General features: G+C 37.2%; 10 protein-coding genes, 1 non-coding gene and 1 pseudogene across 26 annotated transcripts in view; 6 read left to right on the plus strand and 6 right to left on the minus strand.

The window, feature by feature from the left end:
• LOC138332956 (epoxide hydrolase 4-like) overlaps nucleotides 1-4,227 on the minus strand; it is a 33,912-nt gene extending 29,685 nt beyond the window's left edge. For 2 of the 4 annotated variants that reach the window (XM_069281022.1, XM_069281019.1), the window contains exon 1: nucleotides 3,948-4,226. In XM_069281022.1, coding sequence (XP_069137123.1) covers nucleotides 3,948-4,154 — 207 coding nt within the window. In that variant the 5' untranslated portion in view covers nucleotides 4,155-4,226. Of the gene's footprint in view, nucleotides 1-3,947 lie in introns of all 4 variants that reach the window. The other 2 variants (XM_069281020.1, XM_069281021.1) reach the window with 2 other exon arrangements.
• A 2,795-nt stretch (nucleotides 4,228-7,022) lies between these two features.
• On the plus strand, nucleotides 7,023-29,356 carry LOC138332958 (MAU2 chromatid cohesion factor homolog). The gene is made up of 18 exons (XM_069281023.1): nucleotides 7,023-7,302; nucleotides 7,432-7,449; nucleotides 9,593-9,658; nucleotides 10,028-10,123; nucleotides 10,477-10,599; nucleotides 11,230-11,385; nucleotides 12,817-12,892; nucleotides 13,814-13,887; nucleotides 14,189-14,279; nucleotides 14,781-14,884; nucleotides 16,239-16,316; nucleotides 17,216-17,281; nucleotides 17,785-17,912; nucleotides 19,977-20,054; nucleotides 20,368-20,521; nucleotides 20,858-20,948; nucleotides 21,305-21,432; nucleotides 22,646-29,356. Exons 1-18 carry the CDS (start codon nucleotides 7,069-7,071, stop codon nucleotides 22,706-22,708), a joined length of 1,824 nt encoding a protein of 607 aa, XP_069137124.1. The 5' UTR covers nucleotides 7,023-7,068; the 3' UTR covers nucleotides 22,709-29,356.
• Nucleotides 29,357-44,390: 15,034 nt separating this feature from the next.
• On the plus strand, nucleotides 44,391-48,303 carry LOC138334052 (mucin-4-like). Its single transcript, XM_069282769.1, has 4 exons — nucleotides 44,391-44,435; nucleotides 45,233-45,715; nucleotides 45,822-46,601; nucleotides 46,702-48,303. The coding sequence occupies exons 1-4, from the start codon at nucleotides 44,391-44,393 to the stop codon at nucleotides 48,301-48,303; spliced, it is 2,910 nt and encodes a 969-aa protein (XP_069138870.1).
• A 12,210-nt stretch (nucleotides 48,304-60,513) lies between these two features.
• Nucleotides 60,514-73,185, plus strand: LOC138332960 (transcriptional repressor p66-beta-like). Its single transcript, XM_069281029.1, has 4 exons — nucleotides 60,514-60,786; nucleotides 63,581-63,659; nucleotides 66,924-67,010; nucleotides 68,462-73,185. The coding sequence occupies exons 2-4, from the start codon at nucleotides 63,601-63,603 to the stop codon at nucleotides 70,542-70,544; spliced, it is 2,229 nt and encodes a 742-aa protein (XP_069137130.1). The 5' UTR covers nucleotides 60,514-60,786; nucleotides 63,581-63,600; the 3' UTR covers nucleotides 70,545-73,185.
• A 351-nt stretch (nucleotides 73,186-73,536) lies between these two features.
• LOC138332959 (E3 ubiquitin-protein ligase NEDD4-like) lies at nucleotides 73,537-106,819 on the minus strand. Of its 4 annotated transcripts, none has more exons than XM_069281026.1 (25): nucleotides 106,681-106,819; nucleotides 106,493-106,578; nucleotides 103,029-103,113; nucleotides 102,222-102,260; nucleotides 101,905-101,958; nucleotides 101,321-101,433; nucleotides 99,374-99,485; nucleotides 98,614-98,804; nucleotides 98,273-98,386; nucleotides 97,232-97,409; nucleotides 95,575-95,631; nucleotides 93,161-93,277; nucleotides 92,827-92,949; nucleotides 92,448-92,502; nucleotides 90,198-90,250; nucleotides 89,797-89,862; nucleotides 89,489-89,595; nucleotides 87,346-87,468; nucleotides 84,807-84,928; nucleotides 84,487-84,557; nucleotides 83,737-83,832; nucleotides 83,426-83,499; nucleotides 79,386-79,614; nucleotides 78,801-78,970; nucleotides 73,537-78,306 (listed from the first exon to the last, which is right to left on the minus strand). In XM_069281026.1, the coding sequence occupies exons 1-25, from the start codon at nucleotides 106,720-106,722 to the stop codon at nucleotides 78,204-78,206; spliced, it is 2,580 nt and encodes an 859-aa protein (XP_069137127.1). In that variant the 5' UTR covers nucleotides 106,723-106,819; the 3' UTR covers nucleotides 73,537-78,203. The 4 variants fall into 4 exon arrangements, with proteins under 4 accessions (XP_069137127.1, XP_069137126.1, XP_069137129.1 ...); XM_069281025.1 differs by having other exon boundaries at nucleotides 93,161-93,280; XM_069281028.1 differs by lacking the exon at nucleotides 95,575-95,631.
• Nucleotides 106,820-113,173: 6,354 nt separating this feature from the next.
• Nucleotides 113,174-113,246, minus strand: Trnaa-agc (transfer RNA alanine (anticodon AGC)). The gene has a single exon. It is a non-coding gene; the product is annotated as a tRNA-Ala (tRNA).
• A 6,080-nt stretch (nucleotides 113,247-119,326) lies between these two features.
• LOC138334053 (uncharacterized) lies at nucleotides 119,327-123,950 on the plus strand (annotated as a pseudogene).
• A 1,322-nt stretch (nucleotides 123,951-125,272) lies between these two features.
• On the minus strand, nucleotides 125,273-137,865 carry LOC138332961 (osteoclast-stimulating factor 1-like). Its single transcript, XM_069281030.1, has 8 exons — nucleotides 137,717-137,865; nucleotides 134,559-134,605; nucleotides 133,813-133,927; nucleotides 130,887-130,978; nucleotides 130,006-130,125; nucleotides 128,331-128,409; nucleotides 128,092-128,181; nucleotides 125,273-127,588 (listed from the first exon to the last, which is right to left on the minus strand). Exons 1-8 carry the CDS (start codon nucleotides 137,853-137,855, stop codon nucleotides 127,536-127,538), a joined length of 735 nt encoding a protein of 244 aa, XP_069137131.1. The 5' UTR covers nucleotides 137,856-137,865; the 3' UTR covers nucleotides 125,273-127,535.
• Nucleotides 137,866-138,246: 381 nt separating this feature from the next.
• Nucleotides 138,247-195,955, plus strand: LOC138332962 (ubiquitin-like modifier-activating enzyme 6). The gene is made up of 36 exons (XM_069281031.1): nucleotides 138,247-138,311; nucleotides 141,636-141,703; nucleotides 141,959-142,053; nucleotides 142,256-142,284; nucleotides 142,497-142,591; nucleotides 143,585-143,696; nucleotides 144,273-144,353; nucleotides 144,708-144,830; nucleotides 146,129-146,252; nucleotides 147,876-147,985; nucleotides 150,218-150,280; nucleotides 150,603-150,682; nucleotides 151,226-151,292; nucleotides 151,838-151,984; nucleotides 153,123-153,190; nucleotides 153,530-153,608; nucleotides 155,107-155,184; nucleotides 156,931-157,008; nucleotides 174,144-174,192; nucleotides 177,046-177,075; nucleotides 177,334-177,439; nucleotides 177,784-177,889; nucleotides 178,208-178,297; nucleotides 178,644-178,724; nucleotides 178,827-178,955; nucleotides 179,307-179,358; nucleotides 182,121-182,184; nucleotides 182,665-182,734; nucleotides 183,030-183,101; nucleotides 183,388-183,505; nucleotides 183,891-183,970; nucleotides 190,532-190,645; nucleotides 191,399-191,526; nucleotides 192,000-192,087; nucleotides 192,609-192,703; nucleotides 193,058-195,955. The coding sequence occupies exons 2-36, from the start codon at nucleotides 141,657-141,659 to the stop codon at nucleotides 193,176-193,178; spliced, it is 3,069 nt and encodes a 1,022-aa protein (XP_069137132.1). The 5' UTR covers nucleotides 138,247-138,311; nucleotides 141,636-141,656; the 3' UTR covers nucleotides 193,179-195,955.
• On the minus strand, nucleotides 161,998-164,114 carry LOC138332963 (uncharacterized). Its single transcript, XM_069281033.1, has one exon. The coding sequence runs from the start codon at nucleotides 163,978-163,980 to the stop codon at nucleotides 163,087-163,089; it is 894 nt and encodes a 297-aa protein (XP_069137134.1). The 5' UTR covers nucleotides 163,981-164,114; the 3' UTR covers nucleotides 161,998-163,086.
• A 1,818-nt stretch (nucleotides 195,956-197,773) lies between the features above and the next one.
• LOC138332964 (rho guanine nucleotide exchange factor 18-like) lies at nucleotides 197,774-437,881 on the plus strand. Of its 10 annotated transcripts, none has more exons than XM_069281034.1 (46): nucleotides 197,774-197,897; nucleotides 201,229-201,403; nucleotides 219,134-219,186; nucleotides 220,347-220,500; nucleotides 229,256-229,552; nucleotides 236,336-236,528; nucleotides 241,992-242,107; nucleotides 250,146-250,259; nucleotides 266,215-266,430; nucleotides 288,562-288,644; nucleotides 322,969-323,065; nucleotides 329,227-329,560; nucleotides 336,570-336,754; nucleotides 337,145-337,254; nucleotides 337,875-338,010; nucleotides 338,159-338,189; nucleotides 339,972-340,022; nucleotides 341,429-341,548; nucleotides 343,735-343,834; nucleotides 374,901-375,024; nucleotides 375,388-375,461; nucleotides 384,791-384,872; nucleotides 406,319-406,482; nucleotides 409,375-409,424; nucleotides 410,968-411,048; nucleotides 413,004-413,060; nucleotides 415,355-415,404; nucleotides 415,838-415,929; nucleotides 416,916-416,967; nucleotides 417,455-417,507; nucleotides 417,911-418,090; nucleotides 418,462-418,587; nucleotides 418,847-418,964; nucleotides 419,318-419,484; nucleotides 419,940-420,021; nucleotides 420,489-420,574; nucleotides 420,846-421,041; nucleotides 421,381-421,461; nucleotides 421,754-421,854; nucleotides 423,083-423,149; nucleotides 423,437-423,732; nucleotides 424,123-424,296; nucleotides 430,273-430,422; nucleotides 433,743-433,859; nucleotides 434,190-435,085; nucleotides 435,431-437,881. In XM_069281034.1, the coding sequence occupies exons 3-45, from the start codon at nucleotides 219,154-219,156 to the stop codon at nucleotides 435,075-435,077; spliced, it is 6,078 nt and encodes a 2,025-aa protein (XP_069137135.1). In that variant the 5' UTR covers nucleotides 197,774-197,897; nucleotides 201,229-201,403; nucleotides 219,134-219,153; the 3' UTR covers nucleotides 435,078-435,085; nucleotides 435,431-437,881. The 10 variants fall into 10 exon arrangements, with proteins under 10 accessions (XP_069137135.1, XP_069137141.1, XP_069137139.1 ...); XM_069281040.1 differs by having other exon boundaries at nucleotides 406,319-406,395; XM_069281035.1 differs by lacking the exon at nucleotides 197,774-197,897 and adding an exon at nucleotides 198,094-198,252.
• On the minus strand, nucleotides 437,476-445,070 carry LOC138334054 (protein crumbs homolog 1-like). Its single transcript, XM_069282770.1, has 5 exons — nucleotides 445,048-445,070; nucleotides 439,049-439,174; nucleotides 438,522-438,812; nucleotides 438,010-438,415; nucleotides 437,476-437,907 (listed from the first exon to the last, which is right to left on the minus strand). The coding sequence occupies exons 1-5, from the start codon at nucleotides 445,068-445,070 to the stop codon at nucleotides 437,476-437,478; spliced, it is 1,278 nt and encodes a 425-aa protein (XP_069138871.1).
• Nucleotides 445,071-491,502: the final 46,432 nt, after the last annotated feature.

The raw sequence follows: 491,502 nt of genomic DNA on the forward strand, positions 1-491,502 counted from the left end.
TCAGGATCATTTCATGCAAGTTTCAGCCAAATCGCACCGATAGAACTTGAGAAGAAGTTCAAAATGTGTTTTCAAGATGCGGCTGTGGCAGCCATCTTGGATTTCGGATCAACCCAAAAAATAACAACACTTTGTCGGAACCATGTCGGGATCATTTCATGCAAGTTTCAGCCAAATCGCACCGGTAGAACTTGAGAAGAAGTTCAAAATGTGTTTTCAAGATGGCGGCTGTAGCGGCCATCTTGGATTTCGGATCGACCCGAAAAATAACAACACTTTGTCGGGACCATGTCAGGATCATTTCATGCAAGTATCAGCCAAATTGCACCCGTAGAACTTGAGAAGAAGTTCAAAATGTGTTTTCAAGATGGCGGCTGTGGCGGCCATCTTGGATTTCGGATCGACCCGAAAAATAACAACACTTCTGCAAGACTATGTCAGGATCATTTCATGCAAGTTTCAGCCAAATCGAACTTGAGAAGAAGTTCAAAATGTGTTTTCAAGATGGCGGCTGTGGCGGCCATCTTGGATTTCAGATCGACCCGAAAAATAACAACACTTTGTCGGGACCATGTCAGGATCATTTCATGCAAGTTTCAGCCAAATCGCACCGATAGAACTTGAGAAGAAGTTCAAAATGTGTTTTCAAGATGCGGCTGTGGCGGCCATCTTGGATTTCGGATCGACCCGAAAAATAACAACACTTCTTCAAGACTATGTCAGGATCATTTCATGCAAGTTTCAGCCAAATCGCACCGGTAGAACTTGAGAAGAAGTTCAAAATGTGTTTTCAAGATGGCGGCCATCTTGGATTTCGGATTGACCCTAAAAATAACAACACTTTGTCGGGACCATGTCAGGATCATTTCATGCAAGTTTCAGCCAAATCGCACAGGTAGAACTTGAGAAGAAGTTCAAAATGTGTTTTCAAGATGGCGGCTGTGGCGGCCATCTTGGATTTCGGATCGACCCGAAAAATAACAACACTTTGTCGGGACCATGTCAGGATCATTTCACGCAAGTTTCAGCCAAATCGCACTGGTAGAACTGGAGAAGAAGTTCAAAATGTGAAAAGTTAACGCACGGCAGACGGTGCACGGCAGACGGTGCACGGCGCACGGCGCATGGCGGACGGCGGACGGAACAGTTCGGAATAGTTTGGATACTTCCAAGCTATTTTAAACGTGTATATGTTAAAAGTCAATATTTTAATTTAATTGTTTAATAACTTTGCGAAAACAAACTTAACAAAAGTCAGTAAATATCGAAAGTTTAAAACTTCGAGAGGCGGAGAAAAATATGTAGAACACCTTAAATACTTTTTTGTGCCAAAAATACAACAAGTCACAGACCATACAACTTTAATATAAAACAACAGTTTATGTGTTTTATTAGTCTGACAATGAATTACTCTGGTCTTCATTTTGTTACATCAACATCTAAATACACTAAAAGATTCTAGGGTAGTAAGGGAGGGGGATCTTTTAGTGAACCAAAATATAAACTGTGGGCGAAAATGTACTTAAAGTTTTAACTCTTTATGTACCGGTATCCTTTGTACATGAATCTTTCACAAGTAAACAGGTCTTCTTTCCTTTGAGATGCATCATTATGTTGTGATTCATAGGTGACTCTGTGAAATGGAGGGGGGCGTCTATAGAACTTCAACTCCTTCTCCAGAAAAGAGAAGGGGTACTTACAGGGGGAGGAGCGCTAATTACATCAAATATAGTATGTTGGGTATTTTGATTTTATAGGGAGACTGTTGCAGTATAGCTGTTGTATGTCATTAACTATTAAAATAATTACGAATGAAATGTGCAATACTGTAACCATTCATCTTCAAGCATATGCTTTCTGTTATATGAAGAAGTGCAGTACCATATAAAACTAGAAAATGTGTGTAAGACCCTACAGAAATGAGGAATGTCATCCCTTCATTTACATAATATAGGTTATCATGATATGATTGTAACCCCTTGAAAATTGAGAAAATTTTACACCTGGAATATGATATAAGGAAATGATACTACTAAAAAACTTGAAATATATAGAGGAGACTCTAGGCAGTCTGAGATCAAGAGTGATCACCTACAACCCTGTTATAAAGTGATTGTAACACTTCCTGTAACATCAAGTGGCTAAACGCCAAACAAATAAAGCACAATAACTTAAACTGGAAATTTCTCTTCCAATGTTCAAAATAATAAGCATATCCAACAGAGTTATAAAGCATGTTTTAATTGACCCAATTATCTAGTATTTCGAACATGAAGTGTATCATATGTATTATGAAGGTAATTTATATTTATTGGGAATTTTAATTAATTTCCACCACTGATGACTTTCGTTAGCTATTTATTGATACGTACTGAGATATGACAGGCCGACATACCTTTATTACAGTATTTAACATCACAACACAACAGATAGTAAATAATATGGGTTTTTTTCCTAAAAATGGTGAAAAACAAAAAGAAGTTGTGGGTAAATTAGTTATAATTCTGCAATTAATGGGGCTGTGTACATTTATTATCAGGGTTGAAGGCTCAACTGAAGTTAAACAGTGAGGTAGTGTTTGTTTGATTAATTAATGTCATATTAACATCTAGGGTCATGTATGGACGGCCTCCCATGGTGTGTAGCATGTGTGAAGTGCAAGGTGCGTGTTTTGGAGACACTGAAGCATGCCGTCAAAGACACCAAGCAACACACCCCATCCGTTAAAATGGCCTGATCATAGCCTTAATATCTTCTGTATATATGATAGGACTTTAAAACAGACAAGAACTAGGTTATCACAAGGAAATACCATACCCCGGCCTCCAAAAACCCACACATACTCATCACACACTTTTACACATTGCATAGTCCTTCTAAATAGCCTAAAATTACTATCTGTAAATGATGGTTAGCAAGTACAGGCCCTGGGGGCCTTAAAGTTAATGATCTCATTGTTTTCCCACATAGAAGCTTAATTTCTGTGTGAATTAAAATTAAAATCTCTATGAAACAGCAATTTTTACATTACATATAAATGTATTTGAGATAAAGTAAAATCTTTAATGTGTTTTTAGTAGATCTATACATTTTTTATGCAAGTGACAAGGACCAGAAGCGGGCCCAAGTGTACTTATTATTTTTATACAGGCCTTAGCCCTAGGTACATGTACATGGACAAAATGGAAATATCGCCAACTTTTTTCTGATCAAGAGTAGCTCAGAGTTACGAGTATGAATTATCAGTACATCAAATCCATTGCTAAACTTTCAATTAAAAAATCCAAACTGCTATATACATGCACATGAAGTTTTTAGCTGCACATACTCTGTGCAATACTTAGTCTGTTTATGTATAAGTATAAGCTACTGGTTTCAAAGAGGATGTAGTTTATTGAGACATCAAAGATTAAAAAAATGTTGGTTTTGTTAAGTATATAAATACACATGTTGATAGGCTTACATGTACATACACATCAACAGCCTTTACGTACATGCACACACATTTCTGGGTCATCAATGTTACCAGGTATATATATACCCTTAAAAGCCTATTATTAAATGAGCCTATAACACTAAACCTGCCTATATATTAGAGTTTTGTTTTAGTTTGCCTAATACATTGGAAACTAAACAAGAGATCCCAGAGGGATCTTGCCGCCTACCAAAGATATATGTTTGACAATGAAAAGAGGGATCTTTTCTCTGCTTTTCAAACTTTGACTACATACTACATAAAGCATTTAAAAGGAATTTCTCACAAAAACACACTTACAGATTTTCTCTTTCAGAGAGCATTGGTAGGCTTGGCGCTTATATTCTATAAGTAAACGAGTGGCGCTAATACGACATGACTCCGTCAAGTTACCTGTGTGTGTTCTTATTCAACCGAGCATTTGATGTCATTTTAAATTTACCATTATCATACTACTTTCATATTAACTCACCTCCAAATGGATAAATCCGTGAGTTCCCAGAGTTGGGTCGTTTAGACATGTCGGCATAACATCTCTCTTTTTCTTATTTGTTTCCTCGTTGAAAAATTTAAACGGGTGTCGTATACATCTATAAACCATCGACAAAACAAACAGCACTCCGTAAACAGCTCCTATTGTATGTGCTATCACCACTTGGATATAATATTCAGCCGTCATTTTGTACGTGTTTCTCGCTCTGTTCGTACCTTCGTACTAACACTTGAAACAGAGTTCCCTCCCCTTGATATAGGCAACTACACGTGCTAGTAAGCACCGCCTGGTCAACTTAATAAGATTTTTTTGCTCTTGTTTTGACAAAAAGTTTCATCGCTACAGAATGATTAAGAACATGTTTAACAAAGCAGTATGAACTTTAGTATGCTTCAAACAAATAACCATACATATGCGTCTTGTACAGAGTGACTTTCAAAGCCTCTCGCTCTAAGTCCAAATTGATAACAGATTTTACAGTAGTGCTAACTGCCAAGGTTGGGTTGCATGATTTGTTAGCTTGATATTCTCGAGAAGTTTTGTGGTTTTGGCACCATTTTTGTTTTGTTTTGTTTTTTCGCCTAAACCTAATTATGGGATTATTTCAGGATCCATTTTCTTTTACGATAGCTAAATATGATCAGTTGTTGTTTATACAGACAACTATAATTTTGAAAGTACATGAATTGTGGTTAAATCTGTCATTATAAAATACATGTCAAGTACAAGTATGTAAAGAGCACAAAACATATTACGTTGCCTCAAGGATTATTGTATTTCTACGTTCTTTGTTCCTCTTAATATCAGAAAAATTAGATGTACACTTTCTAAACCTCTACCCTTGTATTTACCTAGACTTTTAACTGACGGTTACACAGTAAATGCTCTTAAATCACGAACGCTTAATTAATTACGAACACTAAGGGATGTCGGATTAACAATGTTTTGATTTTATACTAGTTCTTTCTCTACTTCTACTTCTGTATAGTATCTACTAGCCCGATTTACTCTGGCCCTGACACCAGACTTAGACATTATGACAGATAGTCATAATGTCCAAGTCTGGTATCAGGGCCAGAGTATCTTGGGCTAAAAGTCTACCTAAATCTCTGATTTAAAGGAAATTGATATTTATCAGTAAAGTTGATGTTCAGAAGAAAGAAAAAAAGAGAGTATATCCTTTCCGTTTTTGTCCCACTCAGGCTCCACGCTAAGGCATGATACAACAGTGATATGCATATGTAGATTGTTTCGCTATTTATCAAACTAGAGAGAGATAAAACAGGAAACCCATAGTGTTCAGTATCACATGGGAAGAGACACAACTCCCATGTTTATACGCCTTACGTGTATGGGGGAAATGAAATGAAGTGCGGAAAACATTATCGTAAAAGTTTTTTGTGTAATAAATTTTACGCTAGAGTGCTCTTATATTGACATCACTTCGTACGAAAAAGAAGATATAGAATACTATCTTCCAGGAGATGGATGATACGGATGAAGTTTTACTGTATGTCACAAACAATAAGCCTCATTCTATAAAATTTAATTATACTAAAAATTGATAAAAAGTAGAATACTGAAATGAATTGTAGACTTTTGAAAATACAAACGTTACACTGTATTCTGCGAGGTGTTTTAAGAAAATCTTTGCAAGCATGAAAATAAATAATAATCAGTCAAAGCTACATGTATTTTTCTTCCAAAAAATGAAGCTACACCATCCAAAAATCAAGTGTATTACATATTGATTAATTATCCCCCTATGTAGTTTTAGCTAATTAATTAGAAATACTTATTTTAAATACGATATTCACAATTAATAATTTATCTCCGCAAATTCACTTTTTGTACTTCTCCATTGTTGTTTAAACATATAAATTTGATTTCCTGGTGTAAGTTATGGGTTATTTGATTTCCTGGTGTAAGTTATGGGTTATTGTAAAGTACATGTTGCTTGGAGTATGAGTACATTAATTATTAATAATTATATATATACGGATTTATAAGCAGGAGCATTAGACATTTCTCAGTTAATAAGTTATTCCTCGAATTACATGACATTTGACAAATCCATGGGGTATAAATAATTGAACAAATAAACGGAGAATAAAAGTTGAGCGCAAACATCATGATAGATTTTTTACTAAAGTAAAAGAAATATTGGCAGAGATTAATAATTATGGCGTGCCGAACGTTGCAAAATTCAATAAGTAAAAACATTTGTGCGAAAAAATGTATTTCTAATATATCGTTATATGTGTTCATTATTTTTAATTTGTTTGTGTGTAAAAATATATGTTTGTGTAATTTTGTTTTAATTTTGTTTTATATTTGTGTGAACAAAATTTCTTTGTGTGTGTGAAAAATATATTTGATTGTATTTTTTTATATATGTGTGTGAAAAAATGGTTTGTGTGTAAAATATATATTTGTGTGTGATGTTGTTTTATGTTTGTGTGTGAAAATCACACATAAATATATATTTTTACACACAAATATATTTTTCACACACAAAGAAATTATTGAACAAAAAAATTATTTTTACATATAAATATTTAAAAAATTACACAAACATTCATGGTTTTTACACACAAATTAAACATATTGAACACATATAACGATATATGTTACAAAACATTTATTTCTTTACACATTTTATTTTACTTATTGAATTTTGCAACGTTCGGCACGCCATATTGTGACACTACAACAAATTTGTTTATTAACATCAAGGATTTATAAGTGAGACGTCCTTGTTACTGAAAATAACAGACAAAGGTCGATATCCGATAAGGTTCGTTACAAGCAGGTGCCCGTGGTAAAGAATAATTTACGCCCCTAAAACCACCACTTTCAAACTGCGAAGATACGATTGCGTTCAACTTCGTCAGGTTTAAACAACCATTCCATTCATTATTTCTGGAAATCAACTAATTGATCGTACCAGCGGGCTTTTGTTATCTAATAAAATTAACCGATACGTTACTGAAAACATTTTTTATTTTTATTTTTGTTGTTGTTGTTTAGTTTTAAAAGAACCGTAAACATTAAGTGCGGGGTTATCATCTTCGCGGATTGGCAGCGGGAACCGATCAAAATGGCGACCGGATCGACAGTGTTTGATCCCTGGTATGCCTCATTACTGGGATTAGCAGAGACATTTAGGACCTCAAACCCTCCAAATATCAGACTATGTATCCACTGCCTTCAGGCCATGTTCAACTTTAAACCTCCACCGAAAATCGAAGCCAGAACGCACCTACAACTTGGTAATATTTTGTTAGCCCATACAAAAAACACCGACTTGGCCAGGACGCATTTAGAGCAAGCTGTGAGTATTGCCACAATATCGACTGACATTTGTAATATTTTACTTTCATAGATCGATGATATTGTAAGTTCCTATACTAAATCATGCTATCATATTAGCATTGCATTATGTTTTTCTTTCTGTTTGCAGTGGGCACTGTCTGTTTCTGTATCCTTTTATCAACAATGGAGAACTGTTGTTACACTATATCTCACTGACTGACACGGAGGACAGACACAAGGGGGTAACCAAAATGGTACACACAGCATGACCTGTTTAGATACCGATGACTAGATAAAACACGACAATAGTACGACAGGAATTGGAAATATTTTGGTTTGATTTGAATTTACTTGGTCAAGGGGAAGTAACCCGATATTTTTTCCACATTCAATAATATAAGAGTAATATGGACTATAGTCATGCTTCTCCATGTCCTTAGTTTAAAAATGAATATATGATGTTGGACATAGATTCTCCAAATTGATAGTACAAGATTCAGCTATTCTGTTGAGAAAGATCGATACTACAGTCAAACTACACAAGAAAACATTATTTAACATCACATATATTTTGTATATTGTAGCGGGATTGGACTGGGTCGATCATCGGTGACCAGATAGATCAGGTGGTAGAGCACTTAGTTAGTGTTCGGATGGTCCCGAGTTCGAATCCCAGTCTGGCCGCTACATTTTCTCCTCTCCTGTTACAGAATTGGCGCCAAACTAAATAACCCACGGTGGTGTTTGGAAGGGTCTCGTATGTCTTCGAGAGCAAAGACTTCGAGAAAGGAGGGAGGAGTGTAGCGGGATTGGACTGGGTCGCTCATCGGTGACCAGGTAGCTCAGTCGGTAGAGCACTCGGCTAGTGTTCGGAGGGTCCCGGGTTCGAATCCCGGTCTGGCCGCTACATTTTCTCCTCTCCTGTTACAATAACAAGATAACATTAGCACTGTGGTGATATTATTGCAACAAACCACTATATGTCATAGATTTTGCTTCCTCAAGATCTTGCAATTTCAATGTTTCTTCACTGTCAAATCATGTCTTTCAGTGTCAAATCATGTCTTTCAGTGTTAAATCATGTCTTTCATCTCTAAAGACAAAATCACTTTTTCCTTTTCTGATGTTTCCCTGTGCATAGCTAGCAACACCAATATCATCATTAATATCGATATACTAGGAAGTATACAATGAAGTGGATGTAGAACTGCCAGGGTCATTTAAGGATGTACCAGTTTCATGATGGCCAGAGTACCTGGAGAAAAATCGCAGACCTATATTAGATTAAATTAATTCACACTCAAAATCAAGAGGTGAAGGGCTAGTGGTAATACGTCACCATCTTAACAACAGGCCAATCGAAAACGAGAAAAAAAAAAAAAGATGAACTGCTATACAGGTGCGATTTAATTTGACTGAATGGGATTGTGCATGTAGGAACCTAACCTGTAGGTAACTCGATCGGTAGAACCTTGGTCTGAAGTTTGAAACGTCCTGCATTTTAGCCCTGGTCTAGTTCCTAAAATTTTCTATTAAAATTCAATGGATCTCAAATAAATTTAGTGGAGCTCGAGTAGGATATGTATCGTAAATATGGGATACTGGAATGAAGCAGTCCTAGACAGGGTTGGTCATTTGTGACCAGGTAGCTCAGTTGTTAGAGTCTCAATCTAGAATTGTCTCCAATTAAATAAAAGCTAGCCTAGCTTATACATGGTTCCCTCTTCTATCACATAACATTAATGATGTTTTAGCCTCCATTTTATGTCATATTGTACATGTGTTACCAATAATTCAAATAGTCTTGTCTCCCATAATTTAGTGAAAAAATGTTGAAGAAATTTTATACATACATGTGTGATATATAACATGGTCGGATGAGCAACAAGCTCAGAACTTAGCATACCAAGTTTATTTCCATTGATTCCCATTGGCTTTCCAGTTCTTTACTGATATTATAGTAGAGTTCACCTCTTAGTTGAAATAGTTAAAAAAAAAAAACTATTAATTGCGAGCTAGACTGATATCATATTGGGAGCTAGACTGATATCAGGTTGGGAGCTCTTTGATGACAGGAAGTATGAATGCTGAAAGTGTTTTGTTGTTATTGTAAACCATAGTTACCAGGTAACAATTTCTAACCCTCACATCTTTCTGTGCTGTTACTTTGTAATACTGTCAGTCATTAGTCAAAGGGAAGCAACTCCTCCATACTTATGCAGTTTTATATCCAAAGTCACTAATATGATGTACTGAGTACTTCCGTTGGGATTTAAATTAGATGAACAAGTTCCTTAACAAAAATTTAGATGCCAGCATGTGATGATGTCAAATTTGAAGCGGCTTGTGTGTTAGCACAAATGTTCCAGGATCAGGTATGTTGAAGTAATATATTCTATCTTTTGTGAGTGGTAAAGGATCGGGTGTCAAAGTGACTTTTGAAAGTGTAAAAAAGTTCATATCTTTTGATGAAATATTTTAGTAAACATTTCATATATATTATACGTTTTTTGTCATATGCTGAAAATAGAAAAGGATCTGTTGATGAAATAATTTCCGAAGCACAAAGAGTGTGTCTAAATCCTATCATGCTGTGCATTACATGAATTGTCAACAAAATCTTTCAAATTAAGATTTGACTTTGCTGTTTTGAAAGGTGAAGTGTATTAAATCTGATGATACTGTTGTTTAACAATGTTTTAGAAGTCTTGCTGTTATTTTGTTGAACTTAATTTTCCATTTAGAATCAACTTCAGCATGCACGACAGATACTGATGAAGGCTGTCGAGATATCCCAACAGGCGCCCTACTGGCACTGCCGACTCCTGTTTCAACTTGCAGTAAGTTCTCTGTCTCAGGCTTAATAAAACTAAATTACTGCTATTGATTTTTCTTCAAGATGATAAGGCCATCCTTAAAATGCTATTTATTTCTTCTTTTTTTGAAAAAAAAGTTTTAACAAATCTCATTTTTCAGCATAAAATAGACTATTGTATCTATATAATGTCAGTGGAATGCAGCACTCTTTGAATCATAAAGATCTTACTTTTATTATGTTTATCCATAAGGGATAAAATGTTTGAGTAGGCTAGATTTGGAAGGATCGGTAGCCTAGGAGAAGGGAAACAAACAATATTTTACTTTTGGCCTAATGAAATGTCTTCACTGACTGTAGACACACTTTATTTTGCAGCAAATCCATTCCATAGAGAAGGATTTTGTGACAGCGTGCCAGTTACTGACAGCAGGCGCCGAGTTCTCCGATACCGCTCATTCAGAGTACACCAAACTTTTATTTGTTCTCAGCAAAGGAATGGTGAGTGAAACTGGAATACACAGAATATATTGTTGAATGAGTTTTCTTATAAAGGATAAAGCAATATTAAAATAGATACAAGATAAGTATCTTCCTCTGTATCCTGGATACTCCAGGAATTACCATGACCTTTATATCCACCTCTGGACTATGTCTTAGCAAAACTGAAGGCTTTTCAGAAGAGAAAACTTATCATAGACTTACAAAGACTTCCTTTGAAGATTACAGAGAATGACACACAACTTAAAGCCATACAATGTACTGATATTCTTTTGATGTAAATCGAATGATCAAACTACCTGTCTCATCTGTTGTCCCACACAGAGCCTTCTGATTTACTATGACATAGTGCATGGGTGGATTTATTAACAGTGAAAGTAACCCCTGGAGTATCAAGGTTGCTTTCTGTAGTATACATTTAGTTTTATGGACCAAGATATCCAAACTTCTAAACTCTTACTTTAATATTTTAGATGTGTCTTTTGACATGAAAATGGGGGGCATGGAGGTAGTATTACCCATGTCCATCTAGTCCCATTGCATTTCATCAAGATATCCTGATGTAGTAAATCTTATTGTTACATAACTATTTCTGTGTTACCTCCAATGGTTGTTGATGTGTTTGACTAGCTGTACCTGATAGACAAGAAGACAGCCGATGTACACAGCACCCTCAGTACTGCTGGTCAGATGATAGAAACATACAATGGTCAACCTGTACAGAAAGAGTCGTTAAAAGTGTTCTTCCTGGTCCTACAAGTGTGTCATTATCTCATGGCGGGACAGGTAACTTATCATTATCATCTCTTAAAACCTTTATTTAATTGTTTTGTTACAAATTCAAAGCAAGTTGTTTCAATCTCTGAAAACCCATATGGCCTTATAGGTAGTTTTGTACCTTTCATTTAATATAAAAATTTTCCTTCCACAAACCTTTTTCATTTTAATTGTAAGTTCCAGGGCTCGACATTAACCATTGCCCGACTGCCTGGGGCAGGTCAAACCTCCTGTCGGGCAGGTCAATTACATCTGTGACTATTATATATATAGTTTTATACATAGGATATTTTAGTGCCATTGATACTTGTTTAGACTGATGAAGAGTTGATATCACAGTCATTAAGATAAAATTAGGAGCCATGCAACAAAATCTGAGCTATGAAGCTGTCTACACAGATTTATCTGTATAATTAGTCATGGTCAAACAGATGTTTGTACACCCATATAGTAAACACTTTCAAGCACTTTGATGACACAGTCATAATAAAATTTGACAGAAAGCATCGCAAAGAGATTGATAACCAATGGTAGGCTTAGCTCAAAAGCAATGGTATGACAATAGTGGAAATCAAAAGTTTATCATTTCATGCAAGAATCAAGATTAATTATACATGACCAGCTTTTGACTGAAAATCAAGAAGTTTATAAAGTCTGTTTGCGATGCCAGCTATACACAACCTAGTCTGCTCATTAATTGATCTTTCACTACCGATATTTCACAGTATTTGCTTGTAGAATATTATTAGCTAAGACACCTGTTCATCTTGTAAATAATCACTGATACTGTGGGGACTAAGAAGAAGATATGTCAAAGCAGATTGGTAGTGTCAGTGGAGTTATTAGGTCTGGAAGGTTCCTGATAATTATCACTTGCCCGACTGGTCAATAGCTAGGAACAATTAACAGGACAAGACATATTTTGTTATATTTACTACAGTGAATTATTAATTCTTCTATGCTCATAGAAAACACAAAAATTAAGAAAACTAAAAGGAATGATAAATTAATCATAAAAATAGAGAAATTTTATCATTTTTCATAAAAAAAAAAATTTGGGCATGTCAAATTTCCAGTCGGGCAGGTAGGTTTTTGTGGTCACCTGCCTGACAAGGCGAGTCCTTCAAAAAGTTTATATCGAGCCCTAAATTCCTTTTCTTTGTAACATTGACAAAGTATTACAGTTGAAAGTTAAAATATAATTTATTCATAAGTTAATCTTTCTAGTTGGTGACATGAATACTAAATTCTTGACATTCAACATTAATTAATATACATGACTATAGAAGTAACTGTACATTTAGCTGGTACATAGAATCCATCTTGTCAAGGAGTATTTCACAAAATACTTTACTGGTGAAGCTAGTTCAGCAGCATTCATCATGACAGAATTCAGATTCCAATCTCAAATACCTTTTAAGCTTGTCAATTGTATTCCAGGTGAAAAGTGTGAAGCCAGCCCTAAAAAATCTTCAGCAAATTATACAGACCATAACACAATTACATACAGATGAAGGTAAGTCTCTCTCCACTTCCATATAACACAATTACACACAGATGAAGGTAAATCTCTCTCCACTTCCATATAACACAATTACACACAGATGAAGGTAAGTCTCTCTCCGCTTCCATATAACACAATTACAAACAGATGAAGGTAATTCTCCCTCCACTTCCATATAACACAATTACAAACAGATGAAGGTAATTCTCCCTCCACTTCCATATAACACAATTACACACAGATGAAGGTAATTCTCCCTCCACTTCCATATAACACAATTACACACAGATGAAGGTAAGTCTCCCTCCACTTCCATATAACACAATTACACACAGATGAAGGTAAGTCTCCCTCCACTTCCATATAACACAATTACACACAGATGAACGTAAGTCTCTCTCCACTTCCATATAACACAATTACACACAGATGAAGGTAAGTCTCTATCCACTTCCATATAACACAATTACATACAGATGAAGGTAAGTCTCCCTCCACTTCCATATAACACAATTACACACAGATGAACGTAAGTCTCTCTCCACTTCCATATAACACAATTACACACAGATGAAGGTAAGTCTCTATCCACTTCCATATAACACAATTACATACAGATGAAGGTAACTCTCCCTCCACTTCCATGTGACTTTTCATCTGAGAGAAAAGTGATAAGTGAAACAGTTGTCTCACCAGCTACTAAGTTTTACCAATGTTATTTAACTTCAGAATTATAACAGGTTAGGGAAGAACCTTTAGATTGAGGCATTTTTTTATTGTTTATAATGATTTCTAGATTTCTTTTTCTTACAGAATATTGATGAATCTGAACCCTGATATTTCATATATAATGTAGTTATATGTCATTTATACGTTTGTAAGTTGATGTCTGTCATCAGAAGTTAACACATACAATGTTGGTTTTGTTCCCAGAGCCCACTTCCAGTAACCCCGTGGACATGTTTCACTGGCTACCAATAGAACACATGTGTGTACTGGTGTACTTGGTAAGTCGCTCACTGTACAAACATCCTTCACCTTCAGTGTGTGTATACAGGGAATCTTATAAAGGATTTGTGGTTAATGTCAATATTATTAGTCTGTAATGAAAGAATCAAAAGAAGTTTAGATGGTGAAAGAAATGAGAGAATCCTATCACCAAGATACTGTAGAGCTGTTCAAGTTCACAATTTACTGTTTACAGCGAATTATTCACAATTTTAAATGATACAGTACAACTATATGCCCATATGTTCTTTGATAGATTAGGAAGTGAATGATGACATAATTGATTGTTTTACCTTACAGGTGACAGTGATGCACTCCATGCAGGCAGGATACATGGACAAGGCACAAAAATACACAGACAAAGCTCTTATGCAAATAGAAAAATTGAAAAGTAAGCACAAATGGACAAAGTAAAGTATTCAAAAAGAAATAGTCAGTAGAATGGCTTTAGTAGACACCAATCTTTTCAATCTAGATTCTTTGTGATGGTACACGGACCATCGAGAAAATATGATGGATTAATGGAAATTAGGACAAAGTGACATGGTTGTTCATCTAATACCTTATTGAAAAATTTCATTTTACATAATTGTCATTTTCTACTAAAAACCATTCTCAGTTGTACACAAATATTCTTTTCTATAATCACAGATTTCTATTTATAAATGAAATACATATGATGGATACATATATTGGAAAACATTTGAACAGCCAACTTGTACCAACATCGTATTCTAGGACACCTTTCTTATTTCATACCCCTTTTAGGAATGGGAGGGTGTAATAATTGGGAATATATAGTGTCATTGATATCCATCCTATCATGTATCGGTTTTGATGTTTCGATGTTTTTATCTTACAGACATTGACATACATGTATTGTTTGTTTCAGTGTTAGATGCCCATCCCCTCCTCTCACAATTCCAGCTCATGTTACTGGAGCACATCATCATGTGTCGGCTGATAATGGGCAACAAAACCATGGCCATTCAAGAGGTAGGACTGCTATACCGGACTATTATATTTATATATAAACCATGGCCATTCAAGAGGTAGGACTGTTATACCGGACTATTATATTTATATATAAACCATGGCCATTCAGAAGGTAGGACTGTTATACCGGACTATTATATATATATATATAAACCATGGCCATTCAGAAGGTAGGACTGTTATACCGGACTATTATATTTATATATAAACCATGGCCATTCAGGAGGTAGGACTGTTATACCGGACTATTATATTTATTTATTACATAATTTGTTTACACCAATCTATATATGAAAAAATATAATATTTTCAACTATTACACCGACCGTTCAATAAAACCTTGTTATATTGCACAGTTCGAAGTTATATTTCACGCTTCCATGGAAACGTTATATTGCACGATTCGAGATGTTATATTGCACAGCTTTAGGAACACCTCGCTGTTGTTGTCTAGTTTTGTAGAAAACTTCCGAGGAATTGCGAGTAACAGTGTGTTACGTTATTATGACGTCACAAAGGGTCACGCTCAATTTCGCGTTGGATTTTTAGATCTCGAATCAAGCACGTCATGTAGACGTTTACAGTACCGAGTAAAGGACGGACACGATGAATGTATTAGATCAAAAGGCTGCAAGCAGGTCTAATAATGTGAAAACAGACAATAAGACATCCAAACCGGAGTTACAACGTGACGCACGTGGGCTATACGTCAATCTTCAATAGGATATTAAGGTTTTTTTCCGTACGGTACGGTGTTGATGATTTTGTTAAGTGATTGCCGTATTCGTTTTATAAAAAATATTCAACTGAAAAACTGGTGATTATGTAATAAAACAAATATTCCATGGTTACTGTGCTCTAGTTCATAATATTTACCCCTCGGTGATGGTAATCAACAAATGTTATATTGCACTCGGCCTTTGGCCTCGTGCAATATAACATTTGTTGATTACCATCACCTCGGGTTAAATATTATGAACTAGAGCACAGTAACCCATGAAATATTTGTATAATATAAACCATGGCCATTCAGGAGGTAGGACTGTTATACCGGACTATTATATGTATATAAACCATGGCCATTCAAGAGGTAGGACTGTTATACCGGACTATTATATATATATATAAACATTGGCCATTCAGGAGGTAGGACTGTTATATCGGACTATTATAGAGACATGTAGTATTGATGTAATCTTGCCATCCCAAGACACTGTTGTAATTTGTCCATGGTTAAGACTACTTAACGTAATTGCTATAGAGCGACCTTAGATTAAAATCATTCTCTATGTTATTAGGGCAATACTCAAAAAAAAATAATCTATAATTGATTTATATTTGAATATTTTTGCAGATTTTCCAAGCGTGTCATGTCTGTCAGCAGCAGCCACGACTATTTAGTACACATTCAGCACAAATCCATACACTGTTGGTAAGTCACAACTATTTAGTACACATTCAGCACAGATCCATACACTGTTGGTAAGTCACGACTATTTAGTACACATTCAGCACAGATCCATACACTGTTTGTAAGTCACGACTATTTAGTACACATTCAGCACAGATTCATACACTGTTGGTGGTCACGACTATTTAGTACCTACACATTCAGCACTGATTCATACACTGTTGGTAAGTCACGACTATTTAGTACACATTCAGCACTGATTCATACACTGTTGGTAAGTCACGACTATTTAGTACACATTCAGCACAGATCCATACACTGTTGGTAAGTCACGACTATTTAGTACACATTCAGCACAGATCCATACACTGTTTGTAAGTCACGACTATTTTGTACACATTCAGCACAGATTCATACACTGTCTTTTAAGTACACTTAAGTATATAAGATGTCATGAACTCCAGAGAAGTGGACCCGGAACCAGAAACTTTCTCAGACATATTTTTTACTCTAGTCTATGTAAAACCATATACTTAAGTAAAAAATCTGTCTGACAATAGTTTTATTGTGCCGTACCTGATCTTAGTCTCAACTCATTAAGATTATTATAAGTAAAAGGAAGGCCTATGCATAAACATAATAAAATATTGTTATTAGGGCCCTGTATCCTATAGTAAGTACTGTGTCTCTTTGTACATGTAGTTACAACTCCCCTTAAATCTCCTTTAACAATCAAAGCAGTTCAATTTCAGGATCGGGGGTTATGAAATAATTTTGGACTTAACTTTTTACTTGGCCAGTAGAAAATGCCCTTTTCATAATATCATCTGTGATGTGCTAAGTCTATATTTATGACTTAATATTTCAATGTCAACTATAAATGGAACACTGTCTGATTCTGTAGTATGGTTACTTTACAGGGCCTATATGCAATGTCGATGAACTGTATGGAGGCTGCTGAGGCCCAGTTCAAAACCGCCATAAAGGTAAGACTCGTTAACTGCTACAACACTGGGGTAGGAAAAATCTTAACAAAAATCATTTATTTCTAGATTATGGGGCTTATTGCCGGTAGAATACAATATGAAATCAAAGATCAAAGAAAAATTAATTACCCAGGTATTATACTGTTCTGGTTAATATTTTAGCAGTCTGTTCACCTTTTATGTTCATTAGTAAAGATCAATTTAAATAATTTCTTCTAAATAATGCTAGGTTAATGATATTGGACCAGTGGCTAGCTACCAAAGTCAGTTGAAATAATTGATCTTGATTACTGGTCAAGGTCGCACAGGTGATCTGTAAAAAATCTCTGTTTAATAGCAAAGTAATATCAACATAGAATATTTGTTTAGGAATTCTTGTGAATATTAAGATTATGATATTTGTTTCAAATTGCAAAACATTTATTACTTTTTCGCTGTTGCAAATAAAAGGAAGAACATAAAAGATATGAAAACTTATTATAGAAGTTTTGCTGATGTTTCAGTTTTCCAAAGCAATGGAGTTAGAGTCCTTTGTCCACCTCAATTTAGCAATAGTATATCTGAGGACAAATAGACAAGGCGAGCTTGTCAGTATCCTGGAGAAACTGGAACCCGAAAAATTGTCAACTCAGTAAGTCAATTCCAAGGTTTTAAAAAAAAAAAGTGTGTCAGGTTTATTTCTAAACGTCTGTTAGATATAACAATGACTCAAGAGGAGACGATTCTGCAGAAAGAATTAAAATCTTTTAGCAATACAAATACAAATATTAAAAGCATACACATATCTTCCTACTGCATATCTTATATGTATTTCCTGTAATTTTCACTTTAACAAATTGTTGTAAAACATACAATGGTTGAAAGGGAATGGATGCTATGCATTTTAAAAGTGGACACTGATCAACATCATGTTTAAAAACTTTTTGGTAATATCAGAAACCCGAGTTGCATCACGTGACTGATATTGGCGATACCTATATAGATCGAAACATCCTCAGTCGTATACGTGGCCAACATCTGCAATACCCATGCAGATCAGAACAGTTCGGAAACTTCCAAGCTATTTAAAACGTGTAAACGCGAACAAATATTTATATTTAATTATTTAATTACTTTGCTAATACAAACTTTACGAAAGTCGGTTAATATGGAAAGTTTAAAACCTGAAATATATGTAGAACACTTTAAATGTTTTTAGCTCACCTGGTCCGAAGGACCGAGGTGAGCTTATGGGATACCGCAGCGTCCGGCGTCCGTCAACAATCGACTTCTTCTCCATAACCGCTGGTCGGATTTCAACAAAATTTGACTGGTAGCATCCTTATGGGCTACTAACTATAAATTGTACAAATGATGGGGCTGACCCCCCAGGGGCCTGAGGGGCGAGCCAAAAGGGGTCAATTTGGCTATTTTCATATAAACGACTTCTTCTCTGAAACCAAGCATGGGATAGCACCCATAATGCTATGGTAGCATCCTTATAGGGTGGGGATTCAAAATTGTACAAATGATGGGGCTGACCCCCCGGGGGCCTGAGGGGCGGGGTCAATTTGGCTATTTCAATATAAACGACTTCTTCTCTGAAACTATGCATGAGATAGCACTCAGAATGCAATGGTAGTATAATTATAGGGTGGGGATTCAATATTGTACAAATGATGGGGCTGACCCCAGGGGGGCCTGAGGGGCGGGGTCAAAAGTGGTCAATTTGGCTATTTCCATATAAACGACTTCTTCTCTGAAATCAAGCATGGGATAGCACCCATAATGCAATGGTAGCATTCTTATAGAGTGGGGATTCAAAATTGTACAAATGATGGGGCTGATCCCCCGGGGGCCTGAGGGGCGGGGTCAAAAGGGGCCAATTTGGCTATTTCCATATAAACGACTTCTTCTCTGAAACCAAGCATGGGATAGCACCCATAATGCAATGGTAGCATCCTTATAGGGTGGGGATTCCAAATTGTGCTAATGATAGGGCTGACCCCCCCGGGGCCTGAGGGGCGGGGTCAAAAATGGTCAATTTCCATATAAATGACTTTTTCTCTGCAACTTAACATGGGATTACGCTCATAATGCAATGGTTACATCCTTATAGGGTTTGGATTCAAAAGTTTGCAAATGATGAGGCTGACCCCCTGGGGGCCTGAAGGGTGGGGTCCAAAGGGGTCAATTTAGCTATTTCTATATAAACGACTTCTTCTCTGCAACTAAGCATAAAAGAGCACTCATAATGCAATGGTAGCATCCTTATAGGGTTGGGATTTGAAATTGTACAAATGATAGGGCTGACCCCCCGGGCCTTAGACAGCAATAGATGCGGGGTCAAAAAGGTCAATTAGGCTAATATTTTCATATAAATTATTTTGTCTCTGAACCAATGTATTGGATAGCATATTTGTATGGTATCAATAGCATCATTGTATGGTTGTGATTCAAAATTAAACTTTGGGAGTCAATTTTGCTTATTTTTCTAATTGTCAGAGTCTTGTGATAATTACTAAAAAAAAAACAGGTGAGGGATACAGGCCCTCTAGGCCTCTTGTTTCTATCACAAAAAGAGCAAGAGCAAGTCATAGACCATGCAACTTTAATGAAGTTTCACTCTAGCAATAGCAACAAAGGGGGAAAAATACAGTGCTATAAATCATTTACCATCCGACCGTGATAAAGTTGTATACTGTCTCTGTTACAGCTCCCACAGTCTGAAAGCGTCCTCCTTTTATGTGCGTGGTCTCCAGGCATTCTTCCAGGCCCGATATAGTGAGGCCAAGTAAGTGTACAGTTGTGTTACAAGTCTCTTCCAGGCCCAATACAGTGAGGCCAAGTAAGTGCAAGTGAATGGTACCTTTTGGACTTTATTGTATGATATATTCAAAACAGTTTGACATTAGGTTATTATTTTGTTTCCCTTACAATGGTGTATAGTGAAGACAATGAAACACAACCTAAGGAGTTGTAAGGATGATATGTGCTATAAATAGCAAAAACAACTAGGAAGACTTTCCAGGAATATTAAAATTTTTATTTAGCTTTTCAGTAGCTATCATTTTGCCCTCCAACTAACGGTTTATTTTGTTTCCCAGACGCTACCTCCGAGAAACTCTAAAGATGGCTAACAATTTTTACCTCCACCTCCGAGAAACTCTAAAGATGGCTAACGCAGAGGACCTGAACCGATTAACATCATGCTCTCTCGTCCTTCTGGGCCACATTTTTCTCTCACTAGGCAACAATACAGTAAGTATTAGTGATGTAGGTAGAACTCATTGAGTTGAGCTGTAGACGAGGAAAATTATATAATTTTATTCTAAATTCAGGATATTAAAATCCCATATATTAAGATCAAAATATCTAAATGACATGTCTTCAGCAATGTCAAAAGAATATGTGCTAGGTCTAATACAAGTGTGAAAGTGTTCATTGCTCATATTGAAGTGATTAGTGTGAAAATAATTTCCTCAAAATTTATAAATACAATTTATATTAAACAAAAAATCACCCTTTATGTTTAAGGATAAGGTAAGAGGTATTAATATGTGTTTGGAGCCTTACTGATGTGTAAACTATTTACAGGAAGCTCTAAATATGGTCACACCGGCCATGCAGCTTGCAGGAAAGATACCTGATGTTCATGTGCAACTGTGGGCCTCCTCTCTCCTCAAAGGTATGTAATACCGGGGTAATACCAGGGTACTCCATACAGATTTATCTGTCCAATCAGCCACACTGAAGTATGGACAGATCGCTAGCTGTCAAGCAAATCGTCTAGATAGTGGATACCACATGAAAATTTGCATTTTGTATTTTGAATGCTACAACATTGAATAGATAGACTGTGTTTGCGAGCATGAGGTGTGGCTACTATTTCAGCACCAGAAATGTTGCACTGAAATATGATAGCACACATTTAATTATTGTATGTACTGGGTAGTCAAAATCTGTGTGGATGACCCAACTCATCATTCTGCCTATCTGTTTTCAAGTAAATGTTTGACTGCAATTGGCCGTGCTTTGTTTCAGATTTGTACAGACTCTGTGGTGATAAGGTTAACGAGGCAGAAGGCTATAAGATGCACACCAGTTTTTCACAGTCCCTGTTAAAGGATCACTTCCAGTCATCACAGCTCTCAGAACATGGCTTGATACAGGTTTGTACAGACACACTGATCTTAAAAGATCTGTTAGAACATGGCTTGATACAGGTTTGTACAGGCACACTGATCTTAAAGGATCTGTCGGAACATGGCTTGATACAGGTTTGTACAGGCACACTGATCTTAAAGGATCTGTCAGAACATGACTTGACTTAAAAGATCTGTCAGAACATGACTTGATACAGGTTTGTACAGGCACACTGATCTTAATGGATCTGTCAGAACATGGCTTGATACAGGTTTGTACAGACACACTGATCTTAAAGGATCTGTCAGAACATGACTTGATACAGGTTTGTACAGGCACACTGATCTTAAAGGATCTGTCAGAACATGGCTTGATACAGGTTTGTACAGGCACACTGATCTTAAAGGATCTGTCAGAACATGGCTTGATACAGGTTTGAACAGGCACACTGATCTTAAAGGATCTGTCAGAACATGACTTGATACAGGTTTGTACAGGCACACTGATCTTAATGGATCTGTCAGAACATGGCTTAATGCAGGTTTGTACAGACACACTGATCTTGAAGGATCTGTCAGAACATGGCTTGATACAGGTTTGTACAGGCACACTGATCTTAAACGATCTGTCAGAACATGGCTTGATACAGGTTTGTACAGGCACACTGATCTTAAAGGATCTGTACCTTTTCTTTTAAATTGAGGGAAAAACATTTTGAAATGGGAATAATTCATCTCGTGATACCCAGTAACGTTTGTGCGGGACTATTGTTTCTATTGGTAATGGAATGACGTGAAAAGATGATATCCCACGCTAACATCATTTCAGCGGGAAGATAACAAAGAGTTACGTTCCATCACCACAAGAGATACTAGTCTCGCACAAACGTTATCGGGTATCATGTGGTATGTGAATCAGTCCCTTTTGTGCTTATGAAGAAGGGGGACTTTTCATTCCCTGAACACAAAAAGACATCAAAATATCTTTGCTTTGTGTTTAGTTCAGCAGATTGTGAATTAAAAAAATCAGAGAGACATGTTGTTAGGGAAATTTTCAAATCGGAAAATTCTGAATTTGTAAATACCAGGTATACACAAAAATTGAGAAACTATGACAAAATTTAGTGGAGGAAATATCTTTATTCCACCACAAAGTGCCATTTAGCATAGTCATGAAGTTCTCATTGCCTATGTTTCCTATTAGATGTAAAATTCATCTGATTCTATTTCCATGTTTCAGTGGACTGAGGGGCCTTGTCCTTTTCATCTAAACACAACAGTTGGATCCAGTAACATGCTGTGAAGGCAAAAACCTGTCGGACGTTTCAATGTCTATCGTCAGATAAAAAAAACTGCTTGAGTCCATCAACCAGTACTCCTGAAGCAGCTTTATAGAGTTTATTCAGGTCTGTCAAATGACAAAGGATAAACCTTTCCTGTATCTACGTCATGGATTGGGATAGCTGGGATACTGACTCAGTGAAAACCAGGAACAAAGGACATGTCAGACAATGGTTCTATAATGTTGCCTGCACTGTACACATGTGAAAACCAGGATGTGAAGGACGTGTCAGACAATGGTTCTATAATGTCGCCTGCACTGTGAAAACCAGGATGTGAAGGACGTGTCAGACAATAGTTCTATAATGTTGCCTGCACTGTACACATGTGAAAACCAGGATGTTAGGATGTGTCAGACAATGGTTCTACAATGTTGCCTGCACTGTGAAAACCAGGATGTAAGGACGTGTCAGACAATGGTTCTATAATGTTGCCTGTCCTGTGAAAACCAGGATGTAAGGACGTGTCAGACAATGGTTCTATAATGTTGCCTGTCCTGTGAAAACCAGGATGTTAGGATGTGTCAGACAATGGTTCTATAATGTCGTCTGCACTTCCATAATGACCAGGAGTCATCCTGTTTGATAACAATTACTGATACTTCAGTAATAAATTGGGAGGAGACAACTGAATATGGCTTCCTTTCAGTGGAAGGTTTATTAACCAAATATCTGGGCTTTTCATCTCTACTAGAATTGGTTTGTCATGATCGCCACGACAGCTGAAGGCTGAAATGAGTTCAGAGAGAGTTTTAAGAAGGTTGGTTGGTTAAACCCCGAGAGAGCTGTGATGTATGTGTATCACAGGATTGAGTGTATATGTATGTGTGGAGAACAGTCGTCTACTGAACAGTGTATTCTATAATATCGGCTTCTACTACAACTGATATATATACATACATGTATATCAATCTTTCACAGCTGTGTTGATATTGTATTTGGCTAGATACAAGGAAAAAATTTATCTCATTTATTTTCTGTGATATATTAACTTGTGGACATAAATTAAACTATCACATGAAGAAAAATAACACATTTATTAAACAATAAAAGTGTATAAAGTAATATCGTCATCAAAACCAGATTGATAAGGTTGTTTATTGTGTATCAAGTGTAATTTACAGTCTGTGTATAGCGGTAAGGATGTGGTTGATGGGAGGTATACTTTGGTTAGTAAGTTGTTGTGTAATATACATTTAGATTGAATCAGTTAAGATTGAATTTAAAAATTCTTATGAGTCTTGATATATAAATTAAGAATGTCCCTCTGAGGTACAAGGAGTTAGTGTAATCCCCCCTGAAGACACATTTAGACTGTCTTAAATCAAGGACTAGAACAGTCCATTATGAAATGTCGGGGGTGAATGAATTGAGGGACATCTACCCGACAATGAATGTTAAACTTAACACCAGATACTGGAAAAATGACAAACACTCTAGTGTTGCTATTGCAGCAAACTGGGCAAGGTAAAAATGAACAGCAAAACAAAGTAAAACAGACAAACCATGATTACAAAGTAAAACATGTACAGCAAACTTTTCATTCCACATCAAGGTTCCTATCAGATGTCTATATGTGTATAACAAACTATGCTAATAACAATGGTATTTTGTTGATCCCCAGAGTTCGTTATATTAACCATGTTTTACCGCAATACAGTTTTAAAAAAACCTTGTCATGAAATTGGTACAAAAAGCTAAGCAGCACATATATTCATTGTTCATCACAAACACTTGCATTTAAGTTGAATTCTAAAAGAGAATTTCAATTAATGAATACAAGTATTTAGCATAAGTACATGTATACAATGCATAACAGATTTACTCTTAAAGTCCTTTTGAGAGTATAATATACATATATGCTTGTGGGTTAATAGCTTTTCTTTAGGTATTCTGGCTTACCATCTCAAAACCCTGGCACATCCTGGCTGTTCATAGGGAAAGAAAACAAATCTAACCAAGTAACACTTTATTTCAATCGGATGAAAAATAAGTTGTTGTCCTCAATATCTGTCAATAATAAACACCAATGAACTGTTAACAGAAGAGTCTGTAATTCCTTGTTAGAAGGATGGAATCGTGTAAGATAGAAGATGTTTTTGTAATTAACAGACAGGGGCAGTGTCTATAGACAAGTTCTCCTGAGTAGCAATTAATTGAGAACTTTTTTTCTGACGAAGGGCTGTAATATTCTTGGTTTACTGAACATTGTGTGTCATATGATTTATTTTGTATTTTATGTTACTAGCAGTTGTGGGTAATAGACAAAAATAAACTGTGAAGTGTTTCAGTTCAATACAAATTCAGGGAGGAAGAGGGGGGGGGGCGGTGTTGTCTGAATTTCTTGTTGGTGCTCTTTGAAATCTTCTCCACGTCTGTTTGATTGTATCTTATCATTCTTTTTGGCTTTCATACTTTATCTGGCATGCATTTCGTTGAACTTGCATTCAGGAATCGTGACAAACTGAAGTTTACTGCTTTTATTTATTATGAATAGAACAATTACTATTTGTAGATCAATGGTCAATATTTTACTGTTTCCTATAAAGAACTGTTCGCAGTGGGTAAATTTTGATGTTAATTGATCTCTACACTTCATAAATTTACGATACTATTGTTGTTAGTTACGTTAGTGATTCATAAATATTTTGCTGGTATTTAAAATTCACGGATTTCAATGAAAACGTCAATATCGCAAAAATAAACCCCACACCATATTCAATCAATATACTGTAGTATATATGTGTATATGAAAACATTCATGTATATGTTGTGGGGTATCAAGTGCCACACTATCATGTGGATTTTATTATCTAAATAAAAAGATAGTCCAGAAATAAAATAAGATACAGCCGGTTATTTTTGTGGTAAAAAAATCATGATAATGCTATCAGTGTGCAAATAAATTATTTATCTATTACTTATTATTTTAATTTGCAGAGAAATTTTCACGACCACGCCAATATTCTGCAAAATCACAAAAACATTGTCTCTGCAAAAATTATCAGCTATATGGTAATTTGAATAAGGGTTTCTCCAATCCATTAATGGGGTTTATGTATTGTAGATTCCAGAGTTGGAACTGTCTATGTACCTATATGTGATCTTTGGCAGTGTTAAGGTTCGTTGAATCATGTAATTTTGTACTGAATTTGAATGAGAATCTATAGATATTTTTGCGTCGTTGATATCATTGTAAATGCCATCTGATCATGTGTTGATAAATGTGAAAGGCAGCAGACAAGGTGTCCTAATTACCTGTATATAAGTGTTCATGGCTTGTGTAGACACCAATCATCACTTTCCACACACTTTATATCAATGATGGGGAGGGAGAGAATACATCCTAAACATTTTAACTGTTCTAGTCTAAATAACAGTCTTGTATACTGTAAACCAACTACTTTGATTTTCTTTTACAATTGAATACGAAGTATTTCGCAACCAAGTAGAAATTGCAAAATAAATTACTCTGAAAAAGTATGTGACATACATACAGTAGACCCTTTTGACTCTAAATTGTGAAATTTAATAACTCAAAAAGTAATTAAACATGGAAAAGTGAAATTCAATTGGCATGAAAACAGGAGTTCATGATTTACCAACATTTATTTGATAAAAAAAAGTTTTGGCAAGTTTTAATACAACCCAAAATCTTAAATGTATACAGTAGATACAAAAAGTAATACCGAGAGAACCAGCAACAGAATATTTCAAGTGATCTGCAAATAATTACCTAAAACAAATGTAATTCTTAAACACTTCTGATTCTCCGTCTCCCCATCAGTGAAATAAAGTTTTTTCTCAGAGATAAATGTGTTTATATACATTCATGTATTTCTTAGTTTTAAGGTTTCTTATCTTTTACCATGCAGACTTTAACAGGCTAAAGCATGATATTGAATGTGATTTGAATTTTTGCACACTTTTTCATTTTATGTTGAAAATCATTTCAACACTGCTTACATCACTGGTTTGACACATTGAGGAGTGTTGACTTATCATTTATCATAAAATACTGATAAGAAACTATGATTTACTGCATAAGTGATTGAAGTGAAAGGGTTTAAAATCTTTTTGTTTGCTTAAGATAAATTGATAGTAATGTCTGGACATTATGTAATATAACTTTCTATCATATTAATTTTAAATAATATTTGGTGGTTTTGCCTTGCTATATAGAATCGATACATAAAGACACCCTTTGCACATTTTTAGCCCACCATCATCAGATGGTGGGCTATTCAAATCGCCCTGCGTCCGTGGTCCGTCGTCCGCCGTCCGCCGTCCGTCGTCCGTCCGTAAACAATGCTTGTTATAACTATTTCTTAAAAACTACTGCAGGGATTTTGTTCAAACTTCACATTGAGGGTCCCCTTGGTCCATATTTGTGCCATACAGATTTTGTGGCTGATCGGAAAAACAAGATGGCCGCCAGGCAGCCATCTTTGATTTTGGCAGTTGAAGTTTGTTATCAATATTTCTTGAGAACTACTGAAGAGATTTTGTTCAAAGTTCACATGGAGGTTACCTTTGGTCCTTAGTTGTGCCTTACAGATTTTGAGGCTGATCGGAAAAACAAGATGGCCGCCAGGCAAGCCATCTTTGATTTTGGCAGTTGCAATTTGTTATCGATATTTCTTGAGAACTACTGAAGGGATTTTGTTCAAACTTTACATGGAGGTTACCCTTGGTCCCTAGTTGTGCCATACAGATTTTGAGGCTGATCGGGAAAACAAGATGGCCGCCAGGCAGCCATCTTTGATTTTGGCAGTTGAAGTTTGTTATCAATATTTCTTGAGAACTACTGAAGGGATTTTGTTCAAACTTCACATGGAGGTTACCCTTGGTCCCTAGTTGTGCCATACAGATTTTGAGGCTGATCGGAAAAACAAGATGGCCGCCAGACAGCCATCTTTGATTTTGGCAGTTGAAGTTTGTTATCGATATTTCTTGAGAACTACTGAAGGGATTTTGATGTATAAAGACACCCTTTGCACATTTTAATTAAGATCTGGTATTATTTGTACATTTTGCCATTTTAAACAGTGATGACTTTAATCTTACAAACCTAATTTGTCCATTATTTATGCTGTTACTGTTACTAATTGAAATTCAATCTGAATACATCATGACCTCAACAACCACTCTTTGATTGTATATGTTAATACATGTACCGGGATTAGAATTTATTTTTTATGATTCTTAGTAAAACCCACAAGTGGCCATTTCACATTATGTAAAGCTTGTTACTGCTATGTCTCCAGATCTACAGGTGTGGTATAATGGTTCTTCAATGAGGACTGTCGCTTTATCAGAAGTGTGTTTAAAATGATTTCTGACAGCCGGTCCCTTTGTGATAGATTAATGTTGTAAATACAGTTAACTGTAAGCGTGGATATTTACACTGAATATGTGAGGATATTTCCCCACGTGTAATATTTGGTGTACATTGTACAAGGAACTATACTGCAAAACATGACATGTGTATTTATTGTGAAAAAAACAGCAAAATACAAATCACGGAGTTGAACACTAGTGATTATAAACACTATTACAATAGGTCTTCAGCCAAATGGTTAGATGTCCCCACATATTACCACAAAAATTCTTCACCTTTGGGTTGCGATTTAGAATCCCATGTCGGGAAGTTGCCAGGAACTAACCGCTGGTCGATGGTTTTTCTCCGGGTACTCCTCCACCACCAAACCTGGCATGTCCTTACATGACCCTGGTTGTTAATAGGACAAAAAACTAAACAAACCAAAACCCTCTTCAGATCGGATACAGTAAATCTGATTTGTTGTTTGAGACTTGAAAGTAGTTTATAGAAAACCAATGCATTACAAGTCATCATGGTGATTTCCTGTGTATCTCAGCTGTCTTTAGCGCAATCAGTTGAGTGTGGAACTAGCAACATGAGGTAGCGTGTATGATCCCTATCGGAGACATTGATAACATTTATTTTAAAAATCCTGTTTTCTGTAACATTGGGGCCTGTGTAGGGACTCTGGAAATGGATATTTGTGAGTCTTGTCAAGGAATCATCCGTTGTGAACCCTGGAAACTTGTGGATGAGTTATTTCCTGGAGGTGGGGTATGCAACCCTGGTCAATACTAGCTGCAATATATATACCTTGCAGCTAGAAAGAACATTACTCTATACTTGCTAATATTCGGAAGGGTTTTAATTTCAATGATCCATCTAAAGTCGCGAAAGTTAATACCTTGCGAAATTAATCAATTTCATGGTTTTACCTATTCTGGCCTGTCATATGAATGACACTTTCAAATGTTACAAAGATAACTGTATAATGTTTTACCAAGCAACATATAATACTTTAGAGAACCATGCATGGTTACACTGGAGTCCCGTTACAAACCTGCATATTTATTATAGAAATACATTTTACATCAAAAAAACTTTTAGTTAGGTATATTTTGAGTTGAGATGTGTTTATTACTTTTTACAGACATGTGAAGACTGTTTAAGTCTCCATTGTTTTATAGAGGTTTATTTATTGTTTGTGTAAATAAGGTCCATACTTCTGTTTGTTGTCTTTCGTCACCTCATCATCAATGTTACATTAAACAATTGCATGAATTGTCAACACAGCTCTTGTTCTAATTTCATGGTATTTATCTGGTTCATTTATACTCTAACAATGATAGAAATTATTGTTCATTGACCGATTAGGCGATGTTGAAGAAAACATCATAGCTTATAAAATACAAAAAGTAAAGTCACACACGGTTTGAGTGACAGCTTGTAAGCATATTTATTATTGTATTTACTCTTAGCTTGAAAATTTACAACAATGCACATTATTATCACATTGAATTTTTAACTATGACCTTGAGAGTTAGTAATTAAAGATGCTCCACCGCCGAGTATAGTGACACAGAATTTTTAGCTCACCTGGCCCGAAGGGCCGGTGAGCTTATGCCATGGCGCGGCGTCCGTCGTCCGTCCGTCCGTCCGTCCGTCTGTCTGTCCGTCAACATTTCCTTTAAATCGCTACTAGTCATAGAGTTCTGCATGGATTGTGACCAAATTTGGCCACAAACATCCTTGGGGGAAGGGGAACAGAACTTGTATAAATTTTGGCTCTGAGCCCCTGGGGGCAGGAGGGGCGGGGCCCAATAGGGGAAATAAAGGTAAATCCTATAAATCGCTACTAGTCATAGAGTTCTGCATGGATTGTAACCAAATTTGGCCACAAGCATCCTTGGGGGAAGGGGAACAGAACTTGTATAAATTTTGGCTCTGAGCCCCCGGGGGCAGGAGGGGCGGGGCCCAATAGGGGAAATAAAGATAAATCATATAAATCGCTACTTGTCCTAGAGTTCTGCATGGATTGTGACCAAATTTGGCCACAAACATCCTTAGGAGAAGGGGAACAGAACTTGTATAAATTTTGGCTCTGACCCCCTGGGGGCAGGAGGGGCGGGGCCCAATATAGGAAATAAAGGTAAATCCTATAAATCGCTACTAGTCATAGAGTTCTTCATGGATTGTAACCAAATTTGGCCACAAACATTCTTTGGGGAAGGGGAACAGAACTTTGTATAAAATTTGGCTCTGACCCCCCGGGGGCAGGAGGGGCGGGGCCCAATAGGGGAAATAAAGGTAAATCCTATAAATCGCTACTAGTCATAGAGTTCTGCATGGATTGTAACCAAATTTGGCCACGAACATCCTTGGGAAAGGGAAACAGAACTTGTATAAATTTTGGCTCTGAGCCCCCGGGGGCAGGAGGGGCGGGGCCCAATAGGGGAAATAAAGGTAAATCCTATAAATCACTACTTGTCCTAGAGTTCTGCATGGATTGTGACCAAATTTGGCCACAAACATCCTTAGGAGAAGGTGAACAGAACTTGTATAAATTTTGGCTCTGAGCCCCTGGGGGCAGGAGGGGCGGAGCCCAATAGGGGAAATAAAGGTAAATCCTATAAATCACTACTTGTCATAGAGTTCTGCATGGATTGTAACCAAATTTGACCACAAATATTCTTTGGGGAAGGGGAACAGAACCTGTATAAATTTTGACTCTGACCCCCCAGGGGCAGGAGGGGCGGGGCCCAATATGGGAAATAAAGGTAAATCCTATAAATCGCTACTTGTCCTAGAGTTCTGCATGGTTTGTTTGTTTGTTTGTTTGATTTATTAACGTCCTATTAACAGCTATGGTCATGTAAGGACGGCCTCCCATGTATGCGGTGTGTTGCGTGCATGTTGTGCGAGGTGAGTGGACTGGGAGACTGCGGTATGTTCGTGTTGTGTCTTCTTGTATAGTGGAACTGTTGCCCTTTTTATAGTGCTATATCACTGAAGCATGCCGCCGAAGACACCAAGCAACACACCCCACCCGGTCACATTATACTGACAACGGGCGAACCAGTCGTCCCACTCCCTGTATGCTGAACGCTAAGCAGGAGCAGAAACTACCACTTTTATAGACTTTGGTGTGTCTCGGCCAGGGGACAGAACCCAGAGCCTTCCTCACAGGGGCGAACGCTCAACTCAAGGCCAAAAGTGAGGCGGTGCCAAGGGAGGCATAAGGAAAGATCAAGTCAGTTAGGAAGAAGAGAAAAGATAAGATCCTAAATTTAGTCGCCTTTTACGATCATGCAATAGGGGCAGCAGGTACAATTCTAACGCCCTACCTGCAGGGATTGTGACCAAATTTGGCCACAAACATCCTTTGGAGAAGGGGAACAGAACTTGTATAAATTTTGGCTCTGACCCCCCGGGGGCAGGAGGGGCGGGGCCCAATAGGGGAAATAAAGGTAAATCCTATAAATCGCTACTAGTCATAGAATTCTGCATGGATTGTAACCAAATTTAGCCACAAACATTCTTTGGGGAAGGGGAACAGAACTTGTATAAATTTTGGCTCTGACCCCCCAGGGGCAGGAGGGGCGGGGCCCAATAGGGGAAATAAAGGTAAATCCTATAAATCGCTACTTGACCTAGAGTTCTGCATGGATTGTGACCAAATTTGGCCACAAACATCCTTGGGAGAAGGTGAACAGAACTTGTATAAATTTTGGCTCTGACCCCCTGGGGGCAGGAGGGGCGGGGCCCAATAGGGGAAATAAAGGTAAATCCTATAAATCGCTACTAGTCATAGAGTTCTGCAATGATTATAACCAAATTTGGCCACAAACATCCTTGGGGGAAGGGGAACAGAGCTTGTATAAATTTTGGCTCTGACCCCCAGGGGGCAGGAATGGTGGGGCCCAATAGGGGAATTAGAGGTAAATATTCAAATTTCTAGAGAAAATAAACAATGAACCTGTATCCAGAATATTACTTGGCATTACAAACCAGGTGAGCGATACAGGCCCTCTGGGCCTCTTGTTATCAAAAAGCAGCGTCATAATTTTTAGCTCACCTGGCCCGAAGGGCCGGTGAGCTTATGTCATGGCGCGGCGTCCGTCGTCCGTCCGTCCGTCCATCAACATTTCCTTTAAATCACTACTAGTCATAGAGTTCTGCATGGATTGTAACCAAATTTGACCACAAGCATCCTTGGGGGAGGGGGAACAGAACTTGAATAAATTTTGGCTCTAACCCCCCGGGGGCAGGAGGGGCGGGGCCCAATAGGGGAAATAGAGGTAAATCCTTTAAATCGCTACTTGTCCTAGAGTTCTGCATGGATTGTAACCAAAATTAGCCACAAATATCCTTGGGGGAGGGGGAACAGAACTTTTATAAATTTTGGCTCTGACCCCCTGGGGGCAGGAGGGGTGAGGCCCAATAGGGAAAATAGAGGTAAATTCATTAAATCGCTACTTGTCCTAGAGTTCTGCATAGATTGTAACCAAAATTAGCCACAAACATCCTTGGGGGAAGGGGAACAGAACTTGTATAAATTTTGGCTCTGATCCCCCGGGGGCAGGAGGGGTGGGGCCCAATAGGGGAAATAGAGGTAAATCCTTTAAATCGCTACTAGTCATAGAGTTCTGAATGGAATGTTACCAAATTTGGCCACAAACATCCTTGGTGGAAGGGGATCAGAACTTGTATAAATTTTGCCTCTGGTCCCCTGGGGGCAGGAGGGGCGAGGCCCAATAGGGAAAATAGAGGTAAATTCATTAAATCGCTACTTGTCCTAGAGTTCTGCATAGATTGTAACCAAAATTAGCCACAAACATCCTTGGGGGAAGGGGAACAGAACTTGTATACATTTTGGCTCTGATCCCCCGGGGGCAGGAGGGGTGGGGCCCAATAGGGGAAATAGAGGTAAATCCTTTAAATCGCTACTAGTCATAGAGTTCTACATGAATTGTAACCAAATTTGGCCACAAACATCCTTTTTGGAAGCGGAACATAACTTGTATAAATTTTGGCTCTGACCCCCCGGGGCAGGAGGGGCGGAGCCCAATATGGGAAATAGAGGTAAATCCTTTAAATCGCTTCTTGTCATAGAGTTCTGCACATGTTGTAACCAAATTTGGCCACAAACATCCTTGGGGGAAGGGAAACAGAACTTGTATAAATTTTGGCTCTGATCCCCCGGGGACAGGAGGGGCGGGGCCCAATAGGGGAAATAGAGGTAAATCCTTTAAATCGCTACTTGTCATAGAGATCTGCACGTATTGTAACCAAATTTGGCCACAAACACCCTGGGTGGAAGGGGAACAGAACTTGTATAAATTTTTTCTCTGACACCCTGGGGGCAGGAGAGGTGGGCCCAATAGAGGAAATAGAGGTAAATCCTTTAAATCGCTACTAGTCATAGATTTCTGCATGGAATGTAACCAAATTTGGCCACAAACATCCTTGGGGGAAGGGGAACAGAACTTGTATAAATTTGGCTCTGGCCCCCCGGGGGCAGGACGGGTGTGGCCCAATAGGGGAAATAAAGGTAAAACATATAAATCGCTACTTGTCCTAGAGTTTTGCTTGGATTGTGACCAAATTTGGCCATAAACATCTTTGGGGGAAGGAGAACAGAACTTTGGCTCTGACCCGCTGGGGGCAGGAGGGGTGGGGCCCAATAGGGGACTTAGAGGTTAATATTAACATTCCTTCAGAAAAGAAACAATGAACCTGTATTCAGAACATTACTTGGCATTACAAACCAGGTGAGCGATACAGGCCCTCTGGGCCTCTTGTTTCTGGATGCAATTAATTATTGCTTTATATTAGTAAAATTAGAAGCTCAAACTTTTCAACAGTGGTAATGGTGTTAAGTAGGTAACTTTTGTAACTGAAGAAAAATACTAAATCATCTGCTCTTGTTAGCTCACCTGGCCCGAAGGGCCGGTGAGCTTATGTCATGGCGCGGCGTCCGTCGTCCGTCGGCGTCCGTCATCCGTCTGTCCGTCAACATTTCCTTTAAATCGCTACTAGTCATAGAGTTCTGCATGGATTGTAACCAAATTTGGCCACAAACATCCTTGGGGGAAGGGGAACAGAACTTGTATAAATTTTGGCTCTGACCCCCCGGGGGCAGGAGGGGCGGGGCCCAATAGGGGAAATAGAGGTAAATCCTATAAATCGCTACTTGTCCTAGAGTTCTGCATGGATTGTAACCAAATTTGGCCTCAAATATCCTTGGGGGAAGGGGAACAGAACTTGTATAAATTTTGGCTCTGACCCCCCGGGGGCAGGAGGGGCGGGGCCCAATAGGGGAAATAGAGGTAAATCCTATAAATCGCTACTTGTCCTAGAGTTCTGCATGGATTGTAACCAAATTTGGCCACAAACATCCTTGGGGGAAGGGGAACAGAACTTGTATAAATTTTGGGTCTGACCCCCCGGGGGCAGGAGGGGCGGGGCCCAATAGGGGAAATAGAGGTAAATCCTATAAATCGCTACTTGTCCTAGAGTTCTGCATGGATTGTAACCAAAATTAGCCACAAACATCCTTGGGGGAAGGGGAACAGAACCTGTATAAAATTTGGCTCTGGTCCCCCGGGGGCAGGAGGGGCGGGGCCCAATAGGGGAAACAGAGGTAAATCCTTTAAATCGCTACTAGTCATAGAGTTCTGCATGGATTGTAACCAAATTTGGCCACAAACATCCTTTGGGGAAGGGGAATAGAACTTGTATAAATTTTGGCTCTGACCCCCCGGGGGCAGGAGGGGCGGGGCCCAATAGGGGAAATAGAGGTAAATCCTATAAATTGCTACTTGTCCTAGAGTTCTGCTGGATTGTAACAAAATTTGGCCACAAACATCCTTGGGGGAAGGGGAATTAATTTTGGCTCTGGCCCCCTGGGGGCAGGAGGGGCGGGGCCCAATAGGGGAAACAGAGGTAAATCCTTTAAATCGCTACTAGTCATAGAGTTCTGAATGGATTGTAACCAAATTTGGTCACAAATATCCTTGGGGGAAGGGGAACAGAACTTGTATAAAATTTGGCTCTGGTCCCCCGGGGGCAGGAGGGGCTGGGCCCAATAGGGGAAACAGAGGTAAATCCTTTAAATCGCTACTTGTCATAGAGTTCTACATGAATTGTAACCAAATTTGGCCACAAACGTCCTTGGGGGAAGGAAAACAGAACTTGTATAAATTTTGGCTCTGACCCCCCGGGGGCGGGAGGGCGGGGCCCAATAGGGGAAATAGAGGTAAATCCTTTAAATCACTACTAGTCATAGAGTTCTACATGGATTGTAACCAAATTTGGCCACAAACATCCTTGGGGGAAGAGGAAGAGAACTTGTATAAATTTTGGCTCTGGCCCCCCGGGGCTGGAGGGGTGGGGCCCAATAGGGGAAATAGAGGTAAATCCTTTAAATCGCTACTAGTCATAGAGTTCTGCATGGAATGTAACCGAATTTGGCCAGAATTATCTTTGGGAGAATAAGAACTGAGTTTGTATAAATTTTGGCTCTGGTCCCGGGGGCAGGAGTGGTGGGGCCCAATAGGGGAATTATAGGTAAATCCTATAAATCGGTACTTGTCCTAGAGTTCTGCATGGATTGTAACCAAATTTGGCCATGAACATCCTTGAGGGAAGGGGAACAGAACATGTATAGATTTTGGCTCTGATACCCCGGGGGCAGGAGAGGTGGGGCCCAATAGAGGAAGTAGAGGTAAATCCTTTAAATCACTACTAGTCATAGAGTTCTGCATGGAATGTAAACAAATTTGGCCACAAACATCCTTTTTGGAAGGGGAACAGATCTTGTGTAAATTGTGTCTCTGGCCCTCTGGGGGCAGGACGAGTGGGGCCCAAAAGGGGAAATAACGGTAAATCCTATAAATCGCTACTTGTCCTAGAGTTTTGCTTGGATTGTGACCAAATTTGGCCATAAACATCCTTGGGGGAAGGGGAACAGAACTTGTATAAATTTTGGCTCTTACCCCCTGGGGCCCAATAGGGGATTTAGAGGTTAATATTAAAATTCCTTCAGAAAAGAAACAATGAACCTGTATTCAGAACATTACTTGGCATTACAAACCAGGTGAGCGATACAGGCCCTCTGGGCCTCTTGTTTTTGATAGTGAAAAAATACCATTTGTCAGCGGTGGAGCATCTTTGATTAGTTAATGTTTATTACCATGAACTCCACAGAGACGACCAATGTTAGTCATTGTTACCTTGACAGATCTCATGAATATTCATTTGGGACAAATCTAATTAATATTCATCATTGTGACTTTAATACTTCTCACCATTATTCTTTATTGTGACCTTGGCATCTCACCAATATTCGTTATTGTGACCTTGGCATCTCACCAATATTCGTTATTGTGACCTTGGCATCTCACCAATATTCGTAATATTGTGACCTTGACAGATATCACCAATATTCGTTATTGTGACCTTGACAGATCTCACCAATAATCGTTATTGTGACCTTGACATATTTCACCAATATTCGTTATTGTGACCTTGACAGACCTCACCAATATTCGTTACTGTGACCTTGACAGATATCACCAATATTCGTTATTGTGACCTTGACAGATATCACCAATATTCGTTATTGTGACCTTGACAGATATCACCAATATTCGTTATTGTGACCTTGGCAGATCTCACCAATATTCATTATTGTGACCTTGACAAATCTCGCCAATACATGTATTCGTTATTGTGACCTTGACAGATTTCACCAATATTCATTATTGTGACCTTGGCAGATCTCACCAATATTCGTTATTGTGACCTTGACAGATGTGACTTCACACAAACATTTTTCGTTCATTATGGTCTTAATAGGGCTCATTAATATTCTTGGTGACCTCTTCTTTTCTCGGGTTGACAAAGATTTGACGAGTTTAAGCTTTCTGTTACATGTGACGGCAATGAATTATTTTAACACAGACTTGTTTGCATCATAACACTCTAAATACCTGATATGTGATAATGTAGTATGACGATCAGTTTGGTTTAAGATTCTGGTGCTAATTATTGGCCAGGCGTATAATGAGAAAACCGGTGTTTTTCTTGTCCAACAATGTAGGTTCCTCTGCACCTGACACAAAACCGCTCTATATACTTCAGGAATTCTTAGGTCACCTGAGACGAAGTCTCAACTGACCTATTCTAATCGCCTTTTGTCCGTCGTCGTGCGTCGTATGTCCGTAAACAATTTACGTTTTCAACTTCTTCTCCAAAACTGCTGAAGCGATTTCAATGAAATTTTGCACAAACCTTCTAAGCCATAAGGCCAATCAAAATTGTGAATAATATGGTCCCCACCTCCCAGGGAGCTATGGGCGGGGGCCAAAAGGGGTAAAATTGACTAAAATTTCAAAAATCTTCTCCACTCACAGATGTGATGGAATTAAATACTCTTCATAGATAGAAAGGTCCTAAGGTCCTTTACAAAAATTGTGAATTATATGACCCTGGGGTTTCAGGTTTTCCACCTGGGGAGGGGGTTAACTTTACTATAGTTTATATAGGGAAAACACATTTTTGAGTATCATTTGATCATTTGTAATAGGAAATGAGTCAAATATTGTCAGAATTATCAGTATGAGATGGCTATTGAATCCTATTAACCAATTTTCCTTGACTGGCCCCCAGGGGCCTTAGGGGCGGGGTCAAAAAGGGTCAAATAGGCTATAACTTCAAAAATCTTCTACTGAAATTCTGGAAATGGTAGAATCACATACTCTTCGTAGATGGAAAGGTCTTGAGGTCCTTTACAAAAATTGTGAATTATATGACCCTGGGGTCTCACATTTCCCCCTGGGGAGGGGGTCAAGTTTACTACAGTTTATATAGGGAAAACACATTTATGGGCAATTTTTGCTCAATTTTCACAGGAAATGAGTCAAACTTGTTTAGATTTATTAGCCTGAGATAGCATTTTAATATCATATCTATATTAGTTCTTGTCCACCCCCAGGGGTCAGAGGGGCGGGGCCAAAACGGGTCAAATAGGCTAAAACTTCAAAAATCTTCTTCTGAAATTCTGGAACTGGTAGAATCAAATACTCTGCATAGATGGAAAGGTCTTTACAAAAATTGTGAATAATATCACCCTGGGGTCTCGTGTTTCCCTCTGGGGAGGGGTCAAGTTTACTTAAGTTTATATAGGAAAAACATATTTATGAACATTATTTGCCTATTTTTCATAGGAAATTAGTCAAACTGGGTTAGAATTATTAGTCTGAAATAGCATTTTAACATCATATCCATAATGGTCATGGCTGACCCCCAGGGGCCAGAGGGGCGGAGTCAAAATGGAAATTTCAAAAATCTTCTTTTTGAATTCACAGATGGAACCAGATACTCTTGATAGATTGGAAGGTCTTAAGGCCCTTTACAAAAATATGTGAATTTCATGGCCCTGGGATCTCAGATAGATTTTCTCCTGGGGAGGGGGTCAAATTTACTATAGTTTATATAGGAAAAACACATTTAGGAACATTATTTGCTTAGTTTTCATGGGAAATTAGTCAATCTGGGTTAGAATTATTAGCCTGAGATAACATTTTAACATCATATCCATATTGGTCCTGGCCGACCCCCAGGGGCCAGAGGGGTGGGGCCAAAAGGGGTCAAAATGGATAAAATTTCTATATCTTAACTCAGGTGATCGTTAAGGCCCATGGGCCTCTTGTATTTATTAAACTTAACAATCAGATGTAAGCAATTGGTTTAAAAAAATGTATAAGGATACATTAGTTTCAGAACAGTTTGGTCAATTGTCACAGTGAAAATGTAATAGTGAAAAACAATATAAAGAAACAATATCAATAATTGAGTTGTTCACATTCCTGGGGAGGGATGATAAACTTGTGGATTCATTAAAGATGCTTCACCGCCGACAGAGCATAAACGATATTCATCATTTAGAAGAACATTAACTGATGTTAAAGCGTGTATATATGTATATTTTAGATAAAAAATATATATGAAATTATTGATATTGCTTTTGGTACATGCGCAATCGGTACTTCGGGATGCAATTCATTATTAGCAAATTTGCGTTCGTTGCAATGAAGTTTACAGGATCATTAATATCTGATAATAACTGTCAACCATAGCGATGTTTCATCGTATCAACCATAGCGATGTTTCATCATTGTTCCATCGTATCAACCATAGTGATGTTTTCCCGTATCAACCATAGTGATGTTTTCCCGTATCAACCATAGTGATGTTTTCCCGTATCAACCATAGTGATGTTTTCCCGTATCAACCATAGCGATGTTCCATCATATCAACAACAGCGATTCCATCGTATCAACCATAACGATGTTTCATCGTATCAACAACATCGATATTCCATCGTATCAACCATAGCGATGTTTCATCGTATCAACCATAGCGATGTTTCATCGTATCAACCATAGCGATGTTCCATCATATCAACCATAGCGACGTTTCATCGTATCAACTATAGTGATGTTCCATCATATCAACCATAGCTATGTTCTATCATTTCAACCATAGCGATGTTCCATCGTATCAGCCATAGCGATGTTTTCCCGTATCAACCATAGCGATGTTCCATCATATTAACAGCAGCGATATTCCATCGTATCAACCATAGCGATGTTTCATCATATCAACCATAGCGATGTTTCATCATATCAACCATAGCGATGTTCCATCATATCAACCATAGCGATGTTTCATCATATCAACCATAGCGATGTTCCATCATATCAACCATAGCGATGTTCCATCATATCAACCATAGCGATGTTTCATCATATCAACCATAGCGATGTTCCATCATATCAACCATAGCGATGTTTCATCATATCAACCATAGCGATGTTCCATCGTATCAACCATAGTGACGTTCGGTCAAATCAATAGCGAAACATATTTATTGGTCAGTTGTAGCATGGGAGGTCTGCGTAATGCATTAATATAATGCATATATATATATAATATATGATTCCGCCTGAAGACGCCTGTAAAGGCAGAAAGGCCTTGAATTTCATTTTGATTTACATGTGTACTATTATATAAGGAATGAACATTGTTTTGATTGCATTAAAATTGATATGAACAAAATTGATATATACGACATATTCTACATGCAGCGCGTTAGGTGTGACTAGTTTATTAAAATGCACAGAAAACCACATAAATGATTATTGGTGCACGAAAAGCAATACCGCCGCTCTAAAACAAAATAAATGCTTTTGGAAGAGAACGCTGAAATCTGCTTTGGAGATTTGAAGTACGCATAGCAGCCTGTAGTTTATCAGATTAAAATCCGAGAAGTAATAAGTAGGCCCGATCGGCAGCCATTAGCTGTTCTTTGATGGATATCGATCTACACCGACCGTAAGCTGTGTTATAGTGGGATGAAGTCCCCATGTCGGTATATTATATACCCAAATTTAGGAAGAAAACCACTGACAACGTTGTGTTGTGGTTAGAAGTGGAACACCTTACCCACCCTGCCACCAAGATATAGCGTTCGAAATAGTCTACCAAAGAGCTAAATACCAGAGAATGGAAGGGAAATAAACATGTAACCTGTCTATAGAGACCAAGCAAGGGACAGAGCTTTGTAGCCAGGTGGTCTCTATACACGGGTCATTGTTTTGAAATTGGTCATTTAGGACCCGATTAGAGTGTTCTTATTAACAAGATGGTCATTATACAGAGGTGGTGTTATTAACCAGATGGTCTTTATACAGAGGTGGTCTTATTAACCAGATGGTCTTTATACAGAGGTGGTCACTAAGACAGGTTTTATGGTATACATACATGTATTAATATTAAAATAAATGTAATGGCAAAGAAGGAAAATAAACAAAATGTACATAGTTGCCCTGGTCTCCAATAGCTACAGTACAACCCGTCATAGCGACCACCTTTATACACGTTTTTGGAGTCCCAAACGGTAATTGGTTTAGTTAAAGCCCTATCCACAACTAGGGTCGTGTAAGGAAGTGCCGTGTAGGGGATGGTGGACGGAAGGGAGCCAGAATACCAGAGAAAAAACACCAACTTGTTATCAATTGATGACAACTATCCCACATGAGAGTCAAACCCACGACCCAGAGGTGGAGGCCTAGTGGGTAATATGTCGGGACATCTTCATCACGCGGCCATCACGGCTCCAAATAACCAATTTCAGCCGAGTTTTACCTGTGTGTAAAGATAACCTGGCCATAATGGCCATTCTTTGTCTCGTTGTCATTAATACAAGCATTTTCAAATGTATAATTTCCATTCTATAAAGCATTAAAAGGGCAATTGTGTAGGGATGCAGGTATAAATTATGTATAAGACGTACCCCCTTTCAGCTAGTTTATAAATCATTGATACTTGTGTTCTAATAGATTTTTTTAATCATTCTGCCTAATCCTCTAGTTTGTTATGAGATAAGTTTCAGGAAGGTTATCACTCCCATTCGGGCCCCATGGACATCTTGATGCAAGGAGTCGTACAAACCACTCGTGTGGTATAAAAGGTCGCTGTAAAACATCTTTGGGATTTTTGCTGATACCAGAACATATAGTTCTGTATATATATAATGTACCTTCATAATTAACGACTGTTGTATCGATTTTTAGGCTACAGTAACCATGGTGATTCCATTCAAAGCTGTTAATCTCTTCATTTGACTTTCAACATGTCATCATAATATCAGTGAATATTTTACATATGTATCCAATCTGGATTTCGTAGATATTTATTTCTGTACATGCGAAAAAAACCATTACTAAAGTATCAAAAACGAAGAAAGGGTGTGGACCGATTAAATACCTACATAAAGTATGCCCGTTATATGAGTTCCCTTTTAACCTGAAAATAACACTTCTAACACCATAAGAATGATGTTCAGTGTAGTGGACTAATGATTGTAAAAAGACAACGTTTTTGTGAACTTGCATAAAAAAGAACATGTTTGAACACTTGCGTATAGTGTCATTTTCTAGAAAGGTGAATCTCTCTTTGCCTACAAGAATATCTCGTTTATTTAAACATAACAACAAACCATGGGTGTTTAGCACGCTGGTAAGTCAAAGACCCACTATAGACTGAAATATAGAGAAAAGAACCTTGTTGTGACGCAAGGTATACTGTCCATTTGCTCCTAATTGACTGGTCTGCCACATAGTTTACAAGCTTGGCCGTCTGTCATTCCCCACGTTGCCTATTTAGATGGAGTCGGCAATATTGTAGAAAAACTTGGATATTTTCCCTCTTTCTGGTTCGATTTCCCTTACTTTTTACCGGTGGTCACTCCAAGACATATACCCACAGATACTGTTCTTGCTATGTCTCCGTGTTGAAGATTTGTGTTCTAGTCTCTTTCATAGTCTGACCATTTATGTCCTGTGCTGGTGTTTACCCTTGACCCTCTCACCTTGACATCCCGTCTGTTCCTCCGCATCAGTAACTGTCCTACCTTAGGTACATTGAACATCTCCATCAGTGATGTTATAGGAACTTACAGCTTAGGTCCACAACTGTTACTCCCAGTCCTTTGTTGCCGAAGCTTTGTTGGACGGAGAAATATCTCCTAGGATACATGCTTGCCAGTTGTTTTAATGCGTCGACAGCTAATCATTGGTACGTCATAGACTAACAAAGGCCAAAGAACCCTCAGTAATATATGTTGGTATAGTCAGGTCGTGTGTTTTCCTGGTAAGCCACTCCTGTGTCTATCCGTTTCTTAAGCTGCCTCTGTGTGTCGCTAACGTTGCCTGTGTCGGTGAGTGAGCATTTCCCTGGGCATTTACTGTCTTCTCAGAAACTATTGGACTGGTTTCCTCTGCAGTATTGAACGTTTCGTCCTTGATCTTTTCCTTCTCCTGTACTAGGCTTCTTGACTAAAATGGTCTGATCTACTGACCCAAACGAGGATATCTTCAATTTCCAGAAGACTCCATCTTGCCTCGATAACTGTCTGTTTGATTATGGCCATGTAAACTATAAATGTCCTTACTGGGGGCTGTCTAACTCCAGGTCTCATCCATGGTCCCCTTCTCATTTTCTCCACTGCTTTCACCACTAAATTCGTGACTACAGAAAACGGAATCACTGACACCGTGCAGCCAGTGACTATCCCGACCTCTAAACGTTGCCACGAGGTTATGTAGACCTTGACTTAGCTGTAGCTAGTTATAGTAGCTTTCCAGCACATATCGTATTTTCTCCGGCACATAATACTATTCCAATTTAAGCTTGACCAGCTTCCGTGGCATGGGAGCGTGCGCATTCCCTTGGTCTAGCTAAATGATAGCAGCTCCCCAACCCCTTCTTCATTTCCATTGCTTCTCTGATGAACTGCAGCTCCCCCAACCCCTTCTTCATTTCCATTGCTTCTCTGATTAACTGCGTCAGGACGCTGCTATGTTCCACGCATCCTGACACACCTAGAACCCATTCTTCCTACACAGAGATGTCGATATAGTCTTTGCTAATATATCAGATATATTTTTGATGTCCAGTTTAAGGATATTGTCAGGAACTGCTGGAGTGTCTCAGATTATTCTTCTTTTGGTGTAAAGCATCCCTCTGCCTGGTGCCAACAGTAAGCCAGGTTTCCTCTTCTTCAGATTTCCACCTGGTTTCTCCAATTATCAAGTCGTATAAGTACTGCTTTTTCATCCACAAAATACATGTTTCAACACGGCACGTCCTTTCATCATCGTTTGCATACGTAACCAAGCATTTGAATGAATCTAAGCCTATATCCTCTCAACCGCCTTCGTTTAACTTTGTTTAGCTTTCTCTCATTGTTGATATGTGCCATTGTCGTGGTCTAAATCCTCCCCGCGTTGACTAAATATTCCACACAGACACAAGCCAAAAGACTAGAGTATAACAGCAGTAGTAAAACATCTTGAAACACGGGAGACTGAGAATTCAAGCCAAAGGAAAGAAAAGAAACAGGCACACTTCGTAACAACTTTATGCTACTGACCATATGCTTTGTGCTGCTGACCATATGCTTTATGCTACTTGCCTTACTGTTGATTGAAGACTTACTGCAATGTTCCTACCAGTGTCTTTAACATTGACTAGCGACCCCTCATAATGTCGTAACTTAGTGACATGAGGCACTAGAGTGTGCAGTATGCTTTCCCAACACCACTAGTATGGAGTAAAAAAGACTTGAAGACACTCACTGATCTCACTAGTTGGCTTTTTGTTTTACATTTTTCGAATCAGTTACTAGTGCTTACTATTTTATCCGGATGGGCCATGCACACCACTATCGCATCTTCGCGATCGGGTAGAAGGCGATGGTGGCAATAAGGCGATGTAGCGATTCTTATTCTCCGGGTATGGTAATACAATGCACCAGGCTCAACCAGAGACCAGATACTTTTTTTTTTTTTTTATTTTCGAACATTTTACATAGTATATATAAATGGACACTAACACACAAACACTTGCATATGCACTCATTCACAATACTTAAGAACATCAAATTGTACGTTATGAGACATCTATAAAAACATATATTAACCATTAATAGCAAACCATAACGCACATATATGCATGCTCTCACTCTCTCTCTCTCCCACACACACACATACACACATACATACATACATACATACATACATACATACATACACACACATACATACATACATACATACATACAGACAGACAGACAGACAGACAGACATACTAAAGAAGAAAGATAAGAAGGAAGAAGAAAGAAGAGGGAGGAGGTACCGTTACACATACACTATATTATAGTTTAAATATATTATATTAAGTAAAAAAAAATAATGAAAAATTGTTCTGAAGAATCGTTGTGCTGATCAGCTATATGAACCCTAACAAAAGATAAAAAGAAAAGAAAAGTAAGTTAGTTGTAGTAAAAGACTAAGTGAAAGACTAGGGTAAAGGTATATACTTAGAGACCAGATACTTACAGACCTGACACTCACAGACCTGGCACTAACAGACCTGACACTTACAGACCAGACACTCACAGACCTGACACTCACAGACCAGACACATACAGACCAGGCACTTACAGACCAGACACTTACAGACCAGACACTTACAGACCAGATACTTACAGACCTGGCACTCACAGACCTGGCACTTACAGACCTGACACTTACAGACAGCACTTACAGACCAGATACTTACAGACCTGGCACTTACAGACCAGATACTTACAGACCTGACACTCACAGACCTGGCACTCACAGACCTGGCACTCACAGACCAGACACTTACAGACCAGACACTCACAGACCTGACACTTACAGACCAGACACTCACAGACCTGGCACTAACAGACCAGACACTCACAGACCTGGCACTTACAGACCAGACACTCACAGACCAGACACTTACAGACCAGACACTTACAGACCAGACACTTACAGACCAGACACTTACAGACCTGGCACTTACAGACCAGACACTTACAGACCAGACACTTACAGACCTGGCACTTACAGACCTGACACTTACAGACCAGACACTCACAGACCTGACACTTACAGACCAGACCCTAACAGACCAGACACTCACAGACCTTGCACTCACAGACCAGACACTCACAGACCAGACACTCACAGACCAGACACTCACAGACCTGGCACTTACAGACCAGACACTCACAGACCTGACACTTACAGACCAGACACTCACAGACCTGACACTCACAGACCTGACATACACTTACAGACCTACACTCACGACAGACACTCACAGACCTTACACTCACAGACCAGACACTTACAGACCAGACACTCACAGACCTGGCACTTACAGACCAGACACTCACCGACCAGACGCTCACAGACCTTACACTCACAGACCTGACACTTACAGACCAGACACTTACAGACCAGACACTTACAGACCAGACACTTACAGACCTGGCACTTACAGACCAGACACTCACAGACCTGACACTTACAGACCAGACACTTACAGACCTGGCACTTACAGACCAGACACTTACAGACCTGACCCTCACAGACCTGACACTTACAGACCAGACACTCACAGACTTGACACTTACAGACCTGACACTTACAGACCTTACACTCACAGACCAGGCACTTACAGACCTGACACTTACAGACCTGACACTTACAGACCTGACACTTACAGACCAGACACTTACAGACCAGACACTCACAGACCTGACACTTACAGACCAGACACTCACAGACCAGACACTTACAGACCTGACACTTACAGACCAGACACTCACAGACACTTACAGACCAGACATTTACAGACCAGCAGACACTCACAGACCTGGCACTCACAGACCAGACACTAACAGACCAGACACTCACAGACCAGACACTTACAGACCAGACACTCACAGACCAGACACATACAGACCTGACACTTACAGACCAGACACTTACAGACCAGACACTCACAGACCAGACACTTACAGACCTGACACTTACAGACCTTACACTCACCGACCATACACTTACAGACCAGACCAGCACTCAGACCTGGCACTTACAGACCTGACACTTACAGACCTGGCACTTACAGACCAGATACTTACAGACCTGGCACTTACAGACCAGATACTTACAGACCTGACACTCACAGACCTGGCACTCAAGACCTGGCACTCACAGACCTGACACTCACAGACCAGACACTCACAGACCAGACACTTACAGACCTGACACTTACAGACCAGACACTCACAGACCTGGCACTAACAGACCAGACACTCACAGACCTGGCACTTACAGACCAGACACTCACAGACCAGACACTTACAGACCAGACACTTACAGACCAGACACTCACAGACCAGACACTTACAGACCAGACACTTACAGACCAGACACTTACAGACCAGACACTCACAGACCTGGCACTTACAGACCAGACACTTACAGACCAGACACTCACAGACCTGACACTTACAGACCAGACACTTACAGACCAGACACTTACAGACCTTGCACTCACAGACCAGACACTCACAGACCAGACACTCACAGACCGGACACTCACAGACCTGACACTACAGACCAGACACTCACAGACCAGACACTTACAGACCAGACACTCACAAACCAGACACTTACAGACCTGACACTTACAGACCTTACACTCACCGACCAGACACTCACAGACCTTACACTCACAGACCAGACACTTACAGACCAGACACTCACAGACCTGGCACTTACAGACCAGACACTGACCGACCAGACGCTCACAGACCTTACACTCACAGACCTGACACTTACAGACCAGATTCTTACAGACCAGACACTTACAGACCAGACACTTACAGACCTGACACTTACAGACCTTACACTTACAGACCAGACACTCACAGACCTGGCACTCACAGACCAGACACTTACAGACCAGACACTTACAGACCTGACACTTACAGACCAGACACTTACAGACCTGACACTTACAGACCTGACACTTACAGACCTTACACTCACAGACCAGACACTTACAGACCAGACACTTACAGACCTGACACTTACAGACCAGACACTTACAGACCAGACACTTACAGACCAGACACTCACAGACCTGACACTTACAGACCAGACACTCACAGACCAGACACTTACAGACCTGACACTTACAGACCAGACACTTACAGACCTGGCACTTACAGACCAGACATTTACAGACCTGGCACTTGCAGACCAGACGCTCACAGTCCTGGCACTCACAGACCAGATACTTACAGACCAGACACTTACAGACCAGACACTCACAGACCAGACACTTACAGACCAGACACTTACAGACCAGACATTTACAGACCAGACACTTACAGACCAGACATTTACAGACCAGACACTTACAGACCTGACACTTACAGACCAGACACTTACAGACCAGACACTTACAGACCAGACATTTACAGACCAGACACTTACAGACCAGACACTTACAGACCAGACACTTACAGACCAGACACTTACAGACCAGACACTTACAGACCAGACATTTACAGACCAGACACTTACAGACCAGACACTTACAGACCAGACACTTACAGACCAGACACTTACAGACCAGACATTTACAGACCAGACACTTACAGACCTGACACTTACAGACCAGACACTTACAGACCAGACATTTACAGACCTGGCACTTACAGACCAGACATTTACAGACCTGGCACTCACAGACTCACCAAGTGCTCTTCCGGCTGTATAAGTTTGCTATTAAGATGCAGGATGACGGTCTACTTTCAAAGGTTAACTTTTAATTGGGACAAATTATCAAATTTTGTGACAATAAACTTGTTGCATTGTTGACGACAAGGGTTTTCTATTTTAAAACATTTAAGGGAAGTTGTAATATATCGGTTTTGATCTGCATAGTTGTGTACGTTATATAGAATAGTGCAAGATGGCGATGTTGTAAGTTTCTAGTCCGGAGTACAGTATCTATATTATATTCCTTGGTGCCCTTACAGGCGGTGCACTGCTAATCGATACTGGCTTTGTAGTTAAAGTAATTGAACTTGTGCTTTTTTTTTAAAAAAAGACGTGTTATTTCTGTTGTTTACTGTAAAGCAAGCAGTGGTGCTGATATACAGACTCTGTACGTGCCGGTCCAATTTGCTCTCCATCTTCAACACTTACTCAAACACGATTTTACAATTGTCTAGTTTTCTTATCGTTATTACACCACATACTGATTCCCAGAAAAGAGACAACCATATCGTTTTTATTGGCGTGTTTTGTGTCAAGTCCATTTGAGTTGGGTTTAGAATCTTGATTTTTGTGCACAATCGCAATCGACCGTTTTGACAAGCTATCACTCTGTGGGCTGATTACGTGTAGGACACATTATTTGATCTTTATTTGTGCCTTTAATTACAAAACGCATATTCATTGGACGGAACACTCATTCATAGTACCATAAATATAGTTTTTCAGTACACATTTTGCCTTCTCTTCGTACATAAGTGATAATTGTGCATGTTATAAATTTCGACACAGGTTTTCATTAGGCACAAATATGCATTTAGTCTCTTCGACATCTTTACGATTTGCAACGGAATTGGGTGAAAACATGGTGACAAATGGTACCAAATATAGAATTTATTAAATATGCCAATTGGTTTGCAAACTCTATAGGATTCTGAAAGGGAGAATCTCGGTCAGATATGTACTGTGGTGTAGTTTCTATGCATTGGCGTGAGAATGGAGAACTGTTCCAATGTCGTGAGTTTTTGTCTCACATCGCGTGAGTGAGACACGTCTTCTAGGAGGCAGACACTGAAAATCGGGTCTTCCCCAAAAAAGCATGAGACTTCTAAGCCAGGATTCGTTACAAGGAAAACATTAGTATTTTGACTCCCTCATCATATTATGTGGACGCTGCCATTGTTGGCTAGGGTTTTCTAGAAATAGTTTTAAACGCGACATTGACCTTTAGCCAATGTTCACTAAACTGGAAGATATTTAGGCTTCGGGGCGTAAAGATTGATCTAAATTCCAGATAATGATTCGAAAGCGCTAACTGCCATAGAAGTATTGTACGTACGTACAAGTGTCGTGGATATGTAGAGGAATTTACAATTTGTCATTAAATAAACCCTAAAAATACTATAAATCATCGCTTGAAACGATACAACTAAACTGTTCTTGTGAGTTGCTTTTGTGTAAAGGTCTTTTCTCGGGTAAACATTTAACCTTTCCTGGTTTGATAATAGGTTGCTTCGGTATATGAGCAAGCAATTAAATGTGATGGTCAACAGCATTTGATTAACATAGAATCTACAATCGATATACAAAGTGAAGTAACGGCGAGGTCGGCAATCCGTCGTCCTCCTATCACCATTCCTTAATGGTGGAAAGAGTTTAAATACATCTCTGTACAAGTAGGCCATTCAAACGTGTGTGCAGACGGAATCTTTTTAGAACACAAATAAAAAGTGGTATCAGAAATAAATCTGCAGAGATTGCCTTATATGGTGGTGCTTGACGTAGGCATCCATCCTAGGTCGGGGGCCCCATGAGGGAGTAATTGTGTGCATAAGAATTAATGGGGCCCTGCATTGGTCTTTTGTCACGATGTTTAAGGAACTCGTGTTGAAACGTAAGATTTCGAATCTTCAAACTTTGTATTTCTGCATTTTCATCATAAAGCATACACTAAGGAAGAGTGCACTATTCGTATTACAAACTTTTGTCTTAATTAAGTCAGATTATCGATTTAAAAAGAGTGTATACAGTAGCTGTGACGTCTCTATACACCAGTATCTATACTAGGCTGATGGTATGTGGCATAACCAATTACAAAGGAAACTCTAAATTATAAGAGCATTCAGAACAAAAATGTGGAAATTGAGATGACAAACAAAATCGATAAAGTTCAAACGTATATTTCTCTCAGTCGTATGCTATAACGGAGAGACCAATTAGACAACAGTCATTGTCATATGGAGATATCCTTGACTTGTTCGCCAGAACCGGTAGTCAGTCACCCCCTCCCCCCGCCTCCCGCCGACACACCAATCTATATACGTATGGAAATGTGTGCTCTCATTTTCTTGTTTCCCATTTAAATATCGATTTCTGCACAATGTCTGGCGCATCACTCTGGGGACATACCGCACACAATATATAGCGAACGAGCCTCTCTAATTACATGCATTGTACAGTGTCGGATTAGGACAGCTCCAGCAGATTAAGGGGGATTGCATCTTATCTTATTTTTTTTATTATCTCCAAGTAAAAGAGTTCCGTCGTGATTTTATGATGCTATGGTATCGGGAATTACAGGAACTGTTTTATAGTTTCTGTTTAGGTCTCACCTAAATTTACCAGCAGATTTGAAGATAATTAGCGCGGGCTCTGACGTTATGGTATCTTTGTGATATAAAACAACCTATTTCTGTGTTCCATGCTTTATTGTTTGTTATTATCAAGGACGACGATCCGTATCCAAATCCGCTATTGAACGCGTCACACGATGTTTTATGTCATATTTTGTATGATTGTTGGCATTACATGGCTACTTATCTAATTTTACAGGCAAATTACATCAGGTCCTCATTGATTTGTACATGTAAAAATGGCAAAGGGGGGAGCTTTCATTTGTAACGGAAACGCAGATAAAATTCTGTTCTTCACTTACAAATAATGTTTCCCTATAGAAATATTCTATCATTCATTGTTAATGTTTCATATGCCTTCAACATTACGAATGTAAAAAGTACAGCTACGTCAAATAGCATACGCTTACAATATCACCTATATAAAAATAACAATGACAGGGCAGCACCAATACACATGCCTACACCAACATCAAGGCCCACCATTCACCTGCAACATCACAAATGTTCATGCCTATACATTGTAAAGGTCAACCCTACACTTACAACAATGCCAAGGCCAGACCTACGCTTACAACATCACCAACGCTCACGTCTAAAGCAATACCAAGGCAAACCCACCGCCTACATCACCAACGTTCATGCCTATAGCAATGTAAAGGTCAACCCTACCCTTACAGCAATACCAAAGTCAACCCTAAACCTTCAAATCCAACGCTCACGTCTATAGCAATGTCAAGATCAACCCTCCGCCTACAACATCACCAACGCTCACGTCTATAGCAATGTCAAGATCAACCCACCGCCTACATCACCAACGTTCATGTCTATAGCAATGTAAAGGTCAACCCTACCCTTACAGCAATACCAAAGTCAACCCTACGCCTTCAACACCAACGCTCACGTCTATAGCAATGTCAAGTCCAACCCTACGCCTACAACATCACCAACGCTCACGTCTATAGCAATACCAAGTCCAACCCTACGCCTACAACATCACCAACGCTCACGTCTATAGCAATACCAAGTCCAACCCTACGCCTAAGACATCACCAACGCTCACGTCTATAGCAATACCAAGGCCAACCCTCCGCCTACAACATCACCAACGCTCACGTCTATAGCAATACCAAGGCCAACCCTCCGCCTACAACATCACCAACGCTCACGTCTATAGCAATACCAAGGCCAACCCACCGCCTACAACATCACCAACGCTCACTTTTATATCAATACCAAGGCCAATCCTCCGCCTACAACATCACCAACGCTCACGTCTATAGCAATACCAAGGCCAACCCTCCGCCTACAACATCACCAACGCTCACGTCTATAGCAATACCAAGGCCAACCCTCCGCCTACAACATCACAAACGTTTACGTCTATGGCAGTACCAAGGCCAACCCTCCGCCTACAACATCACCAACGCTCACGTCTATAGCAATACCAAGGCCAACCCTCCGCCTACAACATCACAAACGTTCACGTCTATAGCAATACCAAGGCCAACCCTCCGCCTACAACATCACAAACGTTCACGTCTATAGCAATACCAAGGCCAACCCTCCGCTAATACATCCCTAACACTCATGCCTATAGTCGAGCAATGTCAAGGTCAACCCTACGCATACAACATTTCATCCCGGCATGCATGTACTGCTTAATTTGAAAGGAATGACGATCCCTGCTCACACATATCCATATTTTTTCTCCTTGGTTATGTTGAAATAGGGATTATTTGAAGAGATTTCCCATTCTCAAAGGATTTTAATACAACCGAGTTACACTGTATACAGAACAATACCAAGGCCAACCCCCGTCTACAACATTACAAACGCTCATGCATAAAACAATACCAAGGTCAACCCTCCGTCTACATCACCAACGCTCATGCATAGATCAATACCAAGGTCAACCCTCAGTCTATATCACCAACACTCACGTCTATAGCAATACCAAGGCCAACCCTCCGTCTACATCACCAGCGCTCATGCATAAAACAATACCGAGGTCAACCCTCCGTCTACATCACCAACGCTCATGCATAGACCAATACCAAGGTCAATCCTCCGTCTATATCACCAACACTCACGTCTATAGCAATACCAAGGCCAACCATCCGTCTACATCACCAGCGCTCTTGCATATAACAATACCAAGGTCAATCCTCTGTCTACATCACCAACGCTCATGCATAGAACAAAACCAAGGTCAATCCTCTGTCTACATCACCAACGCTCATGCATAGAACAATACCAAGGTCAACCCTCCGTCTACATCACCAACGCTCATGCATATAACAATACCAAGGTCAACCCTCCGTCTACATCACCAACGCTCATGCATAGAACAATACCAAGGTCAACCCTCCGTCTACATCACCAACACTCATGCATAGAACAAAACCAAGGTCAACCCTCCGTCTACATCACCAACGCTCATGCATAGAACAATACCAAGGTCAACCCTCCGTCTACATCACCAACACTCATGCATATAACAATAACCAAGGTCAACCCTCTGTCTACATCACCAACGCTCATGCATAGAACAATACCAAGGTCAACCCTCCGTCTACATCACCAACGCTCATGCATAGAACAATACCAAGGTCAACCCTCCGTCTACATCACCAACAACGCTCATGCATAGAACAATACCAAGGTCAACCCTCCGTCTACATCACCAACGCTCATGCATAGAACAATACCAAGGTCAATCCTCCGTCTACATCACCACGCTCATGCATAGAACAATACCAAGGTCAACCTCCGTCTACATCACCAACCTCATGCATAGAACAATACCAAGGTCAACCCTCCGTCTACATCACCACGCTCATGCATAGAACAATACCAAGGTCAACCCTCTGTCTACATCACCAACGCTCATGCATAGAACAATACCAAGGTCAACCCTCCGTCTACATCACCAACGCTCATGCATAGAACAATACCAAGGTCAACCCTCCGTCTACATCACCAACGCTCATGCATAGAACAATACCAAGGTCAACCCTCCGTCTACATCACCAACGCTCATGCATAGAACAATACCAAGGTCAACCCTCCGTCTACATCACCAACGCTCATGCATAGAACAATACCAAGGTCAACCCTCCGTCTACATCACCAACGCTCATGCATAGAACAATACCAAGGTCAACCCTCCGTCTACATCACCAACACTCATGCATAGAACAATACCAAGGTCAACCCTCTGTCTACATCACCAACGCTCATGCATAGAACAATACCAAGGTCAACCCTCCGTCTACATCACCAACGCTCATGCATATAACAATACCAAGGTCAACCCTCTGTCTACATCACCAACGCTCATGCATAGAACAATACCAAGGTCAACCCTCCGTCTACATCACCAAAGCTCATGCATTGAACAATATCAAGGTCAACCCTCTGTCTACATCACCAACGCTCATGCATAAAACAATATCAAGGTCAACCCTACGCTACTTTACCCTCATCCTCGACACTCCAGGGGTCCTGATCACTTACTATCTCTACACCCCCGCACTATATCATAGTAAAATTAGAGGCAACAGAACAGGTGTACATCAAAAGAGCTGTATAACGGTACGCTGTTATAGGCTGTGTGGCTTCGAAGTTTGGCGCCGCTCTCTATGTAGTCTTCAAAGGGATTTTTTGCAGGTCTGTGATTGGTTCAGATGTTTTCCGCTGAGCTCTCTCCAATTTTACTATGAGATAATCCAGGAGTGTATAGATATTAAGTAATCGGAACTCTTTGAGTATCAAGTATGCTTTGTCCTATGCCTGTATCATTATTAACTCAATCAACTCCTACAACATTATCAAGATCGAACCTACAGTAACAGCAAGGTCAATGTATGCTGTGACCTCAAATTATCAAGATCGAACCTACAGCATCAACAAGGTCAATGTATGCTGTAACTTCAACATCACTAAACACCATGTAAGGTAAATATCTGCCTACAAAATCTTCAAGGTCATACAGAGGCCAACAAACGACACCACGTCCACACCTATGTCTACAACTTCAGCGTGGTCTACAAATAAACTTATTGAAACATTCAAAGTCAAACTTTCGCCTAAAAAAACATCATGGCGTTTCGTTATATTGTCTTAGTCTTTCTCATTTGTATACATTAGCGTTTGTCTTCATCCGACTTTTGTTTTCGTTTTCGTTTGTTCTGAGCATTGACTTTCATTGGCGTAATTTGTTCAGAATAGTGGTATTCGTTGAAATTTGTCATGAACACTGGCATCCGCTGACGTTTGTCATGAATATTTGCGTCCATTGACTTTTTTCATGAACATTGGCATCCATTTACGTTTGTCATGAATATTGGCATCCATTGACGTTTATCATGAATATTGGCGTCCATTGACTTTTTTCATGAACATTGGCGTTCATTGACGTTTGTCATGAACACTGGCGTCTATTGACCTTTGTCATGAATATTGCCGTTCATTGACGTTTGTCTGGATTATTGGCATCCATTGACGTTTGTCTGGGACATTGGCATCCATTAACGTTCGTCTTGAACACTGGTATCCATTGACGTTTGTCATAAACATTGGTATTCATTGGCGTTTGTCATAAACGTTGGTATCCATTGACGTTTGTCATGAAGATTGGTGTCCATTTTATCTTTGTCATTGGCGTCCATTGACTTTTTTCATCAACATTGGCGTTCATTGACCTTTGTCATCAACATTGGCGTTCATTGACCTTTGTCATCAACATTGGCGTTCATTGACCTTTGTCATCAACATTGGCGTTCATTGACCTTTGTCATCAACATTGGCGTTCATTGACCTTTGTCATCAACATTGGCGTTCATTGACCTTTGTCATCAACATTGGCGTTCATTGACCTTTGTCATCAACATTGGCGTTCATTGACCTTTGTCATCAACATTGGCGTTCATTGACCTTTGTCATCAACATTGGCGTTCATTGACCTTTGTCATCAACAACATTGGCGTTCATTGACCTTTGTCATCAACATTGGCGTTCATTGACCTTTGTCATCAACATTGGCGTTCATTGACCTTTGTCATCAACATTGGCGTTCATTGACCTTTGTCATCAACATTGGCGTTCATTGACCTTTGTCATCAACATTGGCGTTCATTGACCTTTGTCATCAACATTGGCGTTCATTGACCTTTGTCATCAACATTGGCGTTCATGACCTTTGTCATCAACATTGGCGTTCATTGACCTTTGTCATCAACATTGGCGTTCATTGACCTTTGTCATCAACATTGGCGTTCATTGACCTTTGTCATCAACATGGCGTTCATTGACCTTTGTCATCAACATTGGCGTTCATTGACCTTTGTCATCAACATTGGCGTTCATTGACCTTTGTCATCAACATTGGCGTTCATTGACCTTTGTCATCAACATTGGCGTTCATTGACCTTTGTCATCAACATTGGCGTTCATTGACCTTTGTCATCAACATTGGCGTTCATTGACCTTTGTCATCAACATTGGCGTTCATTGACCTTTGTCATCAACATTGGCGTTCATTGACCTTTGTCATCAACATTGGCGTTCATTGACCTTTGTCATCAACATTGGCGTTCATTGACCTTTGTCATCAACAATGGCGTTCATTGACCTTTGTCATCAACATTGGCGTTCATTGACCTTTGTCATCAACATTGGCGTTCATTGACCTTTGTCATCAACATTGGCGTTCATTGACCTTTGTCATCAACATTGGCGTTCATTGACCTTTGTCATCAACATTGGCGTTCATTGACCTTTGTCATCAACATTGGCGTTCATTGACCTTTGTCATCAACATTGGCGTTCATTGACCTTTGTCATCAACATTGGCGTCCATTGACGTTTGTCATGAATATTGGCGTCCATTGACGTTCGTCTGGAACATTGGCATCCATTGACGTTTGTCTGGAACATTGGCTTCCATTAACGTTCGTCTTGAACACTGGTATCCGTCATAAACACTGGTATCCATTGACGTTTGTCATAAACATTGGCGTCCATTGACGTTTGTCATACACATTGGCATTTGTTGATGTTTGTCTTGAACACTGGCATCCGTTAACATTTGTCTATAAAAATAAGAAGTCTATTTTGGGCTGTATAGAAGAACGTATTCAATCCTTTCACTTCAATTCCATTTGTATTTACAGTGCTGGGATTTGATTAGTATAATATTTATGATCTGCCATACAAAGTTTGTCCATACCAGGAAGATCTGTCTGAAGACTTGTCCTGTCACTCGGCATTTAAAGATGTCTCGTTCTTTATTTTTTTCCAGTATGAAAACAGGAACACTATATATAGGATTCTATATTCAAACCGACATTTTGAAGATGTTTTCATTGGGTTTTTTCAACGTCAATGTTATAGTATATATGATGTAACTCTACTTGTCTAGCTACCCTCTCCGTTGTCTTCCTAAGACCCGCCTCGGACGACTCACTGCCGCTCCCTGTTGCAAAATGTGTAAATTCGTGGACAATTGCAAAGCAAATCATCATTGATGAATCCACCTGTCACCCATCTCTTAACGAATCATTTGCTTATATTCCATTTTACACATTATTCCCTGATGATACGGGTTGGTTCTCTATCATCAGATAACTCAATTGGTGGAACATCCATTTCATGTTCTCGAAGTACCGTGCTTGAAACCATAGTCTAGTCATATATTTTCTACTTTGCTTACCATTAATGCATGTGGTAAATTTGTTTCAAGTGAGGTGAATATTTAAAAAAAAAGATGTTGTCTTAAACAAGATAGCGAGTTGAGTCATCGAAAGGCTTTCGACTGAATTGTACTTCAGTTTGGCATGCTCTTCACTGTGCTCCTTTGGTGTGGTTTCTTTCCTTCTCTTTTGTGTGTTCTTCCCTTTAGGTATGCTGTTCTTACTTTCCCTTACGGAACGCCATTTTTCTGGTATGTTTATCTCCAATCCCTGAAATATGGTGTGCTCTCTCCAATCCCTTGGTTTATCCTTTAGTGGAAAGCAGGGTGGGTGTTCTCGTAACCTCTTGGGTTCCACTGTTGCCGGTTTCCATTTCTAGGAGCTCTCCTACTGAGATGATTTGTCTTTTACAGTTTGGTAAGCTTGGGTGAATTTAAGTCATGGCATGATCTACCTATACATAGTCTAATCAAGTCAACTCTTCGTCCTCGTGTAAAGCATGCTAACTCGCTTAGTGTTGGCTCCATATATATAGTGACGCCTCTAAACATGTGAAGTATTAAACATGTATAGATGTGTCTTTATATATTTATAGAGCCAAAAGCCTGTGGTTTTAGACAAGGATTTGTCGTAGTCGGACTTGCATAAGTAACTTGATTCGGAATATTGTGTTGGACAGCTTTTCTTCGGTTCTAGCATTCTATAGATTGTCAACATCGTCTACATCATAGGATCCTATTAAGGTATCTTTACTAAATGGCGATTTGTGGCACATGGATCTTTGATCTGTGGTAGAACTAAAGTCAACCCTCTCCGTCCAGCTTCTGGATCTGCTGGAAGATAAAATAAAGTACATACAGTACATATTCATTGTGTTGATATGACATTCAAAGCAAATGTATAACTTTGTATACACCCATAACATACAAATATTTAGTCTTGCTCAAGTCTTAGAAATTCATACTAACAGTCAGGCGAATATGTATAAACATTACAACACAGAGTTTATGCACTGTTTTGTTTGTTTTAAATGTCTTGTGTTTGTTTAGATGGAAACATACCTGCAGATACCTTCGCGGTAGGTTAGCCTTTGGCTAAGCATGTTACCCTCTTTAAATAAAGTTTTATTATTATTATTAGACACTAATAACGCTTTAAAAATGCTAAATGAAATTGTAGACTACCACCTGACCGTATGTTCCATATTGTAGATATCATGAGCTTTGTCTACCAAAAATCATTTTAAGCTATTTTTGTACTTGTAAAATTAAACCTATGCCTTGTAAGAATTGTAATTCTCAAAATGTTGGTATTTTTTGGTGGCGAATAAAATATTAAAACTTTGTTGATGCATGAGTATGAAAATTACGGTAAATATCCTGAAATTCTTTAATATAAATGAAAGTAAGATTAACCATGGTGTGTTTCAGTGTACACCCATTACATATATCGTATAATACTGGGACTAATTGCAAATATTTACAGTTTGCGTTGAAATGGACTCAATAATCATGTTTTCTAGCATTAACATTATCAGTGTATAATGATAGTACAACACGTGCGGCGATTCTGTTGTTACGCGAATAGTCGCTGGCGTAGCAATGTGGGGTCATGACCACACTTTCGGTGGGAACATATGAATGACTCGATTCCAATCAGATGTTCAATCGAATTCGTTGACGATGACGCTAGAGAAAAAAATATGGGTATTTAAATAAAAAAAAATGTGCAACTGTTGCGAGAATAAATAATGTTCATTTACGTGGAAATATAAGGAATATATTTTTATTTTGTCGAGGTTATGAGGGTATAATGATAATGGAGCCCGTGTAAATTTTATGTTACCTATTCCTTAAATCCTAATTAACGAGTATTTTTCCTCTAAAAGTGGATTTTTTTACACGTAAAATATAGGTAATGCAAAACAATTTCTGACTGTGACAATTCAATGACGTCATTAAACTTTTGACCACATTCATTGTGACGTCACAGTCAAATAACCATCGCACACCTGTTATGATATCACTTCTCAGTCACCCCAAAAAAAGTTTTATATTTATCTAAAAATAATATAAGTTACAAAGGTATACATGAAAACTAATCAGTAATCTACATTGCAGAACCTGTCTCAAAAGAAAAAAAAAGAAAACAAAGAAAAAAATAGAAGGTCTAGAATAAGGCAGCAATATAAAAATATAAAATAAGCAAATCAATTTGCGTCGTGTGAAAAAGCACCTGTTCCTGGCAATAAAAACGGGAAACAAAAATATATTTGGGTGTGTATTGGGCTACTTTTCTAATATACACCAACATACTAGTTATTTCAGATTATCGTTTGTTTTCTGTGAATGGAAATTATTTACATACCGGATATAAAATCGTACGATGATTTATACAAATGGGTACGTATAATTTATTCTCGAATGAAACAAATAAAAAGTGTATACACATATTTTTGGGTATTTATCAATTTCATGAAGAGTCTTATAAATAATATTTTTGCCGAAAGTGGATCATTGACATGTAGAACTACACAGTAGCTGCACGTTCTCTAAGTCAATGTATGCATTCTATTTACATTTAAATTGATTTAGTTTGATTTTTTTTAATTAAATCACTTTTTTTCATTAATTCGTCCAAGTTATGCAATCAGTTATAATTTCATCAAAAAGTAAACTGATAAAAGTCGTCTGCTGTAGCGTGTCATTTCAAAGTCTATATATATTGTTTATTGGCAGTGCCATGTGAAGAGATGTGTGGTCTATTTTTAGAAACAAGGTCACTGGAGTATTGCCACATAAAAGCATGTTCGCAGTTTCCTCAAAGAGTCACGTGATTGTTGTAATCCAATCATTATTAGAGTGTTGTTTATCTGTAAACAATTTGTTTGTTTGCTCCATGCTACAACGTTGGTGAACCCCGCAGACATAGGATGCCATCTTTGAAAGAAGTATTGATGGAGAGAAGATAACAGGGGACAAAGAGGGGCACGGGAATGTGTTATCGAACACGGAAGAGGTGGCGTCCGTGTTTTAAATGAGCCGGAGACATTTCTTTGTGCTGGAAATTATTTTTAGCAACGGATTTCAGACTAATACTGGATTATACAGTCGATTTCTACCTTGCTACCCCGGACCGATAGTGGATCGGTCTACGGTAAGTTCACATACACCGGGGCTGTGTGTAACGTTGTTATATTCATTCATGAATCGTGTTGGTTCAGCAATGTAAACGTGTTGTTACAACATTTAACAGCTATTTTAAGTACTTGGACGTCTCATCCCCCAATTTTAAACTTGACTGTGCGTTAACAATGTGCACATCCATGTTGATGTCAGAAAGTTCGGTATCTGAAGCAGAAACTGCCATATAAACATAACATAAATATTAAAATTCCTAGTATTTACACGTGGTTGTAATATGCAAGTACGATAAAGTGTAAATACCAAGCAATCGTGACGATTTATTGGGGTGAAAATGGGTATTAGCTGATTTCAAAATGGCCGCTCGTGGATTCACTCGAATTATTCAACGTTGTGATAAGAACAATGCTAATTAGTAGATAACAGCTTTATTTATGATAACGTAATCAGCTGATTGGTTATTGATCGACAAAATTATTGTTTATTTATCATATAGTTAGTATGGAATGTTAAATTCATGGTTGGGTGGTGTATTGTTCAGATGGCAAGGTTAAAATGCGGATGCCATCGGGTCATCGGGCGTCTTGCACGCGAAAAATTGACAAGTGTCGGTCACTAGCCTCGTTTTGATTTTCTGTGAAACGTGATCTGACTGCCTAATTTGCATCAGGTAATAAATATAAAGCACTTGACGTCAAAAACTGATGTGTGCTGCATCCTCCAAGTACGCTGCATACCGTACTGTCTGTAGGATCTCTGCCAAGTTTAACTCAATGTACAGGGGGGTGGGGAGCCGCCATCTTGCTAATCCCCAGGGGTGAGGGTCGCCTCGTGTAATGTGGCATTGAAGCGTGAAGTGGTAAGTATGGCATGTAGCATATCTAAATACTCGCAGTGACGCGTGCTACACAAAGAGAAAACCACATTGTAAGTAGCACTGTTAAAATAAGTCTACACATCGGAAACATGTTATGACAAGATGCATAATACTAGGCCTAGCAATGTTATTGACAAAATGTCAATATCTATAATAATTAAAAGATATATTCAATATATTGCATCCATCAAATCTTGGTTATAAATTGGAAATTCAGTAAAGTCAAATGAATTACAAAATTACAAAATCAAATTTCAAATATTGATAATGAATAATTTAAATATTTACCAGTGTGAGGAGAGAGCTTGATAATGTTACCAACTAAGTGTTGAAAATGGATCAATAGTATGTTCATGTGTACTGGAATCTCGAAAAAATATGTTCTCCAGATAATGTCATTAGGGACAACTAGTGAGGTCTCCTTCATCAGATGATAATTTCAAAAAGTAGACACATGGTGAAACAGACTGTTCGGTTATTTACCAGCATATATTTACATTCCGAATGCTGTTTCTGTATATGAACACTTGAAATGGGAACAACAAACATTTCACCATGAATTAACTATGAATGCAGTATGAAAATAGAGTTTTTGGCAAATTGATTTGATTTAAATTGATTATTAAATTGGTCAACATTTTGAGTATATTTATGAATTACTTGAATCAATATTTAAAAGCAAAATGTTTGTAGTAAGGTTTTACACTGATAATTATTACTCTGATTATCATCAGATAGTGAAAATGGAATACACCAACTTTGAGATACCAAAACGACATGCACATGGGTAATCGGATAGTGAAAATGGAATACATCGACTTTGAGACACCAAAATGACATGCATGGGTTATCGGATAGTGACAATCGTTTACGTCAACTTCGAGACACCAAAATGACATGCATGGGTAAAGTACAATTTACCATCAATAAGTTGCACCTTTCTGTGATTGTGACATAATACTTTGACATGATTTTGTCATGACGCAATCATCATAAGACAAGTTGAGACTTATCAAAGGTGAATCATGCTTTATCCACATTGTTTTGGTATCATATTTTTCATTATAGATCTCAATTCAAGTTATACCGTTATCAGTTACTATTGAGTACTGTTTCTATTGGATGTTGAACATGTTAACGTTGATTTAGTCCGCTAAAACTGACCATAACCGCAGACTCAAAATTTTGAGATTGCCTGTTTACGGTCAGCTACCTACTGCTCTTGAAAAGCTGGGGATTGTAGTACAAATCTGGTGATAGCAATTTTGGGAATTCTACATGGTTTGAGATCAAATATGCTTTTACAGGTAAAAGAAAATGTTTGGCATTCACTTTTATACATGTCATATCCTAACTCATCATTAACAATGCTATATATGTCCCTAGTTATATACGAGACGTCCAAGAATCAGTGTTTCGGTAGCCGTCTTTGAAGACTAAAAGTTAATTTTAACAGCCAATCAGAATTGCCGAATTTCACCGGAAATCAATCCCAGATGTCTGATTGGGTGTTAAAATTAACTTAAAGATGGCTAATGAAACACTGATTGTTGGACATCTCTAATATAACTAGGGACATAGCATGGTTTGTTTGTTTGTTTGATTAATAAATGTCCTATTTAACAGCTATGGTCATGACATAGCATCGATAATGTGATGAGTTTGGATGTGACATATATTAAAGTGAGAGCTAAATGTTTTCTTTTAACTGTCAAGACATCTTTGACCCCACATAATTGCTGTCACCAGATTTGTACTACAATCCCCAGCTTTTCAAGAGCAGTAGGTAGCTGACCATCAACAGGCGATCAGTCAGAATTTTGAGCCTGCGATTATGGTCAGTTTTAGCGGACTAATGTTGATTGTGATCATAATACTGTGAAATATTTTACATGCATATACAGTGGTACATTTGTTTTACTACTCTCAGGTTTATATTACGAGAGAATAATGGCTTCTACGGAGGAACTTCCTACTGAGGACATGAACAATGCACAGGAAGAGGAGGGGTAAGTTTTACTTCTCTCAGTACTAATCTCAAACACATACGGTACTTAATAACCTGTCATAGAGATCTTTATATATAGGCTATAAGGCCCTCCGTCTCTTACATACTTCATTACCTGTCATAGAGGTCTTATTTATATATAGACTATAAGGCACTCTGTCTCATACATACTCCATTACCTGTCGTAGAGGTCTTTATATATAGGCTATAAGGCTCTCTGTCTCATACATACTCCATTACCTGTCGTAGGGGTCTTTATATATAGGCTATAAGGCTCTCTGTCTCATACATACTCCATTACCTGTCGTAAAGGTCTTTATATATAGGCTATAAGGCTCTCTGTCTCATACATACTCCATTACCTGTCGTAGAGGTCTTTATATATAGGCTATAAGGCTCTCTGTCTCATACATACTCCATTACCTGTCAAAAAGGTCTTATTTATATACTGTAAAGGCTATAAGGCTCTCGGTCTCATACATACTCCATTACCTGTCGTAGAGGTCTTTATATATAGGCTATAAGGCTCTCTGTCTCATACATACTCCATTACCTGTCTAAAAGGGTCTTATAATATATACTGATTATAAAGGCTATAAGGCTCTCCGTCTCATACATACTCCATTACCTGTCGTAGGGGTCTTTATATATAGGCTATAAGGCTCTCTGTCTCATACATACTCCATTACCTGTCGTAGAGGTCTTTATATATAGGCTATAAGGCTCTCTGTCTCATACATACTCCATTACCTGTCGTAGGGGTCTTTATATATAGGCTATAAGGCTCTCTGTCTCATACATACTCCATTACCTGTCAAAAAGGTCTTTATATATAGGCTATAAGGCTGTCTGTCTCTTACATACTCCATTACCTGTCGTAGGGGTCTTTATATATAGGCTATAAGGCTCTCTGTCTCTTACATACTCCATTACCTGTCAAAAAGGTCTTTATATATAGGCTATAAGGCTCTCTGTCTCATACATACTCCATTACCTGTCAAAAAGGTCTTTATATATAGGCTATAAGGCTCTCGGTCTCATACATACTCCATTATCTGTCGTAGAGATCTTTATATATAGGCAATAAGGCTGTCTGTCTCATACATACTCCATTACCTGTCGTAGAGATCTTTATATATAGGCTATAAGGCTCTCTGTCTCATACATACTCCATTACCTGTCGTAGAGATCTTTATATATAGGCTATAAGGCTCTCGGTCTCATACATACTCCATTACCTGTCAAAAAGGTCTTTATATATAGAATAAGGCTCTCTGTCTCATACATACTCCATTACCTGTCGTAGAGGTCTTTATACATACAGTCAAACCTGTCTATAACGACCACTCAAGGGGAGACAGAAAAACGGTCACTATAGACAGGTTGCCTTTATAGACAGGTTGGGGCTTTCGTGCCAACCAATGAGCCAGTAAATAAAACAGAATTGTATCAATACAAAACAGACCTGCTACTGGATGTTTATATATATTTATTGCCATGCATTATTTAAGAAAAAATTGTGTCTATATATTTCCGTGATTTGTGTTCGTTTTATTTTAATGCAATCGGAAATTTCGATCATAACAAAATCAACTCGTTTTGATACATAATAGATTTTTTCAGCTATGAATATAATCATTACCTAATTACTGACTTCACATGGCCTGGAATTATCTGTGAACGATTATTTTCCGACAATGTATGTGTGTAATATTTTTTTACAACACATTCTCGCTGGCAAGTCGTATGTAATGTTACCGTGTAACCAGTTTTGACGGATTAATCTTGGAACATGAAAGATCGATTTGGAGGCGTTTTCTCACAATATACAGTCTAAAAACTATTAAGATCACAATGCAGGTACACATATTAACTTTCAGTAACATTTCTACCAAGAAATGGGGACCGTATGTTATTTATAAACACGTCGAGAATATACCCGGGTCACAACAGGCGATAATCCGACTGACTCTAATCGTAAAGAAGAAGAACGTAAATTTATTGGCCTCATTTGAAATAGCTTATGTACAGGCCATTTCTTAGTAGTGTTGGGAATCGGTTTGTAAAATGGTAATCGATCATCGGTTTAGGACAATTTACTAATTATCGATTTTATAATGGGATACTATTTATAGAAAGCTCTCCTATATTTATATATTTCACCTTTTAGTTTTTCTGAAGAATTTTATGAAAGATATCCACTGAACCAACAGTGTGAAGAACTATTTTTTTAAAATTCAAATTATTGAGTATCTATGATGTTAAAAATATTTTGAATGTGGTTTTGCACTGATATATAACATAATAAAGGTTCAGAACAGTATAAGATAAGCATGAGTTATCTCCCATTTTAATAATCGATTATTACCTTTCATATCGATAGTCTTTTGAAAAAATCATATTCGATCGATCATCGATTAAAATCGAGAATCGGTCCAACACTATTTCTTAGTAATAAAACAATGCTAAATATCGACAATGAATAACGGAACACTTAAATAAATCGGCATGTTTTATTTTGCCTACCGTATCATCGAGTTGTGGCTTCAAAATCACGCTTTACGAGTGATCTTTTCGTGCACACATGACGTTCGCGACCAAACATAATTTCGGTCTTTGATAGGCATAAAACTTAATTAAAACATCCCATAGGCTATAAGGCTCTCGGTCTCATACATATTATAGGCTTATATATATAAGGCTCTCTCGGTCTCATACATACTCTATTACCTAGGCTATAAGGCTCTCGTCTCATACATACTCCATTTCCTGTCGTAGGGGTCTTTATATATAGGCTATAAGGCTCTCGGTCTCATACATACTCTATTACCTGTCGTAGAGGTCTTTATATATAGGCTATAAGGCTCTCGGTCTCATACATACTCCATTTCCTGTCGTAGAGGTCTTTATATATAGGCTATATTACTCTCATCTCTCAGACCCGTAACGTTGAGTGCTTCTGCTTCCATTGTGGTTCAAAACAGCTAGTGAGAATTTGATATCATATCTTGAAATTTTTCAGTCAACCTTTGAACTGAATATTTGTAATTTGAAAAAATCTTCAGGCTTCAATTGAAAACTTGTGTTTCAGTGGCCATCAAGATTTTAGGGATAACGGGGTTGATCTACTCCAACAGTGTTAGAGGTTAACATGACAAGATACTTATTTTAGTTGTAATGACATCTATATTTAGCTGAACATCAATGGAGGCACCACTACTATTTGGCAATACAAATTATTAATGACATTGTTTGTGTATTTCAGTGATGTTGAATCCGAGTCTGTCCCTGTGAAGAGAAAGAGATCTTCAAGTGATGCAGAAACATCGGCTGATGATCAACCAGAGAAAAGGTTTGTTCTTAATGAATAAATAATGATAATTTAGCAAATTTTATATCAAAGGTCATATTTAAACAGAAGAAATATGTTAACCTGATCATCCAGATTCCATCCACATTATACTGCATTTCAAACTAAACTAATTTAGGCCCTAATTTTATCAACATTTCCTTAACAGAATTTTGTAAGTCGTAACTTGAAATTCTCCATAGAAGCATTGCATAAATGAAGGAAAAAATCCTAAACTAAGAAAGGGAACTTTATTTTACATAACTATACAGGAGAATTTTAAGTTCTGGAATTCCTTGAAGTTAGGGACTGTTGATGAAACCGACCTATTGATACATAGACTACATAGTGGCCAAATGTTTCAGGTACCACACCCACATTCACACTCTCATTTAGAACCTGATCTGAAGTTAATGGTTTGAGACTTGTTTAGTGCAACAAAACCAATATATGTATAGTGGACCCTTGATACATCCCCTATCCAAACCTTCCAGATTGATGTCAATTTTAGGAATTGCTGGATTCCATCTACTAATTAGTCCACAATCAAATCTGTTAACTAATATTTCTGTCCTGATTGTGAATTTCATCAACTATCGGCATCCACATTATCAGAGATCCACTGTTTTAAGAATATTTCAAATTTGTATTGATTTACTCTAGGAAAAAGTTTGGTTTATTGATAGCTATAGTCCACAAGGAATTTTGATTCTGGGATCCCTAGAGATGCTGCTTATAATGGTCTCATGAGCTTAGAAATGGTAGATCCCAATGTTACGCAGGGTTTGGTGATGTATATATCTATGACATGTGGGTTAAATCTTTATGCATGTACGTATATAAAAGTAATCTAGAAGGGAATGACATATGGTATGACATTGTTATGATAAATAACAGACAAACAAAACTGTCCTCCCTTATTAGAGTTAATTACTTTAAATTATCTTTGTGTTACATCTTGGATTATTTAGGACGAATAATGGGCCACATAACCAACAGAAATTATTTCAGATCAATTGTTATTTGGCCTTATTTTCAAAAAAATGGTATAGTCCTTGAAATTTCTTTAAAAAAATAAATAATTCAAACTATATGGTATGAACGATAGGTCTATTGACCTTTCTGTTCTATCTTATAAGCTCTTAATTCTATATATAGATCGGCTACGTTGTGATGAAGTAGGACTGAATTGTGACAGCCGTGATATTTCTTCAAGAGACAATCATGAGACATCATAGCTTGTATTGTTTTAATGATGTTATTTCATAAATTATTCATGATTTATGCAATTTATAGAGCAGTAACACATGTTCCTTACAACATTTATGGCTCAATTGTTTTACATTAATTCAAGTGTGATATGAGAAATTCTTTAATTCATGAATATTTTGCTAATGATATATATAATTCTACTTTTTGATTGTTATGTCTAGTTTAACTTTCATTATTTGCAGAACAAAGTCTGATGAAGAAGCCGAATCTGAAGTTTTACAAGGGAAAGAAAATGGCGAGGATAGTGCTTCAATGGACAATGCTATAAACGATAATGTTGAAAATTCTAAAGTAATGGAGGACAGGTATGATTCTGGTGAAATAGAAAAGGAGGAGGAAAAGGATGACAGTGATGAGAATAAAGATGAAAAAGAGGAAGGGGATATAGTTTCTAGTGAGGATAATAAAGATGACTCCGGCGATGTTAAAGAGGAGGAGGATAAAAGTGAGGAAACAGAGAAGTGTAATTCAGATGTGAAAGAGGAAAAGGAAATTGGTGCTACTGACAATAGTGATAGAACTTCAGAGGCAGTGAAAACAAATGGCGAGGAAAGTGAAAAAAGTGAGGATTCAGGAAATAGTGCAGCCTCCAAGGATGAGAAAAAATCAAACGAAAATGGTGGATCTTTGTCAAACAATTTACCACACAGGTCGCGAAAACGCTCCTCACAGCACACTGAAGTTAGAGTGAACGGTGTCAGTGAAAGTAACGATGACTCATCAACAGGCAAATCTGAGGATAGTGAAAAGGAAAATCGTCGGTTAGACATGGACATTCCGATGGATCTCAGTACTAAGTCAAACTCCACAACTAATGGCAATGACATCATAATGCTCTCCGATTCTGAATCTGAAGAGGAACCTTTGATGAATGGGGATATTCATGAACTCACCGCTGGTGAAATCCTTAAAAGACGTAAACTCATTAAGCATTTTGAATCCGAGTTACGTAACGAGGAAGCCAAATTAGTGCTATTGAAAAAATTGAAACAGAGTCAGTTGTCACATCAGCTACAGGAGCACACAAGTGTAAATAATAAACAGCCGGCGGTGAAACAATCTGCCTCTCAACCTCCACCTCTGGTACGTGGTAGTCAACAGCAGCAACAACAACAGCAGCCCCAGGCACGCCCAGCACATAGTCAACCTCCACAACTAATGAGGGGCAACCAGATGCCCCAGTCTGGTCGCACCCACCAACAGGGGCCACCCCCACTGGTCAATATGGGGGGTGGTCAGCGTGTCGATAATCGACGGTTACAACACATGGGTTATCAAAGTGGAATGGTGCCAGGTCAGTCACACCAGTCGCACGGGAGTCATGGGAGTATCATGTCAAACTACAGACAGAGCCAGAGTTCTCAGGCAGCACAAGCTGCCCAGGCCGCAGCTCAGGCGGCTCGCGAGGCTAGAGAGGTCGACAATCAGACTCCAGCCCAGCGGCAAGCTGCAGCCAAAATGGCCCTCAGGAAACAGCTGGAGAAAACTTTGTTACAAATCCCCCCACCCAAACCTCCACCACCAGAAATGAACTTCATTCCAAGTCTGGGTAGTCCAGACTTTATATCACTACTTGGGTTAGAAGAAGCTGTCAATTACATCATTGATGCTGCACTTATATCGAAAGGACAGAAAAACCCTGACGAGAAGATGGTTTGTAATCCATTCACATGTATTCAGTGTAACACAGACTTTACTCCGGTGTGGAAGCGCGAGAAAGCTGGGTCCAAGAATGTGATTTGTGAGAACTGTGTAACGACCAATCAGAAGAAGGCGCTGAAACAGGAGCACACTAATCGCCTGAAGAGTGCATTTGTTAAGGCTTTACAACAAGAGCAGGAGATAGAGAGGATGCAGTCCCAAACAACATCCTCCTCCTCATCAAATGGAAATTCTTCCTCTAATTCCTCAGCCTCACAGCAGCAGACACAGCCACAAGGTCACTCAACTGCCAATTCCTCGAGCAGTAGTGGCAGCAACTCCTCTGGGGCTCCCCCGTCCTCCCTTCCCTCGTCAGTGTACAAAGCTACGTCCGAGACAATCCGCCAGCATCAGAATTTCATGCAGGCCCACCAGGCCCATCAGACAGCCCTAAGGATGGGCCAGCCCTTAGGAATGGCCCCGTTTGCAGCTGCAGCAGCTGTAGCTAGAGGGGGTTTTCCCTATCAACTTCCTTATGGGGCCAAGCCATCAGATTTACAACTCCAACGACAATATCTTCTAGACATGATCCCAAACAAGGGCGCTATGTCATGGAGACCATGAATTTTAGGGACAGATAGTTTGTAGATTAATGACTTGCGATTTCTTGTCTCTCAATATAAGCTGCTTTATATTTTTAAAACTTATTTGATCATTAGTTATACTATAGAAGTATTTGGATTGGTTTTAAAGTTCAGACCAACTAATGAGTGCTTAAAAATTGTGTTTCTTTGATAACTCTCCATATTTATGAGTGACTAAATTTTTCACCAGAGACCCAGTGTTTGTCTCAAGATCTGATCTGAAGAGAAGATTTTCTTAGATATACATGACAAAAACAATGAATGTTTGATAATACAAAATTATGTTATTTAAAACAAGCATAATATCAATGTTACAAGAAAGTTTTTTGTATTTTGCTATTCAGCTTCAGAATGAATTGTATGGTTACACTTTCTTTATCCATTGATGGCTATATTGTTTAATATGTTTTGAAAGCTGAACTGCTTTGACATTGCTTTTAAAATCCATTCTCAAGTCATTGTTTTTCTAGAATTACCTTTTTATCTCCATGCGGATACTGTGAAAGGTTCAAATTCAAAACAACGAAATTTTCTGATTTTCATTGCATGTGTGCATCTCAAATTTAAGGATTATTGAATTGTTGTCGTACATGAAATGTATGCATACATAGATAACTGGAGTTAGCATTTTTCTTGCTTAATAGATTACAGGTAAGATTGAACTGGTCTTCATTTTGTATCCTAGAAACCAGAGTTCTATTTGTGGCAAGTTTGAGTTTCTTTGTTAGTTGGATGGGTAACCCAAGGCTTACCTGTTGATGATGGGTAACCCAAGGCTTACCTGTTGATGATGGGTAACCCAAGGCTTACCTGTTGATCAACTGCACAGATTTTTAAGTTAGTCATTTATTTCTTCTTTGACACATCTAAACATTAACATCATTTTGTTCATTCATAGAGATGACTGGTGTGGTCACACCATTGTGTTTCTGACAGTAAGATTTGTTCGTAGATGCTTTTGAACAATGGCTTAGTTTCTAATTCTTGTTGGACGAGTGTTTAATATATATGGTATATAATGATATCAAAGTTTCTTTTCTTTTATTTTTGGTAGATCTACACATGTACATCCATTGTACTGCATTATGTTAAAACATTTTCCTTTGAAAAATATGTATAAAAGTAAGAATTTCAAAAGAAAACATGTACCTCATATTGATCAGCAAAGGTTATGGCCAGCAGGGATAATTGTGTAAATAGGTCTGTGCTCCCATTGTTTGTGTCACCCTCCCAAGGAGAGCTGGTCTCGACTTCTCATGTAGTTCAATGGATCGTGATGTCAACAACTTTGCAATATTCATCATGTTTAAGTAATTGTATTAATTTATATATGGATGTGATGATGTGTTTTATGCCAAAAGTAACCTCAGATACAGTGTAAAATGAGATTTCCTTGTCGGGTGTCTTTTGAACAGAACTCGTTGTACATAGGAGTTGTTAGGTGTTCTGCACAGCAGTTTGTAAGCTGTGTTCAGTACATCCAGCGTGTACTAGGTACAATGTACATGGTATCTGGTGTTTTATCATGAGTAGTCAACATAAACTAAGGTTGTCTGAAAACTAATATTATTAATCCAAAATTTTTAGATCGCATGGAATTTTTGACATGTGGCACATTATTCTGCTTAGTGCTTGTTTACATCATTAAATCAGTGCATATGAGCCTAAGCCTCACGGGTTGGGAGAGTGGGTAGGAATTTGGCATTACATACATTACTACTGGTCACTACTGTATGATATCAATAGTGCTACCGACTTTACGCATTTTCCTAATCACTGTACATACATTTAGGTCTCTAATCATAACGCTGTAGTTTGTACAGAGTTTGTTTGGTAAAAATGGCTAGCGGTTGGTGCCCTTCTGTACCACTTTGTTTTATACAGATGAAGTGTAGCTACCCTAGACATGATTGGATATTTTAATGATAGGACCTATTCATAAGTTTAAATACTTTGTTAAATTAAAGCATTCTGTATTGTTCTTCAAAAGACTGTTAAAACTACATAATTTTATTTCGAGTATAGTTTTACTAGACTGAATGGAATTAGTATATTTGACATTATTACAAGGGAAATTATTTTGTATATTAACATATAATGTTTTGATTCTAGTCTATAATAATTTCTAGTTGAAGAATTTGAAGTTTAAAATTTCTGACTGGACTTCTTTGTATCTGCTGTGAACCTCAATGATCTTTCTTACTACCGTATACAGTACATCTGCACTAGTCAACTTATAGAAACAACATAACCCTCGACTCCAGCTCTTTCTGAAAAATTGATTTATATTTTAACATTTTGGATATGAACTTGAAAAAGTGTATGTCCATATTGTCGATATTTAAAATAAAAACCTGTCTTAGTTTCAATATGGTTGTATGTAAATCAAAAATAGTATTTATTATTACCATAGACATTTTGGGTATAGTTTATATGATGAGCAATACTGCGTGGAGCAAGCACCTGTTATCAGCTAATCAATATAGCCATTCATGACGTCACTTGGTCCTCTTCTGGAGTTTGTTGTTGTGTTCAAGACACAAGTGTCACATATTTGTACCAAACTGTATAGAAATTGTTATTTAATGACAAACATTGTAAAGTAAATGTTTGAAAATCAGCTTTTACAGGTTTTGTTTTTTATTTCGTGATGGATGGAAATATCTTCCAGTCCAAGGGAAGTAACTCACAATGACATGCCGAAATGAATGTCAACAGACTTTAATTTGTATATAATCTTATCCAGGTCCTGTGATATCATAGTATAATTGTGAAGAGTGAAATTGTATTTTTCTATGGACAAAAGATGAAAAGAACCAGAATAGGGTGATATTGTTATACCTACACGAACTACAAAAAAAAGAGTAGCATGTCGTATAAAGGCAATTTATACTCCCATGACACAGGTTGTAATAAATTACGTGCAGATAGCGAATAACTTGGATTTCTGTAGTAAATTACAAACACATATAAAGAAAACATCTTCATTTAATAATGACATCTTGGCAACGTTACAGAGTTTTGAGTAGAAAAATTTGTTGGGGCGGATTATTAAAATCCGTATATGATCACTAACTGATGCAACAATAAATAGTTAGGGTTCAGGTACGTATATAAAACCAAGCATGTGAATTATCACAATTCATAATCTTGTACAAAGATTTCTTAGTGAATGACTATCCAATTCATTATATTAACAAGATCACCGCAGCAAAGCTGAGTTTGACAAAATCATTCAGATTAAAGGAAAGGTTAAGCCGTCTGATCAAACAATAACAAGTAGATTCAAGTTAACATGAATCTAGAGATTTAACATGATAGGAAATGTAGATATCCAGGTATTTCAATAATAGCTCCTTTTAAAACAGATACATACTAATTATGGATGTAATCACAACTGCTGTAGAGCATCTACAATATGTCTGAACACTCGGCCACCAAGGCCCTTGTTATGTCAAATTTAACATGGTAGGTCGACAGTTATCTGATCTACTGTGAGAAACAAATATCTGATTTTGCTCTGAATGACTATTAAAACTCAATTATCTGAGCAATCAATGGCATTTCATGACTTTGAGGGAATTATTTTAAAATATTAAATAGTTATGATGGAATTTTAACAGGTGTTAATTAATTGTGTGGAACCTAACAGTTGCCATTTAATTATCCAATGGGCAGAAATCAGGATAACATATAACAACAAATAAAGAATGAATCGCTAGAATAACTTAACAAGGTATACACCATCATCACTCGTTATAACCCTCATCACGCACCAGTCGTACCTCTAAACAAGTTACATTGGAACCAATCATCCTAGTAAGATCACCAGTAATTACATTCTTACATATGTTGTTGGTTCTAAAGACTAAAAATTTCTGTACAACACTGTCCTAACAAACTACCTTGTAAGAATGAATTCTCTTATCTGAATATTAATTTATATATGTACATCATTAATTTCTACAATCATTTGCCCATTTATAACCAGGACATAATTAATGCGACATCTATAAAATTATCAAGTGTCATATATGAGCACATATTTCATTCATCCATGTCATTCACATTTCAATCATCTAAGCCATTTGATAAACCTGCCATTTATGGGCAAAGTTCATTTAACGGTGCCATATAAGGGCACATCTTTTATCGAGGATGACAACAGCTTATCAACATGCATACATGATTTCATCTTTACTGTTTGAACTTCCAGCTCTACTCGTATAATAACACTTTACGGTTTCACTCTCTCAAAAGTAGTTTAATTTGTTCCAATGATCAAAAAAAAAAAAAGCAATACTCAAGCCATTATCACTTTGTTAGGGTATATATTAAAGACAATTGGTGTACTTATATCTTAGATAAAAAATCACCAGTGTGAAAAACATTGTTTAGCTATGGATTTGTTGATAGTATCTTCTACACCAAAGGAACATATCACGCCCCCATGCTTCACATCAACATCACGAAAAAAGAATACAAAGCCGGTGGTACAACAGTTCTGCTGTAGTCATTAACTCACACATTAATAATAAGCTTGTCCAAATTTACTGGCAACATAAAAATGTGACAAATTAAAATCCTATAGACAACCTTATCTTTTGAACATATGATAGGTTTACCATACTACAGAAGCTGAATTAATTTCATTCATAACAACACCATCATATAATTACTAACAATCCCATTTCTCCATAGCGCTTTGTGCTCATGCCGTAACACCACAATAACAGATTGCATTATCATAACATGTGCATAAAGAGTCCAACCCTAATTGGTTATGGTTATTATTTCAAATGTTGAAACAGGACTTTCCTACTGAACACAGAAACCTGGGCCATCAATAAACATCAAAAGATCAGACATAAGTAAGAATCTCCCATATCACTGTGACAAGAACAACATCAAATGGAGGACAAAGCCTTAATCCATGTAACTCTTTTAAAGTTGTGATTTTCAGCAGATTTGGTTGAAAATGAATTGATGAATAAAGAGTAACAGCAAAATGTTTCCTCATAAAAAGCTAAGAAGCCAGAAATATACATGTACAAAAGAGGTTTTGTTTGTATTATTTGTTATTTCTTCTTTCTTTTTTACTACAGTAAACACTAAAAGTAATCAAGTAGGCCTATGTTTAATTTAATGTTCAAACCTTTTGTGACAAATACAAATTCTGTCATTTTCAATATAATTAAGATGTGTTGTTGCACTACGAAAATTTGCAGATAATCCTATTTATGGAATTGATGTAAAATAGCAGAAGGGGTACCACTATCATTAAAGATTTATTAGCATAAAAATAGCCACTACGAATTTAGCATTAACAATAAGTATGAAATGGAAAGATATCACATTAACATACTTACCGGTAAATGTTATATATAAGGAGAACTTCACAGTGGAATCGTCATAATATAAGATAGTCTCAATAGTTATCATACAAAGCGAGTGTATACTGAAAAGCCAAGTAGATATAAAAACCTTTAGTGTGATCACGATCAAAGTCGGATAACAGCCAGGTGAGCAAAAGATCACGATCAATGTCGGATAACAGCCAGGTGAGCAAAAGATCACGATCAAAGTCGGATAACAGCCAGGTGAGCAAAAGATCACGATCAATGTCGGATAACAGCCAGGTGAGCAAAAGATCACGATCAATGTCGGATAACAGCCAGGTGAGCAAAAGATCACGATCAAAGTCGGATAACAGCCAGGTGAGCAAAAGATCACGATCAATGTCGGATAACAGCCAGGTGAGCAAAAGATCACGATCAATGTCGGATAACAGCCAGGTGAGCAAAAGATCACGATCAATGTCAGATAACAGCCAGGTGAGCAAAAGATCACGATCAATGTCGGATAACAGCCAGGTGAGCTTTAGAGTTTCTACAAGAATGGGCCATACCTGTGTCAATGCACCAGTATGAGAATTATAATGGGTCGGAAACATAGTTTGAACATCTCCCCAGCAATCTGGTTATGTAAAAAATTATGTCTATAAAAGTGTTTGGTCTGTTGACAACTAAATGTAAATGTACGATATTGTGAAAATGTTCATTGAGCAGAATTTGTTCTTTGGCTATACAAATGTATATGATGATGTTCCGATATTTCCTTCTTTAGTTGCTCCAATTTTACTGGCAACACAATCATGTAACAAATAAAACAAAGTTTAATCAATTTGCTCACATACTGTAAATCACAAAGTGTTTTGAGCTACTCGTCTGAGGTACACAACAAAATTTAGCACACTGTTATATAGAAATGATGGTAGATACCACTGATTTCACTGGTAACCAAACGTTTCTATTTGGCTCCCAGATCTTGGATGTGTATACCTAAACCACTGCTAAAGGATATCACCATGTGATACATGCCATTATTGACCGATTGCCAGATGTAATGTAGCCATACCTAGTGCTCGTAAATGCACATGTACCTAAATGCAAAGTCACATGCTGTTTGATTGACAGCTGGCGATCCATCAATTGAATACATGTATACCAAGGTAAATTTTACAACATTCAATATTGACATAATATACAAATCAACTTATTCTACATAATTATGTCTGATATTTCCCGAATTCTTTCCTTCATAAAAAATTGCATCATATACTACATTTTCACAATAAAGAAAAACTTTAATGAATAATTTTCTTACAAAAACATTTCATATAATTAGATAATTAACTCTATATTACTTTGTAAAGAAAATTCTTAAGACTTCACAGTTAACTATAGCTTACTGTACATCATACCTCACAGGAGTGCTGACAAAATAATCTCATCAGCCATACAAGGACAAAATTTTGAAAACAAAAATGATTGTTCATAACCATAATGATAAAGATCTTTTGGCAAGCTCCAGCAACTACATCTTTGAAACGTTCCTTCTGAACATGACTACGGATGGTAAGGTATTGAAAATTGCATGATGACTCTTCTTAAATACCAGCTGTTAGTGGTTAATCCTATATGCTGAATAATGCATTTGGAAATGAAGAAATTGAAATGGAATTGGAAGGTCTAATCTTTATGTCAATGCCATTTTTGAGGTAAAATTAAAATTTCAATAAACCTGTATCTCTTAAATAAATACATTGTATTGCTAAAATAAAATTACCGGGTATCTCTTACATACTTTTACTTCTATATCCATCACAATATTGTTGCATATTGTTGTTTTAGTGATTTACTATTTAAGGAACATGTTCCACTCTCTTTGAAGTATAAAATCACACACTTTCATACCAGAAGTGACGTAAGAAACCACTTAGGGATATTTTTTGGTATTGATGACGGTTCCTATTACAGAGTCTGCTGGTTCATGTATGACTTCACCTCTTGTTGAACAGCCTTTCAAGCACCACTTGGTATCTATGTCATCCTCTGTGTGGGAGATAAGCGAGAGTTTGTCAGTTTTGACTGTATTCCGATTGATGACGGGTAACATCCATTTTCCGTCTGACCAACTCGCTGTAATAGAAGCACAGTACTTCAAATTCTAAAACCTTTCATGTTGGTTTTGAGAATTTCAGTGTTTGACGAGTCCATGAACTGGAAGGCAAGCTCAGCAGTTCTCTGCTAAAGTCATGGTACCTGCAGTAATTCCATATAATAGAAAATCTGGCTTGTTAGTCAACTCCTTCAAATCCCTCTGTATTTTCTACCGCTAGTAGCAGTTTCTTCCTTAGGTCCTCATAGCTTTCATATGGTGGGAGGTCAAGTCTGTTAAAGCTGAAAGAAAATACAGGAAACAGATTAGTTCATATTTCTATACATCAACATGTATTACCTCAAATGTTTAAACATCCACAACAACAGTTATGTCCATATGGCTGAATTTCCATGATTGATTTGTGCAGATTCATTGAAAAGCTCATAGAGGCCACATAAAAATATTTGAAATCTTCAGCTTTGTACCATTATGAAATTTTCTTCTTTCTTTTTTTCTTCTTCTCTTTTTTAATATAATAATAGACTAAATTTCCAAAAACAATGCAAGGTGGAAGGAAAGTTTCCTTAATTAAAACATTGATCCTTGATCATTTTTCAATTCCATTACTAGTTTTTCTCAGGAGTACACATAATAAAACACATTTCCTTTGACTTGACGGGTTGGTTTCACTATTTTGACTTCATCAGAACCAACACTGTTAAGAATTTTACAAAATAGGTTTAATGGATTGACAATTGAGTGAAGTATCCAACAGCTGATGTTAATACCATACCATGTGTGCGCTCTGGGTAACTTCTTGGTGGTGCCCCACTTTTCTATGGTGAACAGCTGTGGACCGTTACTACCGTATAGTTCTCGGAAACCATTCATTGGAACACGAGATGTCCCCGTCACAAATTGTAGCAGCCGAGACCTCATCTCATTGTTCACGGAGTACACAGCCTAAAACAAAAGGTAAATGAGAGTATCCCTGTTTAAGATTCCAGTAATAGAAAGGTAATTACACAAATCATATGTCTACATAATAAAACATAAATAGTCCAAAATTACAATTCTATTGTCCTTGTACATATTCCCCTTTGTAGGCGGAGTGACTTACCTTCCAGAAAATGATGATGATGGGGTGATTGGGGTTGTATTCCCCTTTGTAGGCGGAGTGACTTACCTTCCAGAAGAAGATGATGACGGGGTGATTGGGGTTGTATTCCCCTTTGTATGAGTGACTTACCTTCCAGAAGAAGATGATGACGGGGTGATTGGGGTTGTATTCCCCTTTGTAGGCGGAGTGACTTACCTTCCAGAAGAAGATGATGACGGGGTGATTGGGGTTGTATTCCCCTTTGTATGAGTGACTTACCTTCCAGAAGAAGATGATGACGGGGTGATTGGGGTTGTATTCCCCTTTGTAGGCGGTGTGACTTTTCCAGTCATTAACGTCAATGTCCTGTAGTCCACACATTAGTAACTCTAACTCATTTTCGTCAAATATCTGTAGTAATGTCTGAGGGACCAGAGCGTTAAATCCCTTACGAAAACTCGACATCTGGTTATACACTCGAGACACAAACCGCCAGTTGATTACCAGACTGTAACAAAACATTAACAATGTCATCAATGTACAAACCAAACTTTGTGTCATCTATATATCTGTTCATCATACGTATTACATTGTATACATATATACATAATACAGGGTTGCCACCTCTCACGTTTTCGGTGGGAGACTCACGATATTGAACAATTTCTCCCACGAAGACTTATCCCACGCGACGTGAGACGAAAACTCACGTTTTACGATAATTTCTCCCACCAACTCACGTTCTACGATCATTCCTTCCACCAACCAAAACTGTCAGCAAGTCCTGATTTTTCTTCATACGATTAAATCTTAAATTCGTCAGCCCTAGCTTAACTACAAACCACCAGGCAGTGGGGCATTGACTTGATTGATAAGTAAACAAAAGAGGTGTGAACACTCCCTGGCTAGCACCCCAGCAACCCTAATTAGCAGCCTGCTTGGCTTGGTGTCACATTCACTCGTTTTACGTAGGAGGTCGACCAGCCGCTTGGAAAACAATCATCTAGCATATATAGCCTATCAAGGAATGTTGTGTATTATAGATAATTAGTATTACTTCAAAAACAAACACTGCTGATAACTGCAAATGATTTACTCACGTTTTGAATGTTTAATAGGCCTAGGCTTACTATCCAATGCAAACAACTTTGCAATGGCCGCCATTTTGGGTAATTGTAATAGCTAGATCCGGAAAAGTACAAATTTTCAGGATTTCACTAATTATCACGTTTATAAACAAGAGGCCCAGAGGGCCTGTATCGCTCACCTGGTTTGTAATGCCAAGTAATGTTCTGAATACAGGTTCATTTGTTTCTTTTCTGAAGGAATTTTAATATTAACCTCTAAATCCCCTATTAGGCCCCACCCCTCCTGCCCCCAGGGGGTCAGAGCCAAAATTTATACAAGTTCTGTTCCCCTTCCCCCAAGGATGTTTGTGGCCAAATTTGGTTCCAATCCATGCAGAACTCTATGACTAGTAGCGATTTAAAGGATTTACCTCTATTTCCCCTATTGGGCCCCGCCCCTGCTGCCCCTGGGGGATCAGAGCCAAAATTTATACAAGTTCTGTTCCCCTTCCCCCAAGGATGTTTGTGGCTGATTTTGGTTACAATCCATGCCAAACTCTAGGACAAGTAGTGATTTAAAGGATTTACCTCTATTTCCCCTATTGGGCCAGCCCCTCCTGCCCCCGGGGGGTCAGAGCCAAAATTTATACAAGTTCTGTTCCCCTTCCCCCAAGGATGTTTGTGGCCAAATTTGGTTCCAATCCATGCAGAACTCTATGACTAGTAGCGATTTAAAGGATTTACCTCAATTTCCCCTATTGGGCCCCGCCCCTGCTGCCCCCGGGGGGCCAGAGCCAAAATCTATACAAGCTCTGTTCCCCTTCCCCCAAGGATGTTTGTGGCCAAATTTGGTTCCAATCCATGCAGAACTCTATGACAAGTAGCGATTTAAAGGATTTACCTCTATTTCCCCTATTGGGCCCCGCCCCTCCTGCCCCCAGGGGGTCAGAGCCAAAATTTATACAAGTTCTGTTCCCCTTCCCCCAAGGATGTTTGTGGCCAAATTTGGTTACAATCCATGCAGAAACTCTAGGACAAGTAGCGATTTATAGGAAATGTTGACGGACGGACGACGGACGGACGGACGGACGGACGACGGACGACGGACGACGGACGACGGACGCCGCGCCATGACATAAGCTCACCGGCCCTTCGGGCCAGGTGGGCTAAAAATAGGAAGGGAAATATTTTACCAGAAATTTGGTTAAATTTTAGGCAAAATATTGATCAAATAATGATATAAATAATAGTAAATTTTGAATTTAAATAAATGAAATTTCAAAGAAATTTTACCCTTTTTTCTCTCTCAGATTAGATTTTTAAGTTACATTTTGATTATTATTACTGTAACAGGTCTGAAACTATTTTTTGAAATTAGTACTTATGTTGTTATGAAAATTAAGTACATTGCTTCATTATCAATAATTGTGAAACATGTTAAATTAATTTAATTATAATCCTATTTATTTATTTTTTAAGAATTTGTTCAATGCACTGAAAAACTTACAAAACCAGCTTTGAAGATAAATAAGCAGAAGACAACAAGTGTTGTCTTGTTATATTTTAATTGTTGGGCAAACATGTAAATGTTGATAAAATGACGCCGCGCAAAATCTCCCACTTTGGACAATGCTTTGGTGGGAGATCTCCCACTTTGACATCTCTGGAGGGTGGCAACCCTGATAATAACATATGTTGTGATACTTTCTTTGTACTGATGTGGAACTTTGTACCTTTATTAAGGGTTAAATATATAATCCGGATTAGAAACAATATTACCATAGTAAAATTAACATGCCCAACCCCATTTCATGGCTTCAATAAACAAGAGATCCCAGAGAAATCTTGGCGCCCACCTAAGAATGATCTATATCTGATAAAGGAAAGAGGGATCTTTTCTCTGCTTTTCAAACTTTTACTTCATATTACTACATATGAAATTTGAGAAAGAAACTTTTACTTCATATTACTACATATGAAATTTGAGAAAGATCCTTTGAGTACTTTCTGAGATATATAACAGTAACAAACTTCAAATATCAAAAAACAAGATGGCTACCTGTCGGCTATCTTTTTGACCGATCAGTTCGAATACGCAATATGCGCAATTAAGGTCCTAGGGGAACTTACATATAAATTTTGGGACAGATCAATTCAGTACTTTCTGAGAAAAAGTGGTAACAAGCTTCAACTATCAAAATCCAAGATGGCGGCCTGTCGGCCATCTTGTTCATTGATCTGTCCCAAAATGCAATATGCATAACAAGATCCCTAGGGGAACCTGCACATGCAATTTGAGACAGATCCCTTCTGTACTTTCTGAGAAATAGTGGTAACAAACTTCAATTGTCAAAATCCAAGATGGCGTCCTGTCGGCCATCTTGTTCACCGATCACTACCAAAATGCAATATGCATAACCAGGGACCTAGGGGACCATGCACATGGAATTTGAGACAGCTCCCTTCAGTACTTTAAGAGAAAAAGCGGTAACAAACTTCAATTGTGGAAATCCAAGAAGACGGCCTGTCGGCCATTTTGTTGATCGGTCGGTCCCAAAATGCAATTTGCACAACTAGGGCCCTAGGGGAACCTACAAGTGAAATTTGAGCGAGATCCCCTCCATGCTTTTTGAGAAATAGCGGTAACAAATTTTAACTGTAAAAATCCAAGATGGCTGCCTTGCGGCCATTTTGCTGACCGATTGGTCCCAAAATGCAATATTTACAACTAGGGCCCTAGGGGAACCTACATATGAAATTTGAGAAAGATACCTTTAGTACTTTCTGAGAAATAGCGGTATCAAGAATTGCTAACAGATGGAAGGACGGACGGAAGACAGACCACGGACGAAAAGCAATTAGAATAGCCCACTATTTGATGATGGTGGGCTAAAAATTTTAATTATCAAAGTCCAAGATTGCTTCCTGTAGATCATCTTGTATTCCAATCGGTCACAATATGTTAATATACATGACTATATAGGCATCAAAGAGAACTTACATATGGAGTTTGAGAAAGAAGATCCCTTCAGTACTTTCTGAGAAATAGCAATAACAAACTTTTCTAAATCCTAGATGGCTGCCTGTCAGACATCTTGTTTTCTAATTGATCCCTTCAGTACTTTTGAAGAAGTAGCGTTAACAAGAATCGTTTCAGAAGCAAATTTCATATGTAAATTTCCCATGGTGCTAAAAAGTCAACAAATATTAGCAGATTGTAACAAGAGTAGACTTTTCTACTGAACCACTTACTTGATGTATTCCAACTTGTTCTCATTGTTCACCACAACCTCCTTCCCACCAGGTTTTAGTTCTCGCTCCGTTATCTGGAAACAAAGATTGCTGAGTCATCAAAACATCTTTTCATGTAGAGCCACTGACATTTCGTTTAGTGTTCAAAATTCTATTTACAGCTGAATTGTAATATTAGGATGAGTAAATTTATGTGATTATCATCTGAATCACTTTTTTTTTGCAGAGAAACTTACTTCTATAAAACTAAAACCTTCATACTGAAATCCAATGAGAAATTTCTACACTAACATCACTACAGGTCTTCTCACCTCTCCAAAGTAATCCTCTTCTACACTGAAGGTCAGGTCAAGGTCGACCGGATCATTGTCACGTATCCAACACAACGAGTTGAAATATTCAGAATCCTGTTAAATGAAAATCCAAATATATACTTATCTGATAAAACGGTCATACAATGTGCAAATATATATAATTGTGAAGTTCTTAAAATCAATATAAAAAAAAATCAAGATTTTCAAAAAGCATAATTTTAAAATTAATTTTACCTGAAGGTCTGTACCCAAAGATGTGATGCAATAAAGGCATAAAAGTACCATTCACAATAAGGTGGTATATCTAACCAATTGGTGTTATGTAAATGTTGATTATACAGAAATAAGGTGGTATATCTAACCAATTGGTGTTATGTAAATGTTGATTATACAGAAATAAGGTGGTATATCTAACCACTTGGTGTTATGTAAATGTTGATTATACAGAAATAAGGTGGTATATCTAACCACTTGGTGTTATGTAAATGTTGATTATACAGAAATAAGGTGGTATATCTAACCAATTGGTGTTATGTAAATGTTGATTATACAGAAATAAGGTGGTATATCTAACCACTTGGTGTTATGTAAATGTTGATTATACAGAAATAAGGTGGTATATCTAACCAATTGGTGTTATGTAAATGTTGATTATACAGAAATAAATAGAAGTAAATTGAGACACACAGTATGATTGTGACAGTCAACACAGAGAAATACTGGATGTTATAGAAGATAAATACTTACAACAGGCTCCATATCCTGTAGAATCATGCTTTTACCCAACATCATCTTGTAAAAAGGACGAATGAAGAATCCTGGCAAAACAGACAAAAGTCATATTGGTAAAATATTTGTGTATAATTTTTCATAAACTCGAAAGCATGATGTTCCACATGTAAGATAATGATGATAAATAATTTACAATCCATCTTCATAAGCAACATTTTCTCCCAAAAAATTACAATTATTCAAAATATTATTATTTATCAATGCACAAATATAACCTGCTATTCTAAATTTTCATTTGATTATCAACTAGTAAATTTTGTTTTTTTTAGTCTTACCATCTAAGAGTTTCCCGTGATACACAGCCATGCCTGCGATCCTGCCAATGAATTCGAAGTAGGACAGATGATCATCGTTAGCTAGGCCAGACAGTGGGTTGATCTGTAAGGTGTAGTTGTCTCTGGAAAGTTTACCATCATATGATAACAATCAATGTTTGAAATTTTTATACTATCAATGAATAAGCAAACTTTATTCAGCATGAAAAAAACAAATAGCACCACCAAGAAATTATTATTCTATTTAGTCTACAGCAAATGTACATATCGAACAAGCATTGTCATCGAACCACATCAATTGAAATTTTGATTAACAAGCAAATTCGTGGAATTTCAATCCCCCGCTTTCAGGACATATTGTATGTAAACAATATTGAGGTTAGGTTTAACCTTGGTTGAAACATGAAAAAACAAACCGAAGTTTTATTTGGAAGTAAGATATTTAACTTTGTTACCAAGTTTGAAGAAAATTGGTTAATATTTATAACAGTTATTGTACAAAAGTGGCAGAAAATGACTTTTTTTTGTGTATAAACTAAAAGGGCCATAACTTTGCTAATAAAGATCTGCCAAAAGTGGCAATCAAACCTGGCAAAGCCCTTAAGGCTTTTAACTTTGTTACAAAGTTTTAATAATATTAGTTTTAACATTTGTTAGTTATTACACAGAAACTGCAGAAATATGACATATGTAGTAAATTAAAGGGCCATAACTCTGATAAATAATATCTGCTGAAAGAGTTGATCGAGTTGACCAGGTACTTAAGGCATTCAATCTTGTTACCAAGTTTGAAGAAAATCGGTTAATATTTATTAGTGTTGTACGGAAGTGGCAGAAACTGACTTTTTTTATTTAAGCAAAGGGCCATAACTCCGCTTAATAAGGTCCGTTGAAAGTCGAGATCGAACTTGGCGGAGTCCTTTAGGCATTTAACCTTGTTACTAAGTTTGAAGAAAATCGGTTAACATTTGTTACACTTATTGCATGGAAATGGCAAAAAATGATGTTTTTAGTAATTCAAAGGGCCATTACTCCGCTAAAAACTTGGCTGAGCCCTTAAGGCATTTAACCTTGTCACCAAGTTTGAAGAAAATCAGTTTACATTGTTACAGCTATTGCACGGAAATGAAGTGTTACAGACAGATGGACAGACAGACAAACCAAAATTAATATACCCGTTTTCGAGAAAACGAGGGATAAAAATGAGTGAATCAGTGTTACATTCATAATCGGCTTATAAAACCTACTGAATTGTAGGATTGTATAAGGTACAAGTCATGTTATGACAAGGCATTGATATGAAAAAGTCAGGATTTGTTATGCTTATTTTTTACAGACCCTTCAAACCATAGAGCTATTCCTACTGATAAGCTGTGATGACATACATGACATATACTTATGTACAGACGAAATTGTTTTAAGAGACCTTCCAAAGGAGATTGAAAAATAGGTCACATATGACAGTTGGTCTCTTAATTGAATCACCCCTTTCGAAACAATTAAATACATGTATCAATGTATAATGTGGGACATGTCTTGACAGTTTTGTTGTACTAAAAACAGTCACAATAATAGGAAATTATTAAATATATAATATATCACATAATTTAATACACCTTTTAATTATGTATTTAATTTTAGGCACTTTTATTTTTCAATTATCTATTTATTTTTTATTTATCTTTCTGTTTTTATTCATGAATAAGATTAAAAATTTCTAAAACAAATATTTGTTTAGGCCTACCACTTATATATCATAATTAGCTACAAAATGACAATATATTTAAAAGCAGGAAAAAAAATAACAATAGTTTTTAATGTTTTATTTTCTTTCATCATTTTATTCATTTATTTTATAGATGAAAAAAATGGAAAAAAATAGTGTGAAAAAAAATAATTTAAAAAAAAAATCCGGAAATCAGCTATTTCCGACTCCTCTGTTACTATCTCCCAAAATGGCTGCCATCATGCTTAGCTACACTGATACATTTTCAGTACCATATTTCTACATTCATGTCGTTCTTATGTGAGTAAATCATTGTTCATCATTATTTTAGTTGGTTTTGGAAGTGATTATTCTTGATTTTTATCACAAACATCGTGAATAAATAGCACATTTTCCTTGCAATATCCAGCTCAGACATGCAGACGGCTTCGGCCATCGGTACCGAAGCCGAGAGACTTCATGCATGAATAAGTGCTAATTTATGTCAAAGTGAACACCTCGTGTATATAACCAAGCCATATGGATAGCTCTTTTGTCTTGCCTTAATGGGGCTGGGTTGGAAGCCCTACAGGATAGTTAACTGGCTTGGCTTTATATATGAATAGAAGACAAATGCATGTGTGATTTGGGTCGTTAAATACAGAACATCGAGTGTCGTTGGATCCTAAAAGTATGGTCGCTTGTCGCATAAGACAGACGGTCGTTTAATACAGATAGATTATATAGTAATTTTCGCTGGGAGGAATAATTTAGGTCGTTTAAAACAGGTCGCTGAATTCAGAAGGTCGCTAAGGCAATTTTGACTGTACTTACGTAGCTGAGTATTCAAACAGGCCATAAAACGGGTTAAACATTTCCTTAGAGAGGAGGTAGAACCATTCACGAGCCACACCTCCATAGTCCAGTCCTGTATCACCGTCAAACTCAATCCATAACCTGTAACATGACAGAATGACATCAGGACTCGTTGAATCTTTATTTCCAAGGGAAATACTGACACAAGACTCTAGGAAAGACAAGATAAAGGTATTTGTGGATTTCATGTCATGCTATTTGTAGTATATTTGTGTTAGTCTCCTTGTGATAGTTTGATTCAGGCTGTTTGTGTTGTGTCTCCTTGTAATAGTTTGATTCAGGCTGTCTATGACTTGGGACTCTGTGGTATATTTGGGTTGTGTCTCCTTGTGATAGTATGACTCAGGCTGTTTGTGTTGTGTCTCCTTGTGATAGTATGACTCAGACTGTTTGTGTTGTGTCTCCTTGTGATAGTTTGACTCAGGCTGTCTATGTCTTCGGACACTGTGGTATAATTGGGATGCGTTTCCTTATAATAGTTTGACTCAGGCTGTCTATGACTTGTTACTCTGTGGTATAATTGGGTTGTGTTTCCTTATAATAGTTTGAATCAGGCTGTCTATGACTTGGGACTCTGTGGTATAATTGGGCTGTGTCTCATTGTGATAGTTTGACTCAGGCTGTCTATGTCTTTGGACACTGTGGTATAATTGGGTTGCATTTCCTTATAATAGTTTGACTCAGGCTGTCTATGACTTGTGAGGCTGTGGTATATTTGTGTGTTGTGTCTCCTTGTAATAGTTTGACTCAGGCTGTTTATGTGTCTCCTTGTGATAGTTTGACTCAGGCTGTTTGTGTTGTGTCTCCTTGTGATAGTTTGACTCAGGATGTCTATGATTTGAGAGGCTGCAGTATATTTGTGTTGTATCTCCTTGTGTTAGTTTGACTCAGGATGTCTATGTCTTTGGACTCTGTGGTATAATTGGGTTGCATTTCCTTATAATAGTTTGACTCAGGCTGTCTATGTCTTGGGAGGCTGTGGTATATTTGTGTTGTGTCTCCTTGTGATAGTTTGACTCAGGCTGTCTATGTCTTGGGAGGCTGTGGTATATTTGTGTTGTGTCTCCTTGTGATAGTTTGACTCATGCTGTCTATGTCTTTGGACACTGTGGTATAATTGGGTTGCATTTCCTTATAATAGTTTGACTCAGGCTGTCTATGTCTTGGGAGGCTGTGGTATATTTGTGTTGTGTCTCCTTGTGATAATTTGACTCAGGATGTCTATGTCTTGGGAGGCTGTGGTATATTTGTGTTGTGTCTCCTTGTGATAGTTTGACTCAGGCTGTGTTTGTGCTGTGTCTCCTTGTGATAATTGCATTTCCTTATAATAGTTTGACTCAGGCTGTCTATGTCTTGGGAGGCTGTGGTATATTTGTGTTGTGTCTCCTTGTGATAGTTTGACTCAGGCTGTCTATGTCTATGGAGGCTGTGGTATATTTGTGTTGTGTCTCCTTGTGATAGTTTGACTCAGGCTGTCTATGTCTTTGGACACTGTGGTATAATTGGGTTGCATTTCCTCATAATAGTTGGACTCAGGCTGTCTATGTTTTGAGAGGCTGCGGTATATTCCTTGTGATAGTTTGACTCAGGATGTCTATGATTTGAGAGGCTGCAGTTTATTTGTGTTGTGTCTCCTTGTGTTAGTTTGACTCAGACTGTCTTTGTCTTGGGAGGCTGTGGTATATTTGTGTTGCGTCAGTTGGGCTCAGGCTATCAGCATAAACAATAAATAAGACCATATAGCAACACAAAATGTCCCTTTCTCAATATAATATAACAAAATGGGAAAAAATGGAACTGAGTGCTACAGGAGAGGAATGGCTAACACTACATAGCTTCCAATAATATGGCAGAGGCAACAATACACACTTTCAATGAAATTATTTTATTTCTGTGGAAGTTTTTTGCAAGACTGTATTTAACAACTTTAAATGGTATAAAAAATTACATCATTTCGTAATTGAAGGCGACAACTAATGTACCAGTAGTTGATCTAACCATTCATTTTACTCACTGGTAAAGAAAATATCAGAATTTGTTTTTTTTAGTGGTTAGTGACCTAAAATACCTGGTACAATAAGGTGGCAGTTCTTTGCCTTACCTGGTCTTCAGAATATCTGGCTTTTTAACACTCATGATGGCACGGTATGAATCTTCAAATATATTGTCTCTGCTTATCTTAATATCAACTTTATTTGGTACATTTTGCTGAAAAAAAGAAAACATTACATTTAAACAACATGATAGTTGATGAAAGAATCGATAGTATTAACTTTACTGATTCATTTATCAATCAAAATATACCAACTTATGTGTCTATTAAGACATTTCACATTTGAAATATTTATTTTGTTATTTTTGGCTCTGTTCTGTAGTGACAACAAAGGTTATACCGTAATAACTACTCACCGGTTTCCGTAACTTTGATCTGAAGTAGTCGTATTTCCTCTTATAGTCCCTGGAATAAGGTACCGCCTGTAAAACAGATCACATATTACTACAGATATGTAGGGCAGTAGTTCCACTTCATACATTTAAGAGAATTAGTAACAGTTGTTGTGATATTACTATTATGTATTTGTATATTACAGAGTTATCTGCCCTTGTATATAGGTATTGATTGTGACGTCATGTGTTTGTGAGCGTAATGTCAAACTTCTAAGAGAAAATGATATACCACCCGAAAGGGTATGTAAAAATAAATAATACAATCAGAAATTCACTTGTAGAATGACTTGTAATGTTTTAAATATTTTTCCAAATTAAATACACATCTGAAATGTTTATTGAAATGTGATATTGATCAATACCTGGCCTCCAAGCTTCTGTAATCTTGGATCTTCCCACTGGGTTGTTTTTGTAGCTATGGAAACGAGAAAATTCATCACGTTAATTGAGTTTGGACTAAGCTGTTCACTTGATGTAAATAAAGGTCAGAAATGTAGGTCAAGAAGAATACCCTTGGGTTAACCTATGATCCAAACATAAAGTTGTAGATAGAGGTCAGAAATGTAGGTCAAGAAGAATACCCTTGGGTTAACCTATGATCCAAACATAAAGTTGTAGATAGAGGTCAGAAATGTAGGTCAAGAAGAATACTCTTGGGTTAACCTATGATCCAAACATAAAATGTAGATAGAGGTCAGAAATGTAGGTCAAGAAGAATACCCTTGGGTTAACCTATGATCCAAACATAAAGTTGTAGATAGAGGTCAGAAATGTAGGTCAAGAAGAATACTCTTGGGTTAACCTATGATCCAAACATCAATTTGCAGCAGCAAATGGAGTAGGTCATAATAACTCGGACTAGAAAGCTTTCTATCTAATATAGGTCAAGGTCAAGAGATCAGTAGTGTAAGCAATAAAACATAAAATTGACATTTTCAATATTTATATTCATTAATACATAATTAAAATCTGATAATAAATAAAATATGATTTATATGAAAATTGGTTTCTTTCCAGTTTATAGTAAGATATCTTGATATAACTATAAGTACATTTTGATTATTAGTAAGAGATTTTGATTCTATACTTTGATTTTCAAGGAAGCTTACATTGATTAATGTTGAAAACTCTGCCATCAGTATATAGTAAGAGATCTTAATAGAAGGCCATCAGTTTATAGTAAGAGATCTTAATAGAAGGCCATCAGTTTATAGTAAGAGATCTTAATAGAAGGCCATCAGTTTATAGTAAGAGATCTTAATAGAAGGCCATCAGTTTATAGTAAGAGATCTTAATAGAAGGCCATCAGTTTATAGTAAGAGATCTTAATAGAAGGCCATCAGTTTATAGTAAGAGATCTTAATAGAAGGCCATCAGTTTATAGTAAGAGATCTTGATAGAAGGCCATCAAGGCCATCAGTTTATAGTAAGAGATCTTGATAGAAGGCCATCAGTTTATAGTAAGAGATCTTGATAGAAGGCCATCAGTTTATAGTAGGAGATCTTGATAGAAGGCCATCAGTTATAGTAAGAGATCTTGATAGAAGGCCGTCAGTTTATAGTAAGAGATCTTGATAGAAGGCCATCAGTTTATAGTAAGAGATCTTGATAAAAGGCCATCAGTTTATAGTAGGAGATCTTGATAGAAGGCCATCAGTTTATAGTAAGAGATCTTGATAGAAGGCCATCAGTTAATAGTAGGAGATCTTGATAGAAGGCCATCAGTTATAGTAAGAGATCTTAATAGAAGGCCATCAGTTTATAGTAAGAGATCTTGATAAAAGGCCATCAGTTTATAGTAGGAGATCTTGATAGAAGGCCATCAGTTTATAGTAAGAAATCTTAATAGAAGGCCATCAGTTTATAGTAGGAGATCTTGATAGAAGGCCATCAGTTTATAGTAGGAGATCTTGATAGAAGGCCATCAGTTTATAGTAGGAGATCTTGATAGAAGGCCATCAGTTATAGTAAGAGATCTTGATAGAAGGCCGTCAGTTTATAGTAGGAGATCTTGATAGAAGGCCATCAGTTATAGTAAGAGATCTTGATAGAAGGCCATCAGTTTATAGTAAGAGATCTTGATAGAAGGCCATCAGTTTATAGTAAGAGATCTTGATAGAAGGCCATCAGTTTATAGTAGGAGATCTTGATAGAAGGCCATCAGTTTATAGTAAGAGATCTTGATAGAAGGCCATCAGTTTATAGTAGGAGATCTTGATAGAAGGCCATCAGTTATAGTAAGAGATCTTGATAGAAGGCCATCAGTTTATAGTAAGAGATCTTGATAGAAGGCCATCAGTTTATAGTAAGAGATCTTGATAGAAGGCCATCAGTTTATAGTAAGAGATCTTAATAGAAGGCCATCAGTTTATAGTAGGAGATCTTGATAGAAGGCCATCAGTTTATAGTAGGAGATCTTGATAGAAGGCCATCAGTTATAGTAAGAGATCTTGATAGAAGGCCATCAGTTTATAGTAAGAGATCTTAATATCTTAATAGAAGGCCGTCAGTTTATAGTAAGAGATCTTAATAGAAGGCCATCAGTTTATAGTAAGAGATCTTCAGTCGATAGAAGTCTTTTAAAGTATATTTTGACTGTCAAGGAAACTTACAATGATTGATGTAGAAAACTCGGCCATCAGAATGTGTTCGTTCTTCCCAGCCAGCCTGTAATTAAGAGAAATCATTAGTCTCTGTAACTATTGTCAGAAGTCATTTATATGTGACAAACATAAGATAATACAATCACAGTTATTCATATCTGCTGTACTTGTAGGTGGTCAAAAGTCAGAAATCAAACCCAATAAAAGCAGTGTAAACACCTGTTTATCTTTCAAAAACATACAAATTTGAAGTAGTTAATTCACTGTGCTTTTAAGAACATAATGCCCTATGGATGCAGGACAATTTTACAGACATAAAATCTTGGGTAGATACTGGTATTTGGATTTTCAGTTACTTTTCTGGTAAGAGGTCAATATAGTGACTTACAGGTAATGGCCCAAGGTTAACAAGAAGGTCTTCATTTGAGGATGCTCTCGTGACAACGTTTGGCATTTCTCCATGTTGGCTCCTCATACTGGCTGTTCTTGTTGTGGCTTTACGTGGATCTTCCTAAATATCAAAGATTCTGTGCTTTAACAGTAATTTTATTGCAAGTGTGGTCATTATAACTCTGAAGATTTAATAATTTTATTTCAAATCACATAGTTTATAGATTTACATGGTACCAGAGCATTAGTGATCGTTTGACAAGATAAAGTCACTACTATTTTGTTGTCTGACGTCCAGTTATTGCCATGTCCTTCTAGGTCGGTACACTCACCCATGTTGTCTTCATTGTGTTATGGTCAATGAAGAAAACTCGGCCATTAGGCGCCATCCCCATAGCCCAGCCTGGTCCTAGTGGCTCCTCTTCATTGTCTCCCCCTGTAGCACCCGACTGCTGTCAGGAAATAAAACACAGTCACTTAAAATTGTATAGCATGTAGCACTCGAATGCTGTCAGGGAATAAAAATTTGTATATTAATTTTCATAACATGCCAATACAAAAATGGATATAAAGGCACTTATAACAAACAGCCAAAACAGCACATAATGTAATTAATATCAATTGAAAAAGAATGTATACTGCCCCTCTGATGCAAAATTTATTTTGATTGAATAAAACACAATATACATTACAATCCTTTTCCATGGATAGATAGAATTACTTCAGAAGGATCTTATCATTATCAGGATTTCTTTCAATTACAGATCCTGTTAATCCATAAAGAAGAGACCATTATGTGCAGCAGAACTCCTGAGCCTGATGTTAGCCCATCACAGATGTCAAACTTATGAACTCAATTCTGTTATAGTTGTACAATCCTGTAACCAAGCTTTAAGCCAAGAAGAGTTAGGCTGCTATCACGACAATCATCAATTTAGATCACATTCAAACTAAGTTATGCATCTCTCATTTTACAAACATGAGATCTCACCTATAGACTGATTTATATTTAATTTGACCATGATAACTGAACGATCATGAAATATTTGAGGTTCTACAACATAATTAACTATCCATTTATTATTCTAATCAGATTTACAAGTACAACACCAAGTTTGATGCTTGTTTTTTTATAATGAAATACAATGTATACAAAAACATGCTAAATTAATTAAAAAGACTCGATGGGACGTAATGTCTTCAAAAAAGGTAAATAGAATCAAAATGCTTTCTTTCAATTTTTTCCCATGCATAAGATATGTAAAATAGAAGGAAAACACTCTATAAGATAAGCAAATAACCATTACATAGATTTTTTGTCACATTAATAAAAAAATAAATCAACATTTAAAAAAATGATCTTAAGATATCAAAAGAAGGTGAGGGTTGTATTTGACATATTATTTAAATGATTTGCACTGTGTTGGGTAATTAGAAATTTTGATAATTACATCACCAGAGTGTTTGACGTAACAAGAAACAAGCTTGCTAACAATGATTTATAGAAACCATTTGGCTTGAAATATCAATAAGCTATCTTAAGAACATGAGAAGATGAATTAAATTCCCAGTAATTCTAGCAAGCTAGCCTGTGGAATATGTGCAGCAGCTGAAGTCTGGCGACAAGATAGAACTAAATTCTGATGTACAAAGAGTATAGGATAGCCACACAAGTTTCTGTAATCCTGTACACATACTTTCTTTTCTCTCAGATATTATCAATGACATTCTCAGAACTACCACTTTAAACAGATACAATATATACATTTTTTCTTGCTAATAAGAGCCTATGTTAATTTATGGTATCTTTAACTAACAAACAAGGTCACATCAACCAGGTAAAATGATTAATCCATTGTCTGTATGTGATTAGGTGAGGCAAGCATCAGGGGTGATGGCATTTTAAGTCACTGTCATTAATGCATTTTGTGGATAAGTAAGATGCAAGTTTCCCTTCATAATAAAATTGGTACATCAATTTCCTTAATATCATTTATCTTAGGATTGTGAAAAGTAGTTAGATGGCTTCTTTAAAGACATTTCTCATTGGAAGATAGAAATTATTTTTTTATTTACAAAAGCGTGATAATTCAACACCATTGATCACACAGCACCAAACTTATGACAGTCCTATTCTGCTTTGGCATATTACAGAGTTATCTTCCTTGCAGTTAAGTATATACTGAGTGTTATAACATCTGAGAAAACCTTTTTTCACTAATTTTGAGTTTTCACATCACAATACAAACTGAACCACAAGGAAAGACAACTCTTTTATATGCAAAAATGGAATATCCTTATTAGCCAATTTGCAATGACACTGGCTGATGGTCATATGGTCATGAAACCTCATCAAATTCTAAACCATGTTACATTTTCAAGCTCCCTGCTACATCAGGATATGTGAGGGATGTCATTTTAAAGAATTTTAATCATCATTAATTTGTAGAGGTTTTGTTACTTTTTTAAATAATATCCATCCAAATTACAGAACTGGTCTGGTATCAAAACTTAACTTTCTTTTTGCTGTTACATGTATAAGTTTATTATCTAAGGATTCTGCTGGAAATCTTGTCGGTGTATGGTGAGGACTTGGAACCTTGTAGCAGACCAGATGTTATGATCAAAGACATGCTTTTAAATAAAGCATAATGCATTCAATTAACTGGAGAGAAAAAATGCAAGAAAAATGCAATCATATGAGTTACAAGTGATAAATAAGCACACGTTCCTAAGTGATACTTACTAATCTGGGAGCAGAGCTTACAGACGAAAACCTCTGACGATTGAGATGATTTCTAATCTGGAAACCAGGTAACACCCCACTTCTACATATTAATGAGGGCAAATACAGAATTCTGTTTTCGTAAGGTGAGTTCATCCTTTAAATTCATAGTTTACAATGCTTCCTCTGATGTCTCATTTTACAATATCTATCTATGAGTTTCAATTAATAATATCTTAATTACATGAGTTTCATTTCCTGACACAAATACTGTATGTTATTTCATGCGACTGTGTTGTGCAAAATCATAGGCTTAGTCATCAGGTGACTTTTGTACACATCCTTACTTTCTTATTGTACAAAAAGTACATATTTTGTAACTTCTGCTGCATCTAACATATATATTCTACTGAAAACTATTCATATATTCAAAATGTATAGATAATAGAATACAAAGGACATAAAGAACGAAATAAAACAAAAGAAAACTGTATCCTAAAAGACAGGACGTTGGTTACAAAGATATCCTACAGGATGATGTATCCTGCAGTGCAGTCCTAAATGATGGTCTGTGTTCATTCCTTGACATAAGTGGAATTACTATGATCCTTGAGACCAGGCAAGTACTACTAATCTGATAGACCTAAACTCTGTCTGACCTGTAGATACAGGCCCCTGTGTAGGACGGTCTGTGTCCCCTGTACTGGCCCCACACCCTTAACCTACCTCTGTCTGACCTGTAGATACAGGCCCCTGTGTAGGACTGTCTGTGTCCCCTGTACTAGCCCCACACCCTTTAACCTACCTCTGTCTGACCTGTAGATACAGGCCCCTGTGTAGGACTGTCTGTGTCCCCCTGTACTAGCCCCACACCCTGTAGACCTACCTCTGTCTGACCTGTAGATACAGGCCCCTGTGTAGGACTGTCTGTGTCCCCTGTACTAGCCCCACACCCTGTAGACCTACCTCTGTCTGACCTGTAGATACAGGCCCCTGTGAAGGACTGTCTGTGTCCCCTGTACTAGCCCCACACCCTGTAGACCTACCTCTGTCTGACCTGTAGATACAGGCCCCTGTGTAGGACGGTCTGTGTCCCCTGTACTAGCCCCACACCCTTAACCTACCTCTGTTTGACCTGTAGATACAGGCCCCTGTGTAGGACGGTCTGTGTCCCCTGTACTAGCCCCACACCCTTAACCTACCTCTGTTTGACCTGTAGATACAGGCCCCTGTCTAGGAAGGTCTGTGTCCCCTGTACTAGCCCCACACCCTGTAGACCTACCTCTGTCTGACCTGTAGATACAGGCCCCTGTGTAGGACTGTCTGTGTCCCCTGTACTAGCCCCACAACCTTAACCTACCTCTGTCTGACCTGTAGATACAGGCCCCTGTCTAGGACGGTCTGTGTCCCCTGTACTAGCCCCACAACCTTAACCTACCTCTGTCTGACCTGTAGATACAGGCCCCTGTGTAGGATGGTCTGTGTCCCCTGTACTATGCCCATACCTTGTAGACCTACCTCTGTCTGACCTGTAGATACAGGCCCCTGTGTAGGACTGTCTGTGTCCCCCTGTACTAGCCCCACACCCTGTAGACCTACCTCTGTCTGACCTGTGATACAGGCCCCTGTGTAGGACTGTCTGTGTCCCCTGTACTAGCCCCACACCCTGTAGACCTACCTCTGTCTGACCTGTAGATACAGGTCGTTGTGGCTGTGTTGGACTGTCTGTGTCCCCCTGTATACTGATTGTATCCTCTACACTTATATGTCGTCTCGCCCTGTACATCTGGGCTGCAGCGTTTCTCTGCTGCTGACGCCGATCCTCTCCTGATGTTTCTTCTTCCCTTATACTGCTTCTGTAATGAAATTATGTGGTCATCAATACAACAAGAATTCCACAGAAGTTGATGTTTGCCTGCACAGCATCACAAAAAATGGTCATTTACAATTGAAAATATTGTAAATAAGTAGGTGAAGTTATCAAGTCCCGTAAATCTTGCAAATATTGATGAATTTTGACCAGTTTCGGACCAATCTAAAATCTCATTCAAATAAAGCAAAACACAAAATTTGGTTGAAATCGAATAATAAATACTAAAGTTATCAAGCGGAAACCATGGATTTATCTGTTTGTTCGATTTTAAAGTCCTGTACCTCTTGCAAATATATATGGATTTTGACAATTATTGAACTCATCCGAGATCTCATTGATATAAAGCAGTTTATAAAATTTGGTTGAAATTGAACAATAAATATTGAAGTTATCAAGCGGAAACCATGGATTTATCCGTTTTGACGATTTTAAAGTCCTGTAACTCTTGCAAATATTGACGGATATTGACCATTATCAAACTCATACAATATCTTGTTGATATAAAGCAATATACCAAATTTGGTTGAAATTGAATAATAAATAAATAAGTTATCACACGGAAACCGTTTCCCTGACGCCGACATAGTGATACCTAAGTGTCGCCCTTGCGTTGCAGGCGACACAAAAATTGACATGTAAGTTATAACATTAGTTATTTTTAAACAACAACAATACAAAATTAAAAAAAAAAAAGAAAAGAAAAAAAAGAAAAAAGAATAATGAAACACTAGTTCGGACTTGTGGATCTTTTCAAAAGGTAAAATGCAGATTTTTCAAAAGGTAAAATGCAGATTTTTCAAAACAACAGGTCCCCATATGGACAGTATTTACGGAGAGTACACATACCCTGTAGGTCTCTCCCACTGAGTGGACCTTGTCTGTGTATTAACGTAGTAAGTTCTTCCATTGGAGTCCATCCTTTCCTGCCAGTCTGCTGGTAAGTCGTTACTCCCCAACACTCTGTAACCACAAACTTACAATACTTACATCCATAACTAGAATATCTTATCAGGAGTGGTACTACAGTATAGGAAATTTTGAATTATGTCAAATTTGTATTCCTATATGCAATATCAATAGAATTCCATCTATACAAAATCCAAATGTATTTGTCTACACCCAATATTGACCAGTTTCCACTGGGTACATGACTTTGTGTTGTAAATGTTCATGTGACTAGCACTTACCCTGAAGGGGGATCCCATTGTGTTGTACGTGTAGTATGATTGATGTAATATTTCCTGTGTGTCTCGGGATGTATTCTCATCTCCCAGCCTGGGGGCAAGGGCTCTGCATTTGTTGCTGCTGCATCTTGGGTGGGGCCAGAAGCACCTGCTTCGTTTATACTGTTGGACATATCCAAAAACTCCCATCCCGACTGAAAAACAATTACAGGAAAGGTTAGCTCAAGTTTATGTGGTCTAACACACTTACTAGTTACCCTCAACCTCCGATTGCAAGTTCAAAACCAACATATTAGGGCAGATACCATATGACCGTGTGGTCTGGTGGTGAAGTGATTAAACTACTTGCCTTTCACCAGCATTGACATGAAAAGTCAGGTTCACCTGTCCAATTACATGGATTTTTTTCATAGACTCCGGTTTCTTCCCACTTTAAAGACCCCTTGCACGTTTACATTAAGGCCATTGAAAGTGATTTGTACAAGTTATATTTTATAATTATTTCGTAATCAAATATGTAAAGTAAAGAAAGTTTATTATCTATAGGTAATGACTGTAAGACGGTGGCTTTTCTCTTAGTATTTTAGTTTTTTTCCTTCAATGCACAACATGTCATGAAATAATCCTTGAGTTGATAGGTTGTAAAACAAACCAAATCCGTAGCTTGTACCTTACTGTCAGTAAGTTATCATTAATAGAAAGTGATGACAAAATATAAGTTGAATCCCTTTATTCTCTTTTCTGTGACAGAGAACAGACGTACCTCCTGAGGTGTCTGACCAGCAGCGTTGTCTTCCCCTTCCTCCTCTTCCTCATCAGACACCGGTAACAACGCCAGATACAGCCAGAGGTGACCTTTGACCCTGGATTTGGTACTGTAACACCAAGATAAGAAACTGGCATTGACATAATCTGGCAATCATTGTGACAATTTAATTTTCCTTTATTGAATAGTTTCGCAGCTCAGGGCATGTTTTCTGATATTGTCGATTTGTGTAAACTCTTCATTTTACTGAAGAAGAATTTTAACTAACCAATGCTACTTTTTTCCAAAGAATAGTAATAATTAAAAGGTACCAATAAACAACCATAATGAGTAGATACACATTATATAATCAGTGTAAGTAGACCATAAACTCTTAGTGCAGTGTTATCTCGAAAGTTTGTATCCATGCCTTGAACATTTATCTACTGGTATGGAAGGTCACATTCCAGTAACGATTTTCTCCTAACTAAATATGTTCCCTTACCCATTAGATTGTGTCTATCTGTGATTAAGTGTTTGTTAACCAAGTGAAGAATGATCAGGTTTTGTTTCTTTAATCAAAATCAGCTTAACAGTTTTTAGGAAGTTAATATAGAATCGCAGATAAAGTAATTATACAAGTAGTACATGTATATAATGTGTCAAGTTTTCAATTATTGTTTTAGAAAGTTGACTCGCAGGAACCATGCCAGAAATGAATTAAAATGCATATAAAATCTGAAGAAAAAAGATGTGTTTATGAATTTCAGAAACTGCATTTCTAAAGTTGAGAAAGACGATACAACTTTTGCAATAAAGATGCCAATAACTGTAGTCTACCTAGCCTATTTAAAGTTTTAGTCAAATGTTTGTTAATAAAGATGGATAATTGTTTTTATTTGTTAACTTGTAAGTTCTTTTTTTAAGAACGTAACGTTCTGACCATTGTTAAATGGAATTTTGTCAAAATCCAAGACTATTTTGGGAAATCAACAAAATAATATATGCTAACATATTGTAACATACCAAGGGAAATAATCAAAATATTAATCTAAAACAGCCAGTCCTGATATAAATTATCAAGAGAGGCAGACTACTGTAACTAAATCAAATGTATTATATGGTCATTATAATGTGGTAAATATAGGTGCACATGTAATTAATGTATAAAAAGTACCGTAATATATGTTAAATAATATCAGGAAGTGTGCTTGCAATTTAACGAAAGTAGCAAAATAATAAGGATAAATATAATCTTAATTTTCAACTACACTTCAAGTGTAAAATGAAATGAGTTCACTATAATTATATTCCATCTTTTTGTAAAATGTTCTAATCTTTTAAGCATTAACTTTTTGCATTATCAACTGCCCACTGTACATGAGCAGACAACTAGTTTACCAAAAGACGGAATAAAGAAACAGAAGAGTTGTAAAAGACTAATCCCGGAGAATAACACAATATTGGCTTGCTGTAAACAAGGAAACAGAAGAGTCTGATTGGTCAGTTAGTAGTACAGAACAGACATGCTGTCCAGTATTGACGGCCATTCCAGCTGGTGGTCAGAGAAAGACAGAGTGTCATCCAAAAACTTTATCTGAAATGATCTAAACTACTCACAATAGAATCCGTCGTCTGTTTGTAGTAAAAATATCAACTTGAGATTCTTATGTTTCACATGTACTCATCAACACACATCATTCTTGATGATACACATGATCTTTCAGATAAGTAAAAGACAAGGCAATGACAAAACCAGACAAGAGGTACCTCATCCAAATACTATATAACCTAATACAAGGTGGTCATACTTATCTTAATATTTATCTTCCCTTTGCAATATCATAATTTTGGGACTTGCTCTTCAATCATTGGCCCTAGCTTGTAAACACATTGTCTATAATGATTAAGCCCAAAATCGTAAAATTATGGTTATGGCTATTTTGTCTTTTAGAGCATGCCTACCTGCGTGGCCTGAGGATATAGTCTTTCGCCGACACATCACGCCCTGGTCTCTCACAGGCAATACTGGTGTGGGCCAGGGGAATTTCCACTAAGCCTAAGAAGTCATCCCGCGTCTGAAATACCATCAACATAGAAGTTTTACAAAACATTAGTGTAATATAAACTAGAGCTCTTTTAATTGTCTGGAAATTCATAGTGACGTCAGGATTCAAAGACGTCACAACAAAATGGCAACCTCTGTTGGATATTTGCAACACATTTTGACGTTGAGATTCTTCTAAATATTGGTTGTTGTAGTTATGCGATAAAGTCTTAGATTTATGATTGTTTTCATGAGATTTTATGACAATTGTCTCCAAGCATTAATTTTTGCTCGCCAAGGCTCACAAATAACTTCAAGGGCTCGTTTCATAATATAACGAAAGTAGGTAAAATTCCAAGAATTTGTTATTTTGTTTAACTTGTGTATATAATGTGAAATTCTTTCAACATATGAACATTAATCTAGAAATCATCATATTAACAAACACTTCTATAACGGTTCTATGTTAGGGCTTTCTGAAAGTCTTATATGTAGTACTCACCACTCTGTTAGAATCAAACACTTCAAACAACAACACATTGTCTCTGGGATTCACCTAAAATAGAAAAAAATACATACAGTAAATGATAAGATTCTGTTTCACACATTTTAATCCTGGACTTAAAACTTCACACCAAATATTTTAACTCACTGTCATGTGTATAGAATAGATGATCTTTGTTAGCTGTTCAACATACTAGACACTTTGTTTAAAAGTTTTACTTATCGAACTCCATTATATCCAGTTGATATGCAAATTCCTAAACCAACTGCCCAACATCTTGAAACTTTCTTGATTAGCCGTGGTATATTACTTACTCGGAATTGGAATTCTTCGTCCCATTGTGGATTAAGTGTCTGAAAAATAAGAAATGTAAATAATAACACAAATTATATTCCTTAAAGTTTGAGCATGTCAAATCTATTATCTCATTACATAATCAAGAGATCCCTGAAGGATCTGAGTGCCTAACGAAGAATGATCAATGTCTGACAATGGAAAGAAGGATCTTTTCTCTGCTTATCAAACTTCAGCTATCAGAATCCAATATGGCTGCTTGTCAGTCATCTTGTAGACGGATCAGTTTCAAAATACAATATTATATACACAACTAGGGCCCTAGTCCTAGGAAAACCTACTTAGGTACATATCAAGTTTGAGACAGATCCTTTCAGTATTTTCTGAGAAATAGTGGTAACAAACTTTGACTATCAATACTTTCTCACAAAAAGTGGCAATACTTTCTCACAAAAAGTGGCAACAAATTTCAACTATCAAAATCCAAGATGGCAGCCTAACTATCTTGTATGCCGAGAAATAGCAGTAACAAGAATTGTTAGCAAGCACTAAACGGACGGAAGGACGACTGGACCACAAACCATGAGTTGATTTGAATAGCACATCATCTGATAATGGTGAGCTAAAAAGTTAGGATAATAGTGGAGAGCTATTGACATTGTTTAAAGATCTCAACCTAACTTGTTTAAATTTCCCTTAAAATTACTTGAGTAAATGTATTAAATTAACTATCATGAAGACAATGTGTTATATAAACTTATTTTTGAGGATTGATATTTTATACCATCTCCACTTCTGTACGTTAAAAATCGTTGAAAAGTCATTACCTTTTTGATGACAGCAGTATTAGCACTGTCAATGATACCAGCTTCCCTGTCACCACGATAAAGGCTTATTTTAACATAGGGGTCACTGAAATAGAAAACAAGTTTAATAGCATATTAATATATTTTAATCAATAATTTCATATTATACTGTTACTACATACCCATGCACTGTCAGCTTGATGATAGATCTTAAAAGTCAACAAAAAGAAGGAAGATATATATTATCTTAACTTTCCAAATGACAATAAGTTGGTCAAATACAATATTCAGCTGAGTCATCTTGTTAAACCAGAAAACTTTGTGCAATGTTTCATCATTTTTCTATATACATGTCAATGTTTGAAGTCAGAACTATGTAAAAGCATTTACCAGTAGATAAACATCAGAATTATTATAGACAAGATTAAATTATAGAGAGCGCAGTGAACGGGCCAAAGGCCAAAGGCAAAGCGAACTCTTGTGATAGAGGTATCTCGGTAACGTTATTCTATGTAAATCATCTAATATATGTAGAGTTGGAAAACTTTCTCGTAAGGAAGTCAAAGCAAGATCCAACATTGCGCAAGACAGTATCCAAAGTCACACTCTCGCATGATTACAAAATCACACTCTCGCGTGATTACAAACAAGTTACAATTGAAAAATTTCAAAATGAAAACATTAGTGAAAGATGAACCTTCTGATTTATTCTTACATGAATCTAACAAAAACATTTTGTCCTGAATCTTAACTTTAGTAGCCGCAGTCATGTATTTTTGCAGAAAGTGAAAGTAGAAGTATCCTATGTTCAATATTAATTTTCTTGTAAAATCATTGACAGTAGTTTAGAATAGCTACGATTCTAATAATTATTTTTCTATAAATGGTTTCTAGCAGTACAGTTAGTCAGCACACACAATAAGCAATAAGAACAAAAGACATCGATAAGACTGATGGGTCAGGGGAGATTACTATTTCATCATTGGAAATCCTTTATTTATCTGGCATATTTCTATTTAGTGACACAGTTAAAAAAACAACAAACGAAGGAATGGATTAACTTCTGCGCTTTCAGATAGGCTTTGCCTAAAATTATCAGTTGTACAAATGAATTATTACTGATATATATTGCAGGTAACAAGTTGATTTTCAAGTTCAGAATTAATCAAGATTGTTTACTATTGACTGGAAAATATTTGGTCAACAGGTCTAGTAATGTATATATATAACTGGACTTTTACAAAATAATTAGATACCTAGATTATTGTTCCAGCAGAAATGGAATGGAATATTGATCTGCAGCAATTAAGCCTTCATTGAATGATAATGAAATTAAATGTAACTACCAGTAATTGATGAATTATTTTTTAAAAGATCTTTCTAGTCACCCTCTCAGATTTGGTCTTTACTTTAAAAGGACATTCACCCTTTTGAGGAAGCCATTGGGTCCTAGAACAGTCAACAGGCTAATGAAATGCTTGGACAGTACCATAGGCACGGAAGTGGATGCCTATTGTCAATCTAATGTGTTTTGTCAGGTAGAACTTACTCTCTGTCTTGCAGTATGCTTTTGTACCCATTTATAAATCATTGGTTTATTTTTACATAGCAGTTATGAGAGGATAAATGCCATCTGGACATCTGGACAAAGGCAGGTTGAATTGTAAGTTCAATTTTCTATTTGGCTGTATCCAATCTCATTTGTACTCCAAAGAGACACTTTGGAGTAAGAGGTCTTCGAGAAACCCTTTCGTCTCAATACAGCAATAAAATAGCACATTGAATGCCCTCCACATGGATAAGGTAGAAAGGCAAAGTCTGAACAGGTTTAGGACAGTACTATTCCATAATATTCATGCAATCACACATGTGTATAACTTTTTAACCATTAATGTAAATATCCCAATATATCAGGACATGAAATATCCTAGGTATGATAGGCCGAGACCAGTAAATATATCTGGTCCCTAACATATGAAATTAATACAGCAAAGCATTAAAAACTCATTCATTGTCTTCAGTTGTAGATCGGATGTTAAATCTTGCAAACACTTTAAAGTTTCTTTGTCAGCTTATAATATTAAATTTAGCACATCGATTTACAATCAATTAAGAACCTTATTGCCAATATTGGATCTATAAAAAACAAGAGATCCCAGATGGATCTTGGCGCCCACCAATGAATAATCTATGTCTGACAATGGAAAAAGGATGTTTTCTCTGCTTTTAAAACTTTTGCAAACATACTACATATAAAATTTGAGACAGATCGCTTCAGTACTTTCTGAGAAACAGCAGTAACAAACTTCAACTATCAAAATCCAAGATGGCTCCTTGGCGGCCATCTTGTTGATCGATCGGTCCCAGATCGAAATATGCACAACTAGGGCCCTAGGGGAACCTATATATGAAATTTGAGACAGATTCATTTAATACTTTCTGAGAAATAGCGATAACAATCTTTAACTATCAAAATCCAAGATGGCAGCCTGGCGGCCATTTTGTTGACTGATCGATCCAAAAACGCATTATGCACAACTAGAGCCCTAGGGGAACCTACATATGAAATTTGAGAAAGATCCCTTCAGTAGTTTGTGAGATATAGCGATAACAATCTTTAACTATCAAAATCCAAGATGGCTCCTTGGCGGCCATCTTGTAGATTTTTCGGTCCCAAATCGAAATATGCACAACTAGGGCCCTAGGGGAACCTACATATGAAATTTGAGACAGATCCCTTCAGTACTTTCTGAGAAGTAGTGATAACAAACTTTAAGTATCAAAATTCAAGATGGCTGCCTGGCGGCCATCTTGTTGACCGATTGGTCCCAAAATGCAATATGCACAACTAGGGCCCTAGGGGAACCTACATATGAAATTTGAGACAGATCCCTTCAGTACTTTCTGAGAAATAGCGATAACAAACTTTAAGTATCAAAATCCAAGATGGCTGCCTGGCGGCCATCTTGTTGACCGATTGGTCCCAAAATGCAATATGCACAACTAGGGCACTAGGGGAACCTACATATGAAATGTAAGACAGATCCCTTCAGTACTTTCTGAGAAATAGCGATAACAAGAATTGTTAACAGACGGACGGACGGAAGGACGGACCACGGACAAAAAGCGATTTGAATAGCCCACCATCTGATGATGGTGGGCTAATAAAATGTAATATCTACATTCCACCATCATGTCTTTAGCATCTTCTTTAACACAAAGTGGTTAATGTGATACTTAGATAGCCTATCGGGATGCCAAATTAAGGTAAGCGTGGAAGAATGACAGTCACATCCTGTCTGTCTCAACAGTTAGGTTAATAACTGCTAGGAACTCACATGACTGCAGACGGGATGTCATCTACATTTTGTACACTGGGGCAGCATAACTCGGCCACCATTATTTACGCAGATTTCATGCAAGGTTAGCGATCACAGGTATCATGCATCATCAAACATTTCTAAATATGTGTATGTCTATCTTACCTTGCACCAAATATATCCTTTTTCGCTAAATTTGATCCGCTTATGACTTTGATTCGCAGAACCCGAGTTGTCCCTGGTTGGTCCGACTGAAAGATGTCAATCGAGAAATTAGGTGGATTAAGAAACAAAAAGAATTTAATATGGTGACAAGCTATTCTCAAAGTCGATCAGATGATAATAATACTTACCGACAACTCGGGTAAACCTTGAATTTGTGTGTGTACAGCCATACAAGATATTAAACTGTCAGATTACGCCTTTTCGTCAGTGTTGATATTCCACAGAATCCATTTCTAATGCGCATGCGTAGACACACAGAAGTTCCCGGATGTTACGAAATAACCCAGCCCTACATTTAGTGACGAAAACAATTCACGCATTTGCTTGTAGAAATGATCGCGACTAAAAAATTAAATTAATAAAATGATACCAAAATTTAATGAACATGAACAATAAAATGTTGATATCGTCGAAAAATGATGCTACTTAATTCTAAAAATGCACATATTTAAAAAAAGACTAATAATGACAAGAAAAGAGGACAAAATTTAAATTTTGAACTTTCGCAATAACCAACATTTGTGGAAAAACGTAGACTAATTTGATAAATTGCGAAATTCAAACCAAATAAATACACGTGACGTACATTAGATGACATTAACATTCTTCGTGAAACACGTTAAGTTATATATAAATTAAGTATATGGAAATAAACATGAATGACTATATACTATGTAACATTGACAACAAAACTTTAAATCGTCAAATAAAATTAAATGCGGTAGGCCTATATAATACATACATATATATATTTTATATAGTTACATGGGTTCATGAGGTATACCTGGTACTTTCTTTATCATTTTCCGTAATTGTCGTGTGTTTTGAATCACTTTTTATTCACTTAAATGATACAACTATTTCGATTAACCCTGGTATGAGATTTTGATATTAAATAAATGTAGATGTAGTATACCCGATATATATATATATATATATATATATATATATATATATATATCTACAGTCGTGTGCTAAAAGTCTTCGTTATCTCCCCCCCCCCCCTATATATTCTATGTATTTTTACATTTTTTCTTAGATTTTTTCCTGATCTCATCTAGGCGCAGAGTTTAATCAAATTTGGCATACTTGTAGAATATTATGTACACTTTCAGCTGATAATATTTACATAATTTTCTTTTGTGCAATTTTTGAGAAAACCGTATTTCATTACGACGCAATACTTTTTCGTTGCCATTATGGTAAAACAAAGAAGGAAATGATGTCATAAATGTAAGTAGTGCACAAAAAAGATATATATATATATATTGAAAACAAAGTATCGGAAAATTATACAAATATTATGAGCTGAAAGTGTAAATAATTCTCTACAAGTATGCCAAAATTGAGTGAAATCCGCCAAGAAACGAGATAAGCAAAAATCAAAGAAAAGTTTAAAAATACATAGAGTATATAGGGAAAAATAAAAATTACGAAGACTTTTGGCACGTTACTGCACATCAATATATGTTTCTGAGTATACTATCTAAGTTTTTGGAATAACGGGGAGATTGATTCACCTGTATAGTTTGTTTGAAACGTTTAAATCGTGAATATAAAAATCCTGACACAAATTCGCAAAAAGTCTTTATAAATAAAGGCTTATGTTAGGCCTAGTAATTGTCACATTACAACAGTCCTGGTCATGTGAATTTCTGTTTGTAAATAACAAAAAATACAGGTAAATAATACCACTGAATACAGTAACATAAAACGAATAAGACATCACTATAAATCGTCGGAATACTTATAAGTAAATCTTACAGAAATAACTCAAAATTACTAATATCATTGGAAATTGCATAAGTCTAAGATTTGACATGTCACTATATAGTTCACTCGTGACACAGCTAGTCACGGTACGTATATCGGGTAGGCCTAGTCACAAACATGCTGCTTTATCAGGTGTTTATAAAGGTCACGTGACCTATATCTTCTTTGCATATTTATATATATATATATCATATATTGTCTTCGCAACTAAGAATTCCCCCCTTGTTTACGCGGAAGTGTCCTTGGTATACTTCTGAAACTTGATTATTTTTATAGTCGATATCATCAGAGATTTAGATAGTATACTATCTAAATCTTAGATATAGAAACATTCACTTAAAAACTATAAATGTATATGAACAAGGTAAATATTTGTTTTGTACAATTTTAAATCAGATATGATGAGTCTGATAAATGTGTATTGATATAGCTAGCCAATAGTCTTCATCATCACTTGGCATTATATGTTGGACTATCTGGTTTGTAGTTCCCTCATTTCACTGCTTTGTTTATGAAGGACAGAAGGCGATATCAGGGAGGGTTTACATGTAAGTTACATATTAAATCAATACCAGACCGGGTTCGTAGGGTGTATACATACAATGATGTTGATAAGTGTTAGGGAAACCAAAAATTGTGGACGGGTTCCTACATCAATGACCTTTCATAATTGAAATTTTATTTTTCCCAACACGTCAATGAATATATATATATATTCATATATATTCTGAATTTATAATAAATGCCATTATTGAGGACAAATATCGAATCTTGCCGAGAAATGAAATACACGGAATACCGAAGTACCCACTTTGTAGTTTATTTTATTTCCAATATAGGAAAAATATAGTTCATTGTTTGAAATGAACATTTGTTGTAGCCGGAATTAATTGTTTGTCTTGTTACAGAGTCGATTTTTTTTTTATATTAGTATAAAGTTGTGTTTAATAAAAACTGCAGAAAAGAATTTATCACATCATAACATGCACGTTTTCTAATGGCAATGCCACTAAATAGGTAGCATCTAGAACTTCCGATTTCTCGCTGCGGGTAGGCATATACATCCTCGATACTCCACGGGGTACTATTCACCTCGTCGATATATAACGTCAGTAATAGTAACCCCTGGAGTATCGAGGATGTCTACGCCTTCGTACGTACATGTACATGTCATCCTCGATACTTCAGGGGTTACTATTCACCTCGTCGATATATAACGTCAGTAATAGTAACCCCTGGAGTATCGAGGATGTCTACGCCTTCGTACGTACATTGTACATGTCATCCTCGATACTCCAGGGGGTACTATTCACCTCGTCGATATATAACGTCAGTAATAGTAACCCCTGGAGTATCGAGGATGTCTACGCCTTCGTACGTACATTGTACATGCCATCCTCGATACTCCAGGGGGTACTATTCACCTCGTCGATATATAACGTCAGTAATAGTAACCCCTGGAGTATCGAGGATGTCTACGCCTTCGTACGTACATGTACATGTCATCCTCGATACTCCATGAGGGGTTACTATTCACCTCGTCGATATATAACGTCAGTAATAGTAACCCCTGGAGTATCGAGGATGTCTACGCCTTCGTACGTACATTGTACATGCCATCCTCGATACTCCAGGGGGTACTATTCACCTCGTCGACATATAACGTCAGTAATAGTAACCCCTGGAGTATCGAGGATGTCTACGCCTTCGTACGTACATTGTACATGCCATCCTCGATACTCCAGGGGGTACTATTCACCTCGTCGATATATAACGTCAGTAATAGTAACCCCTGGAGTATCGAGGATGTCTACGCCTTCGTACGTACATTGTACATGCCATCCTCGATACTCCACGGGTTACTATTCACCTCGTCGATATATGACGTCAGTAATAGTAACCCCTGGAGTATCGAGGATGTCTACGCCTTCGTACGTACATTGTACATGCCATCCTCGATACTCCACGGGTTACTATTCACCTCGTCGATATATGACGTCAGTAATAGTAACCCCTGGAGTATCGTGGATGTCTACGCCTTCGTACGTACATTGTACATGCCATCCTCGATACTCCACGGGTTACTATTCACCTCGTCGATATATGACGTCAGTAATAGTAACCCCTGGATTATTGAGGATGTCTACGCCTTCGTACGTACATTGTACATGCCATCCTCGATACTCCAGGGGGTACTATTCACCTCGTCGACATATAACGTCAGTAATAGTAACCCTTGGAGTATCGAGGATGTCTACGCCTTCGTACGTACATTGTACATGCCATCCTCGATACTCCACGGGTTACTATTCACCTCGTCGATATATGACGTCAGTAATAGTAACCCCTGGAGTATCGAGGAAGTCTACGCCTTCGTACGTACATTGTACATGCCATCCTCGATACTCCACGGGTTACTATTCACCTCGTCGATATATGACGTCAGTAATAGTAACCCCTGGAGTATCGAGGATGTCTACGCCTTCGTACGTACATTGTACATGCCATCCTCGATACTCCATGGGTTACTATTCACCTCGTCGATATATAACGTCAGTAATAGTAACCCCTGGAGTATCGAGGATGTCTACGCCTTCGTACGTACATTGTACATGCCATCCTCGATACTCCATGGGTTACTATTCACCTCGTCGATATATAACGTCAGTAATAGTAACCCCTGGAGTATCGAGGATGTCTACGCCTTCGTACGTACATTGTACATGCCATCCTCGATACTCCAGGGGTAACTATTCACCTCGTCGATATATAACGTCAGTAATAGTAACCCCTGGAGTATCGAGGATGTCTACGCCTTCGTACGTACATTGTACATGCCATCCTCGATACTCCATGGGGTACTATTCACCTCGTCGATATATAACGTCAGTAATAGTAACCCCTGGAGTATCGAGGATGTCTACGCCTTCGTACGTACATGTACATGTCATCCTCGATACTCCAAGGGTTACGATTACTGACGTAATATATACAATGTACGTACGAAGGCGTGGACTTATACAATGTGTTTTGTACATGTGAATGATGAAACACATGACTAATTGATAAACAGGTGCGTATGTTTTCTTTCTACAAGATATTTTATCTCATGTTACATTTCAAGTGGTGATCGACATGTTAATATAGTATTTTATTTTATAATATATATTTGATATCCTGACCATATCATATACGGTTATTTTTTTTAAAACGACTACTAAAATCATAAAAGGACTGAAGAATACAATAAATATCTGGTTCAAATGTTTGAGGGACAGATAGCTATAACAACCCGAAGATGAATTTCCTGATGTTTTAGGACAAGTCTTACAACTTTGAGTTTGTGAACGAACTGGTTACAAGAGGCCCAAAGGGCCTTAACGGTCATCTGACTACCTTGGCAATAGTAAAATTAATTACATATGGTGTCACTTTGTCAGGACCATGTCAGGATCATTTTCAATTTCTTTCAACAAATTTTATTTCAAACAAGAGGCCCAAGGGCCTTAACATATAGGAAATTAATTAGATATAGTGTCATGGTAGCCATCTTCGATTTGGGATCAACCAGATGTAACAATACTTTGTCGGGACATTCGGGTCAGATGACCTAAAAAAAAGCTATGACAAGAAACCTAAAACCCAATGAAACAGCATCTACAATCATTTACAACGAGTCTGCCTTCGTGAGGACATTTATCGGTAAAAAAAAAAATAAAACAAAAAAAAAATCAAAATTTGTAATCAAGATTCATAATTGACAAAGTTGTTTCTGTTAATTGCATATATTGAAAATTTGAGAATCGATGACATATCTTGGTAAAAAATAGAAGTTGAATTGCCGACTGTAACTATTTGATCATGCAACATCATTAACGTTGTCGAAATACACCTACCATACATAATTTTGCTATATAATTCGGTACTATATACTGACGGAAAATAGCTCTATTTTAGAATTATTTGACTGCCTACGTCGGACACGACAAACTTTGTTTGAAAGACTGATATATTTGCATTATTTAAAGCTTAAAGTATTGTTTGAATGAATGTTGCAAAATAAGAGGCTAATGTCCGAAAATATAACATTTTTTACCAGGAACAGAAATACCAAAACTGGCGAGTATGCATTAAAACAACTCATTAAGGATAATTGGTTATATATTTAGTACTCTCTTTATTTCTTCCATTTTAAATAATACATAAATAGGTTTGGGTTTTATAGGTTTAACGTCCAATTAACAGTCAGGGTCATGTGACGATCCGAGTTTTATGGAGGAGGAAAGCTTGAGTAACCGGAGAAAAACCACCGCACCGGATTCGTGACCCAGGTGTGAGAGGTGGAGGGCTTTTACCACTCGGTCGCCGCGGCTCCGTCAGATTACATAGAATAACTTACAATATTAATTTAACACGGCATAAGTTGTATAAAGAACAATATATGTGGTGTGAAAACTAGTTGAGTACATGTACATATACATACAACTATTTCAGTACTGAATAAGTGCATTTATAGTGCAAAATAATTTAGAGAAAAGAAAACAACTAGACAATTATAAAAATAAAAAATAAAGAAATACAGAAATTTTTTTTGACACTTCAGTACGTAGATCTTTATACACACAAAGTTATTGCAATACATGTATATAAAGTAGTAATATTCCAACGTCGTGGTTAAAAAATATATATTTGGCGATCTTATAAGGGCGGTTACAAACGAGTTTATGATACATACATATATAAAGGATAAGATGAAAAATACTGTTTTACTTCAATTCCTTCTTGCATAAAACGGAAAAAATATAGTATCCACATAAAAAAAGAAAATAACAAAAAAAAATAAAAATTTGGAGAATCCGGGTATCGATCCCGGTACCTCTCACATGCTAAGCGAGCGCTCTACCACTTGAGCTAATTCCCCTGTTATACCTTCACCGTTAAAATTTTGAATAGATGGTTTTCTGTGTGGCTTTCACATGTAAACCTTGGTTTAGGTAATTTAAACATCAAAAACTGTTTAGTACCGACTACAGAATCGCAGAAAAATCAATAATTCAAAAGACATTATCTTTAGTGTACGTTCAAAAAGCAAAACTGCTGAAATTTGATCACAAGGCTCTAGCGTGACCTGATTACGATCACTTCCGGTACGCGCCAGAAACATGTAGGCCTACTGTCCACTTGAGTCTTCGTACAGTGTTTTACATTATATATATACATTTGACATTCTTTGATGTTTTAATAAGTGAATATGCACCATAATAGTTATTTATATATCGTATCCAAATGGAAGTATGTTGTTAAATATTGAAATATGGTAATCGGCTCATTTCCGTGGTGATCTTCTCTGGCTCAAGGCCTAATGCTTCGTGACAGCGCGTGCTAGGCCTAGTTGACCGCCGAAGACTTGCCAGAGGTCCGAATCATGGCAATGACTTCAATGAAGGATAGGCTATAGGTAGGCCTAGATGGGAAAACCACTGAGCAAAAATCACACAGAGACTGTTTTCGGTCGTATACTTTCACTCTTTTTTTCTTCTGTTATTCGATTATTTGTGCCTTTTTTAATGAAAAATGCTTCATCGAAGACAGTGCATAAATGTTTGGTGTATAATAATGTCTTTTTGTCCGAGGTATTGCTACTACTGCTGTTCCTTTGTCTTTTTGTACGAGGTATTGCTACTACTGCTGTTCCTTTGTCTTTTTGTACGAGGTATTGCTACTACTGCTGTTCCTTTGTCTTTTTGTACGAGGTATTGCTACTACTGCTGTTCCTTTGTCTTTTTGTACGAGGTATTGCTACTACTGCTGTTCCTTTGTCTTTTTGTACGAGGTTTTAACGTTTTCATCTTTACGTCGGAACTTTTTCTACTGTTTATATTCACACCACGTCCTCATGACTTTTTTGTTGACCTTCTTCCACTCATCGTTATGTTTTACTATACCGTGACAAAAATAAGTAAATAATAAATTCGGGACAATATATATACATACATGTATGTTTTAAAAGAAAAAATGTAATTGGTGAAATTAAAACATCAGGACCAAGGGCCTTACCGGTCATCTGACTACCTTGGCAACAGTCGTTCAGGATATTAATTCGTAATGGTGTCATGGGGGCCATCTTCGATTTGGGATCAACCTGGAACACTTTGTCGAGATCATTTCATAATCATTTCAGCCAAATCGCACCAGTGGAACTTGAGAAGAAGTTCAAAGTACGAAAAGTTTACACATGGTTTACACCGGACGGCAGACGACGACGGACGGAACAAGATGACTACATGTTATACTCCCCTCTGGTCAGATGACCTAAATACTAAATGATCTTAAGTAACATATTTATACTACGAAATAACACTTTTGAAAGTTAATCATAATACATGACAAAATAAGGTATCGATCCTCGTCTCTTACACCACTACTAACAAAAAAAATCCTATTTCTGTTTTAGACGACTCTTGTTAAGTGTGAGATGTAGTAAAACACAATGTGGACATTTATTCTCTCCTACAGCGCGGATCGTCTTATCATTCCTGGTGTCGTCATAATTACCGCACCGTAAAAGTAAACAACATTATTTACATATTTTACTTGGAAAATCTCGCAATTGTAATTTGTCAAATCCATGGAAGGTCAGCATATAGCAGCGAGGTGGGCCAGAATGTTTTATTGATGGAAGAGTAATCTGCTCTTTAAAGTGTTATTTTCAAAAAGGAGTCCCGACTGACAGGTGGAGAGATAAAACTATCGCCAAAACGACATATTAACAAATCTAATCAAATGTATGTAGCTTCCATCTCCTGGAGGCTTGTCTGTTCCTTTGTCTTTTTGTACGAGGTTTTAACGTTTTCATCTTTACGTCGGAACTTGTTCTACTGTTTATATTCACACCACGTCCTCATGACTTTTTTGTTGACCTTCTTCCACTCATCGTTATGTTTTACTATACCGATGACAAAAATAAGTAAATAAATAAATTCGGGACAATATATACATACATGTATGTTTTAAAAGAAAAAATGTAATTGGTGAAATTTAAACATCAGGACCAAGGGCCTTACCGGTCATCTGACTACCTTGGCAACAGTCGTTCAGGATATTAATTCGTAATGGTGTCATGGTGGCCATCTTCGATTTGGGATCAACCTGGAACACTTTGTCGAGATCATTTCATAATCATTTCAGCCAAATCGCACCAGTGGAACTTGAGAAGAAGTTCAAAATACGAAAAGTTTACACATGGTTTACACCGGACGGCAGACGACGACGGACGGAACAAGATGACTACATGTTATACTCCCCTCTGGTCAGATGACCTAAATACTAAATGATCTTAAGTAACATATTTATACTACGAAATAACACTTTTTGTATCACAGGTAACTTTATCATCGCTTTCAACGATTTTAAATAACGATCGAAAGTTAATCATAATACATGACAAAATAAGGTATCGATCCTCGTCTCTTACACCACTACTAACAAAAAAATCCTATTTCTGTTTTAGACGACTCTTCTTAATTAAGTGTGAGATGTAGTAAAACACAATGTGGACATTTATTTTTTCCTACAGCGCGGATCGTCTTATCATTCCTGGTGTCGTCATAATTACCGCACCGTAAAAGTAAACAACCTTATTTACATATTTTACTTGGGAAATCTCGCAATTGTAATTTGTCAAATCCATGGAAGGTCAGCATATAGCAGCGAGGTGGGCCAGAATGTTTTATTCATGGAAGAGTAATCTGCTCTTTAAAGTGTTATTTTCAAAAAGGAGTCCCGACTGACAGGTGAAGAGACAAAACTATCGCCAAAACGACATATTAACAAATCTAATCAAATGTATGTAGCTTCCATCTCCTGGAGGCTAAAAACCATCGGTATTAACACCGTCTTACGATGACGGTTTGTAGAACAATAAGGATACATGTATTCCGTTCCCCTTGACGTATCTATAGAGGGCTGCTGATGTCTTAATCACCTGACTTCCAACCACTGCTGCACTCCCTCAAGGTTAACACGGTAGGCGCGGGTATGTATTCACTTTTGTAGGCATACAGAAAAACCCGTTTACCATCTTTAATATCTTTGAATTATCATTATGCATCGTTTTATCAGAACGTAACGAATTTAACGCTTCAGTACTCAAGGGACTAGATGGCCACTTCATAGCCATTGCCAATGAAACCGAAAAATTAAAAAAAAAAAATCATCAAAACATTATTTTACCATATTTCATATATGCATTAAGTTTTATCTGAGCCAGAGAGTATATATAACGAGTTTTACGTTGCAATACTCATATGACTGCTTGTCCGTTCATATGCATTGCCAATGAATTATTGATCTACCTAATTTAAGTCGGCTTTACCATCATGCAATTGAGGAAATAGTTACAATTCTTAGGCCCTACCTGCAGGGTAATACAGAGTAATACAGATGCTTTTACGGAAAGTAACAAACTACTGGATACCAAAATTCAGGAAATGAATGACGGTATGAGATATCGCCGTCAAGGTGTGAGAGCTCCTAGGTTTTCATGAGACGTTTATACATCCAGAAAAAACAAACTACACCACTATGAAGGTGTCCACCCTGAAGGAAATGTGAGCAGGAAGTTGGTGTCAAATAGTTATCACCATTGGGGTTTTTGGGATTGACCCGCCAATCAACTCATCACATTTTGTTCTAAATTATTAGCAAAATTATTATTATTATTTTTTTAAATTTTATCAATGTTTCTTTGATACTTTCAATTAATGCTTGTTTGTTTGTTTGATTATTTTAACGTCCTATAAACAGCCAGGGTCATGTAAGGACGGCCTCCCATGTATCCAGTGTGTAGCGTGTGTGAAGAGCGAGGTGCGTGTTTTGGGAGGATGCAGTATTTTCGTGTTGTGTCTTCTTGTATAGTGGAACTGTTGCCCTTTTCGTTCAGCGCTCGCCCCTGTGAGGAAGGCTCTGAGTTATGTCTCCTAGCCGAGACACACCAAAGTCTATAAAAGTGGAAGTTTCTGCTCCTGCTTAGCGCTCAGCATACAGGGCTAGGACGACTGGTTCGCCTGTTCTCAGTACAATGTGATCGAGAAGCATGCTACAGTGAAAAGCACTATAAAAAGACCAGATTTCGACTTTACACACGAAAATTCCACAGTCTCCCAAAACACGCACCGCATACTACATACACGCCTCACACCGCATACATGGGAGACCGACCTTACACGACCCTGGCTGTAAGTAGGACTTAATATTAATACAAAGTATTATCCAACATAATGGAGATGATGTTCGATATACTCCATACGACTTACAAGAAATGCCGCTTGAAGTTCCAGTATGAGCGACCATATTTTTGATAGTTCAGAGAGATTTGGTCGTTACTCAAACAAGGAAACACAGAAAACTTATACGTGATAAGTTTGACCATTTCAAAGTCACCGATCCCTTGTATTATACAGACAACAAAAACAAGACTTATTCCTGTTAGAAAACCCAACGTAGGAAGGCTAGCACTTTGAACGAGTTTACTACTCTCAATGTTCCTTGTTTCCGTGCTCGCGCATTGATTTTGAATCAAAATTCATGAAGTATAAACCTGCATGGCTGTATAAATTTATATAAATTGGCTATGAATTCGCTACATTGACGCTATACAATGTTTATGTTGTTGAGATACGTGAACTAACTAGTCGAACAATCGATACAGTACTAGACATGGGAGATGTATTTTGCATTACAAATCCGTCAGTTATGCGTCCCGTCGTTTAGGGATGGAACCCAGCGGTGTTGACGCACCATACGATTCCACTATCGCGCCCTGAAAATCTTACACACTGTTGAATAAACATATTACATGTAACAACAAGAATCTGATATGGATTACGAGTAATTTGTTTGTTTGAAGCAAGTTTTTGTTTAGCCACACTGCTGATTTTATCTTCGATGTTATGGTGCATTGACAACCTTGACGGCCTCCAATGTATGATGTGGTGATTGCACGTATGAAGTGCGAGGTGCGTGTTTTTGGAGACTGTGGTATACTCGTGTTGTGTCATCTTGAATAGGTATTAGTGGTACTGTTACTGTTGCTCTTTTTATAGTGCTATATCAAAGACGCATGTCGCCTAAGATACCAATTACACACCCCACCCGGTCACATTATACTGATAACGAGCGAACCAGCCCTTAATATTGAACAATAAGCATGAGCAGAAACTACCGGTTTAATAGTTTATGGTGTGTATCCATCCTCGATACTCCATGGGTTACTATCACTTATGTCATATCCATCCCTGGACTATCTCAGTAAAACTATAGTAAAACTGGAGGCAGTTCAAGAGAAAAAAACCAGACCAATTACAGGCCTATAGAGACTTCCTTTAAAGTATACAGAGACAGTAACGCCCGACTTCAAAGCAACAGTCAACTGCTAGTGTACCGTTATACAAATCCTTTGGTGTGCATCAAAGGATCAAATTGTTTGTTTATTTGATTAATTAACGTCCTGTTAATAGCACGTAATGACGTACGGGTGTGTGTCCTGGGAGACTGCGGAATATTCGTGTTCTCTCTTTTTGTTTAGTGGAACCCTTTTTATAGTGCTATATCACGGAAACATGCCGCCGAAGACATCTAGCATCACACCCCATCCGATCACATTATACGGACAACGGGTAATCCAGTCGTCCCACTCCATTTATGCTGAGCGCTAACCACGAGTAGCAATTACCACTTTTAAAGACTATGGTGTGTCTCGCCAAGGGGACAGACCCCAGAGCATATTTCACATGGGCGAGCGCTCATCCGAAGGCCAAAAATGAGGCGGTGTCAAGGAAAGAGACGTTAGGAAGAGTCAGTTAGGAAGAAAAGGAAAGATAAGATTCTAAATTTAGACGCCTTTAACAATCATGATCTAGAGGTAGCAGTTACAAATATGATGTCCTAGCTGCAGGGCCAAATTACCGGTCTTCTGGTGCCTTCAGTATTACATTGGTGGATATGACGTCTGAGCTAGCTGTGTCATGGGAGATGTTAGGGAGAAAAAAGTAAGTTGAGAAGAAGAGAAAATATGATATCCGAATTTTAGTCGCCTTTCACGGCAATAGGGACAGTAGGTTCAATTCAAACGCCTTACCTACAAGACGACTAAATAAAAATCTTACAGGCAACACGACTTCATGAAAGCATTGCAATTCATTTGTTAAATCATCGCGTAATACAACAGAAAACAATCGATGTTTTGACACAAAAACAGACAATCTTATCGTCTGATAAGAGAAACTGGCAACATTCCATTGCTGCCTCCATAATCTTGCAAGTGAATTTCAGGTGACGAAATAGTTTTAAAAGCTATCTTATACTTTGTCATCTCGCCCAAGGAGCACATCAAAGCTTAATGTGTATACATACTAGGACGAAATGGCGTTTGAAATTGATGTAACAAGCTGCAGAAAATGTATTTAATATGAAGTACACTTGATACAAACGTCATCCGAACATGATCCCATATGAAATATGTTTTCAGATCCTCTATTGAACGGAATGTGACTATTTTGAGCAAATTGCAAAAGCACGTTAAATAATGGAATGAAAGAAATTTAGACCCGGATGGTCACTTATAACGACAAAAAGTACATTAATGTAATCTCCATTTTCCCGGAATTCTCGAAAAGAAGTCATAGTTCCGCCAAAAAGTTTAAAATTTAGTGTTAGTTTAGTTTAATTTCTTTTTTATACAATGTCTTTGAAGATTTGCTAACCATGCATACTATTATTCCTACAACCCTTGAATAATGACGGGGCGATAAGAAACATTGATCAAATAAGCAATAACATCTATCCACAATTTTCGCGAAGGTATTAAAGAATAAGGATAAAAAAGGGGTTTTTACTTATTCACGCTCCACTCTGAACAATGCAACGAAAAGATTAGAATCGGCCATTTAGTAAGATTGGATCCAAAACAAAAACCTAAAATAACCGAGACGCAAACGAAATATCATCCTAGTGAAATTGAAGGCAGCTCAACGGAAAACATTTGACCAATCACAGGCTAGCAAAGATTTCCTTTGAAGACTACATAGAGAGCGACGCCTAACATCAATGCCACAGTCAACCACAGTGTACCGTTATACGGCTCTTTTGATGTACATCAAATGACTAAATTACCTGTTCTATCTGTTGCCTCTAGTTTTACTGTGATCGTAAGTGATCGGAACCCCTGGAATACCGAGGATGATGAAATATGTACACATGTGTTTTTGAACCGTGCCAATGTAGTATGAATTACATTTTGTAATAAGGAAATAAAATCTTGAAGACTTACTGATACAGTAACACTGAAATTTTATACAGAGGTATATAAATACACAGTATGCAGAATAAAGTGGGACCCCCCCCATTTTTTTTTAATTTTGATATCTAATTGTTTTTTACTAGTGTCAATACTTAATATTCTGAATCGGAACAATAGATCACGCCTTTGTCAGCTGTTTACCTTACCCAGGAAAACACACAAGTTTGTTTTATTGTAAGTATCAAAATTAAGACAACAAAAAATTACATATTTGAGATCAAGCGATATTATTTTAACTTATTACGAAGATTATTTCAATGAAACACTAAATTCTGATACTGACTCTTATCCTCGTATTCAGACGGCCTCTGGTATCGGACAACAATCGGACAGCAGAAAATGGTAACCGTAATATTTTAAGACGTATTTGGGTTTTTTTCCTGGATAGATCTTTTTTAATAAACATATATGTTAAATTTTGTACTATTGGACGTTTACAGAACACTGCAGAATGAAACATCAATGAAGAAAAATGTGGTTTGTAGTTGGTTTTTTTCTCCATTTTTTTAACGAATTAGTTGATTAGATTGTTTTCGACTTGTTTGAATTGTTGTGATATTTGCGTGTAGTATGGCATTATGAGTTGGAAATCAAACATAAACTTACTAGTATACCATCAACCTCGTTAACGGTTATATTACAAGGAAACATTTGGCCAGTATAGTTAAGAACATTTCTTGGCATAACAAAAAAGTGAGTGATACATGGTCTCTGGGCCTCTTGTTATGCATGTTTTGAATTCCAGTCAACATGATAAGAACATACAAGGACAATAAAAAGTTTTACTATTGTAATCATGGCTTTGCTGGAAGACTACTTGATAATTAAAATGTATTTATATTTTTTTTATATCTGAAGGATCCTTTAAAGTGTTCTGTAAATTTCTTTTTTGTTTAAGCACATTGCAATTTAAGTCTAGTGACAGGTCCTTTCGGAGTAGACGACCATGCTCTGACATCTAACTCCCATACTTTTTTGACTGTCAATGTCATCCAAAGTATGCCCGGCTGTTTTCTCGAATTGCTCACGCTTTCATTGGTCCGTATATTCACGTAAGAATATTGATACTGCAGCTCAAATCGTGATTTTTATAGTATATTTCGTGTTCGACTGAATTTGTGATCTAATCTCTCCTTCTGTTTCTCAGTACGGCTTTCTTTTCCTGGTGTCTCCTTTGAAACTGTCCACTTTGGTGTTTGATTTATATAGAGAGATATTGAGAGGATAGCAATTCTTGTGGAGACATACCACTATCTAGAACAGGCTGTTCTGAGCTCAGCGTTTGGGGATAACTGGTTCACTCAGTGTACTGTGACCTGGATATGATTTCTCAAAACAAAATTTCAGACTAAGTCAAACTTAAAGTTTTTTTTAATCCATATGTAACTTATATGAATAGTTTTCATATAAGTCAGTTATTTTTCTGAAGTTCGTTTCGAGAGAAACATACCGCAGTGTCCCAAAACACAATTAGTATTAGTTATATTAGATGATTTGCGTTAATGATTACTGTAAACGTACTTATTTTCACCGCAAATGTAAACAATGTAAATTATTATTTATTAGTGTGGATATGTGCACTTTGGTGGTTTAATACTAGAAATACCCAATATTTTGAGCTGTACATGCACTGCGTTTCCGACAGCATGAAAATCGCTTCAATAAAACTAACACTAAAATAAGTACTTTTACAGGATTCTGAAGTCAAAGTCGAATGTTTATTTTTGAATGGTCAATGTCAGACTTAGGAAGCAACCAGTGTTGACTGGAAAGATGACGGAAGGCAGGGGGTATTATGGACAATACGTCACGACCTATAGCGTTCAGTACAGTGACAATGGTACAGACTGGGTGGATATCAATGCCAATGGCGCCGTCAAGGTCAGTACCTTGATTAAGTAAAACCCACCAAACATGCATATTATTCTGTTTCTGTGTTTGGTACTCGGAGTTGGTGTGTCATCTACATAGCATAGACATGATAATGTCATATACATAAAAATAATTTGAAGATTTACTTATGTAGACTGATGCTTTTTTAAAATTAGTTTTTTGAGAAAGACATTGAATAAAAAGTGTTAAAAAACCCAGAAGGTAGCTACTTAAATTTTAAATGCAGTGAAACTATTTGTTAGGTTGTGCCGTTAATCTTCATCTCTTTTGACATTTTTCCAATTTGACAATGCTCATTTCGTTCTCTTTCTCACTTTAAAGATGCCCCATAACTAACAAACACTATATGTATTTCCAACGTAATAAGTAATAAGTAAATTATGGGCAGGCAAAGTAGCCAGGATGTCTATCAGTAAGTTGACTTATTCAGCTGGCGAACCGTAATTGCTATGACATGTGAAAATTAATGATGTGTTGAGACTTATTGTCTTTTGTTTTTTCCACAGATATTTACCTGAAATACCGACCAGAGAAGCATATCCGAATCGCTCCTGGACCCTCGAATCACTGCCTCGTTTGTTCGAGTGATCCCGATAGCGTGGAGCAAGTATCCAGCCTTCAGGGGCGAAATTCTTGGGTGCCCCATCGGTTGGTATAATATCAATATAATGTTTGTTAAAAAAATCTCTATGTTTCACACTCTGTTCTTTGTAGACCAAATAATCTGTCTCTTATAATGAGCTCCTTTAATAAACGACAACAAAAAGAAAAGGAGCTCTTTTTAAGAGAAAAATTATTCGGTCTAGGTTCATTTGGGGGAGATCCGTTTCTGGAATATTCATCGTGTTGGAATGGCGTGTGTCTACACAACACGTAACCATTGGGCTGGTGGCATTCACATACACCAACCGACATATCAAACCAAAAAGTGTGTCTATTCTATTAAATCATTTTTTTTAAATAATGTTACGTTTTGACAGCAAACCCATCATTTTAAAAGTCGTGTTATGTGGTGAGAGCATGTGTTTAAGTAGTCCGCTAAAAAAATTAAAAAAGCCTAATAATATAGGCAGGTTTAGCGGACTAGTGTTTAAGGAGATAGTGTATGTCGTCTGATATTTTCATCCATTTTATAGTGCTATCTCACTGAATTTTACTGCCAAAGATACCGAGCAGCACACCCCACCAAAAGTCCAACCTAGGCGAATGTGGAAAGGAGTGTTTCAGACAAGAACAATGTCACGCGTTCACCTTCGACTATGGATCTGGTCTGTATCAAGGTCACAGTTAAACTACCAGAACGTGACCATTCACGATGTAGCAGGAACCGGAAGAGGCAGTTTGCTGTATGTGAAGCAGTCGCTGTGTCACTGAAGCATAGTCTTTGTGATGAATGCTTATTAAATGTTCTTTGTTCTTGGTAACTAAAGGGTTGTCTTATTCATTGTGGTTACTTTAGTAAATGTTTCCGAATTAGGATAGTTCCAAAGACCAGCCCCACCACATGATATCCTAGACAAGGCTGAAGCAGGAGCAAACATTTTATAGACTTGTGTCAGTTTTGAGAGCCTTTTGCACATTGGCGAACGTGCAGCTTAAAAGCTAAGCATGAGGCAGTATCAAGGGAACTTTTTGGAAGAGACACATCTGATCCGAATTTCTCGAAATAAAAGCACAGGCTCAGAAACGTGCATGTATGCATAGGTGTTTAGCACGCTGTTAAGTCAAAGAGCCACTAAAATAATATATATTAGTCTAAAGTAGGTCTTTAACTTCACAGCGTGCTAAACACCTATGGTGTATGTTTCGTATCGACACAAGTCAAGAGTCCCAAAATTTGACATTAGTCCCATTAAACCTAAGTGGGAGAGTTTTGTGACACAGTTGTCTGTTCATTACCATGCAATGCTATGGCAATTCCATTACCAAGCCTAGTGCGTCGTTTGGGGTGTATTTTTGTGTGTATAGGAACAGTTTTTGTGTATAGACACTGAATGTTCTATTCACATTTGCTAGATTCTAACTGATGGAAGTTCTATCAAAAATATAAACTACACGTATAGCTGCTGTGGGCCCGACCTGATAGCTTTCAAATAGAACGCAAAATAGACATTGCTGGTGAGAGCAGGGTACATGTATGTTTTAATGCCTTCAGCATAATGGTATGTCAGTGGTCAATCGTGGCATCCATGTTCAAGATTGTACATTCAAACGAATTCATACACGAATTAAAAAACCCAGCTACAATCCATCTCTAAGACCTGCTTTATTTTCTGTAACACCACCTTTCACTGTAGCATACTGGTGTCTGTGTACTAGTGTACTAAAGCAGGAGAGTCCTGAAGTACACCTCAACAACGAAATACTAAGTATTGATAATCAAAGAATCTTTACAAAATTTTAGGAGATAAAACTTTGAAATGATGTTGTTTCTTTGAAAGAGATCGAAATGTTGTAACAGTATCATGTGTTACGGAATCAATCAACACTTAACTGATGTTTGTCCTGGTAGCCATATTGGAATCTACACCAAACATGTTTCATATTATTAACCATATCGATGCAATAGAAAAATCAGAACTTGATGGTAGGGGATTTTTTCATCCTGAATACCTTATCATAAGAAATATAAGTTTTCCTTTATAATTATGTAGGATTTTATTCAGATTAAGTCACAAATAACAAAACAGGACAAGGTATTTATCATTTAAAATTTATAATCAATAATATTACGGTACTACAATGTACAGTATACAAGTATATTTCAATAGACTTAATTTTTCAATTTTCAAGCATCTATTGTGAAAACAAACATAGGCAATCAATATCATCATCTGTGTTATCCACTTATAGATTTTTACATCTGTACATACTATCAAAGTAACCAAATGCCAAAAAGACAGCAACGCCAGCATCTGTCTTCTGCATTTCTAACTCTGCATTTCATCAAGGCAAAGTTTCTTTCAATATAACCCTCCAGATCTTTTGTACTTGATTACTTGATTAAGTCCTTTTTAGTAAATTGCTCCTATAAAAACCAGTCTTCTATTCAAAAAATTATTATAGTTTTTATAGCATGATCCAGAGATGACAATAACATCTACAATTTTAAAACACCTTCTACATAGAATAAATGGTGTTCATTTATACAGCTACTGGAATGCCACTGAATAAATAATTCCATGCAAATATTTACTTTACAGATACAAAACATAATACATTCGTTTGCATGTTATATTCATTAATAATTTAATATGTAATATCAATTCTCACTGAATAGAAATAGGCCATTTTCATTTATACGGTTTGACTGGCTGGACCTAGTCGTTCATCCACTAATAGCCAACAACTGGAGATTTTATCTTGTTTTAGACGAGCTGTGACAAAGCCCTCATATAGGCTTGCATCAAAACCTGTAGGTCTGTCAGGATTTTTACTTAATCATTTTTACCAATGGTCCAACCAGTCCAACCGTATAAAAGCAAATGGCCCTAGTAATGGAAAGCAGGGCTAATAATCAGTATATCTCATTCAAGTTTTAAAAACAAATTTGTATAAACTTTTTAAACAGTTACAATATTTATAGTTCATTTCACTCAGATTTTTCATTTTTTCATCATATAATTTTGTTGACAAATCTCGAGCCACTAAAACCTGAGCTGCTGCCGAACATGTCACTTAGACATTCCTATTAATATATGAATAATATGTAACTGAAATACAGTATAACCTGTCAAAACCGACCCTTATCCAGATCCCTGTCTAATCCAGCTTATGTGTATGGCATTTTCCTTCTTTAATTTTTTTATTTAAACCTTTATAATCTGGAAACCTGGCTACACCGGCCATATATGCAGGTCGGGGTTACATACAGTTTAGACAAGTTATACTGTACAATGAAGGCACTCTCTGATATGTTACAATGTGGAGTATAAAATATCAAAACTACATTTAAATGAAAAGTGTTCAGAGCCATACTTTTCAAATCATCAGATGATATATTACTTGAGACTGTTTCATCATCGGAGACCCACAGTTGGTTTGACTATGCTAGAGGTAAGTGTGATATAGTGTACACCGTAGTACGATCTAACTTGGGTCTCTGACGAGACTATTTAGGCAACAAGCTCTTACAGTAGGTCAAAGAAGAAAGAATCTTTCTTGCATAGATCTGTTTGATATAACATATATCCTGTCAAAAAGAGAACATTTTAAAAACTCAATTCTCTACTGACACTACTCTATTTATGACTTAAAATCGGGTACATAAACATGATGAGTAATGTAAATATCATACACAGTAGATAAAGCAGCATAACATTTAACAAAGAAAATCAAAAGCAGATCTTTCTCTATCATAATTAATTTACAGAAACATTATAGATTTAAATGTCCTGATCAGGACTTGTAGCATTCCTTCATACAGTCAAAGTACCACAGCATGTACAGATTCTTCTCCCAACTAAACACCTAAAACTCCAGAATTGTTTGTTTCACACTATAGTTATCTATTGTTCTAGAAAAGGCTAAGTAGGCAATTGTTTCTGCATGATAGTGGTCAAACTCCCAAAATATCAGTTCATTAATTAATGGATAGATTTTAAGTACAATATTGAGATAAAAAACATCCACTTCATGAAGTAGAGATACATAAAATATGATGGTCACTATTTATGATGAATCTATCACAGCATTTAATAATACCTTCATCTGAAATGTCTCATGAAAGTTTGATAGTTCTATAGCGAGTTGTCACAACAAAGCTATAAATGCATGTGTTGGTCACCAAGTAACACCGTTTTGGCTGTTCAAACCTCTTATCACATCTCCACACATACAAACATATATTAAATTTGTTATCTCGGCCCCTATAGGTGGAGTTTTCCACCAATGGTGTAAGACCGCTGTCACTAGACTGGCCCCGATTGGTTAAGATCTATTACAGTTTTCCCAGGGCGATCAATCTGAATCTCCTTCATCTCCATAATCAGTTGATAAGGTACGGGGCATCACTGGGAAAAATATAAATATAGCAACTACAGATGTCTGTTAGGCATAAATTATCACCTTCTGTATTCCAGAGGTTACTATCACTGTCATAATATCAAACCTGAAACTGCTTTAAGTTTTGCTATGACATATTCCAGGGGTGGATATAACGACAGTGATAGTAACACCTGGAGTAGCGGGGATGGACACAAATGTCACTACCTCCATACAAAACATATATATGTATCAAAGTTGGGCGGAAGAGAGGGCTAAGACATTGGCAGCACTAATTTTGTAATTTGAAAATGAAAAATTTGAGTTTGAATGAATAAAACTTTTGCAATTATCTTATATGGTAATCTGCATAATTATATAAAATCTACAACCATAACAAGAAATCTCGTTAACAGTTGTTAAATAACAGTAAAATGGTAATCAATAAAGGTAAATAGTAGTTTTATATCAACACACCAAGGTTTAGTCACCATGAAATACTTAGTGAGACATACATAAAAAGTATACTTACTTGCTTGTTTGAGAGCCGCAGAACATGCAGCATCTTTAGATAGATCATATGGAAGTTTATCATCATTATTTCGTACATTGGCTCGAGCACCTGTAAGAAAAACACATCATTTCAAAGAGGGAGAATACTTATTGATTTCACAGACATTTTCTTAGAAGATAAATATATTTCAAAACAGAGAAGTAATAGAACAAGTATTACATGGATACCAATAATAAAGCAGAGAAAGCAGAACTTACCCTTTTCTAATAACATTTTGATTGCCTCTGCGTGTCCTTTCCAGGCGGCTGAATGTAAAGCTGTATCACCAAGTTTATTCTGGATTTGAAATAAACAATGTAACATGATAATATTTATAACAGACAAATACATAGCATTAACATACATGGTTTACACCAGCAATTGAAAACCTTGTTTTCAAAATTTTCTCCAAACAAGAATTTCTTTTGTAAAATGATATTTTTTTCGTATTTCGTATATGAAAAAGCTACTTTTTCTGTGTCACGAGGCACTTAGTCTTAAACATTAACTGAATAGATTTTATAGAAAAGTGTTTTCACTTTTTTTTTTTATAAAATAATATTTAATGAACATTTATGCAAATACAGAATCACCAAGGTTATAAAAATTCACATAACAGTCAACACCAGTTACCTATCTGTATCTTCACAAACAAGAGGCACATGGGCCTTAACGGTCATCTGACTCATGGCACAAAACAACAAAGTCACAGTATAAAGTTTTGGTTAACGATTAATATAAACAATACAAGGAACTCCTTAGTTGAATATGTAAGTTTCTGAAATAAGTAAATGTCATTTGTTGAACAAACTTGGTAGCCCTTCATCCATATATGGTTGTAACCCATTCAAGGATTAATATAAGGAGGAGTCAGATTTTAAAGCCAAATTTCAGCAAAGCTCCCATTTTGGACCTCCACCGTACTATCCCCATGGGTCTTAGCTCGGTCCTTTATAAAATATGATTGTCCTCACCTAAAGTTCCCCCTTCTGAATCAATTAAAACCCCTATAGACCAATTTTCATTGAGATCGGAGACTGAACCCGAAAACAGGAAGTGGGCCAGCGGCCATCTTGGAATACCAAAATCTTTACGAAAATGTTTGCATGTTGTTCGGCATCAATTAAAACCCCTATAGACCAATTTTCATTGAGATCGGAGACTGAAACCTTAAAACAGGAAGTGGGCCAGCGGCCATCTTGGAATACCAAAATCTTTACGAAAATGTTTGCATGTTGTTCGGCATCAATTAAAACCCCTATAGACCAATTTTCATTGAGATCGGAGACCGAAACTTGAAAACAGGACGTGGGCCAGCTAAAATTAAGAAAATTAGCCCTTTTGGGACCCCACCCCTCTGACCCTAGGGGTCGGACCAAGCTCATTTATATAAAATATAATTGTCCTTCCCTAATGAAGTTTCACACCAAATATGGATGAAATCAACTCAAGGATGAAGGAGGAGTAGGATTAGAAAGCTTAAATTAAGAAAATTTGCCCTTTTGGGGCCCCACCCCTCGGCCCCTAGGGGTCGGACCAGGCTCATTTATATAAAATATGATTGTCCTTCCCCAATAATATTACAAAGCAAATATGGATGAAATCGATCCAAGGATGAAGGAGGAGTAGGCTTTTGTATAAATAGTCTTACTCACGAAGCACGGCGGACGGCGGACGGCGCACGACGACGGACAAAACACGATGACAATAGGTCATCCTGACCTTCGGTCAGATGACCTAAAAAGCCTGTCCAAATTTACCTTATATTCACACAATAGTACAACCACATTCCCAATTTGTCTGAACTTTAATATTATAGAACACTCACATGACAGAATGCCTATATGTCCTAATTTACTTAAAAAAATCAGAGCATCACCCATCTTACTTTACCTGTACATTCACTTGACAGTTAGGAGAAGCTAGTAGCACCTGTAGACAGTCCATGTGACCACCATGAGCTGCCCAGTGCAGCGGTGTAGATCCAGCTTTGTCTAAGCCGTTTACTGATACCTATAGGCCATAACAAAACAGTATAAAATTACAACACACTTTCAACAGGCTTGTAGGAAATGGAAATCTAAATCTTACGTCATGTGTTATGGCTATTTAATTACACTCTTAAAACAATATTCCATCTCAAAAATAATCAATTACCTTGTATTAAATTAAATTCTTACTGTATTTGCCATAATTAGTGCGTAACAAACGGGGAGCTGATTAGAGAATCAAAATGTAAGTTGTGGATGAAAAAACTGTAAATCAGCCATACTTTAACTGTGGCTGTACTCATGGCCACAGTAAACATGTATATGCCTTTCACCCTTGAGACACATTATAATGTCATGATTTACATGTGAAAGACTCAAAAGTTCATGTGAAATGGAATATAAGGCTGACGGGAGAAGCATCACACCTTGTAAAACAGTTAAATCCATGGGATTGAGGGGGGAGCGTTTATACAACTTCAACTCCTTTGGAATAGGTGATGGGTGTTATAGAAGAAGGAGCGCTAATTATGGTGAATATGGTATCTGGAAATGCTCTATGATAAAATACCTAGGTACTGTACATACCACGACAGTGTGATTAACAACATAGAAATTCTAAAGACGTTTCATTTGTATATATGTTTTCTATGTCAGAATGTCAATAAAGTAAGGTTAATCAGATAATAAATATTGAAAAGAATAGACATTAATGTATTTATTTTAAACTACATAGAAAGACAGTGTTTCCTTACTAAACACTAAAAAGAGATTGACGATACTAACCTGATTACTTAATGATTCTTGTAGGAATGTGATGTTGCCTCGTTTGGCGGCCTCGTGTAATGGATGGTCAATTGATTCCATGTTCTCTTCCACTGTAATATACACAGACATAATTATCACAACTCTATCATTTCTACACAGACATAATTATCACAACTCTATCATTTATACACAGACATAATTATCACAACTCTATCATTTATACACAGACATAATTATCACAACTCTATCATTTCTACACAGACATAATTATCACAACTCTATCATTTCTACACCACAGACATAATTATCACAACTCTATCATTTATACACAGACATAATTATCACAACTCTATCATTTATACACGGACATAATTATCACAACTCTATCATTTATACACAGACATAATTATCACAACTCTATCATTTATACACAGACATAATTATCACAACTCTATCATTTATACACAGACATAATTATCACAACTCTATCATTTCTACACAGACATAATCATCACAACTCTATCATTTCTACACAGACATAATTATCACAACTCTATCATTTCTACACAGACATAATTATCACAACTCTATCATTTATACACAGACATAATTATCACAACTCTATCATTTCTACACAGACATAATTATCACAACTCTATCATTTCTACACTGACATAATCATCACAACTCTATCATTTCTACACGACATAATATCACAACTCTATCATACACAGACATAATTATCACAACTCTATCATTTCTACACAGACATAATTATCACAACTCTATCATTTCTACACAGACATAATTATCACAACTCTATCATTTCTACACAGACATAATTATCACAACTCTATCATTTCTACACAGACATAATTATCACAACTCTATCATTTATACACAGACATAATCATCACAACTCTATCATTTATACACAGACATAATTATCACAACTCTATCATTTCTACACTGACATAATCATCACAACTCTATCATTTCTACACAGACATAATCATCACAACTCTATCATTTCTACACAGACATAATTATCACAACTCTATCATTTCTACACAGACATAATTATCACAACTCTATCATTTCTACACAGACATAATTATCACAACTCTATCATTTCTACACAGACATAATCATCACAACTCTATCATTTCTACACAGACATAATTATCACAACTCTATCATTTCTACACAGACATAATCATCACAACTCTAACGTCATTGTACCCAAATTGATACTGTACCCAAATTGATACCCTAATTGAAAAAATACCTAAAACATTTGTGTTGTTAAAGTTTACCTCATTTCTCAGTGGTGATACCAAAGATGCATCATTTATTGATAATTACGCTTCGTTTTATGTAACTATTTCTGTTATTTTCTCTGAAAGATAACTTTGAAATTGATAACTCTGTCTGAAACGTGTTAATCCCTAGAAATGTGGCCGTGCGACAATTACTATTTGTACTATAATCGTGTTTTTTTCAAAGCGTAAGGCCTCCTCAAAGAAAATATTCTTAAATTATGAAATTTAAGATATAAACACTAAACAGAAATAGAAAAAATATAGTTGCCACACATTATTTTTTTATTTAGTCACGTTCAAATTGCTCTTTATATAGCGTTATTTCTCCATCTTAATTTTTACTAAAACTATTACTAGATTCAATTATTTTGTAACTTGATTGATTCAGAATTATGTTTGTAGTTTTTTTACATTGAATTTTTTTACAATCATTAAAAATAATTGATAGTGGTCCTTTGACATATACACCACATTGGAACTATATAAGCTTAGGTGAATGCCACAGAAAACTGATTTTAAATCATTGAAATATCACACAAGTCATTATGTGGTGTTACGGGGAACCAAATTAGCACAGGTACCGTTGTGAAAACACTTGTACAATTTTTAAAGTAAAATGTATAACTGTATTCAGTATAACTTGTTATAATAAACGCAAATACGTCCCCTTTATAAAGTAAAATGACAAAAATCTATATAAATTGATTTTTCTTAATTGTATACATTTTTTCTTGCTGGGTACCAATTTGGGTACACATCATGTGACAAAACTAGAAATTTCGAGACATGATATAAATCATTCTAACAATAAAAATAAGCACTGTAATAAGAAAAACAAAGCATCAAAATAAAGTTAGTATGCTCTTTTTGAAAACAAAACAGAAAAAAGTGAAGCATACCAAACAACAAATGTCATATAAGAAAAATATACGTGTATTGGTATCAATTTGGGTACAGTGACGTTATCATTTATACACGGACATAATTATCACAACTCTATCATTTATACACAGACATAATTATTACAACTCTATCATTTATACACGGACATAATTATCACAACTCTATCATTTCTACACAGACATAATTATCACAACTCTATCATTTCTACACAGACATAATCATCACAACTCTATCATTTATACACAGACATAATTATCACAACTCTATCATTTTTACACGGACATAATTATCACAACTCTATCATTTCTACACAGACATAATCATCACAACTCTATCATTTCCAGAATTTGATGATGCATTAGAATCATACCTTTATTTTCACATTACTGTATAATTGCAATGGGTGCTATTTTTGTGATTCTTTTGCACATTTTTAGGATTGCAAACATTAATCTGTGCAATGATAAGTATTGGGAAAGTCTGAGTTTTATAGCCAAATCTTAGCCTTTTTTCCTTCCATAATTTACCAAACTTAACCTTTTTTTTCAACATTTTCTCCATGTAATCAGAAGGTGTTATGACAATGTTGGCTGTCACCCAAACATCCACTTCGGCCACACATGCAACTAATAAATAAGAGACATAATTCTATGGGACCAAATTGTTTAATATGTGATTCAAACAAACTTTTACATTGCTGTCAGAACTCACAGACTAACCATAATTAGCTGGTATGAGTCCCTTTCTGTCGCCACATTTGCCTGTCAGCCAGTCTTTATTGGAAAGGTCTGTAATGTATAGTGTGTCTCCTTCATCAAACGACAGCTCGTCTGGCTAATATAAACATATAAATAACAGTACATATAATAAAACATCTTTTATAGTCAGTAAATATATCTCATGGGCAAAAGGCAGTCTAAGCTCTGGAATCAAATCACTATGGTGACCAATACATTGGAAATGTACGCTGAGTATTACAATAGACATCAGGATAAAAACTTAATTACCAAAGAATTAGAATTTATCAATCCTTTATTAGCTTCAAAGTATTTCTTCTAAAATTAATAGGAACATCAGTTGAATAAGAAGTTTGAAAATGAAACACAGACTGCATACTAGTAGAGATACAGGGTTGGTGTACATCCTATTAACAGTCAGGGTCATTTAAGGCCGTACTACAGGTTTAGATGGATGAGGAAAGCTGGAGTTCACAGAGAAAACAAGAACTGGCTGATGGTCAGTACCTGGCAACTGCCTCATATAGGATTCAAACTTGTGACCCAGAGGTGGAGGGCTTGTGATAACATGTCAGGATATTTTGACCTATTGGCCACTGTGGCCCAAAATACATAGAATGTATATAATACAAGATTTATCATTGAATACAATATGAAGATATTCTTCATATATAGTAAAAGCCCAAAGAAAATGATTATTAAAATGTTTTTAATGTAAGTATATTTACCTGCTGTGCATCATAGCGATATAATGCTCTCACAACTTTAACAGTACCTGAAAGTAAAATAGCATGAAAATGAATCAACTTTAAAGTTGTATTTCTTGTAATTTTCACCATCACAAACTCTCATAAAACATACAACATGTGAATATGGATGCTTATATATGATGGTTCAAATCCATGAAACCACCAATATACTATTGACATAGCGGTAAATGTCGCATGAAATAAAACACATTTTGAAACGGAACCGTCACAGCCAACGCCATGTTTCAAACTATAGGGTAATATCGGAAAACCAAGTTGCATCAGGTAACCGACATCAGAGATAATTGTATAGATCGGAACCTCCAGAGCCGAATCACGTGGTCAATATCGGCAATACCCGTACATATCGGAATAGATCGGAACAGTTTGGATACTTCCGAGCTATTTTAAACGTGTACACATTAAAAATCAATATTTTAATTTAATTGTTCAACAACTTTGCGAATTTGAACTTTACAAAAGTCGGCAAATATCGAAAGTTTAAAACTTAGAGAGGCAGAGAAAAATATGTAGAACTCTCTAAATACTTTTTCTATGCCAAAAATACAACAAGTCACAGACCATACAACTTTAACAGTACCTGAAAATGAAATAGCATTAAATACTAATTAAGTTTATTATGATTAATCATTTACAAAAGTGTAAACAATACCATTAAAATCATAACATTGTGGGTATACATGTATTATGATTACAATGTAGCAAATATAAATAATAATTATAAAGACTTTTAATAAGAATTACTCTATTTTGTACAACCCCCTTGATTTAGAGTAAAGTTACATCATACTCACATGTGCATGTGGTCACCTAAGCCCTAAAGAATATCTTTGTGGCACACAATTAAGAGAATACAAAAGAACTCTTTTAATAGAAGAAGTTCAGGTTTTTATTTTTTATTTGATATTTCATCCCAGCATGCTACATATCCCATATCAGTACCCTGGGCCTTCTGGTTCTCGAGAGGAAGTTGTTTAAAGATTTTAGCCTTTCGTGACCTTGAATGAAAGTCAAGGTCATTCAATTGAACAAACTTGGTAGCCCTTCATCCCAGCATGCCACAGGCTCAATATCAGGTCTCTAGGCTTCTTAGTTATTCAAAATAAGTTGCTTAAAGATTTTAGCCTATTTGACCCCTGTGACCTTGAATGAAGGTCAAGGTCATTCATTTGAACAAACTTGGTAGCCCTTCATCCCAGCATGCTTGAGGCCAAATATCAGTACACTGGGCCTTTTCGGGTATTGAGAAGAAAAATGGCGCCAACGACGGACAGTGAATGATGACAATAGGTCATCCTGATCCTTCAGGTCAGATGACCTAAAAATACCACTAAATAAGTACACATGTATCAATGTTATTTTGTACCAATGCAAGATGTTGTATAATCATTGCCACTTAGTAGCGGGACCCATATCGATGTTATATAATCATGTCTTTAACTCATTCACCCCTTTCTTAATTGACTGACCTAATCTTTGCAATTGATTGAGAAGAGTTTAAATGTGTTTTTAGAGGTGAATGAGTTAATTGTAAATTGATATATACCATACCAGAAGTGCATGATGTTTAGATTGAACTGTTTTTATATGTTGAGTGCAGAGACTTACTCTTGGATTGATTACCACTCTGTTAGTTTGAGCCCCGACTTCCGCATGTTACAATAGCCACGAAATATATATAATTATGTATGTTTAAACATCACCTTTTCTTATTTATCATTTTGTTGCAAAAGAAACATTGGGAATTAGGGTTGGATAGTGGTACTCGATACCAATAAAGTATTGTTTCTCGTTTAAAAAAATATCTGTATTTTACTGGGTATTACTGGTATGTAGACTATATTTCCATTTTAAAAAGTTCAGATACTCTTATCGGTATCTAAAAGAAATAAACACATGATTTTCTAGGGAAATCCACATGTAATAGTGTATGACTAAATGAAGGAGGCACTGCGTGAATAAGAACATGATCTTTGATAGTCTTGCATATTCTGTTTTATAATCAAAAATACAATGTCTAAACAACAATTCTTTTCTTTAATTACAAAAACAACTGTGTATATTACTATATTATATACTTACAATGTTAAAAGAAATGAATCTATACATGTTAAACAACCAGTATATTTCTTCAAAAGTATCAGTATCTGTATTGTTTCATTGACACTGGTATGGTATCACACCATTTCATTCTGAACAGTATATATCCTTATTCCAACCCTACTAGGAATCGGTAATCCATTTACATTGTGGAGTAAGGTTGCATCAGAGATTTATATAGACCGGGTGTCTATATTTCGTCGTTTTTTTTTTGCTTAGTATGAAGTATGAATACTATTTTATGAATGATTGGGATAATAATACCGCACAATTTCACGTGTCCATATTTCGCCATTTTTGTAAATAAAGACGAATAAATGTAAATATTAATTATAATATAAGTAAATTTATGTCCATGTATTGTAATTTGATCAATGAATAAGCTACTCATTCAATATTATGCTTAATCAGACACAATAAACAACATTTGTTATCAAATCAATATCTTTGATACCCCCACAGGAAGTTGTCACCTTGTGGGGGTAACATCCAGAACTGTACTGCTGATGCAGAATGAAATATTTATTGTTTGAATATTGTTAAAAAAGATTATCTGGATTTCTCACTGATATTGTGCTGCTCATCTAATGTCATGGATATAAAAATATCACTTGTTATCATAAATATGGCGAAATTTGGGCCACGGCGAAATATGGACACCTGATATAAATGTACATGTACAGTAGACTAGTCTGGACTCTGGTTGCAGTCAGAAACATAATACATATTTTGCTGCGTTGTAGTGCATATTTCCGTGACAGTTTCTCGTGTTGGTTCAGTTATTTAGTCTCTAGACTTCTTCGTGATTAGATTAAGTCTTCACTTGTGTAAAATTAACATCAATCCTATACGTATACCCCCTTGATTTGTTATCGACTAGTTGACAGTAGTAGGCTTCAGTAGCTATCATATTTTGGTTGGACTCAGTTGCGGAAGTAAAATTTGTTGACAGACATAGAACATGATTTCACGATAAGCGATTCCTTTCTTATGTCATTTGTCAACGACCTCCTTACCGGGTTTAGGAATTGGAGGAGGGGGTCGACATGGGCGTGTTTTCGTTGACATTGTTCGATCAGCACAGCAGACGTCAACTTGACACAACCAAACTTCAACACGGAAATGGAACGGAAAAGACCTTCGGCGCATGCGCATGAAATAATTGAAGGCCCGCTAACTTTCGGTTTTGGTTTCGATAATGTTGGTGTTAATTTTCCGATTAAAAAAAATCCATTTGACATGTATATAGAGTAAACTGTCTTAATTGTACATGCCAGTACAGTAAGCTGTTGGACGCATTCATTTTTTACAAGGGGGATATTCACTTTTTGTTTTGTTATTTGTTTTGTTTTTTATTTAAGGCTTTGATTAAACTATCTCCATTCTTTCTAAAGACTTAAAACTATTTTCAGTGATATAACGTTATAGATTAAATATGCTCTATGTAAGATTAGCGTGTCATTATTATTTTGCTTTGTCGGATTTTAAGGCCGATTCTGCTCTGCATATTACTATCTGATTTTGTAAGGACATTTTTGATTGGATATCTCGAACAGCTCTTCATTTCCGGTTATCCTGTGGTGAAATCCGAAATCGAAGAAAAATAAGCAAGTAAGCATGGTTCGGGGAATAGCGACTGTAAAATTAGACAGGTGTAGTAACAGAAAAAAATAACAATTCAAACATTGATTAACCATATTTCGTAGAAAAGCGTTTGTTGGATAATTCTGCATTTTAACAAAGTTGTCGATTTGGAGCTGGTATGTCAGTAACTAACGTTAGGCCTAACTGAACCGATTTAGAGAAGTCATGAACAGTATACGTAACTTTAGGCTATTTCCGATATTCACAGTTTACCAATTACATTATATGAGGTCTTGCTATTTACCTCTGGTCAGTAACGCTTCCTTATTTAAGCCAACCAAATTAATAATAAACTATTACAAAAAGTCACCTAAAACCTAAACGCAGCAGGTAGGTGGGAGGAAGATTGGTTAATGTCCTTCCACCCGGACAAGTGTAACGTCCTTAGCATCTCAAACAAACGCACAAAGACCAATTATACATATAAACTCCATGACCACAAATTACAACAAGTAACATCTTGCAAATATCTAGGAATCACAATACAAAATAACTTACGATGGGACACGCACATCAACAACATAACAGCCAATGCTAACAAGACACTAGGATTCTTGAAACGAAACCTACAGATAAACTCACAACATATAAAAGAACATGCATACAAAGCCATAGTCAGACCCAAACTGGAGTACTGCTCCTCCGTATGGGACCCCCACCAGACAAATCAAATCATGCAAATCGAAAAAACACAACGCAGAGCAGCACGCTATACAACAAGCAGATACCACAACACAAGTTCAGTACAAGACATGATGGAAAACCTCAACTGGACCTCACTACAAACACGCAGAACAAGAACACGTTTAATTTTATTTTATAAAATCATACACCATCATGTGGCAATAAACTATAGTCAAATTCTCAATCTGACAGACTTCAGGACGAGACAATCACACCCATTCACATATAGACATATAGCTGCCACCAAGGACATATTCAAACACTCTTTTTTTCCACACACAATTAAACAATGGAACATCCTACCGGTGGCTACAGTACAAAGCACTACACTAGAGGTCTTCAAGTCACATATCCTAAAAACAGAAACTTGAAGATCTAAACCCCACTCCCTAAAATTTCTATCATATTTTTATCTTATAACTGTCACTAAAAGAAAATAATAAAAAAAAATAACATGCACCTTCACGATCACTGTAAATAACTTCACTCTTTTTTTTTTTCCACAATCAACGCCTCTGCCAATCCGCACAATATAATCATCGGCATCGATGGATTTGTGTTTCTTATAAGAAGAAGAAGAATTAATGGATTCAAAATTCAATCGACTATAGTTAAGTGATTAAGTCAAAGATAATTTGAATGGATCGAGGCATCATCAGTGTTCACCCTTAAAGATTTTTCCCTGTTGGTCCTAATGACTGACTGACCCTAAAAGTTTCTGGTCCTGACTGAAAGTTACTGGTCCTTACAAAGTTACAATTCATCCTTGTAGTTTATATATATATATAATTACTAGCAAAGTAATAGTTTTACCAACAAAATATAACTGCATATCTGGATTAGTATCGTAGGTTCTCCACAAAGTTGACTGAAAACCAAAATATTACGAAAATTTGTTTTGGACAGTTTGATCTTCGACCTTTCTACAATATTCTACTGCCATTTTTGCTTTGTATATCTTATATCTGGACCAAAAGTTGCCGGTCAAAGGACCATGCAGCTACATGGTAAAAATTGTCTGCCCATCTATAAAATTGTCGGTCACAGGCAGGCGGACAGGCGTTAATTTTGAACGCTAGGCATCATAGGAATGTAACGTCTTGATTTGGTAAAGCTAGGGTTCGATCTCTTCGCTGTGACAAGTCTGACAATAGTTCTGGTTCTGACTTTTGTTTATTTGTCTGGATGGTACAAATTTCCTTGAAACAAAGATAGCACTTATAAACACATGTATATACACACAACGACTCATTTGAACTCACCCAGCTTAAACACTTACAATACACATATGTATGAAACATTACTGACTACTCACGTACCAGACAGACTAGATAAATGTGGTTGAAAATGATAATATCTAATGAAACGCCAATACCATAGCATTCTACGATAAAAAGAATTTGATCACTACAGACCAAAAGATATACTGAGAGAAATACTAAGCTAATGCTTATATTATAGATAAATGGAATAATATATTAACGCTAATTATAGCAGTCTGTGAGGCTATTTTTTCCGCTGCAAGTCATTTGGACTAATAAACCTCAAAATTTTACTAGTCTGACTATTTAATCACTAGTCCAAATCAAATATACAGCCGTTTTGCTTCAGCAATTCAAATTCAGTCATGATCAGTTTACAATTATTTACCCAAATTGCAGTCTGGATGCTTTCGTGAACACAAATTCTCACAAAATGATGGATCTGGACTGAAATAATCGTATGAAGAATGCACTCAAAATGTGTTGAAAAATGCAATTGACCACCGACAACGCTCTTGTAAATGTAGCATGTAACGATATTAATCGAATGGGGAGCCACTAGTCCAATCAGACTAGTTCATTACAATTGGCACTAGTCTAGCTGTAAAATTACTTGTCATGGGCATCAAACTACTGCTTAAAGTCGCAGACTGTTATAGTTAATAATTAGGTCCATTAAAGTAGATATAAATTATTTAAATATTAAATATACAATACTGTACCCACCCTACATAAGGTGTCGGGGATACCAGAAAAGTATGAATAAAATTATGAAGTTATGACGAATTGGTCAATCCGTGACATACATGATGCTACTCTGACAGTCTGACGAGAAGTGCCGGGAGCGATAGATAGGAAATAAAAGAAGGGGAGTAGAAGCAGGAAATAAAGAAGCACAGAGCACGCAGTGTCTGTGATCCAGTCTTGTCCAATGAAAACTATTAGTCGTTAAACACCACATTACGTCACAGATATTACAAACACACATGTACAGGTAAGACAGGAACAAAACAAAATCATGTGACATCACGCTACGGGTACTATCGAATAATTAACACTGATGTTTAAACTTGCTAGCTGATACAAAAATTTGCCTATCAGGGATTAGGGATATAAGAGTGATTAAAGTGATATCGATTGGTCAAGACAGGTGAGTACAGCTCAGTCTGCTGTAGACCAAAAGTTATATAGAAACACCGACAAGGAGGCCCCTGTGGGGACCACCAGGCTGAGGGGAATACAATTAGACATTTTTATAATAAATATTTTTACTATAATCACATATACCAGACATGTATATATAATGTTGAATGATATTGACTGAGAATGAGTGGTTATATTTCAGGTCTTGAAGAAGACACACTAGATGGTCAGCATGGCTGCAGAAGTTGAAATAGATGACTCTTTATACAGGTAAATAAACCAAATAATATTTAACTGTGTGTTTAGGCATTTAAAAATTAATTCAATATATATATGATTGATTTAATTGTTGTATCATATACAAACATACAAAGTAAAAGGATATTTTAGTTTAATGGTAGATGTCAATATGTATAGATGACAATGACAGTATAATCTTACAGTTCTTAATTTGGCATTTTGTTTATTCTTAAATAACACTTTTTAGGGTCTATAGGTTTTAAAGTAATATTTGAACTTATACAGCCGTCAGCGGTATGTGCTTGGTGATAGTGCTATGAAGAGGATGGCTAATTCTTCAATGCTAGTCTATGGTATGGGAGGACTAGGTATAGAGATTGGTAAGTATTTTATGTATTATCAACTTTTCTCCCAAAAATACTAATGTACATAGATTCAGAATCATTGAAAAACTTTGATGTCAGAAGCATTTATGGAATATACATATACAGAAGAATGCAACTTTTGGTGAGCCAAAGACAAGATATTTTTTTATTGGTAAATATTGCAATGTAATGCAATGAACTCTTTTATATTTTTCAGCAAAGAATATTGTATTGGCTGGGATCAAGGTAAATAGTGCATGGAAAACTTAATAGCAGCATATAAAATGGTCAGTTTACGAGTTTCATTGAAATTAAAAAAAAGTTAAAATGTACAATACTGCATTTGCTTGTTTTATTTAAACTTTTCCAATCTTAATACCTAGAAGGTAAATTCTTTACAAATGAATTAAGTTATACGTGGACATAAGGTATTGAAATTAATTGTGCTTTTATTGTAGTCATTGACAATACAAGACGATAAAATGGCTACAGTGAGTGACCTGGGCGTACAGTTCTTCCTGACAGAGGAAGATGTAGTGCAAGGAAAGAACAGGTATTAGTGCTAAGTGCAAGGAAAGGGTATAGATTATATGACTCTTTCATGTGTGGATATGAAGGATAGGGATATTCTACTCGAGGGTCATAAAATGTTGTAAAACTCGAGGCTTGCCGAGCATTTTTCTCTCATACCTCGACGTTTTATTGCAATTTTACTACTATGATTTTCCGCCATTTTGAAATAAATTTGAAGAAAATGCGTCTGCAAATCGATTTGCCATAAATGATAATGCGTGATATTTTCAACGCAATTCCCGTTGTTTGTATCTTTTAAAGTTAATCCAGCTTAGTTTCGGAAAAAAATTGCTGAAATTGTATGTAGAAAACAGTAATTTTGTTGACACTGTGACGTCACAAGGCTTTATTGCATGGGTAGCCATGCAATACAACCTCAGGCAACATGAGTGTATTGGCCTTGACCAGCCAGTATTTCACGTGTAGGTATGAGAGAAAAAGTAGTACAGGAAAGAGGCAGGTCAACTACAATACAGGAGGAATGGAATAGGTTAACTACCTAAAATTGTGATAGAACAGGCTATATATCATGATTCCCTGGGAAAAGATGAAGTGACATTTTCAATATAAGAATGCCCAGGGCACAAAAAACTGTTGTTAAAGGTGACATTATAATAGACGAATTACTAAATAAGATTTTCTAAAATTGCAGCCTTAATTGTTAAGTTTATGTCAAATTTAGTTGTATCTGATTTGATGATTTTATTTTGATGCCTTCATATATATAAATAATGAGGGGTAGTTATAGAGGAAGAGGTGCTAGTGCCAATAACTGAAGAAACAATTCAAATTGCTTTACAATATGGATTTTCTTACTAGGTACTCTGGTTTTCTCCCACATATAGACCCATCATACACTTCCATCTGGGTCAGCAAGCACATTAATTCACATTCTTTTAGTTTTGGCTTATTTGAACTGTATGGCCTAACCTAGTATGTGAGCCATTTCCCCACATTTATTTTTCCTTTATAGAGCTGCAGCAAGTGAAGGAAGACTAGCAGAGTTAAATCCATATGTTAGTATCAACAGCCTGACCACTGGACTGGACAATAACACTGATCTATCCTACATTACCAAATATCAAGTAAGTTTTGTTCCACACACCTTTGACGTCACATGAGCAGGCTGTCAAAGTGCTGGCATGACTGGCTCTGATTATTTTGGGACTGTTACCAATATGGCTGACAGATGGTTGTCTCGAATATTCAAATTTGAAGTTTGTGATTGCTATTTCACTGAAAGAACTTAATAGATGTCTCTTTAATTTCTATCTAAGGCTCTCTTTTATTTCTACTTGTTTTATTATCATTAGGATAGGAAATACAACAAGGTTTACTGGCAGCCATCTTGAATGATTGCAATTAAGTTAAGTTGTGCATATTGCAATTTAGGACTGATCGGCTAATAAAATGGTCGCCACCTTGGATTTTGTTAGTCAAAGTAAGTGTTACAGCTATTTCTCAGCTAGTTCTGCCTATTGCATTTTGGGACCGATCGGTCAGCAAGATTGCCGACCATCATCTTGGATTTTGATAGTTTTAAATTTGAAAAGCAGAGAAAAGATCCCTCTTTCATTTGTCAAACATAGATCAATCTTTGGTTGGTGCCAACTGGGATCTCTTGTTGAGTAATGAATAACTGTTGTTTGTTTCCTTTCCAGTGTGTGATATTGACCGAGGTGCCTCTACAACTACAGCTCAAAATAAACCAGCTATGCAGAACCCAGTCACCTCCTATTCAAGTAAGTGTCGAGTCTACTCAAATGTTCTTTATGTTCTTTTCACAAAAGTCCAAATTATTAATGTGATTAAAAATACTTCTCCCAGCAAATTGGAAACAAACCCACACACAGATGATTTTAATCTTTATCACACTCTGTTACCAATGAAATAATTGGACAGCATCGGATATATCCCATAAAATGTCATATTTGGATGTCTGTGTGACCTGAGCTTGTCACACTTCTATTGAATAACTTCATTGTTGAAAGGACTAACTGTAATTCGAATTAAAAATGACGTCACACAGCATGTGATTCTTCAATTGGATGATGAAGTGTCTAATATTCCTAATACATATAAGGTTGTCTTTCTAGTTTATCAGTGCTGACGTCTATGGAATTGTGAGCGGTGTGTTCTGTGATTTTGGGGATGATTTCGAAGTGATGGATGTCAATGGAGAAGAAATGAGAGATACATTTATAGAAAATGTTACAAAGGTATGATATCATTACGTTACAAATGTGGCCATTCTAAATTCAGAACTGTTTAAATAATGAAATGTACTACATTGAAAATATGTTTAGCACTGAATTAATATTATATTATATTACATGTATATTGTATTATATTATTAATACTTGTATTATAAGTTAAAACTTGATTTAGTTTACAACAAATACAAAAGTATTTATACCGACTGTTATGATTCATTATACATATACTCACGTAAGTGTACTGTGATATCTAACCAACCAGATCAGGAGGGTCAACAGTGTAATGTATTTGACCCAATAAGTACCCCCGCCCCTGTATGTGCCCCTCTCCCATATTGAGGTCTGCAAGTGCCCCTCTCCCATATTGAGGTCTGCAGGTGCCCCTCTCCCATATTGAGGTCTGCAGGTGCCCCTCTCCCATATTGAGGTCTGCAGGTGCCCCTCTCCCATATTGAGGTCTGTAAGTGCCCCTCTCCCATATTGAGGTCTGTAAGTGCCCCTCTCCCATATTGAGGTCTGCAAGTGCCCCTCTCCCATATTGAGGTCTGTAAGTGCCCCTCTCCCATATTGAGGTCTGCAGGTGCCCCTCTCCCATATTGAGGTCTGCAGGTGCCCCTCTCCCATATTGAGGTCTGTAAGTGCCCCTCTCCCATATTGAGGTCTGTAAGTGCCCCTCTCCCATATTGAGGTCTGCAAGTGCCCCTCTCCCATATTGAGGTCTGTAAGTGCCCCTCTCCCATATTGAGGTCTGTAAGTGCCCCTCTCCCATATTGAGGTCTGTAAGTGCCCCTCTCCCATATTGAGGTCTGTAAGTGCCCCTCTCCCATATTGAGGTCTGCAGGTGCCCCTCTCCCATATTGAGGTCTGTAAGTGCCCCTCTCCCATATTGAGGTCTGCAAGTGCCCCTCTCCCATATTGAGGTCTGTAAGTGCCCCTCTCCCATATTGAGGTCTGTAAGTGCCCCTCTCCCATATTGAGGTCTGTAAGTGCCCCTCTCCCATATTGAGGTCTGCAAGTGCCCCTCTCCCATATTGAGGTCTGCAAGTGCCCCTCCCCCATATCATCGTGAAGATTTCTTTATTTGATTTCTTTTGTAACTTGATTCAAGACTTACTTTGTGCACTAATTCTGTGAAATCTAGCCTTATTTAACAACGGGCCCCTTCATCTTCCATTTGTTTAACTGTCTAGGTGCTTGTTGGATCAAATACTGTATGGTATTACAATTTCTTAACAATTACTATATATTATTTTCTGAACAAGGTGTCCTCTAATTAGGCTGTAATTATTGTTAATTGACAGGGTAACCCCGGAGTAGTCACCTGTCTGAAAGATAAATTCCACGGACTTGAGACCGGTGACATGGTTACCTTCAGGGAGCTTAATGGAATGACGGCACTAAATGGAATGACATGCAAGGTTAAAGGTCAGTCCTGTTTCTCACACTGTGTTCCATAAGAACATAACACTCCTCGATAAACATCAATACAAGTATATAGAATATACCATATTGGCTTTTACAAGCTCTCGCCCTACTCAAAGATGGTATTAAAGAGGTGGGTTTTAAGTCAGATAATGACAAGAAGTGGATTCTAGTCATGTTCAAACCCTGTAAAGTATGTATCAGTCATTTGGTTTAAACCCTGTAAAGTATGTATCAGTCATTTGGTTTAAACCCTGTAAAGTATGTATCAGTCATTTGGTTTAAACCCTGTAAAGTATGTATCAGTCATTTGGTTTAAACCCTGTAAAGTACGTATCAGTCATTTGGTTTAAACCCTGTAAAGTATGTAATCAGTCATTTGGTTTAAACCCTGTAAAGTACGTATCAGTCATTTGGTTTAAACCCTGTAAAGTATGTATCAGTCATTTGGTTTAAACCCTGTAAAGTATGTATCAGTCATTTGGTTTAAACCCTGTAAAGTATGTATCACTCATTTGGTTTAAACCCTGTAAAGTACGTATCAGTCATTTGGTTTAAACCCTGTAAAGTACGTATCAGTCATTTGGTTTAAACCCTGTAAAGTATGTATCAGTCATTTGGTTTAAACCCTGTAAAGTATGTATCAGTCATTTGGTTTAAACCCTGTAAAGTATGTATCAGTCATTTGGTTTAAACCCTGTAAAGTATGTATCAGTCATTTGGTTTAAACCCTGTAAAGTATGTATCAGTCATTTGGTTTAAACCCTGTAAAGTATGTATCAGTCATTTGGTTTAAACCCTGTAAAGTACGTATCAGTCATTTGGTTTAAACCCTGTAAAGTATGTATCAGTCATTTGGTTTAAACCCTGTAAAGTATGTATCAGTCATTTGGTTTGATTGGTTTCATGTCCTTATAACATCCAGAGTCATTTAAGGATGTGTCAGGGTTAGGTGGTGCAGCAAAGTTGGAGTACCTGGATAAAAACTAGAGACCAGTAATGTCCTTGAGGCAGTCATCCATTCAAGTGTCTCTATAAGGAACGTTAAAACCTTATCTACAAAAAATACTTTTAGACAGAAAGATATATTAGTATGATGTGGCACAAGATTAGATTTTCCACAACACTTTAATTACCTATGATTTTGACATCCTCCTTTTAGTACTAGATGTAATTTCTTTGATGTTTATCAACCATAATATATAATAATCTAGTATCATAATGAGTAGGTGTGCTTTTATGATATGGAGGTTTCGTGATACCAAAATGACTTGGGGAGAAAAGTATGATTTACTGTTGATTAGTCCCATCTTCTGATGATAGTGACATTAAAAAAAACAAATCAAAATATGATGTCCCAATTACCGACGATGAGACTAATCAACGGTAAATTGTACCCATATCATATTGGTATCTCAAAATCAACATTTTCTGTTAGCCCTTCAGAAATGATGCTTATTGTAAGTGATTATGGTGACCAGAATTTCATCAACAGTTTTCTTGTGTGTCAATAAACTGGAGTTTTTGAAAGGGATTTTAAAGATTAAAACTATCAGACAATCATATTGTATGAAATGGAGATAAAGTATATGAATAATTTGGATTTTGTGATTCTGATGTTTCCAGTTTTATCTCCATCAACATTTGCAATCTGTGATACCAGTGGAGAAGTCTTCACACCATATGAACATGGAGGTATCCTAACCCAAGTCAAGGCATCCCAGAAATTCTCTTTTGTAAGTATATATAGTCAAGGACTCACAGAAATTCTCTTTTGTAAGTACATATAGTCAAGGACTCACAGAAATTCACTTTTGTAAGTACATATAGTCAAGGACTCACAGAAATTCTTCTTTGTTAGTACATATAGTCAAGGACTCACAGAAATTCTTCTTTGTTAGTACATATAGTCAAGGACTCACAGAAATTCTCTTTTGTAAGTACATATAGTCAAGGACTCGCAGAAATTCTCTTTTGTAAGTACATATAGTCAAGGACTCACAGAAATTCACTTTTGTAAGTACATATAGTCAAGGACTCACAGAAATTCTCTTTTGTTAAGTACATATAGTCAAGGACTCACAGAAATTCTCTTTTGTAAGTACATATAGTCAAGGACTCACAGAAATTCTCTTTTGTAAGTACATATAGTCAAGGCATCACAGAAATTCTCTTTTGTAAGTACATATAGTCAAGGCATCACATAAATTCACTTTTGTAAGTACATATAGTCAAGGACTCACAGAAATTCTCTTTTGTTAGAAGATATAGTCAAGGACTCACAGAAATTCCCCTTTGTAAGTACATATAGTCAAGGACTCACAGAAATTCTCTTTTGTAAGTACATATAGTCAAGGACAGTCAAGGACTCACAGAAATTCTCTTTTGTAAGTACATATAGTCAAGGACTCACAGAAATTCTCTTTAGTAAGTACATATAGTCAAGGACTCACAGAAATTCTCTTTTGTAAGTACATATAGTCAAGGACTCACAGAAATTCTCTTTTGTAAGTACATATAGTCAAGGACTCACAGAAATTCTCTTTTGTAAGTACATATAGTCAAGGACTCGCAGAAATTCTCTTTTGTAAGTACATATAGTCAAGTCATCACAGAAATTCTCTTTTGTAAGTACATATAGTCAAGGACTCAAAGAAATTCTCCTTTGTAAGTACATATAGTCAAGGACTCACAGAAATTCTCCTTTGTAAGTACATATAGTCAAGGACTCACAGAAATTCTCCTTTGTAAGTACATATAGTCAAGGCATCACAGAAATTCTTCTTTGTTAGTACATATAGTCAAGGACTCACAGAAATTCTTCTTTGTTAGTACATATAGTCAAGGACTCACAGAAATTCTCTTTTGTAAGTACATATAGTCAAGGACTCACAGAAATTCTCTTTTGTAAGTACATATAGTCAAGGACTCACAGAAATTCTCTTTTGTAAGTACATATAGTCAAGGCATCACATAAATTCACTTTTGTAAGTACATATAGTCAAGGACTCACAGAAATTCTCTTTTGTTAGAAGATATAGTCAAGGACTCACAGAAATTCCCCTTTGTAAGTACATATAGTCAAGTCATCACAGAAATTCTCTTTTGTAAGTACATATAGTCAAGGACAGTCAAGGACTCACAGAAATTCTCTTTTGTAAGTACATATAGTCAAGGACTCACAGAAATTCTCTTTAGTAAGTACATATAGTCAAGGACTCACAGAAATTCTCTTTTGTAAGTACATATAGTCAAGGACTCACAGAAATTCTCTTTTGTAAGTACATATAGTCAAGGACTCACAGAAATTCTCTTTTGTAAGTACATATAGTCAAGGACTCGCAGAAATTCTCCTTTGTAAGTACATATAGTCAAGTCATCACAGAAATTCTCTTTTGTAAGTACATATAGTCAAGGCATCACAGAAATTCTCCTTTGTAAGTACATATAGTCAAGTCATCACAGAAATTCTCTTTTGTAAGTACATATAGTCAAGGACTCAAAGAAATTCTCCTTTGTAAGTACATATAGTCAAGGACTCACAGAAATTCTCCTTTGTAAGTACATATAGTCAAGGACTCACAGAAATTCTCCTTTGTAAGTACATATAGTCAAGGCATCACAGAAATTCTCCTTTGTAAGTACATACAATCAAGGACTCAAAGAAATTCTCCTTTGTAAGTACATCATATAGATAAAAAGAAATTTTAAAAAATGCGAAATGAAAAAGAAACATTCAGTTATTCACTGTTTCTATTTGTTTGTACTTCAAACAAAATGATTGAGATGCTGCATTTTCCAGATACATTTGTATTTAATCAAGTTTGTGGATTTGAAGCAGCTGATATTTTTGGTTTATTTGTTTTTTTTATTAATATAACAGGACTAGCATTTGTATTATTGTTGGTATTACAAAGATATATACAAAAGACTAGTCTAATGGTAATTCAGTAAATTTTCTATTACAGAAAAGTTTGGAGTCGCAGCTAAAGGATCCAGCTCTGCTTATTCCTGATCTGTCTAAGTTTTCTGTAGGTAAAACTACCCAGCTTGTTCTCAAAAATCATTTTCGGTTGTGTCTGTATAAATGTCAAATTGGATGTAGATTAAATCTAATAGAGTTTTATCAAATCTTTGCTTGCTGAATATTTTGAACAATGTATGTTCAAGAATATTTAATAAAGATCTTTTGGGTAATTATACTCTCAAAGGCTGATTTCAAAATCAAAGAGTTAATTAAAAAAAGTGTATCGGGGTAATTCATATAATCTTGTTGCTATGCATATAGTGTTTGATATTGATATGGCTTTTAAAATTCAATCCATGATAAAACTAATGTTTTGATTTTACCAGGCTCCCTCAAATCTACATCTGGGAATGTTAGCTCTACATCAATATTGGCAGGAAAATAATGGACAGCTGCCAAATGTCTGGTATGTAAAGTGTACCATAAAAATTCTAGTATACATTTCCAAATAAAAAATTGGTGTTGATACTGTGAATCTGGTCAAAATATTTCCTTAAAACTATAAAATTGAATTCTAGTGGTTTTAAATTGTCATGATCTGGCTTTCAGGGTATTTATGATTAGACTATTTTTCAATAACTTGGAAACCAAATTTTGGCGATCATAGACATGTTCTACAAAATAACGAAAATATCATTTCCACAAAAATAAATGGCTATGTGGTAAGTGATCAAAGTTGCTACCAGATTCAGCTGAAAGGATTTTACATAGGTATATTGATTACATCCAACGCCATCGAATAAAGATTGCTTTCTATGCTTTACACATGGTGGAGGATATTACTTTCCTTTTGAGACTCATTTAAGATAATTATATAGAATTGAAGTTGGACACCAAGAGTCATAAAGTTGTGGCTTCCTAAAACAAAACAGAGATTTCTGGATATACATGTAACTGTCAACTTAATTATGATAAAAGTATAAAACAGTAGTATTGTTTTACCTTCCAGGTGCCAGAGAGATGCAGCTAGAGTTGTGTCACTTGCAAATGAAATCAACAATAGCCTAAGTAATAAGGTGAGATATCTACCACAAGGTCGAATAATATCAGATGCATTTATGCGAGATATTCCAGTAAATACACCAGGCCCCGATTTCTCAAAACTAAAAATGCAGACTTAAGTCAAAACTTAAGTTTTTTTCCTTATGTAACTTATATGAAAATTTATGACTTAAGTCAGTTTTTGACTTATGTTTGTTTCAAGAAATCGGGGCCAGAAACTGAACAGATTAAAAGAAAAAAAAGTAATCATTCACTCCTATGAGGTTAAGATGGAAGGATTGTTCAGCTGTAATTTAGGGGATACGTCAATGTATTAAACATATTTGGAAATGCATTAATTCCTGATCAAGGACTGTTCAGTGCATTAACAATTTGAAATTATGTTTTAATGCAATTATTTGTGAAAAATTAATATTTGAATTAGTGATGGATACATTGATTTCCTGCAGTATGTCTAAACCCTTGTGTGAGAGACTGCCAAATCTTGGGCTGACAAGTCCATCATTTCCTCACAGGTTGAGATTTCTGTCCTCAGAAGGCAAACTTTCTTTTCCACTAGGTGGAGTCTTTAGATGAGGATTTGGTGCGCTTGTTGTCCTTCACATCACGTGGATGTTTCGCTCCTCTTTGTGCTGCCATTGGTGGCTTTGTAGCTCAGGAAGGACTGAAAGCACTAACGGGGAAGTTTACCCCTCTCAACCAATGGGTGAGTTCATTAGGAATATAGGACTCTTTACACCCCTCAACCAATGGGTGAGTTCATTAGGAATATAGGACTCCTTACACCCCTCAACCAATGGGTGAGTTCATTAGGAATATAGGACTTCTTACACCCCTCAACCAATGGGTGAGTTCATTAGGAATATAGGACTCCTTACTCCCCTCAACCAATGGGTGAGTTCATTAGGAATATAGGACTTCTTACACCCCTCAACCAATGGGTGAGTTCATTAGGAATATAGGACTTCTTACTAGGTGAGTTCATTAGGAATATAGGACTCTTTACACCCCTCAACCAATGGGTGAGTTCATTAGGAATATAGGACTCCTTACTCCCCTCAACCAATGGGTGAGTTCATTAGGAATATAGGACTTCTTACACCCCTCAACCAATGGGTGAGTTCATTAGGAATATAGGACTCCTTACTCCCCTCAACCAATTGGTGAGTTCATTAGGAATATAGGACTCCTTACTCCCCTCAACCAATGGGTGAGTTCATTAGGAATATAGTACTCAGGACTCCTTACTCCCCTCAACCAATTGGTGAGTTCATTAGTAATATAGGACTCCTTACTCCCCTCAACCAATGGGTGAGTTCATTAGGAATATAGTACTCATTCAATAGGGGGTTTTGAGATCACAAAACAATGTTGGTTAAGTACAATTTGCCGTCTTTTAGTCCCATCATCTGGTGATTATGATGTCATTATTTGACATGAGTTTTGTGGCGTCATCAATTACAGGAAGGTGGCCCTTGGGACTAATCAATGGTAAATTGTACTTTATCCACAGTTTTGGGATCTGGAAGCCCGTGTAGTGACCGTTCACCAGGCAGTAAGTAGCCACGCCCTGTGTAATGTCAATAGGTAACAAATAGGAAAGGATTTCTTAATGAAGGCATGGTACTGATTTCTACAGCAGATTTAATACTGTAATCTTATACCATTAAGTTTCTGTTAAAATCTAATTGTATAAAAAAGGTCTTCTACCATCCATGTATGTTTGTCTTTACTGTTTACTCACTTGCTGGAGATGTGTATAATTATTAGAAGACTTCGGTTTGTTATATATAAAGTATGGACGTTTTTAGAGAGATTAACAGTATGTATGTGGTCTGTTATAGCTATACCTGGATGCCGCTGATGTTGTTAGTAAGGCTGACATCAATAATCCAGCAGGATTCCAGCCAAGGTAATCATTGTTCACATACAAAATGTTGATATAATCCAGTTTCATATAGTATGTGTTTTCCATAATGTACATTGTATTTTAATCAAAACACCCAAATCTCATTAACTGTAACCCATCACATACACTTGTAATGATTATTTATTTACAGTCAGTTTATTCTAGACAAATATTCAGAGGTATGTTTGGGGTATACTTCATATTTTGCAAAACAGTTCTAAAGAAATATTCATTGCTATTCAATTTTAAGTTTAAGCTTATTAACCTCACACTTGTATAAAAAAAAAAAAAATATATCATCAAACTGTTTGTTTATGACTGGCTTTTTTTTTATCTGTACAGAGGTGACCGGTATGATGCTCTGAGAATCTGTATTGGGGAAACAAAATGTTGTCAGCTAGCAAATACCAGACTGTTTATGGTGAGTCCATAGGGAAAGTTAGGGTTGTTTGGTTCAGTATACTTCTAGTGGAAGTCAGTACTGTTGAAAAAGTGACATTTAATTGTATGTCATCTGAAAGTAACAAATTACTGGACAGATTCATGAAGTAAAGTTTTAACTCAAGTAGTCCTGTAAAACAGTCACTGTGTAACCCTAGACAATGTTGTTTGAGGGGTGCTGAAGGCTTTGTGTAACCCTAGTCAATGTTGTTTGAGGGGTGCTGAAGGCTTTGTGTAACCCTAGTCAATGTTGTTTGAGGGGTGCTTAAGGCTTTGTGTAACCCTAGTCAATGTTGTTTGAGGGGTGCTGAAGGCTTTGTGTAACCCTAGTCAATGTTGTTTGAGGGGTGCTGAAGGCTTTTTGTAACCCTAGTCAATGTTGTTTGAGGGGTGCTGAATGCTTTTTGTAACCCTAGTCAATGTTGTTTGAGGGGTGCTGAAGGCTTTGTGTAACCCTAGTCAATGTTGTTTGAGGAGTGCTGAAGGCTTTGTGTAACCCTAGTCAATGTTGTTTGAGGGGTGCTGAAGGCTTTGTGTAACCCTAGTCAATGTTGTTTGAGGGGTGCTGAAGGCTTTGTGTAACCCTAGTCAATGTTGTTTGAGGAGTGCTGAAGGCTTTGTGTAACCCTAGTCAATGTTGTTTGAGGGGTGCTGAAGGCTTTGTGTAACCCTAGTCAATGTTGTTTGAGGGGTGCTGAAGGCTTTGTGTAACCCTAGTCAATGTTGTTTGAGGGGTGCTGAAGGCTTTGTGTAACCCTAGTCAATGTTGTTTGAGGAGTGCTGAAGGCTTTGTGTAACCCTAGTCAATGTTGTTTGAGGGGTGCTGAAGGCTTTGTGTAACCCTAGTCAATGTTGTTTGAGGGGTGCTGAAGGCTTTGTGTAACCCTAGTCAATGTTGTTTGAGGGGTGCTGAAGGCTTTGTGTAACCCTAGTCAATGTTGTTTGAGGGGTGCTGAAGGCTTTGTGTAACCCTAGTCAATGTTGTTTGAGGGGTGCTGAAGGCTTTGTGTAACCCTAGTCAATGTTGTTTGAGGGGTGCTGAAGGCTTTGTGTAACCCTAGTCAATGTTGTTTGAGGGGTGCTGAAGGCTTTGTGTAACCCTAGTCAATGTTGTTTGAGGGGTGCTGAAGGCTTTGTGTAACCCTAGTCAATGTTGTTTGAGGGGTGCTGAAGGCTTTGTCACAGTTTTAACCTTATGGGTAATGATAATATCATTATTTTTTGTTGTTTGAGGGGTGCTGATGGCTTTGTCACAGTTTTAACCTTATGGTTAATGATAATATCATTACTTTTCCTGAAAAAACGTGGATGGCATGACGAGAAAATTTATACACCAACAGCTTCATAACTTGCATTTTGTTGCAACTGTTTAAAAAAGACAATAAAATTGAATGAAGTATGGGCATGTTACATGGCCAGATATAAAGAGATTAAGATGACACTTGTCATATAACTAATAGAGATTTATTTTTGTGTAGGTTGGTTGTGGAGCCATTGGCTGTGAGATGCTGAAGAACTATGCCCTAATGGGGATTGCTACACAGGATAAAGGCAAGGTATGGTACAATGAACTTATTGGTCTACTGAATTAAAGATGTGTAGCAGCATGGTGCTACCACTGAACACATCTCAATTAATACATGGTTTATACATTTACACAAGGTGTTCGGTTTTACTGAAATATATTGGTGGTTAAAAGTCAAACTTTGAAAAAGAACATTTAATTATAATTTTGTAACAATGTTGTCAGGATATAAATCAATAGCTCAACTGACCAAAATTCAAGGCCATTCAATCGAAGGTCAAGGTCAAATTGCAGATCATCAATTTAGAATGTTTTCTGTCACAGTCAAGGTTACCGAGTTAAATGCTGTTAACAAGTTAATTTCAAATTGTATACAACCTTTTATAGATTTTATTTTTATCCCCCTGCCCAACGAAGTTGGCGGGGGATATACAAATGGGTTCCGTCCGTCCGTCCGTCCGTACGAATGGTTTCCGGAGCATAACTCTATAACCAGAAGAGATTTTCCACGAAACTTCATACACAGATTGGTCTTATGGTCTAGTAGTGCCGTTTGCTATTTTTAGGTTTTCATTTTTTGCATTTTTTCCGTAACCATGGAAACATTGCTGAAAATATCATATTTTTGTACCAGGTTCGTTTCCGGAGCATAACTCTAAAATCAGAAGAGATATTTCCACTAAACTTCATAGACACATTGGTCTTATGGTCTAGTAGTGCCTTTTGCTATTTTAAGGTTTTCACTTTTTGTACTTTTTTCTGGTACCATGGAAACATTGCTGAAAATGGCAGATTTTTGTGTAAGAATCGTTTCCGGAGCACAACTCTAAAATCAGCAGAGATATTTCCATGAAACTTCATAGACACATTGTTCTTATGGTCTAGTAGTGCCTTTTGCTATTTTTAGGTTTTCATTTTTTGCACTTTTTCCGTAACAATGGAAACATTGCTGAAAATATCATATTTTTGTACCAGGTTCGTTTCCGCAGCATAACTGGAAAACCGGTTGAGATATATGCACGGAACTCCATAGACACATTAGTCTTATGATCTAGTAGTGCCTTTTGCTATTTTAAGGTTTTCACTTTTTGTACTTTTTTCTGGTACCATGGAAACATTGCTGAAAATGGCAGATTTTTGTGTAAGAATCGTTTCCGGAGCACAACTCTAAAACCAGCCGAGATATTTCCATGAAACTTCATAGACACATTGTTCTTATGGTCTAGTAGTGCCTTTTGCTATTTTTAGGTTTTCACTTTTTGTGCTTTTTTCTGTAACCATAGAAACATTGCTGAAAATATCATATTTTTGTACCAGGTTCATTTCCGGAGCATAACTCTAAAACCAGCAGAGATATTTCCACGAAACTTCATAGACACATTCTTTTTATGGTCTAGTAGTACCTTTTGCTATTTTTAGGTTTTCATTTTTTGCACTTTTTCCGTTACCATGGAAACATTGTTGAAAATATCATGGTAAATGGTAAATGTTACTTTGCAAAACTCCACCCATCTTTGTGTATATAGTTTAATATAAATGTCAAGGCTGTATACCTGATTCAACAATTGCAGCCCCGCTCTACTTGAATTATACTCCATCTTTCTTTAGCTCAACTTCCTTTTTCCATTTTTTTTTTTCCATACACATAAGTCTCCACAATCAAACTTACTTCAGCTTTGATATCTCCATTGGCGGGGGATCTGAATGACTATGTCCTTGTTGCATTAACTTTCAATTTTAATTTCATTCTATTTTTGTTTTGATTTTCACTTTCCAGATTACTATAACAGACAATGACCTCATAGAGAAATCCAATTTAAACAGGCAGTTTTTGTTCCGGCCACATCACATTCGAGTAAGTACAAAAAAAAATTAATAAAAAACAGAAACTACAGTGTAAACAAACTTATTTTTGTGACTATGTTATTTTCATTACAAAATTTTTTTTTATGTCAGTTTGATTTTGATATTGTGACTTATTTCTTATGGTGATTAATTTTCTCAAATTCTCATCACCTACAAAATACACCAATATGGAAATAACTTGGTTTATTGTTGGTACATATCACTATTTCAGTGTGAAGTTTTGGCTATCAGGGGGAGGTTAAGTGTGTAAAAGTGTTTTGTTTTAGGTAACTGTAAATGTAATTCCAAGTAGACCAATTAATGTTCTGGATGTCTCGCAAATTTTGAGTCTAAAATTAAGGATGTACTCCTCTGAGAAGTCAAAATTTTCTTGTATTCAACTTTTTTTCTCATATAGATTTTTGGAAATAGGAGTTCATACCATAAAAGAAAATGGAAGAAAAAACATATGTCCGTGTGCTCGTTTTTGAGCTATTGTCACTCAAAGATACCTAGTTGACAAAACATTATATTTTCCAGTAGTCTTCTTTAAAAATAGACAAGTTTGATTAATAAGACTAATATTTTTTTTTCAGAATAACAACACATGCTACCCCTACCCCTTAATTTTGAGCTACAAAATGCACCTTTTTCAGCCATTTTTGCCAAATTAAACCCCTTATAGAAAAAGTTCTGGTATTAAACTTTTGTTAGCTCACCTGGCCCGAAGGGCCGGGGAGCTTATGTCATGGCGCGTCGTCCGTCCGTCGTCCGTCCGTCAACATTTAATTTAAATCGCTACTTGTCCTAGAGTTCTGCATGGATTGTAACCAAATTTGGCCACAAACATCCTTGGGGGAAGGGGGACAGAACTTGTATCAATTTTGGCTCTGACCCTCCCCCCCCCCCCCAGGGGCAGGAGGGGCAAGGCCCAATAGGAAAATAAGAGGTAAATATACAAATTCCTTCAGAACAGAAACAATGAACCCGTATTCAGAACATGACTTGACATTACAAACCAGGTGAGCGATAAAGGCCCTTTTTTTGCATATCAACAGGGAAAGGGTTGTTCTTTCTAAATCAGGCAGAAAAATGGGGGGTCCGTGTGCTTACTTTTTTGCCCCATTTGAATATTTGTTGTTTTTCAGTATTTTAGAGTAAAAAAATAAAAGTGCTCAAATTACTATTAACTGTTAAAATAAAGTGACAAAAGTGTATCGTTTCACACATCAATGCTCAATATTTTAATTAACACGAACCCAGTAAATATTTACAGAAAAAATTAGCTCGATACAGCTAAAAATAATATTAATATTAATAGATTTTATTTGAAAATCTCATAACTTTTTAGGTCATCTGACCCAAAGGGTCAGGATGACCTATAGTCATCATGCACCATCCGTCGTCATCTGCCGTGCGCCGCCCGCCGTGCGCCATGCGCCGTGCGTAAACTTTTCATTCAAACAACTTCTTCTCAATAACCGTAAGGCCCAAAGTACTCATATTTGGCCTGTAGCATACTGGGATGAAGGGCTATCAAAGTTGTGAAAATAAATGACCTTGACCTACTTTCAAGGTCACAGGGGTCAAATAGGCTAAAATCTTTGAATGACTTCTTCTAACTAACCGAGAGGTTCAGGGTACTCATATTTGGCCTGTAGCATGCTGGGATGAAGGGCTACAAAAGTTGTGAAAATTAATGACCTTGACGTACTGTCAAGGTCACCGGGGGTCAAATAGGCTAAAATCTTTGAACGACTTCTTCTAACTAACTGAAAGGTCCAGGGTACTCATATTTGGCCTGTAGCATGCTGGGATGAAGGGCTATCAAAGTTGTGAAAATAAATGATCTTGACCTACTTTCAAGGTCATAGGAGTCAAATAGACTAAAATCTTTGAATGACTTCTTCTAACTAACCGAGAGGTTCGGGGTACTCATATTTGGCCTGTAGCATGCTGGGATGAAGGGCTACCAAAGTTGTGAAAATTTCAAGGTCACTGGGGTCAAATAAGCTAAAATCTTTAAACAACTTCTTCTAACTAACCAAAAGGTCCAGGTTACTCATATTTGGCCTGTAGCATGCTGGGATGAAAGGCTACAAAAGTTGTGAAAATTAATGATCTTGACCTACTTTCAAGGTCATAGGAGTCAAATAGACTAAAATCTTTGAATGACTTCTTCTAACTAACCGAGAGGTTCAGGGTACTCATATTTGGCCTGTAGCATGCTGGGATGAAGGGCTACCAAAGTTGTGAAAATGAATGACCTTGACCTACTTTCAAGGTCACATGGGTCAAATAAGCTAAAATCTTTTAACTGCACCTTTTAATTAGCAGAAAGGTCCAGGGTATTCATATTTAGTCAGTAGCATGCTGAGATAAATGGCTATCAAAGTTGTGGAAATGAATGACCTTGACCTACTTTCAAGGTCACGACCGTCAAATATTCCAAAATCTTGAATTTTGAACTTCTTCTCAAGTTCTACCAGTGTGATTAAGCTGAAACCTGCATGAAAGGATCCTGACAGGTCCCGACCAAGTGTTGTTATATTTTATGTCGATCCAAAATCCAAGATGGCTGCCACAGATGATCCAAGATGGCTGCCACAGATGCCATCTTGAAAACACATTTTGAACTTCTTCTCAAGTTCTACCAGTGCAATTTAACTGAAACTTGAAACATGAAATGCGGCTGATATGATCTTGTCAAAGTGTTGTTATATCTCTGGTTGATCCCAGATTGAAGATGGCTACCATGACACCATATCTAACTCTTTTCCTATACAGCTATTGCCAAGATAGTCAGATGACCGTTAAGGCCCTTGGGCCTCTTTTTTGATCTATATCAAAACGAGACTTCAACGGGACTGAAACCTCAGAAGAATACATCCTTAAGATATCAGGTGCTTGATCAGCTGGACAAATGGACTAGTCTGTTCTGTTGTGATGGGATGCTGTGTCCTTGTATGTTGGTTAATGAGGTAGCCATCAGTTGCTACATATATGTCCAAAGAAAAGTCCAAATCATCTGGTATTTGAAGTGAAATGAAACCTTATTCCAACACATTGCTTTCAAATCAGCCAGGGTCCGTACAGATCTGGGTCGTATGGTACTGTAGGCCTGACTTTGTTTATATTTTTCTCTCGGCACTATTATATGTTGAAACTTTTGTTAAAGTTTTACAGTTCTGTTAAAATTACAAATAAATTGGCAGATATAAGCCAAGGTGAAACGAAGTCAAAAACACATAAAATTTAGTCTGGTAATGTGATTGTAGAGCATAAAAATCCAAGCAATGAATACAGTGATATCAAGCCAAGGCAATGATCAAGTCATAGGCTAAATAAAAACATAGCCACATAAGTAGCAACAACGTCAGATAAAAATGATGGTAGTATGACATGTTGAACACCTCATAGTCCAATGTATAGGTATGTGATTATTAGTGATCTTTACAACATAAAGAAGTGAAATAAGATGAACAAAAATACAGCTGCTGGGTGACAGCTGTCTGATACAGATTTAGCCTGCTCACTGGCCATTGGTCAAACTAGGATAGGAAAGAGATTATGATGCATATGAACAATTACTTAGCTAATCCACTACTGCTATTTTCATTTGGAAGATCCATTCTTAAAATTAAATAAGAAACAACGGATAAACCACTTACAGTGTACTTTAATCCTGTTTCAGTCCTTCGTTCACAATATTGATGAGTGCCATAGCCAAGTTGGTGTATAAAAATGCAAACTATTATTTTGGATCAAAGTTTCTTTTATTTTCAGCATGTACAAGTTCATATATATTTATCTATTATGGCCTGGTTGAGAGGGCACTATTGCCTCATAGTATTGTCGAGGGATGGAATAGTGCCTGAGCCGAAGGCGAGGGCACTATCCCATCATAAGACAATACTATGAGGCAATAGTGCCCTCTTAACCAGGCCATAATGGGTTTAGTACATCACCCTGACATGAGACCGTTTTCCATGTCATTGCAATAGAAGCACGTCAAGCGATAGGCCTACCTCGCAACGCTGTCTTCATTTCCACACCACGTTGTTACATTAAAAGTACAACATATAAATTGTGGCAGAGATATGGGATTCTATAAAAACGGGATTCAGCTTCATGAAAATTAAAAGTAGATCAATATAGAACATTAATGAACTGTCTTCTGTAGAAAAGCAACATTTGCTTCCATCCCTGCACAAAACAGTCTGTCCGCCATCTTGACGTCTTGGTCGAAGCGCAACGTTATAATGACGTCATGTAATGGTGACATCACAATACATTCACTTTCAATTTCGCGCCACTTCAATAGTGCCCGCTTGCCCGGGCACTATTGCAAATAGTATCCATGTGTGTAGCCAATCAGAATCCAGTATTCTGTCACGTGATGTACTAAATATATATATTTATATATACAAAGCCAAAGCTTGAACTATGAAAACAATTTCACAGTCAATTTATAATTATTATCAGTGTCTGGAATGATTTTCTCATGCTGAATACAAAGCATTTGTGGTAGTGTGTCTCTAGGTCGGATCATAGTTAATCTAATCTGAGAAATTGTGGAAAGATGCTTTAGATGTTTGTAGTTGGTACAAAATATTGTAAAACTGTTGTTTACAGGTTAATTTTAACCACTCAAAGAAATTCCCATTCTCGGATCCAGGTATTAGTCACACTATCGCTTACTAACCCCTAGGACCATAGGCCGCATTTGCTGTGGTTCTGATAAATATTTATAAAACCACCCACCAATGAACAGGTGTGTTGAAGTTAACGGCACACTTGTGTAAGTGAAACAAAAAATAAATTGAAAAACTATATGATGTTGGTCTGGATATGCACTCAAGCATGACACAAGTAATCGGCCTTCATGTGCATACAGCACAGTGCTTTAGCAGACGAGTATTTTTGAGATGAGAAACAGATATATCATATCAAACCTGTATAATAAACAAACTTTAACAATGAAAACAATTAACAAAACTGAGTTGTAAGTAGTATTAAATTTATTACAAAAATATCAGGAACATACATATTTTGTATATATCATCTATGTCCTTGAAATATATAAACAAAGTGTACCAAATTATAACTGAAGTATGTTTTGAGACATCAAATTTGATTGCATCTGCTAGGATATGGATTAAATGAATTATTCGTGATATCACGGCAAATTGTGGACTATGGTCCTAGGGGTTAATAAACGATAGTGTAACGTACATCTGGGACAAAGGATGGGAAATTCCCAGTGATGTAGGTTATCCTCCATCTTTGTTGTGCACATTGCATTTTAGGACAGATCAGACAACAAGACTACTGAAAGACAGCCATCTTGAATTTTGATAGTTAAAGGTTGTTACTACTATTTCTCAAAAAGTACTGACGGAATCTGTCTCAAATTTCATATGTAGGCTGCCTTTGGGTTCTTGTAGTGCATATTACAATGACAACAAGATGGCTGACAGACTGGGAATTTATTACCTTACAAAAAACTGGTTACTATTTATATACAGGAGAATATGGCAATTGAAACTTACAGGGTAGCATGATTCTGTTGGATATTGTATTAAAAAAACAATAGATGACATTACAACTGAATTTCAAATTTTGATATTGATAGAAATTATAAAATAATGGATATTGGGAAATACTTGATATTGGGCTATCTTGAAATGAATTGGACAACCAAAGTCTTAATACATTAATATTGTAAACATAAATATTTACGATGGAATAAGAGAGAAAAGATATCTTTCCAATTGATTGATATTTATTTTTCAATGATGGACATGAAATATCTGTCTTGGATCTCTAGCTTGTTTTGAAATGTCTATTGTTAAAAGTTTTGCTAACAATTACCTCTTATAGAACCAACTCTTGAGATTCTAAACCATATATGAGTGAAAACCTCTTTCTTTCAAGTTTTGTGAACAATGATCACTTCTTATGTAACACAGCTATACTGATTCCAACAAATTTTAAACAAATTATTCTTGAAAGATTGCAAGTTTTGTGAATGATTTCTTCTCAGGCTGTTTTGGGTCATAAAAATATCCTGGATGTTTTTGAAGTTTCACACATATGTGGTTGTCTGGTTCAAAGGACCACATGTGGCGCCATTGGCACTTTGTAATTCCTTGTCCAGTGTTTGTGGAGATACCTGTGATACAGGTGAAACTTGTCTCCTTCCCACGTCGTTATCCATCACTGATAAATCCAGACTCGGTTCCCTGGTGGGGTTGGTGATATTTGACATTCGTCCAATGTCCCCAAATAGATCGTTTGAATCTAGACTTCCCACAGTAGATACAGAGTAGACAGAAGCTACCTGTATGGGATGGACAATATAGGAGTTATTCATATAGTCAATGTCAACTGGTCCGAAGGCTTTCCGTATCTGTTCTCTATCTATAGCACATCCTGGTCTCAAGGTCATCCTCATCATAGAAGGGATCAAGTGTTTTACGTATTTTGGTAAATGCATCTTTTTCCCAGTTTTGATGACATTGATGTAATCATCTGACTTTTCTAACTCCGCTAGTTTACTTTGGAACTGTAATATTTCTTGTACTTTTTCACTGTCTTCTCGTTCATGCTCTTCCAATGTAGAAGATATTTTTATGTATAATTTCTCCTGTTCTTGTAAAAGATTTTCGGCCATCTCATCGATGATTCTCTTTAGAAGGTCACGTCTTCGTATAATTTCAGCTCTTGCGTGCTTTGCTAATTCCTGTTCTTTTTCCTTGAGAGTTTGACAGTCTTTCAAATCCCTTTGAATTTCAGCAAAGTCAGAGTTCTCTTTCTTCTGCTTTCGTAGTCCTGATAGAATCATTGCTGATGAAGTTTTCAGTTCTACAAACTTGTGTCCAATGTGTTTTTTCTCAATACATTCATGGCACACAAGTTTCTGATTGCAGGAATAACACACCATTTCATATGGCTTGCCTATATGCTTTGAACATGCCATTCTGACAATGTTTACCTATGAAGTTCTTTATGAAACAGTATCTATACAATATAACATTTAACTCTCTCCCCCGTTGACTCAAACTTGGACAGGAATGAGGATGTTACGTCATATTCATATGGTTATTTGTGGGGATTTCCTGGGAGATATGAATGTTTATTTGTTGTGAAACGCTTCAGTGATTTGGCACCATAGCTGTGTATGTTTGACATTGACCTAAGCGGTGACACAAAAATCAACTGTTTTTGTCATATATCTAGATCTGTGTTAAAACATTTTATTTTAATAAAATAAAAAAAGTTCAAACTTCTTATAGCTTAAAGTAAATGTTAAAAAGTGTCAAAATCTGTACCAAGATAATGTTCTATGGAAGTATGTAAGATAATTCTCATGAATCATTTTGACATGTTAATTTGTTCTCTTCCTGGTTTATATTCAGGTACCACGGTAACCTAAATATACTAAATATATCTACATACCTGTATCACCAAGTAATATATACTGACAGAAAAAATAAAGCTTCAATTTCAAAGCTTTCTTTAAGCATCTGGTTTCATTTGATTTTAAGTCTAGTCATCTTACTGGTTCATGCAAAAAATAAGTTTAGTTTAGGTTTATACCTACAAGTAAATGTAATAGTATAGAAATTAAACAATGTTGTTGTGTACTTTGCAAAATGAAAAGAAATCAAAGCCAAACCAGACTTCAAAAGTTGAGAGTGCAATTTCTACACGATTTTAGGTAAGCTAACAATTCTTTTTATTTCTTTTATCATGAAAATCCCCAGTTTTTGAAGATTTTTTAAATGTATTTTAAAAAGATTCAGTTCTACATTTCAACACGGAGCTAATTCAACCTCAGACATAGAAATATTGGATGATGTCTATGAATTAAACAGGAGAGAACCACATCACTGTTTCAGTATTTTGCTAGGCTATCTGAGGTTCTGCCATGTTTAGGGATCATTTTGTCTGTTGTCTGTCTGTTTGAAGTTTGTCAGTATTTCTCACTACTTCATTTTTTGGCGAGGTAATTTGTGATCGTGGTTGCAAAATTCTCTTTCAGTCAATTTCCTCAATAGGATTGGCTAAAAACTTGCTCGCAGATACTAGCGCTCCTAACGGCAGTGTATTCAACAACTTTGATTTTACCGGGAATTTTAAATAATAAATTTTGAATATGAAAGTTACTGAAATAAGCGTATCTGTAATGTTGAAACAGGAATAGTAGATTACTGCTTTCATATCCTTACCATATACATTATCCAAATGATCTTAGGTTGGAAAATTTTCACTTGAATTGTTTACAATGTATTTAGACTTTTCGTCCCGAAAATGTTGTTTACAACGCATGAAGACGTTTCGTCCCGAAAATGCTTCGTTTCGCCCCACGCGTTTAGTCCCTACTAGTGACAATTATCCCGCAACGGAAAAAATGAATCAATATTTCACCTCAAACATCAAAATTGTTACAATAATGATTTTTGTACTTTGAATCAAATCAGTTCGGGAGCAAATAAATTTCAGGACGAAATGGAGACTTGTTTATTACGGCTGCGTTATGCCACATGTACGTGTAAATCCACAATGGAAGAAAGACAACTCTAACAAAATTTAGGATAAACTTTGTCTTCGGATCAAATAGCGCGTGACAGACGATGGACATTTTCTAAATGTCCAAGGTGGCGTAATCTTCCAACTTACGGCAGTTAATAAGGTATGAATATTTACCACATCTATAATTATCGATAATTTTATAAGCACATGTATACATTATCAGATTATATATACATATTAAAGCACGTTTAGAGGTTGTCACTAAACATACTTTAAAAACATTTTAGCCTCTTTCATCACATCAGAAACATATATACATATATGTTTCTGATCACATGTAGGCCTACAGGAGCTTGACCTTCTGATAATATATATAGCATATTCAGTAAACTACGTAAGTAACGAAGTAAATTTTTGGTCCGAATGAAAAAAAAAATACATAAAATGTTCGTATAACTCGAAGTGAGATTTTTTTGGACTACTTCATTTGTAGATCGATGAAAATGCCGATTTCTTTTTCATAATTCTACCGTAGAACCACAGGGCCATGTATAGTTTCTATATGAAAAAATAGCCAAAAATACATGTGTCATTTTATATGTATTTCTGGCTATTTTTTCATATAGTAACTATACATGGCCCTGTGGTAGAACGGCACTCAAAAAGCTGTTTCAATCTACAACAAACGTGGAGAAAACTGTTAAATGTTTAGCAATTATCCTGAGTTATATTTTGTCAACAATCATCAGAGATTAGCAATTAAAACTTGCATAAACATACTCCCCACTCTCACTTGCATTGTGTGATCACTCGAGCGGAACTAATCTCTACCACCTGGCACATTCTTACAAATGCAATCACACAAAAGCCTACACGATCACTGTTTTTAGTGCGATTATATCTTTGGGTATGAACAATATTAATTCTTTGAACTTTTTACTCGGCAAAATAGACTTTATGCCTTTCATATTCAGCATCCGCCAGTTTTTTAATAACTTATCACCGTGCCCATGCACACATGCGTATACTTATACTTCCTTGTGCACATTATCAGATACATTATATGACAAATGCTATATTACAATCAATTTATGAAGGACAAAACTCTAAAAAAATAGGAGGACTAAAGAAAAACAGGAAACAAATTTCAATAATATGTACTCTAAACTGGTATTGCTATTTATAAAAAAAATGTTTAATTATATGATATTAGCCTTTTCAGTAATTACTCTGTTAATACATTTATTGTTTCCTTATGTTTTACAGAATGTCTACATGCAAGTATCATTTCAATTTTAACCAGTCCAGGAGAAAGATTGTGTGAACAAAATGAAAGAAATAATTTTCAACTTTGGTAGCTTAATACTGTATTATTTTTTGATCTGAAAATAATTACTATCATTATATTCAAATTCCATATATATAATACATTTAATGTTGTAAACATTTTTGATCTAAATACTTACCATCATCATGACATCTTCATTCCATATATACAATACACATTAGTGTTGTGATTTGTGAATTTTACTTATATATGATTTAAGCATATACTTGGTATTTGTTTATTTTCTATGACATGTACATGCTTGAAACAAAAAGAATAAATAAAACATTAAATTTATAACACAATATGGCATTAGTTGTTAATATTTTTAGAAAACATATTTAGATTTATATCGTTAATAATACACTAATCATCATCTTCAGCACAATTTATTTAAAATAAATTAAATATTAATTTGCATAACACAGGTTGTCTTATGTTTTCCCTCCTTGACTATCAATCTTCTCTGATCACTCTGAAAGTGGTGATTTTACCTTTTTTCGGTCACCACATGAACTGCCCTTAAATCAATTACATCCAATGCAATGATACATACTGCATCTATTATAACGCTGTAAGGCAATTCTGCAAGATCAGCTTGCATTGTTTATTTACCTTGAACATATACATGTACATGCACAGTATGGTACCTTATTTATATCTCCTTTCCTGTTTTCAATCTACCTTGATGACGTGGAATCTTATCTTATCTTAAAAACAATGTTAATTGTCTGACAACTATTGACAAATTATTTATAGATAATATTGACATGTATCCCAAACTTTTTATCATTTTATATGCCGATGACGCTGTTATACAACAAATGTTAAACGGATTTGAACAATATTGCATTACATGGAAATTATAACCTAATATCAGAAAGATAAACGTTGTAATATTCTCAAAACGTAAATTGGCCCAACAACACCAGTTTACGTTATGGGATATAAAATTATTTTGATAAGAAGGGTATACATATCTAGGTATATTTTTTAAAGATGCTCCACCGCTGACAAATGGTATTTTTTCACTATCAAAAACAGGAGCAGACGATTTAGTATTTTTCTTTAGTTACAAAATTAACAAATTTTACACCATTACCACCATTGAAATGTTTGAGCTTTAATTTCATTTTAAATTAGAAAATTAAAAATATAATTAATTGCATCCCAAAAAAATCCGTGGCACTATACTGTATCCTATATGGAATGAAGTACTGACTGCCCATGCACCAAAGGCAAAATATATTATTTTATATTATTTTTTGTGTTAATTAGACATATATATACATGATTAAACACAAATTATTGTTCAAATGATGAATATCATTTATGATCTGTCGGCGGTGGAGCATCTTTAACATTAATGGTAGCGTTTTTTTTTAAAAAGGAAAAAACTGCTGAACAAACAATTAAATCAGTGTTTGCTATTTTTAAGAAACTAAGGAATGTATCTCTTCCTGTTGATTTTAAACTGAAAATATTTTAGTCACTTGTAATAACAGTTTTATTATACTCATCAGAAGTATGGGGATTTGAAAATACAAATATTGTAGAAAAATTCATTTGTAATTTCCTCAAGTTAAGAAAGTGTATAAAACAATTCATGGTCTATGGCGAGCTAACAAGATACCCAATTGATATTGGAATAAAATGTAGAATAATTACTTTTTGGCATAACTACATAACATCAAATAAATTATCAAGTAATATTTATGAATTAATGTATACTTTACATGAAAATGGACCAGACATTTTTTAAATGGCTGTAAGATGTTTAAGATATTTTATCCAGAGCTAGTTTAATTCATGCTTAGATATATCAATCATCTTGATGTTTTACGAAAGAATAATTACAAAAACTTGTTAAAAGTAGACCAATTGACCATTTTATTCAGAAATGGTATGACTGTATTGATAAGTCTTCTAGAGGACTGACATATTCTATATTTAAGACATTTTGGCATAGAAAAATATGCCTCTTGTCTGTCTCTGCTGTAAAACAATACATGTTAACTGATACTGTGGTCCCAGGAACTTGATGAGAATAGCAATTCAGAATGGATATTTTAATTGACATCAAATTAACAAGGAAAAGTTTAAAGATGCTATAAAATCATTTGGCATATAACATTATAGGAAATATTGGAATGGGCTCCCAAGAGTTTAGTATGTGTTTCTTATTTAATACCTTTGTGTCCAAGGAATCCTCAAAAGTCCAAATTGGAAGGAACACTAGCAAAATTTATTTCTTATTGTCCAAAAAGAAAAATTTTGACTTTAGAAATATATTCCTCCAATCATCGAGACCGAGCCATTTAGTACTTTCAGTACTTTGATTCATGGATTATCAACAATCACTCCTATAGATAATCAAAATGTCATGGATGTGCTATAGTTTTAGAGTCATCTGGTCAAGGTCAAGGTCATTGGTACTATATTTTTAGAGGAAAAAAAAGGTTGTCAATGCTCCATTGGCAATATTTTTTCATGAATTGTCACAAGTTTAGAAAGTTAAATTATCTTGGCGAGTTTCATTGTTATCAGATCTAGGTCAAGGTCACCTTTGCTATTTAGGGCTTTTCACCATGTGGTGAAAAGACCTATTGTTTTTGTTCTGTTTTTAGGTCACCTGAGACGAAGTCTCAAGTGACCTATTCTAATCGCCTTTTGTCCGTCGTCGTGCGTCGTGCGTCGTCTGTCGTGCGTCGTGCATCGTATGTCCGTAAACAATTTACATTTTTGACTTCTTCTCCAAAACTGCTAAAGCAATTTCAATGAAATTTTGCACAAACCTTCTTAGGCATAAGGCCAATCAAAATTGTGAATTATATGGTCCCCACCCCCCAGGGGGCTGTGGGAGGGGCCAAAAGGGGTAAAATTGAGTAAAATTTCAAAAATTTTCTTCTCTACTCACAGATGTGGTAGAATCAAATACTCTTCATAGATAGAAAGGTCTTAAGGTCCTTTACAAAAATTGTGAATTATATGACCCTGGGGTCTCTAGTTTCCCCCTGGGGAGGGGTTAATTTTACTATACTTTATATTGAGAAACCACATTTTTGCGCATTATTTGGTCATTTGTAATAGGAAATGAGTCAAATGTTGTCAGAATTATCAGTATAAGATGGCCATTTAATCCTATTAACAAATTTTCTATGACTGACCCCCAGGGGCCTTAGGGGCGGGGTCAAAAGGGGTCAAATAGGCTAAAACTTCAAAAATCTTCTTCTGAAATTCTGGAAATGGTAGAATCAAATACTTTCCATAAATAGAAAGGTCTTAAGGTCCTTTACAAAAATTGTGAATTATATGACCCTGGGGTCTCACATTTCCCCCTGGGGAGGGGGTCAAGTTTACTACGGTATAGTTTATATAGGGAAAACACATTTATGAGCATTTTTTGCTCAATTTTCATTGGAAACGAGTCAAACTTGGTTAGAATTATTAGCCTGAGATAGCATTTTAATATCATATCCATATTGGTCCAGGCCGACCCCCTGGGGGCAGAGGGGCGGGGCCAAAAAAGGTCAAATAGGCTAAAACTTCAAAAATATTCTTTTAAAATTCTGGAAATGGTATAATCAAATACACTTTATAGATGAAAAGGTCTTAAAGTTTGTTTATAAAAATTGTAAATTATATGACCCTGGGATCTCCTGTTTTCCCTTGGGGAGGGGGTCAAGTTTACTATAGTTTATATAGGAAAAACACATTAATGTGCATTTTTTGCTCAATTTTCATAGGAAATGAGTCAAACTTGGTTAGAATTATTAGCCTGAGATAGCATTTTAATATCATATCCACATTGGTCCTGGCCGACCCCCTGGGGGCAGAGGGGCGGGGCTAAAAAAGGGTAAAATAGGCTAAAACTTCAAAAATCTTCTAAAATTCTGGATATAGTAGAATCAAATAATTATAGATGGAAAGGTCTACAGGTGTTTTATAAAAACTCTGAATTATATGACCTTGGGGTCTCACGTTACCCCCTGGGGAGGGGTCAAGTTTACTTTAGTTTATATAGGAAAAACATATTTGTGAACATTATTTGCCCAATTTTCGTAGGAAATTAGTCAAACTTGATTAGAATTATTAGCCTAAGATATAGCATTTTAACATCCATATCCGTCCTCGATGACCCCCTGGGGGACCAGAGGGGCAGGATCAAACAGGGTCAAATTGATTAAAATTTCAAAAAATACCTCTAAGTTCACAGGTTTGATGGAAGCAAATACTCTTCATAGTCTAAAAAAGGTCAAATTTATAAATCACTGACCAACTTCAAGGCCCAGCAATAGAGCATATAGTGTTTTTATGTCTTTAATTTGTTTTATTATTTGTTTCATTATATATTCTAACTCAGGTGACCGTTAAGGCCCATGGGCCTCTTGTTTATTATTAGGGCTTTTCACCATGTGGTGAAAAGACCTATTGTTTTTGTTCTGTTTTTTATTATTATTATTATTATTCTTCTACACTTTTTTTTGTGTCCAAAAGATCTTCAAAATGGTAAGAGGTATGCCAATGGCCTTATTGTCATATTGTTTGGCATGAGTTGAAGGGGTGACCGCAACATTTTTAAGTAGGTCAAAAATCCAAGATGGCCGCCATGACGTCATACCTAAAAAGTTTAAAACAGCCATAACTCAATAACCGTTTAAGATACAGCAAATATATTTGATGTTTTATGTAGATCGTATAAAAGACTAACTTTTATACAATTACAGCAATTAGGTCAAAGGTCAAACTAAAAAGTTCGCTATGAGGTCAAAGTTCACGAATTTTTATTTTTTTGATTTTGCGAAATTTCTTTTTACATATCGATGCAGAATGTCATTCTGATGAATTTGGTGTCTTTTATTTTTCGGTAGCACTTCCAGTTAATGCTGTACGCCATTTTGAACAATCCTTTGATCTTTGCTAATTTCCCGCCAAAATGTTTAACATTATATATTGTCGAACTGAATGACTAATATAGTCTGCAATTGCTATAGAAAAGACCCCTCTAATGTTCTCTAACGTTTAATATGATTTTCATCTTCATCAAAAAAACAAAATGGCCGCTATGACGTCATATCTTAAAATTTAAAAATGCTTATAACTCACTAACAGTTCTTTTCACAGATTTCATCCAATAATATTTTTTGCAGATAATCTTAAGCGTAAACTTTTTCTCTCTACATGTTATTACAAAAAATGGCAACTTCCGGTTTTCGGTAAGGGTCAAATGTTAAAGGTCCTGTTTTTAACAATAAACTTGAAAACTTTTCTCCTGAAGTTCTGTAAGGTCTAGGATCTTCATATTTCATATATAAGATGTCCAGGGGATGGACTATAAAGTCAGATACTAGGAATGACCTTGACCCATATTCAAGGTCACATGAGTCATATATGTTCAAATCTTTAAATGACTCAACAATAACCAAAATGACAAGAGTCTTCATACGTTCAAGGTCACAGGGGTCCAGAGTTTAAATATACATACCGGGATATATATACTTAACAACACCGCAAGTCAGATGACGTTAAGGCGCATTCGATCTCGTTATCATTTGCTCGAACGAATTTGGAAATATTAATTGGATTAAGATGAGAGTTCTCTTCGGCTGATCAAACTTAATCTGCGCAAAGAAAGATAACTCCCCCTAAAAACCTATGTAACAGTATATTTCTTTATAAGTGATTACCCTTGTTCATATGTTGGTAAGCAAGTAGAAATGACTCAACAATAACCAAAATGACAAGAGTCTTCATACGTTCAAGGTTACAGGGGTCCAGAGTTTAAATATACATACCGGGGTATATATACTTAACAACACCGCAAGTCAGATGACGTTAAGGCGCATTCGATCACGTTATCATTTGCTCAAACGAATTTGGAAATATGAATTGGATTAAGATGAGAGTTCTCTTCGGCTGATCAAACTTCATGTAGATCTTCACTAAAACATTTTTATTCGGGGCTGAAAGTCAAGGTCATTTATTGGTTACAACTTCAAAACCCATGCATTACCTAGTTCTTAACTTACCTGGCAATGACGGTATTGTAAACTAAATATAGTGAAAAGCCCGCCAAATTGTCTATGACAATTTCTAGTTTATTATTATTCTTCTACACTTTTTTGTGTCCAAAAGATCTTCAAAATGGTAAGAGGTATGCCAATGGCCTTATTGTTATATTGTATGGCATGAGTTGAAGGGGTGACCGCAACATTTTTAAGTAGGTCAAAAATCCAAGATGGCCGCCATGACGTCATACCTAAAAAGTTTAAAACAGCCATAACTCAAAAACCGTTTAAGATACAGCAAATATTTTTGATGTTTTATGTAGATCGTATAAAAGACTAACTTTTATTCAATTACAGCAATTAGGTCAAAGGTCAAACAAAAAAGTTCGCTATGGGGTCAAAGTCCTAGTTTTGCATATTGCATTAATGGACCGATCTGTGAACAAGATGGCTGACGGGCCGCCATCTTTGATTTTGATAATTGAAGTTTGTTACTGCTATTTTTCAGAAAGTACTGAAGGGATCTCTCTCAAATTCCATACATAAATTCCCCTTAGGCCCTAGTTGTGCATAATGCATTTTGTGACTGAATGGTCAACAAGATGGCCGGCAACCCGCCATCTTAGATTTAGATATTTAAGTTTTTTACTGCTATTTCTCTGAAAGTACTGAAGGAATCCTTCTCAAATTTCACATGTAGGTTCCCCTAGGGCCCTAGTTGTGCATATAAGATATTGGAACTGATCAATCAACAAGATGGCGGTCTGGCACCATCTTGGATTTTGATAGAGTTTGTAACCTCTATTTCTTACAAAGTGCTAAAGATTCTGTCTCAAATTTCATATGTAGATTTCCCTAGGGTCCTAGTTGTGCATATTGTATTGTGTAACCGATGGGTCAACAAGATGGCAGACCAGCCGCCATCTTGGATTTTGATAGTTACCACTATTTCTCTCTCAAATTCCATACGTAGGTTCCCCTTGGGCCCTAGTTGTGCATAGTGCCTTTTGGGACTGATTTGTCAACAAGATGGTCAACTGACTGTCATCTTGGATTTCATCATTGAAGTTTGTTACCGCTGTTTCTCAAAAAGTACTGAAGTGATCTGTATTGACTGTTAACTTTGCAATAAACATTGTCAGTGAAATCTGAGATGAGGTTAGTTTTGGGTAAAGAATTTTGATTTTATTTGTTTTTGTGAATGACTCAGTAAATGTTCTTTACTTCCTGATCTCACTCCATCATTTTTTCACCATGATGTTGCATTTTCAGAAACCAAAAAGTACAACAGCCGCCCAGTCAGCCAATGGGATCAACCCAGGTACGTATTACTGGGTAATACAGTCAGACCTGCCTTAGTGATCACCTTTGTTTATAAAGACCACCTGCTTAAAAAGATAACTTTCTCAAGGTCCTCAATGTTTGATTTCAATACAATTTGTACTGTGTATAAAGGCCACTTTATTATGAAGACCGTTTTATATCTTAGTCCCCTAGGTGGTCTTTATGGACAGGTTTTACTGTATATTTAGATGATAGTAGGCATAAGATCTTCTGTACATCAAAAATCATGTTTTAAGTATTATCTTATCACCCTTCTTTGTGGATGATACCTTGGATGAAAACATTATGGGGAAATTATCTTAAATTACAAACATCAATTATGTAATATACTCTTTTATTTCCATTGTTCTGTGAGAATCTGACATCATCCTGCTATAGGTCTTATGACAATTGCACCCTGTGTACTTTAAAGGGAGAATTCAGTGAAGCTAATTCTGTTACATAACCACGAAGCAAAATATTACATAAATGTAATGTTCTACATTTCTTATGAAACATATGACAAGAAACGTTGACAAATTTCACGACATTGTTTAGTAGTTTAATTGATACTGTTGAAATTCCAAATCATTGATCAATACGATTAAGCAGGTACAACATGTATGCTGTACCCATACATAAGCACTGAGAAGTTGATGAAACTATTTTTAGACAGGAACATCCATCTGAAAAGGTAAACACACTGCTGTAAGAGCGATTTGAGTAGTTCTAGACACATATTTCTTTAATTCAATAACAAGGGCCAGGGTTCAGCATACAAGACATCCAACCACTATGTGTAATAGCAGACAGTAAGCGAGTTAACACATTTCACAAACTACATTGGGCTTTAATTCTGGCATATCACAGTAAAACCAACTGATCTAATTTCTATAAGAACTGGTTTGTTTCCGAAATACGTGCAAATTTTAATGTACTCTTAGACTGAATTGTCCCTTTAAACTTATGGCTATTTTCTCAACAAAAGTTCCCTATGCAGATTTTTTTTTTGGCATTACAGGTAACTACTGTGCATATTTCTGGTTATTTTTGTGTGAATAAAGAAATAATAGTATTTGTAAAATTGTTCAAATTAAAGAATTGAACCCATAAATAACCACAGTAGCTGTATATTCCTGAACAGGATGTTGTTAGACCTTCTATAGATATTGTCCTGGGAGCATTATACTGATTGATGATATCATAACAAAGTGGTTTTTGTAACATTTCCTTGACATACTTTTCTCTTTGAGACTTCAATTCTGTTTATAATGAAAAGAAAACCTCTAATTATCGAGTGTAAGGTACAGTAAAACCCCGTTACATTGCCACCTGTTTTACCGCCAAACTCGCTTATCGCCATGAATTTATCCAGAACGGATTTCCCTCCATACAAATACACCCGTTTTGTCGCCAAACCCGCCTACCGCCATCCGCTATCACATTTGCGGAACAAATGATTAAAATAACACTATAATGACCTCGTAAATATCGCCAAATTCTGTTGTTTTCGTAAGGTGCTCAACTGCCGACTGACAGGTAATCAGCTACACACACTATGGCCGCGTGTACGACCGTGTGTACACAGTGAAATCAATTAGCAATATGGGTACACCTTTGTTATTGTTTTACAGGTAGGTGTCGCAAGTTGTGGTGAATAAAACTCACTTCTGTACATGTGTTTTACGTACTAATATCGTTAGTTACATGTATTTATTGACAAAAAGGAACCCACAAGTCTGTTTCTCGATATCGCCGTTCGTTTATATTGGACCATAACATGCAACTTGCAATTTCAAGAGTGATAGAAATAATACGTACGTGCAGACGAATCCGCCGTTTATTAGTAAGATCAAATCGTCGCCTGAGTGCCGTTTATTACCGGAGTACCTGTTTTGATATTTGTAGACATGTGCGCGGAAGTGAGGTCACGACCGCACTGCACTTGTTCAGAACTTCTATTCTTTGTTTCCGGACGGGATTTCCCGTGATAAAAATATCATGTAACCGAGAAAATCCCAGCTAGCAGGCAATTACGGCACGATACGTGGTAGCACAAACGAGTTCGTTTTTCATATTTTACAAACATAAAGCTGATATATTTATTGAAAGACTACTATCGAAATTACTTTTATTTTGGAACTATTCATATTACAAAATACGAAGTGGCCGTACAGTACACAGACTGACTAGAAAGTCTGTTTCAATACGGCACTGGGGGACTACCTATATTTAGGCCTAATTAAGATTTCAACGACAAATCCGATATACCGCCAAACTCGATATATCGCCAAAATCTAGGAAAACAGAAGGTGGCGATATAACAGGGTTTTACTGTATATAGAGGTTCTTCAACAAGTGACTGTTGTTTATCATGTTTATCAAACTTGAGTTAGTTCATTTTCAAATTTTGAAAAGACACAAGCTTTAGTGAGTGTCCGTTAAAAATTTGAAAATTTACTATTAAGAATTTAGAAAAGTTGATGAACTTATTTATCCCATAACTTCAACTCTATATTTATACTGTGGTGGCCATTTCTTCTTCTATATTCTATTGTTTAATACTTTGAATAAGCAACTACCTGTTATACAGTAAATACAATGATATTTAAAAGAAAATGCGCTGTGAAAAGAAGTGCAAAATTGAGAGCCAATCGGAATCAAGAGATCTTGAAGTTGACCAATCAGAGGTGCCGTAGGTGTTTACACATTGGAGTGTGTAAAAATAAATGATAAGCAACTGCTATGGAATTTATCACATGGGTTTTCCATTGTGAAACATGTATAGTTATGGGATAAAATACCATTACATTCCTGGATAAGTTCTAATGATTGACTGCTTAATTTACAGCATTAAGAATTGAAGCTCAGCAGCACAAAGGTAGGTCGGGCAAGTCCTTCAGTAGACAAAGATAACTTTTAATTATTATGTCGTGGAGTGCAATTTTTATAAATATTTCTTAGTAGTTATCCTGAGGTATTGTCAATCTTACACATAATTAACTCTCTGAATAATCCAAATGGTTTGAAAAGTTAAAGAAGAGGAAATAGACAAATTGCATCAGATTCAGTCTTCGTTTCTCATCTTTAAAGGTATTTGTTTTGTTGGTAAATATGAAATTGTTTTATACCCAAACAGTGTGTCCTCAAACAGAAGCTGAACATTACAACGATGATTTCTTTGGGAACCAAGACTTGGTAGTCAACGCTTTGGACAATGTTGAAGCTCGGCGATATGTAGACAGGTATATGACTGGTATTTAAACAGAAGCATACAAATGTTGACTGAAACAAAGAAACCCAAAAGTGTTCGTCCTCTTTTTGAGACCTCAATTTACATAATTACACACTGATATACAAAAAATACAGAGTATACATCACACCAACCTATTTTCGCTGGGACTTTTTCACAATGATTTGAAATATTCTTCACCAGTCAGTATTGAAAAGATGTTTGTTACATTTAGCCATCATTTCCAACTTGATTTGCTCTGAATAGCATAAATATAACAAATATATTCTTGATTTTGAAGTTAAAGTGTCTTGTTAAGTTATATAAATAGTGCTGATAATGTTTGTATTTTTCTAGTCGATGCGTGACCAATCAAAAGGCTTTGTTGGAGTCTGGTACCATGGGAACCAAAGGTCATGTACAGGTGATAATCCCTCACCTGACAGAGTCCTACGGTAGTCAGGTAGGTGTTCTGTATGATTATTTTGTATTTGTATTTCGATTTGTGTCTCTTGAAATACTTGGTATTGAAAAATAAACTCATTCACCCCTGAAATTTCAAAAATTGACTACACTTGTATTCCAGACTTTAAACAGGAAAGATCTAAATGAGTCATCAGGAATGGGTGGTTTTAATGTGTAAATCTGTAGATAAACTAATAATAAAACTACACAGAAACATTTTACTCAAATGATATTTACATCTTCAAGATGTATATGATAACATTTATGCCAAACTATGTAGGTTTCACAGTAGTTGTGTGTGTTTGTTTACTTACAGAGGGACCCTGTAGATGAAGATATACCATACTGTACACTCAAGTCCTTCCCTGCTCAAATAGAACATTGTATACAATGGGCACGAGACAAGGTACGTCTCTTGTTTCTGATCAGTCAAAGTCTAAATTGATTTCCTCTGTATTTGTATCAACCAGGTGAATTATTTCCTTTGGCCGAGGACGGATGTGAAATAACTGTTTTGTTATCAGATCAGTGATGAAGAAATAGACAAAAATCAAAACAAGTTTATTCTGTAAAATAAAAGTCTGGTATGATTTATCACATTCCTTAGTTTCCGAATCTGTTCATATTTGATTCATGATTGTCATTTTGATAATTTAGATAGCACACAAGCTTAGTAGGTCCTCTTGTCATTAATGAAAGTGTGAATGTAAGAAACAGTTCAATGTTTGATATAAGGCTGCTTTTCATTTCAGTTTGAAAGTTCATTTGCCCAGAAACCAGCTTTATTTAACAAGTTTTGGACAAGTCAGGGTGAACCACCACAAGTTATAGATGTAAGTATATTGGATGTTTGTTTGTTTTCTATATAGATATGTTATTGTCTAATTCTGTTGCCTTGGTTATGTTTTATTCTATTTATCATTTTTCTGTTACAGAAACTAAAACACGGCTCACCACTAGAGGGTGCCATACAGATCAGTAAGATCCTACGCTCTAAGCCAGTGGATTGGTGTGCCTGTGTAGTACTGGCTAGACTCAAGTTTGAGAAGTACTTCAACCATAAGGTGAACTGACTAATCTCCTACTGATAAATAGCATTACTCACATTGTCATAATGCTGTTTGGTTTTAAATTGTTTTAGAATAAATAATGCAAAAAAAAAAAAAAAAAAAAAAAAATTCTTACACAGATTCCCTTGTGATTCTATTATAAAATGTGCCTCAAATTACTTTTGACAAATAAGCAGTTCTTGAATTTTTTTTTTATTGACGACCTTGTGTTAAGCCTTTTGTTAACCTCTTATTAACCTTGTTTTGACCCTGTAGATGACCTTGATTTGACCTTGTTATAACCTTGTAAATGACCTTGTAAATGACCTTGTTTTGACCTTGTTATAACCTTGTCTGTACTTTCAGGCTAGACATCTACTCCACCACTTCCCGTTAGATACCAGGCTTAAGGATGGCTGTAAGTAATCTCCACATACATACAGATACGTAACGTCTGAAGTAGGTCTAATCTCCACATACATACAGATACGTAACTTCTAAAGCAGGTCTTCCTTCTAAAGGAGGTCTAATCTCCAGATACATACAGATACGTAACTTCTAAAGTAGGTCTTATCTCCAGATACATACAGATACGTAACTTCTAATTTAGGTCTAATCTCCACATACACACAGATACATAACTTCTAAAGCAGGTCTAATCTCCACATACATACAGATACATAACTTCTAAAGGAGGTCTAATCTCCACATACATACAGATATGTAACTTCTAAAGTAGGTCTAATCTCCACATACATACAGATACGTAACTTCTAAAGTAGGTCTAATCTCCACATACATACAGATATGTAACTTCTAAAGTAGGTCTAATCTCCACATACATACAGATACGTAACACCTAAAGTAGGTCTAATCTCCAGATACATTCAGATAGGTAACTTCTAAAGTAGGTCTAATCTCCACATACATACAGATAGGTAACTTCTAAAGCGGGTCTAATCTCCACATACATACAGATACATAACTTCTAAAGCAGGTTTAAACTCCACATACATACAGATACTTAACTTCCAAAGCAGGTCTAATCTCCAGAAACATACACATACGTAACTTCTAAAGTAGGTCTAATCTCCACATACATACAGATACTTAACTTCTAAAGTAGGTCTAATCTCCAGATACATACAGATACGTAACTTCTTAAGTAGGGGTAATCTCCAGATACTGTAAGTAATTTTAGATACATACAGATACTTAACTTCTGAAGCAGGTGTAATCTCCAGAAACATACAGATACGAAACTTCTAAAGGAGGTCTAATCTCCAGATACATACAGATACGTAACTTCTGAAGTAGGTCTTATCTCCAGATACATACAGATACGTAACTTCTAAAGTAGGTCTAATCTCCAGATACATACAGATACGTAACTTCTAAAGCAGGTCTAATCTCCAGATACATACAGATACTTAACTTCTAAAGGAGGTCTAATCTCCTGATACATACAGATACGTAACTTCTAAAGGAGGTCTAATCTCCTGATACATACAGATACGTAACTTCTAAAGTAGGTCTAATCTCCAGATACATACAGATACGTAACTTCTAAAGCAGGTCTAATCTCCAGATACATACAGATACTTAACTTCTAAAGGAGGTCTAATCTCCTGATACATACAGATACGTAACTTCTAAAGGAGGTCTAATCTCCTGATACATACAGATACGTAACTTCTAAAGCAGGTCTAATCTCCATATACATACAGATACGTAACTTCTAAAGCAGGTCTAATATCCAGATACATACAGATCTGTAACTTCTAAAGGAGGTCTAATCTCCTGATACATACAGATACGTAACTTCTAAAGTAGGTCTAATCTCCAGATACATTCAGATACGTAACTTCTAAAGTAGGTCTTATCTCCTGATACATACAGATACTTAACTTCTAAAGGAGGTCTAATCTCCAGATACATTCAGATACATAACTTCTAAAGTAGGTCTTATCTCCTGATACATACAGATACGTAACTTCTAAAGTAGGTCTAATCTCCAGATACATACAGATACGTAACTTCTAAAGCAGGTCTAATCTCCACATACATACAGATACTTAACTTCTAAAGGGGGTCTGATCTCCAGATACATACAGATATATAACTTCTAAAGGAGGTCTAATCTCCAGATACATACAGATACGTAACTTCTAAAGTAGGTCTAATCTCCAGATACATACAGATATGTAACTTCTAAAGTAGGTCTAATCTCCAGATACATACAGATAGGTAACTTCTAAAGTAGGTCTTATCTCCAGGTACATACAGATATGTAATTTCTAAAGAAGGTGTAATCTCCACATACATACAGATACGTAACTTCTAAAGTAGGTCTAATCTCCACATACATACAGATACATAACTTCTAAAGTAGGTCTTATCTCCAGATACATACAGATACTTAACTTCTAAAGCAGGTATAATTTCCACATACTGTAAGATACAAAAGATTGGTCAGGATAATCACGATTCCAGGTATACAATTGCTTCATTGGTGTTGAAGGAGTGATCAGATCTTTGACCCAAAGTAGCAGCTAGGGAAGACCTAAGGAACTGTTGTTGGAGGCCGAAGGTTCCTTGCTACCGAGGGTCAATGATTTGACTATTCCCTAATTACTTACGAAAAAAAAAGTTTATTACTGCACTTTCTATCTAACTAATGTCTCCTTTAAAAACAACATTATCATCAGGAAAAAAAAATCTGTATTAGGCAGACTTCTGTGCACATGTTAACATCATGCAACAGTTCCATCGCTACACACCTGGTAATAAACCAAGGATTAGTACTACATTCATGACAACAATAAAAAATACTTCCCAGGTTATATATATTTACAGAGCCCAGTAATAATATATCTTATTAAATCTATTGTGTTGCTGGTATACAGAATATCAAACTAATGTGTCATGTTAAAGTGTTAATACAAAATGTCATAAAAAATAAAATATTTACATAATTATTCATTCTTCCTTAAGTTAAAATATTGTGTTTTCAAGACAAACTGTGTAGTTTTTCTAAACTTCCTTGTTTAAGCAATTACTTTTAAACCATTTTAACAAGAGATATTTGCTGAGCACCACTGTAATTTGGTAATTATTTGATATTAAAAGGCATCTCAAGGATCGTCATTCTTTATTAATTTCTATACTTACCTGTTCCAGCTTTGTTTTGGCAGTCTCCCAAGCGACCACCAGTTCCTCAGGAATTCAATGTAGGAGATGCAATGTAAGTTAGGTCTAAAAAGAATAGATCCTTGATGAAATATTGTGTATTGATGTCTTCATTTCAATAGGGTAAAAAGGACCTAATAAGCTTTAGGACATTAAACAAAACTAATTACACCCCCTACATGGATTGATAGTTAAATTGCTCAATCAGTTATGTAATTATTTATTCCTTGATCAGAAAATAATTGATAGATAATGGGTGATCGGGTGGTGTAGTGGTTAAGTCGCTCACCTTTCACCTCCCTGGCTAGGGTTTGATCCCCGGCACGGACATGAAAAGGTTAGGGGTCACCTGCCCGATCATGTGGGTTTTCTCCTGGCACTCCGTTTCCTCCCACATAAAGACCCTTCGCGAGCTTACATCCGGGCCATCGAGAGTAATTTGCATAAGTTGTATAACTTGTTTCGTAATCAATGTAAAAGAAATAAAGTTTATTTAAAAAGAAAAAGATATAAGTATACGTTTTTTTCGTTGCAGGCATTTGTCTTTCATAATAAGTACAGCAAAGTTGTATGCTCATGCATGTAGAATACCACACTCGGCTGAGGTAAGTTTTCATTGTTGGAAATTAATCAGTATATTTCAGAATTAATTTTTTTGTTTCTGTAAGCAATCTGTTATTGATAAAAGAATTTATTTAGAATGTCCTAATTATACTATAAAATCTCCGGATTATTGTCACTGTGTATATCAGTAAGTCAACTCAAGACTTTTAAGTACAAGTTCTGGGGTTATTACTAACATCATAGACCATACTATAAGTAAAAGATACACTTGATCAGTGTTTTTTTGCATTGTAATACAAGCAATAAGCTAAGGTTTGATTTATTGGTTTTGTGTAGGAGGAAAGTCCTAGTAATATCGTTGCTATATTACAAACTTTGGCGGTACCAGAGTATAGACCGTCGTCAAAGGTAGGTCTGAGTGTATCGTGTAGTCCTTTGACAGTTACAACGCTGTAGGTAAGCTGCACAAATGTTCAGCAAATACGATATAGCTAGTTATTTTCCTGTAGATGATTTTACAGGAAATTGTTATGATCACGAACATTTAATCTGCAAAATATTGGAAAATGTTTTGACTTGTATATACCCTGAAACGGTTGAAACACTATATTCTTTCAAGTATTTAATGTTTATATTCAATACGAACCATTGTAACGATAAGAACACTATATTCTATCATATTTATATTTGGCAGACCATTGTGACGGATGAAAACGCGAAGAAGGAACAAGACACGAGTGGGGATGATGACTTTGTAGACGCAGCCAATAGGATGGATAAGGCGATTCAGGCAGCAGGAGCACAGGACAAAGGTCTATACTATTATATATCTATAGAGCTTTACTAGCTTTATTGTCTTGATCAAAGATATATCTACTGTTGTGAGCAGACAGATTCTTTTAATCATCCTTTTGTTTCTGATGCCTTCTTTATTTTGTCTTTATATTGTGGAACACTCATTTGGTTTTACATTTACCTCGTAACAAATTGGCACGTAAGAAATACCAAATATTATCAATCAAAGTTTTTAAGAGTACAGAACTCGCTTTATGCAATTAGATCAATTATGTTATGGCAATCTTGACATTAATAGTTCATTTTCTGATTTGATAGCTATTAGCTTTGATGTAGAGTAGTTATCTCTGTTAAACAAGGTAACACATTTTGTAAACAAAGGCATATCAATGATCATTTCAGTTGTAAAAGAGATGGAAGTGGCAGAGTTTGAGAAAGATGACGATGAGAATAGTCATATAGATTTTATCACGGCGGCTGCTGTAAGTATGTCCATCAAATGTTAAATGGTACCTGATCCATCAAATGTTATATGGTCCTGATCCATCAAATGTTAAATGGTGTTAAATGGTACCTGATCCATCAAATGTTAAATGGTACCTGATCCATCAAATGTTAAATGGTACCTGATCCATCAAATGTTAAATGGTACCTGATCCATCAAATGTTAAATGGTACCTGATCCATCAAATGTTAAATGGTACCTGTTCCATCAAATGTGAAATGGTACCTGATCATAAATGGTACCTGATCCATCAAATGTTAAATGGTACCTGATCCATCAAATGTTAAATGGTACCTGATCCATCAAATGTTAAATGGTACCTGATCCATCAAATGTTAAATGGTACTGATCCATCAAATGTTAAATGGTACCTGATCCATCAAATGTTAAATGGTACCTGATCCATCAAATGTTAAATGGTACCTGATCCATCAAATGTAAATGGTACCTGATCCATCAAATGTTAAATGGTACCTGATCCATCAAATGTTAAATGGGATCCATCAAATGTAAATGGTCTGATCCATCAAATGTTAAATGGTACCTGATCCATCAAATGTTAAATGGTACCTGATCCATCAAATGTTAAATGGTACCTGATCCATCAAATGTTAAATGGTACATGATCCATCAAATGTTAAATGGTACCTGATCCATCAAATGTGAAATGGTACCTGATCCATCAAATGTTAAATGGTATTGATCCATCAAATGTTAAATGGTACCTGATCCATCAAATGTGAAATGGTACCTGATCCATCAAATGTTAAATGGTAATTGATCCATCAAATGTTAAATGGTACCTGATCCATCAAATGTTAAATGGTACCTGATCCATCAAATGTTAAATGGTAACCTGATCCATCAAATGTTAAATGGTACCTGATCCATCAAATGTTAAATGGTACCTGATCCATCAAATGTTAAATGGTACCTGATCCATCAAATGTTAAATGGTACCTGATCCATCAAATGTTAAATGGTACCTGATCCATCAAATGTTAAATGGTACCTGATCCATCAAATGTTAAATGGTACCTGATCCATCAAATGTTAAATGGTACCTGATCCATCAAATGTTAAATGGTACCTGATCCATCAAATGTTAAATGGTACCTGATCCATCAAATGTTAAATGGTACCTGTTCCATCAAATGTTAAATGGAACCTGATCCATCAAATGTTAAATGGTACCTGATCCATCAAATGTTATATGGTACCTGATCCATCAAATGTTAAATGGTACCTGATCCATCAAATGTTAAATGGTACATGATCCATCAAATGTTAAATGGTACCTGATCCATCAAATGTTAAATGGTACCTGATCCATCAAATGTTAAATGGTACCTGATCCATCAAATGTTAAAATGGTACCTGATCCATCAAATGTTAAATGGTACCTGATCCATCAAATGTTAAATGGTACCTGATCCATCAAATGTTAAATGGTACCTGATCCATCAAATGTTAAATGGTACCTGATCCATCAAATGTTAAATGGTACCTGATCCATCAAATGTTAAATGGTACCTGATCCATCAAATGTTAAATGGTACCTGATCCATCAAATGTTAAATGGTACCTGATCCATCAAATGTTAAATGGTACCTGATCCATCAAATGTTAAATGGTACCTGATCCATCAAATGTTAAATGGTACCTGATCCATCAAATGTTAAATGGTACCTGATCCATCAAATGTTAAATGGTACCTGATCCATCAAATGTTAAATGGTACCTGATCCATCAAATGTTAAATGGTACCTGATCCATCAAATGTTAAATGGTACCTGATCCATCAAATGTTAAATGGTACCTGATCCATCAAATGTTAAATGGTACCTGATCCATCAAATGTTAAATGGTACCTGATCCATCAAATGTTAAATGGTACCTGATCCATCAAATGTTATACTGATCCATCAAATGTTAAATGGTACCTGATCCATCAAATGTTAAATGGTACCTGATCCATCAAATGAAATGGTACTGATCCATAAATGTTAAATGGTACCTGATCCATCAAATGTTAAATGGTACCTGATCCATCAAATGTTAAATGGTACCTGATCCATCAAATGTTAAATGGTACCTGATCCATCAAATGTTAAATGGTACCTGATCCATCAAATGTTAAATGGTGATCCATCAAATGTTAATGGTACCTGATCCATCAAATGTTAAATGGTACCTGATCCATCAAATGTTAAATGGTACCTGATCCATCAAATGTAAATGGTACCTGATCATCCATCAAATGTTAAATGGTACCTGATCCATCAAATGTTAAATGGTACCTGATCCATCAAATGTTAAATGGTACCTGATCCATCAAATGTTAAATACTGATCCATCAAATGTTAAATGGTACCTGATCCATCAAATGTTAAATGGTACCTGATCCATCAAATGTTAAATGGTACCTGAATCCATCAAATGTTAAATGGTACCTGATCCATCAAATGTTAAATGGTACCTGATCCATCAAATGTTAAATGGTACCTGATCCATCAAATGTTAAATGGTACATCCATCAATGTTAAATGGTACCTGATCCATCAAATGTTAAATGGTACCTGATCCATCAAATGTTAAATGGTACCTGATCCATCAAATGTTAAATGGTACCTGATCCATCAAATGTTAAATGGTACCTGATCCATCAAATGTTAAATGGTACCTGATCCATCAAATGTTAAATGGTACCTGATCCATCAAATGTTAAATGGTACCTGATCCATCAAATGTTAAATGGTACCTGATCCATCAAATGTTAAATGGTACCTGATCCATCAAATGTTAAATGGTACCTGATCCATCAAATGTTAAATGGTACCTGATCCATCAAATGTTAAATGGTACCTGATCCATCAAATGTTAAATGGTACCTGATCCATCAAATGTTAAATGTACCTGATCCATCAAATGTTAAATGGTACCTGATCCATCAAATGTTAAATGGTACCTGATCCATCAAATGTTAAATGGTACTGATCCATCAAATGTTAAATGGTACCTGATCCATCAAATGTTAAATGGTACCTGATCCATCAAATGTTACTGATCCATCAAATGTTAAATGGTACCTGATCCATCAAATGTTAAATGGTACCTGATCCATCAAATCATCAAAAATGGTACCTGATCCATCAAATGTTAAATGGTACCTGATCCATCAAATGTTAAATGGTACCTGATCCATCAAATGTTAAATGGTACCTGATCCATCAAATGTTAAATGGTACCTGATCCATCAAATGTTAAATGGTACCTGATCCATCAAATGTTAAATGGTACCTGATCCATCAAATGTTAATGGTACCTGATCCATCAAATGTTAAATGGTGATCCATCAAATGTTAAATGGTACCTGATCCATCAAATGTTAAATGGTACCTGATCCATCAAATGTTAAATGGTACCTGATCCATCAAATGTTAAATGGTACCTGATCCATCAAATGTTAAATGGTACTGATCCATCAAATGTTAAATGGTACCTGATCCATCAAATGTTAAATGGTACCTGATCCATCAAATGTTAAATGGTACCTGATCCATCAAATGTTAAATGGTACCTGATCCATCAAATGTTAAATGGTACCTGATCCATCAAATGTTAAATGGTACCTGATCCATCAAATGTTAAATGGTAATTGATCCAACAAATGTTAAATGGTACCTGATCCATCAAATGTTAAATGGTACCTGATCCATCAAATGTTAAATGGTACCTGATCCATCAAATGTTAAATGGTACCTGATCCATCAAATGTTAAATGGTACCTGATCCATCAAATGTTAAATGGTACCTGATCCATCAAATGTTAAATGGTACCTGATCCATCAAATGTTAAATGGTACCTGATCCATCAAATGTTAAATGGTACCTGATCCATCAAATGTTAAATGGTACCTGATCCATCAAATGTTAAATGGTACCTGATCCATCAAATGTTAAATGGTACCTGATCCATCAAATGTTAAATGTACTGATCCATCAAATGTTAAATGGTACCTGATCCATCAAATGTTAAATGGTACCTGATCCATCAAATGTTAAATGGTACCTGATCCATCAAATGTTAAATGGTACCTGATCCATCAAATGTTAAATGGTACTGATTTCAAATGTTACTGATCCATCAAATGTTAAATGGTACCTGATCCATCAAATGTTAAATGGTACCTGATCCATCAAATGTTAAATGGTACCTGATCCATCAAATGTTAAATGGTACCTGATCCATCAAATGTTACTGATCCATCAAATGTTAAATGGTACCTGATCCATCAAATGTTACTGATCCATCAAATGTTAAATGGTACCTGATCCATCAAATGTTACTGATCCATCAAATGTTAAATGGTACCTGATCCATCAAATGTTAAATGGTACCTGATCCATCAAATGTTAAATGGTACCTGATCCATCAAATGTTAAATGGTACCTGATCCATCAAATGTTACTGATCCATCAAATGTTAAATGGTACCTGATCCATCAAATGTTAAATGGTACCTGATCCATCAAATGTTAAATGGTACCTGATCCATCAAATGTTAAATGGTACCTGATCCATCAAATGTTAAATGTTACCTGATCCATCAAATGTTAAATGGTACCTGATCCATCAAATGTTAAATGGTACCTGATCCATCAAATGTTAAATGGTACCTGATCCATCAAATGTTATATGGTACCTGATCCATCAAATGTTAAATGGTACCTGATCCATCAAATGTTAAATGTTACTGATCCATCAAATGTTAAATGGTACCTGATCCATCAAATGTTAAATGGTACCTGATCCATCAAATGTTAAATGGTACCTGATCCATCAAATGTTAAATGGTACCTGATCCATCAAATGTTAAATGGTACCTGATCCATCAAATGTTAAATGGTACCTGATCCATCAAATGTTAAATGGTACCTGATCCATCAAATGTTAAATGGTACCTGATCCATCAAATGTTAAATGGTACCTGATCCATCAAATGTTACTGATCCATCAAATGTTAAATGGTACCTGATCCATCAAATGTTAAATGGTACCTGATCCATCAAATGTTAAATGTTACCTGATCCATCAAATGTTAAATGGTACCTGATCCATCAAATGTTAAATGGTACCTGATCCATCAAATGTTAAATGGTACCTGATCCATCAAATGTTAAATGGTACCTGATCCATCAAATGTTAAATGGTACCTGATCCATCAAATGTTAAATGGTACCTGATCCATCAAATGTTAAATGGTACCTGATCCATCAAATGTTAAATGGTACCTGATCCATCAAATGTTAAATGGTACCTGATCCATCAAATGTTAAATGGTACCTGATCCATCAAATGTTAAATGGTACCTGATCCATCAAATGTTAAATGGTACCTGATCCATCAAATGTTAAATGGTACCTGATCCATCAAATGTTAAATGGTACCAGATCCATCAAATGTTAAATGGTACCTGATCCATCAAATGTTAAATGGTACCTGATCCATCAAATGTTAAATGTTACTGATCCATCAAATGTTAAATGGTACCTGATCCATCAAATGTTAAATGGTACCTGATCCATCAAAAATGTACTGATCCATCAAATGTTAAATGGTACCTGATCCATCAAATGTTAAATGGTACCTGATCCATCAAATGTTAAATGTTACCTGATCCATCAAATGTTAAATGGTACCTGATCCATCAAATGTTAAATGGTACCTGATCCATCAAATGTTTAATGGTACCTGATCCATCAAATGTTAAATGGTACCTGATCCATCAAATGTTAAATGGTACCTGATCCATCAAATGTTAAATGGTACCTGATCCATCAAATGTTAAATGGTACTGATCCATCAAATGTTAAATGGTACCTGATCCATCAAATGTTAAATGGTACCTGATCCATCAAATGTAATGGTACCTGATCCATCAAATGTTAAATGGTACCTGATCCATCAAATGTTAAATGGTACCTGATCCATCAAATGTTACTGATCCATCAAATGTTAAATGGTACCTGATCCATCAAATGTTAAATGGTACCTGATCCATCAAATGTTAAATGGTACCTGATCCATCAAATGTTAAATGGTACCTGATCCATCAAATGTTAAATGGTACCTGATCCATCAAATGTTAAATGGTACCTGATCCATCAAATGTTAAATGGTACCTGATCCATCAAATGTTAAATGGTACCTGATCCATCAAATGTTAAATGGTACCTGATCCATCAAATGTTAAATGGTACCTGATCCATCAAATGTTAAATGGTACCTGATCCATCAAATGTTAAATGGTACCTGATCCATCAAATGTTAAATGGTACCTGATCCATCAAATGTTAAATGGTACCTGATAGGTACTAACATGGTGTCTGTGTTGAGATTTGTTATCACAGTTTATTGGAATTATTTTGAAATTATTTTTCAACCTTATTACCTTATTTTCACTTACAAAATAATACAATATCATCTGTTGTAAGTTTAAAATATTGAACATTGTCTAACATTCTCTCCTAACCAGAACCTCAGAGCAGCTATGTACAGTATAGACAGTGCTGATAGACTCAAGGTCAAACGTATCGCTGGACGAATCGTTCCTGCCATCGCCACGACGACAGCTGCTGTAGCTGGACTGGTGAGTAGAGAATTCTTATAAATGTTGAAGAGAAAAATGTTGACCAGCATCACCTACATACTCATATCTCCTTATTGTTGTCAACATTTTTCTATAAAGGTTTTCATGGAATAATTATAATGATTATTTTACAAAACTTTGAACAGAAGAAAAAACAGCTTTTAAAATGTAAAATTCACAACTTAATTTTCCTAACTTATTTCTGTATATTACTTCAATCCAATTTTGGTTTGCCAGTGTATTATATTACGTCCAGTATAAAGGCCAATAGTTTGTGGTCATCATAGTTATAACATTATTGGTAGTGGGGAGGAGTTACTGGTTGACTACTGTATAGGTAGGTGATCGGGTGGTGTAGTGGTTAAGTTGCTCACCTTTCACCTAACCGGCCGGGGTTTGATCCCCAACACGGACGTGAAAAGGTCAGGGGTCACCTGCCCGATCAGGTGGGTTTTCTCCGGGCACTCTGGTTTCCTCCCACACTGAGACCCCTCGCACGCTTACATCCCTGCCATCGAGAGTGATTTACATAAGTTGTATAACTTGTTTCTCAATCGATGTAAAATAAATAAAGTTTATATTTATATATTTAACTACTGTATAGCCACTGGTTATTTTTTCACGGATCAAAATTTTCACAGTGTGAACCATGATCATATCATCAATGCCTTCAAAATCATTTAAAATATATCTCTTTGAAAACAACCAGTTACACAGTATCAATATAAAGTAACATTTTCTTGTGAATTGTAGGTTTCTATAGAACTGGTTAAGGCACTAGACAGATGCCCCATAGAAAGTTACAAAAACTGCTTCCTGAACCTGGCCTTACCTGTGATCGTGTTGTCTGAACCAGGGCCGGTAGAGAAGGTGGTCCTCAAGTAAGTGCTTGTCTGGTATTCCCACCGACTGCTGATACCAGTGGTTACAAGAGTAGATAACTCATACATCAAGCAGGATAACGTTTTATAACTTGGAGACTGCTGACACCAGTGTTTACAAGGGTAGATAACTCATACGTCAAGCAGGATAACGTTTTATAACTTGGAGACTGCTGACACCAGTGTTTACAAGGGTAGATAACTCATACATCAGGCAGGATTACGTTTTATAACTTGGCAATTACTGACTAATGGTATGTGTAAAAAAAAAAAATCGGAATTTTTTGTCATTTTAAGAAAGTTAGTACAGTCAAAGATCAAGGCAGGTTTGATGATTTTATTTCAGATTATTTCTAAAAGGATACAAAAGAAAGTTCATAAATATCCATTCTGTTTTAGTAAGTGTACACAAGGTGTAGTAGCTAGGTTTTTACAAAGATCTATTGTGAGTTTTATTGACTTGTTTATAACAGGGAGGGCCTGAGTGTGACGATGTGGGACCGTTGGGACGTCCAGGGACACAAAGACTACACACTCCAGGAGTTCCTTAATTATTTCAAGGTCAGTACTGCAAACATAAGGTTGGTCTTACATTACGTGCTGATACCCAGCTTATGAGTTTGGAAGTGTGAGGTTTAATAGTGGAGTGAAGATGGAGTATCCTGGATAATCCACTGACCTATATCTATACAGACAAACGTATGACCCATAGATTGACAGATATTGGAAGAAGGTTAAAACCTTAATCTCTCTGCTACCACAGCCTACCGTATAGAGAACTAAACAGTAGAAACACGACTGCTGAAGTGGTTCAGTTGAAAATAATAAACATATTATTTGAGATACGAATGGAGATGTTGAACTCATTTCTGGAAGCAAAGTTAGTAAAAACTTCTATATTTCAGAAAATACTTAACTTAATCAGAATATTTTGTCTTATGCTCTCTTGAGCTGGTTTTTGATAGGCAATATGGTAAATAAACCAATATGGCCAAATGTTCTTTGAGATTTATTGTTTCCTCTGTAAAATTTTCATTGATAGATTCTTTCAATAAACTAAGTGAGTAAATCCTGTTTTCCAGACCAAGTTTGGTTTTGAAGCTACGATGGTCGGCCATGGTGTTAAGATGGTGTATGTGCCCTTCATGCCAGGCCATTCCAAACGGTTACCTCAAACGTAAGTCTACATCCCCTATTACGATAATAACAATGCCTGTTTATATAGATAATAAGATTGTTAGTTATGGTCTAGTTTGATAATATTTTAATAAATGAGCTGCTTAAAGTATACAGATCCATTTTAGTTTAAATTGTATGTGTAAATGTGATTTATTTGAAAATATGTTTATTACGTTATTATGTTATTACTGGTACATGGAGATAATTTGACAACAAATATTTTTTGTAATTTAACAAAGTCAGTGAGGATGTTGTTCAAGTATAATGATGAATATGAAAATGTACTGTTGTTTTATATGAATATATTTGGAAAAAACATAAAAATGAAGTTTTATTCTGTTTCTGTGTATAGGATGGTGAAGCTGTTGAAGCCGTCGGCACGACTACGATACGTTGACCTCGTGGTATCACTACAAGGCGACACAGAAGAGGATATACCAGGTCCACCAGTCAGATACTTCTTCAATCTGTGATACACCGATACGCTGTGATTTAAACTGTTTATAGACTTACATGTGATTAAGTATTAGTACAACTGGTTAGTATGAATGGGGGAAACCATCGGGGCATGAACTATGTACATGGTGTGTTTGTATGATAAGTTGAGTTCATTGAAGTATGAACGGAGACAAACAAAACTATGTATGCAACAAAAAATGGAATCCACAGTCATGTGAATTGAGATACAAAACTATGTATGCATTATAAATGAAGGTAACATGGATGTAAGCTATAAAGTTCACAGAGTTGTGATCAAAGACATAAACTAAATCATGTATGCATGGACATTGGAGTTCACAGATGTATGAACCGAGAAATGAACAATGTCAATGTGATAAATGGTGTTCATGATAATAAGCTTATGTTGTATAAATATACAATTACAGAGCAAAAACCTGTGAGATTATGAATTAATCATTAATGGGTTATGTTGGATGCATGATGCTCATGGATAGTCCTACAATTGTATGTAAGGTTTCTGAATATTGCCAAAATCATTAAAAGAATAATGGTAGAAAAATATTCTCCTTGATATGAACTGATCTGAAGCTTTGCAAAGCTTGTGTGATAATAACTAGATTCCTTCCATATATGGTACTGAAACTGTTTGGCACACTTTAAGGATTACAAAAAAAAATCACTAGGATCAAAATGTAGGTAGATACATGATATTAAAGATAAAATTTATTTTTTCTGAGGTATGAACAATTGCCAAAGCTGGCTAAAATAGAACAATTATGGAAGAAAAATACGAAAAATCAGTTAAAACATCAGGTTCAAAGGACGGCTCCCTTCGTGTCGAAACATGTCAACAACACTCTGATTAAAAAATCAGCTTACTGGAAGGAACGGCCGTGTTGGACTCACTCTTTTACATATTGACCTTGATTCTTAGTGAGGGCTCTGTATTCCTTTGGATCCACGGCCGGTTCCATCAAGAATTTCTACATTTTCCTTGTCCAAGGATGTTACGCCACCAACCCCCGTAGAGTTAAAACTTCAGTTCATTCTTAGGTGTGAACTGTATCTCTTATGAGATGTGACATTGCAATAAAAATGTGATTACCAAACAATAAGACCTAATCCACAATGGGTCACATCTCACATGGTGATAAGTTCAGTGTAAACGTTGAACAGGTTGTTGGTGATATGTGATAAAGTGGAACGTTTACAGCAGCTGTCTGTTGATAGAGGCATTCATAGGGACATGAATGCCGTGTATAAATCATACCTGATAGAAGAGATAGTGATATCAAGTGATGTGTGATCCAAGTTGTTATTTATAAGGAGTCTATATTTATTGTGTTGTGGCACTGTTAAATATAAGAAAACATTTGTTGTACATTATATACCGTTCACTTACAATTTATTTAGCTACACTGCCCTTTTGTCTTTGCATTCATAATCAAGAAGTTTTGAGTCAGATTGCATTTATTTGTGTGGATGGCTGTCAAGTTTGCTAAAAAAAATGACCTTCACACTTGTAAAGGCCATATTTAATTTAATACATATTTCTAAACATCAATAATATCGAGAAATTTGCTGTGATATGAAAACGAATTACAATGAAATATTTAGAAAAAAAAAAAAAAGAAAAAAAAAATCCAAATTAAAATTGATGACTAAATTCAAAATATTTTATGTTTGAAGATATATTGTATAAACTTGTATGATATTTATTAGTCTTCACACCAGAAAAGGTTTTCTATCCAATGTTTTACCTGTCCAATATGATTGATTACGGTGAGAGTAAAGTTTGAAAATTAAATAGATTAAAAAAAAGCGTCACAATTGGATACTGAACTTCTGTGATGTAGCATTTGCTACAGGCAATTAACATATATAAAGAAAAGAGCTGTTAGAAGTTTTCAAAGAAGGGTGAGGGGGTGGAAGTGCAACATCCCTAAAATATCATGCATAAAAAATCGGAAGCCAGCAACTCTAGATCTCTTAAATTTTAGAAATGTTGTTGAGAATGGTTTTTGCTATGCTGCTGAAAAATTGTGACTGAGAACAAAAAACATCTTACAAAGTCAAAATCAGTTTGCTTGAAGTCACCTTTTTTAAGAGTTTTTTTCTTGTATTTAATTAAACAGATTGTAAAACCTTGGGGAGACTACCAGTTTTCATAAGGAGTTGAGGCCCTTTATTTGACCTCACTATACACAAAGTGTAATACGGGTAGTATATGTTACAGGTGAAAAACTATGACCCTATGTAATAAATAAATTAATATCATCTGTTATGATATACTTCAGTTTATAATACCAGGTATTGTATCTAGCTTCACCAGAAAACATCAGCAAGAGTTGCCTACCTTGGACTTACAGTGCTGAGATAATGTCAAATTGAAATGATTTATAGTTATTTAGTGCTAACATGCCATCATTGATTTGTGAATATATATTTATATAAGTTTGTTTGTTAAGCAATCTAGTTAACTTGATGCTTTTCCTCAAAATTGAGTCATGAAATGATGACTTTAATCAGCTTAATTTAAAGTGCTATCTTGTGCAGTGAACATGACAAAGAGAGTGTTCCATACTGGGGCAGATTATGCCTCTATTGATGTTGAATCCATACAGGTATAGTTGAGTGTTAGTGTATTTAAATGTTGTGTACGGTCATAATGTAATTTCCATGTTGTGTACATTTATATAATGTAATCACTTGTGTATGATATGGTTTTAATCTACTCGCTGAAACTGTCAACTTTTAATTGCAAATAAAATCAGAATATTAGATTGGATGGTGTTTTCTCATTTTATTTATCTGCAATGTTCAGCCATAACTACTCAAGTAAATTGGAAAGGTTGTTTCAAAGTCTAGGTTGGGTGGGTCAGAGTCAAATTAAAATCAATATTCCAATTTCATTTAGTGATGATGTGATGATGGGAGTTATTGATGATCAATAGGAACTAGGACATGCAGTGTACAAATACTGTTCGTGCCATATGTATACATGTATATATGCCACTTACCATTTTAGCAGGGAAAATGCTAATTTGTTAGTGTTAAACATCCAATTTACATCAAATGTACTTTAAGGATGTGCCAAGTTCACCATTTTGGTTGTGGTTGTGAATAAAAGGCTAGAGATTTGACATTTGCCTGAAAATTTTGAGCAAAATATTCGTCAGAAACAATATTTAAATGGCCACCATATTTCTAGATAGAAAACAATGTGTGAAACCTTGGGTCTCTGGCAACCAGACGTGGCAGAATGTCGGACACCTTAACCACTCCCCCACTAGGACCCAGAGGTGGAGGGGTAGTGGTAGAATGTCAGACACCTTAACCACTCACCCAATAGGACCCAGAGGTGGAGGGGTAGTGGTAGAATGTCAGACACCTTAACCACTCACCCAATAGGACCCAGAGGTAGAGGGTTAGTGGTAGAATGTACACCTTAACCACTCTCCTACAAGGACCCAGAGGTAGAGTGCTATAGTGGAAGAATGTTAGACACCTTAACCACTCCCCCACTACGACCCAGAGGTGAAGAGCTAGTGGTAGAATGTCAGACACCTTAACCAATCCCCCACTAGGACCCAGAGTTGGAGAGCTAGTGGTAGAATGTCAGACACCTTAACCACTCGCCCAATAGGACCCTGAGGTGGAGGGTTAGTGGTAGAATGTACACCTAAACCATTCCCCAGAGGTGGAGAGCTAGTGATAGAATGTCAGACACCTTAACCACTCCCCCACTAGGACCCAGAGGTGGAGAACTCTAGTGGTAGAATGTCAGACACCTTAACCGCTATCCCACTAGGACCCAGAGGTAGAGAGTTAATGGTAGAATGTCAGACAACTTAACCACTCCCCCAATAGGACCCAGAGGTGGAGGGTTAGTGGTAGAATGTCACACACCTTGACCACTCCCTCAATAGGACCCAGAGGTGGAGGGTTAGTGGTAGAATGTCAGACACCTTAACCACTTCTCAACTAGGACCCAGAGGTAGAGGATTGGTTGTAGAATATTATAGACACCTTAACCACTACCCCACTATGATCCAGAGGTGGGGGACTAATTGTCAATCTCCCACAGAGGTGATAGAAAGTATTTGTAGAGATGAAATTTTATGTGAATGTGTTTAAAATCTTGAATACAGTTTGGAATTTTGTCTTTTTCAACACATGATACTCAAGATACAAAATAATTTATAGAAAAGAAAATGTGAATTTGTTAAAATAAATGACCTTGACCCCACTTTTGCACAATCCCAATTAATGATGAAACTCTTCAAATATTTTTTTTCATTATTTTTTCAAATAGTATCAAAAATATTTTAGGTACAATATAGCATATAAATTGTTGTTGGATTAAATGAAGTAAAAAGATATGTAAATAATGTGAAATTTGATGATCTGAATCAAAATATGTCAAAATAAATGAAGCTATTTTATTGTTATTTCCTGTTATCTGTGTTGTCTTCTTTCATTGATAACTATCTGGGGAATGTGTTGATGAAAATGATAAAAAGGAGAGTCAATTTCGATTGGTGTGCACATGACAGCTTAAGTCAGGGCACCTGTTCAGTGTCGGTCACATGACATAACAAGTGACGTCACAGATAGATTTGGAATGTCCCGTCGGTAACGGTATGGCGGTCAAAGCAAAACTCCGCTCGGCTATTTATCGATAAGTTTGGATTTAAATGGACTTGGTCGACAACATTTTAATCAAACAGGTAGGTGTTTGCGATATATATCCGTACATACAAGATAATATCCACAAGTTCTTTCTCAGGTGTTCGTGTTGGAGGTCTCAGCTGACTCGAGGCCCCGTGTAGAAACCGGAAGTGGAGCGGGAAGTATTCGCATACAATAAACATTGCAGTTATATAGGCCTAACTAAGCCAGAATACACATATGCGTTTGTGGTGCTATATCCTCGTTATATGCACGAGCGATGCACGTGATTTAGATAGGATTATACAGATGTAGCACTCTTCCCGTATTGTTTATGTATGGGACGTAAATAAAGTGCGATGACGTTTAAAGCAGAAACACCTGTAGAAGTCAATATCTAATTATCACTGACAGGTAAGTTACCGTCTGGGTCAATGTTGTATCGGCCGGGTCTCGGACAAGAACCATATCGTGATTTGTTATATCCTACTGGCTCCGTTCTGTTGTACTTTACTGTATTTATTGCACAAGTCTAAAATCAACAAATTAGACAAAGATAAAGTCAGCTGGACTCTGCAGTGAATTTTCACATTAACATTAAGTGTTTAAACATATTCCATTATCATAAGTGTCGACGTGTGCTTTTATACATGTAACTCTGTATTACAGAGTCATATATCTTGCCATAATGACGTTTATCTTTCGAGACTTGATAAACAAGATCTGATATTTTTTATACCCCACAGGCATTGTTTATATAAAATTACTGGTCCATGTGACAGGTCAGCCTTGTGTGTCACAAAGTTAAAGCGAAATTGATTAAGAAAAGATACAGGTCACATTTTGTCATTACAACATAAAGAAATGTATCAAGTGAAAAAAATAAAGATTTCTTCTTCTTCTTTATGGTTTTGCCACCTGTCAATACTAGTGATGATTATTAGCGATTCGGCACGGTGGCTTGGGGAGGGGGTTATATACACTGCATTTTTTATGTTATGATTATTGTGTCAACTTGAAACATATATGTCTATGTGTCAACATTGTCATTATATTCTACATATATAATACTGCAATTTTCTTTTGATTAATAATTAGGCTCATACATATGCATGCAGTTCTATAGCTAGTATAAAGTAATATTTTATACGAATTCAGTATTTCATTGTCTAAAGTATTTTTTGAGAAATAATGGCATAAATATATATATATCAATTAAATGTGTTATGATAAGCTAATTGAATTATGTAAAAATAACCGATGTACCTAATTATGTTTTCTTTTCTATCCCAACTTCAAAATGGTTAGGGTGTACTTTAAGAGGGCAGGTGCATTTACTACATTCAAGTTTATTGGCAGTGGTGTTGGTATAATTGGGCGTAGACATGTCGAACATCCAGAAGATAAAACAAAGCATACTGTATACACAGCCTCTGAATGGGTCTAACCACACCCACTAGGATCACCGTGATAATTCTCTAGACTGGTATTAAAATCTTGGCATTATAGTCTAAGTATTGTATTCAACCCAATAACCGCCCCTGTGCCTATATATAAGCGCATTCTTCCCCTTTTTGAGGCCACAATGTCACTTGCTTCAATTCTAACACAGATATAAGCTGTAAAATCGGTGGAGGTTTCTCTATTTGATTTCTTTTATAAGTTGGTTATAATGGCTTACTTTGTGCAATCATTTTTTGAAGGCTAGGTTAGTTGTCCAAATTTGGTCCTATTAAACGCCCCCTCTTTTATTTCAATTTTTAAGCCTCTTCTGTGCTTATTGAGTTGAATACGGCAATAAAAAGTAACTTTAACAGAACCCTTTGCTGCATGTACACTATTCAAAGAAAAATTTAATGATGCCAAATTTAGATCTTTAAATTCACAAAATTATTGCACAAAAGAAACCACAAATCACTTTTAAATGTTAAAGAAACAATATGGTAGACTGGTAGTTGTAATCAGGGAATGTCAGCCTGCATTGATTTGAATTAACTTTGAAAATTCAGCAAGTTCAAGTCTTGAAGATGAGGAGGGAAATACTAATTATATATATATAATTGAAGGAGAGAACGAAGCATATGCATGTACTACCTGAACACTATTTATTAGATTTTAGATCGTTGTTCATTGCAGTTGCCCGTAATATTTTGATAGAACTATGCAGGTACCTATAAATGTTGCAGCACCATGCAAATAAAAACCAGTGTAGTACTTAAAATGCAACAATAGCACCATTGACAAAAGTATAGAAGACTTTACCAATGGAAAGGAATTTCTAATTGATCTTTGTGAAGTGGTCGATTTGTTTGAACCGAAGATTCAGTTGAAGGGAAACACATCAAGAGTGAAAGCATGAAGCATTGTTCTTGATTAAGAAGAAATCACATGAAGGCCATATCAAAGTTTGTAGTCATTCAGTCTGCAGCCAGGCAATGTTATAGGATAGAGAGATCAAAGCCGCCATTTCTACATAAATACACAGAGGAACATGCATGTTCTTGTACATGTGTTTAAAATCATGGCCAACATTCTACTCTCTGTGATTTTAATTGTACTCTGTATTGGTTAACAATCTTTTCTGCAGTGGAGAAGGGTAGATGTTGTATAGGTTTGCATCAGTATAAAGACTGCTACCATTAATAGGAACGATTTAATAGTGCACATACATTTGTTTTGTGATAAGGAATTATTAAATATAGTTGGTCAGAAAGTGTACCCGATTAGGAAAGAACCTGAGGTAATTATCAATTAACATTTTCACTGAGTTCAATCTAGGATTTTGTCAACTACCTGCACATTATTAGATGTTAAAATAGCTATTATGTTTTAATCATGTTTGACATACCATATGCTAATGTGCCTTTGTCTTTGACATTAAGTACTTTGTTTTAATCATGTTTGACATACCATATGCTAATGTGCCTTTGTCTTTGACATTAAGTACTTTGTAACAATACATGTTCTTTCTTTATTATATACTGTGTTTCGGTTTACTTAATGATAATACAATATGACACTCTATTGGTATACGTATTTGTAAATGTTTTGCCCTCACTTCTACACAAGAGGTAATACTATATGCATAGTTAGAACATATTTTGTTTCGAAGTATATATGAGTTCCAGGGAAGTTTGGAGTCCAAATGTAGTCATTTACTATCCCTGTTATATTTGATATTTTTAAGAAGCGGATACCATAAACAATAAATTTCAAAATTTGGATTTTTTTATCTTAAACTATAGAGCTATGGTAAAAAAACCTAGGTAGATTGTTTGAAAGTTGACCAGTCAACCTTGAGAACCTGTTGATTGGTTTAACATGGATGTTACTTGGTGCTGTTTGACTATTAAACATGTTAAACAATGTTCCTTTATTTCTGTTTTACAGACTCAGTCCTGTGATCTCTGATTGTTATTGCTTACCTGTATACTTGGACAGTTTATGGATGTAAATATACAAGTTTGTACTGTCAGTATGGGATGTTTTCTTGGATGTGGTTTTCTTGTGATGAACATCTAAACAACACATTATTAACTACCGACTCTGGATACAAATATTTCAGGTGAGTGTTAACTTATTCGGATTCTTATCAAAAGGGTGACTTTGTAAGGTGTTCGTTCTCCACAAGTGTTCAAAACATGATTTAGTGCTTTTATGATGAATTCAGAAACATAGATACGTCCTCATCAGTCATCAGGTCATCCAGAAGACTCCTAAGAAAATGTTGTTTTTGAGTCACAAAAAATCTAGATTTGACTCTTTGAGTTTGAAATACATATACGTCTATTTGTCATATGTTTTGACTATTTAGATTTCTGAGAAATTATGATTTGACTACTCCTGATACTGCTAAAAGTCAAGGGTCAACTGGATGCCCTAACTTATGTGAAATATAAAATAGTTGGTGGAGATTTCATAATCTGCAGTAGGTCAAAATTTAGATACAAATAATATTCATGAATATCCTTGAATTGGCTCACGATTCATAAGTTATTACACAGTTTTTTACTTATTTATTATTTATGTATATAGTATTCATCGCCATATTTCATGAACTGGGTAGCAAGGTTGATGTATGAAACTCATTTTCATGATTATGAGGTAGTCAATTTAAAATATGTGAAGATTATAACTGCATTGCACTAGCAGTAATGGAATGTGAATCAAATGGGTGACAAGTGTAGTACTGTTACAATGTTTACTTACTGCTTTACTTACACATGAATTTGGACACCTGAAGCTGCACGGATTTGTCTTTGTGTGATCAAAGGACCAGTAGACATAATTTCTAAAGCTTATAGTTTTAAAGAAAGAGGTGAAGGAAGAGTAGATTAAGCTTTCTAAAGCTTAAATTTTAGGGAAAATGGTGAACGTTTTGGTGATGTACAAGTTTCTTTTAAGGTAGCCTGATAAAACAGCTATATAGTAGTTCACAAACTCTGTACAGGAAGAATGCGGGATTGATTGTAACAGGATCCAGCGTTACCAACACAATAGATAACACAACACAAACTGAGAGTTCAGGAGGGCACAGACATAAAACAACGGGGAGAGATTGGGGGAGACGGGTCTAACGATATCTACCATGGATTGGAATTTGGTTTCTAAAGAATACATTGTATTTTACAAATGATTTTCTTACTTCCAGAAACGTTTGACCCTAGAACACATACTTTATGCAGCAGGGAAATCTATTTTTTTTCATCCAGAATTAAATTCAGTATTTAACTGGTATCTTTCTTGGATAACTCATGTTTTAAATGCTCTTGTAAACAGAGTTGACAGTATATTTGAATTTATAGATGATTTCCTTTGTTATACTATAACCACAGTAACAGGTGAGCACTATAACCACAGTAACAGTGAGCACTATAACCACAGTAACAGGTGAGCACTATAACCACAGTAACAGGTGAGCACTATAACCACAGTAACAGGTGAGCACTATAACCACAGTAACAGGTGAGCACTATAACCACATAACAGTGAGCACTATAACCACAGTAACAGGTGAGCACTATAACCACAGTAACAGGTGAGCACTATAACCACAGTAACAGGTGAGCACTATAACCACAGTAACAGGTGAGCACTATAACCACAGTAACAGGTGAGCACTATAACCACAGTAACAGGTGAGCACTATAACCACAGTAACAGGTGAGACACTATAACCACAGTAACAGGTGAGCACTATAACCACAGTAACAGGTGAGCACTATAACCACAGTAACAGTGAGCACTATAACCACAGTAACAGGTGAGCACTATAACCACAGTAACAGGTGAGCACTATAACCACAGTAACAGGTGAGCACTATAACCACAGTAACAGGTGAGCACTATAACCACAGTAACAGGTGAGCACAAACCACAGTAACAGTGAGCACTATAACCACAGTAACAGGTGAGCACTATAACCACAGTAACAGGTGAGCACTATAACCACAGTAACAGGTGAGCACTATAACCACAGTAACAGGTGAGCACTATAACCACAGTAACAGGTGAGCACTATAACCACAGTAACAGGTGAGCACTATAACCACAGTAACAGGTGAGCACTATGCTGGTCAACATCAATCTGATGTTAGCTGAAATTGTGTTAATTAAGGAGGTGGGGGAGTGGACATATAGGGTTAAGTAACCATGCATGTCGTTTTGCTTCCTTTCCTGATCTCATTCCAATGTATTCACAGCGACATTTGTGTTTTCAATAACATTAATTGAAATTGATTGCTATAGTATCATCGTAAAGGCCATCAAAGGGTCTAGATCTTGTTCCTGTTTTACCATCCCTGAAGATAAATTTAAACTCTTCCAATTCGAAGGATGGAACAGTCCATAATGGAAATTAAGGGCTGAACAGACTAATTTACAAATGAAAATGAGGTGCAATGTCAATTATTCAGAATTGCATGTTGGTGACGCATATGATGAACAATCTACTGAAATGTCGCATGTAGTGACACTTAGACTACTGAAATTAAATATTTAGGGAGGCGTGAGTCACTGTAACAGACCAAGGCTAGGGGTTAACACTGTCTAAAGTTTGTAAACAAACTAGGATGTTGTCTGGCTATGAAATAACTTTACAAGGTGTCGTTTGTCACCTTCAAGTAGCAGAGATATAAATAGAATCAAGACATGATAGTTTGAAAAGCGATATCAGTGGAGGTACAAAAGAGTATTGGAGAGTTCCCGAACCCAGGATGACCTGCTATCCATAAGTCACACAGTGGTAGGGTCAGGATTTATCTGTGTAAAGTCAATATACACTTGTGGTGCTTTATCTCTTTACAACAGATTCTTTATAACAGAAAGGAATCGCACACGACTAATTACTGACAACTGCTGATTTAATAATGCAAATGAGCGTGTTTAGGTTGGTAATAAAAGATTTAAAGGAAATTTGTTTTGTAATTTGTTAACCTGAGCTCATTATGTTTTTAAAATCTGGTTACACTGAATCACACTGATTTAAATGACATTGTATGAGAGAGTCAGTGTGTTGTATATGACAGTGAACTGACACAGCCAGGACCTATAGTCATTGAGAACGAGCGTTTGCATTATAACAATGAGTAAATTCATCTCACCATGCATTTTGTTCACCAATGGCATTTATTATATATAAGGGCTTTTCTTCACTACTTTTGGAATGGAGCCATTGACTTTGAATTTGAAAAAATGACTAAATCATGACCTGGGAAAGATGATGAAATGTGAATAAAATCACAATGAATAGGATTATTAGTACCATTCTGAAAAAAATACACAAACCATCCAAAATTTTTAGATGAACTTTAAGGTACGGAGTACTTTGATTTGGGGAAGTTCAAGGATAGAATGGAAAAAATCAGAGGCTTTGTCTTTGGAATTGGGGTCAAAATTGACTCAAATATTTCAGAAAAAATATGACACCATAGTGTCCAAGGAATGTCGAAACTTTCTACATTATATATGTGCATACAGAAGTGTATAGAAGGTTGTTGGCATATACAATGCACAATGTTCAGATTGTGTTTTACACTGTATAATGTATGTATGTAAGATACATTGTGATGCTGAACCACAGTGTCACCGTCAGATATCCCTACATATTTGCATTATCAAACAGTGTAACAATGATTATTCCTTTAGTATAAGCTCTATTACCCGAATTCCTGGCTTATCTCATGGTCACTCACTAATCGTTGGTCAGTGGAGGCAGAGCAATGGGTCAAACAAACGGTCAAAAGGCAAATGTTACTTAAACCAGATTTAAGTCACCAAATAGATTAATTGTTAATGTTATTATTTTGAATGACTCTGTGCCAAAGATATCAGGGATATACAATGTAAAGTTAGATAATATCATATTCTTGGATTGTATTAAGATAAGGTTGTTACCAAAAACTTACAAAGTGTATTGTGTAATTATATATATGTGTTAAAATGTTATTGTATTTATCATTTTATTACGTACGTTTAGTTTATTAGATACAGAGTTAATGCCCTTTATGTGATTCTGTGATGCTGCATAGCTTTTTTGTGTTGCCTCCAAACAAAATCCAACATGTAACACAATATTTTATCACTAAGTTTGTATTGGCATTGATGTCTATATACAGACCAGGGGTTTCTGATTGATAACTCTAGGCTGACATATCTTCCTACTAATCTTCTTATAAAAAAAATCTCTTGTTTTCACTTAATGTATACATCCCAATGGCTTAGAAAAAGGAATTGTACAACTCCATTTCTTTTTAGCCAATCCAAATTATTTAAAGCCATGTACTGTATTAAAAAAGTCATTTTTTGGTATATAAAGATGGCCTTTAATCAGGTTTGATACTTTACTAGGGTTATAAATAAGCCACTGTAAACTTGCCATACAATCACTCAAAATACATGTATTAGAATTAAGATCAATGTCACTGCCCTCTCATGGGCTTTGTAAACATGTACAGGTAATGTTGAGAGAGCTGACCTGTATAATGCCTCCATAATGTTGTAGACGGTCTGGTCATACACAGAAATGATATAAATTTACATAAAGGTCACAGATGAAAGAGAAATGGATCTCTCACCTATTTACCTGTGCTTTTTATTGTCCAAAAAACTTCCACTAAAGCTTTCAGTATGGAGTTATAAACTAATAAATCTAATCCAATCAATTTGTGGATCGAATGCCCAGGCTATTGGCAAAGAATATTGAACAGTAAACAGGATTTAAAGTACAGAATTAAGATAGATAGAATGCATATGGCAAAGGCTCGATATAGAAATAGATAGAATGGCAGAGGGCTGACAAAGAAATACCTAATACCTTATTTTCCAGAGTGTAAGCTGCAACTTTTTCCCCCCAAAATAGGGAGTGCGGCTTATACACCAGTGCGGCTTATCTGTGGACGAAAACAAAAATCTGACGATATTTTTGCATTATTACGTCGTGATTCACATTTGGAAATCGTAAGTTTTACTCGCAAGTTATACATTGAACAAATCATTGTAAAAGTGTTTAAAAGATAAAATATGCAATGAATATATATATATTGAAGATGAAAATAATTATGTATCAGATGCATGTTCATTCGTAAAATTGCTTAATTCAAGGAAAATCTGCCGACTGAAGCGTGGTTGTTTACAGTCCCAACACAATGGCAGACTGATTTCGCTATCGATTTGCTGCAGGATTGTTACCAAGAAAATAATAACTAAAACATCAAAAATCATCAAATAAAATCATTAAATAATAAGCTAAATATATTATTGAAATATTATGTGTGTGCAAGAAATGTCCGCAGACAGCAAGAAAACGTTAAACACGGTCAACATGTGTATTTCTCGGAATTCTGTTGCTGGGATTTCAATGAAATAATCAGCAATCAAGTTTAAATGTGTGAATTACATGTAATATAGAACATTGTAGCGATGTTATAAACATTAAACAGACTATAAAATATTATTTAATAGATAGAATGGCAGAGGGCCGATATAGAAATCGATAGAATGGCAGTGGGCCGATATAGAAATAGATAGAATGGTAGCAGGCAGATATAAAAATAGATAGAATGCATAATTTGTTTGATTGTGACTGTACAGGTCCATCAGACCTTTTGTTTGATTGTGACTGTACAGGTCCATCAGACCTTATGTTTGATCGTGACTGTACAGGTCTATCAGGCCTTTTGTTTGATCGTGACTGTACAGGTCTATCAGGCCTTTTAATTGATTGTGACTGTACAGGTCCATCAGACCTTATGTTTGATCGTGACTACACAGGTCCATCAGACCTTATGTTTGATTGTGACTATACAGGTCTATCAGACCTTTTGGTTGATTGTGATTGTAAAGGTCTATCAGACTTTTCATTTAATTATGACTGTACAGGTCCATCAGACCTATTGTCAGGTCAGATTGACCAACACATCAAGGAAATACTGACATAAATGAGAGGACAATACAGGCCTGTTGGACCTTTTGTTTGGTAGTTACAGGATTAGCATTGTGTTGCTTGGACAATTTGACCAATACAATGAATACAGAGATAATACAATTGGGTTGAGTACAATCAATGCTTGACATATCTGATAATTACTGTAATATTACGGTGAGTGGGAGGCTGCACAGAGTTTGTGTGTAATGGGTAGTGACCACACATTAATATTGATTGTCAGACTTCATAACAATCAGTTTCCACCTGGCTACATATGTTATAGAACCTATTATATGTAGATTGTCATCAATTAAATACGGGACACATCGGTCCACATATACCTTGACTGTACACATCATCGTACATCAGCGTGTAACACCAGCGAGCTGTCTACCTTTTGATCATCTATATAAGTTATACATGTCTGGAATATTCAGTTGGATCATCAGGGATGTATCAAATGACATTGAATATTTGTATCAGTTCTCAAGGATTTTAATTGCTGGGTTTTCGTCTGTAACTTTGTATTTGTGAATTATATCTGGATTTTTACCTGCCTTCTGTATATGGATTATTCATTAGTGACAGGATTAATTACAACTAGAAAAATGGTAAGGTTTTAATTACAGGTAAAACATATATGTAGATAACTTCACCTGTACGGCAAGTTACCTGTTCAAACTATCATGTGTGCTGTTTTATAATGTTGTGACATCTTGCATTGACCTCTTTTCTTATGGATATCCTTGCACATTATATATGTATATACCTACAGCACGTTTTAGCCTCTACCCCCCCCCCCCCCCCCCCCCCCCCACACCTAATTAAAGTATTATTCAATCTTTGTGTGATTCAAGTGTCCCATCTCCCTGCAGTACGTAATACCATATATGTACATGGTGATGCATGTATCATATGCATAAAATATACATTCAACAGGTAAGTTACTTGTTGATATGACGGAAACAAAGTCTCATTACTCAGTCTAATGTATGCATGCAGAATGCACCAGTTGGGTATGGATGTGATGTCATCACATTGTAGACAAGCTAGAGCTAACGATTGTTGTTGTTGTGGGGTAAGGAAGCCGGGTATGTTTGGAGGAAGGAGGGGTTAAGTGCTTAGATGGGGTGTTTATAGATCCTTTGGGTTGTAAAGAGAATGTATGTGTGTAAAGATTAGTTATCATTGATAGGTAAGTGGGCTAAATGAAAGGAGGGTGTAGAGGTCCCAGGGGGGGTGGGTGGGGGTAATGGGTTAAGAAGGTGCACTGGTAGGTAGTTGGAGGTCCCTGGGGTGGGGGAGGATGTCTATGTAGGTGTAGTGGAATGGATGAAGGAGGTGTGCTGGTAGAGAGTTGGAGGCCCCTGGGGCTGGGAGAGAGGAGGAGGTGTACTGGTAGAGAGTTGGAGGTCCCTGGGGGTCGGAGAGAATGTGTATGGGTATTGGATGGGGTAGGGGTTAAGAGTTGTTAAGGTTGTGGAGGTTCCATGGGGGTTGGGGGTTAGTCCCTGGGAGTTGGGGGGTTAGAGAGAGGATGTGTAGAATGAGGGGAAGGAGGTTTCAGGCTATGAGAAAGGGAGTGGGACAGGGCTGTGTATGTGGGTTAGAGGTGTATATGTGGGAAAGAGTTGTATATGTGGTATAGGGCTATGTGTGTGGGATAGAGGTGTGTTTGTGGGATAGAGGTGTATATGTGGGACAGAGGTGTGTTTGTGGGACAGAGGTGTGTTTGTAGAGGTGTGTATGTGGGACAGAGGTGTGTTTGTGGGATAGAGGTGTGTATGTGGGACAGAGGTGTGTATGTGGGACAGAGGTGTGTTTGTGGGATAGAGGTGTGTATGTGGGACAGAGGTGTGTATGTGGGACAGAGGTGTGTTTGTGGGACAGAGGTGTGTATGTGGGACAGAGGTGTGTATGTGGGACAGAGGTGTGTTTGTGGGATAGAGGTGTGTATGTGGGACAGAGGTGTGTATGTGGGATAGAGGTGTGTTTGTGGGATAGAGGTGTGTATATGGGATAGGGGTGTGTTTGTGGGATAGAGGTGTGTATGTGGGATAGAGGTGTGTATGTGGGACAGAGGTGTGTTTGTGGGATAGAGGTGTGTATGTGGGATAGAGGTGTGTATGTGGGATAGAGGTGTGTATGTGGGATAGAGGTGTGTTTTGGGATAGAGGTGTGTATGTGGGATAGAGGTGTGTATGTGGGATAGAGGTGTGTATGTGGGATAGAGGTGTGTATGTGGGACAGAGGTGTGTATGTGGGATAGAGGTGTGTATGTGGGACAGAGGTGTGTATGTGGGATAGAGGTGTGTATGTGGGACAGAGGTGTGTATGTGGGATAGGGGTGTGTATGTGGGATAGAGGTGTGTATGTGGGATAGAGGTGTGTATGTGGGATAGAGGTGTGTATGTGGGATAGAGGTGTGTATGTGGGATAGAGGTGTGTATGTGGGATAGAGTGTGTATGTGGGATAGAGGTGTGTATGTGGGATAGAGGTGTGTATGTGGGATAGGGGTGTGTTTGTGGGATAGAGTGTGTATGTGGGATAGAGGTGTGTATGTGGGATAGAGGTGTGTATGTGGGATAGAGGTGTGTATGTGGGATAGAGGTGTGTATGTGGGATAGAGGTGTGTATGTGGGATAGAGTTGTGTATTTGTGGGATAGAGGTGTGTATGTGGGATAGAGGTGTGTATGTGGGATAGGGTGTGTATGTGGGATAGAGGTGTGTATGTGGGATAGAGGTGTGTATGTGGGATAGAGGTGTGTATGTGGGATAGAGGTGTGTATGTGGGATAGAGGTGTGTATGTGGGATAGAGGTGTGTATGTGGGACAGAGGTGTGTTGTGGGATAGAGGTGTGTATGTGGGATAGAGGTGTGTATGTGGGATAGAGGTGTGTATGTGGGATAGAGGTGTGTTTGTGGGATAGAGGTGTGTATGTGGGATAGAGGTGTGTATGTGGGATAGAGGTGTGTATGTGGGATAGAGGTGTGTATGTGGGATAGAGGTGTGTATGTGGGATAGAGGTGTGTATGTGGGATAGAGGTGTGTATGTGGGATAGAGGTGTGTATGTGGGATAGAGGTGTGTATGTGGGATAGAGGTGTGTATGTGGGATAGAGGTGTGTATGTGGGATAGAGGTGTGTATGTGGGATAGAGGTGTGTATGTGGGATAGAGGTGTGTATGTGGGATAGAGGTGTGTTGTGGGATAGAGTGTGTGTGGAAGAGTGTTATGTGGGATAGAGGTGTGTATGTGGGATAGAGGTGTGTATGTGGGATGAGGTGGATGGAGAGTGTGTGTATGTGGGATAGAGGTGTGTTTGTGGGATAGAGGTGTGTATGTGGGATAGAGGTGTGTATGTGGGATAGAGGTGTGTATGTGGGATAGAGGTGTGTATGTGGGATAGGGGTGTGTTTGTGGGATAGAAGTGTGTATGTGGGATAGAGGTGTGTATGTGGGATAGAGGTGTGTATGTGGGATAGAGGTGTGTATGTGGGATAGAGTGTGTATGTGGGATAGAGGTGTGTATGTGGGATAGAGGTGTGTATGTGGGATAGAGTGTGTATGTGGGATAGAGGTGTGTATGTGGGATAGAGGTGTGTATGTGGGATAGAGGTGTGTATGTGGGACAGAGGTGTGTATGTGGGATAGAGGTGTGTTTGTGGGATAGAGGTGTGTATGTGGGACAGAGGTGTGTATGTGGGATAGAGGTGTGTTTGTGGGATAGAGTGTGTATATGTGGGATAGAGGTGTGTTTGTGGGATAGAGTTGTATATGTGGGATAGAGGCTGTGTATGTGGGACAGAGGTGTGTTTGTGGGATAGAGGTGTGTTTGTGGGATAGAGGTGTGTATGTGGGACAGAGGTGTGTATGTGGGACAGAGGTGTTTGTGGGATAGAGGTGTTATGTGGGATAGAGGTGTGTTGTGGGATAGAGTTGTATATGTGGGATAGGGTATGTATGTGGGATAGAGGTGTGTATGTGGGATAGAGGTGTGTATGTGGGATAGGGTGTGTTTATGTGGGAAAGGTGTGTATGTGGGATAGAGGTGTGTATGTGGGATAGAGGTGTGTGTGGGATAGAAGTGTGTATGTGGGATAGAGGTGTGTATGTGGGATAGAGGTGTGTTTGTGGGATAGAGGTGTGTATGTGGGATAGAGGTATGTTTGTGGGATAGAAGTGTGATGTGGGATAGAAATGTGTGTGTGGGATAGAGGTGTGTATGTAGGATAGAGGTGTGTATGTGGGATAGAGGTGTGGTGGATAGAGTTGTGTATGTGGGATAGAGGTGTGTATGTGGGATAGAGGTGTGTATGTGGGATAGAGATGTGTATGTGGTATAGGGCTATGTATGTGGGATAGAGGTGTGTATGTGGGATAGAAGTGTGTATGTGGGATAGAGGTGTGTATGTGGGATAGAGGTGTGTATGTGGGATAGAGGTGTGTTTGTGGGATAGAAGTGTGTATGTGGGATAGAGGTGTGTATGTGGGATAGAGGTGTGTATGTGGGATAGAGGTGTGTATGTGGGATAGAGGTGTGTTTGTGGATAGAAGTGTGTATGTGGGATAGAGGTGTGTATGTGGGATAGAGGTGTGTTTGTGGGATAGAGGGTGTATGTGGGATTGAGTGTGTATGTGGGATAGAGGTGTGTATGTGGGATAGAGGTGTGTTTGTAGGATAGAAGTGTGTATGTGGGATAGAGGTGTGTATGTGGGATAGAGGTGTGTATGTGGGATAGAGGTGTGTATGTGGGATAGGGGTATGTTTGTGGGATAGAGGTGTGTATGTGGGATAGAGGTGTGTATGTGGGATAGAGGTGTGTTTGTGGGATAGAAGTGTGTATGTGGGATAGAGGTGTGTATGTGGGATAGAGGTGTGTATGTGGGATAGAGGTGTGTATGTGGGATAGAGGTGTGTATGTGGGATAGAGGTGTGTATGTGGGATAGAGGTGTGTATGTGGGATAGAGGTGTGTATGTGGGATAGAGGTGTGTATGTGGGATAGAGGTGTGTATGTGGGATAGAGGTGTGTATGTGGGATAGAGGTGTGTATGTGGGATAGAGGTGTGTATGTGGGATAGAGGTGTGTATGTGGGATAGAGGTGTGTATGTGGGATAGAGGTGTGTATGTGGGATAGAGGTGTGTATGTGGGATAGAGGTGTGTATGTGGGATAGGGATATGTATGTGGAATAGAGGTGTGTTTGTGGGATAGAGGTGTATATGTGGGAGAGAGGTGTGTATGTGGTATAGAAGTGTGTATGTGGGATAGAGGTGTGTATTTGGGATAGAGGTGTGTCTGTGGGATAGTGGGAGAGGGGGTGCATGGAGGAGAGAATGAGACTATGCTTTAAAATGGGAATAGAAAGGGAAGATTAATGTGAAGGTCTGATCTGGAGGAGGAGGTTACAATAAAAGGTTTCTCTCGTCTAACACACTTTTGTCTATATTGATTCTCAACTTGGTTCTAAGCTGTTCTATCTCTGTCCAGGTATCTAGTCATCTTAATCCCTAATTGGATGTTCCACGTGTCGTTTGATTATTTGCACACCTGCCTTCCGCCCTGATTATAGAGTACTGTTGTGATGATTGATGCTGTGATTACCTGGCTGATTTATCACCTGTATACCAGGTAAAAATGGCCTCAGTCTGAATCATACACATTATGTAACTCAATTTCACTTTTTAACTCATTCATATAGAATTTCATGGAGAATTACCTGAGGCATAGATATGCACAATTACCTGTTCTAACGAGACTCTTAGTGCTGAACAAAAGGTACAGTTATCTACATACGTGGTTCATAGAAAACAATGTCTACAGGCAGGTGAGCTAGGTTTGTGGTTATACACAGTTCAGTTGTAGACGAAATTCTTTAATTTGTATACGAACTGTAAGACAGGTGAAGTTTAAGGTCACTTAATTGGCTTTATATGTCATTGCTAGCCTAGGTTCAAGGTCACTTAGCTTTATATGTCATTGCTAGCCTAGGTTCAAGGTCACTTAGCTTTATATGTCATTGATAGCCTAGGTTCAAGGTCACTTAGCTTTATATGTCATTGCTAGCCTAGGTTCAAGATCACTTAGCTTTATATGTCATTGCTAGCCTAGGTTCAAGGTCACTTTCAGGCCTAGGTTCAAGGTCACTTAGCTTTATATATGTCATTGCTAGCCTAGGTTCAAGGGCACTTAGCTTTATATGTCATTGATAGCCTAGGTTCAAGGTCACTTAGCTTTATATGTCATTGCTAGCCTAGGTTCAAGGTCACTTAGCTTTATATGTCATTGCTAGCCTAGGTTCAAGGTCACTTAGCTTTATATGTCATTGCTAGCCTAGGTTCAAGGTCACTTAGCTTTATATGTCATTGCTAGCCTAGGTTCAAGGTCACTTAGCTTTATATGTCATTGCTAGCCTAGGTTCAAGGTCACTTAGCTTTATATGTCATTGCTAGCCTAGGTTCAAGGTCACTTAGCTTTATATGTCATTGCTAGCCTAGGTTCAAGGTCACTTAGCTTTATATGTCATTGCTAGCCTAGGTTCAAGGTCACTTAGCTTTATATGTCATTGCTAGCCTAGGTTCAAGGTCACTTAGCTTTATATGTCATTGCTAGCCTAGGTTCAAGGTCACTTGGCTTTATATGTCATTGCTAGCCTAGGTTCAAGGTCACTTGGCTTTATATGTCATTGCTAGCCTAGGTTCAAGGTCACTTAGCTTTATATGTCATTGCTAGCCTAGGTTCAAGGTCACTTAGCTTTATATATGTCATTGCTAGCCTAGGTTCAAGGTCACTTAGCTTTATATGTCATTGCTAGCCTAGGTTCAGAGATATATGTCATTGCCTTTTGTTTCTATATATGGTATTGTGATTATATCACATTGCGATTCTGTCAACATTCTTCATCAAAATTGCTTTCCTTAAAGTTTGCTAAAAGTCCTTTGAAGTTTAAGGCCAAAAGGGGAAAGGGAATTAGAGGTGGGATATATATATATATAGGTCATATACATCATCATAACACGAGATAGAAGGCAAAAGGTGAAGGGCAATAAGAGGTCAGATATATAGGTCATATACAACATCATAACGCGAGATAGAAGGCAAAAGGTGAAGGGCAATAAGAGGTCAGATATATAGGTCATATACAACATCATAACGCAAGAGAGAAGGCAAAAGGTGAAGGGCAATAAGAGGTCAGATATATAGGTCATATACAACATCATAACGCGAGATAGAAGGCAAAAGGTGAAGGGCAATAAGAGGTCAGATATATAGGTCATATACAACATCATAACGCGAGATAGAAGACAAAAGGTGAAGGGCAATAAGAGGTCAGATATATAGGTCATATATGTCACCATAACCCAAGATAGAAGGCAAAAGGTGAAGGGCAATAAGAGGTCACATATATAGGTCATATATGTCACCATAACCCAAGATAGAAGGCAAAAGGTGAAGGGCAATAAGAGGTCAGATATATAGGTCATATATGTCACCATAACCCAAGATAGAAGGCAAAAGGTGAAGGGCAATAAGAGGTCACATATATAGGTCATATATGTCACCATAACCCAAGATAGAAGGCAAAAGGTGAAGGGCGATAAGAGGTCAGATATATAGGTCATATATGTCACCATAACCCAAGATAGAAGGCAAAAGGTGAAGGGCAATAAGAGGTCAGATATATAGGTCATATATGTCACCATAACCCAAGATAGAAGGCAAAAGGTGAAGGGCGATAAGAGGTCAGATATATAGGTCATATATGTCACCATAACCCAAGATAGAAGGCAAAAGGTGAAGGGCAATAAGAGGTCAGATATATAGGTCATATATGTCACCATAACCCAAGATAGAAGGCAAAAGGTGAAGGGCAATAAGAGGTCACATATATAGGTTATATATGTCATCATAACCCGAGATAGACGGCTATGGTTAGGATACTGCAGACACCACTTTACCAATGCTATGGGTAAAATGTGTCAGAATTGAAGTCACTAGTGTCTATGCAAAATATGACAGATAGACGTGTACATATAAAAACACTAGGTTTACTGGGCATATGGAAGCCACATTAATAATATATGGATATTAATATAGAACTGGAATGTTTGACTTGGAGCTGTTTATGGAATGACTTATAAGTTCTGGTCATTTGGTCAGCAATGTTAACTTAAAACACATTTAAATTGGAATGACAGACAAGTTGTTAAACTGTGATTAAAGTGATATATCACTGTTATGTTTAAATAGAGGATTACATAGCGTTCACGGGACTATAATATACAGGAATATCGCAATATCATCAAACGGTACATTCCAATGTTATAAAGTGCCTTGGAGCAATAAAATAAATTTAAAGTTCAAATATTTTCATAAAAATTTAAAACTCTTTCGACACTTACATTATAAGACATGTTCAGTGTATACATTTTAAACGGACAGTTTTCTGTCATTTCCTGTCGACGCTGTGAGCAGAGGAATAAAGATTTCGCCCAAGGTGCAGCACAAATCTACTATTATAAAAGAATGATAGATATGTCATATCAGAGTTGTTAATGATAATTACTTACAAATACTTATAAACAGGAATATGTTTAGTCCCGTCTTCGTCTGTACATGTCTGTGAGCTTGTTGATCTATTAACTATAGCGTTGATACAAACCTAATTAGAAGTTATTTTAGGAACTTCTGAGAATTGTTTTGGCAGAGTATGATAGATGTGTTGTCTTGTATTTTCTGTTTAAAAATGTGCACTATATTTGTACCTAACTTGGACAAGACACAGAGGTCTGGTTTCTTACATTAAACCACTTGCCTCCACCTTGTTGATTACATTCACGCAGTGGATAATTACAACCCCAAGAAACCTCTATCTTCTTCAGAGTTATGCCCCTTTGTTTCAAAGAGGTGGTGGGTCGGAGGCGAGGGTTTGGGGTGTGTGTAAGAGTTGACCCACTTCTCTCCTTGGTCATGCTGCAGCCCTACCAAAGATATACAATTCAGGTATACCAATTGGTATTAGTTATTATATTAAGTGACTTTTTAACATAAACCTCAGGTAGATTTTGATCCATTGCATAAGATGAGGATTAATTATTCATAGACAGATATAGTAGTGTGTGAATGTAAATAGACATTTACCTATTTATAGAAGTATTCACAGTGCATAATCACAACATTTCTATAATGATAGTTTATAATACTTTATATAATACTTTAATTTGATTGGATCCGTATTATAGCGATTCAATTAATTCTCGGTCAATCTACACAAGTCGTCGATACCTGTATACATAGAATATTTAATTTCCAGATTGCTGTTCATAAAACACATGTTTATAATTAAGGTCTTTTCAATAAATATGTGCCTTTGTATACGCTTTCATTATATTTATTATTTTTGCAGTTGTTCCTTTTATTAATTCTTCTTTACATCCATTTCGCTATAATCGCAGGGAGACATTTTATTCGTAATATTCTGATTGGTTTTCTGGTGCCTGTGTATGTGCTATAACTTAGATCATTTTCTGGTGCCTGTGTATGTGCTATAACTTAGAAAATGATCTGGAAAACACATCAAGCTTATGCAAACTTATATAAGGTTAACTTGACCTTGACATTAAGGTTCAAATAAATGCGATAATTTTTCACAAGTATACATAGATACATAGATTTATTCTAACAGACAACATACATGTAAACATGTACAGGATTTTTTATAATCCTATAATAGTCAGCTCTTAAAAATATGGATTTATTTTTTCAATGTTTTAATACTTTTGTGGCTGATTTTTTCATTGTGAATCGAGTTCATATTCAAATTGCTTAACTGTCCTAGAGTGAACAACATTTGATGGGAGACTGTTCCAAGTATTCACGACTCTCTGGGTAAACGAGTGTTTTCTAGCTTACGCACAGCCTTGAATGTTCTTTGTACACTTTCAAATCATGCCCGCGGGTACTTGATCTCTGGTTGATTGAAAATAAATCTGAGACTTCTTTCTCATGTTTTCCAGAAAGTATTTTATACATTTAAATCATATCCCCACGTGACTGCCTGTATGCTAACGTTGAAAGTTGGAGTTTACGCAAACGTTCTGTATATGACAAAGTTGAGAGACCTGGCACTTGCTTTGTTGCTTGATGTTGGAACGTTTTCTATTGTTGTAATATGCTTTTCCAAATACGGACACCAGGCTTGAACAGCATATTCTATATGAGGCCTAATGTATGCTGTGTATAAAAGTTTAAAACTGTGCTGGTCCATATATTCCATTGTCCTCCGCAATACTCCCATATAATCTGATATAAGTACCACTTACAAATATATGTAAGAAGTGGTTGAGTATTATTAGTAATACAGGCCCAATGAACAGGACTTTTTGGCCTTTTGCAAAACATCTGATTGGAACAAGAGGCGCAATAAGAGAAATTAAGAATGTTGATTAACTTATAGAGCTGTTTTTGTAGCAGCTAATATTTACAAAAAAAAACCAATCAACTCATCTGTTACAAGCCTGCATCCATCATGGAGCTATATACATATTATGAGTTTCTGCTAGCTCTAACAGATTGCAGACTGTAATGTGTTCCAGATAAAATTCTGACAGGAAAAAAAAGGATTGTATAAACTGAGTGATGTAAGAAGATTCAGCATTAACTTCCCCTGGAGATTAGATGGGTAATGGGGACTGGTCATATATGCAGATGTGCACCTCTCATTATCAGATTGGAATATATACATGTCGTCATGGCAACGCACACCTTACTGAACAATAGAGCTAGCAGACCTGTGCTTTCTGATTGATGGGCAGTAAAATCTGATAAATTGTCTATGAAATGTGCTGGTACAAAAGGTTGTTGATTAAATTGTCTGACTACGGCAGGGAGGGCCCAAGTGCAGATGTACCCTAACCTCATCACCAAAGGATAAATGAGAATTATTATATCACATAATAGACAGCATCAGGAAGTAGGTGGGCAGCAAAGCTTCATCTGATGATATCGAAAGAAAATATCAAAAGATCTTGGAGTTGACGAGGATACCACAACATGTAGACCATACAGACAATTTTGCAACAAATTTTTTTAGATAAATTCAACACTTACATATAACATATAATATTCACAAATGATGGAAGATTGTGTTATCCTCTATAGTAAGTCCTAGCTAGTTATTCAGGAAGGTTTAAATGTCTCGGTCAAGAATACTTTTCATGAGTTGGTTCAATCAATACTATAACAGGCATAGAGTTTGATTTAAATGTTGGGAAAGCTGGAATGTTACACTCTACAAATAGAGAAAAAGACCATGAAGTCATCATGAAATAATTATATAACTTAGCCATTCAAAAGAGAAACAACTGACTCAGTAGAGGTCTTACATGGCTTACTTAGAATTCAATGATAAAGAAGCAACTAATAGTACAGAGTATGGTATCCCTGATTTCCATCTCAGGAAATTTTTGTTTCTAAAATTACTGTTACGTTATCATTTAGATAAATTAAAGCACTTTGCGGGACTCTTTAACTGTTTTAATATACTCTTTTTCCTACCTCCCCAGGCTTTGGGGGCAGAAGGGCACAGTGTATTCCAATAGATATACCAGCTAGTCATCTGCTGCCGCCGGTGAATTAGCCTCAGTTTTGTCTGGGAAGGTTTACTTTGATATTTGTTTTACTTATTTATTTTTTACTTGTCGACTTTTAGTAATATAATGTCTAATATGTATTATGCTGAGTTTTATTTCCATGTACATGTAGATGATTTTCTGAGGACTAGAGCCATTAGACTGCTATAGTCCAAACCTTTAATTGTGTTTTGATCCAAATTCAATCCAAAAATAATACTTTTTATGTGTTTCAGGAGTTGATGAACCATTTCTCATGGCATTTTCTGAGATAGAATCTCCAGTTTATGTAAGTATATGTATAAAAAAAACTATCTTAACGACTTCAGGTTTCAATTTGCTAGATATAAAACAACATGATTTCTGTGATATTGTAGACAGAGTGGAATATAAAACTGTCTAATATACACAGACATTGACAGGGCGGTACACTGTGTACTGTCCTTGGGGAACCCTCATGTTCATTCCACTATAAATATATGGTTCTATCTTTTTTATTCTGGTTCATTTTGATGAAATAATCGTTGTCATTATTTGCTTGGAATGAATGTGAGGTGAGCTGAAATTAATTTTGACATATAAGTGACCTTGACATATTTTCAAGGTTACAAGTCATATTTCCAGAGTTATATGATGGTCAAATATAGTAGAAACATTAGTAGAGGGTAGGTGTTTCAGGCAGTTAGACTGAGGTGATATATACATACTTTATATAAATAAATACATTTCCTTTGATCAGAATAAATGAAGAAAATACACAGAGAATATGTAATAACTTTAATGGGAAGATGGAATGATATTATCGACTTTTCATCGGCACACCGCTGATGAAAACTATAGAATATTTAAGAGTAGCACACATAACGATATATATAGACAACATGCTTATTAATAGCTTTCTGCAGTTGATGGAATGTAGCATGCATTTCTATTCACTTTATTACCTTCCTCAGGTGAATGTTTTTTCTGAATATAGCAATCATGCTCAGTCATTAATAAATAGAAATTCTTCAAAGTATTAAATGCTCGGTAATTTCCAAATTGACCAATCAGATTGTTGCTTACATCTGCTTAGGAAATTTTAAATGTAGCAGTACCTGTAGGGGAGCTCTCCTGCTTGGAGGTTGACATTCTATGTTCCTTACTCACCTTTCATAACTGTCATTGTCACGAACATGTTTGATGTCTGCAGTGTGCATATGTTACAAACATTTATGAGATCCAAGTTGCTGTTTTGTAATAAATGTAGTGATTATACACTCTGAGGATTTTGTTTTCCTGTAGTTGTTTTCATGTTTATTGCCACGCTGTTAGTTATAACAGGTTACTACGTATCCAGCTGTGATAAAAATTTTTTTTCTAAATTTTAATGTTGTTCAAATTTGGACATGTTTTAATTTGAATAAATGTATGAATACATTGACTTTGATAAGATGTTTTTGTCACCAGGGAGGTGGGACCATACAGCTGGACCTAACCGGACACAAACAGTTGATAGAACAATTAAACGTCCATCTATTTCTGGTGTTTGAGGGAGAACTTCAGCGCCATATCACTGTACTGAAACATTACTCAGAAAACCAGTACTTCTCTATCACACCAGGTAGGTTTACAATGGACTCAGGGAAAAAAATCCACTGAGGATAAGTGAAGAAAATAACATCCATCCCATTGGATTGGTAATTAGTGCATCATCCATTCATAAAACACCATTCAGTGTAGTAGTACTGTACTAATATGGACATTTACATCATATCTGGTTTGTATACCACCAAGGAATAGTTGGACAAATCAGGATTCAAGGCTTTTCTTTATCCTTAATGTTTAATTTCTAAATATTTGACACCAGCAACCATCTGGAACATTTATACTGGAAAACCCGATTAGAGAGAAGGGAGATAACTCTGTCATGTCTATACTATGCTGATCACACTACTGCAGCATAACTTAGTGCTCCAGACTTGGCCATTTCTACTGGGTTTATTCAAGTTTAGCTAAGAAAAAAACAAATAACAAGGATTTGGTATTGCTATTTTGTTACCTAATCATTGTATCCTGAAAGAGACACGTCAGTATGACAGTGGGTTATTATACGATTATTATCAAATATCAGGATCTCATTGATTTTAGCGTGGAAATATTGAATATTGCTCCAATGATTCTGGAATGCTATAATATGTTAAGAAACTCTTTTTTTTTCAAACCCTTTTTTTCAGTTATGATTGTATGGAGTAATATTTGTTTAGCATGGGGGATCATTATTATGTAAACTTTGAATAATTACTTAAAAAAAAAAAGTTGATGTCCTTTTTACAAAGTTTGTTATCATTGTATTAAGGAATGATGTATGCTGTTTTAAAACTTCTTTGGCAGTTACAGAGATACATATAGAGATCACTGATTATACATAGTTATAAACTATTATTGATCTAATGTTTTATTAACTCCTTTACTCCTCAAGATGCATTTAGACTCTTCTAAATCAAAGACTAGACAAATTCACTGTGATATTTCAGGGATGGTTGAGTTAAATGTACTTGGTACTAGTAAATCTGTTTTTGAAGTTGATATATATTCAGGATGAATTGAACTGGAGTGATTGTATAACTGATTGGGCGGTACAGTACAGTATACCTCTATTGTTATTTATACCCAATAAAACTTAGCTGTCATAGTTCACAAACGATAATTTGGTGGTCTCCTGGTAGGTCTAATAGTTTTTGGTAGGGTAGTGTACAACTGCAATGTCAAGGTAGTGGCGTGATTGGACAACAGTAATCATTGGATGAGATGATGGCCCCTTAGGGATCTAAGTGATGTAGTGGGGAGTTGTGTACAAATAAACTAATCAGATGTTCCTTATTGTAGTCTAGTTAGGTGTCTCTTTTGAGTCTAGGTTAAATAGGTCTTAAAATTAGTGAATTATGCTTCAACATTATAAACCAACTTATTATCATTAAACTTTCCAGCTACATCATATAAATGATCAAAATAATGGCCATAATGCTTTATCTTGTCATACACTGCAAATTCTCATTAAGTAAGGCAGTAAGTTTAAGGTTTCATAATGTCTGAAGAGGATCCCTGCACAGTGTGGTGTATGAGAATTGGACTGGTCTGTACTGATGTGTTGTCTCCTTGGTGATAGACTTAGTGTTTCATGTGGTAGCCAATATAGTTACTACATGACTATATGCATGGCTATATAATCCTGGCCAGAAATAGCATCGGCCACAGTGTTTTATCAGGTATCTTTATAACATATATATAGTAGTGTCAGTTAGGGATAGATACAGGTATAAAGTAGATGAGTCGGAGATATTATATCATGCTCATAAGAACCTATATCTTCTATTCTTGGCAAATGGTTTCATATCTTATATTGAGTCTTTTAAATGTAAAACAAGGTCAATAATTTTGTTATTAACTTACCGTTAATACTACATTCATCATCACCTTCTGAACAATTTAATTAAAATAAATAAAATGTTAATTTTCATAACGCAGGTCGTCTTATGTTTCCTGTCGTCCTAAATACCGAGCAGTAGTTGAATATCACTACGCCAGATGGCAAAACAGTGAAATGAATCTCCACAGTTATCATATCTTACGCAGGAAATCTTGCATATGTTTGGTGTTGTAACCTCATCTTAGGTCGTCAGTATATATGTTCTGATGTTATTAATGTTTTTTAAGAAACCTTTATATTCTGCTCAGGAAAGGTAGTGGGCCTTTAAATACTGAATCATCCATATTTACGGAAGCAGAAAAACGTGATGTAAATCCTAGAGATTAGATGTGTGTTGATTATGAAGTGGCTTTGAGAGGACTACTTGGACTAGGTGTGGCCATGCCATGCTATAGTGGATGTTTATTTGTTTCACCTCCTCCCATCCCATACACATACTGGCTCTTTTGCCATCAGATCACATTTATTTATACTGTAAGTACAGTCAATCTCAGGATCCTGAGGAAGCATGCTCAGATAAAGGGCAACCAAGTTTGTTTTAATTAATGACCTTCAACATTATTCAAAGGTCAATAACTAAGCAGCTTGGAGGCCTGATATTACTCCTGTAGCATATTGTGGTAAAAAGCTTTCAATATTTTTTTTACATGAGTAACCTTGACCTTCATTTAAGTTGACAGGATTAAATTGACTGAAATATTCAGGCGACTATTTTGGGGCTATAACATGCACCAAGATCACCCAGAAAAAGATAAGTGACTCAAACAAATTTGGTTGTTTTTTAGGTGCTGGAGTCAAGCAATATATAGCTGTAGTATTTGGTGATTATCAACTCAATCAGGAGTCTCAAAAATCATCTTTGTTTCTTAAGATAAATCCTAAGGGATTCAGAATCGAACCAAATCTTTCGTCCATCCGCAAAACATTTGTAAGACATTACACTATATTAATCATTACTTCAATTCAATTGAACACAAAAAAGTTTTGAATGATATATGATAAACATTAAAACAATAGACTCTGAGCTACTACATTTGCCTGTACAAAATCTCTGTGTATTTAAACTGTATAAAGTCGGTATCATTCCGTCTATAAGTCGGTATCATTCCGTTTATAAGTCGGTATCATTCCGTCTATAAGTCGGTATCATTCCGTCTATAAGTCTGTATCGTTCCGTCTATAAGTCCATATAATTCTGTCTATAAGTCGGTATCGTTCCGTTTATAAGTCGGTATCATTCCGTCTATAAGTCGGTATCATTCCGTCTATAAGTCGGTATCGTTCCGTCTATAAGTCGGTATCATTCCGTCTATAAGTCGGTATCGTTCAAATTCTGTCTATGTGGAAGCTGATGTACACTTTCATTACTCATGATAACAGTTTCATTCCCACCTGTACAAGTCTTATGAGAAGTTAGAGACTGGAATCGATTAGGGATCTGATTCTCCTGATGTGAAGTTAGAGACTGGAATCGATTAGGGATCTGATTCTCCTGATGTTAATTAATGAAATAGGTATATTTCCAGACTGGTGTTCAGCTCACGTGCAGGTGCCAAGGACTGATGATAAAGCAGCATTTGATAGGCTGAGTAATCAGTGATTACAGAAATCAGGCCTTTTGAGTAGTGTATGATATCAGGTGTGTGGAGATTAGTCTTTGAGCGCTTTAGTAGAACACTAGTCCTTCAGCCATGAGAAATGATTCAATACCAACCCGGCTGTCATTTATTGAAACCATAGGGGTCTTACAGTACACGTCAGTAGGCTATATATTTTCAAATGCTATTCTGGAAAGAATACTAAATCAGGGTGCCATTTATCAACACGCAAAGTCAATAGAAAGTTACATGGGGGTCAGAGCAGTGATATAGATATACAAGGAGTTGTAGGGCCAGGTTACCGTGGTATCCAGTATGTACTAATGCCCACGGAATCTCTGATATTGATTGTTAGTCTGGTATCTCACCAGCATCCCACTGTGATCCTTTGCACTACCTGGTCGTAATTTCAATCACTAGTTTGTGCTGATTTGGAGAAAAAGTTATTTACAGATATTGAGCTATGTTGTGTGGATGAGACTGACCTCGCCTTTGGTGTCGTTTTACACCTAGGAGAATTAGGGTTGGTGCAGGCTAGCAAGATTGTTGAGGATTTTGACTTAACTTCCTAAATCCTATCCCAGCAGTTTTAATTATTCCCCAATGGAAAGGTGACCTCACTCTTTCTTCTCAGTGGAGGTGAGTGATTTCAGCTTCAGAAAAAATTCAAATTAGATAGGGTTTCTACTACAAAAACTACCTTAATCAAGAAATCTGAGAGATTTTTTTAATCACTTTTAATCTTGAAGATCAAGAATAATTAATCCAAGCTTTACTGCAGTATCTGAGTGATAGCTGCTTTTCTTCTCTCATCCTTTGAAAATCATAAGATCTTTTCTTGATGTTTGCCCTCTTAAACCTTGTCATTAGCACGTTGTTCACAACAATTTGCCATATCCATTTGTTATATGTTTGTATTAAAACAATCCCCTACGATCATCATTTGTATTACAAAAATATCCATGTTTGATATGTTTGTATGAAACAAGCCCCTTTGATCATCATCTGTATGACAAAAATATCCATGTTAGATATGTTTATATAAAACAAGCCCCTTTGATCATCATTTGTATGACAAAAATATCCATGTTAGATATGTTTGTATGAAACAAGCCCCTTTGATCATCATTTGTATGACAAAAATATCCTTGTTAGATATGTTTGTATGAAACAAGCCCCTTTGATCATCATTTGTATGACAAAAATATCCTTGTTAGATATGTTTGTATGAAACAAGCCCTTGTGATCATCATTTGTATGACAAAAATATCCTTGTTAGATATGTTTGTATGAAACAAGCCCGTGTGATCATCATTTGTATGACAAAAATATCCATGTTTGATATGTTTGTATGAAACAAGCCCCTGTGATCATCATTTGTATGACAAAAATATCCATGTTTGATATGTTTGTATGAAACAAGCCCGTGGGATCATCATTTGTATGACAAAAATATCCATGTTAGATATGTTTGTATGAAACAAGCCCTTGGGATCATCATTTGTATGACAAAAATATCCATGTTAGATATGTTTGTATGAAACAAGCCCGTGGGATCATCATTTGTATGACAAAAATATCCATGTTAGATATGTTTGTATGAAACAAGCCCCTGTGATCATCATTTGTATGACAAAAATATCCATGTTTGATATGTTTGTATGAAACAAGCCCCTGTGATCATCATTTGTATTACAAAAGTATCCATGTTTGATATGTTTGTATGAAACAAGCCCCTGTGATTATCATTTGTATGACAAAAATATCCATGTTTGATATGTTTGTATGAAACAAGCCCCTGTGATCATCATTTGTATGACAAAAATATCCATGTTTGATATGTTTGTATGAAACAAGCCTCTGTGACCAATCATGATAACATTATTTTATATGACCTGTTCTGGTGACAATGAGAACATTAGGCCTAAACTTTTGACAGACAGAAACAGGAATATGTCCCTATTTGCTATGATCTGTTTCTGTTTTTAGATTGAGATTCAATGATTGTGTTGTAGTTAATGTTGCACACAAATTGAATTGCTGTTTTGGGGAGGACGGAGCTCATGGAATGGTGGAGGGATTGTTACATGGGATCCTAGTCACTATAACCAGAATTACCTTCATTTTAAGACATAAATGTCTATCCTAAAGTACTATGTATGTGTCACTTCTTGCCATGTGAATCATGGCTTATCTTTGGGTTAAGGCATCAAAAACAGGTCACTACTCTACATTTTGATGTTTGACTTGACATTAGACCTTCATATAAAACAAGAGGACAGTTACTTGATACATTTAAAACTGTTACTGTAACCTCGTATACTGTGTCATGACTTTCAGTCTGAATATACTAGCTGCAGTATACCTCTCGGCTAGAGAAATCATCTCAGTGAGTGTAAGACTAGCTAGCTGAGCCAGAGGTCCCAAGTTTGATCCCAAGTGGAGGCTGTAATTTAACTTAAAATCATGCTTATTGTTACACATAACTAGACACAGACTTAGGCCTATATAAAAATGTACTACAATATCTCCTTGGAGACACTATGCTCTACATTGGTACTCTTGTAATTCCTGACATGGCTATAAATGTCATGCTCCATTTGTTGTTTGGTCTAGGACAAGTATAGGACAGTATCTAGGTCACTGTAACAGTTTTCTAGTGGTATATATATACAGTAGGGGGTCTCCCAGGTTAATAGGTGTATGTAGGAGAGTAGGTATCCTTGTATATAGATGATCAGTATATGTAGGTAATGACAGCTTGGTATCAGCCAAACGCCAGATGTACATATTGGCAAAACCTAGGCTTTTAGGTGGAGAATGTGCTATCCCAAATGGAGAAAGGGCAAGGCATTTGAATAGGGGTCGTATGTGGTGATCACAAGGGGTCACATGTGGTACCTTTGAATAGGATCAGGAAGGCTTGTATGTGATAACAGTATACATGGTAAGTCACCAACAAGATGTCTGGGGCATGCTCCAACAGTTGTGTCTTCCATTAGGAAAAGTTTAATAGGCTTATTTTCAGCGCATTCAAACCCGGAATGGGTAAAGAAAGTATGTAAAGTGACCAGCTGGAAGTATCTGTTGCACTCTGACAAAGGAGCATGTATATGTCATCAGCTACAGATTAGTAGCCAACAAGATGAAAAGGGGCAAGTTATTGATTGTTAAAGGGGAACTGAGGTTTATACTCCCCAAAGTATATGGTGTTATCAGGAGTACAGTGAAATCTGAATAGATTGTTACAGGGGAACTGGGGTTTATACTCCCCAAAGTATATGGTGTTATCAGGAGTACAGTGAAATCTGAATAGATTGTTACAGGGGAACTGAGGTTTATACTCCCCAAAGTATATGGTGTTATCAGGAGTACAGTGAAATCTGAATAGATTGTTACAGGGGAACTGGGTTTATACTCCCCAAAGTATATGGTGTTATCAGGAGTACAGTGAAATCTGAATAGATTGTTACAGGGGAACTGAGGTTTATACTCCCCAAAGTATATGGTGTTATCAGGAGTACAGTGAAATCTGAATAGATTGTTACAGGGGAACTGAGGTTTATACTCCCCAAAATATATGGTGTTATCAGGAGTACAGTGAAATCTGAATAGATTGTTACAGGGGAACTGAGGTTTATACTCCCCAAAGTATATGGTGTTATCAGGAGTACAGTGAAATCTGAATAGATTGTTACAGGGGAACTGAGGTTTATACTCCCCAAAGTATATGGTGTTATCAGGAGTACAGTGAAATCTGAATAGATTGTTACAGGGGAACTGAGGTTTATACTCCCCAAAGTATATGGTGTTATCAGGAGTACAGTGAAATCTGAATAGATTGTTACAGGGGAACTGAGGTTTATACTCCCCAAAGTATATGGTGTTATCAGGAGTACAGTGAAATCTGAATAGGTTGTTACAGGGGAACTGAGGTTTATACTCCCCAAAGTATATGGTGTTATCAGGAGTACAGTGAAATCTGAATAGATTGTTACAGGGGAACTGAGGTTTATACTCCCCAAAGTATATGGTGTTATCAGGAGTACAGTAAAATCTGAATAGATTGTTACAGGGGAACTGGGGTTTATACTCCCCAAAGTTATATTGTGTTATCAGGAGTACAGTGAAATCTGAATAGATTGTTACAGGGGAACTGGGGTTTATACTCCCCAAAGTATATTGGTGTTATCAGGATTACAGTGAAATCTGAATAGATTGTTACAGGGGAACTGGGGTTTATACTCCCCAAAGTATATGGTGTTATCAGGATTACAGTGAAATCTGAATAGATTGTTACAGGGGAACTGGGGTTTATACTCCCCAAAGTATATGGTGTTATCAGGATTACAGTGAAATCTGAATAGATTGTTACAGGGGAACTGGGGTTTATACTCCCCAAAGTATATGGTGTTATCAGGATTACAGTGAAATCTGAATAGATTGTTACAGGGGAACTGGGGTTTATACTCCCCAAAGTATATGGTGTTATCAGGATTACAGTGAAATCTGAATAGATTGTTACAGGGGAACTGGGGTTTATACTCCCCAAAGTATATGGTGTTATCAGGATTACAGTGAAATCTGAATAGATTGTTACAGGGGAACTGGGGTTTATACTCCCCAAAGTATATGGTGTTATCAGGATTACAGTGAAATCTGAATAGATTGTTACAGGGGAACTGGGGTTTATACTCCCCAAAGTATATGGTGTTATCAGGATTACAGTGAAACTGGGGTTTAGAACTAGATTATCAGATTACAGGAAATGAATAGATTGGATCTGGCTATAGATTAGAGGGAGGATCTGGCTATGTGTAGATGATGCTGATATGATATAAACTTAACAGCTTTCTGGGGAAAATTCAAATTTTAAATAAATGTCATTGTGCATGTAATTTAAAGATTTCTAATTTTAAAAACACATATAGGCATGATATTTATTCTCTCAGTCTTTACTCCAGAACCAGAGGATTCCAACAAATTTATAGTGTATTATTTATGATGTGTTATTTTATTGTAATATTTTTCGTGTGATCCAGAGATTTGAATTAATAAACCAGTCATCTTGTGGTCTTATTTAAGTACCTGCTATTAAGAAACTGCTTGTCATTTAGATCATTAAAGGTTTTATATGACCTACAAGTTTGACCTTTAACCTAGAGGTACTCAAACACATTCATCACCATGAAATATAAACTAAAGGCATGTATAAATATTCTGTTTAATTACATGGCCACATGGCCTTGGCAGCTCTGTATTTATCATTGTTTCTCATTTGTGTCTTTCAGCACATCACCGAGAAGAATCGGTACAGTTGAGTATCCTGTGTTTCCATGGTCTTGAGTGCAGTATTCTGGGAGGATCTCCGTTCAGATTTTACTATGACAGTGCCTTCTATATGGCCCAGTTCCTTGTGGAGAGTGTATACAATGTAACCGCACTAGACGACCTTGAACTTGTCCGGTCAGACTACTTTGATTTATCTAACGAGATTCTGGACACCTTGGATGATCGGCTTCAGAGAGCTTTAAATTTCCTGGATATACCAGACTGGTGGCATTTACTAGGCTCGACATCACCCCTAGGTCAGTATAACGTTCAGTGGGTAAATATCAATACTTTACTTGGCTGAACATCACCCCTAGGTCAGTATAACGGTCAGTCACCCCTAGGTCAGTATAACGGTCAGTAAGTAAATATCAATACTTTACTTGGCTGAACATCACCACTAGGTCAGTATAACAGTCAGTGGGTAAATATCAATATTTTACTTGGCTGAACATCACCCCTAGGTCAGTATAACGGTCAGTGGGTAAATATCAATACTTTACTTAGCTGAACATCACCCCTAGGTCAGTATAACGGTCAGTGGGTAAATATCAATACTTTACTTTACTTGACATCACCCCTAGGTCAGTATAGCGGTCAGTGGGTAAATATCAATACTTTACTTGGCTGAACATCACCCCTAGGTCAGTATAATGGTCAGTGGGTAAATATCAATACTTTACTTTACTTGACATCACCCCTAGGTCAGTAAAACGGTCAGTGGGTAAATATCAATACTTTACTTTACTTGACATCACCCCTAGGTCAGTATAGCGGTCAGTGGGTAAATATCAATACTTTACTTGGCTGAACATCACCCCTAGGTCAGTATAACGGTCAGTGGGTAAATATCAATACTTTACTTAGCTGGACATCACCCCTAGGTCAGTATAACGGTCAGTGGGTAAATATCAATACTTTATTTGGCTGAACATCACCCCTAGGTCAGTATAACGGTCAGTGGGTAAATATCAATACTTTACTTGGCTGAACATCACCCCTAGGTCAGTATAACGGTCAATAAGTAAATCTGAATACTTTACTTAGCTGGACATCACCCCTAGGTCAGTATAACGGTCAGTGGGTAAATATCAATACTTTATTTGGCTGAACATCACCCCTAGGTCAGTATAACGGTCAGTGGGTAAATATCAATACTTTACTTGGCTGAACATCACCCCTAGGTCAGTATAACGGTCAATAAGTAAATAGCAATACTTTACTTGGCTGAACATCACCCCTAGGTCAGTATAACGGTCAGTCACCCCTAGGTCAGTATAACGGTCAATAAGTAAATATCAATACTTTACTTGGCTGAACATCACCCCTAGGTCAGTATAACGGTCAATAAGTAAATAGCAATACTTTACTTGGCTGAACATCACCCCTAGGTCAGTATAACAGTCAGTCACCCCTAGGTCAGTAAAACGGTCAGTGGGTAAATATCAATACTTTACTTTACTTGACATCACCCCTAGGTCAGTATAGCGGTCAATAAGTAAATATCAATACTTTACTTGGCTGAACATCACCCCTAGGTCAGTATAACGGTCAGTGGGTAAATATCAATACTTTACTTCGCTGAATATCACCCCTAGGTCAGTATAGCGGTCAGTAGGTAAATATCAATACTTTACTTAGCTGGACATCACCCCTAGGTCAGTATAACGGTCAGTGGGTAAATATCAATACTTTTCTTAGCTGGACATCACCCCTAGGTCAGTTATAACGGTCAGTGGGTAAATATCAATACTTTACTTGGCTGAACATCACCCCTAGGTCAGTATAACGGTCATTGGGTAAATATCAATACTTTACTTGGCTGAACATCACCCCTAGGTCAGTATAACGGTCAGTGGGTAAATATCAATACTTTACTTAGCTGGACATCACCCCTAGGTCAGTATAACGGTCAGTGGGTAAATATCAATACTTTACTTGGCTGAACATCACCCCTAGGTCAGTATAACGGTCAGTAAGTAAATATCAATACTTTACTTAGCTGGACATCACCCCTAGGTCAGTATAACGGTCAGTGGGTAAATACCAATACTTTACTTTACTTGACATCACCTCTAGGTCAGTATAACGGTCAGTGGGTAAATATCAATACTTTACTTGGCTGAACATCACCCCCTAGGTCAGTATAACGGTCAGTGGGTAAATATCAATACTTTACTTGACTTGACATCACCCCTAGATCAGTATAACGGTCAGTGGGTAAATATCAATACTTTACTTGACTTGACATCACCCCTAGGTCAGTTTAACGGTCAGTGGGTAAATATCAATACTTTACTTGACTTGACATCACCCCTAGGTCAGTATAACGGTCAGTGGGTAAATATCAATACTTTACTTTACTTGACATCACCCCTAGGTCAGTATAACGGTCAGTGGGTAAATATCAATACTTTACTTTACTTGACATCACCCCTAGGTCAGTATAGCGGTCAGTGGGTAAATATCAATACTTTACTTGGCTGAACATCACCCCTAGGTCAGTATAACGGTCAGTAAGTAAATATCAATACTTTACTTGGCTGAACATCACCCCTAGGTCAGTATAACGGTCAGTAAGTAAATATCAATACTTTACTTGGCTGAACATCACCCCTAGGTCAGTATAACGGTCAGTGGGTAAATATCAATACTTTACTTGGCTGAACATCACCCCTAGGTCAGTATAACGGTCAGTGGGTAAATATCAATACTTTACTTGGCTGAACATCACCCCTAGGTCAGTATAACGGTCAGTGGGTAAATATCAATACTTTACTTTACTTGACATCACCCCTAGGTCAGTATAGCGGTCAGTGGGTAAATATCAATACTTTACTTGGCTGAACATCACCCCCTAGGTCAGTATAACGTTCAGTGGGTAAATATCAATACTTTACTTAGCTGGACATCACCCCTAGGTCAGTATAACGGTCAGTGGGTAAATATCAATACTTTACTTAGCTGAACATCACCCCTAGGTCAGTATAACGGTCAGTGGGTAAAATATCAATACTTTACTTGGCTGAACATCACCCCTAGGTCAGTATAACGGTCAATAAGTAAATAGCAATACTTTACTTGGCTGAATATCACCCCTAGGTCAGTATAACGGTCAGTCACCCCTAGGTCAGTATAACGGTCAATAAGTAAATATCAATACTTTACTTGGCTGAACATCACCCCTAGGTCAGTATAACGGTCAATAAGTAAATAGCAATACTTTACTTGGCTGAACATCACCCCTAGGTCAGTATAACGGTCAGTCACCCCTAGGTCAGTAACGGTCATGGTAAATATCAATACTTTACTTACTTGACATCACCCCTAGGTCAGTATAGCGGTCAATAAGTAAATATCAATACTTTACTTGGCTGAACATCACCCCTAGGTCAGTATAACGGTCAGTGGGTAAATATCAATACTTTACTTGGCTGAACATCACCCCTAGGTCAGTATAACGGTCAGTGGGTAAATATCAATACTTTACTTGGCTGAACATCACCCCTAGGTCAGTATAACGGTCAGTGGGTAAATATCAATACTTTACTTGGCTGAACATCACCCCTAGGTCAGTATAACGGTCAGTAGGTAAATATCAATACTTTACTTAGCTGGACATCACCCCTAGGTCAGTATAACGGTCAGTGGGTAAATATCAATACTTTACTTGGCTGAACATCACCCCTAGGTCAGTATAACGGTCAGTGGGTAAATATCAATACTTTACTTGGCTGAACATCACCCCTAGGTCAGTATAAACGGTCAGTGGGTAAATATCAATACTTTACTTGGCTGAACATCACCCCTAGGTCAGTATAACGGTCAGTGGGTAAATATCAATACTTTACTTGGCTGAACATCACCCCTAGGTCAGTATAACGGTCTGTGGGTAAATATCAATATTACTTTACTTGACTTGACATCACCCTAGGTCAGTATAACGGTCTGTGGGTAAATATCAATACTTTACTTGACTTGACATCACCCTAGGTCAGTATAACGGTCTGTGGGTAAATATCAATACTTTACTTGACTTGACATCACCCTAGGTCAGTATAACGGTCAGTTGGTAAATATCAATACTTTACTTGGCTGAACATCACCCCTAGGTCAGTATAACGGTCAGTGGGTAAATATCAATACTTTACTTGGCTGAACATCACCCCTAGGTCAGTATAACGGTCAGTGGGTAAATATCAATACTTTACTTAGCTGGACATCACCCCTAGGTCAGTATAACGGTCAGTGGGTAAATATCAATACTTTACTTGGCTGAACATCACCCCTAGGTCAGTATAACGGTCAGTGGGTAAATATCAATACTTTACTTGGCTGAACATCACCCCTAGGTCAGTATAACGGTCAGTGGGTAAATATCAATACTTTACTTGGCTGAACATCACCCCTAGGTCAGTATAACGGTCAGTGGGTAAATATCAATACGTACTTTACTTGGCTGAACATCACCCCTAGGTCAGTATAACGGTCAGTGGGTAAATATCAATACGTACTTTACTTGGCTGAACATCACCCCTAGGTCAGTATAACGGTCAGTAAGTAAATATCCAATACTTTACTTGGCTGAACATCACCCCTAGGTCAGTATAACGGTCAGTGGGTAAATATCAATACGTACTTTACTTGGCTGAACATCACCCCTAGGTCAGTATAACGGTCAGTGGGTAAATATCAATACTTTACTTAGCTGGACATCACCCCTAGGTCAGTATAACGGTCAGTGGGTAAATATCAATACTTTACTTGGCTGAACATCACCCCTAGGTCAGTATAACGGTCAATAAGTAAATCTGAATACTTTACTTAGCTGGACATCACCCCTAGGTCAGTATAACGGTCAGTGGGTAAATACCAAATAATACTTTACTTGACATCACCTCTAGGTCAGTATAACGGTCAGTGGGTAAATACCAATACTTTACTTGACATCACCTCTAGGTCAGTATAACGGTCAGTGGGTAAATATCAATACTTTACTTGACTTGACATTACCCCTATGTCAGTATAGCGGTCAGTGGGTAAATATCAATACTTTACTTGGCTGAACATCACCCCTAGGTCAGTATAAAGGTCAGTGGGTAAATATCAATACTTTACTTGACTTGACATCACCCCTAGGTCAGTATAAAGGTCAGTGGGTAAATATCAATACTTTACTTGACTTGACATCACCCCTAGGTCAGTATAACGGTCAGTGGGTAAATATCAATACTTTACTTGGCTGAACATCACCCCTAGGTCAGTATAGCGGTGAGTGGGTAAATATCCATATCAATACTTTATTTGGCTCATATCACTTATAGGTCAGTTGTAATCTTACTGATAATAAAAGAAATTATCAAAAGACATTTTTAGCATGATGTTTTCTGTCAAGCGTGGAGTCAGAAATCTGAGGTGGCGGCCATATTGACTTTAATACAAAGGTCATCCTTACTTAAATAGAGGTCATCCATAATGTACATTTAACTGTCTTGTCCCTGGTATTTAAAGTCACTGATCTAAATGTCAACTTGATAAATATATGTTTTAATCAAAGCAATCTTCATTAACATTCTCTATTTGTGTGATTAACTTGTTAAAAATGACTATAGAAAATAATTATTGTTCTGTATTTGGAACAAAAATATTGGAAAGATATTAATCATTTTATGTTAGCTATAATGTGAAAGATGATGGCTTCTTTTTCAAGTTGTTTGAAGCTGTGTACTATATAGGTAAAGACTGTTTTTGATATTGGACAATGATTGTTTAAGATACTTTCATAAAATTAAACTTTACATTAGATACTGATCATTAATCACATGTATTACATATCGGTCCTTGCTATGCTAAGTCATAGTTTTTTCTTGATCCTATATAATTGAATCTTGTTTGATCCTTATAGTCTTCCTGTGATGTGTCTAGGAGTCAATGCTCTTTAAACAACAAAATGACACCAAGACTTTCTCCGATGTTTACTGTCATGATGACTCTATATGTCAGTCTATCAGATATGATGATTTAAACCACTTGGACGTGTCTATTAGTCTGGATATAAACCAATCTGTGTCATTGTTTTATTGACCTAGTTTAACTTCCCTGTGGGATCCCGGAGTAGGAAAACTGGTATCTCAGCTGTTTACTTTTTGTCTATTATTGTTATATCGACATGTACATTACACACTATAGAAAATAAGCTGTAACTGTCATATTGATAGTGGGGGATACTTTTGATTTTATATAAATAGTTTCTCTAAATACACAGATTATTGAGTAATTTATCAGGAAGTTTGTGCTGAGCTGAAGGCCAGTCAGAAGGCCAAGCGGCATTATGTTGGTGTCTGAAACAAGATATAATGGGAATCATGATTCTAGCCACATATATGTTTAAACCTTTGTTCAAGGGAGATAATTATGCTGTCATTTTAAGGTATACTTATAGTGGAATCGTTTCACCATATGATAGCGTAATATATTGCACAAATATCTTAACATGTAAACTACATGGTGATCGGGTGGTGTAGTGGTTAAGCCACTCGCCTTTCACCTAGCCGGCCGGGGTTCGATCCCCGGCACGGACGTGAAAAGGTTAGGGGTCACCTGCCCGATCACGTGGGTTTTCTCCGGGCACTCCGGTTTCCTCCCACACTAAAATCCCTCGCGCGCTTACATCCGGGCCATCGAGAGTGATTTGCATAAGTTGTATAACTTGTTTCGTAATCGATGTAAAATAAATAAATTTTATATTTTAAAACATGTAAACTACTGTATTGATGTTTTTATGTGTAGAGGATTCAGATTCGCAGGCAAGTTAATTTCTGCAAACTTTGATACCTGTTAACTTAGATATCTGCAGGGAGTAAGAGTTGATAAGTAATATGCTGTATAGATTATCATTGTTAGAAATTGCCCGAACATTTCTCCCCACAAATTAGTATCAAAGAGAAAATCAAAAAGTTTATTAGGCCTACTATACAGAATATAATTAGAAATCATGAAATATAACTGTATAACTGAGAACATGATGTTATATGTTACAGAAAACCCTGATAACCAGGCCAGAGAGACTTTGTTACATTTCACTGCCAGGTTAGGGTTAAACAAAGTCACACTTTTCCTCCTCAACAAACCAGGGAGCAAGCAGTGCCTGTCTATACCTAATCGTCATGGAAACCGTCCTCGTGATGTCGCCACTGAACAGGGCTTCACCGATCTCAGTGAGATACTGACAGAGTAAGTTTGTAATAGGGTTCTCACTAAGATTTTTAAAAGATGGTTGAAAATTAATAATAGGTGGTTAGGGGCAGCAGACCCTTATGGTGGCTAATACTTATTTCCCACAAAAATAGCCGGTTGTAAACAAGGAAATAGACGGCTGTTTTTGCCGGCAACCGGCTTTTAACGAGAACCCTGAAAAAATAAAATTATGATGTATCATCCTTAAGTCATTGTAATGATGGACAGTATTTATATAATTAGTAGCCAGTGGACCTAAACACTTGAGATCAGTAAATAATTTCTGGATTAAAAATATTTGTGATGTTTCGTCAGTGAAATTGGGGAGGAACATTATACAGTTGAACCATTCTGCAAAGAGCATGCAAAGGAGAAAGAAAAAAATGGTCTTTGTAGCCATGTGGTTTTTATACAGAAATTGGTTTCATGAACAGGTTGTCCGAAACAACGAAAGGTGCACGAATGTCCTTATCATGTTGTGTCCTGTCCTTACGCCTTAAATTCTGCCTAGATTGCACCTTTTATCTTGCAACTGCCCCACATACTGATGGAGAACTACTGCCGGATAAACTTGTGCTTTATCCGTCAATGCGAAATGCTTTATCAATACCATCACATGAATTTGTTCCACATCTGTCGAAACTTTTTCTATGTTTGAAACTTGAACCTTCCGATGAATGAAACATCATTCAGACCTGCAAAAAAGTGAGGTAATGTTCACCGGAATGAAGTCATTTTTACTATATCGATAATGTTGAATGGCAGTGTCATCTTTTTCTTGGCTCATGGCAAAGTTATGTATTGTAAAGTAATTCTTTGATGGGTAATTATAGTTTATTGAGTATTTTTAGATTATTTCAGTAATACATCACACTGAATAGAATTACTGGTACCGATTGCGAATGCGCTTATATATTTCCCACGGAAGTAAAAAGGAGAACACTCTCATTCGGTTTAGTGAATGAATCTTTTCCTCCGCATGAAAGAAACGTCTCGCTAAATAACTGGCAGTTTCCTTTCCTTTTGAACGCCATAATGGTTGCAGGATAAACAGAATACATGGTTAGTATCTTACAATACATGGTTTATTTTGGTGCTTTACATGGAATGCTGAGAGGACACGTCAAAGCCTTGACTTTCCTTAGTCTTGCATCAAAATAAACCTTGTATTGTAAGATATTAACCATGTATTCTCTATCTGTACTACAGCCATTCTAACCTGTTACTTTGTTATCCATGGTCCAGAAATACAGATATTTACTGTGATCTGATATGGTCAATAGAAAAACCTGTGTAGTTTAAGTATCTCCACAGACAGGATGTGGGCACTAGTTACCAGGATCACAGTACAGAATAAATGTGAACATATGTATACAATTTATTGGAATCAATGAACTTGTGTCTAAGTGTAGTATATTCACTGTTCACACATAGTTCAGTGAGAGTCGGGTGTATAAAACTTGTGTCTAAGTGTAGTATATTCACTGTTCACACATAGTTCAGTGAGAGTCGGGTGTATAAAACTTGTGTCTAAGTGTAGTATATTCACTGTTCACACATAGTTCAGTGAGAGTCGGGTGTATAAAACTTGTGTCTAAGTGTAGTATATTCACTGTTCACACATAGTTCAGTGAGAGTCGGGTGTATAAAACTTGTGTCTAAGTGTAGTATATTCACTGTTCACACATAGTTCAGTGAGAGTCGGGTGTATAAAACTTGTGTCTAAGTGTAGTATATTCACTGTTCACACATAGTTCAGTGAGAGTCGGGTGTATAAAACTTGTGTCTAAGTGTAGTATATTCACTGTTCACACATAGTTCAGTGAGAGTCGGGTGTATAAAACTTGTGTCTAAGTGTAGTATATTCACTGTTCACACATAGTTCAGTGAGAGTCGGGTGTATAAAACTTGTGTCTAAGTGTAGTATATTCACTGTTCACACATAGTTCAGTGAGAGTCGGGTGTATAAAACTTGTGTCTAAGTGTAGTATATTCACTGTTCACACATAGTTCAGTGAGAGTCGGGTGTATAAAACTTGTGTCTAAGTGTAGTATATTCACTGTTCACACATAGTTCAGTGAGAGTCGGGTGTATAAAACATGTGTCTAAGTGTAGTATATTCACTGTTCACACATAGTTCAGTGAGAGTCGGGTGTATAAAACTTGTGTCTAAGTGTAGTATATTCACTGTTCACACATAGTTCAGTGAGAGTCGGGTGTATAAAACTTGTGTCTAAGTGTAGTATATTCACTGTTCACACATAGTTCAGTGAGAGTCGGGTGTATAAAACTTGTGTCTAAGTGTAGTATATTCACTGTTCACACATAGTTCAGTGAGAGTCGGGTGTATAAAACTTGTGTCTAAGTGTAGTATATTCACTGTTCACACATAGTTCAGTGAGAGTCGGGTGTATAAAACTTGTGTCTAAGTGTAGTATATTCACTGTTCACACATAGTTCAGTGAGAGTCGGGTGTATAAAACTTGTGTCTAAGTGTAGTATATTCACTGTTCACACATAGTTCAGTGAGAGTCGGGTGTATAAAACTTGTGTCTAAGTGTAGTATATTCACTGTTCACACATAGTTCAGTGAGAGTCGGGTGTATAAAACTTGTGTCTAAGTGTAGTATATTCACTGTTCACACATAGTTCAGTGAGAGTCGGGTGTATAAAACTTGTGTCTAAGTGTAGTATATTCACTGTTCACACATAGTTCAGTGAGAGTCGGGTGTATAAAACTTGTGTCTAAGTGTAGTATATTCACTGTTCACACATAGTTCAGTGAGAGTCGGGTGTATAAAACTTGTGTCTAAGTGTAGTATATTCACTGTTCACACATAGTTCAGTGAGAGTCGGGTGTATAAAACATGAATCAAAGTGCTGTTTTCCTGTACTACACGGGGATGACAAGGTGGTCATTCTGACCTGTCATACTGATGTGGTTCAGGGTTACCAGGATATGTAATCCTATATACTGACATGTACAATAAGTGAATATTTCATCATGTAAATGTGAATATATGGTCATATTTCCGGGATATGATTTTGAGTATTTACAAGTATGTGTTCTTTAGTGATTATATATAGAGTAATCGGATTTTAATGTTTGATCTACCTCTCAAGCTGATCAGATTCTTATGTGAATATTTTGATCATATGTACAAATAGTAATCTGTTTTAGGTTTATGTATTGGTACTACCCTTTTTGTGTCGCCTGCAATGCAAGGGCGACACTTAGGTATCACTATGTAGGCTTCGGCAGCAGCAGTGTCCGGGAAACGGTTTCTATGCGATAACTTCATTATTTATTACGATTTCAACCAAATTTGGTATATTACTTTATATCAATGTGATCTTAAATGGGTTCGGAACTGGTCAAAATCCATCAATATTTGCAAGAGTTATGGGACTTGATAACTTCACCTAATTATTAACAATATTTTCAGCTGTAAATAACTATTTTTTGTGATGCTGTGCAGGTGACACATCCACTTCGGTGGAATTCTTGTTCAAAATCTTGGAAAAGTTGTCAGCTTTTAGAGAAACTGAAGTTTTTGACCAAAATATGGTTACAATGTATTTCACAAGGAGACTGTAGTTTCACACATAGTTGTAATGTTGATTTTGTACTCAATCATTTAAATCTTATGTTTGCTGTCTGTCATATTATAGGTAGAATATACATACTTACCTTCAGAAATATAATCTGCAGGTTTTAAAAGTTAAAAAAAAAAAAAAATTACACGGGAGAATTTTGCGTAAGAAAATATTTTCGAGCATCAAAGGGGGAATATTTGTAACTTTAGGGGCAAAGGGAGAATTTACTCCGTGAGGATAAATAAACTTTAATTAGGTAATAAATTAAAGCTTGATCGATCCCTTAATTATCACAGGATATTTGATAACGTATAAATGTATAGCTTTACGTGCGTTGGTATAATGTCTGATAAGATAACCTACATTTGTTTAGCTTTCTTTACCTGCGTTGGTATAATATCTGATATGATAATGTACATTTGTTTAGCTTTCTTTACCTGCGTTGGTATAATGTCTGATATGATAATGTACATTTGTTTAGCTTTCTTTACCTGCGTTGGTATAATGTCTGATATGATAATGTACATTTGTTTAGCTTTCTTTACCTGCTATGGTATAATGTCTGATATGATAACGTACATTTGTTTAGCTTTCTTTACCTGTGTTGGTATAATGTCTGATATGATAATGTACATTTGTTTAGCTTTCTTTACCTGCTATGGTATAATAATGTCTGATATGATAATGTACATTTGTTTAGCTTTCTTTACCTGTGTTGGTATAATGTCTGATATGATAATGTACATTTGTTTAGCTTTCTTTACCTGTGTTGGTATAATGTCTGATATGATAACGTACATTTGTTTAGCTTTCTTTACCTGCGTTGGTATAATGTCTGATATGATAACGTACATTTGTTTAGCTTTCTTTACCTGCGTTGGTATAATGTCTGATATGATAACGTACATTTGTTTAGCTTTCTTTACCTGCGTTGGTATAATGTCTGATATGATAACGTACATTTGTTTAGCTTTCTTTACCTGCGTTGGTATAATGTCTGATATGATAATGTACATTTGTTTAGCTTTCTTTACCTGTGTTGGTATAATGTCTGATATGATAATGTACATTTGTTTAGCTTTCTTTACCTGCGTTGGTATAATGTCTGATATGATAATGTACATTTGTTTAGCTTTCTTTACCTGCGTTGGTATAATGTCTGATATGATAATGTACATTTGTTTAGCTTTCTTTACCTGCGTTGGTATAATGTCTGATATGATAACGTACATTTGTTTAGCTTTCTTTACCTGCGTTGGTATAATGTCTGATATGATAACGTACATTTGTTTAGCTTTCTTTACCTGCGTTGGTATAATGTGGTCATATTCATTGTTAGAGGCTTATATTTGATACCTTGTTCTCTTTGTTCTTTAAAGTTATGAGTTTTCCCAATGTGTACCAGTAAACATCCCAGATATTACTGATGATCAGTTTCCTACTGATATTGATACTTACTGTCGTGTCGCGCGAGATACAGGAAGTATACAGTACGTCGTGGTGTTTGTATCCGGGACCAAGACATCATAATATTGGTGACGCCTTACATAACAATATTCCTCCTCATCTATGGGGGTACGGGATTGTGAGGGGATCGTGATGGGATCGTAATCCATGTGTAATATCTGTGTTTTATATCTCAGGAGTACATAGCATGGAAACATATCCTTTAATCTATCTGAACAGGGGACTCTAGGATAGATATATCATGTACCTTCTCTAATATTGCTATGTTTACATAGTGCACCTAACTCTATGTATACATAAAATTGTTTATAGAATGTATGCATCTATAATCTCTGTCATGTATATTTAAAAGCTGGTAGCAATAATGAATTAACTTGGTCATTTCTCTATTTCAGGTATAACTCTCACTTTGTTAAAGTTGAGAACAAACCAATTCCTACGGATGAAGGCATCATCAGTTACTATGACAACCGTGAGGTGTCCCTGAGTACATACTTACAAAGATCTGTTGGTACGTATAAATTACCTGTAACCATGTATTATTACATACTTACAAAGATCTGTTGGTACGTATAAATTACCTGTAACCATGTATTATTACATACATACAAAGATCTGTTGGTACGTATAAATTACCTGTAATCATGTATTATTACATACTTACAAAGATCTGTTGGTAGGTATAAATTACCTGTAATCATGTATTATTACAGAACAACAAATTAAGCAAAATGATATTTGGCATTTATAATTGCCCTTTTACAAAAATAAAAAAGGATAAAAAATTCATTGAAAAGAATGACCTTGACCTTCTTTTCAGGTCATTGTGCTTATATATGAGTGATTATTTGACCGATAAAATGAACTCAGAAACATCATAATCGTTAATATCTAGGATATTGTAGAGATCTGACTGTGGCCTATTATTGGTCTATACTGTGGCTGACTATTGGTCTATATTGTGGTGGACCATCGGTCTATACTGTGGTGGACTATTGGTCAATATTGTGGCGCACTATTGGTCGCACTATTGGTCTATACTGTGGTGGACTATTGGTCTATACTGTGGCAGACTATTGGTCTATACTGTGGTGGACTATTGGTCTATACTGTGGTGGACTATAGGTCTATACTGTGGTGAACTATTGGTCTATACTGTAGCAGACCATCGGTCTATACTGTGGCGGACTATTGGTATATACTGTGGTGGACTATTGGTCAATATTGTGGCGCACTATTGGTCTATACTGTGGTGGACTATTGGTCTATACTGTGGCAGACTGTTGGTCTATACTGTGGTGGACTATTGGTCTATACTGTGGTGGACTATAGGTCTATACTGTGGTGAACTATTGGTCTATACTGTAGCAGACCATCGGTCTATACTGTGGCGGACTATTGGTATATACTGTGGTGGACTATTGGTCTATACTGTGGTGGACTTTTGGTCTATACTGTGGCTGACTATTGGTCTATACTGTGGTGGACTATTGGTCTATACTGTGGTGGACTATTGGACTATAATGTGGGTGACTATTAGACTATACTGTGGCTGACTATTGGTCTATACTGTGGTGGACTATTGGTCTATACTGTGGTGGACTATTGGTCTATACTGTGGTGGACTATTGTTCTATACTGTGGCTGACTATTGGACTATACTGTGGCTGACTATTGGTCTATACTGTGGTGGACTATTGGTCTATACTGTGGTGGACTGTTGGTCTATACTGTGGCGGACTATTGGTCTATACTGTGGCTGACTATTGGTCTATACTGTGGCTGACTATTGGTCTATACTGTGGCTGACTATTGGTCTATACTGTGGTGGACTATTGGTTTATACTGTGGTGGACTATTGGTCTATACTATGGCTGACTATTGGTCTATACTGTGGTGGACTATAAGTTTATACTGTAGTTCACCATTGGTCTATACTATGGCTGACTATTGGTCTATACTGTGGCTGACTATTGGTCTATACTGTGGCTGACAATTGCTCTATACTGTGGTGGACTATTGGTTTATACTGTGGTGGACTATTGGTCTATACTGTGGCACACTTGGGTGAAGATTGGTTTGTTGAATTGAATGACCTTCATTCAAGGTCTCAGGTGTCAAGTATGTGGACATCTGTAGCCTGACCTCAATAACGATCATTGCTACTTTCACTTTCTATCGTTCCGAGTAAGTGTGTTCGTTGTGGGATGTTTGTACATTATTTGCCATTGAAAATGCACAAAAATAATCTATCAACTTTAAATGAAGTATATTAAAGGTTTATTGAAGTTTTGACAACAAGGTTCTAACAAAATTATCAACACTCAAGGCTGTAAACTGGCCAGTCCATTCCAACAAGGCGTCAGGTAATGGCGAAAGTATGGGGCCTCGCCGTTCTTCATGACTGTCAGATTTTCAATCGGTCAAATTGAATAAAACATCATCTAAATCATTGTCAGATTATATGCTTTCTTTTAGGTCTGTGATATTTAAATATCATGACATTGTACTTATAATTACAAATATCTGCCATAATATCAACAACAGAAGCCATGATGGCGTTCCCGGTAACATGAGTGAAGCAGTGAACACATGTGTGATTTTCTCGGTTAATTTATTCAGAGTTTTATATAATAACACTGTGCCGATTTTTGATTGGTTAGAAATTTGGTCACGTCTATAATTAGATTGTAAAGTATGAACACAGGTGGCGCTTTTAACACATGATACGAAGCTAGCAAAACATCAATAGTCAAAATGGCGTCCAGAGTCGCTTGCATTGAGATCGTGTACGGGCGTCCAGAGGCGCTTACATTGAGATGGTGCGGGGGCGTCCAAAGTCGCTTACATGGGGCAAGGGGTAAAGGCGTCCAAAGGCACTTACATGTGGTAAAGGGTTAAAAAGTTTATGTACGTGACAAGTAAAGCTGAGAGGCTGACTTTTGGTGGCAAGGATCAATAATGGAGCATGAGAGACTGAGTCTGTTAAGGATAGGTAATTTACTCCTGATGTAAGAGTCCTGATTTGTGCTGGCTTTAATTACCTGATATAGAATAAGATCAGTTGATATCTTAGTTGATAAGTATAAATCATATGGAGGTGCAGACAACCTCTCTGTTAGATCAGATTTGTACACAATGACATGAGGACTGACCCTGAATATAACCTCTCTGTTAGATCAGATTTGTACACATTGACATATGGACTGACCCTGAATATAACCTCTCTGATAGATCAGATTTGTACACATTGACATGAGGACTGACCCTGAATATAAACTCTCTGTTAGATCAGATTTGTACACATTGACATGAGGACTGACCCTGAATATAACCTCTCTGTTAGATCAGATTTGTACACATTGACATGAGGACTGACCCTGAATATAACCTCTCTGATAGATCAGATTTGTACACATTGACATGAGGACTGACCCTGAATATAACCTCTCTGTTAGGTCAGATTTGTACACATTGACATGAGGACTGACCCTGAATATAACCTCTCTGTTAGATCAGATTTGTACACATTGACATGAGGACTGACCTGAATATAACCTCTCTGTTAGATCAGATTTGTACACATTGACATGAGGACTGACCCTGAATATAACCTCTCTGTTAGATCAGATTTGCACATTGACATGAGGACTGAACCTGAATATAACCTCTCTGTTAGATCAGATTTGTACACATTGACATGAGGACTGAACCTGAATATAACCTCTCTGTTAGATCAGATTTGTACACATTGACATGAGGACTGAACCTGAATATAACCTCTCTGTTAGATCAGATTTGTACACATTGACATGAGGACTGACCCTGAATATAACCTCTCTGATAGATCAGATTTGTACACATTGACATGGACTGAACCTGAATATAACCTCTTGTAGATCAGATTTGTACACATTGACATGAGGACTGAACCTGAATATAACCTCTCTGATAGATCAGATTTGTACACATTGACATGAGGACTGAACCTGAATATAACCTCTCTGTTAGATCAGATTTGTACACATTGACATGAGGACTGACCCTGAATATAACCTCTCTGTTAGATCAGATTTGTACACATTGACATGAGGACTGACCCTGAATATAACCTCTCTGTTAGATCAGATTTGTACACATTGACATGAGGACTGAACCTGAATATAACCTCTCTGTTAGATCAGATTTGTACACATTGACATGAGGACTGACCCTGAATATAACCTCTCTGTTAGATCAGATTTGTACACATTGACATGAGGACTGACCCTGAATATAACCTCTCTGTTAGATCAGATTTGTACACATTGACATGAGGACTGACCCTGAATATAACCTCTCTGTTAGATCAGATTTGTACACATTGACATGAGGACTGACCCTGAATATAACCTCTCTGTTAGATCAGATTTGTACACATTGACATGAGGACTGACCCTGAATATAACCTCTCTGTTAGATCAGATTTGTACACATTGACACGAGGACTGACCGTGAATATAACCTCTCTGTTAGATCAGATTTGTACACATTGACATGAGGACTGACCCTGAATATAACCTCTCTGTTAGATCAGATTTGTACACATTGACATGAGGACTGACCCTGAATATAACCTCTCTGTTAGATCAGATTTGTACACATTGACATGAGGACTGACCCTGAATATAACCTCTCTGATAGATCAGATTTGTACACATGACATGAGGACTGACCCTGATAAACCTCGTACGATATGACATGAGGACTGACCTGAATATAACCTCTCTGATAGATCAGATTTGTACACATTGACATGAGGACTGACCCTGAATATAACCTCTCTGTTAGATCAGATTTGTACACATTGACATGAGGACTGACCTGAATATAACCTCTCTGTTAGATCAGATTTGTACACATTGACATGAGGACTGACCCTGAATATAACCTCTCTGTTAGATCAGATTTGTACACATTGACATGAGGACTGACCCTGAATATAACCTCTCTGTTAGATCAGATTTGTACACATTGACATGAGGACTGACCCTGAATATAACCTCTCTGTTAGATCAGATTTGTACACATTGACATGAGGACTGACCCTGAATATAACCTCTCTGATAGATCAGATTTGTACACATTGACATGAGGACTGACCCTGAATATAACCTCTCTGATAGATCAGATTTGTACACATTGACATGAGGACTGACCCTGAATATAACCTCTCTGTTAGATCAGATTTGTACACATTGACATGAGGACTGAACCTGAATATAACCTCTCTGTTAGATCAGATTTGTACACATTGACATGAGGACTGACCCTGAATATAACCTCTCTGATAGATCAGATTTGTACACATTGACATGAGGACTGAACCTGAATATAACCTCTCTGATAGATCAGATTTGTACACATTGACATGAGGACTGACCCTGAATATAACCTCTCTGTTAGATCAGATTTGTACACATTGACATGAGGACTGACCCTGAATATAACCTCTCTGATAGATCAGATTTGTACACATTGACATGAGGACTGACCCTGAATATAACCTCTCTGTTAGATCAGATTTGTACACATTGACATGAGGACTGACCCTGAATATAACCTCTCTGTTAGATCAGATTTGTACACATTGACATGAGGACTGACCCTGAATATAACCTCTCTGTTAGATCAGATTTGTACACATTGACATGAGGACTGACCCTGAATATAACCTCTCTGTTAGATGACCTGACTGTGATCTCTGATCAATTTGTACACATTGACATGAGGACTGAACCTGAATATAACCTCTCTGTTAGATCAGATTTGTACACATTGACATGAGGACTGAACCTGAATATAACCTCTCTGATAGATCAGATTTGTACACATTGACATGAGGACTGACCTGAATATAACCTCTCTGATAGATCAGATTTGTACACATTGACATGAGGACTGATATAAACCTGATAATATAACCTCTCTGTAGACTGACCAGATATTGTTAGACATTGACTGACATGAGGACTGACCTGAATATAACCTCTCTGTTAGATCAGATTTGTACACATTGACATGAGGACTGACCCTGAATATAACCTCTCTGTTAGATCAGATTTGTACACATTGACATGAGGACTGACCCTGAATATAACCTCTCTGTTAGATCAGATTTGTACACATTGACATGAGGACTGACCCTGAATATAACCTCTCTGATAGATCAGATTTGTACACATTGACATGAGGACTGACCCTGAATATAACCTCTCTGTTAGATCAGATTTGTACACATTGACATGAGGACTGACCCTGAATATAACCTCTCTGTTAGATCAGATTTGTACACATTGACATGAGGACTGACCCTGAATATAACCTCTCTGTTAGATCAGATTTGTACACATTGACATGAGGACTGAACCTGAATATAACCTCTCTGTTAGATCAGATTTGTACACATTGACATGAGGACTGACCCTGAATATAACCTCTCTGTTAGATCAGATTTGTACACATTGACATGAGGACTGACCCTGAATATAACCTCTCTGTTAGATCAGATTTGTACACATTGACATGAGGACTGACCCTGAATATAACCTCTCTGTTAGATCAGATTTGTACACATTGACATGAGGACTGACCCTGAATATAACCTCTCTGTTAGGTCAGATTTGTACACATTGACATGAGGACTGACCCTGAATATAACCTCTCTGTTAGATCAGATTTGTACACACATTGACATGAGGACACCTGAATATAACCTCTCTGTTAGATCAGATTTGTACACATTGACATGAGGACTGACCCTGAATATAACCTCTCTGTTAGATCAGATTTGTACACATTGACATGAGGACTGAACCCTGAATATAACCTCTCTGTTAGATCAGATTTGTACACATTGACATGAGGACTGACCCTGAATATAACCTCTCTGTTAGATCAGATTTGTACACATTGACATGAGGACTGAACCTGAATATAACCTCTCTGTTAGATCAGATTTGTACACATTGACATGAGGACTGACCCTGAATATAACCTCTCTGTTAGATCAGATTTGTACACATTGACATGAGGACTGACTGACCCTGAATATAACCTCTCTGTTAGATCAGATTTGTACACATTGACATGAGGACTGACCCTGAATATAACCCTCTGATAGATCAGATTTGTACACATGACATGATGACTGACCTGAATATAACCTCTCTGTATAGATCAGATTTGTACACATTGACATGAGGACTGAACCTGAATATAACCTCTCTGTTAGATCAGATTTGTACACATTGACATGAGGACTGACCCTGAATATAACCTCTCTGATAGATCAGATTTGTACACATTGACATGAGGACTGAACCTGAATATAACCTCTCTGATAGATCAGATTTGTACACAATGACATGAGGACTGACCCTGAATATTTTTTATCATTTCCTGAAGTTCTACATTATATAAGATTTGTGTATGTCAGATAAAAAAAAATCATTGTTTGTAAAGACAGAAGTGAATATTCAGAAAGTTTTGGTTGCTAAAGGGGGATAACTCTTTTAGGATTGGCTGACTTATAGGAGGGTTGCTACCATTTCCTTTCTTCATTGTATTGGGGTGCTATTTTTATGAAATTGCATATCAAAGACAAGAAAATAATTTGTTTAAAAAGTGATGTGAATTTATTTGTTATATCATAATGGATGTTTGTACCAATATTCTTGATTCTGTTAAACCAAAAGAGGCAAATGTATATATGAATGGGTTAAAAAGATAATTTTCTAAGTGCTATCAAATTTATGGAAAGAGTTCAGTTATTAAGCATTTGAAAAAAAATAAAAAAAATTTTGTGTCAAACATTTTGCCTTTTCTTTTAATTTGTTAAGATATATTAAAATTTTTGGATTGATCACCTTAGGTTGTCTTTAAGTGGTCAGTGGTATAGGATGGAGGTAGGTATTCATTGTGACATCAATTAAGCATTGATGTCACTATTTTTTAATTTTATCGGGGTATGAAAAAAAAATTGTTTGCAAACTGTGTGAATCCGCGTAGCGGATTCTCACAAAAGTTTGCAAACAATTTTTTTTTTCATAACCCGATAAAATTAAAAAATAGTGACATCAATACTTATAATTAATTTTATACTCTATTTGATAAAATGAAGTATGTTTTAATGTAACATTATAGTGGTTTTTCAAGGGATTCTTTTTTCCGAATCAATACGCAACGTCAATGTCTCTATTGTGACGTCACGTTAACGTCGGGGTTTCGCGCTATTCTCGGATTTTTTTTTCATAGTGGTATGCAAAAAAAATATTGGCCAATCAGAAAGCCATATTTGGTATGAAAACAAAGAAAAACTAATTATTGTCTTGTGAGCGAAACTTTTCTCTGAAAAGTATGATAGTACACTAGCAAACATATGACGTAACAATTCATTCCTACCTGCAAGGGCAGATAACTCTTGTAATATGCAAATACAGAAAAGCTGTTTGCTGTAAATGGTCATAGAAGCCAACTATAAAATATGATATTGTGTTAATGTTTCGCAGTTGAAGAAGCCCAGATTCTTCAGAAGCTGGTAGAAACCTTTGAGAAATCTGGGAGTCCATCATACGTTCGCCAGTCGGAAACTCCTTGGCCAGAGACAGAAGAAATGGATGATGGTGAGTTTCTCTGTGTTATCCAATTGAACACGCTCCTAGTCTGGATACCTTAGGCCTTGGAGTGAACAATTTTGATAATTGTACGTTTTATGGAAAACTCCATTTGTAGTAACTTATTTTCAATGTGAAATAATTTCACATTTTCTATTGAATTCAAAATTTTTCGCAGCATTATGTTTTGTGATTTCTTATCACCTGCAAAATACACAGAAACTAATTACAAGTGAAAATCATTGAGTTACTGATATGCTGAAGCACTACCAAAACCCCTGGTCAGTGGTTTTTCACCAGGTTCTCTGGCTTTCCTCTACCTCTATACTTGACATAGAACACAAACTATGCGATGCCATAAAACTTTTTTATCCCCCGCCCAACAAAGTTGGCGGGGGATTTACAAATGGGTTCCGTCCGTCCGTCCGTCTGTCCGTCCGTCCATCCGTACGAATGGTTTCCGGAGCATATCTCTAAAACCAGTAGAGATATTTCCACGAAACTTCATACACACATTGGTCTTATGGTCTAGTAGTGCCTTTTGCTATTTTTAGGTTTTCATCTTTTGCATTTTTTCTGTAACCATGGAAACATTGCTGAAAATATCATATTTTTGTACCAGGTTCGTTTCCGGAGCATAACTCTAAAACCAGAAGAGATATTTCCACGAAACTTCATAGACACATTGGTCTTATGGTCTAGTAGTGCCTTTTGCTATTTTAAGGTTTTCACTTTTTGTACTTTTTTCTGTAACCATGGAAACATTACTGAAAATGGCAGATTTTTGTGTAAGAATCGTTTCCGGAGCATAACTCTAAAACCAGCAGAGATATTTCCATGAAACTTCATAGACACATTGTTCTTATGGTCTAGTAGTGCCTTTTGCTATTTTTAGGTTTTCATTTTTTGCACTTTTTCCGTAACCACGGAAACATTGCTGAAAATATCATATTTTTGTACCAGGTTCGTTTCCGCAGCATAACTGGAAAACCGGTTCAGATATATGCACGGAACTCCATAGGCACATTAGTCTTATGGTCTAGTAGTGCCTTTTGCTATTTTAAGGTTTTCACTTTTAGTATTTTTTTCTGTAACCATGGATACATTGCTGAAAATAGCAGATTTTTGTGTAAGAATCGTTTCTGGAGCATGAAATTCCATGAAACTTCATAGACACATTGTTCTTATGGTCTAGTAGTACCTTTTGCTATTTTTAGGTTTTCATTTTTTGCACTTTTTCCGTTACCATGGAAACATTGCTGAAAATATCATGGTAAATGGTAAATGTTACTTTGCAAAACTCCACCCATATTTGTGTATATAGTCTAATATAAATGTCAAGGCTGTATACCTGATTCAACAATTGCAGCCCTGCTCTACTTGAATTATACTCAATCTTTCTTTAGCTCAACTTCCTTTTTCCTGTTTTTTTTTTTCATACACATAAGTCTCCACAATCAAACCTACTTCAGCTTTGATATTTTCCTTGGCGGGGGATCTGAATGACTATGTCCTTGTAATTATTTTTTGTTTTGTTCAATCATGAAAATTTTTAAGTTCACCAGAATAAAAAAGCATTGGAATTTTGATGGTGACATTCTGAATAACAGACTAAAATTTTTCGTGACAAATATAATGTTATGTTAAAAGTCTTGTTAGAATAGTGTCAGCTATGACTATGTTTATAAGGAAATCCTAAAGGGTCATTTGGCCTTTTGTTTGCATGCTTACATAAAGATATATATTTAATTACATGCTTAAATAAAGATATTAAATTAAAAAAATTAATAACACCATGACAGAACATTGTGAAGTGACCTTCAGGTTCAAGTTTTTGTGAGCTTTTTCTCACGAACCTGTCTTTGTTTCTGATCATATTTTTCATACATTGTCAGAACCAATTTGAGTTTGTGAGGATAAGTTGTGATGGGAGATTGTCAGAGTGAAATGTATTTCTCCAGCCATCACAGTCCTCGTTAGCCATCACTTGGTTAAACAGTCTGTCACCTACTGGTGTTAACTGTTCCGTGTGATGTCACAGGGGGGCGGAGGTGATACCAGCTGAAAGTCAGTCTCAGGACATAGGAGATACAGAGTTGTTGCCCTTTATCAGAATCCGTCTAATCAACCAGGTGGTGTCTATATAGTTCTCCTTTTTCTACCCCTCACCCCAGCAATAGAGTTAAAAAGGGAGAGGGTAAAAACGTCCAGTTCTTGTTATAGATGATATAACTGCTTCAAAAAGGCTAGATCGATCTAAATACCCTTACTGTATATTTATAATACTAAACATTAGTTTATTAAATGTACATCCATTCTTGTATTGGTATTGTTGTATAAATCTCCTCTCAGGATGAAAAAGGAATCCATTGCCTTGTAAATCTACTTAAAATATTTGTTCTTACAAAATAAAATGCACAAAATGAAACACAGGATATGTTCTTATAGTGATTTGAGTTATTCTTATGGAGTTAATCTCCAGTAGGAAAGTCTTTAGAACCATGATGTACGATAGCTTCAGAGTGCCTGTGAACTTTTTTTTTTTAACCATTATAGTTTATTGCACGGTAAGAGCTGGCAAGATTATCCTGTCAATGTTTAAGGAGAAGAGGACATTTTATTTTTACTCTTGAGTTCTTGAATTATTTAGTAGTGTTTGAAATCATTGATTTTGTTTTGCGGCGAGCTGTCCGTTTACCTAGCTGGTTATCGTCGGCCATATTAAATACACACTGTATCGTGATTGGAAGGTTTGGTTACTGATGATGATATAGGTTTGGTCCCTGTTACTTATGATGATATAGGTTTGGTCCCTGTTACTGGTGATGATATAGGTTTGGTCCCTGTTACTGGTGATGATATAGGTTTGGTCCCTGTTACTGGTGATGATATAGGTTTGGTCCCTGTTACTGATGATGATATAGGTTTGGTCCCTGTTACTGGTGATGATATAGGTTTGGTCCCTGTTACTGATGATGATATAGGTTTGGTCCCTGTTACTGGTGATGATATAGGTTTGGTCCCTGTTACTGATGATGATATAGGTTTGGTCCCTGTTACTGATGATGATATAGGTTTGGTCCCTGTTACTGGTGATGATATAGGTTTGGTCCCTGTTACTGATGATGATATAGGTTTGGTCCCTGTTACTGATGATGATATAGGTTTGGTCCCTGTTACTGGTGATGATATATAGGTTTGGTCCCTGTTACTGATGATGATATAGGTTTGGTCCCTGTTACTGATGATGATATAGGTTTGGTCCCTGTTACTGATGATGATATAGGTTTGGTCCCTGTTACTGATGATGATATAGGTTTGGTCCCTGTTACTGGTGATGATATAGGTTTGGTCCCTGTTACTGGTGATGATATAGGTTTGGTCCCTGTTACTGATGATGATATAGGTTTGGTCCCTGTTACTGGTGATGATATAGGTTTGGTCCCTGTTACTGATGATGATATAGGTTTGGTCCCTGTTACTGGTGATGATATAGGTTTGGTCCCTGTTACTGATGATGATATAGGTTTGGTCCCTGTTACTGATGATGATATAGGTTTGGTCCCTGTTACTGATGATGATATAGGTTTGGTCCCTGTTACTGATGATGATATAGGTTTGGTCCCTGTTACTGATGATGATATAGGTTTGGTCCCTGTTACTGTGATGATATAGGTTTGGTCCCTGTTACTGGTGATGATATAGGTTTGGTCCCTGTTACTGATGATGATATAGGTTTGGTCCCTGTTACTGTGATGATATAGGTTTGGTCCCTGTTACTGATGATGATATAGGTTTTGGTCCCTGTTACTCCTTTTGATGATATAGGTTTGGTCCCTGTTACTGATGATGATATAGGTTTGGTCCCTGTTACTGATGATGATATAGGTTTGGTCCCTGTTACTGATGATGATATAGGTTTGGTCCCTGTTACTGGTGATGATATAGGTTTGGTCCCTGTTACTGATGATGATATAGGTTTGGTCCCTGTTACTGATGATGATATAGGTTTGGTCCCTGTTACTGATGATGATATAGGTTTGGTCCCTGTTACTGATGATGATATAGGTTTGGTCCCTGTTACTGGTGATGATATAGGTTTGGTCCCTGTTTATGATGGATTTAGGTTTCCCTGTTACTGATGATGATATAGGTTTGGTCCCTGTTACTGGTTGATGATATAGGTTTGGTCCCTGTTACTGGTGATGATATAGGTTTGGTCCCTGTTACTGATGATGATATAGGTTTGGTCCCTGTTACTGATGATGATATAGGTTTGGTCCCTGTTACTGGATGATGATATAGGTTTGGTCCCTGTTACTGATGATGATATAGGTTTGGTCCCTGTTACTGATGATGATATAGGTTTGGTCCCTGTTACTGATGATGATATAGGTTTGGTCCCTGTTACTGGTGATGATATAGGTTTGGTCCCTGTTACTGATTGATGATATAGGTTTGGTCCCTGTTACTGATGATGATATAGGTTTGGTCCCTGTTACTGATGATGATATAGGTTTGGTCCCTGTTACTGATGATGATTATAGGTTTGGTCCCTGTTACTGATGATGATATAGGTTTGGTCCCTGTTACTGATGATGATATAGGTTTGGTCCCTGTTACTGATGATGATATAGGTTTGGTCCCCTGTTACTGATGATGATGATATAGGTTTGGTCCCTGTTACTGATGATGATGATATAGGTTTGGTCCCTGTTACTGATGATGATATAGGTTTGGTCCCTGTTACTGATGATGATATAGGTTTGGTCCCTGTTACTGATGATGATATAGGTTTGGTCCCTGTTACTGATGATGATATAGGTTTGGTCCCTGTTACTGTGATGATATAGGTTTGGTCCTGTTACTGGTGATGATATAGGTTTGGTCCCTGTTACTGGTGATGATATAGGTTTGGTCCCTGTTACTGGTGATGATATAGGTTTGGTCCCTGTTACTGATGATGATATAGGTTTGGTCCCTGTTACTGATGATGATATAGGTTTGGCCCCTGTTACTGGTGATGATATAGGTTTGGTCCCTGTTACTGATGATGATATAGGTTTGGTCCCTGTTACTGATGATGATATAGGTTTGGTCCCTGTTACTGATGATGATATAGGTTTGGTCCCTGTTACTGATGATGATATAGGTTTGGTCCCTGTTACTGATGATGATATAGGTTTGGTCCCTGTTACTGGATGATGATGATATAGGTTTGGTCCCTGTTACTGATGATGATATAGGTTTGGCCCCTGTTACTGGTGATGATATAGGTTTGGTCCCTGTTACTGATGATGATATAGGTTTGGTCCCTGTTACTGGTGATGATATAGGTTTGGTCCCTGTTACTGGTGATGATATAGGTTTGGTCCCTGTTACTGGTGATGATATAGGTTTGGTCCCTGTTACTGATGATGATATAGGTTTGGTCCCTGTTACTGGTGATGATATAGGTTTGGTCCCTGTTACTGATGATGATATAGGTTTGGTCCCTGTTACTGGTGATGATATAGGTTTGGTCCCTGTTACTGGTGATGATATAGGTTTGGTCCCTGTTACTGGTGATGATATAGGTTTGGTCCCTGTTACTGATGATGATATAGGTTTGGTCCCTGTTACTGGTGATGATATAGGTTTGGTCCCTGTTACTGGTGATGATATAGGTTTGGTCCCTGTTACTGATGATGATATAGGTTTGGTCCCTGTTACTGGTGATGATATAGGTTTGGTCCCTGTTACTGGTGATGATATAGGTTTGGTCCCTGTTACTGATGATGATATAGGTTTGGTCCCTGTTACTGATGATGATATAGGTTTGGTCCCTGTTACTGGTGATGATATAGGTTTGGTCCCTGTTACTGGTGATGATATAGGTTTGGTCCCTGTTACTGGTGATGATATAGGTTTGGTCCCTGTTACTGGTGATGATATAGGTTTGGTCCCTGTTACTGGATGATGATATAGGTTTGGTCCCTGTTACTGGTGATGATATAGGTTTGGTCCCTGTTACTGGTGATGATATAGGTTTGGTCCCTGTTACTGATGATGATATAGGTTTGGTCCCTGTTACTGATGATGATATAGGTTTGGTCCCTGTTACTGGTGATGATATAGGTTTGGTCCCTGTTACTGATGATGATATAGGTTTGGCCCCTGTTACTGGATGATGATATAGGTTTGGTCCCTGTTACTGGTGATGATATAGGTTTGGTCCCTGTTACGAGGTTGATGATGATGATATAGGTTTGGTCCCTGTTACTGGTGATGATATATGTTTGGTCCCTGTTACTGGTGATGATATAGGTTTGGTCCCTGTTACTGATGATGATATAGGTTTGGTCCCTGTTACTGGTGATGATATAGGTTTGGTCCCTGTTACTGGTGATGATATAGGTTTGGTCCCTGTTACTGGTGATGATATAGGTTTGGTCCCTGTTACTGATGATGATATAGGTTTGGTCCCTGTTACTGATGATGATATAGGTTTGGTCCCTGTTACTGGTGATGATATAGGTTTGGTCCCTGTTACTGGTGATGATATAGGTTTGGTCCCTGTTACTGATGATGATATAGGTTTGGTCCCTGTTACTGATGATGATATAGGTTTGGTCCCTGTTACTGATGATGATATAGGTTTGGTCCCTGTTACTGATGATGATATATGTTTGGTCCCTGTTACTGATGATGATATAGGTTTGGTCCCTGTTACTGATGATGATATAGGTTTGGTCCCTGTTACTGTGATGATATAGGTTTGGTCCCTGTTACTGTGATGATATAGGTTTGGTCCCTGTTACTGGTGATGATATAGGTTTGGTCCCTGTTACTGGTGATGATATAGGTTTGGTCCCTGTTACTGATGATGATATAGGTTTGGTCCCTGTTACTGGTGATGATATAGGTTTGGTCCCTGTTACTGATGATGATATAGGTTTGGTCCCTGTTACTGGTGATGATATAGGTTTGGTCCCTGTTACTGATGATGATATAGGTTTGGTCCCTGTTACTGATGATGATATAGGTTTGGTCCCCTGTTACTGATGATGATATAGGTTTGGTCCCTGTTACTGATGATGATATAGGTTTGGTCCCTGTTACTGATGATGATATAGGTTTGGTCCCTGTTACTGATGATGATATAGGTTTGGTCCCTGTTACTGGTGATGATATAGGTTTGGTCCCTGTTACTGGTGATGATATAGGTTTGGTCCCTGTTACTGATGATGATATAGGTTTGGTCCCTGTTACTGGTGATGATATAGGATACATAGGTTTGGTCCCTGTTACTGGTGATGATATAGGTTTGGTCCCTGTTACTGGTGATGATATAGGTTTGGTCCCTGTTACTGATGATGATATAGGTTTGGTCCCTGTTACTGATGATGATATAGGTTTGGTCCCTGTTACTGATGATGATATAGGTTTGGCCCCTGTTACTGATGGTGATATAGGTTTGGTCCCTGTTACTGATGATGATATAGGTTTGGTCCCTGTTACTGATGATGATATAGGTTTGGTCCCTGTTACTGATGATGATATAGGTTTGGTCCCTGTTACTGATGATGATATAGGTTTGGTCCCTGTTACTGATGATGATATAGGTTTGGTCCCTGTTACTGATGATGATATAGGTTTGGTCCCTGTTACTGGTGATGATTAGGTTTGGTCCCTGTTACTGTGATGATATAGGTTTGGTCCCTGTTACTGGTGATGATATAGGTTTGGTCCCTGTTACTGAGTGATGATATAGGTTTGGTCCCTGTTACTGATGATGATATAGGTTTGGTCCCTGTTACTGATGATGATATAGGTTTGGTCCCTGTTACTGATGATGATATAGGTTTGGTCCCTGTTACTGATGATGATATAGGTTTGGTCCCTGTTACTGGTGATGATATAGGTTTGGTCCCTGTTACTGGTGATGATATAGGTTTGGTCCCCTGTTACTGGTGATGATATAGGTTTGGTCCCTGTTACTGATGATGATATAGGTTTGGTCCCTGTTACTGGATGATGATATAGGTTTGGTCCCTGTTACTGTGATGATATAGGTTTGGTCCCTGTTACTGATGATGATATAGGTTTGGTCCCTGTTACTGATGATGATATAGGTTTGGTCCCTGTTACTGGTGATGATATAGGTTTGGTCCCTGTTACTGATGATGATATAGGTTTGGTCCCTGTTACTGGTGATGATATAGGTTTGGTCCCTGTTACTGATGATGATATAGGTTTGGTCCCTGTTACTGATGATGATATAGGTTTGGTCCCTGTTACTGGTGATGATATAGGTTTGGTCCCTGTTACTGATGATGATATAGGTTTGGTCCCTGTTACTGGTGATGATATAGGTTTGGTCCCTGTTACTGATGATGATATAGGTTTGGTCCCTGTTACTGATGATGATATAGGTTTGGTCCCTGTTACTGGTGATGATATAGGTTTGGTCCCTGTTACTGATGATGATATAGGTTTGGTCCCTGTTACTGGTGATGATATAGGTTTGGTCCCTGTTACTGATGATGATATAGGTTTGGTCCCTGTTACTGGTGATGATATAGGTTTGGTCCCTGTTACTGATGATGATATAGGTTTGGTCCCTGTTACTGGTGATGATATAGGTTTGGTCCCTGTTACTGATGATGATATAGGTTTGGTCCCTGTTACTGGATGATGATGATATAGGTTTGGTCCCTGTTACTGATGATGATATAGGTTTGGTCCCTGTTAGGTTTGGTCCTGTGATGATATAGGTTTGGTCCCTGTTACTGATGATGATATAGGTTTGGTCCCTGTTACTGATGATGATATAGGTTTGGTCCCTGTTACTGATGATGATATAGGTTTGGTCCCTGTTACTGATGATGATATAGGTTTGGTCCCTGTTACTGGTGATGATATAGGTTTGGTCCCTGTTACTGGTGATGATATAGGTTTGGTCCCTGTTACTGATGATGATATAGGTTTGGTCCCTGTTACTGATGATGATATAGGTTTGGTCCCTGTTACTGATGATGATATAGGTTTGGTCCCTGTTACTGATGATGATATAGGTTTGGTCCCTGTTACTGATGATGATATAGGTTTGGTCCCTGTTACTGGTGATGATATAGGTTGTCCCTGTTATGATGATGATATAGGTTTGGTCCCTGTTACTGGTGATGATATAGGTTTGGTCCCTGTTACTGATGATGATATAGGTTTGGTCCCTGTTACTGATGATGATATAGGTTTGGTCCCTGTTACTGGTGATGATATAGGTTTGGTCCCTGTTACTGGATGATGATATAGGTTTGGTCCCTGTTTACTGGTGATGATATAGGTTTGGTCCCTGTTACTGGTGATGATATAGGTTTGGTCCCTGTTACTTATAGGTTTGGTCCTGTTACTGTGATGATATAGGTTTGGTCCCTGTTACTGATGATGATATAGGTTTGGTCCCTGTTACTGATGATGATATAGGTTTGGTCCCTGTTACTGATGATGATATAGGTTTGGTCCCTGTTACTGGTGATGATATAGGTTTGGTCCCTGTTACTGATGATGATATAGGTTTGGTCCCTGTTACTGATGATGATATAGGTTTGGTCCCTGTTACTGGTGATGATATAGGTTTGGTCCCTGTTACTGGTGATGATATAGGTTTGGTCCCTGTTACTGGTGATGATATAGGTTTGGTCCCTGTTACTGATGATGATATAGGTTTGGTCCCTGTTACTGGTGATGATATAGGTTTGGTCCCTGTTACTGGATGATGATATAGGTTTGGTCCCTGTTACTGATGATGATATAGGTTTGGTCCCTGTTACTGGTGATGATATAGGTTTGGTCCCTGTTACTGATGATGATATAGGTTTGGTCCTGTTACTGATGATGATATAGGTTTGGTCCCTGTTACTGATGATGATATAGGTTTGGTCCCTGTTACTGATGATGATATAGGTTTGGTCCCTGTTACTGAGTGATGATATAGGTTTGGTCCCTGTTACTGGTGATGATATAGGTTTGGTCCCTGTTACTGTGATGATATTATAGGTTTGGTCCCTGTTACTGTGATGATATAGGTTTGGTCCTGTTACTGATGATGATTAGGTTTGGTCCCTGTTACTGATGATGATATAGGTTTGGTCCCTGTTACTGATGATGATATAGGTTTGGTCCCTGTTACTGGATGATGATATAGGTTTGGTCCCTGTTACTGGATGATGATATAGGTTTGGTCCCTGTTACTGGTGATGATATAGGTTTGGTCCCTGTTACTGGATGATGATGATATAGGTTTGGCCCCTGTTACTGGTGATGATATAGGTTTGGTCCCTGTTACTGTGTGTGATATAGGTTTGGTCCCTGTTACTGGTGATGATATAGGTTTGGTCCCTGTTACTGATGATGATATAGGTTTGGTCCCTGTTACTGATGATGATATAGGTTTGGTCCCTGTTACTGGTGATGATATAGGTTTGGTCCCTGTTACTGATGATGATATAGGTTTGGTCCCTGTTACTGGATGATGATATAGGTTTGGTCCCTGTTACTGATGATGATATATGTTTGGTCCCTGTTACTGTGATGATGATATAGGTTTGGCCCCTGTTACTGGTGATGATATAGGTTTGGTCCCTGTTACTGATGATGATATAGGTTTGGTCCCTGTTACTGATGATGATATAGGTTTGGTCCCTGTTACTGGTGATGATATAGGTTTGGTCCCTGTTACTGATGATGATATAGGTTTGGTCCCTGTTACTGATGATGATATAGGTTTGGTCCCTGTTACTGATGATGATATAGGTTTTGTCCCTGTTACTGGTGATTTTTTTATAAATATCTCTGTGGAATTTATATGTTGATCCCAGCTTCTCCCTACAACATCAAAGACAGCCAGAAACCCATCGCCCACTCCTGCTATAGGCAGTCCTGGCTGTCCATTATTGAATGATTATAAACACTTATTGTCCTACCCAGATAGTGTTTTATATCTTGATATACAGAGTTACAGCCCCTAATTTCCCTACCAGATAGTGTTTTATATTTTGTTATACAGAGTTACAGCCCCTTATTTCCCTACCCAGATAGTGTTTGATATCTTGTTATACAGAATTACAGTCCCTTATTTCCCTACCCAGATAGTGTTTGATATCTTTTTAATGTGTCGCCTTCAACGCAAGGGCGACACTTAGGTATCACTATGTCGGCGTCGGTATCCGGGAAACGGTTTCCGTGCAATAACTGAAGTATTTATTGTCCGATTTCAATCAAATTTGGTTTATAGCTTTATATCAATGAGATCTCAGATGAGCTTGATAGTGGTCAAAATCCGTCAATATTTAAAAGAGTTACGGGACTTTAAAATCGTCAAAAGAGAAAAATCAATGGTTTCCACTCGATAACTTAAATATTTATCGTCCAGTTTCAACCAAATTTCATAAATTATTTTATATCAATGAGTTCTCGGATGAGTTCGATAATGGTCAAAATCCGTCTATATTTGCAAGAGTTACGGAACTTTAAAATCGTCAAAACAGAAAAATCCATGGTTTCCACTCGATAACTTAAATATTTATTGTCTGATTTCAACCAAATTTGGTATATTGCTTTATATCAATGAGATCTTAGATGGGTTTGATACTTTTCAAAACCCATTAATATTTGCAAGAGTTATTGAACTTGATTTCTTCACCTAAATTATTAACAATATTTTCAACTGTAAATAACTATTTTTTGTGATGCTGTGCAGGCGACACATCCACTTCCATGGAATTCTTGTACAGAATTACAGCCTCCATTTCCCTATCCAGCATGTGTGTTATATTTTGTTATACAGAGTTACAGGCCCCTTAATTCCCTACCTAGAAAGTGTTCGATATCTTGTTATAGACAGAGTTACCAGGACCCCTAATTACCCTACCAACAGTGTTTTTTATATCATGTTATATAGGAGTTACAGCCCCTTTTATCCTACCCAGATAGTGTTTAATAATCTTGAATACTGAGAGTTAACAACACCTTAATAGTCCCTACCCTGATAGTGTTTTATATCTTGTTTACAGATTACAGCCACCTTATTTCCCCTACCCATATGATGTTTTTATATCTTGTTATACAGAGTTACCAGCCCCTTATTGCCCTATCAGATGATGTTTTATATCTTTGTGATTAGAGTTACGACTTATTTCCGCTACAAGTCTGATGTCTATTTTATATCCTTGTTATACAGAGTTACAGACCCTTATTCATTTGTTTCCCTATCAGATGATGTTTTAACAGTGTTATACTGAGTTACTGACCCGTAATTTACCCTACCCAGATGAGTGTTTTATATCTTGTTATATAGAGTGACAGCCCCTTTTTATCCTAACCCAGATAGTGTTTTATATCTGTTATACAGATTTACAGCCCCATTATTTCCCTAGCCAGCTATTGTTGTTCGATATCTTGTTGACCTTATAATCCTACCCAGATAGTGTTTGATATCTTGTAATACAGAGTTACAGCCCCTTATTTTCCCTACCCAGATAGTGTTTTATTTTCTTTGTCATATAGAAGTTACAGCCCCTTATTATCATATCCAGATATGCTTTAAATCTTGTAATACAGAGATTACAGCCCATTTATTTCCATAATCATATGGTTTTTTCTATATCTGTTATACAGCAGTTACAGCCCCTTATTTTCCTACCCAGATGGTGTTTGATTATCTTTGATACAGAGTTACAGCCCCTTATTGTTCCTACCCAGATAGTGTTTTTATATTTGTGATATACAGAGTTACAGCCCCTTATTTCATCCTACCCAGATAGTGTTTTATATTTTGTTATACAAGAGTTACAGCCCTTTATTGTCTCTACCCAGATATAGTGTTTTATAATCTTGTTATACGGAGTTACAGCCCTTTATTGTCCTACCCAGATATTGTTTTTATATCTTGTTATACAGAGTTACAGCCCTTTATTGTCCCTACCCAGATATATTTTTATATCTTGTTATACTGAATTACAGTCCCTTATTTCCCTAACCAAGATAGTGTTTGATATCTTGTTATACAGAGTTACAGCCCTTTATTGTCCTACCCAAGATAGTGTTTGATATCTCATGTTACTAGAGTTACTAGCCCATTATTTTTCCCTCAGCCCATATAGTGTTTTATATTTTGTTTTTTTATACAGATGTTTTCAAGAGCCCTTTTATTGTCCCTACCCATGATATTGTTTTATATCTTTTTTATACAGAGTTACCAGCCCTTATATTGTCCCCTACCTGCGCCAGATATTGTTTTATATCTTGTAATACAGAGTTACTAGCCCTTTATTGTCCTACCCAGATAATTGTTTTAGTATCTTGTTATACTGAATTACAGTTCCCGCCCATTATTTCCCTACCAAGATAGTGTTTGATATCTTGTTATACAGAGTTACAGCCCTTTATTGTCCTACCCAGATGGTGTTTGATATCTTGTTATACAGAGTTACAGTTTCTTATTTCCCTACCCAGATAGTGTTTGATATCTTGTTATACAGAGTTACAGCCCTTTATTGTCCTACCCAGATAGTGTTTTATATCTTGTTATACAGAGTTACAGCCCTTTATTGTCCTACCCAGATAGTGTTTGATATCTTGTTATACAGAGTTACAGCCCTTTATTGTCCTACCCAGATAGTGTTTTATATCTTGTTATACAGAGTTACAGCCCTTTATTGTCCTACCCAGATATTGTTTTATATCTTGTTATACAGAGTTACAGCCCTTTATTTCCCTACCCAGATAGTGTTTGATATCTTGTTATACAGAGTTACAGCCCTTTATTGTCCTACCCAGATAGTGTTTGATATCTTGTTATACAGAGTTACAGCCCTTTATTGTCCTATCCAGATAGTGTTTGATATCTTGTTATACAGAGTTACAGCCCCTTATTTCCCTACCCAGATAGTGTTTTATATCTTGTTATACAGAGTTACAGCCCCTTTATGTCCCTACCCAGATAGTGTTTGATATCTTGTTATACAGAGTTACAGCCCTTTATTGTTCCCTACTCCAGATGGTTTTGATATCTTGTATACAGAGTTACAGCCCTTATTTCCCTACCCAGATAGTGTTTGATATCTATGTTATACAGAGTTACAGCCCCTTTATTTCCCTACCCAGATAGTGTTTTTTGATATCTTGTTATACAGAGTTACAGCCCTTTATTGTCCTACCCAGATAGTGTTTGATATCTTGTTTTATACAGAGTTACAGCCCTTTATTGGTACCCCTACCCAATATTGTGTTTGATATCTTGTTATACAGAGTTTACAGCCCTTTTATTGTACTACCCAGAAAGTGTTTGATATCTTGTTATACAGGTTACAGCCCTTTATTGTCCTACCCAGATAGTGTTTGATATCTTGTTATACAGAGTTACAGCCCTTTATTGTCCTACCCCAGATAGTGTTTTGATATCTTGTTATACAGAGTTACAGCCCTTTATTGTCCTACCCAGATAGTGTTTGATATCTTGTTATACAGAGTTACAGCCCTTTATTGTCCCTACCCAGATAGTGTTTGATATCTTGTTATACAGAGTTACAGCCCTTTATTGTCCTACCCAGATAGTGTTTGATATCTTGTTATACAGAGTTACAGCCCTTTATTGTCCTACCCAGATAGTGTTTGATTATCTTGTTTTACAGAGTTACAGCCCTTTATTGTCCTACCCAGATAGTGTTTGATATCTTGTTATACAGAGTTACAGCCCTTTATTTCCTACCCAGATATGTTTATATCTTGTTATACAGAGTTACAGCCCCTTTATTATCCTACCCAGATAGTGTTTGATATCTTGTTATACAGATTTACAGCCCCTTATTTCCCTACCCAGATGGTGTTTGATATCTTTGTTATACAGAGTTTACAGCCCCTTTTTCCCTACCCAGATAGTGTTTTATATCTTGTTATACAGAGTTACAGCCCTTTATTTCCATATTCAGATGTGTGTTTTATATCTTGTTATATAGAGTTACAGCCCTTTATTGTCCTACCCAGATAGTGTTTTATATCTTGTTATACAGAGTTACAGCCCTTATTTCCCTACCCAGATAATGTTTTATATTTTGTTATACAGAGTTTCAGCCCTTTATTGTCCTACCCATGATATTGTTTTATATCTTTTTTATACAGAGTTACAGCCCTTTATTGTCCTACCCAGATATTGTTTTATATCTTGTTATACAGAGTTACAGCCCTTTATTGTCCTACCCAGATATTGTTTTATATCTTGTTATACAGATTACAGCCCCTTATTGTCCCTACCCAGATAGTGTTTGATATCTTGTTATAAGAGTTACAGCCCCTTTATTTCCCTACCCAGATGGTGTTTTTTTATCTTGTTATACAGAGTTACAGCCCCTTATTTCCCTACCCAGATAGTGTTTGATATCTTGTTTTAGAGTTACAGCCCTTTATTTCCTACCCAGATATTGTTTTATATTTTGTTATACAGAGTTTCAGCCCTTTATTGTCCTACCCAGATAGTGTTTTATATCTTGTTATACAGAGTTACAGCCCTTTATTGTCCTACCCAGATATTGTTTTATATCTTGTTATACAGAGTTACAGCCCTTTATTGTCCTACCCAGATATTGTTTTATATCTTGTTATACAGAGTTACAGCCCTTTATTGTCCTACCCAGATAGTGTTTGATATCTTGTTATACAGAGTTACAGCCCTTTATTGTCCTACCCAGATAGTGTTTGATATCTTGTTATACAGAGTTACAGCCCTTTATTGTCCTACCCAGATGGTGTTTTTTATCTTTTTATACAGAGTTACATTCCCATATTTCTCTACACTGAAATAGCAACAAAATTGAAACCTCATGAAATATAGGTTTATAATGTTTGATAGTTGTTACATTGTTTTAAATTTTATTGTCATGTATTTGATTTGAAATGTGGTTTTAAGAATGAAACCGGTTTTGATCAGATAAACAAGGGACCTTTGAGGACCAGACTGACAGCAAACTGAGAGCCATTATTCTGAAATCCAAAGATCTTCAAGTCGTTGTGGAGGCTCTTGGCAACCATGATATTAATACCGATACTATGATTGACCTTGATTCTCCTGTAAGGTCAGTTGAGGATCTGTCAGACACACCATCGGACAGGGATACAGAACTTCAGGATGGCTCCCAAGGTTATGGTAAGTTGTTTTGTTTTACAAATTAAAAAAAAAGACAATAAACAAACGGGTTTTTTTGGTCCATTTATTTTGTTTTAGTGAAACAGATAAAACTGGATGTCATTAAAGCTGTGTGCATCTGCTATCAACCAAATTTTATTTGCTTCAATTGAACACTTCATCAAGAATCACATTTTGTAGATTACCCTAACAACAGTGTCAGGTTGTGCTATTAAATTCTGCAGTTCATCAGTGTGTGAAGCCCAAGCGTTCAAAACGAGGAGATGCACTCTATCACGGACAGCTATATCACATTGATACAACTGTCATCTCATTCCAAATTTAAATTGAAACACACAAGAAATTGTCATTCTGTTGAATTACTACAGATATCTTTCACGATTGCACATACTTTCCAGCCATATCTTGAAGTGGTTCATTTCCAAGAGTGAAAAATTCAATGGCTTTGTCTGTACTTTCTGATAGATGGAAATCAGGTTCCGACTGGAATGATTCCAGATCAGAGTTGATTGGTTTTGTCTCCTTGTGGTTTTAATACAGAAAACAGATCATATAATATAATTTCTGATCAAGATTGAGCTACCATTACTACAACTTAAAGTTATTACCAATGTTTAATTATATTTCATTTCAGTAGCATACAACAAAAGGTACATAAGATACCAGTAGATCTGGCCAATAGTTTACTAGTCCAGTAGACTTCTACCTTCTGGACTTTTGTGGCACAGTAGTTAAGGTGACTGACTAGTCCTCTACCTTAAGGCCATCATGGCAGAGTAATTAAGTTGTTGAACATTCTATCATTAATCCACCAATTGGCTGATAAGTGTAAGACTATCAGTTGTTATCTCCCTTTAGACTTTCTTCATTTTCTATCAATGGCAGTAGTCTTATTTAGTCTGTGAGGTTTCCCTCAATTGTTTGACATCGGGTCCTTCGAACTTTCCAATTTACCTGTTTTTTCTGCAGTAAGAAATCTCTGTGCTACATTGCGACTGTGTGCATGCATGCATGCAAGGGGTGCAATAATATTAAAAGAGATAATTACAACAAGCTCGGTTATATTGAAGGATTTTTCTATCAAACTTAAGATGTGTAAGTTTGCTATTTGTTTATAGTCACGACAGAATAATTAGTTATCTGTGTTTGGGATATACCCATTATATGTTGTAAAGCCTGGTGTGGGTGTGACCGCCTAATTACTCAAAATACACATGGATGCTAAAGTGTTAGAACTATATTTCTACATGCTCTCTGAGGTTAACAGGGATCACAAACACTATAGTTCTGTACTAATTATTCTAACAGAATGGCAATATACCATTATGACAGCAGAAACTTATTACCTGACTCCATGGCAGCCTCATCTGTCAATCAAAACTATCTCTTCTCCAGGGATTTGTTGGAACATAATATTTACTAAAGAACTAAATGGCAGGAATCTGATTATAAAGCCAGGACATGCCAGGTTTAAATCTGTCAAGATGAATAACTTTCTGTTTTCAGTAAAAAATGATAGGTGTAGATGCTTTAAAATGCATTTTCATATCTCATCCGTGACATTGGTAAAGGGAGATGGTTGGTCCGTCCTGTTCCATCACGTGGTATCACAGCCAGTTCTGTCCCATTGTCAAGGTCATACACTGATTACTGTATATTGATGGAAGGCACTTATGGTTTAAAACTATGTGTTGTGCTCCTTCTTACAGTATTGTTCTGATGATTTTATTGCAATTGATTAATAATTCTGTCATGTATGTTTACATTTGAATACTGTTCTGGGTATTTCTTTGTGAACGTTTTACACCCCCGTACCTTCCCTCGCTGTCTGACAGTAATGACTCCTGTAACTGACACACCAGGAAGGAGATGTGTTCCAGGAGTGTAAATTATAATCGACATGAGACTCCACATGAGGCTCTGCCAGGGGGCCTACAGGTAAACCTCAGAAGAACATGCACGTCCCTGGTGAATGGTTGCACTGCAGATGTAAGAGAACTGCAGTGGTATAAAACATGTGCGAGCAGGTTACTGTTATAAGTCGATGATTGAGACAGAAATAGCTGGAGTTTATATGCTCTGCTGAAACGCAATTCCACACTAACCTCATTTTTTTTGTTCAATGAAGATACCATTCCTTTGGCCTCCAATGAATTAGAGTATAGAATTGGAGATGTTTCTCCATCTCTTTGAGGATAGAAATTTAGGGCCTGGTTGGGTTGGGTAATGTGCTACAGACAGGGTAAGCTTTTTACAAAACAGAGCAATAAAACATGATCTTTTTATCTTTATTGTAGATTTAAATACACCATCTACTAAAACCCACATGAGGAATGTGTTCTGTGTAGAGCTAAGGTTTGTTTCTAAGATTACCAGAACAGAACAAAGTCTGTTCAATACCTGTCACTGAGGTTAAGGCCTGAATACAAAGATGTCTTAGTTTTCTAATGTCATTTAGGAGAGAAATACTTTCTAGTCTGTTGCTGTTAACAATAAAATATATCTGATGTAATTGAGTAGTGAAATGTTTTAATATATAATAGTAAGTCTGTCTTAGGTATCCACATTGTGTCTCCAGTCCAAAACTGTCTTAAGTTTAGACGTAGTCAATCAAAGATGATGTTACAAAAGTTATGTCATTTCTGATTGGTTAACTCTAAATTTAAGTTTAACATTGTTTTTATGATCCTGGAGTCTGGACTTATCTTAGGTATCCATAGTTTGTCTCTAGACCCTGACATTGAGATGGAGGATGACAGTTGAAGAATATTGTAGAACTACACCAACGTGGTCCAGACATTGTGGGCTAGTGGTAAAAGTCTGAAAATCATATAACCACTGGCTACTTGTCATCCAAGAGTTATAGGGTTGATGGTAGAATGTGGACATTTTAGCCACTTGCATCTGGCTGCCAGTGATTTACAGTTCAGTATGGCTTTGATCAGCACACTTTACCTGGCACCAATCATAGTGTGTAGTTATGGTCATGCGATGGCTTGATTCTGAAAGTACAGCTACTCCCCAGATCTGATTGTGAGCCTCCAATATAGTACCCCTGCATGGCCAGCCTCAGCATTTATATAAAAAACACATCTGCTAATGACAAGTTGGCTGATGATAACGACTCATTTGTGTAACTTGTTTAGACATATGGTATAGTGTATTTCATACAGTCTACAACCAATGGCCTAGTTATCATGGCAACTTCCTGCTTCTGTTGCCATAGCGCCAGCCAACAAAATGGTATTAACCTGTTAAAGGTTTTGTTTGTATTATTTCAAACCTCTGATTGTGTGATTAGATAGCATCTAGTTTGTTGTTTTCAGAAGTATCTTTAAATTCACGAATATACCTTTCCCAGTTAGAGAATGGTTTTAAACAACAACTGCATCAGACTTTTATCAATTTGTTTGTTGAGTAGGGTTGTAGTGAGTGTGAATGTAGATATTTATGTCAGCTTTGAAATGGATTTTGGTATGAAAATTGTGGCACTGCACATCGATCTTTAGTATAATACACATGCTGAAAATTGCACTTGATAATAGATTTGCATGTAAGTATATTCACAGTGGTTTAATGGAAGTAAAATAAAGGGTGCAACTTTTATTAAGGTAATCGATTCTCTTAAATATTTAAATTGATGAAGACATACTGAGTTCCTTATACTCTGATTTGATCCCATGTTCTCCAATACAGTATCCACTAAGCCCCTATTACCATGTTTTGATTCACTCAGCATCACATCCCCTGTTTCAACACCCCACTTATTTGATACCTTGGAAAACTATCACTGGCAGGATACAGGGACAACATTCTCCCCAAATTTGTTTTTTGTGACTTAATTGGACGATGGCCTCGGTTGAATTTTGTTGGAGGTAGCTATAGATGTCTCCACTATACTTGGACAGTTTCATTATCGTGTTTATTGTAAAATAACATCCTCTTTATCAATGTACTTGTCTGTACTGCTTCTGTGAGGACCGAGAAACACAACAGAGAAAGGATTGATCTTTGGAATTTTTCTATTTCCATCTCGTTGGAGTGTGGAGTATTTGTGGAATGAGGGTTGGACTCTTGTAAACATGGTAATTAACTCTCCATTGACACAGGACACACTACACCCTCAAAACAATCAGCTGTCCAGCCAGTCATCCGTGATGCACCTGTACAGGTCATTGTTCAAGGTCATTCGTTTTGACATGTACATGTCTTATCTTTCCTTCCTGCTTGCCAACTATCAGTCACAACATTTCACTTTTTTGCAGTAGACTATAGCTCTAAGTTCATTGATTACCTAGCTAGAATGGTTTTTCCTTAGAGTACCTGTTATTATCTTGAACGCTGTACAAATATATATATTTGGTTTTTGTTTGTGTGTTCTTCCTTTGTTTACTAACTTTGAGTGATTTATAGATAACACATATCATTACCAGTTTTATAAGTAAGCAGCATAGTTGTTTATCGCTGTATAATTGGTAACACTGGTGTATAGTTTTTACTACTGGTGTATAGTTGGTACCATTGGTGTATAGTTGGTACCATTGGGTATACAGTTGGTACCATTGGTGTATAGTTGGTACCATTGGTGTATAGTTGGTACCATTGGGTGTACAGTTGGTACCATTGGTGTATAGTTTGTACCATTGGTGTATAGTTGGTACCATTGGTGTACAGTTGGTACCATTGGTGTATAGTTGGTACCATTGGTGTATAGTTGGTACCATTGGTGTATAGTTGGTACCATTGGTGTATAGTTGGTACCATTGGTGTATAGTTGGTACCATTGGTGTATAGTTGTTACCATTGGTTTAGTGGTACCATTTGGTACTATTGGTGTTATAGTGTACAGTTGGTTGGTACCATTGGTGTATAGTTGGTACCATTGGTGTATAGTTGGTACCATTGGTGTATAGTTGGTACCATTGGTGTATAGTTGGTACCATTGGTGTATAGTTGGTACCATTGGTGTATAGTTGGTACCATTGGTGTATAGTTGGTACCATTGGTGTATAGTTGGTAACATTGGTGTATAGTTGGTACCATTGGTGTATAGTTGGTACCATTGGGTTATACAGTTTGGTACCATTGGGTGTATAGTTGGTACCATTGGTGTATAGTTGGTACCATTGGTGTATACAGTTGGTACCATTGGTATATTAGTTGGTACCATTGGTGGTGTATAGTTGGTAACATTGGTGGTATACAGTTGGTACCATTGGTGTATAGTTGTTACCATTGGTGTGTAGTTACTATTTGTGTACAGTTGGTACCATTGGTATAATAGTTGGTACCATTGGTATATAGTTGGTACCATTGGTGTATAGTTGGTACCATTGGTATATAGTTGGTACCATTGGGTGTATAGTTTGTTACCATTGGTGTATAGTTGGTACCATTGGTGTACAGTTGGTAACATTGGTATATAGTTTGTACCATTGGTGTATAGTAGGTACCATTGGTGTATTAAGTTGGTACCATTGGGTATACAGTTGTACCATTGGTGTATAGTTGGTACCATTGGTGTACAGTTTGGTACTAATTGTGTAAAGTTGGTACCATTGGTGTTAGTTGGTGTACCATTGGTGTACATTGGTATTTTAATTGGTACCATTGGTTATAGTGTGGTACCATTGGTATATAGTTGTAACACTTTGGTTGTTGGGTAGTCAGTTGGTAACATTGGTGTATACAGTTGGTACCATTGGTGTATAGTTTGGTACCATTGGTACATATAGTTTGGTACCATTGGTGTATAGTTGGTTACATTGGTATATAGTTGGTACCATTGTATAATTTGGTACCATTGGTGTATAGTTGGTACCATTGGGTATACATGGTACCATTGGTGTATAGTTTGTACCATTGGTGTATAGTTTGGTACCATTGGGTATATAGTTGTTACCAGTTGGTGTATAGTTGAGGTACCATTGGTGTATTAGTTGGTACCATTGTGTTACAGTTGGTACCATTGGGTATATAGTTGGTACAGATTGGTGTATAGTTGGTAAACATTGTGTATAGTTGGTTACCCATTGGTGTATTCTAGTTGGTATACCATTGGTGTATAGTTGGTAACCATTGGTGTATAGTTTGGTACCATTGGGGTATAGTTGGTACCATTGGTGTTATAGTTTGTACCAATTGGGGTATATAGTTGGGTACCATTGGTGTATAGTTGGTACCATTGGTGTAAATAGTGGTACCATTGGTATTACATTGTACCATCTGGTGTATACCAGTTGTACCATTGGTGTATAGTTTGGTACCATTGGTGTACAGTAGTTGGTACTTACATTGGTGTATAGTTTGAGTACCAGTAAACGTTGGTTGGTACCATTGGTGTTATAGTTGGTACATTGGTGTATAGTTGGTACCCATTGGTCATTTAGTTGGTACCATTGGTGTATAGTTGGTTAACATTGGTATAGTTGGTTTACCCATTGGTTGTATAGTACCGATAGGTGGTACCATTGGTATACAGTTGGTACCATTGTTGTATATAGTTGGTGACATATTGGTACATTGGTATATAGTTGGTACCATTGGGTATATAGTTGGGTACCATTGGTGAATTATTGGTACCATTGGTGTATGGTACCATTGGTATAAGTATGGTACCATTGTGCTATAGCTTTGGTAACCATTGGTGTATAGTTGGTACCATTGTGTGTATAGTTGGTACCATTGGTGTATAGTTGGTTACCATTGGTGTATTGGTAGTTGGTACCATTGGTGTATAGTTGGTACCCATTGGTGTATCTAGGTTGATACCATTTGTGTATAGTATGGTACCATTGGTGTATAGTTTGGTACCATTGGTGTATAGTATTGGTAACATTGGTGTATAGTAGGTACATTGGATGTATAGTTGATTACCATTGGTGTATAGTTTTGGTACCATTGGTGTATAGTTGGTACCATTGGTGTATAGTTGGTACCATTGGTGTATAGTTGGTACCATTGGTGTATAGTTGGTACCATTGGTGTATATTATGGTACCCCATTTGTATAGTTGGTAACATTGGTGTATAGTTGGTCAAAATTATTGGTGGTATAGTTAGGTACCATTGTTATAGTTGTAATTGAGGTAGTATATAGTTGGTACCATTGGTTGGTTTGTTAACATTAGAATCGTTTAGTTGGATACCCATTGGTGTAAAGTTGGTTACCATTGGTGTATAGGTGGTACAATTGGTATCCATACTATTGGTGTATAGTTGGTATCATTGGTGTATAGTTGGTACCATTGTATACAGTTGGTAACCATTGGTGTATAGTTGGTACCGATTTGGTACCATTGGTTGTAAATTGGTAAACATTGGTGTATAGCTTGTAACAATGGAGTATAGTTGGTACATTGGTGTAATATTTTGGTACTATTTTGTATAGTTGGTATCATTGTGTATAGTGTTGGTATCATCAGGAGTAAGTAGTAGAATATCTAGTTGAAACCATTGTGTATAGATGTTTACAGCCTTGATTAGCCTATGGTACCAAAATATGGGTATTCATTTGGAACCCATTGGTAAGTATAGCTTGGTACCATTGGTGTGTAGTTTGGTACTATGTTGTTATAGTTGGTACCATTGGTATCAAGTTTAGGTATCATTATGTGGTACCAATTGGGTATTTAGTTGGTTAACATTAGTGGGGTGTAGAGGGGATTGGTGTGTTTAGTTGGTACCATTGGTTGTGGGATAGTATTGGTGTTTTGGTACCATTGGTGGCCTCCACCAGGTTACAGTTGGTACCATTGGTGTAAACTTCAGTTACCTCATGCTCTTTACAATTAGCATACAGCATGGTACCTATTGGTGAACAGGTTGGAGATGGTAATGAGATAAAAGGAATAGGAGAATAGGAACGGAGCCTGTATCATTGCTGAGACAATGTTTTTATTACAATCCATATGTAAACCATAGTAAGGAAAAATAGCTTTGTTTCTTGGGACAGGAAATAAATTAGAATGGTAATAGTTTACATGAGATGTAGGGAAATAGAGAAGGTTTATGTATACCGGGCACAGAACGAATTAGAATTACATAGTATGTGTATATACAAACTGGTGTTCTGTGTGTTCAGTTCTGGTGTTCACATATGTTAGAATGTACAGCTTCTCCATCCTATTGCTTATCATTATAATACATATACAGGTGTGATTTAGTCTCATTTCAAATTCAATAAATGAAAAATGATAATGTCTTTTACAACCTTTCCTTTCAGGATTTGTAAAAAATGTCTAATGTCTGGATTAAGTTTTAATCAACTCATATTTTATGTGTTGGAAAAGTGTTGACATAAATGTTGACAAATATGTTGGTAGTTGTCAAGGTGATAGTAATGCCTAACTGTTGGTGGTTTAGTTGATAGTAATGCCTAACTGTTGGTAGTTTAGTTGATAGTAATGCCTAACTGTTGGTAGTTTAGTTGATAGTAATGCCTAACTGTTGGTGGTTTAGTTGATAGTAATGTCTAACTGTTGGTGGTTTAGTTGATAGTAATGCCTAACTGTTGGTAGTTTAGTTGATAGTAATGCCTAACTGTTGGTAGTTTAGTTGATAGTAATGCCTAACTGTTGGTAGTTTAGTTGATAGTAATGCCTAACTGTTGGTGGTTTAGTTGATAGTAATGCCTAACTGTTGGTGGTTTAGTTGATAGTAATGCCTAACTGTTGGTAGTTTAGTTGATAGTAATGCCTAACTGTTGGTGGTTTAGTTGATAGTAATAATGCATAACTGTGGTGGTGGGTGTTCGATAGTAATGCCTAACTGTTGGTGGTTTAGTTGATAGTAATGCCTAACTGTTGGTGGTTTAGTTGATAGTAATGCCTAACTGTTGGTGGTTTAGTTGATAGTAATGCCTAACTGTTGGTGGTTTAGTTGATAGTAATGCCTAACTGTTGGTGGTTTAGTTGATAGTAATGCCTAACTGTTGGTAGTTTAGTTGATAGTAATGCCTAACTGTTGGTGGTTTAGTTGATAGTAATGCCTAACTGTTGGTGGTTTAGTTGATAGTAATGCCTAACTGTTGGTAGTTTAGTTGATAGTAATGCCTAACTGTTGGTGGTTTAGTTGATAGTAATGCCTAACTGTTGGTGGTTTAGTTTGATAGTAATGCCTAACTGTTTTGGTTTGTTAGTAAGCCTATCTGTTGGGTGGTTTAGTTGATAGTAATGCCTAACTGTTGGTAGTTTAGTTGATAGTAATGCCTAACTGTTGGTGGTTTAGTTGATAGTAATGCCTAACTGTTGGTAGTTTAGTTGATAGTAATGCCTAACTGTTGGTAGTTTAGTTGATAGTAATGCCTAACTGTTGGTAGTTTAGTTGATAGTAATGCCTAACTGTTGGTAGTTTAGTTGATAGTAATGCCTAACTGTTGGTAGTTTAGTTGATAGTAATGCCTAACTGTTGGTAGTTTAGTTGATAGTAATGCCTAACTGTTGGTGGTTTAGTTGATAGTAATGCCTAACTGTTGGTGGTTTAGTTGATAGTAATGCCTAACTGTTGGTAGTTTAGTTGATAGTAATGCCTAACTGTTGGTAGTTTAGTTGATAGTAATGCCTAACTGTTGGTAGTTTAGTTGATAGTTATGCCTAACTGTTGGTGGTTTAGTTGATAGTATGCCTAATGTCCAGTTGATAAACTGTTGGTAGTTTAGTTGATAGTAATGCCTAACTGTTGTTTTAGTTGATAGTTTAAGTTGATAGTTTAGTAATGCCTAACTGTTGGTAGTTTAGTTGATAGTAATGCCTAACTGTTGGTAGGTTAGTTGATAGTAATGCCTACACTTGTGGTAGGTTAGTTGATAACTAATGTTGGTAGTTTAGTTGATAGTAATGCCTAACTGTTGGTAGGTTTAGTTGATGTTTAGTAGTAATGCCTAACTGTTGGTAGTTTAGTTGATAGTAATGCCTAACTGTTGGTAGTTTAGTTGATAGTTATTGCCTAACTGTTGGTGAGTTTTACTGTTGGTAGTTTAGTTGAAGTGCCTAACTGTTGGTAGTTTTAGTTGATAGTTGTCTAACTGTTGGTTTAGTTGATAGTAATGCCTAAATTGGTTGGTGTTTACTTGATTAGTAATGCCTAACTGTTGGTGGTTTTAGTTGATAGTAATGCCTAACTAACTGTTTAGTAGTAATGCCTTTTAGTTTTAGTTGATAGTATGCCTAACTGTGGTGTAGTTTAGGTTGATAGTAATGCCTAACTGTTAACTGTTGGTAGTTTAGTTGATTAGTTATTTAGTACAATGCCTAACTGTTGGTAGTTTAGTTGATAGTTAATGCCTAACTAGTAATGCCTAATGTGGTGGATGTTTTGCCTAACTGTTGATAGTTATGTAATGCTAACTGTTGTTTAGGTAGTTATGCCTAAAGTTGATAGTTGATAGTAATGCCTAACTGTTGGTAGTTTAGTTGATAGTTAATGCCTAACTGTTGTTGTAGTAGTTTAGTTGATAGTAATGCCTAACTGTTTGGTAGTTTAGTTGATAGTAATGCCTAACTGTTGGTGGTTTTTAGTTGTTGATAGTAATGCCTAAAACTGTTGGTAGTTTAGTTGATAGTAAATGCCTAACTGTGTGGTTTAGATAGTCAATGCCTAGTTGATAGTTGATAATGTCTAAGTAATGCCTAACTGTTGGTGTAGTTTAGTTGATAGTAATGCCAAACTGTTGGTGGTTTAACTGTAATGATTGGTAGTTTAGTTGATTAGTAATGCCTAACTGTTGTAGTAGTGATATTTAGTTGTTAGTAATGCCTAAATGGTTTAGTTGATAGTAAAGGCTAACTGTTGGTAGTTTAGTTGATAGTAAATGCCTAACTGTTGGTAGGTTTAGTTGATAGTAATGTCTAACTGACTACTGTTTGTTTAGTGATAGTTTAGTGGTGATTAGTTGATGTATTGCCTAACTGTTCGTGTGATAGTTTAGTTGATAGTTAATGCCTAACTGTTGGTAGTTTAGTTGATAGTAATGCCTAACTGTTGGTGGTTTAGTTGATAGTTATGCCTAACTGTTGGTGGTTTAGTTGATAGTAATGTCTTACTGTTGGTGGTTTAGTTGATAGTAATGCCTAACTGTTGGTGGTTTAGTTTGATAGTAATGCCTAACTGTTGGTGGTTTTTAGTTGATGGTAGTTGATATGCCTAACTGTTGGTAGTTTAGTTTGATAGTAATTGCCTAACTGTTGGTGGTTTAGGGGGGGTTGATAGTAATGCCTAACTATTGGCCTAGTTGATAGTGTTGCCTACTGTTGGTGTAGTTTATGTTGATAGTAATGTCCTAACTGGTTGGTGGTTTAGTTGATAGTAATGTCTAACTGTTGGTAGTTTAGTTGATAGTAATGCCTAACTGTTGGTAGTTTAGTTGATAGTAATGCCTAACTGTTGGTAGTTTAGTTGATAGTAATGCCTAACTGTTGGTCAAGTTTTAGTTGATAGTATTGCCTAACTGTTGGTAGTTTAGTTGATAGTGGTTAAGTTGATATAAATGTTGGTTGGTGGTTTAGTTGATAGTTATGCCTAACTGTTGGTGGTTTAGTTGATGGTTATGCCTAACTGTTGGTAGTTTTAGTTGATAGTAATGCCTAACTGTTGGTAGTTTAGTTTGATAGTATATGCCTAACTGTTGGTAGTAGATAGTAACATAGCCTTTAGTTTATAGTTGATAGTAATGCCTAACTGTTGGTAGTTTAGTTGAATAGTAATGCCTAACTGTACTGTTGGTAGCTTGAATTTACTGTTGGTGTTTAGTTTGATAAAATGCCAAATGGTAGTTTTAGGTTTAAAGTAATGCCTAACTGTTGGTGGTAGTTTAAGTTGATAGTTATGTAAAAGCCTAACTGTCTTTTGAAGTTTGTTACTGTTAGGATATGTGCCTAACTGTTTGTGGTTTAGTATGATAGTAATGCCTAACTGTTGGTTTAGTTTAGTTGATAGTAATGCCTAAGGTTAAGTTGATAGTAATGTTGGTATTGTGCCTAGTTTGTGGTAGTTGAATATGATGTAGTAATGCCTAACTGTTGGTAGTTTAGTTGATAGTAATGCCTAACTGTTTGGTTAGTTGTATAGTTATTTAACAGTTGGTGGTTTAGTTGATATTAATGCCTAAACTGTTGGTAGTTTAGATTGTTATTAGTATTTAGTTGATGATGGTATTTATGCCTAACTGTTGGTAGTTGATAGTGGTAACTGATGCTAACTGTTGGTGGTTAGTTGTAGTTATGCCTAACTGTTGGTGGTTTAGTTGATAGTAATGCCTAACTGTTAGTGTTTAGTTGATAGTAATGCCTATAACTGGTTGGTAGTTTAGTTGATAGTAATGCCTAACTGTTTTGTTTTAGTTGATAGTAATGTCTAAACTGTATGTAGGTTAGTGAATAGTATTCCTAACTGTTGGTAGTCTCAGTTGATAGATTATGCCTAACAGTTTGGTGGTTTAGTTGATGGTTAATGCCTAACTGTTGGTAGTCTTAGTTGATAGTAATGCCATAAACTGTTAGTAGTCTTATTTGATAGTTATTCCTAACTGTTAGTAGTTTTAGTGGATAGTTAACTAACTGTTGGGTAGTCTAGTTGATAGTTATGCCTATCTTGTTGAGTAAGTTTAGTTGATTGTCACTAACTGTTGAAGTTTAAGTTGAATAGTTTATGCCTAAGTGACAAGGTTGTGAGAACGACATTGATACTTGTCAAATGTGAGATAGTTAGTTCATACTAATGCCAAGTTTTAGTTGATATTTAAAATGACAGTAAAGCCTAATGGTAGTTCTAGTTGATTAACACTTTAGTTGTTTGTAGATTACTATGGGCCTCACTTCCAAGTTGAGTTTATAACTATCACCTAAACTACCAACATTAAGGGATGGCCTCAACAAAAAATATGTAATTGATGAGTTTGTGTTGGGTATTAGCACATTTTCATAACTAGTTAGGTTTAAAAGAATACAGGTGGCAATTGTACGGCCTTGTTACTCATGAGGAGCTGACCTGACCGATGTCCAGCTGTAGACAAGGCCAGCTCCTTAGTGGTTTGCTTTAGTGGATATGACATTTCTAATCATCCAACTTGCTGTGATGTCCATGTGTGATTTCTGTTGCCTTGACACACAGGCTATAATCAAACATCCACGGGGACAAGCCAGTCAACACAACTCACACCCACACCTATCCAGGTGACAACATGGCCAGCAGTATGACAGCCAAACGCTTCTAACTGGCCTGGTTAACTCGAGTCCTTAGAGATATGAGCTGTCTCTCACTTTGTATCTATAACAGATGAGGATTAGAGCACCCGATACCTTGTATTGTATAGTTATGGAAATGATCCTCTATAAATTCAGCCATCCATCTTAGTTATCCATAAATTGGTATTTAATCATCGCCATCTCATGTTAAATTGACTTGTCAGCCTTAGTATTATGTGCCAGTTACTTAACAAAGCAAGAATACTTTGGATATTAGTGGTCGATTTACATATCAGTAGTAAATACTGATGACTTACCTCCCTTTACACTTCAGTTATTAGAACAAATCAGTTATCTCCCTTGTTGCTAATGTCCTCCTTTGTTATCAATAGCGAATCAACTTCCTTCTCACTATAAGTTTTTAGTTCTTATTACAAGTGAATGAACTCTTCTTTGTGTTAAATCTTCAGTTTTTTAAAGTAAGTTGGTTATATTTATTGTCATTTACGTATTCATTTGGCACTAGAAAGTTAACTCCCTTGTCACTAACATCTTTAATTATAGTGAATTATTTCCCTTGTAATTATAAAAGATAACTTCATCTATAATCAGTGGGATCATCAAAATGATGCTCTGTAAATACAGTTCTACCTACATATCCCAACTTCAGCTAATACCAAAGCAGTTAGTTAGCCATTTGACTTCTAGTTCTAGTTACTCATGGTAATGACCACAAGAGTCAGTAAAAACACAATTAAATCATGTTAAAATTCAATTATTGTAAGGGTTCATCAGTCATTTTGTCAACCTCATTTATTGGTTGTCAGGTACTACATGTTAAGAACACTAAGTACTAGACTAGATCTGTGGGCGTTGGTGGAGGAATTGATTTAATAAACCCAGTGAGGTGAAGGCTAGTAAAAGTTTATCTCATTTTAGAGCAGACGTTCAATGTTGGTATGAGGTTGGTGATGCACGTGTTTACATCAGCACCTTTTGAGAATTGAACATGATCAATGCTCTCTTTAGTATCGTCCTGATGTCCCAAAGGGAGGGGGATAACTGTTGTCAATTATTGGAATTGTTTAATGGATGTGGTGTAGTTTGAGGGCTTGGTTTTGACACTGATTAAATTATTTTGATTCTGTGCAGTATGTGATAAATATATGGTGCAGAGAGGAAACAATTTGTATGATATGATGGACCATTTTGAAGACTTTACATAATACATGAAAATTGTTTTATCAGTCAAGGTTTTTTGCTAAATATTCTCTCTGATTACAACACATACAGAAAACCTCTCTATTAACACCACTCAACGGTCTGAGTAAAAGTGGTCTTAATAGCGAGGTGGTCTTAATTCTGAGGTTGACCTGATTTCATATCTGACAACCAAAACAGTAACTCTGTATCCTAACTGACCCGTACATTATGTATTTTATTTCCATAGGTTTGACTATATAGACTGAATATCGAAAGATTTCTGTAATTCTAAAACTCTCATCCTGTGGGAATACATTTTTAATGTCGAAAAACAATATATTGGGGCGTTGTGTCTTTATTTTAAAAAACATCCTAGTTTTGTACGAGACGTATGGAAGGGTTTTTATTCATTAATCTGGATATCAATAACCATTTACGGTAACTATGGGGCCACTTCAAACTGTATCACTTTGAAATGTCATGACCTAATAAGGCTATACTGAGAGATTCAACTTGGTGATTTGTACACCAAATATACACTGTATTATTGTTCTCATGGAAATCGCTATGTAATATATCTAAGACGACCATGTCAGTTATAATGGGAAGTGAGTGTGAAACCAGAAATCGCAAATAAAAAGATATCAATTGAAATGCCGAACCATTTATTGAAGAGATTCAAAAGACACAAGTTTAATGTGAAGAAATAAGAATAGTAAAATACTATTTCCTAAGTTGTTCTTTATCAAGTTTGTTATCTGTTAGATTTCTCAGAAATGAAGAGGAAATGGTGGGGGATACATCTAGAAGACATTGACGAGGAGTAAATAAGCCTCTTTAGGGAACAAATCAAAACTTTTAAGGCTGTTTGGGCATATGTGATATACAGTTTATAGCAGGAAATTCTCTTTATTTTTTATTTTTTCTGCTTTCAACAGATGGTGGGCCTATTCAAATCGCTTTTTGTCTGGGTGTATTGTTTTCATAATAAGTCCGTAAATACTGTCTTTGTCCTTCCGAGGAGCCTTCCTGACCGTTTCCGTCCGTTAACAATTTGTAATAACTCCTTATGGTTTCATTATGGAAGGACCATTTCTAATATTCCAACTTGCTTGATGTCCAATGTCCTATTTTGTTGCCTTGGTAAATCAAAACATCCACCCGGGATCCAGTCTAACAAAATCAAACCTACAAGGTGACAAATGGAAATCTTTGACAAATTTCAAACAGTTTTTTAACTAGGGGCCTAGTTGTGCATATCCTTTGGGACCAAGTGTTAACTTTGATGGCTATAACGAAGGCAGCCATCTTTATTGTATATTATGAAAGTTTAAAAATTCAGCCATACCGCTATTTCTCAGAAAGTATTGAAGGGATCTGTCTCAAATTTAATGTGCAGGTTCCCCTAGGGGCCTAGTTGTGCATATTGCATTTTGCAAGAATATTTTGGATATGATTTACATATCCATCATGACTTACCTCCCTTTAACACTAAGTTAAGAAAATACCATTATCTCGTTGACAGTCCTCCTCATGGTAATCAATAGCCAATTGGATTTTGAAGTTTTTTATTCAAAAAATTAATTATTTGTCAAAAGTTTCAAGGGATTGTATCAAAGTGCATGTGCAGTTCCCCTTTCTAGTTGTGCATATTGCATTTTCAGACCCATCATAACAAGATGGCCGACAGGACTTGATCTAACATTTTGATAATTGAATTAATACCACTGTTTCTTAGAAAGTAACAAGGGATCTGTCTCAAATTTCATGTGCATGGTTCCCCTAGGTCCCCTGTTTTATCGCAAAAGTGCATTTTGGTACCTTAGTGAATCAGTGAACAAGTATGGGCCGACAGAGCGCCATCTTGGATTTTTGCGACAATTGAAGTTTTTTTCCTAGAGCTTTGTCTAAGAATATCCTGAAGGTAACTGTCTCAAAATTGTATGTGACAGGTTTTCTTCTAGGTGGTTTAGATTGTGCATATGTGCATTTTTAGGACCGATCGGTGAACAAGATGCCGGACAGGTTAGCTATCAAGGATTTTGAGTTAATTAAAGTTTGGTTACCTGTTATATATCTCAGAAAGCAGCCAAAAAGGATTTTATCCTCAAATTTCATATAGTAGTTAATATGGTAGTAAAAGCCTTGAAAAGCATAGAAAAGATCCCTCTTTCTTTTTGTCAGAAGCAAATTTCGGTACTCTTATGTGTAGGGCGCCAAGATCCCTTCAGGGTATCTCTTGTTTATTTTTTTCTGCTTTCATGGAAATCGCTATGACACCAAGAATATCAATAACAATGAAATTTGTTTGATGTCATTATGTAAGGATAAGTACAAAATTTAAAGTTCTAAACATTGAAAGAAGGTACAATAGATATTCTATGTGTTCAGCATCTGTTTAGAATTGATGAAAAATTTGTGAAATAAGGCTAAATAGGCTAGAGAATGACATTGTTTATACATGAGAGTGTTGTTATAAACCTTACTCAATGATGACGTCTAAGATCTGTGTGTACAGTGAATAACCTTTATCTTGGTGTTTTGATCTGTCAACTTGTCACACAGAGGAAATGTCAACAGGCCAACAAAGATTTATACAGCTGTGTGCTCCCCATTACATTGTGGTTGTACAGCATCGAAGACATTGATTAAAATCCATTATTAGTGATTCCAACGTAATCTATTCACCTTTCTACATACGACCTTTGCTATGGTAATCCTGATATGGTCGTTTGAATGATTGGGATTCAGCTTTGGGCAGTCTTTGGTAAAACACAAGGTCTCGATCCAGCAAAGACTTTGGTAAAAGGAGGTTGAAATCCAAGGTCTTAATCCAGCAAAGTCTTTGGTGAAAGGATGTTAAAATACAACAAGGTCTTAATCCTGCGAAGTCTTTGGTAAAAGGAAGTTAAACTACAAGGTCTTAATCCAGCAAAGACTTTGGTAAAAGGAGGTTAAAATACAAGGTCAAGTGAAGTCTTTTTAATAAACTACCTTAATCCTAGCAAAGTCTTTGGTAAAAGGATGTTAAAATACAAGGTCTTAATCCAGCAAGACTTTTGGTAAAAGGATGTTAAAATCAAGGACTTTAATCCAGCAAAGACTTTGGAAAAAGGTTAAAATCCCAAGTTCTTAATCCAGCAAAGCTTTGGAAAAAGGAGGTTAAAATCCAAGGTCTTAATCCTCAAAGACTTTTGGTAAAGGGGTAAAATCCAAGGGATCTTTCCATGCAAAGACATTGTAAAAGGAAGGTTAAAATCAGGATTTTAAAAAACAAGGTCTTAATCCGATAAGCAAAGACTTTGGTAAAAGGATGTTAAAAATACAAGGTCTTAAATCCAGCAAAGTCTTTGGAAAAGAGTTAAATCAAGGTCTCAAATCCAGCAAAGACTTTGGTAAAAGGATGTTAAAATACAAGGTCTTAATCCAGCAAAGTCTTTGGTAAAAGGATGTTAAAACAAGGTCTTAATCCAGCAAAGACTTTGGTAAAAGGAGGTTAAAATCCAAGGTCTTAATCCAGCAAAGACTTTGGTAAAAGGAGGTTAAAATACAAGGTCTTAATCCAGCAAAGTCTTTGGTAAAAGGAGGTTAAAATCCAAGGTCTTAATCCAGCAAAGTCTTTGGTAAAAGGATGTTAAAATACAAGGTCTTAATCCAGCAAAGTCTTTGGTAAAAGGAGGTTAAAATACAAGGTCTTAATCCAGCAAAGTCTTTGGTAAAAGGATGTTAAAATACAAGGTCTTAATCCAGCAAAGACTTTGGTAAAAGGATGTTAAAATACAAGGTCTTAATCCAGTGAAGTCTTTGGTAAAAGGACCATAAAATACAAGGTCTTGACATACTGTGTGTGACAATGCACCATACATTCCTTGATTGTACCAGTTGTACTGAATTAGTATGGCACTATGTATTGAAAAGTGTTTGGATTTATCAGGTGACAGAACTTGTATAAAAGATATATTTCAAATTTAAAACCAAGAACTTCTCATCTTAACAATATAATGGGAAAAAAGTTATACTTTGATAGTTTGGACATATATTGAAATAACTTACAAACTTACAAATTACATTTAAAAAAACCCCATTTCAAACCATTAAAGTTACTAGTAGTTCTGTGTTGATTACTGAAAAACTTCCTTGTGGACAGCTGACATTGGAAAATGTAACTTGTTGAACTCAGTGATGGGAATCACACATAAAGTAGATAAGGTATGAGATAAATACATGTTCTTATAGGCTTTAAGAAAGCATTTCATCAGTACATTTTCTAAAATTGCTAACCAAGAGTTCCTTAAGCAAACGAGGTTAAATTCATGCTTTTGGCGACTTGCAAAGGAAATGTAACCTTTCTTGAGTTTGTTGTGAGGAACGTCCCTTCAAGCAAAGCAGATCAAACAAAAGGTCAGGGCAGTCTCTATGGGTCACTGTAACCATTCTTTAGATAAGGTTATGATAAGATGTTTCTGGGACAAGCCGGAATTCTGTAAGGAATATTAAACATCTAAACCGCCGTCACAAGGCTATTGTAATTTTGACTTCAGCCAATCAGAGCACAGTCTGAAACAATGGCTCCTTCCCAACCTATTGTTTAGTACTATCAGTTGGATATCAAAGCTTACTTATCTCTGCAGACAATGCTTTAGGAAGGACATTATCACACACAAACCAAGATACTGTATTATTTATTAGGAAGACAAATCCGGTGATGAATGGTCAGAATTCTACCGTTTTCATGTGGTAACCAATACCAGCTCATAACTTGGCATCAGCATTGATTGATCCAAGACTTTAAAGGGTATTTCTTTATTTGATGTTGTTATCATTATACCTCCCCATCATAAAATGTGGATGATGGAGCTAAAATATCACCCCTGTTCATCTGGCCATCTGTACCATCCATTTTGATATATATATACCGTATTCGACTCACAATAAGCGCTCATGTCCCTATAAGCACCTCTCTTCCTTTTTGAGGCCTTGATTTAGATTGTTCACACATAAATAAAGACCAAAACTACACAAAACTGTCTAGATATGCAATAATTTTGTCTTATTAGTACCTTTTCAATTTTTTAAACACCCTGGCCCCTTAATGGGTTGAATACGGTATAAAGAGGCCAAGGCATCTGTATCTTTAAAGACATTTTATGTTTTTGTCAGTTTGATATAACATAGACTCACATAAAACTGAAGTTGCCTCTAGATGATTTGTTTTAGCGAGGACTTGATATAAAAATCCAGGTCATTTATGTGATCTGTGCTGAAGTAGATGGCTCCTGGTAACTGATGAAGTGATTTAGGTCTGTAGATGGCTTGTGGTTGCCAACAAGGTGATTTCTAAGGCCATGTGACTAACAAGTCGGAGATCATTAGGATTCATAGCTTGGTCAATAACAAGCAATTTTTGTAACCTTTCATGGAAACAAATTGAATTATTTGTTACGTTGATGGGAATATGTTGTAGATTATGATGTAACCAGAATAAAATCCATACCGGATGGCTTTGTTGGTGTAAAGTGATCTATGTGTGGAGGGTTACTCAGAGGACTGTTGTTAAAATAGCCCAGGTTTTCTATCCTTCTACTCAAACTTGGCTATAGTTAAACCTCCCTAGTTACACTTTCTAGGAATGGTGTTTGTCTGGCTAATTCCTAGCAGCACTTTGAAGGGCTGTTTTGGGCCCAATTTTTAGATGACTTTTCTATTCCAGTTTGAGTTCTCTGTTAGATACAATAAATAGAGGAATCCTTGTTTCTTGATGAATACCAGTTATATTGCATCTAGTGAGGTGGAAACTTAAATATTTTTCAGGAGCCCGAAGCACGAGCAAAAAATATAAAAGTTGCCATGTCATGAGATGATATGTTACTGGTATTCATCAAGAAACAAGGAATATTTTATTTATTACATTTTTTTCTCACATTTATTTACAGAAGACTATAACTGCTAGTTCGGCCAAAGGTTATTCGGCCATTTCATTTTACAGAGTGGTTTGCCTTTGCGATTATTATGTCGTATTTTTGTGAGCATAACGTCATATTTCTACACAATAATATGACATCATTTTTGTGCACAAACTAATGATGTATCAATCAAAAAGATATTTTTACTGTCAATGCTGCATACCAATTGGTCAAAAGCATGTGAAAATATCAAAAGTGATATTTTCACTCCAGTGAAAGTATCACATATATTTTCACCTTAAAATTGTTTATTTTACTGCAAAGATGTAATAAAGCAATTGAATCTGGGCTCACCAGTAAAGCAGTTCTGATTTGGCCGATATAGGGAAGCTTGGTATGAGTGCTAGCACTTCCTACTATTGTGGGGATTACTGTTATTCCAAGCGTTCCAAAATGAAACACATTTTGGGTTTTCCTTTGCCAGTTGGGGACAAATCATGCTCCCTAGCAATACATATTTGGTTTATTAAGTCATTTGGGAACCAAAGTTCCCTAGCAACAGTAGCTTTTTGGGTTTTTTAAGCTATTTGGGGACCACATTCTCCTTAGCAACACATTTTGAGTTGTTTTATGTCCAATTGCCCCATAGCAACACATTTTGGTTTCTTAACCATTTTGGGACCTATTGCTCCTAGCAACACTTTTTTGTTGTTATTTTTATCCATTAGGGTAACCAATTGCTCCCTAGCAACACATTAAAGGGCTCCATTTATTTCCGTATTGATGATCGTGATAGAGGATCAATGGCAGTGGTTACAAATTGATGAATTGTGAGAGAGCTGCTGAGGTTGGTAGTAGCTAGAGCGTGTTTAATGGGAGAAGCTCCTACACAAATCTGTTTGTCCACCCTGTTCACACAATACCACATAACCCACTGGGGACGTCTATCACCGCCGGTGTTCTGCCATTTACAAATTGTTTGTCTATCATGAATATTATATAACACTTTCATGTCTATCTCATAACCCTACTGAATATTTGTCATTGAAGATTTTCTTTCCAAAATGGCATAAACAAGTGTACAAATTCTAATTCATATGGAAATATAAGAATTCCATAGGGTTACCATGTCATTTTCTGTTTAAAGTGGAAAAAATTGTTTACAAAATATCAAATGTCTCCAAAGAGGTATGGATATTAAATTTTTGCTGTTGTTGAGCCAGAGTCTCGCTGGCCTGATCAATAAACTAATCCGATGTACAAAGAATTGATTACATGTTGTCCAGTAACCATCTACAGGTACGTTGTACCACTTCCTCGAGTCAGTGTCAGATGTTAAGGCCTGGGATATAGATGGAACCTTTGGTATCGGTGTGTCTCACCGCTATCTACCTCGGCTCTAACACTACTGATAATGAAGATGGGAGGTGGGTTCTGTTTTTGAAGGGACACCAAACTTTCACTGCTGTGGAGAGGAACTGGCACAGCAGCTAATTTTAGCAATTTGGCAAAGTTTTGGCTGTGTATACTGGTAGTGTTAGTGGAGGCTGCATACTTATAGTGGAGTGAAAGTGAATCACTCATTCATACAGGGCGAGGACAAGCAAGGAACCAGAGAAGCCAAACGTGGCTTCCAATATGTGAGGGGACAATCTTAGGATTAATGGGTCAACACTTTCGAATATGCTAGTCTCTCTGTGATAGTTATTGTTTGTAACCCAAGGAACTTTACAGCGCTGACCACACTGGCATCAGACGTCCATGTGGGGAATAAGAGATTATTAGTGGTCAGCACTTTTTATTACTACAAACTTGTAAGGTCACATTGTCTGTGGTTTTTTACAGAAAGCAGCCTTTCTGGCCTCCATGGATTTAACACACAGCTGCTCCGACAGAGGGACTCCAACAGGAACGAGTTAATCGCACAGGTAAGTTCTTTGTTTCTTTTTTAATAAGTCATTTGGAACTGGTGCAATCTCTATGCGCTACATTTCATCATCTATTTTTTCTTTATTCATAGAAGATTTCTTAGAAATATATATTCATGTACACTTGCCAGGGATATTTCTTTGTAGGTATATAGTTAATGGATATTTACTAATTCCACTATCAATATCATAATGGATATTTACTAAATCCAAATCATAATGGATATTTACTAATTCCACTATCCAAAACATAATAGATAGTTACTAAATCCAAAACATAATGGATATTTACTAAATCCAAACCATAATGGATATTTACTAAATCCAAATCATAATGGATATTTACTAATTCCACTATCCAAAACATAATAGATAGTTACTAAATCCAAAACATAATGGATATTTACTAAATCCAAACCATAATGGATATTTACTAATTCCACTATCCAAATCATAATGGATATTTACTAATTCCACTATCCAAATCATAATGCATATTTAATAAATCCAAATCATAATGGATATTAAAATCGTAATGCATATTTAATAAATCCAAATCATAATGGATATTTACTAATTCCACTATCCAAATCATAATGGATATTTACTAATTCCACTATCCAAATCATTTACGATTAGTTGGTTTTCAGTTGCTTGACGTAAAAGATAGAGACATGTTACCTTATACTTTGAATGGAAAAGATTAATTAACAAAACACGTTCAATCACTGAAGTTGAGTTTTAAAACTGTATTTTGAAAAGGATATTGACCAATAATTTCTTATTCGTGTTTGATTCCAATTTTTGGTGGATTTTGTCAATATGTAACAGCTACAAAAGCACTGAAAAGGAATCTATTTTGAGCTGCGACACATTACCTCAAGTCCACCCCTGGGTCTTGAGTTTGAATCCCTTGTGGGTAGGTTCAGACGACAAACTGCCGTTGATTTTTCTACAGGTGCACTTGTCTACCTCTAAGCCTGACCTGAGTTTGACCCTGACTTTTAGTTAGGACTTCAATCAAATCAAACCAAAGGAATCTTTTTATAATACATATTACATAAACAAAATCAAGAAAAAAGGAGTCAATGTTTCTTCTTCATTTACAGGTGTTATTTTCAGAAATGTATATAATTCAGGAAATAAATTAGATTTTTTTAGATGGGCATTAACCCAAGTTATAAATAGGCATCGAAAATTAAATTTTCAAAAATTAGATGTAAACAAGAAATCTTGGTTAACCTGTATGGGCTGAAAGTTTCAAAGGGATGTTTCATGCTAAGCCTTAATGAACCTTTAAGTGGTGTTTTTCCTCCAAAATTGAGTTCATAATTAAAGTATTCTGTTTCTAAGCTCAATATCAGTTCAAATGATGAAGAAGGTAATCTGGGGGAAATACAAAAAAAAATGATAAAATGAAGTAACATCCCCTGGCAGTAACAGCCCACTGCTGTCCTCTACAGGTGTGTATCATGGAATTCAGATGCCAGTTTTTAATTGTCTGACCCAGTTGGATCTTGTTGTGCAATACGATTTAAAGCTTTTTAATGGGTTTTCTCACGTATGTGGCAGTGTTGTATCCTTCTAATGAGGTGAGACAGTGAGATATAATTATTGGTCTACCTGTCTATTGTACCTGTACTATCTCACATATGTGGCAGTGTTGTATCCTTCTATTGAGGTGAGACAGTGAGATGTAATTATCAGTCTACCTGTCTATTGTACCTGTACTGTCTCACGTATGTGGCAGTGTTGTATCCTTCTAATGAGGTGAGACAGTGAGATGTAATTATCAGTCTACCTGTCTATTGTACCTGTACTGTCTCACGTATGTGGCAGTGTTGTATCCTTCTAATGAGGTGAGACAGTGAGATGTAATTATCAGTCTACCTGTCTATTGTACCTGTACTGTCTCACGTATGTGGCAGTGTTGTATCCTTCTAATGAGGTGAGACAGTGAGATGTAATTATCAGTCTACCTGTCTGTTGTACCTGTACTGTCTCACGTATGTGGCAGTGTTGTATCCTTCTATTGAGGTGAGACAGTGAGATGTAATTATCAGTCTACCTGTCTATTGTACCTGTACTGTCTCACATATGTGGCAGTATTGTATCCTTCTATTGAGGTGAGACAGTGAGATATAATTATCAGTCTACCTGTCTGTTGTACCTGTACTGTCTCACGTATGTGGCAGTGTTGTATCCTTCTGTAGAGGTGAGACAGTGAGATGTAATTATCAGTCTACCTGTCTATGTTACCAGTACTGTCTCACGTATGTGGCAGTATTGTATCCTTCTAGTGAGACAGTGAGATGTAATTATCAGTCTACCTGTCTATTGTACCTGTACTGTCTCACATATGTGGCAGTGTTGTATCCTTCTATTGAGGTGAGAGGTGAGATGTAATTATCAGTCTACCTGTCTATTTTACCTGTACTGTCTCACATATGTGGCAGTGTTGTATCCTTCTATTGAGGTGAGACAGTGAGATGTAATTATCAGTCTACCTGTCTATTGTACCTGTACTGTCTCACTTATGTGGCAGTGTTGTATCCTTCTATTGAGGTGAGACAGTGAGATGTAATTATCAGTCTACCTGTCTATTGTACCTGTACTGTCTCACATATGTGGCAGTATTGTATCCTTCTATAGAGGTGAGACAGTGAGATGTAATTATCAGTCTATCTGTCTATTGTACCTGTACTGTCTCACATATGTGGCAGTGTTGTATCCTTCTATAGAGGTGAGACAGTGAGATGTAATTATCAGTCTACCTGTCTATTGTACCTGTACTGTCTCACGTATGTGGCAGTGTTGTAATCCTTCTGTGAGGTGGGACAGTGAGTATGTAATTATCAGTCTACCTGTCTATTGTACCTGTACTGTCTCACGTATGTGGCAGTGTTGTATCCTTCTATTAGAGGTGAGACAGTGAGATGTAATTATCAGTCTACCTGTCTATTGTACCTGTACTGTCTCACATATGTGGCAGTGTTGTATCCTTCTGTATGAGGTGAGACAGTGAGATGTAATTATCAGTCTATCTGTCTATTGTACCTGTACTGTCTCACGTATGTGGCAGTGTTGTATCCTTCTGTAATGAGGTGAGACAGTGAGATGTAATTATCAGTCTACCTGTCTGTTGTACCTGTACTGTCTCACGTATGTGCAGTGTTGTATCCTTCTGTGAGGTGAGACAGTGAGATGTAATTATCAGTCTACCTGTCTATTGTACCTGTACTGTCTCACATATGTGGCAGTATTGTATCCTTCTAATGAGGTGAGACAGTGAGATATAATTATCAGTCTACCTGTCTATTGTACCTGTACTGTCTCACGTATGTGGCAGTGTTGTATCTTCTTCTTAGGAGGTGAGACAGTGAGATGTAATTATCAGTCTATCTGTCTGTTTTGTACCTGTACTGTCTCACATATGTGGCAGTGTTGTATCCTTCTGTAGAGGTGATGATGTAAAATTATCAGTCTATCTGTCTATTGTACCTGTACTTTCTCACGTATGTGGTCAGTATTGTATCCTTCTGTAGAGGTGAGGTGTGAGACAGTGAGATGTAATTATCAGTCTAAGTTCTGTAGTTCAAATGATGAAGAAGGTAAGTTGTATCCTTCTGGGGGAAATACAAAAAAAAATGATAAAATGAAGTAACATCCCCTGGCAGTAACAGCCCACTGCTGTCCTCTACAGGTGTGTATCATGGAATTCAGATGCCAGTTTTTAATTGTCTGACCCAGTTGGATCTTGTTGTGCAATACGATTTAAAGCTTTTTAATGGGTTTTCTCACGTATGTGGCAGTGTTGTATCCTTCTAATGAGGTGAGACAGTGAGATATAATTATTGGTCTACCTGTCTATTGTACCTGTACTGTCTCACATATGTGGCAGTGTTGTATCCTTCTATTGAGGTGAGACAGTGAGATGTAATTATCAGTCTACCTGTCTATTGTACCTGTACTGTCTCACGTATGTGGCAGTGTTGTATCCTTCTAATGAGGTGAGACAGTGAGATGTAATTATCAGTCTACCTGTCTATTGTACCTGTACTGTCTCACGTATGTGGCAGTGTTGTATCCTTCTAATGAGGTGAGACAGTGAGATGTAATTATCAGTCTACCTGTCTGTTGTACCTGTACTGTCTCACGTATGTGGCAGTGTTGTATCCTTCTGTAGAGGTGAGACAGTGAGATGTAATTATCAGTCTACCTGTCTGTTGTACCTGTACTGTCTCACGTATGTGGCAGTGTTGTATCCTTCTATTGAGGTGAGACAGTGAGATGTAATTATCAGTCTACCTGTCTATTGTACCTGTACTGTCTCACATATGTGGCAGTATTGTATCCTTCTATTGAGGTGAGACAGTGAGATGTAATTATCAGTCTACCTGTCTGTTGTACCTGTACTGTCTCACGTATGTGGCAGTGTGGCAGTGTTGTCAGTCTACTGTCTATTTTACCGTACTGTCTCACTATGTGGCAGTTTGTCTTCTATTGAGTGAGACGGAGATGAGTCTACAGTGAGACTGTAATTATCAGTATCTGACTGTCTCAGCTACTGTCTATTTTACCTGTACTGTCTCACATATGTGGCAGTGTTGTATCCTTCTATTGAGGTGAGACGTGAGATGTAATTATCAGTCTACCTGTCTATGTTACCTGTACTGTTCCCATATGTGCAGTGTTGTATCCTTCTATGAGTGAAACAGTGAGATGTAATTATCGTCTGTCTGTCTATTGTACCTGTACTGTCTCACGTATGTGGCAGTATTGTATCCTTCTGTAGAGGTGAGACAGTGAGATGTAATTATCAGTCTATCTGTCTATTGTACCTGTACTGTCTCACGTATGTGGCAGCGTTGTATCCTTCTGTAGAGGTGGGACAGTGAGATGTAATTATCATTCTATCTGTCTATTGTACCTGTACTGTTTCACGTATGTGGCAGTGTTGTATCCTTCTGTAGAGGTGAGACAGTGAGATGTAATTATCAGTCTACCTGTCTATTGTACCTGTACTGTCTCACATATGTGGCAGTATTGTATCCTTCTATTGAGGTGAGACAGTGAGATGTAATTATCAGTCTATCTGTCTATTGTACCTGTACTGTCTCACGTATGTGGCAGTGTTGTATCCTTCTATTGAGGTGAGACAGTGAGATTTAATTATCAGTCTACCTGTCTGTTGTACATTTTTAGGCGAGAAAGATATTTCCAGGATTGAAAACAAATAACCTTAAAATAGATACCTGATGCATGTACATTTTACATTGATGTTTTTTATCTGATGCAAACCAAAGATTGATTGTTAAAAAAAAATTTTGAAGTAATTTAAAAGACATGAAATTCATGTAAATTAGACAAGACTTTTGATTGTTTGTGGAATTATTAATATAAACATCATATTTCAAGGTATTGCATAAAATGTCCAGTAAATCCAATTACATGCTTTTGGGGGAAAACACTAATGCAGATTTGAAGAACATGTTTTTAGAATTTTATATCAGATTTTTCCCTTTGATATTATGCCAATCAGTTATAGACATGGCCATCGAACAGCTGCTGTAGCACACGATTGGGTGTAGCACTATCAACTTTCTACCAGTATTTCATGTATATTCAAGGTCAATTAAGGCCATGCATTCAAAAGTTACTCTTGGACTTACCTATAATCAAGGAGGCATTTAATTTCCAGGCCTTAAAGACAAAGGTTGGTCATGAATACCTTTAAAAATCTAAGACCAGGCTCCAAAAACACTCCTAGATTTAGACTAAGCCGATCAAAAATGACATGACAAAATGTTATGTGATAATTGCTTGACTAAGTCTAAATGAAATCTAAGATTGTTTTAGGACCTTGGAGCCTTTAAAGTGTTAATAGGTCTTCAATTTCACTAGCCACATTATAAATATGATCTTTTAAACTACAGTCAAAATGTTTTTAGTAAATTACTTTTCCCATTTTTTTTTTTTTTTTGACGTGATAAATCTTTGGCCATATTTTTACTGAAAAATGTTATGTAACAGACTTTAATTTTTTTAGGTATTTAGTTTCTAAACATAACATTTATTAAGAATATTGAAATCCTTGACCTTGATCCCAGTGAGAAGTCACATGGGTAAGGTTTCCTTGTCATTTCTCTAGTAGCTCTTGGTTAGATTCCAACTTCTTCACATGTATAAAGACCTTGCGTTACCTCCACATCCACCTAGGTTAATTCCCCACCCCTAGGTAAAAACCACCTAAGTTAATTCCCCACCCCTAGGTAAAAACCACCAAGGTTAATTCCCCACCCCTAGGTAAAAACCACTTAGGTTAATTCCCCACCCCTAGGTAAAAACCACCTAGGTTAATTCCCCACCCCTAGGTAAAAACCACCTAGGTTAATTCCCCACCCCTAGGTAAAAACCATCTAGGTTAATTCCCCACCCCTAGGTAAAAACCACCTAGGTTAATTCCCCACCCTAGGTAAAAACCACCTAGGTTAATTCCCCACCCCTAGGTAAAACCACCTAGGTTAATTCCCGACCCCTAGGTAAAAACCACCTAGGTTAATTCCCCACCCCTAGGTAAAAACCACCTAGGTTAATTCCCCACCCCAAGGTAAAAAACACCTAGGTTAATTCCCCACCTCTAGGTAAAAACCACCCTAGGTAAAAACCACCTAGGTACATTCCCCACCCCTAAGTAAAAACCACCCTAGGTAAAAGCCACCTAGGTTTATTCCCCACCCCTAGGTAAAAACCACCTAGGTTAATTCCCCACCCTAGGTAAAAACCACCTAGGTTAATTCCCCACCCCGAGGTAAATTCCCCACCCCGAGGTAAAAACCTCTAAATCTTCCAGGAAGTTTGTACCCCTAAACTCATGTAGTACCTTTGTGTTACCTCTAATTGTAGCCCGTAGTTTAGGAGACATCAGATGTCATTTGGTTGCCATGGCTATTAAATGACACATGAAAATGAACTTAAATGAAATTTGCGTATATGTCCTATTTCCAAAAATAACATAACATTTGGTTTTCTTAAATGAAGGGTACTCGGAATATGAGTTGAAACTTTTCCAGAAAAGCGTACCAGCAAACTCTAGTACTGTTATACAAAATGTGAAACCTCTAATTGAAACTCGATCTTCACCAGCCTGCATAAAAAACATAGTATTATACCCCAGTATACACCAGAGGGAAAACCGCTTTTGTTTACTGACATTTTTATTTTTGGAATAGAAATGTTTTCCTGACATTTTTATTTTTGGAATAGAAATGTTTTCCTGTTCTTTCTAAATTTAGAATTTTATCTAATTGATGAAACCACAACTTGATCATGTCGATTGGTTCTAAAATCGTCCACCACATGTGGACTTATCCCACGACAGCCCACTCACATCTTAGTACGGTAACCATTACCATAGAATCGTGTACATCATGGCCGTGATTGGTCTGGTGAAAGGCTGGTAGACTAAGACCTTTACAATGTTGTCATTACACGCTATCTTTCCAGTCCATTTCTCAATCTGGTCATCACTTCTATTCCAATACTCTCTCATCCTTAATATCATAGGGTTCTACATCTACAAATGAGTGTATCTGTCACAAATTGGTCCAATTAGCAGATAAGGAAGTCATATAAATTCTGTATCACTCAAAGCCAGAGAGGTCTATAGGTCATGTTATTGCCATGAAAACATTTCCTGACAAAAACCGTGGGCTTGATTGCTTGTTTACTCTGAAAAAACCAGCTCATGATGAGCGTGTGTTTACAAAAAATTGATCAATGATTGGAAATTTTGTTTACGCAGCAAAATGATATCGTGATAATTGTGTGTTCACAAAGTTGTATGATGTGGAGAAGCATCATGATATTATGTTTACCCTATTGGTCTGGTAATATTACAAGCTGTGTTTAAAACCACATGGTCATGGCACTTTGTATAATGTTCATTCCTTGATGTTATGTAATCATTGTACTTTGTTTTTATCAATAGTATGCTTGGTTAAGAGAAGACATATTAATTATCTTTGCTCTGTTTCTCAATGTTAAACATATAGTTCCCTAGCTGGTTTATAAACCATCGATACTTTGACCTTGGAACATTAAGAAGCCGGTATTAAGATTCAAACTATATCTTATTAAATTGTCTGCATAGCCCCATAAATATATACTCAGTCTACTTCTTTGAAAAAACATAAATTTATAATTTCCTGTAATTTTGAATTAAAGTTGTTAACAAATCAAATGTTATACCACAGAACACTTGCACAAGTGTGCATGATGATGTTTTGTCATAGAGTCAAAATATGATACTAGATGAAACAGTTCAATTGACCTATTATAATGTAGTTGACCAAAATAAGATATTGTGATAAATGTTATAAGCCCTAACATAATGTACAACTAATGGACTGTAGATGTTGTATAATGCACCATGTATATAAGCTTCTTAAAATGAGAAACAGTGATCTGTTGTAAAGGTCAATGAAAACATGTGCAGCAACTACAGGATGGTGCTGTGTTTATTGAAACAAAGTTCTAGTTATGACGATATTGAAATGTGCAATGTTGATCACATGTTTATTATATAGACAAAATGTGAGTTTATATTTGTATGTTTACTATACGAACATTTTAATGTAATACCTGTTTCCTGGAAGGGATTTAGTCGAAGGATTATATAAAGAACTGCACGAAGGTTTAACGAGGTAAAAAAACTGACAAACAGCCGTGAGATGTAAATCTACTATTTACTTAGGCATTCTCAGCTCGGGTGAAGTGTTGAGGATTACAGCGAGGGCTGTGAAGTTAGAAAGGTGTGGATATTTACAAGGAGATAACATAGACAGGTGAATCTACAGGTTAATACGTATGGTTCTCATTACCTCTTGTTCTCTGATCTCTGATAGGCCCACACGCTTCCATCCCTCACCAATATCCTACATAAAACACACTATTAAAGCGAGGTTAACAAAATCAAAACTACTTCTTTCTCACTTTGTATATATAACGACACTGTGGCTGGTTAAATCTGATAAAATTTTATACTGTATGTTACAACATAAGGTTTGTATGGTCGTATATTGGTAAATATTGTCTTAAGTTTTCTCTCAATTTAGGTTTATTATAAATGAAGATAATGAAGATGGAATAGATACATAAGACTGGTTTATACCGACAGTTACATTACGCTAGCTAGCTTTTACTACTCGCAGACAACATAACAGACTCAAGCAAATGGCTTCCTGTCTAAATATCTAAATCAATTCTAGTCTGTAATTGGTTAGTCTAAAATATCCTTTCCTTTGAATTTCAAAGTTATTTCTGTGATAACAACAGAAAGAAACTGTTTTTAATTTGGGATACAGACAGAGATGAGAAGTTGAATGTCTACAAGGATACTTCGGGGCGTTATAAATAGATAGTAAAGCTTTATAGAGCAATAGTTACACTACTTGGAACACCATCGACACCAGCCCAGCTTACTGGGAACACCATCTACACCAGGCCAGCTTACTGGGAACGTCATCTACACCAGCCCAGCTTACTGGGAACACCATCAACACCAGTCCAGCTTATTGGGAACACCATCGATCGCCTCGAAAATTTGACAATTTTGTTTTGTCCACACGGTTGGAATTACTTCCTTTTCCCATATTTACCATTTGAAGTAATTCGTATCCAACAGATTTATGTTTGATTGGATCCCATGTCATCTGGAAAATCCTGTTGATATTACTTCTTTGACCCCAAGCAATATCTTTAGAGATTGACATTAATATTTCCGAAAGATTTCTTTTTTTTAACTTTCCTAAGGAAGGGGATTGTTTAGTATCTAAGTTGTTAGGTTTTTGACAATTTTACCAGTAACCCTCTCCTTCTGGGCAACAGTGTCCAAGTTGTTCATGTGTTGGACATTTTTACCCATAACCCTCCACCTCTGGGCAACAGTGTCCAAGTTGTTCAAGTGTTGGACAATTTTACCGGTAACCCTCCCCCTCTGGACAACAGTGTCCAAGTTGTTCATGTGTTTGACAATTTTACCAGTAACTCTCTACCTCTGGACAAAAGTGTCCAAGTTGTTCATGTGTTGGACATTTTTATCATTATAACCCTCTCCCTCTGGACAACAGTGTCCAAGTTGTTCATGTGTTGGACAATTTTACCAGTAACTCTCTACCTCTGGACAAAAGTGTCCAAGTTGTTCATGTGTTGGACATTTTTATCATTATAACCCTCTCCCTCTGGACAACAGTGTCCAAGTTGTTCATGTGTTGGACATTTTTACTATTATAACTCTCTCCCTCTGGACAACAGTGTCCAAGTTGTTCATGTGTTGGACAATTTTACCGGTAACCTTTCCCCTCTGGGCAACAGCGTCCAAGTTGTTCATGTGTTAGACAATTTTACTAGTAACCCTCCCCCTCTGGGCAAAAGTGTCCAGGTTGTTCATGTGTTAGACAATTTTACCAGTAACCCTTCACCTCTGGGCAACAGTATCCAAGTTGTTAATGTGTTTGACAATGTTCCAAGGTCAAAGTATCGATGGGTTATAAACCAGCTAGGGAACTATATGTTTAACATTGATAAACAGAGCAAAGATAATTAAATATGCATTCTCTTAACCAAGCATCCTATTGAGAAAAACAAAGTACAATGATTACATAACATCAAGGAATGAACATTATACAAAGTGCCATGACCATGTGGTTTTAAACACAGCTTGTAATATTACCAGACCAATAGGGTAAACATAATATCATGATGCTTCTCCACATCATACAACTTTGTAAACACACAATTATCACAATATCATTTTGCTGCGTAAACAAAATTTCCAATCATCAATCAATTTTTTGTAAACACACGCTCATTATGAGCCAAATTTTGGACAATTTTACCATTAATCCACATTAATGGTGTTTAAATTATTCAGGTATTTGACAATTTCGCCAGTAATCCAAGAATTCTCCACTGCTGGACAATAGTGTCTAAGTAGTTGAAGTGTCTGATACTCCAGAATCCTTCACCTTAACAGGGCTGAAATGGCAGAGTGGTTAACATGTTATTTATTTACAATCAGTGATTAGTACCTGGCAACTGCCCCATATGTATGGGATTCGAAATGACGCCCCACAGGTGGGGGGCTTATGGTAATAAGTTGGGACATCTTAACCACTCAAGGTCCTCGTCCCCTCTGCTAAAAGCAGATTATCAACATAAGTTGATATGAATATAAATGTGTTTTCCAATAATCAAAGATTAGAATGAAGTTTTGCTTATTAAAATTACATTGATTTACAATAGAAGTATCTAAAAAAACCTGACATCAACACTTCATTATAGATGGACATAGCTATAAAAACAGAGCTGTTTTTGTATGTGATATGTGAGAAACAATTTCTAAAAAAAAATTACATATTTGTATAAAAAAAATGATTTCTGCTTCTCATGGAATATGGAGTGAAATGCTGAAAGGAAGAAAAAGAAAAGAGAAAAAATGGACGCTTTTGGGGATTACTTAGATAAAATGAGGAGATGTGTATGTTTGTACTTTTTAAGTAGTTGGTTGATAAAGCTGTAATGTGGGAAAAAATATGTGTTTTAGAGAGCAGAAGTCACCTAAAATTAAACATGAGCTAGACTTTAATGATGTCTGTCTGCAGTCTATTTCTATGGAAACCTGGAATTTTTGGTTGAGATTTTAACATTTTTATCTTTAAGGAAAGTTATTTTTGATACTGATTAAAACAGGGTAGGATGTATAACATGAGTTAGGACATTCCAAGGTGATGGGGAGGCAGTGACGCTGACAGCATCCCCCCTCCCTCCCATCCCCCTCAGACCTTACCATCTTATCAACAACATGTTTTATACATTACAAAGTTGATGCCAATATCTAAACTGTGTATTGGGTGCACATTAGTAAAACTCTCTCCCTCTCCCTCCCTCCTCCCCATCCCCCCTTTTCCTCACCCCTCCCCTTCTCAGATAGGAAACAGTAAGAGGCCTTTCTTATATTCCTTGTTGAACATCAAAGTGAAGTAAAAAAAAATCAGATTTGAATCAAACTTTGGCAATATTTTGTATTGATTTTGAATGTAACACTAAAATGTAATGGCTTACCCTACAGAATTCTGTCATATGAAATATGTATACATGTATAAATCTATAGGTATTTTCTACAGGCTGGGTTATACACATGAAGATATATATATATATATATTGAGGAGGAATCTAGAATAGAGTAGGTACAGTTCATAAATGACAATTAATAACTTGCATTGCTGCTTCTCCTGTGGGATTCAACAGAAGATGTGGGTTTGGCCAACTAAGACCCAGAGGTAGAGAACTAGTGGTAGAATGTCAGACACCTTAACCACTCTCCTACAAGGACCCAGAGGTGGAGAACTAGTGGTAGAATGTCAGACACCTTAACCACTCTCCTACAAGGACCCAGAGTTGGAGAACTAGTGGTAGAATGTCAGACACCTTAACCACTCTCCTACAAGGACTCAGAGGTGGAGAACTAGTGGTAGAATGTCAGACACCTTAACCACTCTCCTACAAGGACCCAGAGGTGGAGAACTAGTGGTAGAATGTCAGACACCTTAACCACTCTCCTACTAGGACCCAGATGTAGAGAACTAGTGGTAGAATGTCAGACACCTTAACCACTCTCCTACAAGGACCCAGAGGTGGAGAACTAGTGGTAGAATGTCAGACACCTTAACCACTCTCCTACAAGGACCCAGAGGTAGAGAACTAGTGGTAGAATGTCAGACACCTTAACCACTCTCCTACAAGGACCCAGAGGTGGAGAACTAGTGGTAGAATGTCAGACACCTTAACCACTCTCCTACAAGGACCCAGAGGTAGAGAACTAGTGGTAGAATGTCAGACATCTTAACCACTCTCCTACAAGGACCCAGAGGTGGAGAACTAGTGGTAGAATGTGAGACACCTGAACCACTCTCCTACAAGGACCCAGAGGAAGAGAACTAGTTGTAGAATGTCAGACACCTTAACCACTCTCCTACAAGGACCCAGAGGTGGAGAACTAGTGGTAGAATGTCAGACACCTTAACCACTCTCCTACACGGACCCAGAGGTAGAGAACTAGTGGTAGAATGTCAGACATCTTAACCACTCTCCTACAAGGACCCAGAGGTGGAGAACTAGTGGTAGAATGTCAGACACCTTAACCACTCTCCTACAAGGACCCAGAGGTAGAGAACCAGTGGTAGAATGTCAGACATCTTAACCACTCTCCTACAAGGACCAAGAGGTAGATAACTAGTGGTGGAATGTCAGACATATTAACCACTCTCCTACAAGGACCAAGAGGTAGATAACTAGTGGTGGAATGTCAGACATATTAACCACTCTCCTACAAGGACCCAGAGGTAGAGAACTAGTGGTAGAATGTCAGACATCTTAACTATACTTAGCCAGATACCATTATTAACAACTGTAGAGTCACTAAAGCCTCCCCACCCCACCCCACCCAACCCCTCAAGCCCATCTCACACACCACCCAACCCAACCCCACAAGCCCATGCCACACTTTCCCAACCCACAACCCCACCCCATCCCGTCCCATCCCACCCCATCCAAATCCCACCCCATTTCCTTTCTTCTAAAGGTAGCATTGAATATTGATTGAGTGTTGTGTAAGTTGATTATTGAGTGTTGTATAAGGTTGAACATTGAGTGTTATATAAGGTTGAACATTGAGTTATGTGTAAGTTGAACATTGAGTGTTGTATAAGGTTGAACATTGAGTGTTATATAAGGTTGAACATTGAGTTATGTGTAAGTTGAACATTGAGTGTTGTATAAGGTAATTAAGTGTTGTATAAGGTTGAACATTGAGTGTTGTATAAGGTTGAACATTTAATGTTGTGTAAGTTGAACATTGAGTGTTATATAAGGTTGAACATTGAATGTTGTGTAAGTTGAACATTGAGTGTTGTATAAGGTTGAACATTGAGTGTTATATAAGGTTGAACATTGAGCGTTGTTTAATGTTGAACATTGAGTGTTATATAAGGTTGAACATTGAGTGTTGTATAAGGCTGACATTGAATGTTGTGTAAGTTGAACATTGAGTGTTTTATAAGGTTGAACATTGAGTGTTATTTAAGGTTGAACGTTAAGTGTTGTATAAGGTTGAACATTGAGTGGTATATAAGGTTGAACATTGAGTGTTGTATAAGTTGAACATTGAGTGTTTTATAAGGTTGAACATTGAGTGTTATTTAAGGTTGAACGTTAAGTGTTGTATAAGGTTGAACATTGAGTGGTATATAAGGTTGAACATTGAGTGTTATATAAGGTTGAACATTGAGTGTTGTATAAGGCTGACATTGAATGTTGTGTAAGTTGAACATTGAGTGTTATATAAGATTGAACATTGAGTGTTATATAAGGTTGAACATTGAGTGTTGTATAAGGCTGACATTGAATGTTGTGTAAGTTGAACATTGAGTGTTTTATAAGGTTGAACATTGAGTGTTATTTAAGGTTGAACGTTAAGTGTTGTATAAGGTTGAACATTGAGTGGTATATAAGGTTGAACATTGAGTGTTATATAAGGTTGAACATTGAGTGTTGTATAAGGCTGACATTGAATGTTGTGTAAGTTGAACATTGAGTGTTATATAAGATTGAACATTGAGTGTTATATAAGGTTGAACATTGAGTGTTGTATAAGGCTGACATTGAATGTTGTGTAAGTTGAACATTGAGTGTTATATAAGGTTGAACATTGAGTGTTATATAAGGTTGAACATTGAGTGTTGTATAAGGTTGAACATTGAGTGTTATTTAAGGTTGAACATTGAGTGTTGTATAAGGTTGACATTGAGTGTTGTGTAAGTTGCTTTCTGGGCTTTATAGAGATTTAGAAGTATATAGATTAGTTAGTCCTAGAATATATGTGTGCTAGTTGTGTAAAATGAATGACATTCTAAAAACTCCTGCTGTGTTTACCCGGCGGATTGTTAGCAGAAGCCTTAGTACAAAGACGTTAATCCTGATAGCTCAAGCAAGATGATAAATCACAGCCTTGTTTGGCTAACTGTAATAATCACAGAGTTGGTGCCTACTCCTCCAAAATTATTTCTCCTGTATTGCGATTGATGTAGTGATGAGGTGTCCTGTGAGTGGGGCTGACTTCTGATGACGTCAATGCTTCCATAGATTATCCATTATTTAGTTACTCGGGACAGCCTTTATTGGTCCGACCAGAAAATCTCCAAAACAACACTTTCTAGATTAGATACAGATACAGCAGGATGTATGACTATTGAAATACTGACATTTGTTTTTTGTAAATTGGAATATTCCATCACAAAATGGTTTTGTTTAGTTACACAACAGTATAGTGATGGACGTCTCTAATGGGGACTATCATCTGACACAAGAACAAATTCTACATGATTTGTCACTGATGGAGATTAACCTGTAATCAATAGCCACCGTGGCTGAGTGGTTAACATGTCCCGATATATAACTACAAGTCCTCCACCTTTGGGTCACGAGTTCGAATCCCATGTGGGACTATTGCTGTAGGTCATTGGTTTTTCTCCAGGTACTCTGACTTTCCTCTGCCTATATATCTAAACCTGGTGCATCGATCCTTAAATCCTGGCTGTTTAAACCAATAAAATCTAGAATATTCTTCAGACCAAGTACAAAGTATCTGGTCACAGATATCTTATACTGATGTTAGCCCAGTCAATTTCTTCATTTAGGTCAAAGTTTAATTTTATATTTTACTGATGCACAGCCTATTATCAGCTAGGTAGATATCATATGTGGTTTTTATTATGAAAGACACCCGGGTATCTCTGAGAAAAACCACAGACCTACAACTGTAGTACCAAGAAACAGATATGGGCCTTGAACCTGCTGAAGTTAGTGGTAGAATGTCAGACACCCAAACAGCTTGCCTAATGAAGAAGTGAATTGTTGATTGTGAATAAAATGTCTGACACTTTAACCATGCAGCCACTTTGACCCTTTGGTAGAGTGATATAGCAGCAGCATGTCAAATGAACACTGCTAGACCAATCAACTCATGTCCCTCAATACATGAACAACACTTGGAGAAAGATGCCAATTTCATATTCATTCAGAACTTTAGAAAGCTGTGAAGTGCCATTTTGAAATCCACCAATAATAATGAAGTTTGTCATTTTATTCAAGGCCACCAACTCGTAGATTTTCAATGGCAGATTGTGAAACAAATCCTGATTTAACCTGTTGACCATTAGCTATAACTTGTATTGTGACTACTGTAGTTTGAATTGCCTATTGCCTTCCTCAATATTTCCCTCATTAATACCCTGGAGCAATGCTGCATATTGACTGCATTCGATGTTCACATCACATAAATTGCTTTCTCAGGTTTTAAAACATAATTTGAAGAAAGTGATAACCCATTTGCATGTCATGATTTGAGGAAATACAAGCAGTGATAGGCACTACAAGCTGTAATTATCGAGGCATGGCCCATTTCCTTGTTAACCATGTTTATTCCCATACACAACATCTAGGAAATGTTCTAGTAAAATGGAAATATACCAGCAATATAATGATGGAACTGATTTAACATCAGTCATACAAAGTTCCATCATTAAATTGCATTGCAAGACTCTTACATCTTAAAAAATACAAAGAATAGTTACAGACATAAATATGAAGTGATAAAGGTCATTTAGCATGTATACTAGAAGAAAAACCAAAGAGCTGAAAGGTTACTAAGTCTTCAGTTCTAATCTGTCCGTATTTACAGAGAATAGATTGGCCATAGACTAGCGATGGAAACCAAACAATTTTAACCTGTGTTGTTGTTTGTTTCGTGTCAGTAGTCTCAGATATTCTGACACAACATAGTAGAAACAATAATACTTTGATTGAAGGCAGATAAAGGTCAGAGCAATGACAACCCTCTATCACATGGAGACCCACAGATAAAGGTCAGAGCAATGACAAATCTCTATCACATGAGATGACAACTCTATCACATGGAGACCACAGATGATGGTCAGAGCAATGACAACTCTCTATCACATGGAGACCCACAGATCAATATTAGAGCAATGACAACTATCTATCACATGGAGACTCACAGATAAAGGTCAAAGCAATGACAACTCTCTATCACATGGAGACCCACAGATAAGCGAGCAATGACAACTCTCTATCACATGGAGACCCACAGATAAAGGTCAGAGCAATGACAACTCTCTATCACATGGAGACCCACAGATAAAGTCAGAGGCAAGCAATGACAACTCTCTATCACATGGAGACTCACAGATAAAGGTCAGAGCAATGACAACTCTCTATCACATGGAGACCCACAGATAAAGGTCAGAGCAATGACAACTCTCTATCACATGGAGACCCACAGATAAAGGTCAGAGCAATGACAACTCTCTATCACATGGAGACCACAGATAAAGGTCAGAGCAATGACAACTCTCTATCACATGGAGACCCACAGATAAATGTCAGAGCAATGACAACTCTCTATCACATGGAGACCCACAGATAAAGGTCAGAGCAATGACAACTCTCTATCACATGGAGACTCACAGATAAAGGTCAGAGCAAATGACAACTCTCTATCACATGGAGACTCACAGATAAAGGTCAGAGTAATGACAACTCTCTATCACATGGAGACCCACAGATAAAGGTCAGAGCAAATGACAACTCTCTATCACATGGAGACTCACAGATAAAGGTCAGAGTAATGACAACTCTCTATCACATGGAGACCCACAGATAAAGGTCAGAGCAAATGACAACTCTCTATCACATGGAGACTCACAGATAAAGGTCAGAGTAATGACAACTCTCTATCACATGGAGACCCACAGATAAAGGTCAGAGCAAATGACAACTCTCTATCACATGGAGACTCACAGATAAAGGTCAGAGTAATGACAACTCTCTATCACATGGAGACCCACAGATAAAGGTCAGAGCAAATGACAACTCTCTATCACATGGAGACTCACAGATAAAGGTCAGAGCAAATGACAACTCTCTAGCACATGGAGACCCACAGATAAAGGTCAGAGCAATGACAACTGTATCACATGGAGACCCACAGATAAAGGTCAGAGCAATGACAACTCTCTATCACATGGAGACTCACAGATAAAGGTCAGAGCAATGACAACTCTCTATCACATGGAGACTCACAGATAAAGGTCAGAGCAATGACAACTCTCTATCACATGGAGACCCACAGATAAAGGTCAGAGCAATGACAACTATCCATCACATGGAGACTCACAGATAAAGGTCAGAGCAATGACAACTCTCTATCACATGGAGACCCACAGATAAAGGTCAGAGCAATGACAACTCTCTATCACATGGAGACCCACAGATAAAGGTCAGAGCAATGACAACTCTCTATCACATGGAGACCCACAGATAAAGGTCAGAGTAATGACAACTCTCTATCACATGGAGACTCACAGATAAAGGTCAGAGCAAATGACAACTCTCTATCACATGGAGACCCACAGATAAAGGTCAGAGTAATCACAACTCTCTATCACATGGAGACCCACAGATAAAGGTCAGAGCAAATGACAACTCTCTATCACATGGAGACTCACAGATAAAGGTCAGAGTAATGACAACTCTCTATCACATGGAGACTCACAGATAAAGGTCAGAGCAAATGACAACTCTCTATCACATGGAGACCCACAGATAAAGGTCAGAACAATGACAACTGTATCACATGGAGACTCACATATAAAGGTCAGAGCAATGACAACTCTATCACATGGAGACCCACAGATAAAGGTCAGAGCAATGACAACTCTCTATCACATTGAGACTCACAGATAAAGGTCAGAGCAATGACAGCTCTCTATCATATGGAGACTCACAGATAAAGGTCAGAGCAATGACAACTCTCTATCACATGGAGACTCACAGATAAAGGTCAGAGCAATGACAACTCTCTATCACATGGAGACCCACAGATGACGGTCAGAGCAATGACAACTCTCTATCACATGGAGACCCACAGATAAATGTCAGAGCAATGACAACTCTCTATCACATGGAGACTCACTGATTTATACACGATTGTATTTGGGAGAGTCTGGCCACCACAGATTCATAGGGCAGGAGTTTAGATGAGTGAAGCCACTGAAGGCTCACAGATCAATGGATCAAACAATGGAGATTGAATGAATTACATATGATCTGTAGTCTGATCAGTTTTGATAAATAAAAAAAATCTTGAAAAGAGTTTGTTTGTCCCCAAAATGTTACCGGTATTTAAGAACAGAACGTCGGTTGATGATGTTTTATAAAACCACAACAAAACAAGGCTATTTTGGGATAGTTTTTCCGTTAATTCTGATGGATTATCGGTGAGCTATTAGAGTGTGTTCAGGTTGAGCACTGACGAAGGATTTAAAAGCGAATATAACCATGACATTTCCACCTAGAACACTGTTCCTGGACACATAATGGTCTGACCTGCTGTTCCATTGCATGTAAGGCAAATTATCAACTTCAAGCTTTGTTTTGACAATGATCGATCAATATCAAAATAGGGGTGTTTTAGTCAACAAAAGTGTTTTTTGATAAATGCTTTGTTGTTGTTGCCACTCCATGGAATTAGGGGGGGCAGGGGGCATAATCTCATGATAGAGTGTTACTTGAGCCTACTGCATCACATCAAGATTATACATGGAGGTGGGAACTTCATATCCTACAGGTATTCTAGTGTCATAAAGAATGCAGGTGAATTATTGTTATCAATTGTTACCTGTCTAAGTAAACATGTAATGAAGTCATTTTAGATAAATGATTTATTTCTTCTGCAAAACATATCTATTGAATCAGAAATTTGTTTTCGATTTCATCAAGTTGAATGTAAATTTTTAAAATAGAAAACATACAAACAACTGCTTCAAAATACACTGTTTAAAATAACCTATCACCTTAGGTTTTCCTGATGTGATTTTCAACTGAAAATTCTCAAATTTTCATTTTGGTTTATCGAAGTCCTTCACAGTGAAAGAAAATATATACCCGAAGTTAAACACATTATACAAGACATTCATGAGAAGTAGGCTTTTGGGGAAAAGTTTCCAGACAGAGAAATAATTTTATGACACAATAATATTTTTGAATAATTCATCATTATGCCCACTTTCATTGCATTTGTATCAAAGTCAAATTAACGTAACATTGTACCAGATTATTTTTACGATTAATTACCCATATATTGATTACGGTGATGAACATGCTCTCGGTATGATGTCCATTTTTGTGAGAATATTCGAGTCATTACCCTCCATAGTTTGTGTATCGATTTGTCTGGAGATATCTCCTCAAGGCTGTCTAATATAACAGTCATATATCTGAGAGTCTATAGAAACCAGTCATAAAATTTTATATTTTCTCAACATAAAAGTGATTCTTTTGATAGGCTATATGTTACCCTACACAAAAAAACTAGATAACATACAGAATTTGTGATTTGAGATAATCAGTGGAGATATGGGTGACCAGTCTGTGTGGTGGTATCATACAACAGAAAGAATTAAAACTTCTGAATCGCCAAGGTTTTAAATCTAATTGTGGTTTTACTATTTTACTAGTTCTGTTACTTTACATCAGACCTATTTTATAGGACATTGACAGATATTTCTGCTGTCCCTGTGACTAGGTATTTAGATACCTAACATTTGATGTCTGTAGTCCCTCATCACAGTGGCTGAGTGGTTGTCTAATATTTAACCTCTAGTTATATATATCTGAGTAGCTGAGTGGTTAAGGTGTCTCTGACATTTCATATCTAGACCTTCACATTTTGGCTTTGGGAGACCATCTTTCAGTTGAATTTGTAGGTCACTGATTTTTTTTTTTTTTTTTTTTTTTTTTTTGGGGGGGGGACTTCCAATATTCCTGTCCTCCAAAGTCTTAAATGTCCCCATAATAACATACAAAAGAAAAATAAACCCAAAACAGCTATGAAGTAGAAGTATCCTGGTAACCAATACTTACACGTACCCTACCCATACATCGTCAGTTATACCACCCACACATCGTTGGTTATCATCAACACAATTCAAGTCTCCTATTCCACCCACAACACACACTTCACATGCTAGCATTGATTTCATATGGATCGGTGGCAATTAAGGTAGCTTGAACATTTCCTTCTGATCAAATTTAATGATGCAAATCTCATTAAACTAGAATAAAACACATTGTTTCTTAAACAATATTGATGAGAAGTTTCTGAGAACTTATTCCAACAGCAGACAATAAAGGTTAGACAGATTCAAATGATTTAAAAGCAATTTAGGTTTTGTTGAAACAATGCCATATTCAAAATGGGGGCTAGCAAAAAAAAAGTGGTTTTAAAAAATAAATCATTTGCTCATTTTAAAGTAATAAAAGATTTAAAAAACAAAACAGAACATCCCTTTTTCTTTGTTAAAAGTGAATTCTGTGTAAAGACAACCTGAGGTTAACTACCATCTTTGTCCAAATGAATAGCCTTGCTTCAATTTCGAGTTCAAAGGAATCAATTGTGTCAAAGTGTTAACATGACCCTGTACTAGAGCCATGTCACATGGGTGCTATTGTCATAATGTCGAGCTTAAACTCATTTACCCCTAAATATTCGTAATGAACCATTCCATTGGAATTGGAAGAGTTCAAATGCACTTTCAGGGATGAACGACACTGGTAAGCCCAGAAATTATCAAGTGCAAGAAAGTCATAAGTGTATGTAGACCTCAGGTTATCATTTAAAGCTGACAATACAAGATAAAAAATATACATTTGAGAAAAATAATAAAGTTTTTTTTCAACATTTTTTTTCAAAATTCGTTTCTGAGACAACCCCTTGCGTTTCTAAGGACGGGCAGTCGCCATTTTGTTTTAACTCTACTTGGATACAACACTGGGTACCGACCCCTATATAAAGTGTGTGAAACACACACACGTGCTATCAGTCGAACGCTTGCTGTTCAAGGTGTAACATTACTAACACTTGACCGGCTCTAGATCTACTGCACTATGTACCCAAGATGTATTGATAAAACAATGGTTAGTACTTTCAATGTTTTCTCAAATAGAGTTTCTAAGAACCATGTAAAGATCTATGCAGTTAAATTAAAAGTAATGAATGAATTCATACTTTCTTTCCATGTGCAAGATCCATTTTGATTAAAACGTAAACAAACACGGAAATTCTAATAGGAGATAACATTGTCAAACTAAATATAAATACTACACTCACCTGACAAGGTTTCATTGACGTAATATTGTCAGCTAGATCCCAAAATATGTCAAATACAAGCTATTAAAACACTTCAACATATTAGCTATTACACACACATGTACACGTGTGTGCTTTTGGTAGTTTATATATGGAAGCGTCACTTGTTCGGGACAGGTGGTCACGTGCATATGGCCAGTCGAGGACATCGGGTAAGCAGCATACGTGGAGATTTGTGGACGGATTATTAAAAGGATTTCTATTCATTTGTGTGGAAAATTCAATTTGTGAAACATCTAAATGACAGCTTAGAAGAGTTGACATGTTTGCTTGCTAAAACAACCCCTACACATATTTACAGGTAAGGGGTTTTGTTTATGTATAAGTAAGCGATACACTGTGGACAACTGCTAGGTGTATATATACATGACTGAGCGCATGTGTGTCGATTCACGCGCTTTATGTAGGGGTTGGCAGGCGTCTCGTATCCAAGCAGAGTTCAAACAAAATGGCGTCTGCCCCTCCTTAGAAACGCAATGGGCTGTCTCAGAAACAAATTCAAAGAATAGGGGGAGCTAATGTTGTCACCTCGGCGTCGGCGTTGGCGTCCCATTTCACGTTAAAGTTTTTGAGCAAGTTTCTGTTTTGTCAATTGTTTAAGCTTAAGTCATCATAAATTTTTATGATTTTATTTTCCTAATGTGTATGGATGCTGTACGTGATAATACAACCAATTTGGGGCCCATTAGGGGGTTTTGAGTCTGTTAATTTGTCATATTTCCATGTTAAAGTTTTTAAGCAAGTTTCTATTTTGTCCATTGTTTAAGCTTAAGTCATCATAAATGTTTATGATTTTATTTTCCTAATGTGTATGGATGCTGAACGTGATAATACAACCAATTTGGGGCCCTTTAGGGGGTTTTTGAGTCTGTTAATTTGTCATATTTCCATGTTAATGTTTTTGAGCAAGTTTCTATTTTGTCAATTGTTTAAGCATAAGTCATCATAAATGTTTATGATTTTATTTTCCTAATGTGTATGGATGCTGAACGTGATGATACAACCAATTTGGGGCCCTTTAGGGGGTTTTTGAGTCTGTTAATTTGTCATATTTCCATGTTTAAACATCAACTTCTTCTGAATAGGCAAGCTTTGCTGTTCTCCAACAGCTCTTGTTTAACTTGCATTTTGTCAGCTTAAAGTCCAATTAAATATTCTGTTAATTTCAATGTCAAGAGTCCACTCTCAACAACCAGTTGGACATCCGGTCAGTGTTAAGAACTGGTCAGTAATCTGTCCAGGAGTGGCCATTGTTAGGACAGCACTGGTCATTGTGGTTCCTGTCTAGGTTAGGGCCCCAGACCAGTGTCCAGATGGATTTGTCTGGCGATGACCAGGAAGTAAACTTATCTATCAGATTAGCTATAAATTATAAGTCCTCAGAGATACACCCGACATGGTTAAAGACAAATTTAATCCAGTTGTCCTTCCCATTGCATGGATTCCAATTTGGATGCATTCTTTGGGGATTCCAATGGCCTTTTGGGCAGCCACTATTGGCCCACACAACTGTGTGAGTTGAGACAGGGTAATTAACTAGGGGTATAGCTGTAGTGTATAGATGTTGGACTTCCTGTGATCTAAGTACCACCAGGGTATTGATCAATTACTCGAGTGTGACCTTGAGTGTGACCTTGTTGTGGTATCAGTCAGTGGCCGACCCAGACAATGTACCAGAGTTGGAAGGCCAAATATTGAACTGTGTTACTATGTATCTGGCCATATGAAATTACTTCCACTACATGACAAGAGCCATGATTCGGGCTTAATGTTGAAAGGATTCCAGGAGATGAGCAGACAGCACCGAATAATTAATATATTGTAATCTTACTGGTGATTTAGGGGGCTTCCTGCCCCATGTCTATATATAACTACACAACAAGTAGATGCTATCCTACATCCAATCCTGTTTGTAAATAACAGCTTCATCTTCATTGGCACTTCACTCAGAACTAAAGATAGTAACATAATTAAGGAACTGTTATCTAAATTCAGAATTGATTAAACAAAGACGAATGTAAACAATACATAGCTTATATGGGGATTGGTCATAGGGTATAAAGAACCAGAGGCTCCTGGAGAAAAACTGTTTTCCTTGCCTTACAGTCAAATCAGATTTAAAGTATCCTTGGCTCCAGGTGCAAATTGCACCATATCTTATTATATTCAAGCATTGAACGTCTTTCAGTTTGCATTGCGCTTCATGTTGAATTTGCCTCTATTTAGTTGGCATTCTTATTGGCTATGAATGCCAACTGAAAGATGTTCAATGCTTATATTCACATTTGGTTACAATTTTATGATGAAATCCCAAGGAATTTCGCATCTATAATGAAATATTCATTTGTTATCGTCATGGATGGAACAGCCATTTGAACAGCCGTCTTCCGTGATTGCTGGCACGACAATTGTGACGTTACAATGATAATGACGTTATAATAGCGCTTGAAGTTCATTGTCTATATGACTGCCAACTGCGCATGGTGAGGTTACAAAGTGGGACTGCAGTGAAAATGTAAATATATATGTATACCCCTTCAAACACATCTGCTGCAATTCCCTCATGAATATTTAATTTCATTGTCACTTATGATGTTTATTTTTTAATCAACAGACCAAGTAATAATTATGATTCTGTCTATAAATAGGTCTTACTACATATCATAGTTAAAGGATGAAGAAATCTGGCTTTACATGACAAAAAAAGTAGAAATGAAAATTAAACATTATGACGCAATCCAGAATTATATCATAATGTGTCAATAATCTGATTTCATGTATCATAAATAGAAGCAGAGTATTTCTTTATGAAATCATCACTCTGAAATCCCTAAAATCTCAGCCTTCATTTTTCGGTACCTCAACATCCAGCGATACAAGCTTCTACTTCTGAGAGTAAAAATAGTTTATAGAGCTTTGTATAATGCTATATACCTTCTGTAACTCCCCGTTTAACTTTCAGTCATATTCACCAGAACCATCTTAGCTTAATTTTCAGTCATATTCACCAGAATCATCTTAGCTAGACTGAAGTTTATAAAACCATTAAAGCTGTCTGATGTTGTCAGAGCTCAATTTCCTAATAATGAGCAATGCTGTATTGCTAGGCAACACTCTAAGTTCCTTATGACACTGATCTTCAGTGAATACTGTTGAAATGCTGCTTGAGATGTTGGTCACAAATAAGGACTATATCCCCAGAAGAAAATATGAATACTTCTGAAGAAATCAGATTTTTTACACGTTTGCTATGCCCTGCTTTATACTGAAGTATTGTCCTGTTATGGGTCCTATCAAAATAGATAAGTCAATGAAACTCTCATATATACAGGAAATGTATTAGCTGTAATAATTGTCAGTGGTGTTCAGAAAAAAATTAAAAGGCTTAAAAAATAGTTCCCACTGAAGCAAAGATGTGCGCAATAAGACGTCCTGTCCAACATTTACTGATTAAAGTAGAAGTGTTTATTTTTCCAATGTTTCTATATAGAGTAGAATGGGACGTTTATTATTGTAAATGATTGGGCACAACAAATACAGAATACACGAAATATAACTTCAGTCTTCCCGATGGTTGTTCCAACTTTTATTCGTGACTCCAGGTTTTGGTTGGGCATATTTAGAATGAACCGGAGTTTTAATTGTCGGCCACGATTTACTGCATCAGTATTGAACTGAATAGTTTGTATTGATTTGGAAGGAAACAGGAAATAAAATGGAATGAATTGCAGGCACAGATTGAATTAGAGATAGCTGTTAATGGTTCTACCACAGTAGCGATTTACGTCATCGTCGTATATAGGGTACATATAAGTCCTATATGGCGTTGTGTTAATCAATATCAGGTCGGGCATGTCCCAAAATTCTGGACAAAGGAAAGTTATATCATGAAATGTTCGTGGGTACTTTCGTACCGCAGTACCGATTTACATAAGGATGGTGTATGAGATAGCGTGTATATTATTCCTATGTGGTATTGTAATCAATATCGGATCATGCATGTCCCCAAATTCTGGACAAACATTAAGGTTATACTGTATAATACGAAATGTCCGAGGTCTGGAACTTCAAAACCATTTCGTGGGTTGAAATAGTCATAGTTATAGTTGATGACTTGATAGTACTTTAATGTACCAGAATTGTGTTGTTTTAATATCTGTGGTTCATTAACAACCATGAAAACACTGAAGATTTCTGCACAGCCAATATTTTATGTTATACAGCATAAGAATTTGGGAAGAAAAAAGAAAGATTTCCAGCGGGTTTCCTTTGAAATTTAACCAATTTTAAAAATGCCTAGGGCCATTCCTATCTTAGTCTAAATAAACTAATTTGCGGGGTTTTATTTTCACAAATAACCAGTAGCCTTAAAAGCATTATTCACACAACAGGCTGTTACATGTAAAACCGCGATTTTGATAAATTAGAGCTATTTTGGATGAATCCACAAATTTAGAGAAATAAAGTCTGTTTTTGTGGGGATGATATTTTTAGGTCATCTGACCGAAGGTCAGGATGACCTATTGTCATCGTGTTTCGTCCGTCGTCGTGCGCCGTGCACCGTCCGCCGTGCGTCGTGCGTAAAACTATTTATACAAAAGCCTACTCCTCCTAAACCCTTGAGTGAATTACATCCATATTTGGTGTGAAACATCCTTGGGGAAGGACAATCATATTTTATATAAATAAGATAAGTCCGACCCCTAGGGGCAGAGTGGCGGGGCCCCAAAAGGGCAAATTTTCTTAATTTAAGCTTTTAAATCCTACTCCTCCTTCATCCTTGGATGGATTCATCCATATTTGGTGTGAAACATCATTATGGATGGACAATCATATATTATATAAATGAGCCTGGTCCGACCCCTAGGGGCTGAGGGGTAGGGCCCCAAAAGGGCAAATTTTCTTAATTTTAGCTTTAAAATCCTACTCCTCCTTCATCCTTGGATGAATTTCATCCATATTTGGTGTGAAACATCATTGGGGAAGGACAATCATATTTTATATAAATGAGTCTGGTCTGACCCCTAGGGGCTGAGGGGTGGGGCCCCAAAAGGGCAAATTTTCTTAATTTTAGCTGGCCCACTTCCTGTTTTCAGGTTTCGGTCTCCGATCTCAATGATTTTATAGGGGTTTAATTGATGCCGAACAACATACAACATTTTCGTAAAGATTTTTGGTATTCCAAGATGGCCGCTGGCCCACTTCCTGTTTTAAGGTTTCAGTCTCTGATCTCAATGAAAATTGGTCTATAGGGGTTTTAATTGATGCCGAACAACATGAAAACATTTTCATAAAGATTTTGGTATTCCAAGATGGCCACTGGCCCACTTCCTGTTTTCAGGTTTCAGTCTCCGATCTCAATGAAAATTGGTCTATAGGGGTTTTAATTGATTCAGAAGGGGGAACTTTAGGTGAGGACAATTATATTTTATAAAGGACCGAGCTAAGACCCATGGGGATAGTACGGCGGAGGTCCAAAATGGGAGCTTTGCTGAAATTTGGCTTTAAAATCTGAGGACTCCTCATATTAATCCTTGAATTGGTTACAACCATATATGGATGAAGGGCTACCAAGTTTGTTCAACAAATGATATTTACCTATTTCAGAAACTTACATATTCAACTAAGGAGTTCCTTGTATTGTTTATATTAATCGTTAACCAATGCTTTATACTGTGACTTTGTTGTTTTGTGCCATGAGTCAGATGACGGTTAAGGCCCATGGGCCTCTTGTTACGATTATGCAAGACTTTGTTGGGTTGTCTGAATTTAATCTGCAAAAAATCATGTGAGATGTATGAATCACATATAATCCTTGGAGTTTGTTTTATTGTAAATTTACCATTTGTTAAAATCTAATATCAAAAATTTTAAAAATTGGCACTATATAGTATTACATATATATATATACTGAACAATCCCTGTTTATTGGCTTATTCTGAATTTACATTTTTTTCATATCGAAATTCTCATAATTTTCAGAATGTACATGAAGATTCCTTTCTAAAACCAGCAATTTCCTTCTTTATCAAAAAGTCTTGAGTATAAGGAGCCAGGTATTTTACAGCTTTGAGTTCTAAGTTTTGAGTAGGAGTATGATTTTGACATTACATGCACATTTGTGCCATAACTTAAATTCAAAACTGCTTCCAAGGTCAGACTAATTCAGAAACTAGAAAACAAAATGAAAAGAATTTTCCCAATAGCATCGTAAACAGAATCAACTTCAAGGTTGGGGGATTAAAAGCCTAATGAGGTACCTAAATCTTTAGTTAGAACAATTTCCATGTACAGTGTCAACTGGTATTACAAAGTGATTAATTAACATTTCAGGCACCAAAGAATAATCATGCCGAAATAAAAATAAATTAAAAAAAAACCCGATAAGATAATTATCAATCTATAGCTACAATTAAGTGTGTGTGTCAGACAGTGTTCTAGGAAGAGGGGAACCTGATATATCTCTAACAGATCTGCCTGCTGCAGTAATGATTGTGGAAGGTGTTTTTCACAATTACGGTAATAATTGCTGATGGCAGTATTATTACTATTAGCCTTGAAGTTCACAAAAAAAAACATTCTATAAATCATTACTCCTATCTAGACCTTCAAGTTTTCTTGGAGCAAAAGTAAAGCCATTAGTCATTGTTTTTGTGGAAAATGAAGAAAGGAAGTACATATATATATAGTGTTTATTGGTATTTCTTTGCCAATAACTTGTGGGGGTTATATGTCTGCGTGTTTATATTGGTATTTCTTTGCCAATAACTTGTGGGGGTTATATGTCTGCGTGTTATATTGGTATTTCTTTGCCAATAACTTGTGGGGGTTATATGTCTGCGTGTTATATTGGTATTTCTTTGCCAATAACTTGTGGGGGTTATATGTCTGCGTGTTATATTGGTATTTCTTTGCCAATAACTTGTGGGGGTTATATGTCTGCGTGTTATATTGGTATTTCTTTGCCAATAACTTTGTGGGGGTTATATGTTTGCGTGTTATATTGGTATTTCTTTGCCAATAACTTGTGGGGGTTATATGTCTGCGTGTTATATTGGTATTTCTTTGCCAATAACTTGTGGGGGTTATATGTCTGCGTGTTATATTGGTATTTCTTTGCCAATAACTTGTGGGGGTTATATGTCTGCGTGTTATATTGGTATTTCTTTGCCAATAACTTGTGGGGGTTATATGTTTGCGTGTTATATTGGTATTTCTTTGCCAATAACTTGTGGGGGTTATATGTCTGCGTGTTATATTGGTATTTCTTTGCCAATAACTTGTGGGGTTTATTTTGCGGTGTATTTGTGTTATATTGGTATTTCTTTGCCAATAACTTGTGGGGGTTATATGTCTGCGTGTTATATTGGTATTTCTTTGCCAATAACTTGTGGGGGTTATATGTCTGCGTGTTATATTGGTATTTCTTTGCCAATAACTTGTGGGGGTTATATGTTGCGTGTTATATTGGTATTTCTTTGCCAATAACTTGTGGGGGTTATATGTCTGCGTGTTATATTGGTATTTCTTTGCCAATAACTTGTGGGGGTTATATGTCTGCTTTTGCTTTGCGTGTGTTATATTGGTATTTCTTTGCCAATAACTATGTTGCGTGTTATATTGGTATTCTTCAATAACTTGTGGGGTATATTTGCGTGTTATATTGGTATTTCTTTGCCAATAACTTGTGGGGTTATTGTCTGCGTGTTATATTGGTATTTCTTTGCCAATAACTTGTGGGGTTATATGTTGCGTGTTATATTGGTATTTCTTGCCAATAACTTGTGGGGTTATATGTTTGCGTGTTATATTGGTATTTCTTTGCCAATAACTTGTGGGGGTTATATGTCTGCGTGTTATATTGGTATTTCTTTGCCAATAACTTGTGGGGGTTATATGTCTGCGTGTTATATTGGTATTTCTTTGCCAATAACTTGTGGGGGTTATATGTCTGCGTGTTATATTGGTATTTCTTTGCCAATAACTTGTGGGGGTTATATGTTTGCGTGTTATATTGGTATTTCTTTGCCAATAACTTGTGGGGGTTATATGTCTGCGTGTTATATTGGTATTTCTTTGCCAATAACTTGTGGGGGTTATATGTCTGCGTGTTATATTGGTATTTCTTGGCCAATAACTTGTGGGGGTTATATGTCTGCGTGTTATATTGGTATTTCTTTGCCAATAACTTGTGGGGGTTATATGTCTGCGTGTTATATTGGTATTTCTTTGCCAATAACTTGTGGGGGTTATATGTCTGCGTGTTATATTGGTATTTCTTTGCCAATAACTTGTGGGGGTTATATGTCTGCGTGTTATATTGGTATTTCTTTGCCAATAACTTGTGGGGGGTTATATGTCTGCGTGTTATATTGGTATTTCTTTGCCAATAACTTGTGGGGGTTATATGTCTGCGTGTTATATTGGTATTTCTTTGCCAATAACTTGTGGGGTTATATGTTGCGTGGGTATCTTTATATTGGGTTTTGTCTGCGTGTTATATTGGTATTTCTTTGCCAATAACTTGTGGGGTTATATGTCTGCGTGTTATATTGGTATTTCTTTGCCAATAACTTTGTGGGGTTATATGTCTGCGTGTTATATTGGTATTTCTTTGCCAATAACTTGTGGGGGTATATATGTTGCGTGTTATATTGTATTTCTTGCCAATAACTTGTGGGGTTATATGTTGCGTGTTATATTGGTATTTCTTTGCCAATAACTTGTGGGGTATGTTGCGTGGGTTTGCATATGTCTGCGTGTTATATTGGTATTTCTTTGCCAATAACTTGTGGGGGTTATATGTCTGCGTGTTATATTGGTATTTCTTTGCCAATAACTTGTGGGGGTTATATGTCTGCGTGTTATATTGGTATTTCTTTGCCAATAACTTGTGGGGGTTATATGTCTGCGTGTTATATTGGTATTTCTTTGCCAATAACTTGTGGGGGTTATATGTTTGCGTGTTATATTGGTATTTCTTTGCCAATAACTTGTGGGGGTTATATGTCTGCGTGTTATATTGGTATTTCTTTGCCAATAACTTGTGGGGGTTATATGTTTGCGTGTTATATTGGTATTTCTTTGCCAATAACTTGTGGGGGTTATATGTCTGCGTGTTATATTGGTATTTCTTTGCCAATAACTTGTGGGGGTTATATGTCTGCGTGTTATATTGGTATTTCTTTGCCAATAACTTGTGGGGGTTATATGTCTGCGTGTTATATTGGTATTTCTTTGCCAATAACTTGTGGGGTTATATGTTTGCGTGTTATATTGGTATTTCTTTGCCAATAACTTGTGGGGGTTATATGTCTGCGTGTTATATTGGTATTTCTTTGCCAATAACTTGTGGGGGTTATATGTTGCGTGTTATATTGGTATTTCTTTGCCAATAACTTGTGGGGGTTATATGTTTGCGTGTTATATTGGTATTTCTTTGCCAATAACTTGTGGGGGTTATATGTCTGCGTGTTATATTGGTATTTCTTTGCCAATAACTTGTGGGGTATATTGTCTGCGTGTTATATTGGTATTTCTTTGCCAATAACTTGTGGGGTTATATGTTTGCGTGTTATATTGGTGGGGTTATATGTTTGCGTGTTATATTGGTTTCTTTGCCAATAACTTGTGGGGGTTATATGTCTGCGTGTTATATTGGTATTTCTTTGCCAATAACTTGTGGGGGTTATATGTCTGCGTGTTATATTGGTATTTCTTTGCCAATAACTTGTGGGGGTTATATGTCTGCGTGTTATATTGGTATTTCTTTGCCAATAACTTGTGGGGTTATATGTTGCGTGTTATATTGGTATTTTGCCAATAACGTGGGGTTATATGTTGCGTGTTATATTGGTTCTTTGCCAATAACTTGTGGGGGTTATATGTCTGCGTGTTATATTGGTATTTCTTTGCCAATAACTTGTGGGGGTTATATGTTGCGTGTTATTTGGTATTTCTTTGCCAATAACTTGTGGGGTTATATGTTGCGTTATATTGGTATTTCTTTGCCAATAACTTGTGGGGGTTATATGTCTGCGTGTTATATTGGTATTTCTTTGCCAATAACTTGTGGGGGTTATATGTTTGCGTGTTATATTGGTATTTCTTTGCCAATAACTTGTGGGGGTTATATGTCTGCGTGTTATATTGGTATTTCTTTGCCAATAACTTGTGGGGGTTATATGTTTGCGTGTTATATTGGTATTTCTTTGCCAATAACTTGTGGGGGTTATATGTTTGCGTGTTATATTGGTATTTCTTTGCCAATAACTTGTGGGGGTTATATGTCTGCGTGTTATATTGGTATTTCTTTGCCAATAACTTGTGGGGGTTATATGTTTGCGTGTTATATTGGTATTTCTTTGCCAATAACTTGTGGGGGTTATATGTCTGCGTGTTATATTGGTATTTCTTTGCCAATAACTTGTGGGGGTTATATGTCTGCGTGTTATATTGGTATTTCTTTGCCAATAACTTGTGGGGGTTATATGTCTGCGTGTTATATTGGTATTTCTTTGCCAATAACTTGTGGGGGTTATATGTCTGCGTGTTATATTGGTATTTCTTTGCCAATAACTTGTGGGGGTTATATTTGCGTGTTATATTGGTATTTCTTTGCCAATAACTTTGTGGGGTTATATGTTTGCGTGTTATATTGGTATTTCTTTGCCAATAACTTGTGGGGGTTATATGTCTGCGTGTTATATTGGTATTTCTTTGCCAATAACTTGTGGGGGTTATATGTTCTGCGTGTTATATTGGTATTTCTTTGCCAATAACTTGTGGGGGTTATATGTCTGCGTGTTATATTGGTATTTCTTTGCCAATAACTTGTGGGGGTTATATGTTTGCGTGTTATATTGGTATTTCTTTGCCCAATAACTTGTGGGGTTATATGTCTGCGTGTTATATTGGTATTTCTTTGCCAATAACTTGTGGGGGTTATATGTCTGCGTGTTATATTGGTATTTCTTTGCCAATAACTTGTGGGGGGTTATATGTATTTCTTTGCATAACTGTGGGGTGTCTGCGTGTTATATTGGTATTTCTTTGCCAATAACTTGTGGGGTTATATGTCTGCGTGTTATATTGGTATTTCTTTGCCAATAACTTGTGGGGTTATATGTCTGCGTGTTATATTGGTATTTCTTTGCCAATAACTTGTGGGGGTTATATGTTGCGTGTTATATTGGTATTTCTTTGCCAATAACTTGTGGGGGTTATATGTTTGCGTGTTATATTGGTATTTCTTTGCCAATAACTTGTGGGGGTTATATGTCTGCGTGTTATATTGGTATTTCATTGCCAATAACTTGTGGGGTTATATGTTGCCAATAACTTGTGAGGGTTATATGTCTATGTGTGTTCGTCTGTTTTATCAGGTAGGAGAGGACATCTGTCCATCCACATTTTATCCTCCATTTTATGGACTCATTTCATCATGGATTTTCAGCAAATTGCACACCTATACAGAATATCTTTGTCAGATCAAGTTTCAGCATTGTCAGCAAGTTCAAGGTCATTGATGTTATTTCTAGAAAACCGTACTCTCTTGACTTCATTTCATGAATATATTGATGTTATTTCTAGAAAACCGTACTCTCTTGACTTCATTTCATGAATATATTTTAAAGCTTGAACAAGTTCGAGTTTTATGTTTTTCAAGTACATGTTTCTGTTCTCTTAATCCTTTTATAAATTGCTGCACCTTAGGATGTTATTGGGAATGAAAAGAAACATGCATTTCTTCAGCTTGTTTAATGAGACCTTGAACTTGTCTAAGAGTAGAAGTAAGATTGTGAATCTGTTCTATGAGTGTTAATTACTGTAAGTATGATTTCCGTGTTTATTATATTTGGTGTGATACATGCAACAAAAGTGGGCCTATTTAGATAAAGTCACTGTAACTTGTTAGAATTAATCTCTTTTTTTTTCTGGTTCTATATTTAAACAAGATTTCTATTTCATGTTTTTTAGGATGTTCACAGAAAAGACAATTTGTCGCGATTTAGTACATCCTGTCCATCACTAGAAGTAGAGGGACGAAGCCTTCTACAGCCCGACATCGATGAAGGTAAGCAGGTCTCAACAGGAATCAACAATATATTGACCTTGACTGACTTAAGTTGTATAGAATGACCTTGACTGTCTTCTGCTGTATAGTATGACCTTGGCTGTTTCCTGCTGTATAGTATGATCTTGACTGTCTCCTGCTGTATAGTATGACCTTGGCTGTCTCCTGCTGTATAGTATGACCTTGACTGTCTCCTGCTGTATAGTATATGACCTTGGCTGTCTCCTGCTGTATAGTATGACCTTGACTGTCTCCTGCTGTATAGTATGACCTTGGCTGTCTCCTGCTGTATAGTATGACCTTGGCTGTCTCCAGCTATGACTGACAATGAGATTATATAGACTATGCATGTTTGGATGATCATCATTGTCTGACAACCCTAGCTTATGTGTCATGACCTTGACTTTCTCACCTATATTATTATGATGACCTTGACCAGTGCTAACTCTATATGATGACCTTCACCTCCCCAGCTTTTTATTGGCTACTCACTATGGAAATTTGACAGCTGTTGTGCCTTGCTATATAAACTTTGCACATCATAATAAATTTGCACTCGTCCTAACTTTTGTTCTTGGCTCCCTTTCACAGTTAACTAAACAATTGGGTTAAAATAGTTCCAAGTGCTCTAAACTTGTGGAATTTTGTCTTGTACATATACCTATCCCAGGTGAATCTGTGACCCAGTTTAATAGCCTGCACATGTAAACCTGACAGAGAGATACAGGACTTGAGTGTATGCCAGTCAAAGGGGGAATTATAAACACCAAAATACTATAGGGAGGGTGTGACAGTAAACAAAGTTTGGAGGAGATTCACTGTTATTATACTACTCCCTCTGACCTGTGTTAGGGTGGATTATTAGGTACAGACCTGCCTTAGTAACCACCTCTGTATAAAGACCACCTGCTTAATAAGACCACATTCTCAGGGTCCTGAATTGTCATTTTCACCTCATTTGGACCTATGTAGAAAGACTTCTTGGCTATAGAGATTTCTCCTTGTTCCTTGTATGGTCTTTATGAATAAGTTTGACTGTACATTCTGACCTGCCTTGGTGACCACCTCTCTATAAACACCACTGGCTTAATAAGACCACATTCTCAGGGTCCTAAATTGTCAATTTCAACACAATTTCCACAGTTATATAAACTGCTGTAGTCAGTTAGGAGTGCTAGTTTTGGGTCAGGACAAAGCATGTTGAAGACCATTAGGAGTGCTAGTTTTGGGTCAGGACACAGCATGTTTAGGACCATTAGGAATTCTAGTTTTGGGTCAGGACAAAGCATGTTGAGGACCATTAGGAGTTCTAGTTTTGGGTCAGGACAAAGCATGTTGAGGACCATTAGGAGTGCTAGTTTTGGGTCAGGACAAAGCATGTTGAGGACCATTAGGAGTGCTAGTTTTGGGTCAGGACAAGGCATGTTGAGGACCATTAGAAATTCTAGTTTTGGGTCGGGACAAAGCATGTTGAGGACCATTAGGTGTGCTAGTTTTGGGTCAGGACAAAGCATGTTTAGGACCATTAGGAGTTTTAGTTTTGGGTCAGGACAAAGCATGTTGAGGACCATTAGGTGTTCTAGTTTTGGGTCAGGACAAAGCATGTTGAGGACCATTAGGAGTTCTAGTTTTGGGTCAGGACAAAGCATGTTGAGGACCATTAGGAGTGCTAGTTTTTGGGTCAGGACAAAGCATGTTGAGGACCATTAGGAGTGCTAGTATTGGGTCAGGACAAAGCATGTTGAGGACCATTAGGAGTGCTAGTTTTGGGTCAGGACAAAGCATGTTGAGGACCATTAGGAGTGCTAGTTTTGGGTCAGGACAAAGCATGTTGGGGACCATTAGGAGTTCTAGTTTTGGGTCAGGACAAAGCATGTTGAGGACCATTAGGAGTGCTAGTTTTGGGTCAGGACAAAGCATGTTGAGGACCATTAGGAGTGCTAGTTTTAGGTCAGGACAAAGCATGTTGAGGACCATTAGGAGTTTTAGTTTTGGGTCAGGACAAAGCATGTTGGGGACCATTAGGAGTTCTAGTTTTGGGTCAGGACAAAGCATGTTGAGGACCATTAGGAGTGCTAGTTTTGGGTCAGGACAAAGCATGTTGGGGACCATTAGGAGTTCTAGTTTTGGGTCAGGACAAAGCATGTTGGGGACCATTAGGAGTTCTAGTTTTGGGTCAGGACAAAGCATGTTGAGGACCATTAGGAGTGCTAGTTTTGGGTCAGGACAAAGCATGTTGAGGACCATTAGGAGTGCTAGTTTTGGGTCAGGACAAAGCATGTTGAGGACCATTAGGAGTGCTAGTTTTGGGTCAGGACAAAGCATGTTGAGGACCATTAGGAGTGCTAGTTTTGGGTCAGGACAAAGCATGTTGAGGACCATTAGGAGTGCTAGTTTTGGGTCAGGACAAAGCATGTTGAGGACCATTAGGAGTTTCTAGTTTTGGGTCAGGACAAAGCATGTTGAGGACCATTAGGAGTGCTAGTTTTGGGTCAGGACAAAGCATGTTGAGGACCATTAGGAGTGCTAGTTATTGGGTCAGGACAAAGCATGTTTAGGACCATTAGGAGTTCTAGTTTTGGGTCAGGACAAAGCATGTTGAGGACCATTAGGGAGTGCTAGTTTTGGGTCAGGACAAAGCATGTTGAGGACCATTAGGAGTTCTAGTTTTGGGTCAGGACAAAGCATGTTTGAGGACCATTAGGAGTGTTCTAGTTTTGGGTCAGGACAAAGCATGTTGAGGACCATTAGAGTGTTCTAGTTTTGGGTCAGGACAAAGCATGTTGAGGACCATTAGGAGTGCTAGTTTTGGGTCAGGACAAAGCATGTTGAGGACCATTAGGAGTGTTCTAGTTTTTAGGTCAGGACAAAGCATGTTGAGGACCATTAGGAGTTGCTAGTTTTGGGTCAGGACAAAGCATGTTGGGGACCATTAGGAGTGCTAGTTTTGGGTCAGGACAAAGCATGTTGAGGACCATTAGGAGTGCTAGTTTTGGGTCAGGACAAAGCATGTTTAGGACCATTAGGAGTTCTAGTTTTGGGTCAGGACAAAGCATGTTGAGGACCATTAGGAGTGCTAGTTTTGGGTCAGGACAAAGCATGTTGAGGACCATTAGGAGTGCTAGTTTTGGGTCAGGACAAAGCATGTTGAGGACCATTAGGAGTGCTAGTTTTGGGTCAGGACAAAGCATGTTGAGGACCATTAGGAGTGCTAGTTTTGGGTCAGGACAAAGCATGTTTAGGACCATTAGGAGTGCTAGTTTTGGGTCAGGACAAAGCATGTTGAGGACCATTAGGAGTGCTAGTTTTGGGTCAGGACAAAGCATGTTGAGGACCATTAGGAGTGCTAGTTTTGGGTCAGGACAAAGCATGTTAGGACCATTAGGAGTGCTAGTTTTGGGTCAGGACAAAGCATGTTTAGGACCATTAGGAGTGCTAGTATTGGGTCAGGACAAAGCATGTTTAGGACCATTAGGAGTGCTAGTATTGGGTCAGGACAAAGCATGTTTAGGACCATTAGGAGTCTAGTTTTGGGTCAGGACAAAGCATGTTGAGGACCATTAGGAGTGCTAGTTTTGGGTCAGGACAAAGCATGTTGAGGACCATTAGGAGTGCTAGTTTTGGGTCAGGACAAAGCATGTTGAGGACCATTAGGAGTTCTAGTTTTGGGTCAGGACAAAGCATGTTGAGGACCATTAGGAGTTCTAGTTTTGGGTCAGGACAAAGCATGTTGAGGACCATTAGGAGTGCTAGTTTTGGGTCAGGACAAAGCATGTTGAGGACCATTAGGAGTTCTAGTTTTGGGTCAGGACAAAGCATGTTGAGGACCATTAGGAGTTCTAGTTTTGGGTCAGCATGTTGAGGACAAAGCTAGTTTTGGGTCAGGACAAAGCATGTTGAGGACCATTAGGGAGTGGGTCAGGACAAGCATGTGAGGACCATAGGAGTCAGTTTTGGGTCAGGACAAAGCATGTTGAGGACCATTAGGAGTGCTAGTTTTGGGTCAGGACAAAGCATGTTGAGGACCATTAGGAGTGCTAGTTTTGGGTCAGGACAAAGCATGTTGAGGACCATTAGGAGTTCTAGTTTTGGGTCAGGACAAAGCATGTTGAGTTGAGGACCATTAGGAGTTCTAGTTTTGGGTCAGGACAAAGCATGTTGAGGACCATTAGGAGTGCTAGTTTTGGGTCAGGACAAAGCATGTTGAGGACCATTAGGAGTTCTAGTTTTGGGTCAGGACAAAGCATGTTGAGGACCATTAGGAGTTCTAGTTTTGGGTCAGGACAAAGCATGTTGAGGACCATTAGGAGTTCTAGTTTTGGGTCAGGACAAAGCATGTTGAGGACCATTAGGTGTTCTAGTTTTGGGTCAGGACAAAGCATGTTGAGGACCATTAGGAGTTCTAGTTTTGGGTCAGGACAAAGCATGTTGAGGACCATTAGGAGTGCTAGTTTTGGGTCAGGACAAAGCATGTTGAGGACCATTAGGTGTACTAGTTTTGGGTCAGGACAAAGCATGTTGAGGACCATTAGGTGTGCTAGTTTTGGGTCAGGACAAAGCATGTTGAGGACCATTAGGAGTGCTAGTTTTGGGTCAGGACAAAGCATGTTGAGGACCATTAGGTGCTAGTTTTGGGTCAGGACAAAGCATGTTGAGGACCATTAGGAGTTCTAGTTTTGGGTCAGGACAAAGCATGTTGAGGACCATTAGGAGTTTAAGTTTTGGGTCAGGACAAAGCATGTTGAGGACCATTAGGAGTGCTAGTTTTGGGTCAGGACAAAGCATGTTGAGGACCATTAGGAGTTCTAGTTTTGGGTCAGGACAAAGCATGTTGGGGACCATTAGGAGTTCTAGTTTGGGGTCAGGACAAAGCATGTTGAGGACCATTAGGAGTTCTAGTTTGGGGTCAGGACAAAGCATGTTGAGGACCATTAGGTGTGCTAGTTTTGGGTCAGGACAAAGTATGTTGAGGACCATTAGGAGTGCTAGTTTTGGGTCAGGACAAAGCATGTTGAGGACCATTAGGAGTGCTAGTTTTGGGTCGGGACAAAGCATGTTGAGGACCATTAGGAGTGCTAGTTTTGGGTCAGGACAAAGCATGTTGAGGACCATTAGGAGTTCTAGTTTTGGGTCAGGACAAAGCTTTGGGTCAGGACAAAGCATGTTGGGGACCATTAGGAGTTCTAGTTTGGGGTCAGGACAAAGCAAGTTGAGGACCATTAGGAGTTTTAGTTTTGGGTCAGGACAAAGCATGTTGGGGACCATTAGGAGTGCTAGTTTTGGGTCAGGACAAAGCAGGTTGAGGACCAATCTATGCTTAAAGCATGTATTGTAGAATTTATTGGGTCATGTGACTTAGGGTATCTAGGTTCGGTCCTGCTGTATCCAATCATGGCTACAGTCTTAGGATGAGTGTCAGGTCTAATAAGTTTTGGTGTATGCTGCTAAATATGGAGCATACTGATGAATAAGTTACAAGGTTGGTGTGACTTCTGTCCATGTCTATATTGTGTATGTCGATACAATTCTACTTCTGTCCATGTCTATATTGTGTATGTCGATACAATTCTACTTCTGTCCATTGGGGCCGCGGTGGTCGAGTGGTTAAGATGTACCGACATATTACCACATGCCCTCCACCTCTGGGTCGCGAGTTCGAATCCCATGTGGGGCAGTTGCCAGGTACTGGCCGCTGGTCGGTAGTTTTTCTCCAGGTACTCCGGCTTTCCTCCACCAACAAACCTGGCACGTCCTTAAATGACCCTGGCTGTTAATAGGACGTTAAACTAATCAAACAAACAAACTTCTGTCCATGTCTATATTGTGTATGTTGATATCGTGTAGGTTTTGACCATATTTTAGTATTATGAGAAAACAATAGCTGTGTCTGCATTCAGATATGAAGACATGTCAATGTTGATAAGTATGATTTAACATATATACATTCTCCCCTGAATTTTCATGATGAACTGTTCTAGGTTTAGTTTTGGGAGATTTCAAATGAGCCTTCAGGGGTAAGTTGGTTAAGTACTGCCACTTTCATTTCTATGTTGAACTATAGTGATATGTCGATACTTTTTCTCATTACATAATAAATACTTTTGTTCCTGTTGGACTGTATGTAATGAACTAAATGCTTACCTGCTGATTTTTTTTCACAGATCACCACAATTCTATGCTTAACTTGTCGAAGGATGAGGAGCATGCAGGCCCGTCCCAACAGTTGGCCCGGGAAACGCCCTCCGATAGCGAGGAGACCACACCCTACCTCACAGACCCCGCCCAGGACACTGGTGTCCAGATCTGCATAAACGGTGTCACAGTTGACCACTCAAGCGACTTCACCCTCGACGCCAGCTTGAACCGTTTCCTTCGAGATTTTTACGGTGGTAACACTCCTGGTGTTCGTCGGAGAAGTTGGGGTGGCAACTTACTGGAAGGTCAGAAACTCCAGGTTCGCCATGGCAGACATGAGGGGTCGCTTAGGTCAAAAAGGTGAGAAGGTTAAAGGTCACATTGGTTTTGAATGTTGTTTGTCGAGGATGAGTAAAAATACCCATATCCCTCACCAAAGTTCATTAACTGTACAAAATGATGTGGTTTGTGCTAGAAATGAAAAGTTACCTCTTGAAGCAGTCTTTACATTCTGTATTCTGTGTGACTGTCTTAGGATTCTTCTATGCCAAAACGTTACCTGTGTGTAACAAATGATTGCCATTAACTTTATAGTATCATGTCTCTGTAGATATCTGGTCATGTCTCTGTAGATATCTGGTCATGTCTCTGTAGATATCTGGTCATGTCTCTGTAGATATCTGGGCCCAATTTCTCGATAAAAACTTAAGTCCCAAACTGACCTAAATTTAAAGTTTTCATAAAAGTTACATAAAGAGAAAAAGTTTTGACTTAAGTCTGCACTTTTGTTTCGAGAAATCGGAGCCTGGTCATGTCTCTGTAGGTATTTTGTCATGTCTCTGTAGATATCTGGTCATGTCTCTGTAGATATCTTGCCATGTCTCTGCAGATATCAGGTCATGTCTCTGTAGATATCTGGTCATGTTTCTGTAGATATCTGGTAATGTCTATGTAGATATGTAGTCATGTCTCTGTAAATATCTGGTCATGTCTCTGTAGGTATTTTGTCATGTCTCTGTAGATATCTGGTCATGTCTCTGTAGATATCTTGCCATGTCTCTGCAGATATCTTGCCATGTCTCTGCAGATATCAGGTCATGTCTCTGTAGATATCTGGTCATGTTTCTGTAGATATCTAGTCATGTCACTGTAGGTATTTTGATTTGTCTCTGTAGATATCTGGTCATTCTTTACCTGGTCTTTGTAGATATCTGGTCATGTCTTTGGAGATATCTGGTCGTGTCTCTGTAGATATCTGGTCATGTCTCTGTTGATATCTGGTCATGTCTCTGTAGATATCTGGTCTTGTCTCTGTAGATATCTGGTCATGTCACTGTAGGTATTTTGTCATGTATCTGTAGATATATGGTCATGTCTCTGTAGATATCTGGTCGTGTCTCTGTAGATATCTGGTCATGTCACTAGGTATTTTGTTAGGGTGGCAACTTACTGGAAGGTCAGAAACTCCAGGTTCGCCATGGCAGACATGAGGGGTCGCTTAGGTCAAAAAGGTGAGAAGGTTAAAGGTCACATTGGTTTTGAATGTTGTTTGTCGAGGATGAGTAAAAATACCCATTTAATCCCTCACCAAAGTTCATTAACTGTACAAAATGATGTGGTTTTGTGCTAGAAATGAAAAGTTACCTCTTGAATGCAGGTCTTTACATTCTGTATTCTGTGTGACTGTCCTTAGGATTCTTTCTATGCCAAAACGTTACCTGTGTGTAACTAAAAGATTGTAACATGATTGCCCATTAACTTTTATAGTATCATGTCTCTGTAGATATCTGGTCATGTCTCTGTAGATATCTGGTCATGTCTCTGTAGATATCTGTGTCATGTCATGTCTCTGTAGATATCTGGGCCCAATTTCTCGAAAAAAAACTTAAGTCCCAAACTGACCTAAATTTAAAGTTTTCATAAAAGTTACATAAAGAGATAAAAAGTTTTGACTTAAGTCTGCACTTTTGTTTCGAGAAATTGGAGCCTGGTCATGTCTCTGTAGGTATTTTGTCATGTCTCTGTAGATATCTGGTCATGTCTCTGTAGATATCTTGCCATGTCTCTGCAGATATCAGGTCATGTCTCTGTAGATATCTGGTCATGTTTCTGTAGATATCTGGTAATGTCTATGTAGATATGTAGTCATGTCTCTGTAAATATCTGGTCATGTCTCTGTAGGTATTTTGTCATGTCTCTGTAGATATCTGGTCATGTGTCTCTGTAGATATCTTGCCATGTCTCTGTAGATATCTTGCCATGTCTCTGCAGATATCAGGTCATGTCTCTGTAGATATCTGGTCATGTTTCTGTAGATATCTAGTCATGTCACTGTAGGTATTTTGATTTGTCTCTGTAGATATCTGGTCATTCTTTACCTGTCTCATGTCTTTGTAGATATCTGGTCATGTCTCTGTAGATATCTGGTCATGTCTCTGTAGATATCTGGTCATGTCTCTGTAGATATCTGGTCATGTCTCTGTAGATATCTGGTCATGTCTCTGTAGATATCTGGTCATGTCTCTGTAGATATTCTGGTCATGTCTCTGTAGATATCTGGTCATGTCTCTGTAGATATCTGGTCATGTCTCTGTAGATATCTGGTCGTGTCTCTGTAGATATCTGGTCATGTCTCTGTAGATATCTGGTCATGTCTCTGTAGATATCTGGTCATGTTCGTGTCTCTGTAGATATCTGGTCATGTCACTAGGTATTTTGTCATGTATCTGTAGATATCTGGTCATGTCTCTGTATATAATTGGTCATGTCTCTGTAGATATCTGGTCATGTCTCTGTAGATATCTGGTCATGTCTCTGTAGGTATCCGATCATGTCTCTGTAGATATCTGGTAATGTCTCTGTAGATATCTGGTCATGTCTCTGTAGATATCTGGTCATGTCTCTGTAGATATCTGGTCATGTCTCTGTAGATATCTGGTCATGTCTCTGTAGATATCCGATCATGTCTCTGTAGATATCTGGTCATGTCTCTGTAGATATCTGGTCATGTCTCTGTAGATATCTGGTCATGTCTCTGTAGATATCTGGTCATGTCTCTGTATATATCTGGTCATGTCTCTGTAGATATCTTGGTCATGGCATGTCTCTGTAGATATCTGGTCATGTCTCTGTAGATATCCTGTCATGTCTCTATAGATATCTTGCCATGTCTCTGTAGATATCTTGCCATGTCTCTGTAGATATCTGGTCATGTCTCTGTAGATATCTTGCCATGTCTCTGTAGATATCTTGCCATGTCTCTGTAGATATCTGATCATGTCTCTATAGATATCTTGCCATGTCTCTGTAGATATCTGGTCATGTCTCTGTAGATATCTGGTCATGTCTCTGTAGATATCTTGCCATGTCTCTGTAGATAATTTGCCATGTCTCTGTAGATATCTTGGCATGTCTCTGTAAATATCTTGCCATGTCTCTGTAGATATTGCCATGTCTCTGTAGATATCTTGCCATGTCTCTGTAGATATCTGGTCATGTCTCTGTAGATATCTTGTCATGTCTCTGTAGATATCTTGTCATGTCTCTGTAGATATCTTGCCATGTCTCTGTAGATATCTGGTCATGTCTCTGTAGATAATTTGTCATGTCTCTGTAGATATCTGGTCATGTCTCTGTAGATATCTGGTCATGTCTCTGTAGATATCTGGTCATGTCTCTGTAGATATCTTGCCATGTCTCTGTAGATATCTTGCCATGTCTCTGTAGATATCTGGTCATGTCTCTGTAGATATCTGGTCATGTCTCTGTAGATATCTGGTCATGTCTCTGTAGATATCTGGTCATGTCTCTGTAGATATCTGGTCATGTCTCTGTAGATATCTGGTCATGTCTCTGTAGATATCTTGGTCATGTCTCTGTAGATATCTTGCCATGTCTCTGTAGATATCTGGTCATTCTTTACCTGGTTTGGCAAGTTTGGCCTGATTTCATGGGACATAAGTTGCTGATATGAAAGCCAGACTTATCATGAGAATAGCTGAACTTTAATTTTCTTGTTTTTAATCAATCAATTTGACCAACTTAAATATCAGGAAATTGGTGTGATTTTTAGAACTGGTATACACCAGTTCATGTTGTGTATATAAGCTAATCATTCACGGTTTATAAGACGATGCCCCAGTGTTTCTGGCTAGGATATGACGGCTACTAATGGTTGGTGGATGGCTAACTACTGCAGTGGTCATTACAAACCAGACTGACCGATAAAAAGAAAAGACAGCCTCCCTTCTCACTAACTGCTGTTCCGACACACTTCCTACAAGATAAGAACTTTTAATGACCACACAAATGACTGGCTGTTTGAAATAGAGCCAGTTGAATAAATGACCATTGGCATTATCTGGCTGTGGTGGAAATTCCGGCTAAGGATCACTGAATGGTCAAAGAAATCTAAACAGACACATGTCAGAATCAGTTACCAAGGTGATCTGTAGAGATATACTATTTATAGACATGACCTTGACATTCTAGGTTAAAGATAAAGAAAGATTTTGTTTTTGTTTGATATTTATATCTAATTAGGAATGTGAACACTAATGCTGTCATTCAAACTAAAACTCATGTAAACTTAAATGAAAACTTAAAACATTCATTAGATGTCTAGGAGTGATATGAAAAGCCCACTACCTTTCCGAAACAAAAATTGAAATTTTCTTAAAAGCAATATTAACATAAGAAAATATTTATTGATAGTCTAAGGTGAAGTAACAGTACCAAACAAATGCAAGATTCCCTGCTAGATCTGTGTTACAGTGAAGCATTCATTTCTCTGTTTTGCCTTTAGGCAGGGAAATGTAAGACGACCGGCGTTATGAAAATTGAAATTTTATTTTATTTTAAATAAATTGTTCAGAATGTGTTGATAAGTGCAGTATTAATGGTAAGCTGATAACATCTGGACTCAAAGTTATATAAAAACTTTTTTTTTTTTTTTTTTTCAAATTTCAGCACGATATTTTGGATTGGATTCATTTATGATATTTTGAATTGATAAGGTCATATTAAGTCTCAATTAGCCACAAATGTGCTTTGTTTACTATAATATCCAAGTCATGGGCAGTGCATGTAATGATGTTTTACTAATATTTGTGGTTATAATAGAACTAGCCAGAGCTGAACATATCAGCCAAGAGGTAGATAATTGTAGGATACCTTTAACACTGGTCGTGTCAAAACCTGGCTTTTCTATCTCAATCATCACCACAGATGGTTTGAACATTTCCTGTGAAATTTTGTTTTGGAAATAAAACTCGGAGAGACAATGGTGTGGAACCTACTGAAGTAAACCATTGCTTCCTTGATGATCCAAAAAACCTGTTTTACAGACTATACCCTGCCACCCCTGTTATGTATCACATTGACCTTTCTGATAGTTTACATGGCCATGTCCATTGTGTTCTGAAGGTGTTACAGGATGTGAAAACATTGTGAAGGTCAAAACCTCCAGAGTAGACCATTTTGGGTCTCTTTGGAGTACACTCAAGATAAATACAATCAGAAAAACATTGAGGTAAAAACTCCAAAACATTTTCTGTCTGATATTTGTATTTATTTGTCGGTCAATTGTCTTTGTATCTGGAATATTTTACACTGTGGATAAAAACTCATACAGAAAATCAGTGAACCTCTGTGAATTTCTGCCTCAGGGGACTCCTGGCATTGCACTGGTTAATGCAGTGTTATTGAAGTACCTCCAAACATTCACTGACTCCAGGCCAAACCAATCCAGGCCAAACTAGTACAGACCAAACCAGTCCAGGCCAAACCACTCCAAGCCAAACCAATCCAGGCCAAACCAGTACAGACCAAACCAGTCCAGGCCAAACCAATCCAGGCCAAACCACTCCAGGCCAAACCAATCCAGGCCAAACCAATCAAGGACAAACCCATCCAGACCAAACCAGTACAGACCAAACCAGTCCAGGCCAAACCACTCCAGGCCAAACCAATCAAGGCCAAACCAATCCAGGCCAAACCAGTACAGACCAAACCAGTCCAGGCCAAACCAATCCAGGCCAAACCAATCAAGGCCAAACCCATCCAGACCAAACCAGTACAGACCAAACCAATCCAGGCCAAACCAATCAAGGCCAAACCAATCTAAGCCAAACCAATCCAGGCCAAACCAATCAAGGCCAAACCAATCCAGGCCAAACCAGTCTAGGCCAAACCAATCCAGGCCAAACCAGTCGAGGCCAAACCAATCAAGGGCAAACCAGTCTAGGCCAAACCAGTCTAGGCCAAATCAGTACAGGCCAAACCAGTCAAGGCTAAACCAATCAAGGACAAACTAATACAGGCCAAACTTATCCAGGCAAAACTTGTCCGGGCAAAACCAGTCCAGGCAAAACCAGTTCGGGCAAAACCAGTCCAGGCCAAGGAGACAATAGTCTTTTGGAAAATGAAATTGAATACAAGATGCTCTGATAGAAGCTTTTTATGTGGTTTGTAACTATGGTAAAGAAAAGTCCAAAGTAAGATTTAATTATGTGTACGAATATTTATTAGATTTGTAATTCATATGTAGACCTTTAAGTACAAATACAAAGAGAAGTCAGTGTTATCAGAATAAAGCCACAGACCAACATGTCTATGGTCAGTACATCGTTAAGGAGAAAAAGTAGGATGTCATACATCTTAACTATTGAGTCTGGTCCCAGAGATAGTATGGAGTGAGTCTTTACCATAATAAACCCTGATCTTGAAGTGGAGGGCTTGTTGTAATGCCTGACCAAGAGGTGGAGGGTTTTGGATAGAATGTCAAGCATTTCAACAGCCTGACCACTGCAATCAAAGAAATTTTAACAAAATCTGTTGACATTGATGTCAACTCTTATTATAGCAGGTTATAATAGACTCTGTGAAGTCTTGAAAAAAACAGCCATATATTGAGATCAGGTCTAGTACAATGATGTTCTCCCCATGTACAGTAGATGTACTGTGATAGTGCATTGCCAACATTAACTCTTCATTGGACCAAATGAGGACACCAGTTTTTACAGCCTTTGTGCGAGTTAATTTGATAAGTAATTTGTATGGCATCAAGTTCCTGGTCGTAGCACCTGTATTTTTAGTTACAAGTATGGGACCTCACTTATATTGGCTTTACTTTGTTGAGATGTATCTTTATGTCACGATCAATTTCTCTAGTCGCTGTCAACCTTTACTTTTTTACATAGAATTTTAGGGCAACGAAAAATACTTAAGTTTCCATAAAGAGCACACTTTGTAGGGAGATGATGACCTTAAGTACTGATGAATCTTTTAGCCTATGATTGTTTCCATCCTAATGTTGATATGGTTTAGCAAGTAAACAAAATTAATAGTATTTCTGCGTTATGTTTTTCAGTATGAGCCTAAACAGTCTGGATGGCGACGATGATACAGAAGACGATGATTATGTGGATGCCAATGAACTGCCTACCCCAAACGGGTCCCAGGGAGGTCTGGAGGCGGGGCTAGATCACTCCACCCCCACACACATGGACGCTCTAAGCATTTCGCCGGGGGAGTCACCTTGCTCAAGTCCTAATAGTAAGTATCGCTGAGGACAGGTGCTCCAAACAATTTATATGCAAAGTTGTCTTGCTCAAAACCTTCAATTTGTCTGCAGAGTGGTACCTAGGTAATAGGTTTTTTATGGAAAGGTGCCTTAAATTATTTTGTGGGAGAGTCACCTAGCTCAAGTCCTAATATAAGGTATTACAATTTTATTTCCTACATCCATGTCTTTCTGACATATCATGCCCAGCTGTATCCTCATCAGCATTTCTGACCATTTTTCCCTGTCTTCCTGTCCCTTCCTTTCCGCCACATCCTGTCTGATTTCATTGGGAGGCAGTGGTTTTTATATAGGCTTATAGACATTTCTAGCTTTCTCGTTACATGTACTAAGACAAGAGTTTGATGCCATTGTTGTTTCAGACAAGGACATGCCTGATGCCAGCATGTATAACTCGCCAGATGTAGGGGAATCCCTCGTCAGGACCTTGTACGGTCTAAAACAGGAGCTCATCTCACCACGAGATAGAAAGGTACCTACCACTCACTTTGCACATCTGTCGTGTTACTGTATCATGCCAAGAATGATGAATTTAGAATTTTTTCACACTTTCTGGCGACAATTTAATTTTGTTCTCCTGCCTATGAAAATTAAGAAATTTTTGATTCCAAAAACTAACCTTCTTTACAATATGTCTGATGTCAGTAGCTGCTATTTTGATTACTCTCTGACATCAGACATTAGTTATTTCCTCCATAATTGTGTTATAGATTTTCATACATAATTTTTATTTCAGTATTTGTCTCACAAGCTTCTCTGATGAAGCTTGATAAAGTTAAAGAAAATGTGTTGACTGACTGTATTCAACCTAATAAGCGTGCAGGGCATTTAGAAAATTGAAAAAATGCAAAGGTGCTTAATAAGATGAAATTATTGCAAACCTATACAGTTGTCATATTTTGGTCTTATACCTGGGCAATTGAAATTGAGCCTCCAAACGGGAAGGGCGCATATAGGGACATGGACGCTTATTGTCAAATACGGTATTTGTAAGTCAGAAGTAAGATTAGCTGAGTAAAGTTTAATCAGTTGTAGCCATTAAATGTACGATCCTAGTTGCATAATAAACTGATCCTATTCTTTGACTTACAGTCTCACCAACTACAGCAGGAGTTAGGGGGACACAGCGGGGAATCAGCTGACGAAGATTCCAGAATACTAACAGTTCCACATTCCAATATCACCAAATCCCTGTCCACACCCTCTATACCCGCAGCCGTCTCACCAGGTAATATATCATCTCAAATATCAGCTGTTAACCAAGTAAAATATCTTCATTATAAACTTTAATAAATTTGATCAATTTCTCCTTGATACTGTACTTATAGCCTTAGAAATATCAGTGTTTTACCTATTAATTAAATTCTACATTACAGGTGAAAGAAAAGTACACAAAGACCCCAAACAGTAAGTGATGTTTACCTTCTTCATTTATCTCCCCTTTTCTCTACTTTGTTCCAGTAAATTATATGATTTCCAATATTGTGGCCCGATTCCGTTTTATCTTTTTTGCAATCTTTTGAATTTTGTTATGATGCAAATTTAATTCATAATTACCTTTAAATAATGTTCTCAGTTTTCAGAACAGCATTGGCATTATTGTAGTATTATTCATTAATTTATTAATCATTTAAATTTACTGGAAAGTTTAAATCTGGAATAGTTTGCCGCTAGATTCTCACTAACGAGGTAGTGACTCCAGTCTGTTACCCTGGTGACTGTTTCCTTGGTTTTGGGTTGATTTCCTTAATGTTTACACACAAATCCCTGTACTGACATCCTTATCAACTTTTCTAGATGGATTCTTGACTTATATGTCAGTCTGTCAAATTTCACACCTGAAAATGATTTATACAATTTACTGACCTGTTTGTTATAGTGATTTCATGATGGTCTTAATGTTTTTGGTTCCTTTTGAAGGGGCTCAGTCTTTTTCAAGAAGTGCTTATGATTAGTTTATTCTACCCTTGAGGAATGAAGGAAGCAAGAAAAAAAAAAGAAAAAATTATGATAAATATTTATACACTAATTGAAAAGGAATGAAATCATCAAACTGCTCAAAATCAATTTATCTCCGTTTGTTCCATGATTATAGTAAACATTTATTAGGTGTGTAACGTTCTAATTCTCCTCTATCATCTGGGGGTCACAGAATCGAGCTGGTCCACAATATCCAGTATGGGGCAATAACTGCTACTGGCTATAGGTTGCTGGTTAGTCTCATGGAACTCCTGGTTCTCCTCTTTTAAGCAAATCTTTATTAAATTACCTTAACTAATAAACCAATTATTGTTCTGAAGTCCTTCAGAAATCCAGTTTCTTCAAAAGATTAAGTCTTTTTCTTTTTGTATTACTAATTACTAAATAGAGATAGGATTTGGATGGGGGGAGGCAAGGTCATTTATAAGATAATCATACATGGATTTGTGTGTTAAGGTTACTTGGACTTATCTACTTATGTACATGTTAATTTGTAAAGTACTTCATATTAGTAGGAATAGGAAAGCCTGGTCATTTTCTCTAATCATAAGATAATTGTTCTCCCTGAAATAAGCAATAGAAAAATTTATGTCTTACTGCCAGGAAAGATAAACCTGAATAACTGTAACACACCATCAACATTTAGTTTGATACGATGTAAATTTTTGTGTTTTCATTTCTATGCACAGAAGAGCAAAGCTTTATCGGTATGTTGTAGATACGTTATAGTTGGGCTGTAGGTATATATATATACATGTATTTTATTTTGCCTTGAGCAGTTGAAGGTTTTATCGTTTGGATTATTGATAAACAGATTAGGATGAGAATTTTAATGTCTTTGTTTCCATAGTAACTGTTGACATGAATACAACTATACTTAGCAGTGTTATCATTTATGAAGTAATTAAATAATAAATTATATGCATGAGGTTTTGGTTCTTTTTTTTCCCTAGAAATTTCATTTTTCTCTTCTTTTTTTCCATATCTACCTCTGAATTTCCATTATGCCACAAAGAAAAAAGTTGCGAAAGTTTGATCGGTACACACATTTTCGTTTCTATGGCGGCCATTGTCTGACTTCTGTTGTGTTGTTTTACACAGAATGAGCTGTGGAATGAAGCCCAAATTCTTATTTTCCTGATTGTGGTGTGATTGTGATATTTTTTGTTGGTCCATCGGTTTCTGTTTTTATTGTGGGGTTATTTTCAGACATGATGTACCAACTTACCTCCTCATACAAAAACTCATAGAGGAACATGAGTGAGTTGAGTTTTGATGTGTGCATGTTGTTCTTTTTATTATTTACTTACAATACACATCTTATCACTGTTAATCGAAAAACTAACGCTGATGAACAATCGCCAAATAGTTCAAGGGAGGCAACTCTCACAGAATTTTCTAAACCTGTGTGATAAGATTTGTATTTTGTGTGTAATTTCATGTAGCTGCTTTTCGTTCAGATTCAAAAACACACTAGTTCAAGGTTATAGAAATTACTTTTTTATGAACAAATCAACCTTTTGATATGTAATTTTACAAACTTTTTATTGAGAACATTAATAACCTTAGAGCCGTATTCTAAGATTAATTCTTATTGAATACTTTGATTAACCTTGACACTTATCATGAAGATAATTGCTTTTGAACTGTTGAAATTTTACGAAATTTGTTCTGTATCTTTAAGACAAATTTCTGTTAAACTTTGAAGTGAACTTTGACCTGTATCTCTATGAAGTGATGGTAGGCAGCTACATATTGCATGTGGAATGTATTTATCAGAGCATGGCAAGATATTGTGTGATAAACATGTTAACTATTGCATGTATGCATGTTTTGCATGAACGTGTCCTGCGTGACCAGTTCTGTCCCTATTTCCTAATATGCTTACTTCCTAATTGATCACAAACCATGCACTTTTATCTGAATCATCAAAATGTTTGTTTGGAATGTTGTTACTGAAGCATTTGAAATACTAGGATAAATATTTCCAGGTTATATCTGTTATGTGCTATAATTACTTTTTAAAGTGTCACTTGTCAACAATTTTCAATTTTTCAACAACAAAACATGGATTTACAGATATGGTTATTTGCCCTTTGTCATGCCATTGAATATATTTCTTTTGTCTGTCATTTCTGTCTTCTTCCTATAGAGACAATGTATTGTATTACTCATAATTATGAATGCAATATACAATCTAACTGATATGATTTAAATTACAAGTCAAATGATCTTAAAGCCTGACACACTATTATCTTCACTGTTTTCTATGAATTAGCATTTACAGAAATGTATCATCTTCACCTTGATCTTGGCATATAAATATGCAAAAAAAGATGTACACAAATCAAATGAATTATGCTCATTTTCCTAGTTCAGATATAGACAAGTGTTGATTAAGATTAATTAGATGAAATACTTAAGATAATATTTATTCCAGGAGCATGAACATTTACTAATATTTGGTTATATAGCTAGTGCAATGCTATCACAGTCACCTGACTACCCAAGCTTTGTCAAGAAACGGAAAATTCTCTTCTTTTTTACTAGAATCAAACAGTTGTGAAATTGATAAAAATTTTCTCTGCTTATAAAACATAAAGAATCCCTCCTGGCTCACAGCTGTTATTGAGTGTAGTATGTTGATATATGACATGTTCTTTTAGCGCACAATTTCGTCGTCAAGATGAAATAGAGGAGGATGATGATGAGAATACGAATCGTCTTCTTGGACAGAGCGACAGCCGGAGGCGGTCTCAAGTGTCCCTTATTGACTTTCTGGCAGAGTAAGTTGGGGTGGTACTCCAGGGTAGGGGAAACGGTTTTTGCCGAGTAAGCTCAGAGCTAGTACCAGTGTGTCGGGGAGAGGGATGATGGAGGTAGGGTAAGAAAGATTCTGGTCTAGTCAATCAGAGTTTGTATTTAAGGGGTTTAGAAGTTTGATAGTGGGGCCTAGTAGTTTATATATTTGGGTACTTTTTGGCAGAATAAGATAGGGCTAGTACTCGAAGGACTGGAAAACTTTCTGGATGAGTAAATTGGAACTAGTAAAGCTGTAACATGTAAGAGAGGTAGGAGAATTTCTTGTTTTGTATATTTGGGACTACCTAGAGCTGGGTGTTTTGGCAGTATATATCTTAATCTTGCTCTTGAATTTGAAGATAGAAATACCATCATGTTGGTATAACTAGAGGTGATAAATTAGGGGCTATTACTCCTTGTGGATCTTGGACACTCTGTTTAGGAATGGGAAACTAGAGGTAAAATGGAACACAGATAGGAACAAGAGGGAATTTCATAGATGGAGAAACTTTCATGGTGTGTAGGTGTGGGAATCCTATATCAGATTTATACGGTGAAAGGGGGGCTTGCATCTAAATTTTCAACAGTGATCCAAGGGGAGTAACTCTGGTTGTACTACTAAAGTTTGGATGCACTTGTATAGACCTAGACGTTTGATGTACGAGTTCTATAGCAAAGTTTCTAGGTCTGCTAGTTTTAATTGCTTAACCTAAACTATAGTTTATATATCTATATAGTAATGCTTCGCTTTTCACTGACTGCGTGTACCATCGGTAGCTGGGTTATAGAGAGCTATATATAAACACCTTCTATAACCCCACATATTAACACATCGTCTAATGTTGTAATATAAAAACACTAAAATATCTATAACGTTTATGTGTTGTTTACTCACTATTCTATTTGTATCTTTAAACAATTTAATTGTGATATTTTTGATTCAATATATTATATATATGTGCTTCTGTTTATAAAAAGTTTGAATCATTGATAACATTACTTTGCCTTTTGAATTACTGCTATATGATAATATTGCTTTCTTTCCTAATGGTAGTGAACTATTGATGATTTGATATTTTTTAGTTGTGTGAGAGTTTGATAGATAATAGAAATTATATTAGTGTAACTTACTTATTTATTTTAGCTTGTGACATTTTATTATGATCATGACATTGGTTAAGAATCTGACCACAATTTGGGCATCTAGACCTCAACCTTGTTTTAAACTGACCTTCACATACACAGCATTGACCTTGACCTTGTGTTATCAAGGTAACTAAGTCATGACTATCATAAATATAACCTTGACCTTTTGATTAGGATTCATTAAGCTTCTCAGTCTGCTCTGTAAACTTGTAGGTAAGAAAGTGTATTAAAGCAAAGAATAAAATTTCATCCTCGGTGATGTTAAGTCAAAAAGGAAATTCTAATGAAAAATGTTTGGAAATACTGAAATGATAAAGATTATAGGAAAAGTCATAATCTATTTATTGTACAATTTATACAAAACATCTGAACAAAATTACTGGGAATTTATATGATGAACCATGAGCTCCTGAATGTTAAGAGCTCTTCACTGAGGACACCCCTAATTTAACATCAGAACCGTCACCACGGGATGTTTATAACATTTGATTATTGATGTTTATTTCAATCAGAATCTACACCAGCTGGTGTGGTTAGAAATATAATAGCTTTGATGTTTGTGTGTTAGTGAATAAATCATTGATTACAGGATTAGACATGGAACAAGGCCACACATGACCGGAGACAAGCTGTGGTTAGGTGTCAGGGTTATAGTAAAAATGGATCTGGTTTAAATACCTGTGAAACATCTACATACAGGGGTGGTGATTGACAACCTCAAATGTTCAATATGAAACAAAAAAATTGTAAAGTTATTAAAATATACTTGTATTAATTGTTCTCTGCTCCAAAATATTCTTTCTTTTGCATACATTTTCTGTATAAAAACTTGCAAGACTTTATATAGGTGAACTTGTAGAATATAGCAGTATTCAACACTGTCTGTATTCCATAGAACTGAACTTTATAGAAACTGATTGGTAACAAATACCTTAATCCTAGAATACACTAGACGACTGAGTAGTATTTAACCATTCAGGACTGATATGAGTTGTGATTTCTAACCAACGCTTTGTGGTTTTAGTCCTTCTAACCTTGAGGATCCAAATAAAGCCAGGAAAGAAGAAAAGAAACGAAAGCCTAGCGTCTTCTCTAGACTTCAAAACAGTTACAGGACGAAAAAGGTAAGTCATTTTATTTGGATTTTATTTTGGGTCCGAAGGACCTGCTTGAAGCCACCGTGGCTTCCGCGTCACCCTTCGTCCGTTCGACCGTACCGACCGTGGCGTCCTATTCGTTCCGACTCCTGTGTCCGTCCGTTCGTCCTCCCCCAAGGGGCCTGAGGGGCGGGGCCAAAAGGGGTCAATTTGGCTATTTCCATATAAACGACTTCTTCTCTGAAACCAAGCATGGGATAGCACCCATAATGCAATGGTAGCATCCTTATAGGGTGGGGATTCAAAAATTGTACAAATGATGGGGCTGACCCCCCTGGGGGCCTGAGGGGCGGGGTCAAATGGGGTCCATTTGGCTATTTCCATATAAACGACTTCTTCTCTGAAACCAAGCATGGGATAGCACCCATAATGCAATGGTAGCATCCTTATAGGGTGGGGATTCAAAATTGTACAAATGATGGGGCTGACCCCCCGGGGGCCTGAGGGGCGGGGTCAAATGGGGTCCATTTGGCTATTTCCATATAAACGACTTCTTCTCTGAAACCAAGCATGGGATAGCACCCATAATGCAATGGTAAGCATCCTTATAGGGTGGGGATTCAAAATTGTTACAAAATGATGGGGCTGACCCCCGGGGGCCTGAGGGGCGGGGTCAAATGGGGGTCAATTTGGCTATTTCCATATAAACGACTTCTTCTCTGAAACTAAGCATGAGATAGCACTCATAATGCAATGGTAGTATCGTTATAGGGTAGGGATTAAAAATTGTACAAATGATGTGGCTGACCCCCCGGGGGCCTGAGGGGCGGGGTCAAAAGGGGTCAATTTGGCTATTTCCATATAAACGACTTCTTCTCTGAAACCAAGCATGGGATAGCACCCATAATGCAATGGTAGCATCCTTATAGGGTGGGGATTCAAAATTGTACAAATGATGGGGCAGACCCCCGGGGGCCTGAGGGGCGGGGTCAAATGGGGTCAATTTGGCTATTTCCATATAAACGACTTCTTCTCTGAAACTAAGCATGAGATAGCACTCATAATGCAATGGTAGTATCTTTATAGGTTGGGGATTCAAAATTGTACAAATGATGTGGCTGACCCCCGGGGGCCTGAGGGGCGGGGTCAAAAGGGTTCAATTTGGCTATTTCCATATAAAACGACTTCTTCTCTGAAACCAAGCATGGGATAGCACCCATAATGCAATGGTAGCATCCTTATAGGGTGGGGATTCAAAATAGTACAAATGATGGGGCTGACCCCCAGGGGGCCTGAGGGGCGGGGTCAAAAGGGGCCAATTTGGCTATTTCCATATAAACGACTTCTTCTCTGAAACTAAGCACGTTATAGCACCCATAATACAATGGTAGTATCCTTATAGTGTGGGAATTCAAAAATTGTGCAAATGATAGGGCTGACCCCCCGGGGGCCTGAGGGGCGGGGTCAAAAGTGGTCAATTTCCATATAAATAACTTTTTCTCTGCAACTTAACATGGGATTACGCTCATAATGCAATGGTTACATCCTTATAGGGTTTTGAATTCAAAATTTTGCAAATGATGTGGGGCTGACCCCCCGGGGGCCTGAAGGGTGGGGTCAAAAGGGGTCAATTTAGCTATTTCCATATATAAACGACTTCTTCTCTGCAACTAAGAATGGAAGAGCACTTATAATGCAATGGTAGCATCCTTATAGGGTTGGGATTTGAAATTGTACAAATGATAGGGCTGACCCCGGGGCCTTAGACGGCAATAGATGCGAGGTCAAAAAGGTCAATTAGGCTACTATTTTCATATAAATTACTTTGTCTCTGAACCTATGTATTGGATAGCATATTTGTATGGTATCAATAGCATCATTGTAATGGTTGTGATTCAAAAATAAACTTTGGGAGTCAATTTTGCTTATTTTTCTAATTGTCTGAGTCTTGTGATAATTACTAACAAAAAACCAGGTGAGCGATACAGGCCCTCTGGGCCTCTTGAAACTCCCACTAAAAATGTGGCACACGAAAATTCCACACATTTACTGTGAACCAAGTAAAAGCATATTCGTAGAACAAACTTGAGGAACATCTTCTAGAGACACCGAGATCTAGTGAGAATGAAAACACTCCTGATGCTACTAGATCTAGAACTGCATCAAATAAAAATCTGTCGATACAAAAGATATTTAGAAGAAATCTTTTGAGATTCTTTAAATAGCAATTAATACAGCTGTGGAAAAATACATTAGAAATAAAACTATAACCTAGAACCACAAGAGAGTATTGAAATGACAACCTAGGTACGAACCGACTATGTCAGGGTACCCCTTTGTCTGGGTTGATATCATCTTTAGGAAGGTAGAAAAAACATCAATAGTGATTAAAGTTGAATTGGTACTATGAGTGAGTTTTCCTCTCGAGACCAATAGATAGTTTCCACATTGCTTTTCTTGGGAAAACATGTAAACGTTGGTGGAAGTATCAGACTTGTAATGGGCTTGTGGGTATTAAAATGGCTGTGTTTAATTAGCTACGTAGATGAATTATACAGAAGTTTGATTAGTGAATGAGAACGTTTAACCCTCCTATAGAACAAGGTAACTACCGTGTCTTACTGTAGAATACACAGTACACAACATAAGAGGCGCTGAAATCTCCTCACGATTATTGCTGTTTCATCACGTTTTTCTGTTAAACCCATTAATGATTAGAGCTGTTGAAGAGTTCCAATGTTTAGTTCTAATGTTTTGAACCGAAGAAATACCTACATGGTAATTAGTTTTCCAGTCAATGAGGAGTACCAATTGTATCACCTGTTTTGCACTCCTAAAGTCTTCAGAACCTCAATGGTTACCAGGTTGTCTCCACACCTGTGTAACATGTGACTTGTAAACATCCTTCAGGTGATTGGACCCTCACGGAATCAGAATAACATCAACTCAATATTATCAAAATCAGGCTAATAGACATCTATGAGTTTCATCCATAAACATCAGCTGGACTGACCTAGGTTTTTCAGTGTTTTGTAACAGGTGAGGAGAAAATGTAGCGGCCAGACCAGGATTTGAACCCGGACCCTCTGAACACTAGTCGAGTGCTAGTCACCGATGATCGACCCAGTCCAATCCTGCTACACTCCTTCCACCTTTCTTGAAGTCTTCACCCTCGAAGACATACGAGACCCTTCCAAACACCACCACCGTGGGTTATTTAATTGGGCGCCAATTCTGTAACAGGAGAGGGGAAAATGTAGCAGCCAGACTGGGATTCGAACCCGGGACCCTCTAAACACTAGTCAAGTGCTCTACTGACTGAGCTACCTGGTCACTGATAATCAACCATGTCTAATCCCGCTACAGTTAATAAGTGTAAATGGAGCATGTCGAGGTTGGCCTGTACATGTGTATAGTGTTTAATAAGGAACCTGTCACTCAGCTGACAGAGCCTATACTACTTTGGCTCTACTGAGCCATACTTTTTTGACGCTGGAAACTTGGGTTTGATTCCTGTTTGGGGCACTGAACAGGAATGTGTGTGTATTTTATCCTGTTCTTCTATATTTGTTAACAATTAGTGTTCATGAATTTTCTTTATTGAATTCAATTTGTGCCTCTGTTGAAGGTTTGTCAGTGTTCATTTGTAAAATTTTGTCACTTTAGTTTTGAGGTTTCCTAGGTGTTCAATATTTATACCCCTGATATGTAATGATGAAGGTAATTGGGGACATTTAGTGTAACTCATATCTAACCTGCGTACCCTAGCTGTCCCAATTTGATGCAGACAAACTTTTGTCTCTCCATAGTTCACATGTAAAAATTGGGTCTATTAGGAAGATACAAAACAATGAACTTTTGAGCTTTCCTCACCGTTTCCTTAAAATTCAGTTGTAAACATCACTCACATGGTTTTTGTTACCATGATGTTAATTTGTTGACATAAGATGTCATTTCAGTTTGAGTGAAGGTCATTCACAAACACGAGGTCATTAGGAGTTGCTGAAAGCTGATTTGAATACAGTTGATAATGTTGTGTTTTGTGTGTCTTATTTATGCATTATTCACAAATTTGTGGTGCAAGAATGAAATTATCGTGTCCCATATCAACTGGATTAGCATCATTTCCATATTGAAATTCAGACAAAGATAATTACATACTTAAAGTACAGAGGTCTTCAGGTACATATTTTGTGTGTCCATCGTACTGTAAATTATTACAAGATCAGAATGTTATAAGTTTATCAATAAAGTCACTGTAAATGATTGCATAATTAGGGTTCTTATGTGGCATTGTGGTTAAGGTGTCTGACACCCTATCAATAGTTCTTTATCATTGTATCAGAAGCTTGAATCTACATTGGGCACTCTACAAGAAATGACTGTTGGTAGTTGGTTTTTCTCTGGGAACTCTGGCTTTCCTCCACCACTGCAAACCAGTTCATAATGGAATGTTCGCATATTTTCATGAGAACTAGAGCTCAGATGCGAATTACAAATGTTTCATAGATATTTGTATAAATATGAATACATGATTTTTGGTAATTAAGAGTCCTTGACAGCATGTTTATAAACTCATAAATATGTTGATAGCTACAAATACGTGAAATATTGTATACAGGAAAAAAATATGGATTTACTGTAGCTGAAAATAGGGTGAAAACAATTAAAGCATCTGGAATTGAATCCACATCTGTTTTTGAGAGTAGCCTTTCAATAATATAGATTCACTTTATTCCATTGTAAACAAAATTTTAGCCAAATGATATTACAACAATTACCTGTGTGACTCTGTTCCCATGGATATATTGAGAATAAAATGATTTTTCAGTAATGTAGAGTGATAAGTGCAAATGAAAGCCAATCTGGTAACTATTTCTGTTGTATGTTGTATGAAAGCCAATCTGGTAACTATTTCTGTTGTATGTTGTATGAAAGCCAATCTGGTAACCATTTCTGTTGTATGTGGTATGAAAGCCAATCTGGTAACCATTTCTGTTGTATGTTGTATGAAAGCCAATCTGGTAACCATTTCTGTTGTATGTTGTATGAAAGCCAATCTGGTAACTATTTCTGTTGTATGTTGTATGAAAGCCAATCTGGTAACTATTTCTGTTGTATGTTGTATGAAAGCCAATCTGGTAACTATTTCTGTTGTATGTTGTATGAAAGCCAATCTGGTAACCATTTCTGTTGTATGTTGTATGAAAGCCAATCTGGTAACCATTTCTGTTGTATGTTGTATGAAAGCCAATCTGGTAACTATTTCTGGTGTATGTTGTATGAAAGCCAATCTGGTAACTATTTCTGTTGTATGTTGTATGAAAGCCAATCTGGTAACTATTTCTGTTGTATGTTGTATGAAAGCCAATCTGGTAACTATTTCTGTTGTATGAAAGCCAATCTGGTAACCATTTCTGTTGTATGTTGTGTCCTACTTAGATATAACTTCTGATTGATTGAGAACAAAGTAATGTAATGTTGTGTTAATCCTAACCTGATGTTATGATGAGTACATCTACAACTGTAACATCTGTGATTAATGTACAGGATAAAGACAATGCTATCTGATGTATGCCTTGTACTGTCCGAGGGGTGGGGGAGGGGGAACAAAGGGCTATTGAATGGTGTAGGTAACCATTTTATTATCAGGCCAATTGAAGTAAGTTTTTTTGTGGGGTTTGCTAGAGGATGTTTTGTGGGTAAGGTGCGTCAGAGACTAGGATGGAGTAGTCTTTGGTTTTGTTTGGGTATGGTACCTGGAGAAAGGGGGAGGGGGCTGTCTTGTTTGTATTGAAGTCATGTTTTATTTATTTGGATGGGGGTGTTATAGTTGTGTTGATAACATACACAATTCTGTGATGATATTGTTTGATCTACTGAGATAAAAGGAGGGGAGTTCTATTTGTTGTGGTATAGCACATCAGAGATTTTTAGGTGTGTGTGTGGAGGGGGTGGTCTAGTGGAGTTTGTTGTGGTATAGTACATCAGAGATTTTCAAGTGTGTGTGGGGGATGGAGGGGGCTGTATTGTAGGGGGGTGGGGGGGAGTTCTACTGGAGTTTGGTGTGGTGTGGTACATCAGAGATTTTTCAGGTGTGTGTGGGGCTTATTCATGGGGGGAGGGGGATTTCTAGTGGAGTTTTGATGTGGTGTGGTACATCAGAGATTTTCAGGTGAGTGTGTGTGGGGGGGGGGGGGGGGTTAAGGGGGCTGTATTGGGGGGAGGGGGAGTTCTAGTGAAGTTTGGTGTGTGGTGTGGTACATCAGAGATTTTCAGGTGTGTGTGGGGGATGGAGGGGGCTGTATTATGGGGGAGGGGGAGTTCTAGTGGAGTTTAGTGTGGTGTGGTACATCAGAGATTTTCAGGTGTGTGTGGGGGATGGAGGGGGCTGTATTATGAGGGGAGGGGGAGTTCTAGTGGAGTTTTGGTGTGATGTGGTACATCAGAGATTTTCAGGTGTGTGGGGGGATGGAGGGGGCTATATTGTAGGGGGGGTGTGAGGGGGAGGTCTAGTGGAGTTTGGTGTGGTGTGGTACATCAGAGATTTTCAGGTGTGTGTGGGGCTGTATTATGGGGGGAGGGGGATTTCTAGTGGAGTTTGATGTGGTGTGGTACATCAGAGATTTTCAGGTGTGTGTGGGGCTGTATTATGGGGGGAGGGGGATTTCTAGTGGAGTTTGATGTGGTGTGGTACATCACAGAGATTTTCAGGTGTGTGTGTGGGGTTGGGTGGGTTAAGGGGGCTGTATTATGGGGGGGAGGGGGAGTTCTAGTGGAGTTTAGTGTGGTGTGGTACATCAGAGATTTTCAGGTGTGTGTGGGGGATGGAGGAGGCTGTATTATGAGGGGAAGGGGAGTTCTAGTGGAGTTTGGTGTGATGTGGTACATCAGAGATTTTCAGGTGTGTGGTGTGGGGGATGGAGGGGGCTGTATTATGGGGGGAGGGGGAGTTCTAGTGGAGTTTGGTGTGATGTGGTACATCAGAGATTTTCAGGGTGTGTGTGGGGGGTGGAGGGGCTGTATTGTAGGGGGGGGGAGGGTGAGGGGGAGTTCTAGTGGAGTTTGGTGTGGTGTGTGTACATCAGAGATTTTTAGGTGGGGATGGGGGATGGGAGGGGGACTGTATTATGGGGGGAGGAGGGGAGTTCTAGTGGAGTTTGGTGTGTGGTGTGGTACATCAGAGATTTTCAGGTGTGTGTTGGGGATGGAGGGGGCTGTATTGGGGGGTGAGGAGGGGGAGTTCTAGTGGAGTTGTTTGGTGTGGTGTGGTACATCAGAGATTTTTAGATGGGGATGGGGGATGGAGGGGGCTGTATTATGGGGGGAGGGGGAGTTCTAGTGGAGTTTGGTGTGGTGTGGTACATCAGAGATTTTTAGATGGGGGATGGGGGATGGAGGGGGCTGTATTATGGGGGGAGGGGGAGTTCTAGTGGAGTTTGGTGTGGTGTGGTACATCAGAGATTTTCAGGTGTGTGTGGGGCTGTATTATGGGGGGAGGGGGAGTTCTAGTGGAGTTTGGTGTGATGTTGTACATCAGAGATTTTCAGGTGTGTGTGGGGGATGGAGAGGGCTATATTGTAGGGGGGTGAGGGGGAGGTCTAGTGGAGTTCAGTGTGGTGTGGTACATCAGAGATTTTCAGGTGTGTGTGGGGAATGGAGGGGGCTGTATTATGAGGGGAGGGGATGACCTATTGGAGTTTGTTGTGGTATGGTGCATCAGAAATTTTCAGGTGTGTATGTGTGTGTGTGGGGGGGGGGGGCTTAGAGGGGGCATGCTGTATTGTGGGGTGAGGGGGAGTTCTAGTGGAGTTTGATGTGGTTTGGTACATCAGAGATTTTCGTGTGTGTGTGTGTGTGTGTGGGGGGGGGGGGGGGGGGCGGGGGGGAGGAGGGTTGTATTATTGGGGAGGGGATGACCTATTTGAGTTTGTTGTGGAATGGTGCATCAGAAATTTTCAGGTGTGAGGGGTAGGGGGAGTTGAATTGTGGGGGAGAGAGGATGACCTACTGAGGTAAGATTCTGTTTTTAGGAGGAGGAAGACAGACAGGGAAGGATAAAGTAAACAAACATCAGACTGAGAGGAGATAAAACAGATCAGACCACATGTATATAAGAGTACTTTGTTCCTGCACCTTAGAGCCCCACACTGCAGATATAGGTATCAATCGTGACATGTCTATAGACTTGTTAATTATAGATTACACAGCCCCTTAGGAGGGGACAGGAGGAACCCTGTGGTTTACTGTCTCTAATGGAGCACATCAGTTGCGGTTTTCTTTCCACTGAAGAAGTTTCTGTCTGTCTCCCAATGTTGAGTTTGATAGTTCTGTTTATGAGTCGTCTAAGTGGTGTCGATTGGTGTATGTTGTAGAGGGGTATTACTGCCTTTATCAAACACCTGCAGAAAATTTCTTTATTGAAACAAAATATTCAAAATGTTGAAAATGATTGGAAAAACCTGTACTGCATAAAAAAGGTTCTGCTTCTCCACCTAGAGATAGAAGTATATTCCCATTAGAAAGCCAAGTAATGTTGCAAAAGATGTCTTATTTGAAAGCATTAACGCATTCACCCCTTAAAAAAAGACTTTTGAACTCATCTGGTTCAAAGGCTGGGAAAGTTCACTACAAAATTATGGGGTAAAGGAAGTAATGTTAGTTCCATGGACCATTAGTCTAACCAATGAAAACCACTGCTCTAGGGGTCAATCTGTTTTAGTATAATAATGTTATGACACAGTGGTTGAACATTATATACGGGACTACATCATGTTATGGATATTTACAATTTTAGTTTATTTTGATTTGTTTGTAAAATTTCTTCAGTTTGGAACCAATAAGAAAAGGATTAATCTTTTGAAAATATGATTGCTTAAATCAAGACTTTGTTTATACTTTAGGCTGTCATTGTCTAATTGTGCCATATTACCCAAGGGGAGATAATCTATAATTCATTCTAACAAACCGTTATATATATGGACGTATAGCCAGGTCAGGGTGTAAGAATATCATGTCAGTACCTTGACCCTAGCTTAACAGGACATGAGATATATCTGATGATAAAGAGGAAATTTTGTTCACCTTGTGATGTTTTATGTATATTATTGAGTTTACAAATCAAGCAGTCTACGTTTTTGGTAGGTAATAGTAAGGTCAGTGACTTCCATTCTTTAGACTTTCATCAAAAGATGGTATCAAACCGTGTTATGGACACTGTAATAATAAGAAGTCTTGTTGTGCTAACATCAGAACATTAAATATGTTTACATGTCTCTGAGATAAACTGATTATATGATAACCATCTCATCTGTACCCTTACTGAAGTGTAAAGCATTGTTGTTTGACCTAGCTGGTACAGTAGGCTGTCCGATAGAAGGGGTTATGCTGGCTTTGCATATTAGAGGAGTTATTTCACTTGAGGGCAGGTATTTTGTATGATACGTTGTTTTCTCAGAAAAGATGTGGTGTAACGCTCACAAAGATTAATAGAATCTTACATGGACCTGTAAAGTGGACAGGGATATCTCAACCCTCGTGAAAGATTTTGGCCGGTCAACCCGAGGCTTGTAGAGGGTTGACCGGCCAAAATCTTTCACGAGGGTTGAGATATCCCTGTCCACTTCACAGACCCATGTAATATTTTTTTCTCTCATACTTAGTAGAAAAAATGATGAGATTCCACTTGGTTTCCAGCTTTTTCATCGCGCCATCATCGCAGGAACGTCGTTATGTGTCAAGCGGCGCAGTTACGCCGCATGTATTGATGACGTCACGTTATTGTCTAGCGCGTGTGACCCCTGTGTAAGATAAAGATATCTTTTCCCTAACAACCACGGGATATCCCTGTAAAGTATGGGAGAAATGATTTATCTCATTTACCTTTGAGGACACGTTTATACTCGTAGGGTACATGACCTGATAAATTGCCCTTTCATATTAGGGTACCTGACCTGATAATTTTCCCCACTTCTAGTAGGGTACAAGACCTGATAAGTTGCCCTCTGCTGGTAGGGTATGTGACCTGAATAGGTTGCCCTCTCCTGGTAGGTTATGTGACCTGATAAGTTGCCCTCTCCTGGTAGGTTATGTGACCTGATAAGTTGCCCTTTCATGTTAGGGTACATGACCTGATAAGTTGCCCTCTCCTGGTAGGGTATGTGACCTGATAAGTTGCCCTCTCCTGGTAGGGTACATGACCTGATAAGTTGCCCTCTCCTGGTAGGGTATGTGACCTGATAAGTTGCCCTCTCCTGGTAGGGTATGTGACCTGATAAGTTGCCCTCTCCTGGTAGGGTAGATGACCTGATAAGTTGCCCTCTCTTGGTTGGGTATGTGACCTGATAAGTTGCCCTCTCCTGGTAGGGTATGTGACCTGATAAGTTGCCCTCTCCTGGTAGGATATGTGACCTGAATAGGTTGCCCATTCCTGGTAGGGGGTAGGTGACCTGATAAGTTGCCCTCTCCTGGTAGGGTATGTGACCTGATAAGTTGCCCTCTCCTGGTAGGGTATGTGACCTGATAAGTTGCCCTCTCCTGGTAGGGTATGTGACCTGATAAGTTGCCCTCTCCTGGTAGGGTAGGTGACCTGATAAGTTGCCCTCTCATGTTAGTGAAGTGATAAGTTGCCCTCTCCTGGTAGGGTATGTGACCTGATAAGTTGCCCTCTCTTGGTAGGGTATGTGACCTGATAAGTTGCCCTCTCCTGGTAGGGTATGTGACCTGATAAGTTGCCCTCTTCTAGTAGGGTACATGACATTATAAGTTGCCCTCTTCTAGTAGGGTACATGACCTGATAAGTTGCCCTCTCTTGGTTGGGTATGTGACCTGATAAGTTGCCCTCTCCTGGTAGGGTACGTGACCTGATAAGTTGCCCTCTTCTAGTAGGGTACATGACATTATAAGTTGCCCTCTTCTAGTAGGGTACAAGACCTGATAAGTTGCCCTCTCCTGGTAGAGTATGTGACCTGATAAATTGCCCTTTCCTAGTAGGTTATGTGACCTGATAAGTTGCCCTTTCATGTTAGGGTACATGACCTGATAAGTTGCCCTTTCAGGTTAGGGTATGTGACCTGATAAGTTGCCTCTCCTGGTAGGGTATGTGACCTGATAAGTTGCCCTCTCCTGGTAGGGTATGTGACCTGATAAGTTGCCCTCTCCTGGTAGGTTATGTGACCTGATAAGTTGCCCTTTCATGTTAGGGTACATGACCTGATAAGTTGCCCTCTCCTGGTAGGGTATGTGACCTGATAAGTTGCCCTTTCAGGTTAGGGTACATGACCTGATAAGTTGCCCTCTCCTGGTAGGGTATGTGACCTGAATAGGTTGCCCTCTCCTGGTAGGGTAGGTGACCTGATAAGTTGCCCCTTTCATGTTAGTGTAAGTGACCTGATAAGTTGACCCCTCTCCTGGTAGGGTATGTGACCTGATAAGTTGCCCTCTCCTGGTAGGGTAGGTGACCTGATAAGTTGCCCTTTCATGTTAGTGTAAGTGACCTGATAAGTTGCCCTCTCCTGGTAGGGTATGTGACCTGATAAGTTGCCCTCTCCTGGTAGTGTACATGACCTGATATGTTGCCCTCTCCTTGTAGGTTACGTAACCTGATAAGTTGCCCTCTCCTGGTAGGGTATGTGACCTGATAAATTGCCCTCCCCAGTATTTTTCCATGTTTGACCATCCTCGTCTGACACCTTCCAATCACTAATGTAAATTGTACCCGAAGTTTATGGAGGCAGATGGTCACAGACTTTCCTCATAACTTGACAAACTCTTCAAGTTGATTGAAAGTAAGTAATAAACAACAGAGAAAGGTATAATTCTACAGGGAGATGGACAGCCATTGGTAAATATTTATTAGTTGTTGAGTACAAACTCATCTCCGTGAGATGGGCAGACTTGTAGGAGTACCACCTGACTTTGGGCGGCTGAGTGTAATATATTTTCGCAGACCTGTGGTGTATGGTTATTTGAGGTTCTGATAATGGTAAAAACAAACATTATAGGTATAATTACCCTGGTGGGATTATAGTTTCCTGTATATTTACGTAGATAAGGTCGTGTAGTATAGGGCTGGACTAGGAGGGATGTGTTATTGACTTGGTTTTCTGTTTAGTTTGAATTATTTATTAAGACTTACAGAAAAAATTATATGCTTTACAACTGTGTTGTTATTGTTTCTTTACTGAGTTACAATTTTCAAAAACAGAGTGGGGGGATAAAAAATAAAAAATAATTTGTTTTCATAAGTAATTTGAAGTGACTATTGTCAGCTATCTATTCTTAAAATGGCCGTTCAACTCTGGCAAAAGCCCTCAATTCCTGAATGAGAGTGGCTAAGTGGTTAAGGTGTTTGGTATTCCTGAATGACAGTGGCTAAGTGGTTAAGGTGTTTGGTATTCCTGAATGACAGTGGCTTAGTGGTTAAGGTGTTTGGTATTCCTGAATGAGAGTGGCTTAGTGGTTAAGGTGTTTGATATTCCTCCACAAAGCCTGCATCTCTTTGCCACAAGTGGTTAAATTGTTTAGGTAGCCTGATATACACAAGTTCTAAATCTTAGGATCACAGGTTCAACTAAGGTTAGGTGGTTTCATTTTCCTGACAGAAGGTCAATGGTTTATCTCTGTGTACTCCAGCCTTCCTCCACCACCATCAAACCCTGACCTCACCTCTACTGACCTACCCTGTTAATAGGATGTATAACAAAGTACCCAAACCATATAGGCTATTCTGGTCAGCTATAGGAATAATAAAGATAGGAAATACTCCAATCTTTGTAGAGGAATAATGTTTTTGAAACAGTATTTGTGTCTTCAATAATTTGAAATACATGGTAGGTTCATTCAACCTGCAGGGAATTAACGCAATTTACGCCAACCTTTTATCAGTATTTACAAAATGTCTGGAAATTTTGGCAGAAAATCTAATTAGGTACAAACATTAGGCGTTTGAAGTGGTTGGATGCAGCCAGTATTAGATGTCAAGGCTGTATATTGGTAGACTGTGACAGGAGGCTGGGAGGGACATGGTGATGTTCCTACCAAGGATTGTACCCAACGACCCCCAATTATCATCATATCTTGTCCGTGTAATTCAGCCTCATTGTGGTCTATCTATGTACGACTTCTACATGCTTATTTGAAGGAAACGCAAATTATTTGTGTCGGGAAATCGGGTTTAATCGGTTCAATTTCCCGTTTAATCGTTCAGTTTCTTAGTGATTAAATAAGGCAGCATTTTTTGCATCAAATTAGAATTGGTACAAGGCAACACATGTAATCTTTTTTTTTTATAATTTTCTATTCATGAAACCTAATGTAAACAGATTTTATTTGCATCTGACCTAAATATCATGTTTTATCTTTAGAACTTTGTTTACATCAGAACAGAAATGGAATAATATAAGATCTTGTAGGTCATCACATAATTAGTTTAAAAGAAAAAAGGCAAAAAATTGTCTTGTAATGTAAAGTTTAAGAACTAAGTGGATATAGACTATTTTGTCTAACCTGTCTATAACGACTACCCAACAGACCAAGACAAAATGGTCTTTATAGCCAGATGGTCTTTATAAAAGAGACAAATTGTTAGAATTGACCACTTGAGTCCTGAGAAGGTGGTTTTATTAAGTGGTCTTTATTCAGAGGCAGTCAAAAGGGCTGGTTAGAGTATTTATTTATCGATCATTTATATATTTTGATGGAGACTGGCTTTGACTGGTCTATATTCTGCCTCTATCCATTTCTGAGTTGTAAATAAGATTGTCCTATTTGTCAGCTGCCAATACCTTACATTTGTTGTTATTCCATTCATTCACATTTTCGTATTATTTGTAAACAACATAATAACAGAGAATTCTTACATCATCATCAACACTTGTATTACATCATCTGATCCACGTGGCAAACATCCTAATGACTCAGATTAGCAGTCTAAATAATGACCCTTGTGTTACCATGACAAATGCCAATGTAATGACATTGTGTGTTACCATGACGAATGCCAATGACATTGATACTGACACATTATCCCCATTTCTGTGAAGTTTTAGGTTTCTTAGTATCTTTAAGTTAAATGAAATCAGGCCTTCTGTTGATGTATAGCAAACATTACAGAAAACATAAGTAAACTGAAGCCCTGGGCTGTTGTTTTAGATTATGGGTATATTCTGACATCTCTCTCCTACCGAACATTCACCTAGACATTTGACTCTGAAGTCACTGACCATCAATTATTTGTATAATGTTGCTCTCCTATATGTATCCAGATCATTGGGTTAATTAGAGGTATATGTTTTAGGGAGCACAAGGCCAAGTCTCCGTAAGGGAGATGGTGGGGGAGACAGCCTCCATGGTAGATTGTAACCCCTGATGTAATACAAATTACACCTCTCCGTGGTGTCAGAATAAATGAGCTGGTTGGCATTGATTTTCAGATGGTTTGTGAGTGAAGTTTTTCACACTAGAAAACAAGATAAATGAGTCTGCCATCTTATGTGAGGTTTTGTCTTGTCTGTCTCTCTGGAAGGAAACACAGCATAAGAAACGTTCCTCCCTTATATTCATCATCATGTGTACAAGCATCTTGATTGATGCTGACACAGAAATTTCATATTGGTTTTAGTAGTTCAGGTTTGTATAAGAAATGGCCATGATTCAAGCTTGGATTAAGGATTTCCTGCTATACGATATGCACTGCTTTTGTCTGGTAATTTGGTATAATGGTTTATAATTGGCTCCAAAGTGTGTTTGAACTGCCTGTCCCCCACAGCACCATGGGGATGTGTACTGTACAGGTGGGGTTGTACTGTGAAGTTTCTCCTGAGTAACAGGACACCACAGTAGACAGGCAAGCGTCTTAATTAAACAGTCAGGAAATTCTGCTGCATTAGAGCTGCACTATGGGAATGTAAAGTGCTGGATCTTATGATGTGCACTATACATGGCCATTCCACAACTTTTCATTTTACATGATTTTTCAAAGAATTCTATTCTGAACATGGCCTGATTGATCGTTCTTGTCACATAACTTATCCCCATTGTTTGACTCTTATTCGGTCATGTGATATGTGTTTCTGTCACATGACTTTTTCCTGTCACATGACTTATTCCTTAACAATGCTAGACCAGTACTTTTTCAACTTTTTTTTTAACCAATTCTAGAAAATGTACATGAAATATTCAGTGGGTAGAGATCAATACACAGTACATAAGCCTTTTGGGTTTTTTTTAATTATTGACTTGAGTGACCATCGCTGTGACTTTGGTGACCTTGAGGTTGTGGTGTCAGTAGTAATGTTGTATGTGGTTATGTCCTATGTTAGACTTGCACTAGTCCCTATATATACACCTAGAGTGGGAGGTATGACCTTGTCTCTATAAATGTCTGTAGTCAGCCATGTATACATGGCACAGTAAGGAGTATGTACTACAAAACATCAGGCATCAAGTACAATACATTTGTACTCACTTCCTTCTTGGATATGGAGCCTAGCAATTTCTATTACTTATCATCTGCAATGTGTACAGTCTGTGAGTTAGAGAACAATATAGAATTGTAGGTTGATGGTTTATCTCAGAACACTCTGACTTTGCCTTACTGATGCCCTTGTACCACACTACAGCTTATTTGAGTAAGTTGCTCGCTTAAATCAATATATCACCTTACACTAAGGTTAGGGTTGTATCTTTACCAAATTTTGAGAGATTTGAAAAGCTTAAAAGTAACTCATACATTCAATTGTAACTTATATAAAAATAACAACATTGACCACCAATGTGACTGAACAGTTTTATTGTTATTATTTATGAAAACATGTCCTTGTACATCATACAGTGGTTATAGATGATGGACATTTTATTCCTGAGTGTGTGTCATATTGAACTGTCCATCACATTGTGTTTCTGTGTTAATTGTCAGCCGTGAAACAAAAGAACAAATGGAGTTACAATGTCTCCATATAATACCACAAGCCCTCCAACTCTGGGCCGTGAGTTGGAATCCCATGTGAGGCTGTTGCTAGAAACTGGCCATTGTTCGGAGGGGTTTTTTCCCCGGTACTCTGGCTTTCTTCAATCAATAAACCTGGCACATCCATAATTGACACTGGCTGTTAATGGGACATTAAACAAACCAAACCATTCAGCCTGTTACTGATTTGATTAAAATGGTGAACTTCCAAATAGGAAGGAAATTAGGTTAAAATAGGAGAATGTGTTCATGATTAAACTACAAAGTTTTGGGATTTCACTTTTAATATGGAATGGAAACCTGTAAACAGCATGCACCTGTTCAGAATCCAGGTCTAAACAAACAAAAGAAAATAAAAAAATAATCATGTTTCTAATCATGTTTCTCATTGGAACAAGTAGTCAAAATAGATAGAACTAATCATGTTTCTCATTGGAAATACAAGTAGTCAAAATAGATAGAACTAATCATGTTTCTCATTGGAAATACAAGTAGTCAAAATAGATAGAACTAATCATGTTTCTCATTGGAAATACAAGTAGTCAAAATAGATAGAACTAATCATGTTTCTCATTGGAAATACAAGTAGTCAAAATAGATAGAACTAATCATGTTTCTCATTGGAAATACAAGTAGTCAAAATAGATAGAACTAATCATGTTTCTCATTGGAAATACAAGTAGTCAAAATAGATAGAACTAATGCATGTTTCTCATTGAAATACAAGTAGTCAAAATAGATATAAACTAATCATGTTTCTCATTGGAACAACAAGTAGTCAAAATAGATGGACCTAATCATGTTTCTCATTGGAAATACAAGTAGTCAAAATAGATAGAACTAATCATGTTTCTCATTGGAAATACAAGTAGTCAAAATAGATAGAACTAATCATGTTTCCCATTGGAAATACAAGTAGTCAAAATAGATAGAACTAATCAACTACAAGTAGTCAAAATAGTTAGAACTAAATCATGTTTCCATTGTGAAAATACAAGTAGTCAAAATAGATAGAACTAATCATGATTTTCTCATTGGAAATACAAGTAGTCAAAATAGATAGAACTAATCATGTTTCTCATTGGAAATACAAGTAGTCAAAATAGATAGAACTAATCATGTTTCTCATTGGAAATACAAGTAGTCAAAATAGATAGAACTAATCATGTTTCTCATTGAAATACAAGTAGTCAAAATAGATAGAACTAATCATGTTTCTCATTGGAACAAGTACAAGTAGTCAAAAATAAGATAAAACTAAATGTTTCTCATTGGAACAAGTAGTAGTTTCTCATTGGAACAAGTAGTCTAAAATAGATAGAAACTAATCATGTTTCTCATTGGAACAAGTAGTCTAAAAATAGATAAAACTAAAATGTTTTCTCATTGGAACAAGTAGTCAAAATAGATAGAACTAATCATGTTTCTACATTGGAACAAGTAGTCAAAATAGATAGAACGCAATCATGTTTCTCATTGGAAACAAGTAGTCAAAATAGATAGAAACTAAATCATGTTTTCTCATTGGAACAAGTAGTCAAAATAGATAGAACTAATCATGTTTCTCAACTACAAGTAGTCATGTTTCTCATTGGAAAACAGTAGTCAAAATAGATAGAACTAATCATGTTTCTCATTGGAACAAGTAGTCAAAATAGATAGAACTAATCATGTTTCTCATTGAAAATACAGTAGTCAAAATAGATAGAACTAATCATGTTTTCTCATTGGAAAATACAAGTAGTCAAAATAGATAGAACTAATCATGTTTCTCATTGGAAATACAAGTAGTCAAAATAGATAGAACTAATCATGTTTCTCATTGGAAATACAAGTAGTCAAAATAGATAGAACTAATCATGTTTCTCATTGGAAATACAAGTAGTCAAAATAGATAGAACTAATCATGTTTCTCATTGGAAATACAAGTAGTCAAAATAGATAAAACTAATCATGTTTCTCATTGGAAATACAAGTAGTCAAATAGATGGAACTAATCATGTTTTCTCATTGGAACAAGTAGTCAAAATAGATAGAACTAATCATGTTTCTCAATTGGAAAACAAGTAGTCAAAATAGATAGATAGAACTAATCATGTTTTTTTCTCATTGGAAATACAAGTAGTCAAAATAGATAGAACTAATCATGTATTTCTCATTGGAAAAAAGTGTAGTTAAAAAGTAGAACAAATAGTTCATCCATTGGAAAAATAGATAGATAGAACATTTAATCATGTTTCTCATTGGAAATGGAAAAAAGTAGTCAAAATAGATAGAAACTAACAATGGTGGTGTTTTATGAATCACTTAGTCCAAATAGGTGATTTTCTCATTGGAAATCACAAGGTGCTGTTGCAATGTATCCTACAGTATACAGTAGTTATAGACACAGGTGATAGGGCTGTATCATTACAGTGAATACGATACTGATACAGGTACGGACACAGGGAGAGGCTGTATTCACTACAGTTGATACAGGTACGGGACACAGGGAGAGCTGGTATCCTACAGTGGATACAGGTACGGACACAGGAGATGAGGTGTATCCTACAGTGATACAGGTACAGACACAGGGAGTGGCTGTATATCCTACACTGTACAGGTTCGATGACACAGGAGAATACACATTGTAAAGGTACACACTGGGAGAGGCTGTATCCTACAGTGATACAGGTACGGACACAGGGAGAGGCTGTATCCTACAGTGATACACGGTACGGACACAGGGAGAGGCTGTATCCTACACAGTGATACAGGGTACAGACACAGGGAGAGGCTGTATCCAAACAGTGATTACCAGGTACAGGACACAGGGAGAAGGCTGTATACTACAGTGATACACGGACACAGGGAGAGGCTGTATCCTACAGTGATACAGGGTACAGACACAGGGACGAGGCTGTATCCTTACAGTGATCAGGTACAGACACAGTATCCTACAGTGATACAGGTACAGACACAGGGAGAGGCTGATACAGTGATACAGGTACGGACACAGGGAGAGGCTGTATCCTACAGTGATACAGGTACAGACACAGGGAGAGGCTGTATCCTACAGGCTGATACAGTGATACAGGTACGGACACAGGGAGAGGCTGATACAGGTACAGGACAGACACAGGGAGAGGCTGTATCCTACAGTGATACAGGTACAGTATCCTACACAGGGACACAGGGAGAGGCTGTATCCTACAGTGATACAGGTACAGACACAGGGAGAGGCTGTATCCTACAGTGATACAGGTACGGACACAGGGAGAGGCTGTATCCTACATTGATACAGGTACAGACACAGGGAGAGGCTGTATCCTACAGTGATACAGGTACGGACACAGGGAGAGGCTGTATCCAACATTGATACAGGTACAGACACAGGGAGAGGCTGTATCCTACACTGATACAGGTACGGACACAGGGAGAGGCTGTATCCTACACCGATACAGGTACGGACACAGGGAGAGGCTGTATCCTACAGTGATACAGGTACGGACACAGGGAGAGGCTGTATCCTACAGTGATACAGGTACGGACACAGGGAGAGGCTGTATCCTACAGTGATACAGGTACGGACACAGGGAGAGGCTGTATCCTACAGTGATACAGGTACGGACACAGGGAGAGGCTGTATCCTACAGTGATACAGGTACGGACACAGGGAGAGGCTGTATCCTACAGTGATACAGGTACGGACACAGGGAGAGGCTGTATCCTACAGTGATACAGGTACGGACACAGGGAGAGGCTGTATCCAACATTGATACAGGTACAGACACAGGGAGAGGCTGTATCCTACAGTGATACAGGTACGGACACAGGGAGAGGCTGTATCCTACAGTGATACAGGTACAGACACAGGGAGAGGCTGTATCCTACAGTGATACAGGTACGGACACAGGGAGAGGCTGTATCCTACAGTGATACAGGTACGGACACAGGGAGAGGCTGTATCCTACAGTGATACAGGTACAGACACAGGGAGAGGCTGTATCCTACAGTGATACAGGTACAGACACAGGGAGAGGCTGTATCCTACAGTGATACAGGTACAGACACAGGAGAGGAGGCTGTGATACAGGTACACACAGGCTGATCCTACATGATACAGTACGGACACAGAGAGAGGCTGTATCCTACAGTGATACAGGTACGGACACAGGGAGAGGCTGTATACTACAGTGATACAGGTACAGACACAGGGAGAGGCTGTATCCTACAGTGATACAGGTACAGACACAGGGAGAGGCTGTATCCTACAGTGATACAGGTCGTACGGACACAGGGAGAGGCTGTATCCTACAGTGATACAGGTACAGACACAGGGAGAGGCTGTATCCTACAGTGATACAGGTACGGACACAGGGAGAGGCTGTATCCTACAGTGATACAGGTACGGACACAGGGAGAGGCTGTATCCAACATTGATACAGGTACAGACACAGGGAGAGGCTGTATCCTACAGTGATACAGGTACGGAAACAGGGATGGAACGTTCTAAAGTTTAACCACATACAGATAGTGAGAATACAGGAATCATATATACCCATAGAGAGATGAGAAATAGGATCCAGGGACATGTATGATAAGTGGAAATATACAAACATTATGGAGAATATTCTATCAGAAACCATATTGTAGTGATTTTAACACATAAGGATAGATACGTGGGAAGCGGGGACACAAATAGATATTGGAGATGAACATGAAAGATTTTCTATCGGAAACATATAGTATTGTTTGATACTCTGTAGTATATGATTCTAGAACAGACTCGTAGGAACATTGGACATATTTGGATAATGGGAACCTATGGAAACTTATGGAGAAATTCCCATTGAAAAGATAACTTGGTTGTACTGTGGATATAGACATACAAATATTCAGAGTTGGGCATTTATAAACTGTGCCGATAGGTTAGGATGGAAAGATTCCCGTTGGAAACTGATTTTGGTTGGAAATTTGAAAGCTGCGACATGTAGGTCTGGAAACCTAATGTGTCTGGAACAATTGTTTTTTTATTTGCCATTTACTGTTGGAATGATGTTAGTGTGAGACTGTGTAGATACAGTTGTGTAACGTATGGTAGGAGTGTAAAGACATCAGAGACAAGAGCTGAAGCCTCCACAAATCAATATTGGAGCTGAGCTCTCGTTAAAATAACAGAGATGTGATAAGACTATAGAAAACATATTCTTTACAAGCATTTTTGTGATAGAGACAAAATTATAAGTGGCAGCCACTTGGATGTGAAGATCAGATTAATCCCCATGTAGGCTATACCACACAAACCATGTTCCTTATGGGGTTTCACAACCAAGTGTCTAGGGGACTCTCCGGGATCATGGTGGTAAGTACATACGTAGGTATATCTGATGGGAGGTACACATGACTGACCTACCTAATGTCTTCACCATCACTCCGTTCTAAACACAGTTCAACATGTAGTCAACTTATGTAGTGTGATCAGTATGTCAGAATTGTGTTGGCTTTGAGTTTTTCATTGAAGATTGTTTTTCACCTGTATTTTCGAGAACAATACATCAATCTTGTGATGCCAAAGCAGCGTGGGTGAAGTACAATTTGTCGTTGATTAGTTCCACCTTCCCGTGATTCTGATGTCATATTTTGAAAAGGTTTTTACGACATCATAATCACCGTAAGGTGAACAAACTAACTGATGGTAAATCAAACTTCACCCACATCCTTTTGGATACTATCTCGAAACCAATGTATTTCAGGTGTTTTTCTTATTGTTTCTGGAATCGTGTGCATTCTTGTGTTATTCAAACTTCCCATCAAGTTTTGATATAATAATACATAGACATCTAAATAAGACATGTTTCAAAATTAGGATAAAATGACTTGAAATGTGAGATGACATCCATCCTCATTATACTGCTACCTTTTGTCAAGGGCTACTTTTGCATTACAACGAGGATGTCGATGATGATAATGAAGTTCATAAAAACAATAACACATGAATATCAGTCTCTTAGCTTAATATCTTATGATGTTTCCTGAAGTATAAAATGGTATATGTTTATATATAATCAGAAATGTTCTTCAGTTTCAACCTTTTGATATATCATTAGAATATAGAAATATCTGTTTTTGAAATTAAGTATTGACGTTTGACAATAGAATGGCAATGATATTGAGTATTGACGTTTGACAATAGAATGGCAATGATATTGAGTATTGACGTTTGACAATAGAATGGCAATGATATTGAGTATTGACGTTTGACAATAGAATGGCAATGATATTGAGTATTGACGTTTGACAATAGAATGGCAATGATATTGAGTATTGACGTTTGACAATAGAATGGCAATGATATTGAGTATTGACGTTTGACAATAGAATGGCAATGATATTGAGTATTGACGTTTGACAATAGAATGGCAATGATATTGTGTATTGACGTTTGACAATAGAATGGCAATGATATTGAGTATTGACGTTTGACAATAGAATGGCAATGATATTGAGTATTGACGTTTGACAATAGAATGGCAATGATATTGAGTATTGACGTTTGACAATAGAATGGCAATGATATTGAGTATTGACGTTTGACAATAGAATGGCAATGATATTGAGTATTGACGTTTGACAATAGAATGGCAATGATATTGAGTATTGACGTTTGACAATAGAATGGCAATGATATTGAGTATTGACGTTTGACAATAGAATGGCAATGATATTGAGTATTGACGTTTGACAATAGAATGGCAATGATATTGAGTATTGACGTTTGACAATAGAATGGCAATGATATTGAGTATTGACGTTTGACAATAGAATGGCAATGATATTGAGTATTGACGTTTGACAATAGAATGGCAATGATATTGAGTATTGACGTTTGACAATAGAATGGCAATGATATTGAGTATTGACCTTTGACAATAGAATGGCAATGATATTGAGTATTGACCTTTGACAATAGAATGGCAATAATATTGAGACAATGAAGTAGTTAATTAGAGCAATTATTTTACATGTGGCAAATGGTGGTATGCGAGGACTTAAAATGGGGAAATATTTAGGTTGGAAAACTGAGGGTTCAGTTGGTGTTATATTAGGGCGGCAGTATCATCTGGTGGGGATAATTTGAGCGAAGTCTTTTATATAGGTTAACGCTTTGGTAAATATCTCAACAATTGTTTATTTGTTTCCTCTCAATGGAATCACCCTAAACTGTGAATGAAAGGCCATGGAATGATTGTGAATTTTGACCTAAAGCAGCCACTTTTTATAAAGCATCCTCGGTCGTGTATATTTTTTGTGTTCCTCTCAATGCCCATGTACCCTAGGTTGGACCTCTGCATGCATGCATGAAGGACTACCATTTGTGTTTGAATGAATGACCTTGACATTCCAAAAATTATTGTTATGTTATAATACAGCTGAGTGTAGCAGTATACCATGGTAAATGATACAGCCTAGTGTAGCAGTATAGCATGGTAAATGATACAGCCTAGTGTAGCAGTATAGCATGGTAAATGATACAGCTTAGTGTAGCAGTATACCATGGTAAATGATACAGCCTAGTGTAGAGGTATACCATGGTAAATGATACAGCCTAGTGTAGCAGTATACCATGGTAAATGATACAGCCTAGTGTAGCAGTATACCATGGTAAATGATACAGTCTTGTGTAGCAGAATACCATGGTAAATGATACAGCTTAGTGTAGCAGTATACCATGGTAAATGATACAGCTTAGTGTAGCAGTATACCATGGTAAATGATACAGCCTAGTGTAGCAGTATACCATGGTAAATGATACAGCCTAGTGTAGCAGTATACCATGGTAAATGATACAGCCTAGTGTAGTCAGGTATAGCATGGTAAATGATACAGCCTAGTGTAGAGGTAAAGCATGGTAAATGATACAGCTGAGTGTAGCAGTATACCATGGTAAATGATACAGCCTAGTGTAGCAGTATACAATGGTAAATGATACAGCTTAGTGTAGCAGTATACCATGGTAAATGATACAGCTTAGTGTAGCAGTATACAATGGTAAATGATACAGCTTAGTGTAGCAGTATAGCATGGTAAATGATACAGCTTAGTGTAGCAGTATACCATGGTAAATGATACAGTCTTGTGTAGCAGTATACCATAGTAAATGATACAGCCTAGTGTAGCACTATACCATGGTAAATGATACAACCTAGTGTAGCAGTATACCATGGTAAATGATACAGCCTTGTGTAGCAGTATACCATGGTAAATGATACAGCCTAGTGTAGCAGTATACCATGGTAAACGATACAGCCTAGTGTAGAGGTATTATACCATGGTAAATGATACAGCCTAGTGTAGCAGTATAGCATGGTAAATGATACAGCTTAGTGTAGCAGTATACAATGGTAAATAATACAGCTGAGTGTAGCAGTATACCATGGTAAATGATACAGCCTAGTGTAGAGGAATACCATGGTAAATAATACAGCCTAGTGTAGCAGTATACCATGGTAAATGATACAGCCTTGTGTAGCAGTATACCATGGTAAATGATACAGCTTAGTGTAGCAGTATACCATGGTAAATGATACAGCCTAGTGTAGCAGTATACCATGGTAAATGATACAGCCTAGTGTAGCAGTATACCATGGTAAATGATACAGCTTAGTGTAGCAGTATACCATGGTAAATGATACAGCCTAGTGTAGCAGTATACCATGGTAAATGATACAGCTTAGTGTAGCAGTATACCATGGTAAATGATACAGCCTAGTGTAGCAGTATACCATGGTAAATGATACAGCCTAGTGTAGCAGTATACCATGGTAAATGATACAGTCTAGTGTAGCAGTATACCATGGTAAATGATACAGCCTAGTGTAGCAGTATACCATGGTAAATGATACAGCCTAGTGTAGCAGTATACCATGGTAAATGATACAGCCTAGTGTAGCAGTATACCATGGTAAATGATACAGCCTAGTGTAGCAGTATACCATGGTAAATGATACAGCCTAGTGTAGCAGTATACCATGGTAAATGATACAGCCTAGTGTAGCAGTATACCATGGTAAATGATACAGCTGAGTGTAGCAGTATACCATGGTAAATGATACAGCCTAGTGTAGCAGTATACCATGGTAAATGATACAGCCTAGTGTAGCAGTATACCATGGTAAATGATACAGCCTAGTGTAGCAGTATACCATGGTAAATGATACAGCCTAGTGTAGCAGTATTCCATGGTAAATGATACAGCTAGTGTAGCAGTATTCCATGGTAAATGATACAGCTGAGTGTAGCAGTATACCATGGTAAATGATACAGCTGAGTGTAGCAGTATACCATGGTAAATGATACAGCCTAGTGTAGCAGTATACCATGGTAAATGATACAGCCTAGTGTAGCAGTATACCATGGTAAATGATACAGCTGAGTGTAGCAGTATACCATGGTAAATGATACAGCCTAGTGTAGCAGTATACCATGGTAAATGATACAGCCTAGTGTAGCAGTATACCATGGTAAATGATACAGCCTAGTGTAGCAGTATACCATGGTAAATGATACAGCCTAGTGTAGCAGTATACCATGGTAAATGATACAGCCTAGTGTAGCAGTATACCATGGTAAATGATACAGCCTAGTGTAGCAGTATACCATGGTAAATGATACAGCTGAGTGTAGCAGTATACCATGGTAAATGATACAGCTGAGTGTAGCAGTATACCATGGTAAATGATACAGCCTAGTGTAGCAGTATACCATGGTAAATGATACAGCCTAGTGTAGCAGTATACCATGGTAAATGATACAGCCTAGTGTAGCAGTATACCATGGTAAATGATACAGCCTAGTGTAGCAGTATACCATGGTAAATGATACAGCCTAGTGTAGCAGTATACCATGGTAAATGATACAGCCTAGTGTAGCAGTATACCATGGTAAATGATACAGCTTAGTGTAGCAGTATACCATGGTAAATGATACAGCCTAGTGTAGCAGTATACCATGGTAAATGATACAGCCTAGTGTAGCAGTATACCATGGTAAATGATACAGCCTAGTGTAGCAGTATACCATGGTAAATGATACAGCCTAGTGTAGCAGTATACCATGGTAAATGATACAGCCTAGTGTAGCAGTATACCATGGTAAATGATACAGCCTAGTGTAGCAGTATACCATGGTAAATGATACAGCTAGTGTAGCAGTATCCATGGTAAATGATACAGCCTAGTGTAGCAGTATTCCATGGTAAATGATACAGCCTAGTGTAGCAGTATACCATGGTAAATGATACAGCCTAGTGTAGCAGTATACCATGGTAAATGATACAGCCTAGTGTAGCAGTATACCATGGTAAATGATACAGCCTAGTGTAGCAGTATACCATGGTAAATGATACAGCCTAGTGTAGCAGTATACCATGGTAAATGATACAGCCTAGTGTAGCAGTATACCATGGTAAATGATACAGCCTTGTGTAGCAGTATACCATGGTAAATGATACAGCCTCAGTGTAGCAGTATACCATGGTAAATGATACAGCTTAGTGTAGCAGTATACCATGGTAAATGATACAGCCTAGTGTAGCAGTATACCATGGTAAATGATACAGCCTAGTGTAGCAGTATACCATGGTAAATGATACAGCCTAGTGTAGCAGTATACCATGGTAAATGATACAGCCTAGTGTAGCAGTATACCATGGTAAATGATACAGCCTAGTGTAGCAGTATACCATGGTAAATGATACAGCCTAGTGTAGCAGTATACCATGGTAAATGATACAGCCTAGTGTAGCAGTATACCATGGTAAATGATACAGCCTAGTGTAGCAGTATACCATGGTAAATGATACAGCCTAGTGTAGCAGTATACCATGGTAAATGATACAGCTGAGTGTAGCAGTATACCATGGTAAATGATACAGCTGAGTGTAGCAGTATACCATGGTAAATGATACAGCTGAGTGTAGCAGTATACCATGCTAAATGATACAGCCTAGTGTAGCAGTATACCATGGTAAATGATACAGTCTAGTGTAGCAGTATACCATGGTAAATGATACAGCCTAGTGTAGCAGTATACCATGGTAAATGATACAGCCTAGTGTAGCAGTATTCCATGGTAAATGATACAGCCTAGTGTAGCAGTATTCCATGGTAAATGATACAGCCTAGTGTAGCAGTATTCCATGGTAAATGATACAGCTGAGTGTAGCAGTATACCATGGTAAATGATACAGCCTAGTGTAGCAGTATTCCATGGTAAATGATACAGCCTAGTGTAACAGTATACCATGGTAAATGATACAGCCTAGTGTAGCAGTATACCATGGTAAATGATACAGCTGAGTGTAGCATTATACCATGGTAAATGATACAGCCTAGTGTAGAGGTATACCGTGGTAAATGATACAGTCTAGTGTAGCAGTATACCATGGTAAATGATACAGTCTAGTGTAGCAGTATACCATGGTAAATGATACAGCTGAGTGTAGCAGTATACCATGGTAAATGATACAGCTGAGTGTAGCAGTATACCATGCTAAATGATACAGCCTAGTGTAGCAGTATACAATGGTAAATGATACAGCCTAGTGTAGCAGTGTACCATGGTAAATGATATAGCCTAGTGTAGCAGTATACCATGGTAAATGATAAAGCTTAGTGTAGCTGTATACCATGGTAAATGATACAGCCTAGTGTAGCTGTATACCATGGTAAATGATACAGCCTAGTGTAGCAGTATACCATGGTAAATGATACAGCCTAGTGTAGTAGTATACCATGGTAAATGATACAGTCTAGTGTAGCAGTATACCATGGTAAATGATACAGCCTAGTGTAGCAGTATACCATGGTAAATGATACAGCTTAGTGTAGCAGTATACCATGGTAAATGATACAGCCTAGTGTAGCAGTATACCATGGTAAATGATACAGCTTAGTGTAGCACTATACCATGGTAAATGATACAGCCTAGTGTAGAGGTATACCGTGGTAAATGATACAGTCTAGTGTAGCAGTATACCATGGTAAATGATACAGTCTAGTGTAGCAGTATACCATGGTAAATGATACAGCCTAGTGTAGAGGTATACCATGGTAAATGATACAGCTGAGTGTAGCAGTATACCATGGTAAATGATACAGCTGAGTGTAGCAGTATACCATGCTAAATGATACAGCCTAGTGTAGCAGTATACAATGGTAAATGATACAGCCTAGTGTAGCAGTGTACCATGGTAAATGATATAGCCTAGTGTAGCAGTATACCATGGTAAATGATACAGCCTAGTGTAGCAGTATACCATGGTAAATGATACAGCCTAGTGTAGCAGTATACCATGGTAAATGATACAGCCTAGTGTAGCAGTATACAATGGTAAATGATACAGCCTAGTGTAGCAGTGTACCATGGTAAATGATATAGCCTAGTGTAGCAGTATACCATGGTAAATGATAAAGCTTAGTGTAGTTGTATACCATGGTAAATGATACAGCCTAGTGTAGCAGTATACCATGGTAAATGATACAGCCTAGTGTAGCAGTATACCATGGTAAATGATACAGCCTAGTGTAGCAGTATACCATGGTAAATGATACAGTTTAGTGTAGCAGTATACCATGCTAAATGATACAGCTTACTGTATCAGTATATCGTGCTAAATGATACAGCTTTTAGACAGGTTGTATTGCAGTATTTGGGTGAGAATTTGTTGAGTTTTTGATGTGTAAATTTTTACTTGGCTTGTGTTATTTGCCGTCAGATATTCCTAGTGAGTTCGAATATTAACTTAACTGGTCCAATTTACAATAGCTGAGCTGCGTTTTACCTTGGAGCCTTATGTTGTATCCTTTTATCTAATTTACCTCTTCATTTGTAATTTTACCAAATTCCACAAGGATCATATCCTCTAAAAGTGTTTGTGTGGAATCTCCTCTGAGATCAAGAACAGTTTAGTGTATTGTTAGGTAGATCTGAAAAAAAAATTGTATAAATGTTTATCTCCAATCTGGGAATGTTTGGTCATGATCACTGATTTATTCATATTAGTCTTCCAGGGCATTGTGGTTTACTTAAAAGTTGATTCATGTATTCTTTTGGAAAGAAATCAGAAGTGTATTGAAGAACAGAAAAATGAAGAAACAAACCACAAGACAATAATGGAAAAAATCAGACATGGGGAAAAACAGGAAACAATTAACTGATGCAAAAATTAAAATTGCTTTGCATTAATAGTACTTCTTGAAAGAAGAACATCCATGTTTATAAATGAACTTAATTTTTAGCTCGCCTATTCGAAGAATAGGGGAGCTAATGTTGTCACCCCGGCGTCAGTGTTGGCGTCCCATTTCACGTTTAAGTTTTTGAACAAGTTTCTGTTTCGTCAATTGTTTAAGCTTAAGTCATCAAAAATGTTTATGATTTTATTTTCGTAATGTGTAATGATGCTGAACGTGATAATACAACCAATTTGGGGCCCTTAGGGGTTTTTTGAGTCTGTTAATTTGTCATATTTCCATGTTAAAGTTTTTGAGCAAGTTTCTATTTTGTCAATTGTTTAAGCATAAGTCATCAAAAATGTTTATGATTTTATTTTCCTAATGTGTATGGATGCTGAACGTGATAATACAACCAATTTGGGGCCCTTTAGGGATTTTTTGAGTCTGTTAATTTGTCATATTTTCATGTTTAAATAGTAAATACTTGAACATCAACTTCTTCTGAATAGGCAAGCTTTGCTGTTCTCCAACAGCTCTTGTTTAGCATTTAGGATATTTAAGATGTTCTTTTCTTAGTGTTCCAACCCCTCCTACCCCCTACCACCTCCCTCCATCCTCACACCAACCCCCACCCCTAAACCTAAACTATAGGAAAGTAAACAGGAAGACGAGATGTAATTAACACATGCTTCTGTGTAATTGTGAATCCCATTAATTACAGTGTAAATAAACAATAGCGTTTTTTACTACCTGTAAAATTAACATCCTAAACCGAAGATTTGGCAGACACATGCCTATTTCTACCAATCTGCTGTTTTCTTTTCTTTTGAAGTTTTTTACAAATCTCGTTTCTAACAGATACATTATCCCGTTTTGATTGGCACAGCATATCCATCTTTGAGTGATGTAAGATGTGTTTATCACGCTGTACGATTTGGCAGCGGTGCAGATTGTTGCCGTTTGGAGCCATTGTCAGTTCATAAAAACATGAGATTATATAGGGTGGGGGTGTATCCTTTCAGAAGCTGACCGAATTCGGATGATTTTATCTCGGATATCTGGGCAGTGTCACTTTATTTCTACTAAATAAACTATAAATATAAACTTTGATCCAATGGAGGATACAGTTTTAATTACATTTTAAATACTCTCTTCAGACACATAAAAAAATTATGGGGAATGTTTCTCGGTCTCCTGTGCATAGTAGTTGACCTGCATCTGTAGAAATTGAGATACAGAAGATGGAGGTCATGTGATGCTCTCGGGGAAATAAAATTGATATTCTCGGTGATTTAATCTCTCTCTACTTATAATGGAGGATGTGGCAGTGTACCTGGCTGATTTTACATTACCAAATGTAGGTTATTCAGGGCCTGTTTGTACACAAACACTGGTCTCCTTGTCGACATTCTAATTACTAAAGTAACACACAAAGTAAATACTGTTTAAGCTGGTTAAGTCAGTCTATTAAACAAAAATTATAAAATGGAAATAAATAGAACATTAAATACGAACATACAGTGTTGGCCTATCACACAACAAGGTTGTTGCCTGTGGTATGGCGTCTCCGAGGCTTGGTTTTATTTGTTTACACGGAAAGTCGCTTGAGATTACGAAAAATAATGGTGCTAATTAACTCTATATAATAATGACCTTGACCTGTAGGTTGGTTATAATCCACAAGTATCATGATCTTTGCTAAAATTATAATATGACCTTCCAAACTTTTGTCCTTCACCTCCACATTTGGTAGCAACCTTAATTCAATTGACCTTTACATGAGATTTAGATTTGACGTTTCTTCCATAGATATTGAGAATGACCTTCACCTCCATATTGCCATTACAGAAGATATTGGGAATGATGACCTTGGCCTCTGTGTAACATAATAACTATTGTTTTGTTTCCACAGCACAAAGATAAAGAAAACAAAGGCAAGTCCACCCACCAATTTGTGTCAGTTTCCTTCAGTAATTCCACCGCCTGTCATGTGTGTCGCAAATCTATGGCCAACAAACCAGCAGTGCGCTGTGAAAGTAAGTATTATCGTGCTGCAGTTCTTTCCTCTTTCACAAATCAATAGTAACTTCACCATAGCCATTTCAAAGAGTCCGATCAACTTTCAGGCATTTGATTAGTACAAGTTATAATCTGAACATGAAACTAGCACCTGAATAATCACCAGAGATGTAAAATATGAAATATTATAAAAGATTCGAAATGATTTATTTTTCTTCAATTCCATTTATCACTAAAACATTTGATTTATAACATACCAAGCAAAATATTGCATTCCTGAAATAATTTCCTTGGTTTTGTTAACGAGATGAGACCAGGGGAACATTGGTATGGAGATACAGAGAACAGTTCCTCTTTATTTAATGGTTTCTGTCTTTCAGATTGCCTTGTAAACGTACATGAGAACTCCTGTAAGGAGCAGATAACTCCGTGTGATAAGAGCCGAATTCCAAAGGTAAGAACGATATCAGGTAGCCCCTACTGTCTCTGCCAGTGGTGTAGGGCTGTAACATTTAAGATCAATACCCAGACTGCTCCAGTGATACTGATCGTAAAAACGAACTCATGAATTCCAATTCTCAATGATGTTTCTATAAACTGAATTACAAAGTGCATAAAAGTGACCAAGTTATGCTATAAATAGTTTATAGGCATACTTGTGCCTGGGTGGAGTTTTATTTTTCTTTGGCTGGAATTGATATTTCTCAAGTTTAGTAAAGGTAATTATGATATATAGGTTTGACTTGTTGTATTAAAGGCTGTGTAAGTATAAGCTCCTACTTCTGAAGAATTTATAGACTCCAATCTAGCCCTGTGTGTCTCCTAGAGACCAGGTGGTGTAGCAGGAAAACATCACTTGTTGATTGTTGAGGCATGTCATCAAACAAAATGGCAGATTTTAAATTAAGCTGAACAGTTTTTTTCATTTTTAAAACAAAAGAAACAGCTATGACCTTGCCCTGCCACAAAAGAAATTAAACAATAAATGACTTTGAGATGATAAACTGGTAGATAATTGACAGTCAGTTTAACATCTCATTTAACAAAATTTCTCCTTATAAGTTAGACCATAGCAATAGCTTCTTAGTGTTTACCGCATTGAAGTTCTTAGCCATTGACCTCAACCGATGACCTCAAGGTCAATCTAGAGGTCAAGTGGAAGGTTAGGCAGGTTGTTGTTTTTGACAAATGATATTCACACAGATAGGGTGAGATTGAGAGCACATTTAAGGTCTATTAAATATCCATTATATAGAACCTAGACTTTAGTACTTGACTTATTGGATTTTTTCAACCTGAACATCCCAGCAGATATATATATACTTAGAGAGTGGGATGGTCAATTTAGCTGGCTTTTTATTGTAAACAGTTCTACATGCTGCCGTACATATCTGTAATTAATTTCCTGTTGTAATTAATTAGAGGAAATTTCCTTAAGGATAAAAGTTGTTTTTAATTGGTCAGCTGATTTGTTTACATCCCTGTGATTGGTTTGTTTGTTATTTACAATGTTTTCAGGTACAAAAATATATAAACACTATGCGGTAAAATGTTCGTCAATGAATGACGATGATCAGGGTTACTGATGAGCTTGTACTAGTGTTCTGGGTCAGTTTTAGGTTTGTTACTATTACACCACTCGACTATTACAGGGTATTAATTACTGGTAGGTCAAAGTTCAGGCAACCACATCCCACACCTCATACCATAACTACATTATACCTCTACCTGTATCACAGAAAACGCTCAGTTTTCCTCTTCAGCCAAAACAGAAACTTTCAATAGAAATATGAGATTATTTTCAAGGCATCCTTCTAAACATGAAAAAAAGGTATGTTCAGCTAAATTGTATTATTATCTGGGGACATGATCTCTTTTTATTTGCTGACTCCAGTCAATATTTTTACATAAGTTGTATCCTTTTTTGTCTGTTTCTGATGATATTCACATTTGTTTTTTATTTGGAGTTAATCTTCACTTTGTTGTTGGCTGTCTGTAGGATTAATGAAACCTAAGCCCTGGCGACAGATTGTAGAGTTTATTATTCTTCGTGGTGAGAGAGTTCTCAATCATAGCCTCCGTAAAAGTGGTGATATGTGTATTTTTTGTGAGATTTCTATACTGACCACAAGGACATGTTACATAGCCTACATGGAGGACATGTTACATTAGCTGACACCGTGTTCAAAGGTGATACCAGTCTGTGCGTGGATGTACAAGGAGTGATGTACATGCTCGGGGACATGTTGATGAGAGAGTTACACACAAATTGTGACAGCATTCTGGATGTAGCTGTGATTCAGTTACATGCCAATAACATATACACCCAATTTGGTTAAGTCAAACAGCCATTTGGTCAATTATTAGCTAGGGTTTACTTGATTGGTTTTTATGTGAAACTGATTTAGGAAAGAGAACTCCATGTATAAATGTGATGTGTTGGACTATTTTGTACTGGAAGTTAATGATTTAAACTGTATGAAAAGGACACGATCATACAACCTTCATCGACGGGTGGACGTCTTGTTTGGTTGGAAGGATGAGGTAAGATTCCAAAGTCACCAAAATGTTTGTAAAACTTATAACCCTGGGCTATGGTCATTATAGAATTGTTTATAATGAATCACATGTTTTAAATTCTTACATATATGTATTTATGTCACAAATATAACAATTTGTAGTTCATTGATATATATCACACAAAAATAATCATTTGTAGTTCATTGATATATATATGTCACACATAAGATAAAACAGTCATCACTATGGATCCCAATGCATACATATGAAATGTGAGTTTTATACTTTATAGTCATCTGTTTTAACATCTTTTTTAAATATATTATACATATATATGTCATACAAACATCATAGATTATCACACTTATCAATTAAATACAGGTTAACTTTACATACTTTATCAACAGAAAACTCTCTGTACTATAATCATTCCTAAATATAAAGAAAATTACTACATAGAATATCAATATATTAGATTAATCAGAGTCATAGATTAAAATGATGATAATGGTCAAAGTTATTATCATAGGAGGATGAAGTACAGTAAGGGGGAAGTAACTCTGTTGTCTGTAAAACAGTAAGGGGAAGTAACTCTGCTCTCTGTGTAACAATAAGGGGAAGTAACTCTGCTATCTGTATAAAAATAAGGGGGAAGCAACTCGGCTATCTGTATAACAATAAAGGGAATAACTCTGCTATCTGTATAACAATAAGGGGAAGCAACTCGGCTATCTGTATAACAATAAAGGGAAGTAGCTCTGCTATCTGTATAACAATAAGGGGAAGTAACTCTGCTATCTGTATAACAATAAGGGAGAAGCAACTCTGCTATCTGTATAGCATACTGCATTAACATGTCATTGAATCATTGGTGACTATATTTTTCCCCAAATATCATGACTTTTCACAACACCGAACATCCTGGAAACGGAACTCACGTTAAAGAATGTCAATTGTTTGTCTGTGATGAAATATAATGTGCATTGGGTTAAAAACAAGTTGTTGTTGTTATGGGGTATTTATGTCAGATTAAAAGATTACCTGGTGGGGGTCTGACCTCAGTGAACTTACAGTAGATATTATCCCAGCGAGAGGTGTTGTACCAGGGTAGTGATTATCTAATAAAACTTCCATTAAAGCTCCAGACTTACTCATAACAAACAACTTTAAAAGGGATTACCTCCCTTTGTAGTTTTTATTAGACAGTTATGTGAGGTTAAAAGTTTAATAAGAATGCTTCACCTTAGTGACTATTATTATGATAGATATAATTATCTTAGAAAATATTACAGACTGTTGGTTTGGCAGTGATGGAGATAAAAAACGGTTTAGTATGAAAAGAACGTAGCATGTTAGAGCCTGATGAAAAGGGTTGGGGGTGTTATTAATCTATATGAAAGGATATATGGTGACAAAATCATTGTTTTACAATCAATAATCACTAATATTGATTAGGGTCAACTAATTAATCACTTGTAAATAATACTTTATCTTTTTCAACTTTATCTCAAAATTTTAGTTACTACATGTTATGTCATTTAAGTTTTCTTATATATATTTTTTCTTGTTCAAATTTAAGATTTTGTTGTTGAAAATGTGAATGGAAACTGACCCCCTATTTATCTATTGAAACTATTGGTACATCACAATAATACCTTAAGTGCTGCGGTACTCTATGTTTAAAAACAAAACAAGTCAGGACAAACCAGTTAGATTAGTATTAAATCTGTCATGATATAATGAGAGTTAATGAAGTCAAATGTGTACATTGTTCATTTACAATTAGACAACCTTAATTGGTCCTCAGATAAGAATGCCCGCGACCTTAATTGGTCCTCAGATAAGGAGGCCCGCAACTGTAATTGGTCCTCAGATAAGGAGGCCCACGACCTTAATTGGTCCTCAGATAAGGAGGCCAGCGACCGACCGTAATTGGTCCTCAGATAAAGAGGCCCGCGACCTTAATTGGTCCTCAGATAAGGAGCCAGCGACCGTAATTGGTCTTCAGATAAAGAGGCCCGCTACCTTAATTGGCCCTCAGATAAGGAGGCCCTCGACCTTAATTGGTCCTAAGATAAGGAGGCCTGTGACCATATTTGGTCCTCAGATAAGGAGGCGCGCAACCTCCTTTGGTCCTCAGATGAGGCCTGTGACCTTAATTGGTCCTCAGATAAAGAGGCCCACAACCTTAATTGGTCCTCAGATAAGGAGGGCCATGGCCTTAATTGGTTCTCAGATAAAGAGGCCCACAACCTTAATTGGTCCTCAGATAAGGAGGGCCATGACCTTAATTGGTCCTTAGATAAGAAGGCCATGACCTTAATTGGTCCTCAGATAAGAAGGCCAGCGACCTTCATTGTCCTCAGCAAAGGAGGCCCGTGACCTTAATTGCTCCTCAGATAAGGAGGCCCGCATCCTTAATTGGTCCTCAGATAAGAAGGCCAGCGACCTTCATTGGTCCTCAGATAAGAAGGCCAGCGACCTTCATTAGTCCTCAGATAAGAAGGCCAGCGACCTTCATTGGTCCTCAGATAAGGAGTCCTGTGACCTTAATGGGTCCTCAGATAGGAGGCCCGCGACCTTAATTGGTCCTCAGATAAGGAGGCCCGCGACCGTAATTGGTCCTCAGATAAGGAGGCCTGTCACCTTAATTGGTCCTATGATAAGGAGGCCCGCGACCTTAATTGGTCGTCAGATAAGGTGGCCTGCGACCTTAATTGGTCCTCAGATAAGGAGGCCTGTGACCTTAATTGGTCCTCAGATAAAAGGCCCATGACCTTAATTGGTCCTCAGATAAGAAGGCCAGCGACCTTCATTGGTCCTCAGATAAAGAGGCCCACAACCTTAATTGGTCCTCAGATAAGGAGGCCCACAACCTTGATTGGTCATCAGATAAGAAGGCCCGGCGACCTTAATTGGTCATCAGATAAGGAGGTACGCAACCTTAATTGGTCATCAGATAAGGAGGTACGCAACCTTCTTTGGTCCTCAGATAAGGAGGTCAGCGACCTTAATTTGTCCTCAGATAAGGAGGCCAGCGACCTGAATTGGTCCTCAGATAAGGAGGCCTGCGACCTTAATTGCTCCTCAGATAAGGAGGCCCACGACCTTAATTGGTCCTCAGATAAGAAGGCCAGCGACCTTCATTTGTCCTCAGCAAAGGAGGCCCGCGACCTTAATTGGTCCTCAGATAAGAAGGCCAGCGACCTTCATTGGTCCTCAGATAAGAAGGCCAGCGACCTTCATTGGTCCTCAGATAAGGAGGCCTGTCACCTTAATTGGTCCTCAGATAAGGAGGCTCACGACCTTTATTGGTCCTCAGATAAGGAGGCCTGTGACCTTAATTGGTCCTCAGAAAAGGAGGCCCACGACCTTAATTAGTCCTGAGATAAGGAGGCCCTTGTACTCAATGATTCCCTATATAGGCATGGTATATATAGACCTACCTATGATAAACTTGGTGAAATCTATCCTTGTAACTGTAGACTCAAACTTAGTCTACCCTAAGTAGACCAACGTCTGTCTTCATTCTTTAAGCTTACAGAACTTCCTTAGACTTTTCTGTTTTTGCGGCTTTTAGTACTGCTGTAATTTCCCCGGGGAATATTAGCCAAATATGGTTATAAGTATATAAACAAATGACCAATAGAAACCTATTGAGATATTGTGAAATAAGAAAGGATTATAGAAATATTTTTTTAGCAAGATTACGACCTCGATTGTTTGTACTTTATGGCCTGTTTGTAACTCCCAATTTGTCAGGAGCATTAAACCAATTAAAAACACCTTGACCTTTAGCTCAGTAAATGTGTACTTTTCACGATAACAGTGGTAGACATTGTCTGGAATAAAGCAAGATTGTTGTCTAAATTGGTGATTTAAAAAAAAAAACTGGTCAGAGATGGAAATGATAAGCCACTCTCAGGTCATGTCTCGTCACAGGTGTTTCGTGATATTTAGAAGAATCAGTCTGATAGGACGATATCGGCTTTGTAAACAAATCCAGTCTAAAGCAAAATAACATGTCTGAGTGATTACAGAACTAGATAGGACTAAGTTTGCTGGAACTTCATTAAACCGACTTGTTTTCACATGCTGTTAAATTCTGCATATTATATAAAGATATCATATATCATAGATTACAGAAAACCAATGAGGAAAACAAATACAAGTTTGATGAAAATGATTTGATCACATGTATGTATCTTATTCAATCAACTTTTCCTCTGAACATTATAACCACTTAGTAAAGACTAGCTCTATTTGCTCTGAAGATACTGAGCCCAATCAGGAAATCAATTATGTTCTGTTGTTTTTAGAATCTGAAGTAAACAAGTTATTTTTGAATTTCTCTAATTTGTGCTGCTGGTTTTGGTTTTGCTCTGATTAGCCACAGAACAGTTGTGGGGCTGCGGGTAAGAGAAAAAACTATTTCTCGGTAGAAGAGAGTGGGGCAAATCTACCTTGCACGGCCTGAAAAGGTCAAGGTCACTAAAGGTCAGATTAATTAAGGTTATGACCTAGCTGACATGTGTACATTTTCCAAGGTCATCTTCTGATGCTAAAGTAGATGGATTTTGATATGTCTTGATCAATATTTATTTATGCCCCTGAGGTCCTGTAAGTGTATAACACTAGGGGCCTGTGGTTTGTGGGACTATCGGTTAGTACAGGTACAGATTGTGTGGGAGGCCTGATGTACATTACATGAGCTCATGTAAACATTCACTGATTGGCATGTTTTCATAATGGTGCATTCTGCACCCAAAGACTTCCTATTTCTGTGAATAGTTCCCATTTCTAGGTAACAGTTTGTGAATTCCTCATACCTATACCTACACAATACACACAGTAGTCAGAAGTTACAATTCTATGTTATGATAACTATGGGGAAATTCCATGGAATACATGATCCTTGGAGTAACACACTACATGCCCTCTTTAACAAACTTGTTTGACTGACCCCCCCTTCTCACCTTTTCACTTTTCCCATTTATCTAATCCCAGATTCGTGTAAGTCACTATTCTTCCCTTTCTCCATTTCCTAGACTGGCCACTGAGGTCTCTAGAATATAAAAAAATCACTTAAAGTCTTGATAACTTTTGTCTTTGCAATATGTCTGTTTCTAGGTTTCAAACTAGGGGGAGATAATCTAGTGTTTCATTTCCTACCAGTCACTTTGACCTTCTACCTTTTCCTCTCCAACCTTCTTCTATTTGAAGTCCCCTCTGAAACTAGTCATTTAATTACTAAATAGTTTGCTACTTTCCATATACCTTCTATTCTCATTTTTATTCCTTTCCCTTTTTCCCCTATGGCCTTTCCTTCTCTGATCTCCACCCTTCACCCCTTGCCCTTTTCCCCTCCCCATCTCTGATCTAGCACCAGCCCCTCTTCTTCCCCCACCCTGATATAGCACTTTCTCCCTCTCCCTAACCTTCCCTCATCCCCACCCCATCCCTGCCCACCTTTCCCCATTCTATTCCCCCACCCTGACCTAGCACCCCTCTTCCTCCTCCACCTAACACCCCCCCCACACACACACACTAGCACCCCTCCCCCTCCTCCACTCTAACCTACCTTCCCCCCCCCCCCCACACACACAAGCACCCCTCCCCCTCCTCCACCCTAACCTACCTCCCCCCCCACACACACTAGCACCCCCCCCTCCCCCCACACACTAGCACCCCCTCCTCCACCCTAACCTACCCCCCCCCCACACACTAGCTCCCCTCCCCCCCCCACACACACACTAGCACCCCTCCCCCTCCTCCACCCTAACCTACCTCCCCCACCCACCCCCACACACACTAGCACCCCTCCCCCTCCACCCTAACCTACCTCCCCCCCACACACACTAGCACCCCCCCCCCCCACACACACACACACTATCACCCTTTCCACCTCTCCTTATCAGCCCCTATAACAGTCCACTCTCCAGTTTATCAGCTGGTTAACAGTTAATTGAGATATTCATATAAAGCCATGTAAAATTGCTGTGTTCATGTATTTCATTAATGCATGTCCCAATAGCCCCATTATCAGTTGCCTTGCCAACAAATGATTTCTTTCAGACAGGGATCAGCCAGGCTCAGTAAGGTCTGTGTGTGACCACATGAAAGAGAGGAATACATTTAGAGTGGGGATTCCTCCAAGGTTTCCGCTTGTTTGTTGATAAAGATGGTGGCTTTGTTGTTTATATGACCTTGATTGCCGTGGTGATATGGCAAAAGATGATTTACTGTGGCACAAGGGGCAGGGGGTACAACAACCACCAGTCAGAATTGTCGTAACATCCCCAACAACCAATCAGAATTCTTCTTCTAGACAGCCTTATCTTGACTTAATTTCTATTTTTAGTGTGATCTAGTAACAAACTGTGTTTATTGATAAAACATCTTGGAGTAAGTTGAAAAAAGCGGAGGATGATGATATTGAATTTTTTTTATCTATGAGGTCAACAGGAAGTAGAAGATTTAGATAAGTGCTGCACTGTAAGTTAGACTGAGGTACTGACACACAGGCATCACGAGACTCTATGCTGATGTGTTATGTGGTCTTACCACAAAAATTTAATGAAAAAATTGAAATTTGTGTAATTACTATGTGTGTGTTTCATTGTTTCAAGAAAACAAATCTGTGCATACACTTCCGGAAAATATTGCAGCTCTGTATGTGTGAGTGGTAAAGTACATAAGCGTGTAATACTGTATAAGTGTACCATTGATGTCTGGTCACACAGCTAATTCATGTGGGAATTCCTACTTGTGTTTTATACTGTTGGAGGAGTGACAACATTAGATGGTCACAGACATTTCTGTATCAGGTTCCACAAACAAACGGATAACTGGCTTATACAGAAAGTGCCCATACTTACAAAACGCTCAGAAGAAACACTGAAGTATTTCACAGACTTGTCAAAGGAAAGGCTATCATGTGTTAGCTGAAGGAAGAAGATTTTAAATTGTGATTATATAAACTTGACATTTCAATATTGATCATAAATTTTCTCCAAAGGATTCAATGAAACTTGTGATCAAAACTTGATTTAAGATTTATCATAAATGATCTCTGAAGGAGTTGATGAAAACTATTATTATAAACTTGATTTAAGATTTATTATAAATGTTCTCTGAAGAAATTGGTGGAACTTGTGATTATAAACATGAAAATGCTGTGTGAACTTGGAGATAACTTGTATAAATGTGCTTCATTGTGTGTGTCCCATGTTAATAATGATGGATTGTTCTGATTCTACCAAGGTGCCACCTCAGTTGACTCGGGAGTCCGCTGTACAAATGACGAACGTAACGCTGAGGGAGAAACAATCGTCATCTCTGCCAAGTAAGTACCATCTCTTTCCTCACCGTCATTGTGACTGTTGTCAGACTACAACAGCTCACCGTAGAATTTTATGCTGTGATTTTAAAGACAAAATAAAGAATTTGATTTGTCAGAGAAAGCTGACATTATGCATGACTGTCAGAACATGCCTTTCATGAATTGTCATTTACAATCAGGTGGCAATTGTCAATGACATTATTATGAGGGTTATATCCTAGACACTTAAGAATGTTTGGAAATGACGTCATCAAAATGCATCTATGAGATATAATTTTCTATATTATAATCAGGTTAATATATGAAGCATCTCTATAACAATTTTTGTGGAATTTGTATTCACTCAATGTGACCATGCCTGGATTTCCTGAAACAAACTTAATTCAAAAATGTTCATGTAAGTAACATAAGGAGGAAAACTTACATGTGCACTTTTGTATGAAGAAATCAGAGGCATGTGACCTTTCGAGTGTGTTCAGAAATGTTTATCATTGAGATAACACTATTTCAGTGTATTGTGACTGATTAAGGTGGCCTCCAAATGTCTTTGTCAGTACATTTCATAGATCTAACACTATATCAGTGTATTGTGACTGATTAAGGTGGCCTCCAAATGTCTTTGTCAGTACATTTCATAGATCTAACACTATATCAGTGTATTGTGACTGATTAAGGTGGCCTCCAAATGTCTTTGTCAGTACATTTCATAGATCTAAAACACTATATCAGTGTATTGTGACTGATTAAGGTGGCCTCCAAATGTCTTTGTCAGTACATTTCATAGATCTAACACTATATCAGTGTATTGTGACTGATTAAGGTGGCCTCCAAATGTCTTTGTCAGTACATTTCATAGATCTAACACTATATCAGTGTATTGTGACTGATTAAGGTGGCCAAATGTCTTGTCAGTATAAATAGTAACACTTTGTCAGTATACTTCATAGATCTAACACTATAATGTCAGTACATTTCATAGATCTAGCACTATAATGTCAGTACTTTGCTCTCATACTGGTACTTTTGTCAGTATACTTCATAGATCTAACACTATAATGTCAGTACTATATTATCATGTTGGTGCCTTTGTCAGTATACTTCATAGATCTAACACTATAATGTCAGTACTATATTATCATGTTGGTGCCTTTGTCAGTATACTTCATAGATCTAGCACTATAATGTCAGTACTATATTATCATGTTGGTGCCTTTGTCAGTATACTTCATAGATCTAACACTATAATGTCAGTACTTTGCTCTCATGTTGGTACTTTTGTCAGTATACTTCATAGATCTAACACTATAATGTCAGTACTATATTATCATGTTGGTGCCTTTGTCAGTATACTTCATAGATCTAGCACTATAATGTCAGTACTATATTATCATGTTGGTGCCTTTGTCAGTATACTTCATAGATCTAGCACTATAATGTCAGTACTATATTATCATGTTGGTGCCTTTGTCAGTATACTTCATTGATCTAACACTATAATGTCAGTACTTTGCTCTCATACTGGTACTTTTGTCAGTATACTTCATAGATCTAGCACTATAATGTCAGTACTATATTATCATGTTGGTGCCTTTGTCAGTATATTTATTATAGATTATGTCAGTATATTCATTATAGATTACCGGAACGTCTATAAGATGTGTCTCCAGTATAATAAGAGTTTATTGTAGTACCCCTTTAGACTATATATTCGACTGTTTCTATGTTTAGACACTGCCCTGGTTTCCTGATACCTACACCCCATTATCTGCTGTGGTATGAGGAGATCTCACCACTAATTACCTCCCTTGTCTGACCTACATTCCAGGTAGACTATTTAGGTTGTCCCCCCCCAGCTGAGACAGGATGTTATTTCCTTATTTTACAGCCCAACTGAAGTACACCTAAATACATCTATATCTCATCACTAGTAAAAACATAAAATTGGAGTATTTCATATTAAAATCATTTCTTACACCAGAGTAGAAGATTTTCTTCCTGTAGGTTTTATGCAGATGTTCACCAAATGAAAAAATATTCACAAAATTTAAGTACCAAACATAACGACATATATATCCCATTACCAAATAAAATTACCATAAAGTGAGTGTTTCTGTGTTGAAAATATTTATGTCAATATATTAGATTGACTTCCAAGGTTAATTGTTTTTAGGTGCCTAGATGCTCATAAGATAGAAATATATATAGAGTGATCACTCGGTACTTTACAATGATCACAGACTCAGTGTCTAAAGACCATCATTTTAGTTTGGTGGGAGATTGACTAGAGAACAGCCTCTAGGGATTGGATGTTTCATAGAACAAAGTCAGCCTTTTCATGTGGAATCTTTTTAACAAAATGATCTGAAATTTATACAAACCTGAATTCATGAATTACATATTTATATTAAATGATGGCTATGTAAACTATAGTGCGAGTACCCCTGTTTACAGAAATTAAACTGATAATTATATAACAATGATTTGTTGTCGGTACTTGATTACTCCTACTGATCACATATAAAATTTGGACTGCTGTTCCATATCAATTCAACCAAAGTTACCTTTTATTGAGATTTAAAATAAGGTTTCAAAATATTTGTTACAACATTCATGGCAATCTATCACTTCAATTTCATAAATGTACATCAGTTGTATTTTTTTTTTTTTTGACTATGTCCAACAGTGATGACAAGAATGAGCCAACACTTCCTATACACTTAGGTTATTTCCTATACACTTAGTTTTATCTTAAATCAGTTATATGTTCTGTTGATTAATTCCAACCTATCAGATAATCAGATAAAATGTCACTATATATAGTTTTGAAGGAATACACATAAAAACATCCTGACAGAGCGTGATGACTATTGTAACACATTGTGATCACTTACAGCGATTCAGGCCAGTGTTTAGCAAGTAAATATCCAGATAGCCAGTAATGAGTCATTGTAGTCAAATGTAATGGTATGTGTACACAAATTCTAACTCTGGTAAAAAAGTTCCTGTCTGCTGGTAATTTACCTTTTGTGGTTGTATTAAGTATTTGTCAGGCACATATCTACAGCATACTGATGCATACACAGGATAAATGGAACTGTTCTGTTAGAATGTAAAAATGTATAATTAAAATGGAAAATGGTATCATGATGTGGCTGATTACTGTAGACAGGTGTCAGTAGGAACAGGTAATATTAAAGTGAGGGCAAACAAGTGGTGAGGGCAGGGAATGGATAATGGGAGAAGGCAGATAGGCAGATGAGGGCACGCATGCAGACAATATGAAGTGGTGAAGGCAGACAACATTAGGTGATGGGATAGGTCATAAATGATGGGAGATGGCAGACAGTTAAGTTTTGATGGCAGGTACTGTTAGATAAGTGGTGAGGGCAGGTAATGAATAATTGTTGAGGGTAGATAGATGGAAAAGTGAGGGCAGCAGTTAAAAAATGTGGGAGGATAATAAGGTGTGGTTGAAGGCAGGTAATAAATTATGGGTGAGGGTAAGCAGTCAGGTGGTGAGGGCAAGTAATTATGAGTGAGGGAAGACAATAATATTTAGGTAGTGAGGGTAGGTAATGAGTGATGGACGAGGGTAAATATTTAGGTAGTGAGGTAGGTAATGAGTGATGGATGAGGGTAAATATTTAGGTAGTGAGGGTAGGTAATGAGTGATGGATGAGGGTAAATATTTAGGTAGTGAGGGTAGGTAATGAGTGATTGGTGAGGGTAAATATTTAGGTAGTAGTGAAGGTAGTTAATGAGTGAGGTAGTAATGAGTGCTGGATGAGGGTAAATATTAAGGTAATGAGGGTAGGTAATGAGTGATGGATGAGGGTAAATATTTAGGTAGTGAGGGTAGGTAATGAGTGATGGTTGAGGGTAAATATGTAGGTAGTGAGGGTAGGTAATGAATGATGGGTGAGGGTAAATATTTAGGTAGTGAGGGTAGGTAATGAATGATGGATGAGGGTAAATATTTAGGTAGTGAGGGTAGGTAATGAATGATGGGTGAGGGTAAATATTTAGGTAGTGAGGGTAGTTAATGAGTGATGGGTGAGGGTAAATATTTAGGTAGTGAGGGTAGGTAATGAGTGATGGATGAGGGTAAATATTTAGGTAGTGAGGGTAGGTAATGAGTGATGGATGAGGGTAAATATTTAGGTAGTTAGGGTAGGTAATGAGTGATGGATGGGGGTAAATATTTAGGTAGTGAAGGTAGGTAATGAGTGATGGATGAGGGTAAATATTTAGATAGTGAGGGTAGGTAATGAGTGATGGATGAGGGTAAATATTTAGGTAGTGAGGGTAGGTAATGAGTGATGGATGAGGGTAAATAGTTAGGTAGTGAGGGTAGGTAATGAGTAATGGGTGAGGGCAAACAGTTAAAAGATATGTGAGGGTAATAAAGTGTTGGCAATCAAGGACAGACACTATTGGAAATGATGAGGGCTTTTGTAGGAGGGAGCAGCTAGGTAATTAGTTGTGAATGAGGACAGTAAATATTGAGGGCTTGTAGTAGGGGGCAGCTAGATAATTAGTTGTAAATGAGGACAGTAAATGGTGAGGGCTTGTAGTAGGGAGCAGCTAGGTAATTAGTTGTGAATGAGGACAGTAAATGGTGAGGGCTTGCAGTAGGGAGCAGCTAGGTAATTAGTTGTGAATGAGGACAGTAAATGGTGAGGGCTTGCAGTAAGGAGCAGCTAGGTAATTAGTTGTGAATGAGGACAGTAAATGGTGAGGGCTTGCAGTAGGGAGCAGCTAGGTAATTAGTTGTAAAAGAGGACAGGTAATGATGAGGGCTTGTAGTAGGGAGCAGCTAGGTAATTAGTTGTAAAAGAGGACAGGTAATGATGAGGGCTTGTAGTAGGGAGCAGCTAGGTAATGAGATGTAAAAGAGGACAGAAAATGGTGAGGGCTTGTAGTAGGGAGCAGCTAGGTAATGAGTTGTAAAAGAGGACAGAAAATGGTGAGGGCTTGTAGTAGGGAGCAGCTAGGTAATGAGTTGTAAAAGAGGACAGAAAATGGTGAGGGCTTGTAGTAGGGAGCAGCTAGGTAATGAGTTGTAAAAGAGGACAGAAAATGGTGAGGGCTTGCAGTAAGGAGCAGCTAGGTAATAAGTTGTAAAAGAGGATAGAAAATGGTGAGGGCTTGTAGTAGGGAGCAGCTAGGTAATGAGATGTAAAAGAGGACAGAAAATGGTGAGGGCTTGTAGTAGGGAGCAGCTAGGTAATGAGTTGTAAAAGAGGACAGAAAATGGTGAGGGCTTGTAGTAGGGAGCAGCTAGGTAATGAGTTGTAAAAGAGGACAGAAAATGGTGAGGGCTTGTAGTAGGGAGCAGCTAGGTAATGAGTTGTAAAAGAGGACAGAAAATGGTGAGGGCTTGTAGTAGGGAGCAGCTAGGTAATGAGTTGTAAAAGAGGACAGAAAATGGTGAGGGCTTGTAGTAGGGAGCAGCTAGGTAATGAGTTGTAAAAGAGGACAGAAAATGGTGAGGGCTTGTAGTAGGGAGCAGCTAGGTAATGAGTTGTAAAAGAGGACAGAAAATGGTGAGGGCTTGTAGTAGGGAGCAGCTAGGTAATGAGTTGTAAAAGAGGACAGAAAATGGTGAGGGCTTGTAGTAGGGAGCAGCTAGGTAATGAGTTGTAAAAGAGGACAGAAAATGGTGAGGGCTTGTAGTAGGGAGCAGCTAGGTAATGAGTTGTAAAAGAGGACAGGTAACGAGTTAGAGGATGTTAACAGATAATTAAATATAGAGGAGGGCAGATAGTAAACTGAATGTGAGGGCAGATTGGACTGTTAGATGAAATGTGGGGAGAGGAAGGACAGGACAAGTCATTTATTTAGATTAGGGCATGCAGGTGATATGAGTTATCAGGGGCAAATGCAGATTGTAGGTGAGACAGGTGATGAGTTCTGTGAGATGAGTGTAGTTATAGAGAAATAAAATAATAAACATAATGAGCTTCTTCTGAATGGTATTTAAGGGCAAATAATGAGATGTTGATTTGCATAGAATTAAGTAATTATTTCCAGGTCATATAAGTATGAGTTGCTGATGTTAATTAGGCGACTCTCATGTGTACAACACCTGTACTACTGTACAACACCTGTACTACTGACACCACGCTCATTCCCATTTATACCTTGGTTGTGACTAGGGCTTTTATTATATGATCCAGGATACTTGTAAGGAAATATAACAATTAAATTTCATGTCCTCTTATAACTTTATTATGAAAATCTAACTAGATCTTAATAACCAAATTGATTTATTAAAAGTTAAATTGACAAGTTTATTATGATATCCAAATGCCCTTGGCATTAATGACATGGATTACAGTCACTTTTGAGTAGAATATAGAAGTTCAAGGGCTAATTCTTTGGAAACCTGATGAAATTAGAATGTGTAACCCTAAAATCTCACCTCTGTATAAATCTTTAGTCTCAGAATTAGAGGTTACAGAATATGTATTTAAGGCTGATTGTGTTAATGAATCCAAACCCAATATGTGAGAGTCTAATATGAAGGCTATAGTGTCAGCTATAGACAAACTAGCCACTCATTACCCCTCGTTTTGTTTCGTCTCTGTCGATGGCAAACATGAGATTATAGACTGAAGACTTTCTACACTTGATGACATTTTGCCTGTGTGACCTTTAGGGGCTTATCTGTTGTAAAACTCTCTCGAGTGGACGGCTCAGTACTCATACATCACTACTGGCTGTATACACACACCAGGATCTAACTTACCAGGGCATGAATTTGTGTTGACACCGGGCATTGTTTGGGTGAAGGTTACACTAGTAGTCAGCTCATAGACAGAGCTGGTGGGCCATCCTATAAGGGTGTTGGTGGTTTATATGTATTACTTTGTGTGGATATTTATCAATGTGATTCGGAGATTGTGTTCCCCATCAGGATGATACGTCCCTCATCCAATGGTAGCTGGGGTTATGTGGACATGGCCGCGTTCGAAGGTATGTGTAAGCTTGATCAGCTAGAAGCCGTAACAGTAAAAACGATCCGTTTCTGTCCATTTACTATCCACTATATTGTCCAGAAATCTATTATATAATAAGCCATATACACTCTTTTTATTACAAACAAATATTTTCCTGTTTCAAAATGAAATGACAGTACAAAAGTGGATATTTTCGTAGTCTAGCTGATGTCACTTAAAATGTGCATTGTAAACAAGAGGAACTCTTGTAAGTTGTGTATACATATATATACAATGTCTCTGAACCTGTCTGGAAGTCGGGCCTTTCATTATGTCTCGTGTTCAAAAGTTACACTCTCAAAAACTGGCCAACAGAATGTCGATCTGACAATCCCACATAGGAAGACTCCCGTATACATTATAATATTTTATGTGTAAACATTACCAAACGTCCTGCATTTAAAATGAGTCTTGGGGACATTCAGTACAGACGAAATGTTACGATTAAATCTTACGTCAGCAACAAAGGTACCTATCACAGGTTATCCAACCGAGGAATTCAACACAAGTTATCAATTCATACATTTATAAACAGACAGAAGGCAACATTTGTATTTATTCAAAATTCATACTCATATAGGTCACTATTTATAAATTCAGAAACATTTTGTATTGTATATTTCAGTGTTACTCGTTATTTCAAGCGTATATATAATTCCTCCATTTCTCGATAGTTAGTTGGCATGGTGATAAAACCACATGTATATAATACATGTACATTTCACTTTATACATATGTAAATACACTATCAACCCTGGCCATTTGTCTTTATACTGTTAAACAGCTGACTGAACTTTCCTTCTGACTTGTGACTTTGGACTACAACGATATGTACATATTCTACTGACCATGTCAATCTACAGCTTGACCACTGCTGGACATGCCCTTAAGGCTCTACATAATCACACATCACAGTTACACACTGCCTACTGGTCAAATGTTGTTTTCACCTGACTGTTTATTACACCCTACACTGACCACTGCTGGTCACTTGACTATGTCCACTGTTACAGTGACCATTGATAGGGTGTAAACAATTTCACACCCACCATACAATGTACTAGATTAGGGCCGAGCTATGTCACTATACAGTGTCTAATGTACTAGATTAGGGCTGAGCTCTGTCACTATATAGTGTCTAATGTACTAGATTAGGGCTGAGCTCATTCACTATACAGTGTCTAATGTACTAGATTAGGGCCGAGCTCATTCACTATACAGTGTCTAATGTACTAGATTAGGGCCGAGCTCATTCACTATACAGTGTCTAATGTACTAGATTAGGGCCGAGCTCATTCACTATACAGTGTCTAATGTACTAGATTAGGGCCGAGCTCATTCACTATACAGTGTCTAATGTACTAGATTAGGGCTGAGCTCTGTCACTATACAGTGTCTAATGTACTAGATAGGCTGAGCTCTGTCACTATAGTGTCTATGTACTAGATTAGGGCTGAGCTCTGTACACATACAGTGTACTAGATTAGGCTGATGTCACTATACTAATGTACTAGATTAGGGCTGAGCTATCGTGTCACTAGATTACTGAGCTCTGTCACTATACATATGTACTAGATTAGGGCTGAGCTCTGTCACTATACAGTGTCTAATGTACTAGATTAGGGCTGAGCTCTGTCACTATACAGTGTCTAATGTACTAGATTAGGGCTGAGCTCTGTCACTATACAGTGTCTAATGTACTAGATTAGGGCTGAGCTCTGTCACTATACAGTGTCTAATGTACTAGATTAGGGCCGAGCTCTGTCACTATACAGTGTCTAATGTACTAGATTAGGGCTTAGCTCTGTCACTATACAGTGTCTAATGTACTAGATTAGGTCTGAGCTCTGTCACTATATAGTGTCTAATGTACTAGATTAGGGCTGAGCTCTGTCACTATACAGTGTCTAATGTACTAGATTAGGGCTGAGCTCTGTCACTATACAGTGTCTAATACTAGATTAGGGCTGAGCTCTGTCACTTTACAGTGTCTAATGTACTAGATTAGGGTCTGAGTCTGTCACTATACAGTGTCTAATGTACTAGATTAGGGCTGAGCTCTGTCACTATACAGTGTCTAATGTACTAGATTAGGGCTGAGCTCTGTCACTATACAGTGTCTAATGTACTAGATTAGGGCTGAGCTCTGTCACTATACAGTGTCTAATGTACTAGATTAGGGCTGAGCTCTGTCACTATACAGTGTCTAATGTACTAGATTAGGTCTGAGCTCTGTCACTATACAGTGTCTAATGTACTAGATTAGGGCCGAGCTCTGTCACTATACAGTGTCTAATGTACTAGATTAGGGCCGAGCTCTGTCACTATACAGTGTCTAATGTACTAGATTAGGGCTGAGCTCTGTCACTATACAGTGTCTAATGTACTAGATTAGGGCCGAGCTCTGTCACTATACAGTGTCTAATGTACTAGATTAGGGCCGAGCTCTGTCACTATACAGTGTCTAATGTACTAGATTAGGGCTGAGCTCATTCACTATACAGTGTCTAATGTACTAGATTAGGGCTGAGCTCTGTCACTATACAGTGTCTAATGTACTAGATTAGGGCTGAGCTCTGTCACTATACAGTGTCTAATGTACTAGATTAGGGCTGAGCTCTGTCACTATACAGTGTCTAATGTACTAGATTAGGGCTGAGCTCTGTCACTATACAGTGTCTAATGTACTAGATTAGGGCTGAGCTCTGTCACTATACAGTGTCTAATGTACTAGATTAGGGCTGAGCTCTGTCACTATACAGTGTCTAATGTACTAGATTAGGGCTGAACTCTGTCACTATACAGTGTCTAATGTCTATCTAGATTAGGGCTGAGCTCTGTCACTATACAGTGTCTAATGTACTAGATTAGGACTGAGCTCTGTCACTATACTGTGTCTAATGTACTAGATTAGGTCTGAGCTCTGTTACCATACACTGTCTATAATGTACTACAGTATTCTGCCATAGTACCATAATTAACTTCAATATTGACATTGGAATTGGTTGTTCCTAATTGGGTAGTTTTGTGGTAATTAGGGGACTCGTTTTCTATACATATATATAACAATTATGATATTGGGGAGTTTGCACAAAGGAGAGGGGGGAGGGGGCTTATCAGAGGACAAGGGCCTTTTCTAGAGATAAGAACAGTATCAAATATAGAAAATATGGGAAGATGTCTTTCTTGTTGGCAAGGGACTTTTCAAAGATGAAGACAGTATCCATGTTGACCCACTTTGTAAACATGATGCCAGCCCTATTTTGGGTGTAATGGTGTTATCCTGGGAGGATGTTTATAGCCGTCTGTAGGAGGGACCTGGTGATCCACAGCCTAATGGTAGCAGGTGCCCCTGTTAGAACCCAGTGTAACCTGAGAATCCATCTTATCAACACAGCCTGTAAACAGGTTCCTGGCCTGGTACATGTTTATAAATGTACAGGAAACAATGGTAGGAGGGCGGAGACTTCCATGTCTGTAATTAGTCCCACATATATAATCCTCAGACTATATACACACTTTATCTATGTGATTGTCTCCAGTTCTTAAACATTTCATTTTAAAGTACACAAAAAACTAACTTCTAAAATTGAATTTAAATCCCAGAAAACAATTACCATTGTACAGAAATCTGCTGAGATATCATGCTTTAAATCCTGTCTCCTCTGGATTAGATGACCCCTGCCAATTACAAAGTTCTCCCTGGAGAGCATGGGTCACTAGGCCCCTTTTCTATAGACAATTCACAATCTGCATGTCAGAGTGTGTAGGGATCCCTGGAGCAGGTGCCTGGCCTCCCAGGGCTATAACTGGATTATAAGGGCCACTGGGGCCTTCACAGTCCTCAGACACCCATTACAGATTGTTGGAATGATATCTCTCTTAGCTCCTTGGACCACCCATCTACTCTGACACACACAGCTCAGGAATCATTACTTGAGATTAATTATGTTCAATATTGCTCCCTAAACCCAGCAAAATTTACTTTATTGGAAACAGCCTATTAGTAGACTCTTGAAAAGGTGTTTTTGACTCTGAAAATGAGATATTTTGGGATTTAACGATCATAGCTATTTGACCATGAACACTGTGAATTTTCAGAGAATTCTCAAAATTGTATTCAAAGGTCAACTTCATAAAATGTTTAAAAAAGAATTAACATAAAGAGATGGGTTTAGGTATATTTCTAAACAAAACTATAAAAAACATGAGTGTCCATGAAGAAGCTAGCTCCAGGTTATTTATCTTATGGAACAGTTTTAGTAGAGAGATTAAAATCAATATATATTTATTGTAGAGATGTAGGATGTGTGTTATAACCAGGCCTTTATAAATCAATAATGAAGGTGGTGATATAGGGCCGGTGGAAAATACACCATCAGCTGGTGTGTAATATTATAACAAGGGGAGGTAATCTGGTGGAAAGTACACCATCAGCTGGTGTATAATATTATAACAAAGGGAGGTAATCTGGTGGAAAATACACCATCAGCTGGTGTGTAATATTATAACAAGGGGAGGTAATCTGATGAAAAGTACACCATCAGCTGGTGTATAATATTATAACAAGGGGAGGTAATCTGGTGGAAAATACACCATCAGCTGGTGTGTAATATTATAACAAGGGGAGGTAATCTGATGAAAAGTACACCATCAGCTGGTGTGTAATATTATAACAAGGGGAGGTAATCTGATGAAAAGTACACCATCAGCTGGTGTATAATATTATAACAAGGGGAGGTAATCTGGTGAAAAGTACACCATCAGCTGGTGTATAATATTATAACAAGGGGAGGTAATCTGGTGGAAAATACACCATCAGCTGGTGTATAATATTATAACAAGGGGAGGTAATCTGATGAAAAGTACACCATCAGCTGGTGTATAATATAATAAAAAGGGGAGGCAATCTGATGAAAAGTACACCATCAGCTGGTGTATAGTATTATAACAAGGGGAGGTAATCTGGTGGAAAATACACCATCAGCTGGTGTATAATATTTTAACAAGGGGAGGTAATCTGATGGAAAATACACCATCAGCTGGTGTGTAATATTATAACAAGGGGAGGTAATCTGATGAAAAGTAAGGGGAGGTAATCTGGTGGAATGTTGTGGTTGTGTTGACATATTTGGGAATTTATATAACTCAATAAAATCATTAATGTTGGCAGTTTCCAATATAACATGCACACTTTCAGCTTTATGCTATCATATTAGAAAGTATTTTTTATCTCAAATACAATGTCTGAAAATTGAAACCTGAAACAAAACAGCATTTTGATTTTCAAAGGATTCTGATATTGTGCAACCAGTCATTGAATGTTGGGTCCTAGTGAAAGAGTGGTTAAGGTCTCTGACATTCTTCCCCCTCCTTGGCAGGGTTGAAAGGGTACAGTGTCTGACATTTTGTCACAAACCCTCAGTTTTTATGGAGATATACATTTGACAGTCATCGAACACTAAAATGAAAGTCATTGAGTGGTTTTCTCCGGGATCACAACTTATATACAACAATGTCGGGGTTGTACAGTAAATTACAAATCATGACATACCGATGTGAAAGTTTATAGTCATTAATTGCTGAGAACCCATTTGTCCACATTTCTACGCCTTCAGAAACAGCAAGGTAACGACTTATTGCCTAAGTGTAATAGGCTTACTGTAGTAATATCAGGTAGATAAATGAACACTTTTTACATCGGACACAGAATGTTAATGTCAAATTTCCTCAGGTGTGTGCATAATTAAAATACCAATTTAATAAATGATATTGAACATGAAGCAAAAAATATCTAAAGTGCAAGTGATAGAGGAATCTTTTATGTAAAGGTAAAAATTTGAGAAAAGTTGACATGTATTGTGAAATATCTTGTAGGCTGTGGTTATAAGGGAAATGTTTAACCTTCCGTGGACACAAGGGCTTGTGTTTCTCACATTTAAATTAAACATAACAATAAAATAAGTGTCTATTGTAAAAACTTTCAATTAATATTTTCTATAAACAATTATTTATAAGTAAATTTAGACAATTTCAGTGTATTCCTCTATTTTAACAGATTTATAGTTGAAATCAAGATAAAGATTCACAATATGGGGAGCTGATTACTGTAGACTTAATTGTTACCAATATATATACTACAGACTGGGGTGTCCTTGGTACAGACAACTTGGGATGACTTGATCTCCTAGCCGACACAAATATGCTGACACATTAAAACTGCCAACACTTTTACACAGTGCCCCTATAATGGAAGTTGTTATAAGGTGGTGAGAAGGAAATTAGTCAGTCTAGGTAGGTGACCTTGGTGTTTGTCAAGGTCACTGGGATAAGTAACATATAACAATAGCCCACTAACAACTTTCTGTTATCCTAATCCTCTGTCCATCAGATCTCCGGTGACGCTTTGGTTTTTAAACACCCATAAACACAGACTGATCTTCTCAAATGACATTTTTGGAATTCCTACACAAAAGTTAAGTACCTTGTACCCTATACAATGTATACCTACAATGTATTGTATACTGCTTATATAGATATATAGGGGCTGGTAATGTATAGATACATGTTTGTATATAAAATCAAAATGCTCAGTTTCTTTCACTGAGGGATTTTCTTCTGTTGGTTTACAAAACAGTAATACCAAGTCTATAGGTCTAATGTGTATAGAATTAATTGGCTTCCTAACCAGGAATGTGGCTACCTCTTGTGACAAAGAAAATAAACGTGATTCATGTGGGAATTCCCCTGTTATGGGAACTAGATAGTTGTTTGTGTAACAATACCTACTGAATACCTACTGAATACCTATGATACAGCTAGGCAGTGATCTCAACCCAGAGTACACTGTCACCACTACTGTCAGATCATGGTGACAGAACTCATTCTGTGGTGTAACAAAATCTGTTTATCATTGTTGGTGTGGGAGGTTGGCCTATATTTGATGTTGTCACGGTGACTGGGTCGCTGTAAAAATACAGAAAAAATGTGTTACAAACTATAGTTCTAAAAAAGTGGTTGTTTTTTAAATAAAATGAATATCTGATTGCCATATAAAATGTGTTTTTAGTTACTAGGTATATATAGGACCACTAGAAGTAGCACACGGCTGGTCCAGTTGTTTAAAGTCACAATCTAGGTTATAACCTCGACTTGAGACTTCTTGGTATACTAGGTGTTCATACTTTCTCCTCCTTTTCTCAACATGGACTTATCATCAACTGCTCCCTGTCAACTCATTCAAGTCTTTATTCATAAGAAACATTTATTCATACAAATCTCAAGTAAAAATTCTTGTGTTAATTAAATTTGTCCCTAAGTATGATGTCTGGCCATAATAAGGGAAGATGATCTAGTATCAGAATAAAACTAAGGGGAAATAAACTAGTATCAGAATAAAACTTAGGGGAGATAATATGGTATTAGAATCAAACGAATGGGATGTAATCTGGTATCAGAATAAAACTAAGGGGAGATAATCTGGTATTAGAATCAAACTAAGTGGAGATAATCTTGTATCAAATTTCAACTCAGAATTTCCTTAGACCATGCCTTGACCATCTTCGCCAGTGTCTGGTCCCTTGTAACACATTAAAACCACCTCTATGGTATATTGATATTGACTACAGTAGTAGATTTTAGACCTCTAATGAGTGTTAGTAGTCAAACAGCTGGCTGATAGGGCTAGCCATTGAAGGTTGGTGAGAAACTCTGTAGTTAATAGGCCCCTGTTGGTGATAAGCTGTTATTAGTAGTGTTTTATTTGCTCTGCTATTAGGACAAGTTAATGGTTTTATTGGAACTCATTATTAGGTTATCATTGATAGCCCTGTGATAAAGGGACATAACTCTTTATGTCATAGGGTAGAAAACCTCTGTGTGTACGATACCTTATATCCCTTTATATGATATAAGGTGACATTGTCATGTGGAGAATGTTTAAACATTTTGCATGTTTATGATAAATCCTGAATTATACATTAAGTTGACCTGTAAAAGTGTTAATGGAATATTTGTATTGACCTGTAAAACAGTACAGTGACCTATGGTACATTTTTAATAATGACCTGATATACATGAGTTTGAAGCTATGTAAAAAATGTGTTTTCAGGGAAGTTCATGGTGTATCAATGATCGGTTGATAAATTACGGATTGACATGATTATAACTAAATCCTGACCAAATCACTGAAGTCAGTGAACCATGTTATTTTGCCTACCAATAGGTCAGAAGGTCCTGGACGTGATTTAGTGATCCATAAAAACCAGTGGTCAGATGGTCATTAAAATGACAAAGTGATGATCACTGACCAACTCTCCAGACTGACCGCCAGTTTTTCTGACCAGCTTACCGCCTGTGCATATTAATTAGTACAGGAGCTCCAATCAAGGACTGGTTTGACCATCTGTCTGGGCCTGGATAGTATGCTGACCATTGGTCATTTGTTGGTCACTTTGAGACATGAACTATATGGCAAAGTGTGGGATGTTATGTCCAATAAAAAGAACATTGACAGTTTGGTGAACTTTGGTAGTCAGTAACATTGCCACTTTAAAGTTGTTTACTGGCCTGCCAGGGTGTATGGAGATCAACTTCTGTGACAAGGTAGCCTTAACATTGTCCGTTTGAATGGCTGCCTAGGGTCTGTGTAGAGTTCTGTGACAAGTCAGTGTAGAAGTTGCTTATCATTGTACAGAGTTTTTCTCTAGGGTATGGATATTATGGAAATTGTGACAGTTCTGTGAATTAGAAAGGATTTTTAGTAGGAAATGATTGCAGTTGCAATTGACAATTTGGTGATTGGAAAAAGAGAAATTACACAAAAAGGTAGGTTTTATGTTTCCATGTACTTGTGTTTTCTCATAAACTGTGGAAATGGCTAAAAGTTTAATAAAATTATTGCTTTGTAGTATATGCATATAATAACAGGTTGGGAAATTTTAGTGCCTCTGATACTTGATTTATCCTATTGCCATGAACACAAAAGGCACTGATATAGAATACCTTTAATTATAGAATAATGGAACTTTTGTGTCAGCTTTGAATGTAATATGAATGAGGTTTTTATACCATTTCATTTCTATTTCATTATCTGAGACAAAAAGTTAAAAGGGTAAGACTTACAATGGTGTTCCTTTTTCAATGATGGTGATGGCATTGCGTTTAACTTTTAAAGTTTTGTATTTACATTACTCTGTAAAATGTTCAGTTTGATCTTAACCAAATATTGAATATATATGTAAAGACAAAATTGGCTTCCCAATAAACTCACGGACTGCAGGATTTGACCTGCATGTCTGTTGAATTCACATCCATATATATAAGTTACTCCCAACAACTTTATGAATGCCTGATGAAGAAAAACTTGTCTATAACTACAGTGTGTTCAACTTCAGTTTGTATATGTGGTAAAAGTTAGTCCTCAGTATTTTTTGTTAGTCCTTGTTAGTCCTTGTAAGTCCTCAGTAGTCCTTGTTAGTCCTCAGTATTCTTTGTTAGTCCTTGTTAGTCCTCAGTATTCTTTGTTAGTCCTTGTTAGTCCTTTGTTAGTCCTCAGTATTCTTTGTTAGTCTCTTTGTTAGTCCTCAGTAGTCCTTGTTAGTACTCAGTAGTCCTTGTTAGTCCTTGCAAGTCCTCAGTAGTCCTTGTTAGTCCTTGTAAGTCCTAAGTATTCTTTGTTAGTCTTTGTTAGTCCTTGTTAGTCTCTGTTAGTCCTCAGTAGTCTTTGTTAGTCCTCAGTAGTCCTTGTTAGTACTCAGTAGTCCTTGTTAGTCCTTGCAAGTCCTCAGTAGTCCTTGTTAGTCCTTGTTAGTCCTCAGTATTCTTTGTTAGTCCTTGTTAGTCCTCATTAGTCTTTGTTAGTCCTTGTTAGTCCTCATTAGTCTTTGTTAGTCCGTGTTAGTCCTCATTAGTCTTTGTTAGTCCTCATTAGTCCTTGTTAGTCCTCATTAGTCCTTGTTAGTCCTCAGTAGTCATTGTTAGTCCTCATTAGTCTTTGTTAGTCCTCATTAGTCCTTTTTAGTCCTCATTAGTCTTTGTTAGTCCTCATTAGTCCTTGTTAGTCCGTCCTCATTAGACTTTGTTAGTCCTCATTAGTCCTTGTTAGTCCTCATTAGTCCTTGTTAGTCCTTAGTAGTCCTCACTACTCCTCATTAGTCTTTGTTAGTCCTCAATAGTCCTCAGTAGTCCTTGTTAGTCTACAGTAGTCTTTGTTAGTCCTCAGTAGTCCTTGTTAGTACTCAGTAGTCCTTGTTAGTCCTCAGTAGTACTTGTTAGTCCTGCCTCTGTTTGTGTTGGGACATTAAGGGTATATTGTATTGGTATCAGTAGCTGTGCCCCAAGCCCTTTGTGTAGCCTGTACAATGTATTAAGTGACAGGTGTTGGAATAGACTTGATAACTATAAAAGGGCTGGTATAGATTAGATAGCTCTTATTACTGGAACCAGTTAGCTTTCAGAAGAATATAATTGCTTGCTGGAATCATTTGTATTTGAGAAGAATGTTCAATTTTGAATCTTTGTAAAAGTTTTGACATGTAGTTTATCTGGACTATAGAGCTCCATGACCTTATAGAATATAGTCTCCAGCTAAAGCTCATTGAAATTGACCAGACCTCATAGGTGTCCAGACTGTGTAACAGTTAATTAGTACAGGTAACAACAGTAAACAGTATACAAGTATCATAAAAAACAGGTAGCCATTATTTAAGATCTGTTAACAATTTATCATGTGAAAGTTTATCAGGAATTAACAACTGATAGTTGACATTACATACAGGTATTGCACATACAGGTATTGCACATACAGGTATTGCACATACAGGTATTGCACATACAGGTATTGCAACCACAACTGACAGTACATACAGGTAACGTTAACAACAGGTGACATTATAACAGGTATGGTTAACCACAGGTAATGTTAGATTTGACATAAACCAGACGCATGTTCTCAGGGCATTTAAGTTGTCCTGGTCATCTAGCTGGCCAATGGTCAGTGTCGTCCTGTGAGATTTGATCAGAGGATGTTTTGTTATAGAGATGCTATCAGGGTAGATATGTTCTGTATATATGGAATATTAAAGTTGTCTAGGGTATATACATGTCTCATTGTCTAGTTAGTCTAAATCATTGGACGGGCTGGTTATAGATACAGGTATAGCACTCATCTCGTCTTCTCAGATACATATGGTTTCCTTGTTGAGTTTTATTCATAGATTGATTTTGTTTTATTTCAGACTCGTATCCTTGTTTTCACTTTCTGATTTAAAAAAAAAAATGAAAATCTCTGAAATAGTTTATTTTTCAGACAGAAGTTGATTCTTACTTGAACAAAAGATGTGTTTTGATTCTATCAGATGTTGATTGTCTTGATGCAGAAACAGTTAACTTAAGTTCATGCATTAGCGGCCGTGTATTTTCAGGTGAAACTATTTTTCATGAGAGATATGTGTGAAAAAAGGAAAATAGAAAATGATCTGTTTTACCTTCATTGACCTTTGTTGTATGATAGACCTGTTATAAAGGCAAAAAGAGGCCATGCACCCTTGTAGCAAACGAAATATCTGGAATTACTCTGGGATTTACTACAACAGCAAAACCTATTTTAACAGGAAAAAGATGACAATGGAATACTTCTAACAATAGGTTTAAATATTCAACAATGCAGTAGTGTCTGCATTGAGGATGAAAACGCAAGGATGTGAAATGATTGCCCTACTATGTGTTTGTGGCATTTAACAGGAAGTGGAATCTATTATGGATGAACTGATCATTACTCTAATGCTTCTCCTTGTCAGGCCCTTCTCAAACGACGCCATATTAGTTCAGGTTCAGTAGCTGGACAGGTAAATTGTACCTGTACAGCTATTTACATATTTACGTCATCAGCTAATAAAAGGATCTGATGTTGATATACAGATATTAATTAACGATCGGTGTCTGGAGATTTTATACGGTATTATAAAGTGAACTGTGATCCTAACAATCCGTTTAGAACATCGGAATCGGCCTTATTGAGGGCTTACTAACATAAAGACCCTCGTCACTGACGGCCGACACTGAGGTTTTAAGTCTATAGAATTACATAGATCGTAAGCCTCTTACTGCTGTCATCATATACCGTTAGATTGAGTGTAGAAATCTTCTTTCTGTTATACCATCCGATTAGGAAACTCACAACCATACATCTACATTGTATGTTATACCATCCGATTAGGAAACTCACATCCATAGATCTACATCTACATTGTATGTTATACCATCCGATTAGGAAACCATAGATCTACATTGTATGTTATACCATCCGATTAGGAAACTCACAACCATACATCTACATTGTATGTTATACCATCCGATTAGGAAACTCACATCCATAGATCTACATTGTATGTTATACCATCCGATTAGGAAACTCACAACCATACATCTACATTGTATGTTATACCATCCGATTAGGAAACTCACATCCATACATCTACATTGTATGTTATACCATCCGATTAGGAAACTCACAACCATACATCTACATTGTATGTTATACCATCCGATTAGGAAACTCACATCCATACATCTACATTGTATGTTATACCATCCGATTAGGAAACTCACATCCATACATCTACATTGTTGTTATACCATCCGATTAGGAAACTCACATCCATACATCTACATTGTATGTTATACCATCCGATTAGGAAACTCACATCCATACATCTACATTGTATGTTATACCATCCGATTAGGAAACTCACATCCATACATCTACATTGTATGTTATACCATCCGATTAGGAAACTCACATCCATACATCTACATTGTATGTTATACCATCCGATTAGGAAACTCACATCCATACATCTACATTGTATGTTATACCATCCGATTAGGAAACTCACACAACCATACATCTACATTGTATGTTATACCATCCGATTAGGAAACTCACATCCATACATCTACATTGTATGTTATACCATCCGATTAGGAAACTCACAACCATACATCTACATTGTATGTTATACCATCCGATTAGGAAACTCACATCCATACATCTACATTGTATGTTATACCATCCGATTAGGAAACTCACATCCATACATCTACATTGTATGTTATACCATCCGATTAGGAAACTCACATCCATACATCTACATTGTATGTTATACCATCCGATTGAAACCATCCGATTAGGAAACTCACATCCATACATCTACATTGTATGTTATACCATCCGATTAGGAAACTCACATCCATACATCTACATTGTATGTTATACCATCCGATTAGGAAAACTCACATCCATACATCTACATATGTATGATAGAATACTCATGATACCATCCGATTAGGAAACTCACATCATACATCACATTGTATGTTATACCATCCGATTAGGAAACTCACACCATAATCTACATGTATGTTATACCATCCGATTAGGAACTCACATCCATACATCTACATTGTATGTTATACCATCCGATTAGGAAACTCACATCCATACATCTACATTGTATGTTATACCATCCGATTAGGAAACTCACATCCATACATCTACATTGTATGTTATACCATCCGATTAGGAAACTCACATCCATACATCTACATTGTATGTTATACCATCCGATTAGGAAACTCACATCCATACATCTACATTGTATGTTATACCATCCGATTAGGAAACTCACATCCATACATCTACATTGTATGTTATACCATCCGATTAGGAAACTCACATCCATACATCTACATTGTATGTTATACCATCCGATTAGGAAACTCACATCCATACATCTACATTGTATGTTATACCATCCGATTAGGAAACTCACATCCATACATCTACATTGTATGTTATACCATCCGATTAGGAAACTCACATCCATACATCTACATTGTATTGGTATACCATCCGATTAGGAAACTCACATCCATACATCTACATTGTATGTTATACCATCCGATTAGGAAACTCACATCCATACATCTACATTGTATGTTATATACCATACCGATTAGGAAACTCACATCCATATATCTACATTGTATATGTGGTATTGTACACCATCCCTAAATGGCATAGTAGCATGCAGCATAGATGTAATTAAAAGATTTGTAACTATTAGTGGTACAAATGTTTACACTTCAATATGCTTATAAATAAAGAATGTTTATATTGTATCTTACTGGTGTACAAGATATAAAATTGTATTTACCAACATCTTATCCGTACAGCTTGAAACCATGAACCAGTGATACGAATTAATATAGAAAATGTTAACATGAAACGATGAACTGTTATTTTAGCTGTCAACAACCGATATAATCATTATACAATCAGGAATACAACATTTTAAATTATATTTTAATCCTAAATTGCTTTTTTGATTTCAGGAAAAATCTTGACATTTTTACATGAAATACATTTAAGCCTCATTTTCTTTTCAGCCTCGGTTGCAGGTTTACGCCAAAGTCATTCCTTTAAGGAAAAGCGTTCAGCGTCAGGGCCTGCGGGTCGTAGTCAGGTAACATCGGCGCCTCTGAGCGTCTCCACGGTTCCTCCTCAGCCACACCCTTTGTCTTCTATACCTGATACTGAATCTGTTCCACAGGTATGCTTAAGTTCTTTTGGTTTAGTTCTCACCTGGGAACACAGGCACCTCAAAAAATACAAACTCAAACTTTGATTCGGCAAAAGTAGATTCCATAATAGATTAGAACATTCATAAATCATGGTATCATATTGTATCACCATTTCACAATTGTTAAGACAAATTTGTTAGCAAAATAATAATGGCATATATTAAATGTTTTTGATGTTTGTATCGAAACATCTTCTCATGAGAATATATCAAACAAGTTGAAATATATTTCTTTTTACTTTCCTATAACTATATAATATTATTTTGTTTATACAAGAATTCCATGTATCACTCTTCTAAGGTAAGCTTTGTGGCAGATGAAAATTATTGAGCGTGTTAAACTCATTTACCCCTTGGAGACACATTTAAGTTTTTCTAAGTCTGGATTAGCTGATTATGGCTGTTCAGGGGTGAAACAGTGTTGGGTTTCCGTGCCCTGTAGTAGTAAGGTACACCTGTGGTCCTAGTCTGATCTGCTTTTAGCATGTTAATATTGAACTCTCGCTTGTACACTTTTGTTTTAATGTCAATATTCTATTTCTGTAGTTTTCAGCTGCACAAGTTAAATTTCCAAATACTTGTTTTTTAATGCATTTTCATTTGTTTTCTTTGATTTATCTTTTTTCTGTTTTATACAAATGTCTCTATCCTTTATTTTATGTTGTATAGTGATTTTATACATAACTTTTGAAATCCATGCAATAGATGACTTGGGATTGAATCTGAATTTAAGTTTATTTCTTTGACTCTCATTCAATGTTTTGCTTTATTTACAATGTCCAAAACTAACAAAATTTAGTATTAATTAGACATACTGCAGATATTGCTTAACAGATCTCTAATTGATAAATAAACTAACTCTCTTCTCTAGTTAGTGCTGCTCTGCCACCTTTTAATTTACTTCAGCTATCAACAGATTTTAATAATCTTACTGCATTACTTCTGATATTCCAAGCACAAAAACTTCCATCTACTACAAATATAGGTTAGTTTTCACTTAAAACAAATGATAAGATTTAATATTTGAATGATGTCAATGCTTGTTCAAAATTGAGAGCAAAAAATAATAAGAAACAAGTCCTTGTAGTAATTATTCCATCTTTGCATATTACAAAGTTACCTCCCTTGCGGGTAGGTATCAATTGTTACATCATTATTTTATGAGCACAATTTACATCATTTTCTCCGAAAAATATTATGTTACGCTCGCAAACACATGACATCACATTCAATACCAACCTGCAAGGGCAGATAACTCTGTAATATCCAGATACAGTATATATTGTTATAAATAACTTGCTTGGAGCTCGTATATTAATTACAGCAAGGGAGGTAACTCTGAACCAAAGTATTTTAATTCAAAAATAAAAAATTACCCTTAAACAGGAATTAGTCAGGGGAAATAACTCTTGGGTAATCCAAAGGTAATGGATTTGACTAGAGATTTGATATTTGAATCAAGGAGTTTAACCTGTGGGATATAGATAGCTTGAATTGTTAGGGTTTTATAGGGGAGATAACTCTTAATCATAAACTTCAGATTTTCTCTCCAGAGAAAACAAATCTGTGAAGATGAACATGTTAGTTACGCTGTATAACATGTAAAATCACATGAAATCCTTTTGGTGTTAAAATGTGTTGTATGACATATATGTAGGTGAGCAGTGATGTGTATTTGGGTTCACAGACCCTTAGTGACATCAATCTGTCATGTTGTTGTCATCAGTACAGGTGTAAAACCACAGGTAAGGTAGATGCAGGTCACTATTGATCCCTTATACAAATTCACCTGACACAGGAAGTCAGCTAATTACCGACATTTACACCAATAACGAGTCTGCTTTCAAATCCAGTCTGACCAGATATTGATGACATATGTTGCAAAATGTATAGGTAAAGCAGACCAAGTTACCTGTGAATTGTGGTACAATTTGTACCTGTCACTGACAAGTATTCTCCTGTGGTATATTTCACAGAAGTTTGGGGGCGTTGTATTACAGATAGTGAACTGTTATTATAGAAAATGTTATTGTAACTCACCTAAACTCTACCAGCTACAATAAACGTATACAAAGCCTGCAGGCAGATAAGAATTACAAAATCACTCCAAATATTTCATTGAGATATTTGCTAGGTAATAGTTGGATGGTAGGGCTTAGATTTATCTCTCAAGGGATTTGTGGTCTGAATCCAGGGCCTTTTCATCGGAAGTTTCAACTGCAATATTTAAATTCAGGGGATATAAACTCATAAAGCTTATACTTTTAAGTTATCTGAACATTTTATAAATCTTATCAACACCACTTGTAATGTACTAACTCAGAAATCTGAACGACAATTTATAAGAATATAGACAGAAGTTAGCAGGTACCCTTGTCAGATGCTTCAGGTGCACTAAATGGCCACTGGTGTGAACCACCATTTCCTCTTTGTGATGGACGACTTTCAAACAGTTAAGGTGTCATCATTGTATTCATAACTAAATTGTAGGAGTCTTTGTAACGGTAGATTCAATTGTAGAGTGGTAGATTTTAATTGTTAACATGGTAAATTATACCCTTAGCTCGGAATGAAAAGTACATGGTTTATTGGGGCGGGATGGATGTCGTTAAATAAAACTTATGTCTACATTCCCTCCTAATTTTATGGGAGAATTGATGTCCTACAGACATTTTTGATGATAACTGCTGCTGTCTACACAAGATACAGGTACATTATTTGTCTAAAGCAATAATGCAGGAAATGTCAATAAGTTATAAATTGAAAATTATTATCCCTATGGATCAATAGTCTATGAATATGTAATAATTACAACGCTGTATGTGGAAAGGCATCCCAGTATTATGCTGATTTTGTTTGCAGACCTCAGCAGCGCAGTTACAGCAGCACAGAAGGAGTTTACCTACGGCCAGGTAAGTACGCTGATACTTATACTGCACTTATACTGCACTTCAACCTATGCTGAATGTATACTGCACTTAATTGTAAGCTGGCTGTCGTGGTTGTCAGCATAAGCCGTTTTTGCCTGAGTTGCTATTGTTTGCGCTGTTTTTGTCAGTGTATGCTGTAAGCATGCTGTTTAGCCTCTGACACTGTAACAACTGGCAGGGTTTATAACAATAATTGTTTTATATATATACAACAAACAAGACTAACTCTAACACATGGTCGCTGGTTCACACTTTGATGTGGGTTTGTGTATTGTTTGCATTTGCATGTGGTGTTATTTTATGTACCTGTGTGTTGTGTCCTCCAGTAACTATATAACCCCTATAGGACTATCCCTCTGTGGCAACACATTTCTGTGTAGGTTTGTGTTGTGTGGGTAGTTTCACTATCATTTTGTTGTGATAAACATTGATGTAAATCCCTACAATATGACAACAGTCTGAATTATTGAATATTTGCATATTTAATGAGTGTATATAGCAAATCTTGATACACCCAGAATTTTCTGTAGTAGCTGGTGGCGACCAAACAAACTTAGAACACCCTAGACAACCTCCAAAATGATCTCAAACCATGTGGGGAAAAGATGGTTGAAAAGTCTATAATCTGACAAGATTTTAAGTTGAAATTTATATTGTTAATAACAGAACAATATGGGAACTTTTGAAAAAAAAATCCTGAAATAAAACTATGAGATTATAGCTGCATTGGCAACTATTAATTTACACATATCCACATGTAGACTAACATATGATACAGTCCTATCTACACTCCTAATCCTGTATACCCATATCAGCACTATAATCAGTTTTAACTTGTGATGTACATGTCTACAATGTTTTCAATTTTTGTTGTCGCTGACGCTTGAGACCTGTCAACCTGTTGGGTTTATTATAAAACAAAGGAACTTATGACCCCAGGATCGTTTGTGTGTTGGAGGAGATCTATCTTTCAAAGAGTAATACACATAATTATAGGTGCAGAAACAGATCTTCCCTCCGGCAGCAGGCTAGAATAGCCAATAATATCCGATAATATGGCAGCTCAAGTTGGTGATAAATCGGTGCAACTTTAATTATTTGGAGAATGTGGGACAGGAAGTCTTTATCACAAATTATCAGACAACACTTATCATTCTCGTCGACAAGGGCGTTAGAATTCTCAATGTTTGTTTTAACATACATGTATAGGTGATTATAATTAATACAATTGAATCATAGCTTCATTTGCCAGATTTGATCAAAGGTATTATAGATAAAAAGAAATAAATTTGAAATAGTACATACAATGTGTATTATCATCAAATTTGCAAGTCTGATTTTGAATGACTGTTTGACAAAACTGTATTCATAACTGATGATATAAGACATTTTTTCGCTTTTTGTTTCACTCCGAAATCCAACATGGCTGGTAGGTCTCACGCAATGCCTGCTTACTAACCTGTTTTGTGTCACTGTTGTCATGACAACCTGATTCTAACCAATCACACTTTACGTTACATCACAGCCTTCTGTCTCTGTCTGCTCCTGTCACTCAAGGTCGTTCAGGATATTGGAAAAAGGCACGCGAGCTGCTTATTGGTATAGAGTAAGTCACATGACTTGTTTAAAAGTAGTCATTTAATATAACCAACGCTAGTTACTATATATAGTTAGGATGTTACAATATATTACATTAATATGACATCTTATGATATATAGTTAAAATGTCTGTAAGATATTAATGTAGTAATTAAGGTTGCAGACACCAAATTAGGTCAACCTCTTATTAGTTTCATAATGACATTCATCTGCATCATATATATATATAGACATCTGGTTTATCTTACACTTGTGTGATGTTTATAGATAATCATGGGAAATTCCTATCATTGTTGTGGCCTTTCAACTTTATCTGAAGTCAGACATGTTTGATGCAGTTCATAGTGCTGCCACTTCTGTCTCCATCAATGCTCATTTGACCTTGACCTTTGACTTAACCTTTGAATGGCAGATTGACAAAGCTATCTCTCCTGGAATACCTGGTTCTGTTCTATTTATAGTTATCTGGGAGTGTATCTGTCTATTCAGTAAATTTTGAATTTGGATATATTTTGTTTTCTATACATCACACAATTGTGAATTTATTCATAAAGATAAACTGTGAATGTCAATAGCTATGCTATGATTTCCCACAGATATTAGTTGATTTAGTTTAATATTTTCGTTATTTAGTATATTTAACAAATATAATCATAGTGTTTTGTACAGCTATATATAGCCTCCAAATCTGATAACTAGAGTAGTAATATAAAGTCTATCCAGATTGTCAGGTTTTCAGTAAACTAGAGGGTGTGAATGTGTAGTTTACATCTCCATAAATCTCAAATACTTCTGCTGTATAACTTGTACCACATAGATGTGTATATACTATACTGACCATGTCTGATAGGAACGATGCTGTATGTATTATAGATTTACATCCGAATCATGTCGATATATTTCCTATTGTGTCATTACCTTCGTGACCGTACTAAAACGTATACAATATTTACTGTACTAATGACCTAACACTTTTGATAAATAATAAGCCACATCTCTCATGGTGATATATTTAATTACAATATTCAAAATTTTGGCAAAGTTCATTTTTTGATCATGGAGATAAGTGGATATTTACTATTCACTATACATACAAATATAATATGGACTTTCTAAAGGGCATTTTTGTCAATAATCTTAATTCGTTATTTTCTCTGTTGAAACACAAATTTTAGGAACAGTATATGTTATTAATAATAAATCCTATTTAAATGAAGCATAATATACACTTATATAAGGATGTTGTTTGTGCTCAGCTTTAGGGTCATATGTAGTTGTGAATAGCAATGTAAGCTATGTATATATAATGTCAGCAGTAGAATATGTTATATGTAGAATTGTACATTATGTTATAACATCATTTGCTTGAAATAAAGGAAGGTTTTTTTAGACATTCTCTTTTTACTGAATTAGATGAAACAAGGGAGATAATTCTGTATCTTTTGCTATATTCACACAAGGAAGATAAATGTAATTTATGTTGGCTTATCAAAATTGTTTTTTATGCATCACAAAACGTACAGGACATGTAAATATGTAAAAAAAGATTTATCTTGATAACAAAATCTGTCAAAATAGAAATGTTAATCAGCTTGAAAAAATTTTGTTTTAAATGATTGACGTTTTCATCGATATAGCATGCTGTACATCTTTACAAACAAACAGACTCTGTTTATACTAACATTTCCCTAGTACTGCATGAAATTCTCAATTATGCATGCTGGTTTTTTTTCTGATTAATTGTGGATAATTAATATTAGATGACATTGCCAGAATTTATTTCTGAAGTTTATTTCCATACTTCTAGTGAAATTATGTGATATTATAGATAGTTCTTTATGTACTTTCAAACAATTAGTTGCATCTCTATATAACTTTGATATTTTTGTGTAATATTTAGATTTTGTATATTTTTCACATTTTTGTATGATTTTCACATTTCTGTATGTTTTCACATTTTAGCAAGCCCATCAGTGAAGATGTGGACCCCTTCCTGTCGGGACAGGAGTCAGGGTCAAAGTAAGTAAGATCAAAGTATTTCAAATTTGTAAATATGTGATGTCAAGGTTAGACTCATGGTGGTAGTCCTCCATATTTTCTTGTTCCGTTATAATCTCACTTTCCTGGAATATTAAGAAACTCTGTGAAAAAATGGAACTGAAAGCAAAATATCTAAAACATGTACAATATTGTACAAAGTATATAAGTCATCTAATATGCCAAGTAAAGTAAGTCTTAGAATTACAGTAGAGATAGGTGAATACACTGGCAATCTCTAAGATATTAAAGTATCAGGTTTAAGAGCAAGGGGAGATAATCTGATCATCAGTCTCTAAGAGAAAGAATCAATATTATTTGCAGGTTCCAAAGCAAGAGGAGATGATAGGATATTCAAATAATTATTAAAATAAATATTCAGAAATAAAAAATGTCATTTTGTAGGTCAATCTCATTTGTGAAAATAGAAGAACATTTAAAAAAAAAACCAATAAAATCAGGTTAATATTGGGTAAAGCAGTAAGTAATTTAATTCAGCCATAAGGTTAAATAAAAGGGAAATATTTCTGTTAAGTGTTTGATCTACAAAAAGGTATTTTTGTCTGAGTGTAAAGTCAGCAACATCTTGTTGTAAAATGCTGATGATAATCAGATTTTGTTGCTAAATAGGTGAAAGTTTTGGCTCTACTCTCCACAAAAATTATCATTGAAGCGTGTCTGTAGGACAGAGGTGGCTTCAGTATCTTGTCAGATGTTGTAATCTACTTACCATACATTGGTTATAAATAAAATTGACATGCTTAAAATAAACAGCAGGCCAGACTTTATTTATTATCAGGGGATTTGAGACCTAGACAAAACCACACAAGTAAACAGACGACATAATAACAGTGGTAGTATTTAGTGGATCAAGTATACCAAAATAGTATCAAAGACAGCATTGTTATCACTTTCTAAATTCAGTCAAGAATGAAAATTACTGTCTATTCATGATTGTAAAACACTTGGCTAGCCAAGAAATGAGTTGTTTGTGAATTTGAAGTGTTCCGGTCGTGATCGAAAGATATTGACAGACAGCAAAGGGTTGTTTGTAAACAGATTTCAAAGTGGGATACTTAGTGAGGGCAGTTACAAGAGTTACATCAGATATAAAATTGTGAATTAAGTGTTCCTGTAAATATGTCGATCACACTATATCTCACGTGCAAATTAGACAAAAATTACGTAAAAAAATACGGAATATCCACATCTATAGGACAGAAATAAATCTTATGCTCAAATTGTTACATGATATTTAGAAACAAGGGTAGTATGTTGTTGGTGACTGAGGTACAGATGAACTTTGTCAGGAAACATTGGTATAGGTGTGGGTGGGTATGCTATGTCAATTCTGATTACTATATACTAATGGACTACAGGTAAAAACAAACACTGACCACTAGACACAGTTATTAATTATCGTAGTGACCAAATGACCTCAAAACTTTGTGGTTAGTTATTTAGTCTCTGTGGTGCCTATATATACAATAGCTGTAAAGGGGAATAAAAAGTATATATACCATAGCTGTAAAGGGGAATAAAAAAGTATAATACCGGGGTAATTAAAAGTCAAGGTCATTGTCTGAAAATCAATGTCGTATGTCGACCAAAATGTTTTTCTTCATTTATATCAATTACAGTATACTTTTAAGAAAAAAATATTTAATTAACTCTGTAAGATTGAGTTTTGTGTTGGATAAGACAGTGTGTCATTCAAGGCAATGTTGGCTACATGTATAAAGTTTTTTATCATGGTCATGGTCAGTGAAAGTCAGTGGTCAGTGAAGCAGTGAAGTCAGTGGTCAGTGAACAGTGGTCATTGTGTGTCAGTCAGTGGTCAGTGAAGTCAGGGTCGTGTCTGAATCTTGGTGAAGGGTCAGTGAAGTCATGAAGTCAGTGGTCATTGAGTCAGTCAGTGGTCAGTGGCAGTGAAGTGGTCATTGAAAGTCAGTGGTCAGTGAAGTCAGTGGTCATTGAAGTCAGTGGTCATTGAAGTCAGTGGTCATTGAAGTCAGTGGTCAGTGAAGTTAGTGGTCAGTGAAGTCAGTGGTCAGTGAAGTCAGTGGTCAGTGAAGGCAGTGGTCAGTGAAGTCAGTGGTCAATGAAGTAAGTGGTCAATGAAGTTAGTGGTCAATGAAGTCAGGTTCCACTTAAGTCTGGCATATATAGCTTATCATGGTCAAGTCAATGGTCAGGTTCACTGTAGATGAAAAGATTTCAGTACCATTTAATGTAGTTATAACTGTATGGTAATATGTGTCTGCGAATTGTTCCAGTATTACAGATACGATATCCGAGTCCCTCGAGTCTTTGGATGAAACAGATGGTAAGTATTAAGGTCAGGTTATCCGGATTCTTCCTTTAATTCCATTATGTCTATATAGAAGATGGAAACGGAAAAAAAAAGTTTATTATTAATTTTGTTACCCAGCTTCAACTCTGATATTTCAAAGTCTATATTTTCAAATTATCAAAGCAAAAAATTATAAAAGTAATAGTATTTTTATATTTGATAAATATATACATGTATATTTCAACATTGATGGAGTAGTTTGTGCTTTAAATTGCAAAAAAGATGGAGAAATGAGCTGAAAATAATTTTATGAATATTTGATTGACACACAGGTGCTAATTAATATACATGTGTATATAAATTATGATTAATTTTGTGATCAATTAGAAAAAAACATTACAAGGACATATTATTATGATTATAGACTTTTGTTTCCATAAATGTTTTGTATTATTTTTTTCAACAGCACCTTCCGAAGTTAATGATAATTATGACGACGAGCTTTTAATGCTCAGATTTGACGAGGCAGAAACATGGAGTGGCTCAATTGATAGAAAAGTACGTAAATTTTAACTTTATATATCTCAATCCTCATACATGCATCCTTTCATGCAGGTTCCAATTCATAGATATTTTCTATTAATTATATGATGTATAATTTTTACAAAAAATATATATATATATATAATTAAAATATCAGAAAATGTTCAACATTGCTTTTTTAATGCACTATTTTCCTTTCATTACATACACACTTTGTATATACCTGCTGCAATAAAAAGGCAATATTTCAAGTTTATTTTTAAAGTAATATCAGTTTGGAATTAATTACTTGCTCAATTTAGCATGATAAACTTGTTCTATATACTAGTGAAGTTGTAGCTCAGTACCTGTAATCCGCCCTACTAAAACATAATGATCTGACAACACTATAAATACCATATATCAATAATGATATATCTACCTGTACTTCCTGTAAAATAACTATATTTGCAGATCTGCTTTCCCAATGCCATTCTTCAGAGTGTGAAAAATAATTATAATTATTCCATATTAGTTTTGGAAAATGTTAAATATAAATCCTTTTAATAGTAACATACAGGTGTAAATACCTAGTGATTGACAACACAGGTAGGATTTTCACACCTGAGGTGCTCAGGTAGATCAAACAGGTATTTATAGCCAGGTATGTTTATCTTACCAGTACTTACCTGTAAAGGCATTGTATACTGATTACAGGTGTTTGTATATTAATTAAAACACATCAATCAGACTGCATCTGTTACTGCCCAATTCTAGGGTCAAAGGTCACCCTGTTAAATGATCTGTCTGGTGGCTGTACCTGGCTTCTAACCTACAGACCACATGGGGTAGGGTGTTAACTAGAGACAGAGGTAGATTTGGTTCAGATCTCCAGGATGTTGGATTCCAATATGTTTGTAAGGCTTTATTTATTGTATTATTTTAGGACACATTTGGTTACAGATATTGGTGAAAATGTTGTCTTTATTGTTAAATAACAAAATACCTTGTTATATTTCCAGGTGATCAAGAAAATGAGTCATAAAGATATTAAACGACAAGATACAATATGGGGTATGTAACAATTAATTATCAGTGTATACATGCAACAATACATAAATATTTAATTGATATCATTGTTTCAAATTGAATAAAACTTTCATGTATTGAATTTTCAAAAGAATTGATTTTAACTGAGTATTATAATTATACCATTTTGTAAATAGAATCTATTTCCTTGAATCTTTTCCTTAGAATATTTCTAATATTGTTTTGCTGATGAGATAAACTTGAGGTACAGTATGTTAATTAATAAAATTCTATTAACTTTGCAGACATGTTATTTAATTGTAATTATATATACTGCATATTTTCTAGATTTTAGCAATTAAGCTTATGAATCGATATACAAAAACAACTTTTGGATTTTTCTATGACTACAATAAATAATGTTTAATCTTTTGAAAATACACAAATTGGTATTTATATGTGGTGACTTACTTATTGTGACCATTAATTGTAATTGGTTGAATATATCTTAAATATCTTCTCTTTTTTTCAGAATTAATACAAACAGAGCGACACCATTGCAGACGGTTAAAAATCCTACAGAGGGTGAGTCTTCACAGTTTGTGTTTTTCTGATCCATGATGGACATTGATAAATCATCATCTAGAAAGTTACAATGTCATGTCTATAAATTATTCAATTCTCCATTTTGGAACTAAGCATGTGAAATTTTACAAATCTTAAATTACCTCAAACTTTATTGGGAAGATGAACTTCCTTTTGCTGAAAATGAATTTCTGTTACATTAAAGTTTAACAATGAATTTTACAAATGCATATATTTTTTGCAACTGGAATTCTAGCAATGATTTTGATTAATTAAGTGTATGGAAATCAAATTAGAGTGAAATTATATATACATCAATTTTGTTGACTAAAATTTGTGAAATTAACAATAAAGGTCTTTATAATACTGATATAGATAATGATAACGTTATTATGTATGACAGATATACAGCCACACGATACTAGAAGAGTTACACATGCCACAGGAAGTGGTGGACCGCCTCTTCCCCAACCTCGATGATCTCATAGATATTCACCTGACATTCCTTCACCGGCTGCAGGAGCTCCAGAATCTCCGCCCTGACCACAGTGTTGACCAGATTGGGGAGACAATTGTTGATCAGGTACTAACGCATGTCACTTATAATCTGTGGGTATAACTGTTCATCTGAATATTGATAGAGTTTAGTTTGAAGCGACAATTACGTACCCTTGTCCACTATAACTCTGATCACTAGGCCTACATAACAGTGTCAGAATTCTACTACCAGCGCACAGTCTTTAGGTGGAAAGTTGAAATTCCTATAGCGACAGTTGCCAGGTGATGCCATCACAAACAAATCCATTCAAGGACTTGACCATAGATCTACTATGTCTTTATTAAATGTTACATGAAATGTTTGAAAGGCAATGGTGAAGGGGAGGTAACTTGTATTATAAAATGTTCTTGTCCATATTACTATGTTTAATGGGAGATAACTCTATTTATTTGTAGTTTGATGGAGAAAATGCCAAGCAGATGAAGGCCGCCTATGGAGGGTTCTGCTGTAGACAGAAAAGCTCCAATCAATATTATAAAGATCTTTTAACGAAAGATCGAAAATTTCAAAGTTATATGAAGGTAAGTAAATCAATACTACCAAGGATATTTCATTGAATGCTCTTTGACTTTTCTAACTCTGTTGAAATATTCACTTTGATAAAAAAAATACATTAGAAAAAAAATATTTTAAAGGAAAAGGCATGGAAAACATAGAAAAAAAATTGAAAAAATCTTTAGACCATTTCATATTAAATGACAATTTTCTTCAGGACAAAATAATGTGTCAACAAAAATATTTGACTAAGTTCTAATGATGTAACATTTGATTTGTTTGCAGAAGTGCAATAATCATACGTTATGTAATAAGAGAGAAATACCGGACTTTCTCTTGGCTGTGACACAAAGACCCTCCAAATATCTCACTCTAATAGAGGCCATACTTAAAAGTACCAAAGGTAAGATCACTTGTGTTGTGAAGACCACGGAAACTGATGATGTCACATTTATTTGTGATAACAACTAAAACTGATGATGTCACAGTTATTTGTGATTACAAGAACAAATTGTCCATTTCTATGTGATAACATTGTAAACCAAAATCTAAGCTAAAAAAGTGTTTAAATTTCATATTGTTTTGTAGGAACAAAAACAATATTGGCAATAAGCTTTGAATACATTTTATTGATTATAGTCAATTTCTTTACTGTAGCTTAATTACCATCTTCTCTTCGATGCAATAATTTTGTTCCATTTCAGGATATGCCAGAGTTGCTTCCCTTTGATATAAGATATTTGTGATTCTTTACAGATAAAAAGGACAGAGAAAACTTAATAAAGGCTTTAAACTTAAGTAAGGATCTCCTGCACAGTATAGATGAACAGGTGAATCAATATGAACTACAACAACGGCTTGAGGAAATCCACATGAAAATGGACCAGAGAGCCGTGGCCATGTACAAAGGCAAAAAATTCAAGGTAAGCAAATAGAAAATTTAAAAAAAAAGCTACAGATTATATTTTTATCTAGATATCAAAATAGCTATCAGTTGTAGAGAAAATCCTTAATTCTGTATACATAATAAAAAATATCTTAAATACATGCTGAAATTTATGTTATTGTGGTGATTGAAAAAAAAAAAAAAAAAACAGACACAAAATAAACTTAACTTTTTGAAGCAAACTTTTGTTGAACTGAACAAAAAAATTACCTGTAAATTGTGTCCTACAAACCATGTTATTTGTACCAAGTAGATCTTGTGTTTCATTATAATGAATTTTATTTAATGTTTTTCTAGTGTAGATATTCAGTACATGCTGGAATATATCAAGTTTATATATATCATCAATACATCTTAACATGAGTATTTTTACTTACCATGATATTGATTGAGCGAAACTTGAGTGTAACTTGTGTGGTTTCGTCTTAACAGAGGTCAGATATCATTGCAAACAGAAGATGCCTTATACATGAAGGGTCGGTCCAGTTGAAGAATGCTCGTGGTAAAGTTTCAGGTAAGTTTACAACTGTGTTACGTCATTTGAAGCTTGGTTTCGTCCTGATTCTAGTTCACAGCCAGACACAGGGATAATGCCTTAACTGTCAAGTTAGGGGCGCTGACTACAGATTTCTTTGTTGAAATTTCTACTCACATACTTGATATATTCCTCAACTTTACTTAGCTTATATCAACATGCTATAGAATAAGATCAACTTTCATCAGTATTAGAACGAAGCTCAACCATGGGCTGGCTCTGCTATAATTATTTAAAATAGAGAATGTTTTGGAAGATATTCCACATATATAATGCATCAGACAACATCACATGCATTTATAAAAAAATGAAGAGAAAAAAAACACCCTAATATTTAGGAATGAAATCATCATGTATGTGTACATCTTTAGTAGCTGTAATGGACGCTATTGAGTAAAAATCATGACAGACACTATTGATCTGATGATAAAATGTTGATTTTGTAGATGTGATATTGGTGGTCCTTACAGACCTTATCTTCTTCATGCAAGAAGCAAACGGCAAATACAATTTCTTTTCCCAGGATGGTAAGGTGAGTACTGGTTATGCTAAGTGTTTACATCTGTATGTCGCCATAGGAACGAAAGTCTTGTTGACTACATAGGAATATGGAGTGTAACATGTGAAAAAGGATGATCAAGTGTCTTTATTGAACAACAAGTTTATAAACTCAATCATCTCACGACTCGGATGAGCTTTGGTATATAAACAATATCAAATGAAATACTGGCAAGAAATATTAGATTTAGATATTTGCCATGCTTGAAGATATTACATATTCTACATGTTTTGTGTGTTTCCAGTCGAGTGTGATTCCCCTTTTCCAACTGCTGGTCAGGGAGAAAGGAGACACACGTGCTGACACCCGAGGGATTTATCTCATTAGTCAAAACAAACTCAACCCAGAAATGTACGAATTCATCTGTACCAACAATAACTACCGTCGTAACTGGATAGAGGTGTTACGGCAGGCTACGGATGGTTGTCCTCCTGAGGAAGGTTAGTAACAGATTATAACTACCATCATTACTTGATAAAGTACATTAAAAGTATGATTACATAGAAAGTTGTCCTTCCGAGAAAAAAAAGGATTAATAGTTTTTGAGAAGATTTTTAAGAAATATTATAAAACTGAGATTCAATCCATATTCGGTTTTTCAGCAAGGTCAGTTTAGCAAGGGAATTGGATGTAAAGAGAGACAGAGAGAGAAAAAAAGAACGAAAAAAATTTCTGAAAATAATCAACATACTGGAGTTGAATTTTTCAATCATTCAACTTTTTATCATTATATTGTTTATAATTCGATTTTTATTCATTTTTCTCCTCCCTTTTTTCAGTGGAAGAAGTTCCTAACGAGGAGGATGAGGAACAGAGACGATTATTGGAGGCCAGAGCTGCCAAGGTCAAAGATATCATTGGTATGATACATTCGTAATATCTGCTAAACGAAATATTAGACAGATAAAAGTTTTCAGTATTTTCATAAGTTTTAGAAATGTTTGAATCCCCATTGCATATTTAATTTGTTTTGCAAAGACAGACACTTCAGTGCTTCCATCAGCAGACATTTGTTCGTCAGATTAAGGGAAACAAATCTTTATAGATAGCTAAGGTTTGTCTGCAATAAATTGCCATTGAGAATATAAACTGTATGTTTCCAGCATATTAGTGATCAATATTTTATCAAGCTACTTATTTATTACACTACAGAACAACTACACCACAAAGATCGGGAGATCAAGACCTGTTGTGATGATAAAAACAAGCTGATGATGGAGTTACTGGAGATCTACAGCTGGAAGATGGATAAGGTAAGTCATTCACAAAGGACCAGAGTTACCTCCCCTTCACATAGGACCAGAGTTACCTCCCCATCACAAAGGACCAGAGTTACCTCCCCATCACAAAGGACCAGAGTTACCTCCCCATCACAAAGGACCAGAGTTACCTCCCCATACAAAGGACCAGAGTTACCTCCCCATCACAAAGGACCAGAGTTACCTCCCCATCACAAAGGACCAGAGTTACCTCCCCATCACAAAGGACAGAGTACCCCCACAAAGGACAGAGTTACCTCCCCATCACAAAGGACCAGAGTTACCTCCCCATCAAGAGGTTACCTCCCCATCACAAAGGACCAAAGGACCAGAGTTACCTCCCCTTCACATAGGACCAGAGTTACCTCCCCATTACAAAGGATCAGAGCTACCTCCCCATCACAAAGGATCAGAGTTACCTCCCCTTCACATAGGACCAGAGTTACCTCCCCATCACAAAGAATCAGAGTTACCTCCCCATCACAAAGGATCAGAGTTACCTCCCCATTACAAAGGATCAGAGTTACCTCCCCATTACAAAGGATCAGAGCTACCTCCCCATCACAAAGGACCAGGGTTACCTCCCCATCACAAAGGACCAGAGTTACCTCCCCATCACAAAGGACCAGAGTTACCTCCCCATCACAAAGGACCAGAGTTACCTCCCCATCACAAAGGACCAGAGTTACCTCCCCATCACAAAGGACCAGAGTTACCTCCCCATCACAAAGGATCAGAGTTACCTCCCCATCACAAAGGATCAGAGTTACCTCCCCATTACAAAGGACCAGAGTTACCTCCCCATCACAAAGGATCAGAGTTACCTCCCCATCACAAAGGATCAGAGTTACCTCCCCATCACAAAGGATCAGAGTTACCTCCCCATTACAAAGGATGAGACTGACCTCCCCTTAGGCTAACTCAATTTGTGCTCTTCTGAAAAGTCAAGTCTTCAAATTGAGTTAGGCTAGATAGGCTCTGGAATATTCGGAGTTATCTCTGTAGGAATTTTTAGGGTTCCCTCCCTTGGCCAAGACATAATGAAAAAAAAACAGTCTGTTGTAATTTTACAAAGAGAAACAGGCGATGTTCTCATAAAATTTTGATTTTGTTGCTTTGAAATTATAAAGTATCCTTGATAGGTAAATGTAACATTGAAGTAAATGATTATGTGAGAGAAGTAATAACATCATTACTAATGCGTTGTCATTACCTTTCACAGAAAACCATCTCCATAGAAGAGGACAGTACGGAACACATGGACGCTCTCCAAACGGCAATACAGGAAGGTAAGGCCCATAACTCTTACTTTACTATTGATTTCAACTTCTTGAAATGAAAAAAAGCTAAACTTATCCTATCAATGGTATTGATTAAAAAATTTAATACTACGACCATCAGATATCATTTAATAATGTAAAGCTAATTCTTTGATTGTTTGGTTGTTTATCTAAAATGTTATTTACTTATTGATTATTATTTCTTATCTTGAAGATTTCTATATACATTCATTCCATGCCACCTTGTATGGTTATAATGGGATAAAAAACTGACCTTATCATTGTTTACATTTCAGTGTCGGCTACGGCCTCTCGCCTCACAACGATGTTACAGGGGTCAGGTTCACACTTGAGTCGACACGTAAGCAGTGTGGGAGAGCACGTTAGCTCAGGGTTCTCACTCACACCCCTACCAAAGAGAGCGGAGACGTTTGCAGGGTTCGACAGTTCATTTGACATCCCGAAAGGTTGTGTTCCGAAGAAGAAATATCTGGCAGATCTTCAGGACATGGAAGGTCGCAGCGGAAGTCCGCAAACTGTTGACAGTGACTCCGAAATTTGTCAAGTATCGGAACCCTCAGGATATGAAAGGGTAAGTCAGCTAGGACAAGGCCCATAACTGTACCTGTGATTTAATTCATAAATCATAATTCTGTAATAACCTTAACTGAATGGTTATCTAGAAGAATTCCTATCAGATTCTTACTTTCCAGAGTTTTGGTACACTATGTAAAATACAATCCTTTATTTCTCCTTGTTATGTTATCAGGAACACATTTTATTGTTGAAAATACGGTTGATTTATTCAACATTAATATTATAGCTAAATTAATGGATGACTGGGTTCTATTACAATAAAATCCATTTTATATTGTTCGGTCAAATATACCTTTCAACAACTAAGAGTAGGAAAATGTTAGAGTTACTTCCCTTTGACCTATAATTCCAATATAAATATGTTAAGTGTTTTGTGTCCCCACAGACCAATGAAGCTGATGACTCTCTGGACAGTACGCGGCCGTACGACCACAACAGTTATAGTGACACTGGATCTCTGGGCGATCTCTCCGGCTCCTCCACACAGTCTAATCTAATCCATGGCGAGAATCACCTAGCCTCCATCACACAGCTGGCGCGATCTCTACACAGTATAGTGGTACGTCTACAATTAAATATATATATACCGTGACCTCTACCCAGTAAAGTGGTATGTCTAAAATTATAATAGATTTACCACGATCTCTACACAGTATAATATATATATAGTGGTATGCCTATAATTATAGTATATAATCTACGATCTCTACTCAATATAGTGGTACATCTACAATTATAATAGATTTACCACGATCTTTACACAGTATAGTGGTATGCCTATAATTATAGTATATATTCTACAATCTCTACTCAATATAGTGGTACATCTACAATAATAGTATATTTACCATGATCTCTACACAGTATAGTGGTATGTGTACAAAAATAGATTTACCACGCTCTCGACGTCTGCAATTATAATGTATATTTTGATGATTTGAGTAAGCGGTTAAGGTGTCTTACATTTAACTTCTAGCTCTCCACCCATTGTTTATTGTGAGCAAGTTACTACTACATTGTATATCTCACCCTAAACTGACAGTCATTTTCCTGTAGGTCACAGACCAAAGAGGTTTAGCAATTGAGGTGTCTGATATTTTGCATTCAGTTCTCAATATCAACCTTTTAAGACTCACCAAAAATTGGTGCTGGGAAACTAGAAAAACTTTATCAAAGAAAAAACTATTAGAAATAGAATTTTACTTTTAAAATACCAAGGTACTCATAATGTAAGCTTTTACTAATTTGATATCATTTACCTCTGTTCAAAAAATCAGTTAATGTATGTGTATGGTTGAATCATCAAAATTAAAAGATCTCCAAAGAATTTTCAGTTTTATTACTGAATTCAGTAAATGTGTATATTCTGAACATGTCTTTGTTCCATTGAATTTGAGTGTGACAGGCAGATTACAGAGAATACCCCAGATTAGTCATGACTTGGATGAATGGTAGTGTTTAAGGTCATTAGTGAATTCAGTATTTGTAACACAATCTGATACTTGATTCATATCTTTTATAGTTAACTATGTGGTGGATTAAATCTGTTTCACCATTTAGTCAGGTGTTTACACCTATATGGGATTACTGGTATTAACAACAAACTATATATAGTCGTACATTACATCCTAGAGTTTAGGATTTGGTTATATTTATGTTAAATAATTGTCTTAGCTAAATTTATACGGACATTATAAAGCGGATTGCTCTACTGTTTTGTTGATCTTTGTATAAAAGGTCAGTTTTTACTTCTTCTCTAAATTTGAATTTAACACCTTTGGGTTTACTGAAATAAAGAAGAAAAAAATGTTAAGAATTGACGTGCATGAGTGTGTGAGAGGCAGGTGAGGAGACACCTGTACGAGAAGGCATGTATATAAATAGCTCGTGATCGCCTGACACAGAGAAGTGTCAGCCTAAATATATACGTAGGTATTATACAGACGATGCTAGTAAGGACCAATTATAGGTTCTGCTGAACCAATAAATCCTGCACCTTACTGCATCAGACTTACAGTGTCTGCAGTGTTTATTGGACATTTTCTACAAATTACAAAGACCACATCATTCAACATTAATTTCTGTCATTATGACCCCACACAAGGATTTAGCTCAATTATCATTTCTATCACAAAAGATGGCAGGACTTTACCAACAAAGCTAAGACCAGATTTCATCACGTTGTCTCGGGCTTAGGTTTTAATTCTGTGTGTGGCATTTACTAATGGAACATTACTCCAATTGGAAATTCAATAAATCTCTCAATATTCTACAAATTAGCTTTATATGACACGATAGAGTTGTGTGTCATGAATGCGAATTTTTGCATTCTCATGGTTAAAACTTCTCTGGCATGTTGTCTGGTATCACTAATCTGAGCCGTGCTGATTCAGATGAAGATGTCATTTTTTTTAGTCCAATTATAACAAAATTGACAGTAATAAAAACAGTAAGAAGTAAGTGTATCACCATGGCTGCATGTGTAATGACATAAAAATGTTGAAATTGTCACATAATTTGATAGATAATGAAAAAAACTTTCAATTAAATATCTGTAGTAATAGCCACACCCTGTAATGTGGTACCCTGTTTTAAGGGAAGCCATGTCTGTGACTACTGATAACACTCCCTGTAATGTGGTACCCCAATAAAGAACAACTCTGTTGGGAAGCAGGGGAAAGATAAGGTTAAATGTTTAGGAGCAGATGAATCATATGGAATATGTACTGACGTTGTCTCTGAGGACAAAGTTCAGGACTTAGACAGATCAAAACTTGACTTTTGTGTCGGATGGCCCTCTGAATCATGAAAAATGTATTATCTCTGTTAGGACACTCTGGTTTTGGTCTGTGGCTTTTCACTAGTTATACTTGACTCAAAAATGTCTCTGATGAAAAAAGATCAATATGAAAAAAAGGAAAATAAGGATGAGAATAGTGTTGATGTAGCTGTGTGTTGGATGATTGTACAGCCAGCCAGTGGAGGGTAGTAGTGCTTGTCGCTAGAATATGATCATTATAATTACCCATGTTTTGTCAGTGTAAGGGGACCCTGGCCATATCCTAAGTACTTATTCACTGTATTTATATAAAGTCCTGTCATTGGTTTGCACCTAAAGACACATCAGCGAGCTTTTCAAGCTGTGAGAATTTGTTATTTTCGGGAACAATTATAACCCCATATTGCAGTTTGACCAAACCTTATTTAGTCAAAGTGACCTCTGGAATTTGACAATTTGTTATTGAATCTCTGCACCGAATGACTGGTGATTGTTAATTAAGTGAGATTTGACGGTGGATTTGTCACACAGAGGCGAGGTAGAACTTGTCCTACAGGACACAAACAGTCTGTACAGTTATATGTATCACTTTCATTATCCCTTTGACACAAAATACATTACATATATAATGTAACAAACATTGTTACGTTCAGACAGGTGAAATGAATTTTCTCATGAAAGAAAACAAAAGCCATTAGGTGATATGACTTGTATTTAGACAGAAATGTAATAGGCCTTGTAAACTGTTAGTCCACTCAGTGAAAGAGGAAGTGGGATTGGGATTGTCTCCTTTCAACTTTTGGAAGAATTATGAAAATTGATTCTTATTTTACATAATAACCATATCAACTGGGTGTAGAGAGGTTTCCCATGGATATTGATACACCTGTATGACATTCCCTGGGTGTAGCATGTTGTACTGATCACCAGGAAGGCTCTCTAATAGTACCGATAGCCCTAACAAACACTCCCTGACTCTGTACCCTGTTGATGTACCCAACACTTTCACATTAACTTTTTTACTTCATATAAATGTAAAACAACTGAGCTTTTCTCCTACAGGTTTGTATGACGGTCATTATATTTGGAATTTTGAAGTAAAATTCATTTAAAAGTATTTTACAATTATTCAGATATTGTTAATTTATCAAAATTACATCATGTTTTGATCAGTTCTGAAATTATTTTCATGACCCATGAAAAAATACTAAGGTCGAAACAAGGTCAAGGTCATACTGTAATTGTTACAGGATTGTAAAACAGGGTCATGGCATGAAAATATGTTACTTAAGGTCAAGGTCATTCAAGTAAGTACAAGTCAATGCATCAAGGAGTCAGTGTAATTGTTAGTTCTACATGTCAAAGTTTGAATACATAGGTCAAGGTCATGACAATAACCATCATGGATAAAACAGTTGTGATGGTCAGTTACCAGGATTGGTAGGAATTACTTCAGGGTCACAAACAATAAATTCTTATTCCATTGTCATTTGATTTGGTCCATGGTGTGTAATCTGTTTGTGGATCTGACTATGAGAATAAATATTGGGGATGTGTGTCCTTACAGAGGAGACAATAGGGATTCAGAAACTCCCTAATATGGGTGTTAAAGGGCCGTAAGGGTAACTGTGGATGTCCTTCAGTCCTGTCTATAGGCAGGGTATAACAATAGTCCACTTAGACCACTGACTACAGAACATAGCACCACTGTCTACAGAGCCACCTTACTCTCATGAGAAAATCGTTCTGAAGTAGACAAATGATACCTGAAACTTTTGAGAAAACAGAACCCTTGTCTTTAGCGACAGATTCAGGTTTTCTCTTGATTTTATACCAAACAGTGAAAGACTATACATTACACTAAATATTTTAATGCATATTTAAAAAAAAAAAAAAAAAAAAAAGTTTAAAAAAAATTGCAAAACATAGAGGGAAGGAATTCAAACTGTTAAGTGTTATGACTTGTGTGAAATCAGTTTCATATTCACGTTGGAATGTAAGAAACATTTCTGATGAAGTCATCCTGATATTATAAAAGTCTGTACACACAGGTGTGTGGGATATGTGTAATTAGATAGCCGAGTTTGTACCAGACTGGACCATCAGTCGAATCCATTGTCTGGGTTCCAAGTTAGAATACTGATCATCTAGAGTATAGAACAACCATAGTCAAGTTAGAAAAAAAGCAGACTGGGGGCTCTGTGTATTTAAAAAAAAAAAAATTATGAAATAAAATTAAAAAACAAAGATGACATTGTGGTGTAGACTTTTATTTTAAAGTGATTTGTTTTATTTCATACTTAATGAAATTAGATTATTTAAATGGTAATATATTCATGTAATCTGATTTTGCAAAAACCCAATATTTCACTTACCATAAAGATTAATTGATTTGTCACCATTAATAGACTTGTGACAGGTTCTGTTTATTCCTAAATGTTAGCTTGGTATTCATTCATTGTATTTAAATATCAAATGTCAAAAACATGGTTTAATTCTTTGTCCATTTCCTATTTAAATAACAAATGATTAATTGATATAGTTTCTTTTGTAATAAAAAAAGAGAAATAATGAATAAATGTTTTAAATTTTAAGTATTGTATGGAAGTTAGGACTATAAACTTTCCTTCATTGTGTGGCTATAAACTAATGTATATGTACATATATTGTTCTGTAGATAGATGAATTGTAGGATCTGTTTATCATTATGTCGTGATGAATAGAATCTCGAACTCCTGTTGGTGGGTTCAGACTCCCCTCACAGTTACACGGGGTCTATAGAGTATATCACATGCCCATTTATCTATATTGTCTGACTACAAACCATTTATCATGGGGACCAGTTTTTATGTTGTCGATACAATTTAGTGAAACACGATTGCAGGTGATATAGATATGGCAATGAGGTGAAGTGTCCTAAAAACAAACAAAAAAAGTCTTAGATGATACATCTGTATCCTTCGTGTGTCGACTGTTTCCAAGAAATTAACCTACTCTGAGATAGCTTACATCTTATAACTGCTTCACCCCTTCATTATCATAATGAACTGTTCTTGTCTAAGGATTAGAAGAGTCCATTTGTGTTTTTTAGAAGTATGGTTTAGTTAGGACGACACTGAGCTGTACATGATATGCTGTATACCTGACAGCTGACTAGTGTATTAAAGGTGTGATGGACCTTACTATCATCTTACCTGTCACTTTTCTACCTGTCCGTACAGGTGGGCTACTCTCAGAATACAACACTTATATCATCTTAAATGATATGACCATAGAATTGAAATAAAAGAATGGTTGCCTTTGAGATGGCATATACTTCAAAATATTACCATACCAATTTATGAGAAGATTCATAATGTGGTGGGCGATGGGGGGAAATTATGTTTACATATTACTGCATATTTTATCAGCTAGTTATTGGAAAAAAATAATGATACAGGTATATAATTATTGCTATAACATTGTAGGGCCATTTTGTACCACCTAAAGTCTTGTCTGAATCTACCTAACAAGTTAAACCGCTTTCATTGGAACCTGATCTGTCATTTTTTGCTTCTTTATTCAATTGTTTTGGAAACTCCAATGCTGTCATCTCTAATTTAACCAAACAACTAATTTAATGACTGATGTAGATGACATTTAATTTTTCTGTGTTTTACTTAGGGCCTTTACAGCATTATAAGTAAGCTTCATGTATACAGATCAACAGTTTATACAGATTGGTAAATAAACATTTATTTATTTGTGTCCTTGCAGCATCTAACGGCCCAACAAGGCACTGCCGTAGAGACGTTACGAGCTCAGTTGGCCGAGGCCAATGAACGTATCAACAAACTATCAGCGGAGGTGCACGAACGTAAGGGAGGCTACCGGTATAACCAGCTCGAGGAACTTCGCAACCTTCAGGTGAGTCTGAAAACCAACATAATCACCCCTGGAGACATATTTGAACTCTTCCAATTGAAATCCAGAAAAAGTGTTCATTATGAATTTCCAGCCGTGAACAATTTAACACTTCACCTTTGGCTCACCTTTAGCCCTTCTCTCTGCTTATATGGTCACAATTCAAGACTTGCATCAGGGGCAGTAGTCGGGTACTGCCATTGGGCAAATGAAACCTTCAACATCCCTACACCACTAAAACAAAGCAGAGTGGCTTTGTCTGTTAATAAGATACAATGTAACTAATGTCAACACACTGTCAGGTTATGGAAAGTTAAAATGTAACTAATGTCAACACACTATCAGGTTATGGAACTAATGTCAACACACTGTCAGGTTATGGAAAGTTAAAATGTAACTAATGTCAACACACTGTCAGGTTATGGAACTAATGTCAACACACTGTCAGGTTATGGAAAGTTAAAATGTAACTAATGTCAACACACTATCAGGTTATGTAACTAATGTCAACACACTGTCAGGTTATGAAAGTTAAAATGTAACTAATGTCAACACACTGTCAGGTTATGGAACTAATATGTCAACACACTGTCAGGTTATGGAACTAATGTCAACACACTGTCAGGTTATGGAAAGTTAAAATGTAACTAATGTCAACACACTGTCAGGTTATGGAACTAATGTCAACACACTGTCAGGTTATGAAAGTTAAAATGTAACTTATGTCAACACACTGTCAGGTTATGGAACTAATGTCAACACACTGTCAGGTTATGGAACTAATGTCAACACACTGTCAGGTTATGGAAAGTTAAAATGTAACTATTGTTAACACACTATCAGGTTATGGAACTAATGTCAACACACTGTCAGGTTATGGAACTAATGTCAACACACTGTCAGGTTATGGAAAGTTAAAATGTAACTTATGTCAACACACTATCAGGTTATGGAACTAATGTCAACACACTGTCAGGTTATGGAAAGTTAAAATGTAACTAATGTCAACACACTGTCAGGTTATGGAACTAATGTCAACACACTGTCAGGTTATGGAACTAATGTCAACACACTGTCAGGTTATGGAACTAATGTCAACACACTGTCAGGTTATGGAAAGTTAAAATGTAACTAATGTCAACACACTATCAGGTTATGGAACTAATGTCAACACACTGTCAGGTTATGGAAAGTTAAAATGTAACTAATGTCAACACACTATCAGGTTATGGAAAGTTAAAATGTAACTAATGTCAACACACTATCAGGTTATGGAACTAATGTCAACACACTGTCAGGTTATGGAACTAATGTCAACACACTGTCAGGTTATGGAAAGTTAAAATGTAACTAATGTCAACACACTGTCAGGTTATGGAACTAATGTCAACACACTGTCAGGTTATGGAAAGTTAAAATGTAACTAATGTCAACACACTGTCAGGTTATGGAACTAATGTCAACACACTGTCAGGTTATGGAAAGTTAAAATGTAACTAATGTCAACACACTGTCAGGTTATGGAACTAATGTCAACACACTGTCAGGTTATGGAACTAATGTCAACACACTGTCAGGTTATGGAAAGTTAAAATGTAACTAATGTCAACACACTGTCAGGTTATGGAACTAATGTCAACACACTGTCAGGTTATGGAAAGTTAAAATGTAACTAATGTCAACACACTGTCAGGTTATGGAACTAATGTCAACACACTATCAGGTTAGTAACTAATGTCAACACACTGTCAGGTTATGGAACTTATGTCAACACACTGTCAGGTTATGGAACTTATGTCAACACACTGTCAGGTTATGGAACTAATGTCAACACACACTGTCAGGTTATGGAAAGTTACAATGTAACTAATGTCAACACACTATCAGGTTATGGAACTAATGTCAACACACTGTCAGGTTATGAAAGTTAAAATGTAACTAATGTCAACACACTATCAGGTTATGTAACTAATGTCAACACACTGTCAGGTTATGGAAAGTTACAATGTAACTATTGTTAACACACTATCAGGCTATGGAACTAATGTCAACACACTGTCAGGTTATGAAAGTTAAAATGTAACTAATGTCAACACACTGTCAGGTTATGAAAAGTTAAAATGTAACTATTGTTAACACACTATCAGGCTATGGAACTAATGTCAACACACTGTCAGGTTATGAAAGTTAAAATGTAACTAATGTCAACACACTGTCAGGTTATGAAAGTTAAAATGTAACTAATGTCAACACACTGTCAGGTTATGGAACTAATGTCAACACACTGTCAGGTTATGGAAAGTTAAAATGTAACTAATGTCAACACACTGTCAGGTTATGGAACTAATGTCAACACACTGTCAGGTTATGGAAAGTTAAAATGTAACTAATGTCAACACACTGTCAGGTTATGGAACTAATGTCAACACACTGTCAGGTTATGTAACTAATGTCAACACACTGTCAGGTTATGGAACTAATGTCAACACACTGTCAGGTTATGGAACTAATGTCAACACACTGTCAGGTTATGGAAAGTTAAAATGTAACTAATGTCAACACACTGTCAGGTTATGGAACTAATGTCAACACACTGTCAGGTTATGGAAAGTTAAAATGTAACTAATGTCAACACACTATCAGGTTATGTAACTAATGTCAACACACTGTCAGGTTATGGAAAGTTAAAATGTAACTAATGTCAACACACTATCAGGTTATGGAACTAATGTCAACACACTGTCAGGTTATGAAAGTTAAAATGTAACTAATGTCAACACACTGTCAGGTTATGGAAAGTTAAAATGTAACTAATGTTAACACACTATCAGGTTATGGAACTAATGTCAACACACTGTCAGGTTATGAAAGTTAAAATGTAACTAATGTCAACACACTGTCAGGTTATGAAAGTTAAAATGTAACTAATGTCAACACACTGTCAGGTTATGGAAAGTTAAAATGTAACTAATGTCAACACACTATCAGGTTATGGAACTAATGTCAACACACTGTCAGGTTATGGAACTAATGTCAACACACTGTCAGGTTATGGAAAGTTAAAATGTAACTAATGTCAACACACTGTCAGGTTATGGAACTAATGTCAACACACTGTCAGGTTATGGAACTAATGTCAACACACTGTCAGGTTATGGAAAGTTAAAAACTGTTAGTGTACTTACTTTTATTTGATATACTCTTATGGTCCACCAGTATTCTAACAATGATTTAATGATAATTTGAGAGTCCACACTATAGATAGCAGAATGCATGGTATGTATGGATAACAGTAAAATCATTGACAATCATTGCATTTGTAGGAAATGGTGAGAAAGGAGAAACAAGCATTCGAGCGTGAGAAGGAACGCGAGAGACATTATGCTGAACAGGAGCGCCAGAATCTGGAGGAGATGAAACAAGCCATAAAACAAGAGGAGGTAAGTGCTTTAAAGTTTTCAAATTCAAATCAAAAGTAATCTAGTGAAAGTGGAAAACAATTTGAAGGACTGTTTAACAAGTCTTTCTATGATTACTATTTCATGCTAGATAATTTTGATAATTCTGTATAATTACTGTATAATTACTGTATAATTAGCACTTACCAAGCTTTAATATCATATCTAAACATCTTGGAGAAAGTTCACAATGTATATATGATTATTCATTTATAAAAACAAATGGATTTCATAAGTAAAGTATATTACACTTGTGCTAAAAAGGCACAGATTTTGATATAGCAGTCATTAAATTATAAAATAATTTCACAGGAAAAACTGGAAAAGGAGCGACTTGAGATAGCGGCAGAGATTCAGTCGCAGAAGGATGATCTCCGCCAGGACAAAGAGCGCTATCAGGCCCAGATCATGTTATGGGAGAGTCAGCTCAGGAAAGATGGACATTCTAGTGCTCACGGTGTGTCTCAGCTTTCTAGCTCCGAGTCATACGAATCGCATCCGGACTTTGGTCAAGTTACCAAAAGAGACAATTCGCCGGGCAGTGCCCAGGCCAATCATAGACGGTCTGCTTCAGCAGATTTTTGTCAAATGATTGAAAATGATATGGACAGACTTCGACAGGGAAACGTGAAAACGTCCCGTCGTGAAATGGCACCCAGTCGCAGCGACTCGCGGGCTGGGCTGTCATCTAGTGCTAGTAAAAAGAATCTGCCCGAACATTTGTTAAGTGCTAAAAATGAACAAAAGGTGTCTGGGATTAAAGTACAACAACAGATTCCGACACGTAGTGGACTTACTTCAGGCCAGGGTTCCTCTAGTAACTTGATGGGGAAAGGTGGCAGTGTTCAGCAGGTGCTGCCATTCAAACTGGCCGCTAGTGGGAGTTCTATACATAGTGGTGCCACAGCACCCCAAAACAGTGCTAGTCAGGGACAGAAATCCTACTCACGGACTAATATGATGCCTAATAAGCAATCATCGTCATCCTCACTGTCCCGTGTAATGAAGTTAGCCGAGCCTGGATCCAACAAGGGCAGATCATCCAGTCTGACCTCGGTCCCTAGTCTGTTACTAGGTGACAAAGGTCACACTCACAAGTCAGCCTCTGTGGACTTTCCTAATTCAGGGGCTCCACAGGGGGCAACGCAGGGCAAGACAGACCTGTCATCTGAGAAGGCAGATGATGAAATTTATTGCTAGAAATTTGGGTAAGTTTTGTTGTAGCATCTTTTATGCTTTAAGGGATTGTACTGTTTTGAGCTGCATTGAAGATATGCAATTGCTATGATAAATCATATGTAAAAGGGAAAAATGCTAAATGTATAGATTCAGATTGAGGTTTAGTGACAATTTTAATTGTAGTTTGTAAATTTTAAGATTAATTTCATTTATCAATGAAATTTAAATATCAAAGTGCTTCATGATTGGAGTTTGTAAATTCTATTTTTAATTTATTGTAAATTTTAGATGGTATGACGATAGTGACTTATTTCATATTTCTGCATTAATAAATATATAACAAAATGACATGGATGTTTATTTTTGTTTTTCAGTTGTTCTTGTTAGAGGATCAAGTATTCTAGCAATACTGAGAGGGTTACAAAAGCTCCAAGCTTTTCTACGACTGACTGTATTTCGCCGAATAAAGCAGAGTCTTCTCAGAGGGCATTTAGAGGTCATGACCTTTTGAACTTTTGACCAAGAATCAATGTCATCCGGAGGCTATATAATACTCAGAAGAAGCATATATCAAAGGAATATGGTCTGTCTTGATGTAGCCAAAACCATGCCCAAAACAGTACAGGATTATATGAGCAGGAAATCTTACTGCCGATCGGATGATCAGACTGCGGACTGGATGATCATAGTGCCGACTAGATGATCATACTGGCGATTGGATAGAAACTAATGTCTGACACTGTGTCATCAAAGAAAGAACTCACCAGTAGGAAAATAATACCTTTGCACCCCATCAAGGAATTTGATATGAATTCATCTGCGACAAACAACAAACAAAAGAAATTAACAGGGTTAGCATGAGAAGGGCATATATTTATAAGACCAATGGACCTAAACCCAAATAAGGACTTGAAATGGACATAACCCTATATGGATTTTACCCAATTAGAGAATGCCGGACATGACTCATTGGGGATTGGTTAATTCAGGAATTTAAGCTGAATGGCAAATGATTTTCTGTTTTTGCCCCTAATGCCTTGACCCCGATCTTTTGTTTCTGTTAGTCTTTAATAATGCTCTATAAATAATCTATACTGAATATTTATTTGGATCATAACTAACTATATTTTAAAGAACATATTTATAATTTTGTTGGATTTTAGAGAAAATTGGCAAAAAAAGTGATCTCATTTGATATAATCATCTGTTTTGTAGTTGTATATTCCTTCCACCATCTATTTGTGTTCTTTTAAACCCCATTGGAGCTGGAATTAAAGATCATTTTAGTGTAATAAAAAAAATGGTAATATTCTTAAAAATGATCACATTTCTTTATGAAATTTTATAGTCAGTGATTTGGTGAAAAGACTACCTGGTAAAATGCATGTTTCTGATTATCTGAATTGTGTAAGAATTGTATACCGTAGGTAAAACTATTGGGAGATATTTGATGACAATTGCAGAATATTTTGTCGAAATCTCAACTTGATGGTGAATTAGTCAGATCTACTTATAGATTGTAGTTATAAATATGTAAATGTGCAATAAGTCTACCGATCTGTGTCGTGTGGACATTTTAGCATTTTATTTTGGTAATTTTAAACATTTTCCAGTAGATAAATACCATGTGTTCTAGTTATACAGGTGATATTGTTAAGTGTAGATATAATCATGATTTATAGTGTGATCCCACTGTACAGCATTACCTGGGGTCAGTATTTCCATAAGTGATGAAATTATTACACTTGTCAACACCGTTAAAGATGTTAGGGTATATACAGTCACATGGTTCATACAGACACCAGTCACTAGATTTTACTTACATGTGGAATGTTTAATAGATATTCTCATAGTAGCTGGACTTGTAGAATTAGGAAAAATATCCTGAGAATCCCTGGCACTTGTGTGTAAGATCAAAATGGTAATGATTTCTGAAATGTTCTCTACATCCATATCATACCTATAACTGTCTTTTATAAAAAAACAATGTTAAACATTTCCCCAAAAAGTTCTTGTTATATCTACGATTAAAAAAAATGAAAAAAAGTCTAGTATTTAATGACAAAAGTTTGTATGAACCATGGATCTGTTACATTGTGATTTTACTGAAAATTCACATCAAAATAGCTCACCAAAATGTGTACACATTAGCTCACTAAAGTTATTGGCCTTAGAATGTAGTCTAAATGGAACTCTTCACTACAGGAGGTAGAATATCTGTTCAATTCCTCCTTTACTTCATACCTACAAAGCATCATTTGGTGTAATTGAACAGCATATAATTCTTTTTCAAGCTTGTCTTGTTGTTAAGAGAGTCAGCTTGCTGCTGTTTTTCCTATCTTGTTATAATTAGGAGTCTGCATTTTTACCTGTCGAGGCGCAGTTAATCGGCCACTCAGGGAGTTAGTCTTCAACTAGTTCATCTGTAATAGGGAGTTAGTTCACAGCCGACTCCCTTGTACCAGGGAGTTAGTTCACAGCCGACTCCCCTGTACCAGGGAGTTAGTTCACAGCCGACTCCCTTGTACCAGGGAGTTAGTTCACAGCCGACTCCCCTGTACCAGGGAGTTAGTTCACAGCCGACTCCCCTGTACCAGGGAGTTAGTTCACAGCCGACTCCCCTGTACCAGGGAGTTAGTTCACAGCCGACTCCCCTGTACCAGGGAGTTAGTTCACAGCCGACTCCCCTGTACCAGGGAGTTAGTTCACAGCCGACTCCCTTGTACCAGGGAGTTAGTTCACAGCCGACTCCCTTGTACCAGGGAGTTAGTTCACAGCCGACTCCCTTGTACCAGGGAGTTAGTTCACAGCCGACTCCCTTGTACCAGGGAGTTAGTTCACAGCCGACTCCCTGTACCAGGGAGTTAGTTCACAGCCGACTCCCTGTACCAGGGAGTTAGTTCACAGCCGACTCCCTTGTACAGTTCACCGCCCTGTACAGGAGTTAGTTCACAGCCGACTCCCCTGTACCAGGAGTTAGTTCACAGCCGGCTTCCTTGTACCAGGGAGTTAGTTCACAGCCGGCTTCCTTGTACCAGGGAGTTAGTTCACAGCCGACTCCCTTGTACCAGGGAGTTAGTTCACAGCCGACTCCCCTGTACCAGGGAGTTAGTTCACAGCCGACTCCCTTGTACCAGGGAGTTAGTTCACAGCCGACTCCCCTGTACCAGGGAGTTAGTTCACAGCCGACTCCCTTGTACCAGGGAGTTAGTTCACAGCCGACTCCCCTGTACCAGGGAGTTAGTTCACAGCCGACTCCCCTGTACCAGGGAGTTAGTTCACAGCCGACTCCCCTGTACCAGGGAGTTAGTTCACAGCCGACTCCCCTGTACCAGGGAGTTAGTTCACAGCCGACTCCCCTGTACCAGGGAGTTAGTTCACAGCCGACTCCCTTGTACCAGGGAGTTAGTTCACAGCCGACTCCCCTTGTACCAGGGAGTTAGTTCACAGCCGACTCCCTTGTACCAGGGAGTTAGTTCACAGCCGACTCCCCTGTACCAGGGAGTTAGTTCACAGCCGACTCCCCTGTACCAGGGAGTTAGTTCACAGCCGACTCCCCTGTACCAGGGAGTTAGTTCACAGCCGGCTTCCTTGTACCAGGGAGTTAGTTCACAGCCGACTCCCCTGTACCAGGGAGTTAGTTCACAGCCGACTCCCCTGTACCAGGGAGTTAGTTCACAGCCGGCTTCCTTGTACCAGGGAGTTAGTTCACAGCCGACTCCCTTGTACCAGGGAGTTAGTTCACAGCCGACTCCCCTGTACCAGGGAGTTAGTTCACAGCCGGCTCCCCTTGTACCAGGGAGTTAGTTCACAGCCGACTCCCCTGTACCAGGGAGTTAGTTCACAGCCGACTCCCCTGTACCAGGGAGTTAGTTCACAGCCGACTCCCTGTACCAGGGAGTTAGTTCACAGCCGACTCCCCTGTACCAGGGAGTTAGTTCACAGCCGACTCCCCTGTACCAGGGAGTTAGTTCACAGCCGGCTCCCTGTACCAGGGAGTTAGTTCACAGCCGACTCCCCTGTACCAGGGAGTTAGTTCACAGCCGACTCCCCTGTACCAGGGAGTTAGTTCACAGCCGACTCCCCTGTACCAGGGAGTTATTTCACAGCCGACTCCCCTGTAACAGAGTGTTAGTTCATGGTGACTCCCATATAACAGGGAGTTATTTCACAGCCAACTCCCTTGTAACAGGGAGTTAATTCATAGCCGACTCCCTTGTACCAAGGAGTTAGTTCACAGCCGGATCCTTTGGTTTCAGTAAACTGGCTCACCAGAACTTGACTTTGTTTTACTGTGATGTTGACATGTACAGGACCATTATTTTGCTGTACATATGATATATGTTCCTATTTACGGTCCGTATTTGTACATACGCATACACATGTATTTAAAAAACCGATCGTGACAACAAACTCATGGGTAGAACACCTGGCTGGCTATAAATAAGGGGAGAATTTAAAGTCATCGTCATTCCATCCCTAAAAATAGAATCCCTGAACATACAGGGAGTTGTTTAGGAATGGAATGCCAGAGTTCCTCTCAAGAGAAACCTTGTTTATTCCTATATATAACACACATTCCCTATTGATAATAACAGAGGTTTTATTTTTATGTGTTTAATTTTTTATAGGAAATTTATTTGATTGCAGCACTATTTCATTTTTTTGGGTAACACACCTTTTTGACTCAAAAAATACATGTCGGTGAGCGTATAATGTACTTGCGTACCGTTGATGTTGGTGTTAGGCTAGGAAGGTTCTCAATGGTTCAGTAGATATTGTAATGGTGTTGTTCATTCTTCAGTGATTCAAAGTTTTTTGTTAAATTTTTATATGATGTAGGCTATTAGTTCAGTAGATTTTTACTGAATGAATGAGCAATGTTTTGAAAACTTATTCCTCTCAAGAAATGAACCTTAATTTTCCTGGCAGGTTCATGAGCTGTCATTCACATCCAGGCTATTATATATTGGTCAAGCTGGTGAGCAAATTTTAATGACTATGTAAATTAGAAAAAATAAATATGCATGTAAGATGTATCATTATAATATATTACAATATGCATGTTGATCATTAAGTTAAGGTATGTATAGTTTGTTAATTGGGAGACACCAGTTCAAAGATGTGATAGAGTTTTAAATTTTAGTATTAACAGGTTTTATGTTAAAGCTGGTATACAGAGTGATATAAGTTTATAGCTAAATATATGTATATCACAATATAAAAGAAAAAATAAAATTCAAAAACAATTTTTTGAGTAGTAAATTATGTATAAGTTATTAAAATAGTTTGTTTAGGTGCCATGGTGACCATGGTTCCGGGCATTTTTTTGGTTCCCATTTATGCATGGAACCTGTTTTGACGACAGTAAACAGATGTAATACTGTTTGTGATTTGGTCTTGTCGCAGATGTTACGACGCGACATATCTGTTATAGAGGTAAGGTCCAACGGCCTTTCCTTGTATATAGTGCGATGTTACTTTCGATGCTGTTGATTATGTGAACAGCTGCCATGCTATATTTACACATGGCCTGAGGTTTTCGAAGTCATGTAAATGTTTTACTTTTTTATTGATAAATGAAGAAACATTGAAAAAAAAAACACAATATGGTTTTTAATAAAGATGAAAACAAATAATTCAGTGTACGAGTTCTTTGTTTAGATAATTATCCAGATACTGAGTTACTTTACAAGGTATTCCATAATTCTGTGTACGAGTTCTTTGTTAAGACGGTTATCCAGATACTGAGTTACTAAACAAGGTATTCCATAATTCTGTGTACGAGTTCTTTGTTTAGACGGTTATCCAGATACTGATTTACTAAACAAGGTATTCCATAATTCTGTGTACGAGTTTCTTTGTTTAGATGGTTATCTAGATACTGAGTTACTTTACAAGGTATTCCATAATTCTGTGTACGAGTTCTTTGTTGCGATGGTTATCTAGATACCGAGTTACTTTACAAGGTATTCCATAATTCTGTGTACAAGTTTCTTTGTTTAGATGGTTATCTAGATACTGAGTTACTTTACAAGGTATTCCATAATTCTGTGTACGAGTTCTTTGTTTAGATGGTTATCTAGATACTGAGTTACTTTACAAGGTATTCCATAATTCTGTGTACGAGTTCTTTGTTTAGACGGTTATCCAGATACTGAGTTACTAAACAAGGTATTCCATAATTCTGTGTACGAGTTTCTTTGTTTAGATGGTTATCTAGATACTGAGTTACTTTACAAGGTATTCCATAATTCTGTGTACGAGTTCTTTGTTTAGATGGTTATCTAGATACTGAGTTACTTTACAAGGTATTCCATAATTCTGTGTACGAGTTCTTTGTTCAGACGGTTATCCAGATACTGAGTTACTAAACAAGGTATTCCATAATTCTGTGTACGAGTCTCTTTGTTTAGATAATTATCCAGATACTGAGTTACTTTACAAGGTATTCCATAATTCTGTGTACGAGTTCTTTGTTTAGAGTAATTATACACAGTATAACGTGAGTTACTTTTACAATGGAGGTATTCCATAATTCTGTGTACGAGTTCTTTGTTTAGATGGTTATCTAGATACTGAGTTACTTTACAAGGTATTCCATAATTCTGTGTACGAGTTTTTGTTTAGTTATCTCTTTTCTAAAGTTATTCATATTCGTTACGATTTTTGTTTAGTTTATTAATACTGAGTTACTTTACAAGGTATTCCATAATTCTGTGTACGAGTTCTTTGTTTAGATGGTTATCTAGATACTGAGTTACTTTACAAGGTATTCCATAATTCTGTGTACGAGTTCTTTGTTTAGATGGTTATCTAGATACTGAGTTACTTTACAAGGTATTCCATAATTCTGTGTACGAGTTCTTTGTTTAGATGGTTATCTAGATACTGAGTTACTTTACAAGGTATTCCATAATTCTGTGTACGAGTTCTTTGTTTAGATGGTTATCTAGATACTGAGTTACTTTACAAGGTATTCCATAATTCTGTGTACGAGTTCTTTGTTTAGACGGTTATCCAGATACTGATTTACTAAACAAGGTATTCCATAATTCTGTGTACGAGTTTCTTTGTTTAGATGGTTATCTAGATACTGAGTTACTTTACAAGGTATTCCATAATTCTGTGTACGAGTTCTTTGTTTAGATGGTTATCTAGATACTGAGTTACTTTACAAGGTATTCCATAATTCTGTGTACGAGTTTCTTTGTTTAGATGGTTATCTAGATACTGAGTTACTTTACAAGGTATTCCATAATTCTGTGTACGAGTTTCTTTGTTTAGATGGTTATCTAGATACTGAGTTACTTTACAAGGTATTTGACTACAAACCTGATCAAATGTTACACAAGACCTTTGCCTAGTACAACTGGTGAATCGGTACTTTTACTAATATGTCGGTGACAGCACTATCAGGAAGTTTCTTTGAAAATATCATATGGTTTGTTTTTGACTCTCAAACATCAGATTTGACTCTTTGGCCTTTGAAGCACATGTATATTTGGATTTTTTTTTTGACTTTTCAGATTTCTGAGTAATTAATTTTTGACATCTGATATTGGTAAAAGTTGAGGGTGAACTGGAATACAGGATCACCATAGAGATTAAACTCCACATTCATGGACAAATTCCTGAAAATGCTTGCTTCATCTTGTTTTAAGGTCAAAGGTCAAGGTCACCTTTACTTAAATGTAAATTAGTTTCCAAGTGAAATATCAAATTCCTTTGGTCTGATTTTATTTTTTTTGTGAGGATCCAAAATTTCATTAGCTGCCAAAGGTCAGCGGCATTGCTTTGTTGTATGTGGGAGCTTTTCTCTCTTCTTGTATTATAATTGATACCATATAGAATATGACCTTGATCCCATAGACATCTAAGATAGATCTATGGACACTGATGGGTCCAAATTGATACAAACTGTAACTAATACTCAGACTCCTGTGACCATGGCTAAAGCAAGGATATAAACTACAAACCACCCCAAACTCCCTCAACTCGTCCTTACATGATAACAATTGTTAATAGAGTGTAATGTCAAGGTCAACCCCGTGATGTTGGCATCAACATCCAATATCTATAGAAAAAATTAAGTTTTTCCTGAAATGTATTTGTCAGGAAGTGTTCGGTTTTTCCTGACTTCATGTAAAAAATTTTATCAAATTTATTTCCAGCAAATTTGACATTGAGAAAGTTAAAATATTGTCTTAATACAATGTTCTTGAAATTTGATTTTTCCCAAAGGAGTGAAAATATCTGAGAATTTTAAATCCTGTAACGATCTGCTCCAACTTTGACATTTTATTTCATATCTACCAACTAAAATCAATAAAAAGCAAGGCATTTAGAAGGGAAGTGATACCAGTAGATTGAAGTTCTGTTCTAAAGACGTTTAAGTAGAATACAAACAGTTTTACTGATGCCAAACGTATCCAAAGGTAACACTACAGGGAGCATTAGGTGATGTCTGAAGTCCTTGACCTTTCACCTTCATCCCCACCACCAGTCAGTAGGGTAGAGTCAGGTCAGACAAAGAAACAGGGGTTAGGATAGTGTGACAAGGGTCACATTTAGGTTACATTGATTTGTGTGATATTATATATTAATGAGTTAATGATATACAATTAAAACATTTTCATGAAGGTAGATCTATCCGGTATTTTATGGGAAGTAGAGTTGAAGAGATTAAACGCTGGCAGATGAGAAATGTTCGCACATTCGCAGTTATTAGGGCTATTGTGTATACTGTAGTGTTAGAGTTGCTTAGGGATAATTAAGAATATTAGTAAAACCTGCCAGACTATTAATTGTTTAGACATGTCATTCACCTGTCCAGCTCTAGGGGTAAACGGTACAGGGTTAACCACTTGTTTGACCAATGAATATAGTTTTATGTTGTCAATTGCGTTAACCTTGTATAAATAAGAATGTTTTAGAAAATTATGTCAGATTTCGGTTCACAGTAGTGACCGTCTCATGTAAAATACTGTAGTTAATTTGGACAACGTATCGTTACCATATTGGATGATTAATTTTACCCATCATGTACTTGAGGACTTATGTATTGTGGATAATTCCTTGATAATAGACCAGGAAAGACAGTGCTGTATATGGGTGTCGTCTTCTCATTTTCATTCACCCTGTGACGATAAGATGGTCCCTGTGGCTAGGAATGTCTGGAAATAGTCTAAATAAAGCAAAAACAAAGACCAAGTAAAACAAAAAATGTGAGAAAAAAACATCGTCTCTTGAAAAACGTCCTAACAATATTATGTGTTCGAATCTCAGAAATATCAAAATATTTTTTAAAGGGGAAAAAACCCCTCAAAATCGTGTACTTATGCGAGAGAAGGGGGATAACTGACAGCAATATCAAATGTTCGACTGAAATAAGAACACTCGACCAACGACATTTACCATTCTCGTATTCGAACCCAAGTGAAACAAAAACTGCTTTGTAGATAATTAAAGGTATATTTTGCTCTAGAAAAGTACTTTTCCAACCCACCATCTATCGATACCTTAACCTTGTACGTACCCAACATTGGCCGGGATGTAGGTACTAACTACGTATTTACAATGCACGTATGAACATTCGTGACGTAACTGCGCGTGCTGGTCTATTACCTTGGCAACGAGCTTTGGATGTGTGAACAGAGATATTGAATTCCACGAGCTCTTTGGCTCTTGTTGTGTCATTAAGCTAATAGGTACATGTGAAATCGGACGTATCTTCTAAAGACAAGGCCTGGTAAAGTGCTAACCGTCGTCAAGGAAAGGGTAGAGTAACAGATTGAGATGCTATTGTATTTATGGCGCCCGTTTATACTCTGTCGCGAATGATCAATTATGAATATTCCAAATTATTTAACACGCACATGACAAAAAAGTCTAACATTTGACCTCAGTTTCTCTGGATGTGTTGTATATTTATCATTTTCGCATGGGAGGCAGTGCTGAACGACGACTCGCTAATTGCTGTACCGTTTACCATTCTGTACTTGGGAACGCCATACTCTCTCAACACGTGTACAGGTGCATCATTCACCGAGTTATATATACATATGCACGTGCTGGTATATTCATCCCATTTTCACGTGTGATTGATGAAGTATTGTTATGATAACAAATAACCTTTTGGTTTCGTTTTAAAGACGAGCCTTGAAGTGACCAGTATATAATATTAATTGGCATACGCCGTAACTGTTTTACTGTCATACATCTTCTGTCAAAACTTATGTTGTAAATTTGTCTAACCAGAAATCTACTCCTGCCACAAAATCAGTGATATTGTAACATGGAATTGTTTAAACTTACAACGGTTAAAACGGTTTTTATAACGCATCGATATATTACGACACTTCCAAATAATGACGCGAAAAGTGATTCTTGTGGCCTTTTTAATAAACGGTTCCAACAGCCTCTCACAGTTTGACATTATACATTTTAAAGTATGCGATTGAAATAGTTTTAGTAATTACTACTGTTACTTCAAAGGCAGAGAGAAATGACATATTAGAGTGGTTTATTCCCCTTATTGGTTTGGAAATGTCAACAGTCTCCAACTAATGTCCTAGTCACAACATCCAATTACGGAGCGGGTGCCGAACATCGCAATTCTGTGTGTCGGTCAGCGGGCGTGGTGCTTGTGAACAAACGTGTGGGCAAAAGGACATTGTCAACTTATCTAAACGTCTTTATGTATGTTTATATGTTAACACTAATATTGTTCAAAGGACATTTGCCTAAAATTGAATAATTGTGATTAATAATAGTTGGTCCATGTTATTCGATCCTCGTTAGCTTAACCACATATTTGAACAGAACGGTCAATGACCTTTGAATGACCTCTAACAATAGACGCTGACTTCATCCACGCGAACCCTAACACCAACAGAGATGTGTGACATTAGAACTTGTCTGAACTCAACATGGACTTTTTGATCAGATCTTCATAGCTCAATGACAAAACAATTCACTCAAGGAGTGGAACTACTTTCAGAAGCACGTGTATTTTTGAAACGCAGAAACCTGTTGAACTCCGATAGTTTGTCAATGTGTTGGTTTACACGTGAAAAACATGCTGGCAATTTCTGCTGGAATCCGATAAGGAAACGGCCCACTTCACCAACACCATTCTGTATCTTTGCCATGTGGTTAAGTCCATCTGCTGAAGTCGTTATAACGTGAAATACACTGTTATTTTATAGTTATGTACTGGGACCCCTCTTGTTATGTTTTGAAATGTTGTGAAGAACGTCATCAATTTTGATTTTAAAACAGATTACGTCATGCTGTGATAATGTGGAAAGTTGAAAAAGAGAAATATCTCAAACTCAGACACGAAACCCATCCTTTGTATGATATATAAACATGAAATCTAGTTTCATTCAACAAGAAACATAAGTTCACAATATGTATATGTCTGTAGGTATATAAACACCGTACATGTTATTCATTCAATTCCTATACTTTACATACGAGCCAATATTTTCGTTGATGTTAACACAAGCAATTTGACCGCTTTGTTGAAATTATGGAATGCTGAAACACACTCCGAAAATGCCAATAATTTTACATTTCAAAGACAACTCTCAGAATGCCTGTCTCACTCATTTGTTTCAGTTTCCAAGATTGCTATTTTACTTTCGTTAATTGGTAGTTTGGCTTACGAGCTACCACGAACCCTTTACCTTTTGATCAGGAGACCAAGGCCAAAATAGAACAGTGGACGGATACTGATCGAAAGTGGGTGAGTTTCTCCGGAAACATCGTATGGCTTTTGTACGATGGCTAGGAAAGGACATGAAAAATGGAAAAAAGAAGTATTGCATGCGAACGCAATATAGTAAACCTGACAGTTAGCTGTCAATTACTCAGTGATATATTATTACGTTCGCACGCAATAATTATTGCGTTTACACGCAATACTATTGCGTTCACACGCAATACTTTTGCGTTGGCTCACAATATTTTTTTAATTTTACATGTCCTTTCCCTGCCTTCGCCACTAAAACACGACGCAATTTGACAGACAGCAGGACGTGGAATAGCCTATCCTTTTATCTTTGATGATTGATGTTTGCTTTTTGACGATCTAAAGAACTTTGAAATTACAGTAAGGGAAAAATATAACAGCAAGTCTCGTTGGCGTGTTGTACATAATCGTAATGGTAAGTCCGCATATAAACGATGTTACAAACGGGCAACCTTTACTGTGGGAATGCTCGGCAAGTTCATCGCTGTCAGTTTATAGTTGGATATAAACACGATTTGTGTTGAAAACAACACCAGGGTAATGTAATGGTCAATGAACGTCGGTATGACGTCATATTTTATCTGTTTTGAAAATGTCACTATTAGCACAATCCACATTGGCATTACTTTATTATATTAGAGCATTCTGTGGCACTTGGTCTGTTGAATATCACCTCGGAGGTTAAATACACATCCCTCGGCGAACTTTCCTCACGCCAGAGGGCACTTTATCAGTAACAGCGCGTGCTGACCATGATAGTACGGAGGAAACCCCAGTCTCCCGTGTCTCGCACAGCCACCAGGTGGAGCGACTGTCGTACCTGTTTCGCTGTCGAACGGTCTGGTGTGTATATCCTGCCAAATTTATTGATAACATCGCAAAGATCGTTAATAATTTGTAAATGGACATGGTCATTTTAAATATCAAAAGTCAAAGATAAATTATACACGTGTGCGCCCTAATGTTTTTTCTTGGGTCGAAATGACTTGATATATAGCCACCTGTTTGTTCATGCTTTTGGTCAAAAAAATGACAGTTCACGTATTTTTATAATATACACAAAACAAACATTAAATCAGAACCAATTATGTCAATCTCCCCTATAGACGTCTTAGGTAATTCGGTCAAGTTTTCGGGAGCGACTAGCGGTCCAGACTGCACGTGATGTATAGTTAGATCATGTGATAATGAACATTGATGCTTTTTTCATCCTTCATATTTTCTCTAATCTTGAAGGGTAGATTCTGATGCAGATATCTCAGCGTACTTTGTATTGGATTACTTTTAGATAGAAAAAAATCATAACGCACGATTTAAAATGAAAAAGTTGTTTTCACATTTTTTCCCCTCTGAATTTAGCTGAACACATCTGTATCACACGCATATTACACGATTTATGTACACCGGACATATGACGACGTAGCACCAGGAAATGTCTGAGACAGATCGATCTGTCTCTCTAGTATGTAACTGTACTTCTTACTCTAGTCTTCAAAATGTCAAAAACAATGTTTCGTTATACCGTTCTATACTTTCACTTGGAAGAGGTGAGTGTAAGAGGGAGAGAGAAAGAAGGGGATTAGACAAAGAGAGAAATGGATAGGGAAATATCAGATTATGTATTTCATGGTACATGTATAATTAGAGATAATTCCGTTATCATTAACAGGAAAGTTTAAATCACCAAACAACCCCTTCATAGTAAATAGCGAACATTTTTTGTAATTTAACCGACCTACAATTTCTATGATATATAGTCGCGCCCTGGCCTAAACTGCGTCATCCCAACGGCTGTCAAAACAACGCCATGTTAGGAGCAAATAACATTAGAATTACTATAGACTGTACATTATAATTTGATTAAAGTTAACAATAGCCATTGTATCGGATTAAAGTTAACAATAGCCATTGTATCGTTTGTGTGGGAGTCTGATGCTGAAGACAGATTGTCTCCCCTTTGTTTCATCATTTGGGTACGATGACAATTCCCAATGATCAAATGCTTCTCTCCCAAACAAACAAATTATTATCTAGTCTAATTAGCGTCTGGATAAGTGAGATTAAGTTAGTTTTCCTGTAACGGACTGAGATAAGTTTTTGGTTCACAAAGCACCTGCGTATACGTTGATGTTGCGACCAACTTTGCAATTTCGCTGGTTACGTTGTGCGGCAGTGTCAACATCGGCAACGCCGGCTAATAGCGCCCTAGATACACTCGATGCAAATATATATGTAATGTATCGAAGAAGTGCGTTTATTGTACTCCACATTGTATTGGCCTTGGTGAACTGTGCTTATCCATATATCTACGTTTGAAGATGTTACCGGTGTCGGCCTCTCTGAAGGTTATCATATCTGTTATTATCATATCTTACGTTAGACACCAGTCAAGCGTCGCCAAAGCTGTCTAGCAACAGTCGCCATAATCAGAGGTCACACAGAGAGCGTCAAACAACGCCGTCGCCAAGACGTCTCAAATCGTCGCCATTATCAGCCGCCCTGATTGGCCCCAACTGGAATTCGCTGGAAGAGGACAACCTTGGCCCTCTGGGCGACATTTTACCCTCTAGTGACAATTTAAGTATGGCCTTACTTTAACACTAGCTGTTATATCATTGTTATCTATAACATAGCCACACATTACACAGATTTCTCGGTAATTGTTGTAATGCCTGTAGCTCATTTCGTTGGTAGCTCTTTAATGTACAAGATATATAAGACGTTATCAAGATACGTTGGTTTATTTCTGCTGAGTCTGTGTCTTGTATAAAATGAATTCACGAATTGGCAGATACATGTATAAGGCAGCACACGTAATGGGCTAGGAATACATCTGTATGTTAGGATGCTAGATATTGTAGTAAGGTAGGTAGGAAAAACGTATGGAAATGTACAACTCCTTAGGACATCTAAATTAAATGAAAATTATACGACATACGAATTGATTTTTAACGAACGCGCTCAACTTTAACTCGTGTTCGTTTATAATAAGCACGTGAATTTCAATGGTTTTCTAAAAAACAAATTTTAACACGTCATAGTTTAAGTCAATATTCGACTCACTGCTGAAGTTGCTATTAAACAATGTTTCATGTGTACGTCTTGTGAAGAGACAAGAAGGTTTTACAAAACACAAACACAGAAGTGACTTGAGGACTCCAGCAGTCCGTACAGATCGGGATGACCTTCCCAGTAAATATTGACACGGTAAGTAGATAAAAGACTTATGGCGACAATGTTCTTTTGATTAAAACTGTCGCGCCTCGTTATCACCTACTTAAAGAGATAGTGTGGTACTTGTATAACGAGACCTGTGGTTTCTCTGTGTTTGTTCTCTCCGCTGAAGAACTTCCGGGAAATGAATAACACTTGGAGATAATGGCAGATTGTCTTCATATGGTATAAAGCCAAGAGTATATGTGACAATGCTTGATGGTTTGTGTAGTGTCGCAACCACAGTTGTGTACAAGCGCACTGATAACCTTGATACATGCATTTTGTGACATCATAAGAAGTACCTGGTCAAGCAGATTCAAATAACTAAACGGGCAATGGCCACACACTGGAACGTTGCACGATAATCATTTGGTCACTATTTCAATATAGTTATATCTCTTTAGCTAATAAGATGATGGATACAGATTCTCGCTCAGATAGTTGTCGTATATTGCTGTTCGATAAGGCGCTAATCTAGAGACAAAAGAGGATAATACAGTCAGGTCACTATAGTGATGTGTTCGTGAAGTCGATTAACGATGTTCTAGGAGTTTGTCATTGGTAAGTCATAAATAGACGATGTTCATGTACTGTTACCTTGTCATAAATCAGTAGAATATATGACTCATCTTTAAAACAGACAGATCAACACGACTCTGGTCATAAAATCTCTAAACTATGTAACCTCTGCAGATAGGAACCCGTTATATCAGCACGCTGACAGATCTATACCTGATTTTGGGAAGGGGCGGTAATCCTGTTTTAGACAGGTGGGAACCAAAAAGGACCAGACAACTCACGTGCACACTCAGACACGAGACGAGGCGCGTATTTTACATGATTCATTCACTGAAGTTGATTAAGTACGACAAATGTGTTCCGACCTAATTCGACCTGAAAAAAGGAATAATTCACCGAGGCCTTGACGTCTATGTACCTCTACTTCACATCCGCCAATAACAATCAACCTGCGCATGCGCATTCCGACATTCTGTTACATAATATGTACACGGGAATGTCTAAAGACCTGTGTCACGCAGAGTCTCGTTGCGGGACGGGCCGTTATCCTTTATGTATATTGTTACACAACGCTGAGTTTCTCATTAAGAGTTCCTTAGTACGAAACCCTTCGTCATCCTCAAAAAAGCACCTACTTCGTGAATGACAAACATTCAAGAGGAAGCAAAAGTGTTGTTGATCTGAAATTTGAATAACACACAGGTGTATTCGACATTAGCAAACTACGAACAACTATCAGCCTTATCGTTTGATAATGTATTTTAATTATTTCGTACATGCTTTAAATTCTAATTTTTATTATATGATCCTCCACATCCCTGTACACCAAGCAACGCTAAATGACACGGAAAACATTATTTGACTTTCCTCTTCACTTCGTAAGTTTAAACGTAAAATTTCCAATAAAAGGCTTGCCGACCTAGATTGGGTTACCCTGGTTACGAGGTGTGATGCCATAACTATGTAACAAACATCACTGTATACCAGGCAATATGTGTAGATGTTGACAGCAGCACTCCGAAAGAACTCCTAGGTCCAATAACAACACTTTAACAATGATTGATCACAATTCAAGTATCGGGTAATATTATTCTTCTGCGTATTCAAGGACTCCATTTGTGTTCCTGGCCAGAATATAAGATTGTAAATTATGTGTTGCTATATCAACCAAGATTTCACCTAAAACGTAAGATACCAATACCCTAAAGCCGATTATTTTACAGGTCAAATTTTACACGATCTAAACAGACTAAACATTCACGACATCACCCAATTGTAAATCGCAAAAGTATCACGAAAATGGCCGGCTTTACGGTCCCTCTCTGTTCTTATTTTTTTTTCTCGATCTGTGTGTGTTGTATATTTCCTCGTGATTTGACTTTCGGTAGTATATTGTTTTGGTTAGTGGTAAAGTTCGTCGTAGCTTTATTAGTATTAAAACGTACAGTCATAAGAACAACGAACGTTAAGTGATAACAACCTCTGAGCCATCTGACATTTGGCGCTTGAAATCCATTTAGCAAATTGATGCCTAGATGGAATGAATAGGTTTTCCGCAGAAATATAGAACAATATGTTTTAGTTAGCTATACATTTGCGGAGACTTGATTATGCGTTTTCATGCCTAGCGTCCTTTTTTTAATTGTGATTCTTTCGCGACATAACACGATTTCTATTAGGTGACAAGGTATGCCAAATTTATTTGCATTTGAATAGAAGCTGAGTTTCAGTGTTCTTCATTTAGTTGTGATGTCTTTCGTGTGTGGTTGTACATATCTATACAGTACTGATGTCATTTATGACATCATACCGACATATGTGCGAATCTGTCGTCTCTCCACCAAAATGCTTAGCGTGTGTAGGAAGAGCAACTACAGTTTTCGTCTGAACCAAGACCCTTCCTTATAGTGAAACAAAGATTGACCTGTGGTCAAAAGAGACTTCTATGATAAACTACCTTTCTTACATATTCCCAGATTTAAGGATTATGAGTGGATTGTTGTCAAGACACGATGAAATCACGCATACCATCACCTTTTATAAAGACCACCTGCTTAATGAGACCAACTACATAGGGTCACAAATGACCAATATAACACATTTTGACTATAAAGATCTCATGGCTTAATGACCACGTCGCCGTTATTAGTAGGTGGTCTGCATAGAGGTTCTTTTGCTAATGATATTATACTGACATCATACTGTTCTCTTTGTACGAAACAGTGGCGAAATAAAGATGGCATCTGGATTAAAAGTACACAAAAAACTCGAAACAAATTAAAACCCTTTGACAAAACTAAACAGCGAAATAAACACGCATTTTTTTGTAGGTCAATCTAGATTTTGCAACGGATTTTAATTTTAATTAACGAAATGAACATGGATCGCTTTGATCAAACTTGTGTGTGGTATCGCCCGTGATACTGAGTTTTTGTCTAAATCTTCCCGATAGGTGTCGCTCTATCTCTCCATCTAGTCTACAGCAATGTCTACAACATAACGTAGTGATAGCATTTCAAAGGGACAATATCAAATCGTCCCTGATACATCGATAACACTGAACACTATACTGCTTACATACATTCGTCAAATCTCTCGAAATGATATTCCATTTTTTTCATTCATTTCATGTCGGATTATTTTAACTAAAGTTCAGTCTATCGGCGCAGACCTACGTGTAACATACATGTGTCTATTGTAACATGCTGTCTGTCCATTCAACTGGTCGACTCTCCGCGTGATATAAACAGTGATAGGTGCATTTTACGGCAATTAGCTAACGAGGCGTGCACTATATTTCCTGCTCAAGGATATCGTATTTCTGGATGTAATGTGGTTAAAGCCTTATCACAAATTGCGCAAGTGATTAAATGTGAAAAGGTCATGGAACTCCGCTGAGTTCTCGATAAATCACGTTTTCGCGTAGCTCAGAAACCCCAATAAAATATATATCTAAATCTACATCTTATGATTAACATAATAAAAGTTAGGGGACTTATTGTGTATTTGTATGCCTTGAAGAGTGTAGCGATTTCTATCTCAATTGACCTCTGAAACTACCTCCTCATTGAACTTCATGTTGCTCCACTAACCGATAAAACATTGATACATCAGCATTTTGTCATGTTGAGAAATAAAATTAATTCTTACGTAACTTGATATACTATCTATTACTTCTTACGTAACTTTATACACTGACTTAGCCAGCACCAACACCGGTGTTAGAATGTTTTCTACCTCAGCAATTATGATTAAATATCAGCAGAAAGTCTCCATGTGATTACCAATGAGATGTTCAGAATTGAATTCAGAAAATATTCAAATGTCATAATCCCTAGACAATTTAATAACGGATGACGTACTCTGTTGGCTCACTCCAGGTCCTAATATCTTAGACTTAGCCAATCAACTATCAACGTAAGACGACCATTTTATTAGCTGACCTAAAAGTTAAATTGTTTTATGCTCCAGGAGCTTGGTATCTCGTTCCTCATCAGAACATCGAGTGTATGTTATATTTGAGAATGTATATAGTTTGTTATTTATTAAGTATATCCCCGATACAACGTGTTTTGAAATATTGATTTTCTGGACAAATTACATTTTGACTGACGTCATTGACCTTTGTATCTGCTCTTCTCTTCAGCAGTTGACATTTTCAGGCAATATAGGCCCATGCCTGACGTGCCCTCTGACGAATTGGTCATATCGCCCCTAGCGACTGCACCTCCTTGCACGAGACCACACATCCTGTATGACACGTGACGCCGCCATGACCATCAGGTGCACATAATTGCACTTTTTATAAAACTTATAAATGTTCATATAAATAATTGTATTGTCTCTTTTTCAATGACATGAGTCATTTTACCTCTGATCCATAAACAAGTCCTGTAACTACGGTGGTTGCCGATTGGTCCTAATTGGCCGAGTCGAGTTACAAATTACCATAGAATTAACCCATCTATTATCGTTACAAAAATTCGGCCCCACAACGCGATTACCGTGAGGGCGGCATGGCCATGGGAAGGCTCTGTTTTTACAGCTTTTCAATTTATTTTATTGTTATCTCATAAAGTGTTCTTATCATATTGCAGCATCCGAAATCTACATACAATAATATTCTACCAAGAAAAATGTGTTTTTAATGGTGTGTCTCGGATAAAAGGTAGATCTGATATTTGAATTACAATACACAAAGTATTCTGTCCGATGTTATTCATGCTGGAATCTGCTACAACATTACACTTCATTCGATTCTAGATCGCGCATTGACTGGGATTTATCGAGTATATCCTTTCATCGGGCGCAAATAGTGACGCGGCAACATCAAGACAGTCTCTGTGATGTCACACAAAACCAAACCATCAACGCGTGGTCAAAGGGTTTTATAAACGTCATCAGACCAAAGGACTATACCAACGTCACCAGACCACAGGACTTTTGTTTGTTTGATTAATTAACGTCCTATTAACAGCTATGGTCATGTAAGGACGGCCTCCCATGTATGCGGTGTGTTGCGTGTATGTTGTGCGAGGTGCGTGTTTTGGGAGACTGCGGTAAATTCATGTTATGTCTTCTTGTATAGTGGAACTATTGCCCTTTTTATAGTGCTATATCACTGAAGCATGCCGCCGAAGACACCAAGCAACACACCCCACCCGGTCACATTATACTGGCAACGGGCGAACCAGTCGTCCCACTCCCCGTTTGCTGAGCGTTAAGCAGGAGCAGAAACTACCACTTTTATAGACTTTGGTGTGTCTCGGCGGACAGAATCCAGAGCCTTCTTCACAGGGGCGAACGCTCAACGCAAGGCCAAAAGTGAGGCGGTGCCAAGGAAGGCATTAGGAAAGATAAAGTCAGTTAGGAAGAAACGAAAAGATAAGATCCTAAATTAAGTCGCCTTTTACGATCATGCAATAGGGGCAGCAGGTACAATTCTAACGCCCTACCTGCAGGGCACAGGACCAAACCAAAGTCACCAGACCACAGGACTATACCAACGTCACCAGACCACAGGACCAAACCAAAGTCACCAGACCACAGGACCTAACCAAAGTCACCAGACCACAGGACCAAACCAAAGTCACCAGACCACAGGACCAAACCAAAGTCACCAGACCACAGGACCAAACCAACGTCACCAGACCAAAGGACCAAACCAAAGTCACCAGACCACAGGACCAAACCAAAGTCACCAGACCACAGGACCAAACCAACGTCACCAGACCACAGGACCAAACCAAAGTCACCAGACCACAGGACCAAACCAAAGTCACCAGACCACAGGACCAAACCAAAGTCACCACCAGACCACAGGACCAAACCATCACCACGTGGCCAAAGGACCAAACCAACGTCACCAGACCAAAGTCCCAGACCACAGGACCAAACCAAAGTCACCAGACCACAGGACTAAACAAACGTCACCAGACCACAGGACTATACCAACGTCCCCAGACCACAGGACCTAACCAAAGTCACCAGACCACAGGACCAAACCAACGTCACCAGACCAAAGGACCAAACCAAAGTCACCCGACCACATGACCAAACCAAAATCACCAGACCACAGGACCAAATCAACGTCACCAGACCAAAGGACCAAACCAAAGTCACCAGACCACAGGACCAAACCAACGTCACAAGACCACAGGACCAAACCAGAACCACGTAGGACCAAACCAAAGTCACCAGACCAAGGACCAAACCAACCGTCACCAGACCACAGGACCAAACCAACGTCACCAGACCACAGGACCAAACCAAAGTCACCAGAACGTCACCAAACCAAAGTCACCAGACCACAGGACCAAACCAAAGTCACCAGACCACAGGACCAAACCAAAGTCACCAGACCACAGGACCAAACCAACGTCACCAGACCACAGGACCAAACCAAAGTCACCAGACCACAGGACCAAACCAAAGTCACCAGACCACAGGACCAAACCAAAGTCACCAGACCACAGGACTAAACCAACGTCACCAGACCACAGGACCAAACCAAAGTCACCAGACCACAGGACCAAACCAAAGTCACCAGACCACAGGACCAAACCAAAGTCACCAGACCACAGGACCAAACCAAAGTCACCACCAGACCACAGGACCAAACCAAACGTCACCAGACCACAGGACCAAACCAAAGTCACCAGACCACAGGACCAAACCAACGTCACAAGACCACAGGACCAAACAAAGTCACCAGACCATAGGACTAACCAACGTAACCAGACCAAAGGACCAAACCATCACCACGTGGCCAAAGGACCAAACCAACGTCACCAGACCAAAGTCCCAGACCACAGGACCAAACCAAACGTCACCAGACCACAGGACCAAACCAACGTCACCAGACCACAGGACCAAACCAACGTCACCAGACCAAAGGACCAAACCAAAGTCACCAGACCACAGGACCAAACAAAAGTCACCAGACCACAGGACCAAACCAACGTCACCAGACCACAGGACCAAACCAACACGTCACCAGACCAAAGGACCAAACCAAAGTCACCAGACCACAGGACCAAACCAAAGTCACCAGACCACAGGACCAAACCAACGTCACCAGACCAAAGTCACCAAACCAAAGTCACCAGACCAAAGGACCAAACCAAAGTCACCAGACCACAGGACTATACCAACATCACCAGACCAAAGTCACCAGACCACAGGACTATACCAACGTCACCAGACCACAGGACTAAACCAAAGTCACCAGACCACAGGACCAAACCAAAGTCACCAGACCACAGGACCAAACCAACGTCACCAGACCACAGGACCAAACCAAAGTCACCAGACCACAGGACCAAACCAAAGTCACCAGACCACAGGACCAAACCAAAGTCACCAGACCACAGGACTATACCAACGTCACCAGACCAAAGGACCAAACCAAAGTCACCAGACCAAAGGACCAAACCAACGTCACCAGACCACAGGACCAAACCAAAGTCACCAGACCACAGGACCAGAAACAGAAAACCCGAATTGTTTGTTTGTTTGTTTGATTAATTAACGTCCTATTAACAGCTATGGTCATGTAAGGACGGCCTCACATGTATGCGGTGTGTTTGTTGCGTGTATGTTGTGCGAGGTGCGTGTTTTGGGAGACTGCGGTATATTCATGTTGTGTCTTCTTGTATAGTGGAACTGTTGCCCTTTTTATAGTGCTATATCACTGAAGCATGCCGCCGAAGACACCAAGCAACACACCCCACCCGGTCACATTATACTGACAACGAGCGAACCAGTCGTCGGGCCAGGTGAGCTAAAATGAATGGAGCAAACCAGAACATTGTTCAACATATAAAATTGTCTCTGTAACAATTTTCGGACTCCTGATAAAACTTAATATTCAAACTTTAGTTACTTCATAGGATCCTGAAATCAGGTCGAAACAGTTACAAGATACAACAAAACGACGCGATTTTCTACTACTGTCGTAGCAACAAATATGTGTACACGACTCTGTATAGATGATGACGGGGGGTCTAGTCACTAAAACTATGTTCCACGTGAACTTTAGAATATTATATTTTAATACAAGTGTGATATTCGTGTTTCGTCTAAAGTGAGATGTTATCCGGGCACGACACGACATAATATCACGTGACAGGATGACGTGTTCTGGTCTGGTAGATGTTTATTTTGCGTATTTAGCTTTAAAGCTAGCTCAAGCAGTTAATTAGCTTAGCTTTCATCTCCCATAATCATATTATATCAAAGATATTGTCAAAACTTTATCCACCAATATGTTCATTTTTTACACACTTCTCTCATGACATAGAAATTTACAAAGCTGCTGTCATGATTTATGAGATATGTCATTTACACGAAAAAGACTGTTGATATCATTTCAGTGTATTTTAACATTGGTGTTTTACGCTACCAAGGTGAGGTATACTATACAAAACAAAAGTGGCTCCGGATTTGGTATGCTAATGCACGTGTATTTGACAGTATAGTGGGGTAATAGTAAGATAACTGTCAAGATAACAGTCAAAAAGCGCACTAGACGAGATCTGTCAATGATACCATAGATATAACGGTTCGATTCATCAAAAAATTATTTTAAAGATGGAAACCGGATGTTAACTTGAAACATTGAATGCAATGTTACCCTTGACCTCTGAACTCTTTGAAATATAAAGTCAAGATGATATCACCATCTATAATTAATTTCATAATCTTGGGAATAAAATAAAGATTTTTTCTATAAGATTTGGTTGAAGGCTGATATGGTACAAGTGATATTTGTTTATCTTTATTGTCCAGCTTTTTTAATCGCCAGTCTTCACGAATAAAAAGATATCTTGTAAAAATAATAGGTCATCTGAACGTTTATTATGGTTTCAGCTGACTGTGTAGCATATCGTTATCGATGTAGGGGTATTTTCTATGTTAACGACAACGGTAACATGTTAAATCCTTGTTAAACACATGCGTAATTTGGTGTAATAAGTACTGAAGATGATACCAATGTAACTTACTAATGGCCGACATTATAATGACGGGGGTACGGTTAGAGTACAACTGGTACCCACTCAATACCTCTCTCACAAATCCATTTCATCCTGTGATTATTCCTAGATACCATCACTTAAGAGCTCTTCATTATCATTTTATTTTGACAAATGTATTAAGGATCTACTCGGAATGAAAGGGGCTTGTTGTTATTAGGGACAATCGGTCATTGTCCTCGAAGGGGCGTAGTAATACACATCCTGGCACTTGTGACCCCGCGATTGTATACACCTGTGCTCCAACACTTGTACTACTTTTACCGTTTTCGTCTCTGATCGGTGCTGGTACCCTTTGTAACGAGACACAATGGACAGAAATGACTGTTAATGTATATATGGTCGATTATTTGTCAATTCGTTTAACTATCAGCTTGGTTTATGATAGGGGTCCCGTTGAATACAATAATTTGTCGACACTGACCCTTAGGGCATGTAGTTTACCATGAAACCGGTACCAAAATCAGATCTTATCGACATCAGATCTTGTTACTGTACATCGTTTACTTGGTTTAGAAAGCTATGAAATAATACTTCAATTTGTTTGTTAACGTCCTATTAACAGCCATTTAAGGACGACTTCTCGGGTATGTGTTGTGTAGCGTGTGTCTAGTGAGCGGTATGCGTTTGGCAGTATATCCGTGTTGTGTTTACTTGTAATAGAGGAACTAGTGCACTTTTTATAGAACTATCCCACTGCAGCATGCTGCCGAAGATACCAAACATGCACACCCCATCCGGAAACCTTATAGTGACAACAAATGCTGAGTGCTAAGTAGGTGCAGAAACTACTACTATTTATAGACTGTGGTGTGTCTTAGCCAGAGGGCAGAACCGAGAGCCGCTCAAACGAAGGCTAAAAGTGAGGCGGTGTCAAGGGACACGTTAGAAGGAAGTCAGTTAGGAAGAAACTAGAGGTCCATCGGTCTTAGCGGTCACCTGAGTTCGGATTTAGAATGAAACAAAGACATATCAACATTATATATTGTCCTATCAGGTCCTTGAAATCAGTCAATGATTGTATAAAGACTTTTAATCTATGAAGAGTATTTGGTTCCATCAAATCTGTATTTTTTTTAAATTACCGCGTTTGGCCCCGCCCACTGGTCCCTGGGGGTCAATAAGGACACATATTGATATGTTAAAATGCTGTATCTCAGGGTAATAATTCTAACCGACTAGTTTCTTATGAACATTGAGCAAATATGGCTCATAAAAGTGTTTTCCTTTATAAACTATAGTAAATTTGATCCCCTCCCCAGGGGAAAATCTGAGATCCCAGGACTAGGAAATTCAAAATTTTTGTAAAGAGCTTTAAGACTTTTTGCCATATAAAGAGTATCTAGTTCCATTAAATCTGTGAATTCAGAAAAAGATTTTTAAAATGTTAGTCATTTTGACCCCTTTAAGCGCCGCCATCTGCCCCTGGGGGTCGGCCAGGACCAATATGATTTTAAAATAGTATCCCAGGCAAATAATTCTAACAAAGTTTGACTCATTTCCTATGTTTGATTGTTTGTTTGATTAATTAACGTCCTATTAACAGGTCATGTAAGGACGGCCTCCCACGTATGCGGTGTGTTACGTGTATGTTGTGCGTGTTGGGAGACTGCGGTATACTCATGTTGTGTCTTCTTGTATAGTGGAACTTTTGCCCTTTTCATAGTGCTATATCACTGAAGCATGCCGTTAAAGACACCAAGCAACACACCCCACCCGGTCACACTATTCTTACAACGGGCGAAACAGTCGTCCCACTCCCTGCATGCTGAGCGCTAAGCAGGAGCAGAAACTACCACTTTTATAGATTTCGGTGTGTCTCGACCAGGAGACAAAACACAGAGCCTTCATCACAGGGGCGAAAGCTCAACTCAAGGCCAAAGGTGAGGCGGTGCCAAGGGAGACATTAGGAAATATAAAGTTCATTTTGAAGAAGAGAAACGATACTATCATAAATGAAGAGAAACGATACTATCATAAATTTAGTCGCATTTTACGATCATGGAATAGGGGGCAGCAGGTACAATTATAACGCCCTACATGCATTTTCTATTTAATTGATGATAATAAATGTGTTTTTTTTTTTACTTTTTTTTCTATATAAACTAGAGTAAACTTGATACCCTCTCAAGGGAGAAACTTGAGACACTTGGGTCATATGATTGACAATTTTTATAAAGGATCTTAAGACCTTTCCATCTATGAAGAGTATTTGATTCAATCATTTCTGGAATTTCTGAAGAAAATTTTGAAGTTTTAGCCTATTTGATCCCTTTTGGTCCTACCCCTTAGGCCCCTGGTGGGCTGGTGCTATATAATTCACAATATGGGATGACCTTTGGCCATGGAAGGTTTCTGCAAAATTTCAACAAATTTGAGTGAGCAGTTTTGGAGAAGAAGTCAAAATGTAAATTGTTTATCGCCATACGACGGACGATGACGGACAAAAGGCGATTAGAATAGGTGACCTAAGAAAAGATACGATCCAAAATTTCTGATTATGCAAAAGAGGCAGCATGCACACTCTCGAAAAATAATTAACTTTTCAACGACAAAGTATGAGTCAATCAAGTAAAGTGTCCACATGTAGATTTATGAGCGGAGGCAAGTACCCGGACAAAACAAGTAACTGTTCTTGTTGGTTTCGAAATCGCGACCAAGAGTTGGAGGTCGAATGGCAGAAGTTTGTTTGTTTGGTCCAATTTACGTCATATCAACAGCCATGGTCATATAAGGACGGTCTCCCATGTACGCAGTGTGTAGAATGTATGAGGTGTGCGGTGAATGTTCTGCGGTATATTCGTGTTGGGTTTTCTTGTATAGTGCAACTACCGAAGCATGCTTCCAATGATACCAAGCAACACACCCCACCCGGACATTTTACTGACAACGAGCGAACCAGTCGTCCCACTCTCTTTATGCTGAGCGCTAAGCAGGAGCAAATAGTACCACTATTTTATACTTGGTGTATCTCGGTCGGGCGACAGAACCCAGAGTCGACATCACAGGGGCGAGCGCTCAACTGAAGGGAAAAAGAAGGGAAAAAATAAAGAAAAAAGATAGTACGGAAGAAGAGACAATTTAGTCGCCTTTTACGATAATGCAATTGACCAGCATATATAATTCTAACGGCCTGTCTGCAGGGCCAAATGGCAGAATAGCGGTTCACTTTTACCATTCGGTCGCTTCGCCCTATGACCGTAATGTAGAAAGCTGTTTGTCGAATATCAACCATTTGTATCATGCCGCCACGTGGTCGTTTCATATACATTGTACATTTTCAAGCTTCAGGATGAATAACACTAGCTGGGAGTCCAAAACCGAGACTTGACCCACGTGGAGAACTATATATGGCGTTCATGGTAAAGTATAATCCCTCTGTGGTCTCCTGTCCAAATGCCGTATACAATTACATAAGGCGTATACACAAGTTTGCAATCAATTGTAATCTGTCGCTTAATTTAATACTGACAGAACACGAAATCATCGCTTGGGGGTAAAATATTCACAGAAATCAAACTTGTGTTATCACCGGTATATATGTTTGTATGTAACGTTATCTCCCCTTTATAGTTAAACTGTAGATGTCACAAGAGACCAAACATATTCTTTGTCGTAAAAGTGCGCGAGAATGCCATGCCTTTTGTGTCCATGCCTTTGATTGGTCAGACAATGTATAACAACAAGCGACGCGAGACGACCCTTGCACCCTCTGTCCCTCTATGTCAGATTCAATGCTTAATTATCACATTGGTGAATGTTTACCTCCACCTGACGTTTACACCTGGGAGGGACACACCTGGGGGCAAGTAATCAAGACACAGTGCCCCACTGATTGGTGTAGGGCGACTGGTACATATCACCGGACACCACCAGGGTCATGACCTTCTCTGAAACAATGGCGGCCTAACGTAGCGGAAAGACATATCAAAGAACAGCTTTAGTGCACGGCCGTCTATATATGTACAACACGTAATAAAAGTCCAATGGGTCTGTATGATGATTTACTATTAGTACATTAGAACATAAGATCCGTGTCGTCATATTACTGTGCCAATTATAAGTTCGTCGGGTCGAATTTAATGTAAACAATAGTCTTATTGAGGATTCAGCAACACATTTGAACTTTGATCTCTTGAAAGACCTCGTAAGTCATAATACCAAGAATAGACAGGAAATTATATCTGAAAGAAAGGCATAGCACAGAAATTATATGATAGAAAAACTATATTTCTAATCCATCAAAACGAAGCAGAGCTGTTTGAGAATAATTACATGCGATCATTTGGACCTCTTGAGATTCTCAAAATCCTGCTGATCTCCTTATAAAGTCTGTCCATACCCGAAACAATGATTATGATCTCATATTAATGAATAAAATAATGTCAACTGTTTCGAATAACACCAACTTAAACCGACGCCAAGCTGATTCCATAGTGGCCCCTCTCTTCGAAAGACAAGCTAAAATAGACTAATGGTCATCGTTGATGTTTTTTTTAAAGAATCGTTGCTCTTTATGATGGTCACTTCCTTTATTCATCATGGACCAATCTGTGCATATCAAATATGGTTTAGTCATGGGTTTTACTGAAATATCTTATACAGGTTTGACACGAGTCATAAAATAATAACCCCTACTAAAGAACGACTGTGTACCTCTATTAGATGAGGGATCTTGCTTCCAACTCTTATAAAGAACAATGCTTTTGTATGAACTGTTTCACCGCTCAGACATTCTGATCTATTTTTGAACCCTTATTATCGTTTTAAGGCATTCTTATATATGTGTTATTATCACCACCATCGTATTAATGATGTAAGTTAATGCTGAGTTATAAACAAGATTTCATGCCATGCATGGTTTCTTATATGACCGACATTCCTATTAAATAAACGACGTGCAGTCTCCCGGCTCCTTATCACTACAGTGTACAACAAAATTACATGTAAGATACTAATAAAGTAGAAACAATGCGGGAGCTCTTTAGAGAAAAAGGGTTATAAATTATGTGACGTAATCGTTGCAGCTGCATCATGCAATAAGAGGTAGTCGCGATACACTGGCCAGAAAATCTTCCTGAGGCTGCAAAGGATCACGAGTAGATACCTGTCGTTATCAGATATAATCCCAATACAATACTCGGGAAATATTCTACACATCGAGTGTCAATCTGATATTTCCTCTTTCATAATTAATAGTATAATTCGTGTGAAATACCTGTATCTGTTCACAGCGGCGATAGTTCCCCTTTGGTACGCTCTCCTGTGTAAAGTACTGAAGGGGTAATTAGGACCATGAGTCACGCATACGATTAAACCTATATCAGATTCTTCTACATTTACACTTGTATTCTAGAATTATGAATGGGATCTCATAAATATAATGATTGTCCCAGATGAAGTAAAGATAGCAGGTCCCGTCAATGTTTGCCTGCATTGTAACACGGTCAAGGTACCGGGGTGCTGGATCAGCAGATCTCTCGCTATTAGATTTATCTGAGTTCGGGTTACTCGTCCAATGTAATGGATAATATCTATGATAGGGTTAGCTCATTCACAGATGGCCTCAAACGAGCGTAGTCGCGTTGACCCGGGTACAAGTGTGTATTCTGTCGATATGTACCCGTGATAAAGACCCAACCATGAATAGAGGTCCTCGTAATATGACAGGAAGTATTAGACAAGTGCGTACGTAACCAAAACTCTAATCAATTTGACCTTATTTGGGATAGAAAACTTGATCATTTTACCAAGGCCTTTTGTCAAAGACCGATCATCCAAGTTTTTATAGTTTTCACACATAGTAAAGAACATTACATTGCCAATTTAAACGCTATATTGGACCACCGGCTGTCATTTTACTCGGGAACCTGTGCCAATGTTCTATTTTGTTGGCTTACTACACTACACCGTTTTGGACGGACCACTTTTGAAAAGGCTTCGTTTGTATGTAAGATGAATGAGAGTGCCATAGGATAAAATTGGTAATGTTGTGTTGGCGCGAATGCTTAGTGGAAGTGATGTTACGGTTTTTGTTCCTTTTGAGTTTCCGTGTTTCCCATCTTCAAACATCACTGTCGCGTTCTAGAAAGCAAAACCTTGGCTTATTACAGCCTAATTCATTTCCTTAAATACACCCATTTTCTTTTTCAAACTCGCTTACATTATACGTGCTTAAAAACTCAATAGAGTAATTTTCGTTCGACAATACTTTACTGATAAGAATTAACGCCAAATCATTAGTTTTAACAAGAGAAGGCATGTCGGTTTTTGATACCACCTTTCGAGCGCGTGAGGTCTTGTGGGTCTAATGATTGATGAGCAATGTCTAAGCATGGACATACTGTGTCATGAATATTCTTTGTCGGGCTATGATATATTCATCTATCTTTAATATGTAACAACATTAAGAAAGCACGGAAAGAGGTTATTCTTCATGTTCGGACCTTTATCTTTTTTCATATAATCCTGCTACTCGGATTCAGAATGTCGGCTTCATTGTTTTGTTTTGATGGATATTTGATGCGTCGAAGCATAACTGACATATTTAATTAGACGATGGTAAAATGTGATAGCTTCCTTTACAACTCATTTAGCACGTTTTGTATATAATGATCTCCATTAATTATGCAAAGCTTAATTCTGCGTAAAAGTTGGTCATGAATGAAGAAAAATGTTGATGCGGCGTGACAAATATACATCATCATTAGCGGGACGAAGATAAGCATTTGTTTGTGAAGTTATGATAGATGACAGTTGGTCACACAACCCCGCTGTGATTGGCGGAGCGTGCCGTCGTCCACAATAGTACGCGCTTTGTCATTGGATGACTGGCTGTAAGCATTAACCTTTGAAATTTGGTTGTCATTGAATTGTAACATTTAACCTGAAGTTATGAAGGAAATATTTGAAATATTAATTAATTTGTAACGTGATGATGGAAATGGCGATTATGCATGGAAATGATATACAACATTAAGGCCGTTTTACCCAAATAACTACCACATCAACTGATGGAGGTGTCCACTGGTATCGGGGTTTTGCGCGCCCAAGTTCAGTTCCGTCAACTAAACTACAGATTAAAGAAATTAAACAAGATATATGTTTTCCTCGTAGGTATAAACAATACAAGGATTGGCACATTATACCTGTTTACCTGTCCGCTAATCACAAACATTATGTAGAAATGGTTTGATGACACACCAGGTCACAAGCACTTTATTTCTCAACACGTTACCAGGGTAATCTTACTTGCATAGAACAAGATAAATGAGCTGTAGAATGTTTGTACTGCATCACAATTGCTATAAAATCTGGCTAGTATGCATACATTTAAATTTTATTTCATAAATTAGTATAAGATGTCATAAAAGATAAGCAGCATGATATGTTATTAATAACAAAAGAGGTTACTTTTTCAACATTTTAAAGCATCACTATCGGAAAAAAAATGTTGGGACAACCGTCATAAATATTTCATAAAAGCGACTTTAAATGATTTTGAGCATTGTTTCGCATGTGCTTCATGTCGTTTCTTTGATCTAAGATGTTCGTGAGATAAAGAAAGCCATACGTGTTGCATTCTCCGAACGCCTGGACACAATCGAGCACAAGACAAGCAGGAAAAAAGCATGACGTCTTGTTCAGTTATATTATGTTTTGGTTTTAAGGATGGAAACATTTAACAATAATCAGTAATCATTCAAGGATTATACCACATTCACGAACCGGATTCAACAACCATTGCCCTTTGTCATCACCTTTTCCCGGTCGTATAGATGTCGAAAAAAAAGTCGAGTGGAAGCCGGTCGTAAACGAAATATAGTATAGAAGTATAGATTTAGACGTCTACACATGAAAAGCTCTAAGAGTCTCACAATGAAAGTGTGCATTGAATATATTATCTGTATGTTACAGAAGTTTTACCACTATCGCGAAAACAGAAATATTTCTAGTTTATCGTAGTGTGATTTGCCGTGTTATCATGAAAGGTGATGGTAGTATTTAGCGTATAAGTAACAAGTACGTGGGCTTGTGGTACTTTAACGACTGCTTTACAGAAATTGTACACGTAAAAGTGAAAAAAATGAACATACCATAATTTAGAGTTGTAAAAACAACAATAAATGCCATATTTATCATCAGTAATTCATTTGAGTCATGGAAATTGCCATCAAACTCCTACCGCTCCATTATTATCACGTTTATGAACCCGATATAAATACCGTGAGCTTTTCCCTATACATATAATTACGTACACCTGCTTGACCAAGTTTGACTTAAGATAAACCTAATATAGAATTTCACATTTTACCTGTCCTAATTTATCCATCAAATACTCGTTTAAAACTCTTGAATAAAACTAATTTACAAACATTTTCAATGGTCATTTGTTTCAATTGCCATTAATGACTTGGCATTTTTCAGAATCATTGAACGCTCGTTCTATACTAGCATAGCCTCCTATTTTTCCAAGTCATCACGTTTTTATAACTTAAGAATGTCTGTTATTACCAAGTCAGCGAGATCATATTCGGGATTTTATATAGTGGGAGCTCGAATCTTTAATCAACTTGCCTATGATCACTAGACATTAACGGTGACGCTACTATTTATCACCATATCGATTGTAATACGGGTATTGTTTTACCCTGCACACCGGTAATATCCGGGTGTTGGATTCCGTTCCCATACTACGAACCGGTACGGAAAAAATTGTCCAGTGTGGCTTGGTTCGCGGGTCAACGGCATTTTGACATTCTATGTTAAGATTAAAATGTTCTAATTTGGAAATTATATTGCTGTTTATTTGAAATATTTCATGAAATCGCACTAGTGTACCTCTGTGCTACTTCACTATAATTAAAGGGATATCTCGTGTGGTTCAGTTCGTCCTATAATGTTACGATGGCAAACAGCTATTACTTCAGTCAAATTGTAGTTAATCGTAAAACACTCGGGTTAGAAATCTAGACCCGACAGTTCAACCTTAACACAAAGTCATTCGAAATACGATCCGAGAATTGAATTTCAAATGATTCGGTATTACATATCATTTGTAGGAGAGATTGCAATCTCGGCTTTGGGATTTATGGGCTATGATGCACGCTAAAGTTTGCTAGGATATATAATAAATGCAGAATTTTAGCTTACATAGGTATATTTTAGTCGGGTAAGCGATGTCGAGGACAAAACTGCATTGTTCAGTAACCTTAATGTAGAAGTGAAATGAAACACTCAATCTCATACGATATGTGTATCCCCTTTAATGCTGAAATCTATCTGAAATCTAACGGGTGGTTTTAACATATTATTCCCTTTATTTCTTTGAATTAAAACGGATTATTGATTCTAATATAATGAAGTATATAGCGAGTTGACGCTGGAATTAAGTTATCGATATAGACCTCCACGAAATAGTCACCGAGTTGTATCAATCTTTATCAGATTATTTCAATTAAAATATAGTGTTTGAGGTCTAGACCACTACACCAACACACGTGCTATACTCACCTGTAGGTGAAGCATTAAAATCTGCATCAATTATTCTGATGGAATGAAAAAAATAGACCATGTTACCAATAATAAGTCATAAGCGTTATCAACTTAATGACTAATTGTGGATTATACGGTCATTTAGTACAAATGAAGAAAACTTGAGATGGAATGTTTTCTCTTAGAAATCATTACGAACTTGGAAGCCTATCTTTTCTATTGTATGACCGTAAATATCGACATATATATTTTGATTAGGATTTATCTGAATTTCCTCTTCATTACGTTTCATATATTAATATCGATGGAGGCCGACAGGCAGGACGTTAGGATCGTAGCTGCTGAACATTATTGCATGTTCGTAAAAGGCGAGTAAATTTAGGATCTTTTCTTGATTTTTTTTTATTATTAACTTTACGTCCTATTAACAGCTAGGGCATTGCAAGGACGACCTCCAACGTATGCAGTGTGTATTTAGTGCGCAATTCGTGTTTTGGGAGGTACATACTGACGGATAACTACTGCCTGATTGACTTGTGCTTTATCCGTCAATACGATCACGTGAATTTGTTCCACATCTGACGGAATATTTTAGAGGTCCACTACCTTTTAATTTTCAAAATAGGAATGTTGAACGAGACAATTTTGTAGAGTTATTAGCTTACCGTTAATACTACATTTACCAACAAGCAACACACCCCACCCGGTCACATTATATTGACAACAGGCAAACCAGTCGTCCCACTCCCTTAATATTGAGCAGGAGCAGAAACTTCCAGTTTTATAGACTTTGGTGTGTCTCGGCTAGGGGACAGAACCCAGACACTACCTGATAACGCTCAACAAAAGGCCAAAAGTGAGGCGATGTCAAGGGAGACGTTAGGAAGAAAAAAGTTAGTTAGGAAGAAGAGAAAAGATAATATCCTAAATTTAGTCGCCCTTTACGATCATGCAATGAGGGCAGCAGGTACAATTCTACCAGCAGGAGAGGAGCAGAACTACTTCTGCCGGAGGCCAAAAGCAGGATGCTGTTTAGGGAGACGTTAGATGTTCCACTATTACTATCAAACATTCACCAAATAAGATATCAACACATACTTAAATTGATTCTCAAATTCTGCATACCAAAATGTAAATTTTCAATTAAGAATTAAAAAAAAGATGAACACGTGAATGATATATCTGAAACCATAACACGTATTAACTCTGAGAAATAGAAATTAATTGAAGTGTAAAATAGAGAAAAGAAAAACATCAATTATCAGTAGCATACAGGGAGTGGGACGACTGGTTCGCCCGTTGTCAGTATAATGTGACCGGGTGGGGTGTGTTGCTTGGTGTCTTCGGCGGCATGCTTCAGTGATATAGCACTATAAAAAGGGCAACAGTTCCACTATACAAGAAGACACAACACGAACATACCGCAGTCTCCCAGTACACTCACCTCGCACAACATACACGCAACACACCGCATACATGGGAGGCCGTCCTTACATGACCATAGCTGTTAATAGGACGTTAATAAATCAAACAAACAAACAAACAGTTATAACTCTTATCAATTAGACGCTTATTTGACAATATGTATGTACACATTACTGCCTCCTTACTTCTTAGGTCGCGAGATTACGAGGCGAGGTTGCGACACTGACATGAGGTACAGATCTCTTAAAAGGCAACTAAATTTGGGATATTTTCTATCAATGTCATTGTGTTTTAGATATTGTAGTAAGCTGTCTCAAGTGCCTATCCCTAAAGGGCAACTAAATTTGGGACGTTGTGGTTTCCATTTTTCCTGTCCATTGTGTATGCGTAAACGAGTCTATTTTCATTTTTTATTTCTCCCCCAAAACTACTGAAGCAAATTCAAAGAAAGAAGGGATATCACTTCGGTCGTTTTACTACCATTCAGTGATAAGCAAAATATTTTGCATGGAGATACACTAGGATCAGCTGTATAGTGTATGCTAATCAGAATATCCTATTGTTTCTGAGCTTATTTTCAGAGGTAAAAGGACAAATGGTGAAAATTTACATGACCTTTGTTTAAGTCCCCTGCCCTGCAGGTAGGACATAAGAATTGTACCTGCTGCCCCTATTGCATTATCGTAAAAGACGACTAAATTTAGGTTTTTAAATTTAGGTTTTTAAATTTAGGTTTTTCTCTTCTTCCTAACTGACTTTTATCCTTCCTAATGCCTCCCTTGGCACCGCCTGAGTTTTGGGCTTGATTTGAACGTTCGCCCCTGTGAGGAAGGCTCTGGGTTCTGTCCCCTGCCCGTAACACACCAAAGTCTATAAAAGCATTGCTCCTGCTTAGCGCTCAGCATATAGGGAGTGGGACGACTGGTTCGCCCGTTGTCAGTATAATGTGACCGGGTGGGGTGTGCTGCTTGGTGTCTTCGGCGGCATGCTTCAATGATATTGCACTTTAAAAAGGGCAACAGTTCCACTATACAAGAAGACACAACAAGACACAACATAAATATACCGCAGTCTCCCAAAACACGCACCTCCCACAACATTCACGCATGGGAGGCCGTCCTTACATGACCATAGCTGTTAATAGGACGTTAATTAATCAAACAAACACACAATGTTTAAGTCCCAAATATGTTTTCGCATGTAATTATTGGGTTTGAGAAGTTCAGTTCAGAAAACTGATGAAAAATTCAAATAGTAGGTCTCAGTAACCTAGTTAAGTATAAGTTCTGTTTTAACATTTTTGCTGAAAACTAAGATTTTTCAACAATTTGATAGCTTGATATTGTTGCTAAGTATAGCATGTGGATCTTGCCATAATCAACCGTAAATCCAACAGTACATTTGCGTAATTTACCTATATAGAATTATTCTTGTTTGTAGTTATTTATATATCGTCAATCAGTTTAATTGAGCATGCACTTTAACAACAATAATTGAGGACAGAAATAGAATAATACCTACGGCCCAGTGCCTCTGACCCAGTAGCCGTATATAGGACCAAGTCCGAGCACTGGCTCGCTGACAGTGTTTACTACAGAGGTCATCACGTGGTTTACACTGACCAATGATCAGATTAGCACGCGCTGATTGAATCTGTCATCACCCGACCATATCAACACTCAGATCTGCCCGTAACAGAAAGGTCGTACGACATAAATTAATCTATCTATTTATCCAGTTATTAGCCAACTTACAGGTATTGAATTCTGCTGTAATTTTACACGATCGTGCTGAATAAAACCATGTCCTATTTTATCGGTACTAGGTCTCGAAAGCCATCGTCCTTCTTCAAAGCGAATCCAATCATGTCTTTGCTGCCCGAGTACATATGATGATAAATCGTACAATTAAGATAGACCACAGTCCGAACACTTGTATACTCGAAATCTTAAATGAGTCATTTTTATAGATTTCACAGACTTATTTTGATTAATTTGAACAATGATTATCAATGAAATGTATTGTTAGATGTACTTTTAGATATATAGGTTTATTACAAACAAGCGGCGATTTTTGATTTCAGTTCAAATCGAACCAGTTTTTATCACAATATAGAGACAAATTTTGATATTCGATAATTCAATAGTTGACTAAAGAAACAGCATACTTTCCTTTTTGTCTGCCTTTTTACCAGCATTTTTTTCCTGGTAATTTAATTCCATTCGAAGTAGACGACAGCAATACTACAAATGCCATCATTTTCTTAAGATTTTTCCAAGTAATTAAAACCACTGTCAGAAAATTGAACAATCTGCATTGGTTTCCCAGTTTTGTTACATTTCAAGTTCAACTCCTTTGTTCATTTCAATTCTATTCTTCCCGTTTCCAATTTCTTCTTCCAAACTAACTTTCTTCTTCTTGAAGCCTCCCTTGACACCGCCTCACATTTCGTCTTCTGTTGAGCACTCACCTCTGTGAAGTAGGCTATGGTTTCTATCCCCTGGCCGAGACACACCATGTCTATAAAAGTAGTAATCTCTGCTCCTGTTTAGCTCTGAGCATACCGGGAGTGGGACGAATGGTTCGTCCGTCGTCAGTATGTGACTGGATGGAGTGTGTTGCTTGGTGTCTTCTGTGACATATCATCTATAAAAAAGGCAATAGTTCTACAATACAAGAATGCATTACACGAATATACCGCAGTCTCCCAAAACGCGCACCACTCACTCCATACACACTACACACCGCATACATTGGAGACCGTCCTTACATGACCCTGGCTTTTAATAGGACATTACGTTAATCAACAAACACCAGGTTTCTTTCCTCATGTTTTATAGTTGTGTTGGTCTTTGCTATTTTTGTGACTGTTGGAATATATCTCCGTATGACATGTTAAATTACTTCTACTCGTATATCTTCAGTATTGTTTTCTCTATCTTCTTAACCTAGTCGATTGTGTTCCACTTTTTGCTCTTTGAAAATCGTTAACGCATGAAATGATTTATTCTTTGCATTGTTAAAGCTAAACATTTCCATGTTGAAAATATAGAATTTCTCACTTAGGTCAGGTTTGCTGTATTTCCTGTATATATTAGAAATAGAATACCACACATTTGATCATATTTCAGTTGCATTATTAGGTAAATGTCTACGGTTGTAAACGACAGCGATATTTACACAATGACATACACACTTAACAGACCAAATATAGTCATGACTCTCATCTGATCCATAAACTTCATCTCTAGGTGTTATCATCCTTGGATGTCTATTCAAACGACATTTTATTTTGTTGAGATATATAAATATATTAACTACATCTTCAGGACTACACTGAATGAAGTCTCTGTATAGCGTTTTAGTTCAGCCAAATGATGACGACTTTATCACCGGATATGCAGACAATATAAATTTCTGGAATGCTATGATTTCAAATAAAGATGGTTTGTTTAGGTTGTACATACAGCACTTAACTTTAGCGGCCATTACCTAAATCTACCCGGGACAGTAACTGACATGTAAACCTTTTTCTATATCACTGGTACAATGTAGCATTAGTGGCGGTCAACATCATTGTCGCCGTCTGATTCTCAAGTTAAACTTGGGGTTTCTATTTTCATTGCAAGTATCGATGAAAAAGAGAACACGGCTCTTCCGGAACATTTCCACACAAGTTTATAATTTGTTAATTTACCTATATCTTCTACTTTGAAGTTAATGCTTGTTTTTTTTCTCTGGATATGCGACTGTCTATAACGAAGAAGTCCATTTCTGATTTAAAACGAGACAAGTAAGGTATACACAGTTCATCCCGTGAAGTTTCGGTGTCTTTGTGATTACGTGTCGATTTAAATATAACTATTCTCAGTGCCAGCAGGTGACTTAAAGTGCTGACGGGTACACATGTAAAATCAGACACATTAACTTAATGAAGTCATTTATTTTCATATCTGTAATAAATTGTTTCAAATTCTCAGACCTGACGCCATAGAATACATAAATCAGAAGCAGGTCAAAGGCATATCGTGTATTGTAGGGCTAGAACCTAATTTTGATAAACACAACACATTTTAAACAGCCACGAACTGAGTTTAAAAAAATCCAGTCATCAGTATCTGTATGTTGGTAGTTTAAGGATAAATCAGAATGAACTTTATGAAGTGGCAAATTCTAAATTAAAGTTAATGAACGTTTTATTATATAATGAAATGTTATCAAAAATATTCAGTTTCCTAAAGTACAAACAGTAGGACATTTTCACTTATTTATAAAAAAAAAAAACCTACTAGGATTTTCACAATTGATATCGTATATGTAATATATCATTTTGACCTAGATTTGAACGCCGCCCTTCCGGAGCACTGAATGATTCAATCCCGCAAACAGTTGAGTAATTTGTATAACAGAAAACTTTAATATTTTGAGGTTCTTTATCTTTCACCAGTTCCTAAACACACAAGATCTTGGACTAAAATGAAGCTATAAGCCGCTGATATTGAGCACGTGATCAATGGATGTTCCCAAAGAGTGATTACTTCCGGTTTCTTTTGATTAACAGAAATAGTCCTCTCTTGACGTACTGTGTTTACGGAATAAAGTGTGGCAACATATTGATGTACATTTCTCTTGTTATTCTACTTATTGAACTGCGGAGTTATGGTAATGAGCGTGTCCGATCCCGGCGTCAGAGCGCCCCATGGCGGCTTTTGATGTTGGTTGTAAAGGGGAATAATTTAACGGATTATGCTTGCGCATTTAGGTTTCGACATTTATATGAATACATCGTATGGTTATTGTGGTGATTAGTCATGTTTACGACAGAAATAATGTGAAACGGCATATTGACAACAAAGGCTGCCGTCGGTCGTAATAGGGCACTGTAACGACAAGTCGGTCATGTTAACACGTCTGAATATATTTCGCTTCCTCGGCAAAATATATATTATAATATATAGACTAACAGCCAGTCGTATGTGTAATAAGTTATTCCTATGCTATATTATCCCGTTGTTGCAATAAAATTATCCTGTAAACTTCATGTTTTTTTAATTGTTAGCGAATACAAAATACTATTTCTCACGTAAATCTTGGAGCATGTTTTGTGACACTTACGTGTGCAGGTATGGTTTTGCAATAAATGAAATTTTCTATGTTTCCCAATGTCGACAAGCAGGGTAAGCATTTTTTTTTAGAAATATTAATATATAAAATGTCATTCTATAAATAAACATGTAGCGATGTCCGACGGTTCATTGTTATAACGAAGACTTTACATGATTAGCCTATATATAAACTGAAATATGTTGTAACAAGTCTATCTTCAACCCTCCCGAAATAGTCCGCTACATTCCAGTCACGCTGCACACCTCCTCCGATCGACGTTGATTACAACATCAAGCGTTTTAGAGAGTCTGATTATTATGGCATTTTTCTGTAAATATTTTCGGCACCAGGATGTTCTTCCTACTTCCGGTTTTCTGTTGAGAGTGCAATGTGGTTAATAAGATACACATTTTTCGAAAGTCGGTCATAAAAATCTAGGTCATCGAAGTTTTGACCTTTAATTTTGTCATGAAAAATGTGCATAGTTTTCTTTATCTGAATTGATTACTTTCAATTTTGGTATAAATAATCTTCAGAAATTGTGTAGTGTGTATGTAATGTTTCAATTGACAATGTCCATTTTTTGCAAACATTTATTATAGATATTTGTTGACCATAATACCGTTTTTATGGTAAATTTTCAACAACAATTTTGTCGAATTATCATAATGATACTGCCATAAAAATGGTTGGAAATGGTTTCGATAGAATTGTCTTCATTTTAATTTCCTGATACTAGTAGTCTAGTGTTATAGAGATACCATTTCAGAGGCCCTATAAGTTCCCGACCCGTGGGACCAAACCATTATCTAACTCCTCAGGGCTGTTAATATGTATGATATACAGAGTAATATAAAAGTCTATTCAGTAGTCTCAATCTATTGGTTAAAGCTATATAGGCCTATAGGCCCGATAACTGCGTTTATCGTAATATATGGCATTATAAAACGTATATATAGGTCCCGGTGCCCTAAATTCTAGTGTAATAGAGACATATAAGTCTTTAATGTGTGTCAGATTCCAATTGTCCTAAAGCTGACGACTTACATTAGAATTTTTAATCAAAGCAATACGGCCGACTCTCACGATAAAAACATTCCACGGCGTATTAATTTTTATGTACTTTAAAACACTGGGAGCTGAGAATTTTTGATGTACAGCACTTTGTTTGAACTTTTTAAAGCATCATTGAAGAATGACGATACTTTAAAAACCCGCGGTCAACATGTATTGTCTAAACACTTCAGAATACTTTTTAGACTTCATCTCATTTGGAGCGAAAATGTCAAATATGTAATGTGTAAATAAATGATAGATCATTGTTGTTAGATGCTGTCAAAAGTTTTGGAGATATTCTAACCTATGGTGACTGATTTCGGCCATGCTTCACTGTCGACATTGCGCCATGCGATGACATTGCGCCATGCGATGAACAACAGTGCGACATTGCCGAAATCAGCCAATCAGCCAATGATCCTGACATGGTCCTGACAAAGTGTTTTCACCTTGTCTAATTAGCCAGCATACAGCGTGCTCCAGTGTTGTAGCAGTATAATGGAGAGATTATTCCGGACACACATCTCCAAAAAGGAGAGAAAACTTAACAACGTACATACCGCGAGAATGGGAGGGAATTAGCTGAAGATGGAGTCCTTCAACGTTATAGAAATGATATTGATGATTTAACTGAATTAACAATTGAATGGCGGTAAAACAAAATAATAGTTTTGGAGAATATAACAATTATAATAATAAAACAAAAGGATAAACAACGAAGCTTACTCATACTGAAAGTCCCGGTATGTTTTTAGCACTGCAGTATACATTGTGGTGTATTGTGTATGACGATCTCACCCTGGTGAGCTGTATAATGATTGGACTGGGGTGATAAGGGATAATTCACTGACTAATGAACGTGACTTTCTTGTACAGGATCAATGATCACAGGCTGTTTTTTCACTCTTTAATTCAGAAGACGTTGTCTGTCTTGATAGATTTCAAAGCGTCACCAGAATCTACATTCGCTGTAGATCTGAGATATCTATTAAACCTGTCATGTCGATTTTCCGCTTGTTGGTTGATTGGTGTGAAGTGTTTGGGACTCCCCTGGGACGTATAACAGGTCCATCGGGGTCGGGACCAATAGCGACCCCTATGTACAAAATATGCACGCTACATTAGGTAGGAGATAGATGGGAGATAACTGTGTGTCGGGTAGGTGTAGACATATACGTCTGTCAGGGTAAACTGATATTATAGATGTACACGTGTAGGAGTTAGATCTTTGGTATTATACTATAATTCTATCTGGAATTAAACGACAATAAAGAATTACACAACAATCGCTCATTATTACGAGAAAAGACCTATTGATAAAACACAACTAATATGGATACTTGCAATTGTACTTCAATAACTTGACACCAAATATTAGTGAAAACATCAATGCGCTTTCAAAATTGCTGGCAATGAATTAAAACACTAAAAGTATTTTTATAGTATGAAATTTCAGGCTTATAATTGGTAAAGATGCACTGTTAAATCGATTTACGTAAATAACAAGACGTAGTAACCTTGTACAACTGCAATTACATAATGCTTGGTTAAGTCACCTTTGAATTTCCCCAAATTGTCGTGTTAAAATCCGATAGGGACTTATTGAAGGAGAAACATCCCGGACACTTTATAACGTATCTGTTACCCCTCGCTACATTTTTATTTCGAAAGACAAGGCTACCATGACGCAGCAATGATATTTCGAAAAATATCCGTTTTTGAAAGGGAAACATTTAAAATTAAACATATTAATTGACAAAAGAGGAGTTCCCTGAGCAGAAGAACATCTATTAACAAGGGGGAAAAAATCGTGTGCTTTGTACCTTTGTAATATAGTATGGTAAAAAAAGAAAATAGGTTAATTAATTGAAACATATAAAAATGTAAATTGATATTTTGACTTTGCCGCTACTTTTGTCTTAATTCAAATAATTCAACACAGGATATTCCAGTAGCTGATTTGAGGCAATAGATAGACTTGATATTAAAGTGAATAATAGGACAAAGAAACCAGTCTTAATGCGTTTATTGGCCTTCCAAAAGGCTTTACATATGAAAACGACAGTACAGTTCTGCTTACGTTGTCCAGTTTTGACCATTGAAATTATGGAAAAGTCCAGTATAATTTTAGCATAGATCTAAAAACAACTCTCTGAAAGCGAGGCTGCGTAGAAACGTCAATGCAGACATAGCTAACCGGGATGATATGTTAGGATTCCTATAATATGAATTAACTTCTCCACATGCAGAGTGATTTTGACAGGAAAAATTCCATTTCATAAGAAATTATACTAGAAATATTAATACATTTTTTACCGACTTTAGCCTTCCTTTGCGCGACTACTTAAACATTATGGTGGGCGAGTGGTTTTGTATGCTTGTAAGCATCCATATATGGTTTCAATACAAACGTTGTAAAACTTTTGAGAGAAGGTCGATGGGTTTTCCCGGGAACGTCTTTTTCTGCTGCCTATAACATCCCACACGTCCTAAATGATGTCTGTCTGAGATTTGCGTAAAAAAACAACGGATTCTGGGCCAATCGATTGAAGGGAATTCTTCTCCGAGATGTGAAAGGTTTGCTACAACACCCACTAAGCACTTAACGCTTATCTGATTGGCCGAAACTGATAAAAACCTAGAACTCCGTAAGTAAGATTCTGATTGGATATTGGTGATAAGATGCGAAGTGGTTTTGCTACGAAACATTGATGACCCCAATAAATATGACCACCGTTCATCCTTTGGGAACGTAGATATACCAAACGTCAGATATCTATCCACTAGACACCGAGATACGTCCAATTTATTGACCTGGGTCAGTCGAACAGTTGTTCTGGTATTGGTATAGATTCAGAAAATAAAAAAATGTCGTAAAGGTCGAAGTTGGCCAATCTTTTTATCCTCATTGATATTCTTAAAATAATACCATTACATATACATACCAATTTTTTTTTTACGTAAACGACATTTTATTGCACAACCTTTTGTAATAAATGTGTCGCACACTTACACTCGACGCATCGGTGTACTGGTTGCTTAGGTATTTACAGGAATCTTTCTCTGTGTTGCAAAAACAAAGCCACAGCTTCCATGTAATGAGATCGTACCAGATGCTTCTCATTTGTAAGATCCCTGTTACATTGTTTTTGTTTGTTAGTCATACATCGGGTTAATTTATGTGTGAAAGGAACGGAAGTTGTGTTCGTATCTAGACACGCATCAATAGATTATCGGAACAGGAAACAGTAAAACTTGGTGGCGCCCTCCTGTGGTAAACTTTTCTGTTCAGGTCAAAGGATAAAATCTCCCTACTTAGCAAGTGCGAAGGGCAATATTTCACGGACAGATCTCGCATGGTGACAGTTTCTTGAATGAAGCTTAGTAAATTCTCACCGAGGTCTTATTCCTTCAGAAGAATATGGCTGCCAAAAGCGTAAGTGGGGTTTTGTATTGCCAACTGTAAACGTTGGCAGTAGCCATATTTCACGACTTTACTCATGGATGTTCTGTTCGTTCAGTTACACAATGGAGCAATTGTGGTCAGGAATGTTTTGTTTACTTCTAATGAACACGTCTGATGTAACCATAAATCTGATGGTTAGCTGATAAACTGGATCCGGGCTCAGATAGATGAATGGCCTATCAAGAGAGACGTATAGATAGTAGAAATTCAAAGGAGTTTGCCAATTTATGGGTGCATACAGCATAAACCAAGTGGATCGTTTACTTGGCTGTACTTACGAATAAAGATATATGCATGAAAACGTTTAAGAGCATCTGAGTAGACCTTGAACCAAAGTAGATGACCTTGCCAATATTCAAAATAAACAACTAAAAGACATTCCACATGTCATTGAATCATTTACGATGACCTTTAACCAATTTCGGTGACCTCTTGTCCGTGTTCCAGTTTCGGTGACCTTAGCCGTTATCTAGTTGCAGTGCCCTTGAACTTTGTACCAATCACAGAAACTTGAAATCTTTAGCATAAAACTTGCACCATAAGATGGCAATAGCCAACATAAAATGTTGAAATAATTTTAATGGCTTTAACACTGTACAGTGCATTTGACACTCATTTCATAATTGGTTTCAAATTTCCATAAACTATGGAGTCTTTGGTACGATAATCACATAACTGATTAGCTACTGTTGTTGGAATGTCGTGTGTATAGACAATACTGAAGACATTGACACTACAACAAATCGAGCTTGATGACGACAGTTGTAATTTGTTTATAAATATAACATGAAACTGTATCACAATAGATCTCGGTAATATGCACGGAAATAATATCTGCTGTCGAAGACATATACGCACATATACACGGATTTCCTGTATGTATGTGTATGAATGTTGTCTTCACCAATATATTCTGCTTAGAAGAAATTCTTATGAAATACCTCTCCCATTTTTGTCTCTTTTCTACCAAGCGACCAAAGTTGTTTCTTCGACAGTTAATTTTTTACCCGAGTTGCCAGAGTTTGGTAACGATGCTTCTCATTTGTATATCGTAAAAGTGTCGAGGGAGAATACTAAAACATACCATTAGTACTCTCAAATTACACCATTACTTCGAATACACAATTATAAATTACAGTCTCGGTTTCAAACTCTCCGTACCAATATCACAGTGGATGTAGTACAGATGTGAACACGTAACCATGGCGAGAAATGAGGCAGCGTCATAAACTGGCCAAGGACGGACATCATACTTATAATTTATCATATTTTTCTGTGCATTTCTGGCAATGTCTAGACAACAATGCATCGCTATCGAATTTCTAATATGACTGCACATCCGTTCAAACAATTGTCTTTATTGACCGTACAATGCGTTCAATACAATATCCTTGATTTGCAACCTAAATCTACTGCTTAGCGACCTTCCTTCTTCGTATACATTAGATCGCACAAGTATGTGTTGTTCATTTCCATTGTCGATGTCCACTAATACCTTTATTAATAACATTGCAACAAGTTTTATTATTCTGCGTTCAGAGTTCCACTATACAAGAAGACACAACACAAATATACCGCAGTCTTCTTAAACATACACTACATACACGCTTGATACCGCATACATGGGAGGCCGTCCTTATATGACCCTGACTGTTAATAGGACTTTGATTTAATCACACAAATACTATGTTCCGATTAATTTTGAATGACTTGTGATTGACCTTCTGTAATATAAATATTAATTTTTTTATTAAACTTCTAAAATCAGAGAGCTTTGCAGTAGATTGAGTCATTAGTGTGTATGGGTTGGCTTGTTTTACTGACCCGGTAACATACATATTTAAAGTTTTATGAGTTTTACATTCCACATCTAGTCTCTGGCTTAGAGTAAGGTGCAGATATTATGACCGTGACCTGTGAACAATGACATGATCTACTGTAAGTCGCGGCCATCGTCTATCAGTGGCAGTGGAATGATTGTTATACCGCGCGGTGCACATTCCATCGCTTATCTCATCCAGGTCTCGAACCATCCGCGACTTCTTCGGGCATGAAATTCCCATAAATGCCAAGACGGTTGAAACATACACCGACTCCTTATTTCTGATGACATGGTTAAATGCTCCAGTTTATTTCAACAAGCGTAAGGCGTTGTTGTTTTGATGGCGCACACTTTGTGTAAACCGAGTGTCGCTAAATTGCTGCAGCCAATGACGTGTCCATGGTGTCAAACATCTCGTGCATACTCTAGAAATATGTTGTTTTATGGGGGTACATCAGACACCATTGCAGCGGTGTTGTATGGCAGTGTCGAGAGGTTATGTTTTGCGATAAATGTTTAGTGTTGTAATAAACAGTTGTAAAGTGTCAGGTCGATCCTCTTTGACACTACCACGCACCTGTTGGGATGACACTAAGAATACCACAGTCGAATTAGTTTATTTCGTCGATAATCTCTGGGTTAACATGTTTGACACTTCACTGCAGCTGCAATCTGTATAGTAAAACTCGGTCAGTACCCCAGAGAAACTCGAGCGGTGTCATAAGACATAGAGTGGAAAAGTAGGCCAACATTTCCTTAAAAAGACTTCATAAAATGCTAAAGGTTCAACGAGTAATGTAAAAAAAATATGCTTTGTTTACTCTTCCGGAGCACCTGATTCATTTCTCATTTTGTTTTTGTTTATCTGTTACCAACTTTGATTTCGATATCGATACCTTCTTAAATTGGATTCATTATACAAGACAAATTGACCATATCGATAAGCAAAAGTAAAAGAAAAGACGACGAATATTTCGGTCTAAGCCTCGCTGTGAAACCTTTAGCGCTACACTTGTCATTGTGGTTGTGACTGTTCTCAAGTAACCATTGTTTTATCTCGCCACACGTTTGATGGACGTGCTCTCACCTGACTGGGTCATTACTATATGACATACACAATATCCGCTTGTTTAAACATTTTTAAAAAGTCAATTTATTATATTTCCTTGACTTTAAGCGATTCCTCAATGTCAAAGGTCAAACATGTTTTATTTCAAAAGTAAACATAGTATGACAAATTTATACTATCTTCTGTTTGTGTGTAGTGCTATTGTGCGACAGCAGAATACTTTCACATAATATACTGCACCTCTATACATATTGTTTTAGCCCTTCATCCATATATGGCTGTAACCCTTTCAAGAATTAGAGTCAGATTTTAAAGCCAAATTTCAGCAAAGCTCCCATTTTGACCCCGCCGTTCTATCCCCATGGGTCTTACTTCAGTCCAAAATATAATTGTCCTCACCTAAAGTTCCCCCTTTTGAGCCCCGCCTCTCTGTCCCCAAGGGTCAGACCTATTTCGTTTATATAAAATGTGATAGTCCTTCCCCAGTGATGTTTCACACAAAATATGAATCTGATGCATTAATCCAATCAAGGGTTAAGGAGGAGTAGGCTTTTAAAGCCAAATTTCATCAAAGTTCCCCCTTCTGAGCCCCGCTCCTCTGTCCCATGGATCGGACCTAACTCGTTTATATAATATATGATAGTCCTTCCCTATGATGTTTTACACAAAATATGGATGAAACCCACACAAGGCTTACGGGGTAGGATTTTAAAGCTAAAACAAGTACTCATTGTAATGGACACCATTACATAATCCCCCAAACGACCCTCTCCCTTCCCCTCCTCATCCCAACCTGCAACAAATCAAGAATGCAGTTGCACAGTATGAACATCTTGAGAAAAATTTTGAGGTACTTTCATATTCAATGAATTGCAAACGAAAATTTGAAAACAGGAAGTTGGCCCAACGACAATCTTTCAAAAATTTTATCATAATGATCAGCATCCCTTAATAACCCTTTATACTAATTTCAATTGAAATCAGAGATCGAAATATAAAAACAGGAAGTTGGTCTAGCGGCCTCTTGGAATACCAAAATATTTACGAAAATATTTGCATGCTGTTCGCCATCCCTTAAAACCCCCTATAGACCAATTTTCAATGAGATCGGATACCGAAACCTGAAGAACAGGAAATGAGCCAGCGGCCATCTTGGAATACCAAATTCTTTACGAAAATGTTTGCATTTTGTTTGCCATCCCTTAAAACCCCTATAGACCAATTTTCGTTGAGATTGTAGACCGAAACCTGAAAACAGTCGCCTTTTACGATCATGCACTAGGGACAGCACGAATAATTCAAAGGCGGTGTTGTCCTATAAAGTATGATGTAATGTCAGGTGGTACCATTTAAACTAACATTATATCACCCAAATCATCTTAAACGTACTCAAGATAGGCCTAAAGTACATGACTATAACTAAGTCTCAAGTCCCTACCGAACGCACAATAAGTGCTGTCCTTGCTATGACCTAGGTGGTCATGACTTTGCGGCTTTGGAATACAACCAAATGACCGTACTGCTTTTGATTACAATGCATACACATTATTGATAGACTGTCTAAACATGTTTTAACACTTTCCTGACATTTCAGACAGCGGGGTAGTCTTTGATTAAAAGAAGGCAAGAAAATGGTATTTACGTGTAATAGAACGTGTCCGAAATATCACCATCTTGTTTGTGGATGTCAGTAACTCACATTGCTGTTGGCCCCAGTGATGAATCATTGACATTCGGACATGTGTACTAACATTAATTATAAAAACATGCTACAGGTACTATTTGGCCGTGTAAAACTAGCCATCCACCACATGGTGCAGTGGTCAACTGGTCAGTTACTGGTAATAGGCTTGTGATGGGTTTTTTCTATGGTCTCCTTATATGACCATAGTCGTTAATGGGATGTAAAACATCAATCTGAACGATCGGATACTGACCGTTCATGATCTTCTATGTATGTATCCGCCCAGAATATGTCGCCGCCAAGACACAATATAAGCCATATGTACTACTGATTATACTGTTTAACCCTTTGTTCTCCACATCTGAGAGGTATTTCCTTCCAAAAGCTCTTAATCCTGATTATCAAAAGTCTCCAATAGTTAGGAAGGATCGCTTTAATGTAAACCACGAAATGATGTGATATACGAGGTAGGTGTCATTTGTATATCACAATACATCCGTCATTGTTCCCACTGTCTGCCTCTGAAGCAGGGCTGGATCGTAATGTGATTGTCTTCAAGTGTTATTGTGTCGGTATCCAGTGTATTGAGGTGGTCGAGCAGAATTAATACCCACTCGACTTCCATTATAGACCTATTATCGCTTACGATTTTACTTTGCCGTGTTATCGTAAGGAGGGCACACTTGGCCGGTGTGTGCCGACGCCAAGGGTTATGTATCACAACTGTACACAAATAGTGTATACCCTTTTGGTTTCGAAGTCATGAATGTACGACACCTTGACCGTTCGGTCACTGGCTATCCGTCAAATAATTTAATAATTAACTGGTAAACCGTATGGAGTGTTAGAATTTTACTTGCTGCCCCTAGTGCATGATCGAAAAAGGCGACTAAATTTAGGATCTTGTCTTTTCTCTTCTATTCAACGTCTACCTTGACACCACCTCCTATTGAGCGCCAAAGTCTATAAAAGTAAGAGTTTCCGCTCCTGCTTAGTGCTCTCAGCATACCGGGAGTGGGACGACTGGTTCGCCTGTTGTCATTATAATGTGACGGGTGGGATGTGTTGCTTGGTGTCTTCGGCGGCGTGATTTATTAACATTACATTATAAAACTGGCAATAGCTCCACTATATAATAAGACACAACGCTAATAAACCGCAGTCTCCCAAAATACGCATCACACTTCATACACGTAACACATTGGCCCTGAAGGTAGGGCGTTAGAATTGTACCTGCTGCCCCTATTGCATGATCGTTTCTTCCTAACTGACTTTATCTTTCCTAATGCCTCCCTTGGCACCGCCTCACTTTTCGCCTTGAGTTGAGCGTTCGCCCCTGTGAGGAAGACTCTGGGTTCTGTCCCCTGGCCAAGACACACCAAAGTTTACAAAAGTGGTAGATTCTGCTCCTGCTTAGCGCTCAGCAAACAGGGAGTGGGACGACTGGTTCGCCCGTTGTCAGTATAATGTGACGCTTCAGTGATATAGCACTATAAAACGGCAACAGTTCCATGATACAAGAAGACACAACTCGAACATACCGCAGTCTCCCAAAACACAAACCTCACACTTCACACACGCTACAAACACACTGCATATATGGGATGCCATCCTTAAATGACCCTGGCTGTTAATAGGACGCAAAAATAATCAAACAAACAAACAAAACATCGTATACGTGGGAGGCCGTCCTTACATGACCCCGACTGTTAATAGGACGTCAATTAATCAAACAAACAAACTTTTTGCCAAGGGATTATTACAACGACAAGGTATCATTACGAAGTCGATTCCCAAACCAGGTCTTGCTACCAAGACAATTCTCTAACCAGGACTTGCTACCAAGGCAATTCCCTAACCAGGACTTGCTACCAAGACAATTCCCTAAACAGGACTTGCTACCAAGACAATTCCCTAACCAGGACTTGCTACCAAGACAATTCCCTAACCAGGACTTGCCACCAAGACAATTCCCTAACCAGGTCTTGCCACCAAGACAATTCCCTAACCAGGACTTGCTACCAAGACAATTCCCTAACCAGGACTTGCTACCAAGACAATTCCCTAAACAGGACTTGCTACCAAGACAATTCCCTAAACAGGACTTGCTACCAAGACAATCCCCTAACCAGGACTTGCTACCAAGACAATTCCCTAACAGGACTTGCTACCAGCAATCCCACAGACTTGTACCAGACAATTCCCTACCCAGGTCCTGCTACCAAGACAATTCCCTACCCAGGTCCTGCTATCAAGACAATTCCCTAACCAGGTCTTGCTACCAAGACAATTCCCTAACCAGGTCTTGCTACCAAGAAAATTCTCTAACCAGGTCTTGCTACCAAGACAATTCACTAACCAGATCTTGCTACCTCAAAGACAATCCTCTAACCAGGACTTGCTACCAAGACAATCCTCTAACCAGGACTTGCTACCAAGACAATCCCCTAACCAGGACTTGCTACCAAGACAATAACACAAAGTCAATCCCCTAACCAGGACTTGCTACCAAGACAATTCACTAACCAGATCTTGCTATCAAGACATTTCCCTACCCATGTCTTGCTACTAAGACATTTCCCTACCCAGGTACTGCTACCAAGACAATTCCTCAACCTGGTCTTGCTATCAAGACATTTCCCTACACATGTCTTGCTACTAAGATATTTCTCCTTATCATGGCTTTCTACTAAGACATTTGCCCTAACGATGGTTTTCTACTAAGACATTTGCCCTAACGATGGCTTTCTACTAAGACATTTGCCCTAACTAGGACTTGCTACCCATATTATTCGTCCAAAAGTGTTTAATACCAAGGCATGTATCTTATCACAACGTATTCATGGCCAGGAATTTCTACCAACATATACTCTTAGCAGCATTAAACTAGAAGCCGAACCAGACATTGTTGTCGATACCTTTTACTGACTAGAGATGACTTTCTAGCCATTTTTAAACATTCTCACACTAACCCACATTGAATTGCTATCGAAACATTCCATTCACACGGAACGACTAATGAAAGTTACGCTAACTTTGCAATTGCTTTCGAAATATTTCGTTAACCAAGAATCGCTAACGAGGTGATTGATTTTAGCAGTGATAAGTTATTATCTAGATATTTCGCCAGATATGGATATCAGACACTCTATTAACCGAATATCACGAATGATAACGACTTCCTTAAAATGTTTTCCAGTCTGATCTCTACGATTGTAGTGTAGGATCTGTTTTCTGAGATATACGGTAAATAAGAAATCCTGAAATTAATATAATCAGTTTAAGAATACGGTTTCTAAACATGTGTCCTAAATCGAGCTGCTGAAATTGCATCTTTAACATGTCGTTCATTTCTGTGCATACATGCATCATTATTCATGAAGTCACAGTATGTGTAGCCATATATCATGTTTTATGTAGACCGGAAGACGACATGCATTATGGTAATAGTCCGGTCAATAAAAGGCCGTGATCAGCAATAACACACTCGGAAATGCTGAAGTGATATCTGTAAGCGTTAAGATAGCATGTATAACCGGTCTGGGACAAAGGAGCCAAGCAGCTGGAAAATCAGACACCTAAAAACTGGACACTATAACTGATTAGTAGTCGGAACATATATGGTAAAAAGTGTTAATATGATACGGGGGAAGGTATTTAGTGGTGAAAAGCATGTCAGCAGTTTATATCTCCATGAATTACATTAAAGTGTGCGTATACAGCATGTATATATACATTATCATTAAAACATGTCGAATTTAATAACAATTGTTAAAGCCGGCGATAAAATCAAACTTGGCTGTGTTGTGTATGTCTTTCTCCATGTGGCATATTTATAGAGGCGATTGTATTAGTGAGATCATAGCAGGATCTACAAGTACCTTATAAGTACAAAGTCGTGTGCGTTATTGCTAACTAAATAACTTAGTATGTCTGCATGTTAGTTTACACGAGTCAGCCTGTCTGTGTGTGTCCCTTCGTGTATTTGTATGTTTTGTATGACAGTGTATGTCCTTAATAAAGTCTGTACATGTTTTTGCATGCGTCGTCATGTCTTTTCGTGTTTCTGTATATCTTATTGCATGATCGTAAAAGGCGACTAAATTTAGGATATTATCTTTTCTCTTCTTCCTAACTGACTTTATCCTTCCTAATGCCTCCCTTGGCACCGCCTCACTTTTGGCCTTGAGTTGAGCGTTCGCCCCTGTGAGGAAGGCTCTCTCTGGGTTCTATCCCCTGGCCGAGACACACCAAAGTCTATAAAAGCGGTAGTTTCTGCTCCTGCTTACCAAAGCTGTTAAAAGGACGTTAATTAATCAAACAAACAAACAAGATATTTGCATGCTTTGATTGTTTGTTTGATTATTTTAACGTCCTATTACTGGGTTCTATCCCCTGGCCGAGACACACCAAAGCTGCAGGTAGGGCGTTAGAATTGTACCTGCTGCCCCTATTGCATGATCGTAAAAGGCGACTAAATTTAGGATCTTATCTTTTCTCTTCTTCCTAACTGACTTTATCTTTCCTAATGCCTCCCTTGGCACCGCCTCACTTTTGGCCTTGAGTTGAGCGTTCGCCCCTGTGAGGAAGGCTCTGGGTTCTGTCACCTGGCCGAGACACACCAAAGTCTATAAAAGTGGTAGTTTCTGCTCCTGCTTAGCGTTCAGCATACAGGGAGTGGGACGACTGGTTTGCCCGTTGTCAGTATAATGTGACCGGGTGGGAATGTGTTGCTTGGTGTCTTCGGCGGCATGCTTCAGTGATATAGCACTATAAAAAGGGCAACAGTTCCACTATACAAGAAGACACAACACGAATATACCGCAGTCTCCCAGTACACTCACCTCGCACAACATACACGCAACACACCGCATACAAGGGAGGCCGTCCTTACATGACCATAGCTGTTAATAGGACGTTAATTAATCAAACAAACAAACAAACAAACCAAAGTCTATAAAAGTGGTAGTTTCTGCTCCTGCTTAGCGCTCAGCATAACGGGAGTGGGACGACTGGTTTGCCCGTTGTCAGTATAATGTGACCGGGTGGGAATGTGTTGCCTGGTGTCTTCGGCGGCATGCTTCAGTGATATAGCACTATAAAAAGGGCAACAGTTCCACTATACAAGAAGACACAACACGAATATACCACAGTCTCCCAAAACACGCACCTCGCACAACATACACGCAACACACTGCATGCATGGGAGGCCGTCCTTACATGACCATAGCTGTTAATAGGACGTTAATTAATCAAACAAACAAACAAACTAACAGGCAGGGTCATGTAAGGACGGCCTCCCATGCATGCAGTGTGATCATGCATTAGGGGCAGTAGGTACAATTCTAACGCCCTACCTGCAGGGCCATCTTTGCATGCAATTGTCCGTCTCTCTGTGTTGTTTCCCATCCTGTCCCCAGCTGTTTTAGCTGCTAATGTGTGCAATTCGTGTACCTGAATCTCAAGTATTGAAAATGAATTTGAAATTACACACTGGAATAACGTCTATGTTTGAGATAGTGTTAAAGTGTCTTATTTAGTAATCTCTGACATCTCTATATAATTCCGCCCGACACGTAAGGCGCTGTTCCACCTAGCTGGTGGTCTCTCTCTACAACACACGTTTAATCTGTAGACAGTTATTGACCTATAAACTAAAACTCCTTGCTAGTGATCCTCGTAAATGACTTATTACAGCCTGAATTTACCTAGCAGGTTAGTATAACGCCAACAGGAGTCAGTTGCGATTTGTCAAAATATAATATGTGGGTGGGTGACGGCTACGGCGAGGAGAGGGATAATTAAGAAATTGAGTCGGCAGTGTCCTGGGCCTATGATGCATCTTGGGTTAAACAATTAGGCCCCTCACCTTATTTAAATCTTATACATCAAAATGGCCGAAATGGGTCTAAAAGGGCTAATATGGATAAAGATCAAGAATGGGAAGCAAGTCTCATGGGTTATTGGCAGAATAAGTTTCTGGACAAAGGGGGCAAATAGTAGTTCTCTGTGTTTAGGCTTGATCCTAGGGATAAGGAAAATGGTCAATAAGGCCTGAGACCAATTGAAATCAATTGATTTGGGCTTGAGATACATTAAGAGTCGGGGTCAAAGACAATTCTTTTTTATCAAGAATGTAAAATATGGCCCTGCAGGTAGGGCGAATGAATTGTACCTACTGCCCCTAATGCATGATTGTATAAGGCGACTAAATTTATGATCTTTCTTTTCTTCCTAACTGACGTTATTTTCGAAACGTCTCCCTTGACACCGCCTCACTTTTGGCCTTTTGTGGAGCGCTCGCCCTTGTGAGGTATGCTCTGGGTTCTGTCCCCTGGGCGAGACACACCGAGTCCATAAAAATGGTAGTTTCTGCCCCTTTTTAGCGCTCAACATACAGGGAGGACGACTAGTTCTCCCGTTGTTAGTATAATGTGATCGGTTGTGTTGTGTTGCTTGGTATCTTCGGTGGCATGTTTCAGTGATATAACACTATAAAAAGGACAAGAGTTTCGTTATACAAGAAGACACAACACGAACATACCGCAATCTCCCAAAACGTGCATTGCACCTCGCACTACATACACGCTACATTCCGCATATATGGGAGGCAGTCCTTACATGACCTTGGCTGTTAATAGGGCTTTAATTAATCAAACAAACAACGCCAATGACAACAAGAAAATTCGTGGAGTTTATTTCCTCCGCTTTGGTTAATCAAAGGCCCATAACTAGGCTTAATTGGGTCCGATGAAAGCGCCGATTGAACATAACCAAGGCCCCGAGACATTTAATAATGTAACAAAGTTTAGAAAAAATCCGGTTATATTTGCGAGTTATTAAACGTAAACAGCCAAAAGGCCGTTTTTCGTTAATCAAAGGGCTATAACTCCACCAAATAGAGCACTTGCCACATTTAACCATGTGACCAAGTTACAAAAATCGCTTAAGATTTGTGTCAGTTATTGCACGGAAACCAAGCGTTAGACAGACGGACAGATTCAAATTAATATCCCCGGTTTCGGTGAAAGCGGGGGATAAAAAAACAAGGTCAATGACGATGAAGGACAATGGAAAGTAACTCTGTTAAGACAAGGCCATTTTGGACCAAGAATAAGGATCAGGGGCAAGTCTCTTCAATAAGGATCAGGGGCAAGTCTCTTCAATAAGGATCAGGGGCAAGTCTCTTCAGTCGGTTTGCTTTGGTTTAATTTATTATATTTACGTCCTATTAGCAGACAGGTTCATGTAAGGACGGCCTCTCGTTAATGCATTGTCTTGCGTGTGCGTATTTTT

The sequence above is a fragment of the Argopecten irradians genome, chromosome 10 (genome assembly GCF_041381155.1).
Source record: "Argopecten irradians isolate NY chromosome 10, Ai_NY, whole genome shotgun sequence".
Lineage (NCBI taxonomy): Eukaryota > Metazoa > Mollusca > Bivalvia > Pectinida > Pectinidae > Argopecten > Argopecten irradians.

Bases quoted from the DNA above. Each gene is read 5' to 3' on its own strand.
- LOC138332958 (XM_069281023.1), top strand. From the start codon at position 7,069: ATGGCGACCGGATCGACAGTGTTTGATCCCTGGTATGCCTCATTACTG. The intron at 11,386-12,816 runs GTAACTTATCAT...ATTGTATTCCAG, and splicing joins ATTATCTCATGGCGGGACAG to GTGAAAAGTGTGAAGCCAGC. The intron at 14,885-16,238 runs GTAGGACTGCTA...ATATTTTTGCAG, and splicing joins AAACCATGGCCATTCAAGAG to ATTTTCCAAGCGTGTCATGT.
- LOC138334052 (XM_069282769.1), top strand. From the start codon at position 44,391: ATGGTGGCAATAAGGCGATGTAGCGATTCTTATTCTCCGGGTATG. The intron at 44,436-45,232 runs GTAATACAATGC...TGACACTTACAG, and splicing joins ATTCTTATTCTCCGGGTATG to ACAGCACTTACAGACCAGAT. The intron at 46,602-46,701 runs GCACTTACAGAC...TGACACTCACAG, and splicing joins CAGACCAGCACTCAGACCTG to ACCTGGCACTCAAGACCTGG.
- LOC138332960 (XM_069281029.1), top strand. From the start codon at position 63,601: ATGGCTTCTACGGAGGAACTTCCTACTGAGGACATGAACAATGCACAG. The intron at 63,660-66,923 runs GTAAGTTTTACT...TGTGTATTTCAG, and splicing joins AATGCACAGGAAGAGGAGGG to TGATGTTGAATCCGAGTCTG. The intron at 67,011-68,461 runs GTTTGTTCTTAA...CATTATTTGCAG, and splicing joins GATGATCAACCAGAGAAAAG to AACAAAGTCTGATGAAGAAG.
- LOC138332959 (XM_069281025.1), bottom strand. From the start codon at position 106,722: ATGGCTGTACACACACAAATTCAAGGTTTACCCGAGTTGTCG. The intron at 106,579-106,680 runs GTAAGTATTATT...GACATCTTTCAG, and splicing joins AAGGTTTACCCGAGTTGTCG to TCGGACCAACCAGGGACAAC. The intron at 95,632-97,231 runs GTAGGTCTACAG...CCTGGTTTCCAG, and splicing joins TATCTACAGGTCAGACAGAG to ATTAGAAATCATCTCAATCG.
- LOC138332961 (XM_069281030.1), bottom strand. From the start codon at position 137,855: ATGCGCATGCGCCGAAGGTCTTTTCCGTTCCATTTCCGTGTTGAAGTT. The intron at 134,606-137,716 runs GTAAGGAGGTCG...TTTTACTTTCAG, and splicing joins TCCTCCAATTCCTAAACCCG to GTACTGTTAAAGTTGTGAGA. The intron at 128,182-128,330 runs GTAAGTTCTGCT...TTTTTCTTACAG, and splicing joins CAAAATGTTATTAGAAAAGG to GTGCTCGAGCCAATGTACGA.
- LOC138332962 (XM_069281031.1), top strand. From the start codon at position 141,657: ATGGTCAGCATGGCTGCAGAAGTTGAAATAGATGACTCTTTATACAG. The intron at 141,704-141,958 runs GTAAATAAACCA...GAACTTATACAG, and splicing joins ATAGATGACTCTTTATACAG to CCGTCAGCGGTATGTGCTTG. The intron at 178,956-179,306 runs GTGAACTGACTA...CTGTACTTTCAG, and splicing joins AGAAGTACTTCAACCATAAG to GCTAGACATCTACTCCACCA.
- LOC138332963 (XM_069281033.1), bottom strand. From the start codon at position 163,980: ATGGCATGTTCAAAGCATATAGGCAAGCCATATGAAATGGTGTGTTAT.
- LOC138332964 (XM_069281034.1), top strand. From the start codon at position 219,154: ATGGCATTTTCTGAGATAGAATCTCCAGTTTAT. The intron at 236,529-241,991 runs GTAAGTTTGTAA...TCTCTATTTCAG, and splicing joins CTCAGTGAGATACTGACAGA to GTATAACTCTCACTTTGTTA. The intron at 423,150-423,436 runs GTAAGGCCCATA...TTTACATTTCAG, and splicing joins CCAAACGGCAATACAGGAAG to TGTCGGCTACGGCCTCTCGC.
- LOC138334054 (XM_069282770.1), bottom strand. From the start codon at position 445,070: ATGGCGTTCCCAAGTACAGAATG. The intron at 438,813-439,048 runs GTACAGGGAGCC...TCCCTGGTACAG, and splicing joins GGCTGTGAACTAACTCCCTG to GGGAGTCGGCTGTGAACTAA. The intron at 438,416-438,521 runs GTACAAGGGAGT...TCCCTGGTACAG, and splicing joins GGCTGTGAACTAACTCCCTG to GGGAGTCGGCTGTGAACTAA.